The 542930-nt window shown below is 38.9% G+C and overlaps 4 protein-coding genes and 1 long non-coding RNA gene across 15 annotated transcripts; 1 reads left to right on the forward strand and 4 right to left on the reverse strand.

Moving 5' to 3' along the window:
* Positions 1-15681: 15681 nt before the first annotated feature.
* Dclk1 (doublecortin like kinase 1) lies at positions 15682-346240 on the reverse strand. 4 transcript variants are annotated; one of them, XM_090342260.1, is made up of 18 exons: positions 345918-346003; positions 341022-341416; positions 321253-321599; positions 192042-192141; positions 114037-114153; positions 101528-101622; positions 85404-85488; positions 82792-82900; positions 78414-78471; positions 77859-77978; positions 72940-73086; positions 58017-58150; positions 55589-55666; positions 55094-55190; positions 50463-50543; positions 38565-38678; positions 32897-32970; positions 19805-19957 (listed from the first exon to the last, which is right to left on the reverse strand). In XM_090342260.1, exons 2-18 carry the CDS (start codon positions 341395-341397, stop codon positions 19900-19902), a joined length of 2190 nt encoding a protein of 729 aa, XP_090198386.1. In that variant the 5' UTR covers positions 341398-341416; positions 345918-346003; the 3' UTR covers positions 19805-19899. The 4 variants fall into 4 exon arrangements, with proteins under 4 accessions (XP_090198385.1, XP_090198386.1, XP_090198387.1 ...); XM_090342259.1 differs by lacking the exon at positions 32897-32970 and having other exon boundaries at positions 15682-19957; XM_090342261.1 differs by lacking the exon at positions 19805-19957 and having other exon boundaries at positions 32749-32970; positions 345918-346240.
* A 37135-nt stretch (positions 346241-383375) lies between these two features.
* Positions 383376-444121, reverse strand: Sohlh2 (spermatogenesis and oogenesis specific basic helix-loop-helix 2). Of its 2 annotated transcripts, none has more exons than XM_090342265.1 (12): positions 444092-444121; positions 412379-412423; positions 411901-412115; positions 403969-404030; positions 403784-403888; positions 400995-401100; positions 397493-397600; positions 389116-389263; positions 388868-388956; positions 388164-388285; positions 385556-385812; positions 383376-384201 (listed from the first exon to the last, which is right to left on the reverse strand). In XM_090342265.1, the coding sequence occupies exons 2-12, from the start codon at positions 412391-412393 to the stop codon at positions 384181-384183; spliced, it is 1248 nt and encodes a 415-aa protein (XP_090198391.1). In that variant the 5' UTR covers positions 412394-412423; positions 444092-444121; the 3' UTR covers positions 383376-384180. The 2 variants fall into 2 exon arrangements, with proteins under 2 accessions (XP_090198391.1, XP_090198390.1); XM_090342264.1 differs by lacking the exon at positions 444092-444121 and adding an exon at positions 432199-432313.
* On the reverse strand, positions 436610-486956 carry Ccdc169 (coiled-coil domain containing 169). Of its 2 annotated transcripts, XM_090342266.1 has the most exons (11): positions 486782-486956; positions 486052-486131; positions 483119-483175; positions 481342-481452; positions 481219-481259; positions 458239-458337; positions 458013-458066; positions 451172-451248; positions 444092-444203; positions 438011-438089; positions 436618-436972 (listed from the first exon to the last, which is right to left on the reverse strand). In XM_090342266.1, exons 1-9 carry the CDS (start codon positions 486865-486867, stop codon positions 444104-444106), a joined length of 705 nt encoding a protein of 234 aa, XP_090198392.1. In that variant the 5' UTR covers positions 486868-486956; the 3' UTR covers positions 436618-436972; positions 438011-438089; positions 444092-444103. The 2 variants fall into 2 exon arrangements, with proteins under 2 accessions (XP_090198393.1, XP_090198392.1); XM_090342267.1 differs by lacking the exons at positions 486052-486131; positions 486782-486956 and adding an exon at positions 483933-484009 and having other exon boundaries at positions 436610-436972.
* A 100-nt stretch (positions 486957-487056) lies between these two features.
* LOC150057076 (uncharacterized) lies at positions 487057-487971 on the forward strand. The gene is made up of 3 exons (XR_016537130.1): positions 487057-487152; positions 487229-487385; positions 487669-487971. It is a non-coding gene; the product is annotated as an uncharacterized LOC150057076 (long non-coding RNA).
* Positions 487972-491643: 3672 nt separating this feature from the next.
* Positions 491644-537797, reverse strand: Spart (spartin). Of its 6 annotated transcripts, none has more exons than XM_090342271.1 (9): positions 537718-537797; positions 522055-522884; positions 516962-517159; positions 513877-514044; positions 511774-511897; positions 509074-509268; positions 507875-508033; positions 507575-507665; positions 491644-492510 (listed from the first exon to the last, which is right to left on the reverse strand). In XM_090342271.1, exons 2-9 carry the CDS (start codon positions 522880-522882, stop codon positions 492240-492242), a joined length of 2034 nt encoding a protein of 677 aa, XP_090198397.1. In that variant the 5' UTR covers positions 522883-522884; positions 537718-537797; the 3' UTR covers positions 491644-492239. The 6 variants fall into 6 exon arrangements, with proteins under 6 accessions (XP_090198397.1, XP_090198398.1, XP_090198395.1 ...); XM_090342272.1 differs by lacking the exon at positions 537718-537797 and adding an exon at positions 525874-526047; XM_090342269.1 differs by lacking the exon at positions 537718-537797 and adding an exon at positions 525547-525659.
* Positions 537798-542930: the final 5133 nt, after the last annotated feature.

The following is a 542930-nucleotide window of genomic DNA, read 5'->3' on the forward strand; positions in this document are numbered from 1 at the left end:
TTATAATTTGCTTACTCATAAAGTATACTTACAATTCTCCAATCATTACTCATGGCACATTCATCATCATACTCAGCACATGCCAATATTAAAACATTTTGTTGTTGCCTACTGTGTAGACTTTCCACCTGAGGTTGAGTAGCATAAATCCTCGGCCTCTTTGTTTCAGCCTCCTTCTCCTCCTCCTCCTTGTCCTGATTTCCAAGAGTATTTTACCACTGAGCCACATCTCTAGGCAGCACGTATAGCTACATTGTCTATTCAGTGCCTCTTAAATAAAACATTTTAAATAAATTTTCTTGTAATTTTGTACTCCAGTCGAATTGCAAATGATCCCACTCCCTCTTTTGTTTATCTAGAGCGTTGTTTTTCTTTCTCGCTGACTCTTTTGTCATATTTGCTGGGCAGTCATTCTTCCCGCTAAACTGCACTGCCAGTCCTGATTTTTGCTGATTATTGTGGAGACAGCATCTCATTTCCTGGCAAGGGGTGATGCACCTATGGTAGCCTTACAATTGTGGATAGGATAAGAAGGCACATGTGAGCTATTCTGGCTGGGCTCGAACTGCGATCCTACCAACCTCAGTCTCTCAAGTAGCTAGCACTGCAAGTATGAGCTGGCACTGTCAAGCTTATAAGATTCAATTCTGTACAATAAGCTTTGAAAAAAACACCAAGATGACGACAACAACAAAAAATTCCCTGGAGGTAAAGACAGAACAATTGTGTGTGGAAGCCACTGGGATTAAAATAAGACCTTGTCTCAAAAACCAAACCAACAAAAACCATCTTTCTTTGGTAAGTAGATAAAAAATAAATAAATAAATAAGAAATGAATGAATGAACAGAAAATATTTCATGTATGTGAATCATACAGCAATAAAACTGTTATTCAACTCACTAACTTGAGTGAGGTTCACTTACTTGTTCCTGTGCTCTAAAGTTGTTTTATGTTTCTGGCATCCGGGTTTCTAGGGTTAAAGTGATAAACATTTAAACTGCTGAGAGAAGAGTAATAGCTTTTAACAACCTCCTCCTTCCAGACTTGAGTCTATTAAAATTGTGTTGTTACCCTAAAGGTTTTCCTGATTTGCCAGTTCAATTCCATACATGTGAAGATGTAGTTAACACTTCTGCACTGATCAGTGCAGTTCTTATTTGCAGCTATTAACACATCAAAATGGTGTCTGTTAGAGAATTAAGAAACTGTTTACTTTTCATTGTACTAAAAGTTTAATGTTTAATTACTTTTTTTAATAAGCATTAAAAGCCATGTACTAAATAAATAAAAATGCTTTAGACTTGAAGAGAATAGTAGGGTCAATCTCCCTCCCCCTTCCCCCTCCCCCTCCCTGCTTACCTACCACACTTATACACATGTGCTTATACATTGTTTGGCTAGGTAAAAGTCAACATTTTTTTTCCAAGTCCTGGGCTTGAGCTCAGGGCATGAACCCTGTCCTTGGACTTTCTCAAGGCTAGAGCTCTACCACTTGAGCCTCAGCACCACTTCCGGCTTTTTTCTATGTATGTGGTACCAAGGAATTGAACCCAGGTCTTCGTGCATGCTAGGCAAGCACTCTACCACTAGGCCAAATTCCCAGCCAGAAGTCAACATTTTAAAAGGGGAATTTCCTTTCTAGGGACTCTGATCAGAGGAGAAGACAGGAAATACCTACACATAACAAATGCTTCCTTCCTTATCCCTTGTTTCCCTCTTTCCTTCCTCTCCTAGGGCTTGGATTCAAGGTCTAAGTGCTGTCCCAAGCTTTGTTGTTCAAGGTTAGTGCTCTAACCCTTCAGCCACTGCTCCACTTTCAGCATTTGTGTGTGTGTGTGTGTGTGTGTGTGTGTGTGTGTGTGTGTGTGTGTGTGTGATTAACTGGAGAAAAGAGTCTCATGGACTTTCCTGCCAGGACTGGCTTTGAACCATGATCCTCAGATCTCAACTTCCTGAATACTTAGGATTACAGATGTGTGACACCAACATCCAGCCTAAATCTTAATTTCTTCTCCTTCGCTATCTGCTACATGCATCTGAGTGACATAAACCACTAAATTTCTGTTTGTTTCTCTCTTCAGTTTTTTTGTCATATGATCCTGTCCCAGGTCAGAGTTATGAAGAACAGAAAGAAATTTATTATTCCTCCCCTACAGTATTTCTCTTCCTCGTGGATAATTCGGTTGCTCATTACAGCATCTTTCCTCCATCTTTTCATCTTCTGCCTACCATAGTGGCCAAATACCACCATTTCCCCCCCTAGGCCTAGTGCTGAGTACTGCAGAGAAAAACATGAATAAGTCAGTTTTATCAAGAAGTTTAAATATTAAGACAGACTTATAAGCACACCATGGAGTTTAAGAGTAATGGTTTTGAAATAGTGCCCTAATATGCAAACAAGTGATCCAGTTTACTTTCTGGGGGTGGAGTTGAGAGCAATTAGCAAAGGCTTTTACCTTTTCCAGATGCATAGAAATTAGCAGTATTTTAGTTTAGACTTCTGCATTTCCCAAAATATATCCAAGTACCAGCACTTAGGAGGTATAGATGTAATATTGTGAATTCAAGGCCTACTATACTTATCTCTCCATTAATCCTCATGTTTTAGTCTCAAAATTGCAATGATTACAAACCTTCACTGCCCTGCCTGACTCCAACTTTCTCCCTACTACTTCTTAGCTGAGCCTCTCCTGGCTTCCAAAGCTACTTTCTGTTTGGTCCTTCCTATTTCTCTAGATGCTTGTCTCATTTCCTTTCTCTCCCCTAATCACAAAAGTCTGAAATCTTTCCAGGCTTAGCCCTAACTACATTATTCTTATTCAGGACCCATCTCAGGCATTGTTATCTGTCAGTTCTCATATATAGACAACTGCCACCTCTGTATCTCTTCTGGTATCCAGAACAGCATATCTTGTATGCTTGAGGCCTTTTGGAGGGTTCAGTGTCACCCTAAAAAGCCATTCTTTCTGGTGGTCTTTGTCTAAAGCTTTAACTTTATTTTACTATTTGTTTTTAGTTTTTACTTTTGCCGGTCCTGCGGCTTGAACTCAGGGCCTGGGCACTGTCCTTGGACACTTTTACTCAAGGTTAGTGCTCTGCCACTTGAGCCACAGTACCGAGGAATCAAACCCAGGGCTTCGTGGATGCTAGGCCAGCACTGTATCACTTGGCCATGCTCCAGACCCCTAAAGCTTTAGCTTTAGAGAACTACTTTCTTAGGTCAAACTTTCCACATGGAAAGTTGTGCCATTAACCTTTCCCTGCTGCATCTGTAAGCACTCGATTTCTTCCTGAAATCGTGGACCACTTTTTGGCAAACCTCTGTCATGTCCTGTCACAACGTCAATGCCTTTTTCCTGCTGGGCTAGGCATGGAGTGAGCCTTGCACTTGGCTCTCCAGAAAGCATAAAAGGCCCCTAAAGAGCAGGGGGAATGCATTGGAATGCAGACAGAGCACAGGGGTCCCACTTCATTGGGGCCACTAGAGTTTCATCACAGAAAGGAAGAGATTTTCTGCCTTGGTCGTAGTGGTTTCTTACTGGCTTGTGAACAAGGCCCAGGTTCTTTCTTCTTTGAAAGGCAAAAGCACTTTGGGGGAATCTTACCCTTATTTACTATTGGCAACTGAATGTGATGAAAGAGCAGAAGACATGTGTTTTGTCCAGAAGATGTTCTGCTCCCATTCTCCTGCTTTCTGCTTCCTGCCCTTGGCATACTGGACGCTCAGGAAATGGTTCCTTTTATATCCCTCACAGGCTTGTGTTTTGGAACACTTGATTCTCAATTGCTTAGTGATATTTGGGGAGGTAGTAGAAAATAGCCATGTACATATGTCCATATAGGATAAGGCTAAGTGAAATGATCTGCAGGATATGAAAACAAGAGGTTTTATCTTGTGATTGTTGCTTTTAATGTGAAGTTATTTTTTCTTTTGTTGCCTATGGTTTATCCCCTGTTGTCAATGTATCTGATTTGGGGGCCTGGTGTATTATATGTACATTTGTTTGAATTAGGGAAGGGAAGGGTAACCACAAGATGATGAGACAAAGAACAAAGGGTATGTAACAATGATAATCACAAGGCAACAGGTTGGAAACTTGGGGAGGATTGGGGAAGGAAAGTAGGAGAAAAACATGGGAGGATTAACAATGTTTGAGAAGAAATGTACTCATTACCTTATGTATGTAATTGTAACCCCTCTGTAAATCACTCTGACAATAAAATAAAATTTTACATGTATATATATTTTTCTCGGTCGTGGGGATGGAACTCTGAGCCTGGGTGCTGGCCTTTAGCTCTTCAGCTCAAGGTTACCTCTCTACCACTTGAGCCACAGTGCCACTTTCAGTTTTCTGGTAGTTAATTGGAGATAAGAGTCTCATGGACTAGTGCCTGGGCTGGAGAAGAACCCCAATCCTCAGATCTAAGCATCCTGTGCATTAGGATTGCAGGTGTGAGTCACCGGTGCCTGGCTTAAATTTTTTTTTAAGGAGTTGCCATTGAACAAAATAGTTGTGAATACAAGCCATCTTTTTTCTTATTAAAGAATTTATTAACATTGATTTTTACATCATATTTCAAATGACATACAAGTGTTCAAGAAAGGAATCTCTATATACAATCACTGGCACTTAGATTTTACAACATAATTAAAATTAGGCTGAGGGTTTGTATGTCATAGATACATATTAACCTATGTAATAAAACATTATGTCTATAGAGTCATAAATTTTTATGTCTATGCAGTTGTGTTTATATTTCCAATACCATGTCCATAACATTGGGTACGCAAATATTGAGTCCTCGCTCTTATACTGTTTGGCTCTAATAGCCACATATTAAGGATACCTTATGCCTTTTGTTCCTTAGGTCTTGACTTGTCTCACTCAACATGATTCGCTCTAGATTCATCCACTTCCCTGCAAATGCCATTATTTTATCTTGTCTGTTGGCTATGTAGAATTCCAGTGTGTGTGTGTGTGTGTGTGTGTGTGTGTGTGTGTGTGTGTGTACCATTTGACCAATGTCACCTTTTAGAACATTTTCACTGATACCCCAACCCATCGTTTCCCTCAATTGATGGTGGGAATTTTGAGAGGTGGAGATTAGCTAGAGGAAGTGGAATACTGTGAACATGCATTTGAAAGTTGTACTTTCCCCCTCTTTCTCTCCCCCTTCTCTCTTTCCCCCTTCTCCCTCTTTTTCACCCTCTCTTTTCTCTGCTCTTCTATCTCCTGTCCTCTTTCTCTGGCCATCCCTTCTTTCACTCTGTGTCTGTGTCTGTGTGTCTGTCTGTGTGTCTGTCTGTGTGTCTGTCTCTGTCTCTGTCTGTCCCTCTCTCTGTTTGCTCACTGATGTGGTGAGAAATCTCTACCATAAGCCTCTGCCATCATTATATTCCTCCTCTGTGTAGGCCTAGAATCCAGAAAGTCAAACACAACAAACTCAAATTTCTGAAACTATAAGCTAAGTGATGAGCATAAGGAAATTCTCCGATCTATGTTATCTGATTATAAGTGGTAAAACTCCCCTATTCCCATTCTAGCAAAGGGATGGGACACCCAAAAGAAATGCTATACAGAGCTCAAAAAGAATCTCATGACAGCATTTTCTGCTGTCCTACTATTCAATAATAATGATGCCCTTTTTGTTCAATCACAATTCTACACACTGGTCATGCTTCATTGAAGTGAAGCATAAAAATGGATAGTTCACGCTGACTCTTGGGTCTTCAGTCAGAAAGTTCCTGTGTCACATAAAACTATGATCAAGTAAAATTGTTAGACTTTTCTCTCATAAGCTAGTCTTTTGTAATAGGAATCTCATCCCTTTTCTGACCCTACAGAGACTAAAACTGCTTTCAATAAGAATACCCCGGAGGTCAAATCCTGTGCATCCTGACAGATGGAATGGAAAAAAGCCATGTTACATGTAAAAAGTGCACTTCCTGCCTAGGTAACCAGTTTTATCTACAATAAATGATCCTGTAATCCAGCCTCTATAAACTACATTTAGAGGAAGCCAGATTGCTATTTCTAATGATAATCCAGGAAGCCAGACAGCTTCTGAAACTTCTGTTGCAATTGGCCCTAAATATCAAGGACTAGATTAATACTTTGAGTAATTATTGGTAGCATCTCTCTTTTCCCCCCTACTTCCAATTTGGGACCTAGTACAGAAAGCTAAATACACTCCTAGCGACTCTCAGGTGATGCTTCGCTTTTGGATAGCTTGCCTGTAGGTTCACCTAGCCATAGCCTCAATCCGGCAGAAAGATCACAAAATTTCCCAACTCTTCAGCCTCTCTGGAATCTCTGCCCAAACACCCGGACAATGATTAACTCTGCTGTAACAAGTTCAGAATAGCTGGCACTTTTATTTCCTCATGTGGTTGCCATTTATGCAACCCTTCACTCTTTACTGAGATGTTCTTTGAAACTGCCTCCCTCAACTCTTCAAATTCTGATTGGCAGTCTTTTGTGTACATGATATCTTCCCCCCCGAATCTGGGTCTCTTCTGTGTAGGTGGGGGTTCCCCTTTCACCCTCTCCTCTGCTCACAATCATGCATACTTTGGGGTGATGACATCTACTTTGTAAAGTTTTTATGGCCACTGGGGTGTTCAGTTCCCATTTTCTATGTCCACCAGAGACGTGTTCTTACTATCCCAGAGGTCCATAGCTACCTAAATCCAACATATTCAAAGGTCACTCCCTGGCCGTGTGTTCACGTGCATGCTTCTCCTTGCCCCATCTTTACTCAATCATTCCACTAAATCACCCCCCTCCAGTGATTAAATCCTACAGATTCCTTTCTCCTCTACATATGATCCTCATGTATTTCCTCCACGTGCATTCTCATCACCTTTTTAACACTTCACTGTTTCTTCCCAAAATACGGTGAGTCACCCACCTTGTTTTCTCATTGCCATTTCTCCTTCCCTTTCCAACCACGTGGACTCTGTTGACAAACTCATCCTTTTCAAACATAAATCTGAATGAACATGAAAGGCCTGTCATTATTTAATATGGCCTCCAAGAACCCATGATGTCCACATCAGCCAGATATCTTGCCATGTGAGACTCTGAACTTGAGTCTCTAAGCACAATACATGACTCCATTTTGGTCCTTGAGACCGTGAAACTGAGTTTGTCCTAGCTCTGATGGTATTCTTGTTCAAGCTCTGATCATATTCTTTCTCCCAAGTTGCTTCATTGGTTACTTGTAATCTGAGGTGGTAGTCTGTGGAGAATCTTCACAGCCAGCCAGTTGATACCTAGAGTTTTTTGCTCAGGTGTCTGGCTGACAAAAGGACCATGGCTGAGTGAGTTCACTATGATTTGTGAATTTCATTATTCCCGCTCTTGGAAGCCTTAGCTTAGGTTTAGTGTTTAGGTGGGACTGAAACCAAATGGAAAATATATGTCTTCCCAGGAACAAAAGGAAAAATTTCAAGTCTTGTCCTTATAAGTTCTCATCTATTACAGAATGCGAGTGCCTGCTTATAGTTTCACATGTGTCCCTTTCTTTTCAGAGCCCCTATCGATGTTCTGGCCAGACCAGAAACATAGCAACTCCGCCACCCCACCCGCTTTCCCCCAGGGACTGACAAGCCTTCCCAGCAGGCCCTCTTCTGTCAGCCAAACCAACAGGAAGAAAGAAAGTCAATATCAGAGGGCAACTGGTTGATTGCTAAAGCTGGGCCTTGTGTGGAGGAAAGATAATGGTCTGGTGATTTCACACGTAAACATTTTTAAGATGCCAATAGCCAGCAGGCAGCCTTTCACATCAGATATCTGTGAAGACATTCAGCATTTGGGGAAGGCTGGGAGACAAGAAGTCCCCACCCCCACTCCCCTCTTCCCACCCCAACAGAAAAATCCCACAGCTCCCACTGAGGGAAAGGAGCTTCTTGGTTTCTCAGTGCCAGATTCTGCCTTCCTGATTTACAGCAAAACTTTCCAGGCTGACTTCTCCAATCTAAAGTTACTGCAGCTGCGCCTGTGCTGCTGTGAATGATGAAGTAGAAGACTGGGGTGGGGGTGTGACTTGAGCTCCAGGAGGCAGGCTCAGTCAGGAAGAGGTCCCAAGTTACAGGAGACTATTAAGATTGACACTGTAGGAGAGGAAGATTATCTTTATGGGGGCTGAGGGGCTGCAAAACACTAAGAAACAGAGAAGCTGCCTACAGCAGCACACTGTGGTGGTATTAAATGATGCTGGTTTGCATCTTCTATCACCATGGACCTAACATCTATGTACATATACACCGCATATACACACAAAACACATAACAAGCACACACAGCCTCACAGCTACACCCACCCACCCACTCACCCACCCCCACACATCATCTACACATCCATCCTCAGTGATGTATATGAAATCTACCTATACAATGAAAATACTTCCTCCATGTGTACTTACAAATACACACAACTATACCTATATACAGTCTATGCACATATATGTACTGCATCTCTCTCCCTCCCTCTCTCTCTTTCTCTCTCTCTCTCTCTCTCTCTCTCTCTCTCTCTCTCTCTCTCTCTCTCTCACACACACACACACACACACACACACACACACACACACATCTAGGACACACACAGGACATCTAGGTAGTAATAGCCTGTGTGAGGTGTAAATAGAAAATTGATAGAGACAGAAGACCAACAATAGCTATGCTGGATCTAAGTACTTGAAGCTCAGTACTGATGGGTCAGATCCAGAATGGAAAAGCTCCATTTCTGTTTGGGTTCATGATTCATCACCATCCTGCCCTGCAGGACAGTGGATAGTAAACAGTTCCCTTCCCCATCCAACTACCATTTTTACATCATTGAAATGAGTTCTGCTGCTCTAATTGGATGCATATCCTCTTGTGACACAGAATTTTCTTGGGATGATTATCTAAATCCCCAGATCTTAAGAGACATGGTGGAGGCCAAGGTCAGGGTGTAGGTAGAGCCAATGTTTATAGTAGATCCGTGCTGGAGTTTCACTGAGAATGAAAACGTTGTTCACTGAGTCATGTCAGGGTTATGTGGCTGTCATTGCCTAAACACAAGTGACTGGAGGGGATTCATAGCATGTGTAAGTGGCTTGACTTGATCCCATTCAGATCCTACCTGTTGGAATAAGTCCTGATGGGGACAGAGCGGGATCAGAAAATCCTCAGAGTATAACTAATGGATATTAGCACTTGGGACAAAAAGTATCCATTGCCTGCTGGAGTCTGGCTCATGGAGGAGCCACAGAAGCTCCACACAGCTGATACAGAAGGTACTCAAGCTGTCAATGAACAAACACAGTCCCAAAGTCCGTGGGGCTGGTCCTTTAAAAATTTCTTTTATCACTGCATATATCTCTGGGCATTTTGGGAGAACTTGGGCTATAAAGATAATCACTGCTGCTGGTGAGTTTTCATTAGAATTATTTTTGGGGTGCAAACACATGGAGAGAGGATAAGGGTTCCCTCCCAAGCAGGAATTTTTGGTTTTCCAAAGTAAGCAAGTAATGAGAAGGGCTACCTTCCTCTATAAAATAGGTTGAAACAATAGACACTTTCTATGAAGCAAAAATCGCTTGCTCAGTGAGATGGCAGTCAGCTTCGAAAATGTTATTAGAAGATGCAGCATCCACAGCGGTGAGAATGGAGGGGCCTATGTCAAGAGAGGAAATTGAAAATGTCTGCGTTGGTGGAGACCTTGATTTACCTGTTGAAAAGGAAAGGATATTTCACATTCTGAGCGATGAGCCAGCACTGACAAGTTCACCACTTAATCAGAAGAATCCAGCAAATTAATAGGTAATTCTGATGGAATAACAAAAACCTCTCTTGGGGTGGAACATTAATTATCACCCTTCTGTAAGAAGAAGGTGACAATGTGGATTTGTCCAGGAAGAAGACAGGAGAGAGCTATTTTCAGGGTCAGTGGATTTCTTTTCTTTTTTTTTTTTCTTTTTGCAGAGCAATGAGAAGCAACACAGAAGAATGAAATTTTTTTTCCCCTTGGGAGCAGCAAGCTGATAAGCTTTGTGAACTGCAGATTCCCCCATTACAGGAAAGGATTAGCATATGGCCTGATCCTTTGTTTGCACGAGGAGACTGAAGTCTGCTATTGCTATGTGGGAACAATTGGAATCCAACATGTTTCAATCCAAGTCTGGGGGTCTTTGTTATTCCCTCAAATACCATCTACCCTGCTCCCCTTCTTCCTTTACCACTCCTGGGACCCACCATGGAGGACTGTTTCATTTCCCTGCTTAGCTAAGAGATGGGCTGGTCCCCACTTCTGGCTTTGCACATTGGCTGAGGGTTTGTGAGGCCCAGCTCCCTAGGCTGGCCCCTGGCACCACCACCCCCAACCCGGGACTGACCTCAGACCTCCCTCCCGCACATGCTGATGACTTCCTCCATCTTCTCTGAGTGTTTGCACAGACTATTCCCATGGCCTTGAATGCCTTCCTCCTATTTCTCTTGGCTAATTCCTCCTTGTCCTTCAGCTTCTCACTCAAGGGCTCTGCTATGGTGGAAGTATATTCCCCAAGGTTTCTGAGGTTGAAATTTAATTCCCATTGTGATGTAGTAAGAGAGTGGAAACTTAATCTAGCTGTAATGTTTAGAGGTGGAGACTTAGAGGTGATTAGAATTAGATGAGGTCAATAGGGAAGACCCCAGTGATTAAATCTTGCTGAAAAAAACCACCAGGATTTAATAAGGAGAAAGACCAGCTCATACTACGTATGCCCATGTGCACAAACTGACACCCACACACCACACCCACACACCCACCTACACACACACACACACACACACACACACACACACACACACATTCCTAGTCTTGCAATGCAATGCCCTGAGCTACTTCAAGGCTCTGCCAGTGAGGACATCACCAGATGGAGCTCCTCGACTCCTGATCTTGAATCTCAGAATTATGAGCTGAAACGCCTTCTCCTTTCTCTGTAAACGTATCCAAAGATCTCAAGTTATTCACAACTGAAAACAGACTAATACAGATTCTTCCTCCAGGGAAGTTCCTTGAACTAGCCTATCACGCATGAATTTACAATCTCCAATTGCCCTATCTAGTGCTTTGTGTGTTACTTCCCTGATCATGCTGAACTTGATGCTCTGTATTTGGGGATGGGTGGCAAAGGCATAAAAGGACGTGAAGGTTGAAATTCCCTTCAGTGGTGTAGATTTGGGTCCTAAGAGAGGATCTTGAAGGTCCAGGGAATTAGAAGCTTCTTGGGAAATGCTCCACCGCTGTCTTCTAACGAAGATACACTGATAGTTCCATTAATAGGACCTTCTTACTATTCATTCTATCTTGGGAGGAAGGGATTTTTTTTTTCCTGGAAGAAAAAATATAGAAGAGACTTAGAATTTTGTTAAATCTTTACCAGGTTATGCTTAAGAAGTCCTCACAGAGTAGCTCTCCAGGGACTGGTTTTGAGGAATCCATGTTAAGAGCTTAATATTTCCTTTCCTTTTCTTTTAAACTCTCCAAATGATATACCAGACTGTGGCAACTTTGGTTTTTTTTAGCCTTCATTTCTGTCTTTGTTTTTTCTTTCCTTTCCTTCTTTTTTTTCTCCTTCTAAGGGTTTTTGAAGAATGTAATAGAGCAGACCATAAATGTATTTGCATTTGACTGATGGCTGGTGTTCAGACAGTCTACCTTGTCTATACATGTGGAGAGGGCCAGTCTCAGGCTGGTAGGGTTGCTGTGCCCCTGACAAACTGGTATTTGGCCATCTGTGAGAGATAAATCAGGCTCCCTACCCCATGGACCTTCAGAGTAGGAAGATTTCTCACTTGGATGAGAGTCTTAAGGGCAAGAATTGTGTCTTGTTTTTCTTTGCTTGCCTATGTAGATCATAGTAAGTCCTAACTAATAGTAAGCCTTAACTCGGGTAGTGTGTGTTAACAGTGTGGTGTTGGTGTCTGATAAGAGACTCAAGTCTCATGTTAATTACAGTTGGCAAAGAGGCCTTTGTGAGACCTTCTACCTCAGAGCCCAGGAGCCACGCCAAGTGGATCATGGGGTGTGTGTACCATTGAAAAGGCAGATGGCAAACATACATCCTCAAGTCCAAGAATCAGAGCCTCAATACACACACAAAGTTTAGGAGTGGATGATGTCTTGGCCATGTGAACCCTGAAATAAGAATCTTAATAAATGGCATACCTTCTAGTTCTATTTTTCTAATCTCTCTTATTTTCTGACCCCTGGTCAACATGAAAGTGGACAACTCACTTTCCTTTCTTTTTTTCTTTCCTAAACCCAAATGAAGTGTGTGTGTTGCCTGGTGTTGGCACTCACTCAAGAAACGTTTGAATGAATGATTTGGAAGTGTAGGCAAGCTGGCCAGGACATCTGTCGCAGTGCTGATGGCCAGCATGGATTTGGCTGTCCAGCTGGCTGGGTGTGACTTCTTGTCTCTGCTTCAAGCTCCCTCCTGGAGATGGGGTGGGGGAGAGCAAGATACCTTTTTTTTAAGGCAAGACAAAACCTTTGTTCCCTTTAAAAGATATTCTAAGAAAATTCCCATGATACTTGCATCCTTGCTTGCCATAACCCATGTGTTTACCTCTGTTTGTCTTCTGTGTGCTAGCATGCACCCCCTTTTCCAGCCCTCAGTTCAAATGCACTAATTCTTAATTCGTCTACATGCCAGTTTGAACATCTTCAACCTCAGAGTAGTGATGGAAGTTTTTCCAGTCAAAGCCCATTTCCCCGCTGGCAGGTGTCTGAGGAGATTAGGAGCCTAACTAAACAGGGGACTTGTCTTTAGGGGGCAATCATGTTGACAATTGTTTTTTGCAATAGTTGTTTGCCAGGTCTAGAAAGGATCTAGTGATTTCACAGTAGGCCTGTGACCAATTTGGGGATGGTAGGGTAGGTCACTGCTAATTTTATAAGTGCTTGGCCATATTCTGGCACATCTTAAGATACCAGGGTGACCTGTTGTCCCTCTCATTGACTGATTTTTATAAAATCCCCTGTCACTGAAAACGCAAGAAGAAAGGAAAACAAACAAACTTCATGCCATGGTGCAGTTTTGCAATTTTCTCTGAGGTCAATATTGCTTGTGGAATGGGAACTTGGAATAAATATGGCAGCTAATTAGAGGTTAGTTGCTAAAACAACACCTCATTGAGGGGACTTAGGCATATGGGTTGAGGAATAAAATAGGGCTGAATGGTGATTTCTTTGTGTTTATTCAAGTCACTGGCCTGGGCAGGAAAGTATATGAAAAGGGACATTTTTGGAATAGTTGTTTTTGAATTATGTTCATGAAATACACACTGTGTGATGAGGACATGTGGGAAAGCTACATTCTGACCGCATGACTAATTTTTAAAGCCTTACACAGAAAGAATTCCCCTCGAGAACACAGCTGGACTAGTCCTTCGTGGACTGAATGTGTCAATTATGAACTGAACTAAAATGAAATTTCATCCACTCTGGCAATTTTAACTGAAGAATGGAAGCAGCAGCTTGCAGGTATTATGTAGTAGTTTAAATGCTAAGAGCTATTATTTTATTAACTTTAAGACATGTTTTCCATAAAACAGGCAACATCAAAAAAATCTTGGTTGATAAATGAACATAATATATCACAGCTGAAGTCATTCCACGTTAACCTACATTTATTAGTTTAAACAGAAGGATCAGGCAAAAACTGGACCTCATTCCACCTTTAATCATGGGTACAAATTGTTTGAGAGTTATTTCATTTGAGTTCTTAAAACCAAACATTAACCTACGCCATCTGATCCATGCAGCAAGTGATAAATTCAATATTTTCAAAGGGAACATTTATTTATTTATTTTTCTCCTACCAAATTGAAACCTTTTGGAAACTTGTTTAAACAACATATCAAGTTCTCAGCCTAATTTTTTAGTATGCAAGAACATAATGCTATTTAATTTCACACTCAACTAATCCTTTAATAATTTTCTTTCAGTCAGGATGGAAATAGGTATTATTAATTTCCTAATAATGTTTTCAAAGTTATTGAGTCTATGACTCTAACCTTGGACCACTTTCAATTTTTCCTTATGTATTCTGAGAATACACTAAAGATTAATGTCAATGGCAAGTGAAAAATTGTCCCTAGAGAGCAATTCAAGGTCGTTTCCTTACCACATTTGATTCAGTTAGGATGAATTGATGTTATTAGAATCTTTAACATCGCTCTTAGAATTCCCCTTTAAAAAATACCAATAGTGAAGGCTTAGAAACATTAGTTAATTTAAATTAATTAAGTATGTCACAGACAAAGATATTTACATTAGAGCAACATTAATGGTCTCAGTTTAATTGACCTCCTCTCCCCTAAAATACAGAGGAAATTTACAGGTATGATTCAGTTTTAGAGAATGTTTTTTCTTTGTGGAAAAAGAATGGACCTCGATTCCTCATTTTTCTCCACGGGGAAGATATTGCAAATCTCCTCATCAAATCACCTGCCAGGTGTTTCAAGAACTGTCACTGAAGTCTATGTTGCCACAAACAAAGAGAGCCACTCTAACCAGAGGCGATCTAAATCCACATGCTGATTTCCTATTTTCTAGCAGATTAGGATCCTTAATGTTGCTGGCTGCATGGCTGCATTTTTGAGATGATTTGAAAAACAACAGACTGGCTTAAAAGCACCACCTCCTTCAGTATGTAATTACATACAACCTAATGTTTCCATCTGACAATCCAGGGACTCCATATGTAACTATTTCATGGACAAGCACCATTGAATCAAAATTTAAAGCACATTTGCAGTGATCAAATGTTTCACATGTCCACAAGTTTCATCCATTCATTTACCTCTACACAAAAAATTGTGGAGTGTCGTTTTATGGCCTCCTGATATCTGAATTGACAAAAGTGTTAAGTTTAGAAGGGCTTTCAATTGTTGTTTTCCTCAACAGACTAGAATGGCATCATGAGATTTAATGATTAGGTATGGAAGTCCTTATTAACAAAGAAGATTTGACTTTCTATATTACATGCAGAATACGGGTTTAGGTTAGAGAATTGTCCCCACAAGGGAAAACAAAGGCAGACAACACATGGGAAAGGCTGGCCTTTGAACTGCATAATTTCAAGTTAAAAAAAATCATGTGGCAAGTGTGTGTGTGTGTGTGTGTGTGTGTGTGTGTGTGTGTGTGTGTGAATATGTGCACACATATATCAAGGCTTTAATTCAGGGCCTAAGCACTGTCCTTCAGCTCTTTTGCTCAGGGTTATTATGTGAGCCTCAGCTTCACTTCCAGCTTTTTGGTGGCTAATTGAAGATAAAAGTCTCACAAACTTTACTGCCTGGGATAGATTCAAATTGTGATCCTCCTGAGTAGCTAAGATTACAGAAATGAGCCACCGGTGCCTGTGTATTCATGCAGCAACCTTTAGAAAAGTAATGACTTAGAAAATATGTAAGGAAAATCAGATATTGGTGGCTCAAATCTATAGTCCTAGGTACTCAAGGATGCTGAGACCTGAAGATCATGGTTCAAAAACCAGCCTGGGCAGGAAAGTGTGTGATATTCTTAATGAACTACAATGAACTTCAATGAACTACAAAATGTTGGAAGTGGAGTTATAATTCAAGTGGTAGAGTGCCAACTTAAGTGATAAAATCTAAGGTCAGCACCCAGGCCTTGAATTGATGCTATAGTATCACACACACACACACACACACACACACACACACACACACACACACAGAGGTAAGAAAATGTGTTAGCTGCAATATATACACAAGAACCATTACATTGAATAAATCATTATGTTAAAATTTTTGGATCTTTTTCTTGGTGTTTTCCAAAATTCTGAAATCACAAAGATGTATTTTAGCTTTGTTGTTGTGGACGTTTTTGTTCTTTTCTCAGGAGAATTGGAAAGAAGTTGGTAAGAGAGGGAGGTGAAAAAATCTTGTGTGTGTGTGTGTGTGTGTGTGTGTGTGTGTGTGTGTGTGTGTTCATTCTTTGATTCTTTGATTCAGGCCCAAAATAGCAAACTTCAGCCTGTGGCACATTTTTCATGGTCAAATTAAAAAACCATTGAGAATAGGAGTTTATCATGGAAATGCTGACAGATCCTTACCTAGAGAAGGGCTAAGGGCAACACAATAATATTAAGAAAGCTCTCCCTTGGCAAAATTGCTCTTCAACACAGGGGATAGAGCTGTCTAACAAATGCCTTTGGCCTGCAAACCCGTGATTTAATGTGCTTGAGCCCTGGTCATACAGTAGCTCCATGACACCCTAAGTCAATTTTTCTTTTCTTTTTTTCCTTTTAAATTCCAACTGAAATATGCCTCAAAGGGTAAAGGATTGCAATTATAGCCCTCATTCATGGATATATTGCTTTCTTTCAACAATATCGGATGGGCCTGTTAACCACCTCCCATGTGGGAGGCTAAGCAGGGTGTGGTATGATCTCATTGAACACAAAACACCAAGTATTTTCAGTAGTTTATTCACATTTTTTCTTTGCTTATTTTTAATATGCACCACGTGTAAGTTAGATGAGGGCTATGGTTAAAAACATTTTCAATGACTGAAATCTTACGTTTCCTTCTAATGATCTGGAGCAAATTACATACCCATTGATTATGATGAATAAAATGATTTCTGCTACAATGTTGAGAAAAAAATGTGCTCATTAATATGAACAGTTCTCACCTACAAAGATGATTTATACGATGCAAGTAATGAAGCTTCTTCCTTAACTAGTCTACTAGCAAACTGAAAAGATGAATCTTAAAATTCCCTTGAAAATACCATATGGTTTGTCCTAAGTCAGTAAAGGAAAGACAATCCCATCACCAGCCCACCACCATAAGATCTATATTAAATACCTGAAAAAAATATGAAAACACTTGTGGCAATGATAAAATTGATCATTACAGAGATACACTGCCATCATGGTAACATATCTGTTCTATGATAAATGAAATAGAAAATAAGATTAATTTGGTTATAGAAATCCCTTAAAGAACACCACCACTTAATTATTTCAAACTTGAACTATCCCAAGAATGTTGAAGAAAAAAATTAGATAGCACTGGCTAAATTCAAAGCAATCTGGTTACACCAACACCATCAGCATGCCTTGTGCTTGTATGTTAACCCTCTGAGAACATCTCTGACGAATTCAAGATCTCGGTAGCTTCATGCTGGAAAACATTCCATTCCATCTGATTACTCAATATTTCTCCTTGACAGGTCACATTCCACTGTTGATTCAGCATAGATCACTCAAATTCTACAGTTATGTGCTGGGAGACTCATGCTGAATGGATCCTGCATTCCTCTGAGCTGCCACTGCACAGTGTGTTGAGAACACTGCTGGGTTCCCTTGGGTGTCCCAGGAAAAAGGCCGGGGCTATGCAATTTAGGTCTTGTATATTGGATACATTAGCAACACATACAATGCCTAAGGATAAAGTCGTCATTCAGAGAAAGGAAGGAAAATGTCAATCTACTATAAGCAGTTCTCTGCCCGTAAGATGCTTTATAGTTATGTTTGAATAGAATTGAAGGTAAACTGTATAGCTCCTCCTTAACCTTAAGAGTGGTGCTTTGCTTTTGAGCTGCAGAATAAGCTGTAATTTCCATTTATCTCAATGTACTTTCCTACCATGGAACCCATCTACATACCAACACCCTTGTTGGGGTTCTGTGTCTCCCCTTTTCCCCTAAAGGAAAATGCCCAACTTACTTTGTTGATTTATGCTACTTTGTGATTTTATTTTATTTTATTTTTTTTGCCAGTCCTGGGGCTTCAACTCTAGGTCTGGGCACTATCTTTGAGCTTTTTTTGCTCAAGGTGAGCACTCTACCACTTAGACCAAAGTACCACTTCTGTTTTATTTGGGGGGGGGCTGGCTTTGAACAGTGATCCTCAGATCACAGCCTCCTGAGTAGTTGGATCCCTAAAGGGGGAGGGGAAATTGCTCATAATTGTTTTATTTTAATGTGGAAGAGCAGAAAATCTGGGAGTCTGTGTCGCAAAATAATGAATGATCGGTTAAGATTGTAGAAGTCTCTATGAACATAAGCACTAGATTAAAGTTTGGAGTAAAAAGCAGTAATTGAAGATCAGTTTGAGTTGGAAAATTAAGATCTGACTTGAAAAAGGTTCTTCAAAAAATGTCAAGACCTTTGGATATTAAGTTATATGAGAAGTTGAAGGAAAACTAAGTAGCTGTTTTGCCATCCAGGCCCAAATTCTGCATGATACCCCTCGCTGTTGTTTCTTCGATTACAAAGCTGAGGAAACCTTAGGAGGCTGTTTGAATTAGATCCCTCGGTTCCAAAACACTCCCTTACACTTTCTGAGCACTGCCATAATACACAGGAAGCAGCAGTCCCAAGTTCTGAAATATGATACAGTCTATGAGAGACTCAGGCCTGGAGACACAGGTCCAGAGAGGCAATTGTGATAGCAGGAGTGAAAACATGGGCCTTGGACAGAATTTGTCCCAAAGACAGAAAAACAATATGTCCTCTGGAATAGCTAAAGACACTAAAGAGAGTGACATCACACACACACACATATGTATGTATATATATTTATACATTCTCATCTTTTGGGTGTTCTATTCTGCCCTTCCTGGGAGACTATAACGTAAAGGTGCTGGCAAAATGGGTCCATCTCTTTAAACTCCTTTTCAGAGCCTTCTAAGTTGTGTTCGTGTTGTACTGTCCCCTCCACCACCTCGCACAGCCCTTGCCTCTTGCCTCCCTTATGCCCCAGCTCTCCAATGAATGGACCTCATACTCTTAAAGGGTTTCACACGGATGGCTGCAGTATCATGAATGCAAAGGTGGGTGAGAAAAATAAAATAAAACAAAAAGCACAGAAGCGTGTTCTGTCTCTCTGTTCAGAATTCCAGCCCTCCGCAGCACCTGGTAATGTATTGCTCTTCCTTACTGGTTATGTCTGTTCTGCCCACGTCTGATAGTGAGAAGACAGACCCTTGCCCCACAGGCAGGAGACAAACTCTGATGGTTTCTTTGTGGGTCTGCATCAGTATTGGCAGCAACAGCAGCAGATGTAAAAAAGCAGCATGTCCGGGGCATTATTTCTGGGGGGACCTGGAGACAATTCTGGGGTGGGGACACTGTCTTGGGTCAGGCTGCCACAAACACAATTCCCTCCATTCCAGATGGAGGACTCTATTATACAGAAAAAAAAAAAAAACTTCTATATGTTTAAAGCAAAGAATTCCCTTTCTTTATAGGATCTGTGTTCTAGGAAACAGGGTTGAATAGATGCTGACGTTATAAACCTATCTCATGTTCTAAACCCACAGCAAAGGATAAACAAGAGAAAATTCTAGATACCCTTCTTATTTAGACATTTCAGTATCTTAATAACTCCCCTTGTTGATCTGCAGTAAAATTTAGAAATACGTGCTTGGAAAGCTCCCCAGCATAGAATTCTATGTACTCAGAGGGTTATGGTGCTATGTTACATACTGCAGATCCTAGCTTGACTGATGAAAACACATATTCCTTCTCTTTTTTTTTTAATGCAAATTGGCCTTAACCCTTTGAGGACCAGATGAGCAGCAAATTACCATCTTCTCCAAACACCACATGCCATGTCTTTCAGTAGTTACCCCCCAAACACACTTCTTGTTTTGCCGTTCAAGCATTGAGTGCTAAATAGATCAAACTGTTTGTACAGAAAAAAATTTTTGGAGGGGATGAAAAAGAAAATCTCAGAGTCTCAAAGGGTTAAGCTAGGACTTAGATTCAAAGGATCTCATTAAAAGGGCGAGTTGGGGGAGCGAACAGTCTCAGAGGAGCTGGGGGAGTAGTCTTCAGATTCCGAGTTGAGTTCCGGAGGGGCTGGCTGGGCCTTGAACCGGTTTCTCACATCCTGGTTGCGTCTTCGTCGGAAAACCTGCCTCTCCTTATCAAGAGCGGTGGTCTAGCAGGGGCATAAAATGAGAAAGAGGACAATTAGGCCGAGGGAAATGGCAGGAGATTCTTTCTAGTACTTTCTGAGAGAAGAAGAAAACATGAGCTTGGTTGAGTTAACCTCCCCGTTATGGCTCAGTTAACCACTCTTGGGAAATTTCTGCCAACCACCTCCCCTTCCCCCACCCGCAAATGACACACTTTAGGGAGAGCTGGTCATGACACACTTAGGCACAGGCAGGATGGATGATGTCACAGTTTGGGACTCTACCCAGATTTCTGCCAGCTCCACATCTATTACCCTTGCTGGCTCCCCGCCTATCCAGTGTCACTCTCTTGGTACAGTGGAGCCTCAGACTCTGGACAGTGACGGGTTGGACAGTGACGGGTGTAGAAATGGCTGCACTGACCACCGTGATCAACACTGAGCTGAAGAAGAAAGATGTCGTGAGACACCAGCTCACCCTGCCTTTCTGAATGATCTTATCCACTGGTGAGCGAGAGTGGCAGAACCCCTGGCATGGCTTGGTTTAATTTCAAAGAAACCAGTGTGAGAAATCAAAGCCCTGGTTTTGAATGGCCGTGAACCCAAATAGAGACTGTCCTGTGCATTTCACTTGGCAGGGTTCATTTTTTTTTTTTGCCATAGTCGGTGGCAATGTAGGAAACTGAGATTTGATTTTGGTGGGGAATGCAATTTCCAGTCTCTATGCCTCATTTTCCAGAAGAAACCTCTGATGATGCTCTGGGATGTGCTCGCTGAATACAGCTCTGGAAGTTATTACCACAGCAAGTGGACATGACTTCATCATGGATTTACTGGGTGAGGGGAGGAGTAGGGTCATTACAGACAGAAAAGGAACAGGTACAAAGTCCAAAGAGAAATACAGAACACATATAAAAGTCAAAGGCGTCCTTGTTTGAAAGTCCCTCTTTAAGAGGACGTAGCCAGAAGGTTATTCTGCTTTTAGGAGATTACTTTTCCTGGCCTGGAATCTCTGCCGCCATTTTTCCTCTGGAAAATTTACAGTGGGTTTCTTCAAAGAACTGAGATAAATTTATAGCTAGCCTGGTCCTGAGAACAAAGAGAAAACTAAGCCCCTTATACAATTGCAGCACAGCATTAAGAACACTCTTAGATCTAAAATAGAGCAATCAAAGTTCCAAAATGAAGCAATAAAAGGAGTAGGAGAGACAGTGCTTAGGACCAACACAGTAAATGGCTTCGTTAGGCTGTTAGCTGTTCTACTTTAAAAACTACCCACACACCGAATAAGAGACCGCTACAAACCAATAAGGATGATAAACTTCAATAATTCACTCCTAGCTTTGCTAGACTGCAAATACAATGATTCAATCATTGCTTTGCTGAAATATCTTCCTTAGTTTCTTCGCTTGTAGAGTTTTTGAAGGAACCCTTGTGTAATGTATAGAGTTCTTGGTCCGTTAGCCCTTGGTTTTATGAAATTTTCAGTGTCATAAACCTAAATTCCTAACCTTATTTCAAACACTGTAAAGTTACAGCACATGGTATTTTGCTTTCAAAGTAAACTGAAAATGTTCTGTTTGTATGGAATTGAATGTTTGTAGAAAACAGATGTCTATTTAGTCTGAATTACATAAAAAGCATTCTGTAGTTAATCCAAGAGTAATATAAACTCTTCTCCTGGTCATAAAAAGTAGGTCTATTTCTACCTTCTTGAGGAAGGAAAAAAAAATCCAAAACCTCATTGGTGTTGGACTAAATTCTATGCCATGAACACAGACAGTGAAAGGTGAGGAAGAAAAGCACACAAGGCTGAGGTCAGAACTTTTGTGCCTGCTGTCTGTGATTGGCTGTGTAACCCATTCATTCTGTTCACTCATCTGTTAAATATGGAGTGGGAGTCAGAACTGCTGTAGGTAAACGTGGACCTGAACACACTTTCTAAACAGCCAAGACTTCCATAAATAGAAAGTCTTCTGCTATTCTTTTGTATTTTGAATATTTTACTTACAAAGTTGTCAGAGGAAAGCAGTGCAAAATGAAGCCCTTATTACAACTGAGCTTGTGAGTACCTTTCTTTCCTCCCTCACAATCACTGGCATGGTCTTGATCGTTAATGCATTCAATATTCATTAATTGGCTTGTTTAAACTGACATCTACCTTTGGTTCTTGTTGAGGTTTCTGAAGCCATTCATCTAGAAGAATTCTTGGTTTGTACTTACAACTTTATGATAGTTATGATAATCTATTCATTTAGCTCAAGTCATATTCTTGACTGTAGCCACTGAAGGAGGATATTTTTCCAATAAATATCATAATTCCATTTATGAAGGTGCTCCTGTTATTCTTCTTTAGCCTCTGAATGGACAGTTGCACAACTCTCATTTTCATCTTTATTTCTTCAAATAAGGGCAATCATATTCTCTGCCTTGCTTGTTCCTGTGTCTAGGAACATTTTCCTGCCCCTGTCTCCACTTAACTAGTTCTGCCTCTCCACTAGAGTCCCCAGCTAACAGCTTTTGGAATGCTCCCCTTTTCCAATGAACTCTCATGCTCCCAAACTTTCTGCTGTATGGTTCTCCTGAGTCCTTTTGACACCTATTTTTGGAAAGACACGTTGGCCATAATCACATGTCATGAAATAATGGAATAAAGGTGGTTATTTCTATTGGATTGATAGACTCTTAGTGTTGAAAGAGGTGTTACAAAGCATACTTGTCCAATGCTGTGTCTCTACAGGTGGGTAATTGAGGCCCAGGCATATGGAGAAACTTTCCCACAGTTATTATGCTAAGAACAGAACTCGCTCTTTCTAGACAGGGCCCAAGCCTTCCCATGTACTCTGAAATCTATTGAAACAGAATAAAATAGACACCCTGGAGCCAGTAGCTCACTCCTAATTCCATACAAAGTAGGCTGGGGAGAGAAAAAGACCCAGGCAGAATCAAAGGCTCAAAAGCAAGGATGTTCCACATTACTAATTAGAGAAAAAGAAACAGAAAGAAGAAAAACTGTCTCAAGCAAAAGGTCAGGATCTATGGAGGACCTATTCTGATTTTCAGGGTCTGTAAATTACTGGCGCGAGCTAAGGCTGACAACAGAAATGCAGTCTTCTACTCAGGCAGCTATTCTCAATAGTCTCAGAGGTTGCAGTGAATGGCCAATGCTTCTAACTCACTTGCTCTTACAGATTTGTCGGAAATGACTCTTCTCCCTAAGCCAGACTCGCTATTGTCCCATCTTAGCTTACTTTAGGGGCCCTTTCCTTCTCAGTTCCTAAAGTCTTGTATATATACTTTGCCTCCCCTAACAACAACTGCTTTCCTCACCACCTTGTGGACTCTTTAGTCCAATCTTGGATGTTCTGTCTTCATTCTCCACAGTTCATAACACCTAATAGATACTCTATGAACTTGGTGGCTCTTGAAATATGGGGAAATCCAGCAGAGGTCATCTATATATCACAGGGTCATCCAACCTTCACTACATTCTGCACACTATGGACAGGTCAATTTCCAGAAGGCCCAATGAATTTACAGTTCCTCATAAAAGCCAATTTCTTGTCATACCTCTGGCACTGTGATTGCAATAAAAGTTTCCAGTGTCTAGTTCTTGTTGTTATTGAAAAGGATTCTATGACATTAGGCTCATTGTCTTCTTTCAGTGGACAATCGGATATTCTAGGACAGATGACTCATTACTTTGCTTACTTAAATGAATTATACCTTAATTTCCCTTTGGACACCTCTCTACTCCCATAATGATCCCAATAAAGGTGACCTTTCATCAGGGCCAGGGTGAGAAGCAAGCTTGATCTGACTATATTTCTCCAGGCCAATGACTCACTCAGAATGGGCACAACCCAGTGTGTGGTGGAAAGTTTTGCTGCCACTTTGTCTTTACAATGAATTCTAGTTTTGAGGGGACAATAGGCCTGGAGCTGCTTTTTACATCCTGGTATTATATGATGTCAAGATTCAGGGTAGTGGTGTGAAAGGACAGAGAAAAAAAAAAGCTTCGATTGAGTATTCACTCCATCTATCAAGAAGCCACATCTGATCCAGATGCTTTCTGGTTATGTAACCTAATAAATTTCCATTGGGCTTACTCCAGTTTGGTTTGAGTTTTCTATACTTGCTATCAAAGTAGGTATGAGAGATTGCTGAATATACTTGTTATTCTTACCGCTATATCGTGACTCAAGCTATTCGCTAATCTGAAAAGAACTCTTCTCCTCTGCCCAGTCAGATTTATTTATTCTCTAAGACTTGATCACATTTTACTTACTGCCTTCTATGTTTTTTTTAAACATAATCCCCTCAGGCAAGAATATGTTGACTGAATTTTTGGTCATTAATTGTATATTGAGTGCTTATTATCTTTTCTGTATATACTTTTCAAGTGCATGTAAATTCCTCTGTGGTACAATTTGAAATTTCCATTTATTTCCCAGGATACTTAGCAGACTATGGACACAATTAGGCATGTATTGCATGCAAGTTATTAATAAATAATGTTTAGGGATAGATTATATACTTACTGAATAACAATAAGAATACAACCCAAAGCAACTCTGTAACACCAAAGAGTAAGAAGATAAAAGTACAGAGAATATATTGAAGGATATATTAAGAGTATGTATATATATACATATAATACACATATGTATATATATATACACCAATATAATGTATGTTTTAAATATAGTCAAATTCTTCTCTTTTTTCCCCCAGTACTGGAGCTTGAAATTATGCCTTATTCTCTTTCTTGGGTTTTTTTTTTTGTTTTTTTGGCTATATGTTGGCACTCTACCACTTGAGCCACACCTCCACTTCCAGCTTTTTCTTAATTAGTTGAAAATAAGAGTCTCATGGATTTTTCTGTCTAGGCTGGCTTCTCAATTCTCAGATATTGGCTTCCTGAATAGCTAAAATTAAAGGTGTGAACTACCAGTACCTGGTTGATCAAATCCTTAATGCCAGATAAAATTTAAATTATCTACTACCCATACATTTATTTACTCTATAAGGTTGATGATGAATTGATTTCTTATCACAATAAGCATGGTCCTACAAGATATCTGTAGATCTTTAGTGATGACTCTAAAATTAACTAAAACTCCAGGCAATTCATCTTTTGCAGTTGAATTATAAACTTCTTAGAACTGAAGGGCTCCAGAAGAAAAGTGCAAGTACATCTTGTTAGACACATCTTGGGAGATTTTGTTCTTACACATGTATAGTGGAACTGATTACCTTTGTCAAAGCTTCTGAAATATCTAAAATGTGCATCGTTCTTGGCCATTTCTAAATGAACAGAGGCAGTTTCACTCCTTTGTCAATCACCAACTGCTCATCCATGTCAAGGAAAAGGGGTACCTCTGCCTCACTGACCATCTTTACAAGATGAGGACCACCTCAAATACAGGCTTAATGTTTCATTAGCACCCAAGACTTCCTGTATTCATTATGTTGCTCATGGTTTGTGTCTGGCTTGGAACTAGCACTGGTGGCAAGGCAGTAGAAATCCCAAATGCCTCCTCACTAAATTCCCACTTCATTAAGAGCTCCTAAGAGAATCTAAAGGTTGCAGGACCACATTCTGGTGCTAATTATCACAGATCAGAGGGGAGAAAGAAATTTCCTGAGATTCTGGTGGTGACCAGTGGTCACTGGATACAAATCTTCAACCAAGTTCCTTCAAAAAAATGTGCACCATGTACACATTGTTCCATAGTATGTACTGGCTAGGAGCTATCAAATGGCCAGGGGAATCTGGTCAATAGCACTGAGAGTTGATAAAATAAAATGACATAGAGAAACAGACTAATATAAACCTGTCAGGCACATAAGCAGCACTGTATATTCCCACCTCAAACTACAAGACTGACTACCACAGAGCAACCTGGCAGCTCACTAGAGCAAATGTGAAAATTGAGAAATGGAAAAATCAAGCCAGTTACCCCCAGCAATGCAGGTGGCTATATAGACTGTAGCTGGAAATATTGGAGATATAAAAATCCATCACGTTTCTGGGTCTGTCTCCACGACAGGCATAAGTAAATAAAAGGCAGTATTTACCTAACCGGGAAATTTCTTCCCAGAAGAAATACAGCTAATGAATTTGGCCTGACTTGACTCTTGGGAAATAACACTGTGCTCCACACTCCACTCAGATATTTCAAATCCTTTTTTCCCCCTGACAATAAATTGGGAACTCAGCACAAGCACACCCGAACTACCCATCTGATATACTCTATCCAATGTGAAAGGTGAAGTACAGCAGTGGAGGACGGAGGTCAGGAATGAATAAAAAAGACATGAACTTCAGCATTCGCTTTGGTGTTGCTTTTCTTAGAATCACTCTGCAGCTCTATAACTCTTAAGAGCTTTAGCACAATCCCTATGAAAACAGCAGTAGGTAGAAGTCAGGAGAATTAGCTTTCTGGCCTAGCTCAGCTAATTATGTGTCCTTGCATACGTTTTCTAACTACCTTGGGTACACAATTCCACCTTCATAGACTGAAGTAGGGTGAGGGGAGCTAGGCGTGTTCCCAGGGGAAACGTTCACCTATGAAATTCTATGAATATGCTTAATATCATCATCAATCTACTACAATGGGTTGTGTTTTCCCCTCTGCAAACAATAGGCCTCACAGTCAATGGATCAACAATACTTCCACTCTGCAGAAATACAGGCAGGATTCACAAGGGATGAACCTCATTTTAGCTGTCAGGCGATGTGTTCTGTCATGGCAGTAATTATTGGATTTAAGTAACTGCATTTTTCAGAGGCAAACGCAGGCTGCATCCCCTTCTCCCCCCCCCACCCCTCTTTTTTTTTGTTTTCTTAATTTATTGCTAGCCATCACAGACAGTCTTCATTTCATTAATAAAAGAACATTATTGTGCATTTTGCCTTTTAGGCCATCCATTATTCATACTACCTAGGAGACTGAGCCAGAGGTGCTGCTGCTGGGGTATTAATCTCAGGAACCCTCTCCTATACTTCCCTCTCTCTGTAGAGATGAAGTTATGATTCACTTGCCATTTCGGAAATGTGTTGCTTGCTGGTAAAATTAAACTGACAAATCGATAGACAGTTTCACCTCCTCATTTTTATCGGGCTTACTCTCCTGTTCCTGAATGTTCTCTTTTGTTTTGCTTTTGCATCTTTTTTTTTTTGAGACGCTTATCAGGAACTACAGAGGATCTGGAGACATGACCCAGATTTGTCCTAGAGAAAAAAAAATTATCATTGAGATGGGAAATGGAGGCCGACGTGGGATACAATTGGGAAGGTTTTGAAGCTGCTTTCATGGAGTGACTCTTAAAAATTCCTCATTTTCCTGGGAGACCTTCTCATCTACTTCTGCATCAGTAATCTTGAACGTCAGCCTCTCACACTGAACTGGTTCTTACAGAAATTCCAATTGGTTTAGGTCTGTCATAGGTTTTATAGCTTCCCATCATAGGGTTATTAAGACTATTAGAAGGGTTTGAGGTCAGCCTTTCAGAGAACAAAATTCACATGCTTTCCTCGGCTCTGCAGTTCCTAATTTCCCAACATCTTGTTTGGTCTTTATTATACTAAGTTGTTCAAGAATGCCATAGACAAATGGCAGAAATGGAGAACTTACCCAATTATTTTTATTGAAAAACAATTTCAGATTTGCTGAAATGCTTACTATGCATTTCTAAAAATGGTACATCATCCTAGAATATTGTACATGTAGTTTCATTGTCTAATCCTTTAAAGAATCCTAAACTCTTCAAGACACCTCTATCTTGAAAGTCAAGAGAAGAATAATTCTTGGTTTTTCTGGAGAGTTTAAGCAACTCAGTGTTAGCTGAAGGCCTACTGTGTGCCAAGAATTCTACTAGGTAGATGAGATACAGGTTTTAAAAAGCCACATTCCTATTCTCATGGGATTTGCATTCTTAGTAAGTGAGGCCTTTTAATATATAATCATTCTTTAAATAGGGGTTGGCAAACATTTTCTGAAAAGGGGTAGATTGCTAATAGTTTAGGCTTTGATGCCATATATCACTGATACAACTTTTCATATCTGCCACTGTAAGGCAAAAACAGCCAGAGACAATTTGTAAATGACACTTATTACAAAAACAGGTAGTGGATTAGATGTGGTTCCTTGATCATGGCTGGCTTTTTCTACTCTAGAGGACAACATTTGAAATTTGTATGTCAGACTTTGGATATCTGCTGTTGTAAATACCCAAGAAAAATATTAGAAGTTTGTTACTAGTTTACAGTAATTAAAGTACCAAGAAGGTTCATGCCTCTATAACAAATGATTTTGATCTTGAAAATGATGTTTTCTCAGGAGAGCCTCCCTCTTCTAAGAAGTGGTTTTTGTTTGTTTGTTTGTTTTTTCTTTGTAGAGAGGAAAACACCAGGCCTGCTCTAAGTGGTGTTGTAGGTGGGGTCTGTGAAGGCTTTTGTGCACATAAGGCTCATTTAATCTTTTCTACCATTTTAGAGGGTGACTAACATTATTCTTTTTTTATAGATGGGAAAATAAAAAGTCAGAGAGAAGACTGTGACTTTCATAAGGTCATTCTTAAAGTGCCTCCAGTTTCACATGTATTTGAGAATTGTCTATGTCTAATATGCAGATAAGAAAATCTGAATCATAACCATCACTAATAAACAACCCTAAATGGGGCAGGAATGAATGTGTAGAAAAGTGTGGATATTTACTTTTCAATGAAACCAAGAAAAAACAAACTCAAACAAATGTGATGCCACTAGGTAAAATTCAGTCAATAGTATGTTCTGTGAAGAATCAGGAAAACAAACAGAATCACTTCAGTTTATCCCAGAGTAAAGCTTAGAATGCCTTGGAGTTCTCGTGTTTCTAGTGACAATAAGACTGAATTTATTAAAAAGGAAAAAAGAGACCCATAAGCTTAAGTGCTGGGTGTATGGTGCAATCCCCTACATCTGAAATTCAAGAGATGAAGGCAGAGGATCACAGGTTCAAGGCCAATTTAGGCAAGACTCTGTCTCATAAACCAAACAACAACAACAACAAAAACCCATCTGTATTGTTGCAATCTTCTCTTAAGGAGCCTTGGAAAACAAAACCAAAGTAGAATCCTCAGACAGAGAAGCCACCTGTCTGACTGGGGAAGACAACCCACACAGTTCATTTCCCCCCCTCTTCTTTCAAGCATTCACGTTTCTGCAACAGGCATAGAATTTACTCTGCTTTTGAACTTCACTTGTGGGTAGCAAAGTACAACTACAAGACCTCTCCTCAGTGCTTTCCAAAGACTTCCCTGTGGTTGAAGTTTGAGTGGTTTTGAAAGATTAAAGCTATGCTTCAAACAAGAACAACAACAACAAACCAAACACTTAGCTCCAAAACTTTCTGTTATAGAAGATGTCTCACAAAGGGGACTGACTGGCGGGTTCATTCCTGGCTGGAACAGCGGCATCTGCCCTTCCTTCTGGCAGCTTCTGCCACTCAGCAGGGAGCCTGTTCTCACTCAGCAAAGCCAGGCCAAGGCAGCTTGCCACCAAGCAACCTGCAACCCAGTGCATTTCAACATGCGGTATGCATTTGGCTGCTATCAGGCAAGATCCACCCCAGAACCCTTCTCCTACCATGCTGCGATTCCTCCCTGTCTTCCGTGGAACCATTCTTTCAAGACCTGCACGGAGCAAGATGCATTTAACAAACCACATTCCTTTTAACAGCTGGCCACGACAGCATTAAATAGCGCTGCGAAGATGGTGCGTGGCTGCCACCCCTCTGCCTCATTACTCACTGTTTCAGGATGGGGCTTGAATCCAATATGCACACTTTAAACATGGCATGCCTGGGAAAGCCACCACCCTTTCGTCCTAGCTTACTTTCCTATGTCATCTCATGGAGCGTTTTTAGCTTCGGTCTCATGTTGATGCTGACTTAATTGTGTTACCCTGTTCTGTGTGTTGCAAAGGCAGAATTCTTTGGCCTATTACAATACTGGCCACAGGGAACAGCCTCACTGGAGACTAGCCTAGGGCAGTGTCCCTTTTGGATAAGATGTATCTTCAGAAAGTGGGGGGTTAGGTACCAGGGTGTCAATTTACTTTTAGTGATTTGCTTCAGGGACAAGCAAGGGTTTCATAGGCCCCAGGGATAGGACATAGCTCAGGGAACTTCTTCTCCTGACTCTGGGTGACAGGGGTAAAGTTTCCTGGATCAGCAGGCCAACTACATGGTACCACAGCTTCCCTGAAACCCCTTCACCCGCTGCTGCATGCTGGGAGCAGTTCTCTGTAAAGGAGAGAAAGTGGTAACTGGGTCACCATCATTTCTTCAAAATGGAGGTAGCAAAAATTCAATTAAGAGGATCACAATAATTCTGGGTATCCCAAAGAGATGGGTGCTTTTCCAGTGTTATGCTCTTATGTGAGTTTGCTTTGCACGGAGTAGTAAAAACAGCCACAAGCGCTTGTAAACACCACAACTGGGAATGGGGTTGTTTGCCTGTAATGATTGTTTATGTTGGAAAGTTGGCTGCCACTGTAGTTCGACAAATGCTCCCACTTCATGGAGATAAAAGGCGAGCATGTGCAATCGCTGAGGAGAGCGTGTTCGTTCTGGGGCTAAATGGCATTATAAAACTTCCTAATTAAGCATTGATGGCGATGAGTATTTTAGCATCATTTCTCCCATTTAGCTTTACATACTGGGTGCACTGTTTAGTACAGCATTAACTATAAACATTGTTGTTACTGCCCCCAGCTGGAAAACAGAGCAGTTTATGTGTGGAAGAAAAAAGAGATTATCTCCCATCTGCTCCTGCCCATTATTCAGGGATGTGTCATTTTGTGTGCTGACGGAAGCCATCACTAGAATTTTAGTTAAATGCCCTTTTTATACTGGGCCACAGGTATCAGTTAGTAGATTTACTTGGTAATTCATACCTATCCTTAATCTTACCGATTTAGTAATTTAGGTCTAGAGATTTATCCTTTTGTATTTTTGATTAGACCATTGTTGGTGTGTAATATTTTATTATACAAATCCACACAACTGTAATTAGACATTCTTGATGTCTATTTCTAATTGTATATCCACTTTACACATATATGTCTGGTGAATATGCCTGAGGATTGAAGACATACAATTAAACAAGGCAGAGCATGGTGTGATTCAATTTATAGGACGTACGAAGCTCAGCCAAGCTAATTAATGTGGATAGACTCTGGGGTCAGTGTTTACCCCTGGAGTGAAATGACTGTCCTAGAAAAGCCCCGGAAGGTTTTTGGGGTATGCTTAGAATATTTTGAGCCTAGTCTAAAGACTGCTTAAACGGGATGTGTGCAGTCTGTGAACAAATGTTCACATTCGTGGATGTGCACTGTTTCTGCCTGTGTATTATCTTTCTTTATAAACATGTAAAGGATGGGAGGGTCATCTTCCATGTTAAGGCAAAAGGCAGAGACTGCACAGAGGCAAATTAGGATTAATCGCCCTCCACCTCCAGCTCCCTCCCATGCCAAAAATGGTTGAAAAAAATAAAACGAAGTTTTTTCTACGTCCATTAAAGTCATTTACTTAGGTACATTAAAATTTGAATGCGCACTTTGACAGGCATATCAACCCTCAAAATACAAATAACCTTCTCTGGATAAATGATCCCAAATATTAGTGAGATGTGTATTTTCTTAGTAAGACTTGGGTATTTACTTTGTGAGACCTGGGTATTTTCTTGCTTCAAGCAAATTTGGAAATGATCCTGGTATATTTTGAACATTTGCCAGAGTGAGCCTTTTTGTGCTGTTCTAAGTATGATTTTTGGTATGTCATAATAGAAAGAATAAAGCAACAATAATTAGGGGCTAAAATAATATATATATATACACTGTGTATGTATATACACATATATCTATGTATTTTTCTTTTAAAAAACTTAGTCTAATCTAAGAGACAGTACTTGACAGTGAATCACTGTTGATTGACTCCATCATTTGAGAAAAATAAATGGCCAAAATTGGTGAATTTTTTCTTAGCAAACACTAAGACAGGGAGCTTTACCTGGAAACCAATTCAGAGACATTATGATGGAGAAGAGAAGTCCCCTAGAACTGTTAAGGCTTCATTTCTCAAACCATCCTGCTTGTGGATAATTTTAAAGAGACAGAGACATGCACAATGCCCCTCGCAGGAAATGCCAGAGTCATTGACTGAAATAGAAACTGATGGTACAGAATTCATAACCAGCTTGAAAAGAAAAGGAAAAAAATCATCATCATCTCCCATAGATCCTTTTGCTGGAGCAGAAGCCAACTAAATAATCTGACAGTTTACAAAATATTGAAAAGTCAATTCATGCAATAGCTGGTACATAGAGGGATTTCTGGGGGTGGGGCAGGGGGAGGAAACAAGAAAACAAAAACAAAACAAAAAGGTGGATACTTTGAAAACACAAGCTTACCAACACACACAATGCATTCTATTAGCCCACTGCACTTGGAGGCGCTGCTACCACTAATGTGTAAATGCATTGTTTCATCCATCTAAGAAGGTCAAGGCTGATGACTTTAAAATGACAGTATATGCTTCTATAGAACGTATACTATGGTGCTATTGTTCTTCCATGTATCCAGGGACAGAAAAGCACTGCAAATCATTGTTTGAATTAGCAACATCAGGTAAAGGCTTTGGCATCAGCACGAAATATACTGTCCTTTTAACCATAAGGAAAATTGATATTGAGCATGTGCAATGGAAAGAAAGCTGGCAAATGTCAGTGTGAATAATGGGTGAAAAAAAGGAATGAGGGGGTGTGGCATCTCAATCAAGATTAAAACGAAACTGATAAAGCAGCATATGGACTGGGTAACAAATCAAAAGCATGTTTATCCACTGAAGGAACTGGTTAATGGAGACTGCCAGCACGTTGCCATGGAAACACTGACTGTTGAGCTGCACCATCTCATACCTTATCCAATACATTCCTGGTTGTTGGTAGTAGTCCAAAGACCCTGATCTCTTGATGGTAAACCCGTGGTCCAGCTGAGCAGAGAGAAATGGGGCAACTCAGTGGATCAACATTGTGCTAAAGGATTAAGACTCCAGACCAAGTTGTTTGTCATTAACTATGTAAGTAGAGAGAGTGACGGTGTCTCTCTCTTCTGCAGGGCAACTAGCTAATAGCGTAAATCTGCACATTGAAAATACAAAGGCGAGAAATGACACTAATCTTCCTTCCTGCATATCTCGGAGGCCAATTTGTTAGAACAGACCTAGTTTGTCAAACAGGTTTTTTTTTTTCCTTGAATGCACATTTAATAAGGCCCTCTCGATTTCAAAAGATAAAAAACACCTCTTCATAGGCTAGAGTATGGAAAATGCTTTCAGTCGAATAGAGTTCTGAAATCTGCTTTAGCCACCTAAGAGAAAGCAGGCTAGAACCCCACCTCCCCATCTCCCATGATACCCCACAAGGCTTACATTCAAGGCTTTCATAACTATTCAATACAAGAGAGAATTAAATTTTATAAGTCCACAAATGACAGCAATTTGGATTTCTTTCTTTAAGAGCTGATCTTTAAAAGCAGAACTACCCTTAGAGATGAATTCTGGTTCCACTTCTGAACTAAAGAGGTATCATATAAAACCATCAGTTCATTTTCTCTGTGCAACTAAGGAAAATAAAATGAGGTTTTCACTGTATATTAAAATGCATGTGTATAATTAAGAGCTTATGATTTAACAAAAGGTAAAATAAATAGAAGACAGGGTAATTTCTCCAAGTTGTTCATCCTCGAAAAAGATGTTCACTCACTATTGGCTACTTGGGAATAAACCTAGAGAAACAGTAATCATGCCGTTTGCCCATTCCACCTGTTCTGACCATGTAAGAAGCAACTTGTACGCCTTTCTTCAGAAAGAGGCTCATGAGCTCTTTCAGTGTCGCTTTGGTTTGATGCTCTTGACAGTTTCTACTTCTAAATTCACAAAGGCATTTCAAAACATGCCTAGGCACTAAGCATTTAAACTAGAAAAGAAAAAAAAAGAGAAGAAGAAGAAAGAAAAAGTGCTTGAAGGATTTGGTGTTCTGATTAGCGACTAGGGTATCTCAGTATTTCTGGAGAGCAATGTGGAATTTTTTTTATCGTTTTAAATATATATTTTTAGTTTAGTTACAGAAAAACATCGAAGCATGCTTGCTCTCAGCAACCTGGTTATGCAGCTATTTTAGTCCACAAAGAAAGCTATATAGTAACTGGTTCTCTCTCGCCATCTACAGGCCAGATGCCATATAACAGGGCTGGAGGTATTTCCAGAACTGATTGCCAGTCTCACAATTAGATGCACACTGATTAGTATGGATTTGTTCAATTAGACTGAAATGCTCTTATTTGCATGAGCAAAATGCAAAAGAAGAACTTTAAAGCATTAGGAAAATTATTGGTTAAAATAATAAACAGTCCTAAATGGAGAAAAATAAATCGGAACTGACATCTTAGTCATCAGTTCTCCATCAAGCTGAGCAAATCTAATAAGACCTCCCTCTCCTCCCTCAGCTCTCACAAAGTCCACCGTTAAAATGTCATCTCTAATTCCATTTTATGTCTATAAATTGCATTTTAATAACCTTTTGTTTCCCTTACCCTTCTCCCTGCATTTTTTGTTTTCTTTTAAATCTCCTAACTACTAGGAAAGCTAGCAGAGGGACAATGGGATTTTTGCAAGAGGCAAAATGTTGCCATTCCATGGACAGCAGTGGGCTTTCACTTAATCACACAGCTTGACCCAAGGTCAGAACACCTTTCCTCCTTTCAGAAATTCCCTGTGATCCCTCACAACCCCCAGCTGGTAATTACCCTCCTGGCCAACTCAAGGACTGTGTGCAGCCTTCCTATGAAGTTATCATGTGTCCTTCCTTTGGTTTGTATTAATGTTGGGTGTGAGAGAGCAGTGAGAAGAAACAAATGACAATATGAACAAAAAACCACGCTATGGTTCAGAACCATATATGCATGATAAACTCTGCTTGTGTCATGAGTTACACCTGTGAATAGTCTATTTGTTACAGCAGTGTTTTTTTCTCCTTTTGTCATTTTAAGGAAAAAATTCTGTTCTCAGCCTCTTTTATCTGTAGCATGCAACTAGGTATGTAACTAAAGAGAGAAGTACTATGTGAAAACTAATTATTTAATTGTCAATTTCCTGAAAAGAAACAAAGTATCTGATATTGCAATCTAATAGCATTGTGGGTTTGTGTATGTGTGTGCTGAACTCAGGGTCTAGGTGCTGTTCCTAAACTTTTGTGCTCAAGGCTAGTGCTCTCCCACTTAAGCCACAAGTCCACTTCTGCTTTTTTTGGCGGCTAATTGGAGATCAGAATGTCACAAACTTTCTTAGGTGGGCTGCCTGACTTCAAATCTGAAGTCTTCAGCTCTCAGGAACCCAAGTTGCTAGGATAACAGGAGTAAACCACTGATGGCCTGGCTTACGATTTAGTAGCTTTTAAACAGAGTATCAAGGGCATATGTAAATGTAAAAAAATCACTCCTGTAGCAGAAGGAGTTTAAAATAAAATTCAGTACACTATAGAGTCTAGGAAGAGCAGATGTGAGCATGAAAAAAATGTGTCTGAAAGAAAATGCTACCAAGATCCATTTATCTACACTATCGAATAGAACTGATAGTATGCTTTACTAATTACCCAACTTTTCATAATATAATTAAATCAATAAATGTATAGAATTATGAAATGGTCGAATGACCTTTATAGACTATAGCATTTTTTGAATAATTATGAAATGGTCGAATGTCCTTTATAGAATACAGCGTTTATAGAATATATTTTTTTCTACCTCCCACTTATACACGCTGTCTCACAACAGAATCTCATTATTGGGCTGTCACATTTGATAGTTGAATGAATATAATTTAATTCCAGGGCTACTTTCATCTTTTGATAGACCCCCCCCAGTGTCTGATGTTTGCATATTAAGAATAGAATAAAAATGACATACTATTCTGAAAGTAATAAAGCAGCCAGCTGGGTGCAGTAGCTCATGCCTATGGGCTACTACTCAGGAGGCTGAGATCTGCGGATTGCGGGTCAAAGCCAGCCCAGGCACTAAAACGTCTGTGAGGTTCTTATCTCCAATTAACCTCCAGAAAACTGGAAGTGGTTCTGTGTCTCAAGGGGTAGGGCAGTAGCCTTGAACTGAAGAGTTCAGGGACAGCACTCAGGCCCAGAGTTCAAGTCCCACGACGGACAAAATAAATGAATAAATAAATAAAATAGCCAAACAGACTCTCTTCTACTTTCTAGCCCACTCAGAGACTGCTGCTGACCTCCCTTGGGTTCTTGTTGAAAGTAGAGATGCTTCTGGGAGAAAACATCGTGGGAGAGAGTGTACAAATGCTCATAAGATGGCAGGTCAGTTTCTCCTAAAACAGCCCGAGGAATTGATTTTCATGCTCTCTTTCATAGTTGAAGTATTAAGCAGCATAGTGAACTGTGCTTCAGAGCTATTTAGGCACTTTTACATATCTATTTCTCTAAAATTAATATGAATCTGACTTGATAATTATTTTTTTAAGTCTGTAGTGGATAAGGCACAGCCAACAAGCCTGCAACCAATGTGTAACTCAGCATTACACAGGCCACCTCACAGTTCATTGATAATTAACACGTGTACGCTCCATACAAAACATGTCAGTGACAAACTGAGAAATCTGCATTTGAAATTGCATTCCGAATGGTCCAATCATGATGGTTGGGAGGAAAACAAAGTCGGTAGACTTTTGGATCTTCAAATATTAGAGGGAGATTATTTAGATGAAGTGTTCATAAACACGCCAAGGTGACATTTCAAAGTTTAGACAGGTTTCATAAAACTAACACTTCCCCCCCTCCTCAATGTGCAGTGTCCATCAGCTGGAAAGTCACCCTGAAACTCCTGTCCCTACCCATGACAGAGCTCCCACAATACTGTGAACAAGCCATTAGTAAGCAACCAAGGCAAACTGAAGCAAAGACTCATGAAAAGAAAAGACCAGGAAAAAGAAAAGAAAAGCAAACACATAATGATACTTTGCAGAGCAGCACTAAGCCCTGAGTGAGAGCAGAAAAAGCAGTTCTTTTCATAGACATGCATGCTGGCAACCTATTTCAAAAGAAAATTATGAACCACTGAAACCAAACGTTTTGGAAAAGACTTTGTCTCATCAATGAGCAATGGTGAAAAAAAGAAGACTATATATGAGTTGGTTCGGTTGAGCCTCTCACTGAGACTGTTACTTGGGAAAGGGATTGAGTAGCAGTGGCTAGCCAAAAACTCTAACCGGCTATGGATTAAGTTCTTTGTGGAAAGAGTAAAGAGAGGACAAGACCAACTTAAGAATTTTAAACCTCAGCAGAACTGAGGAACACCTGCATTTACGTGCCAGTTACCCACACATCTGCAACTTCACTAGTAAGAAACATGAAGCAAAGAGTACAACAGCATTTGTATGCATTTGTACCATCTGCAAATTTTGGAAGGCCATCTTAAATACTTAGTTGCTGAGATTGGGAACTGGCTATGCCAAATAGATCACTTATTAATCTTTTGTGTTATTAGTAGCTCTAGCAAAGTCAAACAAGAAAGAAAAAATAAAAAGAAGAAAGAAAATAGAAATATCCAGAGAAAGAGTTAAACATGCTGTACTGCCTATGAGCAGAAGGAATGGCTGAGAAGCATGAATAATTTCTACATTTTCAACATCAGAGTGTCTCCAGCTCTTTGTTCAGAAAGGAAAAATAGCCCAAGTGGTTTTCACATTAAATATGCTGTTTGAATTTACATACTCAAGAAAAAGAGGAAATTATTTTTTAAAAAAACCTCAAGTAATCTGGGACTTGAATATATTTACTCTAGAATATGACACCAAAGACATATGAGCTTCCTTTGTTTCTTGGGCCAATTTAATCTTTGCCTAGAGCAACTATCAAATTGCACGTACTATATGCCTGTATGTATAGAACAGAAACAACAAAAAAAATCCTTGTGCAGCATCATCAATAAAATGATGAATGTTAAAATAAAAGACTTTCAACTTTAACAGAAATTTCTAAGGAGCGAGACATTGTGGCTTCATTGGGTGTTCACAGCAATTCAATCCCACTAAAAATCATGTGGTAGAAGACTTTTCCTAGGTTCTGCCTTTCATTTAAGTCTACTATAAAGATCTTAGTGTTCCAACTTCTCCCTGCTATACTGTCTGTCTCAGCTTTGCTTCCTTTCTATGGTTGCTGCCCCCTCTGCCGCCCCACCAAAGACACTGAATTCTTTTTCAGCAAGCCAAAAAGTTTGCATTGGCAGAGTCCAGTGTGAGGGAAGTTTTTGTTTTAAAACAAAACCATGAAATTAATATATATTGCAAGATACCCTGGAGGTGTCAGATAATGATGGGATACCCAGGGAAATAGGCTGCAAACACATTCACATGGATGTAAAAGCCCTGGACTTCCTCTCTTTCATTAATGGGAAGCTGTCTAAAGAAATGACCTGCTCTGCTGTCTCTGAGTGGAATTTCCTGCGTAACGCCTGTCCCTTAGGTGGGCTGCTTTCAGAAAGTTAGAGGTAGATATTTCAGATGCTTACTGCTATGACAGAAACTCCAGCTGCTGTGCTGTTCGGCTTCGGGCCTGTGTTGAAATGCTTCTTTATCTTTCCAGCTACTGACAGCTGATGTTCATTTTCGGGGAGGGCATCATCCTACAGATATGAGGGAAAAAGAAAGAAGGAAAGAAAGAAAATATGAGATGCATAAAAATGAGGCCGAAATCTTCTCTCAGGCCATGATCTTAGAATTCGGAAGATGTCAAATAGACGCCAAGGTATTTTCTCACACAGCTGTTGGAGGCATGGTGGTGAGGTCAGATTCCTTTCCTAATGCGCTTCACCAATAATTTGTTCTGTGTAATCTGGTTCAGGTTTTGAATAAAGTTTACTTTCTGCCTTGGCTCCAACAACATATGTATGTATGTATGTATGTATGTATGTATGTATGTATGTATATATTTCATACATACATACATACATACATACATACATACATACATATTTTTAAGTCACCTGGCACCAGTGGCTCATATCTATAATCCTAGCTACTTAAGAGCCTAAGAGCTGAGGACTGACATTCAAAACTAGCCTGGGCAGGAAAGTCTGAAACTCCAGTTAATCACCAAAAAAGCTGGATATAGACCTGTGGCTCAAGTGACAGAGCAGTAGCCTTGCATGAAAAAGCTAAGGAACAGTGTTCAAGCCCTAAAATTCAAGCCTCAATACTGGCACTGAATTTTTTTTTTAAAGAAAAGGAAAAAAATTTAATCTGGCCAATCAAAACAAAGTTAGTGTCTGTTTTTTCACACTACTCTAGTTTATCATTCGATGTAGAAGCCAAGGTAATTGGAAGATCTGGGCTGAAGTCTGTAAATAATCTGGGGTTTGCTCTATAGCTATGCAACTGGCTATTTGAAAACCCCAGACAATTGTTTGAGCAGAAACTTCTTCCTCAAATTTTAAGTCCTCCTTGCTGCCTCCAAATTGTCTGTTATTGTGACATATTCCATGTTGCCCGTTGTTTTACTGGAGTTATCTGCTTGCTGCTGGAACCATCTATGCTTCAGGCTGGATAAATTGTTCACCTGTATTATATACTGTTGGAATAATGATGGCCGGGGCCTTAAATATATGTCTGTATATCACAGGGTAAAAGGACTCCAGGATGCTTGAGGGCAGAGACTGATTTTGTTCACTACGGAATCCCCCAGAATCCATAGCTCCTTCCCTAGGTGTTGGCATAGTGCCTTGCCACAGAATAGAGGCTTCATCAGTAACTGGAATGGAATAAGAGTTTGTTAAAACTAAAATCCTGGCAAGGCTTCCAATGTGATTCCTTGTTTTCTTTCCCTTTTTCCTCTCCATCATTTAGCATATAATTTCTTATTTCTATCCAGGAAAACAAACCTGTGGCTTTCCAAACATGATGTACTCCCTCTCTTTGCAAGAGCTGTCTCTCTGCAGGGGGAGGGGTGAGGGGGAGGGGGAGGGGGAGTTGCTCTTGCTTTGGATGTAGTAAACTTATTCAGTGAATGTTGACCATATGTCTGTAAGGGGCCAGTCATTACAGTGACAGGGTTGGGGCCCTTTGTCTGCCATGCCATTGTGATGTTTCAAACATTATTTATGGGCTATGTATGGCCTTTGGGCCAGATGGAAGTCCCTCAGGACTGCTAGGAGGCAGGGGAAACGTTGGCCCCATGTCTCCTTTGCCTTAAAGAATGATGTTTTCCAATGTGTTTCTGCAATTAAACATAAACTCTGTAAACCCTGGATGTTTTTCTTTCTTTTGTCTTCTTGGATCTGCTCTCTGTCTCTCTGTCTCTGTCTCTCTCTCTGTCTCTATGTCTTTCTCTTTCTCCGTCTCCGTCTCTGTCTCTGTTTCTGTCTCTCTCTCTCTCTCTCTCTCTCTCTCTCTCTCTCTCTCTCTCTCTCTCTCTCTCTCTCTCTCTCTTTCTCTCATGTGTGTGTGTGTGTGTGTGTGTGTGTGTGTGTTTCTCCTGGGCTTTGAACTCAGGGCCCGAGCATTATTCCTTAGGTTTTTTTGTTTTGTTTTTGCACAAGGTTAGCATTCTACCATGGACCCACAGCTCTACTTCCAGCTTTTTTTGGTAGTTAATTGGGGAGAAGATCTCACAAACTTTCCTTTTTGCTTGAACTGTGATCCTCAGATCTCAGCCTTCTGAGTAGCTAGAATTATAGGCATGGGCCATGGTTAACCTGTTCTCTATGGTTTCTGAGACAGGATCTTGTTGGGCAGGCCAAGCTGGTTTTGAAATCATGGTTCTTCTGCCTTCATCTTCTGGGTCATAGTATCGTACTCATGTCCTACTATACTGACATTGCTTTTTCTTTCTATTGATTTGCACTACTGGTATTTTTTTGGAATTAAATTATTATAGTCACTATCTCTACCTATCCATCGATCACTCTATTACCTATCATTCCATTCATTTGCCTATGTATATTTATCCATCTTCTCCATGTTCTATAATCATTTTTTCCCTTTTTTGGTGCCAGTCCTGGAGCTTAAACTCAGGGCTCAGATGCTGTCCCTGAACTTCTTTTTTGCTAAGGCTAGCATTCTACCCCTTGAGCCACAGCTCTACTTCTGGCTTTTTAAGTAGTTTAGTGAGGTTAGAGGCTCACAAATTTTCCTGCTGGAGCTGGCTTCCAACCATGATCTCATCTTCTGGAGTAGCTAGGATTGTAGATCTGAGCCACCTGTGCTGGGCTAACATTCTGTCATCTTTAACACAGCCAATCAGCTCAGTGATCCATACCCAGAGGTTATTCAATTTGTGACACTGTTGGAGTAATGGGTAGAAGAGGAAATCATTAACACCCATCTGAACACCAAATGGATAGAAGAAGATTTTCCCATAATACACAGTGCATTATAGGTTAAAGAAAGAGTCAGAAATGAAGAGAAGACCAACCAACTGAGGTTGGGATGATAAGGAGAGATATAGTGCCTACCATGTCCAGCTTCTGGCAGGTGTAGTAAGGTGTGGATCCAAGAAATGATGTGTGTCCACTGGAACCCTGCAGGCTATAGCTAAGAAAGACTATGAACACACCCTGTGACAGAATGACATCAGTCACCATAATGAGAGAATTGTCACTAGGCAGCTCAGCCTATCACTCAGCTGGGGACCACAGAGTGGAGAGCAGACATTTCCCCATGGGAACAATCAAAGTAGACTTCTTCAGTGATGTGGGATTCCGCCTGATCTTTAATGGTGGAGAGAAAGTGGTGTGTCCCATTGGAAAGCTACAAGGTCTGGCTGCCAAGAAATGAGTTCACCCGTTTATCTCCAGGGAAGAATTAATTTGTGTTGGGACAAGGACAGGAAAAATTAACTGTAAGGAATAACAAAAAGGTCCGGGGGATTAAATGCTAGTCTCAAATAGGGATCAAGCAATGTGTTCTAAGAAGGACTTCTGTCATTCACTTTCCCAGTATGTGCTCCCAGTATGTATATGGAAGAGGGAAGTTGGATGATAATCACAAAGAAAAAGGTTTGTATGCTCCCATACAAAAAAAAGTCAGGTGGGGGGTAGTACAAGATTGTAATCCCAGGATGAGGAGTGGAGGGTGGAGGATTGTGAGTTCAAGGCCAACCTGGGAAACTTAATAACATACCACCTCAAAAACACTAAAAGGAGCAGAGAAAGAGAGATGGAGGAGAAGGAGGGGAAGGAGGAAGAAAAGGAAAGAAAGAAGGAAAGAAGGAAAACTAAAAGCATTAGGGCCTTACAGAAAAGTTAGTAAAGTTAATAGAGTGGATTACTGGAGATAGGGTATACTGAAACAAATTATTTTGGTATATATAAAATGCCTTTTTTAAAAAAAAGTGGTGGATGAATTTGTAAGGAAATGGAAAGACTTAGAAAAAATCATATTAAGTGAAGTAAGCCAGACTCAAAGGAACACATGCTCAATGGTTTCCCTCATTTGTCATAGTCAGTAGAAACCTTGGGCTCTCCTAGCAGAGATTTACAATAGAACAAAATCTAGAGACATAAGGCCATATAGTATGATGCTAAATGAAAGGACCTCCAGGATATAGAAACAAAAGCCATATAATGAGTGATTGTTGCCCTTACTGTACTGTGTTATCTCTCATGTCTTTTGCTGTCCCTTGGTTATCTCATATTGTTACAGTATTTTACCTTGTTATCTGATATATTGTATATATGCTTATTTGGTTATTTGAAATTGGATAGGGAAGGGGGAAAAACAAGATGAGGGGCAGCAGTTGGGGGAGGGAAATGGGGACCAAGACATGAGAAAGGGTATCAATGTATGTGAAGTAATGCACCTTCTATCTGGTGAATATAATGTAACCCTTCTATTAACAACAATAAAAACATATGGAAAAAAGTGGTGGATGAAAATCAGGTCATTGCATTCACATCAAACGACCACCCTTGGGAATCTAAGTATTCTTTGAAAGAGTATCTAAGCATTTAACAAAGCCTAAAATGATGTTGGAAATCTGACAAATATGAGCATTCTGTCTTGAGTAGGCATAGTGGGGGTGTGTCTAAAGACCCAGCATTACGTATCTAACATCGCTTAAAGCCACCCCAGTTTGTATGGCTTTTTCTGTTATAAAACAGTGCAAATGCTATGAGGAAGCATGTGTAGGGAAGGTTTTTTTCTTTCTCTGACAAAAGAATCTTGGTGGTCTCAGGACAAGAAGCTAGTGGAAATGGGAAGGAGGAGCAAGATGAAACCGAAAGAATGTGTCCTAGGAAAGGGGCATGTCACTTCTTGCTCTGAGGTTGTGAAACAGGGACAGAATGGGCAAAACTCTTTGGAGGTATAGGAGGAGCTAGTTCGAAGAGAAGGGAGCCAGTGGCTCACACTTGTAATCCTAGCTACTTAAGAGGCTGAGAACTGAGGATAGCAGGGCCAAGTCAGGATGGGCAGGAAAGTCTATCAGACCCTTATCTCCAGTAACCACCAAAAGGCCAGAAGCCGGGTTGTGGCTCAAATGGTAGAGCACTAACCTTAAGTGAAAAAGCTAAGGGACAGCACCCAAGCCTCGCGTTTAGCCCCAATACTAGAATACACACACACACACACACACACACACACACACACAGAAAGTTTATCAAGATGTATGGTGTCCATAACTTGATATGTGGAATTGAAACCCCCTATGTACAACGACTTAAATAAAAAAATAAAAAAGAAAAGACAGGAAGAAAGGGTTATAAGCCAAGTGACCCAGGGCCAAGCATGTATACCTATAACCTTTTTCACCCCCTGACTAGCACCTATCACATGCATTATTAAGACATTTTGCAAATGAGTAAACTGGGACCCAGTTTGGTGAAATCATTTGCTCATGGTCTCATAATCACAAAGTGGTCCAGTCATGACTCAGTTGGTACTGAAACCACATCAGTTTACACCAGTGGAGGGCATTCCCAAGTGTGGTATCTGATCACAAAAGAGCTCCATAAATGTTAAGTAAAAAATACTCAATGAGCCTGGCACGGTGGCTCACACCTGTAATCCTAGCTACTCAGGAGGCTGAGAACTGAGGATCTTGGTTCAAAGCTAGCCTGGGCACTAAAGTCCAGGAGATTCTTATCTCCAATTAACCACTAGAAAAACCAGAAGTGGCACTGAGGTTCAAAGGGTAGGGCAGTAGCCTTGAGCTGAAGAGCTCAGGGCCAGCATCCAGACCCAAAATTCAAGTCCCACAACTGACAACAAAAAGTACTCAATGAATCATAATTCCATGATGAAAATGCCATTAATAGTAAGGAGACTTGAAATCATCTGGAGGAGAGGAGGGTGGGGAGGGAGGGAGGGAGGAAGGGAGGGAGGGAGGGAGGAGAGAGAGAGAGAGAGAGAGAGAGAGAGAGAGAGAGAGAGAGAGAGAGAGAGAGAGAGAGAGAGAGACTAAATACATCAAGGGAACATTCCTGTGGAATTCAAATAGAAAGTTTTGTGTCAAGGGATGGTTGGATATCCACTTATCTGAGAATTGCCAGTCTGACCTAATAGGGCAGAGTTTGCCAGGTCCTGTTTGCAACAACAGGATCTGAAAGGGTCTGACTGACCCTGGAAGGAAGAAACTTTCCCTTGACCAATCTCCTCAGCCTGTGCTTGGCACAACCTCTGTTGAACAGCCTGAGTGCTAATAAGGAGAAGATGGTTGGATTTCTATAGGAGCAGTGCCTGTTTGATTCTCTGAGGGAGACTCATCTCTTGCTGAATAATCCACCTCCTTCTCCCTCCTTCACAATGGCAGCTTTGCCAGACATTCAGCTTTCCCCAGCTCCTCCCCTCAGCAGGTTTGGCTCCCTGGCTCTTCACCATGGACTCCCTCACTACTTCCCAGCCCTGTCCTCATCCTAATCTCCTGTCAAGGCTCCTAGCAACTCTTTTTACATGCCGTGGCCTGGAGCTTCAGGCTTCCAGTTTTAAAGCCTCATGAAGGTTGAGCCTCCCTGAGGTTATTAGTTCACGCTGCAGCAGTAAAAGTAAGAAAACAACTCTCACAACTTGTCAGAGATGCTTTCAACTTTATAAGCCTTAAAATATTTCAAGGCTCTTTTTTGTTTTCCTTCTGCAATGAAATAAAGTGTCTCAGTTAAAGACGGTCTCTCTCTCTCTCTCTCTCTCTCTCTCTCTCTCTCTCTCTCTCTCTCTCTCTCTTTCTCTCTCTCTGTTAAACACACACACACACACACACACACACACACCCCATAGCAACCCCAAGTCTCCGTGTTTCTTGATAAATTTTGAAGGCTTTCAGTATAATTGGATTAAAACATAACAGGCTTTTAGGGAACAGATCTGTACCTGAGCCATACAGATTGATGGAAGGGATTTAGTTAACTTACTGTCTGTCTTGCATCAATGTAATAATACACAGGGCCATTAAAACATACAATTTTTTAATATGTACATCTTTATAGACATTTATTCAGAATAGATTATGTGCCAAAAATGTGCTATAAATTTTCTAAACCTGACAAAGCTGGCAGCATTTTACAAATATTTTACAGTTATTACCGTACATCCTGGTTCAAGGGAGTGGTTTCTGAAGTTTGACACAGGATGGTTGTGGTTTGAGGCTCATGGTTTTTTTATTTAAAAATTCCCATCCACCACTTGGCAAGAGCATTGCAGCCGACAAGAACGAAATGAGTTTGCAAAATGGAAAATGAACTCTTCCCAGCTGTCTGCAGGAGATCCAGCCTTGTTTCCCTCCATTCTCTAGGGGCTGTGGGGGCTGGGCTGGATGTGAGGTCACTCAGTACAGTGAACTTTCCCCTTTTTTTGGTGAGACCAGCTTAGGGGTTATACATCAGAAAATCCTCTCCCCTTATGGATTTTGGGTTTTGACTCATGGATCTGGTTTCCAGTCTACTCATTGCCAGATCTTATTATTAAAAATATCTGTAGATTTATGAGAAGCATGGCAGTCTTGACTAGTTTACTACCAGAATAGTCTGATTTACTTTAAAACAATTCCAAGTTCATTAGCGTATACTTCACCGGCAGTTCTGTTTCACGTCACAGTGTGCAGTCCTGGGTTCCTGGTAAGTGTCCCCAGCTGCACAATACCCCAAGAACTTTGACAGTCCCACACCCCACCCCACCCCCTAGCTCAGTCCTATGCATTCTTAGGTCTGCAACTCACACACAGTACTTAAGAGAGAATATGAAATGAAATAATTTGGAAAGGACAAGATTCTTCAAACAGAAGTGGAAATTCATGCCATCATCATTTGTAATTTATATATGTAGGTAAGTGGTTTCATATACTATCACGGTGTGGTTGGGGTTCACGCAACTTCTAACAAAGTCTGCCATACAATAAGATGGATGCATGTGTACTGGTTCAGGAACAAGGCTGATTGTGATTAGTTGCTTAAGTTCCTCTTTTCCCTCTTTTTTTTTGTTGTTGTCGTTCATTTTTCTTTGGGAATGTCTTGTCTTATGAATATGTTTTCAAACGTGTAGTTAGGTAGGATAAAGGATGTAAGACTAAAGATTGAAGCCAGAAAGTAGATAAGGACTAAAGTGAGTATGTAAGTAGACTTGCCCTTTTATATTTTTATTTTATTTTATGTTTTTGGGTGCCAGTATTGTGACTTCAACTTGGGATTTATGGTGTTGCTTAGCGTTCTCTTCTTTTCTTTTTTCTTCTGAAGGCTGACTCCACTATTTGAGCCATACCTCCACTACCAGATTTTTATTGGTAAATTGGAGTGTCTCAGGTTTGTTTGCCTCGGTTAGCTTTGAACTCTAATCCTCAGATCTCAGCTTCCTGAGTAGCTAGGATTGTAGATAATGAGCCCTTCAGCATGCTGCTACACTTGATTTAAACCAATTCACTATGACAAAGTTTCTCTAGCTTACTCTCACTGAAAGACTTTAAAAAGTCTTGATGACAACACACCAGAACTGACCAATTACGTCAGAAACTAGGGGGATAAAATCCCAGCGCCATTCCTTCCTTACTACTCCACTGAGCTTTCTGTCTATGTTCCTCATCTTTAAATTCAGGAAAATGAGGTAAAGCATAGATTTTGCATTAACATGATCACATGCACTGAAGTGATTCAATATGTCCATTCCAAAAAATGTATATAAAGCAATATATCCAATAATAATATGATAGTGATGGTAATTTTATTTCTAATAAGAAATTTAGATTTGGGAATGCCTGTTGTTTGTGAACATTTCATCAAACTACATCGTCTATCATCAAGGAAGCTTCATTTAGGGAAAAGTAATTTATCTCTTATCTCAAATCCTGCTAGATTAAGATATATGATTGCTTGTTTTAGTTTTACAGTATATGTGCCTAAATCCTACGGTTCTCTATTAAATGGATAATAAGATGAAGAAAATTGTCTAAGATAAGTCCTGTAGGTATTTTACAGCTATATTAAAGAAAGTAACAGATTCTGATGATGTTACTGCCATATAAAGCAGGATAGTGTCTTTAGAGTGAGGAGTTTTCTCCTTAAATCATATGTCATATGCCAATAACACTCGCAATTTACATTTCATGAACAAGTGTCAGTGGATGATAGGGTAAATTTCTTGCTCAGACTCAAATGCAGCATATATTTACTAAGTACTTTTGAGGTGCTAGAGCTTAAGATAGTCCTTGGGCCCTATTTAGGCATATGATCCTCTCTCTTTCCTCATAATCACTGCCAAAGTCAGTCTCCTTTACATGAATGGAGAGTGAAATGACTTGCTCAAGGTCATGCAGGGGTGAGGGTAGGCTGGACCCGCTCTATTCCTGCCCCATGCACTTGGCTTCATTTTAATGATGTCTTTGGCTCATCTGCCTCATTGAGATCATCCAATGAGCTATCCATTGCTTATGACCCTTCTAGGCCAAGGATACTGAAGAGCAGGGTGATATTTTTACCTACAGTATATTTAAAATAAATGAGAGCTCAGAGGAAGGCTCCTAAAGTAAGGTTAAGGCAAGTAGCGTTCGCAGACCCTGTTTTTCCATTCTATTGCCCTTCTACTCTGTTTTCTGTTTCATAAGAGGCTGCCTTTTCACTTCCAAGTCTGCCAGGTGGAAAGGTCATCTTAGAAGCAATGGAGAAAATTAGCACTAATGAGAACACAGGAAGCAATGGCTTCCCACTTCCTTAGAGTTCACATAATTATTGTTTTCTTTTCTTCCCCTTAGGGAATGTCCTTTTCTGGTGATCAGATGTAATTTGATTCCCAAATGCAAAATGTCTTAGAAAGTGGATATCCTTTTAAATCTTGAAATTTATTTACATTGATGGCTAATTCTTTCGTATGCTGCACTCAGAGAGCTTAACAAATACTAAATGCTGGCAGTGAAAGCCCACCATTTTAAATGCATTATTTTGAGACAAAGAGAATTAGCTGGCTATAACAGAAATACTTTCAAGCTGAAGTAATCACTTACTACATTAAATTACAAGAAAGTTTTGTTAAGCCTCAGATAAACAGATGCTATGTGGACTTTCCCCTATGTGGAATCTAGATCTAAAGACAATGACAGGAAGTAAAAGGGAGACTCTGAGGGAGGGGAGTTAGTGGAAGGAGGGAAGACAAAAATGAAGGGAAGAGGGAATGTGACTAATGTATATTGTATGTATATATATATGTAGGTATAAAAGGATAATAATAAAATTCATTAAAATTTTTTTAAATTTCTTTTTTTTCATTAAAATTTTTTTGCAAGAAAACCAAAAGTAGGTACAAGAGTACAAGGTACAAGGAGAGGGATAAGGAAGAGTAAGAAAGATAAGAAACCCGGGACACTATTTTCCTGCACATATAATTCTAGATACTCAAGAAGCTGAGATCTTAGGATCATGAATTGAAGCCAGATGGAGCAGAAAAGTCTGTGAGAAATTAATCTCCTGTTAGTAAGCAAAAAGCTTGAAGTGGAGGTATGGCTTAAGTGGTATAGCACCTGCCTTGAGAAAAAAAAAAGGCTATGTGATTGTTGTTCTTAATGTACTATGTTACTTCTCTTTTGTTGCCCTTTGATCAATCTCACATACTTACAGTATCTGATTTTGTTACCTGGTATGTTGTTACCTGGTATGTACATTTTTTTGTTTATTTGAAATAAGAAAGGGAAGAAGGGAAAACAAGATGATTGGGAGGGGATGGGGAGAGGGAAATGAGGACAAAAACATGAGAGGGGTGTCAATGTGTGAGAAGTGATATACCTTCTGTCTGGTGAATGTAACTATAACCCCTCTCTATAAACTACAATAAAAAAGAATGTGAGGCCATGAGTTCAAGCCCCAATACTAGCACAAAAAAGAAAAAAGAACGGATAAATAAGAAAAGTGGTGAACAGGACAAAATGATATTAAATGTATGTATAGGTAAATGACAATATGAGACTATTCACTTTATACAATTACTATACACTAATACAATTTTTAAAGGAAGGCATGGATGTGCTAAGATGCTCCTCCTCCTAGACCTCAGGTAAAATGGGGGCTGGGTAGTTCATGGCCAGGGTTAGTCACTTGAAGACTCAGCAACCTTTGCATTTGCCTCGGGATACTTTACCAAAGTTATCCTTCTCTGTAAAATGATAACAAGGCTCAAGTGGTAGAAAAAAGCAAAGAGCCATCACCCAAGTCCTTAGTTCAAACCCTAGTATCAGTACAGCACACACACACACACACACACACACACACACACACACACACACACACACACTCAATGACTCTGTTCTGGAGAATTCTTTCATTGCCAGAGAAATATCATTAGACCCTTGAAGGGTGGCCACAATGGAAGCTTAGAATCATACAGCCTAAAGATTGCCGTATGAGAACTTGCATTTAAGGAGACCTTCAGGGGCTTGGTTAGCACATTTTAAGTGCTGTCTGAACTGGAGTGCTCCAGTGGCCATATAGAAATCTTTGGCTGAAATGACATAAAAGCAAGACAGACTCAGACAATGTACTCTGTCTTACTGATAATTCTTCAGCTCTAATTGGATCCAGGGAAAGCAGGTTGAAAGGTGGGAGGAAAAGGAGCATAGACATCTCCCAGTTGGAAGGCAGGTCCACTGAAACCAGATGCTCTCTCTGAACAAGCACTGGGTCTTATCACTAACCCAACACATTCAACAGATATGATAAAGCCCAACCACAGCACTTTATAAAGCAGCTGGTAGGCCTGACCGTAGTGGATCACGTTTGTAATCTTAGCTACTCAGGAGGCTAAGACCTGAGAACCATGGTTCCAAGTCCACTTGGGGCAGGAACGTCCGTGAGACTCTTACTAAGGGTACAATGCCCTGGGTTCAAGCCTGTGTATGGGCACACATTCACACAAAGGAGGTGGTATCATTAGGCAATTGGAAAGCAAGTTTTGACTCCTTTCAGGGATCCGTAGAGGGAGAGGGAGTAAGCTACTTGGCTACTTACATTAACCCATGGGTGCTCAAGGACTTGCACTGCTGAAAATCGCTGATCCACGTTGACCAACAGCATCATGGTGATGAGCTCCTGCGAAGGGAACATGAAATTCTGTTGATTCTACCTTGAAGAGGAAAAGCGAGTGTTCACCAATACAGGCCTTCTCGCCTTCTCGTTTACATTGGGAACGCATTTGGACAAGCTCTGCTCTTAACTGTGTCAACTCCACCTACCTGTGAGTACTTGACATGATCAGATTAAACTGGACTCTAAACATTCACACAGTGAAACCAAAGGAGAATATTCTTAGGAGAGGATCACGAGGGCTCAATTACCTATGTGCACATGATCAGATAAAACGATGCGTATGGAAATGAGCTCCAAGAGTTGGAAACAAGAGGTATTTTATTTTACTTTTTAAGGTTCTTTTCTTTCTTTCTCTCTCTCTCTCTTCCTTCCTTCCTTCCTTTCTTTCTTCCTTCCTTTCTTTCTTTCTTTCTTTCTTTCTTTCTTTCTTTCTTTCTTTCTTTCTTTCTTTCTTTTTGTTTTCCCCTTGTTGTTACTGTTTTTGATTTCTGTACTTTTTTGTCTTGGATGTATATTTTATCTGATTTGTGGAGGGGAAGAGGAAGCTTAGAAATGGTGGGGAAAAATTTGAACTAATTCAGCATTGATGTGCACTAGAAATGATCTTCACAACTTGGGGAGAGAGGAGAGAGAAAAAATTGGGAGAAAATTAAGGATGAGGTGACACTGTTAAAAAAGAAATGTACTCAACATATAACTTACGTAACTGTAATCCCTCTGTATATCACCTTTACTATATATACATATATATATATATATATATATATTTCATGGAGGGTCATGGAGCTTGAATTCTGGGACTGGGAGCTGTCCCTGAGCTCTTCAACTCAAGGCTACAGCCCTACCCCATGGTCTGGGCACTGACCTTGAGCTCTTCAGGTCAAGACTACCACGCTATCCTAGAGCCCATTTTCAATTTTCCAGTGATTAATTGGAGATAAGAGCCTCAGGACTTTGTAGTGCCCAGGTTGGTTTGGAACTATGATCCTCAGATCTCAGCCTCCTGAGAAGCTAGGATTACAGGCGTGAGTCACAGCACTGTGGCTACAATATTTTTTTAAGTTGAAGGAAAAGTGAGCTATTGTGATTATAAATGTAGAGCTAGTAGTTGATAGAAAATAAAATTAGTATTCAAATATGTTTAATAAAATATGTAATGAAGAAAAAATCCTACATGTTAAAGAATTTATTTTTGACCAGTGCAATTCAGAGCCTGATTTCTTAATTAATTTTATAGAAGTTGCATAGCAAAAATACTTTAAAATTTTTACCTTGGCAGATGACAAGAACAATAGATTTATTTTCTTCCAATTTCTGGACAACATATTCAGGTTTGAAAGGAAGAAATAAAGAAGGACAGAAGTGCTACTACCTAGGCAGTATAACAAGAGCTTCCTAGAGTGTGTTGGTGTTTGAACACAAGGTTTCACAAATGCACATAGGCTATCACCGAACTATAGCAGAGGACCATGAAAACGCTCGTTAGTAGCCAAACAAGTTCAAGGAAACATGTTTAACTTGATTCAAAACTTTCCAGACAGTTGGTAGAAAGGAAACAGAACTATGAGGAAGCAAAGAATTTGAAGGTGTTTGGAATGAAGGACATTTCCTCCAAGCGAGCTGAGCTCATTGTGAGCTTACTGCATCTGCCCACCTTGGATGAGAAGTTCTCAAGAAACAAAACGGTTCCATACACAACACCTAGTTCTCGATGTCCCAAGGCTTCAAAATCATGAGGGATAGGCATGAGCCACTGTCCGCTGATGAAAAGTCTACCTCAGCTTTCTTCAGTCCCTTTTAACTTGGACCAGGACTTCTTAAAGCAATGACTATGAATGACGTGTTTTTTTCCAGGTTCTTTGGGGATTCAGGAGACAGCAATGACTTCGAGCTCTCAGATTATAGAGTGGTTAAGCGCTGAGCAATTTATTGAAGAGACTGATGATAGGTGAGCGTGCCTCACCCAACCTTTCAAACACATCATCTCAGCTCTCCTTAGACCTTTCCTATGAAACATGTCAGTTCTCTATGTTTTCCTGAGTCCAGAGAGGGATTTGTAGGAAGCTGAGGAAATGAAACTTCTCTCTATTATGTACCATTTTCTATAGGCAAAGTCATCAAGTCATATTTAATATAATATATTTAGGATAACAGTCTCATATTTAGGACAATGGAATTCCTACAAATTGAATTACCAAAAGATGATTATTTTCTAATATCAAAATTTCCAAAAATGTAAGTCAGTACTAAGAAAATGATACAAGCCAAGTGTCCCTTACTCAAAATCTTTAGGGGCAAAACTGGTTCGGATTATTTTTTGGGATATTGAAATATTTACATATATATCACCAAATATCTTGAGGTGACTTTACATTTTACATACACCTTATGCACATAGACTAAAGATAATTTCACACACAATTTGTAGCATGTCACTATGTTTTGGCTAGTATTCAATACACCATGTCAGTTGTGCAATATTCCAGTTGTGACATCATGTTGGCACTCAGAAAGTTTCAGATTTTACAGTATTTTCAATTTTCAGATTAAGGACTTAGTTAAAAGATTTTACTGGGCTGGGAGTTTGTCCTAGTGGTTGAGTGGTTGCCTAGCATGCACAGAGACCCAGGTTCGATTCCTCAGTACCATATACATAGAAAAGCCAGAAGTGTTGCTGTGGCTCAAGTGGTAGAGCACTAGCCTTGAGGAAAGCCCAAGGACAGTGCTCAGGCCCTGAGTTCAGTTCCCAGAACTGGCAAAAAAGAGAAAGATTTTACTTTTGTTTCCCAATATTGATCATTTTAGTGTAAACTTTTAAATAGATTTTTATGTTGACCTACTATATTTTAAAAATATATTAAAATGAACATAAAAGTCACTCCTTTATTCATTTCAAAGTGTATATTCAGTGATATTCAGTATATTCACATTGTCACACAAACATCCCCACCATACGTCCTTCTCAGAAGTTGATCGTTTAGTTTAGTGGCACTGAAATTCATTCATCCTATTCCTTTCTATCTGTAACTCTATTTATCCTTCAAGGTTAAATATAAATTATGGCTTCCCCTTAGAGCTTTTTACAATTTGATCATTTCAGACTATGTTGAGGTTGAGTTTTCTTTACTTTGCTTACTTGCGTGTTTCACTTATTCATCTATTACTTATTTACTGAGTGCATATCTGTCACTAATTATGAACCAGTCTTGATGTAGACACTGAAAACATAGCAATAAATGTAATACATAAAAATCCTTGTTTTCACAGAATTCACAGTATGGAAGAGAAAGTTTGGAGGAACTATATACCTAGGACCTAACCTCTTAGTTATGTATATCTATTTACTTCTATAGATAAATACCTATAGATAGGTAGTTATATGGTATTTCAATTGGACACAGCAAAGCAGATAAGGAGGGTGAAATAAGTTAGACATGGTTTTTCGAGCTGCAGCTGGAAACAAGGTAAAATGGGTAGTGTGGGCAAGTGCTGTGTGATGGCTTGAGACTGTCATCCTGGCTAGAAAGGTGGCTGAGATTGGGAGAGTCGAGGTTTTCAACTAATCACAATGGAAAAGTCCATGTGACCCATGAGGCTCCATTTCAACCAAAGAAGCAGGGCATGGTAGTATACACCTGCCATCTAACTACAGCAGGAAGTTAAAATAGTAGAATCTTGGTACAGGTGTATATCCTGAGAGGAAGCAAGATGTATCTCAAAGAATTAAAAAATTAAAAAGAAAAAAAAAACAGTGCAGAACCAGGCACTGGTGGCTCACACCTGTAATCAACAAGCTGAGATCTGAGGATCATAGTTTAAAAACAGTCCAGGAGACTCTCATCTCCAATAAACTACCACAAAAAAGTCGAAAGTGCAGCTCTGGATTAAGTGACAGAGTGCTAGCCTTGAGTAAAAGACTCTCAGAAACAGTGCAAGCCTCTGAGTTCAAGCCCTAGCACTGATACAAAAGTATAGAACTGGACTGGATATATGGCTCAAAGGTAGAACACCTTCCAGAAAAAGAAGAAAACTTTAATTCAAACCTTAGAACTACACACACACATACGAGAAGGAAGGGAGGGAAGAAGGGAGGGAGGGAGGAAAAGAGAGATAGAGAGAGACAGAGAGAGATAGAGACAGAGAGAGACACAGAGAGAGAGACAGAGAGACAGATAGAGAGAAAGAGAGAGACAGAGACAGAGAGACAGATGAGAGACAGAGAGAACAAGCACAAGTAATGAAGAAGGAAGGAAGGAGAGAGGAAAGGAAAGAAAGCAAAAGAAAGAGAGGCCTGCAAGAGACAAAGCATATGTCATGAAGAAATCTGAGCTAGGTTTAAATCTGGCAAGGGTGGAGCACATATGCGGCTACTCGAGGTGGAAGCACTCCATCACTTATTGTATGACTTGCTGGAATAGCTCAATGCCTGTCAAATCTTGTAAATAAATCAAAATGGCCACTGATGATATCATTAGTCTCTGCACATAGTGATAGCAAATCAACAATTCTATTAAGACATCCAGGCTACCGGGAGGAAGATACTGGAAACTTACCTTTGCAGAATCAGAAACATTGTCCCAGTATGGAGAAGGAAAGTCCACTTGCCCCATCAAGATCTGATCAAACAGCACCTCCTGGTCATCACCACTTCTATGTAGATGAATGGCAAGAAGAGAACAGCACTGGAATATCGGCTCAAATATCAGCTCAAGGCTGGAGCCTTTCTCTTTTGTCATAAGTGTGCAAAACATGTTCGTTTTTTAAAGCTTTTGAAAAGCACTAACTTTTCAACTATTTAAAAGCTATTGAAAAGTGCAACTGCTTCTCTGTAAGTAAAGAAATAATTAATTTTTCAACCAAAGGAGGAGGAGTTATGGAGGGCATACGAATTAGCCTACACAACATGGAAAGAAAGAAGAGGCATTGCAAGGGATGTTTTCCTTATGTTCTCTTTCGGTCACCAGCTCTTTTGTGTGAGAAAGGCCAGTGGATATTCTGAGACTAGAGAAATTCTGTATTGGTGCTGAATAAAAGATTGCCATCCATACCCACGAAATGGAGGGAAGCCACACAACAGGATGTAAGTGATGACACCAGCTGCCCAGATGTCCACCTTTAGTCCATATCTGGAAAAATGAGTGACATTAGAATTTGCAAGTTCAGCCAGAGTAATTTGTAGGGCATGCTAAACTAGCTGACTCTCCTACAGCAAACAAAACATAAAACCATGCAACCAACAAACCAACCGAATAAACAATATCAAAAAACCCATAATAACTAACAACACAAAACTAAAAAAAAGCCCACCATTGAAACAGAGTACAAAGTAATAATAAAATAACATTTAAAAGACTATCTAAAGCACCTAAACAAAAACCAAAGTGTGTTGAAGTGTTTTGAGATTCCTCAACGAGGGTCCAATTTTTAAAAACATTGCCCTTGTTTATGCTGCATGTGCTAGTCCTCTAGAAATATGTTTGTTAGACTGACACAACTTGATGTGAAGAACTCTTGTCATGGCTTGTTTTCCAGGGGAAAAAGTACTATTTAGAGAAATAAAAATAAACTTCCTTAGGTGTTATTTGTCTTAGTAAAGCCATCAGCAGCAAGGCTTCAATGTGGAGATGTAGTGTGATCACAGTGTAGCAAATACAGATGTGTTAAGAGGAAAAAGACCAAAAGCTTGGCTTATAGCTTAATAGCACTTAGAGAGTGGTTTTCTTTAAAAGCCTCTTTGGTAGCATTCTGGCGCCTCACGACTGTAATCTGAGTTAGGTTTCAGGAGGCTGAGCCATGAAGGATATGGTCTGAAGCCGGCCTAGGCAGAAAAGTCCAAGAGACTCCATCTCCAATTAATCAGCAAAAATGTCAGAATTGAGACATGGCTCAACTGGTAGAGTGACAGCCATGAGCAAGCAAGCAGAAGGAGAATATGAAATTCTGAGTTCCCTGACTTCAAGCCATGGCATTGGCACAATAAAACAAAACCAAAAAACAAGAAAAAAGATTTATTATGATCACAGTAACTATGAGATAACAATCTTCAAAACCATCTGCTTAGTTTCAGAAATAATGTTTCAAAATCCTTTTCTAGTTTATAAAGCTTTCACATGCATTATCTTAGTTTGGGGCAGGACAAACATCATTTATTTTATGTTTATTTTGTTCAAGTTTGCATAATTGGTCAGCGCCAGAACTAGACCCCATCCAAGGTCTTCAAGTATCCATGAGGAAATTACATTATTGTACTCGTGAACTGACATGTTCAACAGAAATCCCTTTGTCTAACAACTTAAAGATGCTGTGGATGCTGCTGTTGCTGATAATAGTCAATACTAAAATTAAAAATTTAAAAAAAACAAGAGTCTAGCCAAATCCTCTTTTCTCCCCCAGTATACTCTTCCCAGCAGGCTATCAGGGCATGACCTGGAAGCAAATGCAGATATGCAAAGCAGTGAATTTAAGAGAAGTCAGGCAAGGTACTATGTTGGCTTTCGAACCAAATCCCCATGACCTCATATTTCACCCCAAGGATTTCCCGGTTAGGGTTCCCTTCTCGCGCATTCTATCTTTCTATTTTTTGGGTATATGGTCCCATGAGAAAAACCAATCTCCAATTGGTTATAATGAAGACTGCCATTTGGGTCCAGATATAGGTTAGAATTGCTAATGGAAAGATAATGGCTCTCTTTCTGTCATATCATTCTCATTTCTTCTGTTGATGAAGAGCATTTCAGAATGTTGACTATGGCTCTAAAAAAGGAATAGCTCTTCGTGGAAAAAAAAAAAAAGATTGTTTCAGGCTAACCTAAGTACAAATACTAGCTCAGCCTCTAAGTCATGAGCTTATAGGTGACTTGGCCCATCTACTGGAGGGCGCCAGTGCATCCATGTGCAGAGTGGAAATAGGATCATTTATAGGAAAAGATTTAAGGAAATGAATTTAAGACTTGGCAGATGGTAGCTCCTTAGTAAGTAGCAAGTTATCCAAGTCTCCCCTGCCCTCCCTCCACATTCTAGGGTAGAAAATTTCATTTTATTGATTCTATACAGAGAAATCAGTATATGGCTAACAACTTTCTTATGCCTGAGGGTGTTTATACTCCAGAGGAAATTGATGGATCACCCAGGGGACCGAAATGGGACCAAGACAGGAGAAGGGAGGCTGAGGAAATTACCAAAGGAGACCACAATCACTGCATACAGCAGTATCTGCTTCCTTTATCTCCAAAAGGAAGTTAATTACCATCCATATATGTTTTCTCAGCTAATCTCAACATAGTGAACTCTATTTAACATCATTTTTTTGCCTTTTACTTTTAACAAAAGGCCAAAGAGAAACCTTAAGCGAGAAAGAAGGAAAGAAATAAATGATGAAAACCCATGAAATATAATTCTGAATAGGCACAAGAACACATTACTACATTTCTTGTTCTGTTGCTGCACAGTTTTTTGAAATAGAGGTGAAGCACGTACCCAGTTTCAGCAATGATTTCTGGAGCCACATATGTTGGGGTGCCGCATACTGTATACAGGGGGCCGTCGACAATGGTGGCCAGCCCAAAGTCGCCCAGCTTCAGCGATTTACTGCCATCCTGGTGTTCATAAACCTAAAGTCAAAGAAAAAAAAAACACAAAACAACCCAAATTGCATTCAAACCAATAGTTCAGAGCTTTTCCCTGCAGAAATAGGGAATACTGTGTTATAAACTTAATATCAACAGAGTTGAAAGCATTCTGCAATAAAGCAAGGCTACAAACACAAGAACATTATTCTTTACATTACTTTAAAACATAGGAAAAAGCTGGGTACTGGTGGTTCATGCCTATAATCCAAGCTACTCAGAAGGTTGCAACGTGGAGATCTAGGTTAGAAGCCAGCCTGGGAAAAAATTCTGCAAGATTCCTATCTCCAGTTAGTTCCCCCACACACATGCACACGCACGCATGCACGCATGCATGCACGCACACACACAAAAAACCCAAAACCCTAGAAGTGAAGCTGTGACTCAAGTGGTTGAATGCCAGCTTTGAGCAAAAGTTGAGAGAGTGCCTGGGGCCTGATTTCAAGCTTCATATGGACACACACACACACACACACACACAAACATATACACACACACAGCAAGAAAGCAAACAAAAACACCAAATAAAATAAAATAGTCAAGTAAATGAACCATTATTCATATAATAATGATGCATATGATAATTAAAATGGTAATGTGGAATTATGACTGAAATGAATTAAATTTGGAATTTGAGGAGAGCATGTTTCAGATTGGTTTGTAGAAACTGTCCATTAAAAAATGTAAGAACAAGTATTTGAAATGATATACCCCTGGTATATCTGCCTCTGAGTGGTAGGTTTGTGAATATTATTTCCTCTATCCTTATCTCCATTTGATTTTCCCCCTTCAAATAAAACTGATTTGTTCAATAACATGGAACTTAGAAATACCTAGTGCCATCTCTATAATTTATGAAAATAATTATTTCTTTATTCCAATATCAAGGTTTCAAACATGCAGTTCTTTAGAAAATGAACAAAAACACCCACACACATATTAAACTACTTTATGTTCAGTGCTCTGTGTTTCCGACAAGATCTATTTACAATTTTTTATTAATAATTGAAAGGTTATTAACGTTTCATTTCACCTGTGGCAATTCGAAAAGATTTATCAAGTGCTGAGTCAGCATGTAGTCCAGATTTCCTTATTAAGGAAAAAGTTTCCAGTCTCTCACCCAACAAATCAAAACAAGAACACTGGAGGGGACTCAGACAAGTATTTATACTCCTTTAATTCTAACTCATGATCAAATTAAAAGGAGATGTTTTTAAGAAAAAGTATCCCAAACAACTTCATCGATTTCAAAGAAAGGCTCAAAGGGCATTTAGTGGCCAGGAGTGTGGCCTAGTAACAGAGCACTCACCTAGCATGCATGAAGCCCTGAGTTTGATTCCTCAGTACCATATACACAAAAAGAGCTGGAAGTGGAGCTGCAGCTCAAGTGGCAGAGTGCTAGCCTTGAGAAAAAAAAAAAGAAAAACAAGTTTCCAAGGACAGTGCCCAGGCTCTGAGTTCAAACCCAAGGACTGGAGGGAAAAAAAGAAAAAAAAAACCAAAAAACAGAAAACAAGGGCTGGGAGCTTGGCCTAGTGGCAGAGTGCTTGCCTAGCATGCACAAAGACCCAGGTTCAATTCCTTGGTACTACATACATAGAAAAAAACTGGAAGTGGTGCTGAGGCTCAAGTGGTAGAGCTCTAGTCTTGAGATAGTGCTCAGGCCCTGAGCTCAAGCCCAGGAGTGGCTAAAACAAAAACAAAGACCAAAAAAAAAACCAAACCACCAAGCATTTAGTATCCTGTCAGGGCCTTTGTCCTAGAATGAATAAGATAAAGAAAAGTAAATTGCAATAATTTATAATTCCAGTGTTTCCAGCAAAGGCAGTCTTTAGGAGATGCCTTAAGGAAATGCCCAAGTTTTCTACATTCACCAAAAAAATTCATCCAGCAAGTCAAGGCTGGCATGTTCTGTTATCACTTGATGATAATCTGTTCTTGCAGTCTGAATTCTTAGCACAGCAAGACACATCTCTGCACGTCAGGAGCACAACTACAGTCCACGTGCTATGTCCATCTGCCTTTGGATAAAGCACATTAACAGCAAAGTGCAGATGTCTGGCCAGCTAAGCTACAGTCATCAGCAATGGCCATTTGAATCCAACTGTTTTGGCAAAGGAAGGCAGTCTGATTCTCCTTGTCAGCAGGACTGTGACTTTTCCTAGTAGAAATGATTGTTTTACATCTTGTCTGCACTCAGAAAGTGGAGTCTTCTTCCCCAGGGTTCTGGATCATGGTCAAATTTGGACTGTCCTAGAGCAAGCATGCAGAGACTTGTGTGGATACCTATACCTGGGTTGGTAGGTCAATGGGTTGTTCTCTGGGTTAGAGACTGTCCTTTTTACTTAATGAAGATGCTGTGTAGCCCTGGCTATGACAAACAGCTTTGAATCAAGACTGTGGGACATCAGAGTTGCAAAACACAATACTATTCCTGGTCTACATGCTCTCAAGCAAAAACAGTCACTAAATGGAAGTTCTCTCATGCCAGCTACTCTGGTCACCTAAATAATAAGCAAATGTTTTTCATGAACAGAAATGTGAGCTGGAAACATGTAGTAAATCGTCTGTCTAGTTCATTTCCCAGATAGAGGAGAATTGTTTATTTCCTTCATTTCATTTTCTTACTAATAACCTCTTGCTTTGATGTTTTTCTAAGGGCTAAACATTCACGATGTGTGCTTTGTGAGGTTATCCAGATTTTGATCTATTCAGCCTCATTTATACAAGAACTCTGTTGCTTTTTATCTAACCATAATGCCTATATCACCTAACTTCACTCAAGAGTTGGACAAAACCAGATGTTGGAGGATCCAGTCATTAAGTTCCATTACGTTCTGAATATGACCATATAATTCTCTTACATGTAGAAAGGATTTTGTTTATGAGCATCTGGGTTTTACTAGGTATCCATCTAACTATAGCCATGTACTAATCACATTTAATATGAAGGAGCAACAGAGTTGAAAGTTTAAATAATTAAGAATAAACATGAGGTCCTGGATTCAATCCCTAGCATCACAAAACAAACAAATCAAGAGCCAAAAATGTCACTACAGTGTTACTTAAAGTGAAAAAAAATCAGAAGAAATAAAATAATTATACTTTAAAAAAGCTCAAAACATTTAAGATGTTGAATATATACATACATACAGACATATATTTGTGCTTGCTAGACAAATGCTTGACCATCGAGCCATGCATTTTTTCTCTGGTATTTTTGAGATAAGATCTCATTTTTTTTGCTTAGGCTTACCTAGACTGTAATTCTCCCTTCTGTCTAAAGCTGGGATGACAGGTATATACTACTATACCTAGATTTTTCTGTGGAGGTTGGATCTTGAGACTTTTTTTGGACCAGGCTGGAACTGCAATCTCTTCTGATCTCAGCCTCCTAATATAAGGCCTATGTCACCATACCTAGCTATTGGTTGTTCTCAAAAATACAAAAGTTAGTGAGAATAAACTTTTTGTCTGAGTAATCCTCTTAATTTCTGCCTCTTACATAGCTAAGATTAGAGATATGGGCCTCAGGTGCCTGGATTGAATCTATAGTTTTTTTTCTAGTATTGAAGTTTGAACCCTAGGTCTCCTGCTTACTTAGCTTGCTTGCATTGGCTTGTGCTCTACCTGAACCATGCCTTTGGCCTACCTTGCTGATGGTTATTTTGGATATAGACTCCCATGGAAAGTTTTACTTGGGCTGCCCATGAACATAATCCTCTAGGTCTTAGTCTCCTGAGTAGCTAGGATTAGAGGCATATGCCACCAGCTTCCAGTTTGAATCTATAATTCTCATGCTCATTTTTTAAGTCTCTCTTTAATCATTCACAAAATCACTCCCTCCTCTTATGGTAGTAAATTTTCCTTGAACATAAAGGAGCCCAAGAGACACTTAAAGCAGACAAAATCAAAACAAAATAAAACTAGATACACACACACACACACACACACACACACACACACACACACACACACACACACACACAACCACACACTCCCAAAACATTTCTGCTAAATATTTTCCTAAGGACAGTGATCCATTCACTTGGAATGATATTGTTAAATTAAGGTTTGAAATCAGAAAGGTCTCTTACAAGTTCCCATTCCTCATTTTCAAGTCTTTGGTTGGTACAACTCTCAGAATCAACTCTGCCTTGAATCGTGTCAGCGTCTCCCCTCCTTCTGGCCATTTGCAGAAAGGATATCAGCATCTTGCCACTATACACTTGGACAGCCTGGTTCATTGAGTGGGACTTGTCTGGATGAGGAACTATTGGTTGTATTTAATGCCTCTATAAACCATGACCCACGCATGAAGTGGGAGTATGTTCATTGTCAGTCAAGGCGTGTTCACAATGTGAGACCTCATTTAATGTTCAACCCAGGACATTTAAATACTATCGATGGTCTCCTACATTTTAAACACTGAGGGGTTATTAAAGAAATGAAGACTAGTGCAAATTACCCAGCATATAGTGCTTTCACTGCTTTAACTAAGCAATAAAATTGTGTAATTGTACAACACTAATTGAATGCAGCCACACATAATTGTGGGTTGCCATGTGTATCCTGTTACCATAGACTGTCAATATTTTGTAAGCTACTCTTGTGATCATTGCAGATGGCTATAGTCAGAGAAGTTGTTCTCTAGGGTTTATTATATGGCTATAAAGACATCTCATGGTTTGACAGACTAAATGTGTTAAACGACAGCAATTATGAACAAAGATTCCAATTAAAAGCTGAAGGCCTGTCCTACCAAGAAAAGATATAGCAAAAGGTCAGGGGTATAGATTTGGAGGCATAGTACTCCTTCCTTTCTTTCTTTCTTTCTTTCTTTCTTTCTTTCTTTCTTTCTTTCTTTCTTTCTTTCTTCCCTTCCCCTTCTCCTTCCTTCCTTGCTTCTATCCTGTCTTTCTTTCCTTCTCTTTCCCTTTCCTTCCTTCTGTCTTTCTTTCCTTCTCTCCTTCCTTCCTTCTTTCTTTCCTTCTGTCTTTCTTTCCTTCTTTCTCTCCTTCCTTCCCTCTTTCCTTCCTTTTTTAAAAAAAGTTTTAATTTTGCATCTTTTGTGTTTGTCTGGGGGTTTTGAGGTTGCAGTAACTTGATGAATGGTTTTGTGTATAAGCCGGATTTCCCCTGGATGGGAAATTGAGACCATTTGGAAAAATTATTTGAAAGAATAAAACATTTAATATATAGTCATAAAATGCAGCCGGTGGCCATAAAATAATATGAAAATCCACAGATAACTTGAGCCTGGTCAAATGCTTTCAAGGATTTCCATAATCGAGAACTAAAAGTTGACTAATGTAACAGATGTGTTGGGGAAAACACATAATTCTCAATGTTGCTACAAATTCAAGGGTAGCCCTTTTGAAATGTTGGCTAATGAATCATCAGTAACCATGAATAGCTTTCACAGTTCAGCTTAATGGATACTAAAAATGATTTCACCAAATAGACTTGAACAAAACTAGTGTGAAATTGACAAAGCCATGAAAAAAGGTCAATTTACTCTTTTAACATATAAGTGATCCCTTTAAAAAGACATTGATTTCCTCTAGCTATAATGTAGGGCCTTTTGGATCCTTTCTAAGCTGGGACTTATTTTGTAAAACGGTACTTTATGATCACATACTTGGAATTAGACATCCTGGAAAAAAAATAAACTCTAATGAAAATATTTTATGCCCCAATGTCAAATACTCGTGAAATTAAAAAAATAGAATTATTAAGACGAGAACTTGTCTGGAAGTCAGAAAGCAGTAAATACACAAAGAAGTGATCATATTAAAGGGAAAATAAAATCACTGGAAATTGAAGAAAAATGATGAAGTGAACGGAAACGCCAAGAAATTCGATTCTCATCCTTGATTTGAAATAGTTATGAAGCTATCTATAAAAGGGTTTTGTGCAGCTGCCTGGTGATACTTAAAACACGTCCATTCTGGATTTTGTGAGGAATTGTATCCTTGGACTTTGCCAAAACAATGTGAACTCAATAGCATTACAATTTTTTAAAAAAAATTGCTACAGTATTTGTCACACAAATAATATCTGGTATGTCCCTGCAGGAAACACTGGAAATGACAGATCATCATAAAGCAAAAGGATTTCCCAAACACATAGTCCTGATACCCAGAAATGACCATTGTTCACATGATAGGATATGTATTTCTGAAACTTTTTCTTTCTTGCTCTTCTTTCTCCATTGGAGGGAGCATAAATACATGTAATTATTGTACATGGGTGCTGGACATTCTGTTATTGAGATATACCATAATAATTCTTACAGCAAGGACTGCCACTGTCACTTATTGAACACAGAGGAGGCACCAGGCATATGGAGATGAGAATGCTATGTTCACTGTCCTAGGTGACCCTTACAGCAATCCTGCTCACTAACTGCTCTTACAGACATATTGCAGATGGGAAAATTGAAACTGAGAGAATGGAAGGAAGTTGGCAACGATACACAGCTAATAAGTAGTAGAGTTAGAGTCCATAATTTTACCCAGAATGTGCGTTTGCCATACTATTATTTCTTAAAACTGTCTAATGCCCTGAGGTAAGTTGTTTCAATACGACCTGGGTTTGTTCCATACCAAAAATACAAATACTGAGATGATTCTCTCTCTCTCTCTCTCTCTCTCTCTCTCTCTCTCTCTCTCTCTCTCTCTCTCTCTCTCTCTCTCTCTCTCACACACACACACACACACTTCCCTATATATGGAATCTGATTTCCTCCCTTAAGTTACATTTCTATAAAAGGCTTTCAATGTCTAAATATTGTGCTAAGTTCTGAATGTTATACTCTTTCAATACCTCTGAGATAACCAAGGATCACAAATGCTTACTACAACAAAATGAACATAAACCAGGTACTGGTAACTCATGTCTGTAGTCTTGGCTACTCAAGGTGGCTGAGTTCTGAGAATCAAGGTTCAAAGCCAGTCCAGACAGAAAAGTCCATAAGACCTTTATCCCCAATTAACCAAATACATGATAAAACTAAGGATCCCAAAGTGGAGGTGTGGCTCAAGTGGTGGAGCACAAGCCTTAAGAGAAAAAGCCAAGTGAGAGTGCAAGACCCTGAGTTCAAACCACAGTATCTGTACATACACACACAAAACTGGCACACTATTACACCAAATAATGTGTCAAGAAAATATTGTTTGTCTTTTTGGTTCCTTCAACTTTCATTCAAATTCAGAGAGTAGATTTTATTTTAAAACACAGTTCAATGGTCAGAAATGGATCAATTTCTTTTCTTTTTTTTTTTCTGCCAGTCCTGGGACTTGAATTCAAGGCCTGAGCACTGTCCTTGGGCTTTCTCAAGGCTAGAGCTCTACCACTTGAGACACAGCACCACTTCTGGCTTTTTCTATGTGGTACCAAGGAACTGAACTAGGGTCTTCATGCATGCTAGGCAAACAAAGCCAATATCCCAGTCCTAGATTAGTTTCTTTTTTTCCTTTTCCTTTTCTTTTCTTTCTTTTTTCTTTTTTTTGTTGGTCATGTGGGTTAGACTCTGGGCCTGGGTTCTTCAGCTCAAGGCTACCACCCTACCCCTTGAGCCACAGCACCACTTCTGGTTTTCTCACCCTCTTTAGTGCCTAGTCCTCAGGTCTCAGCCTCCTGAGTAGCTAAGATTACAGGTGTGAGCCACCATGCCTGGCTTGGATCAGTTTCTTCTTGGACACCTCTATTAATAACTTATATGGGATAATGACCGTTCACTTAGCAACTTTTTCTCTTAAATTAACCCTAAATCTCTGACCTATTAATGTCTGCAGAAATAACCCAGGTTATTTCTGCAATGGGTAATGTGCAGTTAGAAGACAAATGACCTCTTGATGTGACACTTTCTTTCTGAGAAAGAAATTTGAAGGCACATTAATACTTTAATACTTTTTTTCTGTCATGGGGGTGAACTCAGGGCTTGGGTACTGTCCTTGAACTTTTTTTGCTTAAGGTTAGTGCTTCTACCACTTTGAGTTACAGCTCTACTTCTAGTTTCGGAGTGATCAACGGGAAATACGAGACTCATGGAATTTCCTGCCTGGCTGACTTTGAACTGCGATCATCAGATCTCAGTTTCCTGAGCCACACATGAATCCACTTAAGCCTTATCACACTGAGTCCCATGGTCATACCAAGACCTTCAGTTTCTCATTGTCATTTCCCTATAGTCAGGCCAAGTCTTGACTACTTTTCTGTAGTCATCAATAAAACCGCTATGTGCAACCCACTTGTTTTGTTGGTATTTATAATGAGGACTTACTAATTTCACCAGACCAATTTTAGACCTTCATAAAGCTCTCTTTGATCCTCACTGGCTGGACCTTTGAGTCTCAGGCAATGCTGATGCAGAGTAAGGCTAATCATGTCAGAGCTGGCTCTCTTCCCTTAGGCAACCCCAGTCTACTCATTAGCACATTGTAATGGAGCATGTTCTCTATATTGTTTGACTTTCTTCTGTGTTAGCTGGAGGTTCTGGATACATAGAAGGTATTAGAAAAGAAAAGCTATCCATACTGAGCAAATGCAGAACTTTTATCTTGTCACAAGTCTACAAACAATGCATAGACCACCAGTTACACAGAACTTACATTGTGTATTTAGTGTCACAATCAACTAGAGACAATATAAGGTATTTATACACACACATGCATGTACACCTGTATGTACACATACACATGTACAAAAGATGTGTATATACACTTGTTGTATATATGTATTGTGTATATGTATATGTGTATAGACATGTATCTATATAAGATGTACATATGAGGAACAGTGGAGGTTATATGCAAATATTGCACTCCACACTTGGACCTAGAGCAGTGCAGGATTGGGTAACTCCACAGGAAATTCTGGATGGATCCTATGTGGATCCTGAGGAATTATTACAGAAAGGGTTGAATACAAATCTCCCTAGATGTGGTTTTGTCCTCATTCTCAGGTGCACACTTGGTCTATCAATGCTAGTGACCCCGTTACTCATGCATTTATTTTGGGACTAAGTCTTTGGTTGAAAGCAGAAGTAAATCCATTACCTTGTGCACTTAGAGGTGTCATGAATGGAAATGAGTAAGACTTAGGACACAGAGACATGGACAGTTACACCTTGGAGTAAGTAATAGATGGCTGCTTAGCATTCACTGAACATGACAAGGAACTTGAGCTAGACATGTCTTTTAGTGGGAGGCACAAATCCTTCACAGAGAGTTTCTAAAGGAAAATTTCTAAATACAGCAAGCAGAGTTTCTTTTCCTTCCTTCCTTCCTTCCTTCCTTCCTTCCTTCCTTCCTTCCTTCCTTCCTTCCTTCCTTCCTTCTTTCCTTTCTTCTTCCCTCCCTCCCTCCCTTATTTTCTTTCTTTGCTTCAGTTTGTGAGTCAGACTCAAACTTGTACCTCTCATTTTCTCTCACTGGTAAAAGTTCTACCAACTGCGCCAGGACTTCAACCCATCCAAGCTGAGTCTCTAAGAAACTGTTGTTTCCTGGAAGAGTTTGGGAGGTAAAAGGTTTCAAGCATATGGTTGTAAACTTAAAGATAATGACTATGTTTACTTCTAGAACCTAATAAAAATATGGATGTATATTATTATTATTATTATTATTTTTAGCAAAGATTGAGTTTTATAAGGAAGTGAATGTAGGTTTGGAAAGGACTTGTCCAATTCACTGGAAGAAATACAAGTTGCTGCCAAGGGATTTTTGCCATCTAGTGGTAACTATGGGAAATTGCAAGTGTTTAATTGATTTAAAAAACAACAGAAGAATGTGACCTAGGTGTATGAAAATAGAATAAAAAAGCCCATTAAAAACTTAATATAAAAAATGGAGGGTAAGAAAGAGTAACAAAGGGGCAAATATGATCAAAGTGTATTACATGCATGTATGGAAATATTAGAAATATCATAGTGAAATGCTACAAAATGAGAGAAAAAGATACTAGTGCTAATGTCCACATCAATTTCCTGAAAATACCAATTCCCACCAATCTCAGATGATATATTTAAACAATTGGAGAATGAGAATACATACTTATCATAAATACCTTATAGACTCATCTTCATATAGCTGAATCACAAAATAAAGGAAAGAAATTTCTACTATGTATCACATTGCAATATCTCAGAATTTCACCGATAATCTATTCAATGTCATATATTTCTACTTTTATGACAATTTTCTGGGATCAGGCCAGGAGTGTGGCCTAGAGGTAGCGTGCTTGCCTAACATGCACAAAACCCTGGGTTCAATTCCTCAATACTACATACACCGAAAAAGCCAGAAGTGTGCTGTGGTTCAAGTGGTAGAGCAATAGCCTTTTGCTCAAGGACAGTATTCAGGCCTTGAGTTCAAGCCCCACAGTTAGCAGAAAAGTCTGGGATCATGATAAATTTGCCTAAAAAATAAAGTGACTTATTACAAAAGACGAGAATATGTTTTGATATGCACACACACATACACACACAGTGTCACAATTGCATCTGGTGATCCACTGTCCCTACTGAGTGAGATTTTTATTGGCACCTGTGTGACTTCTCCATGTGATGAATGAGTTGAGAAAGGGCATAGACTCCTTTCATCTACTCTGTCCTCTGTTGTATGAGAAGTGTCACTCCCATTCACTTGTGCCCATCTCATCCGATCCATCATCTACTTGTTATTCATCCATATGATTATTATGCACCAGAATTGATAACAAACAAATGACAAAACATAAAAATCATAGCTATGATCACTTTGGAGGAAAAATTTTAGCAATGATACAATCATAAAGAGGAGACTTTATTAAACCAGTTCCGAGTTTTCACCTAAAATATATCTGGAAACATCCAGATTTTCTTATTGCAAAACCGTGACCTGACAAAACAAGTAGAATTAAATACTCATATGATCAATATCAAACTCTGAAGCTAAGATACATTTTAATGTACTGTAAGAATTAAACAAAAATGTTAAGCTTTGTGCCATTAGTGCTAGATACAATAAATACTAAGCATGTAACTTGCAAAAGTCTTGCTATTAGTATTACAGTTCAAAGGAGTTTATGAAGACTGTAATAGACCAGTAGGTAAAATGCTCAGTGTGGCCTTTTTACTGGTTTGGTAATTTTCCCTGTGTTAATAAGCAAATCACTTCAAAGCTGTTATATTTGCTTACGAATGGAGCTTTTCTGGGGGGGGCGGTCATGGGACTTGAAGTCAGGGCTGTCCCTGAGCTCTTCAGCTCAAGGCTATTGCCCTACCCCTTGAGCCACAACGCTACTTCCAGTTTTCTAATGGTTACTTGGAGATAAAAGTCGCCAGGATGGCTTTGAACCCCATCCTCAGATCTCAGCCTCCTGAGTAGCTAGGCTTACAGGCGTGAGTCACCACACCTCGCAGGAATAGAACTTTTCAAAAATAATTTATAGTGTTCCATTCATCAGATCCATACATAAGTGGACAATAAAAGTTTAAAAGGAATGTCGAGAAAATATGAAAAACAATTTTCACTATATATAATGATATTGTAATCTTTTTCTGAGTCAAGGGCTTGGACACACTTCCTCACATTCTCACTCAGTTGATGGTTGGCACACTGTCTTTTGAGTCATGCTTCCAGTGTGGCCTTTTGCTACTTAATTGGAGATGGAGTCTTGGGAACTTTTTTTGCCTTGGCTGTTGTTGCATCATGGTTTTCTGATTTCTGCTTCCTGAGTAGCCAGGATTACAGGAGTGAGCCCCTGGTGCCTGACTTATATATAATATTATAATAAAGCACTTTCACTTTTGAGGAATCATGCAAAAGGGAAATAAAAGAGAACTAATAATTATGTGTCTCTTTGTCATTATAAAATCTCCTTAAAAGAGGCTAGAAGGAGTTAAATACTTGGCTCAAAGTCATGAGACTAGCCAATAGAAGTGCTTGATTTTAAACATTCTTCCATCTGATTATAAGTATTGGGCATATGTGAGGTGCCTTGAGACACTTATCTCCATTAGCTGCCCTCTCTACTCCTCCAAAAAAGCTAGAAGTAGAGCTGTTGCTAAAGTAGTAGGGCAACCACCTTGGTAGAAAGAACTAAGACAGTATCCATTTTGCCCTGAGCTCAAGTACTCTGTAATAAATAAATGAATAAATAAAGAATGCTACATGCGTACTTCCATGAGTGATTTTCCTTTCATATTTCCCCAGAAAGTTCTGAAATTAACAAAGATCTCATGTGCAATTAGTGATGTCATCCTGATCTTTCTATATATTCTGTTCTTTTATTTATCCAGATTTAGCTATGTGACATTTACCAACCCTGCTCCCAACCCCCAGTGGTAAGAAACCACTATAATGGAGTCTCTTAGATTTTCATGTAGAAAAACCACTATTTTTAGTAATGGCAATTGTTACTGAAGTTGTTCAGATTCTGTAATTGTTCGGATTCTTAAATTAGAACAGCAAGGGAAGGAAGAGTTTTGTTTTTCTTTTTGGCTAATCAAAAGCAAAATATGTTCCTGTGGATATAGTCCTTAAAAGTATCCTACAAATTATTATTTTAGCAAAACAAGGCTGCCATGAATGCATTTCAGGCATTTACAAGAATAAGGCTATAATTAAGCAGCAAATAAACAATGTATGCCTAAAACTGAACTGCAAAGGAAAAACAAGAGGGGAATTAGAACTTTAATTTTCAGTCAGCCATTGGGGTTTTGGAACTTAGAGAAGTTATTAACAAAGGCTCCTTTTGTAAGTCCTATCCTACAAGACAGTCCAACATAATTCAGGATCCAGGAATAATGAATGCAGAGATGAGAGAAAATTGCCCCAGTTTATGAAGGTAGAAGAGAATGTTTAGGCTACTACGGAGACATGGAATTTGAGGTGCAATTAAGTCAGACCTCTGTCATTTGACCTCAGCTGCCTTCATTAGTCAATAGCTTCAAGGTACTGACATAATTGCTACAGATTGTGTACATATTTATTTCTGAATGCCTATCTTTCATTTTGAATGCCAGTTCCTTGAAGTGGTGTGTCTAGTTCCCAAGTTCATGGCCTGTAACAGTTAACCTCCCTTTAACATAATTTGCTATGGACAAGTGGCTTTGCAGTAAGAATTAGGTTGGGATCTTGTCTCTTCTACTGCTCCACTATTACAATGACAAATGAGCCATTTAACTTCTAGCTAGCCAGTTTCCTTCTATGAGAAATAGGAAAATAAATGAATTTACTACAAGGAGAGGGCTGGTGGCTCTGCCTGCAATCCTAGCTCCTCCAAAGGCTGAAAGTTGAGAATCAAGGCTCAAAGCCAGCCTAGGCAGGAGAGTTTATAAAGCTTATTTATTTCCAATGAATCAACAAAAGGCTGGAAGAGGAGCTGTGGCTCAAATGGTATAGGACCAATCTTGACCAAAAAAGTTAAGAGACAGAACCTAGGCCCTGAGTTAAAGCACTTGTACTGGCACCCCCCCACACCCCCATCACATAAGAATTTACCCCATGGTTGAGAGGATTAAAGAAGGCAATAACTGTGAAGCCCTTAGCCCAAGACAGCACAGAGCTGCTCCGCATGGCGGGAGATCTCATTTGCTTCTGTCTCTGTGCTGGGGGCTGAATGGCTCCTTGGCTTTTGCCCTCCTATCACCTGGAGGAGCTGGCTACAATGTGCATCTCTGGCCCTGTCACCAGACCATTTTCTGAAGTGGCGGAGTAGTCTCCAGCATTTTGCATTTTTTTAAAAGACAGCTGGAAGTAATTTCCATGCATGGCATCTTTGGACCACCCTTGGAGAAACACTGTTTTAGAGAAAGAATCTTCAGTTCCTAAACTTCTGGAGAGACCTGAAGTTATCACAGGATGCTCAAGGTGGATCATGGAAGTGAAAAACAGCTGGCAGTTTGATAAAAATTATAACATTTGCATATATAATCTCCCCTGCCTAGCCTCTGTCTTCCTGCCTTTTTATCCTCCTACTGTCCCCTCAGTAACTGAGCTTTGGATTTTCTTTGCTATGTAGCGAACTCTTCCATAGAGATAGAAAAGCTCAAAAGTAAACCAGATATTTGTAAAGTAGGAAAGGATGTCTTTGGTTTTTAAAAATTAGTCTTCATGTTTATTTCCCTCCCCACAACATACCAGGTCTAAAAACCATTATGATTTATTTCTCTTAGGCTTTAGAGCATGTCACTACTATGCAATAAGCTAGCAGACTAAAACATAGTCTCATAGGATGTCTTTTCTTTTCCCAAGCAAAAATTCTTAACAGAAAAGAGATGTGGATTGAAAAAGAAAAATTGCTCCGCTTTGTCCTAGTCTAAGATGGTAACTACAGCCTTAGATATGCTACCTCTCTTGTCACACTTATGTCTGATAATTAGTTACTAATAAGTCATACTGAAAGGCTAGTTTCATAGGAGAGATGGAATCTAGCTGCAAATAAGCTGTTAAGGTGTTGGGAAGGGTTGGGGATGGGGTAGGAACTGGGACTTGAACCTAGAGCCTTGAGTTCTTATTTGCCTAAGGTCAGTGCTCTACCACTTGAACACCTCCACTTCCATCTTTATGCTACTTAAAGGCAGGTAAGAGGCTCTTAGATTTGTCTTCTCAGGATGGCTTTGGACTTCCACCCCTCAGATCCCAGCCTCCCGTGTAGCTAAAATTACAGGGTTCAACTTCCAGCATGCCTGTCTACAAACATATTCTAAGAAGAAAGTAAAAAGGAAACTGTGTATTCGCTCACAAGGGCATAGAACTCAGGATAATGGAAGCTGGCTTTCCTCTTACCAGCAGGTTCTCTGGCTTGATGTCCCGGTGTACAATGTTCAGGCTGTGCAGGTATTTGATGGCGCTGGCCAGATTGTACAGCATCCCACTGGCATCCCGTTCGGTGTATTTGTTAGTGGAAGTAATCGCATCAAAAAGGTCTCCTCCCTGAGAAGAGAAAAGCAGTGTAAGAGCAGCATGTTAGCAGGCGGGCAGACAGGCAGCAGGTTGAGGGGACTGAGAGACTGTGAAGGAAATGAAGAATGGATAGGAATCTTTGGGTTGCTGAGGGACTTCCCTGCCTCTACCTCTGCCTCTCAAAGGTTCGAGGAAGAGTTCTCTCTTCATTACGAGTCAGTCTTCCTTCTACTTGAGCTAAATGGAAAACTTCAGCAGGCTAAGCACTCTCCAGTGACAGATCCATGGTCAGCTCCACAGCCCCCTGGTAAGGGAAGGTGCAGGTAGACTTTGAGTCTCCAGATCAGAGGTCTAATGACATGTGGGTGTCCTGGTGGCATGTGCTCCCAGCATACACCAACTGCCAGACTGATCACTCACCCTCCTCCAGGGACAAGCAGGTAATTCTGTAAATTGTGCCCTTAACAAAATGTTCCTCTGCCTCTGAAATTATTAACACACGCACATGTGCATGCTCCTTTTGAGTCTCTAGATTTAGCTCTGTCAGAGTGGGTGTAAGGTTTTCTTTTTTCTTTTCCTCTTTCTCTTTAATGTGCTTCTTTGTAAGGATCACAGAAAAAAAAAGAACCAGAAATGACTAGACGAGGGAGAGAGAGAGAAAAGGAGGGAGAGAGGGTGGAGAAATTTCAAAGAAAATTTTCTAGAACTATTATTCATTGGCACTTTTGCTTCCCTTGCTAATTTATTGCTACTTGGTGAAACAATGTAATTTTAAGGTCCATTTTAAATTCCATCTATTTGAAGCCCTTTCAGAGAATTGGGGTCTGATTTACAGAAGATGTTTGCAACTTCTTACACCCAGCAAAACCAGAGAGCCCAGAGCCCCAAATGCTTCCATCTGTTACTTAATGTGATAAAAGACTTGTTTCTTCTTTTCAAAATAGCAAAAGCAAAATATAGCCCCAGTAGGCGGACTATTTCAGATCTCAACATCTGGTCTGGCCTCTCAGTACCTTCACTGGTCTGGAAACTTCTCTCATTGACCAGTAAATAGAAGCAGTATTCAAACTAGACAATACTTTTTTTCCCCCTAAATAGATCTCTCCCAATGCCCTGCTTCTCTCGAACTACACAGAAGATTGCAGGTTGTCTCTGAGCACAGTGAGGACATGGGATAGTCGTTGTGAACTTTGTGAACCACATTTCCAGGGATACACATGGCTGGACATGAGAGTCTATAAAGACTCCAAGATGATCCACGTCTAAGCATCTTGTCAACTCTTTTCCTCTTCCTCCCTAACAAAAGCAGGCAGCAAAATCTTTTAGGTAGCATTTCTCATACTCATCCTTCTGGACCCTCTCACACCTAATTATTCTGAGTGGAAGACGTTGCTGTATCATCTGGGTTTGCAGTCCTGTGGTTACTTGGCTGCACCTCTCCCATTCCAGGCTCTTCCTGCCAAGAGCCCTGCTTTCCGACATCCTTCGCCACCCTGAGGCACTATTTTCTTTCTTCAGGATCTCACCACTCCTTTCCCGTATCCCAAGAAAAAGGAGGTCGGGCCTCTGCCTGCAAGCAGTCCTTTCAAATTAGTCTATTTCTTCTCTTTATACTTTCCATACAAGATTCCTTCTCTGGCCGGGGTGTTTCCAAGAAGGATGAACCCCAGACTTGTTCTCCTCAGCCCCAAACCCCTTCTTAGAATGTCCCTTCCACTTGCCCCTGACTTTTTGTTGTTGTACCAACTCCTGGAGCCATCTGAGGCCTCAGGAAGGGACACCACCTCTACCCCATCTGCCCTTCTCTGAACGCAGGAGCATTCTGTATACGCAGTGGAAGGTGTCTGAAGACCCGGTTCTAGCAATTAGGAAATGCCCACTTTAAAACTGCCACTTGACTCTTTCCCAGAATAGTTGTCCCATAGCTTCAGGTAGTCCTTGTCAACCCACTGGACCATTCCAGTTTGGAGAATGGCCCTACAGAAATTGCTTCGGGGATATCTTTAGGAGGGCATTTATGTCCAGAATGGGGCTGAACTCATAGGCCAGACCTTCGCAGGAAGCTGCCAGGCTCAGCTCAAGGAAGCCCTGGCTTAGACCACACCTAGAGGTTTGGTCTATGGGCCCAGCGGAGGAATTCTAATGTCGCATTACTGGGACTCTCACCCTGAGAGGGTATCTTGGTTGTGCAGACAAAAATCACAAAGGCCATTAAGTATAACAAAGATCCTACTTCAGTCATCTGACTAATATGATTTGCCACAGAGATGAAGCTCTCTCATAAAATGTCTCCTCAGGACTTGAGCCTTTGCCGCTTTTTGCTTCTTATCTACAAATTGCAGCTGCACCAAAAATCAGTCAATGGAAGAGAGCTGATGAATAAATATGGAGGTTTAATCCGTTTTCCCCATCACAGAGAGGGGTAATAGGAATGGATCAAACCTTTTGGTTTAGAGAGTAATATTATGGGCTGGGAGCATGTCCTAGTAGTAGAGTGCTAGTACCCCATATAGAAAAGCCAGAAGTGGTGCTGTGGCTCAAGTGGTAGAGCACTAGCCTTAAGGAAAGCCCAAGGACAGCGCTCAGGCCCTGAGTTCAAGCCCTAGGACTGGCAAGAAAAGGAGTAATATTATGAAAATAGAATATCTTTGATGCTAAAGGAAGTGTAATTGGATAGGTTGGCTAGAGGAGTAATTTGATACTACAATATCAATATGGAAATCAAAATAATCAAATAAATCTTTGTTCATTAGAACAACAGTTTAATATTTTTTGTGCGTGTGCGCTATGGGGCTTGAACTCGGGGCCTGGTAGCTGTCCCTGAGCTCTTCAGTTCAAGGCTTCTGCCCTATCCTTGAGCCAAGCCCCACTTCCTGTTCTCTAGAGGTTAATTGGAGATAAGAGTCTCTGGTCCTTTTGTGCCTGGGCATGGCTTTGATCCTTGATCCTCAGATCTCAGCCTCTGAGTAGCTAGCCACCATGCCTTGCTAACAGTTTCATATTTTTACCTTAAAAAACGTCATCCTCAGCTGGGTGCGGTGGCTCATATCTGTAATTCTAGCTATTCAGTGGCCTGAGAGTTGAGGACTGCTGTTCAAAGCCAGCCCTGGCACTGGAAGACTGTGAGAGTCTTATCTCCAATTAACCACTAGAAAACCAGAAGTGGTGCTGTGGCTCAAGGGGTAGGGCAGTAGCCTTGAGCTAAAGAGCTCAGGGGCAGTGCCAGGCCCAGAGTCCAAGCCCCATGACTGACAAAAAAAAAAGTCATTCTCAGCCTCAAACATGCCTAAAATCTTGGTTACTATGCCACACCCCTCTGTAAAGAGCAAGTCATAACTTGAAATAGGAAACAAAGGAGCAAAAAACCTCATAAATAACCATTAACTTTAAAAAAATGCAATGAGCCACTGAAATGTCCTAAGATTTTAATCCTGCCTACTTGGGGATTCACAGTCTGAGGTCAGCCCAGGCAAAAAGTTTGAGAGATTCCATCTCAACCAGTGGCTGAGATTCCATCTCAACCATACAATAGTGTATACCCGCTATCTCTAGAGACAGGAGGAAATGCTTTCATAGAGAGATCATAGCCTAGCTTTAGCCCAGGAACAAAGTGAGACCCAACCTCAAAAATAACCAATGCACAAAAGGGCTGGAGGTGTGTCTAGTAAGCTCAAGATATGAGAAACTGTATTCAACATACAGTAGCACCCAAACCAAAGCAGCATATTTTCAGTAAAGCATCTCTGAATAATAATAGCTTTAGGCTTTCTTTAAAAAAAACAGGTTGAATATCTTTCTACATAGTGACAAATTGGTTTACTTAATGTGTTCCCTGTCTTAAACCTTAGGAAAAAGAAAGAAAGAAAATCCCACAGTCCAGTCACCAGCTTGGGTGTAGGATTTAAGCACAGTTCTTAGAGCCTATGACTCTGACTGCTAGTGCACAATTAATGCAGGAGTTAGTGCAAGTAATTTATGACTAACATAGAAAGCATCCAAGCCTTCAGTTTGCTTTAGCCTACTAGAAAAAGCTTTGAGAAAAAGATAACCTTACACAATGAAGCATGTCAAATCTAAAAGCTTCGAATTACTACAAATTTCAATATGTTTCAATCTTCCACTCACATTGAGCTATTGCCAACACCTGACTATCCATTTATCTAATGCTGTCCAAGAATAAAGATGTAATTACAAGGGACAAAGTGGCAGTACAACATCCACTGAAAGGGAGTAGACTGCTTACATTATTTTTTTTAGGAATTTACCATTTCTTTAGGACTGTACTATTATATTAGGTTGGTGTCTAAAAATTCAAAACTTGTTCTTGCAAAATAGTTGATGCCTTTGGGTGGAATTCAAAGAAAACTGAATATTCTCCCATATCAATTAATGGCAAAGATCATATTCTGATCTAATGATTTCTGCCTCATACCAGCTGGTGGAAGCAATTCATTTTCCTTTGCAAAACAACTCTATGAATTAAGTACTGCTATTATGCTCACTTTACACATGAGGAAACTGAGGCCTAAGGAATTATAGTGCTATTTGGGGCAAGGCTGGGACCAGTGCCCTGGGCAGAATAATGCTATCATTCATAGTCTTTTTTTCCCCTTCTTCCCAGGATAGAACACAAGGCCTTGCACATGGTAAGCCCGGGCATGGCTTTGAACCTCATGAACTCTTCCCATTAGTATCTTTAGTCACTGTACCAAATCACGGAAATGAGGGTAAGGAAGTAGCTCTATTATAGGGGAAGGTGGAGTGCCTTACACAGAAGTTCCTTGCATTTGTCAAATACACACCTTTACTAATTCCATGACAAGGTAGAGCTCCGTTGGCACATCCATCTCCTCAATCAGAAGCACAATATTGGGATGCTTCACTCTTCTTAAAATTGACACCTCGTTCTGGATCATGTGCTCCTGTGCAAGGAAACCGTTGTCTTAATCAACATACACAAAACACACTAGCACTTCACTTGACAGTACAGCAATAATGCTTGAGGATCAAGGCAGATATATTTCGGGAAAGTGTAATGATATTTGGGGAGCTTAGATTTTTCAGAAGGTAATTAAACTTGGGATCTACCATAACAACTACAAGTTCCTACACAAGAGTGAAATGAAACTTAGATTTTAGAAGTAATGGATGATTATAAAGCACACAAAGAGAAGGAATGTAAGTAACATGCAATCATTCCAAGTAACTTTTATTCTAGAATTATTTACAGTTCTATTCTAGTAAGTATCAGTCTGCTTCACAAAAAATGCAACTGCAAGCTTGTGTTCCTTTGGGAGTTAATCTCTTTCTTTCTACCCTCCAAACACTACATTCATAAGAATAAACTTTATACATACTTTGCCTCGACATTTACTTTTCTTGATAATTTTCAGAGCATACTCTCTAGCAGTTGACCTGCAAAAACAAAGATGGGACAAATAACCATTAACTTCAGATCAGCTGAATTATTTTCTTATGCTTTAATATCTTACCCCATCAATATCTTGTGATGTCTCATTCCTTTTTTAAAGAAACATACAAACATTTATAAGCATCAACTTTATTTTACCAGTCCTGGGGTTTGAACTCAGAGCCTGGGCACTGTCCTTGGGATTTCTCAAGGCCAGTCCTTTACCACTTGAGCCACAACACCACTTCCAGCTTTTCCTATATATATATATAGTACTGAGGAATCAAGCCTCAGTGCATGATAGGGCACTCAAAGCCTCAGGGCTTTGTGCATGATAGGTGAGCACTCTACCACACTCCCAGCCCCAGCATCAACTTTATAATACTTTATTGATTGACAAAACTCAAGAATAGCTTATGTAGCTAGATCTTGAGCTGTTTAGGTTGCTACCTTTTAAATAAGCATCCCACCATTACCATTGCTTTCCTGCACAAGTTGATGGTCCTGACCTCTCAGCCCCTCTCCTCTTCTGCTTGCCTAAAGCTGAAGGGAAGATGAAAGCAACTCTGGGTAGAGTGTCACCAGGGATTACTGGAAAAGAACCTTACTATTTCCAACCTCATCCCTAATACATTCAAACAATTCATTCCATTGACCCACATTTCATATTGGACAAGGAGCCCCCCAGAGGACCACTAATATTCATATCACTTGAGGGCAGATCTACAAAGCCAGAATAAAACCTTTAATTACTAGAAGTACCTGTCTTTAGGAAAGTAGTTGATTTTCAGAATGAATCCCCAAACACAGGCTAGGACTAAATGAAAACCATAAGGATAAAACTGTAAGCACTAACTTCAAGGAAGAACACTTGGCAAGAAAGAAAACTTAGAATAATGTCTTTGTTTCCCTTCTTATCCTGAGGACTTCTATGCCTGTGAAACTATTCAGCAGGTGGTGATATGCTAAAGGTAATGGACTGCCTGTTTTTTTGCATTGGTATCTAGGGCTTGAACTGAGGGCCTGAGCACTTATTTATTCATGCTAGAGCTCTACCACTTGAGACACAGCTGTCCTTTGTAGCTAAGATTTAAATATGCCAGAATACCCAGAACGACCTGAGCTCCTCCTGATAGCTCCACACTTTGTTGAGTTGGGGGTGGCACTTACTGAGTGAAGGGACTAGAAGACCAACCCTCAAAAGATAGAGCCTCATCAACAGCAATCTTTATTCACAAAATAATCATCACCCTGCCTGACTCCTCCTCTATGAGGAGGTCGCCGAGGACAGCAGACAACGGGAACTCTCAGCCAACACCTCCATGACCAAAGTTCTTTCAGATTTGTCTAAGGGCTTCATGGCACTCAAGGACTTCAGGCCAAAAAGAACAAAGAGCACCAATCAGCAAGTCCAAAGATATCTACAATGATAACACCCGATTCATCTCTCCATCCTGTTTCAAGGGAATTTCCTCCAAACTCTGGGGACATGATTCTTGAAGATGGTAGAGATTGTCTGTCTCTGGTGAGTCTCAGTCTTTTCTACACAGGTTATAGTGCTTACTAGATTGTAGAACCAACAATTCTATTGTAGCATTCTTCAAACGTATAGTTGGAATAGCAAGAGAGGGGAGCAATAATACCTGAGATTTTTATACAGTCAGAGGTGGAAGACACTTCCAGCAAGCTCTTTACTGGTGCTCTGACCACTTATAAGAGTTTTCTATCTCTATGAGTTTGCCTTAGTGGACTCAAAATATACACAAAAGCAATTCACAATAGGACTTGTCTCTTGAACTGAAGTTACTGCCTTCCCTTCACAGGCCTTAGGAGCACCACAGAGCACTTGAACAATTCCTCCTAGGACATGGGAAGAAATCTCTGTGGACCAAGGTATGCATTTGCAAAAGTCTATGCTGGCATGGTGTCAGAGAAGGGCAGAGCTGATGACTGTTCTTGTGTCCACTGTAGTAGAAAAACCTTTCCCACAACAGTATATTGTAATCAAGAGGACACATACTTGCCCTTTTTTTAAAAAAAAAACATATTCATTCCTCAAAATATGGTGAAATATACCCCCGAGCAAGCTGTGCCATTCACAACATTCTTAGCTTGCTTTTATATTCCTGGACCTCTGGAAAATATTAAAAGAATGTTTCATGATACCTCCGGGGAGAGAGGGTCCACGCCATATGTCCGTGTTCAGCAGGAATCAAATGCTAACACTTTTGAGGCAATCTGGCATTTAGACTGAAGTTTCATACAGTAAGACCCAAGATGGGAACTCATGTAAAATGAATGCAATCCAAGTTAAAAAGGGACAAACATGAATTAATTCTGGATGGAAAAATGAAAAATCTCTAGTAGGAGACTGGAATTATTAGACTGAAATGACCAGATAGAAGAAATGGGCCATGGTCACTGTGTTAACCTAATAGATGATGAGCCCTGGTAAATGACCAGATACCCCACAGAGAAAAGCTGTGCAATCTGCTAAAAACAGAATCCTCCGCTACAGCAGGAAGTATGTGTAATAGGGCTAGGTTTACTATTGGTAAAAATATCATCTGGATATAAATTATATACATGTGTGCATATATGTATATGCATGTACATATGGATAAACATACATGTACATATGTGTATGTATATATATCCATCCACCCATCCATCATCCCAGATCATTTCTGTCTTATCTGTCCAAGACCTAATGGGATACATGTGCTTTGGCTCAGCTAAATTTCTTATTAGAACCTTGAGAAGTTCTAGTTAGAAGCAGTGGAGACAAGAGGCTAAAAGTGTAAGTTTGGAGGCAAAGCTCTGATCTAAGCATTTACGAGCCTTGTGACCTTAGGCATTTCACCTCTCACCTCCCATCTTTCTTTCTGAACTGGGATGGTAACACTGACATTACAGGATTACAATGATCTGGAAACAAGACATCATGATGCCTAAGTTCACAATGCTCCTAAGTGCGTAGATCAGAGCCTTGCCAATGGTTTATATTCAATAAATTCCCATTTATTTATGCTCTTGTTTGAGGAGGTGTGAAGCCTATGATAATAATGGGACTTTTTTTTGGAGTTTGGTGATATACTCTATGAGTGAATGTGAAAAACGGGGGAAAGGTGATTATGCAGTGTCACCGGTGGCCTGTCCTCATGGAGAAGGGTTGCTGTGACTGTTGAGGTAGAGTGGAGCACAAAATTTGGTAAGAGATTAGCTTAATGAAGGCTCTGCTCCCTCAATTGGGGAAGGGAAATGTCTTCTGACACATAGCCAGGGTGGCAGGAAAATGTAGTAGATTCTGGCCAAATTAAGAACCCTTCCCCTATCTGATAGACCTGTAGCCATATTGGCTTCAATTTGTACTTTCTAATGAAAACGAAAGACTGGCTCTTCTAGGCTAACATTTCCTTGTGTGTCTCCTGGCCTGAGATATGGTTAGGAATGTCCAGCTCCATTGGAAGCAGAGAAGGGTGATAGGGATGCATGGATATGCCAGGTCCACTCACACAAAGCCAGAGGGCATATTCTTGCAGTGAGTCAGGGAAGTGCCCCTTGATTTCAATACTCATCTATCTCTGAGAAGAAGCTGTGGCTGGCCTGGTCCCTTAAAGCAAGAAGCTGCTTCAAAAGAGAATTTCAAATTGGACACTGAGCTGAAGTCCTGAGGTTGCCTTAGTCTAGGTTTAAACTTTATTGTCACATCTCAATCCACAAGTTACCACCCATAATTAGTTATCAAGAACACAGGGATAAGCCATTCTCTTTCAACCCTTCCCTCTGGCTCACAGACTGCCTTTAGTCTTAACCTCTAATTGAGTGATCACACATTAATGGATCAAATACTGATTTTGTTGGAGTCAGCACATATACTTTTTAAAGCCTTTCAAGGTAATTGTTATCTATGATTTTAGGGTAGAGATCAAACATTACACAAGACTTTTCTGGTCGCTACAAAACATTCCTCTAAAATTATGGGGGAAATTACTCAATAAGACTTTTCTAATAAACACACAAACTTACCTCAACAGCTGGCAATGTTTCACCAAGTAGGATGCAAATGAAACAAAGTAAAACAACAAAACAAACTCCCAAGTCCTAATTTAATAGATCTTGCCCAGGAATCACTTCATTTTTCAAGTCTATTGCAAAATGGTATTTCTTTAAAGATTATTTTTTCTTTTTGCATCTGGGATAGAAACATTAACTTATTCCCTATGTGTCACAGATTGCAAATAGAAACACTACCTTGGATAACATAATGCCAAATGTTTCCATGTTTCCTTTTTAAAGTTCCAAACAAATTATATCCTTCTCACCTCTCTACACATTCCTTGACAACAGCAAAATTTCCATCTCCTATTGTCCTCCCGACTTTATATCGTTCTGTTATCGTGGCTGGAATCTGGAAGCCTTCCTCAGACACTTCTGGAAGAATCATGAATATATTTTTATTGGTAGAAAAGGGGGCACAGATGTTGCACCAGGAGACATTCAGAAGTATCCCCTAATAGACTGGAACTGATTTAGAATCAATGTATCATTTTCTGTATGTGACGCAATTGCATTCTCTCCCTTGAAGGCCTTGAATATACTCAACAGTTTTTGCTACGACAAATGATAAACTAAAAGGAAGCATATGAAATCCATCTCCATTTATATAAATACAATCAGGTTTTTTTCCCCCTGCAATAGGGATTTGAAGGAGAAAGCTTCATTTTTTTCCCTCCTTATTTCATGCTAATTTGATTAATCCCATTTACTGAATAACCACTGTGAAAAGAGGAATGCCATACATATGCATGGTGCAGGAGAAAATAATAATAGTTCTTAATGGAACTCTGGCTCCTTGACATTGTTCAAGCATGAAAAATACTTGCTGTTTGTACACTTTACTACCTCCTGAAATGGAGACCTCTGTGAAATTCCTTATGAACTAAGCATAGATCACCACACCTCTCCAGTTGGACTGAGCAGATTCTAGACAAATAGTCTTACTACCAACCTGCAGAGCAGATGTTGAGTTAAAATTGCACTGTCTATTAATATGTCTTTGAACAGAACAATTTTGTACTTTTCAATTATGTTAGTGCCACTAACACTACACATATTCCACCCTCTGAAAATGCATTTTCAAATATTTTACAAATGCCTAATAATGTTTTAAATATCCCAGGCCATAAAACTAAATAAGCCATGCTTAGGTCACATAAATATGCTGGATAACCTTTAACATGTTAGGGGTATAAAAAGCCTTTTATAGCTAGGCTCTAAAATTCACACGCTTTAAAGTTATAAATCCTCTCTCCCTCAGGCAATCTGAATGAGAACAGTGATGGAAGCTTAGTGGGTTTTCTAAATGTGTTCCTCCTCTGACCTCTCATCATAAATGGAGAGTGAATATTGTCTCGAAATAAAATGAGAACCTTCAGGAGGGGGTTCTGGTATGTTTTGTATGTCCACATTTGGTCTATTTGTTGGGGAATGACATGTAGAGATTCACAACATCTGATACTCACTCCGAACTTTATGCCGGCTTCCTGATAATACTCACTCTGGATCCAAAGTGGATGAAATTTCTGGAAAGTGTTGCTATTTCTGTTTCTACTATTGCCCTGGTTATTTGAACAGCTCGCTTTACTTCTTTTACTGTTACCCAACAAGAATCTATCTAGATGGTGCCCAGAATAAGTAAGGGCTTGAAGTCAATCTCCTCCTCCCCTATCCTCCTTGGGAAGGGGGCACGATTTTACCTGTTAGAAGAACCAAGCCTGGAGATTGTTGTCTGCTCCATGAGAAGGAGAGGAATGGTTCATGTTAAATGTATTGCAAACCATCTGAGTTTATTTTAAAAAAAGAATCTCCCAGAGGATACCAGTGCAAAGCTCTTTAGTTCTGGGGTGACAGAAACAATCATTCCTTGTTTGTTGGGGTAAATGGGAAGTAGGATGACCCGATCCATCCTCCCTTGCCTGGAAACCTTCACTGAGTCATCACCCAAAGCACAGCTCTTGGGATTTCTTTTTTTCCTTGATGATGGATAAAGAGCTTACCCAAGGACCATTTCATTTCATTAGGAGAATACACCACATTGGAACAAAAGGGACTTGTAGATGTCTTAATTACAATTGTTTGGAGATGCAAAAGTGTTTGATACTATGTGGTAGTCAGGAAAGGTTCTTATGTAAATCATATGTCTTATTGCTACATCCCAAAAAATGTTTCCTTCACAAGTTGTTTGTGGGGAGGGGGGAGTTGAGTGGATGAGAATATCAATCATATCACTTAAAACAGCAAGAAGAGGCTATTATCTTTCTCTCCCCCCACCCCGAATAGAACCCGAGGCCTTATACCTGCTAGAAATCCTCTACTACTCATCTACATCTCCCGCCCTTGATACTTCAAAAGTGGCGTGAACATAATCATTTTAGCCTTTTCCAGTAGTTTTCCCCTAATTGATTTGAGATTGGTAACCACTCCTAGGGAGGAGACAGTTCTGTTTGCTGATCCTTACTGCACAGAACTAAGATGTGGAGGGCAGAAGAGGCTTGCTCAAAACCATCCAATGAATTAGTAAACACAGTGAGCTCCAGAATCTGTGTCGTTTGACCACATTACAGAGAATGAGCGTGAGACAATTTTTTTAATTGCCACTGAACCACCTTCTTAGGAAGCCACAGTTTGTATTCTCTTCAACATGTAGAAAGTTACTTTCTGAAGCAGACAAGAGCTGGCCTTCCTAGGAAATTTAGTCTCACAGAAATTGAAACATCTCCAGATTAGACCAACTTCTCCCCATCCTAATCCCAGGTGAAAGCTGTGTTTACTTCCTATCCCTTAGGGATTGGCTTCCAAGAGCTGTTGGGAGAGTAAACTCAGCCAACCCATTCTCAGCTCCTTATACAAGCTGGGCAAATCCTAAGCTCATCACCTTCCCCAGGGCCATCGTTCTCATCCATCGAACTGCAGACTTTGGTGGATGCAAGTGAAGTAGAGGAGCCGCCATGTTGAGAGCTCTGTAAGGGGACAGAAACAGAGAATAAAACAACTGGGTCAGAGTGCCCATGTCTCCGTATGCTATTTCTAGCCTGGAGTCTCAGGAGGTGGCTTTGCCCACTTTCAGGGAGGACTTGGTCTTCAAACTTGGAAAAGAAGCTCTTTAGCATGTTCAGTGATGGCTACCACTCCTTCCTATCTAATTCACCAGCAGTGGGCTGTGTTGACTGGACCTGGACTTCCCATGACTTTTTAATTCCTTCTTCCTTAAATTAGCATCCTTTAGCTCATAGTTTGGGTGTCACAAATTTGGGCCATTCCTCCTCTATCCAAGGGCAAATAGGGCTTCAAATATGGTGCCATTCTGATCTTATCTGCTATATTTACTTTATTATAATAGAGCAATGCAGTTCTTTTCTTTTTACAAAATATTATAAAAAATCAGCCTTATTTCAGCTTCAGGAAAAATGTAAAAGATTAGCTAGAGATAAAGACAGGTGCAACAAACAGGTTGCTGCTCTGTTAAATATTATAAAGTCTGAGGTAGACAAAAGAATAAGAGTCTGCCAGGAGCAGGCGACTAATAATATAATCTTATATAATCCTAGCTTCTTAGGAGACTGAGATCTGAGGATTCAGTTTTGAAGTCAGCCCAGGCAGAAAGCACTTATTACTCCTATCTCTAATTAACTACCAAAATAGCTGGAAGTGGAGCTGTGGTTTAAGTGGTAGATGCTAGCCTTTAGCACAAAAGATTGGGGATAGTGCCCAGGCCCTGAGTTCTAGTTCTAGCATAGTACAATTTTTTAAAAAATGAATGCAAGTTCCCTTATGGTTTTAATGGATTTTTGACCAAAGAGATAGGTGCATAAACAAGGTAACTGTATTAAAGTACTTAAAGAACAAAACAACATCCAATATTGGGTATTATGGCTGGCTAGGGATAGATAGTACTTTAACAATGTATGGTTCTGTTTATTCCTCTACTTAAGAATACAAGTTGTGCACATTGCAATGCTATTTCTAAATAATGAACACAGCTTGTCCTAAAGTCTCTTCCTTCTGTATCTCTGCGTTTATCCACTTGGTTGGTCTGATGGGAGCAGGAGGCGGTGAGGGGGAGGCATTGGCGTATGTTGCTGGCTGTCTGTGGAGCAGAGAGAAGGGAAAGACCATCTGTAGTTGAGCTGATAATGAAGAGATGATGAGAAGCAAACTTGACCTACTTTTCCTCTGCTTACCTGTTTCATTCAACCTCCTCCCTACTCCATCCAGCCTTATGTACCAAGTACAGAGGGAAAGAGGTTCATTATAGCCAAAAGACTTCACATAGAAAAGATTTTAGTTTGCATACAACAATGACTCAAGCAGTTGGAGAATTGCTCTTGTAGGGCAATTTCAATCAAGTTCCATGGAGCATTTTCCTGGGTGGGGTAGAGACAAGAGTATCCCACTTATGAAGATCACAGTATCTCATTGGATGAGTTCATGAATGCTGACAGCTGACACAACTGAGACAGAAGTGAACTTAATAGAAATGTGTTCAAAATGCCAGGTGCTGGTGACTTACTCCTTGTAAATCTAGCTGTAAATCTAGATCTCAGGAGGCTGAGATCTGAGGATTGTGGTTCAAAGCCAGCCCATGTAAGAAAGTCCATGCGATTGTAACCTTCAGTTAACTAATAAAAAGCTGGAGATGGAGCTGTGGCTCAAGTGGTAGAGCACTAGCTTTGAACACAAAATCACAAAAGGCTCTGAGTTCAAAACCCAAGACTGGCACAAAGAAAAGAAAGCAAGCAAGCAGGAAATGACCACATTTCCTCCATGTCAAGAACTTTTAGAAGTTTTGTGATCACTCTTCTATACCCATAAATCCTTTGAAGTTTGTATGGTGTGATCTTTAGTTCCCAGTATCACAAGTCTTCTATCAATAAACTAGAGCTTGAGCTGTTTTTCTCTCTTCTCTCACCTATGCTTTATATCACCAGCACTATGCCTAATCATCACGTGACACTAGTATCACATGACCCCATGGTGTCAAGGGACTATGAACATCTAAGGCCCTAATCCATGCTCTGCTGACTTGTGAAATTGTTTGTATTCATAACATTGGGATTGGAAGCTGAGACAAGGCAGATTTATTATATTGATGACTGCAGAAAGTAGACAACAGGACCACATGTAAAAGGAAGGGATGTATTTTCTTACACAGTATTTTTCTTCATCTCTTGTGCCCTTTCAGGAATAATGGTGCTCCAACCAGGACAGCACTAAATAAATGTCTAAGATATAAATTTTCTCTTTTGACTTTCTGGTCTTTGAATTTCTTCCAGTAGCTTAACAAATGGTGCTTCATTGTAATGTGAACATATTGTGGTTTCAGTGGCAGGTGCCCCTGTGGCATGTGGTGTTTATATTTCAGGGTACAAAGACACATTCTTTCATCAAACATGTGAGTTAATAGACCTTCAGTGTGTTTCCTAACAAAGATAACCACAGTTTATATATTCAGCTCTGAAAGCTTATATAGTAAAAGCACTTTCCACATGCGATTCTGAACCCACCTCTATCTCTTATAGCTGTTACATTCCATAAAATGGTTGTGTATTATTCACTAAGTTGACTTATCAGCTAATGAATTGTATTTTCAACAGTGCCACCAAATGTCTGAGCACAGAATGTTTGCCACAAGGCCAGCTGTGTTTTCACTGCCATATGCATGAAAGAAAAAGTCCTGGAAGGTTTTCAGGCTCTGTTTTGGGGTGTGTGTGTGTGTGTGTGTGTGTGTGTGTGTGTGTGTAAAGTAGGGTTAATACAAGTTTGCTTATCCCTACAATAGCTTATTTTCCACCACAGCTTCATGTTTTTTAAAATGTACCCCTGATTGTTTCCAAATTCTGGCTGCATGAGAGTAAGCTGATCACTGAAAGTTTAAAAAAAATTTATTCACTTATAAGCAGGGTACTCCCCAAACACAAAGTTCTAGTTTTGTTTATTATGCCCAAAAAGCATAAGATAAATTTATTTAATTTTTAACAGTTTTAGCTCTTTAGCTAAGGAAATAAGATGGTGAATGTACTTTTCTAACATGAAGACCATTCAAAACTTAGAGAACTCCAGAGACCAAAAGGAGACCCACATTTGATCTATTCCATGCCATTTCATCAAGAAACCAGATCCCCACTTACAGAGGGCCACTCGGTGATCAGATGACCTTTGCTGAAATATCAGTAGTACAGATACATGGCTCTTGAGGCACTCTCTTTTCTCTTACTGTGAGGTTATACTAAAGGAACTTTTTAAAGTTATGTTGAAATTATTTCCTTTGCTATTTTCCATTTATTGTTTTTGCCTCTCATCTCTGGAGTCACCTTGGAGAGATCTAGTCTATTTTCCACATGACAGCACTTCAGGTTTTGGAGAATAGCCAGTGGGCTTCTGTCTCTACTCATTTTCAATTTGCATATTCCTAGTTCCTTTAGTTGTTCTTCATGTATCAGAACTCCAAGACTCCTTTCCCCTCTGGTGAACACATTCCAGCTGTCAATACTACTCTTTTAAGCTGGTATTCAAAATTGAATGCAATTTTCTAGGTGTGCTATGACCAGCACAGAGGAAAAAACACATGCCATTTGCTTTCTCTTGAGTAGAATGTTAGTCTATGTTAAGATCATATGGGTTTATCAATGGTACCATATGTTTGAACCTTCCACTGAACTCACAGGTGTGTCTCATTTCCTCAGACTGCATTTGAGAGCTTGGTGTTTTGGACCAAGCCCAATACTTCATACATTTATTCATATTAAATGTTACTTTTATTATATTAATGTGCTTCCATTCTGTTTACATTTTTATTCTGATTTTATCACCTAACATTTTTTTGTGTTTCTTTCTCTCCTCTTTTACTTTCTTCCTTTCTTTCTTTCTTCCTTTCTTCCTTTCTTTCTTTCTTCCTTTCTTTCTTTCTTTCTCTCTTTCTTTCTTTCTTTCTTTCTTTCTTTCTTTCTTTCTTTCTTTCTTTCTTTCTTTCTTTCTTTCTACTTTCTTTTTGCCTTTCTCTCTCCTTCCTTGTTTCTGCCTGCCTTCCTCTTTCTTTCTTTCTTCCTGTCTTCCTTGTGTGCTCTCTCTCTCTCTCTCTCTCTCTCTCTCTCTCTCTCTCTCTCTCTCTCTCTCTCTCTCCTTTTCTCTGTCAAAGTCACTTTAGTAATCAGAATGGCTTTTTTGATATGGTTATTACTAAGAAACCTCAATGTAAATAACTTGTACCTACCTAGAACACTTCATTTATTACACACAGCTGCCTGAGTTTGAAAATAGTAAAAGGTTAAGTTCTTATTCCTTAGAATTGACCTGATGAGACTAACTAGCCTTTCTATCTGACCAATAACATTTGAATCCCCCCACACTTATATTTTTGAAGATGTCCAAATGAAATCACTTTGCCTATTTATCTTTCCTGAGCATATTAAAACAATTTTACAAGGAATATATCACTATGATTTTTGTTTGTTTCGGTCTGTTTGCTAATTCCAAGGCATCTGGGCCTAAAGTACAAAACCTACAGTTTATTTTAGAATTTAATGCAGTTAGCTGCTCTGAGAGGCATTGTAACATTTTCAATGTCATCACCTCCTGGCAGATTTAATGGGAACCATTAGGGCTAGTAGCTGACGCCTGGCTGCCTTTATGGCACACCTTTATAAGAGAACTAAGTCACAACAATACATCCTAAAGTGTAGCTATTTAGCTTGAGGTCGCATAACAGATGGGGAACCTATCACACTTTTTGAAGTAAGTGAGAAAGCTGACATAACAGCTCTAACCACATTTTACCAAGATGTATTTGATGACTATGTAGTGAAAGAAACAGTTCCTTTCCAATGTTATGAGTTATCCCTGCCACTCATATTAATGTTGTCACTCATCTGGGGTCCACATTGCATCAAGAATGGAAAAGTTACCAATAGATACAGTCAAGGTAGTAAAAGCTTGTCTTAGAACTTGAGAACTGGCTGGATGATTGTGCAATTTCCATTTTACATTTTGTCTTGGCATCTACTCATTAGTTCATTGAATTAATGTTGATGTGAAAAGTGGTTGAAAAAGTTTAGAAATCAAGTGGTCCTTGTCTTGTGACTTCTGGATCAATATTGTAAAGAAAGGGCTGGAAATGTGGCTTAGTGGTAGAGTGCTTGCCTCCCACGCATGAGGTCCTGAGTTTGATTCTTCAGTAGCACATAAACAGAATAAGCTGGAGGTAGTACTGTGGCTCAAATGGTAGAGTGCTATCCTTGAGCAAAAGAAGTCGAGGAACAACACTCGGGCCCAGAGTTCAAGCCCCAGGACTGGCAATAAACAAGAAACAAACAAGCAAAAAAGATAATCAGGAAATCTTGTAACAGATTTTAAATAATTGTTTCAGTAGTCTCAGTAGCTCACAATTCTGAATGTGAAGCTGGTGGCTCATGACTATAATCCTGGTTACTCAGAAGGCTGAGATCTGAGGATCACAATTGGAAACCAGCCTGGGTAGAAGAGTCCATGAAATTTTTATTACCAATTAATCAGCCAAAAACTGGATATGGAGTTATGGCTCAAGTGACAGAATGCCAGCCTTGAGCAAAAAAACAAAACAAAACAAAACAACAACAACAAAAAACCCAGTGAGAGCATGAGGCTCTGAGTGAAAGCCCCAGTACTAGTACAAAAAGAATATAGAAGTCTTGATGACAATCTAGTTTAACAGCATTAAAAACAATATTGGTAGAGAGGGCAGGAGAACCTTAGTCTTCTATGTGGTATAGAAAATCCATATAAATTTACTTCCCAGGTTGTTATAAAATAGTAAAGCTGAAAGCCTCGTAGTTTGAAAGATGCACAGTGGGACTATTCTCCAAATTCCTTTATCTAAATGTATTTTTATTTTTACTTTTTTGATGATAATAGGGTTTGAACTCAGGGCCTTGAACTGGCAAGTCAGGTTCTCTACCACTTAAGCCACATTCCCAGCCCCTTGTCTGGATCATCATAACATGTTCAGCCTGCATAAACTTTATGCCACAAGTAATCATGTCAATCACTAGGAATGAAGTTTTAAAATTTAAATAAAGATTTAAATTTTCAGGCTTAGCACTGGTGGCTCTTGACTATAATCCTAGCTACTGAGGATGCTGAGATCTGAGGAACATGATTCAAAGCCAGCAGAGGCAGCAAAGTCCATGACATTCTTATCTTCAATTAACCACCAGAAAACAGAAAGTGGAGCTGAGGCTCCAAGTGGCAGAGCTCTAGTAGCCATGAGTGAAAAAGCTCAGGGAAAGTGCTCAAACTCTGACCACCACCAACCACAAGAACAAAACAGTCATAAAGATTTGGTTACATTATCTCAAAGACTAGAGAACTATTGTTCATGAGATTGGTACACTGACAAAAGCAGAAAATAAACATGAAAATACTGAAATCAAAACTGTGCTAATGAAGTGAAGAGATTTAAGGTTTAAAGAAAACAAGCTCGTGTTTACATCTATTGTCTGTGGTATCAGGTAACCTTTGCTTCTATTTTACAATCATTTCACTAAGGTCAAGATTTATAAATTTGCAATCTAAGTCACTTTTTTTTTTTAAAGGACTATGCCATTGAGTAACCACAATGCCATCATTTGTGAGCTATTCTTTTTGGACTCGTAAGTTGGGAGAAGACTGGGAAGTCATTTTGTGCATTACTGTGAAAAGGGTACTCTCCTGAGAGTGACTACTCTGTTGGGATACCCAGCCTATAATGAGAATAGCTACATTTTACCTTGAACTCTAGTTATATAAGAAAGTGCCAATTCAGTTTGGAATTTTATACATTCAGAAACATTTCCATGAATTGCACATTATTGCTGTGGATACAGATTCAATAAATCGTGCAAATAATAAAGAGAATCTATGTAGAGACAATTAATTTTAAGGTTCATATAAAATCTAATAAACTACTAAGTCTAAGACCAAAATGCTGAACTTTTGTAAATACTTGCAATGTAAGATATTTTCTTTCTAACATGATCAGCAGAATTTTTTATTCTCCTTGATAGTGTACCATGAATGAAATATATTTTTTGTCCTAAGCCCAAACTGAGGACCCACGTATTTTTATTGCATTTATTTATTTATTTAATTGTAACATGTATTTGTTTACAGAATATAATTATTATTGTATTAAAAAGAAAGAGCTTGCATCATGTACTCACACACACATACAAATATACCCATACACAATTTTTCCCGATAGTCACATGACCTTGAGAAACATCCTTTTAAGCCCAGAAGATAGCTAGTATGTTTGAATAATGTACTTTAATTTCCTTTGTGTGACAAACTCACCCTTGGACCTAAGAGAAATAAATACTATTGATTCCAATGCAAGTAACAAAATGAAAATTCCTTATGGAATAATCTGCTTACTTTGTTTTCATCATCAGAATTTGGATGTCATGTAGTCTGAACCTACAGTAACTCGAGCATCATTTGATGATGCTAATCAAAGCACAAGAATAGCGCATACATACATTATTGTGAAAATGATGCTTATCCCACACAGCCATTTCAGTTCCAACATCTATTCATCAAGCTTTCTGAAAGAAACTCGTTGTACAACATAGGCAGTTTTTCCTGTTTATTGTATAGTTATTCTAAGGTAGTGTCACAAAATTAACTCGGAGAGGAGTAACATGGTCCAATGTGAAATACAAAATATGACATTTTACAATGTAACCACAGCATTAAAGAGATGGAACTTTCCAGTACATGTAGTGGGTCATTCAAGGACACATTTCATTAACTGTCAGATCTATAAAACTTTGCTCATAACCTCAATCAATGGATTTTTCCAAAAGATTGAAAGAGGAGAATACACATCCAAGCAACTCAAAATGTAAGCAGTAAGTATGTATCCTCTTCTTAAAATTTGTATCCAAATTTATAATAATCATAGCACATTTCAAAGTAGAATAAATAAATCAATCCATTGCTTGTCGATGAGTATAAACTCCCCAGAAAACGCAGCACAAGAAAATTAACCTTTCTAGATCTTTGTCTATAAACACTCAAAAGCGACTACCCTGGCTTCAAAAACATTCTGTGGCCATATATAATACAAATATCCACATATTACATGCATCACTTTTACTGTCTTGGAATTTATCTATCATTTCTACTATAACGAATCATGTATCATGCATTCTTAAAGGTTATAGCAAGGGCCTCTGATTTACTAGTTTATCCACATGCGTTACAGACACAATTATTTTTCAAATAATAGTACAACAGACTGTCAGGCAACTGGTAGGTTGAATTTAATATATCTCTAATTTTCACACTGTACCTTTGTGGGATATGTCAACCAAATTCAGTGGGTCATTAGCATGCACAATTAGAGACATAAAAATATACATAAATGAGCAAAGGAATATAGAAAATTCAGCCAATTAGTACTTTCAGGTGTGTATATCTTTATGTAGATATACACAAGTAGAAAGTATATTCAAAACAATTTAGAAGTATATGATAATACTTAGAATATTACCTTAAAGGAACACATAGAATTGCCTTACAAGTTATCTGGCTTTGTTGTTAAACTTTCGAATTTGATTTTAGTTCCCTTATATTTGTGCCTCAATGATCTATTCCTCTACTCACAATTCTATATTCCAATGGTTCACTTAGTAATGACAATTGTCAGATTTGTCAATACATACACATCAGCTGTATTCAATAATTTTATAATGATCAAACAGCAAGACAGTGTTTCTGAGTTAATTGAATATTGGATTTGTTTGAATTTCAGTTTTTCAATCCATCCTTCAATTTCTTTGAATCAGATCACTGAAATATTGTGTCATTTTTGTCATACTAGTCTAGCAAACTTTTTGAATTAATGCTCCAATATGTCTCACAGTGTGGCATTTTATTGCATGAGGCATTAAACTGAATTCTACAAAAGCCAGTAACATATAAGGTTGTGCCATAAATATCATACTTGACTATTTATGTGCTATACACATACACAGATACTTACATGGGTATACCCACGGACACACCAAGCCCTGCATGGTCACATAAACACCATACACCTGTATAGATATATATGGCCACTGTGCACAGTTTAGTCATGCAGTAGTTAAAATATATGGATTGATTTTTTAGGAATATTTTTGTATGTTTCGTTTTTTGGTGAAGGGATGTGAGTTTTAGACAACATTGTTATTGTGTGGAAAAGAAAAAGAAAAAGCTCACTTAAGTGTAGCTCTCATGTGTAAACAGTATTGGAGGCTGGGTAACACAGAGACTGTATAGGGCACACTAATGATTGTGAATATATATATGTATATATATTCATATTAGGATGTTTACTGATGGGTGAGCCTGAGTCTTCCTAAAAGCCTCTGGTAGATTCCCTTTCAATGCCCCGGCCTCCATTTCATTTATTAATCAAGATGAAGAAGAAGAATCTCACATGACTCTCAAAGCCATTGTGTTGAGTTCACACTGAACACTACGTTTTCTAGATTACTAGGTTTGATATTTCTAAAAATCTGGAAACAGGGAACTATTTTTTAGCACCTTTTCCAATGGTACCTATGTCTAAGCAAAAAAGTGAACATACACAAAATCCTCTCCAATTTTAACTACAGCCCAGTGTTCAAAGCACATTGAAAGATTCCCATAAGGACAAAGACTCCTGGATTTTGCTGGATGGAGTGTTTTCCTGTTCTGCAAATCTATTTTAAAATTCACTGTTTAACTGCATATAAAAGAGTTCTTAAAGGAAGTAAATCTTAAGTTCTTACACACCACCAATTTTGTTCCACTAATGAACTCAAAATTTTGAGTTTGTTACTAAGATTTTTTTAAATTGTGTTTTAGGTATAATAGAATTATGCCCTGCGTACAAAGTGATCTCAAACTCCTATAAATGGTGTGCTATTTCAATCTCAGAGAGACTTCGGTTTCAAACAGTAAATGATATATATTGCCTTGAACAGTCCCTTAATAAAAGTCATATGTTCAAAAGATGAAATACCGCATTTCTCCTGGAACTGCTTGAATGGAAAATTGGCCATGATATCTATCGACAATTAGCACAAGTCCACTTTCTTTTTGCCGTGTCTAAGCAAAACCACAGGCTTTCTATCAATTGGCAATATCTGTTACTTATCCAGAACAAATAGCATTTATTGGACCTCTCTAAGCAGTAGTTGTCTGTAAGACTGACAGGGCAGGAAAGTTGAAATTACTAGAATTTATTTTTGTTCTGGACCATCTGACCCCACCAGATTTTAAGTTAACTGTTCCACTGATTTCTTTCCATTTTTTTTGACAGTTTTGCCAAATACATACTAATCTTTTATGGACTCAACTATATGAAGTAAAGCATTTTACAAAGACATAACTAAAACAGACAGAGCATAGGCAACCTCACACATGTTTACTGTTTCAGCTAAGAAAGCAGCCTTTTGATCTCAGCAGGAGTCTTGTTCCTTTCTATTGGAAACAGTTTTAAAATACTGAAGTCTGGAGCAGGTATCATTATGAGCTGTTTTTTTCAAGATGGAATGGTTCAGTCTGCAACTCAGAAATAATCTGCCAGATAATTGTCTTTCTTTCCAACAGACAGGATAATGGAGCATTAATTATAGGAGGGTTATACCTTCAAATGCTGTTGTTGATCTGGACATTTTAAGTTTTTTGTCTTCTGCTTTTTGGTTAAAATATTTTATTCACTTGTAAAGTCAGAGAGTAATGTAGATAATGATAAACTAGATGACAAAATTTGCCAGTTGAACAATTTCACAAAGGAGGTAAAATCAGTAACATTTAAAACAGTGTATGACAACTGAATTTCTAACCATCTTGAATCAAACGTTTTAAAACTGTTTTCAAGTAAAATTTGAAAGAAATTTCAAGTAACAGTTTCCAAATGGTGTCATACATTTTTAATTTATCACCCACTGAGATATGTCAAGCCTGGAGAATATCAAAACCATGCCTTAGACGTCTTAAATTGTTAGTGTTGGGCTAGTCAAAGTAAATGTTCGTGGATGTGGCTTAAGTACAATACACCATTCACATTAAGTTAATTCATAACATTCAGATTCTAAAATAATTAATTTATGCTTAAGCAAGGCAGACTATAATTTTTAAAGTAGAAGACTAGAAGGGCAAAATTAGTAGGTTAATGTTTCACAATGGGTTATAATCAGACTTACATAGTTTAACACAAAAGGAGTTTTGCATATGAAAATTGCCAAATAACCAGGATTTTTTCAAATGGATATTTTAAGGGTACCACATCTCAGAGAAGTTTTTTCTCAAATTTATTTTCTTAGAAGAAATCCAGACACAATTTTTATCAATTTTTTTACATGTTTGAAAAATCACATGTATGCTGTAAAGAACTATATGTAATTATATATAATCTACAGCAATACCACTGAACAAGCTTCTAGTATTTCCATTCAGCTTAAAACTATATTTATGATGTTTCCCCCAAAAAGCTAACTCAAAATATAAGATTTTTCCTGACAACAAAATGTTTGTTAGTCTTCAAGAGATGTATCATTCACGTGAATTCTTCCTCCTCATGTATATTAATTCATAAAATAATAAACAATTTTCCTGCTACTTAGGCAGAGAAGTCTATTGTTTTACCATAAAAGTACTTCTAAAAGCACAGCTGTTCAAAAATTTTAAAGAATGTAAATTTAAGAAAAAATGTCTCCCAATGCCATTTAAATCTGTTTTACTGTTGAATGTAGAATAACTGTTGCTATGCATCTATTATAACTTAAAGAAAAAGAAAGAAAGAAAATAACTGGGTGCTAGTAGCTCATGCCTATAATCCTACCGACTCAGGGGACTGACATCTGAGGATGGAAGTTTGAAGCCAGTTTGACCAGGAAAGCCTATGTGATTCTCATCCCCAGTTAACTACCAGAAACCTGAAAGTATATCTGTAGTTCAAGTGGCAGAGTATTAGCCTTGAAAGAAAAGTTCAGAGACAGTACCCAGGCTCTGAGTTCAAGCCCCAGGACCAGCAGACTCATACAAAATTCAGCCATGGAAATTATGATTTTTCTTATTTATAATATTGGATCTTTATAAGAATCCTATCTAGAAGCAGGCCTTATACAAAAATCTCAACAATTAAGCAATATTTGTTCACAATTCCCCCAATCCAAACAAATGGAGGAGATATTAAAAAAAAACCTTCTCTCAAGGATGAATATCAGAAATATAAAATGCCTGCACATTCACTTTTGTGCAATTTCATCTTGAGCATTTCAAGATATGCAAAACTCCTTTGTGTATTTTGCTGTTAGACATTTGTTTAGGAAACGTGAAACCTTCACCCAATCACAAACCATATACATTGCTCCATTGTGACTTTTACACTGAGTCTCCTACTGAGTCCAAATCATCCGAAGAGAGGGGGCGATACAGGTCCTGTAAGATGAAGGGCGGGACAGATTCGTTTACTTGGCTTTTGTGGGTGCCCCGTCGCTTACTCTTTCAGGAGCAACTCCAAATGGGCATCCTTTGGTTTCTAATATTAATAGACCTTTTAAAGTCACCAACATCAGATCAGAGGAAAGGCAACAAGGGAGAAACCATGTATACTAACAAATGGGTGCTGATTTTGTCTGCAGAAAGACCGACACTGCCTGATCTATCCCAAGGTTTTGCCTTTGCTGTGTCCAGTTGAGTTATGACCTCTCACATAGGCCAAGGCTAATTCTGCTATTCTGTGTCTAGGCAACTCTTCCATGAATATTTTCTTCCCACTCTTGGAGGAAAAAGAATGTGCCTAACCTCACAAAATAATTTATCAGGAGCGCCAGCTGGCACGTAGTATATCCTGGTCCCTTGGTAGCAACTCAAGTGTTGTGATTTTACATAGAGTGAACCCAAAAGATACTGCCCTTTCAAAATTTTGTGTTTGCTCAACTGGAAGAATGCATAATGACTCCCCATCCAAGGCTCCTTCCATTTTCTCCAACTCCTTGCCCCTCACTTTCCCTTCTGCCTCTTTTTGCTACTAGATCTCTCTGTTGGTAGCCAAGCAACCAGCTCAGATCTGCAGTGTCTACACTTGGCTTCTTTTCAGTTTTGTTCCACCCACTCCTCTCATCATCTGACTGATCATATAATCTACAAAAGTCAGTGCTGTGGGAGTGTAACTGGCAACTTCATTCAACCTACACAACATAACACATTTCTTCCTGATGTTTTAAGAAATGAGACAGAAAAAAAGGTGCTTGGATGGGCAAAGAGCCTTATATGAGCTGCTTTGGGAGACAGACACTTCTAGACAGCAATTTAAATAACCATGTTTTGGAAAAGTAGGGAAGTTACTTGTTACATTGGTCTCAATATGTTTATAAAGCAAAAGATCTGACATGTAGGCTCTTATTACATAAGACTATTTTGAAAGATCAAAAGAGTAACAAACATGATTTTAAGGTAAAAAGTTTTTCATATATTATAATTAATATATATAAATAGAAATTTTCTTATTTGTTAAGGAAACATATTTATCTCAACAATCCTTTAAAAAATAAAAAGCCCAGTTTATGTTTCTGCATTTTAAAATAGGCTAAAGTATGTGTGTGTGTGTGTGTGTGTGTGTGTGTGTGTGTATTTGTGTGTGTGTATGTGTATAGGATTGTCAGCTCATTTTCCAGCTATGTTGCTAGGCAACCCAGAAGGAAAAAATAGAAGTAGCTACTGTTTTCTAATTTGCAGTAAAAAGAGGTAATTTATTCTTTGAAGTGTCTTCTTTTAGTACATACCATCTTTCACTTATTTCAGTATTTCCTGAAGGGGAATGCAGCCAACCATTTGAAAAGAATCTTTACCAAATATGAAAGAGGATTAGTTTTTAGGGATATTCTAAGCCCTTCTTAACTGGGAGAAGTGACTTGATACAGTTATCTATCTCATAAGAGCATAGTACATACCTAGAGGAAGTGCATAGATTTGAAGTCTTGAAAACAAGAAACTTTGAATATATGAATAGCATTTCAACATCTCGGAAACTAAATTGTCTTTGAATATACCTAAAATCTTACTTATGGCATGTGTTTAATAAATATCCTCAGGTGATGATAAATGTCCCTTTAAAAGGAAATTCTCTCTCATAGATGATAATTGTAATGGCAATGCAAATGGAAAAATGAAGGAAATGATTATATTTACCAACTGTGAAGAATCTTAATTATATAAATCAATATCTGGATAGAAATTTTCGGCCTCGGGTGAACAGAATTGTTCTGTAGCAGAGAATCCAGAGGCCAAAGATGCAAAATTCTACCCTCATTTTACCAACAAAGTGAATCTGAGCAAAGCTTTATATCCAGATGAAGGGATTTCAATCCAAGAGAAAGATGCTTACTTCTGTATCAGGGAATCTCAAATACCCTTGATCCCCACAACTAGACCTAAGCTATATCAATGAATACTGAATCAGAGCTTAATAGATCAAAAGACAAACATTTCTATGCGAGGTGCTCTATCCAAACATATACTTGTGTAGAGAAAAGTTCTGGGTAACATTTATAAGAAAAACCCCAAAAGACCAGGTTTCCCTGCACTAAGGGCAGACCCTTAAAAGATTAAATAAATTGGACTAATACTTTCTTGAATAGATCATTATTGTTCTCTGAAAACAAGAAGAAACCCTCAGTAGCAAAAACACTCATAGGCAATTAGAATATAGTTATTGAGTTTCTATGTTAGTTTGTTTTTTCCAAGTGGGACCCAGAATGGATGATAATGTTCTCTGATAAAACCCAGTCATTTAGTGGAGAAGCTAATACCAAAATCCAGACTTTACAAACAACCAAATCAATCTCGCCCTAATTCCAGAAGAATCAGTGGTAAAAGATAATTGATACAGCAGACTCCAAAGGGACTGAAGACTGAATGAGTCTTCCTTGGACCCCACCTTGAGCTGGCTAATGGTTCTGGCAGCCAGAATAAGAGGACTGAAGGAAAGGACTTCCATCTTGGGCGAAACTAAGTTTATAGAACTTGAAAGTAGCATTTCAAAGCATGGAACACAGCAACTCAATTGAAGAATCCAGTATTTTAGCATAAGAGCTTCCAATATTGCTCATTAATAGATTCAGTGAATACCATCACAACATCTCCTAAGGATGAACCTTCTTCCCACCTCACTTCTGAAATCCGGAACCATGATCTGCCTTCCATTTCTTACAAGCATCATCTCCCTGCTCTCTTTTTCCAGTCTTTTATTCTTGCCTTGGTATTTGTGGAAGGACAAATGGTGCTGTGCTGGTTGTAAAGCAAATAGAACAGTAGTCCCTCCATCTTGAGTAAGAAGCTCCCTCCCACCCTCCCTACCGTGGCCCCACCCCACCCATGTCCTCAGCATAGAGAAGCTAAAGCGAACCCTGTTCCCAGCAACTTTCCACTTTGGTCTCCAAGCTCAGCCAACTTCAATGTAATTACACAAAATGCTTAAAATAAATATAAGGAGTGATTAAAGACAGGGTGCTCGATGTGGATTTCATTCACAAAACCACATATTCTATGAACCCCATCATCTGTTCCACTTGATGCCACAGAACAAACCTCACATCAAGTCTTTCTACTGAATTATCAGCACTTTTTTTTTCCAGTTCCTTAAGAGTCTGGTGATACAGTAACGTCCCCTAGGAAAACTCATTACAACTAAGGAAAGCTGACAAATCAATAGTAATAAAGTCTGTGTCTTGAAACCAACAAAAGAGGAAGTTTTGTTGTTTGTTTTGTTGTTGTTGTTGTTGTCGTGAACCCGCTAATGTCACTGCTTCTAAGATATTAAGATTTGGACAAGTAGATAAGAATGGAAAGCTCTGAGTTTTAGTTAAACCAGAGCAGTGAGAACTGACCCATTTTGGGTCCTCTATCTGCCCTGGCTTGATTTATTCCCTGGAGACAAGGGACCCTATTTGCTGTGATACCTGTGTCAAAGTTCAGCTAGACCATAAACAGGTAACTTGCTTGCTTGCTTACCCTCTGCTTCCGCAGGCTTCCCGGGCTGGTGGGTGACGGGCTTGGAGACTTGCCAGAACGTGGAGTTGAGAGCTGACTGCCAGGGGTTCCATTAACTGGAAACACAAAGAATTGTAAAGAAGATGAAAGAAGTTGAATGGCAATCCATCTTGTCAGAGAAATAAAACCAAAAGGGTCATCCACTGAAATCTAGACCTCTTTTTATGTTCCCTCCTGAAGAAAAACTTCAAAAAGTAGTAAGTATCTTTAGACATGTACTGCTTTGTCAACCCTGTGTTTAATACAGGTTATATAATATTTTTACAATGTATTTTTTCACAACTTTCTGGATGGATTTATTAATGAGGGCTTTGTGCCAACTGACAGTAGGAATACGGTTAAGGGGTCTTAAAGTACTTTCAATGAGAGGAACCTTAATACTTCAAGTTGCTCAATCTTAACCCAGTACGACAAAAATATTAGCTCACATCACAAGTGCCATTCTCAGTAACTTGATAAAACAGATGAGTTTTTAACCTTGATAACTCTCTTCTAGAAGTTCCTAACTCATTTGTATCCATTCATTCCCAGCCTGATTCTGAGGGACAAGGTAAAAAGTAATTGGCTACTGGCAGTGAAAGGGAAAAAAATCAACTGTTTGCTGCTGGTGAACATAAAATCTGCTGCTAACAGGTTCAAATGACTGGAATTCTATCTGATTATCACTAAGCCAGGATAAAGCCACAAAATGTAAGTTTTCAAGTCTCTTAAACAACACTGTTCAAGACATGACTTTTATTAAAAGATTTCAAAAATAAACCTTACAGCCACAATTTTCTAAAGATAGGAAATCTGCCTCTGTTTTACCCCTAAAGACAATATTTTGGTTCCACAGTGAGGGAAGTAGAATTAAACAGAACACACACATTCGGGATGGAGGGCACATAATAAACACTTGCCACAAGGGAGAGGAGAGTGAGGGAGAAGCCACTTACCTTCTATGAGTTCTAACATGGACACAGTATTTGACCTGACAATAGCGAGAGGCAAAAAAATCTCTTCTCAGCACTAAGCCAAGCACCCGCGGAAATAAATAGGAGGCCGCTGGATTATTAGTTAGGGATGGCTCCGACTGCTTCCCCAGCACACTGAATGAGAGGCAGGATTCATCAGCAGATGCCTCTCCTGCGTAAAGGCTGACGTCCTCCCAGCAGCAGTGGGAGGTGCGGGTTCTGTCTTAGGCTATATCAAAGGTGTCAATTAAACCTCATGCCATGCCAACCGGGGAGGGGAGTCACAGCAACCCCCACTGACACACAACCACTCCGGAAGTCCCAGCCTGCTCACTCCTTTGCACTGAATCATAACGAAGTAGTTCTGGGAGCAACAGTCTGGGGTGACTCATCAGAGAATCAAAATGACAATCCCTTCTAAAGCTTGGCAAGTACCAGGTAATCAGGACAACCCCACAGTCCTCAGTGGCAAGGTGTAATGTTTATTGATTTTGTGTCTCCCCCCACACACCTCCATGGTCATGGATTCATAAAAACTTAATGGCCTATGGAAGTGGGGCGACTCCTTGTTTTGTTTGGCCTGCTCCTCTAAAGATCTTGAAATTGTCATATATCCCATGTTGCACTAATGGGTAGTTTTGTCTTTGAAATGTACTTGATGACTGGAGAAAAATAAAACAACCTCGGGAATTTTATATTTTTGTTTTGTTAGTTTATGTTTGCATGGTGCGTGGAGCAATGGAAAATGTTTTAGTTCACTTCAATGCTAACAGGTTTTTGGGTGGGTGCTAGACTTCTCGGGCGCTAAGGGAAGGTCTCAGAAATAGGGAAGGAATTCATAACTAGGGAGAGACCTACAACAGGGAAGGAAACACATGCTGATTCTCCTACTTAGCCAGAGAACATGTTTTATGAATGTAATATTTTCTTCCCCCACTTTGATTAGATCTGATGTTTCCATGTTGTACATAGATTCAGAAAAATTGAGTGCATAGGAAAGCAAATTAAGTATTAACACTTTTTACTTGGGAGATTCTAACATTTTTAGAGGGTCGGGAGATACTGGGGATTGAACCTAATTCCTCATATATGCTAGTCAATGGCTGTTTAAAGGTGGGTACAGGTAGCTCATGAATATAATAATAGCTACTTGAGAGGCTGAGATTTTCAGATCATACTTTGAAGCCAGCTTGTATAGACAAATCGGAGAGAGTCTCTTATCTCCAATTAACTAGCAAAAAGCCAGAAGTGGAGGTGTGGCTCAAGTGGTAAAGAGCCAGCCTTGAGGGGAAAGCTAAGCTTTAAATTCAAGCCTCAGTACACACACACACACACACACACACACACACACACGTGCGCGCCTGCGCACACACGGGGCGGGGAGCGCAGGGAGTGAGTACGAGAACTACTCTACTAAACTACTATTCAGGCCCAGAACTCCAGTTTTATGAAGCTAACAAAAAAGATGAAAATGGAAGAAACCCTCTTTTGCTTTCTGTCTTGTTTATCTGTCTTTGCTAGAGGCAGTAGAGAGCACAGAAATGGAAGGGCAGAGGGCACTCAGTAGGTGCTATGTTAAAAATGAACTATACAACTTGTGGGTGAGGAGAGGAGGGAAAACCTGGGAGAGAGTGAAAGAACGAATGACAATGTCCAAAAAGAAATTGACTTATGAAACAGTATATCACCTTTATGACAACAACACAACTTTAAAATGTGAAAGACAAAAGAATAGAAATCTGTACTTAGTATCCATTATAAGTATATGCATGTCTCAGTTTAATAGAGACTTCCTTCCTATGCATCAGTGAAGCAGTTAACCCTTTTCCATCTCATCCACATCTCATAATAGCTCCATGCAGTAGGCAGTACTGTTTTCCCCATTTTACAGATGAGAAAACTGAGTCATAAAGATGATGAGAAATTTCACGAGCAGAAATCAGAATGTAATCCAGGCAGTCCACAAACTATACTTTTACTACCAACTTTCCTTGTAGTAACAGCTTTTGGGACTACAAGGAACTCAGCAAACTAATCATTACAATAAACTATTTTGACAGCTGGGTGTTCAGGTGGCTGAGATCTACAGTGTGAAGCTAGCCTGGGTAGAGACTTTCTTGTCTCCAGTTAACTAACAAAACGCCAGAAGTAGACGGGGCAGAAAGCTGAGCAAGAGTATAAGGTTCAAGCACTCTATCAGCACCCCCAAAAAAGTATTTTGAGAGGGGAACTTTAGGTGTTGCTACTGGAAGTCTCATACTCAGTGAGGTCACCTTGTAGTGGTGGGCAATATCTGATGAAGTTAGCCGAGTGAAGCTGTGTAGTTAGCCATATGAAGAAAATGTGTCCTTAGAACAAGGGCTGGACATGGAAGAAGAGAACCTAGTTCATAAGCTAATAGCATAGTAGGCAAGTGGTTTGGAAGGAAGAGAGCATTATGAGCGAGGATAAAGGGATAGAGGCAGGAGTTGTAAAATTGAGGTCAAAGAGTTTGGTTTTTGTCCAGATGGCAATGAGAACTTATGGATTTGACGCAGGAGCGATGGGATCAGATTTACAATTTCAGAAATGAAAGACGTTTTTGCCTCATTGAAAATGGATCAGAGGGAAACAATAGCAGCACCACAGGCTTGTCTCTTACAAAAATGTCAAAGTCATAGACAGTGTGACACACTGAAGGATGGCTAGGTGAGATAGGTGGAAAGTTCTAGAAATATCAGTGAGCTAAAAACGATTGAAATATGGCACGTGGCACTTGATGGTTGAAGGTGAAAGGGAACAAGTTTAGGAGGGACAAGAGAAAGTTTGGATGTGTTGAATGGAAGCACTTCCTGTGACTTTGGTTCTGCCTTGCAGGCTGGTATTGCTTTTCTTGTTTTGGAGAAGAGTGACATATGGATGAGGGACTTGCTCAAAGACACACAGTTGAAAGGTAGCAGGGCTACAGCTGCACTGCAGTCATGCCTTACTTAGGAAGGAGTCACACAGTGGAGTTGCATGTCCCGGCCACCTCATGTCACCTGGTGATTTCCATCCAATCTGTCGAGTTGGAGCTCTTGATTTTTCCTTATTGCTGATACCTTTGGACCCACCTCTGCTACATAAAGCCACTTTACACACTTCCATTTGTATAACCATCTCCCTAGAAAAAGGCAGCTTCTCAACAAATAATTCATTTACAACCAAATGTTTGTGGATACAATCTGCCTGCTGGTTGAGATTAATCTAGCAGTGTTGGAAATCTATTCAGATCCCTCCTGTTGACCAGCCCCTGAAAGAATCTGCAAAGCCTAAAAATGGTTCTGGACACCCAGAAATCACCGTACACCTTATTGTTGAATTGTGGTGGGGATAAATAATTTTCCAACATAAATAATAAATAACTCACTAGAACCACTTCCTTCTATCCAGTTCTGATTCCTTTGTTGCTATCTTGTCTGTGCCCATTTTCCCTCAAGTTTATATTCCTTTGTGACACTTTGAATGAGAAATGCTTAACCTGAGAGTTGATAACTCTGAGATATCATGATGTATCTGGCTACACATCTAGCTACCAAAGGGCTAAGGGTACAATCTGACTTTAGGATCCATACTAACTATTCTCAACTTTGTCATCACTTGAGCCCGCCAGGGCTTTACTACAGTGTTCCTTTCTATAGTTCAGTTACTTGACATGAGGTGCTGTGTGAAAATACTGAATATACAGAACACTACATAGATTGTAAGGCTTAAATAAGTTATTGTGGTCAATTTGACAGTTGTTCTGTTTTGTTATTAGTAGTACTTAATTTCTTAAAGTACATAGTTTATAAACTAAATATTTTTAAGGTACATAGGAAAATGCTAACTCACATAACTCACATAGAATGTTCCCCATGGATAAGGAGAGACTGCAATACATTGGTAACATCAGAACACCAAATAATACTCCTCAGGTGTCTGGCTCTGCCTTTTCTTCCAATATTTCAGACTGTTGATAAAATTCTTTTAGCCCCTATCCCTAAGAAATAATCTGAAATCTCCTAAAACATGCTAGAGTTTGAAAATTCTTGGGTGAATTGTGATAATTTACAGCCCCTTTTAAATGACTCTAAACTCATGGATGTTAATTGTATGGTCCTTTTTATGGATGCAAAGAGTTTCTTCTCTTCATGATTGTATAATCTCAAAACTCTCAGATACCGTGGAGCTAAAGTTTTTTAAGTGTCTCAAACTGGTTTTGAAACCTGGAGGCAAGACTATCTAATTAAGAGGAGAACTACTGCTGTTTTTAATTCAATAAATATTTTATTGTGTTCCTGCTACAACTGGACAAGGTGCTAAATCCAGTAGACTTAAGAACAAAATGCATGGAAGATTTGTCAAAATCCATCTACATTCTACTCATATTGTACTATGTGTACCACTAGAAATTAAAGTGAAAATGTACTGGGAAAAATTGAACTTAGAATTGAAAGAATGACATTGCCCCATTTGTTAGGAAATGGAAAAACTTAGAAAAAATCATATTAAGAGAAGTAAGCCAGACTCAAAGGAACATAGGCTCAATGGTTTCCCTCATTTGTCATAATCAGTAGAAACCTTGGGCTCTCCTAGCAGAGATTTGCAATAAAACAAAACCTAGATATATAAGGCCATACAGTATGACGCTAAATGAAAGGACCTCTAGGATATAGAAACAAAAGCCATATCCTGAGTGATTGTTGTCCTTAATGTACTATGTTATCTCTCATGTCTTTTCCTGTCCCTTGGTTATCTCATATTGTTACAGTATTTTACCTTGTTATCTGATATATTGGATATATTTGTATTTGGTTATTTGAAATTGGATAGGGAAGGGGGGAAAACAAGATGAGGGGTGGGGGAGGGGGGAGGGAAATGGGGACCAAGACATGAGAAAGGGTATCAATGTATGTGAAGTAATGCACCTTCTGTCTGGCGAATATAATGTAACCATTCTATTAATTACAATAAAAATATATGAAAAAGAAGAATTGAAATAGAATGCTTCTAAGGTAAGGAAAACAATGAGACTTGTAAGATACAGTTAGTAGTAGGTGACTTGCTATTTCTGTGGAGGAGCCAGGTATGGAGAGGTGAATAGCCAGTCATGACATTTGACTATTTGAAACTACAAGTGCTTCTTGAAAGAGAAGATCAGAGCTTAGAGGTGATTTCTGTCTCGGGGCCATTCAGTTCTTTACATGAGATCAGAAAATCTGTGCACTTTTGATCTGTCTTTTCTTTCTCTGGACACACAGATTTAAAAGCTGATATCAAACACAGTTATGAAGAGAAGATAAAAAGATAACATAAAATCACAATTGACTTTCTCTGAAGTATCTCTGAACTCTGCTGAAAGCTACTCCAGACTTTAAACTCAGTTGACATTCTCTATGACCATTGATTAGAGCATTCCTTCTGTTCTGACCTGCTCAAGGATCAAACACCCAAAATACTTGCTACAAAGCCTTGGATACACTTAAATATGTTTAGGGTGAAGAGAAATAAGATACAAACATCTCTACTTGACCCTCTTTCCTACTGATTATAAAGATTTTTACAATATTTGTATTTATAATTTTGCTCTCTATTGAAACATAATCTAATTAGATGACATTACCAACATTCTACCAGAGTCAAATAAAAAAAAACAAGAAGAAATAGAAAAAAGCTAGAAAATGTTACATGGGGATGCATTATGTTATAATGAAAATATTTAAATATATTTCTTTTTTTGCCTGTCCTGGAGCTTGAACTCAGGGCCTGGGTGTTTTCTCTGAGCTATTGTGCTTAAGGCTAGCATTCTACCATTTGGCCACAGCTCCACTTCCAAGGTTTTGGTGGTTAATTGCAGATGAAGGTCTCACTTTTATGCCCAGGCTGGCTTTGAACCATTATCCTAAAATCTCACCCTCATTACAGGCATGAGTCACCAGCGCCTGGCCCCAGATTAATTTCTTTCTTTTTTTTGCCAGTCTTGGGGCTTAAACTCAGGGCCTGAACACCATCCTTGGGCTTTCCTCAAGGCTAGTGCTCTACCACCTGAGCCACAGCAACACTTGTAGCTTTTTTATGTATGTGATACTGAGGAATCGAACCTGGGTCTTCTTGCATGCTAGGCAATCACTAGGCCAAACTCCCAGTCCCCAAAATTAATTTCAGAATAAGAAGTTTTATCTTCTAACAAACAGAATTTCTCTCCAAAAATTGTTTTAATTTTATTTCTCATCTTAGGTAATATGTTTAATTAATCAAACCAAATGTATAAACTGCAACTAACTGCTATAACAAAATATCCTGGCTTTCTTTTCCTCTTCTTTAAATTGTAACAAAGATCATAAAACCTTTTCAATGTGCCATGCACCGGTGGCACAATCCTATAATCCTAGCTACTCAGAAGACTGAGAACTGAATATCATGGTTCAAAGCCAACCTGGGTAGGAAAGTACCTGAGACTCTTATCTTCAATAAACTACCAAAAAAGCCAAAAGCAGAGCTGTGAATCAAATGGGAAGAACACTAGAGCAATAGAAGCCCAGGGACAATATCCAGGCCCTGAGCTCCAATTCTGGGACTGGCAAAAATAATCTTTGGAATAAAATTAACCTTTCTGTTTCTCTGTCTTCTTTTAGCATATTGATGCTCGTTTATCTCTGAGATGGAGGAGGGAATATGGCTCAGGGTATACCCATCTGTAGGTTCACAGGGTGGTGATTTAGGCATGTTGCTGAGGGTCCTGGCTCCCTGTCTTCGATGCCCTCTCATTTTCAGGATGACCACTGCCCCAAATCACTTTCTCCAGTCTTTGTCCATTCTTGGCCACTTCATTGAGAAGAAAACAAAGGAAGAAAGAAAATGGCACATGGAGCCAAAATAAAAAAGAAAAGATATGGCTTTGTTTGGGGACGCGTTTTTTTCCTAATGTTAGAATAGGACCTCGATAAGGTGAAGCTTTGTTTTTTTCTCTGAAGGGAAGGGGACGAGGAAGGAACAGTGAACAGGGAGAGAGGAAAAGACAAAAGGGACATGTCTGTGAATTTGGTTTTTAAATGAATATTTACACAGAAAAGCCCTTATCCTCAAAAGTCTACACCATCAATATAGCTCCGAGTATGCCTCAGTTTACTCATGTGTTCAACATTTACCTAGTAGTTACCATGAACTTGAAGTATCATTGTATGTTTTGAACTATGGCTCTGAGACCATAACACCTAATAGGGCAATATCTTGTGTCACCTGTGGACATGGAGCCCCATCAATTGCCCAGGCATGGCAGAGCTGAAGAGGAGCCTCAAGAGTGAGGTGACAAAAGAATGTTTTGCCAAGATTTACTAGGCAGAGTAGGTACATGAACTTTTCAACAGCGGAAATGACAGAGGAAGGTAGCTTAGGCCAAGTAAGTACTGGAAACCAAAGTATAATCTGGAACAGCTAAATCATGATCAGGGGAAATCACACAGTTGCATTATTCTCACAGTGAATAATGGTAGCAAATGGGACACAATCATACAGGAAAGATATTCGAAGTAAGGCACAGAGGCAGAGAGGCCAGTCAGCAGGTGCTGTCTAAGGCCATGTGGTGTGGTGGCCACCTAGAGGGAAAGGGAATATGGTGGTTTTGTGAGAGAACAAACACAAGGAGTCAGTATGAGTGAGAGCACAACACAAGGAGTCAATGTGCAGGAAAAATCTGGGCTGAGAACACAAAGCCCCTCTGACCCCCACACAGCCAATTGTTTGGGACAGTCTCACTTCAAGCTCAGCCTAAGAGCTAGGGCAGCCCCAGATTAGGTCATGTACACTGCACACAAGTCAGGCCTCACTGAAATGGCTGATCCTCAGCCTAGCTCCTCAGGGGTGTCCTCATGGCACCATGAATGATCTCCTTTCAGGTACTACTCGCCATCTTGGCAACTCCAGATTCTGCTCCTCTGATTCCATCATGGCTTTCACAGTTCTCAGGCCTCCTCTGATCTTCTTCCTACCCATGATCCTTAGGGTTTTCCATGTTCATCGTGGTAAACTCTCTCTGGCACTTGGCACAGGCCAGGCAGCTGACATTTCTATGATTTAACTCACTTACTATATGCGAGGGCCTCTCAAATATACAGAGTCAGTTCTAAAAAATCTCACAATTACTGATTTTCTTGGTGTATTATTTATGCCAGTACTGGGGCTTGAACTCTGGGACTGAGCACTATCCTTGGGCTTCTTCGTCAAGGCTAGCACTCTGCCACCTGAGCCACAGCACCACTTCCTCGGTATGCGGTACCGAGGAATCGAACCTAGGTCTTGGTGCATGCCAGGCAAGCACTTTACCACCAGACCAAACTCCCGGCCTTGTATTTTGTTTTAATAGTCCTCTTGGGGATCTAAAAGAGAAAAGTTGCTCCATAAAGTGTAGAAAGCTAATCTACACTGAAGCTAAAGATTAATAGCTAGCAATGTGCCTTTGAAGGTATTTGAGAGAAATCAAAAGAATTTGACAAATTGGTCTAGTGAGCTGATTAAAATTCTCTTCCATTCTCCAGCTTTGATTCTTGTCTTATCTGCATATTACATAAAATATTTTATGTAACTATAGGGAAGTAAAAATGGAATAGCACAAAGGAAAAGACTTTGAGGTTTCTGAGGGTCTCATGCAAGTTTTATTCCCAAGGCTAATGGGGTAGTGCATTCCTTGTGGTAGATGTTGTTTACTAAAGTAATGGCTTTCCTTCAATACAGGTACCAAGTGGGCAACTGTTCTTTGGACCACAAGCTTCTGTAAATCAAGAAATTGGATAGCTCATGATTGAATTGTTGTTTATAAGGTACGCATGGTGAGTGGGTGGGTGGCTTGCCTTGGCTTTGAAAGAGATTCTGAGTCGAGGATGTATCCCTGTGAGAAGAAATAGGGTCTGAATGTACATGGGAATAAAATCTGTAGGAAAAATCCCCAAGTTCTAAGGAATCCAAGAAAGGGTCAAAAATGGGAAATGTCTACATTTTGGGAGAATGGCAGTAATGAAACTGCAAGATAGAAAAGATGATTTTCTAATACCGTTCATCTCAAAAGAAATACAAAGCTAAACTAAACTTTTAATCAGTCTTTCTTGAAAACAAATCAGTGCCTATTGTGTTTTCATTTTTGGAGATGTTTTGTTATAAGTTTTCTGGGTACTAAAGAAATTTACTTAAAGGAATTTCACTTTTAAATTATACATTTTGCAAGACATCTGTTCCAAAGACATCTGCATAATGATTCAAGCTATATTATATATTTGTACATTCTTGTTATTTTAAGAAGCATCTAAAAGCAATTTTCTTTCTTTATTTTTCTTTCTTTCTTTCTTTCTTTCTTTCTTTCTTTCTTTCTTTCCTTCTTTCCTTCCTTCCTTCTGTTATTTTGACACTAATGGGGTTTGAATTCAAGGCCTCATACTTGCCAGACAGGCTTGCTACCACTTGGAAAACCTAACACATTTTTTTATGTCCTTTGGGACATAGTGTCTCTATGCCAGGGCCCTGAACTTTGATCCTCTTAAGCTTCCCTGCATCAGCATAACAAGTGTGTACCATTGTGCCTAAACACTGATTGAGACAAAATCTCACACATTTCCTTTGCCTTTATTTTTTGTCTAGGCTAGCCTCAAACCACAATCTCCCCTCCCTACCCATCCCCTCCCAACACCTTACCTTGATAATCACCTCCCAAGTAGCTAGGACTACAGATTTGAGCCACCAGGTCAGCTCCATTTTTCCAATTTCATACTTCACTAAATGTCTCAGCATGCAATTATTTAAGAGCTTGATGTTCTTTGTCTGTGTTATTGGGTTTCTGATTTCTTTTACTTCTGGCTTTTGGGGCCCTCTCTGTAATGGATACTAATAATAATTCCACAGGTAGGTGACTTATGTTACCTCTAAGTCACTTAGGAGGCTTTGCCTGATCTGTTTCTTTGAGTAAGGATTCTTTGCTTTAATCTCTACATCATTAATTCCTAGCAAATACTTGACACTGGCAGGCCCACAACAGTCACATCTGAGTGCTAATTAACATTTTGCAGTAGTAAATCACTGTCAATTCCTCAGTTTCGAATAAGAGGAATGGATAAGGGACATAGGAAATTTATTGGGGATATCCCTTGTTCTAGTTCTAATGCTGACCTACATAGGAAAATTTCTGTTCCCTGCTAGCATATATCATGGTGTTTGAGCAAATTGTGGTAGGACTAATCTTGAGGCTATGATGCTAATATTTTTCTTTTTTGTTTGGTCGTGGAGCTTGAACTTTGGGCCAGGGCATTGTCCCTGAACTCTTCAGCTCAAGGCTACCACCCCATGCCTCGAGGCACAGCATCACTTCCAGTTTTTCCAGTGGTTTATTGGAGATAAAAGTCTACAGTCTTTAGTGCCTGGGCTGGCTTTGAACCACAATCCTCAGATCTCAGCCTCCTGAATAGCTAGGATTACACATGTGAGCCACCATGCCTGGCTAGCTGCTGCTAATATTTTCTAATGATGTATGTTGTAGCCTTAATCCAGAGGCCAGACTAGCTTTTTTTCTGGAGATCAAAAGTCTTGTAAATGGCACAGTTGCTTAAGCCTACAATTTCACCTACTTTAGGAGCTGGAGATCAAGTAATGCACCAATGCTCAGTCCAATTTGGAGCGCTTTAAATTTTTATTCTTTTATATGCTGTTCAGCAGGATTACACTACAGACTCAAAGAAGGCCTCTATATAAATCCTAAAATCTTTGTATTTTCAGAGAGCCTCTATCTTCATGAAATCAAGAGACAATTACTTCCTAGTTTGTATAATTTGATGATCCCCACTGAACAGTTGGTACCATTCAATAATTAATCACCTTCCACAGAGAAACAGATTTTATACACTTGAGGCCAGAAAAATGGCACCTTGGTAACTGACTCATATCAGTTTTAAGATCAAAAAAAGGTAAATCTAGACCTGAAACTGTCATTCTGAGAATGTACAGATCACTCCAACCCCAGCCCCTGCCCACTCCTGTCCTTGTCTATTGCAAAAAAATGGACCTTTTACACCCTCTAGGCCTCACTGCTTTTAACTCCTGAGCCAGGAAAGGAAACTGGGGCCAGAGTCGTAACTGTGTTAAGCACCAGTTGAACCTAAACAAATTGACAACCGTACACTGCATCTCGATAAGATGAATGCCTTAAACTTGACTTCTACTCTCTGGGAGACTAACTTTCATGATACAAGCAAAAATCATAGATGGAAGGCTTCCATTTGTGGGCTGATTTGGGTTTCTTGACTCTTGCTAAGTAAATTTTTTCCAAGCTTGAAGTTTTTGGGGTTTTTTTTCCTTTCTTTCTTACAGCCAATATGCTAGACTCCGGTAAATCTGTTCAACCACTCCAAGATGTTCTAAAATTATAAACCGGAATCATCGTCGGCTTGCAAACCTCACACTCTCTACTCAGCCTGCATTAAAAAAAAACCCAACCCCCCCAAACCCTGGGCATTTCTTCAGGATCACTGGCTGGTTTACCTGAGCTGGTAGAGGCCGGGGATTTGCTGCGCCGGGAAGGCCCTGGACTCTTGGTGGTGCTCCTGCGGGATGATGAAGCTATTTTGGTGTAAGAAGTGGACTTCACCACACGACATTCTGCAGAAACAAGAGGAACCATACATTAGGATCCAGGGACAACACACACCAGCTTGCCATGAACGCCCAGTATGCCAGGAATAGAAACACATCTATTTCCATAGTCCATCTTCAGTTGCACCTACTTCCTGCCTGCCCAGTACTCTGTGGTGACCATGGAAACAGAAGAACAAAGATGGAGAGCAGGGTGGGCTTCTTAGAAACTTAAAGTCAATGACAGGTGAAGTCTCCTCTCTTCCTTTCTTTATAATACTACTGTGGAGCAGCTAGAATGATAGGCTGGTGGAAGCGTGCTTTCACTGGCCTTCTCTTTACCTTCTTAAATTATGTGTGTATGTGTATTATTTTTAGGATACATTGTTCTTTCTCCCCCCCATCCCAAAAAATGTGAGAAGAAAGTCAACTTTCTGAAACAAGAAATGGAACAGACTAGGTCAAAATGTATTGCCCAAGGAATCTTGCAGAAATGATTGTAAGCCTTGATGATGCAAGTAATGATACATTTATTCATACTATTGGACCATACTGTTGGCTCACCCCTGTCATTCGAGCTACTGAGGAGTCTGAGACCAGAGGGCCCACAGATTGAAGCCAGCCCAAGCAAGAAATTCTGTGAGACTCTGATCTCTAATTAGCAACAACAACAAGCTAGAAACAGAGATGTAGCTCAAGTAGCAGAGCATCAGCCTTTAGTGAAAAAGCAAAGAGACAACGTCCAGGCACTGAGTTATCCTATGACAAGGAAATATCGACAGTGCACAAAATCACTAGAACACTTGTGCTGTGTCTATAAAACCATCTTGACCTAAGGAAGAGAACAAACTTTATCTTCTGCTAGGGTTTCCAGTGTTCCTATTCATTAAATTCAGCACTTAACATCACAAATAGCAAAGTACTGTGTGTTTCAGTCTTACTGAGATGCACAGATCAGTCATGATGTGCAAATCCATACATCTTGTTCTGAGGAAACCACATTTCATAATTAGAAAATAGATGCCTTTAATGCAAATTGGTTTAGCATAGCTAAAATGGCATTAAGGGTCATATTAAGGACACTGGAAATAACTCATGATCAAATGCTAATTTCTCATGAGGCGAGTATACACAATTCATAAATTTTTCTACTTTTTTGTATATTGAAACAACACTAGGAACCATCAGAACATACTGATCTCTTACTAGTCCTTTTCACACTAGAATATCTGTGAGCATGATCCCCTTTTAACACTAAAACACTGTAATTTAATTCAACTGATGTTGGGGGCTGTGGTACTAATGGCTCATAGCCGTGATCCTAGCTACTTGGGAGGCTGAGATTTAAGGATGGTAGTTTGAAGCCACTCAGGAAGAAAAGTCCTTGAAAGTTATCTGCAATTAACCAAAAGGTAGGAGAGGCACTATTGCTCAAGTGGCAGAGCACTAAATTTAAGCAAAAAAGCAAACAAAACACATACACATACACACAAACACACAATTAACCAGATTCCTCTTTCCACTGGACATATAGCTTGCTTTCAGTATTTCACTGCTATAATTGTCCAATAATATCATGTGAATGAGAATGCAGGTATTTTTCTCCAGATAGATTAATTTTTCTTGTTTAAAATGAAATTTCTATATGTAGCTTCTTAAAAACTGACCCAGGTGACTTTCTCTAGAGCATGAAGCCATTTTCCTGGCCCTCCTGTGAAAGTAAAAAATTATTTTTCCAAGAAGTCTTTTTCCTTCAAATTTCTAATCAAATGTAAGGCTTAAACACTTGTAGTATGAAATTGGTTGGTGGCTTGTAGTATTATGTTTTTTCCCTCAGCTACCTACTAGCCATTTCCTTGCAATTTCTTTTACAATTATGTATTCATATCTTTCCTCATTTGCAGTTAATGTTGCTTTTTTCTTATTAGTTTGTAAGAATGTGTTCCTGATTCAAAAATATATCCCTTTGTTTATCATGTTATACATATCTTATCTTTGTAGGTAGTTGCTGAAATAGGTTAACCTTTGCACTAGGCATTCTTTTAAGTATTATAGTTTAAATCAAAGTATACTATGTTAACATTTCCATTTTACAGTTTAAACATCTTATCCTTTGATTACAAAGAATTCACCACTCCAGATAAGGCCAATGTGTAATTTCTTCTCCATTTATGCAATTTAAAAGTTTAAAATACATTTCTTTCCTTTACCTACTGTAGTAGATATTGTTTGGTTTAATAAAAGACTAGGATTTTATATGTGATATAAATATTACCAGACTAGAAATAGGAAATATTGCATATCAAAGAGTTTGATATTGAACTGAGATAAAGCAAAGAGGGGACACTTTCATGAAAACAGAAAAGAGAAAAAGGTAGAGAAGGGAGGGGAAGAAAAAAGGAGGAGGAAGAGAAAGAGGAAGAGGAATGTTTGAAATTCTACTTCTCTTTCTTTTTCATGGCTAAAAACAGAGAGAAGTGAATCAGGCTACTACTGAGTATGACAGTTAATCCTTATTGTCAACTTGACCGGTTGACAAATACCCAGGAGAACAGTAAGACACATCTCTAGAAATAAATCTTATGATTCTTCCAGAGATGACCAGAACCCTAGCACTTTGACCTAATGAATGAATAAATCCCTTGATGACTTCCTAATATAATAACATTAAAGTGAGATGGTGAAAGGTAAGCTATGGACCTAACTAAAGGTGGGACTGTGTTGTGCCATGGTCTCTTCTTCTCCACCAGGCCCACCAGCCATATCAGACCAACATCTCAGAAATGTGCGTCAAAAAAAAAAATCTTGCATCTGTACACTGGTGGCTCACCCCTGTAATCCTAGCTCCTAGCTGGCTGAGGTCTAAGGACTACAGTGTGAAGCTAGCTAGGGCAAGAGAGCTTGTGAGATTCTTATCTATCAAAAAGCTAGAAATACCAAAAAGCTTAAGTGGTAGAGGGGAAAAATGCTTAAGGGTATAGCCCAAGTCCTGAGTTCAAGTCCTAGAACTGTTACACACACACACACACACACACACACACACACACACACACGCACAGAAAATACTTCTTTCACTTAAATTATTTGTCAGGCATTCTGTGACAATGATGAGAAAAGTAATTAAGAAACTGAGTCTAGTCAGTATTTTCCTAATAAATTGGGTTTCCATTATCAATTCTGATCTGACCAGGAATTATGGGAAGTTGATTTCATTTTGAGAAGGAAGAAAAAAGAAAAGGAAAAAAAAGGGAGGGGCAGAATCATTTAGGCATGTCAGCAAAAATTAAGACAGGAATAACTCAGAAAATAGCATTTACAGCAGAAAAGATATGATCAGAAACACCAGAACCATTTACATGAGTTCATAGAGATTCTTTGTGGACAAAGCAGAGCTCTGGACCGTGTGAGGAGGATCTCAAACTTTATGAGTCTATCCTCATAACTGACAGCACATTCTGGACTTTGTCCTAGATTTGTGCCTAGCCTTTTGGCAGGATTTTAATGATCCATCTGGCTTGCCATGTTGTGGTGGGCTCATGAGCATGCTTCCACCAAGTGCATGCTGTATCCCAGGCACTGAGAGCTGTAGGTAGTATGAAGAACAAAGTTGGAACTTGGAACCTGGCACACAGAGCCTTTGTTTTGAGGTTTTGCTAATTTTTATTTCAAAAGATTCATATTTAAAAAAAGAAGATGGCTAGTTCAACCAATTATTTTTTCAATAACAATACATTTTCTCATCCCAAATCAAAATGAAGATTAGGACAAGGGCAGGATAACCCAGGCTTTTTGACTCCGGTCACGGAGGCCACATAAATTTTTAAAACATCATAGTTTTGAAATCTCAGTCTCTAGTTAGCCAGAATGAATAGTCAAAATAGAAAGCTCCCAGATGGTATACAAAGTTCACCACAGGACTGGAGAGACACAATAAGAATGAAGATGTTGATTTTAGGGTTTGTCTTGTGCTGTTGGCTACAGTACAAGAATCACTAGTTAGGGCTCTAAACTACCAGCCAGAGCTCTAGGCTAGCATAACAAACCAGTCTCACCCCACTAAGCTGACATTTTTCCAGATACTAGAAAGGTACTAGTTATTTTTGTCAAGTGCAACAGTCTTCTTAGAGAAAATTTTTTTATTTCTGGATATTTTTTAAGGCCTTGGAAAAAATTTCTGGCTCATGCCATAGCTTGAGCGTCCATAGCTTCCACTGCTTATTTTAAATTCACCTCTTGCCATGCTAATAACCAATCAAAATTATTCATTTATTACTCTGCCTCCCTCCACTCTTACTCTATCAAGTACTAAGGAGAAGTTGAGTTATTTTAAAGTAGGTAACAGCTGCTCAATGAATACTGGCTTGGTTTTCTATGGGTTCTGTTAGCACTTGTGTAAAGTCAGTTTTCTCTGAGAAGGAAACTGAATCTCAGAGAGGCTTAGAACCTAAATCTCTGTACTTCTGAGATGCCTATTCACTCCTGTATCTGATAGTATGGCCTAATTTTGCTGTACCATCGTGAACACAGCCTAGGAAATTTCTATTGATGCCCATGGCTGGGAGCAGGTAGATCTTAAGAAAGACAGTAAACAATGAGCTATCAATATTCATATCTCCTCCCAGGATCAAAATACACATGTTAAGGCATTTTGTGATATTGAAGTATAAATCAAATCAAGCTCTCTGTCTCCCTGTCTTTCTTTGTCTCTCTCTCTCTCTCTGCCTGTTTCTCTGCCTCTGTCTCCCTCTGTCTTTGTCTTTTTGTCTCTCTGTCTCTGTCTTTGTCTCTCTCTGTGTCTCTGTGTCTCTGTGTCTCTCTCTGTCTCTCTCTGTCTCTGTCTCTGTCTCTCTCTGTCTCTCTCTCTCTCTCTCTCTCTCTCTCTCTCTCTCTCTTTCTCTCTCTCTCTTTCACTTGCTGGCTTACTGAGACATATACACCTATCTTTTCAATTAAAGTTCAGACTTGAAGCATTTCAATGAATTTAAATGGTTACTCTACTTTGTCATGTTGAAAAATTCAGTGAGAAAAGCAAATATTGAATGACTTACAAAACAATGCCAAAATGTGTCAGCTTAAAACCACAATTTAGAAACATTGGGAACAATATAACCTATGTGTCCAGTAAACACAAAAACCTTGTTTTTTTCTTTCCACAAAGCTATATATCACTGACTTTGGGGGGCAGTCACTTCTTCATTCCATTGGACACACAGTATATTGAGCTGTTCTCTAAGGAGAGGGAGAATGCCTATCCTTTGGTTGTAGAGATACTAAGCAAGGCACAAACCCCCTTTTAGGGAGAATGATACTGAGATTGATGAAAGGATAAAAGGGTGATACTGAAGAACTGTAGTAAAACTTTTGGAAGAGCTAGCCAGACCTGAGAGTTAAGATCACAGTCTACCAGGGCTTTAGTTCTAGGATCCTTCTGACATTTATACTAAAACTGTGAATACTGTGAATGCTCAAACCTCTTATATGAAAATTCATAGTTTATTGTTTTTTCTTTTTACGTACCAGTCCTAGGGCTTGAACTCAGGGTCTGAGCACTGTCCGTGGGCTTTCCTCAAAGCTAGCCCTCTACCACTTGAACCACAGCACCACTTCCGGCTTTTCCTATATGTGGTACCAAGGAATGGAACCCAGGGCTTCATACATGCTAGGCAAGCACTCTACCACTAGGCTATGCTCCTGGCCTAGTTTAGTTGTTTATTGTTTTTCCCAACCTTGTGTTTTTGCTTAGCTTTTTGGCTTAAGACTGGCACGCTACCACTTAAGCCACATTTCCATTTCTGGCTTTTTGCTGATTAAGTGGTGAAAAGAGTCTCACAGACATTTCTGCCTGGCCTGGCTTTGAACTTTCAGCTCTCAGCCTCCTGAATCACTAGGATTGCAGGGGTACATTGGCATAGTGAATAGTATGCCCAGCTGAAATGGAGTAGTATGTACCTAGCATCTATACATACAGCTTCCTGTGTACATTGAGTCAGTTCTAGATTGCTTGCCATCTCTAAAACAATGGAAGGACTAGGCAAATAGAAGTTGGTGGAATTACTGAGAGGTGATAAACGATGAGGGCACCAACTTCATCCATGTGTTAAATCAATAATGAGGTCACACCAAATGGCTATTAGATATTGGAGCCTGGTTGGAGTAAATGGGTGAGTAAGGGCTTTCCTTTGAAGGATACATCTTGCCATCTTGCCTTAGCCCTTTCTTGTCTGTCTCCTGGTCTGCTGGTCTGCTGGTCTGCCTGCCTATCTGCCTGCCTGCCCCCCCACCTCTTCCTCTCTCCTTCCTGGCTTGAGATGGAAACAGTGTTTTCCACTACAGACCACATGTTCTTCCAACAATGTTCCATCCTTGTCAAAGGCTCAAACCAATGAATAACTCTTCCCTATCTTGGATTGAATTTTCTGGTACTGTGAGCCAAATTAAACCTTTTCTCTTTTGTGTCTTATGTATTCATTTATAGCAACTTAAAGCTGATTAATACCTATAGGAAATCCGATCAAACCAAGGTTCCTTGGTGACTGAACCTTCTGTAACAAGTAGAGCAAGCAAGCAGGGCTTGATTAAATCTCTACTTTGGCAAGTTTCTACATACCTCATGGTTGGAGGTAAACCTTCATAGGGTTTGTACTGACACTAGGTTCACAGACATCTTGAGGATTTAGTAAGGGAGAAGCGAAGGATGTTTCCCATTTTCAGTCGGGACACTCAAGAAATGGGCATTCTATAAGGAATAGCTTTAGAGACAACCCAGATGGTGAGATATAGGGCGTTCTGGAACGTATTCTTTGGCCCAGTTCCCAGTGGCATGAGAACTTCCACTTAGGCAGAACCTCCATTTACTTAGAAGCAGTTGGTATGTAGGATGAAGTGCTATAGAAAATTCTGAGGAATAGAAATAATTACAGAACTGCACCGCAGGCACCCACGGCTCACCTGAGAGCACAGCAGGGTCATGATTCTCAGAGGGACACTTGTACGTTTTGGAGATTCTTGAGAGAAAGCAAGGACTACTTAGTGTCTAGAATAATTTGTTGGTATGCTGCATACTGATTAGGGCACACTCTTTAAGTAAGGAATGTTTGTATTCTTGTAATTTCTTTTTAAAAAAATCAGCCAGAATAAGGCTGGAGGCCTATGGTTCACACCTGTTATCTTAGCTAAGCAGGAGTCCAAGAACTGAGAATCCTAGTGGCAAGCCAGCCTGAGTAAGAAAGTCTATGAGATTCGGATCTCCAGTTAACCAGCAAAAATCTGGAATGGAGTGGCAAAGCATCAGGCTTGAGCAGATAAAGGTAAGAGTGTGAGGCTCTGGGTTCAAACCCCAGTCCCAGCACAAAAATAAGGCCTCAAGTTAGAGGTCTCAGCTTATCTCTACTCTATGTTTAATTGATGCAAATCATTACAATAATTCAAGTCTACCTTACTAGGGTAGAGAAATTATAGCCCTTGCATTGTATAAATGTATAAAGCCCATTAAATCATTTGGTACCTGGGAAAGATAGTCTTCTTGACTGCCTGCACTGGTAATTTTGTATGACCCTTGAATGATATTACAAATATCAAAATGGCTCTTGGGAAGAAAAAAAAATTCTCATGTCTTCCCATTCTAGAAGAGTTTTAAGAGCAGTTTATCCTTTGTGCTTTCTGCCCTCGCGCAAGCACAAAGACAAAGCTCCTTTCATTTGGCAAAAGTGCAAAGCCTCTGAATAGCATAATATTCCTCTCCGCTGCTATATGCAAAGAAGCCAGGAAGCACATCCAGTTCTAGAGTAGATAAAAATGGCACAAGCTCAATGAGGAAAAGAAAAAAAACCTGGCAGTTCTAGTTCACTGACTTCCCCAAATGTTGCCTCGAATAGTCTCTGAGGATGAAGAACCCTCCAGAACATCAGGATTATCAACAGTTACCAACTCAAAATGCTTCCAGATCTGTGTTCTCTCCCTGCTCTGAAAAGTTGTCCCACTCTCTTTGAGCCCCTCCCATGTCTGGAGAATCATTTATCCCCTGCATTAGAGCTTTCAGCCATCTCGTTTAACCTCCAGCATTCTGTGTGGATGAGTGGGACAGAGCTATTGTGATTGTAATTGATGAACTAATGCTTTCTTCCTTGGGAATACAATGAAATTTTCTTTTATTAGAGCATTGCCACAGATGCAGGCTCCTCTCAAGAAGCACCAGGGTGCATCTTCTCAGCAGCATGCGCTCAGAAGGACTGAGGCCTATCCTGTGTTTCTGCTCCTTCTGGAGTCCCCCTTCTGAGAGCTTTGGAACAAATGCTGCTTTCCCAGGTGCCCTATTCAACATGTCTGGGATGAAAGCAATTAAGACGGAGACATTGTTAAAAAGTATAGATCAAGAAACATAAGATTTGAGCTGGAAACCTGTGATTCCCACCTGTCAGCTACTCAAGGGATTGTGATCTGAGGATCATGGTTCAAAGCTAGCCTAGGCAGGAAAGCCTATGAGATTCATATCTCTAATCACCTAGGAACCAGAAGTGGAGTGATGGCTCAAGTGATAAAGAGTGCCAGCCTGGACCACAATAGTTCAAGGATGGTGCCCAGGTCCTGAGTTTCAAGCTTCTGTACTGTCACATAATAAGATGAAAAGAAACACAAGGTTTGGAGCAGATTAAATTAGAGACAAAGACATCTGTTGGAATGGTTCAATAGGAGATTCTAAAGAGTGCCTTCTAAAAATGTAGACACGTGTCTCAAGTAGCACCTGGACTAGCCCAGCACAGCTTTCAGAACGCCAGCTAAGCACTCCAGCTGGCGCCCATGTGCTCCCCACCCTGCATGGCTCCTGAGGCCCTGGCTGAGAGCTCATCCATTATGTAACATCTGTAGACGGCTGTATGGTGCTGGCATTTGCTGTATTAACATCTCAAGAGTTACTACTCCATCCTACTATTTTTGTTTGCATGAGTGATTCTCCTTTCCAATGGTTTTTCTTTTTCCTTTTCCCTAATAGTCAAGTGAGAGAAAAGGTCATTTCTTCTGTGTCATAGTCCAGAGCTGTCTTGTGGTCATGAGGGGGAAGAAAGACAGCTTTGCTCCAGGAAATTATCTGCTATTTCTGGTTCCTCCTGTCTTATATCTCTCACCCCTACATATTCTTACCCACAAGGTCTAGTTGGCCATGTGTGAGTTTCAGCTCTGGAAGAGAGGAGAACATGAAGAAGGAGAGTCTCCAGATCAAGAAAAGCTGCCTGGATGTTCTCACAAGGAATGAGACCTGTCTATGCTTCTGTTCCCATTGGTGTCCCCATCACAACTGTCTGTGAACTTTGAAAGAAGTGTTGCTCCCCTGAACTCCCTCTCCAATATGTCCTGGATATAACCATCAAGACTAACACGTTCTAAAAGTATTATACATATATATATGGAGAGAGAGAGAGAGAAAGACTGGAGCAGACTGGGTTAGAAGAAAAGGCATTTGTTTCCTGACACTGAGAATTTTCTAATGCTCTTCCCATAGTCCTACCATACACACACACACACACACACACATACACACACACACACACACACACGCACAGTGACTATTTCTAGTAGACACTGAGGATGGTGGAGCCCATTTGGGGCCTCAAACCACCACATATCAGAAAGTCCTTCCTTCTGATGGCCATAAATGTCTGCATACATTGCCAATCTCTCAGTGGAGAACTATCTCCTACAGCTGGAAACCACTGGCGGATGAAAGGAATCCGGCTGTTTCCTAATGAAACCCTTAAGAAGTTCTTGGTTGTGCTAATGAAGCGATCACCATCTTCTAGTTTGGGTCCCTAAACAATGCGTTTCACACATTCATGCTGGAGGTTTAGCCACCACGAGTTGACATTTTGTGAATCTTTAATGAGTCCACTGCAGTACAGGTGATGCAATTGGCAATATTGAAGGTCTTGGTCACAACTGGGTAGATACCCATGCTTAATTGATCTGAAGGCATGGAACCTTTAGGGGTGATGCCACCAGACTTCTATAATGGCCTTTTTGAAATGAATCTCAAAACGGTGATTCTGAGCTATTCTCACCAGGAGCAAGGAATTCTCACGTAGGAGACTCTGTTCTAATGTATGCAGGTGTGGGGATTTGTAACCAGACTCATTAAGCCTGACAGCATTTCTGGAATCAGTGCCACCAGGTGTTTATTAGCTGATTTGAGATCGGTATCCCACCTTTCTGAAGTGTTCCCAGTAAATTTTCTTTCTCATAAGAACCCAACATTATCAGCAGTAATTATGCCCCAGAAAGGAGTCTCTTTTCCCTCATTGTCTTCTACTACTTTATTAATGGATGAGGCTTCACTAAGAGTTTTGTCCATCTTTTTAAACACACAGCAGTCACTAAAATTGGGAAATCCCAACTGCATAGTTTTGAATTTCTTCTCATGAAAACTATATGCATCTTCAGTGAAAGGTTTGAATGAATCAGAGATGCTGGGTGGGTCTTCACCCCAGTGTCAGGACTTACACATCAGTAGTTTCAAGTGCAATGTCTTCTTGCATTCACTGAAAGTCTGATCATGTTGAGAGACTGAATATTCAGACAGATAATACTTGATTTTTATATATGTATATTGTGTATATGTACATATGCATGTATTTACATATACATGCATCAGTATATATGTACATGTTTATACACATCTATCAATGTATATATACATATCAATATATTAATATACCAATGAATATACATGTAAATGTATATTCAAACATGTATGTGTATATGCTATGCATATATGTATGTATGTATGTATCTATCTATCTATCTATCTACATATTCATACACACACACATAGGAACTCTGACAGCCTACAGCAGCCTGTCCATAAAACCATTCCTAGGGAGACAGGACATTAGAAGTTCATTATAGCAGTCAGAATGCTATACCTTTGCCAAGCACTGTTGATTATTCAGGATGTTGAGATCTGAGCACTATGGTTCAAAGACAGCCTAGGCAGGAAAGTTCATAGGACACTTATCTCCAATTGAGCATCAAAAATCCAGAGATGGAGCTGTGGTCCAAATGGTAGAATACTAGCTTTGAGCACAAAATCTCTGAGACAGGGCCCACGCCCTGAGTTCAAGCACCAGAGCTAGCACAAAAAGAAAGGAAAAGAAGGGGAGAGGGGAAGGGAGGGGAGGGGAATGAACGGGAGGGGAGGGGAAGGAAGGAAGCTGTTCCTTAGTACCAGTCCAGGAAGCCATGCAGCAGCCCCCTTCCCATAGCATTCAACCTCAGATAGCCAAGGACTAATTAATAACTGAGAGCTCCCCTCATTTCTGTCCTCATCTCCAACTTGAGCTCAACTAGAAAAATCCTCTAGAATGCCTCACTGCTGCTGGACAGCTTTCCTGCAGCTTCCCTATACTGAAGGCCTTCATCAGGCACTCCAGACTTCCCTTTCGCCCACTACGAAGCTTCCCTGATCCTCTGCCTGTCTCTGAGTCTCTGCCAAAATACAGATGGTGGTGGCTAACTCTTTGCTATATTGAGCACAGAATAAATAGCCTTAGTTTTTCTCACTTGCTCGTTCTTCATTTATTTCCACAATGCACACGGCTCTCCCACAGCTATGACGGGTTCTGAAGTTAGCAATGGTGATTACCATGACAATTAGCATGGCTCAGAAAAATTTCTCTTTCTCATACGTTGGATTTCTGTTCACCTTGGAGCTCAGCACAGGATCTCTCCTGGCTTGACTTCAAGACCTGGGACAGTTATCATTTCTTCATCTGATGGGAACTGAAGTAGCTAGTTTGACTTAAGCGCTTGTTATAGGAGTGCGCTTACTTGTATCTATTGGAATCATGGTAATAGTCCAACAGTCCACAAAGAAGAGGAGGCTGCCTGAGGACAGAGCAGCTGAGCGTCACAAGCTCCATACTTACCCCAGGCCTCCATCCAAGCACAGATTCCTGCATGATGACTCATGCCATCTGAATCTCTCTCTCTCTCTCTCTCTCTCTCTCTCTCTCTCTCTCTCTCTCTCTCTCTCTCTCTCTCTCTTTCTGTCTCTTTTATCAAAGTGTCTGTATCTGTTCCCTGTGGTTTCTACAATAATGCTCATATACCTGGTTGCTTTAGATGACTGAAATATAATTGCTCACAGGTCTAAAGGCTCAGAGTCTGCAATTAAGGTAAGTACAGATACACAGTTCCTACACAGGCTCTCCAGGGAAAACAGTTTTTCTTATTTATTTTAGTTTTTGGTGATTCCTGTATTCTTTACTCTTTCATCACATCATTGAAGTCTCTGCCACCATCTTTACATGGACTGGTCTCATGTAGATTTGCAATGGCATATGAAGCCCACATGAATAATACAAGGTAATCTCATCTCAAGATACTCAACTTGCTTGATTAGAGCTCTAAAGGACCTTTTTCCTAAGTAAGGTGACATTTGCAAGTTATCATCTCTCAGTGCTTATAATTTCATCTACAACAGGGTGTGTGTATGTGTGACACAGCTTTGCTATCATCATTTTTCTTCCACATCAAATTTTCAAAAACAACAGCGACCTTTCATCCTGAGACCCAGCTGAATGTAGAATTTAGAAAATAAGCTGTCCTATTCACTGACCACTTACGACCACCAAGTTTTTCTTAGCTACAGGATGGTTACGAGCTAAAAGGCAGCTAAGAACTACAGAATCAATAAAGGACTCGGGAACTGAGAGCTAGAAAATGAAGAGGGATACAATCGCTAGAGATACAAAAAGGAAACAAAGGACACAACCATAACAAAAGGGCATGAAGTATGAGCAGAAATCTAATTTAATAGCTATCACCTTGGCTTCTTTATGCCTGACTTATTCCCCCTTGCACAGAGAAAAGGACAGTGTACACATGAGTCCCATGACCTCAAAACTCTAGTACAGGCTCAAGAGGATCAGAGGTCACAGGTTAGGAAGGGCTCTCTAGTGAGGGTGAGTGGTAGAGTTTCTGGTGATATACGCTGATGAGAGTTGTGAGTGCCTTGAGTGTGGTTTACAAACATAAGTACTGTTTTTTAATTATCCTATCAGTTTTGGATGAGTTGATGTCCTGGACTCGATGGTGCTAAAAAAAAATTCTCTCTAGCACCTTGCAGTGCAGTGTGACCTATAAATCAACAGCCTCAGAATTGCCTGGGGATTCGGGCAATTTCTAGTTTCATTTCAAATGCAATTAATTCAGAATATGCATTGTTGTCACACCAGTCACACTGATGAATCATACCCGTAATACTACTCAGGAAGATGAGATCTGAAGATCACAGTTCAAAGCCAGCCTGAGCAGGAAAAGTCCATACGACTCTCATCTCCTATTAACCACCCCAAATCCACCCAAAATCCTGAAGTAGAGCTGTGGTTCAAGTGGCAGAGTACTAGCCTTGAGCAAAGAAGCTTAGGGAGACCCTGAGTTCGAGCCCCATTACCGGCACATATAAGAAAATAAATTTTTATCAACATTTTGGTGCTTCACATTCATATTAAATCTGGAAAAGAAATGCTTTAGTACTAAAGAGGGGGGCCTTAAGTCAGTGATTAATAAATATTAGAATAAAAATGATCTGTGAAAGTAAAACAACTGATTCCTAGGCTTAGTTTTCAGGGATTGTCATCTAAGTAGGCCAGGCATTGGATTTTAACCAAGTCGATTATGATTCTAGTAGTCAGGTAATAGTTTGAGAAACAGGGGTATAGATAGCAATAAAGAGAATACACAGGTTGGCTAGTTGTAGGTGTTTGTGCCAATAATCTCAGCTAACCAGGAGTCAGAGACACAAGGATCATTAGTTCAAGGCCAGCCTTGGCAAAAGTAGCAACACAATCCTATCTCAAGAAAAATAAATAAAACAAGAGGTCTGGGATGTAGCTGAAAAGGCAAGCATTTTCCAGAGATACTATGATAGTGAAGATTTAGCAATGTGTGTTTCTGAACACATTTAACTCTGAAATTAGAGTTTTAGGAAAACTACTTCGCTGGCAGAGACATTCTCAAGGAAAGTTCTAGGGGATACTTAGGAGGACGCTGTGTGAGGTGGGCCTGTGCTGTTCAGTATCATGAGGTCAATTAGAAAATGACTAGAATGCAACCTAGACAAGAAAGTTCATGAGAACTTACCTCCTTTAAACTACTCATTGAGCCAAACGTGGAAGTGTGGTTCAAAAGTGGAACTATGGTTCAAATGGTGGTGCACTAGCCTTGAGCTTGAGAAAAAGAAGCTCAGGAACACTACCCAGACTCCCCCATCCCCACAAAAAAATAGATCTAGACTCTTGGTGGGAAGAGGAGTTTCCAGAACAGATTATAGCCAAATGTGGGTCTCTCATATCTATAATCCTTTCTACTATGTTGACTGAGATACAAAGCATTATGGTCTGAAGCTAGCCTGGGGAGAAAGATCTGCTAGATTCCATCTCCAACTAAGCAACAAAATGCTAGGCTGAAGGCCTGGTTCAAATAGTAAAGCACCAGCCATAAGAAAGCAAGTGCATCAAACGACCCTGAGTTTAAAAATTAATACTGGTGCATTCATGTGTACACACACACACACACACACACACACACACACACACACACACACACAAGGAAAAGATGGGGAGGGAGGGCTTGGATGAATCATTGTTTGAAGAGAAGTCAGTCTGGCCATACTGTAAGAAAGGACCTCCCAACTTGAGTCCAGGGAGTCCATATAACTTAGTGGTTATTGCTTTGAGATTGTTGTTATATCTCAAGGAGGAGAAGCATAAATTCAATTGAGAAGCCAAGAACAAAACTCTAAATATAAGAACAACAATAACCATTGAGACTGTTGTGCAGAAATAAGTAATCCAACTGTGATAAATGACAAGCTGAAGGGACATGGTTATAAAGGGGTTGATATACTGAGCAAAGTGCCATTGGGTCAGAATTTAATGTAACTTCAAAGAATGAGGACAATCAAAGAGGATGATGAACTCACTGTTGTAAGGGACACACAATACAAATGTGTGTGTGTGTTTGGCAAAAGGCAAAAAAATGAGGGATTGTATTCTGCATACTCTACCGGTGATTTATAAATTCATCTTCCTTCTGTTTATAATTCAGATTGCAGGTTGGTGGTTTCATGATGTGGTTTCAGAGCTTTACAATGTAAGACCAATGATAAAGTCGTAATTGTATGGTTTGCAGAAGTAACGAGTTAGAAGTATTTTGTGGTTATCTACCGTAAACAATTCGTATGAAGCTAGTATAGGGGTTTGTACATAAAACAATAGCACTACCTCAAAGAAAGAATTAAAATTATAGCAGAATTTTCCCTTAGGCTCCAGTAAAAGCTAACTAATAAAAGCTCAATCTTAAGAGGACTTGCATTTCCTTTCACAGGGATACTGAAAAGCATGTCAGCTGTTCAGGTTTTCCTGCAGAGGTTTATGCATTATTTTAAGTGTGGGCAGGCAATTGAATGAATGACCTCTTGGAATATTGCAGAAGTACATACTCCAAAGAAACATTAGTACCAGACAAGGAAAATCTCTTTTTCTAGAAGCATTCTGAGACTGGCACCAGAGACCTCCACTTAGAGAAATTAAATTAAGTGCGCGTGTAAATTCGTTTTCTGCGAATCACTTATGCCAATGAGTTTCTAGGGTACTCTTTGAAGAAAGCAGCATGAGTGAATTCAAGAAGTCAGGATGAAATAAATCCTTTCCTTTATTTCATAACTCAGTGCAGGAAGCAGCCAACACCCACATGTTGGGACAGCTCTTGCAGAGTCTGTGGGTAATTTTCCTTAGTCTTGTCTTGCTCCAGAGGAAAGCAGGCAGCGAGTTAGATTCTTTCATGTAAAGATTAAGTAGGGTAAAATAAAGACACAGAGCCTGACAGGTTTAAGGAGCAATATATTTCTGGGAAGAACACTTCTCAGATCATACAGTAGATTCTAAGCTTCTCTGTGATTTTCTCCCTTCTTTGCGCTTCAAGTGGGAAGTAAATTGTGTTTTCACCTGGGAAGAGATTCTCTTCAGTGGCAGCTTTCATTGCAATTGGAAAGAGACAATATTCCTGAGTTTCTTATTTTTTCCAGCAGAAGGACAGTTAGTCTCCATAGACAAATTCTCCTGGCCACACATGGCAATTTTAGAAGTAGACATACTGGTTGATGGTTCTCCAGGTGGTGGGAAGGGTGGAGGGATACTGCAGGTGATCCAGTGCCCTTGGTCACTGGGAGGAAGTGAAGGAATAGTACACAGGTAGGTACACAGGAATGATATATATCTGAAAATGGCTGAACTAAGTAGAAATATGTATTCCTGGTGAATGAATGACTCAGTCTTAGGCTAGACTTGCCCATTGAAGAGCTCAGATGAGAATAGAGCAGAATGGCTAAGCCAATTCACCATCGGGTAATGTATTAGCTTTGTCTTTGAGATCCATTGTTGATCTTCTCACTGGATACCCAGCCCCCAAATCCATTGACTCACTAATCCTTTATGGTGTGTGTCCTTGCTTCCACTCTAAGTCCCTTTCAAGAGGTTTTGACTGTGTGGGGGAAGAGTAAGAATAAACAAGGAGAAAAGTTCTGTGACGTTCTGGTAGGAGGAGAGAGGTGGTAGTTTTAGGACAGAGTTTTGAACTCAGGGCCTGGGTACGGTTCTTTAGTTTTTTCAGTTCAAAGTTGGCCCTCTACTACTTCAGCTAAACTCTGTTTATAGCTTTTTGCTGGTTAATTGGAGATGAGACTCCAAATAACCAGACTTTCCCACACAGTCTAGTTTTGAACTATCCTTGCATCTCTGCCTCCTGAGTAGCTGTGATTATAGGAGGAAGCTGCCAACGTCTGGGCAAGATACTAGTTTTTTAAAAAACACAATTCCAAATTTCTTATTCTGTGAAAACTCAAAGAAAAAATTGCCTTTGATCTCATGACACTATTTAATCATTGATGCCATATGGTCAGCTATTTTGTTTTTACAATTCTGAAAAAAAGGTCTCACTGTGTATTCCAGGCTGGCCTCCAACTGGCAAATCTTCCTTTGTCAGCCTCTCATTTGCTGAGATTAAGCTATATTTTTAAGGACAGCATTGCTATATCAACAAAAATATAAGACTTCAGAAAAAAGTATAAACCCTTACATATATAGAATATAACATTATGGGATACATTTGAAAACAATCTCCTCTTTGTAGGAGAGTCTCCCAACTTAAGAAGACATCTAAAAAGTAACTAATTCTTGATGGGTAATTCAATGTATCTTACTCTGAAAACATAGTACTTCCCTTTGTTACTTTTGTCCAAAGAGTAGTATTTATTATCCTGTGTCTCCTGTTTACCTCTTATTATTTGACATTCCTTGTAATAAGAATCACCCTTCCTATCAACTCCCTAATAAAAAGCTTAGTTGTGCAGTTTAATTTTAAGGACTCCTTTCATGAGTCATTTATCCATCTCCCTTACTATTCCAAATGACAGACCTTAAATTATATCTCTGGGTACATGTAATTAATCTTTAGTTCGAAGTGAAGAAAAGAAGAAAATGATTAGACACCTCTAAAGCCTTTTTTGTATCTATTTCATTAGGAAAAAAGTAGACTGAGTTGAAAACTTGATTTATCACTCTTAAATCTCCTTGAAGATTACCTTTACAAAGGGTGGGTAGGTGGGTGTTAAATGTGGCTTGAAATGAAATCCTCTAGCAGCACTTATGTAAGTCCTTGGTTCTTGCATTTCAAGACTAATAAATATTGTAGTTATATGAAGGCAGCCATTGAAAGGACAGTACAGTATACAGAATTGTGTTCTTTCAAGGAAAAGAGTTTAGTGAGAAGCCTAGTGGCCACTATGCATCCTGAAATCAGAAAATATCCAACTTGCATTTGGTCATCATGCATCAAACAAAGGAGTCCTCACTGCAATCCACAAACCAATTATCTCTGGCAAAATGATTCACAAAATGCATTCGGTAGATACCTTCTCTTTGTGGTTTGGCTTTATCACCTTCAAATATTTTCCACATAAATTACAATTGTATGTAAACACGTTTTACTGATCCTCAAGGCCTGCGAGGTGCCTTTAGGCTTCTTTGATCAAGGCAAGTACTCTATCACTTAAGTCACAGTGCCACTTCCAACTATTTCTGAGTACACCATTGGAGATGAGATTCTCATGGACTTTCTTGTTGGGGCTGGCTTGGAAGCATGATCCTCAGATCTCATCCTGAGTAGCTAGGATTAAAGGTGTGAGCCAACTGCCTGGCTGTAAATTTGTAGTTTTATGGCAAATGTGACTATTTTCAAAACATGGAGAGTAAAGTGTCAAACCGTGTTCAAAGACGATTTTACAAGGAGATGAGTACATCATTTTCCAATGCTATCAGCAAAGATACATTTAAATAATTTTTTATAGCATGGGTGCTATACTGGAGCTTTTTTGCTCAAGGCTGGCACTGTACCACTTGCCTCACAGCTTCACTTCTGGTTTGGGGGGATTAAATTGGAGATAAGAATCTTATGGACTTTCCTGCCCAGGCTGGCTTCAAACCACAATCCTTAGATCTTAGCCTGCTGAGCAGCTAGGCTTACAAGCACGAGCCATCAGTCCCCAGCTGGTACATGATTTTACCTGATAAAAATGAAAGAAACCTAAAACATCATTCACATCAAGAGGGAAGTCATGCAATAACATAGCCCTTAGCGGTAACAGTATTGCATTGAGAGCCAATGGGCCCCTTTTAGGAAACGTTCATGGGTACATTCATAAAACATTTTACCCATAACTTTCTACCGCCTCTTGAAAAATAATCTATGAAAAAGTTTCCCAATAAATTTATATTGTTTTTGTAAAGATGATCCTATCCTAAAAATTGAATCAATAACAAAAAGTTAAGGGAAGAAAGCAATAAGTAACGCAAATGAGGATTTAGGAGCCATTCCACCCTGGGTCACCTAAGGATTATTTTTCTCCAGGTACCATTTTCTTAAATGATTGGCACTATTAGCTCACATCTGTAATCATAGCTACCAAACAGTTAGAGGTCTGATGACCAAAGTTCAAAGCTAGTTTAGGCTGGAACACCTGTGAGAGAGACTCTGCTCTCCAACTCATCACCAAAACCCAGAAGTGGAGCTGTGGCACAAGTAGAAGAGCACCAGTCTCGAGCAAAAAAGTTTACCTAGGCCCTGAGTTCAAGCCCCAGAACCAGACAAAAAGAAAAAAGATAAAAGGCTAAGTGTGGTGGCACACATGGTGACCTGTGGGAGATAGAGGAGTAATATTGCAATCTGAGGATGGCCTTAGCAAAACTGAGAAATAAACTAATGTAAACATGGCTGGACATGTGATTCAAGTATTAAAGTAGTTGTCTAATGAACACAAGGCCTTGAATTAAAACCCCAGTATTGTCAAAAGTAAGGGAAAAAAAGAAAGTTTGGTTTTTTTTTTAACAGAGAGTGGAACTTGGTTATCTATGATTTTTTAAAGGCTTTCATCATTGAAGTTGCTGTTTCCTTTTAGGAACTGAGGGAAATGGGGACCATGTCATGAGAAAGGGTATCAATGTTTGTGAAGTAATGCACCTTCTATCTGGTGAATATAATGTAACCCTTCTATTAATTACAATAAAAATATATGAAAAAACTAGTCTGTTTTATCTCCAATTATAACTATGATTTTTAAATGACTACATTGGAAATGTAGGTATATAAATACAAGGAATTTTCTCTATGTTGAAGAAATAAATTATGATATTGACATTAGATGTGGATCTTTATTTCAGGGGTGAGGAAAATGTTCTAAAATGGATTGTGATGATGATTGTGCAATTCTGCAGATAGACAACAGCCTCAGAATTGTACACTTTAAGTGGGTGCAATGTGTGGACCGTGAATCATATCTTAATAAAGTTTGTTGTAAAAATAAATTAGGATGTGTTTTGGGCAGAGCTATGCAAAATAATCTACGATTTGTCATGCCATTCCTTGTAGCATCTTCTATACTAGGGAGGTAATAATTCACATTAGGAAACAAGGTTTTGAGGAATTCATCTTTGGAGATACCTTCCCTTCTTGTTTATCCTCATCTACCCCTTTCCCTCTTCAAATTCTTTTACTCAGCTGGCCCAAGGCAGATGAGGGAGGCTTTCCAGTCTCTTTTTCCATTTTTGTTATTCTTTGGATTCCTGGAATCATGGAATTTTTACTTTAGTATAGATGTTCTATAACATATAACTGTGGGTTTTAGCACAAGGCAAATGGTTCTGAAGGAGTCAAGGAAGGAATCTTGGCTGATACCAAGATTGTGAGTTCTCACATAAGAGTTTGCCAGGAGCATGCTCACCTTGCTGAAGAGAATGTGACACACTGTATTATGCAATCACTATTTGTTAGGAAATGTATCTCTTCTCTTTTTAAATACCCACACTGATTTTTCTCTGGGCAAATGTTTTTGCTTTCTACATTTTTATTCTTTAAGATCTCTCATTAAGATGTAACAAGGAATACAGCCACAGGCATTATTACATTATTTTCAACAACTTTGATGATGGTAGTTTTAATCATTAAATTCCTAACCTTCAGAGTATGAGTCAAAGTTGAGGTAAATTACTTTTCTTTTTGCCACAACTCTGATATGAGTCACCGATGAACCAAAAATCTTTAGAACTAATTTAATTTAGTGGAATCATCTTAAACACTCATAAGTGGGAAAACATTGTCAAGTTTTTCTATCCATTTACTCACATATTATGAGGTGCTACTGTGTTTTAGTCTTTCAGAGGTATGAGTAAGGTATCAGTTTGGATCTGATAGACAGTGATCAGAAAATGAAGTGAATGCATTCAAGATTTCTGGAAGATTTCAACAGGATCCAGAACCCTCACAGTGTTCACAGTCCACAAAAGGGTTTTATCCACCTTTCTGTGGCCGACTTTCTTATAACCACGGATAGTTTCTACCCTAATCATGTCAGTGTTTTCTGAATGGAATATTAGCTGATGATTCTCCTATCTAGACATCTCCAATATCTTTACCTGCTTGTTTTTACAATTTTAGCCTGTTATAAATAGCCTTGGATGAGCCAAAGAAAATTTTTTTCTTGGCTAGAGAGAGAATATGTTGGATAGGACTTGGCTTTCTACATGACAACATAGGAGTATAACACAATTTCTTGTCATCACAGTGAATCTGTCTTTCAGATAGACAGGGAAATTCATTAGTATTTGTTTAATTAATACCAAATAAAGAAGTGAGACAATAATAAAGCCATCTACTGTATTTCCTCAAAGAATTTTACACTAATAGGCAATGCTCGGAGGCAAAGGGAAAAGAAGTAAAATAACCAACAGCCTTTCTTGAAATTTGAAATGTTATTGACCTACTTCTGGAACATTTACTATGTTAGATACTATAGATTAAAAATAGCAAAAAAAAATACCTTTCTCTATCACATTTTCACTCTGGAGCATTTCCCAAGTGGTTACACCTTGAAGATTTACTCCTTAAGCTGACAAAATGGGAGATGGTGAAAATGTCAGGAGATGAGGCCTAGATGGAGGAGGAAGGCCATTGGTGGGTTGCCTTTGAATACATATGGGGACTGCAACACCATCTTCTTACACTTTTTACTTATGTGTTCATCCTTGGCCATGTAATCCCACCATGAGGTACTGTCCTTCCACAGGCCCAAAGGCAACAGAGACAAGAGACAATAGGATAAAACCTATGAATCTGAGAGCCAAAATACAGCCTTCACTCTTTTTAAGATGCTTCATGTGTTTCAAGAATTGTGACAATCTTTAGAAAGGAAGATGTGGTAATGACTTCACCACCAACAACTATTTCTTTAGTAATTAGATTCCTTTATACTTAGGGCTATAAGCTAGGCACAAATGAGACATTACTAAAAAAATACTTAATGTCTCAGAGTCACACAGACACATAGTATCTGGGTCAGTCTTGCACTTCATACAGTCCAACATCACATCCTCTACCCAGGGAAGAACACTAGCAATTGAAAGGATTTACTCTAACCTGATAATAGAAAAGGATATGGTTCTAATATGCCTTCTTTTTATCTCAGGTTTTTGATTCATTTGAAACCGATTCTGGAGCAGGGTGATATAAACAGGTATAACTTCAGTTTTCTACATGTATATAGGCTTTCTTTTGTCTATCCTTCCCCCCATCCCTTATCAAAGATTAGGTGGCTATAGGTCTGCAGTCCATTTCTGAACCTTTGGTTTTATTCCATCGGTCCTCAGGTATGTTCTTAGTGCAGATAGACAGATATAACCACAGTTTTCTACATATGTACTACCAGAACCATTTATGTACCTCCTTGTCTCTGATTTACATTCTGGGCTGGGCCTAGACATAGGCATAAGATCAAGAAGAAACAGCAGATGCTGGCGCTGATGGCTCATGCTAGTAATCTTAGATACTTAGACCTGAGGGTTAAATTTGAATAGGATACTCTTTTTTTTAATTCTTTTTAATTGTCGGGGTAATATATAGAGGCGTTAGTTACATTCATCAGGTAGTAGGTGCATTAGTTTTCACACATTGATACCCATTCTCATGTTTTTGTCCCAACTTCCCTCCTCCTATCCCCTCCCAGCCATCTTGTTTTCTCCCTTCCCTTCCCTATTTGGAATAAGCAAACATATATACAATATACCAGGTAACAAGGTCAGATACAGTAATAATATGAGATGAAGCAAAGGGCAAAATAAGAGAAGAGAAGTAACATAGTACATTAAACACAAACAACCACACAAGATAAAGTTCATACTCTTATCTTCAGTTAATCACTGTGGGGTGGGAAGAGCTGGTAGGAGACTGCGGCTCGCCTTGAGCACAAATAGCTCAGGCATAGAGCCCAGATCCAGAGTTCAAGCCCTAGAATTGGAAGCAAGTATAGGAGCAGCAGGAGGAAGAGGAGAAGGTGGAGGAGAAAAATGAAGAAGCATCAAATCATCAAATGCACACAGGAGAGGACCAGACTATAAAGGATGCAGAGAGGGCTCAGACAGAGCTCGGAAAGAAGCTCTGGACTACCATGGTCAACATGGTGATTCTTTATAAATGATTCTTCTTCCTGGTATGTACACAGAGGAAGCAGAGAGGACAACGAGAAGAGGAGCAAAAACTCAGATTTAAGCAGTTTTTCATCTCCAAATTCTGTCACTGACCTTCATTTTTAGGTATTTGGACATAATGATGATTAGTAGAAAGTGAGACTGTGTTACACCATGATTATAGAGTTAATCATATTTAAAGGATCTTGAATAGATGCTTTTCTTCCAGAAGAGAAGTAGAAGTCTTCAGATGAGATTTTTTGGATGGATTTTTAACTATGTTTTGATTATGCTGAATTATTCTTAATGTACTTTTATAAACATGAACAATGGAAGGCAGATTATGGTCAGATGTTTTTATGACTCTTTAGGGTAGAATTTAGCATTGAATTAATCAGATTTAAGTCATGACACAGATATATTTTTCTAAGTTGCATCTATTTTATAGTACAGTGGGTTCTTTTTTTCATATATTTTTATTGTAATTAAAAGAAGGGTTGCATGATATTTGCCAGATAGATGGTGCATTAATTCCCATACATTGATACCCTTTCACATTTCTTGGTCCCCATTTCCCTCCCCCCACCCCCACTCCTCATCTTGTTTTCCCCCCTTCCCTATCCAATTTCAAATAACCAAATACAAATATATCCAATATATCAGATAACAAAGTGAGATACTGTAACAATATGAGATAACCAAGGGACAGCAAAAGAGATGAGAGATAACATAGTACATTAAGGACAACAATCATTCATTATATGGCTTTTGTTTCTATATCCTAGAGGTCCTTTCATTTAGCATCATACTATATGGCCTTATGTATCAAGGTTTTGCTCTATTGCAAATCTCTGCTAGGAGAGCCCAAGGTTATAATTGATGTATAATTGATTTCTGTAAATTTTCTTCTTTAAATGGTATCCGACATGTAACTCAGGACTTTGCACTAATGGCACGAGGGCAGCTATCACTACAAATTATTTTATGTCAAGATTTTGAAGAACAGTATATGTAAAGCACGTATTTTGTAAGAAAAGACAAACCATTTGATAATAATCGTGTGTGTGTGTGTGTGTGTGTGTGTGTGTGTGTGTGTATGTATTCACATGTGTGCCCATGCACACATTGGTGGTATTAGGGCTTAAACACAGAGCCTCACTCTCTCACATAGTTTTTTCACTAAGGGCTGTTATTCCCCTACTTGAGCCACCGCTCCACTATCAGACTTTTCGTGATGAACTGGAGATTAGAATCTCATGGATCTCTCTTCCTTGACTGTCTTTGAAGCATGATCCTCTCAGCCTCCTGAGTAAATAGGATCACAGGCAAGAACTATCAGCATCCAGTGACATTAATATCTTTCAACTTACTATGCTTTATAGAATGAATGGCAAAAAAATTAAGAGATTATCTCTAGTGATTAAACCTGAAGATAAATTCATATGTAGATTTATCAATGTATCAGTGAAAGTAAAGTGAACCAATTCTAATGGGAATACATGGACTATTGACATCCTCCCACATCAATAAAAATCATTTAAAATTGTCTGCATACACCACATTGCTTTTCCTGGGAATGGTTTTTTTCTAGTTCACATAAACTTAAAACTCTCCTGAATAAAAACCTGTTTTTTTTTTGTTTTGTTTTGTTTTCTGTTGGAAACCCTCTTAGGAGAATGCAAGAATGTTTTACTTTGGGTGAGATGTCAAACACAGATAGACTCAAATAGAAAGAGACATTTTAAACCTGTATTCTGCAAGGGTGGAAAATTGAGAAAATTGAGAAAATTTTCTGAGTGATTTTCCTATATTGTACAAAGTAACAATGAAGAAAGGCAGGTAAACTTTTATGTGGTTAGAACTTGATAAGTAAAACATTAAAACATGATGAAAATCTATTTTCTTTGAAAGTGTACAGAAAACAACTATGTTCTTTTTATGGAAGAATCTACCAAGATTTCACAGAGAGCATTCACTTATATCTTTCATATAGTCAGTTAGCTGAGATGGAAAAGATATGGTCCTTATGAAAATCTTCACACTAGAGAAAGGAACCAATCTACAGTCAGCTAGCCACAGCATAAAGTGATTAATTCACTAGTTTAGAAGACCGACATGGGTACAGAGGATTATGCAAGAGACTTAGCCTGAGTGTAGATAAGTCAAGGACGATTTGTGGGAGAGGAAAATATTCAAGTACTGTATGTCTTAAAAATTATGTTATGAAACTGGCAATTGGTGGCTCACACCTGTAATCCTAGCTATTCAGTAGGCTGAGATATGAGGATTGCAATTCAAAACCAGCCTCAGCATAAAAGTCTGAGACTCTTATCTCCAATAAACTACTCAGAAAAAAAGTGAAAGTGCTGCTATGGCTCAGTTGGTAGAGCACTAGCCTTGAGCAAAAGAAGCTCAAGGAGTGTGCCTAAGCCAAGTCCAAGCTTCAGGATTGACACACAGCAAAAAATTAAAACTAAAAAAAAAAAATTGTTGTGAATGAGACCAAAGCAGGATATTCTTAAATGAGGATTACAAAGACCAAATAGCTATGTGCATATAATCATATAAGATGATGCTTATCTAAATGAACTCCATGAAATGGAAAGAAGAGCATTTTCTTTGCTGATGATGCTTTCATTTTGCTTTTTGGGTTCCTTCTCCCTGCTGATTTTGATTTGTGTAACCTTTTGTCTTGTATGTAAGTTTAGCTGTTTGGGGGAAGGTAAAGGGGGCACAGAAATGTTGGAACAATGGTTGAATAGCCGTAATACTCAGTAGACACCATGTTGAAAATGAACTATGTAACTTGTGGGGAAGGGTGTTGGAAGGGAAAAAAAAAGTGGCAGAAAATGAGAAAAAGATGTTAAAAAAATGTGTGGAGGAGCCGGGCTCTGGGTCTCATGCCTGTAATCTTGGCTACTTAGGAGGCTGAGATCTGAGGACTGTGGTTCAAAGCCAACCCTTGCACTACAAAGCCATGAGACTTTTATCTCCAATTAATCACCAGAAAACCGGAAGTGGCACAATGACTCCAGGGATAGGGCTATAGCCTTGAGTTGAAAAGCTCAGGGACAAGGCCCAGGTCAAAGAGTAGGGCAGTAGCCTTGAGCTGAAAAGCTCAGGGACAATGCCTAAATCCAGAGTTCAAGTACCATGACCAATCAAAAGAAAAATATGTGTAGGAGGTGGGGCTTAGTTGAATGTAGTAGGTCATTCAGGGATGCACCTGAAAAGTATATTTCACTTTGTCCTTACTCTTTACTCTCAGTGTCTGTGTCTGTGTCTGTCTGCCTCTCCAGCCTCCAGCTTTACTCTACCCCTGGCTCTTCACTATAACATTCTGCTTTACCATAACACGAATACTTCCTAGCCAAATAATTATGAACTGAAACATATGAAACCACGAACCAAAATTACCTTTGTCCTTAAGTTGATATTTTTCCCCTTACATAGTTTATCATAGTCATGGGTGTAGTTGTACATTAGGTAAACAAACAAACAAAGGAGCCCCAGGCTAGAAATGATGAAGAGCAGGAGAGATTTAAGACAACAGGAGTGGGGAAGGAAGGAAGAGGAGTCTAGAGAAGCAGACAAGGACAGGAAAATTATCAAGTCTGTGGGGATGACTTGAAGGGGATGAGGAGGATGTGGAGGGGTGACTCAAGTAGAGGAGTATCAGTCTGGAGGTGACTAAGTCAAATGAGAAGGCCCTGAAGCCAAGTCTTAGTCCTAGTGTATGTGCACAGGTAGACACATGCACACACTATGATAAGACAAATTTCCAATTTCTAATAGTATTTTATTGTGTTTCAGGAGAATATCAGGAGGCAAGGAGAGGAGAGATTGAGTGTCAGAGACCAAGGAGTTAAACGGAACAAAGCAAAGACCCTCTAGCCTTGAGCAAATCGCATCTGGTTGAGTCATCTGCACAAAATACTTCTCGGAATAACCGCAGGTTGTTGCTTGGGTTAGCACAATGGCCAAAAGAACAGCCTGACCCACCCCTAACCTTGAGATTTCCAGTTCTTGTTATCGCAAAAACTCTCCATCCCCCCCCTCTATACTCCCTTCCTTACACTCAGGGTATATAAACCCTGCTTTACTTTTAATAAATGAGACCTTGACGTGACTCAGATTGTCTCTGTCTTTCTTTATGCGCCTGGTCTCCTTCCTCTCTTTCCCCCATTGGTTTTCTTCTTTTAGGAGGTGCCTCCTCGAGCCTGATGAATAGCTGAACCCGCGGGACGGGGGAATTGAGGAGCCAAGGAAACCAGGCAGGGAATTGTTACAAGATGGTGAGAAATTCAAAGGGTCCGAGGTAAAACTGGCTCACTAAGACAGTGTATGAGAAAGTGAAGATGATTTTTCACAAGTTCAATGAATAGTAAAGGTTCAGGATACATTATCTTGCTATGGCAGATTAATCACAATGGAGCATATTCAAGAAAGGTTTGATTTCCAAAGGCTATTAAATTAACATATTATAGAGGAAAATAAGAAACAGACACTTTTTTGTTTGTGTGTGCTGGTTTGGGGGTTTGAACTCAGGGTCTGGATGCTATCCCTTAGCTTTTCCATTCAAGGTTCCTGCGCTACTACTTGAGCTAGAGCTTCCCTCTGGCTTCACTTCTCTTTCCTTCCCTTCCCCTCCCCTTCCCCTTTCCCTTTCCCTTTCCCCCTTTCCTTTCCTTTCCTTTCCTTTCCTTTCCTTTCCTTTCCTTTCCTTTCCTTTCCTTTCCTTTCCTTTCCTTCCCTTCCCTTCCCTTCCCTTCCCTTCCCTTCCCTTCCTTCCTTTCCTTCTTGCTTGCTTTCTTTCCTTCTTTTTTTGGTGGTTAGAGATGTGTCTCATGAACTTTCTTGCCTGGGTTGGCTTCAAACTATTATCCTCAGATCTTAGCCTCCTGAGTAGCTAAAATTACTAGCATGAGCCACTGGAACCCAACAGGAATAAACACTATTTAAACGCAATGGACCAACCAACTTTTGTCATTTGTGTCATTGGTTGGAAAATTTTATTAGTGCTAATGACTAGCTAGAAGTGGCTCAAGTTTCCCCTACAGAAATTCCTAAATCATCTACTTAAAAAAGAAACATCATTCAGGAAATAGCATAGGGGCATACACAATGGCTACAGGAAGATACAACCGATAAGTACTGTTTGATGTTGAAGTACTGTAGGGATTGGTTTACAGTATCTTAAACATTTCAATTTGAATCTGATTTTTTGTGTGTGTTTATAAGGGTTAACTTTCACCTAGAACAGAGAAACCAAACACAAGGGAACAGGAAAGGTCATTAAATGGTAAAAGTCTTCAGATATAAATGAAAATATTAAATACCCGAATGTAAAATAGAGACTGTAACAACAAAGGACATATGTTGTTGATTAGGTTCATACATTTCTTTTGTTTTGGTTTTCTTTGATTTCCTTCCATTACTGCCTCCAAATGGCTACTTTGAACTCACACTTAAAGTCTAGGAAAGCCTAAATAAATTCCAATTACAGGTACAAAATAATTTTCTAGAACTACAAAATGCTTATAAATGTCTAATCCCAGAAAAAACAGCTCACAGCAAGAATTCTCTTCAATGCCCAGCTAAATAGTGGTCCAGCCCAGTCTTCCAGGAAAATTTTCACAAAAGATTGAGACACATTTCTTATTACTTCAATCCTTGGGTAGTTATTTAATTATGCTTTGTGTGAATGTATATTTAAAAAAGAAGTTTAGAAAACTTTCTTATACTAATAAACAAGAAACAATAGCAGTAAATATTTCCCTGGACTACAAAGATTTTATCCATAAATAATGAGGGCTAAGCTAGGAGGAAAAAGTTTGAAGACTCTACATATAAAGAAATATCAAGCAGGAGCTGCTAATTGCTTTATTTGATCAGAACACACCAAATGAATGTATTACCACAGGGTTTCCAATAGCTATGTACAATTATCTGTTCCAATTTAAAAAATAAAATCTAATAATAAACCAACATGGCTGTGATCTTACTACTTGAACATATTTGCGAACAACATTCAATAGGAGTTAATCCCACCCAGCTGGTTCAAAAGGAACTGTGAAATGTAATTCTAAAATTCATGAAGGGTAGAAAACACAAGGCAGTACTTGATCGGTATGAATGTTGGGATGCTTCAGTCAGCTGTTACATTAAGTTCTTGTGCTTTTGAACATGAGGTTTTGATTCCTTATGTTATAAAGAGAAGATGATGGTGTGTTTATGAGGCACATATGTACACAACGACTGACACTGGGTTATGCCTTTTGGTGTACCCAAACACGAGTGGTGATTTCAATCCTGTATTATCAAAATGATGATAAAAATCAGAGATACTAGTATAGTTGATCCCAATGACTTATTTTTTTTTAAATGTCTCTAAGCCCAGAGTTCTATAGGTACTATAGGAGAGGAGGCAGTTTGGGTAGTATAGTCTTTTTGTATATGTAAATGATGGAAGATGTGTATGTGTGTGTGTGTGTGTGTGTGAGAGAGAGAGAGAGAGAGAGAGAGAGAGAGAGAGAGAGAGAGAGAGAGAGAGAGACAGAGAGAGAGACAGAGAGAGAGACAGAGAGAGAGACAGAGAGAGACAGAGAGAGACAGAGAGACAGAGACAGAGACAGACAAAGACAGAGAGACAGAGACAGAGACAAAACACACATAGTATCACCCCTACTATTAAAGGGAAAATGATAACTGATGCTGACTCAAGACATTGGAAAAGTAAATAAGAAAGGGGATTTTTTTTTAGAAAAAAGCCTTACAGAAATGTGGTTTGGCTGAGGAGAAAGAATAGTAATTACAGTAATTTCTCAGGACTGCGTACCATGTGCCTAATTACCAGGCAGCACAGCAATGAATATGTGGATCATTAAGTATGTGTCTGATTCACTTGTGCACATTTCAACCACAATATTGAAGTCTGCTCATGTGTAGTCCATTACATAACTTATCATCCCTCAGCTGGGATCATTGGCCCATACGTACCATCTTGAAATTTCATATGAAATGACAAGGGAAGGCAAATGAATAAAGAAACAATAATTTTGAAAAATGGCCTGTATAATAAAGATAGGAAGGATGCAATTGGTAAAAAGACATACTTCCCGTACTGAATCACAGGCTGTTTCTAAATTAAATTTACTTTCTCTGTATTGATCATTTGGGGAAATGTGGAAACACTTGAAAATTTTATGATGAAATTCCTAAAGGAAAATGTTAATAATCAAGTTATAGAGAATTTGTGATAGGTAATTTTTAAATACAACTAAAAATACCTTCTAAAAATATGCCTATTCTATTACAAATAATGCAAATATACTTAAAATACCTTTAGTATTTATTTCATTAATTAGCACACAAGACTTTGGAAAGATTTGTCACAAGAAATGAAATGAAGTAAAGCAATATAAATAAGAAACCTGGAATCTCTGAAACTAAATAATGGGCCTTTCAAGATAATTTGGGAATACAACATACAGCAAGAGAAATAGTCACGTGGTTGGGGGATAAGGATGATTCCTTTCATTTCAAAAGGTTTTTGTTCCAATAAAATAAACAATTTTTATAGAAGTTATTCACCACAGTTTCTATACAAGTTTGTACTACTTTACAGCAGGGTTCTTACCATTCACACTATTGATATTGGGGATGAAACCTTCCTTGTTGGAGGATATGGGAATAGGGGAAAGGTGTTTATTGAAGAATAAACTAGTCCTCTATTTATTAAATTTTTCCTGTGTACAAAACAAATACAAATTTGTTGTTGCTGCCTCTTAAAAGAACAAATAATATGTGGCCGCTGGCCCCTTGCTAACTAGATGCCAGTGGTAACATGCTAATAATTTTGACAAAAATATCCTCACCATTGCCAAATGTTCCCTGAGGAGCAAATTTGTCTCCTGGTGATCACTGTTGCTTTATTAAATGTGGAAATAAAAGTTTTGTTAGTGTAATTATCATTGAAAGATACTAGCCCAAAATACTATTTTAAATAAGAATAACAAACTTCTTTGATGAGAACTATTAAATATACTATACACAAAATAATACTCAGCAAAAGGAAAAATTCAACTGTTTCCCCCCCCCAAAAAAAAACAGTGGGTGTTGAGAGAGTGAGAGAGTGAGAAAAAAATAAGAAATAAGGAAATGTTCTCTCTCACTTATAAAATTAACAACATGGAGCATAAATTAATGTAGGGAACAGAGAAGAATATGAACACTGACTTCAGTTCCATATTGTGACTTGAATGGGAAATGAAAATGGAAAGATTAAATAGAAGAAACATAAGTCGGAAAAGACAGAATAAGCAAGATGGCAGAGGTGGGGTGGCTGTGGTACAGGAAGTAGTGTAGACCGTTAGAAGAAAGAGATGAGATTGGGAATAAAAGTGGAGCTTCTCTTCTCTCCAGTGTTTCCTCTCACAGTCTCTAGAATGAGGATCCATCTTCTTGAATATAGTTACCCACACTATCCTTGTCAGCACTGAATAGCCACCTACCACACCCCAAATGGGAACAGTGGTCTCAGAGGCTGAGATCATCACTGTCAGACAGAAATGCCTCATGGGGCTTGGGGACTGAAGAAGGGTGTGATGAATGTCTTGATTGATTATACACAACGGTTTCTTTTGTGAGAAAGTATCTGAAAGGAAAATAGGAAAGGAGCTATCATTTCCAAACAAGGTGTTGCCAGCCTAGCTTAGGGTGTTGGCTGAAGAGATTAGACATAATAGAGCCATTTGTTTTGTATAATACTTTGAAGGACAATGTATATTGTTTATTTTTTTCATTGAAGAGGCAGTAGCAAAAAAGATTTGTTTTGTGCACAGGAAATAGCTAATAAATATAGTACTAGATCTGTTTGATTTTACACCATACATTTTTAGTTAATCAGTGGCCACTATTTGACTTATAAGAATAAATCCAAGCTAAGTGACTTGCTCCTGGCCCAATGACTGACACATATCAGTCAAAGATGTAAGTTTTCACACCACCAGTTCCAATGAATGTGTGGCATATGCGTCTATTCTTTCTTTCTGTGCCACCATTTGCGGTGGTGTGGATCTGGAATGTTCCTCAGAAGCTCATATATTGATGGTTTCATATTCAGCAGTGCTGTTGGGAGAGTATAGATTTTTTAGGAGGTGGACCGAGCAACAGACCTCTCCTTTTGTTTATCTTTTGGTGTGGGGGGAGATACCCTCAAAGGGGATTGTGAAACTCCTGGCTCTTCTTCTTTTGCCTTTCACTTTCTAACAACAGGAAAGAAGTTTATCTCTACCATATTTTCTTGTCTTAATATCTTACTATAGATTCAAAGCAATGAGGCTAGCCTATCATGAACACAATTCTCTAAAATCATGGGCCCAAATGGACTCTTCCTCTTTGTAAGTGGATTATCTCAGGCTTCATAAGAGGAACAGAAAGCTGACTACCTTGTTGTGAGTTGATTTCCTACCAAGACGGTCTCAGAATCCTGAGCACAAGGCTGCAGAAGCTACACCAAGTCACGGCCTGCTTCCTCATGGTGCACCACGCCATCTCTCCAACATGAAGGAAAAAGCTAACTGTAGAGATGTGATGCTGGCAAAAAGCCTTCTCACTACCTGCAAGGGTAGCAGAAAACTGAGAAAAGATCTGCACCATGTATGAGTGAGGAACGTAAGCCTGAGTGACTTGAGGTGAGGGCTATTAATGGAAGCATGAGAACTGGGAGCAGGGCTGTATCAGAGTGAATGTGAACTGAAATGAGATGAATTAACAACGGAACACTGAAAGGCCAAGAGCTAGATCACATCTTTAATCCTCGCTACTCAAGAGGCTACAATCTGAAAAATTACAGTTCAAAGCCAGTCAGGGAAGAAAAGTCCATGAGACATCTCCAATGAGCCACCAGAAAAACCAGAAATGGCACTCAAAGTGGTAGAACACTAGCCTTGAGGAAGAAAGCTCAGGGACAGTACCCCGGCCCTGAGTTTGAGTTCAGACTTTCAGTGGATAGAACCCAACCATTCAGTTACAACAGTGGATGGAAAAGATATACACGGCTAAAAGAAAAGAGATAAGAGGTACTAAAGGTCTTATTTATTTAATTATGATTAGTGAATATCAACTGTGCATAAGGATTACTCTGCTTTATTTTCATATATGTACATAACATGTACTTTGAACAGACCTCCCTCCTTTACTAATCTTTTTCCAATACTCTCAGAACAATTTTAGAGGATTTCCATTTATTTGGGAGGGGAGGGTTGAACTCAGGAACTCTAGCTTGCTGGGATAGCACTTTACTGCTTCGGCCAACCCTTTTTACTTTAGACATTTTTTTTGCTTTTGTCCAGGGATGGACACCTCTCTTCAGACACCTCTCTCTCACTTCTGCCTCCAACATAGCTAGGATTGCAGACTTGTATCATCTTCCTAAACTGAGTTTTTGAAAGGAGCTCCACTGGCTTTTTGCCAAGCTGGTCAGGAACAATTATTCTTCTGTCTCTGCCTCTTACACACATGGAATCATCATCATGTACGTCTAGCCTCTCATTCTTCAATTTCCGATATGAGTACAAAGCACTTTAATCCAATCACTTCCTCTTTATGCTCTCATTTTGCTCTCTGCTATATTGCTTGTTTCCAACCCCAAGAAGCCCTAGTGTTATATTCACATCAGACTTTTAATATCTAAACTCTACATATGAGGGAATGAGAACATGTAATATTTTTTTGTTAGTCCTAGGGGCTTGAACTCAAAGCCTGAGCACTATCCTTGGGCTTTCTCAAGGCCAGCACTCTACCATGTTTTCTTTGATTTATTTTTTGGATGGTTGGCCATCTATGGCAGCTTCTATTGTTGAGCTATCATGAAAAGCACTGCTATAAATATGAGTGTGCAGAAATCTCTTCTGTGTGCCAACTTTCAATTCTTTAGATATCTCTGACCAGAAATGATAAAGTGGCATATACATTATACAGGAGCCCTAGCTCCTGTATATTCTTATAAAGAAGCTCCATGCTAATTTCTATAGTGGCTGCACTAATTTATATTTCCACCCAAAATGTATGAATGTTTCTTCCCCCATACATGCCCTTATCTGCATTCATTTTGTTTTCTTGATTGTAGCCATGGAAATGATGATCTAATTTGCATTTCTTTTATGACTTAGAATGTTGAACATTTCTTCATGTATTTCTTGGCCATTTGTACTTCTTTTGAGATTCTATTATTTCATTGACTTTATTAATTAGATCATTCTTTTAGTGTATAATTTTTTTAAATTCTTTATGCATTCCAGATAGTAATCTTTTATTTGATGAATAGCTGGCAGAGGTTTTTTTCTACTCCATAGATTTTTTTTCCCACTTGATTCTGGTTGTTGTTTCCTTTGCTGTGCAGAAGCTTTCCAATTTGGTGCAGTTTCATTTGTCAAGTCTTGCTTTCATCTCCTGAGCAAATTGAAGTCCTGTTCAAATAGTCATTAACTATGCCTCTATCTTCCACTGCTTCCTCTGTCTTCTTCTCATACTCATACATTAAGATCTTTGGTATATTTTGAATTGAGTTTTATGAGGCATGAGAGAAAAGGGTCTAGTTTCAATTCTCTGGAAACCCAGTTTTCTCGATACTTTTATAGACAAAATGGTCTATTCACCAAGGTAGGTTTTTTTGGCATTCAAGTCCTGACTTAAATGATACTGCTATATCGGCTACTTTGCAGAACAACAAAATTCCCTTGTAATTAAGATAAATACCAAACAATAAAGATTTAAATATCTGTGTACAATTTAAAATGTACATAGAAAAGGGAGGGGAAAAAGACTTTTCAGTAATTCCCCAAAGAGAATTGTAAATATGCTTTTTCTTTGCCAGTACTGGGGCTTGAATTCAGCACCTGGGTGTCATACTTGAGCTTTTGGGCTCAAGGCTGGCACTCTGCTACTTGAGCCACAGCTCTTCTTCTGGCTTTCTTGGTAGTCAATTGGAGATAAGAGTCTCTCATGAACTCTCCTGCCCTGGCTGGCTTTGAACTTTGATCCTCAGATCTCAGCCTCTCAAATAGCTAAGATTGCAAACAGGAACCACCAGCTCCCAGCTTAAATATTTTTAATAAAACTTAAAGTAGTAAACCTTAAATGCTTAATCACAACAAGGCACTTGGACTTAAAGGGGGTTTAACAAACCACAAACTACTTCAGAGAATTGCTTCAATGTCATTATGTCAGGCATGCAGAAAATCAGTGGTAGAGGTGCCAGTAACTGGGAAGCAGGGTAATGCTAACAGAAATTGGGATAGACAACTTATTTTACAAAGTAGTCATGCTTGCATCTGCATTATTTGGCATTTAATGTTTTTCCTTTGTCTTTTATTTATTTTTTAGCCTTTACCTCTTTTCTTTTTATTTCATAGCCATTCACTTTATGGATGTGTTAGTTATGTTATAAAAGATCCTTTGTGATGCCAATTCATTAATATCAGCCAGTCTTCAAAGTTTTTTTAGTAACATGAGACTGTATTTAAAACTCTTAGAATTCATCTCGATCGAAAAAAAATGCTGAAACACATACATACTCCTCTTTCTCTCTCACACATACACACAAACATACACATACACATTCTAGAATGAAAACTTTTTACTCATTCCAAAACTAACTTGTGACATATGCTTTAAGAAAATACAAAAAAAAACCCAACAAATGTGTTTTACCACAAATGACAAAAAACCCACAGACCAGCATAATTTATATTCAAAAGAATAAAATCGCTAGTGATTTATTTGCCAAAAAGTACAACAGAAAAACCTCTTAAAATTCATCAATGGACCAATGATATCACTATTTTTATGTGCTTTAATGAGCTAGGTACATGAAAGAATATTTTGATTTCAGAAATCCTTTATATGGTTATTTTCTTTCCAGTGAAGCATACATCAAACATGGCCTTAGATATTTATGGATAGGAATGAGTCCATAGAAAAGATTCCAATCCCATTTGTTTTTTAAAATTTAAAGCTGTGTGTGTGTGTGTGTGTGTGTGTGTGTGTGTGTGTGTGTTTGTGAAAGTGGTGGAGGGCTATAGCCATTACGGGTTTCAATTGTAGTAGCTTTGTATCTTCTTTCCACCATCTCCCTATCTTATGCTCTCAGAAAGGACAGAGAGAAGGCACTGGGAGAAACAGGAAAGAAGGAGGTTCAGGGTTCAAATTAGACAAAGTCTAATTTGTGACTCCCTTCCCCCACCTCAATTAGTGTTGACACCTCTCCTTGGGCACTGCCAGCCTTTACTTGGCAGCAAACTGAATAGGAGAAATGCTTGTATCTCTGTGGCCTTTTGTCTTGTTCTTTCCGAAATCACTTTATTATAAAGTCCTATCCTTTCCATTTCTCCAAGCCTTTGTATTATTTCTGCATAGCACTTGTCATAGTGTTTGTTTACTTTTTTTTCCTTTCAGAAGAGATTGTCATTTCTACGAGGAAAGGATTTGGTCTGTGTTGTTCATCTCTCCACCCTGGCCCTGAGACTAATAATACCTGGCACATAATATTCAGTAACAGGTTGTGTAAAGAGAAATGGGAAATTGGGTTGACTATATCAATGTCCCAGTCACTCAGAATCAACACTACCTTCAGCTCTGGAGTGTGTTTTATAGGCCTTATAAGTATTTTTTGGAGTTTTTACAAACTTTTGTTTTGATGTTGTTGATTTTGTTTTCCAAGCACTGGGAGAGGAACCCATGTGAGATATACAATCCAGTTTAATCAGAGAAGCTCAGAGTTTTGGTCAGTGGTTGGGGTAAGAGGAGTTCCCACCCATTCCCCAGGAGCCAGAAAGCATATATAGTTCTGGGATGTCATGAAGCACTTCTCAAGAGTCCCAGAGTCAAAGCCTCCTCACAAGGTCATGGTCAAAGACCACAAGGTCAGAGGATAACAGTAAAGAGTTTTTCAGTGAAACCAGGCAATACTGTAGATACCACAACATCTTTTAGCTCAAATTAAGTGCGAAGAACATCTCTGAATCCTTCACAAGTGAGTCAAGATATTTTATTTCTTTTAAGCCGCTCAGAGCTAAGATTTCTTGATATCTATCTTTCCAAAAAGTCCATTTATTAACTAAATCCCAGCCATGTCATTTATTAATTGAATGCTGTACCATTAAATGAAGTTGTACTCGGCCAGAGAATATTTTAACTTCAAAATATAAATAGATCCAAATGTATGCTACATTATTCAAATGCTTTTGCAATGGGTAATGAACCTTACTGTCTTTTACTCCCTAAGCCATGCTCAACTTCTTGAACCCATTTAACCCATACTTAGTCACAAAATGTTCCAGACAGTGGACTAGAACTAACATTGTAACCACTTTCCTCATCTTCGTGAGTGGGACTCAAAAAACATTAAAAACAATCACTGGCAGAAATGAAGGAAATAGATACTTTTTAAAATCCTCACTTGATTGGTTATTCAAATATGCTACTCTTAAATTTTTGTTTATTTAGTCTATGCTAATACTAGTGCTTGAATTCAGGGCTTTATAATCTTACTTAACTTTTTCACTCATTGCTGGCATTCTACCAATTTAACTGTATTCAATTCCAGATTGTCACTGATTACGTGAAGCTGAGTCTTTTGGATTTGTCTGCACTGGCTGGCTTCTAACCTTGATCCTCAGATCTTAGACTCCTGAGTAGTTAGGGTTATAAGCATGAGCCACAAACAACACAACTATAGCAAAGTCTTTTCTTTATTAAAATATTTTATTGATACTGATTTTTATATCATATTTCAAATGTCAAGTTTAGCAAACAAGTATTCAAGAATGGAATCTCTATATACAATCACTAGCACATAAATTTAAGAACAATTAAAATTAAGCTGAGAGTTTGTATGTCAGAAATACATATGATCTGTATGTCAATTTCTATAGAATATATTTCCCATTATAGATTTATATGTCTATATAGTTAGTTATAGCTCCAAGTTCATGTCAATGACCTTGAGTACCTGAGTATTGAGTCATCGGTCTTGTGCTGTTTGGATCTAATATCCACATGTCAAGGAAACCATGCGCCTTTTGTTCCTTATATCTTAGCTTATCTCACTCAACATGATTTGCTCTAGTTTCATCCACTTCCCATCAAATACCATTATTTTATCTTGCCTTGTGGCAAAGCCTTTAGCTAGTTGTTGGATAAATACAACATCAAATAGGAATGATGACTAAGAAATACATTTCAAGCACTCTGTGATTCCTGAGAAGAGAATGATTACTTCAAATTGAACATTTAGAAAATCTTCTCAGAAGTTGGCTTTTGTTAGATTTTTGGAAAATGGCAAAAAAAAAAAAGCCAGAGAGATAAAGGAGGGAAGGAAAGTCCAAATGATACTGGGGAAGCTGGGCGTAGCCCATCTGGATATGAACTCCAGGTGTGTGTGGTGGGTGACTACAGTCAGTGAATGCACACATAGGTAAGAGCAGATGCAGAGGGCTCTGAAGTCTGTTCACTTAGCACTGGAAACATGGACGATATAAGGCATGCAAGACATACCAGGGCAGAATAGTAGGAAAAACTGATTTGGCCTTTTGGCAGAAATGCTTAAAGGGGAAAATCTTAAGGATCTAAAGGCCAACACAGGAAAGTCCTGATGAAATGAGGGGATGATCCGAAGCCCAAGGCCATCCTGCTTTCCCGTGTTAATATTCTTGTCTCTGTGGACTAGGCCACCCACAGACTTCCCATTGTTAATATTCTTGTCTCTGGGGACCAAGACCCCCACAAGGCTTCCCTCACTAGACCGGAGCTCATAGGTCCTTGAAGTTTAGAGCTTCAGGCTCATTGAGCAGTAGGGCTTTGTTTCGATTATTTTTTCCAGTCTGGGGCTTGAACTCAGGGCCTGAGCAATGTCCTTGGACTTTTCTCAAGGCTAGAACTCTACCACATGAGCGACAACACCACTTCCAGCTTTTTTCTATGTATGTGGTACTGAGGAATCGAACCTGGGCCTTCGTGCATGCTGGGAAAGCAGTCCCAGACCCGAGCATTAGTTTTTTAGGTCTAGAATAGGGCCTTCATGGCCATCTTTCATGCCATTTCTGTGGGAAAAACATTTTGTTTCCCAAAATTATAATATAAAATGCAGAACATATCTGCTTACAGATACAGGCTAATAGTTGGCATTATTTTATAAATTATCTTTCAGCAAATAACGTTTCTAAGAACATTTATTTTTATCTTCCTTCTAGATTCTAGAGCTGCTTTGAGATTTTGGTCTAGACAGATTCACACCCTCAGAAATGAGTTTTTCAGTTTGGGGAATCTTAAAATAAAATTGTGTTGACATTCTACTAGAAGGCAGAAGAGGTGGGATAACCGTTTTTGTTTCTCTGATTAGATTAGAATTAGCACATGGATAATACAGACAACTAAATTATGGAAGAAAATGAAAAGTCTTATACTTATTAGTTTGAAAAACTAACACATTTTGAATAATGCACAGAAATTAGGAAACAATGTAACCTATCATTTCGAAACAGGAGGTGAAAAAATTGTCATCTAAAGAGGCAAGTCATTTAGCTAAACACATCCAGTAAGAGAAAGTCTTAAGATAAGAAGAAAGCAAAAGGTTATAGACTGTGCTAATTCTAAAGTAGAATAGACAATAGCAAATCTTGTGCTTTGTGTTTTCTTGGAATGCTGTCATTTGTAAAGTTGTGATTTGGTAATCAACTCCTATTGTGTTTTTCTTTTCTTACAACTACTGACAGATAGCATTCAGATGCACAGGTTGTCTGGAACAGGAAATCATAAGTCTTTTTGCGGATACAAAAAAAAATGTCTTTACAAAGCAACCAGAAGTAGAAAATATATTCTCAGAAGTTTCTCAATAAGCAGAGATTAGGATTACTAAACTGTCATGAAGACTTAAGTTTTCCCTTCTTGGGATAGCCTTCACAACACATATTCCCACTGTGGTATCATAGGAGCTCTTTTATGTTTTACAAAAAGAATTTAGGCTGAAGATTGTCCAACAGAGTTTCCTGGGTCTCCTGAGTTGGACTACTGAGAGTCCTTGTGCCTTACTGGGAGGATTCATGTAGTGTCCTCTACAGGTCGCAAAACCATAATGGACGCCTAAAACTACAATCGTGTATATCTGATACTTATTCCCATAAGTACTTAAAAGTTTAACTTTTCAGTTAGGTACAGTAGCTAATAATAAAACGGAGCAATTATAAAAAAAATAAAGTGTCATAAAATTGCTAATTTTTTCTTGAAGATTTTCAAAATTGCTGTTTAGTCTTATCTTTTTTTTTTTTTCTGGTTTTGGGGCTTGAACTCAGAGCCTAGTCACTGCTCCTGAACCTCTTTTGGCTCAAAGCTATGACTCTACCACTTGAGCCACAGTTCCACTTCCAGCTTTTACTGAGCAGTTTATTGAAGATAAGAGTCTCCCTGCGTTTTCTCCCTAGATTGGCTTCAAGCACGATTCTCAGAGCATCAGTCAGCCTCCTGAATAGCTAGGATTACAAGCCTGAGCCACAGGTGCCTGAACTGTCATATTCTTTAAGGAGTTTTTTTTTTCTTTTTTTCTCTTTTGTATTTAAGTTGTACAAAGTTTACCAAAGCAATTTACCAATTTAATGTGTCTTGATCAATGTCACACCTTTTATCATTCTCACCTTCATCCCTTCTCTGCGCATTCATTCCTTCACTCTTCTTTATTTTGTAGGCTACACATTCAATTCTTGACTACATTCTCTCCTTCTTCTCCTCTCTGTGCATCTACCCTTTTCTCCTTGACCCCGCCCCTAGTCCTTTCAAGTATCCACTTTCTGGAATTATGAATCTAATACAAATATATTACATGAAATGTGATAGAATGATATTTGGTTGAATCCAAAGACAACTCACATAATGAAATGGCTTAGAAAGGCAAAGTAAAAGTTTAACAAAATAAACACCAGGAAACCTACAATTGCTTTAAGGGTTAATATTAAGTCAAATAAGAATTATTTGAACACGAGCACTTCAACACTCTGACAGCCAGTCAATATGACAGCTTATCATAGTTATTGTAAATGATTAATTGACGACATGTATGATCAGAATATACTGGACAAATAGATGACATATGTCTTGGATAGGCTGGCAGAGAGGACAGTAAGAATTTCCCCTCTACTCAAAATAATATAGAATTTAGAATCCCCAAAACTGTTTGGTTATGGAAGTTTTCTACTTAATATATTTGAACATGGCTGTCAGTAAAAGAAGCACAGAAAGTGGAATCAAGGATAAGGAGACAATGATGATTATCAGTGTTACCATTTAAATACCCACGGCTTCCTCTTCTCAACTTGGTGTCTTTCCATAGTAGGTGGCAGACATGAATAGCAACATATAACTATAGACACACAGGGGTAGAGGTACAGCTTAAGTGGTAGAATTTCCTTTCTAGCAAGCATTAGACTCTGAGTTTAAACTCCAATGTTGCCAAAAGAACAAGAAAAGGCAAGGAAATTAAAGACATTGTGTGAACATACACATACACAACTTTAGAGTGTGTCCTAAGACCCAGGGCTGGGAATCGCAGCTTTTCCAGGCCTTGTTTTTGATCATATAACTTGTTTCATGTCTCCCATTTATGAAGCATGATAATCTTAGCCTGGCAACACTTGGGGATGGAGAGTATTTTCAAGAATGTGTTTGATGAGAAATGGTCTGGTACTTTATGAACCCTCAATGCACTCTGAGTTTTAACGGCTATTGTTATAAATTATTTTTTTGTTGAGGACACAGGCAAAAGATGACCAAGACTTCACAGGGAAGTAGCCAGCAGGGTTTTAGGTTAAAAATAAGGAAGTACTAGAAGACACAGAGACGAAGAGATAGTTGAGATGAGAATCCTGGTTTTAATTACTGGGAAGAGTAAAAGGATATGTTATTACTCCTTAAAGAAAACAGTGTCTCCTCTGGACATGAGAATTTGCCAATCCCATGGGAACTTCCCCCCCAAATCAAACAAATAAACCTTGTTCCTATAGCTCCCTGGCTAGAAGCTGCTGGCAACTAGCACCATGCCCCTCACCACTGCCCTGCCCCTTATATTTTGTTTTTGCTTAAGGATAGCATTCTACCATGTGAACTTCACTTATTTAATTTTATCTTTGCCTATACTGAGTCTTGAACTCAGGGCCTGGGCACTGTCCTTGAGCTTTTTCAAGGCTCATGCTCTGTCACTTAAGCCACAATATCACTTCTGGTTTTTTCTGTGTCTATAGTACTGAGGAATCAAACCCAGGGCTTTCTGCAAGCTAGGCAAGCTTTCTACCATGAGGCCACACTCCTGGCCCCATGAAATCCACTTTTAGCTTTTCGCTGATTTAGTAGAGTCTCATGGACTTTTCTACCTAAGTTGGCTTTTCAACTTTGATTCTCTGATCTCAGCATCCTTTAGTCTAGGATTACAGGCCTTTGTTGCCCGTGCTGAGCTGATATACCCTTCTTTGCCTTTTTCAGGTGTTATTTGCTGACTTTACAGAGGATCAGAATGAAATGCAGAGCTACAAATTCAGCCAAGCATTCTTAATTCCTCTAACAGTGCCTAATTCACTGTGGAGACCACACAGGACAATTCCCCGATAGCTCTCTTAGCTGTTACCTACTTTCAAATAAAAATTACAGTGAGGTTGAAAGCAGCAACAAGGCACTAATAATCAACACAACAATAAAATGTCACTCTGTGGAGACATTGTTACATCTCTTAAAATCCACTGGCAATCCGCTGTCTCTTTATAGAAGACAATGAAAGGCAAAGAAGACAAAAAGATTTGATTAAAAGCAGATAATACTTAAAATGAGAATGCAGAACCTTTTGTTAAGTCAGTAATCTCTAGAAAGAGAACTCTTGATTTTTGTGTGTAATATAAATTAAAGATTAGCTCTAAGATCATTTAAATATTTCTTTCATTTTTCTTCTTTATATCTTTCCATGCTGGAAATAGGAAAAGTTGATGTACAGCTATTATTTGAAATATAAAATTTCTTAAAAGAGAAGGCTCCTGTATGTGTGTGTGTGTGTGTGTGTGTGTGTGTGTGTGTGTGTGTGTGTGTGTGTGTGTGTGTGCTGGTACTGGGGCTTGAGCTCAGGTTATGGGTACTCTTCCTTAGTTGTTCTCCACTTAAAGATGGAACTTTACCATTTGAGCCACAGATACGTTTCTGGATTTTTGGGTTAATTGGAGGTAAGACCCCCATGGATTTTCCTCCCTAGCCTACCTTCAAAGCAGGATACTCAGATCTCAGCCTATTCAATAACTAGGATTATAGGGACAAGCTACCAGCTCCCAGCCAGAATAGTTCTTGAATGTCCAGATCCTTTCCAATCCCACAGGTCCTTTTTAAACACTTAGAAGAAAATTTATCATGGTAGTGATTTTTGAAGCCCCTAGAACACATGTCCTGAGCGCAGAGCAGGCACTGAATACTAGGTGACATTGTGTCAACATCTGAGGACAGAAATTGCTGGCATGGGGAGGCTGATATTAAAAGTGAGACAAAAAAAGGTGTGTGCTTCATACAAAAATTCACTGCTCTTGGTGCAATCCATCATTCTTAGAAATTAACAAAAGAACAGGCTGATTGGCCAAAAATGAATATAAAAATATATGGAAATTATCTGGAAATATGATCAGTGGTTTCAAAGCTTAGACAATAAATATATGGAGACTACCAATAGCAACCACCTTTCTGAGACAGTTTGTACATAGGACAAAGAGTAGCTCTGGTTCTCTAAGGATTTCTGTCCACTATTCCAGAATACCTGTGGAGTACATGGAAAATGCCAGGTGGAAATCACATCTCTCATTCAGACCCTCTGATGATTCTGGGGTTGCAGCATTTATGCATTAAGCAGTGGGTAAACATCATCCCTACAAGTAGCATCTCTGCATCCACAACATTACAGTTTCTTGGTTTAAAGCTTCTCCCTCTGAGTTTTGAAGTAGAGCTGTTACTGGAATATAAATAGTTTCTTCTACGGAGTTTATGCAGACAGGATCTATTTAAGGCTATAGGTTCATATTTTAGAGAGTTAATACATCCTCTGGCTTATGAGAGGATCCAGAGAACTAACTGGCTAGCACGGTGTCTACACTAGAGTCTAGCAGTGGCTGGCAAGCAGGGGACTCTTCTTGTTCATGAACATGCCAGGAGTCCTGCAGCCAGGCTGTCCCTCAGTCTTGTCATCCCAGCCATGCAAAAGCACTTCTCTCCACCTGCACTGTTCAGGAGCAAATAAGGAGTATCTTTCTTACCTGCAGGGTGGCTGTGAGAATCAAGCAATCACATTTCAAAGCGTACATGCCCACAGTAAAGCTCACCCAACACAGTCCTTCCTGTTGAAACCCTTCCTGGCTTCTTTGTATCCTCTTCCCATCCTCAGCACTGGGCTGGAAGGGCAGGCACTCTCAGGAAGTGCTTGTCTGACTTCGAAGAACTTGATATATAAATCAGTTGTCCCAGAAAAGTCTCCCATATATTGTATATTTGTGCATTTGGTTATTTGCAATTGGATAGGGAAGGGGGGAAATCAAGATGAGAGGCAGGGGTGGAGGGAGGGAAATGGGGACCAAGACATGAGAAAGGGTATCAATGTTTGTGAAGTAATACACCTTCTCTCTGGTGAATATAATGTAACCCTTCTATTAATTACAATAAAAAGATATACTACAAAAGTACCCCATACCACACAATGTGAGACAAGGCTGTCTTCAGCCACACGTGTGTGTGTGTGTGTGTGTGTGTGTGTGTGTGTGTGTGTGTGTGTGTGTGTTGGTACTGGGAGTTACACTCAGAGCCTTGTGCTCTAATTTAGTTTTTTTTTTCCTCGAGGCTGGCTCTCATCACTCAAGCCACAGCTCTGCTTCGGGATTTGTGCTGATTCATTAGGGATAAAAAGTTCATGGACTTTTCTGCTGGGTTGGCTTTAAAACAAGATCCTCAGATCTCAGCCTTTTGAGTAGCTGGGATGATAGGTGTGAGACACCGGCAGTTAGACACTTGGGTCTTTGATGGATAACTGCACAAGGGTTTTGCGATGTCAGTTTCAGGTAAAAGTATAACCCACGTAGCCCCTTAATCTATTGTTAGAGCAAGGACCCATCATATTGTTTAAATATTTGGAAAGAAAAAAAAAGAAAACCATATAGTCCCTTACTAACACCTATAGAACATATATTTCCCTCTAGTATACAATTTTCATACCTTAAATTATTTCCTGTAGACTTCACGTCTTAATAAATAGTTTTCTGAAAAGTTGTCCAGTCACGAATGAATGTTCAATACAGTATCATCAGGTACTTCTATTATACCTGCATTTGGCAAAGGCTTTTAAGATATTATTTCCCATTTCTTTCTTCCTAAGCATCTTCGCACAGAATGTTTTGTTGCTGAAGAATCATCAAAAATGATTATAATCATAGGTGAAATTTGCCTACCAAATTACATTTTTCTCCCATAAAACACTTCTGTTCAGACTCCTCACAAGCTTATCCGAAGCAGAATAAATATAATTCTCATCATACATCATTGTTAATAGTTTTACCTAGCAAAAGCTGTGATGCAGGGGGTGTGAGAAATTTGGAAATGTTAAAAAATGTTAAACCTCATGCTTTTAGAAAAATAAAAGTCATAGAGAAATAGCATAGTATAGATTTTAAAACACTTTGGTATCAGTAGCTAACAAGAGCTTCCCAGCAGTAACGAGAGAGAAGGAATATTTTTTCCCTTAAATTCTAGTTTGTGCTATTTTTATTTCCATTTGGTGATATTCATATTAGAGAGAGGCAGAAGTTTTCAGGGACAGCAAAGGAATACTAACAAAATTATTGTCAATGGAAAAGAAATGAAGTATCCATCTAATATCTTCTGGGACCAGCGAAACATGGGATAATAAGGAATCATCTCAAAAAAAATTCCAGAATTGTTTTGCAGGTAGAGTTTATAGCTCATTCATCATTAGATCCATAACATTTAGTTTAATCTCTGACAAATACAAAAATAACATGATTCAGACAAATATCAATAAAAAGGAGAATTACAGTTTTCCTTCCATATCTGCCTGGAAACAGTTCCAAGATCCCAGTGGATGACTTTATATAAAATGATAGGGTATTTGCATGGAAGCAAAATGCATTCTCTGAATACTTTAAATTATCTTTTAGGATAACTTATAATAACTGGTATACTGGGAATGTTATGTAAATAATCGCTTTAATGTGTCATTTGGGAAATAATAACTAGATAAGTTTGCATATCTTCATACAGATACAATTACAAAAAATATTTTTGAGCCATAGCTGATTGAATCGATGGATATTCGACCTATGGATACTAACTGAACTGGTAAGATGAAAAAAGTCAGCCAATAATTTCAGGAATGTTTTTGTGATGCAACCAGTAGCAAATAAATACTGAAAAGTTAAATTATGCTTTAAAATCTGTAATGAAGATGCCCAAGCTTTTCCATGAGAAAGTCAAGTGTCATTTAGTGAGTTAGGAAAAAAAAAATAAGCTCAACTTGTGTATAATGGTATCATACTGAGCACTTCAAATGCTTTGTTTATCCTTAGATCACAAATCATTTAAAGCGATTGATTTGTCTTTAAATCATATCACTATCTTTCAGATTTAAGAAATAGAAAAGTATCCCCCACCAAAGTCAGAGAGAGTCAACAACAAAAGAACCCAGATGAAGGAAATCAATTGTGTAGTAGGTGCTGTCGCCTGAATGGGGTTCCCAAACCATGCATCTTAATTTGCCAGCCACAAAGACTACATGCCAAATTAAAGTCATTACTTCGGACTTTTGGGGCTGATCTTTTCACATCTTTTTTTAAAGCAAAAAACCTTTTCAAAGGAGAGTTTCCCAACCATTTATGGAAATACTGAGTTACTATCTTACTTCCTTTGATTTATACAAATCTGTCTAGAGTACAACCAAATAAACAACGAAGGCAGCTTTTATTCTAAAGTTAATTCAAACTTTCAGGATTGACACTGACATTTGCAGAGAAGGACCAGATTAAATATCTTTTTATTAGGTAAACAAGCAAGTAAATGAAAAGATCTAGATTTTAAGCATAGAAGTATTGGGTCAATGTAGTCCTTAATTCCATCCTAATCTCCAAACTCTGGGGAAATAAGGTGTCAATCAAATGTCAAGAAAGACCTCAGGTGCCAGGTGTAAGTTCATTGATCCCTATAAGGCTAGAGTTCCAGAATGCTAGGTGGGGGAAAAGCTAGGAGATCTCTTGGACAAAAGAGAAACACAACAACCATAATAAACACAAACCAGAAGTAATCCTTTTCATTTAAACACAGAAAATGACCAGCAACAACATTTTCCAGCATAGAAAGAAGCAAAGACTATTTGAAGTGGTTCTGGCCAGGAGCTGGTGGCTCACCTGTAATCCTAGCTACATGGAGGCTGACATCAGAGCATCAAGATCCAAAATCCACCTGGGCAGGAAAGTGTATGAGATTCTTTTCTCCAATGAACAAGAAATGGAGTTGTGGCCCAAGTGGTAGAGTACCAACATCAATCTCAAACACTCAAGGACAGCACCCAGGCCCTGAGTTCACACACACACACACACACACACACACACACACACACACACACACACACGCACGCACGCACGCACGCACGCACAGAGCTCGGGCAATATCAAGCAACTGTGTACCCAGAGACCAGATATACAACACCCCACTGAGAACTCCCATCAGCACCTCAGCCTTTAGAAGGTTCACCTCTGCCCCTGGTGCAATTGCCATTCTTTCCTTGTGACTCCATTTCTTTATCCATTGGTAAGGTACCTAGGCCTGCTTACAGCAGGAGCAGACAACAGATGTCCAACATATTCTGATTTCCATTCTCCACTCCTGCCCTTTCCCTTCATCCTGTCCTTTACATCTCTCTCCTTCAGTTATTCATCCTCCTTTCTCCCCTTTCTTCATTCTCTCCTTGACTGTACACTAGATAACCTTTAACAATTTAAAACAAAAAGTGCAGAGAGCGAGAGAGAGCGAGAGAGCGAGAGAGCGAGAGCGAGAGCGAGAGAGAGAGAGAGAGAGGAGAGAGCTCCCAACTTTAAGGTTCAACTTAGAATTGCTTGACTTCACACCAGTGCAACTGTGATCATTCTCTCTCTCATGTTAAGTAGAGTACTCAATAAATTACAGAAGATAAGACAAAGCTATGGTTGCAGGTGAGGTGCGTCAACTGTGCATTCTCTTTACAATATTTTCCTATAGTAAGGGGGATAAGCAGAGATCAGCATGGCTTTGGAAGATATTCTCTAGCTGGCCGCCGATTACACGATATTCATCTTAGAATTCAGAACGCAGAGCGACTTTCAGAGGAGACGGTAGTCAAGCTGAGGGCAAAGTCTTCCAGCTCATGCCCTTTGAAAAGCCAGGGAGAGGAAAGAGCAACAAGAGACCACATCCAAGCCCTGTCGTCCAAACATTGCCACTGTTAAATGGCAGCGTGCCTCTGCTTTTCTTTATGCAGACTTGTGTTGCATACAAAGCTTACATGAACTAAATTTTCAATAGTCTTTCTTTTGTTACACAGAAGCCTCTGCTATGTGTCCAGTATTACATATAGCATATACCCCTTTTGATTTTGTTTTCCTGCATTGAGGTTCGAATGTGGGAGCTCATGATTACAAGGCAGGAGTATGTGTTATGCTGCTAAGAAATACCTTTGCTGCACTAACGATGATAAGGTAGGATCTTGCTTTTATTCCCAGGCCCATGACACGACCACAATCTATCTCTGGCCATGACAGTTGGGATGACAGGCATGTGCTGTCACACCCAAAGTCCACTGAGCTGGAATTTCATAGACTTTTCTGCCCAGCAGCTTTGGAACTGTGATCTCCCAAGTTCAACCTCCCATGTAGCTGGGATGCCAGGCACATACAACAGAGTCAAGCTATTATTGCTTGAGAAAGGGTCTCATTTCTGTCTGGGCTAACCTCAAACTGGGATCTGTCTGATCCCATGTGACTAGTATTACAGGCATGTACCAATGATACTGGACTATGCTTACATACTCTGTGTGTGTGTGTGTGTGTGTGTGTGTGTGTGTGTGTGTGCACGTGTGAGTGAGTGTGTGTGTATGTGTGTGTATGAATCTTGTGGTTTGATCTCAAGACCCTAAGCACTATCCCTAAGTTTTTAATGGCTCCAGGCTAGGGCTCTATCACCTGAGCCACAGCAACACTTCTGGCTTTTTGATACCTAATTGGAAATAAGAGTCTCACGGACTTTCCTGCTCGGCTGACCTTGTAAACTTAATCCTCAGATTTCTGCCTTCTGAACAGTTAGTATCACAGGCACAAGCCATCAGTGCCCAGTTTTCTTATTTACTTTAAATAGGCCTACCTGGAAATGTTCACAAGCTCTGTAAAAAAAAAATCTATCTATTCTATGTATCCTTGTGTCACTCATACATAACCTCTAGGATTATTAAAATATTTCTTTCTCAGATGTATTAAATAGTGACTTTGGAATAGATGTGCACTTCTCCAACATTCAGAATACAATTTGTTACATAAATTGCATCAAGAGTTGCATTAAAAGAAGCCTACAGTTGTCATAGATGGCTGTAATAGCTAATACTAGGCAGATTCAAACCTGAAATGCCAAGGGTTGAGAATTTGTGTGTGTGTGTGTGTGTTTTTCTTTCAGGCTTATGCAAATGAAGACAGCAATCCAAACATTAATTGAGAGACCGAACACAACACCTTAATTGATTTCCAATGGCCTATTTATGCCTGCTTACAGTAATTACTTTCCACAGATTGGACTTTTGCCATATTAAAAGGGGAGTAGGATGATAAAATCAGCTTCAATGATACAGGGCTTAGATTCTGATGATACCATTCACTGGTTGAACTCAATGCATTCAATAATTATGCGTTGAGCCACTACAGTGTGCTAGGCCCTGGAGACAGAGTAGATAGCAAAATAGGCAATGACCCATATACTAGCAAATCAGTTAGCATTTCTGAGTCTACTATTGAGGTACTGACTTCAACAGCCTATCTCCTTCACAGGGTGGTATACAGTACAGAAGCATTCGGAAATTTGAGATAATGCTTGATAACACACATTCTCCTATTTAATTCATTCATTTGTAATTTGTCAAAGGACATAAAGAAATCTTCCTTCTCAAAAGTTTCAAACTAAACCTTGAAACATGGCTTAAAAAACTCCTTTAAGTTGGGAGCTCATGGCTCCTGCCTGTAACCCACGCAAGTCCCGAGGCTGAGATCTGAGGATCACAGTTGAAAGCTACGCCAGGTAGGAAAGTCCAATTAAACCATCCTCAAACTGGAAGTGGAGTTGTGGCTAAAAGTGCTAAGCACCAGCCATTAGCAAAAAAACATCTCAGGGCAATGCTCAGGTCTGCAATTCCAGCTCCAGGACCAATAAACACACAAAAGGTACATTTAAAAAGTGCATTATTGCAAGACACAGTGGCTCATGCCTGCAATCCTAGCTACTCAGGAGGCTGAGACCTGAGGATTGTGATTCAAAGCCAGCCCAGGCACTTACAAGTCCGTGAGACTCTTATTTCCAGTTAACCACTAGAAAACCGTAAGTGGAACCTTGGCTCAAGGGTTAGGGCAGTAGCCCTGGAGCTGAAGAGCTCAGGGACAACACCTAGGCCCAGAGTTCAAATCCCATGACCAACAAAAAAAGTGCAAGGCATGAGCCACTAGCATTTGGCTATTTTTGTTAAGCAGTGAGAACTAGAAGATTCATTTCTTTTGGAACAAGTCATCCCTTTTTGTGCCCTGAGAAGACACTTCTAGACTCTGGCAGCCAAATCAGTGCTTGACACTAATTCTATAGCATTTCCCACAAGCCTCACAGCTGAAGCCAGTGATTTTTACGTTCTCCTTTGTTCACAAATGTATGGACAGATGCCAGTGGCAGAGGACATGGGAGGAGACTTGTCTTCTGACTGCAGAAGTCAGGGTCTTCTTAGAAACACAAGGGGCCCCAAGCCTGCATTCCCAGACAGTACCTAGAATCCTCTTATTTCCCCTCTCTTTGCAGATAACACTGTATCCTAATACTTAAGATAATAGACCCTTATGTCAGATAGGCTAGAATTGCATCCTGGTTCTACCAATTAAAGTTTTAATTTCACCAAAGCCTATGTTCCTCTGTGAAATAAAGCCATGGTCAGAACTACTCCATACGAATCACATACATCTCTCCAAAGATGTGTTTAGTTCACAGCATGGCAGATAAAGCAAACTCATAATAGCAATTGTTTTCCCCTTCAAAGCTACCCACACGCCACAGCCACAGCCGTTGTTTTTGTTTTTTCAAATTACTCAATTTCACATTTCATTCCCCTATGTTTCTCTCCTGCTACTGTGCACAAAGAAATGCTAACCACTTATTCTAGGATGCATGTATAGGCACGAATGGATGAGTATCAGAGTCTGTCACTGTATCTTTCTCTTTGCCATCCAACTCTCCAGCCTCATCCTTCACTCCACCGACCTGCCACTCACAGAGACACAGAGAACGGAACTGTTGCCAGGGCACTGGGGAAAGGACACGACAAGGAAGCCAATCACATCGTCTGATCTGAACTTCCAAAGTCAATAAAAGACACCAAATCCCTAAAAGGAGCAACAAATGAGTCAAGTATGAAATGAGTGTATATGACTGAGCGGAAATTTGAGGGAGTATGAACAAAGTTTGCAGGAGAGGGACAGGGATTGTGGGAGCAACTGGTGACATTCACAAAGGACCGCATGAGAGACGGGTGGCTATGCTGGGTGAATAGTGAACTCGCGCCTCAGCACACATTGGCTCATTTAACCTTTCCTCTACTGCCCTGGGAGGGCCTTTAATCCTCAAGCTGTATGGAGAAGGAACTGGAGTGTGACAGGAGAAGAGTCATCTGCTGCAGGGTCCTTACTACCTTGTACCCCCAAATGTATACAATTGAGAGCATCATTCTCCTACCCCCTCCTCCCACCAGGCCCGCAGCAGGGAGCAGTGACAACCCAAGGCCACCAGCAAGGATATTGCATCTTCTTCATTCCTCACCCACTCCCTTCCTTTCCTCTTCATGTGGGCGAGTCACCATTCTGTTCACCCTTCTTGGTTCCCATGGTCAACAAGCCACAGCAGGTCATTGACACCTTTGCAATGACAGTTTCAACTGCACCCTAACTGGTCACCCAGCATTCACTCTTCCAGTTCATGCTTAACTCTACTTCCAAACAGTTCTAAAAATCTACCCTGGACCCATTGTTGCCAGGAGGTCTTAGGTTTTTGAGGGTTCATCACAGCCTAAACCCAATTCTGATCTGGTTGCCTTTCCTCTTCTTCCTTCTGTGTGAGACAGTCTGGATTTCTTGGAGTTTCTCAGCTGTCTAGTATTCAAGCATGTGTTCCTTTATCTCAAATCTGTTTCCTCTCATCCATATCCTGCCCCAAACCTCACCACACCCACTCTCACACATTGAGTCATCCTGTCTCACCTTGGTGGTTTGGGTAACAACTGTTATTCCTGAATGTTTCAGCTTAAAACAAACTCAACTTCCTATAGGAAGTTCCTTCCCATATGGGATCTTCCTAAAACTCACACTTTAGGATCTCAGTTCTCAGTCATACAGCACCTGATTCTTCTTCTCTTCATGACATGCATCATTACTGTATTTGTTCACTTCATGTCAACACCTTACAATAGAGCTTGAAGTCCACAAGGCAAGGACCACCTCTGTCTTGTACAATGTAATAATAGCACACAGAACAGAGGGGCTGCTCAGTTAATATCTGTAGAATCAATGACGGCAAGGAATTAAGAATGCTTAAGATGTTCTTTAAGTAGAGAATGAGAGAAGGATCTAGAGATAGGTTGGAAGCCACATTGATGAGGCTGAAGGCTGCAGAAAGAAATAGACCACAGATCAAAATAGGGATAAAGCTATCAGCGCAGCAGCTGGGAAGAAATGGTGTCAATGACAGAACTTGTCTGAAATGAAAACTGAGTTTTAAAATTTAGAAATGTTAAAGGTACACAGGAAAGGAGGAAAACAGCATCCATCACCCTGAATGTCCACGGAGGCCATGCTGATGAAAATGACCAAGGCTGGAAACTTGAGCTGGACCTTACCTCACTTTTAAGATGTTATTCTTAAGAGCATTATGAAAAAGTTGACAAGAAATATGTGAATCATTTTAGAAGATAAGTAATAGAAGCTCTAACTAGGTGTCAGTGGCTCACACTTTTAATTTCAGCTCCTTAAGAAGCTTAGATATGAGAACTGTGGTTCAAAACCAGCCTAGGAAAGAAAGTCCATGAGACTTGTATTTCCACCCCACCCCCTGCACACACAAAAAAATCCCAAAGTGGAGCTGTGGTTCAAATGGTAGAACACCAGCCTAGAGCCAAAAAAAAAGCACCTGGCCCCTGAGTTCAAGCCTCCAGACTAACACCAAAGAGACAAAAATAAATGCATTGTAATATATAGCCTTGAACACAATGATAATAACAAATGATTATTTCTGAGAGAGTTGCTTGTTTCGGTTCTCTTCTGACAACTACCTCCCTTTACCCAGCTTTATCTACAAACTCCCTGAAGAAAGGAACCACATTCACCATGTCATGGCATACCAAAGCTCAGAACTGAGAGCAGGCTCAGTAATTGCTGATCACCTAGTAGATACAGGATGCGGTAGTGACTGAAAGTCAGACCTGGGTTCTGAAAGAGCTTCCTGGGCTATATAATGTAAGTAGAACTGTCCATCTCCATGCAAGCCTTTGGTAATGAGTGTAGAAAGTAATACACATAAAGGCACCATGCAAACTATCAGAAACCTAAACCTGGACACTTGGCATTGCTATTACTACTGCTTGGAATTTTAGCACTGGAAAGGAATGAAGGGAGAAGAGACGCACTGATATTTACTATGCACAGGTCCAGGTTGGAGGCTCTGTCAACCACCTAGCATATCTTAAATTTGTTTTCAGTTTTCACAGTGACCCTAAGAAAAAGTGGGTTTTGAATTGTGAGACATGTTGCCTCAGTTACAAAGCCTCCAGTAGCCCAGCAATCATCTAGATGTGACAGCAAGACCATATCCATCACAGGGTGCCTCAGAGCTCATCTTGCCACCTGATTCACTTTAGATCTAAGAAAGAAGTGTCTCAGGGAGCCATCTCCTAGGAATGATGCACTGCACGGGGCCTGAAAACCCAGACTCTAGAAATGAAAGCCTTGGTTACCTTTCCTTTGTTTCTGATGAACACCTCGGCGTTTTTACACAGGAAGCTCTAAGGATTGGAATTTCAGTTCGGAGACAGGAACCTAAGTATCTCAACTAATGAATGAAACAGTGAGAAGGATCTGAAGAAGGGAAAGTCTTGGGCAAATCTAATGAGAGCCCCTAGAGACTCGATATCCAGAGGCTCAGGACACTTAGGAGAGAGGCCAAGTAGTCTACTCAAGACCATACTCTGCCTAGTTCCAAAGAGAACTCAGATTCCCAAACCGTACTCAGCAGCACTGAGTACCTAACATCACTTCACTTTTTCAACACTTTCTCCAGAGCTGTGCAAAGGGCTTCTGAGTCACTGGAACAGCGCCAGGCCTGGGTGGGCTGTCCCAGTCCTGAGAAACAATATGAAGGAGGAGACCATCCACTCTGTGGGTGTTGGGAGGTTTATGAGAAAGCAACAGGGGGTGGGGGTAGGAGGCTACAGACAAATGATGAAATTGGTGGCACTAAACATAAAGGACATGGCTGGCTCAGCCCCCTGAGTCACCACTGAGTCACTGTCTGCAAGCAGGAAGCATAGCCTCAAATTGTGTTTTAGAAAAGGGCTGTGAGGTAAACTTCCATCAGGTCTCTGTGTCCTCTTCCATCATCAGAAATGAAAAGAACAATCACCCACAATAATAATTACCCAGACTCCAGACTTTTATATTAATTAAAATCAGTACAATATATCTCTTGGCCAAATTTTAAATCATAAAGAGCTATCATTGATCCCAAGTAGGACACAACCTTAAAGCAAAGACAAAGATTGGGGCTTGACTAACTGACTGGGGTTCTATCCAAGTTCTGCCAAGAACTAACCATGCAATTAAGAAAGGTCACATTTCCTCTTTGAAACTTGACTTCTTTTTTATCCCACACATCTATCTTGAAAAAACTGGAAATACTACTGACAAATGAATATATGAAAAATTCAATAACCAATGTCTCATAAAAAAGAAAAATAGTGACCTCATTAATAGTGGGAGTGGTAGTAACAGTATTTCCACACTGTAAATGTCTATCTGCTGCAATTGCTAGATTATGAGGCATTAAGAGGTCAGACATAAATGAGCCTCTTACCAAGCTAGGCACCAGTGGCTCATGGGGAAAAAATAAGATGCAGAGCAGAGATCCATGTCTGGCTAGACTCTGTTGTAGCCAAAAGACAGGGTAAACATGTGTTGGTATCATCAGGTAAACTTACGGATTCCCCATGGTGTATTCAAGTGGCACAACTGAACCATCTCCAACTCACTTCTCTCCCCAAACTATACTTTTCTTCAATCTCTCCAAACATCATTTATTTTCATTTATTAATTTATTCTGATTATCAAAATATTGTTCAAGGAGGTTACAACTTAACCTGTCTATCCAGTGTCCAATGCCTCCTGATCAGTTGTCTCTTCCTAAAATGTCATTAAAGGCACCAGTCCAGGTTGGAGGCCCTCTCACTCCGATTCAAGAACTCTATCCATGTAAAAATGCCTGGAGTTTCTGATGTAAGAAAGTAAGAGTGAAAGCTTCTTTCTTTTTCTCTTTCTCTTTCCACCCCATTCCATTCTGACCCCTTCTTCCCTCCCTCCCTCTTCCTTTTCTTCCTTCTTTTCTTCCTTCCTTCTTTCTTTCTTTCTTCCTTTGTAAATAAATAAATAAAGCTGTTCCAGAGTAGTCAACAGGCTATTATCAAAGCTTTATCAAAAAAAAGCCTCCAAAACAAAACTACCATCAAATGAAAAGCTCTCTGGATTCACAGATGAGTTTGGGAATTATATCTTCCTGCTGTTTTGTTCTCTCTGTCTGCCTCTGTGACTGTCTCTGCCTATCTGTCGCTGTGTGCGTGTAGTAAATTGTACCTGCATCTGTTTCTTTTTCTAGACAAGAGTTCACATCTGTCACAAAGAAGCACATTGCTTGGAAGAACTAAAAATCAGTGGTTCAAACCACCATTCAGCATCTTTGACCTGTAGGCCAAATTAATTCCACCACTGCTCTTGTAAATAAGGCTTCCTTTACTTTTGTCTATAGCTGCTTTCACACTCTAACAACAGAGCTGAATAATTGCTTTGAGGACTTTATGGACCAAAAGTCTAAAACATCGATTATCTTATGTGGTTTTTGTTTTTGTTTTTGTTTGTTGGTCTTGGGGTTTGAACTTGGCCTGTGTGCTATCCCTGAGCTCTTCAGCTCAAGGCTACCACCCTACCCCTGGACCTAGGCATTGTCCCTGAGTTCTTCAACTCAAGGCTACCACCCTACCCTTGATCCAGTCCCCACTTCCCATTTTCTAGAGGTTAATTGAAGATGAGAGTCTCAGGTCCTTTTGTGCCAGGGCTGGCTTTGAACCTTGATCCTCAGATCTCAGCCTCCTCAGTAGCTAGGATTACAGGAGTGAGCCACTGTGCCTGGCCTGATTATCTTGTTTTTCACCCCAAAAGAGTAATGATCCCAAATTTATACAATGTCCTATAGTGCCATCCATTACCCTTCAGAAGTTGCTTACTGACTAGTCTCTCATCACCGAAAAGAAAGAAAAATCATTTCCAAACCAACATTGTTTCCCTCACTTAACTTGCAACTTCATGGATTAATTAAGATACTGTAGGCTAGGGCTCATGTTGTCCTTTTTGGAAATCTTGCATGGACTGCAGAATGGTCAGGCAGAAGGCTAGTTCAACTTCCACCAAAGTTACCTGCCCCAGGCATCCTGGCTAAGCTTCCTTTACACATGATTTTAGCCGAGGTATGTGGGCATGAACATTATAATCTCCTTAAATAATTCAAATACCAGCTTCTTAGCTGCTGGCTACAAACCAAGTATGAGAAATTATATAATTAGAAGTAGCACATTTAAGAGACTACATAAAATACGCTAATGATTTCACCATGTTAAGGCAAAGTAGAGAATGATGCCATCTATTACCTACCTAGTATCAGTCCAAATAACAAGAATTATCCTGAGGGTACTTTAAAAATAATGCTATTCATCAGTTTGGTAGAACATATTTTATTCTTGGGCTAGAAAATAGGCTAACAGCCTTGTTCAACTTTAATGTGTTTAAAGTTGCTTGTTTTCATTTTCAGTGTATCTTTAGATGAACAGTATATTAATTTAATCGCCTTGAAGTCAAGACCATTTGGGGCTTGTTGTTATTTTTATTTTGAGTACTCTCATTCTAAATATGCATCCAATTCAGCTGATGAATAGACACTTGAATGATCTGTTACATACTCTTTGCCCATGAGATGGAGGACAATCTATGCAGATACTGTGGCAAATCCAGTCCTGTGAGCAATTGGGACTATACAGCAAGGTGCTTCCAGGCTCTTCCATGCTGGGAACATTTAGAACCCTGCTTTCCTAACCTTGCAACTTGCTCAGAAAGCTAGGTGTCTGCAGCTAGAGCTGAGGGCCGCTGACTTGTACAGGCTCTCAGAGGAGAAGAATCTAATCACCTCTCAGTATTCCACAGGGGATAGGGTTCCAGCAGCTCTATAGATACCCAAATCTGCACATTCTCAAGTTCCTTATATTAAAAAGAATACAACAATAACAAAATATTCACACAATCAAACCAAAGGAGGATATTCTCAGGAGAGGGTCAAAAAGGAGGATATTCTCAGGAGAGGGTCAAAAGGGAGGATATTCTCAGGAGAGGGTCACAGAGGCTCAACAGCTGTGTGCATATGATAATAGGTTTATTGAAATAAACTCCAAGAAATGGAAATGAGGTTGTTTATTATTTGGATTTTTTAAAATTTATTTCTTTATTTCTGTACCTTTTGTATTATATGTAAGTTTATATTTGGGGGGAACATAAATGGGGTACAAATGGAGGGGATAAAGGGTGAACAAATGCAGCAGTGATACTCACTAGACACTATGTTGGAAATGAGCTATACAAAGTGTGTGTGGGGAGGAGAGTCAGGAGGACAAAACTGAGAGAAATGGAAGGTAGAGGTGACACTGCTCAAAAACAAATGTACTCATTTCCTGACTTAGGGAACTGTAACCCCTCTGTACATCACCTTTACTATAACGATTAAAAAGGCCAGTACTTTCACTAACCTACCCACATCCTTCTTTATGCTTCAAATCATCTCTATATAACTTGTAATACCTAATACAAGGTGAATGTTGTGTCAATAGCTGACATTCTGTAAAAAAAATAGACTCAAAAAAAACCCAAAACAAAATAAGGAAAGCAACTGGTCCCCAGGGCTTGAACATAGGACCTGGACATTGTTAATGAGCTTTTTTTTGCTCAGGGTTAGTGCTCTACCACTTGAGCCACAGCTCCACTTCTGGCTTTTTTTTTTTGGCTGGCTAGAGATAAAATTCTCATGAACTTTCCTGCCCAAGCTGGCTTCAAACTATGATCCTTAAATCTTAGCCTCCTGAGTAGCTAATATTATAGGTGATCACTACTGGTGCCCAGTTTAAAGACTTTCCTTTCTCCCACCCCTGCCAATATTACCCATCTGTTATTGATTGAATCCACAGACACAGAGCCTTCCTGGGGTATAGGTGGCTGGTGAAACATTTCCATGACCTTGGTATGTCAAGGAAGAGAGGGCAGATCCAAACTTCCGAGTAAGCTCACACAGCTTGGGTTTCCCTGCTGGATTTCTCCCTGTTGTAAGTAGCTGGCATCATTATTGTTAGAGAACCAGCATACAACATTTCCCCCAGAGTAGTAAAGATGAATTTACAATGTGTCTGGTCTTCTTTCCAGGAGCTTCAAAGCCCTTGGCCTATTAGTAAAGTGGTGCTTTTAATGTAAGGCTCTGGGATCACACCTGAGTTTCTGATATTCAGATGCCTTGAAATGAGAGCTGGTCACAGATCAGCCATGTGTGTGGTGATCTGAAAGCAGGCGCTTTGAGTCAGATGGTATCAGCCTGACACCTTTGGGGAGGAAGAGGAGCTGGAAATTGAATTCACCATTGTGGCCAATGTTTTAGCACCATGTTACTCTATCATGCTTATGTAATGAAACTCATTTACAAAAATAAAGATAATCTCGGGATGTCTGAACTATGGTAAGCTTCCTGCCTGGAGAATCCATCTGTTTGCTAGAAGAGTGATGTGCTCTCTCCTGACCCTACCGAAGCTTTGTACATGGGACACCATCAGATACTGTCATTTGGTGGGTCTGGATGTGGACCCTTTAAAGTACTATAATCATAAATAGTGTTTTCTTGAGTTTCTTGAGTTGTTGTAACAAGTTGTTGTACTTGAACCTGAGAAAGCCATGAAAAATCATGAATGTGTATCCAAAACTCTGGATGGCCAGGGGACCTGGTCCTGCCCTTAATGTGTGACATCTGGTCACTTAGCATTGGAATGGTGGTGTAATAGGAAGGCCTGCCTGCGACTACAGGGATCTGCATGGGAACATGCCATGCATGGTCCCTTTGCTCCAAGTGGAATCTCTGAAGCATTCTTCCTTTGGAACCTTCCTGGCTGATTCTTTTGTTCTCTTAAATCTCTGCTCAAAGGGCACTTTCTTGCTGAAAGTGCCATTTTCCCTTGTGTTCTCCCCTTCCCTACCTCATTCCTCTTATTTTCTGAGAAGTTGTGTCCTTGGCTTATCTTTTAATGTGTCAAATCTTGTCTCCTATAAGATATTTGTTCTATGTGACAAGTGTCTTTTTTAAGATGACAGATACTGGTGGTTCACAACTAAAATCCTTGGTTCTCATGGGGATGAAATTGGAAGAACATGGTTCAAAGCCAGCTTGGGCAGGAAAATCTGTAAGACTCTTCTGTGAAATTAACCAGCAATGATCCAGAAGTAGAGCTGTGGTTCAAATGGCAGATCACCAGTCTCAAGCAAAAATAAAAGGTAAGGGTAAACACCCGAGTTCAAATCCCTGTACTGGCACAAAATCATAAGCAAAAATGAAGTTCTTTTAGCTCACTATGTTATGCTTAGTATCCAGAACAGTATCTGGTATATCATAAATAGCTAACCAATATTAGTTAAGTTGGCTAATCAATGCCTATGTGCATATAGATACATATATTACAAGACCAGGATCCTGTGATATAATGAGTTGAACTGTTAACTTTCTCTCAGTCCTCTACAATAGTCAATTAAACTATCCTCATTTTTCCTATTTGGAAACCTAATTACATATGGCTAACATTTTCTACTTCATGAGAAAAATAGCAGTATTCACTTTGGCATAGTTTATTTTATAATAATTCTGTCAAAAAGGTCTCATATCTAAAATATATCAACAAATTAAAAAAATTGAATCACTCCAAAACTAATCTTCAAAGAATCAACCATCCCATTAAAAGATGGGCCAAATATGAGATCATGCTTCATACACTGCATATTTGAAAATGGTAGAAAGGTGTCTCTGAGGCAAGACACTAGGCCAGCTAGACCAGTGGTTTGGTATTTGTTCAGGCTGGTTCAAAGTGGATCCTTGTGGTTGGGGCTGGAGGAACAACTATCTAGAAAAAAAAAATTTGAAGGGATGTAGCAGTTTCCCCTTTCTCACAGAGGTTCTGATAAACCTATTCTAGGTCCTAGTAGGTCACTTTACTACAACACAGACACTCTTCATAAGATATTTTTTAAAGAGGGGGCAGGGAACAACAGCAACAACAACAACAACAGTGTCTCAGACTGGCCTCAAATTTGAGATCTTCCTACCTCAGCCTCCTGAAATTTGAATTACACCCTGGGCCACCATATCAGGCTTCTGAGATAGTCTTGTTTATTTGTTTGTTTGTTTGTTTTTCCAGTCTCAAGGCTTGCACTCTACCACTTGAGCCACAGCACCACTTTTAGCTTTTTCTGTGTATGCGGTACCAAGGAATTGAACCCAGGGCTTCTTGCATGCTACGCAAGCACTCTACTGCTAGGCCAACCTAATCTTAAGAATTATTTTGTCTGTTTGCAGTGTTCCACTCTTCACTATGCCTTTTGCAACTATCTTATCACTTTACTTTTAAAAGATAAAATGGCGTAGAAGGGAAAACATACCTAGCAATCACAAGTTCTCACATAGTTTCAGCCTTCACATATTTCTCATTTTTGGCAGGCCTTGTCCACATGATGACCTGCAGAGTTGCGTGTTGCTAAAATTGTAGTGTCACCAAACTGATATTCTAGGACAAGAAAGATACCATTGCCACTCAGATGATAGAGCTTCCATTCTTTCAAGGATACTGTTTGCCAGGGAAGTTTTGTTATAGCCAAATTTTATTTCCACGTGGAATAGTATGAATGCTTATTGGTGTCATAAAAAGCCAAATTGCTTTAGCTTTCCATTTTGATAAAAACATAAAATGGTTTATGTTCCTGTAAAAATCAGAGTTGCAAAATTGTATTTTTAAAGTTTGACATTTTTGTTAGAAAATTTTGTAAAGAAATTTTAAAAAAATGGGACAAAGACTTAAAGAGTCTTCTCTGAAGAATTAAGAACAGCCTATAGACACATGAAGAAATGCTCAACATCTCTGGCCATAAAAGAAATGCAAATCAAAACAACTCTGAGATTCCACCTCACTCCAGTTAGAATAGCCAGGATCAAGAAATCTAATAACAACAGATGCTGGCTGGGATGTGGACAGGAGGGATCACTACTACACTACAGATGCCCCTCAATAGATGATTGGATCAACAAGATATAGTATTTATACACAATGGAATTCTGTGCTGCCATCAGAAAGAACAACGTTACCCCATTCGTAAGGAAATGGAAAGACTTGGAAAAAATCATATTAAGTGAAGTAAGCCAAACCTAAAGAAACATAGGTTCAATGGTTTCTCTCATTTGTCATAATTAATACAAACCTTGGTCTTTCCTAGCAGAGGATTACAGTAGCTCAAAACCTAGATACATAAGGCCATATAGGATGAGGCTAAATGAAAGGACCTCCAGGATATGGAAACAAGAGCTCTATAATGAGTGAATGTTGTTCTTAATGTACTCTGTTATTTCTCATCTCTTTTGTTGTCCCTCGGTCATTCTAATATTGTTACATATATGTATCTTACCTTGTTATCTGGTATACTGTATATACGTTTATTTGTTTATTTGAAATAGGAAAGAGAGAAGGGAGAGGGTGGGGGGAATGGGGACAAAAACATGAGAAGGGGTATCAATGTGTGTGAAGTAATGCACCTTCTATCTGATGAATATAACTAACTCCGCTATTGATTACAATAAAAATAATTCTGTCAAAAAGTGGTCAAATGTGTAACAAACAAAAGTAGTAAGACATAAGTTTGTCTAAGCTGACATTAAGGTTGAATCAAAAACCTATGAAATAAATTATTTGGTCCAGAGATCATAAATTCAAAAGCTTAAAAATGTCATATTATTGTGTTGATAATAACAATCCCTCAACATTCCATATGTTAAAGGCTTAGTCTTCAATTCGTGACATGATTGGGAGGTGACAGATTCATCAGAAGGTGGGCCCCTGTGGGAGGACATGAAATCCCTGGGAATGTACCACTGAAGGGCATACTGGGCCTTGACTCTCTGTTTCTCACTTCTCAGTTGAGTGCTGTCATACCAGTGAGAAGTCCCACTGCTTTGTCAGAGCCCCCTCCCCCAACCAGTGAACCAAAAGTCAGTCACTGAATCAGGTGACATATCAGTGCACATGAGTGACTACACTAAATGTACAGATGGGTTTGTTCTTGGGTGATACAACACTGGTTTCAGCCTGACCTTCTGACTTCCTCCCCTGGGCTGATTGTTTGTGGATTTAAAAACTTCAATTACTGGCTTTCTCTTAACTGAGATGCTGCCTTCCTATGGTTTTGTCTCTGGTAAATGGATAGGATCCCTGGGAATTTGAAAAAGCTCTTCTTCATATCTGGTTTAGGTCCTTAAGCAAAATGAGGCTGATGCTTTCACTGTGATTCTATTCTGCCTACTGAAACATGACATGCCACCTACACAATTTTCTTCTTCTTTTTCTTCTTCTTTTTACTAAAAGGTTATCCATTTGTTTCCTTTCCAGAGCTGTTGAGAGGGAAAATGTAGCTTGAGGCAGTGAAGAATCACACAATAGCACCATTTTATTATTTTAGCTACTTACAGTAATGAAAATCTGTAAAGACAGCCTGTAGCCACACATAGGCCAAATTATTAACCAGTTTGGGAAGTGAATTTTAAAGTTGCCTTCACATTAAGTACTGTCTACAGTGATATTTTTCCCCACTTCTTCTCTTTCCTGTAAGTAGATATTTAATTTTCCAGTCCTTCTTTTCTTTAAGTCTCAAGAATGTTTGACACCCAGGAGGCTCCTAACATCTGCTCGGTTGAGGAAATGAACTGGTAGATTTTTGAAAAGGAACAAAACCACAAGTGCATATGCGCTGGGAGCCACACAAAAAGGAAAGTTCTACAGAACCCTCCTGTATTCGGTGGCATGGGTGGATCAAAAGAAAGGACAAAAGAATCTATCGGGTTTATACAAAAAATAAATAAGCAGCAGTCTCTCAGACTGAAACAGTGTCTTGGGTTCCTATGTAAGCAAATCGGAAACCCAATTCACTGTAAAATAAAACTTAAGCTGAATCAATCAGACATGGTCAACTAATCTAGAGACTTTCTGCTTGAATGACCCAGATAAGGCTACCATTCTTCTGAAACCAAATATTTTCTTTGCCTTGCTTCCAGGGTCACCTTACAAAAGCCATCCTTCCCATGTAGCTTTCTTGGATCTCACTCCACTTTTGGTTTAGTATTACACAGATCCTCAATGGTTGCCTAGACCTACACACTTTAAAACACTTATGTACCTATGTTTATCTTTCAACAGTTGCTGGTGTGTGCGTGCGTGTGTGTGTGTGTGTGTGTGTGTGTGCGTGCGTGTGTGTGTGTGTGTGTGTGTTTGTTTAACCCAGTTTCCAGCAGAGGTTGACCCAAGCAGAGTTGGGGATTTGGTCTGAATTCTTCCTGTAGTTACTAGCCACAAAGGAACATATTGTAGCTTTCTATTTCCTTTTCTTTTTGCCTGAGAACTTTTAGAAAACCATGCTACTGGCCTTTGGCTAGTTGGGGGAAGTAAGGGCCTGGAAATAGACCTTATTTCAACTCCTTCTTCTGCCATTATTTATTCTTTGGCAGAATGTGCATGACCAAGGCTCTCCAATGACTAAAATTAATAAGATCCTATCTGGCATGAATACAATTAAAGCACTGGATGGAGATTCAAATATGCAATTAAGCAAGTAGAACCTGGCTAGACATCTTATCAGAAAGCTCCAGAGAGTTCAACTGGCCTAAAGCTACCAATGAGTCTACATTTGGTTTGGCAATTGATAAAAGAAAGCATAATCATACTTAGGCTGCATTTGAACAAGTTTGGTAGTCCTATCAAATATGTTCAGAGTCTCTATGTACTTTGAAGATTTCAAGTATTATTGTGTACAGTTCTGGAAATCACTGCAGGTAGAATTAATTACTGCTCATGGAATCTAAGGACTCATCGGGAAAGTACTAGGCCATTGTCTTCAAGCATATGAAGGGTTGAAGGGATTCCCTCTGCAGCTAAAGTTACCCTGGGCCCTTACAGCATTCCTGGTACCCTAGAGGTGTTATGAGATATAGAAAATAATGATACCTATAACCCAACATCAAGGCACTTATAATTAAGTTCAATGAGATATAAACTAGCCCTTATTTGCCTCACAATCCTACTACCCACTGGCTATGGCTATGATGATTAATTTTCTTTTTTTCTTTTTACTTTTTTTTTTTGCCAGTCCTGGGCTTGAGCTCAGGGCCTGAGCACTGTCCTTGGACTTTCTCAAGGCTAGAGTTCTATCTACTAGAGCCTCAGTACCACTTCTGGCTTTTTTTCTATTTATGTGGTACCGAGGAATCAAACCCTGGTCTTTGTGCATGCTAGGCAAGCACTCTACCACTAGGCCAAACTCCCAGCCCTGATGATTAATTTTCTGTGTCAGCTTGACTGACCATTATTTTTAGGTATGTCTGTTAAGGTGTTTCTAAATTAGGTTGTCACTTGAATAAGTGACAATCTTGAATAAGGGTAGTTCATTGTTTACTCCATTGTATCTGGAAATAGAATAAAAGGCAGAGCAAGATGGAATTTATGCCCTTTTCTCTCCTTTTTCTGCCTCATTTCTTGAGCTGGGACATCATATCTTTCCTATCTTTGGACTTGGATTTACACCATTGGGCAGTTCTCATTGTACTCAGACAAAATTACACTTACAGCTTTCTGGGGTACTCAGCTTCTAGAGGGAAAATCAGAGATTTCTTGACCTCAATTATAAAGTCAATTCTTTTTCATCTAAGCAAATATGCCCGATGTTCTCTTTTAGATATATAGATATCCTGACATACTCAATAACTATTTAACTTCTCTTATTTTCTCCCTTACATGTAAAACAACACTACAAGTTTTTCTGAAATTTTTTTATCAGATTATTATTTATAAACAAGGGGGTAGGGAGTTTGGCCTAGTGGCAGAGCGCTTGCCTAGCATGCACAAAGACCCAGGTTCGATTCCTAGGTCCCACATACGCAGAAAAAGCTGAAAGTGGTGCTGTGTCTCAAGTGGCAGGGCTCTAGCCTTAAGAAAGCCCAATGACAGTGCTCAGATCCTGAATTCAAGCCCCAGAATTGGAAAATAAAATATTTATAAACTAGAGTCATTTTGTAGAAAGGCCTAGAATACAAAGCAGAATTAACTAAACATTATAATAGTGGTGGGAAAAAACAAAAGCTGTATAAAGAATGATAGCCAAATCTTTGCTAGAAATCAAGTAAACAGGGTAAGGCTTTCCAATGAAGCAATTTTTGAAGTGATATCAAAAGATGAGAGGGTTACCTTACAAAAGGAAGGAGAAAAGGAAGGAAGAAATCCCAGGGTGATAACATAATATGAATAAGGATGGTGATCCTGAAAACAAATGGTTTGGGGGAACCCAGCAAAATAATACCAAGGCTGGAGTGTTAAGCAGCAATAAAACCTGGGAGATGGGGCACAGTTGGGTTAGTACTGCCCTTGAATTTCTCCAAGGAATCTATGGAGCACCTACAGTTATCCAGGTAAACACGGGAAAATCAATCTGTGTTCAAACATGGTATATAATGACTAAACACTAGAAGTAGGAATGCAGGGTAGTACATCTTTAGAATCATCTAAGGAAGAGTCTATGTGGAAATAAGAGAATGGCCATAGCACTAGAGAGCAAGCCAAGGGTATGAATAATGGAATGAGGGATGACTCAAGGCTGTGCAACCTCCATGTTAAGGGGAGCACAAAGTAACACAACAGAAAGAGGGATGAGCTTCACCAGGCAGGTGATGAGTTTAGCTGTGACTTGTGTTCAATTTCAGGTGGCTGTAGAATAATCACAGCAAGCTTATAGCAGAAATCTGGACCTATGGGTATGAGAAGAATCATATGGTTCACAAGAAGAGTTAGATGTAAAATTGAGAGCAGGTAATGATTAAAAATATGCTGTCCGGCAAGTGGTGGTGGTTCACACCTGGAATCCTAGCCACACAAGAGGCTAGAGTCTGAGGATCTCAGTTCAAAGCCAACTCAGGCAGGAAAGTGAGACTCTTATTTTCAATTAACCACCAAAAGGCTGGAAATAGAGCTGTGGCTCAAGTGGTAGAGTGCTGGCCTTCAGTTCAAGCCCCAAAACAGGTGCACACACATGTGTATGTACATGTACATGCATGCATGAACACGTACACACCATACACACAGACAAAGTATGTGCTGTCAGATATAGACAAACTTGAGTCTGAACTCTCCCTTCAACGTTTACTAGCTGTGCTGCTTTGGAAAAATTATTTATCATTGCTAAGCTTAATTTCCCTAATTGTAAAATTGGGAAAATAATACATACTTCAAAGGCTCTACTTATTGCATACCATCTGGTTGCCATTTGTCACCATCATTGTCTACCATCACCATCACTGCTGAAGCCATTAAAGTAGATGAACTTGGCTAGGAATAGAGTAATTAAGTGAGAAAGAAAGAGTTGAAGAATGAAGCATAGATAAGAGTTAAGTACTTAGAGATATGTGGCAGAAGAAAAAAGTTGAAATACACTCAGGAGTGCTGAAACAAATAGGCAGAACCAAGACAGTCAAACACTGTTAATATCAAGGGGACAGCATTACAAGAATGGAATCATCAAAATGTCAAATGCCACAAGGAAGATAAAGACACGCAGGGAGGAAGAATATTATGCACACCGATTTATGGCTTATTCTTGCTTACTTGGAACTATTATATATGTGATAGGTGTGGAAGCCAATTGTAAATGTGATAGGATTCAAAATGTCATCCAGACTCCAAGAAAATGTGTATCAGATACCCAAATGAATTGTGAGATAGATCACCTTCCAGAAATTTCAAAGCAGATATAAACAGCCATCGCCCTTAAGTCTTATTACTCACTTAGAGAACACAAAATGCCTAAGCTCTTGGCGAGAAAAGAGTATAGTGGGAAGGACTTTTTTTTACTCTTCCATTTATTTATTTATTTATACAGAGATATGCCATGAATTCCATTCCCAAAGAGCAGAGCTGCTCCTTTGGCTCTATGGGGGCTTTCCCTAGGGACAGAAATGGATGGCGCATATCCTGTGGATAGAAGGAGGTAACAGAAACACACCAGTGTGTAGGTATTGGCCTTTTACTTAGAGCCTGGGGTAGCAGGGCGAAGGAGCCTGGATTGTTCTGGATGTCATGCTGCTTGATAACATTGATATACGAGAACTTTAGTGAAAATGAAGATGAAGTTGACATGGAAGCAGATTTAAATGTTTCCCAAGAGAAACATCCAAGGCCAACAGTGAGAGAAAACAAGGAGTGAGGAAGACACAGAAAAAGCTGGTAGAGTCTGAGTGTTTACACCAATGAAGAAGAGTGAAAATGCTCCTGATGAAACTTCCAGAAGGATCCTAAAAACACCCTATAAGAGAAGATAGCTTTAAACCACATGTTGGTGGGCTACAGAGCTTTTAATCATCTTAGTGGAACAGTCACAAGTCATGACATCCACTTCCCTTTTCTCATTGCCTTCTGCCCCACCTCTCAATCCAATCTTGGAAGGATCTGACACATCAGAGTTGAAAGGAGAGAAAACAAGTCCTTTTCTGCCTCCATAGAGAAGTGGCTATACAGATCCCTTTATAAGTATGGGGAAAGAATGCATATTTATAATGACTGTTATATAATACTAAATCTGCCCCTTCTGAAATGAGATGGTACTCTACAGCTGGAAGTGTCTAAAAAAAACCTCTTCACTATCTTAAAAAGGGACTGGAAAACTCTTGGGATGGCTAGCATATACTACAATGGCAAAAGGAAAATATAAATCTGAAAGGATACTGGGAAATGTTTAAAAATCTGATAGACCCTCATGAGCTTTTGTGCTTAATATACTGGTTATCTAAAGTTATAAAAAGTGAATCACACTGGGTCTCCCATTTGTGGGGAAGAGGCCTTGTTTTTCTCCAGATGCTGCACATGCCCCAGTGTTCTGAGTTGTTATTTCCAGTATCACCAGCCCCAGGACAGAGCAGTGGCACCAGACAGACAGACAGTCTTCTCGGGGACTGAGACTCCTCCTTAAATGCTGTTAGTTTTAAAAGTCTGCCTGGTTCTTTCTTCTAAATGTGTTTTGGTTTACTCATTCAGATATTCTCTCCTGAGAACAGTGGGTATCTTCAAAGGCCCCTCCATTCTCTCTCACCTCCAACAGAGGAATAAAAGTTACGAGTGAAAAGAAAGCAGTAAGAAACCACTTTCTGGATCTAAAGAACACCAAAAGCAGATCTGGTGACATCTGCCTCCAATTAGGTCCTATAAATGAATCTATGAGGCAGGTCCAGCTGCAATCCACAAGGAGGTATATTTCAGCTGAGGTGTCATTCACTAAGTAATAAGGAACACAGTTTTGGATGTGCCTTGACATTTATTATCTCATTTGAGGTCCATTACAATCCAGGGGGAGAAAAGGCTTTTTACAAAATAGGAAGCAGGCTTGGAGATAGAGAGACCACACAGCAAGGAGGATGTATACCTTAGACAAGGCCTACACCTTCTGAGGCTACCCTGATGCTTTCTGTTATTTTAGGTCCTAGCACTATTTTCTTGTCCTTTGAGGAAAGCAAGCATTTGAGACCATGTTGAATGGTGTTTGGAAGAGCTTCTGTCTTTTCTTTTTATGTGCATTTAAAAATTATTATAAAGGTGATGTACAGAGAGGTTACCATTTGATAGTCAGATGCTAAGTACATTTCTTTTTGAACAATGTTATCCCTTCTCTCGCCTTCTTCCAGTTTTCCCTCCCATCCCCACCGGTAAGTTGTACAGTTCAGATTCAACATAGCATCTAGTGAGTGCAACTGCTGTATTTGTTCACGATTTGTACCTCCATTTTGGTGCCTCCTTTTCCAAATACAAACACAAATAACCAACCAAACAAGACAAAAAGAAAAAAAAACAGCAACAACAACAAAAAAACTTCTTTTCTCCAACTCTTGGGGTTCATTTCAAGAAGTATTATTTTATATGAATAAGGTGCACCCATATAGGTATTGTGCCTTTGTGTTCCTCTCCTAACAATATCCTCCTTTGATCTCTCTGTGTTTGAATTATTGAAATCAAAACAGAATCAAATGAATTGGAGTCCAAAAAACTATAGAAAGAGTCAACAAAACAAGGAGTTGGTTCTTTGAAAAAATTAACAAAATTGACAGACCCTTAGCAAATCTTACTAAAAAGAGAAGGGAGCACACCCAAATAAACACAATCACGGATGAGAATGGAAATATCACAACAGAAATTACCAAGATACAGATCATCATAAGGTAATGCTTTTCAAACCTTTATGGCAACAAATTTGAGAATCTAGAAGAGATGGATGAATTTCTAGCCAATATTAATGTACACAAAGTGAACCAAGGAGACATAATCCAACTAAACAGACCTATCTCTAAGTACTGAAATAGAAATGGCAATGAGAGACCTCCCATCCAAGAAAGCTCAGGGACAGAAGGATTCACAGCTGAATTCTATAAGGTCTTCAAAGCTGAGCTCACACCAATATTCTTCAAGCTCTTCAGTAAAATTGAAAGCGAAGGATCTTTGCCAAACGCATTCTAAAAAGCCACCATAACCCTTGTCTCAAAACCAGAGACTCATCAAAGAAAGAAAACTATATACCCATTTCTTTGATGAATATTGGTGCAACTCATCAAAAAAATTATACACTATGATCAAACAGGATTCATCACAGGGATGCAAAGCTGGTTCAATAAACACAAGTCAATATAATTCACTGCATCAACAGGAGCAAAGATAAGAATCACATAATTGTCTCAATAGATGCAGAAAAGACATATGACAAGATCAAACACCGCTTTATGCTAAAAGCTCTGGAGAAACTAGGAATCCATGGAACATTCCTCAGTATAATAAAGGCTGTGTATGCCAAACCACAGCTAGCATTATACTTAATGGCAAAAAGCTAGAGCCATTACCTCTAAAATCAGGAACAAGACAAGGATGCCCACTCTCTCTGCTCCTCTTTAACATAGTATTAGAATTCCTAGCCAGAGCAATAAGGCAAGAAGCAAACATAAAGGCGATCCAAATAGGGAAAGAGGAAGTGAAACTTTCCCTCTTTGCAGATGACATGATTCTGTATTTAAAGAACCCTATAGACTCCACTCCCAAGTTGTTTGAGCTGATTCGAAACTTTGGCAAGGTAGTAGCGTATAAAATTAACCCTCAAAAATCTACTGCCTTCCTATATGCCAACAATGAAAGGAGCAAAGAAGCAGTCAGGAAAGCAACTCCTTCTGCAAAAGTCTCAAAATAAAGTACCTAGGAATTAACCAAGAATGTAAAGGACCTTTATGATGAAAACTTTAAAATCCTGAAAAAGGAAATTAAAGCAAAACTGAGGAAATGGAAAACCCCCCATGCTCCTGGATTGGAAGAATTAACACCATGGAAATGCAATCTTGCCAAGGGCTATCTACTAATTCAATGCAATACCCACCAATATCCCAATGTCATTCTTTAAAGAAATAGAAGAAGCAATCCAAAATTTCATATGGAATAATAAAAGACCCAATGTAGCATAAACAACTCTTTGCAGAAAGAACAGCACAGGAAGAATTTCAATTCCAAACTTTAGACTCTATTACAGAGCTATACTAACAAAAAAGCTTGGTACTGGCACAAGAACAGGCCTGAAGACCAAGGGAGTAGAACTGAAGACCCAGAAATCAACCCACAGACCATGGCCACCTAATCTTTGATAAGGGAGCCAAAAAAAAATAGAATGGAAGAAAGACAGCCTCTTCAACAAGTTGTGCTGGCAGAACTGATTAATAACCTGCAGAAAGCTAAAGCTGAATCCTTCTATGTCACCCTGCACCAGGATTAACTCCAAGTGGATCAGAGAACTCGAGGCAAAAGCAGAAACACTGAAAAATTTACAAGAAGGAATAGCAGATACACAAGGTCTCCTTGGCACAGGTCAAAAATTTCTTAATAAAGACCCACAAACACAACAATCAATGACAGTTTGGATAAATGGGACTGCATTAAACTGCAGAGCTTCTGTATGGCAAAGGACATAGCTAGTAAACTAAATAGAAAGCCCACAGAATGGGAGAAGATCTTTACTAACTATAAAACAGACAAAGCCTCATATCTAAAATATATCAACAGCTCAAAAAATTGAATCACTCCAAAATTAATCTCCAAAGAAACAACCATCCCATTAAAAGATGGGACAAAGACTTAAAGAGCATCTTCTCTGAAGAAGAAATAAGATTGGCCTATAGACACATAAAGAAATCCTTGACATCTCTGGTCATAAAAGAAATGCAAATCAAAACATCCCTGAGATTCCACCTCATTCCACTTGGAATGACCATGATCAAGAAAATTAATAACAACAGATGCTGGCGGGGATGTGGCCAGTAGGGATCACTTCTGCACTGTTGGTGGGAGTGCAAACTTGTTCAACCACTATGGAAAGCTGTATGGCAGTTCCTCAAAAGACTAAACATGGAGCTCCCCTATGACCCAGCAATTCCACTACTTGGCATTTACCCAATCATCCTGAAACAAGGACATACTAAATCCACTAGCACAATGATGTTCACTGCAGCACAATGATGTTCACTGCAGCACTATTTACCATAGCAAAGATATGGAACCAAGCCAGATGCCCCTCAGTTGATGAGTTGGTCAACAAGATGTGGTATTTGTACACAATGGAATTCTATGCTGTCATCAGAAAGCACGTCATCGCCCCATTTGTAAGGAAATGGAAAGACAGAAAAAATCATATTAAGTGAAGTAAGCCAGACCCAAAGGAACATAGGCTCAATGGTTTCTCTCATTTTTAATAATTAGTACAAACCTTGGTCTTTCCTAGCAGAGGATTACAGTAGCTCAAAATCTAGATACATCGGCCATTAGGATGAGGCTAACTGCAAGGATTTCCAGGATATGGAAACAAGAGTCATATAATGTGTGAATGTTGTTCTTAATGTACTATGTTATTTCTCATCTCTTTTTTGTCCCTTGGTTATTGTCACAGTGTTTTACCTTGCTATCTGGTATATTGTATATACGTTTATATTTATTTGAAATAGGAAAGGGAAGGGGGAAAACAAGCTGGGGGAGGGAAATGGGGACAAAAACATGAGAAGGGGTATCAATGTGTGTAAAGTAATGCCCCTTCTATCTGGCAAATATAACTGTAACCCTTCTGTTAATTACAATAAAAATATGAGAAAAACGAAAATTACTTATCTACTGTAGAGGAAAAATGGGAACAATACAGCCACAAGATAAAGAATGAATGCAGGACTGCTAGAGAGGACAAGAAATTTAAAAGGTAAGGAAGAATTCTGTCCTGCAGACTTTGAAACAAATACAGCTGTACTCATGCCTTCACTTCAGACTTTAAGCTTCCAGAACTGCAAGAAAATAAATCTGTATTTTTCCTGGCATTTAAAATTTTCTTTTGTAGTTAACACATTATAATAGTGCATATATCTGGTGTTCAGTATAATATTTCAATACACATGTATAAGGTGCAATAATCAAATCAAAGTAATTAACATATTTACTACTTCCAACATTTATTTCTTCATGGTGGGAACATTCAATATTTTCTTTTCAAGTCACTCACGTTCAAATCCTTTTTTTATTCCAGTTCTAAAAAAACTAATGAAATATGAAAGTATAAATAGATGAGCTTCAAATAGTGCCTATTGAACTTGGAATCAAGAGCACTTAGAAACAGTTGAACAAAAGCAAGCAAGATGTGAAAATAGTAAAGAGCAGTTGGGTTCAAGGGGCTCACATCAGAAATTCTAGCTACTCAGGAGACTGAAATTTAAGGATTGAGGTTCAAAGCCAGAGGAGTAGGGAAACAGAAAACTCCATGAGACTCATCTGCAATTAAGTAGAAATAGAGCTGTGGCTCAAATGGTAGAGTGCTAGCCTTGAGCAAAAGAGCTCAGAGACAGCTCCCAAACCCTGAACTTAAGCCCCAGGATGGGCACGTGTGTAGGCATATGTACACACACACACACACACACACACACACACACACACACACACACACACACACAGGTTTCTGGTTGTGTGACACCTGGCAGGGTTGTACCCCCCCATGACAATAGGATAAATGGATGAAGAAAATCAGCAAGTGTGGAGACACTGGCTTTGAGGATGGAAGGTTGACACAAGGTAACATCTAATCTCAGGCTCATCAACAAGTAGTTAATTACCCCTTACAGAGGCCACATGCACATTTCTCAGGAAAGCCCTATCACTTCCAAATGGCAACAAAATCATAAATTCATCCCTTTGTCGTCAACATCCAAGCAACACCATGTTGAGTTTCCTGTCCCCAACCTGGCATTTGGGTTGACTCATTCTAAGTCAGACAGCAAGCCAAGCATGCCAAGGATCTGTCAGCCTTGGTGCACTCCCTCCTCCCCTTTCTCTCTTTCTCGTCTCCCCACCATTTTCAAGACCCCACTGATTGAGGATGATGTTGCTAAAATGATCTCATGAACTAAACAAGGAAAGTGTTTCATTCTGCATGTGAAAACATATGGGAGGAGAGAAGGTGCCAAGCAGTCTCCAATATTCACTTGGCTCTCTGTGGCCATTGTAATGGCAAAAATCCCTCACTGGAAAGACCCTGAGCAACATCTTGGAGCTCTCCTAGCAGTAATTAGGGGAATGTATTACTGATAATTCCAAACTCACTAGGAGCTGGGTTAATTTTGAAAGATAAAAGTGGTGCCTTGCGGCAAAAGGCCACTTCTGGGCACCATTAAATCAAGTATAGCCTTGCACAGGGTGAGACTATTAATTCCAAAGATGCCTGTACCCCCCTCTGACATGCCTTTAAGGAAGCTACTATAGAAGCAATCAAATGAAGCGTCAATATACAAATACCATTTAGCAAGTACAGATAAGCTGGGCTAAATCATGCTCCGAGCACTTATAAAAAGATTCACATTTTAATACATTAGCACCAGAACATGCTGTACAAGCAATAGGAAAATTGCAGTTGTCAACGTGTGAATTTAGTCTCAGGGTAAGTTCATCCAAGGAAGTAAAATAAAATCTCAATTTAGATTCTTTTTCTCCCCCATAGCTTGACTCTCCCTCCCCCGTATAGCCACATGTTTCTTCCAGAATGCGGGAGGACATGATACTCAGGAAATGTATTTCACCCCCCTCCATCCCAAAAAATAGGATGGATTCATCAGGGGAACAGATGGATTCACCCTAAATGGATTAAGTGGTCTCTCAAAGGACTAGGCCACAAACTAGGCAAGATGTGTGTGTGTGTGTGTGTGTGTGTGTGTGTGTGTGTGTGTGTGTGTGTGTGTGTGTGTACATGTGCACTCAGGTGCACGTGTCTTTTCTTTCTTGCACTGTTGAGGCTCACACATGCAGGGGCTCCTCACGTGCTCTGTCACTGAGTTATATATACTCTTACTCCACGTGCCGTTTGCTAATGGGAAAGCATTCTAAAGAGAACTGGGAGGGTATTTTCTGGCACTTTTCTGTTCTGCTTCTCAGAACTTCTACCTGCCTGTCATGACAGATGAAGAAGTGCAGGCCGCAAATCCTGGGGTTAAAAGCACATTGTCAGAAAGGGAAAACCCAGCTGCATAGATTTCACAAGCCAGACCAGATGGGATGAGAGAGCCTGGGACTTCTTGGGGCCTCGGATGGACACCAGAGGGCGTGAAGACCCATGGCCTGCTTTGCTGATGTGAAACAAAACTCCATTCCAGTTGGAATCTGACAGGCTATTTTCTATATCAAAGCAACAAATGGACTTTCATTTCAGAACACAGCTGGTCTCTCAGGTCATTCTATCAGACATAGCTATTTTCTTTAAATTGAAAATCAAGGCAGTTTATTTTTCTCAAAACTGTGCTGTCAGCTCCGCTGCCTGACTCAAAATATTTCACTTGCTCGGCATCATGACAGAGTTGTCTTATCCTTAAACAGGATGGGGGTCAGGGGTAGGGGGGTACTCCCTAGGGACCCCTTGTGAATGATATATTTACAAAAATCTATGCCCTGAAAGACATGTCCATCAGTTATAAAGATGGAAATGTATTTGGAGAAAACTCAGAGGAAAATAGATGCTAAACCACTTGCTCAGATAGGATCTTTGAGCTAAAAATAAATTTCCTCATATAGAACATCTATATATAGCTCCATTGAGTGTTGGGAATTGCCATGATAAAGAGACAATTATCTTATCCCTCCTTCCACACCCCAAATCATTTTAAAATGGGCAATAATTGTAGTTGTTTAAATGAATAAAACTAATGGTATGCATATAGCCATGGTCTATTTAATATTAGATCTGGCCTGTTCGTTGAGAAATGTATCACTGGGTAATTTAGTGGTCCTATAAACTTCAAAGAATGGATTTACATGACTTACAATGACTAGTGAGTTACTAGATGATGTGATCTCATGGAGCCCTCATCATACATGTGTTCTGTCCCTGACTGAAATATTGTTCTGTGGTATATGGCTGTATATTCTGCATATATAGAATAGACAGTATATGTGAATATGCTTTTTAATATGTCTATTATATGAATACAGGGTCTATATCTAGTATCTATCTATATCTAGTATCTAATGTCTACATAGGGTATCACATACACTATAACAAGTATATGTGAATATAACAGCTGTATCTTGATTGAGCATTTGAATGAGATCATTCAATCACATCACAGATCCTATCATTTCTACTATACTATAATATATAATATAATTTCTATAATTACCATTCACTTTGTCAAAAGTTCACTCATTTGGTTTTTTCCTGAATAATGAAGAAAACATACATGATCACCTTAAAACTCCCATTATCAGGCCGGACAGTGGCTCATGGCCTGTAATCTTAGCTACTCAGGAGGCTGAAATCTGAGGATCAAGGTTCAAAGCCAGCTGTGGCACAAAAGGACCTAAAACTCTTATTTCCAGTTAACCTCTAGAAAGTGAGAAGAGGGGCTTGGCTCAAGGGTAGGGTGGTAGCCTTGAGCTGAAGAGCTCAGGGACAGCACACAGGCTGAATCCAAGCCTCATGACCCACAAAAAACCAAACAAACAAAAAAACAAACCAAACCATTATCTAGACAATCTGAATTGTCAATAATTATGTGTTAGTTATCTAATTAAATTAGGGGAAATACTATAAAAGAAAAACTTCTGTGATATAATATTATTACTTACAATGCTGTTTAATATTCTAGGATGATTCACAAAACCAAAAAAGAAACAACATTCTTAAAGTCACAACCTTTCACATTCACCTTCTTGTTCATTACTTGTTTTCCCCTTTTAAGTCAACTACCCCTTCTTCATCAACTATGGAGAATCATATTCCCCTTATTAATGAAAGGAAGTGACCTTCCTCTTTTCTGATAACTTCCAGATGCTAATGACATGCAAATTCCAGCAGATTTTAGGGAAAAGGGACATCAAACCTTTCTTTCCTAGTCAGCAATGAAAAAAAATATCACATGAAAGCAAAACCTAAGAACATAGTAAATAACTTGACCCCAAATCCCTCAACTATAAATTGTAAGAAAAATAAGGAAATTAAACCATAGAAATCAACACCGGGATTTTCTAGAAACCATCTCATTGGATATCAAGTGGTTATAAGATAGCCATTAGTAATTTATTCTTCCATACGACTTAACCTTTCCAATGTTCATTTCATCTGTTTTCTATATTTTAAAAAAAAATCAAAGAAATTCAAGATATAGGAAAGACATGCTGATGGAGGGTCTGAAACTGATTTGGTGGCTTTGGAGTTGACATAATCTTGGCCCGATGTAGTTCATTTTGGAAAGCTGCCTCAAATTCTCCCTGGTTTTGAACTTCTTTTTTTTTTTTTAACTTACCACTTTCATCTAGCAAGAAATCATCCTGGTAACGGAACTTCTCCGGTCCACATGCAATAAAAATGTCATCATCACCAAAAAAGTCCTGAAGGCACATCACCTACAAGAGAAAAGCATGATACTCAGTGAGGGGCCGGCAGAACAGCAATTATAACAATACACACACACACCCCCCTACCCCCAGTAGGCAGTGGTACAAAGCCACTTCCTCTCTAATGGAATCAACCGGGCAGCATCTTAGGAGGAATTTCAAAGGATGGGCTCACGCATCTGTTACTAGTAAGAAACATGTTACATTTCAGTTCTGCAAGAAGACAGGATCAGGAGAATAGAATGGGGTAACTGTCACATTTATTACTTGACATATCAATAGGCTATGAGGTAAGAGTCCTTTGTTTCCGTACAGAGTGGATAGAGCAAGATGAGAGAAAGGGAGTGCCCCCTTTCTCTTCTGAATGGAAAGCCAACTTCTCTATAGCAACAAAAGTCAGCAGGAAGTTTTCAACAATCACTGATGGCATTGTATGTGCATGCTGATCACTGAAGAAAAATATTTGTATCATGGCATGAACGTAATAATCTCCTTTAGCTCCATTCCAATTCTAGTGAAAAGAAATGAAAAGGAAGAATTTTAAATGTATGGTTGAGATTTAGATAAGAAAACTAAAGTCAACAATCACTCATTATATGGCTTTTGTTTCTATATCCTAGAGGTCCTTTCATTTAGCGTCATCTCTCCTCTCTTTTGCTGTCCCTTGATTATCTCATATTGTTACAGTATCTTACTTTGTTATCTGATATATTGGATATATTTGTATTTGGTTATTTGAAATTGGATAGGGAAGGGGGGAAACAAGATGAGGGGTGGGGGTGGGGGGAAGAAAATGGGGACCAAGACATTAGAAAGGGTATCAATGTATGTGAATTAATGTACCTTCTATCTGGCAAATATAATGTAACCCTTCTATTAATTACAATATAAATATATGAAAAAAAGAAAACTAAAGTCACTAGCTAAACTACAAGAAACACTAAAAACAACCCTCCAACTTCTTGTCAACTCACAGGGAAGTTTTAGGGATTTTGTTTTTTTCGTTTTTGCCAGTCCTAGTGCTTGAACTCAGGGCCTGGGCATTGTCCTTGGGCTTTCTCAAGGCTAGCACTCTACCATTTGAGCCATAGCACCACTTCTGGCTTTTTCTGTGTATGTGGTACTGAGGAATTGAACCCAGAACTTCATGCATGCTAAGCAAGCACTGTAGGCCACATTCCTGGCCCATATAGAGAAGTTTTAATGCAATCTTTTTTTTTTTTTTTTTTTTTTGCCAATCCTGAGGCTTGAACTCAGGTCCTGAGCACTGTCTTTGCGCTTTCTCAAGGCTAGAGCTCTGCCACTTGAGCCACAGAACCATGTCTGGCTTTTTTCTATGTATATGATACTGAGGAATTGAACCCTCATCTATGTGCATACTAGGCAAGCACTCTATCACTAGGCCAAACTCCTAGCCCTAACTGCAATCTTTTGATACTTTTTATTTTCTTTCCCCTTCCATTCCCTTCCCTTCCCTTCCCTTCCCTTCCCTTCCCTCCCCTTCCCTCCCCTCCCCTCCCCTCCCCTCCCCTCCCCTCTCCTTCCCTCCCCTCCTCTCCCCTGCCCTGCCCTGCCCTGCCCTTCCTCATTTTCTTTCCTCCCTCCCTCCCTCCCTTCCTTCTTTCCTTCCTTCCTTCTTCCTTTCTTTTGTATGCAGGAACTGGGATTTGAATTTGAATTCCAAATTCTTTCTTGTCTTTTTTTTTTGCTATACACTGGCACTCTACTTCTTGAGCCATAGTTCTGCCCCGAGCCTTTTTCACTGGCTAAGGGAAATACGAACCTCATGAATTTTTCTGTCCAGTCTGGCTTCAAAACTGCAGTCTCCAGACATTAGCCTCCTGAGTTGCTAGGATTACAGGCCTGAGCCAGCAGGGCCTGGCAGTTTTGATACTTTTCTTCTAATTAGTCTCCAGTAAAAACTTCAAAAGAGGTATATTGTTTTTCAAAGAAATGTGAAGGTTTGTAGTATTTTATTCAAATACATATACTTCCAACACTGGGAACACTGCAGGTGTCTTACATTCAGATTCCTTTGACTATATGGATAGATCCTAATGTGCAGAAGCTAAATAGAATAGATTTTCAAATAGCATTCCCTGGCTGGTCTGATGGCCAGAAGGAACCCCTCCTGGAATGTATAGTTTCCATGAACGTCTCGCACATTTGGCTAGAGTTCATCTGTGGAGAGACTCTGGGGTTGTATACTTACCTCAGCGGTCCTGGCATCACTGGCACATTATACACTCTACAGCACATGGAGTAGTGAGTTATGAGAGTGCCCTATTTTTGGAGTCCCCAAATACATTAAATGAGGGGGCTTCACAGTTTTTTCAAATAATCTCGTTTCTGAATAATTATTTGGCTTGAGAGTTAAATGGAAATTTCTCCAACAGATTGATGGCCAGGAATGCACTCATAATATCCCATGCATACCCTATGAAACTAGGAAAATTGAAGAGGGCTTGGGTGGGGGGACATGAAGGAGAATGATGGAAGGGTGACATTGCTGGAGACACATTGTACTTATAAACTGGCATGTTGAATGGGACCCTTTTGTACAACTACTTAAGGATCATAAAAACAAATTTTTAAAGAAATGATAGTTAACATTGGCCTTGAATAAGGTCCACCCATGCTTCTCAGTGTTCATTCTGTACATGAAAGCTTGAAGACACTGGTGATTTAGTATATTGTAGGCATGGAAGAAGATAGACCAAAGAGAGTCATCGCAAATGTGGAATGAGATCTGACTTGGCTTAAAAAGAAACCCCTTGGAGTTAGGCACAGTGACTCACACCTGTAATCCTAGTTACTCAGGAGGCTGAGGTCTGAGGGTCATGGTTCAAAGCCAGCCCAGGCACTAAAGTCCGTGAGACTCTTATCTCAAATTAACCACTAAAAACCGGAAGTGGTGGTGTAGCTCCAGGGGTAGGACAGTAGCCTTGAGCTGATAAGCTCAGGGACAGCACCCAGGCCCAGAGTTCAAGCCCCATGAGCAACAAAAAATAGAGAGGCCCCTTGGGCTGGGTGCCAGTGTCTCACCCATGTAATCCTAGCTACTCAGCAGGCTGAAGCTAAGGATTATGGCTGAAAGCCAGCCCAGGGAAGAATGCTCATGAGACTATTATCTCCACTTAACCACCAGAAAAAAAAAAATGGAAGTAGAGCTGCGGCTGAAGGAAATGGAGTGCTAAGAGTTGAGGACAACACCTGGGCCCTGAGTTCAAGTCCCAGGACAGGTACCTACATAGACACGCGAACGCACGCGCACTCACTCACACATGCATGCACACACACACACACACACGAATAGAGAGTATCAATCTATGTGTACTTATATTTATACTTTTTCTCCATGGAGAAAAAGCTATAATGAGAACTACAACCTGTTCTAAGCAAGGTGAAAAGAATGCACTCCCACCACTTACCCAATGACCATTTTCCAAAAATGAGCCTTGGAGAACAAAACAGACTGCAATTCATCCTAGAGAGTGTGGACATCCCTCTGTCGACAAGTGGAAAATGAAACATGAAGAACTGTTTGATGCTCTTTCCAACCCCAAGATTCCAAGAATATGAAAGGAACACCATGATTGCTAAGGAAAAGTATCTATCATCACCTAGCACAAAAATACCAGACAGGAGAAAGTCATCTCACTATGGAACAACTTGTACTCGTTTACTTCCCAAGTGTCAGTAATCAAAATCAAAGAATTGGTTGAACTATCAGACACTCCGGTATTTACTGTTCTTCATCATTTTTCCCTTCTCCTGCTCACAGCTTCTTAATCAGAAAGGTGAGTCAGGTCAGTGAAGAGAACTCAAATACAAGTTGCTCTTGGTGAGAAAAAAGCTATGACAAAAGAGGCTAAGACACAAAGCTTACAGTAAAGATAAGAATAAAAATAATTGGAAGGCTTCCATGATCCAAGCTGTACTTCCTGCATCTAGATCTAGCAAGATTAAAGCACTCATTGCAATCAATGAAATGTATTGCATAACGAAGAAGAGAAAACAGAGGAAGAGTCACAAACACCTTCTCTAGGCAAATCTAGTTTAAAAAATGCTTTCTTTCCTTTTTGTTTCTTTTTCTTTCTTTCTTTCTTTTTTTTTTTTTTTTGCTAGTCCTGGGGCTTGAACTCAGGGCCTCGTTGTGCTTAAGACTGGAGATCCACACTACTACACTGTTGGTGGGAGTGCAAACTCGTTCAACCACTATGGAAAGCAGTGTGGCAGTTCCTCAAAAGGCTAAACATAGAGCTCCCCTATGACCCAGCAATTCCAGTACTTGGCATTTACCCAACCACCCAGAAACAAGGACATACTAAACCCACTAGCACAACAATGTTCATTGCAGCACTATTCACCATAGCAAAGATATGGAACCAACCTAGATGTCCCTCAGTTGATGAGTGGATCAACAAGTTGTGGTATTTGTACACAATGGAATTCTATGCTGCTGTCAGAAAGAATGACATCGCCCCATTTGTTAGGAAATGGAAAGACTTAGAAAAAATCATATTAAGTGAAGTAAGCCAGACTCAAAGGAACTTAGAAAAAATCATATTAAGTGAAGTAAGCCAGACTCAAAGGAACTTAGGCTCAATGGTTTCCCTCATTCGTCATAATCAGTAGAAACCTTGGGCTCTACTAGCAGAGATTTGCAATAGAGCAAAATTTTGATACATAAGGCCATATAATGTGAAGCTAATTGAAAGGACCTCCAGGATACTGAAACAAAAGCCATATAATGAATGATTGTTGTCCTTAATGTACTATGTTGTCTCTCATCTCCTTTGCTGTCCCTTGGTTATCTCATATTGGTATAGTATCTCACTTTGTTATCTGATATATTGAATTTATTTGTATTTGGATATTTGAAATTTGATAGGGAAGGGGGGAAAACCAAGACGGGTGGGGGGTGTGGGGGGGGAGGGAAACGGATACCAAGACATGTGAAAGGGTATCAATGTATGTGAATTAATGCACCTTCTATCTGGCAAATATCATGTAACCCTTTTACTAATTACAATAAAAAAAAAGACTGGAGATCCACTACTTGAGTCTCAGCACCACTTCCAACGTTTTCTGAGTGGCTTGATGAAGATAGGAGTCTCATGGACTTTTCTGCTTTATTTGAACTGTGATCCTCAGATCTCAGCCTCCTGATAGCTAAGATTATAGGCACGAGCCACCAACATCTGGCTTGAAATGCTTTCTTGAGACATTACTATCCATTTTGATATCAAGGGCTTGTAAAAAGTAGAGAAATATATGACTTGTGTTTCGCATAACTGAATTTTATGTATTTTTAAAATGTGCATCATTTTTAAATGTGATGTATCCATCCTTTCTAAAAGGATGGTTACCACCCTTGAAACTTTCAGTTCCATTTATGCATGGAAACACCCTTCTTGCTATACAACAGGACAGTGTTGGTAGACCTCGGAGGCCCTGAAATCTCTATGCAATAGGCATTGGATATTAGAATATTTCATTAATACTGGTCATAGGCAGATATTAAGGTAGAATTATTAAGTTTAAGAGATGAGCCCAGAGCACCTTTCCAAGCTTTCCTCTTGTGCTTTCTCTTGCCTCCCAGAGAAGTTGAGATTGTCAAGAACTGCTCTTCCAGCTTGTCTAACTTGGACCCCAGTATATGGCCCTACCACATTTCAAAATCCAAGCTCTTTCCAGCCCTTCTCTTCATCCTTCCTTACCCAATACCACATCAGTCCAAAGCTTGTCCTCCCCTGAAGGGACCTTCATATTTCCCTAGGGTGGACTCTCTCATTCCCACCCCATTTCTCTCCAGTAAATCTAGTTTAATTCTGTCAGTCTACTCCTTCTCAGTAAACTCTCAGAATCTCTGTCCATGGCTCAGAAACCACCAATGACTTAGAGTTACCAAATTAAAATTCACCTGACTCCAAATTACCTGGCATGCTTCCTATTGTATTATTTGTAATGTTCTGACTGACCAGCATTTATTGGAAGAGATGGATGGATGGATGGATGGATGGATCGATCGATGGATCGATGGATCGATGGACAGTGGCTGAATGTATGGACTAGGCTTTAATGTAAACCATGCTCCAATTTATCTTCTTCACTTACTCCTTCCTACTTCTGTGGGTTTGATTTTATGAAACATCTGTTTTCAATCTATTCCTACCAACTCTTGGCCTGTTTACATCCCTACTATAGATCAAGACTCAGTTGAACTTGAACCTTACCTTCTCCATATGGGCTCAGCACTTTTCTGAAGTCCTACACACTATATAACAGATGCATATTGAGCACTTATTCATTCATTGCAGCCAATATACAGAGCCTTGAGAACCAACAGTCCTCACCTGTCCCCTTTTCTTTTCACAGACACATCTAAATATAGACACGGATACACAGATGGACTAGTGGGATATGCATATAATTCCAACAATTCCTCACATACTGATGTGAGTCAGTATCTCCGAAGAATAAGATATTTTACATCTTGTCAAGGGCTTGAAGGATGGTGTTCTGAAATCCAGCCCTTGTTCTTCCATCAGTCAGCTACTATGAAAGGCATCCTGTTTTTCAAGCTCCTAAGTCCACTCAGGACAGAGGCAAAGGCAGTGTCTCCTATTTGGTGGCATTCTTTGATCACAGAGGTGTCTCCTCTGAGACAATTTCTTAAGGGCACAACACTGTCAACAGAACTCAGGTTCTCAATTAAACCAGCTCTGCCACTTAGATGTTCATCTCTTTGGGCCTTAGTTTATCACATCAACTGTTCCAAGGCTTAAATGAATTAAAATCACAATAGGAAGAAACTGTTTTTCATTACATTTCAGCCATTTTTATTCCTCAAATGTATTCTTGACTCCAAAACAATTTACAAATCAAATATATACATAAAATACAAGAATACCAAAAAATGAAAAGCCTACCCAGTATATAGCTCTGACAGATTACTTTTCTAAATAGATCTGAAGAAAATAGAGAGGGAAGCACCCTTACTTCCTCAGAGTCCCAATGATATTATTATGGACAGAAAACATGCTCTGGGTTCGTTTCAAGGAACTGATAGCAATCTGGTGAAAGTGAAGGTAGGGTGGACTCCATGTCTCCGCATTCCATTTGTTTTCTACTAGATGATGATGATTCGCAAATATTTTCATCAATATTACTGTAGGTCCATGAATCACTGTCTTAACTCAGAGCCTTTTGGAGTCTGCCACCAACTTCTAGATTTGTGGAAAACAGAGATTAGTATTCCTCTGAGAGAACTTAGTTTCCACTGAAACATGCCACACTCAAAACGAAATTACTTGTGGATTATACACAATTCATAAAGGAGAGCATCTGTTTATGGCACACAATGCTCAATCGTCTAATTAAAATATGCAGTTCTTGCCTGATGCTTTGGTTATTATGCAGTACTCCAACTCCCAAGAAAAATATTCCATTTATGTCTTATGCATTATGAGACAATGCCAAAGCAACAGTATCTCAAAAATATGGATGGTTTAGAGTGGTCAGACAGGCTGGCAAAAGTCCTTGAATGATGATAAGGATACATTCTGAGCCCAGATCTGCCTTACTTGCCTACTGCCTTATTTAACTTAATTAAATCTCTCTCTCCCCCCTCTCTGTCTCCTCTCCTCTTCCTCCCTCTCTCTCTGTCTCTCTCTGTCTGTCTCTCTCTCTCTGTCTCTCTCCTCTCTCTCTCTGTCTCTCTCTCTCTCTCTCGCTCTCTCTGTCTCCTCTCTGTCTCCTCTCCTCTTCCTCTCTCTCTCTCTCTCTCTCTCTCTCTCTCTCTCTCTCTCTCTCTCTCTCTCTCTCTCTCTCTCTCCCACCATCCTCTCCTCTTTTTTTCCATTCGTTCATTCATTGATTCATTTCATTATTTTTACGTAGTTGCACAAAGGGATTTCAATACAACATGCTCACAGTCATGTTGTGAGCAGAATGTGTCTTGATCAATGTCCCCTTTCTATCATTCCCCCCTATTTCTATTTAGGTCAGAGGAAGAAGGAGGCACCTTCATTACTAGACACAGAGCATAGCATAAGTACAGGCCTAGAAGTATACACAACATATATGTTTTCCTCTCTCCTCTTTGTTATGTTTTGTTTTTTTTTTCCTTTTGTTTTTTTCTTCCATTCTTTCTTCTTTTGGAGGGTGTGGGGAATAATTGAACCTAGGGGACACACCTCCAGTCAATTCTTGGTTGTTTTCAAGGTTATTTTTGAGGGCCACACTTTATGTTTGACTTGCAATCGCTGAGTCACTGAGAATAGCAGTCACAGAGCACTACTCCCAGCCATTGGCTAAAATGGGGTTTATGTTCAGGCTGGTCTTAAACCATGATACACTGGTCTATGCTTCCAAAGGAGCTACGATTACAGATTTGAACCACCACACCAGGCTTAGTCTTTCTTCTTTCCTCCTTCCTTTCTTCCTCCTTCCTTCCTTCCTCCTTCCTTCCTTCCTTTCTTCCTCCCTTCCCTCCTTGTCTCTCTTCTTTCTTCCCTCCCTCCATCCTTCTCTCCCTCCCTCCCTTTTATCTTGATGACACCAGAGGATTGAGCTTAGGGGATGCCACAACTTAAGTCAGGCCCTAATCTTTATGCAAGGTTACTTTGGGGTCTCACATTTATGTCCGGACAGGCTATGACCTCGAGCATTTTTACACTTTCTGAAAAACTGGGATATAGCTAGCTGCTAGCGGCTCATGCCTGTATTCCCGGCTACTCAGGAGGCTGAGCTCTGATGATTATAGCTTAAAATCAACCCAGGCAGGAAAGTCCATACGGGTCTTTTTTCTTTTTTTTGGTCTTAATTTTTTAAATGTTCATATGATTCTTATCTCCAAAAAATTACAAAAAAAAAACCCTCGTCAAATGTGGTGCTGTGGCTCAAGTGATTGTCTTGAACCAAAGATGCTCAAGGACAGCATCCAGGAAGATCAAGGACTAGCCAAAACCAAACAAAAGAGTTGGGATAACAGATGCGCAGTGTCACCATATCTAGTGATTGGTAGAGATGGTGGGCCAGGGGTGGCCTCACTAACTTTTGCTTTGGCTGGCCTCAAACCACAGTCCTCCTGAACTTAGCTTCTTGAGTACTGGGATTAAGGCATAAGCCACTATGCCACTATGCCACTATTTGGTTGAAATGTGAGTTCCAATATTGTTTTGCTACAGCAATTGGATGGTAAAAATATTAAGGAAAGGTAATGATTTTCTTTTTGATGTTCTGTAAAATAAAGAACAAAAAACAGTTCTATACAGAGGACTACATTTACGTTTATTTTCCTTTTGGTGGTGCTGGGGATAAAAACCCAGAGCTTCACATATAGTAGGTTTGTGTTCTACCCCTGTGCCTCTCAGCCAATGGCATAGATACTAACCAGGACTGGAACTTCCAAGATTCTGAGGCAAAATACGTTGTTTCTTTATATTTTATTCATTTACTTTTGTATATCAGTTGCAGGACTCAAACTTCATTCTCTCACTTAACTTTTTTTTGACCTGACTGATGCTTTACCACTTGAGCCATACCTCCAGTTCTGTTGTTTTTGCTGGTTAACTGAAGATGGAATCTCACAGATTTCTCTGCCCTTGCCTACCTACCTTTAATCTTGGCCCTCTGGATCTCAGCTTCTTTACTAGCTAACATTACAGGTGCCTTGCTCCCCCCTTCTCCCCCATCTCTCTCTCTCTCTCTCTCTCTCTCTCTCTCTCTCTCTCTCTCTCTCTCTCTCTCTCTCTCTCTCTCCCTCCCTCCCTCCCTCCCTCCCTCCCTCCCTCCCTCCCTCCCTCCCTCCCTCCTCTCTCTCTCTCTCTCTCTCTCTCTCTCTTCGCTCTCTCTCTCTCTCTCTCTCTCTCTCTCTCTCTCTCTCTCTCTCTTTCTCTTTCTCCCTCCCCTTCTCTTTTTGCCAGTCCTGGGGCTTAAATTCAGGGTCTGAGAACTGTCCTTGGGCCTTGGGCTTTCTCAGGGCAAGAGCCCGATCACTTGAGCCACAGCACCACTCCTGGCTTTTTCTATGTGTGGGGTACTGAGGAATGGAACACATGTCTTCGTGCATGCTAGGCAAGCACTCTACCACTAGGCTAAACTCCTGACCACTGGCCTTCTCTTTTGTATATGACAATTATCCCAGAAAACTATAACAATGCTATTAATATCCCTGTTTTACATATAAAAATGACTTACACAAACAGTTTGAATTTTAAGCTAGGTTGGTTAGAATTCAAACACAGTTCTTAACTACCAAGGGGTAGAAAACAGGTTTTTGGAAATGCATAGCAACACACACCTTGTATCTATGCATTCAAAATTTCAGTTGATTAAAAAATCATTATCACTACCACATGCAGGGTACATTAATAGTGCTGAATAGGAAGGTGTCTGATCAAAACACCTTTTAAAAGGAAGAAAAGAAAGTTGGCATTGTATCTTTGGCTCGAGAAGAATGAATTTCCTGTTCTGATTATGTGAAATCTGAATTTATATCTTTTCCATTAACTTGTCATTATGCGCAGGACATTTCTCCCAGGGTGCTAAGCTGAATTCGGAAGAAACAAATTAGGCAAATATGGACTTCCTCTCCTCTGAGCTTCTGGCTCAAGTTGCTCTGGGAAGGCAGACAAACAAAGGCAATAAAAGCATCTGCTTTTTTTGCACGTTTCCAAAGCAGGACGGTGGAATCCATTCCCCCTCACTGGAAGGAGATCTCCATGGTGACGCTCACCTCAGGGAGCAGGCCCTGTTCTTTGCAGGGATATTTTCTTGACAGGAGCGCCCTCTACAAACCAAATAGGGAATCGCTCTGACTGCACCAGAAACCCAGATGCCATTGTCTTTCTCAGTTGTTTGTCCTTGTGTGAAGAACTCCAAAGTATTTTACACTCACCTATTTCATATACCTTAAGGTACAAACGATGGCAACAGAACAAGCCAACAAGAAAGAAACAATGCAATTTTTGAAATTATTTAGTAGGATATTATTGGATATTTTCATTTTCTTTCTTTTTGAAAAAATTCTATACTTATCCTTCTGGATATTGAGATGATAGAGTTTAAAGCTCTGCTCATACTATACTGACGCACCTCTATAATCCTAGATACTCAAGAGGGTGAGATCTTAGGATCTCAAAAGTCAGCCTGGGACAAGAAAGTCCATGAGAATCTTTTCTCCAATGAATCACCAAAAGACTAGAAGTGAAGCTGTGGCTCAAGGGTTAGGGCCCCAACCTTGAACAAATAAATCTAAGGTACAGTGCCCAGGCCCTGAGTTCAACACCCAGTATAGATACACAGACACACACAGACACAGACACACACACACACACACACACACACACACACACACACACACACACGAGAGTTTGGCATACATTTTAATGAGGGGTTCTTTACCAGAAAGGACTTCTTAAACCTCTGTTTAAAAATATCTGTCATCTCATGTATCTAAGGTGTCAAGTTAATAACCTTCTGCATTCTGCATAATGTAGCATGTAACTATTACATTTAGGTTTCAGTTAAATCTTGGCATACACTAGTTCCTTGTCCTGCCAAAACTAAATGTAGAGGTTTCAGTTCCAATTTCATTCCAAACTTGGCTTCTATTCTTTCCTAGCACTAAGCATTCTTACAGTCCATGATACTGTAGGTCAAACATTGGGAAGGTTTCTGTTCACGTCATCCATGTGGCTCCATATTTCTGGTTCTCAAGCATGCCTATAATTAGTTTTAAATATACATGTTAGACATACTAGAAAAATATGTTTTTTGGGGAAAATATATTATCGAGTTGAGCAATAGTGGTTCATACCTGTACTCTTAGCTACTTAGAAGTGTGAGATCTAAACATCAAGTCTCAAAGATAACCCAGACAGAATAGCCCCTGAATTAACCATCTGAGCAAAATAGCCAAGCTCAAGAGTACATGACCTTAACTGAAATAAAAGAACAAATGTTTAAGAAAAAAAGAGTGCATGACGTTGAGCTGAAGCGGCTGGGGAGGGGGATTTCATTGTAACATACTAACATACTGAATCCTAATAAACCCACCATAAGTTGAACGTATTATAAGTCAACAATTCATTTAATTCAACTAACCTACCAAACACCACAGCTTAGCCTAGCCTACCTTAAACAGTCTTGAAACAGTTTTGTGTACATTTGGTCTTCCCCGATAATTAACCACCAAAAAAGAAAAAAAGCCAAAAGTGGAGGTGTGGCTCAAGTGACAGAGCAGGACCCTTAGGCAAAAAAGTTCAAAGGCAAGTGCCCAAGCACTGATTTCAAGGCCCTGTACTTCACACACAGACACACACACACACACACACACACACACACACACACTACATTCTCTATCACTATTTTTTTTCATTTTTACTTTCACTATTTCATTTTTTGATGGTAAACTTATACAAGTGGTATTTTTAATAATATTTCCTCTAATTAGAAATTTATTTTAAAATTCTTAACACAAACTCTATTGTTCCTTTTTGTAGGGACAAAAAATATATAGCCATCAAGAAAAATTATTACTGACGATAATAATAAAAGGCAAAGAAATTAAGATTCTCAACTATATTTTGCCAGCTTTCACACAAAGATTCGTGTGTGTGTGTGTGTGTGTGTGTGTGTGTGTGTGTGTGTGTGTGTGTTTTTAAAAGTAGAACTATCACCCAGAATAGACTGGGTGATAATTTTAGAATGCAGGCTGATCCTCATAGAAACCGAGAACTTCCTCCTTCAGAATGTCATGTTCTGGATCAATCAGGGATGGGAGTGAAAGTGTACTCTTTCTTTCTTTGGCTGTGCTCCCAGAAGCTCTGGTTTACATAGGCAGCAGCTAGCAGCCATGCGGCTCTCTGGTCTGCACATGGGACACATCTCCGTGCACCCGTGTGTGTTTAGTGCACACACTGCACCCTCTTCCTCATGTCTGACCTTACACTACCCTGTTTGAACAACACAGATTTGACAAATGATGGGTTTTGGCTAACGGCTATTTGGACTTTACATGTGCTCCCGGGAGACTCCATTCTCTGACATCCATTAAGCCCAGGATCGTGGTAGGAATCCACAAGGTTGCTTTTTTTCAGAACAGTATTCAATACATGATATAAGGTACCCAAAACTTTATTATAAAATAGACTTTGTATTTGATAGTTTGTTTTTGTTGTTGTTGCTGTTTGGCTGGTTTTTCTTAGTGGGTCATGGGGCTTGAACTTGGCCTGGGCACTGTCCCTGAGCTCTTCAGCTCAAGGCTTTGGCCCTACCTTTAACCCAAGTCCCAGTTCTCTTTTCTAGAGGTTAATTGGAGATAAGAGTCTCAGTTCCTTTTGTGCTCAGACTGGCTTTGAACTGTGATCCTCAGATCTCAGCTTCCTGAGTAGCTAGGATTACAGGAGTGAGCCACCATGCCAGATTTATATTTGATAGTTTTGCCCAAATGTACACTAAACTGTTTCAAGACTGTTATAGTAGGCTAGGCTAAGCTGTAGTGTTCGGTAGGTTAGTTATATTATATGAATTGTTGACTTACAATATGTGAACTTATGGTGGGTTTATTAGGGTTCAGTATGTTAGCATGTTACACTATAGGTGGCAATAAACTCTCTTACTTTTCCTCCTCCCCTACTTAAACTCAAGGTCATGCACTCTTGAGAGATAATGCTTTACCACTTGAGCCATGCTTCTAGTGTGGCATTTTGTTGGTTAATTAGATAGACATTATTATGGACTTTTGTACCTGGGCTGGCTTCAAAACATATATTGAGATCTCGACTCCCGAAGAGCCAAGATTATAAAGCGTGAGTCACTGGTATCAGCCCGCCCCCCCTTTCTCTCTGTCTCTTCTTTTATCTTTGTTTCCCTCCTGCTCTTTCACAAGGAGCCATCACTAGCACTCTGGCTATAACCTGCTAAGCTCTAAGAAGACATTTGACACACAATTTTTCACCAAGAACCTTTTGGTCAAAATCAGATGTTGAAGAATGTTCTTTTTTCCCCAAGAAAATCATAACTAAAACATTGGTGTCTATTTGAAGGATTATAAAGACAAAATACTTCACCTTGTGTGTGTGTTAGACACTGGCTTATTGCTTGGGATCGTATAAAATAAGATTCCCAAAGCCATGAAAGTGTGTTTCTGCCAGGAATATTTATAAATGTTGCTTGACATTAAAGTGTGCAGCTGATTGCTTTAAAGGTGTCTATTTCTAATCCCTTTGTCTGAATAGCTCGACAGGAAGAGGGATATTTTTAGATGATTCAAATTTGTTTTCACATGTCAGTTATATTTTCTGCACAATGGCAATCCTATAAAACTGACCTTTCAAAATGGATTATTAACTCTCCTGTCAAATCACCACCATCATCACCTTATCACCACGACCACACTTCCAAGACCATCCACTCTGCCATAATCGCCACCACCATCATCATCATCACCCTCACTAATTCCACATCACCATCACTGCCATCACCACCATACCAACATAACCACTTCCCTGCCACCATCACCACTGCTGTCGCTACACCAACATGACCACCATCACCACTGACTCCACTGCCTCAGATAAGCATCGCAGCCACCATCATCCACATCACCTCTCATCACCATCACCCCCCATCACCACAATCACTGCCGGCCAATGACAAAACCCTCATAGAACTCAGGAGCGCTTTTCTGTTTTAATAAATGAAAGCAGTCTTTTGTCTCTAAAGCATTCTGTGCAGCGGATCAGCCAATGATTTGTGCACCGGGTGCTTTGTTATATCTAATTGATAAGAACCATCTCAGACTTTAAAACCCTAAAAAAGGAAATTAAAGCAGAACTAAGGAAATGGAAAAACCTCCCATGCTCCTGGATTGGAAGAATCAACATTGTGAAAATGACAATCTTGCCAAGGCTATCTACAAATTCAACGCAATACCCATCAATATCCCAATGGCATTCTTTAAAGAAATAGAAGAGGCAATCCAAAATTTCATATGGAATAATAAAAGACCCCGTATAGCAAAAACCCTTCTTAGCAGAAAGAACAGCGCTGGAGGAATTTCAATCCAAACTTTAAACTCTATTACAGGGCTATAATTATCAAAACAGCTTGGTACTGGCACAAGGACAGACCTGAAGACCAATGGAATAGAACTGAGGACCCAGATATTAAACCACAGAGCTATGGCCACCTAATCTTTGACAAGGGAGCCAAAAAAATAGAATGGAAGAAAGACAGCCTCTTCAACAAGTTGTGCTGGCAGAACTGGTTAAGCACCTGCAGAAAACTAAAGTTAGATCCTTCTTTGTCACCCTGCACTAGAATTAACTCCAAATGGATCAAAGACCTGGAGGTAAAAGCTGACACACTGAAAACTTTACAAGAAGGAATAGGAGATACACTAGGCCTCCTTGGCACAGGTCGAAACTTTCTTAATAAGGACCAAGAATCACAACAAATCAGAGAAAGGCTGGATAAGTGGGACTGTATTAAACTGCGGAGCTTTTGTATGGCAAAGGACATAGCTAGTAAATTAATTAGGAAGCCTAACAACGGACAAAGGCCTCATATCTAAAATATATCAACAACTCAAAAAATTGAATCACTCCAAAACTAATCTCCAAAGTAACAACCATCCCATTAAAAAATGGGCCAAAGACTTAAAGAGAGTCTTCTCTGAACAAGAAAAAAAAATGGCCTATAGACATATGAAGAAATGCTCAACATCTCTGGTCATAAAAGAAATGCAAATCAAAACAACTCTAAGATTCCACCTCACTCCAGTTAGAATGGCCAGGATCAGGAATACGAATAATAACAGATGCTGGAGGGGATGTGGCCAGGAGGGATCACTACTACACTGTTGGTGGGAGTGCAAACTCATTCAACCATTATGGAAAGCAGTGTGGCAGTGCCTCAAAAGGCTAAACATAGAACTCCCCTATGACCCAACAATTCCACTACTTGGCATTTACCCAACCATCCAGAAACAAGGACATACTAAATCCACTAGCACAACAATGTTCATTGCAGCATTATTCACCATAGCAAAGATATGGAACCAACCTAGATGTCCCTCAGTTGATGAGTGGATCAACAAGTTGTGGTATTTGTACACAATGGAATTCTATGCTGCTGTCAGAAAAAAACGACATCGCCCCATTTGTTAGGAAATGGAAAGACTTAGAAATAATCATATTAAGTGAAGTAAGCCAGACTCAAAGGAACTTAGGCTCAATGGTTTCCCTCATTTGTCATAATCAGTAGAAACCTTGGGCTCTACTAGCAGAGATCTGCAATACAGCAAAACCTTGACACAGAAGACCATATAGTATGAAGCTAATTGAAAGGACCTCCAGGATATTGAAACAAAAGCCATATAACGAATGACTGTTGTCCTTAATGTACTGTTATCTCTTATCTCCTTTGCTGTCCCTTGGGTATCTCATATTGTTACAGTATCTCACTTTGTTATCTGATATACTGAATTTATTTGTATTTGGTTATTTGAAATTTGATAGGGAAGGGGGGAAAACCAAGACGGGTGGGGGGGTGGGGGGGAAGGGAAATGGGTACCAAGACATGTGAAAGGTATCAATGTATGTGAATTAATGTACCTTCTATCTGGCAAATATCATGTAACCCTTTTATTAATTACAATAAAAAATATAAAAAAGAACCATTTCAGTAGTATTCAGCCTAAAAATTGCATTTATATTTTTTGCCAGTCCTGGGGCTGGAACTCAGGGCCTGAACATTGTTCTTGGGCTTTCTCAAGTCCTGGGGCTGGAACTCAGGGCCTGAACATTTCTCAAGGCTAGTATTCTACCACTTGAGCCACAGCACCACTTCTTTCCTCTTCTATGTGTGTGGTACAGAGAAATCAAACCCGAGTCTTTGTGCATGCTAGGCAAGCACTCTACCACTAGGCCAAACTCCTGTCCCTTAAAATAGCATTTCTAAAGTTATTTTAGGAATCAAATTGTTTTTCCACCTAAACTCATACAGCTGGTAAACATGGCTGCGTATTTTTAGAGAACAACACGTATGCTTCCAAAAATGCATTTGAAAGCCAGGCAGTTTTTAGAATTGCAAATGGACATAGTCTCTTGGATTGTTTGAACAGTAATGCCATATTTCCATAACGGTATTAAGATTAAGGACTGCTGATGAAAGGTTATGATTGAGAGATGGCAACAGGAAAACTTTAAAAAACAATAAATTGTCCAAATAAAGGTTTGGTTAAAAAACATTATTTTTATAAGTAATTGCTGAAATGCATCCAGAATTATGAAAATATTCTTGGAGATACCCTTATTCAATGGCCTTTTAAAATTCAACATTCTTTTTCATCTTCATCCCATAGTTTATCCTATTAGAACTCCATTTTTTTTTTTTTTTTGCCATACTGAGATTTGAAGTCGGGGGACCATGCTCACTAAGCAGACATCTGCCACTGAGTCACTGGATAGCTGTTTTTACTTTAATTGATTTGAGGATCAGAGTCTTGCATTTATGCTCAGAGCAGCTTGGACCACATTCCTCTTATAGTATAAGCTTCCTGCAGAGCCCTAATGATGCACACACAGCGTTACACTTAGCTATTGGCTGAGGTAGAGTTTTTCTCACATTTTTCCTACAATTTTCCTGGAACTTGAGATCCTTTAAGTCTTTACCTTCTTAGTAGTTGGGATTGCAGGCGTGTGCTACAACACAGGCCTAGCCCCCGGCTTTTTTCAATATAAATGTATGAGTTGAGTGAATGATATGGACTGGTTGCCATTTCCCCAGAATGCATAAGCTGCAGGCATAGGGCATGGTGAGTTCAAATGCCTGCAGAAGCCTCGTGGATAACCGAAATAGGGAAGTGGGCCAGGCTAACAAGACACACCCACCAATCAATGGCCACTAACACAGGCAGACAGGAAACTGATGGAGACTGCAGTGAACCTGAGCACGCTCCTCCCGTCTCTCTGGTGTAGATGAACAGCTGTTGTGCAGCAGAGTAGGCCAGATTTATTCATTTCTGAGGGGACAGCAAGAGTTACAAATTTTCTTTTTACAGAAACTATTGTGCAATCCAAACAAGACATGTCTTAGAGACAACCCTGAAGTAGGCACTTTCCAATTTCTGGGAGAGAATTCCACCCTCTGTGGTCATGAGAGGGAATTGCAGAACTCACAAGCCAGTCCCAGTAGCTCAGTCCCAATGGCTGAGCCCTAAGTCTCAAGGCTGATTACAGAGACAGACCCATAGACTTTCAAGTCCTGTAATTTCCAAAGGAAGGAGAAAGGCATGATCCCACACTTCTCGTGTGTGAAACAATCACTGTGGTCAGTCTTACATCCATGTATCTATGTGTGCATATGTATGTAGCCACATAAGCTTACATTAGGATCCTAGCTAAGGGATGGATGTGTCAACCCCGGTTGTTTTCTGTCTCTTTCCTCTCTTCCTCTAGGTCTCATATCACATCTCTCCTGAGAGAAACAGGCAATGTAGAGAATCTATAAGAAGTAGTAGTGACAGACAAAATTAGACTCCTTCAATAAGGTCTAGAATCACAACCTACTTTTTTTCTGTCATCCCCAAAGTCACCCTCAGGCTGCAAGAATTAATCATAGTTTCAACTATCAGCTTTATCCTCCTAGTGTAAGTCTTTTGAAAATAAAAACTTATCTTCCATATGCAGTCATTTTTTTGGCCATATCTTCTCTCCACAAATGTGGAAAACCCCACCAGGTCCATTAAACACACACACACACACACACACACACACACACACACACACACACACACACACTACTAGAAATCTTAGCACCAGATGAAAGGAAGCAGAGTATTAAAGCATAGTCATTAGTCATTTTGGGAAGTAGACTTCAGGTCTAAAACATGAAAGTGAGAAGATAAAAACCAAAGCCTTGCACAAATCATTTCAAATGGTTAGCTTTTATTTATTGGGTTTCTTCTCGTCAATCAGGAGTGACTCAACATGATTCTCTATTCCTTCCACAAAGAGATGAACTGTCTTCTCTCAAAGTGTCATCAACAATGAATCTCTCAAAGTGTTTCATCTGTTCTTTTAGTTTGTTTTGTTTTCTGATACAGGGACTATGGCTTGAACTCAGGGCCTTGGCTTTATGTTACTCAAGGCTAGTGTTCTACCACTTGACTCAGTGCCATTTTGGTGGTTAATTGGAGATGAGTCTTAAAACCTTTCTAAACTAGGCTGGCTTCAAACTGCAATCCCCATATGTCAGACTCCTAAGTAGCTAGAATTATGAGTGTGAGCCCCTTGCATCCACTGTTCAGCCTGGTTTTATAGCTAGCTATAAAGCTATGTTCTTTTTATAACATAATTTCTTGGGTGACAACACACTCATGGTCACATGGTCACAAATTTATATGCTCTAATTCACATTAAACAATACATCAATATAGGACAGCATAACCTATAGGCTTTCAACATTGACCCTGGATTCTACTAACTTATTTAATTGTCCTGTGTTCTTTATCACCAAAACACATGAAGATTGCATCCCCTCTCTTCTATATCATCATCATCATCATCATCATCATCATCATCATCATCATCATCCATTAGCCTTCTACATGTAAAGAAGACAATAATAAATTCATATAAGCTCTCTCCATCCACCCACTGATCATTATGTTCTTTACAAGTGCTTGACAAGCTGACAGTGGAGGATTCACAAGTTTTGAGTCTGACTCTAATATTAAGTTTCATTATTTATGAATATAGTTAAAGTAGTCACCATATATAATTGCTATGGGAGTAAATGGATTTAAACAAAAGCACCATCATCATTTCTGCAGTAACTGCTGTGGCACTAAAGATATAAAAATAATCCACACTAAAAAATATAATAATTGAGGTATCAACTTCTTTTTCTTAGTATAGTATTATACTGCCCCCTTCAGTGTACAAATATATGAACTATTGACAAATTGGGGTTTTTTTTTGGGGGGGAGGGGCTTGAACTTAGGGCCTTGTGCTATCCTTTATCTTTTTCACAAAGTGTGTGTGTGTGTGTGTGTGTGTGTGTGTGTGTGTGTGTGTGTGTGAGCGAGAGAGAGGGAGGGAGGGAGAGAGGGAGGGAGGGAGGGAGGGAGAGAGAGAGAGAGACAGAGAGAGAGAGAGAGAGAGAGAGAGAGAGAGAGAGAGAGAGAGAGAGAGAGAGAGAGAGGAGAGAGAGAGCGCCTGCATGTGTGCATGTGTGTGCATGCATGCAAGTACTAGAGCTTGAAATCAGGGCTTGGGTGCTGTCCATTAGCTTTTTTGCTCAAGGCTGATACTCTACCACTTGAGCCATAGCTCCAGTTCCAACTTTCTACTGGTTAACTGGAGATAAGAGCCACTTCACAGATTTATCTGTGGAGACTGGCTTTGAACGTTGATCCTCACATTGCAGCCTCCTGAGCAGCTAGGATAGCAGATGTGGTCACCAGCAGCCAGCTGACGAAATGTCTATGACTCACTAAGTGTAATGGTCTGAACTTTTACGGTGAGAAGAGTTCCTTCAGCATTTGCAAGATCTCAGTGCAAGGTATTGCTATGGGTTGAATTGTGAGCCTCAAAAATTCCCTATAACTAAAAACATGACCTTATTTGGTATCAAGGTCATCACAGATACAATTAAACGTGAAGATAATTTGGAAGAGCTTTATCTTGTGTAATTGTTGTTCTTAATGTACTATGTGATTTCTCTTCTCTTTTTTTTGCCCTTTGGTTAATCTCATATTATTACTGTATCTGACTTTGTTACCTGGTCTATTGTATATATTTTTATTTATTTTATTTGAAATAGGAAAGGAAAGGAAAGGAAGGGGAAACAAGATGATTGGGAGGGGGTGGGTGGGAGGAGGGAAATAGGGAAAAAAACATGAGAAGGGTATCCATATGTGAGAAGTAATGCATCTACTCACCTAGTGAATGTAACTGTAACCCCTCTATACATTACACTGACAGTAAAAAAAATAATAGTAAAAAGATAAATTGGAGTGGGGTGGGCCTTTCATCCAAGGCATAGCTGTAGGAGCCTCACAAAAGAGGAAATTTAGACACAGATGGGCTAATACCTTGATATCAGAATTCTAGCCTCCAGAAATGTGAACTAATACATTTCAGTTTAAGCCATGTAGTTCTTGATACTCACAGCAAACCTCTGCAAACGAATAAAGGTATATGTGCCTCATATACACAAAAAATATAGAAAAACAAAGATTCCCTGAAAAATACACTCCTCTCACTTCGACTTAAAGGGCAAGGAAGGTTGAAAATTTAATAGATCATTAAGCTGAAACCAGCAGACCATATATTATTATTATTATTATTATTATTATTATTATTATTATTTGTTGGTCCTAGGGCTTGAACTCAGTGCCTGGGTGCTGTCTGTGAGCTTCTTTTGCCAGAAGCTAGTACTCCACCACTCTAGCCACAGCTTCACTTTCAGCATTTTCTGTGTTTAATTGGAAATAGTCTCACAGACTTTCCTACCATATTCAACAAATAATCTTGTTGAAAATGTTGGTAGGATAGGAGACCCATAGGATGTTTTATTTAATCATGTTATATGAATATAAAGACTGGGATTGTCATGAATTGATTTTTTTTTGCTACAAGGTTAGAGGTCATCATTAAGATTTTTGGTATGCGATACCTTAGAACCCCAATATTCTAGATGTTTCTAGAATCATGAAATAGCTAAATCATCATTGCAGTAGTAAAGCAATGTGGGGGAAAGTATGTTTTCAGATAAGATAGTATTTTTAGAACCAAGAAATTGTAATTAGTGATTACTGCATTATAAAGTTAAACTTAGGGAAGATTATATTTTTCACATAAAAAACACTTGAACAGGCAATAAAATCCTTTGGCATTAAATGCGAAGGCATTTGGGACTGATGGAGAGTTATTACGGCGACTTTTCGTCGGCAGAACTTCTGGAAATAAATTAAATGAAGAAGATGGGGGCATGTTTCAAGTTTCAGAATGAAAGTCATTCAAACTGAAGGTTCTTGTGAGGCGCCAGGTTTTGAGAAGTTATAATATAGGGTTGTGGGGTCAGGAGAAACAATTTCATTAACAAGGAAACCGTAAGAATTCCAGGAGCAAACATTTTGTAAGAGGAGATGAATGTGCAAATTGCATGAGTGCCTGAGTTAAGAGTGGAAATGGCGCCATCTCCACCTTCCCTTCCTTCTCAGCCAACCTCAGCAGTCAAGCAAGTCTCGCCTCCAGGAAGCCCTGCAATCAGCTAACCAAATCACAACACAGCATGTACCGGGAAATGTTTATTCATATCTCATAAATTCAAATCTTTGCAAATGGATAATTAATATGTGCTTTTTATTCTACTTGAATCCAAGGTTTTCTATATTTGAAAAAAATTAAGGATCACAAAAAGAAAACCTTGGAAGCAGTGGCTTCCAAATCTGAACCAAATCTGGGCCTGCTGCTTGTTTTTATAGAGGCTGAGGGATGAGGATGTCTTTTACATTTTAAAAATTAAAAAAAAAAAAGAAAAGACGCTTGAATCTGGTGACTGATGCTTCTAATTCTAGCTACTCAAGAGGGCAAGAGCAGAGGATTTAAGGTTGAAACCACTCCCAGACAGAAGAGTCCCTCAAACTTTCCCATTAACAACAAAAAAGCTACAATTATCTATCCCAATTTCCAATTATCTATGATCTCCAATTAATCACCCTAAAATATTTCTAATTTGACCCTTTCTGGAAAGTTTGCCATGCCCTAGCATAATTCACAACTGATGTTGCATGACATGAAATCAGCAAGCTGTCTGTGACTCCCTAGAAAATGCTATTCTGGAATCAGCTTTCTGGGGACTTTCCACACCTAAAATTCTTCTGAACACAGTGGAAGTATTTTATAAAAGTGTTATTCCTAAATCTTTTAACGAAGTATTGGTATTGTATTTTGAGCTGAGGAGAAAATTCCTCTAGAGTAAAAAATCATGGTTTTGAAAAAAAAGTGTTATTCCTAATGCTAAAAATATTTACAAGTAAGCACCCCCAGTTAACTTTCGTGGAATAAAAGACTATTTCAGTATATTGTTAATTTTGCTTCTGTTTTGACCAATGAGCCAGGTAATGCAAGCTCACCCCTGTCCACACATGAGCAGTGGCTGGAAAGGAGCATTTCCACTGACCATTTGACAGAAGCCATGAATGCCTGCTATGCTCCATGTTGCATTTAGTTGAATTAACAGGAACCATGAGGGTCTGAAGGCCTGATACTGATACTGTGTGCATATGATCCTCATTCCATCAGATGCCAGCTGGCCCATTCTTAACCAACTTTCATTCACTTGCTTGTGAGTGATGTTGCCATATTTACTTTCTTAGGGACGTCACTTTACCAGAGGCTTTAAAAAGCACAGCAATTTCTAGCAGAGATTTACAATAGAACAAAATCTTAGATACTTAAGAATCTCTGCTGGAAAGATATGAAACCAACCCCGATGCCCCTCAGTTGATGAGTGGATCAACAAGATGTGGTATTTATACACAATGGAATTCTATGCTGCTGTCAGAAAGAATGATATGAGTAGTGTAGATCTTTTTTAAAAAATATATATAATCTCTTATAAACAAAAACAACACTCTCTTGACCCATAGCCTTAGAAGTGTGCTATATGGCACATCATTTGTGCTAAGCCCAGGCTAATGGTGACTTGACCTAAATCTGTTCTTAATTCTCAGAGATGACAGCCATTTACAGTAAAGATAACCCTAGAAAAGAAAGAAAACAAGCCCTTGTGATTTCACCAGCTCTGGATGATGTAACTGGAACATTAAACATACCATTTTAAACATACAGGATATAATAGGTTATACGATTCAAGTAATAAAACTGGAGTGTGAGCAAAACCTTGATCTCAAAAGCAATTCCAGACCTATAGTTCATGCTGAGGAAGAAGTCTTAATAAGAAAACCCTAAAACAAAGTTATTGAAGTTTTAGGGGTGGATTTTTTTTCAAATAAAATGCTTTATTTCCATCTAAAAATCAAAAGCACCCTTTCTTCTAAGCCATCAGGCAATAAATCAGCCCCCCCCACTTCCAGAAGGTTCTTAGTCATCCAAATTTATCAACCATTTCACATGCATATCCAAGAACCACTGATGACCCATGAAGTAATTTGCTTGTGTGTGAGTGATGTGTCTCTGTGTGTGTGTTGCATGTATGTAGGAAGAGGGAGAGCTGAATAGATAAATAATTCAGTGTTCAACAGATACTTGCTACTTAATTTCCATGGACATTATTAGACTAGGGCCAGGATCAGAGGTTCTCAAAGGCCCAATGGAAGCATGCTGCCCTGATATAAGCTCTAACTGTACAGTCACTATAGGATGCTAAACACATAATGGTTAAGAATGGTTAAGTAGTCAGGTAAGGAGAAAAACAAGGCTGTCACTGAAACAAGGAGATTGGTACCAATTTTGCTCTGAGCAATGAGGAAAATGGAAGCAAATCTCATGGGCCTCCCATCTCATAGCTCCATCATGGCTCACGCCAAACAACCCCCAGCCTTCAAAGATAGTCCTGAGCTTCCTCTTCTCTCCTGTCCAGTGAATAGCTTGCATTCACAAACTGAACAGATGGGTGATTATTCCAGTTTCCCAATGCCTCTTCTGCCTCCTGCCCTTCGGTGATCTAACAACCAACTTGCCTAGGTCAGGGGCCTTCCCTGAAGAACACAGAGCAAGGCAGATGGGAAGGGAGGCAGACAAGCAGACTAAGGTGGGTCCAAGGAAGGAAGAAGCTGCAGGATAAGAAAGATGAAGCCTATTCTATACAAAGCTCCAGATAGGATAGAACAAAGCCCTATGAAAGCCTTGAATGGAGATAAGCAGAAATAAGCCATTAGCACCAGCTAATCCCAGGAGTCAAGTAGTCTTGCCAGCAGACTTTTGCCCTTGGACTTGACCTTGGCTCCAAGGCTTCTCCAACAAGCTCATTAGATAAACTAGTCCCTCCGGAAGGACCGGCTCTCGGGCCTCCTGTAGAGAGTACTTCCAGACAACTGCCTACTTACTCACTGGGCCAGATACGTCCAGGAAATAAGGGGGTCACTGGCATCCAGGAGCTTTGGCTGCTCTATCGCCACCACCATCTCCTGTGTCTCACGAGAGACGGTCAGAACTGATCCCCACTTCCCTGTCTGAATCTACCCATGAATGCTCTGTAAAAAGAACTTTTCATCTCTGAGAGACAGCTTAGACACATGGGGGGTTCCCTAGAGCCCAGTCAACCCATTGAGTCATTGCCAGTGATCCAGCATGAAGCCACAGATCCACTCTAGGGGAACCTGAGGCTCAGGGACGTGGCTCCTTCTCGTTGTGGATATGACCTGAGTGGCACATTACGTTCGTTTCCAAATGATATCAAGTTAAATCTTGCTGGCTGTCAGAGGAGGCAGGGCTGCTGTCCTGGTGAGCCAGCGCAGAAGGTGCTGGTCCTTGTGGTACTGGACACTGGATGTCCACTGAATGCTGGTGAGAAATTCTAAAGGTGATTTCAGGTGCTTTAGGGCAATGTCAAGAAGGAGCCAAGAGAAGAAATGTGAGCAGATATATAAGATGTCCAAGATATCTGAAAGCAAACATGTCCTCTTGCTTGTCAAGGGAAAAAAAAATCTTTCCATCACCGGTGTCAAGTCTTCCAGATTCTGGAGGAAATGGGGGAGGGGTAAGATGGCCTCTTGTTCCAAAGGAATCCCTGTTTTGTTCTGGTTTTCCTTTGTTTAGAGAGAAAGGCACGTTGGCATCCTATGTCAATGGTGTGGAAAGAATAGTTCAGGCAGTGTGGATGGCGCCTTTGGCATCTTCTCCCTGAATCTTTCTGCCCGTGTGCCTCTGTTTTCCACCCTGCACAGTGCCAGGCCATATGGCACAGCATGGAGGGGTCTCAAGCCCTTTGCTTCATCTCAGTGGCTACAGGAGTGATCTCCAGCTCTCCAGGTCGACTCATACATACGCTCATTTCCAGTCTGAGTCCAATGGCCACTCTTAGTTCTCACAGCCTCTTCCCTGCCTCACTTCCACTGCCTTCTCAGCCCTGGCCTCTCTAGTCCAGTGCAGCTGGGGACGTAGTCAGCCTCTCAGAGCAGGTCCTCGATCATAGCTCATTTCAGGTCAGCCCCAAACAACTTTTGGTCATGCTGGATTGAGAATTGCAATCCTCACAGCCAGATCCATGGGGCCATGACCACAGAATGTACACAAGCCAGGTCCTCACCTTCCACACTGCCCTCTAATGGGCAGGAGTGACTGCCCCATGCGTTAGGAGGCCTGATATGCTATAACAAAAATCCTCAGGGGTTGGGAATTTAGGCCTAGTGGTAGAGTGCTTTCCTAGCATGCACAAAGACCTGGATTTGATTCCTTGGTACCACATACATAGAAAAAAGCCGGAAATGGTGCTGAGGCTCAAGTGGTAAAGCTCTAGCCTTGAGAAAGTTCAAGGAGAGTGCTCAAGCCCTGAGCTCAAGCCCAGGACTGGCAAAGAAAAAAAAATTCCTCAGGCTGGTGGAGTGATTGGTTGTGGGGCTCGAATTCAGGGCCTGGGCCCTGTCCCTGAGTTCTTTATGCTCAAGAGTAGCACTGGATTACTTTGTGTTACCGTCCCTACTTCTGGTTTTTGAGTGGTTAATTGGAAATAAGAGTCTCCTGGGGACTTCTCTTCCCAGGCTGGCTTTGAACCATAATCCTTAGATCTCAGCCTCCTGAGTAGCTAGGATTACAGCATGAACCACTGGTGCCTGGCCCCTGACATTTCTTTTCTCACTATTGTGGGTGCTGGAAGTTCAAGATCAAGGTATCCACAGGGTTGTTTCTTCATCAGCACATGTTAGCCTGTATGTGGCCACATTTGCTTTTTCTTCCACTGGGGAACCCTGCTCCCTCTTGCATATTCACAATTTGAAGCGCTAACCACTGGCACAATGTGATTGCCTTTGGAAACAGGGTCTTTACAGGGGTGGTTCCGTTAAAGCAAGGTCATTAGGGTGGAGGTAACTCCTCTCACAGGTATTCTATAACCAGAGGGAATTTAGACAGCTCACATGACTTGCTGGGACTGGCCCTGTGCTCACCAGTCTTTTCTTCACAGCCCAGTAATACTCCTGTGCAGAGGGATAAGCCTTTAACTGGTGAGGCTTCAGCCCCGAGTGTGAGATGAAATTCTGTGAGTGGCTTGTGAGGAAGGGTCTCTCATGCCTTCAACTTTACTAAGGTTTGCAGTGAGGAATTGCTAGACACTGTGCTTGGGAACACTGCCAGTCAACGTGAACAAGCTGCCTCCGAACACGAATGGTCAAGGGCCTCAAGCACTGAAACTTGTAGAGAACCTAAATTCTCCAAAGCACCTGTTAATAGTCTAGATCTTTCACCGGTGAAACCCACACCTTCTCCCAATGCTAAGACGAAACTTCAGAGTTATATGCATCTATCTATAAGTTCTCTGAAGTGTAGAATGTGCAGGGGAGGTTTGCCTTGACACAACTTCTTCAAACAACAAACTCTTGATCAACCATATGAATACCGGGAAGCTCAAATGTGTGTTGTGGTGGGAAGGTGGTCAAGGGATGGAGAGCAGAGGAATGGAGAGAAGGGGAAGGGTGTACATACGTGAACATGGAAGCAGGGAACCTGAGGGCAAGGTGGGGTGGGGGGAGATGGGGGAGAATGATGAAAGGATTGACAGAAATCCACATACATTGTAATCCTAAACTGACTCATTGAATAGAGCTAATTAAAGATACTTTTAAATTTTTAGCAGGAAGACAAAAATAAGATGCTGCAGTGTGTGTGTGTGTGTGTGTGTGTGTGTGTGTGTGTGTGTGTGTGTGTGTCTGTGTGTGTGTTCTTGCACATGCCAGTACTGGGTCTTGAACTCAGGATCTTGTACTTTTGCTTGCTTGGCTTTTTCCCTATAGACATGCTCTGCTACATTATCTCTTGGATTTGTCTGCCTGGACTGGCTTTAAACCTTAATCTTCAGATCTCAGCTTCCTGTGTAGTTAAGATTACAAACTGTGATGGGTCCTGCCTCTTTTGTTCCCCAAGAAACCTTGAATAACTAGAGAGGAGAGAGAGAGAGAGAGAGAGAGAGAGAGAGAGAGAGAGAGAGAGAGAGAGAGAGAGAGAGAGAGAGAGAGAGAGAAAGATCAGACAAAGGTACTGGACAAGAGAAGAAGGAGGCTGAAGACAGCAAATGATTGGGTCTCGAATATCCTAGAAGATTCCAGGTCACCAACGCCAATCCACTCTTTAGTTACTAGGATAATAATAAACCTAGAAATATAGTTCTAGGCTCAAGAACAATCTCATTTGGAGATGTCATAGCAAACGAATGAACATAGAAGAAATTAGTTAAATATTTCCCATAAGGACAGTCGAAGTTGGAAGAAGGAATTCACAGTGAGTCAGTGGGCATAATTGCTATTGAGAATTCTTTTTTTTGGTCAGTTGTGGGGTTTGAACTCGGGTCTGGGTGCTGTCCCTGAACTTTTTAGCTCCAGGCTATCACTCTACCACTTGAGCCACAGAGCCACTTCCAGTTTTCTGGTGGTTAATGGGAGATAAGAGTCTCACAGACCTTTGTGCCCAGGCTTTCAACCATGATCCTCAGATCTCAGCCTCCTGAGTAGCTGGGATTACAGGTATGAGCCACCATGCCAGGCCCATCAAGAGTTCTATATCAGACACAGATCCCATGTACAGATGGGGTGGATGATATGAAACAGAATGGTCTTGCCCCTGAAGGAATCTTATTGCTCACGTGCCATTATGCATTAGTGTCAAGTTTAAAGGTATTGCTGGGAGATTGGCCTAGTGGTAGGGTGTGGCCTAGCATGCACAAAGACCTAGGTTCAATTCCTTGGTGTCAATACATAGAAAATCCGGAAGTGGTGCTGTGCCTCAAGTAGTAGAGTGATAGCCTGAGGTAAAAGCTCAAGGACAGTGCTCCTGCCCTGAATTCAGGAATGGAAAAAGGAAAAAAAAGGTATTGGCGTATTGACATGATATTAATAATACATGATGAAAACACTTGGCCATTTGAAAATTGATCTTGTTGTCCTTTGGATAAGCCAACATTCAAGGTTTTTTTTTAAGTCCATACTTACTACTTTTACAATATGCATTACATCCTTACTCTTCAAATGAGTTTATCATTTAAGGAGAAAAATTTTAAATGAAACATAGAATAAGCTGCCATTTTAAGAATGAAATCGAAATTTTATACTGGCTAAGAATCAGCATGTAATATTATACTGCTCCACATGGTGGCAGCAGAATTCCATAAAAATCAAGCTTATCCTGACGCTATCCAGAATTCTTCACCTTTTTAAGGTTTCATTCCTTTAAATATGTTTTATATATACACATATAAAATAACATGAAATAGCAGAACCAGATGTAACTGTACTATAAAAGGTTGCAAATTCAGATTCATTCGTGATTATTATACACTCCTGTACTTTATAATCACCATAGTTTGACCTCTGGCCACCGAGCTAAACCTTACATATAGAATACTTTCTTTAATCCTTAAAACACTATATTACAAGCATGGTGGTGCAGTACTAGGGAGGCTGAGGTAGGAAGATGGAAAGTTTGAGGCCGACTCTGCACATGTATGGGATCTTGTTGTTTGCTGGGTTTTTGTTTGTTTGTTTTCTGTATGTGCTGATGCTGAGGCTTGAACTTGGGGCCAGCTAGCTGCTCGTTAGTTTTCTCATTCAAAGTCTACCAATTGATAGAAGCGCAGCTCTATAGCTTCATTTTAATAGCTAGTTGGACATAAGAACCTCACAGAATTTCTTGCCCAGGCTGTCTTTGAACCAAGATCCTCAGATCTCAGCTTCCTGAGTAGCTAGGATTATAGGCATGAGCCGTCAGAGCCTGGGTATGTATGTTTGTTTTTAAGATAAGCAATCAGAAGCTGCCTGAGTTTAGCAACTTGCTGAGCCATCTCCAATATCACCATAATTCTCTGCTAATCCATGAGGCCACAAAAGAGGTAGGCGCCAGGTCTCAGGTCTGGAAGACTACTGTCCTGCTGGGAAGTGATTCTCATGAAAAGAAGGCCACCCACAGGCTATAAACTCAGTGCCAAATGTCTGTCAGAACTATTAAAGGAAGAATAACAGGGTCCTGATCCAGGAGGCCTCATGAAGGGACATTATGGGAAGACGACAGCTGATCTCTGCATGTGGCTTGATGACTAAGACAAGCAGAGAGAGAAGACAGGGGCAGAGGCAGGAGCAGAGCCATTCCACAGCCACTGTCATGGGCCAGCAAGGCCTGTCAGCCAGCCCAGAGTGAGTGCCATTGTCCCCACCACTGTCCTTTCCTATTTGAGCCCCAAAGACCTACTTGTATCTCACTGCTTTCCACTTCCAGTGCCAAAATACTGACTCACCACATGTTTAGCCAAGAAAATGAACTGGATGTCTCTTCTTTTCCAAAGATGCTGAGCTGGCTTTCTGCACAAGCGGTGATGATTCATGGGCTAGAAATCCTGTGGGCCGAAGGCCAAGGACGGTCACTTACCTCATTCAAGTCTTAACAGCTGGAGAGCAGCTGGCTTTGACAATGTGTTTCCCTGCTGTAAGAGTAACAGACAAGATCTTTGTCTCCACCACATGCCAGCAGCATGGTCCTCTTGTGTGGGACACATGGACTTCTCTGAGTGACTCTGGCATCAACCCAGCTGGGTACCCATACAATGGAGCCATTCAAATCCAGAAACAAGCAGATCCCAGTCTAGAGCTGTCCAGGAGAAATGTCATGGAATCTCATAGTTTGGGACCAGGTAGAATTCCTTTTTTTTTTTTTTAATATTGCAATCACACAAAAATCTACCAACCTGCTGTGTGTGTGTGTGTGTGTGTGTGTGTGTGTGTGTGTGTGTGCCTGGGCACTGTCCCTGAGCTTTTTTGCTCAAGGCTAATGTGCTACTATTTGACATACACCTCCACTTTCAGTGTTTGGGTAGTTAATTCGAGGTAAGAGTCTTCTGGGCTCTCCTCCCCCAATGGCTGTGAACCGTGACCCTCAAATCTCAGCCTCCTGAGTGCTAGGTTAACAGATGTGAACCACCAGTGCCCAGCTCAGCCATGGTTTCTTGGTAGGGTTTGGTGGCAGTAAGCACAACTTTCCATTGAGTACTGGCACCTCTCCATGTCCAGATAGTCTCATCTTGTAAAATGGAAAGACCATTGATGCCTCGCCTTTCCTTCCTAGCTCCTGCAAGCTCTGTGCTGCCTTCTGTCTCAATGAGTGTGAATACTCTAGGGCCCTCATATGTGCAAAATTAACAAAATTTGTCTTTGAATGGCTGACTGATTTCACTTAGCATAACATTTTTCCAGACTTATCTACATCTTTCCTCCCTCCCTCCATCCCTCCTGTTCTTCCTTTCTCCCGTCTATGTTCCTTTCCTTCCTTTTTCCTTCTCTCCCTTTATGCCTTCCTTTTTTGCCTTCCCTCCTCATTCCCTCTCTCCCATCTTCCTTTCTCATTTTCCTTCCTCCTTCTCTCATTCCCTCTTTTCCTTTCTTCCTCCCATTTCCTTCTTTCCTTTTCTTTTGGTTACCCTCCCCTTTCTGGCCCTTCCTTTTGTCCTCTCTCTTCCCTTGTCCCTTTCCTCCCTCCCTAGCTCCCTCTTTCCTTTCCCTCCCTCCATTCCCTCCTTCCTTCCTTCTTTCATTCCTTCCTTCTTCCCACCTCCTTTTCTCCTGTCTCCCGTCTTTCTTTTTCCTTCTTTCCTAAGGGGACTTTTTCAACTTCACAATATATTCAGATGGAAGGTACGGAAACACACCCCTCCCTCTGCAGAGCCTCCCCGTTATCATTGCTCTATGATAGCAAGGCCAATATGAATGTGGATGGACAGACAACCGTCTCTCGTGCGAAGCTGCATACCACCTCACCGGAAGGACTCCAGGCCCCATCGGAAGTGAATTCCAACTCAGGAAGTCAGAATTCAGAAATCCCACTCTTCTCTAGAGCCAGAATGGGCTCACAGCGAGGGAGCCACCTGAAAGACGACACTATTCATAAAGGACGCAAGCGAGCACTTGACTGTCAGCCTTGAGATGTTGGAATATAGTTTTGCGAAGATCTAAAACCTGGCTGCTGAGTGATATTCAGTGGTAGGATGCATGTTTGGTTTCTAAGTCCATTCAATAAAAGGAATGGCTTTTACATCCACTTTCCCTAATAAGCTACGTGCAGGCCCAGAGCTTTTAAACAGCGTGGTGACTTTCCCTTGTCGAGCCTCACCTGGGTGAAAACGGATGGCCAGACAGCAGGTTGGCAATAAAGGCACAGCTAGAACCAGGAAACCATTGATTCTCGACATAGGCTAGCTGATGCTTAGGGCAGCTGTCGGGTGGTCTGTCTTTTAGCAAGGAAGTGGCCTGGGAATCCAAGCGGTGTGAATGTACTGCAGACTCCCTTCCCAAGTCTCCAGAAAGGAGTAAGTCATCACTCATGTCACCTCATTCACTCAGACCGAATGAAATGTCTTGAGGCAGTTCTGGGGTGGAGACGATTGTCCAGCTAGAAGGACAGCAATGGCTTCCTAAAGCAGGTGTGCCAGCAGTCCATCTCCTCACTTCTACCATGGTGCTGAGCAGGAGGCAGCAGATGGCCAATGAGAGAATTACAGAAAAAGGACACCACACCATGCCACCCTGCTTGCTACAGCCCCTCCTTCTTCCTCCCTCCCTCCCTCCCTCTCTCCCTCCCTTTCTCCCTCCCTCCCTCCCTCTCTTCCTTCCTTCCTTCCTTCCTTCCTTCCTTCCTTCCTTCCTTCCTTCCTTCCTTCCTTCCTTCCTTCCTTGTTTCCTCCTTTCTTCCTACCTTTCTTTCCTTTTTTTTGTTTGTTTGCCAGTCCTAGGGCTTGAACTCAGGGCCTGGGCACTGTCCCTGAGTTTCTTTTACTCAAGGCTAGCATTCAATCACCTGAGCCACAGCACCAGTTCCAGTTTTTTCAGTTTATGTGGTACTGGGGAATTGAACCCAGGGCTTCATGCATGCTAGGCAAGCACTCTACCACTAGATCACATTCCCAGTTCTCTTTTGCTTTTTTACATGGCAGTCCTGGAGCTTGAATTCACAGCCTGGAAGCTGTGGGTGAACTGTTTTTACTCAAGGCTAGTGCTCTATCACTTGAGTTACAACTCCATTTCTGGCTTTTTGGTGGTTAACTGGAGGGAAGAGTCTCCTAAACTTTCTTGCCTGGGCTGACTTCAAACCAAGATCTTCAGATCTCAGATTCCTGATTAAAGCTGTGCACAACATCACCTGACTTTAAATTTCATTTCTGTTGTCCATGTTTTTCTGTGGGTTTGGGGGTTTTTGTTGTTGTTTTGGTTTTGTTTTGTTTTCTGCTAGTCCTGGCTTGAACTCGGGGCTGGGGCTCTCTTCCTGAGCTTCTCTGTGCTCAAGGCTAGTATTGCACCACTTGAATCACTGTTCCACTTCCAGCTGTTTCTGAGCAGTTTATTGGAGATGAGAGTCTCATGGTCTTTCCTGCATGCGTCAGCTTTGAACCATGATCCTCAGATTTCAGCCTCCTGAACAGCTAGGATTACAGGGGTGAGTCACAGGCACCAGTTCTGTATGTGAGGTAACCACTACCACACAGCTACCAAATGAAGGGGACAGAGAAGGAATCCTTCCATTTTATTTATCCATCCTTTTGTCCAACATGCATTCCCTTCCTTCTTCTTCTTCCATTCCTTAGAATTCCCCTGAGCCATGTATCAACTCTCCTCATTGTCCCCGCAGGCATCTCCATCAGTGAATGCCCCTCCCCTGCCTCCTTGCAACTCTGTTCCCTTCTTCCTTGGTTACAGCTCAGACAGCTACCCTATGCCACCCTGACACACACCCACCCTGACACACACACACACACACACACACACACACACACACACACACACACACACAGCAACCTGATCTTAGCAGCACCATAATGGCGCCTGTGCAGTGCCTCTGGTCACCATGGAAACCAGCTTTCACGGGCCCTACAGACAGACACAACCATTACTGTGGCTGGTGGTGGTGCCTGTCAATCCATACGTGAGTGTGTATGTGCTTAAAATAGAAGTCCTGAGAATAAAATCAGCAATTAAGGAAATGTGAACATCTTTCTCTGTGCGGATGCAGAGCCTGATGCAGGCCAATTTCCCTCCCCCATCATCCCCTCTCCATCACCCTCCTTCTCCTAAGAGGTGTGGAAAGGCAGGATGCTGGTCTCCCTGGAAACCAGGCCTCCCACAAAGGGGATTAGCCATCCTTGGGGGATTCACAGGTTTCAAGGATCAACAATAGCAGGTGTGGTGCTGGAAGGCCCTTTAGAAAAATCTGACACCTATTTCAGTTCTTTGTGTCAACCCCCCCCTCCAAAAAAAAAACAAGGATTGTTTAAAATACAAACCAGGAGAGGTATATAGAGGAAGTGACAAACAATGCTCAGGCATACCTAGGGGAAAGGAGAGGAGGCTGTGAATGAAGGAAGGCTAGGGACTGTTTACTTGGCAATTAGCCAAGTAATGAGCTGGTAGTTGATAACAGTCTGGCTTAGTTCTCCTTTATTGTGTCATCACCAAGAGAGGTCTTTGGTCCTTCTTAGCACTGAGGGGCTAGGGCAATCTATCTTCTAGGCCCTCTCTCCTCTTTCCAGAAGCTTCCTTTCCCTCCGGCTGTGAGGCAAATGCCAACTAAGCTGAACTAAACTGCCCATTCTACCATGAGTGTCTTGGCCCACCCTTCCAATAAAATTGTATTACTAAAAAGAGCCAGATCGTGTAGTCACAAATGAGGCATATCTACATGATTGAAGTATCCCTGTTTCCTTAGAACATTTATCCTCAGACAGAGAAGTTAAAATGATACAAACGGTCACCACAGGCTCACTCCTGTAGTCCTAGCTACTCAGGAGGCTGAGATCTGAGGATCATGATTGGAAGTCAGCTGGAGCAGGAAAGTCCTGGTGACTCTTATATCCAATTAAGCACAAGACAAACAAATAAACTAGTTAAAAAACAAACAAAGCCTGAAATGGAGCTGTGGTTCAACTCATAAAGCATTATCCATGGGCAAAAAAAAGCTCGGGCCCTGAGCAAAACAAACAAACAAAACAAATGTCTATCACCATGGAACTGAAGTTGAATCTACCTGTTTCCTAGAGAACAGGGATGGGACAGGAGGTGGATACTCAGGTCTGAACCCACCAGCAAGTACAGGCCTTAAAAGAAACTGACCCAGGGCAACCCAGTTCAGATCATTTCCCCTCCATTCTTCTGTGGTAAATATTTGGTATTCATTGATAGCCTTCTGCTTGTACCTATGCTGATAATCAGGTCTGAATGGCCAACCACATGGTATAGGAAATCAAATGCACGCAGTCAAGTGCATAGAACTGACTGTGGCTCTCAGACTGTACTCCTGGCCCTGGATTTCCTAGATAGTTTCTTGAGCTGATGGGAGGTGGGGTAGGTGAAACAGGCCCTGAAGGGATGCTCAAGATCGGCACAGCAGACTCAAGGCCTAACTGTCAGCTGCATTTATCAACAGAGCTATACCCGGGCTTTTCAGTCTGAACAGAACCAACAGGTTAACAACTGTGTGCTGTGTGCAGAGACACAAGTCACAGAGGGCACAGCAGGCCCTCAAGTAAAGGTGGAAGGATGATATAAAAGTCACTGCTGTCTCCTCATATCTCTGTTAGCCTTGAAAAGGTTTCATATTCTTGCAAATGTCCCATCTTCCTATTAATATTTTTGTGTAGAACAATATAGAAATGCCTTTCTCTTTGCTGGGTTCCCATTGGCCTATAGAGGAAAGGATGGGGAGGCGTGGTGAATAGTAACGGGACAGCAGCTCAGAATGAAGCGTGAATGATGATTTCACAAAGGTGGTGACATGCATGCAGATGGTCAATCCACAATCTGGCCATGAACACCAAAGGTGTGGATCTTCTGGTGCTGTATTCCTAGCATCTGGAAGGATTCAGAGCAGGGCTGAGAAACGACGGCCAACTCGCCGAGCAATGGGCCCACGTGCCAGCGCTACTGCCCAGGAATTTCCTGAAGAATCCCTTTGGTCTAGCTGCTTCTAGTGCACCTTGATGGCTTAACTCCTAGCTTCCCTTTCCAGAAAAGAGGACTTAGCCAGAGTCTAAGTGGAAACACAAGTACTTCTTTGTACTCAGTGTTGGGATGCTGATCCCTGGGCCCAGTCACATGCATTACCTCATATCATATTTAAAGTAACCCTAACAGATGCCCTGGCCCTGTCTTTTCAAGGATGAAATGGACAAAGCTGAGTGAAGGCACCCAACCTACCTGGCTAATTTGTAACATGGGCCATCAATGGTGGAGCCAATATAGAGGTTTTGATTTGTTTGTTTTCCTCAAGACTAGTGCTCTACCACTTGAGTCACAGCTCTACTTCTAACTTTCTGGTGGTTAGTTGGAGATAAGAGTATCATGAACTTTCCTGCTAGGCTGGCTTTGAACCACGATCTTCCAATCTCAGCCTCCCGAGTAGCTAGTGAGCCAGCAGTGCCTGGCATCTAGAGCTTTGATCCTGAGGTCTCTTTACTGTTTCCCGTATTTCCTCTAGTAGGGCAAAAGGCATCCGTCCTCGGAAGTCCTCAGTCTCAATCCAGCTTCCTACATGCCATTCTGGGGATGTAGTACTTTAGGCTACCTGCTGGACCTACTTCTGCCCTACTTCTTTTGAGTGTTCCATGTCCCTTTTCATCTCTCTTTTTTTCTCTAGCTCTTCAGCTTTCCTCTCCACCTCTGAATGCCCCCAGGGCTTATTCCTGAAGGCTGGCATAGCCCAGCCTCCAGCAGACCTGCTGCGGAAACAGCTCATTGACATGATCTCCTGCAGAACGGATGTCCCAAGCCCAGGCTGGCAGCCATGCTGTGCCACTGATGCCTGCTTGTGTCTGTGGTGCCCATTTTGTACCAGCACTGTGCTGCCAGCTGTTCTCAGCTCCCTGAAAATTGGTGCCAACCTCACCCTCTCTATCCCAGGAAGCCACCTGGACAGTGGCTGTGTGTCTTTCTGTAGTGGGACTCATCCAGTTGGGAATGGAGGGCACAATCACACCAAGACCATTTCCTGTTGCCAATCTTACAGCTTCTTACTGATGGCACTGTTTCTGATCTATTCTTTAAAAATCCTGGTGGCCTACCACATCTCTCCTCCCTCCTTCTCCCCCACACCCACCCCTGCACACAGATGACTCATTCTGTGTTTCTGAAATCTATTTTTCAACAGCTGACCTGAAGTTTTAGACACCAGGAGGGCTCCTCACCCTCTTTTGAAATCTGAGCGGGTCACGACAAACAGTGGTTTCCATGGAGACGACCATGGAATGATCAGGTGTTGCAAGGAGCTTCTGATTTTATCGTGAACCATTAGCTTTCTCTCACAGCTCATTCATTATGCATTTGCAGTAAGGAAATGGCAGCAACCCAGAGCATTTCAGACCTGAACCCTTGAGTCCTGTGCTCCTGCCCAGATCCATTCACTGAGAAGTCTGCTCCCCCAGGGGAGCCATGAATTCTGGGGTACTCACTCTCCTGCATGCACATAATCGGCAACCTAAATAAAAATTGTTAAGAAATGAAAACCTAGGAACTTTACAATCCCCCCATCCTGATTTAGAAGATAAGAGGAGCAGCCATGAAAATAGTCCCACATTCTCTCCGATGCCTGCTGAGGCTTCCTGTATTTTCTGAGTTGATGAGTTCCCCCCTCTGAAACCTCCTATCCCATAAATGTATGCTGGAAAAGCTTATGAATGCTTAATTGTTTTGAAAAATGTGCATGCTTTAGAGTTTCCAAAACTAATAATTCTTGCAGAGTCTTCAAATGTCTTTATTTAAAGAAATTAATACGTATCCAGGAATGGAGACCTGCGCCTGCAATCCTGGCTAGCTTGGGAATTTGGAGGCTAGTCTGTATTCAATAGTTGGGGAAGAGGAAGCATTTCCCCAAGGAAGCACAATGTCTGGGTACAGTGGTACATGCCTCTCATCCCAGCCATATGGGGAAACATGGTAAGAGGGATGCAGCCTAGGTGTGCCTAGGCAAGATCCTATCTTAGCAATAACTAACGCAAAAAGGGGTTGTGATCAATTGCATGCCTTGGAAGAGTTAAGACCCTGAGTTAAAAACTAAACCTAGTACCTCCTTACAGCAACCCCCACACAGAAACCTGATTCTGATAAACTAAAAATTGATATATCCTTTTTTACAAGGAAGCACGAATACTCCTGGGGTAGCCAGTTTTAAAGATGTTGTATTATATATGTCTATAAAATATGGAAATTAGATCTGAAGGCATATGCTTGTGAAGAGACTATAATAAGCATAGAAAATATGTTCATGGCCTTAGGCCCCGGTTCTCAAAATGTCTCCCCTTTAGATCATGTGCTAACTGTATCCATAGATATAAGAACTTATTACAGCATAAATTTACTAACATCAAATAACAAAATACATATCTAATATCTAATAGTCACATGTAGGCTATTTTAATAAATAATACTTTACTACCTCACAGCATGTAGTTATAACCTATGGTGTGTGATGTGTGTGTGTGTGTGTGTGTGTGTGTGTGTGTGTGTGTGTGTGCATATATGCGCCTGCCAGCCAGTACTGGGGCATAAACTCGGGGCCTGAAAACTGTCCCAAGGCCTAAAAACTGTCCCTTAGCTCTTTCTGCTCATGGCTAACACTCTATTACTTGAGCCATGGCTCCAGAGTTTTGCTAGGCAGTTGGACACAAGATTCTCTCAGATTTCCCTTCCTGGGCTGCCTTTGAACTGGGATCCTCAAATGGCAGCCTCGTGATTAGCGGGGATTACAGTTGTGAGCCACTAGCCACCAATTGGAACGTCCTCTCTATCGGCAGAGAAAGAGTCTTGCACATCTGGCTAAGGCAGGACACTTGCTATCACTATGCAAAACCTTTCTCCATCTTTCCTAGAACTTTGAAATACAAGCTCTCTCACCGAAGAGCAGCCATTTATGACAGCAACATCTATCCTTTCGGGTTCCTTGGGACCCACTTTCTCCTGGATTCTTGATCCCTCTATCTTCTGCTATAGGCCTCAGCTTCCCTCTCTACCTCATCCAAACCTCACCAATTCCACCCACAGGCTTTTTTTTTATTCTTCTCTGAACTTTTTTCCCACTCAGCGACAATGGCTCTCCATGTAATACAACCCCTTCTGTCCTTGGGCTGCAGACACTACATGCTTTACTCACTGAGCCAGACTTGGAAATTTCTAGATTCTTCACATGGTCCATGAACCATCCAGACCCAGGAAACACTGTGGATTAAGTCAGGGCAGTTGTTTCTAAATTCAGATTGAACCTGAAGTAGCTACCTACATTATTGTGTTTTGTTGATTTTTTTCAATAGCTATTCTAACACTGGGAAATGGTTTTATGAGATATTTCAGAATATTGGTGGGAAGTGATTTCGAATCTGAAAGATTAGATTCTCTTGTGAATAATGTCTACAACAATGTGTATGGAGACGACAAGACTTTACAGTCAATGACATGTCTAAGTTCCTTTGATGGATAGTGGCTTTCTCTGGCCTTTTGTAGATGGCCTTAGTGATGAGGCTCAGGAGATGCTATCCCAAACATGTCACTTGAGAAAATGAAAAACAGCAGAGATGGGAAGGTCATCTTCCTCTTTTCTGAAATAGGTTATGAAACTGAAGAAGGTTTTTCTGACCCTCCCTCGAAATAGCTCATAAGTACCTTCCTAGGAGAGGTGTCCTACCTAAATCCAGAGGGAAGGAGCCAAAGACACAGAGAGAGGGATGCCTGGTTGATTATGAACAAACAGGACTTCCTAAACGCCATGATTAGCAATGGACCATTCTCTCCATCCAAACATATTTCTTGCACTTCAATGGAGCTTGTATGCACAAGTTTGGCCATGGGAGGTGGTAGAGATGTCTTCATTTCCTTGTGGAGGCTCCCATGCCATGTAAAAGGATGATTGCTTTTCTAGATTTTTCCTTTCTTTCTTACTTTCTTTTTTCTTTCTTTCTTCATGCTATTGTCAATGTGATGTACAGAGAGGTTACATTACATAGGTAAGATAGTGAGTACTTGTCTTGTGAGGCTCTTCTCCAGTTAATCTGTCTTTTGTTTTATAGGCTTTGACCATGAACTTAAGAAAAGTTCATAGTTGAACTTCCCCTATAATTGGCAAATGCAGGTCTGGCATAAGGTCATCTCTATGAGCCTTGAAACTGTCCGTTCTAGTGTAACAAGCAATGTATCTATTCCAAAGATTGTTAAACACAGCACTGACAAATGCCTGAAATTTCAAACACCTGAAAATTGCCACATATATCATGTAAGATGTCAAATAAAAATCCTAAGAGACTGGGAGCATAGCCTAGTGGTAGAGGGCTTACCTAGCATGCTCAAATCCCTGATTCCTTGGTACCACATACACAAAAAAAAACGGAAGTGGAGTTGTGGCTCAAGGGGCAGAGCTCTAGCCTTGAACAAAAAGTGGCCTAGGACAGTGTGCATGCCTTGAGTTTGAGCCCCAGGACTGGCAAAAAATCCAAAGGAAATTTTTCAATCATGAAAATTGTATTTTATGATTACAATGCCCTGGAACTATTTTGATTTAATTACCTCTTTGAGATGTTCCCAGGCAAGGAGTGATAAATAACCAGATCCTTTCATATCCACAGTTGAACCACAGGTGATAATTTAGGAGTCCCAAGCACACATTGATGGTTGGCATTTTCTCCAGCCAAACAGCCCAGCTTCTATCAGCTGGACAGTCCACATTCCAATCTGCCCTTTGATCAGTGAGCCTGGGTAGGAGCCAAATGCCCCACTTTGATTGTAGGAAAGCATTCAAGGCCTTTCTTTGGCAGGCTAAACCCAAAGAAAGACCATGACTTCCCAACAGCACACTCAAGCTCAACTTCCCAAAATAAAGGATTGCAATGGGGTTTGTTGACAATACAGAAAATAGCTGCCATTCTCAACTTGTCTGGCTTTCCTTAAAAATAAGTGCTCTTTCAAATCTGGGGCTTTCAAGAGGAAAGATGAAATAAGTAGAATGTACAGACAATTTTTGCCCATCTCTAAATTTACACTGGGAATCAGGCCAAGAGTTGGTGGCTCATCCCTGTAATCTTAGCTACTCAGAAAACAGAGATCTGAGGATCACAGTTTGAAGCCAGCCCAGGAAGAAATGAGACCGTTAGCTCTAATTAAGTAGCAAAAAGCTGTAAGTAGAGATATGGCTTAAAGGGTAGAGCACTAGACTTGAGCAGATAAAGCCAAGGAACAGCACCCTGGCCCTGAGTTCAAGCTCCAGTACAAGCATGTCCACACAGCAAGGTTACCCTGTCCATAAACTAAATTTCCTTGCTGGCTTTCCTTCTCAATGATACCACACTGGTCCCAGTCCCCGGGTCTTTGGTTCATTCTTGGCCAGTGTAATCAGCCAATTAACTTTTCTCCTAAGAGTGGCTGGATGGTAAACTTGATAATAACTCTATTTTCCTCTCAAAAATCTTGTTGATGTTTCCTCTGTGTGAACTGATCTTTCATTCTTACTTTTCAGTTCTCCCATCTTTATGAATAGAACTGAACTACTCACACCCAATCTTGAATCAATTAAATGTATGAAGCTCTAATATCCTCTGCATTTTATTTAATGGATAAAATCCAAATTTGGGCATGGGAGATCTTTCACATTTGGGTCCTTATACTGTTTTTTCTAGCCTTGTTTCCAATTACTCCCTTACATAACACATGGATCCAGCAAACTTGCTGGCTCAGCTTCCTACCCACACTTCTGCAATATAGTTGTTCAAAGTGCTCTGCTCTTGCTCAGCTAAGATTTGGTCTCCTTTCAAGGCCAGTCCTAAGTTTTAATTGCTCTTTTGGGTTTCCTCAGCTACCCTCCATACTCTCTTCTATAGGATGCTCCCGCACCAAGATCCTCAGACACACTCAGCACATAGCATAGCCTGCTAAGTGACTGTTTTTGTCACTTTTGTTTGAGGACTTCAAATCAGGGCCTGGGCATTGTCTCCTAGATATTTTGCTTAAGGCCAATGCTCTACAACTTGAGCCACAGCCTCCTTTTCAGGTTTTAGGTGGTTAATTACACATAAGAGTCTCACCCACTTTCCTGTCTTTGTTAGCTTCAAATCATGATCCTCATATCTCAGCTTCCTGAGTAGATAGGATCACAGGCAAGCTAAGTGTTCAACTGTAGTTTTGACTCTTTCAAGTTTCTGCTCAGCCTCTAAGACCTTAAGTTCATCAAGAGCAGGGAAGTCAGCTCTTATGTCTATGAGTTTGATATCTGTGCATTCAAACAACCATGGATCAGAAATACTTGGGGTGGGGGTGGGAGGAATTGCTTCTGTCCTGAACCCACACAGACATTCTTTTCCTTGTCATTATTCTATAAACTATACTGTATAATAATCATGTATAGAGTTCACACTGCTTTAGACATTACTAGTCTCCAGATGACTAAAGTATACGGAACAATGGCCTATGGAAAGACTGAGCCATTTTATCTAAGAGATGAACATCTGAGCATTTTGCTATCCATAGAAGTTACTGAAAGCAATCCTCCATAAGTTCAGAGGGAGGGTTGTAGTTCTTTCTGTTTCCAACAGTTGCTAATCTGTCCATAACAGGCAGAGGACAAAAGAAATAGAGAAAAAACATAAAGGAAAGTCATGGGGCCTTTCACATTTTTGCCTTAGATTCACTACTTGCTAACTGAAAGCTGGAGAAGGTTTGACCCTGATGCCTTGTTTGCCATCTCTACAAGGGTAGTGGTAAGGATGGTTATCTCTGTAAAGAGATGGTTATCTCTCTGTAAAAAGAGACTGCAAAAAATATCACAGCCTCCAGTCCACGGGGAGTTAATCAACATTTTTGATGAGGGCCTGAAGTATGCTATGTAACCACCACGTAATCAGCAGTACACATCCTGGAAATAGTCCAGACACATCATTAGGGTCCTTGTTGACAAGGCTGGCTGCTCAGGCAGATATCACAGGACTCCCTGTGCTGGGACCTGAATTCAAATGTTTTCAATGAATAATCAAGGAAAACTTGAGCTGGCAACCTGTCAGCCTCCAGGCTACCAAATTTCATTTTCCCCTTTCAAGGCCCAAGTATTTTAAGACTTGACAGTGGAATATGCAAGGTAGAAGGAGAGTAGTTACTGTCGCTAGGACTTCCAGCCATTTCAGATGCCTTTCAAATCTTTCTCTCTCATCTCAGAAATATCCTTTGGAACTCCTAGGCCCAGTACTACAAGCTTTTTGAAAGGAAGAAAGAAGGCAAATCATATTCAGCCTCCAAAAAGAAAAAATATATATATCAAAGCTATTTAGTTGGGGGCAGGGTGGGGGAATGGTCCATTTTGAATGTGTCACACTCCAGGATTTTGGCTGAAGGCTTGATGGAACTTTCTATGGAACAGAAATCGGTGCATTGATGTATGCTTGTGGTAGGAGTCAAATGAACTAGCCAAGGAAGTGGTTCTGGAGCTGTTTTTCTTACTAGAAGATTTTCCTAGCACAGAATAGTCAATTGAATTATAGCCCATAAGAAAAAATGCTCAAAAAAGATGCTGAATCAGCCTCAAACCACATTTCCTTAAGTAATAAAACCTCCTTATATCAGCTTGTAAAGACATAGACTTAAAGCGAATACAAAGCACCATTGTGTGTGTGTGTGTGTGTGTGTGTGTGTGTGTGTGTGTGTGTGTGTGTGTGTGTGCTGTACGAGGATGCTGTCCCTTAGCTTTTGTACTCAGGGCTAGCATTCTATCACCTAAACCATAGCTTTACTTCCAGTTTTTGGTAATTAATTAGAGATAAGAGTGTCATGGATGTACCTGCCCCATCACACACTGAATTTTGATCCTCAGATCTCAGCCTTCCAAGGAACTAGGGTTATAGGTGTGAGGCTCCAGTCAGCTTGGCTCACATACCAATTCTTTCTTTTCTTTCTTTTGCTCTTTTTCTCTTTCTTTCTTTCTCTTCTTCTCTTCCTCCTCCTCCTCCTCCCCCCACTTCTTCCTCCTTTCTCTTCTTCTTCTTTGCAAGAAGTTTGGCCCTTGGGAATTATACTGAAAATAAAGAGAGGCAGCCAACTGGTCAAGTTGTCTGTTCCTTTAGAAACAGTATTTCATGTTCCTTCCAGCTGCATTTTCAGTGATTGATTTGAATCAATGGGAGACTTCCAGCAGCTTTTGCCCAAGATGAGGCTTGAAAAATGTGGCATGATTTTGGCAGAGCTCAGCTCTGATCCAGTCTTCAAATGTCTGTCATGGATTATGAACTTCTGAACCTGACGAGAAACTATTATGGGCTTTCAATTTTCAAGCAATTGCATCATTAAGCAACCAGCATGAGATAGTATTGCAATCTTATCCACTGCCCAGAGACCACAATGCATTTAAAGGCCCACTGACATAAATCAGTGAGAAAAGGCACAGACGAGAGCAATGAGAAAGAGCCTAGCATTAAAATGCATTCAGGGGCCTACTGATTGTAGCCTGAGTGGATTCATTCATCTACACAGGCCACAAAATCAGAGGAGTGATTTGTGAACTTTTACCAACTAACATATTTTCCGTGTGATTCTGGTCCCTGTGTTCTCAAAGGTGGCAACATAGTGGTGGAGTTTCCTACTTTTCTTTTTTGAAAGCCTTTGTTCCAAGAAAACAGACAATGCACTGGGCACTGCTGGATCACAGGTGTATTACTAGCCACGCAGGATGCTGTGATCTGAGCATAGAGGCAGAAAAGTCTATGTGAAGCATCTCCATTTAACCAGCTAAAGTCTAGAAGCAGAAGTATGGCTCAAGTCGTAGAGGGCTGGCCTTGAGTAAAAAAGCAAAGTGAAAGCACAATTATACTGTGCTCTTTAAAAAATGATCGAATTAGCATTCATTTTTCCCACACCATATTGAAAAGTACAATCTAAGTTCTGTATCCATATACCTTCAATGGGGAAAATAGTGTTCTTTAAAATATTTAAATTTAAACTGGGCTCTAGTGGCTTACCCCTGTAATCCTAGCTACTCAGGAAGTTGAGATCTGAGGATGGCCATTCAAAGTCAGCCTGGGCAGAGAAAGTCCACAAGACTTTTATCTCAAGTTAACTACCAGAAAGCTGGAAGTGATGCTGTGGCTCAAAGTGGTACAGTGCTAGCCTTGAGCAAAAAGAAGCACAGGGACAACACTCAGGCCTTGAATTCAAGCCACATGACTGACAAAAAATTAAACCTAATGCTGTATGCTTTCACTATCCTGGTTAACACAGGACAATATTTTTATGGGGCTATACCAAGATAGTTAAAGGAATAAAACAATTCCAAGAAGCAGAAATAAAGAGATAAAATTTGTAGCTTTCTTAGCAAAAACCAGAAGGAAGAAGAATATTTTTACTTTTTAAAAATTTTACTTGATTATTAGAGCGATGTATAGAGGAGGTACCGATACATTTATAAGGTAGTGAGTACATTACACCTCGAACATTGTACCCTTTCCCATGCTTTTCTTCCACTTTCCCTCCCCCTGTTTTAACCTTTATATTAATGCTCATTACCCTCATTTTTTATAGCAGGTGGAAAAATTCAATATTGAGTAACAATCTTAAAGCTCTTCTGTTTTGTCAACAATTAACAGAAAAGTATTCTGATGGAAAATTTCTTTTCTTCCTAAATCACTCAACAAAACACACTAGCTTGTCTGACTGAGATTCAGGTGGACAAATCATAGAAGGCTGTATATTTTAAGTGGCAGGCTGTGATAAATGACCTGAAAAAAAAATAACCAGCCCGTTTCTGAGATGATTGGTTTTAATCATAAAGCCATTTCCTCACTGATATTAAAAATGCAAATCTAGTAAAAACATGTCAAACATAAATAATCAGATTAACTCAATTTTCTAGATTATCTTTGATTAGACTTTTCATATGTCTCCAAATACTTTGAATCTATATTAATTTTAAATAAACTCACTCTTGTTAAATAAGACAGATAGGTGTACTTAGGTCTTTGTAATTTACTCAGTGACCACATGCATTGCTATCCATTCCAACTCCCATGGTTAATTCTGGTGAGGTCATAGTAAACAGATGTGATCAAAAGCTATTCCAGATGCTTCTGTGAAGGAATTTCTCAAGGACTTTGGCATTTAAATCAGTGCCTTTGAGTAAAGTGACTGTTCTCTCTAATTCAGAGGGGCCTTACTCAATCAGTTGAATGCCCAGATAAAAGTTAAAAAAAATTCTTTGTATATAGGTACATACCCAAACTGGTTCAATTTTCTGGTATACCTAAATAATACTCCCCTTCCAGACAACATAAAATACCCATTCTGCATCATTTCTTCTCCATGTTTTGCTTTCAGTGAAATAAATGGAATAACTTTATCTTCCCATATTTATTGAGGGAGATTTACAACATGGTATAGATAGCATTAGGAAAGAGAAGAGAGTCATGGATGTCTCTTGAGGAGACGGGGCTGAGGCCCAAGGACAGAGAGCCCGTATGTGCTCTGATGATTCTAAAAATGTGCCCAGAAGCTGGGGATCCAATGGTGATGCACAGAGAAACAGATAAACCCTCCATCTGCCAACCCAGGAAAGACAAATCTATGCTTGAGATATGAATACAAAAGAGGACTAATATATGTAGCATATATCATTACATCATTAATATACGATTATTAGTATGTCTATTGATATATCAATGTTAACATTAATAATGCAGTCATTATATTATTAACTATAACATAATTATATGTTATTATGCTAATAATTTAAAATATATTAATATTTTTGATATCATAATATAGTAATACATGTTGGTTTTAGATAGATAGATAGATAGATAGAATACATAGAGAGGGCTGGGAATGTGGCTTAGTGGTAGCATGCTTGCCTTGCATGCATCAAGCCCAGGGTTTGATTCCTCAGTATCACATAAACAGAAAAAGCCAGAAGTGGTACTGTGGCTCAGGCTCTGAGTTCAAGCTCCAGAACTGGCAAAAACAACATAGAGAAATCTGGAAAGACATCCCTGGTCTTCTGGCTTCAGGAGCCCTTCTCTTTGGAGAAGTCTGCTACATTTACTTCTAGCTAGCAAGGCTCTTGAAATAAATCTTTTATTCTCTGTCTTTGGCATTCTGTTCTTTAAACATCTCCTCTGTCTCTTCAGGCCTCATAGGAGATAAGGCTGAGGGACAGGTATTTGACTCCACTTACACAGTGAGAGATAGAAGGTGTCTGGGACAAAGGCCCAGATGTTAGGAAACAAAGAAAAGATGTTAAATAATATTTATTGTTCCCACCTAAGGATGCAGGTTCCAAATCTAGCACATGTCCTTCCTTCCTTCCTTCCTTCCTTCCTTTCTTCCTTGCTTCCCTCCCTCCTTTGCCAGTTCTGGGGATTGAACTCTGGGCCTGAGCAGTGACCCTGAGCTCCTTTTTGCTCAAGGTCAGTACTCTACCCTTTGAGCCACAGAGAGACTTCTGGTTTTCTTCTGTGATAAGAGTCTCCCAGATGTTTACTGTTTAGCCTGGCTTTGAACCATGATCCTCAGATCTCAGCCTCCTGAGTAGCTGGGTGACAGGCATGAGCCACCAATGTTGGGCTAGTCCATATATTTCTTAACAAATTAAACCAAAGTTCCACCCCCCAAACGTGGAAGGGACTAGGGACCACATATTTAGTGGGATCAGATAAAGAAGCCATAGATTTTTTCTCACCCCACTTGGGGAATCTGCTAAATTCTATTTTATTTATTGGCTTCCAAATAGATTTTCACCTTCAAATAAACTTCACTTTTGCTCAAGTTTGTCCACTGTGCCTGGACTTATTTCTATACTGTCCAGAGCAAGGACCTACTTACTTGCATTACTAGAGTCTGTCCATGCTCTCCAGACCTGCTACTCACCAAACCATAAGTAGTCTTTTTGCTTTGCTTCTTGCTCAAGTGCAGACCTCTCATCCTTCCTTTCAATTCCATAAATCAATAGGGAAGAAGAACCCATTTCCTAGATGGTGACATTCATCCTCAGAATGAGCAGTGTTCCTTTGGTTGAGGACAAAGTGATAGCTCTTTACCTGGAGCTTTCCCTCCCCATCCCCTTTTTAAACTCTGATTTTGTTTTGCATGCAATGAAACCCTTTAAATCCACTTAACCACTTCCATACATTTGGCTGGAAAGAAGAGTTTCCTCTCAGCAAAGAATGGAGTTCAAAGAAGCTTTGAGTTAAGTAGGATGAAAAAAGCCAGGACATTTCTAAAATGGCTCCTCTCTTCTGGGGCTCCATCCTGTGATTGAAAATAAACGCCAGCCTCAGATTCATTCATATACAAATGGAAAGCCAAGGCTAGCCCACAACCTTGTGATCTTAGCTACCAAATATAAGCCCTGATTACCTGTACTAAGAATGAAGAAATGTGAGGTTTGTTACTGATGGAGACAGGCCCTAATCAACAAAATCTACAGTGACACAATTTTGTCCATCTCCTTTCTCATCTCTTCTCAGAAAAGTCATGGGAGGCAGGAAGTTGAAAACTTGCTTTGGGAGCCAAGAACATGTGAATAGAATAAACACAGCTCATTTCAAGGGCTAATTTCCATTCTGATCCTGGAAATCAGTTAAGCAGCCAATCATAGGTGTGTGTGTATCAGTCAATGCTCTTTAATATTGCAATTACGAGGTGGTGTTTCCTGGATTAGATTTTCTGACTACATTTAAAATGTCTGAGATTTAATGAAAACTTTTTTTAAGTCAGAAAGTAAGTCATAAAACTTATTTGTATTTGTTTTTCCTTTTTACCAGTCCTGGGGGATTGAACTCAGGGCCTGTGCACTGTCCTTGGACACTTTTTTCTCAAGGCTAGCACTGCCACTTGAGCCACAGTGCCACTTCTGGCTTTTTCTTAGTATGTGGTACTGAGGAATAAAACCCAGGGCTAGCTAAGCACTTACAGTTAGGCTAAGCTCCTATCCAAAAATGGTCTTTAAATGTAAAAGAAAACTTCTCCAAACAAAATTTAAGCAAAAAACAAAAACATAAAAGGAGGAACAAAATAGTATACTCCTGGGTTAATTATTGTAAGTTGTTTTGTTCTATTATGCAGAAGTACTTCAATTAATCAGAATGTGCAGTTCCTGAGGTATTCTGGGTTATATAGTAGCTGAATTTTTCCATTGTTATTGCCTCAAGATTTGTTACTAAAAACTAATTTCAAAAAGTCAGGCTACTCTCCTGCCCAGTGAGATGAGCAGTGTCCATTGTTTTTGTTTTTGTATTTTCTTTCAGTGGTACTCTAGGTTGAAGTCAGGCTTTGCACTGCTTAGCAGATAATCTACCTCTTGAGCTAGGCATGCTCCTATTCCTTTTGCCTTCCTGTGTGTGTGTGTGTGTGTGTGTATGTGTGTGTGTGTGTGTGTGTGTGTGTGTGTGTGTGTGAGAGAGAGAGAGAGAGAGAGAGAGAGAGAGAGAGAGAGAGAGAGAGAGAGAGAGAGAGAGAGAGAGAGAGAGAGGCTGAGCTTGGCTGGCTTCCTGATCAAAGCCTCTCCTTCGACTGAAACGCAAGGCACAAGCCACCAACCACATCCAGCTCTTGATTGAGAAGGATTCTCAGCCAGGGCACTGGTGGCTCACACCTATAAAAATCCTAGCTTCTTAGAATGCTGAGATCTGAAGATCACAAGCTGAAGCCACCCTGGGCAGAAAAGTCTGCAAGACTTCACCCAACTACCAAAGAAAAGAGCTAGAAGTGGAGCTGTGGCTCAAGTGATAGAGCATTAGCCCTGAGCACAATGAAACCCAGGGACTCAGGGATAGTGTTCAGGCCCTGAGATCAAGCCCCAGGACCAGCACAAAAAGAAGAAGGAGGAGGAGGAGGAGAACTTTGGATTTTCAGATTAGGAGCACTCATCCTTTGCCAATATTTCTTCCCTTCAATTCTCATTCAAATGCCAAACTCTGACAATCTCTCTCTCTTTATCCTTTCTTGGTAACCAAGAATCTTCTCTGTCTCTTTGTCTCTCTTTCTCTATCTCTGTCTCTGTCTCTCTTTGTCTGTCTCTGTCTCTCCCTGACTCTCTTTCTGACTCTCTCTCTCTCTCTCCTTCTCCAATTTCTTTCACAGAAACCAGCACCTCACATACATTCAGCAAATATCCATTGAACCTCAGATCTTAGTATTATGGTTGTGCTAATTTTCTTATTTTTTAGAGATAGTCCCTATAAGATTTCCAGGTGATAGGGAAAATGCAATGCAGACAAGTTGTGGTTAAATAAAACAATTGGAGAGGGTGGATGGGCTTTGAATATATGGGAGAGAATGATGGGAGGGATGAACACTGATCAAAATATGCTGTAATCATAGTACTACATGTTAAACAGAATCTTCTTTGTACAACTATGTAAAGATAATAATAAAGGTAAATAAATCTGTTTTGTTTTATTTTGTATTTTACCAGTCCTGGGTCTTGAACTGGGTCAGGACCTGCACACTGTCCTTGGACGCCTTTTGCTCAAGGCTAGAATTCTGCCACTTAAGCCACAGCACCACTTCTGGCTTTTTCTGTGTATGTGGTTCCAGGGAATCAAACCCAGTGCTTTGTGCATACTAGGTAAGCACAGACCACTAGACCACACTCCTAGCCCACATAAATCTATATTTAAAGCTAAGAAAATAATTGCAGATTCTTAAAGATTTCATGATAAAATTATATTACACATTACTTCTTCCTATGCAGTAAATTCAAAAGTATATAGGAATAAGATAATCACTAATTTTTACAGTGGTAAAGAATTTTGATCACTAGATACAATTTTAGTGTTCCCTTACGAAATCTCTGCTCTCCAGTTCAGACCTGTTTGTGGCTACAGCATTCCCTGAACTCAGAATGCAGCTAGGCTGAGTCAAAACTCCCTAAGTATCTCCAAATCTTCAACACTGTTTCTTGAGATGGAAGTTGGGGTGCCATTGGTGACCTCCATGTTTTTCCATGTATCCTTCTGTCTCCCTCCCTTCAAGGACATTTGTCAAAGGAAAGACCCTGCCTTTATGTTGCCAGGCCCGACAACAAACTTTTCACTTTCCACCTAGCTGAACAAGGTCTTTACTCCTAGACCTCTGACTATCATTCTTCTTGGCTTTGTTTTTCTTGATCTAAACAGAGAGCCATTGTGAAGCTGGAATGTAAAACAGTAGCAGTCAAATCAACTAAATTCCTTTCTCTTCATTACTACCACCTAAGGATTTATGATGTCCGAGGATCAAAATTTCTGGGGAGGAAATTAGTAAAGGAAGAGCTGCTTGGAGATGGACAGTCTGAAAGGTAGATGCTTGTGAGTTTGACCTCCCCTTATCAAGCTCATCCATGGCTGTTGTTTTATGCAATTACTGCCTTTGATTTAAAAAAAAAAAGTTGCTGAAATCTCCCACTTCTACCCTGAAGAGTCTTTACCTCCAAGGAGCAATGCATGTGGAAGTTGCTAGGTATAGCCTTTAATCAAGCCAGGCTCCCGCTCCCATTGCCCCCCTAACCTTGACTAGCCCGCCACTACCTCCTGTCCAGGCCCTCCATTCTCTCCCTTAGTCTCCAGGCTGTTCTTCAATCTCACAGACTTCAAGAGGCATTTATTAATGTGACCTCCTTTCTCTGGCTCCTCATTGGCCACTTGTTGCCATTTTTCATTGTGTCTGTGAGTTCTAGGGTTCCATCCCTTGAAGACAAAAACCCAGGGCAATGATCTTCACATCCCAAGTTCCCAGCTGACACTGGCTTGTGCAGTTGATAGCATGAACGGGATGGGTGTCAGGAGTACAGCCTCACTTCACCTGCGTGACACCGATGAGAGGCCTGGTCCCAGCAGCAATCACCTACCATTGCAGGTGACAAGCTCCACAGCCAGTAAGTTTATAAGTTGTAACAATTCTCATTTGCATACAATTTGAAGAGCAGGACACCATATTTTATATCTTGCAACATAACTCATTCCTAAGGATAATTATATTAATTAACATTCTATATCTTTTACCAACCATTAAGCACCATATCTAAAATCATTGGCACCAGCCAAACTTCAGAATGCATGTTATTTAGTTGAAAAGGGAATATACATTTGATTCACATTCCTCTATTTTCACAAGGTGAAGAATATAATTTGCCTGTTGCTGTAAAAGTAAAGATATATATGTATCCCATTCCTTAGAGCATTAACAAAATAGAACACTAATCCCCTAATGCTGTCTTCTGACCAGACAATTCTTTCAGCATTCTTTCAGAATGAAAAAGCCAAGTGAGAGTAAGAGGCCCCAACTTGTGAGAGAGGATCAGGTTCCAGGACTCTTCTCGGCTGGTATGATCTTGGCTGGGTCATTTTATTTCCTGGACCTCAATGGTCTCATCTGCAAATGGGGGGTGAGGGGTGGGCAGGTGACCTTCCAGGTCCTTTGCTTCCCTATCTGCTATCCAGCTGGACAGCTCCTTCAGTGTGCAACATGGGCCACATGTTTATGACTGGATGACAGACACTGATGTCACTGTTGATGACATCTAGTTGGCTTGGGGGTTATAAACGCAATGCAAAGGGTGGATGGGATGAGATGGGATGCGAACTCTATGAAGGTCACAGTCTCAAGAGACAAAAAGAGGACCACTTTAAGATCAAGAAATTAAAAATGCAAGACTCATCACCCAGGATGAACTCTAAGCAGAGCTTTCCTTTGGGTTTATTTGGACTTGTTGGATACATTCTTTTCTTTTTGGAAGATGAAAGCTCTGTGTCTGATTGAACCTCTTGCAATTAACTGGGAATGAAAGCTGCTCATTGTACAGAGTAAGCTAATTGGAAGCCTCGCTTGCTTGCTTTTGGGTATCAGCTAGATGAGATTTGGACACACTCTTGGCTTTCTGTGATTGCACAAAGAGCTGTTTTAGCTTTGATTATTGACCTTATCTCCTTCCAGAAGTATGATGAAGTTGAACCCTTCTTTGCTCTCTGAGCATAACAACTATTCAAGCAGAGCCAGGTATATCAATCAGAAATACATACCTTTTACTCTTGATCATGGCAAAACCAAAGCTTGGCTTAGGCACAACCTAAAATATGTAAGTCTAGAACCATTTTTGTCTTCTTAAACATTATTCCTTTCTTCAGTCAAGTAAAGCAACCAATGTCATTTCAAACATCAACATGAATAATCAAGTCAATGTGATAGCAACTTTAAAATTTTAGAAGTTTCCCATTTCAATTTCATTTCATCTAACTTGAATCAAAGGATTTCTTCAAGCTAGGCACCAGTGGTTCATGTCTATAATCCCATCTATCTGGGAGGTTGAGATCTAAGGATCATGGTTTAAAGCCATCCAAACAGAAAAGTATGTGAGATTCTTGTCTCCAGATGTTTAGTAAGAAGCTAGAAGTGAACGTGTGATTCAAGTGGTAGAATACCAGCTTTGACTGGAAAAAGAAACACAAGAATGAAAGACCTTGAGTTCAAGCCCCAGCACAATACACCAATGAATAAACAAATATATAAATTCAATTATAGTCTATTATCATCAGCAAGGTACTTAAAAGAGAAAAATTACTCAATTTTATTGTTAGAGAAACTGAATTGCAAACTTTCAGGCAAATAGCCTTCCAGCTGAGGTGATCCAGATCAGAGGCAATGTGAGAACTACATATCCAAAACTGTTTGACAGTAAAATTCAAAAAACCAAAATTTTGGTAACCAATGAGCCAGTTCTTGATATTTTTCCCCAATGTGAATTCCAGTGTTTGGTTTAAAGCTTTGCAAACAGAACGAATGTAATAGTTATTGTATTAAACTATCTATATGACTCTAGATAGGCTTTTTTTTTTTGCCAGTCCTGGGCTTGAGCTCAGGACCTGAGCACTGTTCTTGGAGTTTCTCAGGGCTAGAACTCTACCACTTGAGCCTCAGCACCACTTCCAGCTTTTTCTACATATGTGGTACCAAGGAATCGAACCTGGGTCTTCGTGCATGCTAGGTAAGCACTTTAACCACCAGGCCAAACTCCCAGCCCTCTAGATGGGCTTTTAAACTAGATGATCTTTTAGCATTCTTCCAATCCAGACTCTCTACAATTTCATGATATTAATTAGCCTAACACTGAGATGGGCATAATATTTCTCTAACCTTGGACAGTTAAAAAAAACTCATGACATATTATAAATATTATATTTATATAGTATATTATAAATATGTTAAACATATAAATGTTTTAAATATATATCTAAATATATAAGTGATTTAAATGTATATTTAAATCAAACTGAGCACTGGTGGCTCACACCTGTAAGCCTAGCTAGTCAAGAGCCTGAGATTGATGATCTCGGTTTAAAGCCGGCCCATTCAGGAAAGTCCATGAGACTCATCTCCAATGAACCACCAAAAAGCCCCTGTACTGGCACCAAAAGAAAAGATAACTGCAAGCACAAGAGTGAGAGAAAGAGGGGGGGGAGATCCATGACCCACAAACTGCAGGCAGAATTTTCACAACTTTTCAGAAAAACATTATTACATCTTAGGAAACCAGAAAATACACTCAAAGATAAGACACAATACAATATCCTGGAGAAAATACCATCTTGGGCTGATAAGATATACTGCATCGAAGCTAGGAATGTCTATGGCACTAGCAATTAAATAAAATTCAGTGTACTGGAACATACGATATGAGCATCCTGCAAAATCAGAATTTCCTTTAGCCAACACATGTATTAAAAATGTATGACCCGATGGCTGATGCTGTCATGATAACTCTGGGGTGTTACACGATCCTCAGAATCATGTGAAAAATTAAGTGGGGTTCACTGTGGCCTGATAGTAAGGATTTAATTTCATTCTCAGTCTCATATACTCTCTCCTTGCCTACCATACAAGGTGTTAGAATTTATTCTACCTGATTTACTCCCTGCTATACAAAGAATAGCTACCTTCTTATTTCTTATACTCTTACCACCTTCAACTCTCCCCCCCCCCCACACACGTACACAGAGTCTGAGTCATAAGGAAAGGCTTTACACACTGAACTACAGCTTGTATCCTCTGATATATGAGATCTCTGGAGGTAACAAGAGGGCATTCTTCCCCCACCCACTTCCACACTTCCTGTTTCAGGTCATATCCATTACTTCAGTCATGCAAAATCTAGTATATATGAACAAGTAATTAATGTATTGTAGCTGTTCTTCCATGCCAATGATTTCCCTTACCACAATTTAGGACTGTAAAAAAAAAAATCACAAACCATTGTATTCTATGCCCTTGGGAGGCTCTAGGACTCCCAAGACAACAGCCACATTTGATTTGTATCTTGTTTCCCTAAATATAAGCTAAAATCTCTCTGAAGGGAGTTCCTGTTTTGTTTTTTTTTGTTGTTTTGTTTTGTTTTGTTTTTAGTGGAGTCAACAGCTTTACCACTTTTCCAGTCTGGTAACTTTTGATTTGATCTTCACCACCTACATATACTGAATAGACCCTTCTTCAAAACAAAACAAAACAACAACAACAACAAAAACCCTCAGCCACTGGCATTTGGGTCCTTGCACTGTCTTTCCCCTTGTACTTGACCATCTGCACTTGCCCCTTTCCAACCAACATCCTGCATTTGGTCCCTTGAACCTGACCCCATGGACTTGATCCTCTACACTTCACTATATCTGGGCTTAGCCTTATCCAACTGACTGCTGAACTTTACCCTCTCTGCTTGACCCTCTGCAATTGACCCCTTGACCTTGACCCTACATGTGATCCCTTGCACTTGGCCCCCATGTAATTGGTTCTCTGTTCTTAATCCCTTGCACCTTACACTTGACCTCCCACACTTGAATTCCTATACTTGAACCCTTCGCTATCCTCTTTGCCCAAGACAGCCAGCGATCTGCTTTCTGTTATAATCTTAGCTTTTCTACCATTCTTTTGATTCTGCTTTTTAAAACAATTTTTATATTAACTGTACAAAGTAAATAATTTTGTTATGGTATTCCATACATGCATGAAGCTTACAACTTTAGTTAGTAATTAAGAGATTAATTTAAAGTATTTTTCTGAGTGTGTTTAAATCATCAACGGTCTGTCACTCATCCCCAGGTTTAGTCTTCCAAGTGTTTGTGTAACACTAGCTTTTATTCAGTTGAATTTCATGATAAACAGCTTACTTTTATATAAACCAGATCTTATCAACTGTGACTTAAATGGGCTAATTTACTAAGATGTTTTCATAAGGCTACATGTTAATACTCACTCATGTGAGTATTGCAGAATGGATTTGAAAGGAAGAAAAAATTAGTTTTCAAGAATTCCACAAATGTTGAGCAAAAATGCCTGTTTTATTTCTTTCTCACGCAAAAGTTTTTTTCATTCACAATTAATTAGCTTTCCCATCAATTATGAACATTGTAAGTAATGTGTAAGGACAATACTCTTTTTCTGAGTTTAAAACGTAGAAAACTGCTGTTTGCACTTTCTCTATGACTGTTGACAGAATGCATTTCCCTTCTCCAAATGCCAACAGCACACATCAAATGGATTTGTTATACAACATTATGGAACCAATTGCTTATGTCAGGATTTTAAATTTCTCTTGAAGTGATATCTTTGTAGTTAATTGGAATGCAAATTTATTCTAAGTGCTAAAAGTGTACAGGCTCTCTGAGTTCAAATACAAAACCAGCAAAAACCAAACAAACAAGAAACATAGATCATATCTCTGACTCTCATGCACTCCACAGGACTGTTCAGTCTTAACCCCTGTTAATAAGATTTCACGGATATATTAGTTTGTGTGAAGCAGAAATTTTCTTTTTGCATCAAATGTTTAATATATACCTTGTTCAATGCCACCTAACTCTTTCTTAATGATATGCAAAGTGTAACTACATAGGAATTAATATAATCAGTATCTGCATTGAAAAACTGGCCAAGGGTTCAGTGTAATCTTCAACGTTCAACAATGGCTCATCATACTGCCTAATCATCAGTGACTGGATAACTGTCATAATTATGACTATAATCATTGGCTTGAGAAAATAATGGAAAGAAAGAGGCATTCTAGAACAAGAGACTACAGATGAATATCCCTTATGAACATGGATTCCACAATACTCAACAAAATGATAGAAAATTAAACCCAAAGGCCATATAAGATGAGGCTAAATGAAAGGACCTCCAGGATATGGAAGCAAGAGCTTTATCTTGTGTGACTGTTGTTCTTAATGTATTGTTAATTCTCATCTCTTTTGTTGTCCCTTGGTTATTCTCATATTGTTACAGTATCTTACCTTGTTATCTGCTATATTGTACATACGTTTATTTGTTTATTTGTAATAGGAAAGGGAAGGGGGGAACAAGATTGGAGTGTTGGGGAAGGGAAATGGGGACAAAAACATGAGAAGGGCTATTAGTGTGTGTGAAGTAATTCACCTATTTAGCGAATATAACTGCAATCCGTCTATTAATTACAATAAAAATATGAAGAAAAAATTAAATCCAGCAACACGTAAAAAGGTTTGTATATCACAGCCATGTTCAACTATTTCTAGGAATACAGGTTGGTATACTATCTATTCCTTTTCTTTTTCTTTTTTTTTTGCCAGCCCTGGAACTTGAACTCAGGGCCTGCGCACTGTCCTTGGACACTCTGCTCAAGGCTGGCACTCTGCCACTTGAGCCACAGCACCACTTTTTCTGTACATGTGATAGCAAAAAAACAAACCCAGGACTTCATGCATGCTTGGCAAGCACTCTACTTCTAAGCCATGCTCCTGAGCCCCTTAAGATCAACTTCATAAGGGGTCTGTCTCTCAAGAAAAAGAATCAAGAAGTTGTATGTGTATATACACAGAAAAAATATTTATCACAAGGAATGATCTCAGTGATTAAGGAAATCTACAGTGTGGGCCAAGAGATCCAAGAGGGATAATGAGAGTTATTTCATTTGTTAGGCTGGTGCTCTAGCACTTGAGCCACGCCTTTAGCCCTGCAATATTTTTACCAGTTCTGGGCTTGAGCTCAGGGCCTGAGCACTGTCCTTGGACTTTCTCAAGGCTAGCCCTCTGCCACTTGAGCCTCAGCACCACTTTCGGCTTTTTTTCTATGTATGTGGTACCGAGGAATTGAACCTGGGTCTTCGTGTATGCTAGGCAAGCACTCTACCACTAGGCCAAACTCCCGACCCTGGCCCTGCATTTTTACTACTTAATTTGGAGATTAATCTTGCAAACTCTTTCACCTAGCCTAATTATCAAATCATGATCCTCCAGACCTCAGCCTCCGGTATGAGACATCAGCCCCCTTTTAGGAGCTAATCTGTTTTAATAATAGACATTCTGTGAATTCTTTAGGATGTTCTGTATGTAAGAAGATCTTATCTGAAAACAGGGATTTGCAGTCATACTCACTTCACAACATGGCAGGTTCAGAGTCAGGTATTGTTGGGTGACTGCATCATTGTTTGAGCACCACAGATATAAGCAAAAGTGCAGATGGTCTTTACCAGGTTGTGAAAAGTCCCTTCTATCTCCATTGTTTCTTAATGTATTTAATCATGAAAGGATTTTGGATCTGGCCATATATTGAGATGATCTAGTGGGTGTTCCCAATTCTCCTATTTCTATGATAATACATGAACCAATATTTGGGTATTAAGATGGTTCATTTTAATGTGTTCATTTGAGAAGTGTTTAGATGAGATTCACATTTAAACTGAAACACACAGTGTAAAGAAATTGCCCTCTATAAAATGGATAGGCCTCAACAAGTCAAAGGCCTAAATAGGACAAATGACCTGCTTCTTAGAGCTAAAGGTCATTCTCTTGCATGTCATTTAACATCATCCATGCAGACCCTTCTCAAACTCTAGTACTGCAAAAATAAATAAGTAAAATAAAATAAAAGAGGTCATTTTCAAAAATCAATAGACAAATATCAACTGTGTTTCTATAAACTATGACCAATCCAAAAATGAGTTTGAGGAAATAATTTCTTATAAAGATTTCAAAAATAATTTATAAAACAAAAACTACAAAACTAAGTAAGAGATATAACCTAATTGATAGAGAGCCTGCCTATCAAGCACAAAGTCCTAAGTAAATACTGCCCAAAACACCTCCTACAGAACATCATTAAAATAAACTGAAAAAGGTAAGTAAATAGAAATCTATCTGTGTTTATGGTCTTAATATTGTTATAATGCAATAATTCTTCAAATGTAGCACTATCCCTATTAAAAAAATCATTGCCACCACTGGCACAAGTATCTCACACCTGTAATCCTAGCTACTCACGAGGCTGAGATCAAGGATCATAGCTCAAAAACAGTCTAGGAAAACAAATACGAGAAATTCTTTTTGAATTTATTAAATTTTTTTTGCCAGTCCTGGGTCTTGAACTCAGGGCCTTGGATCTGTCCTTGAGCTTCCCTGGGCTCAAAGCTAGTGTTTTACCCCTTGAGCCACAACACCACTTCCAGCTTTTTTGAGTAATTTATTGTAGATAAGAGTCTCATTAAATTTCCTGCCCGACTTGCTTCAAACCATGATCCTCAGATCTCAGCCTCCTGAGTAGCTAGGATTACAGGCATGAGCCACCAGAAGCTGGCTTATGAGAGATTCTTATTTCCTATTAAGCAGGAAAACGACAAACTAGAGGCATGGCTAAAATTGTAGACAACCATCCGAGCAAGCACAGCACATGTGGAGCAAGTTTAAGGCAAATTAAAAATATAAAAATTTCAGCTTCCCCATTTTTTTGGTAGAAATTATAAACCAATCTTAAAGTGACAGTCCAGAAACAAACCCATATATTTATGATAAACTAGTTTTCTGTAAGGGTGCCAAGAAAACAGTCTAGTCCATTAAACACATGGCTCTAAGACAGGTAGACATTCCTTTGCAAAAGAATAAAACTATATTCTCCAGATAATAGAAAAATCTATGGTCACATAATTCCTAATAGCAAAAAGGCAGAAATAATCCAAACATCCAAGAAGAAACAGAATGTGATACGCGTACTCACTGAACTATGAGTTATAAGAAGACCTAAAGTACTTACTAATAATGGACAACCACATGCATGAACCAAGACAACATGCTAGTCCAACCATGTGGTGAAATTCTGAATTGATCTTTGGTTAACTTCAAAGCCGCTACTCTAAATGATATTTACAGACATGAACTTCAAGAAATAGAAACAATAGGTTTTTTGTTACTTTGTGTATTTTTTCTCCATTGTCACTTTTTTTTACTGTGCCTTTCCTCTTGCATGTAAGTTTATCAGTATTGAAAGGGTGAGGTGAGCCCAGAAATGGCAGGACAAAGCTGAACAAACACAGCAGTGGTATTCAGTAGACAGTATGTTGAAACTGAGCTATACAACTTGCCGGGGCGGGAGGGAGGGAAGGGGAGGAGGTCAGAGGGGAAAAAGTGGAAGAAAATTAGGGAAGGATGACACCGCTCAAAAAGAAATGTATTCATTTCTTGACTTATGTAACTGTAACCCCTCCACACATCATCCTTACAATAAAAATAGAAGACTTAAAAAAAAAACAAAACCAATGTATTCCATTGTCATTCTCCAAACAGCCAGGGTGGGAAGTCGAGGTTATCTATTGAAACGCTTATCTGGCCACATAACTGGCATGCACTTCAACATCCAATGTCTGCCCCAACCCCCACCCCCACCCCACTCCTTCCTGGATTTTTTTTTCCTGTCTGGCCTTTCCTCATTCTGCAATTTGCAAGTCCCTCTTCACCCTTACTTAGTCCACTCTGCTCTCTGAGCTTTCTCTGCTCTTCTTGCTGTGCCTCCTTCAAGTTTGTACACAGTCCCCAGCCCCTGTAGAAACACCTGCCTACTATGCATGCACTCCCCCCGCCCCTGGAGGACATCAACTCATCCTTTAGTGCTCAGCTCACGAGTCAATTTCCCAACTTTCTTAGCCAGATCACACTCTCATGGCACTATGTGTTTCTGTCCTGACAGGAGCCTCGTTTACTTGTGTGGCTGTTAAAAAAGAAAAAAAAAGACTGCAGCCGTCTGATTCTCTCCATTCCATTTCCTCCTTGGCTTCCAGTACTCATGTAATATATCTGTGTGATGAGTCCATGTACCTTGTTATTCCTTATTAGCACTGACTTCAGTAATTTAAATGCATTTTCAATGTAAAATACATATTACTTTTATTAGAGACATATCCAGAATCTCAGTGACCACAAATACCCTGATCATGAGACACTATCCTGGAAGAAAGAGACTTAAGAGAGGTTGAGAGGCAGGAATTAGGAAGGCACAGTGGAAAGATCAGGTTAAACAAGAGCTGCTAAGTGAAAGCTCCAAACTACTGGATAGCTCATGTCTATAACCTTAGCTACTCAGGAGGCTGAGATCTGAAGGTCGCAGTTCAAAACCAGTCTGGGCAGGAAAGTTAATGAGACTCAATTCTAAGTAACCACCAAAAAGTGAGAAGTAGAGCTCAAGTGGTAGACTATCAACTTGGGTAGAAGAATCCAAAAGGGCAGTTACATGTGAATTTGAATGGTGAGATACACAAAAGCCACATTTTAAGAGGCCAAATTGGGAATCTTTATTAAAATGCCAGCACCTGCACGTAGATTCAGGTTCCAAAAAAACTGCAGCCCAGAATACAGCTAGCACAAAGCTTATATAGCACAAAACCACATATGATATGATGAATTAAACCCAATCAAAGCATTTATGTAAGTAAAGCAAGCCATATATGAAACAGGCCCTGAGTTCAAGTCCTAGTATTGGTACATACACACAAACTTTCAAACCTTTGAAGACATTTATACCTTTAGTGGCACCCAATTCCATTTTTTTTTCTTGGATAAACACAGTCAGAATGTTTCCTCCAAGCAAGCATTGTCTTAGACTTACATCAATAATTAAATTTTATGTAATTCCCATTACAACCTTGGGAGACAAAAAAATGATTAAACTAGATTTAGTTCAGAGAAGTTAGGTAACTAGTCCAAGGTAACTCAGCTAGCACAGTACAGAACAAAAGCCATGACCCAGATCTATAGTTTGCAGGCCAGGAAATCTTTCATTCATGAGTTATACATGCTTGAAAACAGAAGATATATAAAGAAGTTTTGCCCATTCAGAACCTGTGAAGATTGAATGAAGCTGTGCATTTAATAATCTCTGAAGTTACTTAACATCTCCTTCAGACCAGTCAACTGCATCTGCCTGAATCATACTGTCACTTTGTATGAGGTTATATCAAACATTTTGCACTTATTAGGTATGCCAGGAAAGATGGTGTAGATGTTTAATCCTGGCACTTGAGAAGCAGAAGTAGAAGAGTCTAGGGGTCAAGGGCAACCTGATTACAGATTTTTAAAAATGGTGGCCACTAGCTATCCAGGAGGACCAAGACCAAAAGTTAGCCAGCCATGGCATTCCAGGCTGTCCAAGACAAAAAGTTAACAAGATCTGATTTTTCAATCCATAAGTTGGGCATAGTGGCACATAGCTGTCAGCTCAGCTACATGGGAAGCATACATAGCAAGATGGATGTCCTGACAAGCCCAGGCAACAAACGTGAAGCTCCATCAAATAACAACTAAAAGGGCTGAGAGAGGGGCTCCAGTGGTATAGCTTTTCAGCAAGTGTGAGTCCCTGAGTTACTAAGAAAAGAAGACAGCTTTCTAGTCCTTATGTCATTACAAAACTCTTCAATGTCGAAAACAAATATTCTAATACAGCTTTTTCAGATTTTTCTGGGGTTTTTTTGGTGGTTTGTTTATTTTCAGCCAAAAAACAGATGGCAGGAACTCCCATCCCCCATACCTCATCAGCTTCAACCTCATTCATTCATTCATTCATTCATTCAGTGACCTCATCACCCTAAACTCCTAAGCAATGCTTCAAATCATCTGGTTATTTCAGACCCATGCATTTAGAGGTGCAGATTCCTGAGCCCCCTGAGACCTGAAAGAGTATTGTCCTGTGTGCCATGAGGTCATTCAAAATTCAAGGAATCTGTTTTATTCTTCTTCTTATTAAGTAGTTGTACAAAGGAGTTACAATTCCATGTCAGGTTATGAATATAATGTTTGTTGGTCACTATCACTCCTTCCAGCAAAGGAAATCTACTTTTACAGGTTTTATATGAATGTGCAGAATCTGCAGAACTCAGTTACCCCTACATCTCCACCCCACCACCCCACCCCGCTCATATCTGGAGTTTAAGATCTTCACAGTCTTGAATGACTTCAAAAATGTCAGTGCCAAAGGGAGTTAACATCCTTTGAATCTGCTTAAACTTTGGAAAAGAACCACAACAAATACTGTGTGTGATTGGATGGTTTCAGTTAGGCTAAATAAAAAAGGTAAAATATGATTGGGCACTGGCAGCTCATTATCTAGTTAGGAGGCTGAGATTTAAGGATCATAGTTTGAACCAAACCCCAGAAGGAAAATCTGTAGGACTCTTTATAACCAACTAACCAGAAAAAGAGCCAGAAGTGGTGTGGCCCCAGTGGTAGAATACTAGCTAACCTTAAGTGAAAAGGTGAAAGCACTGACTTCAAGAGCTAGTAATGGCACACACAGACACATGTATAGGCAGGCATGCACACACACATACACACACACACACACACACACACACACAATGAAATACGAAAAAATGAACTTTTGAGGCCCAAGGATTGACTGTAGGGTTGACTACAGGAAAGAGCTGCTGTTTCTCTACATGGCTGCTGCTAGAAGCTGAAGCTCTCCAGGGAATGGTTTTGAAGGATTCAAGCTCACACACAGAGACAAAGGAGTGCTTACACATCACACATGTTTGTGGTATATGTCATTATATGTACATGAGTTTATATGTTTGATAAGTAGACTTTGAGTTTGTGTGATAAAATTTGTTTTGGCAGCACCAAGGGTTTGCTAGACAAGCACTCTAGCCTTATTTCTAGCCCTAACTGATGTAGCTGTTTTTCAGATAAATTTCACATTGTTTTTTTTTGCTCAAGTGGCTCCATAGTGATCAATTTTGGCCTCCTAAGTAACTAGAATAACAGGCGAGAACCTCTGTACCTGGCTCAATTTTAAGAAGTTAGGAGTGCAACTCAGTGGTAGAATGCTTGTCTGAACAAGTACAGGTTTGAGCCCTGGCACTGAAAATAAATGAAAAAAGAAAAGAAAAGAAAGAAGACAAGAGAGGAAAGAAGAGAAAAGAGGAGAGGGGAGGGGAAAAGAAAAGAGGAAAGAAGAAGGGAGAGGAGGGGGGGGAAGGACAAAGGGAAAAGGCAAAGGAGAGGAGAGAAGGGGAAAGGGAAAGGGAAAGAGAAAGAATAGAAAGCAAAAGAAAAGGGAAGAAGGCTTTATATAAATGCTCATTCCTATGATTTTATTGCCAGTAAGACTGACATTATTTCCTGGTAATACATTTACTAATATAAATACAAATCATCTCCTTATTGTTACTTGACAGTTAAGAGTAACCTTTGCTAAGCTGTGCAGATGTTTATAGCTATGTAAATGATGACTTAATGGTGGGCTGCTCCTAACTGGTTGATATAAACGTATACCATGTGATCTCCTGGTCCCCTCTACAATCTGGCTGGACTTGCTGAATTGTGGATCTGTCAAGTCCTGGGTGATGAGCTTCTCAGAACCGCCCACCCCATTCCCTGCTGGGCCCACCTGTCTGAGGGGAGGAGCTCTGAGCTGAGGATTGGAGGCGGAGATAGAGGAGATGAGAAGCCAAGGGAAGCTCCGCAGGCACCCGCCCCTTCCCCTTTGAAAGCATTAATTAAGCTTTCTCCCACTGCACTAATGGCTCAGAACCCCCACCAAGGGCTGTTAACTGGAAATTAGGTGCTTGTTTCTATGGCTCAGGTTTTCTTTTGAATCTAAGCATCTGAGTCTCTTATAATCCTCTAAGAAATTGGGTGGTTCATACTATGACCCTCAGTTTTGACTTTTTAAAACTGTTGTTGTTTTCCTACCCTAACCTTTCTTCAGCAAAGCTGAAAGACAAGCAAATGGATACTAAATTGGCCTCTTCATCTTCTTGTTGATCCTTTGGGACACCCCAGGATAAGAAGACTGCTCAGCTCAGACCTGATGAAGCAGCCCTGGACAGCCTGAGCTGATCCCTCCCCTGCACAAGCTTTTCCCATCTCCTTGCACTTTGCCTCTGCATTTTCCCATCTCATACTTCTATCCACCCCTCTCGCCTACCTGGGATCACAGGCATGAAATAACCACACTCACTTATTTTGCTGAGGTGACAGTCTTACTAAATGGCTGGGATATATCTTGAACTTTGGCTTTACAACAGCCCAGTAGCTTTGATTACAGATTTAAACACTATGCCTGGACTCAGTCTGCACAGGGTGAAAATTAGGTTCTATGTCTGTATGGAGTGGTAGAAACAGTGGGAGATAATGAGAAATGCTATTTCTTTAAACCATGGGACTGATCAACAGACCACTGCTTCCCACTCATTTTGACTGAAGACATCTTTCTTGGCAACACTTACACTTTTAAAATAAGAGCTAGTTAGGGGCCAGGAGTTTGGCCTAGTGGTAGAGTGTTGGCCTAACATGCATGAAGACCCAGGTTCAATTCCTCAGTACCACATATATAGAAAAAAGCTGGAAGTGGTGCTGAGGCTCTAATGGCAGAGCTCTAGTCTTGAGAAAGTCCAAGGACAATGCTCAGACCCTGAGCTCAAGCCCAGGACTGGCAAAAAAAAAAAGCCAGTTAAAGACATTCCAATTCAGTTTATATTCAATCCAGAAGAGGTCTTTTTTTTTTAATTTCATGAAATAATGTCCTCACAAGGTCCCACATTCCAGTCAGATCCAATGCCTGCATCTTAATTTTGTTCTTGTCTTATCACTAGGACCTTTTGGGAGGGCACTGCACGCAAACCACAGTACCCCGTAGCCATCTGAGGATCTGATTACAAGTCATTATTGCCTCTACTCTGACCAAAAAACAAAAACCCTAATCTAAAAGACAGTGATGATTCCTGCTTTGGGTTTGCACAAAGTAATAGAATAATGAAAATGGTATAACATACAGGTGGTTATAAAGAATTCAGATTAGACTGGGGTGTCAGTATGGTAGCATTGAAACCACTTAATATTGTTGAATATGGGCATGACCCTGAGCGACTTTTCTGACTAGGTAGATGACATCTATGAAATTGTAGACAGATTACCTCGTCTGTATGGAGTTGGCACTCCATAACTCTTATTGCCGTTTGGCTCCCATCTATAATTCTAGGTACTCTGGAGTGCTGAGATCTGAGGATTAAGGTTTAAAGCCAGCCTGGGCTGGAAAGTCTGTGAGACTCCTTTGGTTTTCATCAGTCATAGGGGTTTGAATTCAGGGCCTGGGTGTTATCCTTGAAATCTTTTGCTCAGAGTTAACACTCTACCATGTTGAGTCACAGCACCAATTCCACGATTCTTATCTCCAAGGAATCACCAAAAAGCCAGAAGCTAAGCTAAAGCTCAAGCGATAGAGCACTAGCGTTGAGCTGAAAAAGCTCAGGGGCAGCACCAAGGCTCCCAAGCTCAAGCCCAGAACCAAAAATTAAAAAAAAAATAAAGCTTTATAGAGTATAAACACCCTGCACATTTCAGAGAATAATATAAGCCATATAAACCCATGAGCAACTGCCCCACTTCAAACACGTGAGGAAATCCATCAATGATCCATCAGGAAACCAGGAGATGGCGACTTAAAGCCTGGCATTGGCTGGACACTAAAACACAAGCTACTTCAAAGTTAGCTTGAATATTATCATTGAAATCATGGATATAAAAGATTGAAAACAAATGAAGAAGTATCATATGTCTTAACACAATCAAAAGGATGAAAAAAAAAATCCTCAGCTACATGGGGGGGTAAAGACTGGGGGGAGAATGACTATTCAAGACCAGCTTACACAAAAAGCAACATCTCATCTCAACAAAGCAGCCAAGCGTGATGGCACCACCTTTCATCCACGAATACAGAAGGTATACATAGGAGCATTGAGATCACGCTGACCTAGGCAAAAATGGGAAATCCTACCTGAAAAAGGAAAGCTAAAAGGGCTGAAATGGTAGAGCACTTGTGTGGCAAGTATTAGACCTGCAGTTGAAACCTCAGTACTGCAAACACAAATGAAAAACCAAACTAGAAGCAAGGATTATGCAAACAAAAACAAATGGCCATTTTCACCAGAAATAGAACCATTGGTAATTAAATCAGAATTTTAGAATTATTGCTTCTTAAGAGTAACATTTGGCTTCATTATAAGTGTGTTCAACATACTTCCTTTATATTGTTTTGTTATTGTTGTCTGAAAGTAACGAAAGCCAGCTCTTGATGCAGATGTTTGGTTCTTCAATTTGGTGACTGTTTTATATTATAAAATTAACCCAGAGATCAATTCCGTTATTGAAACTTTGAACAACCTAAATCATGACACCAATGACAGGTGTGAGTAAATAGGAAAGCAATGAAAATTTTATACAATATTTGTTTTTGCTAGTCCTGGGGCTTGTACTCAGGGCCTGAGTACTATCCCTGAGCTTCTTTTCCTCAAGGCTAGTACTCTACCACTTCAGCCACAGCACCACTTCTGGATTTTTCAGTTTATATGGTACCGAGGCATCAAACCCAGGGCTTCATGCATGGTAGACAACCACTCTACCACTAAGCCACATTCCCAGCCCTTATCCAAATTTTATACCGCCAGATTCTCTCTCAGTGGTATACTGATGACTCTCAGGAAGGAAGAAAACAAAAGTCTTTATTTTTTTCAAGGTGTAAAACCCAGCACTATGGCTGATGTCAACTATCCACAATTTACCAATTATCTCCAAAATATCTGCATATTGACCATAAGCCCTAACTCTAACCCCAGGAGTTCTAGCATGCTACTTGCTACTACAAAGGACACAACCCACTGTTAGCGGCTCATGCCTATAAGCCTAGCTGCTCAGACATGAAATAATCTGAGAAATGAAGGATTATACTTTGAAACCAGCTCAGGCAGAAAAGTCTGAGACTATCTCCAAAATAACCAGCAAAAATCCATGCTGGTGCCTGGGTTAAGTGGTAGAGTGCTGGTTGAGCAAGGAAGCTCAGCAAGCAAGCTAAGAAAGCATAAAGTCCTGAGTTCAAATTCTGAAATCAAAGGCAAAAAAGAAAATCCAGAAGGAAGGCATATTTCTAGCTGGGTGTCAAACCATTGTATATTCTTTCTTTGCTAAAATTCCTTTCCTTTCTGACCTTGAAAGTATCAGCCAAATGTCAAGGGCAACACAAAACTCTGACAATCATCTCCAAACCATGGATGCCCATCAAAGCAGCACTTATTGTCTATATCTTGCTCCCTCCTAGCATCTTTCCCTTTTTCTGTGTCTCCCTTTAACTCTCTCTCTCCTACATCTTTGTGCTTCTATCTATCCATCTGCCTTTTTCCTTTCTCTCTGCCACACAGAACTCAGTAGCTCTGCCTTTCCCTCCCCAGCTTACTTGTTTATTATTCATATCTTGCAATGGCACATTAAGGCACATTTCATGTCTGCCTTGGCCTAATATTGGAAAGAGGACCAAAATCTAAGTCTTTTCCACTCTATAACTACACACACCTGAAAATTCATTTATTTTAGTTATCCTACCTTTTTCTTGGATGCTATCATTAAATAGTAATAGGTGGTCTAAATAATGTAAAGCTTGAATCTGTTTCTGTTATATTCATTTTTTACTTATACAATTTCATTGCCAAAATAAATCAGGTTAACTATGCTACTGGATATTTTTACATAAATTTTCAATTCCTAGAAAAATTGTGGTCTTGACCAATATGGAGTTCAAGGTTATTTCAATTATGTGCCACACAAAAAATATATCAGAAACATTAACTCCTGGTACTTCTCTCCTGGATACAAACAAATAATATCCAAACAGATAATACTTCTATCTGTAGGCTAGGCCATTTCTTGGCATTCTTGGCTGTCAATGATAATGACATCTTGATTTTATATAAAACATCAAATCATCATTTGATAGAGTTTAATAACTATGAATTTATATTTCATATCATTTGGGGTCAAAAAAGGGTCTCTGTATAAAATCATATATATTATATATAGCATACAAGGTTATATTTTATTTACCAATTAAGCAACAGAATTTTATAAGTGTTAAATACTACCTACTATAGAATACATTATAATTTTAATGAATAGTAAATTGATTTTTTTGCCAGTCCTGGGCTTGAGCTTAGGGCCTGCGCACTGTACGTGGGCTTTTCCCAAGGCTAGCATTCTGCCACTTGAGCCACAGCACCACTTCCAACCTTTTTCTATGTATGTGGTACCAAGGAATCAAACCCAGGTCTTCGTGCATGCTAGGCAGGTACTAGGCCAAAATCCCAGCCCAGTAAATTGATTTTTAACATGATATTTCATAGGACTTTTTAGAGAGAGAAAAAGCCTTATCGCCATCCTTCGATAATTTTATGGTAGTAAACAGCTGAAATATGAAGTAAACATACACAATTGCATAGCAGAGATCTATTTAAAAATTCATTCTATAGCCTAAGTGATAGAAAAATGAAGATTCTTGGAGTAAGAAAGCTTCTGGAAATGGCGGCAATGTCATTTGCTTTAGCTAAACTAAAGTCCAGTAATTAACTGAATCTGAGAGAATGGTGGAGAGGAAGAAGGTATCAGCATCATCTTTTGTAGACTTCTCGTTTTCCTTATTTAAGCCCAGAAAAGTTGAGTGACTTGCCCAGTGTTGCCTTGCTTACTACACTTGGTAATTCCTCTGGTGATGAATGCAATGGGAAGAGGAAAAGGGCACTCCCCTGTTCTGGGCAAAACCCAAGTAGGTGAGTAATGTATTTGCGATCCTGTCCTGCATATGAGGGTTATTACAGTGCGAAGAGAGTGCTAACTCTCGCATAATGTCTGCCAAATGGTTAGTGGAAAGAGAACCTCCTCTGGATAGAGTAAAAAGTCTTGGAAAGCCAAGGATAAGTGAGGAGTGGGATGTCAGAGGCGCTGAAGGACAGTGCTTGATGATGGTTAAGACCACAGAACACATAGAACACATGCAACATTGTATGCAGATGTGTGTATACTTATAATATCTATAAATGTATATGTATATATTTATCATCATATAGAACTCATGAGGGAGGATTGTAATTGTGTAACTCTTTTGAACAACTAACTTACATAGTTTAACATAATAAGTACCAGGAAGCTGCAACATGTGTTGTTAGGAAGGGGAAAGACTAAAAGGAAGCAGAAGAAGGAATGGAAAGAGAAAGGCTGGGCCAATACAGTCATAACATTCAATATAAATATGTGAAAGTACAACTAGGTAAGTTGAGGCTTGGGGTGGGAGGACAGATGGGAGAAATTGATGGAAGGGGAGGCATTGATCAAGATGTATTGTAATCATAAGTTGATTTGTCAGATTGAAACCCATTTGTACAACTACTTGAATGTAATTCAACTAACTTATAAAAGATGCACAAAAGCATTTGGCATTTCTTGGTTCATATATCTTTTATGTTTTCATGAAATGCAATTCCAGAGGCTTTTCTGGTATGCATGCTAAGCAAATTATGCACAATTGATGTTTCGGAAAAACACATTTAGTGGCGCTCTATTCATAAAGGTGCTGGCAGGGTTTGCATAAATGCAGTCATGATAATAAGAACTTCCCATGTTTATTCACATTTTATTACACACACAGCACCAAGTCTCTGTCTTCAATATCAAGAACAATTTGTGTCCTCACATTAAGTACTACTTTTCTTTTTCTTACTGCAGATAAGGAAACAGAGGTATAGGACAAAGGGAAAAACTTGCCAGTTTTTAAGTGAGAGGTTCGAGACTCAATGAATTTTTTTTCTAATTGTAAAGCCAATGATCTAAATCATTCTTTTGAGAAAGCAATCTGGGAAGAATTCACATCTAACATTTCTTCTGCCCTTTCCTGTTGAAAGTGGAGCTTTCAACTTTGAAAGAGACTAGCGAGAAACAATACAAATATATCATGTCAGGTGAGGAATGACTAAGGAATAGGTTCTGGAACACAGTGAATCTCAAAAGCTGATAAACATCTACAAAAAAAGACTCCAGAAATAACTCTTGGCCACCACGTATTTCTGAAGTGTGAAATCACAACCGATTGCCAGATCCTCTGAACAAAATCTGTGAAAATCAAAGGACAGAGTCTGGTATGAATTCTTCCTCCACTCAAGCTATACTGAGCTACAGAAAATTCTGGCTGAAATGATTCCTTCTTCTAAAAGGCAGCAGCTGGCCCCTGGTATAAAAAGCAAATTGAGGAATAAAATTCACGCTCTTCAAAAAGTGGGAACATCAGTGATTTCCCCCAGCAGCATTACTTTATTCTAAAGCTAAAATCAAAGGAAGTAAATACTGACTTAAAAAAAAAACTTTGTAATTAAGGTTTTGTTAATTTCTCAGGAATATGTGGTGATCCTTGTATTGTATAGACAGGGTCTGCATGCTGTGTGTACACACACGCAACACACACACACACACACACACACATACACTGTCCTGTCTTCCAAGACTGATCTTGGAGATAAAAGTCTTTAACTCAAGTCTAACTGAAAAACTCTAGAGTTGTGACAGAGAGAGACATATATACGTTGTCTCATAAATGTGTTACTGGCAAGTGGTTTCTGAATTCAGTATCTAATAATGCATATATTATTTGCCCCAAATTTAAAATGATGTGACCCTACAATGAGGGATATTTTCATATAATACAACCTTTTAGTTTGACTATGGTATTCCACAATGGCTCACAAATATTGTATTAAATCTACATCAACATGCTATGTTGCAAAAGTATACATTTACACAACATTTGCACATTTACATTAAAATTTTTGTAATATTAGTTAAAAATGGTTATGGAAAGCCGGGTGTAGTGGCTCATGCCTGTAATCTTAGCTACTCGGAGGCTGAGATCTGAGGATCAATGTTCAGAACTAGCCCGGGCACAAAAAGACCTAGGGTAGAGTGATGGCCTTGAGCTGAAGAGCTCAGGGACAACACCCAAGCCCAGAGATAGGTTGGTAGCCTTGAGCTGAAGAGCTCAGGGACAGTGCCCAGGCTGATTTCAAGCCATCTGACCCACAAAAAAAATAGTTATGGAAGCCAAGCAGAGCCAGTTAATACACCGCGAATATGGCTAACACAAGAAATTAGGGATGTAATATTTCTGATAAACTTCTTGACAATAGTTTAAATTTTAGCCCCAGAAAGAAATAACTAAAAATAAACACTGCTCAAATGTTCATTGTATATTGCTTAGGGACTTGAAGATAATATCACTTTATGAGCAGTAATTCTGTTTATATTTCCTTTAGTTTGTAGGAGATAGATTGCATTTCAGCTCTTTTATCTTAAAGCACTCCATTGTTGATAAATACAGTCTATTCTCAGTCTTGTATTTTCTACCCAGTGGTAAAAATTTAAGCCCATATGGGCCATTTAGCAGACTTTCATTCAACTTATCATAATTTCTAGGCATTTACTGACTTTAATCAAACGAGGTTGTACATTCAATTCACTGACCCCCAAGCACAAGACCTTCAGAGCAGCATTAAAGTGAGAATGAGAGACCTTTCCAGTAATGAGTAGTATGGCTCTCTCTTTTCTGGTCAAAAATGGCCTCTGCGGCATCTGAGTTTACAGTTGTCCTCCTCGTGAGCATTTGTGAGTGAAAGTGTCACCTGTGAGCAATAAAGTCTTCTGGACTCAGAGTCTGTTTCTTATTCTGAAAAGCAGCCCTGGATTTGGACATCTGTTCACCCAGTGGAGATGCCGGGTGCCTTCACATATTAGATCAGGCTGATAGTTATTCCCCTTCTTCCTCACTTCGTGTCTCTTCCATGTCCCTTTAAACACTAACTCACAAACTTCTGTGCATTTTCCATACCACTTCTCTTCCATACCACTTTCCCACAAGAAAAAAAAAAAATAGCGGGCCTAAGAACATGAAACAAGCTGGTAGCAAAAGAAAGACTTTGTTGTTCAGATTGCAAAATGTTGGGTTGCAGAGCCTGTGAATTATTTTATATCATTTTGTGTTGTACCTCCCTCATTTCAGGAAAGTATGATTGCTTGAGAAACATGGGCAAATTCTGATTATTTTCTAAGAACTGGTCAAGCCATCCCCAAACTAATAACACAAAAGAGTAGCTGCATGTCTAGAAGAATTGAACAAATTCTCACGAAATATTTAGACACTATGAAAATCTGATCATTTATAAAGATACAGTCCATTAAAATATTACTGTCTACTACCCAGGTACTGGTAGCTCACATCTTGTCATCATAGCTACTCAAGAGGCTACAATTTGAGGATCATGGTTCAAAGCCCACCCAGACAGAAAAATCCAGAAGACTCATTGCCAATTAACGACCAAAAAAGGCAGAAGAGGAGGTAGAGCTCAAAGAATAGGGAACCAGACCTGAGAAAAAGCTAAGAGATAGATCCCAGGTCTTAATTTCGAGGCCCTGTACTAGTATGCACACAGAAATACAAAATAAAGTTTGGATTCTTTGTCCATTCTACTTTTGAATTCTCTAAGTATCCTACCAACTTTCAAGCTACCTGTGTGGCCTAACACAACCCTTCCAATCACTATTCTAAAATTTCAAACCTTTACTACCTTAATTCTCTCTCTCTCTCTCTCTCTCTCTCTCTCTCTCTCTCTCTCTCTCTCTCTCTCTCTCTCTCTCTCTCTCTCTCTCTTTGCTAGTCATGGGCCTTGAGCTCAGGGCCTGAGCACTGTCCTTGGGTTTTCTCAAGGCTAGAGCTCTACCATTTGAGCCACAGCACCAATTCTGGCTTTTTTTCTATGTAAGTAGTACCGAGGAATCAAACCCAGGTCTTTGTGCATGCTAGGCAAGCACTCTACCACCAGGCCAAACTCCTGGCCCAGTTGTCTCATATTTTATATAATGTACGTACCAGAGTTTATCTCTGAAAAAATTTTTATTTTAAGTTTAAAATGACCAAAATAGTACTAGCTTATTCCACTTTATAATGTATTTAATTTCCTTGGAAATCATATGTGTGATATCTTAGAAGTATTTTTTTAATAAACTTAAGAAGTATACTAAAAAAGTACCAAAGTAGCAATAATAGTGTTATGATGAAAAATAAATTATCAAAATTATTATATATTATGATAAAATCATTTACTAAAATATAGCTGGCTGCCAACAGTGTGAATGAATATTTTTGTGGGGAGAAGCCCTCATTTGTACAGACTATTGAGCTCCATAAATAACTTCCTATCAAATCCACATATTTACTGGGAAAATCCTTTGAAATTTTGGTAATCAAGTCAAGCAAGTTTGTACTTGCTTGCTTAAAATTCTTACTCTGCTGTTTAAAGCACTGATGACCTCATTTTTAATAAATAAATTAAAATGTATCTTATCAGTAGATTCACATGTCTTTAATAATATTTCTAAAATAATTAGCTCTGGGGAACATGGAAAATAAATTTCTTAGTCAATATGAACTATCTTCTTATACTAAGAAACTACTTGAATGAAGCAAACAAGTAGGAACATCAGAGATCTCAACAGACATACCACAGCCTAAATTGATGTTCACTGATGATGGACACAAATTTCTTGGTGGACCTTAATACTGGTCATGAGAGCAGAAATTAAATGTGACAGTGAGAGTCAGGAAGAATTTACTTTTTATTCTTTTTGATTTGTTATTGTAATTAATAGAAGGGTTATATTATATTCACTAGATAGAAGGTACTTTTCTTAACAATCATTGCTACCTCTTGCTTCTAATTCATTGAATGCCAATCAAAACCAGAAGCTGATAAAATCCTAATTTGCTTGACAACCTTTAAGAATCCCAGTGTCAATCCCTTATCATGTAACAAAATCTATCCATCTACCCAACCCAGTAGTCTTGACATAGGAGGATTAGGTCCCATTATTTCATTCGTTTTTAAAATATGCTTTCCTTTTACAGACAGGGATTAAGTTAATCCCTTCTTCCATTATGCATGAGGTTTAGTTTTCCTTCATGTCATGGGATTTTTCACTGCCACACAAGATCTTCCATCAGTATCCCTTGAGATTAACCTGATTCAGATCATTTCTCTATTTGCTAGATGTTTTCTAACTTTCAGGAACTATGTGTCTGCCTCTCAAGATTTACAGCACCTTGAGGGCAGGCCTTTCATTCTCATTCTCTGGTGACCTAGTGGGCCAGATCAGAACCACTGACAAAAGGGAGTGTCAATAATCATGGAAAACACATGAAGAGTTAGGCTTAATTTTCCAACCCAGGGACATGCCCCCAAGTTATCCATGATGATGAGAATAACTTAGTCCAAAAGAGAAAATGATGGAGGCAAACCATGTTACTCCACTCCCAAGATGGAATGTTCCTAAAGCGAAAACAGAACCTGCTTCTTTTCATATTCATTATTAAAAAATTAATAAGCAAACATTTAAGTAATGTAAAAATGGAGGAAAAAAGTAAAGTACTCGGAATCAAAACATTCTGATCCTTATTAATCTTTCAAGCTAGTTTTGGCATCATCACTAAGAGTTTTTGTCTATCTTGGCATCAAGATCTCAGGGGGATCTTCAGTGTGTCAACGTATCAGAATAAAAAGCATCGGTGAATCCTCAAATGCCAATCTCAACAGGTCATCTCAAAATAATCAGCTCTTTGTGTGACTATTTTCATACCTTCAAAGAGCTTTCTACACAAATCTCTGTGTAGTCTTCAGATCTCTATTGCTTGTGCATTCTCCTTTGTTCCTAAACAATTGTGGGAGATTCTTTCTTCTTTTTATTATGTTCATTCAGTTGCTAAGTCTCAGACAACACATGGCACTGATTTTTAACTCTGAAATTACCTAGATTTCAGCAGAAGAATGAAAGCATGCTTTACCCCAGTGGAAAGTCAAAGTCACATTGACAGTAAACACTGAAGGGTACTGTTCAACCTCACCTTTCTTTGGACAAATGCACAATGCCCTTCTTTTTTCCCAGTGGCAACTTCTTAAATTTCAATGCTTTCCTTATTACAGAGATAACTATCTGGAAATCTTTGTTTACTGGTAATAACAATAATGAGAACTCTAGAAGAAAATGGAATTGCACAGAAAAAGAAGCAGAAGACATGTAAAAGAAAAAGTCCTTTAATGAAAGTCAAATTACCTCCTTAGAAATTTAAGGTTGTTCTCTGGACTGTTCTTGGGCCAGTACCAGGCATGTTTTTCTGTTTTATTTTTATTACTATGGCTTTGAAATGAGCTTGAAGCTTGAAATTGATATTCCTCCAGCTGTTCTTCCTTCCATTTGGGATCTTCTATTTCAAATTTTTTGATTGTTTCTTCTATGTCATTGAAGAATGTTAGAATTTTCATGGGTATTGCATCGAATTTGTAAATAGCTTTGGGCAGTATTACCATTTTCACAAGGTTAGTTCTTCCAAGCCAGGTGCATGGGAGGTTTTTCCATTTCCTTTCATCTGTTTTAACCTCAACCTATAGCCACCTAATATTTGATATGGGAGCCAAAAACACAGGATAGAAAAAAGCCTCTTCAACAAATGGTGCTGGAAGAATTAGCTCTATGCATACAGATAACTGAAATTAGATCCTTATATAACACCTTGCACCAGAATCAATTCAAAATGGAACAAAGACCTCAATTTTAGACCAGATACCAGGAAAGTATTACAGGAAGAGATAGGAGAAACACTAGGGCTCCTTGGCACAGGTCAAAAATTCCTAGTAAAGAGCAAGACCCACAACAAATCAAAGACTGGATAAATGGGATTACATCAAACTGAGGAGTTTCTGGCAAAAGACATAGCTAGAAAGATCAATTAAAATCCCACAGAATGGGAGAAGGTCTTTACTCACTATGCATCAGACATATATAAAATATACCCAGAGCTCAGAAAGTTAAATCTCCAAAAACAAATTCTCAAAAAAAAAACAACTCAAATAATAAATAGGTAAATACTTTAAAAACTATTCTTTAAATCTTTTTTGAAAAGGTAATGAGCGGGGATTGCAGTTATATAAGTAGGCCTTTGTTTTCAAATGTTACCCCATCTCTCATTTTCTCTGGCTTATGCCTCCCTACTCCCCTCTCCCCAAATTGTATAGTTCATTTTCAACAGTGTCAAATGAGTATCAATGTTACATTAATTTATCTTTTATCCTGCTGTTCCTGTGATTCCCTTTCCCTTCCCCAGATAGAATAATCTTATAGACAGGACATTAGGTACAGAAAACTAATAGAAAAACAATAACTATATACAGGACATAAGAACTTATTTCCATATCTTGGCGTTCATGTTGATATGCTTCATTATATGTGGTCCTATGCACTTAGCAATTGGATTATTGAGATCCCCTGTTAAGAATATCATAGACATATTCCACTTCTTACAAATTTTGGAGGCCATGCAACCTACCTTTGATCTGGCTTGCTTAGCTTAATATATTTTTTTCCAGGTCTTTATAAATGCTATGTCCACATTCATAACGTCCTTTCTTTTTCTCCCTTAGAAACACACCTACTTACTTGCTGCTTGTATCCCATCACGGGACTTAACCTCAGTACTGATCTTACATAGTTCAATTTCCAACAGCCTTTCCAGACATTTCCTCTAAGGGAGAATTTCCTTGCTTGATTGAATGACGGAATTGTACTAGATGCCAAGAATTACTCTCAACAGTGACAACAACAGTATCCTCCCACAGAGGCTTAAGGTTGAATTTGTTTTCAAAGGAATGAAGTAGGCTATAAAACATTTAGAAAACAAAGGAAATAGTTCTAGATCACGTAGCAAGTCTAGGAAATAAAAGATCCCCCACAAATTGATTATTTATCCTGGTTATGAAAAGCCAGTAAATGCTAAAACTTCAGGCTAGGAATAGCAAGTTAAACAAGACAGGGATGTTGGGCTTGCATGATTCAATCTCCCAGAGCAACTGATATTTCAACAAGCACAATCACTGCTCCATGTGCACAGGGTGCTGCATCAGTGGCTTCAACCTGCATGAATAGAAAGTATCAGGGAAGAAAACTGTAGGGACTTAAAGTGTACTTTTCTCTTATCATGATTGCCTCAACAAAACAACAGGATAAATGCTTTGTGTTATAGTAGCTTGTAGGTTATTCAAAGTACACAGGAGGGTACATAGGTCATATGCAAATGCTGTGCCAGTTTATGAGAGTGAGCTGAGCATTTGTAGAATTGAGGTACCCCTTGGTAGTTCTGGAACCTGTCCCTCAGGATTACTGAGGGAAGAGTGTACAAAAAAAGATGAAAAGCAAAGACATATTTAAGTTTCTGTGAACTTTAAAAACCAGAAGAACTTAATTGCAAGTCAAAAGAACTGAAAAGGACCTATACCTCTAGGATCAAGAAATGTTCTTTTGTTATTATGTAGCAGATACATGAACAGGGAACATTCATACAATGTAGCTCTATGAAGCTCATAGTTTTTTTGAAAGCTCATTTCTTCAATTAGCATTAACTTCAACACATTCTTGGGAGAGCTCAACTATACTAAAGCATCCACTAGAACAGGAGAGAGGATTCACCCTCAGTAAAGCTCACACTTCAATGAGAGGAAGAGATACACATCTCTAATGAGAGGCAGGATAGATTCATCATTATACAGGGGAAATCAAAGAGAGCTTAAGTTCCTAAAGTGGAGATATCATATTCCACTTAGAAAACTGGAAATAGGCTGGGAGTTTGGCCTACTGGTAGAGTGCTTGCCTAGCATGCACGAAGACCCGGGTTTAATCCCTTGGTACCACATATATAGAAAAAAGCCAGAAGTGTTGCTGAAGCTCAAGTGGTAGAGCTCTAGCCTTGCGAAAGTCCAAGGACAGTGCTCAGGCCCTGAGCTCAAGCCCAGGACTGGCACTAAAAAAAAAAAAAGAAAAGAAAGAAAACTGGAAATAACTAGGGTTTGTATGTTTATTCTTTCTTTCATTCATTTATTCATGTAATACATAATTATTGAGCACTATATTCCAAGAATATTTGTGTGTGTGCATATATATACATTTATCAAATCTTCAAGGATTTGAGATATAAACATTATTTAGGAATGTTAAGATGCACCAATAAAGAAAACCACAGGCAAGATTCTTGTTTCCATTGAAATCACAGTCTAGGTTGCAATGTAGAAAACCAACTGAGTGAACAAGTAATACAGTATAAAGTTCCCATTATACAGAAAAAAAATAAAGCACAGTAAAGGGACAGAATAATCAAGACTGGTTAGGAAAGCCCTCTCTAAAGAGGTGGATATGTAAGCAGAGCTATTTTTTCATATATTTTTATTGTAATTAATAGGGGGGTTACAGTTATATTCACCAGACAGAAGGTGCATTACTTCACACACATTGATACCCCTTCTCATATTTTTGTCTCCATTTCCCTCCCCTATCCCCTCCCCTCATCTTGTTTCCCCCCTTCCCTTTCCTATTTCAAATAAACAGTTGTATATACAGTATATCAGATAACAAGGTAAGATAGTGTAACAATATGAGAATAACCAAGGGACAACAAAAGAGATGAGAAATAACACAGTACATTTAGAACAATATTCACTCATTATATAGCTCCTGTTTCCATATCCTGGAGGCCCTTTCATTTAGTCATATACTATATAGCCTTATGTATCTAGATTTTGAGCTAGTGTAATCCTCTTCTAGGAGAGTCCAAGTTTTATACTAATTATTACAAATGAGGGAAACCATTGAGCCTATGTTCCTTTGGGTCTGGCTTATTTCCCTTAATATGATTTTTTTTCATGGCTTTCTATTTCCATACAAATGGGGTGATATCGTTCTTTCTGAGGGCAGCATAGAATTCCATTGTGTATAAATACCACATCTTGTTGATCCATTCATCAAGTGAGGGGCATCTGGGTTGGTTCCATATCTTTGCTATGGTAAATAGTGCTGCAATGAACATCCTTGTGCTAGTGGATTTAGTATGTCCTTGTTTCTGGACAAGTGGGTAAATGCCAAGTAGTGGAATTGCTGGGTCATAGGTCATATGTTTAGGCTTTTGAGGAACTACTATACTGCTTTCCATAGTGGTTGGATGAGTTTACACTCCCACCAGTACTGTAGTATTGATCCCTCCTGTCCACATCCCAGCCAGCAACTGTTGTTATTAGATTTCTTGATCCTGGACATTCTAACTGGAGTGAGGTAGAATCTCAAAGTTGTTTTGATTTGCATTTTATGGCCACAGATGTTGAGTGTTTCTTCATGTGCCTATAGGCCATTCTTATTTATTCTTCAGAGAAGTCTCTCTTTAAGTCTTTGGCCCATCTTTTAATGGGATGGTTGTTTCTTTGGAGATTCGTTTTGGAGTGATTCAATGTTTTGAGCTGTTGATATATTTTAGAAATGAGGCTTTTGTCTGTTGTATGGTTAGTGAAGATCTCCCACTATGTGGGCCTTCTATTTAGCTTTAAGCAGAGCTATTTTATTTGATGAAATAGATTTTAAATAAAAATTAATCAGGACAAAAAAGAGAAGTAGATATAAGCAGAGACTTTAAAAAGTAGGCAGTGGCTACCTTTGTGTCTGTTTAAAAGATGAGAGCTGACTATCAACAATTTATGCTGTAATACAATTTATGTGTAATACTCACAAGGCTGATTGGGAAGATGGTCCAAGGTCAGCCGAGGAATAAAGTTCATGAGACTCCATCTCTACCAAGAATTAGGCACAGTTGTCTGTATCTGTCATCTCCAGTGATGTGGAAAGTTGCAAGTAAGAGGATCACAATTGGGTGCTAGATGACGCAAGAAAAAAATGAGACCTCCATCCTCACAGAAAGAGTTAAATGTGTTGTTTCACACTTTTCATTCAAGAAAAATGGAAGCATAAACAAGGGATCCTGATCCAGGCCAGCCTAAGTAAAAAGCAATAATTTAACTCAAGAATAATCAGCAGAGGCATAGCTGAAGTTAGAGAGTACTTACCTTGAAAGTAGGAAGCCCTGAGTTCAAACCCAATGACTATCAAAGAGAGAGAAAGAGAAAGGGGGTGGGAAGGAGAGCAAGAAGAGATGCACAGAGAGACTGTATTTCACTGAGATCCTGCCGAAGGCCCTTAACAGTGGGCTGGGAATCTGATCCCACAAACCTGACTGCCATTCCAGCATTCCCATCAGCATACTGTACTTCTCAACACTTCTCTGTAAAAGATGTAATAGAGACCCAAATCATGGGATTACAGAAGGAACCAGGAGGAGAAGATAATGAAAGACAATGAGAGAATTTCATCACACTGAGTATTGGTATCACTTGAAATGCAAAGGGAAAGATTAGAGAGAATTGAAGGCTTTTGAGTCTGGATTTCCAGGCCTGGCATGAAGGAGAGTAAGTGGAGAAATGATGTTTTGATTTTGGACAGTAGACTTTGCAATTTTCCCTCAGATTTGAGAGTTCAAGGAATTTGCTCCTCTAACTTCCATGGTTACTTTTATCAGTACTGAAGCTCTAGTTATGTTCTAACCACCAAGCCCTATTATAAAAACCCACAGGATATGATGGACTGTCCCAGGCTGGTTGTCCTGCACAACTGACTCTGCTTCTCTCTATATAAGCTGTGGTGTGAAATCCATGTTTGTTCTACTCTAATAGATTCCACATTATTTATTGTCTTCTTGGAGATTTTATAAATATAAGGGGAAAGGCCATAGCATTTTCCTAAAGCTTCTTTTCCATAGATTTCTAAAAGATACTAGTATAATAGCATTCAAGATATCTTCCCTATTTAAAGTAATTGTAACCAATTCAGATATCACACTATCATAAATCCATGCCACATTTCATTCCCTTTTTGTCAACTCTATGACAATCAAAACTTATTTATTTCAGGATTGGTGGTTCATGACTGTAAATTTCAGCACTAAAAAGCAGAGGGAGTGCAGTTGTGAATTTAAGGCCTGCCTGGGCTGCATAGCAAGAACTTGTTTCAAAAAAACAAAAAAGAGAAAAAACAACAAATGAGCTATACCAAAAACAAAACAAAACAAAACAAAAAAACCCTTACATTTAACTTCTCCAAAGCTTTCCAGAACATTCTTTGGGATGGGTGATAGTTAATAGTTCTTTTTAAATTTTGAAAGAGTTCTGGCTTGCTATAGAATCATTTAATACAAAGCATTAAAAATAAAAGAAAATGGACTTAAAAACACTAACAGCTGCTGGCAGGATTGTGGAGAAAAAGGAACCCTACTGCACTGCTAGTGGGATTGTAAACTAGTTCAGCCACTCTGGAAAGCAGTGTGGAGGTTTCTTTTTTTTTTTTTTTTGGAGGTTTCTTAAAGAACAAAAAATTGACCTTCCCTATGATCCCGCGATACTACTTCTAGGCATCTATCCTGAAAACCATAACCCAAGATATGATAAAGACACCTGCACTACTCACAATAGCCAGGCGATGGAAACAATCCAGATGCCTACTGCAGCTGAATGGATACAGAAAATGTGGTATATATACATAATGGAATTCTACATAGCCAACAGACAAGATAAAATAATGGCATTTGAAGGGAAGTGGTTGAATCTGGAACAAATCATGTTGAGCGAGACAAGTCAAGACCAAAGGAATAAAAGGCGCATAGTATCCTTAATATGTGGCTATTAGATCCAAACACTACAAGAGCGAGAACTCAATAGTTGCAAACGCAATGCTATGGATATGGTACGGAAAATATAAACACAACTATATAGACATAGAAACTTAAGACTCTATAGACATAATGTTTTATTACATGGATTAATATGTATCTATGTTATACAAACCCTTAGCCTAATTTCGATTCTGTTCCAAAATCTAAGTGCCAGTGATTGTATATAGAGATTCTCTTCTTGAATACTTGTTTGTTAAACACATCATTTGAAATATGATGTTAATCATATTTTAAAAAGATGTTAATCAATGTTAATAAATTCTTTAATGAAAAAACTAACAGCTGAACAACAAAGTGAATTCAAGACCATCTAATGAAAATATGCACAAACATGTTGCCTACGAAGTGTTTTACACATATGCTACAAATAGTGGCATATTATACAAATCATAAAGTTTAAAACATACTAGTTTAGATAATTATAGCTCTGTAATAGAGTCTAAAGTTTGGTACTGAAATTCCTCCTGAGCTGTTCTTTCTGCTAAGAAGTGTTTTTGCTATACGGGGTCTTTTATTCTTCCATAAGATATTTTGGAATGTCGCTTCTATTTCTTTAAAGAATGACATTGGGATATTGATGGGTATTGCATTGAATTTGTAGATAGCCCTTGGCAAGATTGTCATTTTCACGATATTGATTCTTCCAATCCAGAAGCATGGGAGGTTTTTCCATTTCCTCAGTTCTGCTTTAATTTCCTTTTTCAAGGTTTTAAAGTTTTCATTAAAAAGGTCCTTTACATTCTTAGTTAAGCTAATTCCTAGGTACTTTATTTTCTTTGAGGCTATTGCAAAAGGAGTTGCTTTCCTGATTGTTACCTCATTCCTCTCACTGTTGGTGTAGAGGAAGGCAGTTGATTTTTGAGGGTTAATTTTATACCCTGCTACCCTTCCAAAGTTTTGAATCAGCTCAAGGAGCTTGGGAGTAGAGTCTATAGGATTCTTTAAATACAGGATCATGTCATCTGCAAAGAGGGAAAGTTTTACTTCCTCTTTCCCTATTTGGATCACCTTTATGCTTGCTTCTTGCCTCATTGCACTGGCTAGGAATTCTAATACTATGTTAAAGAGGAGTGGAGAGAGTGGGCATCCTTGTCTCATTCCTGATTTTAGAGGGAATGGCTTTAGCTTTTCGCCATTAAGTATAATACTAGCTGTGGAGTTGTCATACACAGCCTTTATTATATTGAGGAATGTTCCATGGATTCCTAGTTTTTCCAGAGCTTTTAACATAAAGGGGTGTTGGATCTTGTCAAATGCCTTTTCTGCAATACAATGAAAGAAAGATAGCCTCTTCAACAAGTGGTGCTGGCAGAACTGGTTAAGCACCTGCAGAAAACTAAAGTTGGATTTTTCTTTGTTACCCTGCACTAGAATTAACTCCAAATGGATCGAAGACCTTGAGGTAAAAGCCGACACACTGAAAACTTTACAAGAAGGAATAGCAGATACACTAGGCCTCCTTGGCATAGGTGGAAACTTTCTTAATAAGGACCAAGAATCACAACAAATCAGAGAAAGGCTGGATAAGTGGGACTGCATTAAACTGCGCAGCTTTTGTATGGCAAAGGACATAGCTAGTAAACTAATTAGGAAGCCTACAGAGTGGGAGAAGATCTTCACCAACCATACAACAGACAAGGGCCTCATATCTAAAATATATTAACAGCTCAAAAAATTGAATCAATCCAAAACTAATCTCCAAAGTAACAACCATCCCATTAAAAGATGGGCCAAAGACTTGAGAGTCTTCTCTGAAGAAGAAACAAAAATGGCTTATAGACACATGAAGAAATGCTCAACATCTCTGGTCATAAAAGAAATGCAAATCAAAACAACTCTAAGATTCCACCTCACTCCAATTAGAATGGCCAGGATCAAGAAAACTAATAACAACAGATGCTGGAGGGGATGTGGCCAGGAGGGATCACTGCTACACTGTTGGTGGGAGTGCAAACTTGTTCAACCACTATGGAAAGCAGTATGGCAATTCCTCAAAAGACTAAACATAAAGCTCCCCTATGACCCAGCAATTCCACTACTTGGCATTTAACCAATCATCCAGAAACAAAGAGATACTAAATCCACCAGCACAACAATGTTCATTGCAGCACTATTTACCATAGCAAAGATATGAAACCAACCTAGATGTCCCTCAGTTGATGAGTGGATCAACAAGATGTGGTATTTGTACACAATGGAATTCTATGCTGCTGTCAGAAAGAATGACATCGCCCCATTTGTTAGGAAATGGAAAGACTTAGAAAAGATCATATTAAGTGAAGTAAGCCAGGCTCAAAGGAACTTAGGCTCAATGGTTTCCCTCATCAGTAGAAACCTTGGGCTCTCCTAGCAGGGATTTGCAATAGAACAAAACCTTGATACAAAAGGCCATATAGTAGGATGCTAAATGAAAGGATCTCTAGGATATAGAAATATAAGCCATATAATGAATGATTGTTGTTTTTAAGGTACTATGTTATCTCTCATCTCTTTTGCTGGCCCTTGGTTATCTCATATTGTTACAGTATCTCACTTTGTTACCTGATATATCACATATATTTGTATTTGGTTATTTAAAATTGGATAGGGAACTGGGCAAAACAAGACGAGAGGTGGGGGTGTGGGGGAGGGTAAAGTGTACCAAGACATGTGAAATGGTATCAATGTATGTGAATTAATGCACCATCTATATGGCAAATATCATGTAACCCTTCTATTAGTTACAATAAAAATATATGAAAAAAACATACTAGTTTAGAAACACTACCATGAATCAGAGACAGACTCAGATAAACATATAGAACATGGCCAATATTTAAAATTTCCCTGTGTTTTCTAGTTGTTAGGTCACAACAATATTTTTGGTGTGCTGTTGCCATTATCATTTGGGCTCTGGAAACCACAATCCAGTGTTCTGGTGTAAGAACCAAGTCAGAACCATGGACAGCAACAACCTCCATTTCCCCTCAAAATGAGGGGAAATGTGAGCAGAAGGTTCTAGCCCTTTCCTTTTTTTTATTGTATTTAATAAAAGGGTAACATGATATTTGCCAGATAGAAGGTGCATTAATTCACATACATTGATACCCTTCCACATGTCTTGGTCCCATTACCCTCCCCCTCACCCCCCTCTTGGTTTCCCCCCCCCTTCCCTGTCCAATTTCAAGTAACCAAATACAAATGTATCCAATATATCAGATAACAAAGTGAGATATTGTGTCAATATGAGATAACAAAGGAACAGCAAAAGAGATGAGATAACATAGCACATTAAGGACAGCAATCATTCATTATATTAGCCCTTTCCTTTTAAACCTGAAGGTTTTGATGAAGGCATAGATGAAAGCACAGATGACAGTTAACAACATCCACATGGTTGGTTCTTCAAAAATACTAGTTATTTTTACATATATATATATATACATATATATATACACACACATACATATGCCACATCAGAAAGGAGTGTGTGTAAGGGATATTGAAGGAAGACAGGAGCCCATTATTTAAGCAAGGCAAAACAATCCTACTGTAAAGTCTCAGAGAAGGATAAATTAGCTCCAATATTTTTCTTGTATACAATATCACTTTAAAAGGATCCAGATCTTTGTAAATGACCTGCTTTATGTGAGACATCTATGGAAAATTATTATCCATACATTCAGCCCATGCAGATTTCAGATGAGCGTAGATTCTGATAGAATTTATGAAACAAATGAAAGCCAGACTCTGAGCTAGCATGACTAAGGCTTTGAAGAATGAGGCCCCATTGTTAAGGAAGATTATGAAGAGAATTTGACTGCCATCTGGTTTTTCCTATGTTGAATTTGACCTCTAGCCAATATAATTAGTTTGATCAAAAATATAGGGCTAGAACTCCTGCATCAATCATGAATGAGTTCGAGTGTCATGTTTCCCAGACTAGATTATTAATGATCAGAAAATCTACTAAATTTTTATAGTTAACCATAATCAGAGGGATAGATAAAGTGATATACAATTGATTCATTACTTTTCTAAAACCAATTCTACCTCCATAGGAGACACCTCAATGGATTTGGAATTGTTGGACTCACTTCTTCAGACCAACTGATAAATCAAGTTAGATGAAGTGAAAAACTTCCTCCATCCATTTTTTCTGTCCATTAGTACTACTTAGTAATACAAGGACATTTTATTGCTGAATGGAGAAATCTTCATGTCAGAAATTTGGCATAGGAAGAATACCTTTCTCCCAAGAAGCCAAAGAGCAGTTTACAAGCCAGTATTCCATCAAGTCACATGGGGGGCCTAGAAATAAAATCAAGGTCTTTGTCCCTTCAGGAAGTTTTTCTTCATAAGACCCTAGTGGCCAGCTGCCAGATACAGGGGGGAAAGTCTAACAAAAAGAAAAACACTTACCTTTATAGGAAAGATTAACTCCAGACCAGACAGAATTTCAACATGAGAAAGTAGAAGACTAGCTAATAAATTCTGACTGGTTTAGTATAACCCTTTGCTCCCAACCAAGGAGAGAGCTTAAACAGATGGACTCCAACTAGTTAGAGTAAAAGAAAAAGTTCTGACGCAGACATATCCTGTGATTTCCAAAATATCTAATAGCCTGATTAAGTATCCAGATTAGTGTATAATGATTACATAATAAAGATGACAATTTAAAAGTTTTCTCTTTAAGTGGAATGTCAATATTCAATATATATAAACAATGCATAGACAGAGGTTGAGTCTAAACTCCATTTTTTCCCTATTTTTGTATTTGTTTTGGCAGTCCTGGGGTTTGAACTCAGGGACTCTTGCTTGCTAAGTAGGTATTCTACCACTTGAGACATACCCAGATGCTATATATTCCATTTTCTGTATATGAGAAAATGCTTTCTTTTTTTTCTTTTTCATTTTTTTATTGTAATTAGTAAAAGGGTTACATGATATTTGCCAGATAGAAGGTGCATTAATTCACATACATTGATACCCTTTCACATGTCTTGGTACCCATTTCCCCCCCCCACACCCCCCACCCGTCTTGGTTTTCCCCCCTTCCCTATCAAATTTCAAATATCCAAATACAAATAAATTCAATATATCAGATAACAAAGTGAGATACTATACCAATATGAGATAACCAAGGGACAGCAAAGGAGATGAGAGACAACATAGTACATTAAGGACAACAATCATTCATTATATGGCTTTTGTTTCAATATCCTGGAGGTCCTTTCAATTAGCTTCACATTTTTTTTTGAGCGATGTAAATACCTGATCTTTTTATTTATTTATTTATTTATTTTAATTTTTTATTGTAATTAGTAAAAGGGTTACATGATATTTGCCAGATAGAAGGTGCATTAATTCACATACATTGATACCCTTTCACATGTCTTGGTACCCATTTCCCTCGAGAGAATGCTTTCTAAACAACAGTTCACTCAACTATATGTTATATACTCTGTACCAGCTTACTCATTCAGAGCCAACTCAGCCTCCTGTCTAGCCCTTAAATACCAGCTCTCCATTCTGCATGGTAGAGCAACTGGGAAGTTATACCATCTAGTCCTTTGTGAGATTGCCAAGAGCCCTAGGCTTACCAATGTTTATGAAAGACACTCCACATATTACTGGACAAGCACAGAGAGCATCCAGAATAACCACCAGCTAGCTAATAATAAATTAATAAAAAGGAAGACTCATGATAAAAAACTAGATAGCACCACATAGTTCAAGAAAATGAATAACTTAAACCAGTATAGAAATGATGCCAATTGAAGAATGTGTAGCTATAGCGACAGCCTAGGCAATCAAAGGGTAGATAGGAAACCCCAAGAGTACTAATTCTATGACCCCCCAACAATCTCCAGAGTGCTGGGATGGTGAGCAATGGTCTATAGGTAAGACAAAGGAGAAAGCATTGTGATAAATGCAATACATTACTAGGAATATCACATAACACACAGGGGAGGAAGACTCATAGGATAGAGCCTAATGCTCCTGACTATAGCTCAAAGAAAGTAGATTCACAGATCTTTCAGAACAGTAAGGGAAAGTCTATCCTAATGGTGATGGCATAAAACCGAGGAAGGGGTCATGGTGTGGGGATAGTAGGTAGAATTCTGGAAACTAAAATCACCAACTGATGGCACCGGTTAATTTAGAGAAGTACTGAATTCCCTAATCCCACAGAAATGGCTTTATTTCTGATATCTGAGTGGACACTAGAGCTGTAAGTTTAAGCAAAACATTCAACACCCCAACTCTTCAACATTTCCATTTGAATTCTTTTGTTTTAGCTATCATCTCTCTTTCCACCCAAAGAGTGACTCACAAACAATTCTGGCAGGATCGAGCAGCCCACATAACACTTAATAAGAACCATATTATAGCTGGCAAAAGAACCTGGCAGGATCATCTCTAGCTTAGAGACTCGACAGATAGGAATGATGTGACAATGTGTGAATGTAATTTGGCATAATTTAGTGTTTGACAGGGAGCCCAACACACCAATATCCGAAATCAACTAAACATTTCATACTGTTACTTCATATCTAATCAAAACTAAGTGGCAGCCAGCAGTTTTTCTAGTAATAAGTCCAAGTATAGTAAATTTCAATATCCATTATCAATGTGTCATCTTTCATAAAATAGCAATCAACTCACCACAAACCCTTGGAAACTCAAAAGTCCGATGTTTCAGAGTTCTAATCTTTTATACAGCTGTTTGAGAATTAACTGTGGGTAATGCTTCAGGTGGGTACAACTGTGATAAATTCTTCTTGTGATTCTCATTTCAGTTGAGCTCCCTATTTCTCTTTTTGTCAGTTGTGGGCCTTGAACTCAGGGCCTGGGTGCTGTCCCTGAGCTTTTTCAGATCAAAGCTAGCACTCTACTAGTTTGAGCAAAGTATCACTTCTGATTTTCTGGTGATTAATTGGAGATAAGAGTTTTATGGATTTTCCTGCTTGGGTTGGCTTTAAACCACAATCCTTAGATCTCAGCCTCCTGAGTAGCTTGGATTACAGGCATGAGTCAGTAATGCCCAGCTGCTCTCTGTCATTTTAAGTGTCACCCCTGCCAGGAACCAGTGGCTCACACAATTTGTAATCCTAGCTATAGAGGAGGCTGAGATCAGAGGCTTTTCATTCAAAGCCAACAAAAACTTTCATGAGAGACTTAGCTCCAGTTAATTGCCTGTCAGATACAAAACACCCCTCTGAGAAGTGTGATATGGATAGTGACTACCAGTAAGTGTAAAGTAAATCCTGATGATGCAGACTGAAAACAAAAACAGCTGACTATAAACCAAGATGGGGGTGGGGGGTGGGGGGGAGGGTAATGGGTACCAAGACATGTGAAAGGGTATCAATGTATGTGAATTAATGTACCTTCTATCTGGGAAATATCATGTAACCCTTTTATTAATTACAATAATATATATATATATATATATATATATATATATATATATATAAGAAGTCACTATAAGCTTTGCCTAGTCTAGACATGATGTACCTTCTATTCAGGGTGAACAATGTAAACCACCATTCAGAGTTTGATATTTCTGTTTGACAATATGATCAGGTCACTATAATGTGGTCCAACTGTCATCTGCAAACTTAATGAGCATATTTCCTCCGATGACCACAGACAGTGACAGGTCTCTGTGCCCTTGTTGATACATTTCTGGCAGCCTCGGGTCACCTGTTTATCACAGGCTCCCAAGAGCCTCATGAGAACAGGACTGAGACTTTCATCATCTAAACTTTGACAACAAGTATTATCATTCAGCATGAAGTTCCTCTAAGATCATTGGGATACAGTGCAAGCACCCTTGGGTTTGACTCTTAGATACCTAGGAAAGTTATAGCTGACTACTACTAAAGGTCACAGGGACATTATAAAGGTTAGAAGACAAAGGAGCTGCAGAGCCACAGGAGCTTTGTGACCTTCTGCTCTCTAAATGAATTCTCTGCCTCACAAGAAAGGTAGGATGCTGTATCATGCCTTCAAGTAGAATCGAATCATTTTCCAAATAGATGAGAGAAAAAAAATCCATAGTATTAATCTGGGCATCCTAGCAACATCAAGGCTGGAGACTTCTTTTTTGGAGAAAGCCTGACATCATTCATTTGGGAAAGAGGAAGGAAGAATACTAGGAAGGTTACAGGTGTACCCACTACGTCAGCTGTATCTATCTGAGCACCCACTCCTATGCAAGAAGTGAAATGGGGTGGGTTAGAACCGGAGATTCATTTCTTCTTAAGAAGAAAGACTACTGGTATCCTGTTTTGATAAAAAGGTAAAAATATAATAATATACTCTAATAATGTCTAGTATGTATTTCAGAGTGTCTACTTAGGAATTTAACCTTTTTAATTTTCATGAGCATGCATACTATTTCTAGCACTTAGCTTGGCATGAAATGTAGGCAATAAATATTTATTTTATTGAGGTTGTTACAAGAAATCCCCCCAGAAAGCTTCATAAATCTGTTGAAAAGATTATCACATTTTTTGTTTGTTTGTTTGTAGTGCAATCTCAGAGTTTGAATTGAGATCCTGGGTGTTGTCCTTGAACTCATGGCTAGCACTCTACCACTTGAGCCACTAATTAAAAGCAGAATAAAAAAACTAAGACTTTTTAAGCCTGTGCAAACTATATTACAGGATGTTTATATAGCTAACATAGGTAACTTCTAGAGAGTTTTTTTTTGCTGAACACCAAGAGTTCATTTTATAGTGTGCTAGAAATGTCTCAAAATATTGGGGTGCCGCATAGGAATAGAATATAGTCCTGCAAGAAATTCAGCTAGGCAAAGTGTACTTCAGCAGCAAAGTATGCTACTGATAAGAAATCAAGTAAGCAAGCACATTGGGCAGGCATTCCAGCCAGGTTTTATCTCTACTGCAGTCAGTACTGTCCCTTGTTCTAATGGTACAGTTGATTATCTTAACTCATTGGCTAAAGGAAGTTGCAGAATGTGAACTTCTTACCATGGTTAGATCCAGTTTTGATTCACAGACCATAACATAATTTTCCAAAGAAAAATTGATTATTTCTAATTACTTTATTGTTATTATAGAGGTGATGTGCAGAGGGGTGAGTACATTTCCTTTTATACAGTGTCTTTTGTTCTCTCATTCTCTCCCCATCACTCCCTCCCCTCTCCACCTATTAGTTGTATAGTTTACTTTCATCTGTGTCCAGTGAGCTCCACTGCTTTCCCTTTTCATCCTTTTCCCTCAAGTTCTACACCCTTCCCCACCCTTCTTATGTTATACATACACTTGAATACACCATCATAATACTATTTTTTAAAGAAAACCATATCCCACCAGTTGGCCCTGAGAATTAAGGGTATCAAAAGAGAATAGGCAATGGTGACTGTGCCTATAACCCTTGCTACAGGAGGCTTAGATGTGAGGATTAAGATTGGGAGCCAGTCTGGGTGGGAAACTGTGAGATGATTGTCTCGAATTAACAAGCAAAATGCCAGAACTGGAGGTATGACTCTAGTGGTAGAGAACCAACTTTGAGCACTAAACAAAATGAGAGATTTATGCCCTGAGAAGAAGCCTGAGTAGTGTCATACACACAGAAAGGGCTACTGGAAAACTCTACAGCCTAGCAGGAACAACACTGGTGTTTGCTATTATACATGTTTAAATGATGAAGATGAGTGCTTAGAAATAATCCAAGTCACCTCACTTTTTGGTTAGTGCATGTCAATGGGATCAGGTTAGAGTTTATCACACAAAGCTACACTTTATTGTTTTTGTTTTTCAATATGTGGTTCTTTATACTTGGAATATTTCATTGATAATGGGCTGACCTCATTCTCCTTCTTCTCTGGGTATGACTAGCTGTCATATATCATTTTTCTTCATCATTATAAAGAGACCTAAGGGGCATTGCATTCTGACATGAAAAAAATCAGAAATACTTTCTTGGCTTCAAGGAAGCTAGTTCACTTGGAGCAAAATAAGACAGTTTGTATAGAAAAATATTTTATACAACTACAGTTATGTATACTAGGGTGCATATTTCCGTTCTATTTATAGCAATTTAACACTTTCAAAATTTCACCAAACATAGCTCCTGACATTCTTGTTAACATCTTGCCATTAGGTCCTCAGTCTACTCAGAACAAACTCACCATGAAATTAATATCTAAAGATGCAAAGTACATTAAGATTTCTGTTTTGTACATAAATCAAATGAAAAAGATGTCATATGCAAAAGACAATCTCATTTTAAATAAATGAAGGTAATATGGTACCTCATGCTATGACATGACATCTCACTTTTATTATTATCTTATCTACAGATATTATATCAATTTCAGATAGATGAGAATATAAACTCAGCAACAGCTGTCAGAAAGAATGGCATTGCCCCATTTGTTAGGAAATGGAAAGACTTAGAAAAGATCATATTAAGTGAAGTAAGCCAGACTCAAAGGAACTTAGGCTCAGTGGTTTCCCTCATTTGCCATAATCAGTAGAAACCTTGGGCTCTCCTACCAGAGATTTGCAATAGAGCAAAACCTTGATACAAAAGGCCATATAGTAGGACACTAAATGAAAGGATCTCTAGGATATAGAAACATAAGCCATATAATGAATGATTATTGTTCTTAAGGTACTATGTTATCTCTCATCTCTTTTGCTGTCCCTTGGTTATCTCATATTGTTACAGTATCTCACTTTGTTACCTGATATATCACATATATTTGTATTTGGTTATTTGAAATTGGATAGCGAAGGGGGGAAAACAAGAGGAGGTGTGGGGGTGCGGGGGAGGGAAATGAGGACCAAGACATGTGAAAGGGTATCAATGTATGGGAATTAATGCACCATCTATCTGGCAAATATCATGTAACCCTTCTATTAATTACAATAAAACTATATGAAAAAAACCTCAGCAACATTAGTATACCAAAAGCTGGTGGTAAACACCTAAGCTTGGCTCATTCCAAATATTGTTTTTAATACACTCTGTTATATTCTGTCAGAATATATATTAGTAGCTATAAAACAGTACTCTTTTACTGGGATGTTTATCTGAGAGGCATATCCTAGTGTAAGTACAATCCATCGGCTTCACTATTTCAATAAGGCTTATAACAATTCTATAAGGTAAGAACACCACTATCAACATTTTATAGATGAAGAAAGAAAGACTAAGGAAAAAAAAAGAACTTCTCACCTTCATACAGCTAGTAAGGAGCATGAGACTCAGCTCCCAGTCTGAATGACATAATTCAAGTCCTCACCATTACACTGCTGTGTGCTGGTGAGGAAATTCTTACACTAATGAATTCACACACACTGTAACTTGAATGTTTTGTTTTGAACTGGTACATAGTTATTCATATTTGTAGAATACATTAAGATAAATTCAACTCATGTATACCTGTGTAATGATCAAATCAGGATAAATTAACATTGTTTCTCAAACATTGTTTCTGTGTATTTGGATCCTGGCTTCATCTTTCTACAAAAACTGCTTAATACTGTCTCTAAGTTATTGAACTCAGTGACCAATTCTCAGTTTCATCTTATCTGAGCAGTTAGCGACATCTACCAGTGCCCCACAGTCTTCTTGGATACACTTGGCTTACAGGCTGCACTGGCTCTTCCCTTATCTAAATATCTGCTCCTGTCAACCCTCTATATTGCTACCTGTTTTTTTTTTTATCACAATCGTCAATGGAGCAGCCTAGACTGAACCTCAGAGCTCTTATCTGATGGCTTGTATTTCCTTAGTTTATAGCTTTCAATGTTTTCCATTTTCCAATGACTCCCTAATTTCTATCTTTAAGACAGATATCTCACCTGAGTTCCAGACTACAGCCAACTGCCTGTTCAGCATCTCCAATTGTATGTCAGAGCTCAACTGTATTCTGCTTAAAACTAGACTCCTAACTTCTCACAGAGCTACCCCCTTATCTAGAAAAACCACTAACACTTAGTAGGTACTCCATAAATCTGTTAACTTGAACAGATAACCCAATGAGATTAACATGAGTCTATTCTTTATTTGAAATAGAAAAGGGAAGGGGGAAAACAAAATGAAGGGTGGAAGGAAAATGGGAACAAAAACATGAGAAGAGGTATCAATGTGTGTGAAGTAATGTATCTTCTATCTGGCGAATACAACTGTAACCCTTCTACTAATTATAATAAAAAAGACAGAGCCCCACTGATTAAAAAAAGAAGTAGAACCACAGTGACAAACTCTGCAACTAATAGAGCTGACTTTTCATTAATTTAATCCTGGCCATTTTTCAAAAACAGAATAAAATATTTTGTTGTCCTCAAAGCTTTGAAAGTAGAAACTTCTATAGAATTGGAATTGGTATGACAATCACAGGAATAATTTTATATCATAGGATACATACATATAATTAGATTGCATAATAACACGCATTATTGATTTCTGGCATAGCATGGCTTATATAAATCCTGTAAATGATTACTAGGCCATTAAAAGCTATCTAGGAAAAGCAAGGTTTCATTCTCTACTACTTAAAGCTACTACAATTTTTCCTGTTGGGCAAATTGGTTCTTTTCCTTTTATTTACATATTTATTTTTATTATCTTTAAGTAGTTGTACAAAGGGGTTTCAATTCAACATGTCAATTTATGAGTACAATGCATCTTGACTAGTGTGGTACTACTTTTTTTAAAATTTTTTTTATTGTAATTAGTAAAAGGGTTACATGATATTTGCCAGATAGAAGGTGCATTAATTCACATACATTGATACCCTTTCACATGTCTTGGTACCCATTTCCCTCCCCCCCCACACCCCCCACCGGTCTTGGTTTTTCCCCCCTTCCCTATCAAATTTGGATATGTGGTACTACTTTTAAAAACTATTACATCGAGGTAGATCTTACTTGCCATAAAAACCGCCCCCATTTTAACGGTATAATTCAATGATTTTTAGTGAATAGAGACAATGGAAACCCATCATCACAATTCATCAGTCAGTTTCTTCTCTTAATGCCAGCCCCAGGCAGCCATGAATCTATATATCTGTCTTTTCTGCAAATTGGACACTATTTAAGGACCTTCTGTGGCCTAGATAGCTAACTGAACATTTCATACGTTATCTCAATTCTACATCAGCCATACGAGATACTACTTATAGATACTGAACATCAGGACCGAGAAGGTAGGAGTCTCAGTTATTTGAGTTTATGAAAACAATCTGCGTGTAAAATGCTGTGTTTGAACACATCTGGTACAATATGATGAGTATGAAGAATGCCACCATCGAAAACTAAGCAAAGAGGAAGATCAGCACTCTATCCTGGTTAATTCCAATCCTACCCATTATGATACAAATCAGTGTTCACAATGATTATGGCTCTGTATAGCTATTTCTTGGACTACAGAGCAGAGAATATACTTGTCCTTAGAACTAATTTTTTTTTGCCAGTCCTGGGCTTAAGCTCAGGACCTGAGCACTGTCCTTGGATTTTTCTCAAGGCTAGAGCCTTAGCACCACTTCCAGCTTTTTCTAAGTATGTGATACCGAGGAATCAAACCCGGGTCTTCGTGCATGCTAGGCAATCACTCTACCACTAGGCCAAACTCTCGGCCCCTTTAGAACTAATTTTAAAGAGAAAAAAAGGACCTTGCTAAGTTTGTTCATCACTGATTTGCTGGTGCAATACACACCCATGTGAACCAAATGACAGATCTTTACGTAAATTCCTTTGCCTACAATAGATTATAAAGTCATTTTAAAAATGGACATGGTATTGGAGATATAAACATAACTACACAGACATAAAATCTATGATGGGCTATACACTTTATAGACATAATGTTTTATTACATATATTAATATGTATCTATGACATACAAAGCCTCAGCTTAATTTTAATTATGTTCTAAAAATCTATGTGCCAGTGATTGTATATAGAGATTCCCTTCTTGAATACTTGTTTGTTAAACATGACATTTGAAATATGATGTTTGAAAAAATGTTTGTATAAGGGGCCAGGAGTTTGCCCCAGTGGTAGAGTGCTTGCCTAGTATACACGAAAATCTTCGTTCGATTCCTCGGTACCATATACATAGAAAAAAGCCAGAAGTGGTGCTGTGGCTCAAGTGGTAGAGCTATAGCCTTGAGAAAGTCCAAGGACAGTGCTCAGGCTCTGAGCCCAAGTCCAGGACTAGCAAAATAAATAAATAGAAATGTATTTCTATAAAAACTAACAACAAGATACCTGCTGTATGTCAGAAAATGTGGATGACATGTTTTAGCTGGCTGTAGTTGTGGCACAGTTATGTGCACAATAGTTTCTACTTCTTCAAACTGGACTATTTGAAATATATATCAGCAAGGATAAGCTTTCCAGAGGATCAAAGCACATTACCTTCTGAAAACTAAAACATGAAAAAGGGGCAAAAAGGGCTACTCAACTAGTAGAATGTTTGCCTGGTGAGTAACAAGACCCTAACGTCGAGCCTCAGTACTGACGGAGAGAGGGAAATAAGAAGTGAGGGAAGGAAGAAAGGAAGGAGAGGCAGAGAGGGAAGGAGGGAGGTCCAAAACCTCAGCACCATGCCTCCATCCTGATTCACCAAGATGAACACATGTTAGCATCCTTCTGCTAAATAGAAAGGGGAAAAAGACAGCATGACTTATTTGGGAATCCTCTAATTGCAACAATGGATTATTTTTTTTTTTGCCAAATAACCCATTGCTATCACATGGCTGAGGAAATATGGATGTAAACTCAGATGTTGTGAAATGTGACACCATTTTCCATTCCTACGTCCACCTACAGCTTTGATAGTTATCAGAAGGAAAATAGAAGCCAGGAAATTTTACAGGAAAAAATCAAGATGGAGGTCTCACTTGAACAAATTCTGAGATCTCCACTGCCTGTCACTGCCAAGGATGAAGTCACTCGGCAGGCAGCAGACTTGTAGTTCCTTATGCTTTGTGCAGCAAAGGCTGTTACCTAGCAACCAATGTCCACAAATGGGTTTCTAAGGAAACCAGAAAGCCCAATTTATAAAACCATGAGACAAAGCAACCGAAAAGGCAACATCACATACAGAAGGTAACTTCTTGTTGTTGTTGTTGTTGTTTTACCATTACTGCTGTATGTCTGCCAGTAATGTGGTACAAATATTTTATTTTCAAATGTATAAATAGGAAAAGAAAAACAATAGGGAAGATTATCACCTACTCCCTGACCTCAGCATCTTTCTGAAAAATGCCAGATACATTGTTAGAATTCAAATGTAAGATAGTATCAACAATCTGTGTGCTAAACTTACACAGTTGGTTCTCAAAGGTGAAGGATATTTTTGTAATCATTTTCAAGTTATACATTCCTTTAAAGTATAAGCAGACTTCTATTGACTTAAAGCAAGTAAATGTAGGTGCCAGCTCATTTGCTTTGGTTCCGATCCACTTTCCTGAGCAACACATTTTTCTCTTGTGAGGGATAGGAGATTGAACAAGCTTGAAGGGGGAAATGTGAATGAGGACAAAGCAAACAAAGCTTGGGTATTACTTAAATTTATATCTGAGCACTTCAGGAAATCAAGCATATGTCATATGCCACCAACTGCCATCCAACTTAGAACTTCCAATTTTTGAAAGGCAAATGAACAAATCATTTCTATCAAAAATGTTGTGAATTAATGCACCTTCTATCTGGCAAATATCATGTAACCCTTTTACTTATTACAATAAAAAATAAATAAATAAATAAATGTCTTTTGTCTACCTCAAGATAGGTCACTAATTCTTTACTACAGAGCCTTTGGGTAGCTATTTAACCTATGAGCCTTATGCCTTATTTGTAGAAAGTAGGTAAAATTATAAGAACTAATTTAGATTGTATAACTAATGGGCTTAACTACAGTAAGGGTATTAAATAAACGCTAGTGCTTTCTCCTACCCCTCTTGGTAAAACACTTCAATTGAAAGGAAAAGCAACGGGTTTTCTTGACTTTCATACTGCATTCCTCTAAATTTATCCTCTCCTATTCCTCCCCTCTCCTCCTTTTCCTTCCGCTATCCTCCCCTCCCCTATCTTCCTTTCACTTCCCTTCCTACCCCTTTTCTTCCTCCTCTTCTCTCCCCTCCCTCCTTTGTCCTTCCCTTCTCTCCCTTGCTATCTTTCTCTATTTTTCCTTCTCTCTCTTTTTCTCTCTCCAGCCAAGACCCACACACCTGCTAAGCAAATATTCTACTACTAAACACACCCACAGACAAAACCTCCCCTTTAATTATATAGCATCTACTCTTCATCATACTTTTGTTAAATTCACAGGATAATTTTCCTTTTCTCAGGAATGAAGAGAATGAGACAGACACCAATGGCTCACACTTATAATCCTAGTTACTCAGGAGGCTTAGATCTGAGAATCCAGGTTTAAAACCAGTCTAAGCAGTAAAGTCCAAGAGATAACTACCCAAAAAGCTGGAAGTGATTTAAATGATAGAGCACTAGCCTTGATCAAAAAAGCTCAAGGAGAGCACCTAAGCTCTGAGTTTAAGACTCAGAAACAATACACACACACACACAAACACACACACACACACACACACACACACACACACAGCAAAAACAGATTGAGTATAATTATATAGAAAATGCCTAACAATAAAAAAATGCATCATGAATTATTTTAAAATATGCCTTGACTTGAGTTTGAGTTTTGTACATAATGTAGGTTATTACAGAATAACACTGCTTTAGTTTTCATCCTGTCTTTCAAAGAAACTTCTTTAAAAAAGTACTGTTGATCTGACATATATAACTATAACCCCTCTGTATATCACCTTTATGAAACATACATGAAGAAAAAAAAGGAAAAAATTTAAAAGATTCCTTTTTGTTACTGGGGAGAAAGGGTATAGATATTAAATCAGTGGCCCACCACAAGGGAATAACTTTGCCTCCCAAAAGGCATGTGACAATCTCAAGCATGGACTAGGTAGGGCACTGTATTGCCATCTGGTGGATGGAGGTCTTGCTGTAACATTCTATCATGCAAAGAACCACAGTCCCCTCCGATAACCTTACTTAGGGGTTGGGAATGTGGCCTAGTGGTAGAGTGCTTGCCTAGCATGCATGAAGCCCTGGGTTCGATTCCTCAGCACTACATAAACAGAAAAAGTTGGAAGTGGTACTGTGGCTCAACTAGTAGAGTTTTGAACACAGAGAGGCTTAGGGACCATGCCCAGGCCCTGAGTTCAAGCCTCACGACTGGGGGCTTAAACTAGTCTTACCTAGGTCATGATGTTAACAGTACAGAGTAAAAGGTTGCCTTTTAATTACAAATTACCAAATACAGCATTTGGTGGAAATTGCACATCATCTACATTTCAAATTAAGCATACCAATGCATACAAAAATGTGAAATACCAAATGGTTAATATGAAAGAGAAAAATAGAGTAAGATAGATAATTATTAACATAATAATGCTCAATGTGACTCAACTATAATTTTCCCTCAAATTATTCCTTTTCTTTATACCTCATTAAATGTCACAATGTCTCACAAAAAGAATAAGTCCTGGAGACACAATCTCATTATGACTATACAATTAAATAACTTTTTGGCCAGATTGTAAAAATGATAATGAAGCAAAAAATACTTAAAATCACCTAATTAAAAAAATATCCTGAAATCTACTGAAGACAACCCCCAACAGTTCAAATGAAGAAAGGGCAGATTAGGTGGCTTTGATATGCAGTTTTTTAATATATTCAGTTTAAAAATCATGCCCCTGGTATTCACTTCACAGGAACAGAATCCTTGAAAAGTTTTGTTGTTCTGGACTTTTTCTTTTTACCAGTCCTGGGGCTTGAACTCAGTGCCTGAGCACTGTCCTTGGGCTTTCTCAAGGTTGGAGCCACAGTACCACTTCCGGCTTTTTCTACATATGTGGTGCCACAGGTCTTTGGACATGCTAAGCAAGCACTCTTACCACTAGGCCAAACTCCTGGCCCTTGCTCTGGACTTTTTAATCTGTGTCTGGGTAGAAAGCACTGGAAACTGCATCCTCAACTTCTTGCATCCACCAACCTACAAAGGCACAGACAAACCTCATCCTTTCCCAAGGCTTGTAACAGGCATTCCTTCAGTATACTTTTTCACTCCTTCCAGGAAAAATCACCAGCATTTAACCTAACATGGAATAACTGTAGACCTTACGTAGAAAGACTGACTTCCCAGGCATTTCTTTTAAAAAGCGGTACTTTCCTTTTATCCTGGAGACTATTCAGAGGGAACAATTCTAGAAGTGTACAATGACTTGAAGAAAACTACCTCACCCTGCAAACCCAAGCAGGGCATGGGGTGAGCCCCAGCTAAGGCAGGGGGAGAGATCAGCCAGCTCCATCAAGTAATCTCATCTCCAACTCCCCTTCTCTCACAAAGTTGAATGGACACATCATTTGTCCCTTCAACAAATTCTTTATACTTAGCCTATCAAAAAAATCTAGGATTATCTCTAACGCTCCCCCTCCTGAAACGCCAGCAGAACTGTTAAGCAGTCCTACACAAAAACCCCAGAGAGATGAGAACACAATTCGCTGAGGTTTATAGAGTTTTCATGTAATGGATTCCATAGGAACTTGAGCCAGATGAGCCTCAGCTCCCAATCTACCATCTTATCTTCAACCTTGTCTTGGCTTCCTCCCCTGTGGGTTGAGTGGAATGAGGAGAAGCAGATGGCCACCACTAGAAAAAGGCAGCAGTTGCCTCAGATTCCCAGCTCCTGGTGAGTCAAACTCATGTTTACAAGGACTGGGATCCCACTGCAAGAGTTTCCTTAAATATCTTTTGTGCCTGAGAATCTGAAATCACAGTTGAATTTACCAACCACCTATTTCGTGTTGAGAACTTGTCTGTTCTAAACAGACAGTGAAAAAGTCCTTAGGGAAAATGGATGTGCAGTTCATAAAAGTATACCACAAAAAATGTATTTAAGGAAAACAATACTAAGTTATGGTAATGAATGGAAATAGTAGCATGTAGCTACCTCTGGCCTTTGCTTCATATCAGTACCTGTAAGTCTTACATGTAACAATAAAAAAAAGGCTAGGAAATGCTCTATATTTTCAGTTTACTGAAAGTTTCTAATTATTTTAACTGTCCTCGGTGATAATGTCTCTGCAATATCTTTTCTGTCCTATGATTAAATTGTCTGTTGGATTCCTTCTCAGTTTAACTCCATTCCCTCATCTGAAAGACCAAGTAATTACCAAAATGGCAATGCTGGGAAGATTCAGAAGGGAGAGAATCGCTAGGTTCTTCACTCTCCTTAGCTAATGCTAACTCTCTGACAATGGAAGAAATGGAGACAATTTGCTGCACAGATGATGATACTGAAACTGTAAACGGTGTTAAAAATAGTTGTTGTCTGTACTGTCTACTACATTCATGTCAAAAGGCTATGTGTCAGAGGTTTATTGTCCAATGCAGCACTCCTGGGAGATGGTGGAAGTTTTTGGAAGTAGACCTAGTAGGAAAAAGTTGGATCATTCAAAAATATCTTCAAGTGAGCATTATGGAACTCCATCTGTCCAATCTCTCTGGCATACTGGCCATCCCTCCATAACAAATCACCATGCACAGAGAACCAAACAATGGGCCCACCTGATTCTGGACTAGAAGCTACAGAACCATGTGATAAAACAACCCCTTTCTCTTTATAACACCCTCAGTAAGTTCATGACAGTAACAGGAAACTGACTCATACATGACTAATCCTTATTAAATATGACTCAATGAGATAAACAAAGAATAGATTCAGAGAAAAAGACAACTGAATTGTTCACATTATCCAGGCAGTCTGCAATATCCCTGTAGAACAAATAGGGTCTATAGAAAACTTCTAGAAGCAAGCAGTTTCCTCCATTTTCCCATTGAAATTCTTTTAAATGCAACAATTATACCCAGAGGACCCACTGTGTGCTATCAGTCATAATATTTGGACTTCTCAGTCTTTATTTAAGATGCTCTGGCTTTTTTTCTTTTCTTTTTCTTTTTTTCTTTTCATTTCTTTCTTTTTTTTTTTTTTTTTTGCTATGCAGTTAGGCATAAGATTTGAGGAACCAAGATAACAGGTTTCTCTCTGCTTGAATTTATCTTTCTGGTTTTTTTTTGCATTTTTTTATTGTAATTAGTAAAAGGGTTACATGATATTTGCCAGATAGAAGGTGCATTAATTCACGTACATTGATACCCTTTCACATGTCTTGGTACCCATTTCCCTCCCACCCCCACACCCCCCACCCATCTTGGTTTTCCCCCGTTCCCTATCAAATTTCAAATAACCAAATACAAATAAATTCAATATATCAGATAACAAAGTGAGATACTATAACAATATGAGATAACCAAGGGACAGCAAAGGAGATGAGAGGCAACATGGTACATTAAGGACAACAATCATTTGTTATATGGCTTTTGTTTCGATAACTTTCTGATTATTTTTTATAAGAAATAAAACGTTTCTGAAAATAATAAAAGTGAGTGAATTAAGATTACTTTTCTCAAACATTTTTTAAAAAAGAAGGAAAACTAAATGCATCCTCTTTGTGGCTTTTAAAAACAGATTAAGGCAATTAGACACTTTGGATTGAATGACAGCATGGGAAAAGCCAAATAATTTTTGAAGCATTCAAAGCCAGATTCAGAAATGTCAGCAGAGATCTGTGAACAATTGCTATTCTGATGGAAAGAGAAGTGAAGGAAAAAAAATTCGATGCAAGAATCTTCAGGCAAACAGTAACTATATATCTCTTGCATTTTTTGGATCTCCAGATAGCTGAATGATGCCGGCTTTGGATACTGGACCTCAGGGACTACAACTGAGTGCTTTGAGTTTTCAAATGATGACTGTATGTCACAGAGCACTTCCAAAATGGCATTTCCAAAATACTTACTTATCATCTGACAGAAAGAAATAGCTAAAAGGAAGAGACAAGACACAAACTTGAGGTTTGGGAGATTCCTAAGACTTTCTAAAATGACAGCACCAAAGTGGAAGGAACTGAAGTAGAAAGGCAAGGGATAAAAGCTCAGATCTTAAAATAGTCATTCTATTTTGAGATTTGTCCTGAAGAACTGTACTTTCCAAAAAGTTAATTACACTTGTGAAAGGTACAATCATTCTGCCCATTATCTATGCTTCCACTAACTCTCTATTAAAGACTACATTTAAAAACAGATTCCTCCTTTCTACCCAGGCACAAGTGGTTTGTGCCTATATTCCTAGTTATTTGGGAAACTAAGATTGGGATATCCTGGGAAAGAAGACTTCAAAAAGGTCCATCTCAACCAATACCTGGGCACAGCTGTGAGTCTCTGTCACCCCAGGCTACATGTGAGGCTGAGATAAAAAGGACTGTGGTTCTCAGTCAGGGGGGAAAAAAGCTTCCAAGATTCCATCTCAATGGAAGAATTTAGACATTCTGTGACACATGCCTGTCAACCCAATTATGGCAGGAAGTCTAAAAGAGGATTTCAGTTCAGGCACATGCCTTGACAAAAAGCAAGACCCTATTTCAAAAATAAGCAGTTAAATAAAGGGCTAGAGCCTTAGGATCAGAATGTCTAGCAAGTGTGAGTCCCTGAGCTCCATCTATAGTGCTTTCGAAAATAAAAAGGAGAAGAAAGAGGGAGAGGGAGAAAGAAAGATAGAAGGAGAGAGAGAGAGAAAGAAAGAGAGACAGACTACCTGACTACCTACACAATATCAGCATGGATCATTTTTTAAAACTCCAGGTAATTATGTATAAACAACACAAAAGTGGAAGGAATGGATATATGAATATATATGGATGTCTAATAATAATAATACATACGAAAAATATACATTCTTAGCCATAAATGTAGCTAGGTGCCGATGACTCAATCCCATAATCCCAGCTACTCAGTAGGCTGAGATCTGAAGATCATGGTTCAAAGCCAGCCTGAGAAGGCTGTGAAACTCTTATCTCCAATTAATCACCCAAGTGATACTGTGGATCAAGTGGTAAAGCATTAACCTTGAACACTAAGAGACTCAGGGACAGCACCCAAGCCTCGGGTTCAAGAAAGCCAATTAACCCACCTGCACAAGGAAAGAAATTCAAATTAAAATCACATTGTGATTCCATCTCACCCAGTGAGAATTCTGTCATTAATAAAACAAGCAGCCAGGTGTTGATGGCTCATGCCTATAATCCTAGCTCCTTAAAGGCTGAGAACTGAGGATTAAACTCCAAACAAAGCCAGCCAGACACAGGAAAGTCCATGAGACTTTTATTTCCAATTAACCCCCAATAAAACCAGAAATGGAGCTGTGTCTAAAGTGAAAGAATGCTAGCCTTGAGCAGAAAAACTCTAGGACAGCACTCAGTCCTTGAGTTCAAGCCCTAAGACTGGCACTTAAAAGAAAAAAAAATAGACAAGATCCACTATTGATGGATATGATACTCAGAACTGGTTGTTTCCCTCATCACTCATGGGCTGCCTTTTTCTTTTTTACTTACTTTACAACTTTGGTATGGGAACCCCAAACAGTATATTTATTTATATATATATACATATATATATATACACACACACACATATATATATATATATATATATTGTAATTAGTTACCCAGTAATAAAATAAATTTCCTTGGTGTGGAAAACATTAAACTCCCTACACAAGCCAAATCTTACGACACTCAGTACAAAATCAGACATCTTAATAAAAAGCACTAACACTAATTTACATGTAATATCAAGGCTTGTTGTTCATCAGCCATAATTAGATCCTTTGTTTTCCTCCTCCAGTCACCTTAGTTCCAGGGTCACTGTGAACCCTGACTTCACTATAAGCCAGTTATTAGCATTTTGTAATTTGTTCCTTCAAGAAACCAAGGTAAGGTCATGAAAGCACTACCTCACCCACCTTCTGGAGTTCTCTCCTATACAGTCACCATCCTCCAGTTCATTTTTTCTAACTCAGTGTTGACACAAAAGAAATAGGGAATCAAGCCCAAAAGACACCCTCCTAAGAACGCCAACTTCAACCGCAAAGAGTGCTATACTGACTACCTTGCCAGGCTGTTTACTTGTACAGTAAGAAACAGTTTGCAACAAAACTGAGCTCTCATCTGCTCGGGTTGTGGTGAACAGAGTCAGGAGATTCCCTGATAATCCAGTTCTCCTAGAGGCAATCACAGAAGGGTCACATGAACATGGAAAGGCCCAGTGTCTGACTGATCATGAGACATCTGCAACTTAAAGATAGATAGAGACACAGAAAGAAGAGATGGGAAAACAAGACCGTGTGGGCAACTGGTGAAGGGGCACTGCTCTGAGGCTGTGGATGCCTAGTGTCACTTGTGTGACCCTGCCAGAGAAAAGGTAGCTTCTGGAACTCAAGAAAAGTTCTATGGAGGGTCCATTCATTCTAAAGAATGTTTTTGATTTTTCTTTCATACTCTTTGGGATGCTTAGTTAAAATGTCATGATTTGGCCTTAACTATGCTGTGAGGAACGAAAGAATGGGCATTTTTCCATTTGAGGTAGAAGCAGCAAGGCAAAGATATCTATCCTGAGACAGCAGGAGGTAAGCTGGTGCGTGTGCCCTCCAGGAGATGATCAGCAAGGTGTCCCAATGCCAGTCCAGGTGACAGTGGAAGCCAGGTCAGTGTGTAGGGCAGATAACAGCTCCTGGAATACCTTGAGATGCTTGGGGGAGTGAATCCTCGCATGAGCACTAGGAACAGACCTGTACTTCTTGATCAGCTCCAGAAGGTACCATGCTCCTCCCGTGTCTGCTTCCTTCCTGTGCAACGCTCCACTTACTCCACTTACTCATGACACTCCTCCACAGGGCTCTTCCTCAAACAAACCCTCATTCTGTCTGTCTGCAAAATGTTTCTACTTGCTTCAAGCTCTTCCCTTTGAGACTCTTCCCATCTCCACTCTCTGCTTATGACATTTTCTCTTTACAAAGAAATGCACAGTAGACATTCTGGTCATTTAATTTTTCTAGATTCTTTTCCGTGGCTGACACTGTCTCCTACACAAATAATCTAGTCCAAGTTCTCTAGTTCTCTCCTCTCTCTCTCTCTCTCTCTCTCTCTCTCTCTCTCTCTCTCTCTCTCTCTCTCTCTCTGTGTGTGTGTGTGTGTGTGTGTGTATTACTTGTCAAATACAAAGCACAACAAAAATCTCTTCTGGTAACACTGGAGTAATGCTACCAAAGTTCCTGGGAAGCTTGTATCAGTTTGATCTTCACTTAGCTGTGTGAAAGAGGCAAAACTTTTACACTGCTGGTGACTCATTTCAACTTGAAGCCAACAGGAGACAATAAGCATGCATTATAATCCTGATGTGTGTTTTCAATCACATAGTCCCCACATGTGCCATATGCACAAGCAAGAATGAGCATTGGGTAGATAATCTGCTCCTATTTTTGCAATGCAATGCCTGCTACCTTGATAACTAGACCATCCTGCATGGCATTCTAAAACAGGCCTTCATTAAGAAAAGGCAGATAGCTGGGGGCTGGTGGCTCACACATGTAATCCTACCTACACAAGAGGCTAAGATCTGAGGATCATGATTCAAAGCCAGCCATTGTCCATGAGACTCTTATCTCTAATTAGCCAGCAAAAAGCCACAAGTGGGGAGTGGGGTTCAACCAGAAGAGAAAATAGCTTTGAGTGGAAAAAGCCAGGTGAAAATACCAAAACACCCCACCCATACACACAGAGCACAGTTTTACTGATGTAGTAATAAGGAAAGTATAAAGACAAAAAGAAAAATAATCCTCCTAGAAGTCTAGGCATTTGAGGATTTTTAGGTGAAAATCTTTGGAGAGCAGATGTTGGTGATACATATTCTCTATGTACACAGATGTCTAAGTATGCCAAAGGAGCCTATCTTCTGAAAAAGAGACAGTGTGAAGATCAGGTGGAGGACTAACTAACCTGCGAAGACACTTGTTGTCAGCTCCAGCAAGCTGTTTGGAAAACTGGGACTTAAGAATATGCAGGAGAGGGCCGGGAGTTTGGCCTAGTGGTTAAAGTGCTTGCCTAGCATGCATGAAGACCAGGGTTCGATTCCTCGGTACCACATACATAGAAAAAAGCCGGAAGTGGTGCTGAGGCTCAAGTGGTAGAGTGCTAGCCTTGAGAAAGTCCAAGGACAGTGCTCAGGCCCTGAGCTCAAGCCCAGGACTGGCAAAAAAAAAAGAATATGCAGGAGAAAATGGCAAGGAACAAAGTAGGAAAAGGAGGGGGAATTCATATTTTGAAAGGTTTGACATGCTATGTGGTGATCAGATGGAAATGATGGCTTCATCAGTTAGGTGTCTTCTTGGGAAATGCCTTCAGGAAGTAGCATAAAAAACCTGGGAAGAAAGAGATGAGCTGGAGAATTCCTACAAGGGATCCTCAGAATGAGACACTGAACATAAGCACAGAGGAACAGAACTGGATTCCAAACGTACTTGTGAGGCAGGCAGGATGAGTCACTGATTGGCTCAAGATTGGTGTGAGAAAGGGAGCAGCATGAAGATGCTGAGGCTCTAGGGAGGTGACTAGATGTTCAGATAAACAGCAGGGATGGAAGAACAACCTCCATGATGTTGATCTTGTTCCCCAGATCTCCCCCAACTTTAAGAAAGAGGCAACATTGAAAGAGAGTGAAACAGAGAGAGGAGGATGCGGGAGAGGGAGGGAGGGATAAGAGAAAGAGAGAGAAAGAGAATGGAAGAGGGAGGGAGGGCAGGACAGAGAAAGAGAAAAGAGGGAGGAAGAAGGGGAAAGAGAGAAAGAGAAGTACAGAAGTAGTTTTTGATAGGAAGGTACTGCTTCCATCATTGAAGAAAGGACAAATCCAAACAGCAGACTAGGTCAGGAAATGTCACTGGAAATCTTACTTGTAAGTCAGATTTTGCGTCTGCAGTTATTTGCTATGATTGGAGGCAATTGAAGAAGGTGTGTTCCCAGAGCTGACTTGAAGTTTAGACATGTGCCATATTTGGAACATATTAGCCAATTTTTTAAAGTCTAGTAGGAATAAAGAAAATGGCTTTTTTCTTTCATTTCGACTAATCGAACCCACTATATGCATATGACCCACTTCATTCAGCACAGCAATGTCTAGGGTATACAAGAGGAAAGTTGCTATAAGGCTCTCATGGTGACTACAAGTCAAGTAATCTAGTTAAGCTGCCATGTCCTGGGCTGTGACTTCCATGAGAAGAGTGCCACGTGATTTAAGTACTACTTATGTGCAAACCCCTTTATGAACAAATAAACGCCTCTCCTGGTAAGAGCAGAGTACCACGGTAAAGATCCAGAGACCAACTGCAGCCTCGCATCAGGCAGGTCCAAGATTGGAACACATTTGTGGACCGCTTAAAGGGTTCCATAACCATCAATTAGGAAGTAATTTAACATCTTGAAAGTCTACCACCCAGAACACCATCACAAAGAACCCTGGAGAGCATCTGCTACTTTTTTAAAAAATGAGGAACAAGCTAAAAGGAATGTCACTTCTATAAATAACAAAATTAAATGAGAAGAAATATTGTATATGTATCAAAGGCTCAAATGAGAAGAAAAAATAAAGAGCAAAAAGGGAAGAGGCATGGCATAAAGAAGGATCACCTGTTCTCAAAGAAGCATTAGACCTTTGGTTCTGATTTTTTTTAAAAAAAAATCTCTGCCATTGAAAGACAGCGAAACCATGCCTGGTGGGATGGAATCATTTCTGTAAGCAGGCACTCTGTCAGCAAGCCAAATTTTCTTTTGATAATCAAAGTAGTGAATGAACACAGGTGGCAGAATTTGTCCTCTCATTTCTCTTTCTGAGTAATTTCCAAATGCAAGGAAATTCAAGATGATCTAAAATAAGATTTGATTTATATCACTTGATGAGTGAATCTCAAGGGCATATAAATTCTTCCCTCAAGGATAAACGAATCAGAGATTAAACACTCATAAGCACAAAATAGCAAAATCAAATGTGCCCAAGGAAGTTAATTTTTCTATGGACACAGTCATAGCAGTATTAAGAGAAATGTGATCCTCTTATTTTAGAAGCTACTGTTGTAAATTAAATAAATAAATAAATAAACTCAGTTACGGATACAAAGTTCTGAGCAGAGCACTGGTGGTTTGAGCCTATAATCTAAGGTTCTTATGAGGCTAAAATCTAGAGAACAGAGGTGCAAAAGTGACCTAGACAGAGACGCCCATGAGATTCTATCTCCAATTAAACAGAAAAATCAAGGCTGGTTGAATGGCTCCAGTGGTAGAGCACCAGTTGCAAGCAAGCAAGTCCCAAGTTCAAACCCTGGCGTTGGCAATTTTTATTTTAAATACAGAGAGCTTTTCCACACCAGAAATTTCAGTTTTGGAGAAACAGATAAAGAGGATTAAGAATTAAAGGCCAACCTTGGCTACTCAGAACAGAGTCTATATTTTTGCAAAAAAAATGACTAGTGTTGATTGATTACTGGAATTATTTTTTATCTTTTAACTAAAATCAAAACCATATAATCTCCAAAAATAGAAGAATTTTCAGGAGAAAATAGAGAATTTTCACAAGAAAAGGTACAAAGACAAAGAAACACATGAAGAAATGCTCATCATCCCCGGTCATTAAGGAACCACAAATCAAAATGACTCTGAGATTCTACCTCACCCCAGTTAGACTGGCCAACGTCACGAACTCAAACAACAATAAATGTCGGTAGGGACGTGTTGGGAAAGGAATCCTACTGTACTGTTGGTGGGGATGTAAATTAGTGCAATCACTCTGGACAGCAGTTTGGAGGGTCCTCAAAAAACTAAATATAGTCACCGGCATATAGATTTTAGAACATAATTAAAATTAAGATGAGGGTTTGTATGTCATATATACATATATTAATATATGTAATAAAACATTATGTCTATAGAATTTATAACCCATCACAGATTTTTTATGTCTATGTAGTCACGTTTATATCTCCAAGACCATGTCCATAACCTTGGGTACCCAAATATTGAGTCATGGAGTTGTAGTGTCTGGATCTAATAGCCACATAATAAGGATACCATGTGCCTTTTGTTCCTTTGGTCAACATGATTCGCTCTAATTTCATCCATTTCCCAGCAAATGCCATTATTTTATCTTGTCTGTGGGCTATGCAGAATTCCATTTTATATATATATAGATAGATAGATAATGTATATTTGTATTCATTCATCTGCAGTGATTATATATAGAGATTCCCTTCTTCAATACTTGTTTGTTCAACATGATGTTTGAAATATGATGTAAAAATCAATGTTAATAAATTCTTTAATTAAAAAAAACTAAATATAGATCTTCCCTACAATCCAACTATATCACTCCTGTGTATCTAACCAGCATACGGTAAAGACACTTGCACATCCATGCTAATCGCCATACTACTTACAATAGCCAAGTGGTGGAAACAAATGAGTGGATCCAAAACTTGTTGTACCCATAGATAATGGAATTTTACACAGCCATTAGAAAGGATAATATTATATCATTTGCAGAGAAATGATCTAGAACAATTCATGTTAAGTGAGATAAGACAAGTTCAGAGAGACAAAGGGCACATTTTCACTCATATGCAAAAGCTAGACCTAAAATACACTGGGACTCTAGGCTCTCACATACAGTGAGACCAAAGGAAGATTCTTTTAGGAGGGGAACACAAAGGCACAATGCCTATGTGCATCAGTTATACAAAGTAACATTTATTGAAATGAACTCCAGGAAATGGAAACAAGTGGGTTTTTTAAAATTTTTTTTCTTTGGCAGGGCACAGTGGCTCACGCCTGTAATCCTAGCTACTCAGGAGGTTGAGATCTGAGGATCAAGGTTCAAAGCCAGTCTGGGCACAAAAGGACCTGAGACTCTTATCTCCAATTAACCTCTAGAAAACGGGAAGTGGGGCTTGGCTCCAGGGTAGGGGGATAGCCTTGAGCTGAAGAGCTCAGGGACAACACCCAGGCTGAGTTCAAGCCCCATGACCCACACACACTAGAAAAATTTCTTTGTTGCTGTCTTGGTTCTTTTCTTTTGGTCTGTTTGTTCATTGTTCTGTCTTTAGGTGGCTAAGTAAGGAGTCACAGAAATGAAGAGACAAAGGGTGAATAAATGAAGCAGTGGAACTAACTAGACACTGTGTTGAAAATGAAATGACTTGTGGGTAAGGATGGGAGGGGAAAACTGGGAGAGAGGAAGAAAAGGGTGACATTGTCCAAAACAAAATGTATTCTTTACCTGACTTGGGTAATATCGCCTTTATAATAAAGATTTAAAAATTAAAAATAAAATCTCTTCAGTATTTCAGATAAGCATATCACCAAGAAGGAAATATGAAAGGGGAAATAATCTACGAAGCCATCACAGAACCCCACTGACCCCAGAACTGTACTTACCAATGAGCTCAGAGCTTTTGACTCTCAGCCAGAGCCCAGCTTCTCTTTCCCTCCTGGCGAGAAGCCTCAGGGAGACTAACCCTTGCTTTTGGTTCAGACAAGACCTTGGACACTGACAGTTAAATATACATGGACTAGACACATCTGTCTACAATCCAAAAGCCAGAAGCCTCCCATCACTGAATTTGCAGTCACTACTGAATGAACAGAACCTCCCAGGTGCATCCATGCTGTACTGCAGGATACTGGAATTCACATTCAGTCACTTTCTTGAGAAGAAAGGAGTAATTGTCCTCAAAGATATTGAATAGCAAAGCTATGACAAGCCAAATGAGAAAAGAACACACATAGAAGTAGAGAGATCATAAAATACGTTTTAAAATTATTGGATCTCATCCAAGAAACAGCCAAAGCTTACATGCACCATATTTCAATGGCTTTAAAAAAAGCAGCTTTAAGTGTGTTAACAGCATTCGAAACTTACCCTGCCTATCTATTGTGTTTAGGACTGTATGAAAGGACATACTGACCAAAGTAAAATAAAGAGCAGACTTCTGGGGACCAACACAGAACACTGGTGGCCAGTAATCATGATTTCTTTGTACTATGCACCTTAAGTGCCCTTCCCTATAAATACCCAAGACTGGAATTAACTTAGAAGTACTGACCATAGTTGTAAAGAATGCAAAGGTCACAAATGGTGCACTGTACGGAAACTGTCCTGCATAACCTTCCCTCTCATATCACACAAAATGATCCTTTGTCTCCCAAGCTTAACTACGGAGGGAAAGATCACAGTTCAGAGTAAAGACTTGAGCTTGGTGTCAACAGCTCACGCCTGCAATCCTAGCTACTCAAGAGGCTGAGATCTAAGAATGGCAATTAGAAGCCAGCCCAGGCAAAACATCCCTTGAAACTCACTTCAATTAACTACAAAGGAAAGAAAGAAGGAAGGATGGAAGGAGGGAGGGAGGGAGGGAGGAAGGGAGGGAGGGAGGGAGGGAGGAAGGGAGGGAGGGAGGGAGGGAGGAAGGGAAGGAAGGAAGGAAGGAAGGAAGGAAGGAAGGAAGGAAGGAAGGAAGGAAGGAGGGAAGGAGAGGAGAGGAAAGGAAAAGAAACTCTAGGAAATGAAAGTTGGAATAGAAAAATGAGGTCCACATTTTAAAAGCAGATTGGCAGTTTACTAGGCTGGGTGAAGCAAAGATGGAAGTCTCAAGGCGTTTCCTGCCAGAGATGGCTTTTGAACCATGATCCTCAGATCTCAGCCACCTGAGTACCTAGGATTACAGGCGTCCACCACTGTGGACTGGCTGTTAGGAAGACTTTATTCCCTTTTCTACCAAGCCTCATTCCCAGCCCTTTACCTCCTTGGAAAGCAAATTCTTCAGCAGTCTTCATGCCAGCTGGACAGAATGCTTCCAGCTGTTGTAACAGAAAAAGCTTCCAACTCTCCATTCATTACACAACAGCACAGAGCTACTGCTAAATCCTGGAAGTGATCTCACATTTTCTCCTCATTAGCTATCAATCCAAATTATGAGGCAAATCAAACAACAAGAAAAAGACATACATGGACAGAATTCATGTACATGAAAGACATTTGTACAGGCCCTACTGGTGAAAGTTGAACCTAGAAAGATACTCAACAATTGATGTGCTTATGGGAGCCTTCATTTTCCCCCTTCAAAAGAAGGAAGGTTAAGGTCTATGAAACAGTGGTACTAACAGTATTGCTGAATCTCAAATGGATTCACTCTGCTTCCCCTCCCTGCCCCCGTGACTGTTCTTGTTCCCTGAAATACATGTAGGTAAATGTGGAGCCCATCCCCAAAGTCAAATTTTCATGCACTTAGAGCATCTTGTAAGGTGTTTAAAAATACCTTCCTCTCACTTTGACTGCTGTCAGCAAACAAATGGCAACTGCACAGATCACTAACACACTCCAAGGCAAAGTGCAGCTGATGGGGTCAAAGGCTAGTTAGTGCATTTCCTGTTTCTGCTAAAATCTAAAATGTGCCACAAGCTGAGAGCACAGGGACTCATTTTAATGGAAAGCCACTTACTAGCCTGCTGATACAAGAGCTTTTTATTTAATTCATATTAACAATGCATTCGAAGTAGGAGTAACTAAACTGACTTAAAAATGTCATGCAGTTTTTTGAAATATAAAGGTACTGTTTTACAGAGTGTTTCACTCCAACAGTTACAGTGTTTCACCCTTTTCGAATAAGACATCTGCTATCAACCACCTCCTATTTAAAGGGACCTGGGCATGTGAAAAGGTCCTACCTAATGATTGGATTGTAAGGATTCCTTCCCAGGCTTATCACTATCCACTGAGAGGAAACAGACATTTTTAAGGCCTGGGCAATGCCTAGCACATAAATCTTTTTTTTTTCAATGTCACATTTAAACTATTAATTTATAATAATTAATTAAAAAGAGATTATGTGTTGAACCAGGTAATACAAATCATTCAAAGCATTATTTTCAAAGAATATCATACAAAGAGTTATGAAGGAAAAACGGTTCTTATTGTCTTTTCCTCTGACCCACTGAGTTTATATTAATTTGGATCTATACATGTTTACTGACCTAACAAAGCTAAAAGAACATGCTTTACTGTTTTAATCTAAATTTAGGTTAAAACAATAAAGCATGTTATCCAGATAGAACTGATGTGAAACCTTATCCAATTTGTCATAACCAAAGACTAACCCATAAAGGGTTCATCCACCTAACATACATAGTTGCTATGCTCTTTACCACCAATGAGCACTCTATATAAGAAATAATAATAATGTTTGGAACTATTTTGTCAAAATGTTTGACATCTTCCATCTGGAAGAATCTCAGAGGAATGATAGTATGATCCTTTGGTCAACCCATACCATCTAATAACCGTCATCAAATGCAACAAGAATTTGATAAATGGAAGTGATTTTAAATACACAATGATTAAATCTATCCACTACAGGAAGTGGAAACAAAGGAAACACAATTTTTATTGTTTGGTTTTGTTCTTTTACCGTACTGGAGCTTGAACTCAGGGTCCCAAGCGCTCACTAGGGCTTTCTCACTCAAGGCTGGCAATCCTACTTCCTGAATCACATCTCCCCTTCCATAGAAAGGGTTTATGCTAAGAAGAACAAAGATGTTATCAAGAATAAAATGACCAAAAATTCCCATACCATTCCTTCCTTACAACACCAGCCCCAGAAATGGCCTGGGAAACATGAAAACAATTTCATTTTCTGTAGAGCTCTAGTAGCATCTACGCATGAATGGAAATGACCCCATGAACTGTATCTGCATAGATCCAATTCTTGCTAGGGCTTATTACTTTTCTTCCCAAGTTGAAGCTTTAACATCAGCAACAGAGTTGACATTCCCATTCAAAAAAGTCCCTGTTGATGGGGTCAGTGGCATCCTATGACTGTTTGCAAGTCCTGTCTGTCCTAACGGCGTGCAGGTATTGCAGCATGCACGTCAGTTAAAGAGATGAAATTCTTTGTCTTTTCCATCAGTATAGTGGCTTGACCCAGGGCTTCACGAGGCTTCTTTGTTCAAGGATTTCTCTCCACCATTTAAGCATCATATCTGTTTCCAGCTGTTTTGCTGATTAAATTAGAGATAAGAATTGAATGGGCATTTCTGCCTGGGCTAGCTTCAAATAAAGATCCTCAGATCTCAACCTCTTGAGTAGCTAGAATTAGAGGCAGAACAACAATACTCAGTCCTTCCTCTTTTACCTTCTGCACTACATATGAGAAAACCACTCACACATTTATGAAGATGCACTGCACAAACTGACACGTTGAGTTTAAACCCCGTTGTACCACTATTGAAGGGTAACAAAACCAAAAATGATTTTAAAAAGAAAAAGAAAATCACACTAATTCTGATTTCTAGGCAGTTACTTCGTGCTAGTTTTCTATATCCATTGTTGTTGTCAATAGTCAAATGAGTACTGCTCTGTCTATTACATCCCTAGGCATGCAGGCTGGAAATTATCTGTGAAACCTGGCCCATCCACATCTTGCACTCATTACAAGTATGTTTATGTTCTTTCTGGGCATCTTCAATGTTGGGTATTTTCTCATGCAGAGGGATTGCACCTGACAACAGGTGAAAATTTAAAACCAGCTCTTGCATGAACAATTTTAGTGACTTCTAATCATTGTCACTGAAGATTTCCAGAAGATACATGAGGAAAACATTCTGCTGGTGTACTGTATGGAAGGAGAAATACAGACCTCCCACGGCATGCCTATGGACTTTGTGGCAATCACATACAAAATCTTCTGCAAGATCAGCACTTTGTCAGCTTCTCTGAACCTCCGTGTACTTCCCATACAGGAAGTCATCCATCCTCCATGGAAGCTGGAATGCAGTGAGAACACATTTCCTACTAATGGTCTGGCTGCTTTCCAGAACATTGCTGCTGGCAATTATATGTTGCCATCTGATGTTAATATTGGCATTGAGGGAATGATGATAAAGTTTGCTAAATCAGCTACAATGAATGCTTAATTCCATCTTCCTTGCAGCAGGGTTGGTGGTTCAGTGCAGAAACAGAGTGCTTTGCACCAAGACCTGAGGATGATCCCCAGCACTGCAATAATAACAACCACCACAAACATCTACCATGTCACAGTCATCTTGAGGTTTTGGGAGTCTGATGTTCTATCTAGGCTACTTGGTCATCTGAGTGTACAATGACAGTGTGACTATGGATCATTTGAGGTTCTTGAGAAAATGTCCATTCTGCCTTAGTGGGTCTCAGTGCAGCACAACAGTCTACATTTCAACATGCTACTAGTGCTGCCACAGCTGCTGTGTCCTGACACTCATTCAGCAAAGCTTTCAATAATATAGGTGAAGCACATTTCTGCTGATGGTGGGCTTCCTGACAATCTGTTTCAGGTTATGCATTACTATTCCTAAAGAGCCTCAGAAATAAAGTATCTAAGGACTTAGGGTATAGCTTAGTGATCCAGCACTTCCTTACAACGTGTGACGTCCTGGATTTGATAGCCAGAACTACAAAGAAAAAAAGAAGTGGCATGCCTATCTTACATTTGAAAATAATGCTTGTGAGTTATTTTCTTTCTGGAAGATTTCCTACAAACTAAAACCCAATTGTTTCTCTTTCTGCAGGCTTAGTGTCAGTTTAGATTACAGTCATTTAGGGAGAAGATAAATAAGGAAAGTAGAAAGATCTCTAAAGGGACGTGCCCTATAATTTTTGATTTTACCTACCACAATCTGAAAGTTTAAGATCAAGAAAAGTCATTTAGAAAACATTAAGCATCTAATGAGGGAAGTGGGAAATACCGAAGTTGATGAAGCACTATCTTGTTTCCCCAGGTAGTCTGGGCCTTTTCTGCAAGTGTATAAATGGTTATAATAGTAATACACTGGAAAGGAACTTGATCTTTCCTCCTTCTCTCAGGGAGAATCTCATAAAGGAAAAAAAAATGAAAATCAAACAGGTTTGAAAACTGTAAAACAATTCTTAGATTCCAGAGAGTAGATATGAATTCTGAGATGCAACCATCCATCATAAATGTTTCTCAATTTCTTTTCAAATTGGACTTATTATTTGAGAAAGCATTTGATTCACCTAACCTATTTAGCAACCCAGTCCATAGAACAGTCCGGGTTGGGTCATCTCATGATCATATATTTTCCCTTACCCTAGGATCATAAAGCTTTCAGGACCAGAGTCTCCCCATCATTGACCCAAGAGAAGATTTTAATCCACACTGAAAATACAGCTTCCATTGCATGCATATCATTGCATACCATGGCAAAGAAAATTTCTAAGTGGATACCTGGTAAATCTTGTGTATGCTGAACCATTTCTCAAGAATAACTTGTTTGCTTCTAGAATATCCTTTTAGATTTTAGTCTGACTTTGGAGCAATATGCTGCCTTGTCAGCCCACACAGTTCTATAGAGGTGGAAGACCTTACACTGGGTAATAAAGAAGATAGAGAGGGGATTGTTTAATACATTTCCTGCATATATATGCCTGAAGTTATTAGGAAGAAACCAAATTGCTAACAGTGTCATTATGAGAGGAAAATGGCAAAAGACATGGACCAAAACATGAATGGGCTCTATCTTATCAATGAAATGATGGAAGTTTTTATTTTATCTTAATATTTTCTCATTTTCTTCAAAAATTCCTTACATTGATAGCATATTAAATGGAGACACCTAATTAAAAAATTAAATCTCCCATCTGTCCTTTTATTTCTCTGGCATGTTGTTCACAACATAATTTGGATTTAAAATTGGATTTTTAAAGTTCTATTTAATTTCGGAAACAACCATCTTTCATTTAATTTAGTCCGAAAGATTTGAGCTAATCAGGAAAATCTGTTGTAGCATATTGTACTTTATCACCACAAATGCCCTTGAATCCTATATATTATGTTCACATCTCTGCAATAATTGAGCCAGCTTTTTTCTATGAGAATATCTTTATTGGCTCTTTACCAATTTTTAAATCCACAGAATATATCAATCTTTATTCTTTGGATGGCCAAGGCCATGTCAGGGAAGTGTAGAGCAATTCATCTCACTGAGAGGGTAAGACTTTTCTAGCAGAATATCTATTGTTCTCCCACAGGATTAAAAAAAAGTGCTTTCAATAGCCAAAATTGGCAGATGAGTTGGTTTTGTTTGGTTTTGTTTTTTAATTAGCTTAGAATCTTTTATGAAGCAGATGTCTAAGCCAGAGAACCACACCACGATAAGCTTCACACAGGCTGCAGTTACAATGCACACAGCAGTACTTCTTTTGCTTACATTTATACATCACCAGAGTCCTAGGTGACTAACTCTTTTCTAACATGGCCATGGCCTCTAATACAATTTTCAAGCACTAATATTCGAATGCAAAGAGGACAGCCCATAGAAAACTGGTCAATTTTCCAGTCACTTAACCATCTAACTGCTAATCAAGCAAGCTTTCACCTACTCAGAGGCCAATTCCCCAGCTCATTGTACAACACCTGCCGCAGGAAACAGACATATGACAGCTGATCAGCACTGGGAGAATCACGGGGCCATGTGCAATGCACAGTGAATGGACTCGAAGACAGAAAGTTGTCAACTCAATATGAGCAAGTAAGAGGTTTCATACATGAAGTCACCTTAGCAGAGTCTTGATTTGCAGTCCTATGGTAATAATTCAATGCGATTGAACAGGATATATAAACTCTAGTGTTTTAACAATGAGCCCAGTGCTGGGCACAGTGAAGGTATTATATAAATGATAGTGCTAATAATATTAACACCACCTTATGTGTGGAATAAATTTTCAGTTCATTCTTTAAGGAATATCTTGTGTAATTAAAGAAGCAAGTGAAGAAAATAATATCTGGGCTGCCTTCCCAATGTACTGACAATAAATGAGATTGTTTTTTTAAGAAACACCATTAATGATCAATAGAAATACTGATTTAGTTACAACAGAAACAATAAAAAATGGCCAGTTTGAAATGCATGACAATAATACAACTACAAGCATACTTTTCTGTGTGCTCTGTGTTTGTGTGTGTGTGCGCGCACACACATAGTTTGAATTCAAGGCCTGCTCACTCTCCCTTAGCTTTCTCCACTTAAGACAGGAGCTCTGTCACTTGAGCCACATCACCCACTTCTGGCTTTTTTTCTGGTTAAATGGAGATAAGAATCTCACAGACTTCCTTGCCCACGCTGATTTCAAATAGCAATCCTCAAATTTCAACCTCCTGAATAGCTAAGATTGTAGGTATGAGCCTCTGATGCTCGGCTTCTAAGTGCACTTTTAAGGAAGTCTGAACTATGAAGGCCAAAGAAAAGACCTGCTAAATACAGAGGACTTGCCATGTAGTAAGTAGAGCCTATAAACATGTACTTTATCAACTATATTATGAGGTATGCATAAGTATTTGTCTGTTAAAGAAGGGGGCAAAGAGAGTTAATGTCTCTTGCCAATGGTCACAATACTTATGAATGTTAAAGCTAGTATTTAGTTTTATAAATGTCTCAACTACAAATTCCATGCTCTTTTCATTCCACCTTGAAGCATTTCAATATAAGAAAGAAAGACACATTCACAAAGGAAGAAATGATTACTCCTCATTAAGGAGTAATTTTAAGTAGTGAGTTCTTGTGGCACATTTAAATATAATCTTCTTTCAAAACCCGTAATACAACCAAACCCTCAGCTTTTCAGTTGTAACAATGAACAATAATTAGCCACCAATGACAATGCTAAATTTGTCAGAAGGACTTTAAAAAATGTAATCTTCATAATTACTGATAAAACAAGCATTATTTTCCTTATTTTGATTATACAGGAGATGGGACTATATCAGAAAAATCAACTGTTCCCTCTGGGAGTAGAGGAGAGAATTGAACTCATCTGTTGACCTAGGAAACCAGTTTTTCTCTGCCTTCTGATTCTGATTATATCTATGTTTAAAATGCAGCATGTAGAGCTGAGTAAGACAAGTCAAGACCTAAGGAACAAAAGGTGCATGGTATCCTTAATATGTGGCTATTAAATCCAAAGAGTACAAGAGGAGGACTCAATATTTGTATACCCAATACTATGGACATGGTAATGGAAATATAAACATAACTACATAGACATAAAAACCTATGACTCTATAGACATAATGTTTTATTTCATAAACTAATATATATATCTATGACATACAAACCCTTAGCCTAATTTTGATTAAGTTCTAAAAACTAAGTGCCAGCGATTGTATATAGAGATTCCCTTCTTGAATACTTGTTTGTTAAACTTGTCATTTGAAATATGATGTAAAAAATCAATGTTAATAAATTCTTTAGTAAAAAAATAAAAAATGCAGCATGTAGAATCATGCTTAGCCATTACAATACACTTGACATCCATTAATTAGCAAGTTGGCGAATCAGCTTTCCATTATAACGAAGCCCTGAGATGACCAACTTATAAAGTGAGAGGGTTGTTTGGGCTCAGTTTGCTTTTAGGGCAGTTGGAGGGGGAGGGGAACCAGGGAGGGGAGGAGTGTGTCCTGGTAAAACCAGAAAGTGAAAAACTAGAGAAAAGAAGAATGGGCTTGTTCTCACCACAATCCCTTTAAATCTCCCACTAGGCCTCACCTTATACAATGTCCATCAACTCCCACTAATGCCAAGGTAAGGATCAGGACTCTACACGTAGGCCTCTGGGGGACATTAGAGATTTAAACCACAGCAAGAGGGGAGACAAACTGAATTTTCCAAACCCAAATGCAAAACTTCAAACTAGATTCTTTTCAGACTGAACTCTAAGCCTGAACATAGCTGACACGAAAGTCAGAATTGTTTCCATCAGCACAAGTGGCTCAAAGGCCAGTTCAGCATCTCCACCCATCAGCCAAGTAGCAGAGGTCACCATGAATAAGCGATTTCAAGACCATCTTCTTGAAGTGTCCACAGCGCCCTTAGTGGACTCAACAGAGAACTTCAGGAAACGTGTCTTCAATCTTCCAGCGCAATGCTGCGGGAACTCAGAGCTCATACTGTGGGAAACCGACTTCTGCTAAAATTAACCTCTGCTTAAAATTGATGTCACTGCACATAATCACAACTGATTACAGTGTCAGAGGAATTCAGACTACACGAACTGGATTTAACTCTTCCCAGCTTGGAGGAATTAATATCTACATAAGAACAGCTGTCGCCCATGAATCCTGACTATCTACCAAAGATACATAAAATAGCACAGTCAATTTCCAACACTTGAATTCTCCAAGTGAAGCTTCATAATTATTTTAAGCTCCTTTTGCTTTGAAATCAGCTATACCTGCTCTATAAAATCATGTGGATCACTTAACAGGTGATCTGAGTACTTGTAGAAATTTTTAATTTGATATTTTAAGACACAAACTAATTCATCAGTACCAACATTTTTTAAATCCTAACTGAAAACTTCTGCGTCAGACTTTACAACCTAGATAATATGTAACTTCATAGTGTGGAAAACTTGTCTACTAAAAATGAGCTAGCTACCAAAACTTGTCTACCAAAATGTTAGAGCTATCATCAAAAAAAAAAAAAAAGCTTTTTAAAAAATAAGGGGCCGGGAGTTTGGCCTAGTGGTAGAGTGTTTGCCTAGCATGCATGAAGACCCGGGTTCAATTCCTCGGTACCACATACGTAGAAAAAAGCCAGAAGTGGTGCTGTGGCTCAAGTGGTAGAGCCCTAGCCTTGAGAAAATGCAGGGACAGTGCTCAGACCCTGAGCCCAAGCCCAGGACTGGCAAAAAAAAAAAAAAAATAAGGAAAAATACCACAGTTACCTACAGCTACAGAAAATTTTTTTTCTGGTTCAATGAATTGCTATCATATTTTCAGTTCTCTGCTTCTTGTTTAGAATTCTTTACTTTTTACACTTTCTATGTTCAACAATTGCTATACATAGCCAAGGTCAAATGTTAAAATAAAGTTTTGTCAATATTTTAGCATGTGATAGGAGACTGAGTCCAAGTTCTTTAAACCCTCATGTACACCAAATTATTTTTCTTTTCAAATTAAATTATTTTAAAAATCCAAAGGAAAAATTAAAGACCATTTTTGGTAGTTGATTCATAAATTCATACTATCGTTACCTTTTACTGAATTTCAATAAACTCCTTCACTAATCTGCAAAAAGAAGTGGCTATAATTCATTTGCAGAAATGTTTGGTTCTTCATGTTTTACAATTGGTGATGGGAATTCAACAATATAAAGAGACAGAGCTGGATGCTGGAAGCTCCCACTTAGAATCCTATCTACCTAAGAGGCTGAGATCTGTGAGAATATTGAAGGAGATAACACTGATCAAGATGCACCATAGTCAAAAACTGCTTTGTCAGATGGCAACTCCTTTTGTAAAACTATTTAAAGATGAGGGAAAGAAGAAGGGAGGGAAGGAGGGAAGGAAAAAAAGAAGGGAGAGAGGAGAGAGGGAAGGAGGGATGAGGAAAGGAAGGAAGGAAAGAAGGAAGGTGGGCAAACTAGGGCAGAGAAGTCCCTAAGACTTACCATCAATCAACCAGAGAAAAGCCAGTCTTGAGAGAGACCCTGAGCTCAGCACTAGTACCAGTATATGTATGTGTGTGTGTGTCTATATTCACACATATGTACATACACATATATACATACACACACATCCTCACATACAGAAGTCTAGGAGATTCTCCTCAAGTGGCTCAAGTGGCGGAGCGTTAGCATGCTCATTGCCTAGCATGCCCATCTCTGAGTTTAGTCCCTAATAATATCTAAGAATACATACACATAAACTCACACACAAGATACAAAGATGCAACTGATTAACTGATTGACCGTTACTAAGTTCTTCAAGATGGCAGCTATGACATCTGTTCTCATTTTAGTGTCTAAATCAATTTGCCTATACTGTAGTCCCACTTACCTGTAAAAAATGTATTCTAAAATACTCAGTACATGCCTGGAGTATCTGGTATCCATATATATATATATATATATATTACAATTTTTATACACACCTAAGATGAAGTGTAATTTAGCAATTGTGCAATGTAAGGGATTAGCAACAATAATTAATGATAAAATAGAATGATCATAATAATATCCTCTCTCTGTCTCTATGTCTATCTCTGTCTCTCTGTCTGTGTCTCTCCCCCTCCCCCCCCTCACCCCCTCTCCCCCTCCCCCTCCCCCTCCCCCCCCTCTCTCTCTCCCTCTCCCTCTCTTGCTCTTCCTCAAAATATGGAATTTTCCATTGAATAGAGTCAGACCATAACTGATCCCTGAAACAATGGGAAAGCAAAAGCACAGCTAAGGGAGAGTACTACATCTAAACTGAGTGGAATATGGAAAGCTCGTAAGAGTGAGATTGAGCACAGTAGCATGCTGGCAGTGATAGACTTTACCAAGTGGGTGGCTTATGTGAAATGTCTATAAGAGAATGGTATAACATCCCTCAGTTGCTCTTTTACTTCCTAAGCATGCTGCAATGTTGGCTACCCCTTAATATCAAAGAGCAGAGAAAATGAGGCTATGCCTATGTATTCTACCTGAAGAACACTCCAGCGCATCACTATTATATTTCAGAGGAAAGGGGAATCACTGGCAAGTGTCTCATCAATGATCTGCACAGGCTCAATCACCTGCTTAGGCCCTTGCTTTCTAAGGCATGCTGTTCTTTGTATTTCTAAGGAAGGATTCAGTAAGTAGATTTTGGTAACTGCAGAAAGCCAGATTTACTTTTCCATAAAAGGTGTCGAGAGCTATGCAGGGGTATCTCTATAGCAACTCTTGTATCTTTGGGGGTTATTTTAATCATTTAAAAATGGTCATACCCCAGATGACTCCAGGTATGGCTACTTGACAGGTGAGGGAAGATCCCACAGCCAAACCTCGCCATTATCTCTCGTGCGCCGAGGAAAAGATGCTGGACCTCTCAGGTCCTGCACATCCTTTCTGTTATGAAGAAAGGGTCATGGCTTAAACCCTTCACAAATGCCCTGTTTTGCTTTTGGACCCAGATAAATAATAATACATCACTAAAAGCAGGACACAGCAAGCATTTCCTTGAACTATGAGCTATGGCTGTCAAGAGCAGCCAGGAGCCTTGGTGTCATGGCGAAGAGTCACTCCAAACCCTAGAATGAGGAAGTAGGAAAGGTGTCATCAAGGCTTTTATGGAATCTCGGGTGTTTCTGAATAAGGAATGAGCTATGATCTTTAGAAAGGACTTGCTCACAAACTGGTTACCCAGGCGCCACCACAGGCCTTTTGGCTAATGGCAACATTTGCAAAATCTTTTCTAGTATGGTGCAGCACTTCCAAGCTGTTGCTTTCTTTATTTCAGCCTGGAATTTTCAGCCAAGTGCTGTGAGATGAACTCCTGGGTTGGAGCTTAATGTATACTCAAGAGGCAACAAGCAAAGGCACCATGTGGCAGTAGGAACGAGTGAAAACACCATGTGGTCTATGCCCTCCAGTGGCCACCTCCTCTGTGGAACAAGTTAAACAGCAGGCGCAAGCTTTCACCATTCCCATGTTAAAAACCCCAGCATGGACAGTTTCCAACAGGGGACCATCTGCAGTGCCTGAGGTAAATGCAAAAAGCTTTGAATATCGTCTCAACTACTCACCCAACACGTGGAAGTTAGTCACTTGTTAAACAGTTCATTGCTTCATTACAAGAAAATACCTTTAAATGTGGACATTAGATTCCCCATAGATCTTAGGGATCTGATGTATGGACTCAATTAAGCTATATATATACATACACATATATATGTATTTTATATATAAATGTATATTTACATAAGCAAATATATATGGCTATATCTATTTACACATGACTCCATAAAGCATAAATATTTATGGCTGTATATAAACATGTATAACTTAATTAAGCTCTAAAATAAATGAAGCGGGACAAATAATGTCAAGTCTAATGTCTTGTTGGCATCACACAGATCCCAGTGCCACCACTGGCAGAATAAGCTTCCATGCCAATGTTCCAGGCATCATTCTGCAGGACGGGGTGGAGGAAAATGGCTTTGTCTACAGAAGCTTACCAACTGCCGTCTTTGCCACGCTGTCGAAAAGAAGTCCTACTTAAAGTAACTGATTATGGGGCAGATGTCTCTTTTGAACTGAAACAATTCCAAATACTCCTATGGTCCACAAAGAAGCATTTTGTTGGGAAACTCAGGCAAAAAAAAGTGTTTGTTCTTTCCACTTTGTCATCTAATACCTCTGCAACTTAGCAATTCCTGCTATGAAGAGAACATGCCACAGTAGGAGATGCCATAGCAGCAAAAGGTGTGCTCAACAAAAACAGTGAAGTATCACAGTCAGCAGAATGGATGAAGAAAAAAAATACACACATACATATAACTGGTACTTGTATGTGTGTACAAATGCACACATTTCGGTATGTGAACCTTGTTTTTTCTGATATATGTATGTATACACACATATCAGAACACATTGAAATGATACTTCTTGAATAAATTATACTTGTGCTACAATTTGGATTTTCAAGGTTTTCCCCAAAGCATGTTTTCGTGATGATACCAGAACCTCACACTTACTAGACAGGTGCTCTACCACTTGAGCCATTCTACCAGCAAAAATGCATTCTGAAAGGCTTAGTCCCTAGGGTGATACTAACAGGAGGTGGTTGGATGGGGAAGAGGTAGGGCTTAATGAGAGGTGTTTAAGTCCCTGAGGGTGTATCCTTCAAGGGGACTGTGGGACCCTGGCCCCTTCCTCATTTTTCTTTCACTTCCTTCCATGAGATGAACAATTTTACTTGTCATGTGTTCCTGCCACATTATGCTGCCTTACCACAAGCCCAAAAGAATCATGGATCCTCAAAATTGTGAGCCAAAATAAACATCTTTCTGTGCATAAGTTTATTATCCCATGTGACAGTGACAGGGGAAGTCCCCGACAGCCCTTGGAAATTCTTCCACAGTACATTTCTATATGTTTGGCAGTCTTCTGTGCTACTGAGGTTACCAGCCCAACATCTGAAGTGATATCAGTTCCAAGTCCAGCTCCACCATTTCTGGTATCTTCCTCTGTGAAATTGGGATTATACCTTAGCTGTTATAAAGACTGAAGATGTTAATAGATGTAAAGCACTTAGAAGAATGTCTGATAGAGCTGTTGTTTTTATCATTATTACAGTTCAGAAGTTTTTCCCATGTACTGCTATACTCAATACCACAAGCATTCTATTAAACAGGAGTCATATGTTTATTGGTAAGTTTAATGAGGCACACTTATGTGCTTTAAAAAAATCAGAAATATTCCAAATGATCCAATATGTGACTCTAAATCTTTGGACATTAGCCCTGAGATTCTTTTCCATTATGCTGGATCATTTGCATGTAAAACAAAGAAAAATAAACTTTGTAAAACATTGATACTAGATGAATTCAGAAAGGGAGAAAACAACCAGAGATTATGTTATTTATAAGATAAAAATCTATGATAAGTTATAGTAAAGAAATATGATTTTTAGAGTTAGTATGTAACAATTTGGAATATTGAGAATTGTGAAGTGAGGAGAGGAGAAATCATGTATTCCTTTTCCTAAATTTTTTGCTCTCATCTAAGTATGCACTCTATCACTTGAATCACATCACAGTGGCAAATCTCCTTCATAAGCAAATTCAACATATAAAAATCCAAATCTACAGGATGGTTGAGTAACTCACTAGGACAGGAACCAGGAAAGGGCTCAAAGACTGAAGCTTGCCATTCACTGCTACAGTAATTCACAAGCCAGCAATGACTTTCTGCTCACAAATGTATTTGTAAGATTCTAGTCATGCCTCTTGGGTCTACTAGATTTCATATCTCATTCCTAGGATCCCTTGTCTACATGCAAGTTTTATGAGACAAGCAGAAGTGTGGTCCATTTAAATGAACACCTGGCATGGATTCCTTCTTTCACAATGAAGTTTATAAAGTCAGAACACTTAAACGGATCCCCGGGGGAGGGGGAAGTGAATCTTTCATAACTAACTCTCTTCCTGTCATTCGCATCTATTCTACTTCAGAACGTTTATCTGAACCCTCAGGAACTTATCATCTTTTTATGAGATCAATCTCTTCATTTGCAAGTACAGTTTTAATTTTTAAGATGAATCATACATACAAATCTTTAAAGTTTTCCCTTAAAATTAAAAGAAAAAGAGGCAACCAGTCGCTCATGCCTGTAATCCTGGTGATTCAGGAAGATGAGATCCAAAGGACCATGATTCAAGACCAGCCCAGGCAGAAAAGTCCAATCCATCTCTGAAATAATGGGCAAAAAGCAGAGCTAGAAAAATGGCTCAAGGGGTATAGTACTAGCCATAATCAAACAAGCAAGCAAGCACAAGTCCCCGAGTTCAAACCTCAGAACTGGCAAAAAAAAATTATAGTCATATTTAAAATTGTGTTTCAAGGAAAAGTGTTAAATGCTACCAATGATTATCTTAAATGAAAGATACTAACACTTAGATCATGCTGAGAATGTGATCTTCGTTGTCTTTTATTTCTCTCTGGTTCTGTCAAACCCTGTTAAAAGTCTATACAAGATGCTGGCAAGTAAGACTTCTGTTCTATTCCTCCACCCAGCTCACAGGAAAATATCCACTCATCCACATCAACAAACGTGCGTTCTCATTTTAATTCTGAAATTATGTTTAAATACAAGATGAATAATATTCTAGACCCTTAAACCCAGCCAGATGGCAATACAGCTTAGTTGGAGGTTTCTACACCCAGAAAACTTAAATACATCTCACCAGTCAATACTCCTGAGACATAGACTCTTGAAACTATGTATTATTTAGTCTAAAACATAGATTTGACTTTTCTCTACTGGTCACAGTTTACCTCAGCAACTCAGTGATGCATAAAGCTAGGAGATGGGAGGCTATGGCAGAGGAATGAAAAGCACCATCATGTTAAGCAAATAAAAGTGGAAGTCCTGAGTAATCACCTCATCTCCAAAAACAGCTTGTATTTCTTCTTTTGTTCCCATCATAAGTCCTGCATCCTAACCTTGGACTACCATGAAATTAACAAGCACACTGGGAAAATGCCCTACCCACCACATGGCCCTCCAGCTCCCTGTGTGGTTGGCAACCTACCAAACACCACCCTTACCTGTTTCCCATCCAAGGTGTACAGGCGTTTCACCACTCCCGAATCCAGCTTAATGGCGTCAGTTATGTCAGTGAGGACCTGCTCGAAGGAATGAGCGGTTTTCTTATTCAGCAGAATCCTCACAGCTTTCCGTGGCTTCACCCCACTTCGGATGATGGTGACCAGCTTGGGCCGAATGAAATCCTTATTCTCTCGCACTTCTGATGGGCTCCCTTTGGCCGTGGCCAGTGAAGACACTGCCCGGGAGGCTGAGGTGGTCTTCACGTTCACTGACCAGTTGGGGTTCACATTCTTGGTATACTCCAGTTTCTTGAAGGGCTCGATGGAGCCGCACACATAACTCTCTCCTGAAAAAAAGAGACAATGTTTTCAATTCACATGGTGCAAATTCTGTTCCTTTTTCTTCCTATATTCTCTTGCAGTTATTTTTCTTTTCTTTTTTTCCTAGCGGTATGATCTAGCTGCATGGTTTTGAAAACCATGCAAGATGCATCGAATGTATAAACTGATTTGGTGAATGGCAACCTTTTGTACAACTACTTAAAGATAATAAAAATATAATTTTTAAAAAACAATGGAAGTATGATTAATAATGAATCCAAAAAGAAAAATAGCTGACTTCTCATCTGGTTCTTTCAGCCACAGACTGACATCTTGGGAAGAAAACAGATCTTCATTTATTCATTTTCTGGTTGCTAATACAACATGCTTGAATTGGCCTCTGAAAGACATGAAATTAAATTTAAAATGGTAGGTATTCTTTGAGACTTAGACATCAACTACCTTTGCCACTTTAGATACTTTGAAAACAGAAAATGGATCCAAACACAGTTTCTTAAAATAGCTATGCAATTTACAACTTTGATGAAAGTGTAATACCAAATATTCTGCAAAGTCAGGTAAAATTCTGAAAGTAAGCAAAATAATCACCCTTTCCTTCTCTGTCATCTCCAGTGCAACATATAGTGAGCCACACAATTGTTGACAAGTGAAAGGTTTAGAGAATGCTCAACATCAAAATTTAACTACATAAAGTGACTTTAAAACAAATATCACTTCATGTTGGATGTATTGAAAATCTTGCAATAAAAATAGTCGTAAGTATGGTGAGATATGAACTATTCACACATACCAAGAGATCACAAATTGCAAAGTTACTAATCCTAAATACCGATTTCATCAAGTTAAAATCTTGAACTTGAAGGTCTTATATCATTTCTCTTTTCAGTTAATGAATCTTTATAAGCAAGAAGCAGTAGGTGAAATACTTAAAAAGCCTTCATTATTTCAGGTAAAATGGCCCAGACTTATTCCAGCACAGCCCATTTACTTTTATCTATGTCCTTGTCCTAGTTTTAAATTAATAATACAAGCATACAAGTCCAGAGAACCAAATACTAACATAAAAATGACTGAACCTGAGTTTAAAAACATAGAAACACTAGATATGTTATCCAGCATTCATTCTGCTAATTAAGAAAACATTTCACTCTAACATGTCTACTTATACATTGTACCATCCTAGATGTTATGCACTAGTACACATTAACCCATCTCCTTTCTCTCCACCTGGCAGATGACTATATTGTTCCCAGGAGATATGGGGGAAAGGAGAGAGGAGACATAGGGGAGGAGGAAGAGCAGGAAAAGGAAGGGGAGAAAGCAATAGAACAGTAGTGCTTTTGAAAGCTTAGAAGGATGCTATGAATATGTCACTAGGAAAAAAATTAATTAGAAATTCAGTCTCAAGGCCTCTGTTCCAGGCATGTGGCCTTGGACAAATCCTCAAAATTTCTGAAGGTTAGCTTAATCAACTGTCAAATTAAACCTCACTAGGTTTTTACAGGGGTAAAATCAGATAGTAAAGGAGTTGGGGATAGAGTACAATGGAAGAGCGCTTACTTAACACATACAAATCTCTGGGCACCCCCCCCCCACACTAAACAGTAGAGAACAAGGTGATCTCACATGTATACTTGTTATACAAGTAAAAATAGCCTGAAACAGCAGCACCCTTTTTGTACACCAAGTGTGAAAGAGAAATTGAAAACAAAATTACTTGATATCAGGATGAGGTCTTATGTTATAATGTACTAATTGTTTCTAAACATAGTTACCAGTTACCAGTAGCCATTATACTGGATCTATCCTAATGAAATGTCCCAAAAGTCTCTCCAAAATGGTCCATAATTTTCCAACAGCTTCTGTAAGTTTATATATTAAGGTAATAATTCAAAACATATAGTTGTTAAGAGTTCAACGCACTTTTTAAATTCAGAAGAAAATAATAAAACAGGGAGTCTTAAGAATACAATGATGTTGAAGCTATTTGTTAAAGAATATATTAGTTGGAAGAAAGAAATATGTTTACAGCTTCTTAGATAAACTGCACTGGAAAGTTCTAAAATATATTTTTATAAAAGGTTCTCCAAGACACTTGGTGAAGGTAACTCCTAGTTTCATTCCAATAATCATAGCAATCAGAAGAAAGGAGGCTTTGACTTGGGACAAAACTGTCAGGCTCCCTTGCTGGGATTACTTCATCAAAAGTCGTGTGCTATTCCAATAAAGAACAATGTGCTAAGAAGAAAGGGAAAGGAGAAGGCATTCAAGGTCACAGGGTCACACATCATAGTCACTTAGTCTACCATCCTAGTCAAGACTTCAGAAAATACCAAGAACAGTTATTTTATGCTTATACATTTCCATGTCATCATGCAAGTTTCTTTATATTAAACCACAATTTACAAAAGAGAAACGATTTGGGGCTAGGAGTGGTACAGTGCTTGTCTAGCATGCACAAATCCCTGGATTCAATTCCTCAGTACTACATACACAGAAGTGGTGCTGTAGCTCAAATGCTAGAGCACTAGCCTTGAGAATGTGCAAAGACAGTGCCCAGGACCCAAGTTCAAGCCCAGGATATGGAAACAAGAGCTTTATTTTGTGTGATTTTTGTTCTTAATGTACTATGTTATTTCTCCTCTCTTTTTTGCCCTTTGGTTAATCTCATATTCTTACTGTATTTGACTTTATTTCCTGGTATATTGTATATACATTTATTTGTTTATTTGAAATAGGAAAAGGAAGGGGGGAACAAGATGATTGGGAGGGGGGTGGTGGAGGGAAATGGGGACAAAAACCATGAGAAGGGGTATCAGTGTGTGAGAAGTAATGCACCTACTACCTGCGGAATGTAATTTTAACCCTTCTGTACATTACCCCAACAATGAAAATTTTTTAAAAAAATTTTAAAAAGAATATGCTAATTCCAATACAAAAAAAGAAAGAAAGAAAACTACTATTTTTGATCCATAATTGGTTAAGTCCATGGGCATGGGGACCTAGAGATAGTATGCTAACAGCAATACTTGTATTAACTAATATGATACTCTGAATTGGAAAAATAGCATATTATGGGCTTAGTCAAATATCTCTAAATATTCTATGTTTAATCTCAGGCTTGGTGACAAAGAGTCAGAATATCAATTATAGCCTTGTTCAGAGAATCATCTAAAGGTTTCATTCATGTCTTTACACAAGTTATATGCCATTCAAAATGATACACAAGACATAATTACTGCAACATATTTTCTCTTACACAAACTCTGCAATCCTTAAAGTCTTCTAGTATAACTTCTCCTGCAACAGTGAAGTGAAACTAAGTAATCTGGAGTAAAACTACATAATGTGGAGTAAAACTAAGCTATTCTCAACAACCTCAAACTTGCTTTTAAAGGTTTCCATTACTTGGACATGTCAAGTTACATGAGGATGGCAAGATTCCAAAAATCAAAAATAGGCTAAAAGAAAATTTCAGAAAATTTTATTTTGAGGTGGTACCAAAAAGTCCAGGACATAATGACTTGCTGGTTTAGAAATTCACTGTCAGATTTTGTCCTTGTTTATTCTGTTATTCTGAGACAGGATCCTCCTATGTCGCTCAGGCTGATTTTGAATGTGTTGGTACAAGTTACCTTTCCACCTCAATGGCAGGAACTACAGGTATGTGCCCAAATAACCAGTTTGTTTTAGTTTGTTCAAGTCAAAAAAAAAATCCCTGCCTAAACCAACCCTGCACTTGGAATTTAGGATTGTAGGAATCTAAGATACTCCAAGTGCCAAGAAATGCAAACGTTCCAAACTTGCTTTGGTGTTTACAAAGATCAAACCCCAATATTTGCTTTTATGGAAAGAAAGAGATGAGGGGAAGATAATGTAGTCATACTGTTCAATGCATATCCTATGAAACTAGGAAAATTGAGGGGAGAGCTTGAGTTGAGTGGGATGTGGGACCATGATAAAAGAAGTAGTATCAATCAAGATGCATTGTCCTTATAAACTGATTTGATGAATGGTAAAAATCTTTGTAAAGCTACTTAAGGAAATAAAAATGTAATTCAAAAAAACACAACGATTATTTGCTTAGTGTACTGTATACAGTTATTTCTTTTTTCTTTTGATTATCCTCCCTTTGGTTTACCCCCTGTTGTTACTGTTTTTGATTTCTGTACCCTTTTAATTGTATGTAAGTTTACCTGATTTGGGGATGGGAAGGGCAATAACAGAAATGGTGAGACAAAGGACAAAGGATGAACTAATCCAACAGTGATACACACAAGACACTTTATTGGAAATGAGTTTTACAACATGGGGGAAGGAGGAAAGTTGGGGGGAAAGGAAAATGGGAGAAAATGAGGCAACAGGTAACACTGATCAAAAAGAAATGTACGCTTTACCTTAGTTATATAACTGTAACCCTCTGTACATTATCTTCACAATTAAAAAAAATAGTTGCTGGGGGGCAGTAACTCACACCTGTAATCCTAGCTACTCAGGAGGCTGAGATTTGAGGATCACAGTTCAAAGCCAGCCTAGGTATTAAAAAGTCCTTGAGACTCTTATCTCCAGTTAATCACCAGAAAACTAGAAGTGGCGCTGTGTCTCAAGGAGTAGGGTGGTAGCTTTGAGCTGAAGAGCTCAGGGACAGCGCTCATGCCAGAGTTCAGATCTCACGACCACCACCAACAACAAAATAATACTTACAAAAAGGAAAGAAAATTAAATGAAAATTGTTTGAACCTGATTGATACCTCCTAAAGATGTCAACATGTAATTATTTCTTTCCTGAGAGATTTATTAAGAAGTTTGAGAGTGACATTGTATTCATAAGCATATCAGATTATTTCTAAGATGCTGAAGAATAAATGGTTTTGTGATCTTACTACTCTTATTTCCCAACTAGTTTGGATTGTACTTGTAAGCTAATGGCAATCAGCTATGCTTTTGGTTTTGTTTACAAAAAAATCCCCTATGAACTTTTAAAGGATTACATTTGCCATTACTTTTCAATAATAAGATGCCTCTTTTAAAATTTCCAGTGGTATGGTACTAGTTCACTGGGTGACTCAGTCTTTAGCTCTACACTTATCTTCCACAAAATGCCATACTGAGGGATCCTAGAAGTCTTTTTTGTTTGCTCATTTATCTGTCTTTGGGAGCAAAAAGGGAGGCGTAGAAAAGGTGAGACAAATGTTAAAAATGAACTATACAGGGGCCAGGCATTTGACCTAGTGGTAGAGTGCTTGCCTAGAATGCTCGAAGCCCTGGATTCAATTCTGAGTGTGTTACCGCATACACAGAAAAAGCTGGAAGTGGTGCTGTGGCTCAAGTGGTAGAGCACTAGCCTAGAGAAAGCTGAAAGACATTAGTAAGGCCCTGAGTTCAAGCCCCAGTACTGGCAAAAAATGAACTATATAACTTGTGGGTAAGGACGGGAGGAAAAAACCTGGGAGAGAGAGAAAGGAAAAAGGTGACATTATTCAAAAAGAAATGTATTCTATCTAACTTATATAACTGGAACCCCTCTGCATATCACCTTTATGATAATAAAAATGCATAAACAAAACAATATAAACTTTTTATTGAAAAAAACAGACAATATTTTCACTATTTTAAGTCCATGATCTATTAAAGATTCTGAATGTATATTGGTGCTTCTAAACTGAACTGAGTTTAATTACATGAAAGATTATAACATAAAATAATCATAAAGTACCTTCTGGACATTACATTTTATGACCAACTTAGATCTGTATAGTGACATTTCATAATATACCTGGAAGGCACCAGTTTTAAGGAGAAGGTTTTCATGGTGCTATTAAAAAGAAGAAAAAAGAATCCCCAGAGGCAGGCCTGGGTAGGTTCTTCCATGGAAGTCTTCCATAACATAATGGTAAAGATAAATAAACTCACAGAAAATAAATGTGAATGTTTTTGTCAGACCTGTGGGAGAATGTCAACTTCTTAACTCCAAAACAACAGAAAGACACGCAAATACACAACACACACAACTGAAAAGGTGAAAGCTGAACACTGGTTGCTTACACCTGCAATCCTAGCTATTCAGGAGGCTGCGACATGAAGACTGCAATTCTAAGCTAGCCCCAGCAGGAAAGTTTGAAAAACATTTTTTGTTGTTGTAGGGCTTGAACTCTGGGCCTAGACATTGTCCCTGAGCTCTTCAGTTCAAGGCCCTACCCCTTGAGCCACAGCACCACTTCTGGTTTTCTAGTGGTTAATTGGAGATAAGAGTTTCATGGTCTTTAGTGCCTGGGCTGGCTTTGAACTGAGATTCTCAGATCTCAGCTTCCTGAGTAGCTAGGATTGCAGGCATAAGCCACCGAGGCCGGCTTGCAAAACTCTTATCTCCAGTAAAATTCTCAGAAAAGTCCTAAGTGGCACTGTGCCTCAAGTGGTACAGCACTAACCTTGAGCACAAAGAGGCTCAGAGTTTAGCATACAGACCCTGGGAGCAAGCCCCAGGACTGTCAAAAAGAAAGAAATGAGGAAAGAAAGAAGGAAGGAAGGAAAGGAGGGAGGGAGAAAGGTAGGGAAGAAGAGAAGGAGGGAGAAGATGAGGAAGGAAAGATTGAGAGATGCATTTTGTTAAAGTTAAAACTGATATGTATGAAAAGTAGATGAGTTAAAATCAAACAGGGAAAATGATTATTATAATTAATTGAAATAATGTATGAAGCTTATCATAAATTCCAAATTTTGAGGTCCTGAAATATGAGACAAAGGTTAAAAGCAATCTAAAAGAATAAACAGAGCTAAGTAGCTATGGTTCATGCTTGTAATCCTAGCTACTCAGGCTCAAAGCCAGTCTGGAAAGGAAATCCCATGAAACTCATCTGTAATTATCAAGCAAAAAGGTAGAAGTTGAGCTGTGGCTCATGTGGTAAAGCACTAGCCTTGAGATAGAAAAGGCTAGGTGAGGGTGCTCACGCCCTGAGTTCAGACCCCAATCCAAGAACAACAACAACAATACAAACAGATGCCATAAACACAATGTATGTGGAGATTTAGCAATGAAATCACCCCTAGGGACCCTGAATTGATAAGGATTCCTATGAAATTAAGAAAATTGAGGGAAGGTTGGGTTGGGAGAGATGGGGGGAAATGATGAAAGAGGTGACCTTATTCAAGATGCATTGTATTTATTGAATGGCAACTCCTTTGTACAACTAAATGATAATGAAAATATAAGTAAAAAATGACAAACAGTACTTTGAACCATTCAAATATTTATATGTCCAACTCATAATCTCTCACTAGTAAAATTTTTCTCCTAAAGAAATGACAGAACCTCAAATAGCATAAGTACAAAAAGCATATGCAACTTTAACCTTGAAATCCCAAAATTAAAAGCAAACGCATAAAGCTAGGATCTGGTAATGGCTCCCACCGGTAATCCTAGTTACCCAGGAGGCTGAGATCTGAAGATCACAGTTCAAAGCCAGCCTTGACAAGAAAAATCCATGAGACTTATCCACCAAAAAGTCAGAAGTGGATTGTGTGGCTCAAGAGGTAGAGCACGAGTCTTGAGCAAAAATACTCAGGAACAACACCCAGACCCTGAGTTCAAATCATAGGACAGGCAATCCTCCCCCCCCCACACCAAAACAAGAAAGAAAGAAAGAAAAGAAAAATAACAACAACCAAAAAAAAAAACCCACAGATCTCCTAAATTCTAAACAAGACCTGGATTGGCCACTCTATAAAGTGAGAGAAACCTAAGTTAAGAGAATATATTCAAAAGGCTTAAAAAGTAAATGGTGTATGTGACCAGATACCAGAATATTGCAAGTGTCAATTGCTAAATAAGTGCCATAGCACTAATCTGGAAAAGAAAGGTATTATTCCCCCTTCCCTCTGGGCTGTTGAAGAGGAAGAAATGTCATTCACAGTGGCCTTGGAAATGAGGGTAAGATTTCTATGAGAAAAAAAATTGAGAAAGGTATTTCAAATAAATAACACCATAGTCTACATTGCTGACCATCTGCAAGATGTTTATATCTTCATAAAATGACTCCCTAGACAACAAACTAATAAAACTGCAATCTATAATTAACATACTCATAGGCTTTATGAGTGATCAGCCTTGTGGGTTGACAGACACTGGCTCTAGTTAGAAGGAAGAGCTCAAGGGAGGAAGTGGGCGATAGAATGCAACACACCATAGAGAAAGACTGAGAGAGAAGACCGAAGTGAAAATTTCACATCTACTCCAGACAGAGGGTGTGAATTCTATGAGCACTCAGCAGATCCACTGAATCAAGAAGAATTGGTGGTGACTGGATATGGAATCCCAAAGGAATGTGAGCTAGCCAGGACCCTGAAACTCCTCTTTTAGTCTACTTCCCACACATTATGGTAGGTAAAATAAGGAAAGGGAATACATTTGTATGCATAGAAAGGAAGGAGATAGTTTTGGCTGTGTACATACTAAATTTGAAGTATATAAGAGACAAGCAGTTGGAAATTTCCAACAAGCATTAAAAAATCACATTCAGGATTTCAAAAAGTGACATGCATGGCTACTGTGGCTGCAGGAATTGAAGAAAAGACTGAAGGAAGCAAACGTCTGCCATCGCTGGGGAAAACTGAAATCCAGAAGATCAATATTTAAACAAAATCAGACTCAAGAATGGTCAATGCAGGGATGGGAATCCATCATGTAATCCTTTGAACTATCAGCAGTTTAGCACAATGAATATCAGGAAGCAGAAAAAAAAAAACCTCTTGGCTGACATGGAGGCTTAAAAAGAGGGAAGGCAAGTGAATGGAAATAGAAATGGTGGACGAATAAAGTCATAAGTGTACACACATGAAATGGACTAGAACATGGTTGGGGATTGCATAGAAAGAAAGGAGAGAAAGATGGAAGGGTGACATGGATGGAGATGCATTGTACATATGATTAGACATGTTAAATTTAAATCCCTTTGTACAACTATTTGAAGATAATAATAATGATGACAAGAAAAATAAAGAGGGCTGGAAGGAGAGGTGGAGGTAGGGTGAAGGCAAGAAAGAAAAAGAGAAGCGATAAGGTAGATAGGAAAAGGTAAAGGAATAGGGAGAGAAAGACTGAAAGAAACAGAGACAGAGAGAAGCTACTGAAGAAAAATGAGGTCCCGAGCAAACAATGTAAGTGGTAGTGAATGTATTGAACTATGAGAAATCCAGAGATCAGCATCCAATGCCAAGAAAATTATGCCTACAAGACCACCGCACTGGTCAGCAGGACGTCACACGTGGTAGTGACCATTGCAGTTAAGTAGTGATGCCCAGTTGCTGTCATGTATTCATTTAAGCACTCATTCTCTTTCCTCTTTATCCCAGGAGTATTTGTTGAGCCATTAAAGCTACTATGAACTTCAATGCCACTGACTTCCAAAGACGTAGATATAAAATAAATGAGTATATGATAGTGCAATGATGATAATGGAAGGTTGAAGTGTGATTAAAATTTAAAGCCAGTAGAGGCAGCAAATGTAGACATTTCTAATCATGGAAGAGCTTCAGGTCTGAAGATCAGTAAGATAAAGGCAACAATATGTGTAGACTGTTGGTAGTTGGTGTATCTACCAGCTGAGAGGTGTGAGCGTATGAAAGATATTGGCAGAAAGCATCATTTATGACTGCCAATGTCAGGCATGTAGTATATTGGTCATGTTCTAACCTGTGATTTTACCTGCAATCCTTACCACAACCTTGTAAGCAAAGTCTTAGCATGACTCCTGTCCTGTAGCATGCTGACGGAGGCACAGTGAGGCAGATAACCTGCTCTACGTCTTAGTATTAGGAAAGATGGAGGCAAAACTTAAACACAGATGGTTTAGTTCCAGAGCCTGTGATCTTAACTGTGATGCTACACATATTCTGAGGAGGGATTCCTTCTTACACTGGGATAGGAGTGAAGGGGGGGAAGCCTGGGAAAGAAAAGGAATGAAAAGGAAAGACAGCAGCTGAGTTGCAGTGCCGAGTACAACAATGGGGGATAGAAGATATGGGCAGCCAGAAGGAGAGAAGAGGAATGGAATGCTGAGAGAGGCACATAATGATCATAAGTCACATTCTACATGCAGAATGGACAGTTATTAAGCCAAACAGTGGCTCGAAGTGATCTGACTATGGCCAGGACTATACAGGTAGGATGTCCAGTTTGAAGGCTACAATATGAGATATGAGCATTTTCTAAAGGAGCTGAGATAAACCCAGTGCACAGTATGAGGAATCAAAAGCATGGCTGAGTACAAAGATGATATAAGGAAAAGAAAGACTTAACTATTCTTAGCTTAAGACTCTACTAGAATAGTACAAGAAATAGATAAGTGTTAAGTAGCCAGAAAAAAAAGATGATACATACTCTATTTTTAACTTTTTTTGCATTACTCACATTTTTGTACTGTAGAAAGGACATTGCTCTTTCTGTCCAAAAAATGAGCAATATTTTTGCTCAGAAACAGTAAGGGCCTGAAGACTGAAATAATGGTGATGGAGAAGAAAGAACAAAAATGAAGAATTAGAATTCTCAGGATTTGGTGACAACATGGATTTGGAAGATTCAGAGAGAAGCACCAGGCATGGAGGTGGTGGTGGTGGTGGGGTGTGTGTGTGTGTGTGTGTGTAATTCTAGCTACTTGGAAGGCAAAGATAACCAGATCCCAGCTTAAAGACATATTGAACAAAGGTTTGCAAAACCCTATCTTTAAAAAGAAGCCAGACATATATAGTTCATACTTCTCTTTACTTTTTTTCCTTTTTGTGGGTAATGGTGCTTGAACAAGGCCTGGTCGCTGTCCTTGTGCTCTTCAGCTCAAGACTACCTCCCTTCCCTTGAGCCAAGCCTCACTTCCTGTTTTTCTAGAGGTTAACTGGAGATAAGAGTCTTAGGTCCTTTTGTGCCCCAGCTGGCTTTTAACCTTGATCCTCAGATCTCAGCCTCCTGAGTAGCTAGGATTACAGGCGTGAGCCACAGCACCCAGCTTAGTTCATACTTTTCTTATCACCTATTCAGGGGGAAAAAAAAAATAGAAAGATCAAGGTCCATCGCCAACCTAGGCCAAGATCCTACCTGAAAAATAAACTAAAAGCAAAAGAACTGAGAGTGTGCCTCAAGTGGTAAAACGTGTCTAGCAAGCATGGAACTATGAAATTAGTCCCCAATATTACAAAAACAAAAAAAAAGAAAGCAACAAAAGAAAACAAAGACAAAAAGTTAAGAATGGTGTTAACATGTATATTCAGGCTGCCATATGAGAATACTATACACTGAATAGCTTATAAAACCCCATTCATTTATTTCTTACAGCTGTAGAGGCTGGACAAAGACCCAATGTTCTGGGAGATGCATCATCTACTGAGAACCCACTTCCTTCAAAATAGCACCCTTCCCCTCAGGATGGAACAGGTTATCAGTTTTCCTGAGTCTTTGTGAGAAAGTTATCCATCATTGTATTTTGACTCCAAGAAATGACCTGAATATCTAATGCCCCTTCTCCGAACCTCAGCCCATTGATACTTAGGTTCCAACACAGGAATTGGAGGTGAAAGCATTCACAGACATTAGAACCTTAGCAAGTTGTGACCCTAGCTAATAAGAACGAGAACAAGGGAGGAAGAACAAATCTAGACAGTGGCAAAGAATGAGCTGAAGTGCTTCATGTTGAATTTGAAAGGACAAAGGTTGTCCCACTTGAAGATATCCAGGTGGCTGCAATGCAGAAAACAGGTCTGATTTGAGAGTAACAGGTCTTCAAACATCATGGTTATAGAAGATACCTCACTATTAAACTTCTGAAAGTTATGTAGGAACTTCTGTCTGACAACTTTATAGATCCAAATTAATTTCAAAATACATTGGAGAACTGAAGCAAATAGCCTGGGGACAACCAAAGTTGAAGTGAATCCCACTTCATATATTATACCAATATAACTTGATTTAAAAAGATAATGAAGGGCTTGGAACATAGCCTAGTGGTAGAGTGCTCACTCACCTAGCATTTGCAAAGCCCTGGGTTCAATTCCTCAGAACCATATACAGAGAAAAGGCCAGAAATGGCTCTGTGGCTTAAGTGGCAGAGGGTTAGCCTTGAGCAAAAGTGTCCAATGACAGTGCCCAAGCACCAGGACTAGCAAAAAAAAATGTAATGAAGCTGGGCACCAATGGCTCATACCTGTCCTCCTATCCACTCAGGAGGCTGAGGCAGGTATTAGAGGCCAACCTAGGCAGAAAAAAATCCACTGCACTCTGTCTCCAAAATAACCAGCAAAAACTGGGTGCTGGTGGCTCACGCCTATAATTCCAGCTCCTCAGGAGGCTGAAATATAAGCATCATGATTCGAAGCTAGTCTAGGCAGACACATCTCCAAGAACCTTATCTCTAGTTAACTGCTCAAAAACCAAAAGTGAAGTTGTGGCTCAAAGTATATAGTGTTAACCTCATGCAAAAGATCTCAGAGACAGCTGAGTTCAAACCCTTCAACTGATGAAAAATAAAAAATAAGCAGAAAAAAGTAGGGATGGTAGAAAATGACCAGAAAACCTATGGGGAAAGAATATATAAAAATATATGTATAAATGTCTTTTATGTATATGGAAAGGTAAAACAATACCAAGACCTCCGACTGCCCTTTCTTAGTTTAAATGGAAACAAATCTAGCATATCACAATGTTGAGAAATATGCCAGTCTCCATACACCAGTGGTCAGAGTTCAGCTTGAAAACCTTTACAGACAGCAATTGTTTAATATTCTGAAAAGGTCAACACTTGTACCGCTCTTACTATTGCATTTCTAGAAATTATCTTAGATATTCACACACATGAGTAGAAAGTTTATATCTAAGGAAATTCATTGCAAAATTATTTATAATAACAAAGGATTGGACACATGTTAAATGTCTACTATCAATAGAAGACTGGTTAAATAAAGCAACATGCATTTGAATAAAGTAATATGAGAAGTCAGTAAAAAAAACTTTATAAAGAAACAATAGCCACAATTCTTGATGCACTGATATGGAAAGTTCTCAAGCACTAGAAATTACCTTCTGAGTATATTATATGCATATCTTTATCACACATTATATTACTGAGAGAACACTTTTTAAAAACCCAGTAAACTGGTTGCTGTTACAGAATTTTGAGAATAAGATGCTATATATGTATTTGAAAATCATTTCTTAGCAATTCATTACAGTCAGGTGCCAATGGCTCATGCCTCTAATCTGCCTAAGAAGAAAAGTCCTTGAGGCACTAATTTCCAATTAACCAGCAAAAAGCTGGAAGTGAAGCTGTAGCTCCAGCAGTAGAGTACCAGCCTTGAACAAAAAAGCTAAAGTATAGCACCCAAGCCCAATACTGGCACACATCTCACGCACACACACACACACACACACACACACATGCACACACACACACACACAATCAGTACATCAAGGGGAGACCAGGAGAAAGACAGTCCAAGAAAGAAAATGAGCAAGGGGTATTTCACAAGGGGTAGTTTACATCTATGATCCTGAGATCTGAGGTTGCAAGCCTCTTTATTACTGATTCACCAGTGAAAACTGGAAATGGAGTTGTGGTTCAAGTCATAGTACAATGAAGGGCCAAGCAAAAACTTGAGGCCATGAGTTCAAGTTCCAGCATTGACACAAAAACAAAAAAGCGAAAATGGAGGGAGGCCCATCCGGAAAAGAGGAACACCATTGAGAGAACTGGTTGGCCCTCTCACACTTACTTTCACAAAAGAAGTTAGAAGAAGAAAAGGAAATCAACCAAAACTCAGTCTATGTTTAGGATGTAGATAACATCTGTCTCCTGAGCGTTCACTTGAATACTCTCAATACGTACAGGCCTACCACGGAGCAATGAGAGTCAGACTCCAGGAGAGTCATAGCAGAAATCGGTCTGCACTTCAACTTTCCTTGGTAAACAGCATGAATTTTTTAACATATTAAATCCATTTCATGCAGTGCTAATGCCTGTAATCCTAGTGGTTCAGGCGAATGAGATCTGAGGATTGTAAATCAAAGCCAGCCAAGGCAGGAAAGTAAATGAGATTCTTATCTTCAATTAACCATTGACAAGCTATAAGTGGAACTGTGGTAAAATGGTAGATCACCAACCTTGAGTAAAAAAGCTGAGCAAATGTGCCCAGGACAAAGAAAAACATCAGCTGGGTGTGGTGCTCATGCTTCTAATCCTAGCTACTCAGGACGCTGAGATCTGAGGATCAAGGTTCAAAGCCAGCCAGGGCACAAAAGGACCTGAGATTCTTATCTCCAATTAACCTCTAGAAAATGGGAAGTGGGGCTTGGTTCCAGGGTAGGGACGTAGCCTTGAGCTGAAGAGCTCAGGGAAAGAGTGCAAGCTGAGTTCAAGCCCCAAGAAAAACATCAAAAATACAATATGTAATTCCAAAAATAAACACTGGAGAATGCCATCTTTGATACACTTAGCATATGTGGGTATATATATGTGTATATATATACATACACACATACACACATATATGCATATTTATATATACCAATATACAGATATACACATGGTACACAAGCATATTATATAATATATTATATATATATTAATATATTGTGTTTAATATGCTAAATCGTGTTTAATATGCTAAATGTTATATAATATATGACATATGTATTACACTTAACATATATATATACATATGTACCCCTCCATTATATAACTAGGGCTCACAGCCAACTCCATCAACCACTCTTCTGCATAATAATCAGTGGATAATAATAACACAGTCAAAGTGACCATAAAATGGTTATAAATACACTCACATATGTCATTGTAACTCAGAAGTTTCAGCCTGAGATCAAGTGAGAAAGAACAAATTTAAAAACATTTGCCACTGCATCCACCAAAAGGATTTAATTTAAAATTCAAACCTCATCAGGGTATTGGGAGGGAAAAATGAAAAGCTAATAACAGGCATCGAGGTTTACATAAAGTGAGAGGTGGGGGCCTAATGAAGAAGAGAAAGCAGTGGTATGTATTTTAACAGACTAAGCAGAAATGTACCAGACAAAGAAGCAAATCTAAATGAATTTCTAGCTATTTAAAACTCTCAGTGCAGCTGTGTGGTAATTATCCATGTTATGAATTAAGCATTAAAAAATGTTTAAATTTAAAATTTAAAAAAACAAATGTCACAATATGTGAATTCATACTTTATCTTGATGTTATCATTCATTCAACTAGAAAAAAAAGTATTTTTTCTAGGAAAGTAGTTTGAAAATATTAAAATATTCAGCCTGAATTTGATTTAAAAGGAATGCAATGGACAAATAGTATTTGAGGGCCACATGAAATGATAAAGGTGTTTCTGGAAATGATTTTCATTCCTGGAATTAAGCCAAAGATAAAAGTGTTTTCCAAAAGCAGTGAACAGAATAGTAGTGGAGACAACTTTTATTTGTAGTTAACTTTCCACTAAAATGCCTGCTAATCCACAGTACATAAAAAAATAACCCACTGTACTAACATGAACCCAGGCGTGGCTTTTATAGAAATTACAGCACACAGGATGAGCAGCAGTTGTCAGATCAGCTCTGACACACACTTTCCAGGGTTCAAGTCCTAACCCACCATTTCCTGCTATGAGATCCATACAGATCCCTGGCACACTGCATTTGCTCTTAGCACAGGATGACAATGGCAACTGCCCCTTGAGAGAGCTCTACACACATGTGCATCTGACTAAGGGACTGACTAAAGCTTTACACATGCTCAGTAGCTCTGGGCCATATTTACTATCTTCTGACAATACAGCAATGCACACAAAGTCTAATAGGATAGTATCGATAGGAAAGGACAGGGGTGAAGAGGAGAAATCAGATCCAGAAATAGGTGCACACAACTATAGCTAAGCTAATTGTCAACAAGAACACCAGAAACACATGTTGAAGGAAAGTCTCTATAACAAATGGTGTTGGGGAGACTGAATATCCACCACATCTAGATCCCTATCTTTCACCCTGTACAAAAAAATAATAATAATTCAAAATGCATCAAAGATCAAAATTACTATTTGATCCTGCTTTCATTCCTGGGCATATATCCAGAGAAATCAAAGTCAGACACTCATGCTCAGAGCAGCACTATTCACAATAGCCAAACTATAGAATCAGCCAAAATTCTCATTAACCGATGAGTGAATAGAATGTGGTACGTGCATATGCACACACAATGGAGCTCTACTCTGCCATGAATCCCTGTCACTTTTAGGAGAATGGATAGAACTGAAGCTCATCATCAAGTGAGACTGCCAATGGCCAGCGTCATGTATTCTCTTTCATATGAGGAATCTAGACATTTTTCTTCTTGGTATCAGTTCCTGGGCTTGAACTCAGGGTCTAGGCACTGTTCTTGAGCTTTTTTGTTCAAGGCTAGTGCTCTACCACTTGAGCCACAACTCCATTTCTGGCTTTTTTTATGGCCAGTTCAAGATCAGTCTCACAGGCATCCTGCCCAAGGTGACTTAAAACTACCATTTCCAGAGTTCCACCTCATGAGTAGGAATGAGTTACTGATGTCCAGCAGGAATCAAGATTCTTTTTAAAACATGAATGACGATAGTGTAAATCAGGGACTATTTGAGCGGAAAGGTAAAAAGAGAGAGTGAAAGGGGAGGAGAATACATTCTTCATAGGTGTATATGGAAATATTATGGTGAAACCTATTAATAATTATTTTAAGAGGTAGTAGAGGATACAAAGAGTAACACAGAAGTTAAGTTTGACCACATACATGCATGCCTGAAAATAGGACAATGAAACTATTTTGTACAATTCATACATGCTAATAAAAACCTGAAAGAAAAAAATAAAGCTAGGGGAAGATAATGGCAAACACTGCCATAATTTTGCTGGTCCCTGGATATGAAAGGAGTCCTTGGCCTTTTCCCATCATCCTCTTTATTAGATGAGAAATTTGGAATATCTCCAGCTCCTCTCAGTAAAAGTCAGTTCTGGACGGGAAACTAAAATACCTCTGCCTTCACAGATGCCACACAAGTGATTCTAGAATAGAATAAGAAGTCAATCCCCCAGCTGTCTAAGGGTGTGCTTTGAGATCTTGGCATACTTTTCCCTACAATGCCATAAGCCCACAAAGTACTAATGGCTTGGTGACTGGTCATGCACCTGACTTTGTATCTGATCTCTAGAAAGTACTACCAAATTTTCCCCCGCCCTTTAATTTCCAGATGTCATGCATAAAAAAAACAAAGAAGACTCAGAAACATCTCATGATCATTCTTCCCCTTTAATTTACTAGAAGTTTCCACCCCTGAAGAGAAGGGAAAAAAGCCAAGTTGACAGGCTTCTTGGCACCATGACAATTCACTGAGAGATATGAATTCTCCTAAAAATAAACAGTCCAAACCCAGACTCCTCCACACCTGCTCAAGTCCAGTCACAGTATAGAGGCCTGGCATTCCTGCCAAAGAATTAATGGAAGAAAGGGAGAAGAATTGCTCAGATCACATACTGAATCTTGTATACCTACAACTGTTTAGAGAGTAGGACAAGGGGACTCTGCCAGTGTAGGGTTGATCACCCTAGATCAAAAGAAGTTGAAAGGGATGTTCTCTGGGGACTGGATGGCACCCCTCTGGGATATAGCTAGTCAGCTGGGTCTGGGCAAATATTGGTGGGGCAAAGAATGCACAGTGATATGGAGCTGTTACAACACCAAGCCTGGCTTAACTTATCCATGATCCTTTCAGTCCACTTGATTAGAGCCTGGAGATTTCAACGCAGAAAGACCTGCTATCCAAAGAGTATATCTCCCAATCTGAGTGTGTCTCACATAATTAATGGCAGTTATTTCTCTCTATGCCATTAGAATTTGATTTTGGTTTTAAAAAGGAATGAGAAGCTTTATGCTTCCCTCAAATGGAGTTGATCCAACTGACTACTGTAAAGCACACACAGGTATGGGTTTTCTATGTTTTAATGCCTTTGAACAATTAATATCTGTTAGCAAAATGCTTACAAGGAAGGTAAACCTGTCTGACTAACATAGGGGCTAAGGGAGTAGGGGGTAGCAGATGAGTAGAAAGAGGAAAAGTAGGAAACTATAATCATAATACTCAAAGTATATGTGTGAAAATGGGACTAGGAAAGCTCATGAGATGGGTGGGAATGAGATAGCTGTGAGGTCAGAGCGGTAAGAATGATGGAAGAAGTGATATTTATCAAGATGCATTGCACTTAAAAACTGACATGTTGAATTAAAACCCCTTTGTACAACTACTTAAAATAATTTAAAAATTAAAAGAAAGAAAGAAATTCCGGAACCTGGATCAAATTATAGTAAGGCCAGATGCTATAAAAGAAAAGTTATCCCAAAAGTGAGAATAAAAGAAATTTAGCTCTGAAACTAAATAGTCCACCGTGCATGTATATGCATGCATACAATACACATACACACACACATACACATACATACAGAAGAGAAGCACACATAAAAAGATAAGTTCAATTAAAACTCCATTACACAACAACTTAGTAATAAAAACTGAAAAAATGGAGTTGATCCCAAGGCAAACATAACTCAGATATTAATTTTGCACAAGATACCATGCCTCACCTGTGGATCTAAAACATTCTATTTTCACATGGTCTCAAACAGATTAGTGTTCCCATAAATTGGATACGAGAGCAATCTGAGCCCCTAGGCCCCTCCCTCTCTGCAAATACCACAGAAAACAATAACTCTTTAAAATTAAGAGGAAGCATGGGAGAGGACGTGCAAGGTCAAGATGCACTGTATTCATAAACCAACATTCTGAATCTAAATCCTTTTGCACAACTAGTTAAAGATAACAAAAATTAATTAATTGATTGATTAATCAGAAGATCCCCTAGACGAAGGAATAGACAGAAAACCTGACCAATTTCCTGTGTGATGTAAGTACCCACATGTCCTTTGAATGTTCAGGTCTTCAATCTCTAATGATAAAATTAATAAGTCTACTATCGAAGGATCAACTTAAAATTTCATTACCTATTAATCATCCTTATTTCAAGTACTTTTGGACATCGTGATAGCAAAAGCTTAATTTGCATCTCAAAATGACCATGAGCTATGCAATGGAAGATAGAAAAATGAACTTTTAAATTAATGTGATGCGAGCATAAGAAAAGAGAAAGAATAATGTTGTAGTGTTAGGACACCCATGCCTTCAGTCTGTTATTATTATGGGTTCCGTGACTTAATACATTAACATCCTTCCCTCCTCCCTTTACCCTTATCGTGTAATATACTCAAACGTGTCAAACAGTAAGCACCAGGTAAAGCTTCCTCTAAGAAGTAAAGGCTAGCGTAGTGGGGATGGGTGCCCAGATTCCATCAGGTCTCCTGGCAGTTATCTCCCAGACTCACCTTCCACCAGTTGGTCCAGACTGGAAATCTTCTTGAGCCCATCGATGGTGTAGATTGTTCTCACTCCCTGGGGCAAATTCACGTTATCTGACAGAGTTCGGGTCAAATCAGCCAGCAGGGCCTCAAAGGACCGGAATCGGTCTGGGGAGATGGCATACACAATCCCTTTGAAGTAGCGGTCTCCATTTCGGTAGAAGCGCACCTTCTTGGCCTTCTTCTCCGAGCTGAGTGTCTGCAGCGTGCGGGTGCGGTAGAAGCTGCAGTGGGCGCTGTGCGTGGGGCTGGGCAGGCCGTTCACCCGAGATCCCCGGCTGTATCTCTGCGCCTTGTCCCGCTCATCGAAGTGCTCCAGCTCCATGTCTCTGCCGAAGGACATGATGGACTGCGAGTGGATCCTGCGAGCCCCAGAAAAACACAGACACACAGCCCCAGGTTACTGGCAGATATCGTGGTTGGAAAGGCTCTGTGTGCACCGCTGGGTGGAGATACAGCTCTCACCGCTCCACGAGAGTTGTCAAGTGGGAGAGAGAAAAAGAGAGAGGGGGAGGACAGCGAAGAGGCTGATCCCAGGGGAAATAGCTTATGACTTAACCACAGTTTGGTTGGAAACAGCTCCTACGTATTGACTGCCTACCACCTAGGCACAGTCACAACCTTTCATGGTGATGATTATTGTCACCATTTCCAGAGAAACTGAGGCACAGACATGTCTCCTCCTACATGTCTGCAGGAATTACAGTGGCTAAATGGTTGAATCAGATCCCCTCTGAGATTTGCATGACTCCAAAGCTCAACCCTCACTGAAGGATTTGTGTTGATGATTCTGGTAGAATATAGAAAATACATTACCAGATGATTGTTTACTACTGAAGGGAAGTATCCCTGCCAGTGGCTTCTGGCTGTAATCCTAGCTATGCCAGAGGTTGAGATTTGAGGATCAAGGTTCATAGCTAGTCTAGGTGGGAAAAGTCAGAGATGCCAATGAATTGGCAAAAGCAGGGATTGGGACCTGTAGCTCAGGAAGTAGAGAGCCAGTTTGAGCAGAAGATGCTAAGGGATAGCACTCAGGTCCTGACTGCTGGCATTAAAAAAAAAAGAAAGAAAGAAAAGAATAAAGGAAAGGAAAAGGGAAAGGGAAAAAGAGGACTCGGGGGCCAGGGTAAAAATGAGGGGGGCAGCATTTGACTGTAAGAAGAACCGTTTAAGTAAGTCCTAGGTCCTATCAATTTAGGGAAGGACTTTCCAAAACATGCACTTGATCAATATTTTTAAAAGTGAATTCATTTTCACTCCTTTATATATATTGAATGCTTAAGATAAGTTGTTTAAATTAAAAAGAAAAAGAAAAACAACCAAAAGGCATCCAGGAAGAAGAGGATTTCTACTCCAGGTGTCCCTGGCTCACACCTATAACCCTAGCTACTCAAGAGGCAGAAGCTAGAGGATCAAAGTTCAAGGCTACTTTGAGCAAGAAAATCTGAAAGACTCTGCCTTTAGCAAAAAGTGGGGCTGGAAGGTGTGGGTCAAATGGAAGAGTGCCAGTGCAGAAAGCACAAGGCCCTGACTCCAAACCTCCTGGATGAAGGTTAAAAAAAGGATTACTTCTTTTGTCAGCATAACTTTTTGCTCACATGCCTTTTTAGTAGTCTCTATTGCTGCAGTTGGGGTTTCAAAGTTTCAGATTTTGATCCAACCTTGACCCCATACTACCTGTATAAATTTGAGAAATCTCTGCCTGACTGACATCGTTAAGCCTCAGTTTCTTCAATCACAAATTTGGAACAAGAATACTTAGTATTTAGATATTGAATATATGTTATATGTTTAAATACTATATTTTACATTTAATGCTAAGTACTAAGTAAACGAATGTACATTTAGGATAGTGCCTACTGTATGGCAAGTGTTTTATTTTTATTAATAAAATCTGCATTCTCCACAGTCAATATTTCATTTTCTTTTCTGTGCCAGTACTGGGGCTTGATCTCAGAACCTAGGTGGAGGGTTTTTCAAGTACTCAAGCCAACTCACTAGCTTCCTCCAAACTTTGTAAGCAATAATGATCAAGTTGGCTTTTGATGGGTTTGGTTTCCTTTTCATTCATTCATTTATTCATTGGTCCTGGGGCTTGAACTCAGAGCCTGGCTGTCCCTGAGCTCTTATGCTCAAGCTAGTACTCTACCACTTGAGCAAGCCACAGGTAGACTTTTGGCTTTTTTAGTGCTTAATTTTGGAGAAAAGAGTCTCACAACCTTTCCTGTTCAGGCTGGCTTCTGTGATTCTCAGATCTCAACCTCCTGAGTAGCTAGCTACTGGTGCCCAGCTGGGTTTTGTTTGTCTTTTTCATTCTTTTTTCATTAGTCAAAGCCAGCACAGGCAGGAAAATCTATGAACCTCTTATCTTTGATTAACTAGCAAAAGGACAGTAATGGATCTGTGGCTCAAGTGGTAGAACACTAGCACTGGGACCAAGCCCAGGCCATGAGTTCAAGCCCTAGTACTCCCTAAATAAAACACAGAGGTCATTCTTCTATCCCTTTGACTTTCCTCCAAATCTAATAATACCAACTAGAAGGAAACATTCAGCAAATAATGGCACAGTTGTGTTGCCTGAGGGCACACAAATATAGGTTTAAGGGGCCCTTAACCATTCACCATTAACAAAGGCTAAAAATCAACCATTTGAATTCTCTAGATTGAAGAAAAGACGTTTAAAAGCAGGAAATCTACCCCAAAATTAAAAAAAAGTCAATTTAGAATATGAGTCCTGCCTGTTCACGCCTATAATCCTAGCTACTCAGGAGGCTGGGATCTAAGGATTGTAGTTTAAAGCCAATCTGGGCAAGAAAAGAAAGTTCATAAGACTCTTATCTCCAATTAACTACCAAAAGTCTGGAAATGGAGCAGTCACTAAAGTGGTAGAGAGTTCATCTTGAGCACAAAAGCTAAGGGACAGCATCCAGGTGCTGAGTTCAAGCCCCAAGTCCTGCACCCTCATACACACAAACAAGGAAAAGTTTATTGAATTATATTCAACTTTTTTTCATAACTATTATGTGTTCACTACGGACAAGGACCACGTGTTTTACTTCCCTCCACTCAAGTAGATAATGATGTTGCTGACAAAGCAAAACCACACTCAGTGATATCATGGCACAGGCTGCAGCCATCACTAAATGAATGTCACCAGCCACCCCATACATCCTTGGTGTCCTGGTCATTATTAAAACAGGTACTTTTACCTCTACTAGCTCAAGTGAACCAAGAGCTATGGAAACTTCTCTAGACTCATACGATTCCCCCCTTCCTGCACGGGGGAGCCTGACAGCAAAACACAGCCCCCACATTCACAGACCATGAGTAGCTCCCAGCCTGGGACACATGTGCATAGGGTTCAGAAAGGTAGCCAGAACTGCTTGGCCACAGAAACCACAGACACTGGGTGGGGAAGAAGGTGAGGACTGGCTCTTATCAGAGATTTTCCTACAGACTGCCATGCCAGGAAACCAGCATTCTCGATTGTTCTTTGTGGGATTTCTCACCATTTTGAAGACTCTGTGTTCGCCATGCTCTCTGTTAGATGAACCCACAGGTTCTTGTTTCAAACACAGAGAAATTTGGCATCAGTGCTACCACATTGAGATAAAGGTAGTGCCCAGCAGATTTTAACAGAGGGATTTGGAATATCGGGGAAGCATGGCATAAAAGATGCACGAATCCCTCTGAAAGCAGTGTGCACTCCCACAGACATCTCCACCACAGACGTGTGCATTTGTGTTATAATTTTCCTCTCTTGCCATCCCTTCTGACCAGCATCCATGTGCCATCTCTTACTTAAAAACGTTGCCCTACTTTTCTCTCCCACTGAAAGGCGATATATTTAGGAACCGTCAGGACACCTTATTCATTCTGCAGCTAAGCACCATGTGCACCTTACTCTCCACACACACACACACACACACACACACACACACACACACACACACACACACACACACACACACACACACAGGTGCAGCAGAGAGGCAGTCGATTTGAATGAATCCTTTCATGGCTTTCTCCTGGGCACATATTGCCATGCCAAATCCAGGGGCGAGCCTGCTTCTCCAAAGCAGTCTCTTTTGTGGAGGAGGGGTGTGCAAGCAGGGGCTGGGGGTGGGAGGGAGGGACGAGCTGTGCGTGTTGTACCCTAGGAGGAAAATGCCATTTCCTCTCTCCGCGTGCTTTTAGCACTGCAGGTACTGGTTTGTACACGAGGCAGCCTTGCTGTCCCCAGAGGAACTTGAGATGCTGCAAATGTACTTGAGACACCCGCACTGCCACCATGCCTGGATTTCCCTCCCCTCCCCCCTCCAAGACCCCCCCCCAACCCCCTACCCCACTCCACTCCCAAACGCAAGTGACCCTCCCTGGCTGCACTGGAAAGCATGCACACACACACACACACACACACACACACACACACACACACACACACACACACACACACACAATACGAAGCCAGGCCTGGCTGGCCACTCCTTCCCAGGGGACTTGCTCCTCTCCATAGCCAGGCATGACAATGACAAGCACCGCTCCCCAAGCTCCCTCAGCCTTTGGTTCTCCATCTCCACCAACAACCAGAAGCCTAGGAAGTGGGGGGGACGGGCGATCGCCCGACACTCCCCCCCCCCTACACACACTGAAAGCCCCGGTGGTGGCACCAGACAAAAGAGGCAGGTGCCAGCTGCCCCGGGGCCGCCCGAGCACAACGCCCCCCGGGCCTGGACCTGGCTGGCCAGGGCAGGGCAAGCCTCCCCTGGAGGAACGGTGGCGAGCAGGCTGGGGGGTCCGCCCTTGTCCCCCGGAGTGGCCCTCCCCGCAGTCCCGGCTCCCCGAGAAGGGTTAAGCACGCACCGGTCCTCCGAGAGTCGCCGCTGGGCTTCGGGGGGGGGTCTTTGTGGCCACGATCGGAGCCGCTTCCCGAAGCTGTCCTTGCCCGGCTTGGGCGCGGCCGGGGTTGGGGTGTGCTGCTGAGGGTGCCGGGGGTGGGGGTGAGACGGCAGGCGCGGGATGGGGGCGCGGATGGCGGGCTCCGAGAGGGTGACCTCCGCTAAGGCTGGGCTGCGCCTTGGCCGGTCCTCATTGAAATGCGGCGCTCCAACCTCTCTCTCCCGAGGAGGGCGGCGGCGGCGGGCGCGCTCCCTTCCCAGTGTCTCGCTCGCTCCCTCACTCGCCCGCCCACCCCTCTCTTCCTTCTCCGCCTCTGCGCGCGCCCCGTCCCATCCCCGCCCTTCCAGGCAGGGAGCACCCACCGCGCCGCGCCCCGTCCGCCTCCCTCCCCGCACTCCCCCCCACCTCCCCGCCGGGCATCCACTTCATCCAAACCTCCACCCAAGCCTCCCCAGAACCGATGTCTGGAGAGGGGGACAGAGCCTATGGCCGCCCTGAAGGGCCTGGACAGGGACATGGGCTGGGCAGAGAGGTGAGGTGCCCTAGAAATGGGGTCTCCTTCCTCAAAGGAACCAGCTTCTAGCCAAGCCCCCAGGTGACTCAAGCCTGTCAGCCTAGCTACTCTGGAGGCTGAGATGTGAGGATCCAGGTTCAAAGCCAGCAGGGTGGGGTAGGAACGTCCTGGAGTCTCTGAGCTCCAGTTAGCAGCAAAAAAGGGAGAAGTGGAGCTATGGCTTCAGGGGTACAGCACTAACCTGAAGCAGAAAAAGCCAGGTGTGAGTATAAGGCTGTGAGTTCAAGCCCCAGTACTGGCAGATAGAAACAACAGATGTTTCTTTACACCTCCCCCCCCATACCCTCTGATGGGACTTGGAGGTTGGATGCTTTTCTCCCAGGGTTACAGAAGCCACAACAAAATTATTTCTCACAAAAGATGCAGTCATTCCTTCTGAAAGACCAGCCCAAATATATGCACTCTGGTTTTACCCCCAGGAAGGGCCTGGACTGCAGATGCATCCCTCCTGTGGACTTCAGGACATGGGTTACCTTTGAAACAGTGGTCAGTGTGGAGCATTGTATTTCACAATAAGCCCTTGCTAAGTTAAGACTCAGGTTTTGCTCACAACCCCATGCCTCGGGGCTGCCAAGACTGGTGGTCAGAATGGAAAGCCCCATGAGCTCACACAGCCTTTCTTCCCAAGAATGTTCTAGAAATACAAGCCTTCCCAGCTTCCTCAGACTCTGTACCAAAGTGCAAAGAAGGAGCAGGGAGCCTATGCCAGATTCCTGTGAAACCTTAGCCTGGCTGAGTATTTAGCCTGAATTTTGGTCAACTGGTTTTTTTTGTTTTGTTTTTCCCACGTGCTCACTGCATACCCATATACATACACATGTTTTTCTTCTTGAGGCTGCACATTTAGTAAAACAAGTTTGTGTACATTCGTTGTGCAAATGAGTTTCCTTGTGATATTTCCATGCATACATATAACTGCCCCGCGTTACCCCTCCATCACCATCATCACCACAGAGGCCTTGTTTTCACTCATGTTTTGTTTTAATGTCTATGCTTATCATATGAAAGAACATATTTGTTTTTCCTGGTTTGGCTTATTTAACTTAACAGATGATCTACAGTTTCACCCATTTTCCTGAAAAGGACATGATTTCATTCTTTCTTCAGCACTGTGTACAGGTAGCACACTTTCTTTGTCTTTAGCAGTCGGCAGGCTCCTACATGATATAGATTACTGTTGTGAAAAGCTCTACATAAACACGAATGTGTGGCTATTTCTACTGCATGCTGACTTTCATTCCTTCTGCCACTTGTCAAGAAGTGGCACTCGGATCACATGGTTCTATTTTTAGTCTTTTGAAGAATGTAACACTCACACAATTTATAAATGGGCAAATCAATTGAACAGGTCTTAAAAATGTATGGATGATCAATCAAAGCATGAAGATATGTTTAACATCCTTAACCATGAAGGAACTATAAACCAAAAGTACATGAGATTCCACCTCATTCTTCACTCAAAATGGCAGTCACTATGAATACAAATGATAACAAATAAATGCTAGCAAGGATGGGAAAGGAGAAGAAGTTTTATACATTGTTAGCTGGAATATAAATTAACACATACACTATGGAAATCAGCATGGAACTCCCTGAGCCTATACTTTGTGATGGAAAAATCCAGGTTTTTATTTTTCTCTTGCCTGTTGACCCCTGCTGTATATTCTACTACTTACTATTAATAAGACAGATTCTGAAATGCTTTCAGCATATCATGTTCTGGCTCAATAATTACCTTTGTTATAAAATACAGCTCAAATGTGATGCATGTTACATATTCAATAAGTGATACAATATTTATTTTTGAACTATTTAATAGCCCAGGGATGAAATTACAATGAACTCACTAAATTAACTAAATGCAAATTACTGTGCCTGTTTCCCCAAAACATGGTGCAAAATGAAGGCCTAGGAGTAGGGTAAGAGAATGGCTACAGCTAAGGAGCTAAGTAGGCTCTCTGGAGAATGGAAATCAGAGCTTCTTTTTATCTTGCCAGTGACAAATAGCAAATGATTTCTGCCAAAATGCAACACTAAGAAAGAAATTCTATCTCTTAACCCTCATGGTATTGTGTCAGGACCAATTCCTAACATTTTATGGAATTTAGTCATATCCTTTTGTCTTTCCTACATGTTTCACTCAGGACAATGCAAATAATATGCATAACATGCACAAAGAAACAACTTTGGTTTGGATTCTCTTAGTAGCAACATGCTCCCAAATAGCTGGGCATAAGCAAAACCAAATTCTAATGCAAAGATTAATCTGTTTTGGAAAATACAGTCCTTTTAATCAAAGGCCTCATAACAGAGTGAACAGCTCTGTCCTATATGAACACTGCTTCCTTTAGAGTTAGGTACCATCAGATTTATGTATTCAGAGCTAAACTTCTCTTAAGATCATTTGCACTTAGGCCTATGACAACAAGTGATGGACAACTTATCTATATGTGCATGGATTTGTTTGCTTAAAAAGGTGCTTTGGCTGTAAAGAAAGAGGAGAGAACCAAAGAATAATCATTTTAATTGATTATATATCTCTTTTCATCCACCATTTACTGATTTCTTCATAGAAAATATATTCCCTTATGTGCTTTCAAATAAAACTTCAAATGAGGAATAAGAGCTAGAAGAGATTTGGAGATTTGTTCCTCTGGCGAACAAATTTTACTCCTGACTCAGTCATGATGTCTATGTGGTGACTGAGAGGATGCAAGCCTTCTGTACATCTGTAATGGCTGCCACAGTTATGAAAAACAGCTTTGCAGAATACAGTCAGCATTCTAATATGCTTTTATATTTCTTCCAAAATGTAGGAGGTTCTTTATGGCAATTTTAGTTTATCAAACTTTCTTTCTTCTTTCTTTCTTTTCTTTCTTTCTTTCTTTCTTTCTTCCTCTCTCTCTCTCTCTCTCTCTCTCTCTCTCTCTCTCTCTCTCTCTCTCTCTCTCTCTCTCCCCCCCCTCTCCCTCTCTCCCTCTCTCCCTCTCTCCCTCTCTCCCTCTCTCCCTCTCTCTCTCTCTCCCTCTCTCCCTCTCTCCCTCTCTCCCTCTCTCCCTCTCTCCCTCTCTCCCTCTCTCCCTCTCTCCCTCTCTCTCTCTCTCTCTCTCTCCTCTCTCTCTCTCTCTCTCTCTCTCCTCTCTCTCTCTCTCTCTCTCTCTCTCTCTCTCTCTCTCGCACTTTTGATCTACCGGCATCATAGGAACTCAGTGCTGGGCTTCTTAGTAGCAGATTTTTCTTACCCAGAATCCCTTGCAGAAGTAATCTTCCAGCCTCTACTTGGTTCTTTTCTAAAGTTGATACATGTGAGGAGAAATAGGATTAGGTCTCTGAGAGTTATGGTAAAGGAAGAAATCCTAGACATGGTAGATGAGATCTTTAAAAATAATTCCTTTAGCAGCTCATTGACCTATGACTTGGCACATCCAAGGTTCCACGGCACATGTTAATGTTCCAACTATGAAGTTTTGGATCTGCACAAGGGACCAGGACCTCTACCACCCAACCCCACATTCCCCTTCATTCACTACCTATATTTACCAACTTTAGAAATGTCAGAATGGAGACTGAAAGACCACACTAGATAAATTAAACAATATCTCTTTTTGCCAGTTCTGGGGCTTGAACTCAAAGCCTGAGCACTGTCCTTCAGCAATTTCGATGCTATTGCTCTACCACTTAAGCCACAGCACCACTTCCAGCTTTTTTTCCCTGTATATGTGGTACTAAGGAATCAAACCCAGGGGCTTTGTGGATGCTAGGCAAGCAATCCACTAGGCCATGCTCCCAAACCAACCCCTCCCCCTCTCTCCCTCCCTCCCTCCCTCTCCCTCTCTCTCTCCCTCTCTCTCTCTCTCTCTCTCTCTCTCTCTCTCTCTCTCTCTCTCTCTCTCTCTCTCTCTCTCTCTCTCTCTCTCTCTCCTTCTCTCTTTTGTGGGTCATGGGTATTGAACTCAGCCTGGTTGCTGTCCCTGAGCTCTTCAGCTCAAGGCTACCACCCTACCCCCTGGGCCTGAGGGTTGTCACTGACCTCTTCAGCTCAAGGCTACTGCCCTACCCTTGAGGCAAGCTCCCATTTTCTAGAGGTTAATTGGAGATGAGAGTCTCTGGTCCTTTTGTGCCCAGACTGGCTTTGAACCTTGATCCTCAGATCTCAGCCTCCTGAGTAGCTAGGATTACAGGGTTGAGGCATCGTGCCCGGCTCCCAATCTCTTTTTGAAGATCCTTCATCACTGAGTTTCTAGTCAAAAACAGAAAACATTTTATAACTAAGAGAAATTTACCCTCATTAAAATGACAGCTTACCAGAGTTCCTTTCCTCTCTAAATGTGACATTAGTAAAAGGAGTTCTGCATAGCTCTAGCCCCTGGTAGACAGATGAAATTCAATTGAGATTCACCTCCCTGGAAATTTTCCTGTTGGTCCTAGGATTTCTATTTGGGCCAGATCAAAAACAAACAAACAAGTCTAATGGCCTTTCTCTCCACAGCCCCACACAGTGTCTTAAATTCAATTCCTCATGAAGTAGGCAGTCCCAGCCTTGCAATATCTTCTCCTATGGCATGGTTCGGAAATCTCCACTGCAGAGCAAATGGCAGCACTTCCTGTATATCTCTCCCCCCTCCCCCCACACATGCGCAGAACTGGTAAGGCAGAGTAGGGATGGTCTGCCAGCAAGTTCAATGGGTATTGACAACACAACTTTTGTTAACAGAATTCAACATTAAATCTATGAGTCTGACAAGCTGTCATGCTATTGACTCATCCAGTCAATTAAAATCATTATACTTTTCACAAGTTATGTTCTTGAGTTTTCATTTTATATTTCCTCACTTGCATTTGGGGTATGCAAGTCCAGTGTGCCCTCTGAATTTTCCTTTACAGTTACATGTTGTTATTAGATTCTTCTTTCCTTTTTGAGGGGATGGCAGAGGTTGAACTCAGGACTTCCTGCAAGCTAGATTAGAGCAATTACACTGATCAATGCCTTAGCCCTACTTTTCACTGACTTTTAGATTCTTTTGAGTAAAGTCTCACTTTCCACAAGGGTCCAATGCCAGAGTCATCATTCACCTACTACAAGTTTTTATAGTGAGTGGTTAGGATCACAGGCACACATTACCACACTCAGCTTCTCTCTGAAGGTGAGATCAGGTGGATTTTTCTGCCCAGACTGGCCTAGCCCTGTGGTCCACCCAATCACAGACCTTCACATGTGACACTCATGCACTTCTAGGACCTGGCTTGACTCTCTCCTTCCCCTTTCTAACTTGTTGAGAGTTCGATCCTTTCAGACAAAAACTAATTCTATCATCTTGCACGTGATGTGATTCTTATAGCTTCCCATCATCCTAGAGAACCATAGCTCAGATACAAGCCAAAGCCTTCAGCAGGAACACGGTCCTCACCAGCTCCATCAACTCAACACCCCTGATCTGTCTTTAAGTGGCCACTGAGTGGCTAGTGAGTCTGCTAGTGCCCTTGGGGAATGGCAGAGGCTAACATGGTCTCTAGAGCAAGTAAATATCTACAGATCCATTGATTACTATATTTTGGACTTGGATGTCAAGCTGACCAAATGAGTATTTGTAGGTCACTCGAGATGTAGCATTTATTCATCCAGCATCTCCAATGTACTAGACACTGTGCTAGGTAGGATTAAAACAATCAGATGATAGTGCTGCAAGAGTCCCATGCCTAGGCATGGACAATTTCCAGAAAGTCAGAAATTAAACCTATTTTTACACCAGTAATTACTTAAGACCCACTAGGACCACAAAGGACTTTAGAGAGAGCTTGTGCTCTCTGAGGAAGTAATATGTAAGCCGAAACCTGAAGTTAGCCAACCAATAAAGGAGATAGAGCAATATGCTAAGCGGGAGAAATCACTGGGTAAAGATTTTGCATGGGAAGTGGCTTGCTCAGGAGCAGAAGTAGGACACCAGAGCTAGGACGGAGTGGGTAGGGTTGTGTGGAAAGAAACAGCTGTGAAGATGGGCAGAGGCTGGCACTCCAGGACCTTAAGCGAGCTTTGGCCTAAGAAACAAGAGAAGTCTGCCAGACATTGGTAGCTAGCTCGGGCATGTAATCCTAGCTACTCTGGTGGCTGAGATCTGTAAATTAAGATCTAACACTAGCTTGGAAAAGAAAAATTAAGAATTCTTATTGCTGATTTTCCAGCAAAAGGCTGGAAGTAAGGCTGTGGCTCAAGTAGTAAAGTGTCAGCCTTAAGCAAAAAAAACTGAGAGTACAAGGCCTTGAGTTTAAGTCCCAGTACTGGAACAAAAATAAAAAGAAATTACTGAAGAATTTAAACAGATTTGTAGGTTTTTAAGTTTCTCTAGCTTGGCTTTTTGGATTTTATTGGAGACTGCTGGTGAAGGGTGAAGGAATCAGACAATTTTTGTATTCAGGTCTTACATGGAGAGAGTGGTAGAGATGACCAGAGAGCAGAAGGGAAAGTTCAAGTTGTTTGCATCCTTATCTTGGAATGCAAATATAAATTTACTAATATATTCAAATCCATAGAATCTTTCAGCCCATGGACTAAATATGGTAATCTGAGGCAGAAAACTCTATCATGTAGAATTATGAGTTGTTGCTGGTACAATCATCATGTCAGAAAATAATTTGAAAGTCTATATTTGTACATCTTATCGCTGCACCGAGGCATGGAATACTCCCCTCAAATAGAGAAAATATTACTTAAAGATTCTAAAGATAGCCTCAACCATAGTCAGCTTAGGTAAGTTTCACTTGAATTGAATTTTATTTAGTCTCCTCTTCCTTCTAGAAGTTTCTTTAAAAGATAAAGAAATCATTTATTAATATTTATTCATGAAGACACACTTACATGAAAATAAACTATTTTTGTTAAGTTCATTTTCCTGAGACCATTCACTGCTTCAATGGGAAAAAAGGGTTTAAGATGTCACATTATCTGTATTTATCGTCTAGGAATGCAGAATTTACCAGAAACAGCTATGATTTTTTTATAAACCTGAATTCAGATAATAGCAATTATCTTTCTAAGCTTTAAATTTAATTCAGTTTAAGTTTTTGGAAGTAGATTTTTAAAGTGTCTCCTTTTTTCCCACGACTGAGACTTGAACTCTGGATATCACACTTGCTTGCCTCTTTGACTCATAGGTGGAATGCTATTACTTGAGCCGCTCATGCCTCCAGCCCAGCTTTTTTGCTGGTTAATTAGACACAGAGTCTTGCAAATTTTTCTACCTGGAGTGGCTTTGAACGTTGATTCTCCATGTCTCAGCCTCCTGAGTAGCAATGATTATGTGTGTGAGCCAGTGGTACTTGATTTTTAAAGTATTTTAACGTCTTCTAAACAAAGAGAAAACTTACTATATTCTGCTGTTAATAATCTAAGTAAATGAAAATAATTAATGTGTGTATGTATTCTTGATTTTTCTATGCATATACATATATAGTAAAATAGAGTTTTAAATAGAAAGTTATCAAGAATATATTATTGTTTAGTAACTTTTTTCCTTAATGTTATCTCAGTGTATCAAATCTAACTGCAAGGACTAATTTCATTAGTTCCCAAACACATTATCAAAAGAAATGTGATACAAAAAAATATTTGGCTATACAATATATATATATATATTTTGCCAGCCCTGTGGCTTGAGCTCAGGGCCTGAGCACTGTCTTTCTCAAGGCTAGCACTCTACCACTTGAGCCACAGCACCACTTCTGGCTTTTTCTATGTATGTGGGGTGCTGAGGAATCGAACCCAGGTCTTCATGCATGCTAGGCAAGCACTCTTACCACTAGGCCAAACTCCCAGCCCCCTATACAAAAATATTTAAACAAGACACAAAAACATGAAAGCAAATTAAAATTAGATAATTTGTTTCCTGAAATTTGAAAACTTTTGCCCTTGAAAAGGTGAAAATGAATGCTGGGCATGACAGTACATGCCTCTAATGCCAGGACTCAGGAGGCTGAGCGGGAGGATCACAAATTCTAGGCCATCCTGTATCACATAGCGAGACTTTATTTGAAAACCTAAAGAAAACAATTGTGATTAAAAACTATTTTCACTAACAGAGAAACATTTCCAAAATGGGTATGTGACAAACATCTTATTTTCAGAATAATGAAGCAAACTCAATAACAGAGATAAGTTGAAAGAGACAAAAAGAGACAGACACACAGACAGAGAAAAAAACAGAGACAGAGAAAAGACAGACAGACACAGACACACAGAAAGAAAAAGACAGACAGCAAAAAGACAGACAGATACAGACACAGACAAAGACATAGAGGGAAATAATATACCACCAAAGAAGAGACAAACATGTTCAGCATTATTTGTTAGCAGAAAAATACAAAACAAAGCCAAACAAACTGATTACCAACAATAAGACTCATGACAGAAGTGGACACAGGCATTATGAAAAGCAACTGGCCAGGTGTTGCCTATTCTTAGCAATCTAACTCGTGGACCTATTACTCAAGAGAAACAAAATAAATTTGTACAAAGACTGGAACTCAAATTTTACTCACATTAACTAAATATCAAAATGGGCAACAGCAGTGGTGAATAAAGAAATTGTGGAATATTCACAGAGTACAGCACTGTATTTTAAATGAACAAACCACAACCATGACATAGAATGGACCTCAAGACAAAGTATTAAACATTAAGTGAAAGAAGATACATTTCCAACAGACTTCATACCTCATCATTCCATTTCTATGCAATCCCAGAACAGACCAATGGCCGTGGGGGGCTGGATTGAGACATTGACTACAAAGAAGCATGGGAAGTTGAAATGACAATGGAATTCTTCTAGCTCATCGTTGAGGTTCTGCTTATATGGCTATGCCCATTTGTCAAGGTCTACTACATCACACATTTAAAACTGATCAATTTTTTTTTTGCAGAACAGGACATCATATTTAATGCTTTATCCACTTGCTTAGGTTTTGCCTGAGAGAAATGGAACTGAAGTTCTTTTTCTCTTTTTTTGTGCTTGTAAGTTTTTTTTATTAAAGAATTTATTAACATTGATTTTTACATCATATTTCAAATGACAAAATTCACAAACAAGTGTTCAAGAAGGGGATCTCTATATAAAATCACTGGGACTTTGCTTTTAGAACTTAATGAAAATTAGGCTAAGGGTATGTATGTCATAGAAACATATAGTAAATTATAGCCTAACAGAACTGTAAGGATGTGTGTGTGTGTGTGTGTGTGTTGTTTATTTATTTTTATTTTGCACTCCTGGCCCTTAGGGAAAAATTTAAAGTTAAAAGACAATGATAGGCTGGGCTGGGAGTTTGGCCTAGTGGTAGAGTGCTTGCCTAGCATGCACGAAGACCCGGGTTCGATTCCTCGGTACCACATACATAGAAAAAAACCAGAAGTGGTGCTGAGGCTCAAGTGGTAGAGCTCTAGCCTTGAGAAAGTCCAAGGACAGGGCTCAGGCCCTGAGCTCAAGCCCAGGACTGGCAAAAAAAAAGACAATGATAGGCTAAGAGAAAGTATTTGAAATTTATAGATATATACATATATATCAAGTACTATAAATATAAATGAGCAGCAAAAGTTTATAATTCCTAATTTACAATGAGCCATAGAAATTAGTAGGTAAATAACAAAGCAAAGAAGACACATAGAATTCTTTATTCTTGGGTCAGTGCAAATGACTATTAGTCCTGTGGAAAAAAAGTCAGTCTTCCTGGGGTTGGTGTAAACAACACAAAAATAACACTTTTTCCCCAACAACTTTGCATCTTTTAGAAAGACTAATAAGGTGTATTGCTGGTGAGGATATGAAGGTATAATTTCTGTAGTTTTCTTTGGAATATAAATTATAAATAAATTAGCCTTAAATCCAGCAAATTCTGTCATTTGAAATAAAATCATCATTACATAATGATTTGTGTATAAATTACTAATTGCTAGTCTTTCCTGAGAGTCATTATTAAAAATCTGAGGGAGGTGCTACTTGTAAGTAGGGCTGTCTGAGTATAATGAGGCAGTATAATGACTATAATGTCTAAGTATAATACTTTATGTATGTCAGAATATTATGCTGAGATTAATATCATTTAGGCTATATGTATTAACATAAGAGAATGAATAAAGTATAGTGCTATATAAATTACTTACCAGCATCATCTCACTATTTGATACTGAAAGTTAAGAAAATCTATATGTGGCTTACAACATTAAAGGTAAATATATAAATAGCATAAATATGTATGTATGTGTACATATATCTCTCTATCTATCTACCTATGAATGAAAGTACAATCCCTGACAGCTTGGGGAGCAACAAGGATTTGGGTTGTTGTCCTTTTCTTTGTGAATCCCTGTGTTGGAATCAATACCTAATGCTTTAGTAGTTTGGAAATTTAAGCAAATAGTTTAAAAAATTGTACACAGAGGTAAACATTTTTACTTTTCCTAATGCCTATGGTTTTCAAAAGACTAATCTAGTATACATGCATAGCCTTGAAATCCTGCTCTGACATTTTGCTTTAATAAAATATAAGGTCAAATGATAGAATATTATATTTAATATACCTATATTGTATATAGGTATACATGTGAATTATATACACATGTACGTGTATATATTACATATATGTACATATGTACATGTAAATATACATGCATATATATCCTAATACGATCAAGATAGATAGAAGATAAATAACAGATCATTTTACATTTTGGAAGTGTGGTTCAAATATACAAAGAGGAAGAGGAGAAAGTAGCCACAGGAAATCTGGCTTTTCCCTCAGGGTTCTGAACTTGTTTTTACAGCATCCAAACCAGAATTAGAACCAAAATCTAGACTAAGCCCTGGTGGCTCACACCTGTAATCCTACCTACTCAGGAGGCTGAGACCTGAGGATCATGGTTCCAAGCCAATCTAAGCAGGAAAAATCCATGAGACTTCAACTAACCACCAGAAAACCAGAAATGGATCTGTGGTTCAAAGTGGTAGAGGACTAGCCTTTAACGAAAGAGACCAGGACATCATCCAGGCCCTGAGTGAGTTCAAGTCCCACAACCACGAAAACCACCACCAACAAAGAATTAACGAGAGATATTAAACTCACGATTTGTGAAGTCCACAAATATCAAAAACCTAGATAAACATAAGTACACATACAGTGAAACTTCAAAGCATCAAAGCTGAAGGCAATTACAGTTAACCCTTGATGTTCATAATCAATTGAATCTGTATTTACAACTTTACCTACTTGCTAAAATGTATTAGGAACCACCAAACAATATTTGCCCCACCTTTATGACCATGTAAAAAGTGACAAAATACTGGAATGACACATATTCCCAGTTGGGGTAGAACAAGGGAACTCTCTGCCGTCTTGTTTCAGCTCTATAAACAGATACCATTTTGCAGCCTGATAAATACCATAATTCCCCCAATTCTTTTGTGGGTTTATAGGTGATTGTGTCATTTAAAGACCCCATAAGCCTAGCACTACATCATGATACCAGAACTGTGCCCTACAGAGAAAATGTATGTATTAGAGAAGTTGTACTCAAGCAGGAGTGAATGATAGTGCTGTTGGCCATGTGGTCAATATTAATAAAACAAAATGGTGGTGGTGACTCACGCCTATAATCCTAGGCAGATTTAAGGATCATGGTTCAAAGCCAGCCTGGATAGGAAAATCCTTGAGACTCTTAGCTCTACTTAACTATCAAAGAGCTGGAATTAGAGTTGTGGCTCCTCTTGTAGAGCATTAGCTTTGAGCAAAAGACCTCAGGGGCAGTACTCTGGCACTAAGTTCAATCCCCAGGACTAGCACAGACATATATTAAATAGATGTTAAAGTATTCTTAAACAGAACTACATATCAGACAAGGTCACACATAGATCAACTGTAAAAACATTGCTACTAGAATCTTTTAGATACAATGGTTCTGTATTAACTTAATTCTGTGACTTTACAGAAAACATAACTACTGCAGATGACAACGATGTTCATTGCAGCACTATTTGCCATAGCAAAGTTATGGAATCAACACAGGTGCCCCTCTGTTGATGAGTGGATCAACAAGATGTGGTATTTATACACAATAGAATTCTATGCTGCTATTAGGAAGAATGATGTCGCCACATTTGTAAGAAATGGAAAGGCTTAGAAAAAATCATATTAAGTGAAGTAAGCCCGGTCTAAAGGAAAATAGGCTCAATGGTTTCATTCATTTGTCATTATCAGTAGAAACCTTGGGCTCTCCTAGCAGAGATTTACAATAGAATAAAACCTAGATACATAAGGCCATATAGAATGATGCTAAATGAAAGGACCTCCAGGATATAGAAACAAAAGCCATGTAATGAGTGATTGTTGCCCTTAATGTACTATGTTATCTGTCATCTCTTTTGCTGTCCCTTGGCTATCTCATATTGTTACATATTGTTATCTGATATATTGTATATATGTTTATTTGATTATTTGAAATAGGATAGGGAAAGTGGGAAAACAAAATGAGGGGCGGGGATGGGGGTAGGGAAATGGGGACCAAGACATGAGAAAGGGTATCAATGTATGTGAAGTAATGCACCTTCTATCTGGTGAATATAATGTAATCCTTCTATTAATTATAATAAAAATACATGGCAAAAATGAAATGGAAGCCAGAGAAGAGTGGTTTCAATAGGACAAGATAAAAACAGTCACCAGAGGACCACATACCAAAGAAAATTATTCTCAAGGATGAGCATAAGCTGGGAGCTTAGTGAGTCATACTTGTAATCCTAGCTACTCTGGAGGTTGAAATCTGAGGATCATGGTTCAAAGCCAGCCTGTGCAGGAAATTCAATGAGACTCTTACCTCCAGTTAACCAGAAGTAGAGCTATGGCGCAAAGTGGTATCACTAGCCTTGAGCAAAAGTTCTCAGGGACAGTGCCCAATGTTCAAGCCCCATGACTGACTCTTCCCTTCTGGAAAAAATAAAACAAAAACAAAAACCTGAGAATGACATAAAGATCTTTTTCAGGAAACTTAGAACTGAAACGAATTGCTTCCAAGAATTTTTCTCTTTGGGAAATTCTAGGGAAAGAAAGTATATTTCTACAGTAGGCAAATTTATTCATATGGAAAAAGAAATGAACATCAAAGAAAGTGATAACACTTAAATGTTTAAAATAATAATGTGGGGGTATAAGAAAATGGAACTAAAATTTAAGACAACATATGTTAGCAGAGGTGGCCAAAACTTTAAAATTTCTACACTTGGAAAAAGAATTAAAATGTCAACTAAATTTACATTATCAGAAAATTAAACTTGAGAGCTGGGGAAGTGGTTCAATGGTAGAGTGCTTGCCTGGCATACATGAAGTCCTGGTTCAATTCCCCAGTACCACATACAGAGAAAAAGTCAGAAGGGGTGCTGTGGCTCAAGTGGTAGAGTGCTAGCCTTGAGCAACAGAAGCTCAGGGACAGTGTCCCGCCCTGAGATCAAGTTCCAGGACTAACAAAAAAAGTTAAACTTGAATCTTCAAATATCTAGGGCAGTTACTTAAAAATAGATAAATATGCTGGGCGTGGTGGCTCACACTGTAATCCTAGCTACACAGGAGGCTGAGATCTGAGGATCAAGGTTCAAAGCCAGCCCAGGCACAAAAGGACCTGAGATTCTTATCTCCAACTAACCTCTAGAAAACAGAAAGTGGGACTTGGCTCCAGGGTAGGGACATAGCCTTGAGCTGAAGAGCTCAGGGACAGCATGCAAGCTGAGTTCAAGCCCCATGACAACCCCCCCCAAAAAAAGATAAATATAAGGTGTGGGGGAAAAGTTCAATAAGATTACTTTAAAATTTATACAAAATAAGATGTGCAAAGAAAACAAAAGAGATATTGAACAAATGTAACAATTATAAAGCACAAAATAATTTTATATAAATAACCCAAATATGTTCATAATTACAAAAAAACTGTAACTGTACTAAAAACTCCAAATACCAGGTAAATTTTCCATACTTAAATTTTAAAATTCTTTTTTTTCATATATTTTTTATTGTAATTAATAGAAGAGTTACATTATATTCGCCAGATAGAAGGTGCATTAATTCACATACATTGCTATATACCACCAATCAGGGACATATCTAAAATATGACACAATAAAAAATTTTAAAGAATACAAAAGATTGTATCACATACACACTAACAAGTTCAGATAAAAAGTAAAACTCTCTAAGGATAAAGAGGTATCTCATAATGATAGTTAATGTGAATTCTATAAATTTCAATGGTTATCAGTTGGTTTGCATAACATAATATTACCTCAAGGCAAAAAATATATATAAAGATACATATATGTAGCTATATATAGTTATTATATATTATATCGATAATATATTATCTATTAATATACTGATAATATCTCTATATAGATATTTTATATAGATATATCTTTATGTAGATAAAGATATATTTTCAAAAACTTTGGACAAATTTCCAAATGCTCATGTCATATAATAAATATTTTCTTTTTTAATGCTATAACGTAGGAAATAATTAGAGGAAAGAATTTTAGAATGGATACATGTCAAAGATTTCCAATATTTTTAGTCACGCATTATTCAAAGGAGAAATAAAAATTAACTTTAGAAATTTGTTGAGAAAAACCAATGAACTAAGTAACTAAACTTCAAGAGTCTGAAAAAAGTAGCAGGATAAAATCAACACAGATTTTTTTAAGATAATGAAATAATGGGAAAGTGAGATAAAAACATGAGAACGGGTATCATTGTTCAAGAAGTAATGCACCCACTACCTGATGAATGTAAGTGTGACCCCTCTATACATTATCCCAACAACAAAATACAATAAAAAAGAAATGGAAGAAAAAATTCAAAGACCTAATTAGGCATACCACTTCACAGATGGCTTGCAGGTCACAATACAGAAATCTGAAAAAATTCAGAGCTCCAGAAAATGCTTTTTTTTTTTCTGGCCTAGAGAAAAAAACAGCCATGTTGAGAATGGCCTATTATAGGGGCTACACAACAAAAGAAATGTGTTTGCTATAGAAAGTCAGAATAGTACCTCCTCCATGTATTTTCAGAATCTAAACCATCCTCTTGATACATAACAAAACCAGAGAAAATTCTTATCTACAAAATTAAATGAAAATTTCAGAACACAAAAGAAATACATCTTGAACCAGTAGGATCTATCTAAGGAATTTAAGAATTATCAGAAGAACATCAATTTAAATGTAGTCAGCACCAAAATAGCTTGAGAGAAAAAAATACAAGCTCAACTGATCAGCGTGTAAAATAGTAATTCAATATACCTTTAGGATATAAAAATGTCAATACCTCGGCACCAGTGCTTCACATCTGTAATCCTAGCCATTCAGAGAAGTGAGATTTGAGAATCATGGTTCAAAGCCTTCAGAACAGGAAAATTCATGACTCTTGCAGTATTTCCAGTTAACCACCAAAAAAACAAAAAAACAAAAAACCAGAAATGGAGCTGTGGCTCAAGTTGTAGAGCATTAGCCTTGAACAAAAGATACTGAGGAGCTATGTCCCAGCACTCAACTCTTTCTCTTCTTCCTCCCTCTCTCTCCCTCCCCCCTCTCATACACACACACACACACACACACACACACACACACACACACACACAAATTGCATCAATAGAAGTCTTAAGAAAGAAGTTCTAAATCCTACAACAATCAACCTACAGAAGGAAGAAATATGGAAACCTTTTATTTAAATCAGGGAAAGCCCAAAGATGCTCAGTTGCACTGGCAAAAGGGAGAGAGAGGAAAGAGAAGCTAAGGCTTCTTTTTATCAAATCTTTATTTTCTCATAGACGAGCAGCTAGGTTAGCTGAAAGTCTCAAGTTGGTCTTTGTCAGAGAGTGGATTAAGTGTTTGTTCCTGCTCCCTCTGTGCCTTTCCTATTCCACCTGCTACTATTCCCTGGTATTCTCCTTACTTTTCCCTATACTTTAGCCAGGAGCAAGATTTTCTTTGTATGAAAGAAAAAGGAGAGTTTTTACTATTTTGGACTACTAAACAATAAGTATTATTTTAAGCATTAGCCTATCTCTTGTATTTAAGAAAGTATATTCTAATTATTAATTCCAAATAATGCAGGCATGCCAGTCTTACCTTCTTGATTAAAGGCAAATATTTTGAACTCATTTCTAATAAACAAAATGCTCACCATGGGGAAAAAAGGTACAAGTGTGAAAATAGAAGTAGGAAACTTGCAGAAACGGGGCTGGGATCAAGGTCAGGGAGAATGTTGGAGAAGGAAATGACTGGTCAAGATGCATTGTCCTCAGAAACAGACATGTTAAACCGAAACCCCTTTGGAAAACTACTTAAAAGATTTTTTAAGTGTCTCCTAACAGACACATGGAATATTTTATCAGCAAGTAACACATAGCAGTTGGTTAATGAGACTATAATATTCTTAATGCCTCTAGCATTTACAGATGTTGGTAACTAACAACTCTAAACTCAGTCTTATCTCAAGAATGTCCAAGATCTATCTCACCAAATTCCATCTTTCTTTCCATGCGCAGTGTGACTTTCATTCTATTGACTGATATCATAAGTATATAAATACTTATAATAGCTAAACATGTAATGCTAATCCTGCTTTTCGAATATCTCCAAGATTTTACCAATTTGATTATCATGAACATAGGTGTGTTTAACTACTGTCCTGATGATTCCATTCTCTTTTTTCCATAACTCCTTACTTTGCATGTGCTATTTAATAAACAAAGGAAAAAGCAAATAAAATTAGGCTATTGGCATTGTTTGAGTGTTAGAATAGAGAGCTAGCAAGTGCAAGATTTTAAATTTCAATACCTAGTACCATCAAAACAATAAATGAATGAATAACTAGTACAATTAAATGCTGGAGTTCAATTACATTGGAATTATTATTTTCTTGTCCACCAGCCATCGAAAAGAACTCTCACCTGAGTAATTTAATTCTATTTTCTATGGCATTTCTGATAATAGCAAAAATAAAAACTCTTAATCCCCATGAAGCAAGAAATCTCTGCTCCTACAGGAGTCAAAACAGGAAACAGAGGTCTTAAAACATACTTGCTGGGTAGCATTGCAAAATACCTTAACCCTCTCCTCCCTATCACATACATTTTAAAAGTTGGAAATTCTCAAGACCAAGAAAAAACTGTGTAGTCTTAGATGAACATGTATCCAGTAATGCAAACTCACAGCTGGATCTGTGTAAGTGGATTTCTCTTTATGTATCACATTGTCTGTTGACCAGCTTTCTATGTGTCATTCCTGGCCTGTCTTGACTTCCTTCTTCTACCTGAAAGTGTTCTGTTTTGTTTTTCTTTTGTTTGAGTAGGCTTTCATGAATGTGTGTGTGATGAAGTATTAGTTCTCAGATCAAAGATTTTTTAAAATATTGAAGCTCTTCTTTATTCTTGACTGTTGTCTCATTTTAATTTTTTTAAATTGACATTGTTTCCAAAGGCTATTTTTGTTGTTAAGATGTTAATTATTTTCAGGGTCTAACTTGTGGTAGCTGACCTACTTATGTGGGTCCAACCCTCAGCTTGGTTTATGATTGCTTTGTTTTAGCACCACTTAGGGACTGACCTAAAATGCCTTTTTGTTTTAAACCTGGAGATTTTAATAATATGATTATTTTGTAGTAATAACATCTAGTCTCTCCACCTTCATCTTCATCTACACATCAAAATCATGATCTATATACCCAAGGTGGCAGTCAGGTGTAACCCTGGAGTGCAAAAACATACCACGTCACTCCTCTGTTAAAAAGGCTAAAAGCTAGGTGACTCATGATCATCATCTTAGCTACTCAGAAGGCTGAGACTGAGAGAATTAAGCTAGGCTAACTAAAAAGCAAGTTCCTGTGTCAAAAATAGCAAAAGCCCCAAGGTCTAGCTGTGTGGTTCAAGTCCGAGTAAATATGAAGCCCTGCATTCAGCCCCACACCCTCCAAAAGCCTTCTAAGGGCTTCATTTCACTCGGGGAAAAAAAATGAGGAGATTCTCACAAAGATATGGGAGATAGCCCATAGTGTGAAATAACTTTGATGTATCCCATAAACATAAGATTGATTTTAAAAACTACATAAGCAAATACAACAATATTCCAAGGTAAATTTTCAATACAAGTAAAATAGTGGGGTAGGTTGAAAATAATGATAGCTTTATCTTTGATGAGGAATAAGAGGTAGGAATTGGAAGGAGAAAGTAGGTTCCTGGGATGTGGACAGCTCTGTATTTTTTTTTGTCCTGAATGTCAGTACTCAGGGTGTTTATTTTCAAACAATCCAATTTCTAAAATAACCAGATCTTCTAGTAGTATCGTTCTCCTTTGGTAAAAATGTTTGCAAGGGAATGGTGGGCAGGGAGTAAAAAAAAGGACAAAACAACTGCTTCAAAGAATCTGACCAAGAGGAAAACAAGGAAATGGAAGCAGGAGCTAGAAGGAAATAAAGCAGAGTCAAAAGATGGTTTGTTTTGTTTTTGAAATGGAATATACTGGAATGTGATCTTGGGGCCTTGTACTTGTTAGACAGGTCCTACTATTCCTCCAGATTTTTCTGCTTTTTTATTTTTAAAATTATCTTTTAAGTAGAGATACAAAGGAGTTCCCATCTAACAAAGCACTTTATAAAAGCATGCATCTTGATTAGTGCCATCCCTTTTAACATTCTCAACCATCCCTCCCAACCCACCCTCTCCTTCACTTTTTTAAAAAAATTTAAGCTATTCAAAATTGTAAGAGTCTTTTTTCCATATATTTTTATTGTAATTAATAGAAGGGTTACATTATATTTGCAAGATAGAAAGTGCATTACTGCACATACATTGATACCCTTTCTCATGTCTTGGTCCCCATTTCCCTACCCCCGACCCATACCCCTCACCTTGTTTCCCCCCTTCCCTATCCAATTTCAAATAACCAAATACAAATATATCCAATATATCAGATAACAAAGTGAGATATTGTAACAATATGAGATAACCAAGGGACAGCAAAAGAGATGAGAGATAACAGTACATTAAGGACAACAATCACTCATTATATGGCTTTTGCTTCTATATCCTAGAGGTCCTTTCATTTAGCATCATACTATATGGCCTTCTGTATCTAGGTTTTGCTCTATTGCAAATCTCTGCTATGAGAGTCCAAGGTTTCTACTGATTATGACAAATGAAGGAAACCATTGAGCCTATGATCCTTTGAGTCTGGTTTACTTCACTTAATATGATTTTTTCTAAGTCTTTCCATTTCCTAACAAATGGGGCAATGTCATTCTTTCTTACAGCAGCATAGAATTCCATTGTGTACAAATACCACATCTTGTTGATCCATTCATCAACTGAGGGACATCTGGGTTGGTTCCATATCTTTGCTATGGTCAATAGTGCTGCAAAGAACATCGTTGTGCTAGCAGATTTAGTATGTCCTTGTTTCTGGAAAATTGGGTAAATGCCTAGTAGTGGAATTGCTCGGTCATAGGGGAGCTCTATGTTTAGTCTTTTGAGGAACTGCCATACTGCTTTCCATAGTGGTTGAACGAGTTTGCACTCCCACCAACAGTGTAGTAGTGATCCTCCTGCCCACATCCCCTCCAGCATCTGTTGTTATTAGTTTTCTTGATCCTGGCCATTCTAACTGGAGTGAGGTGGAATCTTAGAGTTGTTTTCATTTGCATTTCTTTTATGACCAGAGATGTTGAGCATTTCTTCATGTGTCTATAGGCCATTTTTATTTCTTCTTCAGAGAAAACTCTCTTTAAGTCTTTGGCCCATCTTTTAATGGGATGGTTGTTTCTTTGGAGATTAGTTTTGGAGTGATTCAATTTTTTGAGCTGTTGATATATTTTAGATATGAGGCCTTTGTCCAGGCCTGTTCTTGTGCCAGTACCAATCTGTTTTGATAATTATAGCTCTGTAATAAAGTTTGGTATTGAAATTCATCCTACGCTGTTCTTTCTGCTAAGAAGTGTTTTTGCTATACGGGGTCTTTTTGCTATACGAAATTTTGGATTGCCTCTTCTATTTCTTTAAAGAATGACATTGGGATATTGATGGGTATTGCATTGAATTTGTAGATAACCCTTGGCAAGATTGTCATTTTCACAATGTTGATTCTTCCAATCCAGGAGCATGGGAGGTTTTTCCATTTCCTCAGTTCTGCTTTAATTTCCTTTTTCAGGGTTTTAAAGTTTTCATCAAAAAGGTCCTTTACATTCTTAGTTAAGATAACTCCTAGGTACTTTATTTTCTTTGAGGTTATTGCAAAAGGAGTTGCTTTCCTGATCGTTGTCTCATTCCTCAAACTGTTGTCCTAGAGGAAGGCAGTTGATTTTTGAGGGTTAATTTTTATACCCTACTACCTTGCCAAAGTTTTGAATCAGCTCAAGCAACTTGGGAGTGGAGTCTATAGGATTCTTTAAATATAGAATCATGTCATCTGCAAAGAGGGAAAGTTTTACTTCTTCTTTCCCTATTTGGATCCCCTTTATGCTTTCTTCTTGCCTTATTGCTCTGGCTAGGAATTCTAATACTATGATAAAGAGGAGTGGAGAGTGTGGATATCCTTGCCTTGTTCCTAATTTTAGAGGGAATGGCTTTAGCTCTTTGCTATTAAGTATAATACTAGCTGTGGTTTTGTGATACACAGCCTTTATTATACTGAGGAATATTCCATGGGTTCCTAGTTTCTCCAGAGCTTTTAACATAAAGGGGTGTTGGATCTTGTCAAATGCCTTATCTGTATCTATTGAGACAATCATGTGATTTTTGTCCTTGCTCCTGTTGATGTGTTGAATTTTATTAATTGACTTGCATATGTTGAACCAGCTTTGCCTCCCTGTGATGAATCCTGTTTGATCATAGTGTATAATTTTTTTTGATGAGTTCTTGTAGACGGTTGGCCAGTATTTTGTTGACAAGTTTTGCATCGATGTTCATCAAAGAAATGGGTTTATAGGTCTCTTTCTTTGATGAATCTCTGTGTGGTTTGGGGATGAGGGTTATACTGGCTTCATAGAATGAGTTTGGTAAAGAGCCTTCATTTTCACTTTTGTTGAAGAGCTTGAGGAGTATTGGTGTGAGCTCTGCTTTGAAGACCTTATAGAATTCAGCTGTGAATCCGTCTGGCCCTGGGCTTTTCTTAGGTGGAAGGTCTCTTATTGTCATTTCTATTTCAGTGCTTGAAATAGGCCTGTTTAGTTGGGTTAGGTCTTCTTGGTTCAGTGTGGCTATGTTAGTATTGGCTAGAAATTCATCCATTTCTTCTAGATTCTCAAATTTGTTGGTGTAAAGGTTTGAGAAGTATTCCCTCATGATGCTCTGGATCTTGGTAATTTCTGTCATGATATTACCATTTTCATCTGTGATTTTATTTCCGTATACTCCCTTCTTTTTTTGGTAAGATTTTCTAAGGGTCTGCCAATTTTGTTAATTTTTTCAAAGAACCAACTTCTTGTTTTGTTGATTCTTTCTATAGTTTTTTGGACTCCATTTAATTCTGCTTTGATTTTAATAATTTGCTTCCTTCTACTGGGATTAGGGTTGGTTTTTTTTCCAGGAGCTTAAGGTGACACATTAAATTGTTGGTTTGCTATTTTTCCAATTTGTTATTGTTGGCATTCAGAGCCATAAATTTTCCTCTGAGTATTGCCTTTGCCATGTCTCAAAGGAGCTGGTATTTTGTGTGCTCCTTTCTGTTAAATTTCATAAACTGTTGGATTTATATTCTGATCTCCTCGATGACCCATTGGTGATTCAACAATGTGTTGTTCAATCTCCATGAGTTACAGGGTTTTCGTTGGTGGAGATGAGTGTTCAGTTCCAATTTGATGCCCCTGTGGTCTGAGAGAGTGCGCAGAATAATTTCAGTGTTTCTGAATCTGCCCAGGTTTGTTTTGTGCCCTAAAATGTGGTATATTTTGGAAAATGTTCCATGTGCTGCTGAAAAAAACTTATATTGTGTTGTTGCTGGGTGGAATAATCTGCAGATGTCTGTTGGATCTAGTTGGTCTATACAGTTGCTCAAATCTAAAGTTTCTCTGTTGAGTTTTTGCCTGGTTGATCTCTCTATAGGTGAGAGTGGTGTGTTAAAGTCACCAACAATCACTGTGTTTCGATCTATGTAGGGTTTCAGTGAAAGTAAAGTTTGCTTGATGAAGTTCGGAGCTCCGGGATTTGGTGTGTAGATATTTTGGATGGTTATGTCCTCCTGGAGGAAAGATCCCTTTAGTAGTATGTAGTAACCTTCTTTGTCTTTTCTCACTAATTTTAGTTTGAAGTCTATTTTACCTGATATGAGGATGGCAACTCCAGCCTGTTTATGGGGGCTGTTAGCTTGATAGAGTTTATTCCAATCTCTCATTTTCAAAAGGTGTTTGTTTTTTTGGGTAAGATGTATCTCTTGAAGATAGCAGAACGATGGATCCTGTTTTTTGATCCAACTAGATAATCTATGCTGTTTAATTGGAGAGTTAAGTCCATTGATATTGAGAGTCAGGATTGAGAAATATTTATTTGTTCCTGCCATTTTTACAAGCTTTCATTCGGGCCTGTGTCTTGATAGTTTTTGTGGTACTTAAATGTTATGAGTTTTAGGTGCCATGTCTTTCTCTGTATTACATTTGTGTTGGTTTTCCATGTGTAGAACAGCTTTGAGAATTTTCTGTAGTGTTGATTTTGTTGCTACATAATGTTGAAGCTTTTCCTTGGAATGGAATGTTTTTATTGTTCCCTCAGTTATGAATGAGAGCTTAACTGGGTACAGTATTCTTGGCTGGTAGTTATTTGACTTTTGGGCATGGTATATATTGTTCCAATCTCTTCTTGCTTGCATGGTCTCTGCTGAGAAATCTGGGGTTATTTTGATTGGTTTGCTTTTATAAGTGATTGTTCTCTTCTCCCTGACTGCTTTGGCCTCTATTGATCCAGTTTAGATTATAATGTGGCGGTGGGATGTCCTTTTCTGGTCAGGTCTGTTTGGGGGTTCTAAACGCTTCTTGTATCTGGATGGGTCTGCCCTTCTGGATATTTGGGAAGTTCTCTGAGATGATTCCCTGAAATATATTTCCAATACCATTGACCTCTTTCTCTAGACCCTCCTCAATACCAATTAGCCTTAAATTAGGCTTCCTAATTGTATCTTAGACATCCTGTAGCGTTTTCTCATATTTCCTAGATTTGAATTGACTCATTTTCTGTTCTTTTTCTATAACAACTAAATTATCTTCAATCCTGGAAATTCTCTTTTCTGCATTGTCTAACCTGCTATCAAAGCTATCTACTTTATTCTTCATCTCCCTTGCTTCTAATTGCTCATTTTTGATGCCTTGCATCTCTTGTTTTAGATCATGTATGGATTTCTTTAGCTCCTTGATTTCCATTTGAGTGGTTAGCTCAGCAGCTTTATTCTCTTTGGACATTTGTTGGAGTTCAGTCACCTTTTTGTTTGTGGATTCTATGAATTCGTCCATTTTTCTTTGAAAAACCTTTATTATGGCCTCCTTTATGGCTTCCCCTTTTTCACATATCACCTTGTTTATGGTTTCCTCTTGTTTAGCTGTGGCTTCCTCCCTTATCTCTTTCTTTATGTTTTCACATTCTTCATTAATGATGTTTATCAATTGCATTTGTATAGCACTTGGAAGGCTCGCCTCTAGATTTGCCACTGACTGCTTCATTGCCTGTTTATGTTGGGTGGGAGATGCTATTCCTTGATTTGATATTTTTCTTGAGTTTCTTGTTCTGCCCATTTGAGGATGGGAGCAAGATTAATACTAAACAAGATTATAATTTTTCAGATATAACCAACCTAGACCTTTTTAGTTGGCTGACAATAGATATTAGCTCTTTTAGATTGGTAATAACACTCTTTCTTTTTGTACACTTACATACAAATCTAATACAATCACAGATGACCAATTTATGACCAAAACAATAAGCTCCTCAATCCAATCTCTATTGTATGTAAGTCCCTCTGGACCTAGAGTATAATTAAATACCTAGATATACAGCATTGCTCAACAACCATTAAATGTAGATCCATGCATTATAAGAGTTGAAGGATGAACAGAGGACCACAGATAGAAAAATAATATGAAAGACGACAAGGGAGGTAGGAAAAGAATAATACAGGAGTGTAAGAATATTATAGTAATGAAGAAAGGGTATCATGTAAGGATAACTGTGACCTAAGGTGATAGACAGAGTATTTGTGTAGAAAGTTTAGATGAACTTAGATAAAACTTATCAAAATAAGAAGAGTAATAAGAAGAATATATAGAGAAAAGAGAGAGGTTGATATAGGAGATTTCAATGATACCAATTTAAGAAAGAAAAGAAAAAAAGAAACAAAACAGCAACAAAATAAAAGAAAACAGAACACACACACACAAAAAACGAAAATAAAAACAAAAACAAAAAAAGAAAAAAAAAGAAAAAAGGCTGGGGGAGATTCCTCACTATTCTGAGTTCTTACCCAAGAGATACTAGGGTTGAGAACCCGGAGTTTAAAAAGCAGGTGACTGTATCAATATGGATATCATTTTTGTTCAAACTGTACCCAGAGCTGCCACTGTGTTTCTAGGAACGACCACGGTGATAGCAGGATTGCGGGAAAAGAGAGGAAAAAAAAAGAAAAAAAGAAAAAAAAAAGGAATGAATCATAATATTAGAAAAAAGGTTAGGTTAAATGGCAAAGAGAAAAATAAGAACATCTAAAAATGCAAATGAAATGGGATAAAAAAAGATAAAAAAGGGATATTCTTCAGTTTTTTGTTTTGTTTTTTTTTGGTGGGGGGAGAGGTTAGGAAACTTGTGTCTCCACTAAATTCGGGATCTAAACACTTCACAAAGTCTTTTTCTCTTGTGATTTGGGTTTTTCGGATCAGATTGCTTGTTTGGTAAAACAAAGCTGAAAGATCCGCGGGCTGGTTTGTTTACCAGGTCTGAGGGCGGCGCAGGGGGATGGACTTCAGCAGCACTGGGACCGGATTTCTGGCTAAGGGATCTCTGGGAAATCCTTTGCCAGTTAGGTGGCGCTGTCAGCAACACCTCTCAGGCTCCAATTGCTTTGGCTTGTGTCGTTGCCAGCAGTCAAGATGGTGCTGCTCTCAGCTGGTGGGGAAGGGGCTCCCTCCCAAAGCCGTTCCTGGAGCAGAAGTGGAAACTTCTCGGAGCTACTCACAAATGGCTGGATTCTCTGATTCCGTGAAGCTGGCAGGTCCGTGCACGGCCAGGTGTCGGCTCTGGGCTCGCGCAGGCTCTGTGTGGCTCTGTCTGCAGCCAGCAGGTCTGCACCGCCATAAAATGCTGTTTGCTTCGCGGGTGGCAGGGCTCCAAGCTGTCTTCTCGGGCCAGTATTCTGCCTTTTTCCTCTCTGACTGAGATCTCTGTGGGGCTAAAGCTTACTTAGGATCAATTTTTGGTAAAGAACTGTCCCCTATGCTGCCAGAAATTGTATCTTGGCGGGAGCTCAGAACGACTCACACAGAAGAGCCACCATCTTCCGCTGATCTCCCCGAGTTTTTTTGTTTTTGTTTTTGTTTTTTTTTTTGCCGGACCTGGGGCTTAAGCTCAAGGCCTAACCACTGTCTTTGGGATTTCTCATGGCAAGAGCTCTACCACTGGAGCCATGACACCACTTCCAGCTTTTCTATATATGTGGTACTGAGGAAATCTTCACAAATGTTAGGCAAGCACTCTATCACTAGGCCAAACTCCTGGCCCCAATTGTAGGATTCTTAACTGCATTCTCTCCTCCTTCTTGCCTCTTCATACCTTTACCTTTTGCTGCTTGCCAATCCTCACCCCTTTCAAGTACCCTTTTCCTGGTGTTGAACAAGATGGGAAGGAGATAGAATTTGCTTGAGTAATCTAGAAGGAACTCACCAGGAGTGCAGGGTGGATCTGAGCACACAAGGTTTTTCTAGCAATTATGTAGGAATTCAGGTGGAAGACCAAGTCAAATGGATGGTATCACGAATTACCATATGATCCAGCATATAGCCAAAGCAATGCAAGTCAGTAAACAGTAGAGGTAGCTGCACATTCATGTTTATTTATTATAGCACTATCCATAATAGTCAGGCTATGATCACATGAGGTGTCCGTCATCAATGAATGTATAGAGAGAATGTGATGTGTCATTTACAGGAAACTGGATATAACTAGATACCATTTTGTTAAATAAGCCAGATTCAAACAAATATCACATATTCTCTCTCTTATATGGAGTCTAGACCATGTATATTCCTGAGTGAGTACAGAGGTAATAGTAGGACTGGGGATAGGAAAAACAAACAAGATAGGTGGATAAATGAAAGTACTTTTTTGTGTGTGCCCATCCTGGGGCTTGAACTCAGGGCCTGGGCACATGTCCCTTAGCTTTTTTAGGTAAGAGTTATACTCTCCTTGCTCCAGATTTTTGGTTAGTTGTAGCTAAAATCTCAACAAACTTTAGTATCCGGTTTGCCTTTGGACTAAGATCCTGTAATAGCTGAGATTACAGATATGAGTCATTGGCACCTGTCCTAAATTGCATTTTTAATGTATAAAAATAATATAAAGAGGCACACTGAAAACGTAATGGGAGAGAAGAGGGAGTTAAGGAAGAATAATAGAAAAAAAGGATAATAGAAAAGATGAATTGGGTCTAAGTATAATATGTGCATGCATGGTAATACCACAGTGAAACTTATTTGCACAGTTAATAAATGCTAATAAAACAGAGCTGTAGTATAGTATAAGAATGGGACATAAGAGGTATGGGCATCTGGTAGCCAATGAATTAAACAGAGGAAAGAGTGATGGGACAGTCATAGCCTTTTAGGGGAAGGGGAACAATCTCTCTAGAGACTGGTTCAGCTGATAGCAATCTGGGAACAGAGTGTGCTGTAATGAGGGGAAAAAAACCAATGGCTATCTTGGTGACCTTATGTCACCTCTAGGGGAGAAGGAAGTCCTGGTCCTGAACTCATAATGAATTCCTAGGTATGGAAATGTGGAATTAAGGGACTGCACATCTAAAATCTACTTGGATAGTGACAAATGGGAGACATAAACTGACATTTCCATCAGCATGTAGTCTGTGCCCTGAAGACTCTCCCTCTCCTTTGTCTGTCTGTCTGCCTCTCTCTCTCTCTCTCTCACACATACACACACACACACATACACACACACACACAGACACACGATTCTCTCTCCAATGTGGGGTTCATTTATACCTTTGTCAAATCTGACAGGTGGAGAATAGCTATATTCTTTTAAAGAACTATTGTAAACATCTTTGCATATCTTTATTTCTTTTCCATTGCTTCTTCCAGAAACGCTGTCTATGACCCTTGAGCACTTTTCCCTCTGGTTGCTAGTCTATTCTTTTCTTATTGATTCAAAGAGCTCTTTGCATATTAGGGAAACCAGGCATTTGCCAGTCATATTTATTGAAAAGATGGCAGGGGCGCTTGCATTAAACACATGGGTTTGGGTTTTACAGGCATTCTTCAAAGGAGACCATCACTTCAAATTTATAAACCTGTATATAGGTTTTAAGAATTGTACACTTTTGTTTTTAGATTTTTATACTAAATCTATAATATATTGCAAATTTATTCTTATTAGTTAACATCTGGATGCACCTTGATTTCTACGTGTTGTTTTTTTCTTCCAAATAGCCAGTGGTCCCAATGAAGTGTCTAGATTAACCTTCTTTCCCCCGGTGTATTCCAAGTGCTAACTTCACCCTCCTTGCTTAGAAATCAACTCAAGAGGTTGCATCATCCCAAGGGCTCTTTTCTTCCCTCTCATCACACAGACTACTTCACACTCACCCCAGAGTCCTGAACTTTCTATCTGCGCTACATCCATGAATTGGGGTCTATTACTGTTTCTGTGTCTTGAACACATCAAGGTTCTCCTTGTGTTATTGACTGGAAATAGGTGAGTGGTCTGCAAATGTTTCATAAGGACCCTCTGCCTACTTTTGTTGCAAAAATAAAAATGTAATTACCTTGGGAAGACTTTTTAACTCCCTCAAAACTGTTTCATGTTCACAGATACTGGCTGATTATCCCTTTACTTTCAGTACTCATACCTATCTCCCCCCATTCTGCCCTTCCCTCTGTGCACTATTCCAGTCCAGTGTGATCCCTCTTGCTAATGTGAGTGGAGCGCTAAGAATTCCATTAGAATTCTACCAGTCATTTCAACAAAGCTAGGCACCTGGAATCCTAGCCACTCAAGAGTCTAGTATCGGAGCATCATAGTTGAAAGCCAATCTGAGTAGGAAAGTCCATAAGCCTCTTTCCTACAATGAACCAGCAAAATAACAAAAAACAAACAAAAACAAAAACAAAAAACTCCACAATATCATCAAACCTGGAAGTGGAGCTGTAGACCAAGTGGTAGAGCACCAGTCTTGAGCACTAAGGCTCCGGGACAGCATCCAGGCCCGGTGTAAAACTGGCACTAAAAATTTTTTAAAAAATGAAAAGATGCTTTATGTATTTGTTATCTGGAATACCTACCTGAATGGAAATCTCAGTTTCTGACAGTTACATGACAAAGGAGGCCTTGTTGTTGTGGGCTGATGAAATCTCTCCATAGCCTTGTACAATCACCTGCAAATCGGTCATCAAGAAGCAAGCCACAGCCATGTCAGTAACAGTCACACCCCCAACATACCTATTACATGCACTCTCCAAGCACTGTATCTACTCTTATTTTCTTATCACAGCCTTATATTTCATCCTTCTGTCTACTTTGATATCAACGAAGTTTCCATCCACTGGAGCAGATCTTTCTAGCCACAAATGGTCCAATATCCAGTGTCACCACCCCCCACCCTGGCCTTGAGCCTTTGTCACCTTTTGGTTTCTATATACTAAGCTTCTCCTGCTAAAAGTACTTGATGCCCCACTTCAGTTTTTATCTGTACAATACCAGAAGCCAGATAGCCAAAACAGAAACCCACAGTGCTAACTGGCCTTACCTTAAACTCCTGACCAGCTACTTTAGTGAGCTCTTGGCTCAATTGTCTTCTACTACTCTAGTTATTCTAGAGTAGTATTCTAGACTAGTTCCAAGTTCTCTCTCCTCTCCCCCACCACTTCTACTCCTGCCAGCATCTCTGTCCTCATCTGAGTCTGGGTTTCTGGCTTCCTGCCTACACTTGCTTTGGACTCCACAGCCCCTTAGCCACTCAAGAACAAAGCTCCAGGGGCTGGGAGTTTGACTTAGTGGTAGAGATCTTGCCTAGCATGCACAAAGACCTGGGGTGATTTCTTGGTACCACATTAAAAAGAAAGCCGGAAGTAGTTTTGTGACTCAAGTGGTAGAGCTCTAGCCTTAAGAAAGCCCAAGGTCAGTGTTCAGACCCTGAGTTCAAGCCCTAGGACTGGCAAAAAAAGAACAAAACTCCAGGAATTAAACTCTATTTTCCTGCATTATACATTTTTCTTTCTTCACAGAATAACTCTCTATTGAGAGGGACACATAGTTTCCTCAACCTTAAAAACTCTCATCTTTGGGTGGAGGTTTAGTTCAGTGGAAGAACACTTGCCTGGAAAGTACAAGGCCTTGAGTTCAGTCCTCAGCTTTGGGGGAAAAAAAAAAAAAACAAAAAAAAAAAAGCTAAAAACACTCTTCTCTAATTCCATGCCCTTCCCAAAGGCCATTACATTTGACAAATCCCTCTTGATACCCTTGATAACAAATTAACATATTTGTTCTTGCTGACACTATTTCCTCTTCTCTCATTTCTTCTTGAGCCTCCTAGACACAGGATTGTGTCTTCACCAGCCCACGTAAACTATTACCATTACTTTTCACTATCCATGGCCAAAGTATCATCATCGGTGCCTGTACTGCTAGCTTCTAAATCATCTCTCTACTTTTCTCTGGCTTACTTCAGTCTCTATCCAGCGGTCAGACTGATCCTAGCAAGATCAAACAAGTCCTCTAATCTATGGTCTCCTGGCTTCTACATGCCAAAAAGCCCTGGCAGCCACTGGTGGCTCACACCTATCATCTTAGCTACTCAGGAGGCTGAAGTCTGAAACTTTCCATTCAAAGTCAGCATGGGCAGTAAGTCAATTACCCTCTTACTACCAATTGATCAACAAAAAGACAAACGTGGAGCTGTGAATCAAGTGGTAGGGTATGAGACTTGAACACTAAAGCTCAGAAGCAGCATTCCGGCCTAGAGCATTGGTACTTCAAACCTCAGTATTGATACTTTTTAAAAATGATTTCAGCCAGTCAGAACTGACATCAGGCTCCTTCTAAACCATTGTCTCCTGCCACCCACTGCCTCTTTGTTGATCCATGGATACTCAGGTAGGTCACTGTACCTAGAGCTATTGCAGTCCCAGTCCCAGTTCCTTTATCTAGAATGTTCCTTTCCAGGTGACCATGCTTCTTGCTCTTTTTTTTTCCTGCAGGCTAGTTCACCATTCTATCTTCCCTGACCTCCCTGTGGCAAATGGCACACCTACGCAACCCTGGTCATTTCATCTTAGGGTATCTATAAGCATTTCATAACCAGTTCATGTAGTAATTTATATTCATTCATTTCAAAAAATTCCTGCTAGAACTCAAGCTTCTTGAAGCAAGGGAGTTCCCTAAAACAGTTCCTATTACATAAAGGGGATGCAGAAAATTCTTCTTCACTAGGGTGTACCATACAGATACGTTTTTGGAACTGCAAAAACTCAATTACGACACGAGTTGGAATATTATTTGTGAAACTAAAACAAAATGGGAAGAGCCTAAATCCTTGTCATTGGGAAGCTAAAAATATTTTGAGATATTTTAAATATGGAATACATCAGTTATTAAAAGGAGTAGAATCATGATTCCCATTTTGTTAGACATAAAAATGTCTTCCTATGCATAATTTATATGTTTGCATCCAGCATATGCATAAGAGAATATTTAGAAAGAAATATATCAATCTGTTATGAGTAATTACTTCCCAATACCAGGATACCAAGGAAAAGGAGAGAGATTTGTGCTCTATTTTATACAATCTTTGCTTAAATTTTATATTACTTTTTAAAATATTCAGGAGATAAAAAGATACCAATGATAATACTGTTTCCTCATGTCATCTATAAATCTGAGTAATTTTCTGAGTAGACTGGGAAGTTAATTTAGCAACTAATTTTACTTATGGAGTCTCTGGCATGGGAAAAGTTTTGATTTTTTTTTTTTCAAGAGTAAGATTTGGACTTAGGGCCCAGTTACTATCCCTAGTGACTCTACCACAGCTCCAATTCCAGCTTTTTTGGTGGTTAATTGGAGCTAATGCTTTCTGCTTGGGCTGGGTTTAAACTGTGATTCTCAGATCTCAGTCTCCTGAGTAGCTAGAATTATAGTCACGACTCACTGTTGCCCAGCTAGGCGTGATACTTCATGGCACGTTGAAAACAATTTCTCTACTCCAAGCAAACTTGCAAGTTGGATATAAACTCTACAGACAAGAGAAATGAGGCTCAGAGAAACGGTCACTCATGATTCCCAGATAAGGTCAGAAACACTGGAGCTAGTAATCATATGAAGGTCTCTCACATAATGGACCCCTGAGGCTGAGGGTGTGGTGGCAGAAGAAAAAAAAGAACTGGAAATGGGTATTACCAGCCCTTTTGTGGGTTCCTTAGCATTTCAAAGTCATGCACAGAATTCACATAGCAACAGTCTGTGGCCTGTCTTTAGTGGGATTTGTAGATAATGGTGGGCGGGGTGCGAATTTGTGCTCTGCTGGGTAGATAGCTACAAAGGGAAGGAGATGAGATAGGTAGGACCTCGTAGTTGGAGAGAGTGAAATGAAATGACCTGGAGAATCCTTTTTTCCTAGAGAATAGCTCTGGGGGTAAGGGGGAAACAACTGTAGTATCCTATAGCAGTTGTGGCATCTGAGGGTCTACTAGATACCAGAAACTTGACTGAAATTAGCTTAAATCCTCAGAATCTAAACAAGTGAATATGGACCTCCATTTCATAGGAGAGGAAATAGGTCAGAGAAGGTACTTTAACCACCACACTGTGGGTGGTGGAATTAGGCTAAGATGGTTCTGTTGTGACCACTTGCCTTAGGCCTTTTCTGAGACATGAAGCTGCCACTCCCAGTATGCCCAGAGCCACACAGTGGACAAGCAGAATTTGCATGTTTATCAGCAATCTGATGATAGGAGAAAGCTGTACTTATTTCATGAGAAGATTCTGGAAGTGAGTAACTAAAGCGAAATGAGGGAGTTGTTGGGGGAGGTGGGACTGGGCCTCGTAGGAAACAAGCAGCAATTGCTGTGCCTCTTTGTTTACATGAGAGAAGAATATCCAAGTGTAGACAGTGAGAAATAATTTTCAGCTGGAAGCCTGCCATGAGTGATTTGGTTGCCAATGGGATCTGATTAGTATTCTTGAGCTTTCATTAGCATTTGCACGAAATACCCAAATGACACAAAGCCAATTCCACTGGTGGAAATTTAACACGTTAAGTCTATTTCTCTTAATGCAGTTAACCTATGATGAAACACCCAGTTCGGTACCTCCTTTTCATAAATGTAACCCTCAGCAAACAATTTTATGAGTGCCTTCGCATTCACCTCTGCTGAGGCAGGCCAGTAAACAGACATGGCTCCTTAACAGAGTGAATTCTGCCATCCTCTGTTGGGGTAGACTGGGAGTGTCTTTGCTAGTCTGAACTGGAACAAAGCCAAGGTTGTAAAGTGCAAATCCCTCAACATGATCTCCCTGTAACCGCCCTTTGCCTACACAATCCCACCCAAGAGAGCAGTGTCTAACTGCATCCTTTGTTGTAGGTTTTCCATTTTTGGGAGGGAGAATGGATAGTGATATGCAGTGTAAACACATACTCTGCCAGTTAAACCCTGTGACTAGGTTTCTTAAAAGGAGCAAGGAAGTCTCAGTGGCCAGCAATAATATTTATGTTGAAACTCATAGCTTGCTCTTCATAGAGTGAGGGCAATGGTGGTCAGGAAAGGAATTCCTTTCCCTGTATTCAATCCATTCTCCCACGTCTCAAGATAGAGAAGCAGTATTTGTGAACTCAGAGTAGAGCCTTCGAGTTTCTGTTACATAAGATTATGATCAACCCTTTAAGATGTCCTGTAATATAGAGTCAATCGGTTCACATTCAAATTGTTTTTCCAGTAACTGCTATCTGCTTAACTGCTATCTCAGAGATCACTTTTCCTTAATGCCGTCCAAGGCTTACAGGCTTTTGTCTAGCATTTGAGTCTCTGAGCCTAGGTAAAGGTAGAATTTCCAGTATCTTGGAACAAAAAACTATAGAATGTCTCCTGTAGTAAGGTGTGTAAAATTATTTTACCAGTTAAATAGCACAAAAAAGTAGCTCAATTATAGTGCACCATTAGGAAACTAAAACAAACAAACAACAGGGTTGGGAATGTGGCTTAATGCCTAGTATGCATGAAGTTCTGGGTTCAACTCCTCAGTACCACATAAACAGAAAAGGCTGGAAGTGGTGATGTGGCTCAAGTGGTAAAGTACTAGCCTTGAGCAAAAGAAGTTCAGGGATAGTGCCCAGGCCGTTGTTTTCTGAAAAATATTATAATGGAATGGAAAAAAATCAACTTGAAAAATGCAGAGATAAGGGTGCCTCTGTCTTCCACTAGAGTGCCATGTTTCCATGGTGATAGAAGCAGCTCTTGATACCTCATTAACCAGGTTGATCCTGGGCTTACTGCTTCCTTACTCCATATAGCATGGAGACACATGGGAGGAAAGCAGAGAGCTAAGGAAGAGCCTGGGGCTCCTCCATAGAGAAAGCTGCCAGGAAGCTCCAGTTCTGGTATTCAAAAACTTTATGTGAAGACCACTCAGAGAGATGACATACTCAATGTGCCTAATTTTGCATAAGTGACACTCTACTTTAAACAATACCATCTGAGTCTTTTCACAAGAACAAAAAATCTGTAAGCGTATTCAGCAGCTTGCTAGTGGTTCATATATGTATCCTAGCCCTTTCAGAGGCTGAGTACAAGGTAAATCGAGATTAGAAGCCAGTCCAGACAAAAAATTCCACATGACACCTATCAACTCATAGCTGGGTACAGTGGTATGTGCCTGTCATCCCAAGGTTTGTGAGAGGTTGATATTGGGAGTCTCATGGTGCCAGGCCAGCCTGGACAGAATAGTCTGAACCTGACTCCAGATGAAAGCAGACGGTGTGCGTCTGCAATCCCAGCAATAACAGGAGCCATAAAAGTAAAAAGACTGGGGCTCAGGTATGCAGAGTAAGACTCTACCCTAAAAAATAACCAATGGGGGAAAAATAGCACTAGAGGTGTGGGTTAAACAGAATCACACAGCACAACAAGCATGAAACCCTGAGTTCATACACTCAACAATGGGAAAATAACAGCACCTCCATACCTATATCATGATAAACCAATTTCTACCACAATAAATGAAATGGACTACACCCTAGTTTCCTGAGATATTCCTACTCTCTACTTACCTCTGAATTTCACAAGTATAACACTAACCAATTATCTGACTTACTGAAACGGTGTATGAAAACACCTCCTCAGGAAAACTTGTGGAGGGTGGAGGTGAGTGGATCCCTTCAACTTAGGGAAGGACTGAGTTGTTTGTGCTTTACCTAAACATCCCAATAGTAGGCTGACTATTCTAGAAGGATGGAGTCAGACTCCATGGGAGAAAATCCTGAAATTTATGGTTTTAATAAATCTACAGGTGTTGTCAAGTTTGGAAGTCAACGAAGAATTTCGTATTCTATTCCATTTTTATACGGTGCTTAAGTGCACTGGGTTAGATCTGCAAACCCATAACAGTGTTTGTTAAAATGCAGATTTCCAGGTACCAGCCCGTCCACGTCTACCATTTTGGTAGACTCTGCAGGGCCTGGCCTGAGAATCTGAATTTTAATAAGTTTTTCCCAAACTCCCAAGTGATTCCTCTTTATAGGACACAACTGCCCTTTAAGAGTCAAACTAGAACTCTAGTCAAACTAGATCAAGCAAGTCACCCATGAACAAGGCAGAAGGGAGGAACACAGGGCACTAAAGTTCCATGTCAAAGAGTGCAAGCTCCTCTGCTTCAGTAGTTGTGGCTCTTTAATCGGACTAGAAAAAGTTCTACCAAAGTTTTGATTTTTTTTAGATGATAGAAATGTGAAAAACTTGATTTCTTACAATAAATAATTTTTTTAAAGAAATACCTGGTAAACACAGGGCGGCACTGGCAACTTGTGCCCCGGCCTTTGTGTCTTACCATTGACTCTGGAGATCTGCAATGCCATAGCCATTTGGAGCCCAAGTGACTTCTTATGCTGAAGGATAGGGTATAATAGCATCTCAGGGTACAAGGTCCTGCTGAGTCACTGATGTGTCCATTTCATTCTTGATGCTGATGGCAGCATTTTAACCAGACCTCCTGCCATACTGTACATTCCCTAGGATATCCTCCCACATCTCTAGTGAAATCTGTTCCCAATAAACTTGTCATTTTCCAGGGCATGGCTCTGAGTGCTATCTTTCTCCCTGAATGCCAATCCTAACTACCAAAGCTGGGAACAAAGGGGCCCCTTATTCCTTTGGCCTCCCTCATAACCCATATCAGATCACTTACCAAGTCTTACTAATTCTACTAGCTACAAGCTAGTGTGAAAAGCTACAAGCTGTCACTGATTCTAAGCATGCATCTTAGACCAATCTCATTGTGAAAGTAGTAGTGCACGGTCTCCTGACCAGCCAGCGTGATTCACAAAGAAAATCTTGTCCATTTTCTATGGCCTGAGGCCCAGCTAACCTTTCCTCTTTGGCTTAAAAACTGAACTACCTGGAAGGACATAATTTATTAAAAATGCAATTTCAATTTTAGAAAATACTTCCAACACATGTGAAATTTAGATGGTGGAATTAGCCTTAAAAATAGAGCTTTAAGCCAGGTGCCAGTTGCTCACAGCTGTAATCCTAGTCACTGAGGATCACGCTTCGAAGCCAGGTGGGCAGGAATGTCTGTGAGACTCTTATCTTCAACAGAAAACTGGAAGTGACACTGTAGTTCAAAACTGGGTCAGGGACAGAGCCCAGCCCATGAGTTCCAGTCCCTCAGCCAACTGAAAAAGGAGAGAGAGCCTTAGCGCTTGAGGATATTCCTAACTACTGAAAGGAGGCTAAGGTCTTAGGATATCAGTTTGAAGCCAGCCTGGGCGGTAAAGTTGTAAGATTTTTATCTCCAACTAACTTCCAAAAGGCCAAGGTATTGCTATTGTGGCTCAAGTAGTGTAGCGCCATCCCTGAGTGAAAAAGCTAAGGGACAATACCTACCCCACCAGTGCAAGACCTAAGACTGCCACCAAGAAAATTAAAAAGTTTTAACAAACAATGGATCAGGTAGGTTCCTCCCCACATTCTAGGGGATCAAAGGTGATTGAGAGAGCACCAGTAGACAGATTGTTCTAGGAAATCCTATTCTGTAGGTCTTCCATTCAAGAATTTCTGACTACATGTGTTCCACTTGGAGATCCAGTGAAAAATCCTATCAAAGTAAAAGCCCCAGAAACAATGGAGGACAGTAGTTACAGACAGGCAATGGAGCACCCATTTGTAATAATAAGCACAGAACCTTAGTTGGAAACTTCTAGTTCCTTTGCTGAGACTGCCAGACATTCACTAATTCCCTTGTCATCCTTGAAGAAAATTAATGCAATTTAACATGAACATTACGCTTAAAGAAATTATTAAAAATTCTCAAAACTCTAGTAAAATCAAATTCCTTACACAATGCTTTTAAAAGTGGAAACATGAATTTATTAAACAAAGCAAAAAGTGGATTTTCAGAATCAACTCTGAATAGTAAAACTCCTGCATAAGAACATTTTGGTGAAATATAAAACAGGCAATTTTCTTTCCTTGTTCAATAGTTATTTTTCTAGTGCCCATAGGAAAAAAGAGATAAAAAACCAAGAAGGCACAGACATGTTAGTTTGTGACTAAAGATCCAGAAATAATTTTTTTCTATTAGCTAACATTTCACTGAAAGGATTGTAAAATGCCAGAACAAACCCATCAGTTTATTCATTAGTTAGGGAGTGACGAGGCAAACCCCTCTGAGCATCTTTCTAGATATTGTAGTTTGGGTGATGAATAAAGAAGGAAACTTCAAAATGTCAAATCTAAAGACATCACCTGAAAAATAAATGACAGTATTTCAAAGATAGTAAAAATAAGTTGTACTATCTGTGCAGTGACATGGGAATATCAATTCAGCTTCCCAAACTTATCCTGTCATTAAGTTCACAGGAATGTCCCTTCTATTGTGAATTTTTCATAAATGGAATCTTTTTTTAGAGGAGAAAAAGGTCACACATCCCTATGGCTTTCTAGCTGGGAGCGGTCCAAATATGTTGATGAATAAAAATGTAACTACATTTTTCCTCTCGTTCTACCTATCTGCAAAAGCTTTTGGACATTTAGTTCAAGTCAGACAGTGCCAACTCTTTTGAAACTAGTCTCTGGATGTGGGTTTCAAAACCATTCTTCCTTCCTCTCTTCTGTATCGTCCAATTGCGCCCGTGGGTGGTCTACTGTAATTTCAAACATGTGCTGTTAATATGCCCAATACTGCTGCTGCAGGGAAGGAGAAAAACACATTAATTGAATAGTACCTGTATTTTCTATGTCCTAATCTGACAGTGAGTTATTTTGCTGTGTTTACTAAATCTACAGATTAAAAATTTTTTTATTTAAACAATAATTCTGCAACAAACACATACAGAATAATTGTGTCAACAACTAAAACAAATAGGCCAGGTTGTGTGATGCATGCCTATTTCCCCACTACTCAGGACAGAGCAGGTCGACTCCCTGAGCCCAGGCGGTCACCACCAGACTGGGCAGCATAGCTGGACTCCTTAGTCCATCGATCAAATAATCAATGTTGTAACTTTCTCTCATTTATACTGTTCTTGAAATACTAATGGAATAAATCTGAAAGTACCTCATGTTCTAATATTTCTTTTAATTCTCTTTGGAATATTTTTCTCATAAGTTTTTTGGAATGTCACTGTTACTCTTGATTTCAGATGTCAGGTGGAAAAAAACAACAGAAACTATCCTCAAAGGTCTGCATCAGAGACTCCCTAGATCACGTAAATTAAGTATGAAAAGTATATAATGCTTATGGAGTGCTCAAATACGTTAGCTATTATAACATCCAAATCCACTACTGGCAACTATGTGAAGTGTATTCTGAGCAGCCCAACCTGGTCTGAATTTTTCACTTAACCCAGGCAGTTCATCTAACATGTATACATGGGCACAGTCTGCACATGCTGATCACCTGTGTGGCATGCTCTTACTCTCATGCATTACTCTGAACCCCTTGTTTGGCTAATTCTTTGTCTTTAGATCTTGGCTTAGACAGTACTGCTCCAGAAATAAGCAGTCTCCAACTTTCTTGAGACTCCAACTAGCCTGCTTCTTTGCATCATCATGACACTTTACGAGATCATAGATCATGTTTGTATTCTTAGAGTAATGGATGAGCACACTCCCAGAACGTAATAGGTGCTCAACAATCACCTATGCTATACTTGGTAGACAGGTTTGGATGTGGTAAGAATGACTGCTGTCAGCCGGAGAAAGCAGAAGGTGGGTGGGGAAGTGGGATTGGGCATCCTAGTAATTCTGGCTGGAAGAAGGGATCCAAGATAAGGAGCTGTCAGCTTCAGAGGAAATCAGGCTCCATCTGGAAAGGTCTTTCCAAACAAGCTGAGCCATATGCAGGATATGAAACATGGAGACAAGAGGTAAACTGAGTTAGTAGTACCTGGTGTCCACCCACCATGCTAAGTACCTTAGAAATGGTCTCAGCTTTCATGTCCCAGTTTAACAGCTTTGCAATCACATTAATAACAATAAAGTACAGGCCAGGAGATGGGGAAGAGAGTTCAATCTGACCCATGGCCCTCCAAAAACTTACCAAGCAGTTGGGTTGTCCTGTGCATGTCTGTCCCAGCATGGAATTGCACTGCTGGGGAAGAAACTTTGAGACTTTGGGCATGGCTGATGGCAAATGAATGTCAATGTTCTGATTTGTTACAGCAGCTGAATTATAGGAAAGGATAACTTTAGAATAGTATTTGACAGCATGGAAAGAATTAAGGGAGAGGGCTGCACTGGGAATTCGAGTTTTATACAGATCACCAATAGTATTCTCTGAAGTGGAGCTTGACTGACCTGTAATAAAGAAAACAAGTATCTGTCAGCTCTGAGTAGCAATCTGTAGCTCTGAACTACTGTATTGTAAATAAATTGTCCTCCATTTTACTTCCTCACAGTTCACACTTTTTCCACTGTTATACTCAAACACTGATGGATAACACTTAATGCAATATATACATGATACATTAGTGCTCCAGTATCATCTCTCTCTGAGTATTTTGATGTGTTTCTGGGTGTGTATGTGTATACTTGGTTTCCATCAAAACTGTAACTGGCCATCCCTAAAAAGCAAAGAAGTATGCAGAAAAGAACAATTCCATTCAGCCATGAATAAAATTTGGCAGATTTTCCATCATTAAGTAAATTATATCATTATACATTTATATTTCATACAGTAACTAAAAGATCTTTCCTTCCAATACATGGCATATGAAATCTCTCTGATGTCAAACTGTAAAAGATAAATGTAGCAACAAGACAATGACTAAGGAAATTATTATAAAAGTCATTTGTTGTTTAAAGCCATTAACGTGGTGATGAGGACTGTATAATAGTATTGCACACATGAATACTGGAGGAAAAACATACTTGGAAGATGACTTGAAGAAAATATATACAAAATGAATAGTAATGAGTTTAGCCAGTCAGAAAAGGATTAATGTGGCTTTTAAGCAGCAAATTATATATAAAATTGAATTGACGGTTTCATTCACTGGCCTTCTGGGTCTTCTACTAAGTCTATAGTCCTACTATATCTATGTGGGTCTGAGAGTAGTCTACTGGAAAATGGGATGTAAACTTACTGTCATGGAAACAGTGTTACTGTGGCACGTAGACAGTGTACATATAGAAGAAATAATTTAACAGGCACATGACTGCAACCCGACTTCTTCCTTATTTAATCTGGGAAGATTTAGGTATCCTATGTAACATTCAGCTATAGATCTATGCTAAGTAGTCCAATTATGGCTCCTGGAAACTTTTGTTCCTAGTCTCCTCTTACTCCTAAGTCCAGATAAGAATCTATACCAATGAATAAATTTCCCCAGCGTCTACTTGACTAGATGAACAAAGACAGCTGTATTCTATTTTGTCCCTTTCTCTTCCAACTTTAGATATCAACCTTAGGAACTTCATGTTCCCATGATTCCTACTATGTTCCGATCCATGCACATGGGACCTCTGCTATGCACTTACCCTGATGGAAGAGCCACATGTTTGCATCTGTGAGTCTTTCTGCTACCAATCTTTTTTTAATGGTATTTCATTGTTGGAGTAACATATAGAAGGGTTACAGTTACCTTCATCAGGTTGTGGGTACATTACTTCGTGAATACTGCTATCCCGTCTAATGTTTTTCTCCCAATTTCTCTCCCCCCACCCTTCCCAATCATCTGTTTTCACCTTCCCTTCCCTATTTCAAATAAACTTATATATAATATACCAGATAAAAATTCAAGTACAGTATTAACATGAGATAAACCATAAGGGGGAAAGAAAAGAAATAACTTCACATAATACCTTAAGAACAACAATCATAAAGATAAACCTCTTGTTTCTATATCCTGGGGTTCATTTCCCTTAGCCTCATCCTATATGACCATATGCACCTACACTTCTATCTGCCTGCTTATACTTTTCATGAAGTTAGAATGAGAAGTGCATGCGACAGCATGTGGGTTTTAGTTAAGAAGAGGTCTTTTAAAACCTTTTGGCCGGGCTGGCCTCAGATGACATTCCTCCCTATTTCAGTCTTCCAAATAGTGAGAATTATAGGAATGAACCATCAGTGCACAGTCCTGTCTTCTTATTTCTCTAGGCACAAGGCCATGCCTAGGCTTATACAACATACATAACAAAGATTCCTCATAGTGAATAAACACGTGTTCTACAATGAATGTTTGTATTCACTGATGGAACATGAATACCACATTGCTGAGGTACCTGCTATATGCTTGGTCATCGCTCTAGTGCTAGAAGTACAGCAATAAACAAACAAGTGACAAGGAAACTCCTAACCTCCTGAAGGGAGTCACATTCTAGAAGGAGAATAGAGACAATAAATAAATCATAGTAACTGTTAAGCATTCTGAAGATAAATCTAGTAGAGAAACTGTAAGGATTGCCTGCACTTTGTATGAAGAAAAAGAATATGCTGCATCTGAAAGATCTGAGTTCAAGGCCAATGTGAGCTACACATCAATTTTCAGGCCAATCTGTGCTATATATTGAGATCCTAATGTGGATTTCCAACTATACTTGATTCCCTTGTTATGGCACTAAGTTCACAGGGGCCCAGAGATACACGAGGTGTCTCTGCAGCCTCAAGTGTTCCATGAGAGGCAAAAGTGTTAGGTAAGGCTCACCTCTCATAGATTCATCCAAGGATCCCCCAGCCGCAGGCTCAGAATATACATCCAAACACTTATCTGCCACTAACTGGATCTCTCTCACAGGTGAGTACTTGCTTGTCAACACAGTACTGTTCCTTAAAAGGACAAAAAATATCACTTAGCACATTTCTCCAGGAAAACAACATAACATTGCTGCGTTCAAATGTTCTTCTATTCTAAAAACCCTGAGAGCCACAATTTTGGATAATTATGTACTAGAATAAGTAGAAGAAGACCTTAATAATTCTTTTTATGAATGACTAGGTCTTTCTCTGTAGGTTCCTTTTATTCACATCATCCTATTAATCCAAGTAAGTAGTCATTTTGCACCAATGAGGTTAAGGACAGCTAACTAAAATTGAACTCCAGAGCCTCTGACCTCTAGGATAGAGGAACTTTGAGATTCATCATAACCTGCTGCATTGGTGCCATCATTACAACCACAAAGCACCACTTTAACATCCTCAGGAATAAAAAAAGGAGTCATATGATGAAAGGACTACAAGCCTGAGAAAATTATGTATGTCTATCACTGTAATTTACAAGTAAACATTGGCAAAGAGAAAGGTACACTGGTCTGTAACAAATGCATGCACTTTCATGTGGATTTGCTCTAAGCTATACCTCTAGCAGCAGACTCAGACGCAAACAACAAGCACACTTTGGATCCTAAATACCTTTGAGATGTGACTGGGCCTTGGAGGCAAAGCTGGACAGCCTTTGGTTTCTTCCAATACTTCTTATTGTTCTTAATGGCTTCTGAAATCTAGAAAACAGATTGCAGATATAAACAGATGCAGTTATGCATAGATATTTTCACATGTGTACAGAGGCACATTTGTGATTACTAAAAAACAAATAAATAAAATTAGAGCATGAAAGTGTTGTCTACAAAAGTACAATCCAAGACTCTGAGAATGGATACCTTGCGCATAACAGCTGGAGGGATCCTGTCGCGGACATATTTCACATAATCAACTGTTGCCTCAATAACTGATGCCATATCATTCTTTCTCCCCTGCTCATATGGTAACAGAGCACGCAGCTGCTCACAGCAATACTTGATTCGTTCTCTGATCAAAGAGTTGTAATAGAGAATAATTTAGTATCTTTTTCTTCCTTGTGCAAAGACAATTGTTCCTTTTGCATGTGTGATCCTTTCCCCATTTAGAGAAAGGCTGTCTTTCCACCAGCTAGAAGATCTCACAACTCTGTAAACACTCTCTCCTGGGCCAACTACTCTCATGCTGTACAGATAACTGCAGCCAGAAAAACTGTGGATCTAATAACAAATTTCATAATGATTGGGAAGGGGTAAGGGGAGAGAAAGTGGAAGAAAATCATGGGAAGGGGTATCAATGTTCAAGAAGTAATGTACCCAATACCTTACAAATGTAACTATAACCCTTTTATCCATCACGCTGACAATAAATTTTTTAAAGTAAGAAAAATAATAGACAATGAGAATTTTGAAAGCAGAATAAAATAAGAAGTAGACCAGGAATTGTGAAATGATCTATTTGCTTGGGTGCATATACAAATGCATTCATGTGTTTGATAGTGCTCAATATCTTACTATGTAATAAAATAAATGTGAGTGTGAATAAAAATAATAATTATATGTGAAAAGACTAGATACTTCAATTAAACAATGAATAATGGGTAAATGAAAAACAATAATGAGAGCTGGGAATATAGCTCAGTAGTATAACACCAGTCTAGCAGGCTTGAGATCCTGGTTTAATCTCTAATGCTACAAAAATAACAAATAAATGAAAATAAGAAAAAGATTTAAATTCATGTCATTTGAAGCAACTTTTGAAAAGGATGAAGACATATTCAATTTGCAATAAAATTATGCAAACACTAACAAGAAAGCCATATCAAAGTGGTTGTAAGACAAATATTCCTCATATAAATAAACTAACATCATTTCCTAATAATTAACAGGCAATCTCTCCAAACAAGCAAGACACCTTATACAGCTTCATAATGCATTTTGAAACAAACACTGCTAGGGACAGAGAGAAAAGTAGGTCTGTTGTCAACACTGAAGAATTTAACCCTCAAAAGATGTCATTCAGTACCAGATTTGTAACCCTTACTACTCGGGAGGCAAACATTAGGAAGACTGAGATTCAAGGCCAGCCTAGGCAAAAACTCAAAAGCTCTCCATCTTGAACAGTAAAATCTGAGCACAGTGGTTCATGCCTATTATCCTAGTTATAGTGAGAATAAACATAAATAAGAGAACTGAGGTCCAGGCTAGTTTGGTCATAAATGTGACATGTTGTTCAAAAGAGAGAGAAAAAAGGGGTGGAGGTATAACTCAAATGGTAGAGTGGTTACTAAGTACAAGAGCTTAAGTTCAACCCCAAGCTTCCTACCTTCACCCCCAAAAAAGTACAGATACCAAATCCACAAAAAACACTATCAATAAACCATACCTAGTTGATATTTATAGACCATATATCTGGAAATGGTAGACTACATATTATTTTCAAATGCATGTGGATTATTTATCAAGGGAGAACACAGTCTGCCCAAAGTAAGTCTCTGAATGCATCAAAGGAGAGAAATCTTACAGTTCATGCTCTCAGATGACAACATAATTAAACCACAAGTCAATACTTGTAAAAACTCCATATGTAGAAATCAAGTTGTAGAATTACAAGTAGTCCAACTGATAGTGAAAACATATCAAAGTAATAAAGATACAACTAAAGCCTACTTAGAAAAAGAAATTTGTTTTAGTTTAGGTGCTTATACAAAAAAAGAAGAAACGAATTACAGTTACTCTGCAGAGACAGGATTGTGGCTAAAGGCCAGTCTAGGCAAATGTTAAAGAGAGACCATATCTCAACAACAAACCAAATGTGTTAATATTAACCTATAATCCAAACCAGATGGTAGATAGAGGTAGGAAGATGTCTTCTGAAGCCTGCCTAGGGAAACCAAGTAAATCAAAAAGACTGGGGGCATGACTCAACTACAATGTTCAATATATTCACTATTTTACGAACGTAACGGTAACCCCTCTATACATCACTGTTGTAATAAATTCTTTTTAAAAAATTTTAAAGTGCTCAAGTGGGAGGAAGAGGAAGACAATTTGTTAAAATCAATGATCTACATTTCTACCCAGAAGATATTTGCAGATGTAATCCACCTACAAATAAAAGACACTACATCAAAGCAAAGTAGACTTTAATGAATTAAGCTCCTATTTTTAAGAGAAGAAAAACTATGGAATCATCTTAATACATATGAAAATATTAACAAAACCTTACTTCTACTTATAACAACAACCTAAAGGATGAGAAGGGGTCTTCTGTAAACTGATAAAATACATACCCAGAGACCTACAGTTTACATAAACATAACAGCAAAACCCTTGACATAGTGCCTCTAAGATCAGAAACAAAGCAAGGACATCTACTTGCATCACTTCAAACTCAAAAGGATTACAAGGAGTTAGTCTGGGCAGTCAGCCAAGAACTACAAATAAAAGCCACAGAGATGGGTAAAGAAATAGTAAAGGGAATTCATTCACAAATAATATAATTTTCATAAAAATATCTATTAAAATTACTAGAAGTGGGGGGCCGGGAGTTTGGCCTAGTGGTAGAGTGCTTGCCTAGCATGCACGACGACCCAGGTTTGATTCTTCAGTACCACATACATAGAAAAAAAGCTGGAAGTGGTGCTGAGGCTCAAGTGGTAGAGCTCTAGCCTTGAGAAAGTCCAAAGACAGTGCTCAGGCCCTGAGCTCAAGCCCAGGACTGGCAAAAAAAAAAAATTACTAGAAGTGATAAAAAGATAAAACAAAGTCACAGGATACTAGGCTAGGCCAAAACACAAAATACATTTATTTTTCATGTTATTAGTGAAAGTCTGGGTTAATAAATCATAAATTTACTTAACAAATTTGTTAACAATCTATAAATGTATATAAAATTTGCATTAAATTATAAAACAATATTGTTAAAACAGCATTATTAAAATCTCACAAAATAGTCAGAGATAAACCTAATAAGCTACAAAATGATATGATTAAAAGTTCTTTAATTTAAAAATATCAGTATCATTCAGCATCAATTTTTCCTCAAATGATAGACGTCTACTGAACACAGCTCTAATCAATAAATTGATAGGCTTATTTTAAACATTACATGAAAAGTCAAAGAACAAGTGTAGTATGGTGACTAGATGTGGTGGCTCACACTCATTATTCCAGCTATGTGGGAGGGATAGGTAGGAAGGTTGCAGTCTGTAGACAGCACAGGGCAAAACCTCAACACCGCACCTGAAAAATATCTAAAGCAAAAAAGAAGAGGTGGCAAAGTTCTAGTAGTAGAGCACCAGATGAGCAAGTGTGAGAATCTGAATTCAAACACTTGTTCCAGCTTTTAATTTAAAAAAGGTCACTTATCTCCAAGATATAGAAACAAGAGCCATATAAGGTGTGACTGTTGTTCTTAATGTGTTATGTTATTTCTCATTTTACCTTGTTATCTGATATATTGCATATATGTTTGTTTATCTGAAATAGGATAGGGAAGGGGAAAAACAAGATGAGGAGAAGGGGTGGGGAGGGAAATGGAGACAAAATTATGAGAAGGGGTAGCAATGATTATTAAATGTATCTTCTATCTGGTGAATATAATGTAACCCTTCTATTAATTACAATAAAAAAGAAAAAGTCATTTATTAATATGTATTATATATAAACACTACGCAGAATCTATATACATTTATAGATATACATAAATACACAATATATGTATATCACATATATACCCGATATATGTACATCTATATATATACATATATATGGAAGGAAATAAGAAAAAATTGAAGAATAATGGCACTAAAAACAATAATAGGCTTTGGGGATACATCTAATCTTACAGTTTTCAATGGGCAACAATGATTAAAAAGTATGTTGTGACTTTGTCATCTGCTCAAGAAGTCTACTTGATTAATAATGCTACTTAAACCAATCAGGGACAGACCAATCTGATTTTAAAAGTGAAGTTAAAAGTGATTCTCTGAGGCTGAAGGAAATCTGGGTTGAGGTTCTTAGTTCGCACTAAGTCCTTGGATCTTTGGTCTGTACAAAGTTGTCTCGAGATAACACGAACTGACCGGAAGGAAACTTGGTTACATCTTTCAAAGCACTATGAATCCCTTGTTCTACTCTCTTAGAACTTCCAAGACTCAATCAGTCCTGAAAAGCCTTCATTTGTGGGAAACCAGGGCAAAATTCACCTGTACTTCTACCCAGGTAAACTGAAAACTACCCTGAAAACTACTAAGCCATCATCTGTCACACTCAGATACACAGAAAAAAAAATGATGGCATCACTTGGGAAAGTACAAACCTTCAAGACAAACACACTGGTGTATTACACATGTATCATAAAGGATATTTTGTTAACAAGTCCTTAGAAGTTGCTTGACTGAAAACTGACTCTTTGAGTTCATTAATGGACTGAAAACAGGACAGAACTTTGGTATCCCCGTCTCCATTTCTGAACTGTGTTCTTTAGTCCGAGACATTCCCTTACTCTGGAACCCAACTCATATCATCCTTGCAACAAGAAAAGGAAAGGTGAAAAAAGACAACCTCCAAGAAAAGAAACAGCAGAACCTCTGTAGGATACAACAAGACAAATCACCACTCAGGCAACACTAGTTTACTTACATTCTAACCCAATGACAAATGATGGCAAGGATAACTACTTCTCTGGAGTCCCCTCACAACCAGGATGGAGATAGTGATCAAGCAGCCATACTTTACCTGGAACTGTCTAATAATTATACCCATCTTTCACCCCTTGCTCCAATTCTTTCTTTAATGAATAATCTCTACACTAAAGATTGACTGAAGTACTTATTTTGCCTCTTGCCACTGCATGGGAATGACTAATTAAATATCATTTCTCTGACCTTCATTGCAACTTGTTCACTCTTGCTTTTTGTGTTTTAGGGTGTTTTTTTTGGTGGTATTAGGATTTAAATTCAGGATCCTAAACTTGGGCCTATAGTCTAAAGTTCCAGTTACAACTTCATCAAGAATATTAGAATTCATAAGCTAAAGTTTTAATAACCCTATTATACTAAAGAAAAATAGGAGTAGTTTAAAAAATTGCAACAGCAAATATTCAAAACACTTATACACATGCATAATGTCTCTAACATTAATGAAACTGTTACGTTAAGCAGTTTAAAAGCAAAACAACAAAAAACAAACCATGTGTAAAACAGCTGACTGGCAGTAGGAGGAAGAGGGAAATGGATAAGTAACCCATTAAAACTGCTTAAAAGGCATAGTCACAAAGATGAAAATTAGACTTCCCATCATTCCTACAAGGCTTCTAGACATATGATGTCTTGTCTTGTACCCTCCTGACTTGGGACAGCCAAAGCCCAAAACTACTAAATTACCTGTTAATGTCTTACAGGCAGAAATGTCTGGTTGAACCCTGCATAAATTACTAACCAATAAAAGCATGAGACAGAAGAAAATAGATATAGCCATAATGTATTTTCAAGACCTCTTACTCTTTCTCCATGATGAATTCATTTGTAATACACACAAACACACTGAAATCTGGCCCAGTGTCATCCTCATTTCACTTTACTCTAAGCATACTCGGAAACATACTTCATACCTTCACATTCTCCTTCTTTTCAATTGATATCCCAATCTTTCACTTCCTACCTTTCTGCCACAGGGCTTCTTTCATAATCATGCCAGAAAAAGAAATAGTCATCTTTAATGATATCAGTGACATTTAGGTTTTCCTGAATACAGATATCCAACTATAATACTCTGGAATAATACTGTAACAGCATAATATGGACTATATATTGTATTCACAATATCATAATATTCCTGAGGAATCTACTCCCTGCTCTCTATGCTGCTTGTATTTGATTTTCTTATAGCCCTCACTTTTCCTTGCTCCCAACTTCTTCCTAGCTGCTTGTGCCTTGAATTATATTGTATCTTCTCTACTGTCCCTTCCCCCATTACAGTCATCCACTACTTCAATAGACTTTGTGCTCTGACACCTCTCACCCCATGTTTCCAAATTAGATATTCCTCTGTAATCAAAGTGGCAATCTCTTTTTCTACCAAAACCCTGCTGACATTCAAATTCAACAAACAAAAATTCTTATCTTCCCCTCCTCAGACTTTTACCCTATTGTACCTCCTAGCATACTACCAGTAACTCTCTGGACTCTTCCTTCAGCCATGCCATACTAATTCTATCAACTTAAATACCTAAAACTGGCTGTATCTCTCCTTTTCTCCTCCCCTCCCCACTTTCTCAGAGACAGGTAAAAACTTTTTAATTGATGTTTGCTAAACTGTCATTGTAAAGGATTTCATCATGACGTTGCCACACATGTATAATGTACTTTCATCATATTCACCCCCTCTAGTACTGTTTCTTATTCAACCCTCTCTTCTCTTCCCCTTCTCCCTGCTCCTTCCACCCCGCTAGCAGTGAATTTCATTTCCATAGCCTTAATCGTCCCTATGCTACTTCTAATAGTGATCAGGGTCTCTCCCTGCTTACCACAGACTTCCTCTGGCCTCTTGTCTCGGGTCCCACTTAACATCCAGCTACACTGTTTCTCCTTTGCTAAAAATCTTTTCCAGTGGCTTGGCAAGAGTACAGGGTGCTATTCAAATGCCATGGCACAACACTTTTAGCTCTTACCCACTAGCTTCTTATGCCATCTCTTGTGTTCTATCACTCAGATCCTCATAGCCAGCACCATACCTGTGATTCCATGAATTCACTGGACTCTGGTCATGTCAGCCTGTTTCTGCTATTCTCCACAGTTGTAATCCGAGAATGGTTTCATTGTGATATTTTCATAATGCTCACAGTGCACTCTGAACAAACTCAATTCCTCCATCTTATTCCCTTTCCCTCCTTCCTGACCCCTTTCCCAGCTTCTGAATCAAATAGTGACTTACCCTGCAAGCTCACCTTAGCTGTCCCTTCAAAGAAGCTTGCTCCTCTGGTCTCAGATAACTCTCAGAGCATGCATAGTCTGTTCCCTCTCTATCATGACTTTTGTGTAAACATAATTTTCTTTAAAAAATAGCCTAGTTATAAATCTAAACTCTAGCCAGATACCTGCTTTGAAGGGAAGGACCTTTTGTTGAAATCTCAGTTCTCCAATCATGTTGTAGCAATATGTAACTGTAATTCCTCTGTACATCATCCTTCAGTTATTGTAAAGGTGATATACAGAGGGGTTAGTTACAGAAGTCAATGAGTACAGTGTCACCTCTTCCCTCGTTGTCTCCCAGATTTTCCTTCCCAATCCCCCCAGTTGTTATAGGTCATTTTCAACACAGTGTCTAGTATCACTGCTACATTTGTTCACCTTTCTCCCACCATTTCTGTGTTTCTCCTGACCATTACAAAAGGTACAGAAATAATAAACAGAGACAAAGGAGTTCATTTCAGTAAGCATGATTTTATATGATTATATGCACATAGCTGTTGAGCCTTTTGTGACCATCTTCTAAGAATAACCTTTGAACTCGTTCTGTGAATGTCTAGAGTCTACCATCTAGTGTGTTTATTTGTAGATTTATGGGTACATTCGCATGAGGGAAACCATGTAATATATTAACCCCCCCCAAAAAAAACCAAATAACCCTCAGAGAAACAACAATCCAATTAAAAGGACTGAAGATTTAAAAGAGAGACTTCTCAGAAGAAGAATGGTTGATAGACACATGAAAAAAGTGTTCAGCACCTCTGACCATAAAAGACATGCAAATCAAAACAAGTGAGATTCTACCTCACCCCAGATAGAAAGGCCATTAGTAAGAAATTAACAAAAACAGATGCTAAAAGAGATGGAAGCAAAAGGGACTCTATTACACTATTGGTATGAATGTAAACTTGTTCAACCACTGCAAAGCAGTATGGAGGTTCCTCAAAAGCCTAAACACAGAGCTTCCCTAAGACCCAGCAATTCTACTCCTGGGTATTTATCCAATAGACCACAAACAAGGTCACAATGAAGTTAGCAGCACATCCTTGTCTCTTGTAGCATTGTTTACTATAGCCAAGATGTAGAATCAACCCAGATGCCCCTCAGCAAATAAACAGATCAAGTAAATGTTGTATATATATACACAATGGAATTCTAAGCTTCCATCAGAAGGAATGATATTATACCATTCATAAGGAAGTGGGAAGACTTTTACTCATCTTTATAACAATTTTTAAACAATTTTAAAGGACTGTATCAGTATTTACCTTCTCATCTTCTCTTTGCTTGAATGAAGAAAAATCTTTTTACTGTTCTCAAAATCTGACAATGAGGCATTTAATTCAAGTCTAATGTCATGTCTAACAGATTTAGTGCTGGAAATAAAAGAAAATCATACCACACATTAAAGAGGAAAATTGTCAGGCAATATTAAACAAGCACCAATTCACTAATCAAATAATGATTCTTTAAATCTTTTTGCTTCTTACCTTGTATTTAGTCTAGGCATGTTGTCATTCAAAATTTCAAAAGAATGTATTAAAATCATCACAAAAGCAATGACTGATCAAAGTCTTAAAATGTACTGATACTAGATAACAGATATAACCAAACTGAAAATTTTTAACCTCATTTATTATACATGGTACCCAAATGACTATGACTCCATTTCCAATATTTTGACTTCATGATGGTGTGAAAGTGTACCAATAGCACCATGCCATTTTCATTTTCATTACAGGACTCAAATTACTAAACATGTTCAATGTTCCTAAATAGACTGTGTACTAGATGACTCTATCCAACTACAAGCAAATATTTTCTGAGCAAATAAAAGGCTGCCTAAACTAAAGCCAAGCACTGGTAATTCACACCTGTAATCTGACTACAGGAGATTAAAGTCTAAGGATCTTGGAAGCCAGGTGGATCAGGCAAATCAGGGAGACTCTCACCTCCAGTTAACCAGCAAAAATCTAGAAATGGAGGTATGGCTCATGGCATAGCTTTAAGTGAAAAGGCCACACAAGAACTTAAAGCCCTGAGTTCAAGTTCGGAACTGACAAGACTGCTTAGCTATGACGTTTAGTATGCTAGGTGTATTAAATATATTTTGTATTTGTGGGGCCGGGGGTTTAGCCTACTGGTAGAATGCTTGCCTAGCATGCACGAAGACCAAGGTTTGATTCCTCAGCACCACATACATAGAAAAAAGCCAGAAATGGTGCTGTGGCTCAAGTGGTAGAGCTCTAGCCTTGAGAAAGCCCAAGGACAGTGCCTAGGCCCTGAGTTCAAGGCCCAGGACTGGCAAAAAAATAAACAAAATAAAAATATATTTTGTATTTAAAATTTTCAACTTATAATGGTTTTTATTTCCACAGAACCCAAGAGCATACCTGTTTCTGCCCTACAGAAAGAAAGAAAGGCAAACTACAAAACCTATAAAGAATTCAACAACTAGGACCTGCCCAATTCCAATTATGATCAGTAAAGTAAAGGTCTAAATCTAATGGATTCTTTCTGGCTCTATTTTTCTTCAGACATCATTTTTTGTTGACTAGCCAGGCATTGGTGGCTCATGCCTATATCCCTAGCTGAAGTCCATGAGGTTCTATCTCCAATTAATAACAGATAAAGCTGGAAGTGATACTGTAGCTCAAGTGGTAGAGTGGTAACCTTGAGCAAAAAGAGGTTAGGGACAGTGCCTAGGCCCTGAACTAAAAGCCTGGAACCTGCAATTAAAACAAAAATCAGATCAACATAGAAATTTACAAACTAATCCTTTTCCCTTTACCCAACAAGACATTAACTCAATATGAAAATTTACTTTTGCTTTATATTGGTAAAATACTAAGGGAAGGGCCAGGAGCATAGCCAAGTGGTAGAGTGCTTGTCTAGCATGCATGAAGCCCTAGGTTTGATTCCTCCGTACCACATACATGGAAAAAAGCTGAGGTGATGCTGTGGCTCAAGTGGCAGAGCACTAGCCTTGAGCAAAGTGTCCAAGGACAGTGCTCAGGCCTTGAGTTCAAGTGCCAGGACTAGCAAACATAATAAAATTAAATTCTAAGGGAAGACAAAAGACTCAGTCTGAGTACAGACTGCTTTTAAGTGCTATAAAAAATCATGACTCCCTTCATAATCATATCCCAGATAAGATATCTGCTAGGTACAGTAAGGCTCTTTGAGGCTAATTCTAAATAAAATCCATAAAGCTACTGCTCTGTGCAATATTTAAGTGAGCTCATCTTTGGTTCACCCTCAACTGGATGCCAAATCTATTCCCTGTTCAAAACAGTAGGTGGCCACATTCTACAAATTCCGGGAGTGACTCAAATTTCTCACCACTTCCAGCACCCCTGGCCTTGCACTACCCACTATGTCCAGCCCCAACTCTCCTTGGAAAACAGTTCTAAGGACAACATTCACAAAAAATAAACCTTTAAAAATTTTTTTTTATTTTTTGTTGGTTGTGGAGCTTGAACTCTGGGCCTGGGTGTATTCCCTGAGCTCTTCAGCTTAAGGCTACTGCCCTACACCTTGACCTGGACACTGTCCCTGAGCACTTCAGCTCAAGACTACTGCTCTACCCTTTGCCACTTCCAGTTTTCTGGTGATTAACTGGAGATAAGAGTCTCATGGACTTTTTAATGTCTGGGCTGGCTTTGAACTGTGATACTCAGATCAGCCTCCTAAGTAGCTAAGATTACAGGTGTGAGCCACCTGTAAAAATAAAACTTTTATAAGCTATCAATATTAGCATAGCTTGTTCAATGCAGGCTTAATTGCCAGTTCTAATGTCTTTCAAGGAAAAAGACCAACACACCAAAACTTTCCTGAATACCAAAAGATTATCCTACAAGCTACATGATGTATCTAACAAAATCTCAAAAGTCTTTTGTAAGGATGTTCTCAGAAGCAGAGGTGGTGAGCTTACAAGTTTAAAAAGACATCAAGGAGAAAGACAGTTGGTTAGTAGGTAACAGGTAAGTCTCATACTGTTCTTGCCTGTTGAAATACTGGGTCTCCAAACTTCTGCCTAAAGAAAGGATTTTACTGTTTAAAAAAAAACTTGATTATCAATGTCATAGTTTAACAATGATTAGTTACATAGTTTAACAATATTAGTGGGAAACTAATAAAGTTTTCCCCAAGAGAACTTACTATCTTTTAATTGTATGGGGTTTTGAACTCAGGGCCTGAACACTGTCATGTAGCTCTTTTGCTCAAGGCTGGTACTGTATCACTTGAGTCACAGCTAAACTTCCAGCTTCTTGGTTGTTAATTGGAGATAAGAATCTCACAGACTTTCCTATCCAAGTTGGCTTTGAGCAGGGATCCTCAGATTTCAGTAGCTAGCATTCCTGAGTAGCTACCATTACAGACATGAGCCATCAGAACCCAGCTAGTACATGAAGACTTGCAACAGAATTTTTTTTGCCAGTCCTGGAGCTTGGGCTCGGGGCATGAGCGATATCCTTGGACTTTCTCAAGGCTAGAGCTCTACTGCTTGAGCCACAGCACCACTCCTGGTTTTTTTTTTCTATGTATGTGGTACCAAGGAATCGAACCTGGGTTGATTGCCATGCTAGGCAAGCACTCTACCACTAGGCCAAACTCCTGGCCCTGTCGTTTTTATCTTTCTAGAAAAGATTTTATACATCACCCTCAGTGTTTAAATGAGCATCATAAGTTACATGTTCTCCAGAAATCTCTTCAATAAAATGCAGACCATAAAAACTGCAAATATGAAAAAATACAACAAAAACTAACCGAGTAAATAGATTGGTAGAAAAATATTCCAGGTGTTTACTGCTGGAGCTCTGCAGGGAAAATCCACATTCTTCGTTCCTCACAGCATTTTCATTCTTAAATGAACCTTTTAAAAGAGACCATTTTAATTCCAAAATCACTAATAATGATTTTACAAAGCAGTATTTTTAATAGAAGGCAATTTATAGATTTTAGTTGGTGAAGCATGAAACCAATCAGTTTAGAAAGTAGAACTAGAACACTGTGTACTTTTACTCTTAGGATATCTTCTTTTCAATTACATTCTTGGGGTTTAGTGACAGGTGTGTTTAAAACATTCAGCTAAGTTTACTTATCAAGGTCCTATTTATAGGTGAAGTATCAAGACAGAAAATATGCATGAGTCTTCATTAGCAGCTGCATTGTCAAAATATGGTCTCTGTAAAAAAAATATTTTTTGCAGCTGCTCATCCTTGGAGCTAAGATGAGACAACTGGAAGCAGATACCGCCATGACCACTAGCAGGAGGCTGGTCAGGTAATGTGAGCAGCTGCTCTATTTCTCCTGAGAACCAGATAAAGAAAGACTGCAACAGAGAACTTAGCCACCATTACTGGCCACATGCTGTGAGAAACTCCACTGCTGAGAACCAAGGGGTCTATAAAGCACATTCACTAATCTGAATATTTAAAGACAACATTTTAAAAAGCAGATGAGTGGAATCATGTTTCATCTGGAAGAGATATTTACAAATAATAATTCTGAAAGTGTTTTCAGGCAGAGTTCAAGAAAAACTAATCTCAATTTTAATTTTAAAAGTTTTGATTTTTTTTTTTTTTTTGCCAGTCCTGGGCTTGAGCTCAGGGCCTGAGCACTGTCCTTGGACTTTCTCAAGGCTAGAGCTCTACCACTTGAGCCTCAGCACCACTTCCGGCGTTTTTCTATGTATGTGGTACCGAGGAATCGAACCCGGGTCTTCATGCATGCTAGGCAAGCACTTTAACCACTAGGCCAAACTCCCGGCCCAAAAGTTTTGATTTTTTAAAAAATAAATGTACTCATTACCTGACTTACACAACTGTGACTCCTCTGTACATTACCCTTACAATTTAAAAATATAAAAGCTAAAAAAAAAATGTTTCTAGCCAGATACTAGTGGCTCACCCCTATAATCTTAGCTACTCAGGAGACTGAGATCTGAAGACCACAGTTCAAAGCCATCCTGGGCAGGGAAGTTCAAAAGATTATTAGATCCCATAAGCTACCAAAAAAACTAGAAGTGGATCTGTGGCTCAAGTGGTAGAGTGCCAGCCTTGAGTAGAAAAAGTAAGTGAGAGCTCAAGGCCCCGAGTTTAAGGCCCAGAAACAGTATAAAAAAAAAGTTTCCACTGGACACCAGTGGCTCATGCCTGTAATCCTAGCTATTCAGGAGGCTGAGCTCTAAGGATCTTGGTTCAAAGCCCACCTGGGCACTAAAGTCCATGAGATTCTTATCTCCACTAATCCACCAGAAAACCGGAAGTGAAGTGGAAGAGCTTGAAGAGCTCAGGGATACAGCCCAGGCCCAGAGTTCAAACCCCACACCTGACAAAAAAAAAGAAGTTTCCATCCTTGCAGAATTACAATAAACAATTGTAATATATTTAGGGTGTACAAAGAAGATGATGTAAACATATGAATAAGTTCAATCAAGTTAACTGCTTTACCTTTGACAGAAAAGGTAATTATTCATTTTATTTGTTTTCTTCATATATAAAAATTACCTTGTTTGCAAGTGGTTTTTTTTGTTTTGTTTTGTTTTGTTTTCTTGATGGGTCATAGGGTTTGAACTCTGGGCCTAGGTGCTGTCCCTGATCTCTGACTAATTGGAGGTAAGAGTCTCATGTTCTTTAGTGCCTGGGGCTGGCTTTTAACCTTGATCCTCAGATCTCAGTGTCCTTAGTGGCTAGGATTACAGGTGTGAGCCACTGCACCTGGCACAAGTTTTAAATACTAAGTACAGTACTGTTAACTGTGGTAACCAAGCTATATATATTAGATCTCCAGAACTTACTCATTTTACACACAGGTAAATCTTTGTGCCCTAGACCAATCTCTCCCCATTTGATCTCATATTAGTTCTACAAGATATCTTAGCATATTCACAAGTCTAAAACAAACAAAGTCACTGACCAATATTAATTCCTGTAGTACTTTAATTTCAGACATGGAATCTGTTCTTCTTTGACAAGAAGAGCTAATTTAATCAAGTGTTTAGATGTTAGTAATACACATAATACAATAAGAGATTAGCAATACGATGTCTAATTGAAGTACTGACACATTCTCTGTGTCTAAAACTCTGAAAGAGAAAAGATAATCACTCTTCATCACAAGAGGTAATTTATTTAGTGTTTTGCCATATAGGAAGTTATTATTGAATTCCAGGTTACTGGCTTGTCAATCATATAATGACAGTATAAATATTCATTTTAAATGAATAAAAAATGATAGTAGTCCATTTACAGAAAAAACAAAGGAAGCAACTTTTCTACAACAAAATAAAATAACAAACATATGAGTCTATCACACACTATATCACAACACACTATAAACCTCTGAAAGTATCATGGAAATTTCTCTTTATTAACACTCATTTTCTCTTGCATATGGCTAAAAAGGCTACCTATTCATTATAGTACATAGAAAACCGTTAAATCTGAGAAAATACAGTGTTTATTGGGAAGTGCATTAAAAAAACATAAAAACATGGTTTTCATTGACTTCTATATAGAATTTCTCAATCTTTTAAAATTTTAATTTTCACTTACCACTGTTTGTGAAATATGCTCTCCAGTATTTTAGCACAACATTCATTTTTTCCATTGTCAGTGGTTCACTTAATGTAATATCAGCTCCATACCCTGAAACACAACCTAAGAATCTGTGTGTTAAATAGTGACCTCATGATTTCCATTGGAAGGAAAAACAAATGCTATATCCAGCAGGTACATACCTTTAAAATTTTCAGGGATTATAAAAACAAACAGCAAATGTATATTTTCCCTCTTGCCAAATCTGAGAGAAAGAAATGTTATAGTTAAGCAAAATCAACATTCAAACAATTGGAATTCTAGCTTAATTACTAGGAAGTAAACTACAGTGATTTTCTTCATTTCCTGAAAACCTAAAACAATGGCATTAATCTGAAAGTTTAGTAAAAGTAGCATATCAAATCAATGAGGGAAATGATTACTTATACTTAAAGGAAAAATAATTTAGACTTTCACTTTTTTGAGTTGCTTAACAGTTAAGTTTATAAGAAATTTGGAGATAAAAAGGAACATTTTTTGGGGAACACTATAAGAATAAAATAAACAAAATCCAGAATTTCAGAAATTATATATGACTAAGGATACTTTTAAATATATACATATGAGGTGGCTATCAGTGGCTCATGCCTGCAATGCTAGCTACTCAGGAAGCTGAGATCTGTGGATCATGTTCAAAGCTAGCTTGGGAAGAAAAGATCATGAGATTCTTATGATTAACAAAAAGCCAGAAGCAGAGCTCTGGCTCAAGTGGTATAGTGCTAGCCTTGAGTGAAAAAGCTATAGGACAGTTCCCAGGTCCTGAATTTAAGTTCAGAACTGACACAAAAAGAAAAGAAAATGAAAAGAAATAGATATACAGGATAGATATATCTAACTGAATAAAAATGTGAAAAGCAATAAAAAAATATAGAAGGGTAAGTTGAATCTTGTATATAGTTTTAAAGTAAACAGAAAAAATAAATATTGAATATTTTGTAAATATTTAGGAATTAGTCATTTCAGATATGATATCAGTACTTTAAGTTAACTTTTTTAGCTCTTTTCTTCATGAGGAACTTACTAAACTATTTATGTATGAAAAAAATAAAGTTCAGGCTGGGAGTTTGGCCTAGTGGTAGAGTGCTTGCCTAGCATGCATGAAGACCTGGGTTCAATTCCTCGGTACCACATACATAGCCAAAAGCCGGAAGTGGTGCTAAGGCTCAAGTGGTAGAGTGCTAGCCTTGAGAAAGTCCAAGGACAGTGCTCAAGGCCTGAGCCCAAGCCCAGGACTGGCAATAAATAAATAAATAAATAAAGTTTGCTTTAAAATAATTCACTGATGGGAAGAGGAACTTGAGAGAGAACAGAGCTGAAAAATCACTGGACAGGAACTGTATTATGGGGACCTAGATGTACACTGTTCTATTCTACTTTTATGTACTTGAGGTTTTCAAAATCAATATTTAAAAATTTCAGAGGTATACTCAACTCAGGGATGCAGTAAGGCAGCTAAACTTTGGCATTTACCAAAATGAAATGATTCTCCAAAGACAATACTGACAAAAGCAAAACTTATAGTATCTAAGAAAAACAAACTATTATTAAATATGGTAAAATATGATTTATGTCAGGCACTGTTAGTTCACATCTGAAATCCTAGTTACTCAGGAGGCTAAGATCTGAGAACTGAGGTTTGAAGCTGGCATAGGCAGGAAAGTCCATGAGGCAGTTTTCTCCAATGAACCACCAAAAAGCTGGCTCAAGTGGTTAAAAAAGCTCATATATATATATATATATATTATGAATGACTGTGGAAGGCCTGGAGGCATTGAAGGAGGAACTTGGGACTCACAGGATGGCCCTGACATAATGGAAGCATTTGTTTTAAGCAATGGGAAAGTTCAGGGTATAATGGAAATCTGGACAACAGGATGAAAAAGAAGAGGGAGAAAAAAAACAGACTAGTCAGGTAGGAATACAGACGAAAAATACTAGATAGCTGAAATAAAATAATTTTTATATATTTATTTTAAAATATATATTTATACATTTGCCAAGGATAAATTAGAACTGAAAATATTCTAGAATTAGAGAAAAGAAAAACTAGAACCCTTTGCTTTTAGAAATTATCCTATGCGTATTTTTGGAAAACCATAAAAATTGACTTTACTGGCACCAATATGTTTGACTTAAATAGATGGACTTATATGCATATGTTTAAATATACATTACATATGCCTTAGTAACTTACAAGCATAACATTAGAGTTCAAATTTCTAGAATTTTTCCATTAGTACAGAGCTCTACCAAACCAAATACTCAACCACCAGTAAAAGCCTAATTATAGAGCTTCATAGGGACTCCAGCTACCTATCGAGTTCCCACAATTCAACACTCTGATGCTTAGCTCAGCTTCTCACTCACATGCTGCATAAATCAATACACCAAAAAAAATTTCCAGTTTTCAGGATCACCCAACCCAAGAGGCCTCCCTTAAAACAAAACTAAGCAGCAACTCAAGAAACAGAACAAAACTCTGCTCCAACTAATACCACTTCTTCCATCTACCAAAAACAAATTTTGGACTGAAGCCTTCTGAGTACATTTAATTGCTATCTCCTGTATTTTCTGATCAACTTGGGATTATTCATTCCTCTTCATGTTTCACAGATAACAATTTCAAATGTCATGCTGGTTCCTGAGAGCTGACCCCATCAGTAAGACTAGATGCCAATATTCTACTTTGCCAATTCTATTCCTGCCCACAGCACCCTGAGGGGCCAAGGACAGCTGTCGGCTCAAACTGCAGCATGCCCACTTTCATCTTGCTCCATCCCCAGGTGTGTCCCTGTCAGGCAGAAAACAAAAACTTGACATAAGACTGTTGAGAACTGGCCTCTGCAAGCTATCAGCCAAGAAGGATAAATGATCTTATAGAATAAAAGACACCTTCAGGTTAAGGTTCTAGGGTTTTTTTTTCTTTTGCACTGGGGTTTGAACCCAGGGCAATATATTTGTCAGGCAGGTGCTCTACCACTTGTGTCACAAGTTGTCTCTAGAACAGATTGAAGGATGAATGTGTATAACCATACCACCTTTTACTAGTTGACATTGGGCCTCACAAACTTTTGGCTCAGGTTGGCTTTGAACTAATATCATTCTATGTCTGCCTCCTGAGAAGCAAGAATAATAGGCCTGAGCCTCCTCAGGTTTTGGCCATTTTGAATACATCTATCATTTATGCATTCTGAGGCCAAAAGAAGGCAAACTAAATTGACATGGTACATATGAGCCTTGTAATAAATGAGATTCTGTCTTAATTGCTCAACTGAAACAACCCTTTACAGTAAGTTGAGAACATGAACAGGAGAACAGAGTTCACTTGCTACGAAGAGGTGAGCTGTGATGATGAAATGCAGTGATGCCTTGACAGTTTATCTGGTCCACAGGGAAGGTCAACGTGCCCCGTTCCTACTGTGCTATTCCAGAAAGCGCTCCTCTTGCAAAAACTAGGAGTAACAATTACAAAGATCTGTAGATCCTCAGTTCTTATTCACACCCACTACCAATTTATAGGACAAAGCCACATTTGAGAAATGTGTTGTGAGATATTTCATCAGTGGTAGACATCAGAGTGAGTAGTTCCACACACCTAGTCTGTCGCTTGATGTGGCCTTCTGATGTAACACAGTTACCATAAACTGTAGGAGGCATAACCAGTATTAGATAGCATACTATTTCACAGTAAAAGCTGTTTTTCTAAGTAGAAGGAATACCCTCAAAACTAACATAAAAGTATAACACTGGTGGCACTGGTGGTCATGTTTATAATCCTAGCTGCTAAGGAGGCTGAGATCTGAGGCTAGCAGGTTGAAGGAAGCCCTGGCAGGAAAGTCTGGACTCTTGTCTCCAATTAAGCACAAAAAAATAGAGCCAGAATGGAGCTATTGCAAATGGTAGGACACCAGCAGTGAACAAAAAAGTTCAGGGACAGTGCCCAAGCCCTGAGTTCAAGCAGCACCAGGACCGACACCAAAGAAATGAAAAAGTATAGCATAGTAAATACAGAAAGCATGAACAAAATTTTTATTGCAATCATCAAGTATTAATACAATATATATTGTATCGCATATGATTATACTCAGATGTTTTGTTGTTAGTCTGCTTATTAGTAAGTATTCAAGAGAACAAGTCATATAATATGGTTATACGATAAGCCAAGGATGTTTCAGAATTGGAAACATGAGAGGACAACCTGCAGATCCTTAAGGCCCACAAGAGTGAGTTTTCTAAATGAATTGGTAAGTTGACTGAGCAGACAATTGGAGTAATATAGGGAAAAGATGAAATTAAACTTGATTTGTAAATTGAGAAGCTGAAGCCACATTTTTCAATCATTTTACTAAATAGCACTGAGCTCTCAAGAACTACTGAATTTTTAAGAGACAATTGCATACTACTCATAAATATAAAGCATACTTTAATTTTCTTTTAGAAGATAAAATGTCAGGATGTACCTGTATTATCAAGTATCTGCCTGTTAAGTATAACTTAGTTTAACAACTGACTTAAGCCAAGAATGAAATATCTTGGAATTCTAGAGCTAAGCCTATGAATCCTACAATTATTTTTAAATGTTAATAATACAATATACATGTATATATGTAGATAATACCACTATATATATATATATGCCATTGAATAGTTCTGTTCAATGAATACATGAAAACTGAAAATTAGAGAATACTGTTAGAAATCTTAACCTATGCTCAATTTATGTCATTGCTATAATTTTTGAGAATTATAATAATATAATGTTTTATTATTTTATTGGTGATTAAACTGATCAATGAGTTTAAAACAGTTCTCTAAGAATAAGTTTTAGCATCTTTAAAGTAGGTGGCTTCCATTTAATTCTGAAATAAACCTAAATTTTATCTAATAGAAGAAACTTAACTCTTGTTTTCAATAAAAATGCATATACAGGAGCTGGGAGTTTAGCCTAGTGGTAGATTGCTTGCCTAGGATGCACAAAGACTGGGGTTTGATTCCTCGGTACCACATACATAGAAAAAGCTTCAAGTGGTAGGCCCTGAGTTCAGGTTCCAGGACTGGCAAAAAAAATGTGCATACATTATACATACATATACTTGTATTGTGTGAGCTAATACTGTAAAAAGATGGACATTTGTACTCCAAACCAGGTTTCTCATTTCCTGGAAGGGGAGGCATCCATAGAGAAGGGAATTGAAGTAGTTGTGAACTTCCCTAGAACAATCCAGCCTTTGGAATTGAAGTAGTTGTAAACTTCCCTAGACCAATCCCCAGCCTTTGTACTATAAGACAGCAAACTAATCTGAGGAGGAAAAAAAGCTACCATAAAATAGAATAAAAGCTAATCTAGACTATTCATTTGGAGATAGTCATTTTATTCCAAGCACAAAAGACATGCTATTTCAGAAAAAAAATAATTAAGGCCTTATAACTAATACAGAACATGTTTAAGACCTATCCTAAGAAAAGCTACACATTAAAAAATATAAACATCTTCCACAGGGTTAAATGACTTGTAAATCATAACTTTATCACATTTCTAGGACAAGAAAGGAAATTTCCTATACTCTGAGGCTAGTATCACAAAAGCAAAGTGTCCATAACGAAAATACCTTCATTTAAAAAAAAAAAAAATACAGGGGCGGGAGTTTAGCCTAGTAGTAGAGTGCTTGCCTAGCATACATGAAGACCGAGGTTTGATTCTTCAGTATCACATACACAGAAAAAAGCCAGAAATGGTGCTGTGGCTTAAATGATAAAGGTCTAACCTTGAGAAAGCCCAAGGATAGTGCCAAGGCCCTGAGTTCAAGGCCTAGCACTAGCAAAGAAATGAATGAATGAAAGAAAGGAAGAAAAGAAAAACAGACAAAAGACAGAACTCAGTCAAGTGACTCCAGTAGCTCACACCTAGCTATTCAGGAGGTTAAGATAAGGCTGAGAATTGAGGTTCAAAGCCAGTTTGGAAAGACAAATCCTCAGGACTCCTCTCTATAAAGCTAACAAAAAGCTGTTAGTAGATATGGACCTCAAGAGGCACAGCACCAGCACAATCGCAAAAGCCAAAGAAAAGTATGAGGCCTTGCAATCAATACATATACACATACACACAACTAGACACTACTGTCCATTCTTCCAATGGCACTTCTCCAGACATTCATTCCTATATTTACTTATAGCTATAACAACCTATACTTGGCTGTTAGGACTAATACTGCAAATTGAGAACAGTGCAATGAGACAAGAAAGACTAATTTAATATATCCCACCATTTACCCCTTTATGTGAAACAAATACTTTTATAGCAGAAAGTATGAATATTTGTATCTACTTAGTCGCTTAGCTATATCTGTTTCCCTTGGCTAATAAGCAATTTTCAGCTCTGGGATATAGGTGTGCTTTATAGGCAGAGTGCTTACTTAGTATGCATAATCCTCAGCACCACCATAATAGGAAGAAAGAAAAAAGAACAGATAAAATCAAAACCACAAAAAGAAAGGAAACAAGAAAACAGAAAAATCTTAAGTGGATGCCATGCAGAGCAATGAAATCTACAATGAGGGGAATCTGGAGTATAGACAGGAAACTCCTTTGATCTCCTAGATCTTAATGACTGTCACTAAACAGAATGCTTGTTCTCAAACAGAATGCAACATAATTTCAATAATGAGCACACATAATGCTTCACTCCATGCAAAGATGTACATCACCTTTGGATCTTTGGATGTACATCATCTAGGATCATCTTTTTGGAACAAAGAGACCTGTCAAACTGCTTTGTCCAATGTCTTTCCAAAACTATGCTATGTTTAGATTATACTAAGTATTGAATTTCACAGATGTAAAGAGGCAGCTTCAATTCAAAAGTCAAATGATTATGTATGTTTAGAAAGAACCTGAAGGAAGAGGGAGGAGTTCTAGTGGAGTTGTGTGAAAATACACTGTATAGTCATAAAGAAAACCTCAGCCTCTTTTCTCATCCACCAAAATTCAGATAACAAAACCACCCTACTCACCCCATAGAGATGCTTTAAAGGAAAAAAAAACACTATACAAATGAGATATTGTAATGAGACCTCAGCTAGGGAAATTCTTTAACAGATTTTTTAATGTATATAATAGAATAAGTACACGCTCAGAAGCATAGTAACAATTTCAGGGAGTGGGATCCCATTTGGAATACAGCTTGCCTGGTTTGTCTGAAGTTCATATTCCCAGTAGAAAATCAAATACAGAAGTCCAGGAGTACAGCTTAGTAGCAAAACAATTGCCTAGCACATAAGAAGTATTGTGAGAAGTAAGAGAGGAGAGTGCACATGACCAGTTGTTTTAAGACATCTAAAGAGCAGTGTCTGTCTTTCCATAGTAAGTGACTCAGCTTGGGCTTCTTGCCATCCAACTCTTTATCTCTTCATGTATTTGGTTGCTCTTCCTGTTCACTCAGGTACACAATATTATTTCTAAGCATTCTCCAGCATAGAAATTCCTAGGATCTGTAACTCTGACTGTCTTTCATATATTCCTATACTATCTATAATTCCAATTTCTCTCTCAGAAGTTTTCACAGGAAATTTATTCTAAGCTCACTCTGCTGAACACATCTCTGATCATGTCACAATCCTATATAATGTCTAGGAAGATCCTAACTCTCCTACCACTGGACTCCAGTTCTCGGGAGTTGGAATAGGCCACACCAAAGTAGAATGTCTATGGAGCTCTAAGACAAAACAGCAATGTTGGAGGTGGTAGGTTATAGACTTGATGAATCCATATGGTCATGGCTCCAAGAGATAGCTTCAGCCCAGACAGCAAGAAATGCAGCTGAACATGCTTGCCTTCTCTAATATCTGCCAAATCAATTAGTGATCTCTGAAAAAAAAGTTCTTGGTCCAGTTCATTTTCCCTTGTACCTATTACTCCTCAAGTTAGAATGGTAGGTCTTACAGTGATACTATCTAACTAGTACCGGAAACTGACACACCTATGGATCCTGTCCAAGACGACATACTAAAGTGGAAATAATCCTTCATTTAAGACATTTTTAAAGCCTATAGCCACAGAGTCAAGTTTTTACAGGGTACCTGATTGACTTGATAGCTTCCAGCTCCTCTGCAGTTAGGACAGGAGTAATCCTCAGGAAAATCATATTAAACACACAGCTGTTTACAAGTGTGGCTGCCTTCTTTGCATCACAAATGGTGATGGTTACTTCCTCTGTATTTGAAAAGAATTTCTGTACAGCGCAAGCCAGGTGGTGAACATTGACATCTCCAACTAACAAGAGGTCTAGTTTTGACTGAAAGAGAAGGAAAGAAGCACCACATAGTTAATATCTAGGAGAAAGCATCAAATCTGTGAGGATGAAATAAGAGGAGGTGAAAATAACACAATCACACATCAGAGGTAACTGGGAGGCAGGAAATAGTAGTTTTATGTCCAGTACTGGGGGAATGACCATCTGGAAGCTATGCCAATTGTAAGAATTTTGTCTACTAAAATTCTACTGTGGTTTTACAAATGTCTCTCTTGTCTGATTAACACAACTGGCAAGATTCTTACCGTCCAATCTCTCATATTCCCTTTTCCTGCTGGAATATCTGTTTCCTACAAAGAGAAAACAAACTAGTAACCTTTCCATGCAATTTATTTAGGTGATACATATTATAGGAAAACAAGCAATGATCTGAATTCCCTAAGAAATTCTGAAAGAAATTATCTGAATGGAATATGCATGTTATTCAAATTCTACTGTTAGGGACCAATGTTTTCTTTATTTACAACTGGGGGTATTTTCAAGTACAATAATAAAAACAGAATGTTCATCTTCACCTTTTATTTCTGTGTAATAAATTCAGCCCATGAAAAAAGGCCCAATGATTTGAATTGCCCAATACTTGAACTAATGGAATTAAGAAGAACATAATTTGAAATGCCAGACCAGAAGTATCCACTGAGAAAATAGACTTGGGAGGTGAAGGGAGTTTAAGCCAAGAGAATTGAATGGAGGAGTGGGAAATCCTGGTGGGAAGGGGATGGCAACAGCCTGCCAAAAACACAGGTATGGAGGAGGAGGTGCTGGTATAGATGGCCCCCAGGTGGCATTCTGCAGCTTAGCTCCATTTCCCAGCAGCTGGAGGGAAGAACAGATGAGGAACAAGAAACCAGGTAAGTTTAGAGGAAAGCAAAGCTTCCAGTGCTAAGGACTGAACTAGAGGACTCATGTTCTCACTTGGGCTTGTCTACAGCTAGTGCTCTACAACTTGAATCACTTTTCCAGTTCAGGATAGGTATGTCATGTCAAACATATCAGTAAATGATACCAACATATAACTACTTTTATTTTTCAAATCTTTTATTTAATAATATAGTTCAACAATGTATCAAGAATTCTAAGTCAGAAATCAGCAGAAGATGGCAGCAATTCAGGATAAGTCTTTCTGAGCTCTCACCAAGATATCAGTTTTAACACTGTAGCGGAAAGTGTATGCCTGAAGATCAATCCTAAGAAAGCTTTAGCCCCATAGAAATCTCAGTCAGAGAGGAAAACGGCAGCCTGCTCAAGAACAAAGTTTGGAGCACACATGATTGGTGGCTGCGGCACCAGCCACTGTCCAGAGAAGGGACAGCAGAGATTACAGGCTCCCTCCTGAACCTCAGCAGACAGCATGCCTGGCTGCAGCTCAAACCTACCAGCTACAGGCAGAGCTTTAACCCTTCACCTACCCCAGGAACAGACCTGCCAGCTTCATAGACTCAGACAACCGAGAATTGTGAGTACCCTACTATAGAAATTTTCACTCCTGTTCCCAGAACGGCACTGGGAAGGTAGCCCCTCCCCCACCAGCCAACAGCAGGGCCATCTTGACTACTGGCAAAGACCCTGCCATACCACTGGAGCCTGAGAAGTGGCACCAGCATCACCACCTCTCAAAATGATTTAAAAAAATAGGACAGCTCACTATTATGAATTCTTAAACAAGAAACACTAAATAGATTAAAAAGCAAAGGACTGGTCAATTTAAGTATAATGTGTAACAGGTCTGTACGTAATGTTTTCACTATGTATCCAGGAGTGATCACAATCACAGAAGAAAAGAGAAAAGAAAAAAATTTTTTAAAAGAGGTGGGAAAAAAGTGATGGAGGTAAAATGGCAAGAAAAAAAAGAAAGCAAGAATAAGTAAAAATGGAAATGAAAAAGTAGTAAAATTTCAAAAAAAGTTATGACTTAAGAACTATCCCATTTTTATCATTAATCACTTTCATATATACTTTCCTCTCTTCTTTATATATTCTTTTTAGAACCCTTTTTATTTTTTATAAGTTTTATTTTTTTTTCTTAATTTTGTATTCATTTATTTTTCCCTTTCTATCACTTTAGGTCAGTAATCTTCATCTATCCCTTTGCTTCATTACTATAAAGCTGCTAAGCTAAAGGACTTCAAAGAAACAACTCAAATCAAAATCAAGCTCATACATGATCTAAAACAAGAGATGCAGGCATCAAAAATGACCAATTGGAAGGAACGGAGGTGAAAAAAAATGTAGGAAGTATTGATAGCAGGTTATACAATGCAGAAGAGAGAATTTCCAAGGTCAAAGATAATCTAGATAGTATAATAAAGACTAGAAAATGAGTCAAACCAAATCTAGAAAATATGAGAGATCTCTTCATGAGCTCCAACATACAATTAGGAAGACTAATTTAAGACTAATCAGTATTGAGGAGGGCCTGGAAAAGGAGGTCAATGGAATTGGAAATATACCTTAGGGAACTTCCCAAATATCCAGAAGGGCAGGCCTATCCAGATACAAGAAGATTTCAGAACCCCAAACAGACCTGACCAGAAAAGGACATCCCATCACCACATTATAATCCATACAGGATCAGTAGAGACCAAGGAAAAGATCCTGAAAGCAGCCAGGGATAAAAGTATAGTAACCCACAGAGGAAAACCAATCAGAATAACCACAGATTTCTCAGCATAGACCATGCAAACAAGAAAAGGATGGATGGAAGGATGTATGTCATGCCCTATAGACAAATAACTATCAACCAAGAACACTAAGCTAAGCTCTTATTCATAACTAAGGGAATAATAAAAATCATACACTCCAAGGAAAAGTTGCAACAATATATAGCAATAAACCAGTATTACAGAAATTTCTCAAAGATGTTCTACACATTGAAAATCAACACAAACATGATATGACAGAAAAATGGCACCTAAAACTCATACCAGTTAATTAGTGTAAGAACCAATAAACCACAGGACTTAATGAAAAAAAATGGCAGGAACTAATAAATCTTTCTCAATCCTAATCCTCAATATCAATGAATTTAACTCCCCAATTAAATGGCATAGACTGTCTAATTGGATCAAAAAGCAAGATCCATCATTCTGCTGTCTTTATGAGACACATCTTGCCACAAAAAAAATAGATTTTAAGAGTGAGAGGCTGGAATAAAATCTATCAAGCCAACAGCCCCCAAAAACAGGCTGGAGTTGCCATCCTCATATCAGATAAAATAGACTTCAAACTAAAATTAGTGAGAAGAGACAAATAAAAGGATCACTCCTCCAGTAGGATATAACTATCCTAAATATCTACACGCTTAATGCCGGAGCACCTAACTTCATCAAGCAAACTTTACTTTCACTAAAACCACACATAGATCCAAACACAGTGATTGCTGGTGACTTTAACACACCACTGTCACCTATGGACAGATCAACAAGGCAAAAACTCAACAGAGAAACCTCAGAATTGAACCACTGTAAACACCAACTAGACCTAACAGACATCTGCAGATCATTCCACCCAGCAACAACACAATATACATTTTTTTCAGCAGCACATGGAACATTTTCTAAAATAGACAACATTTAGGGCATAAAGGAAACCTGTACAGATTCAGAAACAGTGGACTTATTCCCTGCATTCTCTCAGATCACAAGGGCATCTAATTGGAATTGAACAACAATCTCCCCCAAAGAAAATCCTATAACTCATGGAGATTGAATGACACATTGTTGAATCATCAGTGGAGATCATCAAGGAGATCAGAACAGAAATCCTACAGTTTATGGAATTTAACAAAAAGGAGCATAAAAATACAAGCTCCTTTGGGACACTGAAAAGGCAGTACTCAGAGAAAAATTTATAGCTGTGAGTGCCTACATTAAGAAATTGGAAAAATTGCAAACTAACAATTTAATGGTGTACCTTAAGCTCTTAGAAAAAGAGCAACAAACCAATTCCAATCCCAGTAGAAGGAAGCAAATTATTAAAATCAAAGCAGAATTAAATGAATTGGAGTCCAAAAAACTCTAGAAAGAATCAACAAAACAAGAAGTTGGTTCTTTGAAAAAAATAACAAAATTGAGGCTTAGAAAATCTTACCAAAAAAAAGAAGGGAGTGTGGGCTGGGAGTTTGGCCTAGTGGTAGAGTGCTTGCCTAGCATGCACAATGATCCAGGTTCGATTCCTTGGTACCATATACATAGAAAAAAAAGCCGGAAGTGGTGCTGAGGCTCAAGTGGTAGAGCTCTAGCCTTGAGAAAGTCCAAGGACAATGCTCAGGCCCTGACCTCAAGCCCAGGACTGGCAAAAAAAAAAAAGAAGGGAGTGCATACAAGTAAACAAAATCATGGACAAGAATGGAAATATCACAACAGAAATTACCAAGATTCAGAGCGGGAATACTTTTCAAACCTTTATGCCAATATTAACAAACTGAAACAAGAAGACCTAATACAACTAAAAAGACCTATCTCAAGTACTGAAATATAAATGGATAAGAGACCTCCCATCCAAGAAAAGCCCAAGGCCTGATGGAGTCACAGCTGAATTCTATAAGGCCTTCAAAGCAGAGCTCACACCAATATTCCTCAAGCTCTTCAACAAAAGTGAAAGTGAAGTCTATGCCAAACTTATTCCATGAAGCTACCATAACCCTCATCCCGAAATCAGACAGGGACTCATCAAAGAAAGAGAACTATAGACCCATTTCTTTGAGAAATATTGATGCAAAACTGCTCAACAAAATACTTGCCAACCGTCTACAAGAACTCATCAAAAAAATTATACACTATGATCAAACAGGATTCATCACAGGGAGGCAAAGTTGATTCAATATACGTATGTCAAATAATATAATTATCACATCAACAGGAGCAAGGACAGAACCACATGATTGTCTCAATAGATGCAGAAAAGGTATTTGACAAGATTCAATACCCTTTTATGCTAAAAGCTCTGGAGAAACTAGGAATCCATGGAACATTCCTCACTATAATAAAGGCTGTGTATGACAAACCCACAGCTAGAGAAATGCTTAATGGCAAAAAGCTAAAGCCATTTCCTCTAAAATCAGGAACGAGACAAGGATGCCCACTCTCTCCACTTCTCTTTAACACAGTATTAGAATTCCTAGCCAGAGCAATAAGGCAAGAAGCAAGCAAAGAGGGGACCCAAATAGGGAAAGAGTAAGTGAAACTTTCCTCTCTGTAAATGACATGATTCTGTATTTAAAGAACCCTATAGACTCCACTCCCAAGTTGCTTGAGCTGATTCAAAACTTTGGCAAGGTAGCAGGGTATAAAATTAACCCTCAAAAATCAATGAGAGGAGCGAGAGCAAGGCAGCAATCAGGAAAGCAACTCCCTTTGCAATAGCCTCAAAGAAAATAAAGTACCTAGGAATTAACTTAACTAGATATATAAGGCCATATAGGATGACACTAAATGAAAGGACCTCCAGGATATAGAAACAAAAGCCATATAATGTGTGATTGTTGTTTTTAATGTACTATGTTATCTCTCATCTCTTTTGCTGCCACTTGGTTATCTCATATTGTTACAGTATTTTACCTTGTTATCTAATATAGTGTATATATGTTTATTTGGTTATTCGAAATAGGATAGGGAAGGGGGGGGGAAACAAGATGAGGGACTGGGGTGGGGAGGATGGAGACCAAAACATGAGAAAGGGTATCAATGTTTGTGAAGTAATGCACCTTCTATCTGGTGAATATAATGTAACCCTTCTATTAATTACAATAAAAATATATGAAAATAAATAAATAAAAATTAAAAAAATAAAGGACCTTTATAATGAAAACTTTAAAATCCTGAAAAAGGAAATTAAAGCAGAACTGAAGAAATGCTCCTGGATTGGAAGAATTAACATCGTGAAAATGGCAATCTTGCCAAGGGCTATCTACAAATTCAATGCAATACCCATCAATACCCAATGTCATTCTTTAAGGAAATAAGAAGAAGCAATCCAAAATTGCATATGAAATAATAAAAGACCCCATACAGCAAAAACAATTCTTAGCAGAAAGAACAGCCCAGGAGGTATTTCAATACCAAACTTTAGACTCTTATTACAGTGCTATAGTAACTAAAACAGCTTGCCTGAAGACCACGGAATAGAACTGAAGACACAGGAATCAACCCACAGACCAATGGCCACCTAATCTTCAATAAGGGGAGCCAAGAAAATAGAATGGAAGAAAGACAGCCTTTTCAACAAGTGGTTCTGGGAGAACTGGTTAAGCACTTGCAGAAAGCTAAAGTTGGATCCTTCTATGTCACCGTGCACCAGGATTAATTCCAAATGGATCAAAGACATTGAGGTAAAAGCAGACACCCTAAAAGCTTTACAAGAAGAAATAGGAGCTACACTAGACCTCCTTAGCACTGGTCGAAACTTTCTTAATAAAGACAATGGAATTCTATGCTGCTGTGAGAAAGAATGACATCACCCCATTTGTTAGGAAATGGAAAGACTTAGAAAAAATCATATTAAGTGAAGTAAGCCAGACTCAAAGGAACATAAGCTCAGTGGTTTCCCTCATTTGTCATAATCAGTAGAAACCTTGGGCTCTCGTAGCAGGAGATTTGCAATAGATCAAAACCTAGATACAGAAGGCCATATAGTATGACCCTAAATGAAAGGACCTCTAGGATATAGAAACAAAAGCCATATAATGAGTGACTGTTGTCCTTAACGTACTGTTATCTCTCATTTCTTTTGCTGTCCCTTTGTTATCTCATATTGTTACAGTATCTCACGTTATCTGATATATTGGATATATTTGTATTTGGTTATTTGAAATTGGATAGGGAAGGGGGGAAAACAAGATGAGGGGTAGGGGTGGGGGGAAGGGAAATGGGGACCAAGACATGAGAAAGAGTATTAATGTATGTGAATTAATGCACCTTCTATCTGGCAAATATAATGTAACCCTTCTATTAATTACAATAAAAAATATATGAAAAAAATAAAGACCCAGAAACACAGCAAATTAAAGAAGTCTGGATAAAGGGGACTGCAGTAAATTGCAGACCTTCTGTACGGCAAAGGACATAGCTAGCAAGTCTAATAGAAAGCCTACAGAGTGGGAGAAGATCTTCACTAACCATAAGCAGACAAAGGCCTCATATCTAAAATATATCTACAGCTCAAAAAATTAAATCTCTCCAAAACAAATGTTCAAAGAAACAGCCTTCCCATTAAAAGATAAGCCAAAGACTTAAAGAGAGACTTCTTTGAAGAAGAAATAAGAATGGCCTATAGACACATGAAGAAATGTTCCACCTCTTTGGCCATAAAAGAAATGCAAATCAAAACAACCCTAAGATTCCACCTCACTCCAGTTAAATGGCCATGATCACAAAATTTAATAACAATAGATGCTGGCAGGGATATGGCCAGGAGAGGTTGCTAATACACTGTTGGTGGGAGTGTAAACTCGTTCAACCACTATGGAAAGCATTATGGCAGTTCCTCAAAAGACTAAACATAGATCTCCCCTATGATGCAGCATTTCCACTACTTGGCATTTACCCAAACATCCAGAAACAAAGACATACTAAAGCTACTAGCACAAACATGTTCATTGCAGCACTGTTTACCACAGCAAAAATATGAAACCAACCCAGATACCCCTGGATCACGAAGATGTGGTATTTATACACAATGGAATTCTACGCTGCCATCAGAAAGAACATCACCCCATTTGCAAGGAAATGGAAAGGCTTGGAAAAAATCATTTTAAATGAAGTAAGCCAGACCCAAAGGAACATAGGCTCAGTGGTTTCCCCCATTTGTAATAATTAGTACAAACCTAGGACTCTCCTAACAGAGGAGAGTCAATAGCTCAAACCATGGATACATAAAGCCATATAGGATGAGGCCAAATTAATGGACCTGAAGGACATAGAAACAAGAGCTTAATTATGAGTGACTTGTTCTTAATGTACTATGTTTTTTTTTATCTCTTCTCTTGTGTGGCCCTTTGGTTAATCTCATATTGTTACAGTAACTGACTTTGTTACCTGGTGTATTATGTGCGTGTGTGCGTGTGTGTGTGTGTGTGTGTGTGTGTGTGTGTGTGTGTGTATTTATTTGAAATAGGAGGGGAAAAAAGATTAGGGAAGGGGGAGGGAAATGGGGACAAAAACATGAGAAGGGTTATCAATGTGTGTGAAATAATGCACCTTCTATCTGGCAAATATAACTGCAACCCCTCTATACATTAAAATAAGAAAAAAAGTATTCTAAGTCAGGTGCCAGTGGCTCATACCTGTAATCATAGCTACTCAGGAGGCTGAGGACTACAGTTTGAAGTCAGCCCAGGCAGAAAAGTTTGTGAGACTCTTACCTCCAACATGTTACTTAGACAGAGCCAGACATGGTGGTGTGGCTCAAAATGGCAGAGCACTATACTTCAGCACAAAGCAATTCAGGGACAGTGCCCATAACTCAAACTCCAAGACCTGTGTCCCTACCCCCGCAAAAAAGAATTCTGACTTGCTGAAAGTATCCTCATTTTCTAAGATGATAGACTTTCTTTTTAAAAAGGTTTTCTACCATCTGTTGGGATCTGCAGTGGATGTACTCATCTGTATATGATCCAGTCTTTCTAATTTCCAACACTAATGATTAACTGAATTATTCTCCTAATGATGGGATTTGTATGTCATTGTAATATTGAAACAAAAGCTTTTATAAGTACCCATTTATGCAAATAAGCGTGTATCCTAGAACATTGGAAGATCAGAAATTATGCTTTCATTTGTCAACTTAGACACTGCCAAAGTATTTTCTCTGAAAGATTTTAAATATGATGTTCTCAGTAATAGTAAGAATACTCATTTTCACAAATTCTTAATAAGACGAACTACTCTTAAATTTTTTGAAATTTTTGTCAATATTATGAGAAGAAAATCATTCCTCTGATTGGTGCTTTTCTAATTAATGTAAATACCTTCTCATTTTAGTAAACTGTACATTTATATTGTTCATTTTATTTCCCATTCTATTTATTATGCATTCTCATTATGCCTATTTATGGTGCTTTTTCTGATTGTTCCATTATTTTTACATATTCTGAATTTTAACTACTTTTTTCCTGGCTGCCTACTCAGTCCTTAAATTTGAGGTCCCTCCCATGTCACTAGGCTGACACAATGCTCAGTCTATTAACTAAAATGAAGTCTTGGGTCAGCCTTGAGCCATGATTCTCTATCTGGAATTACAGGCATGAGTTATCATGCCTAGCCTTGCCTATGTATGTTTTCAGAAATCCATTTCATTTATATTTTTATATGTTTGAATTTTAAAATACATATTCATTACTGAGTTCATGCTGCTTTCCAACTAGGAATGGTCAATTTTTCTACCTTTTTTTCTAGTAATGCTTTTTTAGGGCCTAACTGTGTGGACTAGTACAGTCTCAAATTCAGCTCAATTGCAGTAGCCTGTCTCAATATCCATATATAACTAGCTACCATCCTCTTGGACGGCACAATTACAAAAGATTTTCATCACTACAGAAATTTGTATTAGGGGAGCAGATGAACTGCCACCGGGACATTGTTGTATCTCATCAACTTTCAGATGTAGTGCATTCCTGTCCACTCATTGCTAGTTTACAGTTACAGCTTATATTTCTATTGTAATTATTATTATTAACAAATTCAATTATTATAAATTCTTACATAAAGGTACTTTTAATTTTCAAGGATTCTCATAGCTGCTCATTTATTATTTCATGCACTGTCAACTGCTAATGTGTCTGGTGCAATGTTGGTCTACCTGTTACAATTTGGGGACATTTTCTTTATAGCCTAATACAATTGTTAATGTTCTCTGGATATTTTCTGTTGGGCACAAAGCACTCTATGTCTTTTAGAGCAAACACTGTTACTTTCTTTGTTAGGTCTGTTTGGCCTTTCATTGTTAGAAGTGTTCGAATCTCCCTAAGTATGATATGGTCCATTTATCAGTTTCTCTAATTGTAGGCTCTATTGCTAATAATCATGGCTCGTGTACCTAAGAGAGTCATAGTTACTATTTCCACTTACATTTATAGTGTAATACTAACAGGTACTACAGAATCTATTGACAAAGTATGTTAGTGTATATAACTATATACTGATAATTATATGAAGAAAATATATGAAATATGACTGTTGCTTTTTTAATGTTTACCTGAACTTTCAGTTTTAGCTGCTATACAGATGTCAGTTCTTTATATCCCTTTATTTTGGACCTCTTTATATCATTTAATTTTGTGGCTTTTATAAGTGGCATGTAATTTATTGTTTTAGTATTTTGCAAGCCTTTTTTTGTTTTTGATGTAGGGCAATAAGTAATGATATTAATGTCATTAAGATAATAAATTAGCTAATGTTAATTGTCAAGTATTTATAATGTAGTATGAAATGTTGTAATTTTTCTGAATTGCTACTTCAGGTTTCCACATATATGTATATTTATATATAGTTGTATATATGTATATTATATATTTGTTTATATGCCTTATATACATATATTTGCATATATAGGTATATATATATTATGATAGTGTGTGTGTGTCTGTCTGTCCTCAAGTCCTGGGTGCTGTCCCTTTGCTTTTTCACTCAAGGCTAGCACTCTACCACTTGAGCAACAGCTCCACTTACAGTTTTCTGGGTTTTAATGGAAAATAGGAGTCTCACGAACTTTCAAGCATGAGTTGGCTTTGAACCGCAATCCTCAGATCTCAGCCTCCATAAGCTAAAATTACAGGTGTGAGCCACAGGTGCCCAGCTTTTTTATTATAATTTTTTCTTTCTTTCTGTGTCTTCTGTTAGGCTGATCAAATTTTACTTTCCCTATACTACACTTACAATGTTCTGGGAATTAGATCCTTTATTTCTATTCTAATCTTACTTTTTATTTTGAATTTAACTTATATGTGCAAAGGAAATTCACAGAGCATGGTAAATTCTCAGAAGCTCCATTTTCTCTATTAACACCTCATATAACAATGATACCATTATCATCAAGGATACTGGCTATTTTGGATGGGAGGGCACTACTGAGGTTTGAACTCCGGGCCTCCTGCTTGTTAAAACAGTTGAGCTCTGCCACCTTTCTGCTTTAGTAATTTTCAGGTAGGATGTTGCATTTATGCTGGCCTAGACTGAGATCTATTTATACCTCCCACATAGCCAGAATGACAGGCACATACCACAATGTCTAATTTTATTGGTTGAGATAAGAGAGATGGTTCCTCTAATTTTTTATGTAAGTTGGTCTCTAACTGTGATCCTCCTGATCTCTCTCTCCCAAGTCTCTAAGACATGAGTCATGGCACTAGGCTAGAAATTTGTGTTTTTTCCTTTACATAATTAAAAAACCCTAACCAGGTTAATTACAGCACTTAGACCTTATTAAAAACAAACAAGTGCTGGTAGCTCACATCTGTAATGCTAACTACTAAAAAAAAAATGCAATCCAAGAGGATCAGAGTACAAAACCAACCCAGAAAGAAATGTCTTCCAGAGTCTATCTCCAATTAACCAGCAAAAATTCAGACTACAGCAAGGTCCTGAATTCAAGCCTGGTACTGTCAATCAATCTGTAAAACGAAAAACCTAAGAAATTAATACTGTCATAATATTATTATCTAAATAAGACTATTTGGATTTCACTTTTTTCCCTGCTTATCCTTCTTAGGATCCCATCTGAGATAGTACTTAGTATTTAGTCTTCCTATTTCCTTTCATCTAGAAAAGTTTCTGTTTTTCCTAACTTTTAAGGAGTATGTCAGGTATTGTATAGAAAATCCTGTAACTTAGTTTTGTCTGACACTGTCTCCTGGTTTGACTTTGGCTACAGGTTTTTAGGAGGAGTACCACAGATGTGAAATGCCTTTTGCACAGCATTATGTATCAAGGAGCCATTCCCTGGGCTGTGCTCCTGAATCACCTGGTTAAGATATTTCTGGTAAGATCTCTGCACTGTTAAGTCACCATTTTTCCTTTTGCACATGCTGTGTTCAGAAGGGAGTCACAAAGGGCTTTACCTTCCAAAGCACAAACAAGATTATCAAGTAACTGTGGCTACATGTTAAAAAAAAAAAGATCATTAACAAACTTGCTGGAGGAGATACCCAAAGACTGTAACTTAGCAGATAACTCCTTTCTGCTAAAAGTCATACCTAATGAGTGCTAATTTAGCACTCATCAGTGGTTCTAGCCTTCAGATCCACAAGCAAATGAATCACAATTATAAATGACATTCCTGTGTTAGTTTGTAGTTCCTTCAATTTTTCTACATTTGTAACTATTCCATTCTCTCTTCATTTACTTATTTAGCCAATCATTTCTATTAGCACGAACTTAAAAGTTTTTGCTTATCCTTTGGTGTTGCAATCCAATGTGATGCTTATTTATTCTGTTACTCAGGTTATTGTAGTTCAGCCACTGAGATATGAGAAGTACTTAATTTTTAGCAAGCATATGTATATCCAATTGTATTTCAATTAAGATGCTGAGTTAATCTAAATCTATAGCCTCAGACAGATATAGGTAGCCTATACCTATAATCCTTGCTACTCAAGAGACTGACAACTGTTGATCATTTTGAAGCCAGCTTGAACATGAAAAAGTCTGTGAGTCTCTCCAATTAACCATCACCGAAAAAAAAAAAGAAAAAAAAAGTAGAGCTATGATTCATGTAGTGTAGTGCCCACCTTGAGTGAAAAAGCCAAGGGATAGAATCCAGGCTCAGTTCAAGCCTCAGTATGAGCACACATGCACACACAGACAGACACAAACACACAGAGCTTCTCTCCAAACAAAGCACCAACCAGCCCATACCTCAGGCACTAATGCTGTGAATATCTGGAATTCTATTTCTAATCATTATCTAAATTATTCACATTTTAAATTTACATTTATACTTAAGGATTCTTTGTCTCTATTTTTTATAGCTCATATTTGCTTCTGTCTGTTAGTACATGGATAGGAAATTCTTCTAAAGCCTGCCACAAAGGGATGTCTTGGTATATCTAGGAACATCTTCGATGTGCTCTCACAGCCCTATGACAGTTTTATCTGGCCAAGGTCATAATTACTTTGTCTCTGAACTGTGAACATAATGATCTGCTTTCTTGTGATATCTAGAGTTGCTGATGAAAACAGTAAATGGTTTTCTCTCTGGAGTATTTTCTTCCCTTTGTCTTCTGGGTGCGCACAGTTCTCTACAACGTATCTGAGTATGGTTCATATTCATTCTGTGGCTCTGGAGATGTTACTCTATTATTTCTTTGATCAATACCTCTATACTGTGCTTTCTCTTTCCCCCATCTTACAAGTCTTTGGCCTTTGAAAATCCCAAATTAATACTTCACTCTTCAACTTCTAATACAATCTTCTGTCCTTTCAGAACATTTTGCACTTTCATAACTATGCAACTTGCTAATTTTTAAGATTTTTTCCTTTTGTGACTTTTCACAGCCTATTTTCAAAATATGATCATCTCTCTGAAGATACAAATCAGAATTCTTGAAGTTTATTTCTACTCTCTCGTAGCCAATTATCAAGCTATTATCTAAACTAAGTAGCTAAATAGCACAAGTAAAGGCACAATTTCTGGTTTCTGTTCTTAAATGGCAACTTCTCACTGTGTTCTCACATGGAGCAAGAGTCCTCTTCATAAGTGTACTCCTTGACAGCATAGCCTTCATGACCTAAATACCATGAAACAGTCCCACCTACGAATACTATCACCTTGGGGCGGGATTGTAATGTCCCAGATGTGTGTTCATGTCTAGCTCTGCCATTGGCAATCCTTGGGTACCCAAGCATGTATGAATTAAGGACCAGGTAGATGTGGATTAGCTGTGTCCCCGCCCCCCCCGAAGACTGTGACTGCCTTTAATGGCACCAATAGCACAAGGGGAATGTAAGCACAAGGTCTGGCTAACAGTCAAAGTAAAGGCAAACATCACGCTGGAAACAAAGCAACTTGGTTTTCCTCCTGACCAGAACTGCTTGGTGGTTAAATTCACCATTCTTCATCTCCACTGGAAGAAATGAACTGGTAGAAGCTTCAGTGTTCTGCATCCAGCTAACTCAATATCAAGTGAACACCCTTTACTTCATCTTGGTTTCTGTAAACAATGGGCCCATGCTCTAACACTGAGTCACTAAAAGGTCTGTATATAACGTTTCTTCTTTTCTTGTATGTTAAGCTGTAGCTTCTCTACTTTTGGTTGGGTGGACATTAGATCTCATCTGCTTTCTAAATTTCAAGTGTTCTTGTGGATTTTTTTGCCAGTACCAAGGTGTGAACTCAAGCCTGCTGTGTTGCTTGCTAATAGTTGGTGCTCTACCAGCTGATATACTGCCACTCCAGCCATGTCTCCAGTCCAACTTTTTGATGGTTATTTGGGAGATGGAAATTTGTACTTTTCTACCTCCGAATGGATTCAAAATTTGAACCTCTGGATCTTAGCCTCTTGAGTAGCTAAGACAGAATGAGTGACACCAATGCCGGCTTTTTTCTTCAATGTTTAGAGAGAAGCTATTTTTTGAACCAACATTGTGTTAAACACTATGTATACTGATTCTAGAGCTTGAACTCATAGCCTGTTTTGCTCAAGGCTGGCACTCTACCATCTGGATCATGGCTCTACTTTAGGTATTTTGATGATGTTATCTGAAGCTACATGTCTCACAGACTTTTCTGCCTGGAAGTAGGTAGGGTTACAGGCATGAATCACCAGTGCCCACTCATTAATGTAAGATAATCACACCTCATTTTTCCATGATATTTACTTACTGAAGCCATCATCTCACTTGGGAAATATCACTTGCTATAGAGTTTGTGGGAAGGTGTGTGTGTCTGTTCAATTCAGCACTGTAAGCCAGTCGCACATGTCCCACATATCCCAATTCAGGATAAAAATTTAAACTCCTTAGTATGGTTTCTATTACAAGCTATTTCACCAACACTTATCCTAACAAGTTTACATTTTTAGAAGATTCTATAACATTTTCTTTTCATATCTTCTTATTGTTGTTGTTGCTGCTGTTATTCAGGTTCTAAGTAGTCCCAGACATAGTGTCTGGCTTCACTAACATTTTAGGAAACAGTGAAATTTGGGATATCTATAGTAAAGAGGATTGGGGCCCTTCCAATGTGTTTGCTTTTCCTTGTTTCCAGTAACATTTCAGGAATACTTTGTATTGTGAATCTCCACTGTAGCATCTGATTTATTCAATACTAGTACATGCTTTGTTACCCTAACACTGAGACCTCAAATAATTCTTACAAGTAGAGTGATAATCAGGGACCTGTACTTGCTTAGCTGGTTTGCCCTGTTGGTGTTATACTACTGAAGACATTCCTCCAATCTGGTAGTTTGCTGGTTATTTTTGGAGTTTTGAAGACTATTCTGTACAGGTTAGCTTCAAACTTCAATCCACCTGGGCCTGGCCAGTTTCCTTTTTTTTATGAAGCTTGAACTTAGTGACTGGGCACTGTCCCCAAGCTTTTTTGCTCAAAGCTAGTGCTCTACCATTTGAGCCACAGCCCCACTTCCAGCTTTTTGATGATTCACTGGAGATTAGATTATTATCAACTTTCCTGCCTGTGCTAGCTTTTAACCATGATCCTCATATCTTGGCCTCATATCATAGGTGTGGGCCATTGCTCTATAGTTGAAGCAAACCACACACAAACACACACACACACACACACACACACACACACGTGCGTGCACACGTGCACACAAATTAACCTACTTGGAACACAGTAACCATATTTTTAGAGAACCTTCAGAAAACAAAAGAGTGAATTATGAATAACTATACAAACAATGTATATACTGGAACTCTGATGAAAAATCTGTAAACTTTTCCACTTGAAAAGTTATTTTCTTTGTATTTATTTATTGTTGGTTGTGGGACTCATTGTGCTTGAACTGCTGTCCAATTCTGAATCACAGTATCACTTCCAGTTTTCCAGTGGTTAAATGGAAATAAGATTCTCAGAGCCTTCCCTGATCAGGCAGGCTTTAAACCTCAGATCTCAACCTCCTGAGTAGTTCGGATTACAGTCATGAGCCACTGGTGCCCAGCATCTCCTTTGTCCTTAAGCCATCCTGCCATTCTGTGTGCCTGCTTAAATATTCTTGACATTTTCTGGGTCCACTGGACAGGTGCAGTGCAGGGAACACAGAGTGAAGGAACAGACAAGGTCATATCCTGGAGGGGGCGTCTTATAATCTGGCAATCTTCTCTGCTGCTCAGAGAGCTTGGTTTTCAGTGCTTGGAATGAAGAGGAGTGCATGAGCTTCCTTTCTACCAAAATCATTACTGATTAGTTTCTAACAGCTTAGTTCAGTGTGGAGGGAACAAGGGCTTTTACATCTGCAGCTTAGTTCTGGTACCTATGAGGGCTGAGTAAGACACTTAGATGGTGATCCCCTCCTGGAGGAAAGCACTTCCACTGCATGCCTGTGACAAAGACAAGCATTTGTACAATGCCTAGTGGGAGATAGGGACTGCTAAATGTTCTCAACTAATAGCAAACCCAGGCACCAAGGACACAGCAAATGTTAGTTCACCTGAGAGGGAAGGGGAAAGGAAAAGGTATAATTATCTGGAGAAAATATATTGAGGATACTGAACCTAGCTCTGAAAGGGATGGTTCTCTGCATCATTATTGGAGTCACAAAAGTAGGAAAAAGACCTACTGAGGAGCTAAAGGCTAATTGAGAAAATGAAAATCAGCAGCCTAACTTAGGCCCCTTCTTCAAGTAGCACCTGGTATTCAAAAATGTTCCCCCTCATGGCTCTGATCCCAGTGTCCCCAGAGTCCATAAGTCTTGTGGAGAATTAAAAATGAGCGAAGCCAGGCGGTGGTGGCTCACATCTATAACAACTACTTGGGAGGCAGAGATCCAAGGATCTAGAATCAAAGCCAGTCCCAGGAAAAAAGAAAAAAGAAATTTACGCTGGTCACAATCTCAAAATGGTAGCTACTCAAGAAGCTGAGAACTGAGGAGCTGTTCAAAGCCACTCTGAGCAGGAAAGTACATCCATAAGATTCTTATTCCCAGTTAATCACCAAAAAGCACCGAAGTAGAGCTGTAGCTCAACTGGCAGAGCACAAGCCTTGCGCAATAAAGGTCAGGGACAATGCTCACACACTGAGTTCAAGCCCCAGCACAAAAATAGATAGATAGATAGATAGATAGATAGATAGATAGATAGATAGATAGATAAGCAAACAAGCTTTGCTAGATTCCATCTCAACCAATAGCTAGGTGCAGTGGAATGTTATCAAAGGGAACCCAAGAAAAATTATACGCTGGATGACAGAAGACCAGGCTCGCTGGGCATCAAATAAGAACCAACCCCCAAAATAACCAATGCAATAGGGGCCAAAAGCTTGGCTCAAGGCAAGCTCGAGGCACTGAGGTCAAGCCCCAGTACCACGTGCACACACTCTCACACACGAGAGAGAGAGAGAGAGAGAGAGAGAGAGAGAGAGAGAGAGAGAGAGAGAGACGGGGGGGGGGGCGGGGGAAGGGGAGAGAGAGAGAGGAAGAAGGAAGGAAAGAGGGAGAGAGTGAGGTGAGGGAGGGGGAGGGAAGGAGGGAGGGAAGGAGGCAGGCAGGCTGGGAGGCAGGTGATAGGGCATGGCTCATGTCTGAAATCCTAGTTTCTGGGAGTCTGAGATTGGAAGGAAGACAGTTTAAGGGCTACTGAGACAAAAGTGCTTCATATCCCTTCAGAAGCCATAGTACACAGTGCTCTAAAATAGGTAGACTGCAATTCAGGACCAGAGCAGTGCAGGTCTAGACAGGAAGTGAGATCCTATCCTAAGAATAAAAAATAGAAATCACAACTGGAGGTGTAACAAGCACCAGGCCTAGAGTTCAACATCCTCCCCCAGAAAAAAATGAAAATCAAGGAGAAAAAAGGAAGAAGAAACCAGCCACAAAGGCCAGAATGTGGGTACAGGGGACCAATATGGGATGAGAAAGAACAAGCACCATTCACCCAGCCAAGTCTGGAGTCCCAAGTGTGCACAGTGCCTTGGGCTATGCATAGGGGAGGCAGAAAAAAAAAAAACAAAGGCAACTCTACCAAAGGCTTCTTTCCCTGCGGTACCATGGAGTACCAAATCAGTGCTGTAACACACTCATAATGTTAGTAATCAGACTAATTAGCAAGTCCACTAGCCAGTTACTCAAATTAAGTGGAAAGCTTATAATCAACACAATCCTGAATATTTATTCATTTAAAGAAATACCTTGTTGATAGTGAAACATATGAACACAGGCAATGAGGAAGATCCACTGATAATAAAAGGGATGAAAGCTGCTTTGCAAAAATTACCTCTCAGTATATCTAAGGTTTTCACCTACCAGAACCATAATTTGGACCAATGCCAGCCTTCATTTGACAGAAATTTTTTTTTTGCTATTTGAATTGCTAAGTGCACTTTAAAAAAAAAAGCAATGTATATTCATTAGAAAATACAGAGGAAATTAAAAACAAAACCTAAAGAGCATGGGTCAGGGTCTACCCTATTAACACACTGGTAAATATCCTTTAACTATGGCCAGTTTTTATGATGTGACATCACTGCCAATATTCTTGATTGACTTCCCTTCATTTCTGGGGTCACAGCAGCATGAAGGACATGCCAGTCTCTACAATTTTTTTAAAACACCGTATTTCCATTTGCAATCCGGGGCAGGCTAAACCCTTAATTAGTAACAGCAGGTGTGGAAGTGCTTAAAGCCAATCATTGTACATTTTAGTGAGTTGTTGTTTATGTCACTCTTATCACCAGGAGAGCAGTGTAGACAATCAGCAGCAGCAGTATCTAAACAAGCCCAAAGCCGTCCTGGGATTTTCCAGTTTCCTCATGAGGCAGGGGATCAGGCAGCTTTAGCTGGAGAAACTGAGCAAGATGCTCTTCTCACACAAAGCTGGGTAGAGGAGCTTGACACTCTCCAGAGATGGGGAAACCACAATTAATCAGATATTTAATTTTATTTAGAATCCCATTCTGGTCAGCTTTGCCTAATCCTGCACCATAAAACAGTACTTTCATTAGAAGGTTAGTGGGTCCTTCTACTCTACCTTGAAATGATTAAAAAGTGCTTAAATGGTTTAGGGACGTGGTAAATGAAGTCTATTTCTGAAGGAAGCTGTCAGGACAGAGGGATGAGCCGACGGAAGCAAGGCCTAGGGAGAATCAGGACAGGCCCGACTCCCAGGCCTGCTTGGTCCAGGAAGTCGGAACCATTCAAGAAGCCAAGGAAGCTGGCTGAAGTTTTCCCGACTAGTCAAGGCCTGGCTTTCCTCGCCTTTCATTTTTAAACTAAGATCGTGTGGCCAAAACCATGAGGCCAATGGGAAGTTCAACAGAAGAGGCGTTGGATGCCCGGGGAGTGGGGGGCGGATGTGGGGCGCAGGGTATGCCGTAGCCCACCGCTTGGCCTTGCACACGAGCGGCCTGGAGTTCTGCTGGTCAACCGGGGATGCCAGGCCAGTTCACATGACAAGAAAAACCGCCGCCAACAAAAAGCCCGTCAACTTGGGCAGGGCCGGAATGCAATCCGCGTAGACCTTCCTGCCGTCAGACCCAGCCATCCTAATTCATCCTGTGCTCTCAGGATTCTGTTCGTAAGAACCCAACGGACCACACACTCGGCCCCGAGTATTGAACTAAAACACAAGGCGTGGATGGAGCTCCCCATCCACGGCGGATGGGCTTTTTCCTCCGCCGTCTTCCTCAACCTCCTTTCCGCAGCAGGTTGCACCTCTCTCTCCTCCGAGCCCTGAGGCAGCCTCACTCCCCCCCCCCCCCGGGGAGGGAAGGCGGCCTGGGGCGTCACGCAGGATCCCCCCCCACTCCCCACCCCCCACGCAGGGCCGACCCGGGCCCTCACGTGGGCCTTCCCCACTTGCTCCCTCAACGAGGGCGGCCTGGGTTGGGCCCTAAGGGCGGCCAGCGTGGTTATAAACGCAGCTGCCTCCTCTTACTCCCCGCTCTGCCTTGGCCTTACCTGGCCTGGGTTCCCTCCCGGCTCCTGGCTGCTAATTGAGGCGGCCATGGCCTCTGCGGTGCACGTGCCTAGCCCCGGGCGGCTTTCCAGCAGGAGGAGCTCCGCACGTGATGCTTCCCGCCGCAGCTGTGGTGCGCACGCGCGCTGCAACCCTTCAAGTGCCCGCCCCCCTTCCGCCCCAGGCGCATGCGCTGTGGCACACCCTTCCATTTCCCCACACACACACCCCCTTCGCCTGGGAGAGCCACCCCGCCGACGCCACGCGGGACTTCCGGCCAGGCCTCTAAGACGCGCTCTTGGGAGTCCAGCCTTGACACCCGGTCCACCGTGCCTGTCCTCCCCCTGGAGGGGTCCGAGTCCTTCGTGCTCCCCCTCTGACTGCCCTCCTTCCCACCTGCTTAAGAATAATTTTTAAAAGAAAACCCGGGAACCAATGGTGGCTCACGCCCGTGATCCTCGGGAAGCTGAGACAGAGGATTAGGGTTCGAAGCCAGCCCGGCAGGAAAGTCCCAGCGAAGCGCAAACACCTGCAAGGGGAGATGGGGCTCAAATGGTATAGCGCCAGCCTTGGGCACCAAGGAAAAAGCTCCGGGACAGAGCCCAGGACCAGAGTTCAAGCCCCAGACACAGTACAAAAAAATAATATTTTAAAGACCTTTTTTCCTCCTTTCAGTTTATCTTATTAAATTTATTTATTAGGTTTATTTTTTATGCATGTACTGAGGCCTGCTCAAGCTGACACTCTATCACTTAAGCCACAGCTCCACTCTCTGGACAATCTTCCAGTTAAAATTATGTTATGGGTTAACAAAGTTTCTTTTATATAGTCATATATACATATATACTTACATTTTTATATTACATACTTATGTACATACGCATATATATTTATGTGCATCAGTACAAATATTTGTATGTATATATACATGTATGGATACAGAAGGCATTGTAGTATAGTGTTCTGGTGCTTTTCTAAATGGCTAGGAATTATATTCCAATTAAGAGACAATGTAGGAAGACTTGATTTGGTCCTGTGGTTTAGTGGCCTCACTTCCTCTACTGAGCACTCATGCAATAAGCAAGTCTTCTGGTAGCTACTCCTCTTTTGTTCACCCTTTTTCTTGAGTTCTATTGAACAGCAACTACAGAGTTACTTAAGACCCTAACTCAAAATGCCAAGAGATTTTTGAAAAAGTATCTTTTTCCTTAAAAGGAAATAGTGTAACAACTATTTGCATTGTGTTAGCTATTACAGGTTGAGTAGCTCTAATTGGAAATGCTTGAATGTTTCAGATTTCATTTCCTGATCTAGGGATATTTACACATATGTAATGAAATATCTTGGGGGAAAGATTAAAAGTGAAATTCATTTTCATCAGTTCTTTATATGCATAGCCTAAAGGAAATTTTATACAAAAATTTTAATAATTTTGTGCAACTCCTCACATTCAGTCAATCAGGTATGCAATATCACATCCGTACTCAGTTTAATATTTTAGAGTATTTTGGATTTTCTTAAAGCCAGATGCTAGTGGCTCACATCTGTACTACTCCCTATTCAAGAGGCTGAGAATCTGAGGATGGTAGTTCAAAGCCTGTGGAACTTGTAGCTCCAACTAGCTAGCAAAAGGGGGGAAGTACAGGTGCGGCTCATATGATAGTGTTATGAGCAAAAAAGGCAAATGAGAGCACAAGGCCTTGTGTTCAAGCTCCAGTACTAGCACACACATAATAATAAAATAATAATAACTTCTAATACAATGTGAAGGTCATCCCTCCTATGTTAAGAAAACATACAATAAATTTCTTCAGTATCTAGAACATGAGAGCACAGCTTCTAAAGATTCTATTAATGTTTTCATTCTTAATATTCAGAAAAATTAGAAACAGAAAGACAGAAAGCACTAACTTTATAAATGAATACATATTTACTATAAAAACAATGTCCCTCTTTGAAGGGGATTTTGCTTCCCCAAGGGACATTTACCTATGTCTACAGTCAGATTTTATTCTTGCAAAATGGTAGGAGCTGTGAACTGGCTTCCAGCAGTTGGAACTCAGAGAGGCTGCTAATGTCATTTAGTTGTCCCAAATAGCACTAGTGTATAAATTGAGAAACCCTACCATAAAGCTCACAAAATATAACGCGTTTAGAATATGAACCACTTAATCTCTGTTAGTTTCCATTTTCTTGAATTAAATTGATATTAGAGGCAAACTTCCAGAACAGTCTCTGTGATTCCTGAAACTATCAATATGCTACTGTACTTTTGATGGAAAACTGATCATACTTTGAGACTATAAAATATATTTCTGCACAGTGAATTATATTAGAAGAAATAAAAGTAACAATTCAATCTGTCTTAGAAAATACATTTATGTGCAGTCATGTTATATGTTGTCCTCCCACACTAAATTATGACTATATGCCTTTTGTAATATGCACATGCTCTGAATGGGTTTCTAAACAATATTGGATATATAGATGATTCATACTCTAGTAGTTTTGGAGTTTCAAACTCAAATTTTGCAATCCAAAGGAAGTTTTTCATCTGGCTATTTCACGGTAAATTTTATAGATGCCACTCCCAATGTGATTGCTTCATGGCACATTCTCAAAATTGTAGGAGAGAGAACCTCAGTGGATTCCAGGGAAATCCATGTTTTCTTGGATTTTCATTTGATTTCCTTGTTCATGGCTGATGCTCTGCCACCTGAGAAACATCTCTAGCCCAGCTTTTTTTGTGCTCATCCTGGAGCTTGAATTCAGGGCCTGGGCAATGTCACTGAGCTTTTTTGCTCAAGGCTGTACTACTTAAGCCACAACTCTACTACCACTTTTTTCTCCCCCACCCCTCCTTAATCGGAGATTTAAAAAAATCTCACATACTTTCTTGCCTGGCTTGAATTCAAATCACAGTCCTCAAATCTCAGCCTCTTGAGTAGTTAGGATTATAGGCATGAACCACTGGCACCAGCCAGTCCAGCTTTTGGTGTTGAATCAGCGATGAAGTCTCTCAGATTTTTCTGGGGTGGTTTCTTTGAAATATGGCTCATTTGAACCATCATGGTCCTCTAGATCTGTCTTCTGAGTAGCTAGGATTACAAGCACAAACCATAGAAGCCTGGAAAGATATATTTTTGGAACCATAGTGTCGATTGAACAAAATACCTGAAGCCAGAGACATGCTGAGCTGCTTTTAACCTGCCATCAAACCTCTGTGGACTTATTTCACTGATTTGGAAAGTACTCAGATTCTTCCTCTGGTCCTCAGCCACTAATTCACCTGTTACCCTTCTTTGGTTCTCAATTCAGCCTAAAATTTTTCCTGCCCCATTTTCCCTGCATCAAAGGGGCTAGAAACTCTCATGCTTTCTTCCCATCATGTAACTCTCCTAACCTGAAAGTACAGTTCCAACAGCTGCATTGTCTGAGGTTTAACATATTAACCTCTGAATGTTCTCATTTGTTCTGACTTTGGATTCTTCCTTATTGTATACTGATTGACACTTTTCTTTTGTGCTCAGTCTGGGGAAAGTATTTTCAAAGCATTCTTAAGTCCATACAGGATTCTTGGAATCCTGAATATTTGTGTCCAGCTGAAATTAATATGTATTTATACCTATTGGCATACCACCCACTGTACTTATCAGTTTAAAAACTAAATCTATATTCCACATATAAGGGAAAACATGTATCTTTTGTCTCTCATTTCAATTTTTTCCTGATCTTTCCATTTCTTTACAAATGGTACAAGATCATTTTTCTAATGGATGAATAAAATTCCATTGTGTATACATACCGCATTTTCTTGTTTCATATGACAAGGGGCATCTGGGCTGATTCTATACTTTGGCTCTGGTGAATAGTGCTGCAATAAACATGGTTGTGCTGATGGTTTTACTGTATCCTCGTCTATAATCTTTTGGGTAAATGCCCAGGAGTGTAATTACAGTGGAAGACCCTCCACACTGCTTTGCAGAGTTGTTGAACAAGTTTACATTCCCACTAACAGTGTATTAGAGTTCCCTTTTGGTCACATCCTCAACAACAACTGTTATCATTTGTTTTCTTAATAATGGCCATGCTAACGGGGGTGAGGTGAACACAAATGTGTATAAATGTATTAACTGAAATATGGTATATTCAAGGGAGAACTCCAATAGTATAATTTCTTAGAAAGGCAAAATCAAAGTTCAGCAAAATAAAACACCAGGAAGCAGGTTTTCTTATAGCAGTTTAAGGACTATAGAACGTCCTCTCATACCTTTGCCCAACAATATTTCTTGCTTGGAACAGCACATTAAGGCGCAGATTGTTTTGCTTGACTTCATTTCCTAGTACCTAGAAGTTGGTAATGGATATATATTTTCCCAGCAATTTAGGAAATATTGCCCTCTGGCAGTGGAAAATCTATTGATTTAGACCAACGAATAATCCAATAGACCAACTTCTAAGGATTCCCTACACTAGGTTACAGTATGACATGAATTTTCTTACAATCCACCATATGAATTCACTTTAAGAAATGACTTATCCCTACCAAACCTTCCCTATTTTAACCACAGCTCTTCATAGGGAATGTGGACCTAAATTGAAGTGACAGTACAACTATGGTCTGTGTCACACAGGGTCCAGATGGCAGGATAGTCCCGACTAGACGAAGCAAAGTAGCTTCCTGGAGCCTCCAGTGATGTCACTCATTTTCCCATAGCAGTAATGACAGGTGGCTTAAGGCAGAAGGAATTTCCACAACCAAACAACTCCAACAATCTTAGGAAGAAGGGAGATAGAAAAATTTTAAAAAATGGACATTCACTTCTTTACTTGTGAAGAATTAGATGGATACTAACATGACTAAAACGAAATCTGAAACTCTTTCCATTTGTATGGGAAATTTCATACATACCCAAGAATGCATACAGATGTGTAAAATAATGTATAATAGTGTGGATATTTTTCATCACTCAGCCTAACAGTCACCAGTCATAAATTGAAATCATTGTGCATCTCTTTCATTCCCATTCTCCTTTTACTCCCGAACTATAATGACTATTTTTGTGTGTGCCCATAACAGGGCTTGAACTCAGGACCTAAACACTGTCCCTTGGCATTTTTATTTAAGGTTGGCACTCCACTACTTGAGCCACAGCTCCACTTATCTTTGTGCTGGTTAATTAAACACAAGATTCTTTCATTCTTCACTGGGCTGACTTCGCGCAGGTCTCACCTCCTGAGTAGCTAGGTTTATAGATATGAGCCACCAGCTCCTTGTTCAATATTTATCGTTTACTGCTTAGTGTTACTTCTACTAGTGAAATGAGAATGGATTGCTCTGATAAAAGTTTTGTGCCACTCTCTGAAGCCAGAGAGTCAGTACTTCCCTCCCTCCTTCCTTCCTTCCTTCCTTCCTTCCTTCCTTTCTTTCTTTCTTTCTTTCTTTCTTTCTTTCTTTCTTTCTTTCTTTTCTATCTTTCTTTCTTTTTTGCTTTCTTCCTTCTTCCTTTTCCAGACCTTGAGATTGAACTTTGGGCCTGGGCACTGTCCCTGTGCTTCTTTTGCTCAAGGACAGTACTCTACCATATGAACCACTTCTGGCTTTTTTGGGCAGTTTATTGAAGATAAGAGTCTCACATGGTTTTATGCCCAGGTATATTTCAAACCACAATCCTCAAATCTCCTGAGTAGCTAGAATTACAGGCATGAACCACCAGCACATGGCTGAAGTTATTTTTTTAAATCGCATACAGAGTCCAATAAACTAAAATTAGATATCTTTGCAGAATATTAAAACAGGTAGCATTAACTTACCAGATCTGTCATGGGAAGAGGTGATAAACATAGGATGTTAAAATATTAGAGGCTCCCATTTGTTATAGCAGATCCTGTCCTAGGATGTAGGTAAAGATGTTGGGAAAAAAGAAAATAAAAATAATCTGTGGTGGATTTTATTTATTACCGTCGATAAGGCAGAAGAGTAAAAACAATTTTAAGAACTGGCCAACACATTTTCAAAGAGAATGGAGAAAGAATGATGGGGGAAAAAAATCTAGAAATTTGGGTATGTCAGAGTATGAAAGATTTAGAAAAGTTGCATTTTGAGCAACAAAAGACTGCTAAAAGCCAAACTTAGGGTATCTCTTTAGATAGTGAAAAGCTGAAGAAGGAAACCATGCTCTGAAATTATTATCCTTATACACAGAATTAGCTTTTTGGTGGAATTATTACCACAATTTAGATGAAAAATACTTTTAAAAGAACTGTTCATTCCTTTTGGAGCACCCAGATTTGAACAGAAAGTGAATCCTGTAAGCTGTGCATCCACAAAGGGTAGCATAAGCTCTCACACCCACCTAAATAAAGATGAGCAAGATCACTTTTAAAAAAAGAAGAAAAATAAAAAGAAGATCCCATGGAGTGAAGCCAGAGCTTAAGAGAAAAATGAGCTAAAACATTCCTGCCAAAAGAAACAACCTAGTATCATCATTCTCTAAGCTTGTCCACTGTGGTCCCATAAACATATTAGGATTAGTACTGTGCAGTCTTTCTTTCTGAGATTAGGGTATTCTTGTAAGCCTGCCCTACTTAGACACTATAGAACTGTACATTCCACCCTGAGGCTTACAATAATCAATTCCTGAAAAACAGTAAAAGAGATAAGTCAGCTTGTTATGAAAGACACATTGTGTACAACTATGCAAGTTGTAAGACAATGGAGTGGTATAATTCCTGCACTGACTGAAAACTAAAAATTAAAATCTAGCATGTTGTCTTCAATTTCAAAGGAATTCCTGTTTTCCCTCTCCTTCCATTCCTGGAATCATTTGGAATCTACTCTTAGTAGAGTTGGCTACTAAACTATATAACAAACTGTTCATTAATCATTCAAAACTAATGATAGTTATCAGTTTCTTCAGGCAAAAGTTGGAAAATCATTTCCAGCAGATCATCAAACAACATTAAAAGTTAAGTTTTTCAAGTAGAAAAGATCCTTTCAGATGGAGATCTGGATAAACACACAGAAATAAAGAATGCAATAAATGACAAATATGTCAGTAAATATAAAATTGGATGGGCAAGATAAATTATTAATTAGGTTAGGGGTTTCAGAGTTCATTATAAAGGTAACATCAGTGGTTAGAGTTGAGTTTAGAAACACCTTATTATGTTTTGCATTTCACTTTTTGGAGCTTGAATTTAAGAGTTCTTGTTTACTTGCTGGCTCACAGCTAGGACTCCACTACTTTGAGACACACCTCCAGTCTGACATTTTTTTCATATATATTTATTGTAATTAATAGAAGGGTTACATTATATTCACCAGATAAAAGGTGCATTACTTCACATACATTGATACCTTTCTCATGTCTTGGTCCCCATTTCCCTCCCCACACCTCCCGCCCCTCATCTTGTTTTCCCCCCTTCCCTGTCTGATTTCAAATAACCAAATAAGCACATATACAATATATCAGTTAACAAGGTAAAATGCTGTAACAATATGAGATAACCAACGGACAGCAAAAGAAATGAGAGATAACATAGTACATTAAGGACAACAATCACTCATTATATGGCTTTTGTTTCTATATCCTGGAGGTCCTTTCATTAGCGTCATACTATATGGACTTATGTATCTAGGTTTTGCTCTATTCTGACATTTTTTGGTGAGGTAACTGGTGATATAATTCCGAGAACTTTCTGCTCAAGTTAACTTCAAACGATGATCCTCAGATCTTAGCCTTCTAAGTAAGTGGGGTAAAAAGTGTAAGATGAATAGTTTATTTGTTCTCAGGTATTAGCCTTTGGAAGATTGTCTTGCTTATTAGAATTGTTTATCTGAGGGTTTTGGTCCCTTGGCAGGTTAACAATTTGATCAATAGTGGGGGAACTGGGTCAAGTGGAATTCAGTTCCAGACAGGTAAGGACTAAATGTCTATCTTTTGTACTTATTCTACTTCTAGTAGATCTAGAAACCAATGGTTAAACCCATGGTGAGTTCGTCCCATGTAACCAAACCTTAATAATACTCCCAGACATTCAGGCCTGGATGAGCTTTCTTACTGGCAAGTTAAAATGACTTATTATCACACATCTTGGTCAGGAAGAGTTCGCATTGTCCAAGATCCTTAGAGAGCCAACTGGAAACCAGGTATTTAGAGCTTCCTGAATTCTGCCCTATATGTCTTTCCCAAATTGTTTTACTCTCTTTCTCTCTCTAAATAGACCATAGCCTAAAATTTATAGATCAGATTAATAATTGTTCACTTATTTTAAAAAGTATCCTACTGCCAAGAATATCTCACAATTATACAATACCTTTTTATTTTCAAGATATCTTTTCATACCTCAATCATGTTTAGTGATTTTAATATCAGTTTTTAGTGTTCTGCTTTTTCTTCTTTGTAAAAACACTTTTGGTGGTGCTGAAGATTGAACTCATGACTTTGCAGATGTTCTACCAGTCAAATCTCAATATGTGTTTTATAAATATCTGAAGATTAAAAAAAAGTCGAAGAAAAATATTGGATGTAATTATTTCTTTACTATTATTCTGGTTAGTGCAGTGCCTGAAAAAGTTCTTTGTTAGAATGTTCTGCCCAGAAGTCTCTTCTTCATTCAATCATAGTGCTAGTGAGGATGTGTTCTGACTTTTAATATTATGTTTTCTGAGAAAGTCAAATAACATTTCATTAAGAGGGATTTATATAGCTCAATCACTTAATTTATGAAAAGGTATACATGACCTAGAAAATATGGTGGAATGTTAATATATGCTTAGCATTTTAACATAGTTTTATTGATGTGTAGGTTACAAATAAAGCAATTGATCCATTTAAAATGTACAATTCAATAAGTTTTTAATATACACATAGAGTTGTACAATGGTCACTGTAATCAATTTCAAAACATTTTCAACATTCTCACAAGGAATTTTTTCTCCATTAACATCATTTTCTATCACAAACCTTCCCAGCTCAGCTTTAGGCAAACAATAATACATTTTTTTTCCTACATGGATTTGCCTAAACTGGGACAGTCCATACAAATGGAATTATATAATATGCAGTCTTGTGATTACATTCCTTCACTTGGGAAAGCTATTTAAAAATTTTCAAATATATTCACTATTACTTTGCTGGTATTTTAATGAATTCTGAACATTATAATTTAGTCACAAAATACTGACATGATATAATTTGTATGTCACAACAAAAGCCATATAATTTTGCTCCAATTATTATAATAATTACATTTTAATTTTTTAGCAGTAGTGGGGCTTAAACTCAGGGCCACACTTGCTAGGTTAGTATTTACAACTTGAGCCATGTTTCCAACCTTGCTTTTCAATGGCTTTTCTTTTTAATCTAGGAGGCTTTTCTGCCTTGGCTGGCCTCAAATCACAGCCCTCCAAATCTCAGACTCCTAAGTAGCTAGGATTCTAAGTGTGAGCCACCAGTATTCTGCTAACAATTGAGTTTTCTTATAAAATCTCACATAACAGATTAACCTTCCTAACTTAGAACTGAATAATGTCTTTTCTCGGTTTGTTAGAAGGTCTAACACTAAAACTTTCCTTAGTTGGGAATTCTTGCAAAACTTCCCCTCTTATTTTTATCTTTTAGTTTGTGTATATTGATTTCATACCTCAGTTGTTTAGTGAACGCTAACTAGCATTATTTTCAGAGGGAAATGGATAACAAAAAAGGACCCAAATATATCCAATAATAATTCCTCAGTAGGTAAATCTCCCCAACTCTATAAATGAAGAAACTAAGTCAGTAAAAACTGAGACAGTAAAAAGTGGTTTGGTTTAGAAACTAGATGTGGTATGACTGGTATTAGAACACTGAGAGTGTGTGTTTCAGTTCTCATCAATATCTATCATGGCTTAACAGACTTTACCTGACATCTGAAGGGTAAGTCAAAATAGCTGGCACAGATTTGACACTTGAATGTGATAGGAATCCTTATGATAAGATATTCAGCTAATCTACTACCCTAATCATTAAGAACTGAATATTCCTCAATCTAATCTCCACAATAGCCTAGTTCTGTGTGAAAATAAGTTGATTGTTTTTGTTGATAACTGTAATTGTTAGTAATACTTCAGTTATCCTTTTGCATAAACATTAAAATCTATTATTTTTGTAATGATATGGGTCACAATACCTTATATCTTTAGTCAGGTTAAGGACAAAGGAAAAAATTATATTTCAAGAAAACCTTTAATATTCATATCCACCAATGTTTTTGATCATTTCTTTTTTTGATGAAAAATAACATAGTACATTAATGACAACAATCACTCATTATATAGCTTTTGTTTCTATATTCTGGAGGTCCTTTTATTTAGCGTTATTCTATATGGCCTTATGTATCTAGGTTTTGTTCTATTGTAAATCTCTGCTATGAGAGCTCAAGGTTTCTACTGATTATGACAAATGGGGGAAACCATTGAGCTATGTTCCTTTGAGCCTGGCTTATTTCACTTAATATGATTTTTTTTCTAACTCTTTCCATTTCGAAAAAGGAAAATTTTCCAAGTCGTTCTAATGCAGAATATATTGCAGGAAGTTATTTAACATATCAATATACTATGTTTAAAGTCACATAAAGACTTATTTGGAACTGGGATCTGGTGTATCACACCTGTTATTCTAGCTATTCAAGATGCTGAAATCAGCCCAGCACTGGTAGCTCACACCTGTAATCCTAGCTACTCAGGAGGCTGAGATTGACAATCACAGTTGAAAGTCAACCTGAGCGAAAAAGTCTATGAGATTCTTACCTTCAATTAACCACCAGAAAGCCAAAAGTTGCCACTGTGGCTTGAAGTGGTAGAGCACTAGCCTTGAGCTGAAGCGCTTAGGGACAGAGCCTAGGCACAGAGTTCAAGCCCCTCAACCAAGAAAAAAAGTGATGCTGAGATCTGAGGATCATGATTCAAAGCCAGCCTTGAAAGGAAAGTCCATGAGACTCTTATTTCCAATTAATCATCAAAAGCTAGAATTAGAGCTGTGTCTACTCAAGTGGTAGACTTCTAGCCTTGAGCAAAAGAACTTCAGGGACAGCACCCAGGCCCTGAGTTCAAGCTCCGGGACTGGTGGTAACACACACACACACACACACACACACACACACACACACACACACAGACACACACAGACACACAGAATTATTTAACCATATGGACTTTTTGCAACCTTTTTTAAGACAGAGGTAAATAAATTCATGATATTAATCACTGGTAACATCAGACAATTTGGATATAGTGCCAGCTATGAGTGAAAACACTATTAGTTGAAATTGTACTTATTTCTGGGTGACTTCTGTATTTCTAAACCCAATAATTTCACCTATGAAAATGAGTAAAGAAGCATATGTATATTCAAGATATAGTTCACAGTTATAAAAATATTATAAACATGAGTAGCCAAATAGAAAACAAACATTAATGTTACTATCAGAGAAAATCATAATTACATCATCCTTCAGATTAAAGGTGTTTTAAAACCACAAACACTTCTATTAGACACTTTAGAATTAGTAAAGAATAGGCGTTTTCTTTTTTGCCAGTCCTCAGGGCCTAGATACTGTCCTTGGGCTTTCCTCAAGGATAGTGTACTACCACTTGAGCCACAGCACCACTTCCAGCTTTTTCTGTCCATGTGGTACCAAGGAATTGAACCCAGGGCTTTGTGCATGCTAGGCAAGTACTCTGCCACTAGGCCAAACTCCCAGCCTGTAGGTCTTCGTAAGAGACAAAGAAAGAAGAGCTAAAGAGTTGATAGCTCTTATCTATTTCATTCCCTGAAAAATGAATTGAACATTGGCTTCAGAAGTTGAATACTATAAATGACAAAAGAAAAGATGGAAGAAATAGAAATCTACCCAGAACTGGAATCATGGGTGGAGTTTTGGAAGATGGTTTGATCTTGTAATCTTTTTGACTGGTCCTTTCTTGACAGTCACTGTCTTCTGATTAACTGGATTGTATCTTCCCCTGGAATAAAGCATTAATCATGATTTTCAGTCACTACTGTACATAGTAAGCACATTATATGTCACAACAGAAGAACTGTATATTGCACCGAGCTTGTCAAGATTGTAGTCTGTCACATGAAAATCTTCAGGTGTATACTTTCAGCTTGCAGTAGAATCTTAGATCATCACCTATGCGTACTCATCGTCACCACAGCTGTAGAGCTGACCAATTCAAGGGTAGGTGATCCTAAGGCCAGAAAGCTACCCATCAAGAGCCCACATGTGGAAAGCTTTCTCTACAGACATGAGATGGAGCGTTTGAATACATGTCCTGGGAATTTAAAGCTAGGAAAATAGAGAGCAAGGCCATGAATGGAACACAAAAAGAAAACTAATAAAAATTGATCAATTCCTCTCCTTAGGTTTCCCTGAAATCTTTTCTTTATTGACCTAATGTATCTTCTTAATCTTCTGTATATTCTTACTTGAGATAGTGGGAGACTAATTTCTTTTTCTGTAATACGATTTTAAAATATATTTTGATTAGTGGCTTGGAATGTAGCTTAGTGGTAGGTAGAGTGCTTCCCTAGCATGCATGAAGCCCTAGGTTCGATTCCTCAGTACCACATAAATAGAAAGAGCCAGAAGTAGCATTGTGGCTCATGCGGTAGCCTCAAGCAAAAGGAGCTCAGGGACAGAGCCCAGGCCCTGAGTTCCAGCCCCAAGACTAGAAAAAAACAACAACAACAAAAAAAGACATTTGGGACCAGGAGTTTGGCCTAGTGGTAGAGTGCTTGCCTAGCATGCATGAAGACCTGGGTTCGATTCCTCAATGCCACATACATAGAAAAAAAAGAAGAAGCCAGAAGTGGTGCTGAGGCTCAAGTGGTAGAGCACTAGCCTTGAGAAAGTCCAAGGACAGTGCTCAGGCCCTGAGCTCATGCCAGGACTGGCAAAATATATTTTTGATTAGAGATATATGTTACCGAAAACGATCAAGTAAGAAATTATTATTTTCCTTCTAATCAAGAAGTAAATTCTGTCCTCCATAAAACAAATGAGAAGTTAACATTTTTTTTTAACTCTGGAAACCAAGAAATTTCTTGCAGTATTCCTGCAGGATAGATCCATAGAAAGATAGATACATACATAGTGTGTTTGTATGTGTGATGGAAAAGTGGCCAGTACACTGAGCTGTGTATAATTTAATTTGCCGTAGAGTAGCCATGAAAGTCAACTCTTTTCCTCTCCTAATTTTTATTTTCCTTTTTCTTTTTGCCAGTTCTGGGGCTTGAACTCAAAGCATGAGCACTGACTTTGAGCTTTCTCAAGACTAGCTCTCTACCACTGGAGACACAGCACCACTTCCAGCTTTTACTGTGTATGTAGTACTGAGGAATCAAACACCCAGGGCTTCATGCATGCTACGCAAGCACTCTACCATTAGGCTACACTCCCAGCCCCTCTCCTAATTTTTCTAGCACTGAGAAAAAAGTGGGAAAAATTTTTTTTCACATTAGGTCACTTTCAAACTAGATCAAGTAAGGACAGCTTTGTTAGTGTAAGATAAACAAACATTTTAATGAAAATTCAAGTCTCTGAATGAGGCTTGAAAGATTTCAACCCTTCTTTACCTATTATGTTACCAAAATGAAAACATAAGGAGCTAATGATTATTTTAATAAACATGCTGAATTTGAAAAATAAAGTAACTCAATGAAAAATTCAGTGAAAGAGCTTAACAACAGGTTAGGACAGAAGAATCAATGAAGTTGAAAATACATGAATGAAAATTATTCAGTTTGAGTCACAGACAACAAAGACCAAGGAGAAAGAGCGAAAGAGAACTTCAGAGACCCATGAAATATGATTGTGTGCACTAATGTGTGTATAATGAGTGTCACAGAATGGGAGAGAAAAGGGTAGAAAAGTATCTTTGAAAAATAGTTGTTGAAAATTTCCCAAACTTGGTGAGTCTGAGAATGGCTACTTTTATTGTCACATTAAATAATAACTGGTAGAGCCAAAACTTGACTTGTCTACTCCAAAGCCAGTGAGATTTTTTTTATTTACAACTTCAGTTCTCACTACCTTTAAAATACTGAACTGAATTCAGTATTACTTCATTATGTTGACTTAGGGACTTTCACAGGGTATATAAGTAGATGGATTATTTTTCCTCTTTCAATGTAATTTAAAAACATCATATAAATACACAGATTATTTTAGAAAATAATAAAAAGATAAATGCAAGCCATCTATTATCCCTTATACTATTTTGTATTACAATTTTTACTTATTTATGTAGGTATTTTTCCATGTCAGATATGTATTCTTTGATAATCTAATTATAATCTATAATATCTCTGCATTGTATTGACTTATTGCCCTAATGTTGGATAGGTTGATTGTGTTTTCTCTACTCTAGAAGGCTTTTATAAATTTTTTAATCAAGAGGAGGTTTTTCTAAACAATCTGACTCTTAATGAATTCTAAAATTAATTTCCCACAAGTCATTTTATTCCAGGGAACCAAGGACTGCTTTGTTATTTTCTTACTGTAATCATTCTATAAAATTTTCATAGGCAAAAAGGTGAGGCTTCACACAAAGGGGGAAAAAACTAAATTTAACATTTTGCTACTTTTAACAATCCCTTCTGGAAAGATATGGAACAACCCAGATGTCCCTCAGTTGATGAGTGGATCAATAAGATGTGGTATTTATACACAATGGAATTCTATGCTGCTGTCAGAAAGAACGATATTCCCCCATTTGTAAGGAAATGGAAAGACTTAGAAAAAATCATATTAAGTGAAGTAAGCCAGACTCAAAGGAACATAGGTTCAATGGTTTCCTTCATTTGTTATAATCATTAGAAACCTTGGGCTCTCCTAGCAGAGATTTATAATAGAACAAAACCGAGATACATAAGGCCATATAGTATGACGCTAAATGAAAGAACATCCAGGATATAGAAACAAAAGCCATATAATGAATGATTGCTGTCCTTAATGTACTATGTTATCTCTCATCTCTTTTGCTCTCCTTTGGCTATCTCATATTGTTACAGTATTTTACCTTGATATCTGATATATTGTATATATGCGTATTAGGTTATTTGAAATCGGATAGGGAAGGGGTGAAAACAAGATGAGGGGCGGGGGTGGTAGGAGGGAGATGGGGACCAAGACATGAGAAAAGGTATCAATGTTTGTGAAGTAATGCACCTTCTATCTGGTGAATATAATGTAACGCTTCTATTAATTACAATAAAAATATATGAAAAATAAATAAAATAATCAGGTCTCATCTTGAAAAAAAAATAATAAAAGAATCCCTGTTGGGATAATCAGCCTTGAGCTCCTTGCTTTCAAGAAATGTAGTTTTCTGTTAAATATGTGCTTTGGTCAGTCAATCAAATTACATGTTAGCTGTTGTAGAATTTTTTTTTACTCTTTCTCAACCTAATTTTAGAATATATTTCCCCTGTTTATCTTAACTCGTCTGTTTTTTTTTCAAATCAATATGTGTAAGGATTGCTGGAAAATCTTTCAATGGCAGTGTGATCATGAGCTCATGTGACAGAAATCTAATGGGTGCTATTCAGCCAAACACTATCCCACGTTATATGAAATAGAATTTCATGTCTAAGTGGGTATTTCCTAAACATTGGGTATTTATTGTGAACATCAGGAAATCTTTCTAAGTGAGTATTTTAACATTGTCACTGCTAGAATTTGGTCTATTAAAGTCTTTGTCTCCAGAGTAGTGCTATTGCATGAAATCTTTCAGAGGCATGGCTGGGGGTAGGAAGTGCTTAGATCACAGACTTCCTTGAAGGAGACAGGATTCCAGTCTGTTCTTTGCTTTTGTTCCCTAGCTTTTGATGGACACAGTTTTTCTCTGCCATGTGCTGCTACTATCATTAAGGGCTATCTGGCAGGCCCAAAACAATGAAGTCAACAGATCAGAGACAGGAACCTCCAAAAATAGGAGGTAAAGTAAGCCTTCTCTCTTTATAAGTGGATTATCACAAGTATTTCATTACAGATGAAAGTTGATGAGCATGAGTATATATAAACCTATCAACCAAAGCAAACATTAAAAGCCACTGCCAAGTTTTAAAACATTGTTTAAAGTGTGATATATAGAAAGAGTATAAAATGTAAACTTAATACTCCATGAATTACAATAAGATAAAGAATAACTGCTCCCAAGATCAAGTATCCGAGTAGTGGCATCATAAAGAAAAATGTGCCATATCCTTCCATTATTAGCCCCTTTTGTTTCCCCATATATTCTGCTTTCTAACACCACAGCTTAGCTTTGCCTATCATTTGAACTTTATGAAAATGGAATTATATGCTTAAATATTGTTTTTTAACCTCTGACATCAAAGGCTATGGTAATTTTCCAAGTGTGATATATGCTATATATAGTTATAAATGCTATATATGTGCTATAGCTATATATGCCATATATAGTTATATAGTATATATAGTTATACAAGCTGTAGCTATTACATAAACGTGTATGTATGTATGTATGTATGTATGTATGTATGTACCAACACACATACAATAAATAGACATAAAAAGATCCATTCTTCTAGTGACCAATATTTAATTGTTTTCAGCTTTGGCCATTACAAATAAAACTGATACAAACATTCTTGTCTAGGACTTGTGGCATAAATATATGCAATAATCTGTTTGGGGTAGAGCTAGTGGAACTGTGGTCAGGTGTATGATCAGTTAAATGTAAAAATTCATGCTGAGCACTACTCCAAAGTGTAATTTTGTACTCTAATCCGCAGTGAGAGACCCCCTTACCCTGCACGACTGGGGCAACACTTGGAATCATCAGTCTTAAGATTTGTAGTTAGGCCTATCACCAATGTCTCACATCTGTAAATCCTAGTTACCCAGGAGGCTGAGATCTGAGGATCATGGTTCAAAGCCAGCCTGGGCAGAAAAGTTCATAAGACTGCATTTCCAACTCATCAGCAAATAGCTGAGTTGCTAGTGTGGCTCAAGGGCCACGAGTGCAAAAGCTGAGCGAGAAATTTAGACAGAGGAGCTACTCCTGATTAGGTGCTAAGCATTTAATGAGCTTTCAGAGTAGCTCACACATATTACCACCGCTCATTGCTAAACTAATTAAGGATAGTCTGTGGTGTCCTATTCAGCGATTTCATTGGAGCTTGCATCCTGTTTCCTCAGGTCTCTTCCCATGATCTTTTTCCTTGCTAATTTTGCTTTTGTGTCCTTTCTCTTACAGAGAATCACTGACCATAGAGGGATCTTGGGGAATCCCTGACACCTTGGTCTAATTGTTTTTCAAAGACATCCTCTGTCAAGATGTGCTTTAAGATTTAAACCATGGGCCAGGAGTTTGGCCTACTGGTTAAAGTGCTTGCCAAGCATGCATGAAGACCCGGGTTCGATTCCTCGGTACCACATACATAGAAAAAAGCTGGAAGTGGTGCTGAGGCTCAAGTGGTAGAGCTCTAGCCTTGAGAAAGTCCAAGGACAGTGCTCAGGCCCTGAGCTCAAGCCCAGGACTGGCAAAAATAAAAAAAAAAAAAGATTTAAACCATGCTGTATTTCCAATTTAAAAAATGTATCAATATAATCATAATTTGAATTATTTTTGACTATTCAGGAAAACTTTTTGATCCATCCAGCTATACAAAGGCAAAATATTGCTACATCATTAATTTTCACCAAAGAAAATTGTTCTATTGCATGTCCCTTGAGTGCTTCTTGCGTTGACCTGTATTTGAAAAGAGCTGATTTATAACTAATGTATCTTGTTTCAACTTTCTAATTTTTTAATATATATTTCCATATAAGAATTATTAAGGTACCAAATCAGATACAGCAACAACAGTGGATAGATCTTAAGGGAGAGAAAAAAGAAAAAGAGAGAAAAAGCAAAAAAAATAAAATTAAAAAAGGAGTAAAGAAATAACTTCACAAAGTACATTAAAAACAACAACCAATTTGGTACCTGGTGTATTGTATATGCATTTATTTGTTTATTTGAATCAGGTAAGGAAAGGAGAAAAATAATTTGATGAGACAAAGAACAGAGGGCAAACCAGTGTAACCCTGATATTCACAGGACAGTAAGTTGGAAATGAACTCTACAACTTGAGAGGGGGGTGGGGAGGGGGAAAGTGAGAGACAAACATGGCAAGGGGTGACCACGTTCAAGAAGTAATGTACTCACTACCTTAAGAATGTAAATGTACCTATACATCACTCTGATAAAATAATTTTTTAAAAAATAATGACTGAGTCAGTAATACCTTTTACTTAGTACAGAACCATGGAAATTGTGTGTAGATAAAACTTTCGAGCCAATAAAATGATTTTTTTCATAAATTGGTTTTATTCATACAGGAAACAATCAACTGTACTGTTCCTTACATATATTTCATGTCTACTGGCATAAATGTATTTCCTAACTGAAAAGTTTAAGGCTGACACTGTAATTATATTTTTACATTTAAATTTTAATTTACTGGTATTGTTTAAACTCCTCTGGATTACTGCATTGTTTTAATTCCTAAAAAAGTAACCCTGTTTAGGGGCCGGGAGTTTGGCCTAGTGGTAGAGTGCTTGCCTAGCATGCACGAAGACCCGGGTTCAATTCCTCGGTACCACATACATAGAAAAATGCTGGAAGTGGTGCTGAGGCTCAAGTGGTAGAGCTCTAGACTTGAGAAAGTCCAAGGACAGGGTTCATGCCCTGAGCTCAAGCCCAGGACTGGCAAAAATAAAAAAAAAAGTAACCCTGTTTGAAGACTCAAAATGTATAGTGATTGGAGATAAGTTTCTTTAGGTCCCCTTACCATCTGCTACTTTATATTGTTGCTAAAAAAATCTCAAAGTTCAACTTTCAAAATATAACAGATACCTGTTTTGTTAGTACTGTTCACAAAGAAAATTAATTAGAAGAAAAGATACAGCTATACTTACATTTTTACTAGATTATCTTTCATTCTAGGCAGTTGATCCATCTGTTGCCTTCTAAAAATTTGATGAGAGCCAGAAACCTGCAATACAAAACAAAACAAAACAGAATGGATCATATATTTCATTTCATGATGGACTTTGAAGATAAAAGAAACAGCCACATATCTTGTTAAATTTTCTATAACCAGGTACCTTTGTAAGAATCATAGTCCTTTTTCAGTTTTATAAATCATCTAGATTCTGGAATTCCCATTACCTTGGCTCCATAGTTCATATGACTTTTTAAAAAAATATGCAATTATGTATGACAATTAAGTTATCCATATGAATGAATGAATGAATGAATGTTTTGCTTACAGACATTAAGCATATATAAAATGTGCATATATGCTGCAATTAAAGTAGATAAGACAACAGAAACAATAGGTATGGTGTAGCAGAAATAAGAAGAGAAGACAATATTTTCATTGTAAAATTCAAGTATGAAAAAAATGGACATATTTTTGGATAGTATGATATAAGCTGCAATTCAGGAACAACTGAGGCCAATCAACTTAGAAACAGCAACTAACGCCACAAGTGATAAGAACACTCATAAAAGGCAACATGAGGACATAAAAGACTCTATCACCTACCCCATGGCAGCTTTTAAGAAAGGCTAGAAGGCAACGGGAGCGGTGGCTCATGCCGGTGATCCTAGATTCTCCGGAGGCTGAGATCTGAGGATCAAGGTTCAAAGCCAGCCTGGGCACAAAAGGATCTGAGACTCTCCAATTAACCTCTAGAAAAATGGGAAGTGGGGCTTGGCTCAAGGATACTGCAGTAGTCTTGAGCTGAAGAGCTCAGGGACAGTGCCCAGTCCGAGTTCAAGCCCCATGACCCACAAAAAAAAGGAAAAAAAAAAGGCGTAATAAATTTAAGGCCCTGTAACAGTTGTTTAAGACCCTAGTACTACTTCCCCTCCCGCTGCCAAAATAAAGAAGAAGCCAAAGATGTAACTGATGGGGTCAGAAGAGAGATGAAAGGAAGTTGAGCAGTGAAAGGTGAAAGACAAAGACAGTGAATATAACCATTCTTTCATCAAATGTAGCTGGGAAAAAGAAATTTGAGATAGTAATTTTATGAGGACAGTGAAGTAAAATAGTTTGTGCATTTTGGCGGAAGAACTGAGTGTGTTACAAGAAAAGGATAAACCAAGGTGAAAAAGAGATATTAAAAATAAAGAGCAATTGAAAGTCTAAAAAAGAAGAATGAAATCCTTTTGAAGATAAGAGAAACACAAGAATAATGCATAAAGATGGGGGCAAATTTGAAGAAATGGAGAAAAACTGGATTTAATATCTGATAGATGATTTGTTCCTTCTTATCAAAGATTTCAAATGATTTTCTAAGAATGACAGGTTTGACTGTGTTGTAGCAAAAACTGCAATTTCTTCATCCCTCTTTCATTCAGGGGTTAGGGTACATCAACTAGCTGTTACCACTACAATAAGGGCTAGTGTACAAAGACAGAAAGGTTATCATTCAATTTGGGGAGATAACAAAATCAGTAGAACACGATAATAAGGGGCCCTGGTTAAGTTGGCACACATGCTTCATAAGCACTGATTACATACAACTAGGGGCTCCACCTGCAACAAGAGCCAGTTACAAACCATAGAAAGGACATCTTACATAGAAGGAACAGCAAGGGTGCAAGCACAACGAACAGAAGAAAGCAGCATGACATATGTTGAAACTGCACATCGCATTTTGTCCTAATGCGGTGCAGCATATTAGCAAGGATAAGGCTATGGAGACAGGCATAGCTACACTGAGGAGGCCCTGCTATACCTGATCTCACACAGCAGCTTCTCTGTGATCTTTTGGACATGCAAATCAGGTTTTTCACTGTTGTTTTTGCTTTGCTCACAGGAAACAATACCATGGTTCCCTGGGGTGCCAGAGAAGGCAAGTGATTTTAAAGGAACCAATAGTACTTTGATAGCTGTGTTCTTGAGAATGCACCTCAAATTGGCTAACTTATGTGCCGAAATGCATAGTAATAAAATAGAGTTGCTGAACAGGCAATATAAAGGCTTGAGTATTCTAGAACCTAGATAGTTTCACCAGTGATGACTAATACACTTAATATTCTAATTCATGAACAATGGAAAAACAATGGCTTGATAAGCTATAACCTGTTTGATAAGCTCTTTGATAAGCTATAACCTCAGAATACATACTTGTTCTAAAACAAAAACTGCAGGGTGTTAAAGAACTTCAGGAAAGGAAAACTAGGAAGAGTATATGATACTTGAACAATTTCAGCAACTCGACTGACAAAGCAAATGTGGTAGCATATGCCTTTAACCCCAGATACTTAAGGAGGCTGAAGGACAAAGATTGAACCAAGAGTCTGAGTAACACATACCCTCATCTCGTGAATTAAATGATAAACAAATGCATAAATAAAATGTAAAACTATTTTAAAAGAATCTAGAAATACCTGATAAAACAGAATCATCTCAGGTCTCTTCTCTCTAAAGGAAAAGCATTACATTCAGAGTTCTCTTAGATCCATTTCTAAATGGATCTAACATTCCAGGCTTATGGCAACAGAAGCTAAAACTTAACTTTATTAGCTATTGGAACAAGTAATCAGTCTCTCTGATTTTTCATTAATTCAATATGTCTGTTTTCTTAATAAACTCTATTATATATACATTGTGCAGATGAAATGAATGAAGACATGAGGAAACTCCATTTACATACACTATTGTGTATGTAAAGTGAGACAAAGCCCAGAGACAGCAGCAGAAGTATAATCAACAGATTCAGCAAATAGCTCAAGTTATCTACTCCAGAATCAATTATTTATACATTCAGCATGGAGAACTGCCAAGCATCCATTAACCTTTCTTGTCACTATATGATCCTCACGGTGGCCAGAACCATCTTTAACTATAAAGACTACCAATTCATTCTAGAGAGAAAACGTTATTAACATGTAAACTGAGAACTGGATTAACATCTTCCCAGGAAGCTGTTAAAATAAGATTTGAGTGTTCTGTGATGCTGTATAATCAGAGTAGGATAATACCATCTAAATGAATTTTTCAGGTAAACAAGAGTAAATGAATGTTCAAGAGAAAAGATCTTTTATCTTTTAACATTTGAAGCCAAAACCAAACAAAACAAAATTAAAAACAAACAACACAAGATAAAACCGTCTGCAGTGGCTCAAACCTGTAATTCTAGCAACTCTTAGAGGCTGAGATCTGAAGATCATTTCCAAACCAGCTAGAGGAAAAGTCTGTGAGACTCATGTCTCCAACTAACTACTGGAAATCCAGAAGTTGTGCTTTAATTCAAAGTGGTAGAGTGCTAGCCTTGAGTGACAAAGCTCAAGGACAGCCCTCAGGCTCTGAGTTCACCTCCCACAAAGGACAAAAAAATGCTTCAACAGCATTTTATAGATCACCTCTTTCTTATTTAAAAAAATTTATTTTAATGTATAGAGGGGTTACAGTTTTATTTGCTAGATAGAAGGTGCTTTGTTTCTCACACATTCACACATTGATACCCCTTCTCATGTTTTTGTCCCCATTTCCCTCTCCCAACCCCCTCCCCTAATCATTTTCCCCTGCTTTTCAAATAAACAAAGTCAGATACTGTAACAACATAAGATTAAGCAAAGGACAATACAAGAGAAGAGAAAAAAACAGTACATTAATGTGGGGCATGTCACATCAGGGAAATGGAAATCTATGCTGTAAAAGGAGGCCAGACTCGTAGCCCGGTGCTCATTCCCTGGTCTTGGGACCACACCTGGCTGAGATGGTGCCTGCTGCCAGGTTGGACAAGGCTCTACCCCTCTCCTGGAGTAAGGTCACCTCTGGGATAGGCCCCGACCCTTCCGCCCTCTGGGACAGCACATGCATCCTGTGTTAGCTGAATAGACTTCCTCAATGAGAGTACTTCCCCCGCCCTGCCCACCTTTGTGCTGATAGGCTCCTGCACCCTATATTAGCTGAATGGACTTCCTCAATAAACGAATTCCTGCCTTGATGGGTCTCCCTGACTCGTCTGATTGTCCTCTGACAAGGGAGGGCTGGGTGTGGGCGGTCAGTCGGCCCTCTCCTTTCTCAGCTTGTCCTGGTCGGGGCCTGTTCTCTCTATCCCTCCTGCCGGTTGGGAGGAACCAAGGACTAAAAACCCCGACACATTAAGAACAACAGTCGCTTATAATTAAGCTCTTGTTTCCATGTCCTGGAGGTCCATTAATTTGGCCTCTTCCTATATTGCCTTATGTATCCAGGGTTTGAGCTATTGTAATCCTCTGCTGGGAGAGTCCTAGGTGTGTACAATTATTATAAATGAGGAAAACCATGGAGCCTATGTTCTTTTGGGTCTGGCTTACTTCACTTAAAATGATTTTTTTCTAAGTCTTTCCATTTTCTTGCAAATGGCCATTTCCTTGCAAATGGGGCGATGTCATTCTTTCAGATGGCTGCATAGAATTCTACTGTGTATAAATACATCTTCGTGGATCACTTTTTTCTTAATGATATGGGTTTTGTATTATCTATACTAGGTTCAATTCAGTAAACAGTTCTGAACTTTGATTTTGTTTCCCACTCTTATACTAAGGGTAAAGGCATAGAAAAAATGAGGCATCCTGTTTTACCTCAGAAGGAGCCGATAGCTTCTGAAAGGGAACACAATGATACTGCTTATCTTGTCTGCACCATGAGCTCAACTAGCTCTCTGTAGCCTTAACTCTTATTTTCATTACATTCCCTTTGGGGGTCGAATCCCCAGGAGTAACTCATCTTTTGAATTCTACTATTGTTTCATTCTTAGACACTCTAGATCATTGATTAGCAGATTCCCCTTATGGTAAGCTTGACTCTAGCTCCTTGGGTAACTAGCTATGCTTTGGGGACTGCAATCCACTTTTTGCTTCCTTGACTGTCATTGTTGCTGCTCTTCAGAGCTTTCTTTTTTCTTTTCACCTTATATATGCATTTTACTCATTCACATGACTACACTTATTATCTACATGCTCTCTCTCTTGTATTTACATTTTCCCTGAGATTCAACAGTTCTACTGCTCTTTGGACACTTTTGGTTAGCATTGAAAGCTAGCCAATACTCTAATCTTTTTTTTTTTGCCAGTCCTGGGGCTTGAACTCAGGGCGTGGGCACCATCCTTGGACACTTTTTGCACAAGGCTAACGCTCTGCTGCTTGAACCACCACACCACTTCCAGCTTTTTCTGCGTATGTAGTACCGAGGAATTGAACCCAGAGCTTCATGTATGCACTCTACCACTAGGCGAGCACTCTACCACTAGGCTACGCTCCCGACACCCAATACTCTAATCTTAAAATACATACTAAAGCAAAGTTAATATAGATCAAATATATAAATATCCATTTAAGATATGTAAGTAATAAAAGGTGGTAAATTAAGGAAACGTCAAAATAAAAGTAGTCTTTTAAAAAATGCAATAGAAGGGTAATAATTGGTACACATCTAGGATTCTCCTAGCAGAGGATCACAATAGTTCAAAACTGCAAACATAGCACCATATAGGATGAGGCCAAGTAAAATGAACTCCCGGATATGTAAACAAGAGGTTGTTCTTAATGTACTATGTGAAGTTATTTCTTCACTCTCTCTTTTTTTCCTTTCATGGGTTATCTCATGTTGTTACTATATCTGACTTTGGTACCTAGTATATTGTATATACATTTATTTGTTTATCTGAAATAGGAAGGGAAGGAGAAAAACAAAATAATTGGGAGAGGGTGTTGGAGGGAAAGTGGAAGAAAAACATAGCAAGGGGCATCAATGTTCAAGAAGTAATGTACCCACTACCTAACAAATGTAACTGTAACCCCCTATACATTACTCTGACAATAAAAACTAGCTACAGTAGAAGGAACCAGAATACACTAGAAAGAACCAGAAGGAACTTGAAGCAAAATATAACTGTTAGCACTTTAAAAACCTCTATAATGCAGTTGGGTGCTGGTGGCTCACCGCCAGCTACACGGGAGGCTGAGATGTGAAGATCATGGTTCAAAGCCAGCCCAGACAGAAAAGTCCCTGTGAGATTCTTATCTCCAATTAACAATCAGAAAACTGGAAGTGGCCCTGTGGCTTAAAGTAGTAGAGTGCTATCCTTGAGCAAAAGAGCTCAGCGAAACTGCCCAGGCCCTGAGTTCAAGCCCCAAGACCAAAAACAAATAAATAAATAAATAAACAACTCTGTAATGCCAACAATACAAGACACATACAGAACTGCTCATCACTCTTCCATCTTGTATTTATAATACACTTTATACCAACAACAATGCTGTGTGTATCTTAGACCTTATTATGTACAACTACAAAATTAAATGGCTGGAATTTCATAAAGGCAGCATTATATTAATTCATCTGTTTGAGTTATGTGGATTATGTTATTAAGGAAGCAACTAGGCAAAATAATAGCTTCATTGGAAACTTATCTCCTTTTTATCTCTTCATAAAATTATTTTCAGGGCCAGGAATGTGGCCTAGTGGAAGTGTTTCCCTAGCATGTGCAAACACTGTATGTATGCATGCCACATATATAGAAAAAGCTGTGGCACAAGTGGAAGAGCACTAGCCTTGAGAAAGCTCAAGGTCAGTGCTCAGGCCCTGAGTTCAAGCTCCAAGACCGGCAAAAAAAAAAAGTTATTTTTCTTTATATCATCTATATTTAGAAACTTTTAGAATGCCATCATGCTTTCCTAACAAACAAACAAAGCCTAGAAAAATGAAAAATACAATTTACACAGGAAGCTTTAGAATTTGAAAGTAAAAAAATTACCTGTGACATTTCAGCTAGATATGAATGGCGCTCGTTGTTGGTTCTGTGGTAAGCCTATAATTTAAAAAAAAAAAAGAAAAAGAAATGAAGAATACAATATGAGAAAAGATTAACAATACCCAGTAAGACAATTCCTAGGTTTAGGTTAACGTTTATTTGTGTCTGGTTTTACAGTAGTTTTTAGAAAACACTAGAAGTAACAGCAAGCTTCTAAGCAAAAACAAACCTTTGTTTCTTGGTCCAAACGAAGTGCATATTCTTTTACTTGATTTTCAAGACTCCTTTTTTCTTTTTCTAGCTGCTTCAGTAATGCATTCAAAGATTCCTGAAAATATAAAGAGTAAAAATATATATCTATATATATTCATCTACAGGTAATAATAAAGAAGACCATCAGCTTCTTCACTAGTGAAGACCTTCCACACTTAACATTCTGTAATTTCATAATTCTCTACGTATTTTAATAGCAATAATAAGTAAAAATATTTGTTGAGCTCAAACAATGTGCCATGTATTTATTATGCGAAATACTATGCCTTCATTTAACCTTAATTACAGCTCCATTTTTTTGCTGCTGAGATATCAAAGTCTGTTTCCTAATTACAACTCTTGAGATAGCTAATATTTCCGTTTTAACATTGAGAATTACATATTTACTATTGTAGTATACAGGGTGATAAAATGACATAAGACATACAGGTAATTAATGGCAGATGGTTAATGTTAGATTTGAACACAGGTGAGATGATTCCAAAGGCTACACATACTAAAGAATTATTATAAATATCATGCATTCATGCCACTGCTACCATTGTTAACAAAAGGAGTACAGGCAAAGACCTTTCAAAAACAACATACTCTTGTGGGGTGCTGGTGGCTCATGCCCATAATCTTATCTACTCAGGAGGATGAGATCTGAGGAAGGAAATTCAAAGACTGCCAGGCAGCCAGGGAATCTGTGTGAGACTCATCTCACCAGCAAATCCACACCTGAGGTGTGGCTCAGGTGATAAAGCACTATCTATAAACAAAAAAACTAAACAATAATGAGAGACCCCAAGTTCAAACTCCAATATTGACATGCGCACACACATGCCAAATGTGTGTATATGTTTATGTATGTATGTATATATGTATGCATGTATATGTATGTGTGTGTTCTCTTGCTAACTATTTTTTAAGTCCATTTTTACTCACTGATGAAAATGGCATCACACAGAAGGAAACGTTTAAAACTTTGTTTTCATAAGAAAAGTGGAGTCAACTATTTTTATCAACAATAATGTATTTAGACATAAACAAAAATAGGAGAAATGTCCAACGAAAGGCATAATTTGAATCTGTCATCTGGCTTTCTGGTCTTAGTTTTCTGAACCGCCCCATTTTATAACAGTTATTCAAATTTACCAACCTATCTGTTCTACCACCCTTCTTCTCTTCTTTGGCTTGGTAATTTTACTTTCCAGAAATTTTTGGTCAGTGCATCCTTCACAAATGCCATTATTTTCTATCTTGAATGCTAATTTTCTGAAAAGCCTCCTCCTTGTGTGTTTAGAGAGGTCTTAGGGGTGAAAAAAAACTTGAGATACTACATATAGAAGTATTGAGAATTTTATAAATCCTCAATCTGGTCACCAGATCAAAGAGAAAAAATCTCCCAGACCTGATGACTAAGGACAAAGAAATCGAAGAAAGGAATATGGATGGTCCTCCAAACATGGAAACGAAGTGTGAAATATGGTTGACTATTGTACTTTGCAAAGAAAGCACCCACAACAGAAGAGACATTAAACCAATGGATCAAAGACTTGGTCTGAAGTTATTATCCACAGCTTTGTCCATGATCACCGAGAGAGCTTACAAACAGAGTAATCCACAGTGGCTGAAATACCAGACTTCTTACTGATTGACTCAGCATCAGGACTTCTTCCCACCAAGGTTCAACTACATCTTTGGTTGGTGAGTGTCTGACCTGCCAGCAAGAGATGCCAACTTGACCAGTCCACAGCTTAGTGACAAGTTGATTGCACAAGATTCTTTCCGTCAATCCATCCAGACATACATCTCTGATAGTTTTGCCTTTCCTCTCCTATTCACAGTGCCTCAACCAGCTACATAGTTCGGCGATCTTTTAGTTCAGAGAAGAAAGGTTACTGTTACCCCAAAATCTCCTTTAGGCAAAAGATCAAAACTTGCGAGCCTGTTTTAGAAGGGATTGTTTGGGTACCCAACTGGTTAATGTAAAAGAATGAGTCTCTACCTCAGTGACTCAATATTGCTCAAATAATAAATATTGGAACATGCCATTGAAACCTTGCTACTGAAATTTTCAGGGCGCAATTGTGGCTTTGTGTAAATGTACCTGTTGATTTTAGGTGCCAAGGTGCTAAAAGTCTGAACAGCTCTTTTTTTATACTCTGGTAAAACCATCAACAAGTGTCCCTGCTGGCAGACTTGTATGTATGAAAGCCTTTTTTGAGAAAGTTCATCTAAATAAATAACTTTACTTCCCTAGTATTTGCCAACTCAAACCTATCATCTGAAAGTGACTTACAATGATATTTGGATCTACTATTGCTGTCTTTGCTCATTTTCGACTGTTACAACAGAATATCTAAGACTGGGTAATGTATGAGTTAGGTTACCTGAGTCTAGATGCTAGAGGTCTGAAAATGAGCGGCTGAATTTGGCAAGGGTCTAGTGCTATGACACAACATGGCAGAGATGCAGAAAAACAAGTGGGAGCATGCAGAAAAGACAAGAAATAAGAGGTAACCTTGCTTTATAATCCCTATTCTTCCAAGAAAGCCGATGATCTTGTTTAACTACCCATTAACCCCTTAAGGATCCCATTTCCTAACATTACAAGGGCAATCAACTTTCGACACTAATTTTAGAGGAGGTGAATCATACGCCAGTTATTGTACCTGCCAGCACTTCAACTTGGTCACATACTATCCAGGCTTCTCAGGTTACAGACTATGAAAAGGCATGTGATTTTATCCCTTACACAAAAAGGGAGAGGAGTAGAAATAATTTGTAAAACCAGCATGCCTTAGTGTCTCATAATGAATTAGATATGTGCTACCTACCAGGCATGGTGGCTTATGCCTGTAATGCTAGCTACGTGAGGTGGAAATTGGGGGGTTCTGGCATGGACAAAAAATTATAAGACTCCTATTCAACTAATGACCAGGCATAGTAGCACATACCTATCAATCTACTGACATGAGGAAGTACAAGTAGAAAGACAAGTCAGCTCAGGCTGACTTGGACATAAAGTGAGATCCTACTTTAACAAAAGTAAAGATGAGAAAGGGTATCAATGTATGTGAAGTAATGCACCTTCTGTCTGGTGAATATAATGTAACCCTTCTATTAATTACAATAAAAATATATGAAAAAAAAAGTAAAGAGGAGGGCTGGAAGTTTGGCCTAGTGGTAGAGTGTTTGCCTAGCATGCAGAAAGATCAGGGTTCGATTCCTAGGTATCACATACATAAAAAAAAAAGGTGGAAGTGGTGCTGTGGCTCAAGTGGTAGAGCTCTAGCCTTGAGAAAGCCCAAGGACAGTACTCAGGCCCTGAGTTCAAGTCCCAGGACTGGGGAGGGGGTGAGGGGAATAAAGAAAAGTAGGGGTGTGGCCCAAATGGTAGAATGTCTTGCTTAGTAAGTGAGAGATCTTGAGCTCAATTCCCAGCACAAGCCCCAACCCCAACCAAAAAGAAAATTGTACTGCCTTGACGATACCATTACTCCTTCTGAACGTGGGAAGTGCATAATAGATCAACCCCTGGATCTAATCTACGAGTCCTTGTCCAGGTAATCTTGACTTGTCACAGTGCACCACGAAGATTAGTTCCAGTACCCAAAAAGGAAAAAAAGCGCTACTAGCATTGAACTACATGTCGGAATTCAAGTCTCACTTCACATGCGCCCTTCCTTGTGGCTCACACCTTCAATCACGAAAACCTAAAGATTCTCTTCTCCAAGTAGAAGGAAAATGTGACCGCAGGAGTCGGGGTTGAGATATACTGACAAGTCCAATGTAGTACCTTCAAAAACACTGCTCCCACCTAGAAAAGGCACTCGGAGCTCTGTTGTCTGCACAACAAGTCCAGAATTAGTAAGATGGGTTTCCTGTATCCATTCATGAATCAATCAATTTTGACGGGGGCAAATAGAGATGATACACACTATGATTAATCAGTCTACGCAAAGTTCTCACCTCTAGACTTTCGGGACATAAAAGTGAAACATCCTTCCATGTCAAACATATGATTGAAAGGAAAAATCAGGTGTAATTTATAGCTGGTGAATTCTTTTCTTGAAGACGACAGAGGGACTGTTTATTAAATAAAAGTATCCTCTACATGACACATTAAAGTTCAGGATTTGGCCATGGAATCTGAGCTCTTGAAAGAAAGTTACAGGAAGCTAATAAGACAGCTCAAGGTACTGTGATACCACAGAGTTGATTAAATAAATTACAATCAACTTCCTCAGTACATTCATAACTTTAATTCCTAAACTAATAACTGGTCATCTTGGTAACTCCAATTATTACTCATTCTGTTCTAAAATTTCCCCAGTTTTTGTTGATCATAATTGAGGTCATTAAGTCTATGAGGAGAAATATTCAAATGGAAATGGAAGCAGCTAAAAGCTGCAAAACTGAAAAAAATATATTAGATATCCTAACTCTTTTGCTTTTTCTCTCAGTTATTTAATAATGCCTATAATTTTTAAATTGTATTAAGAAGATAATTAGGTCAGCTAAAACTGAGAAATTTCTCAAAATAACACCAGTGACAAATCCCTTAGAAGCCCTACTACATAACTACATAACTCCCTACTACATAAATTTGATTGACATCTTTGTTGTAACATAATTGAATATTTCTGGCTTGCTGCTTCAAATATATACATCAGATTAAAATTAGTGACATGTAAACATATTAACTGAATTATTTGATAGAAAATTATGAAATAATCTCATAAACTACTCTTGTGAAACACAATATCCAGGTATAAAGAACAACTGAAGAAAAACAAGAACTGATGGAAAAATTTCACATTGCCACTGTATATATGGACCACTGCTCCTGGAATTCCAAGGTTAGGCTATCATAGAAAGGTTTATTAAAATGCTAAATACATTCATTAAAAAATCTAAATCTTAGAAAAACCATTTCGAGTTCTAAATGAAGTTTGATTACAAATAACTTACTAGAATAAATTATTTCTATATTTAGAGGTGACCTAAATGAAATATGATCCAAACTCTAGCAGCTCATACTGTAAATATAAACTAGCAATTAAAAGGCAAAGTTGCCAGGCACTAGTCGTTCATATCTGTAATCGTAGCTGCTCAAGAAGCTGAGATCTGAGGATCTTGGTTCATTTACCAGCTGGGACTGGAGAGCCTGTGAGGCCTTTATCTACAATTACACAGCAACAAGCCAGAAGTGGAGTTGTGGCTTAAGTGGGAGAGCACTAGCCTTGGGTAAAAAAAGCTCAGGGACAGTTCCAGGACCTTTGCTCAAGACTCAGGACTGATATGTGCATGCACAGGTGCACACGCACACGCGCGCGCTGCAAATAAAGTTAATCACATCAAATTTGATCAAATGAATGCTTCACAAGGTTTTAACAGGTCAATCATATACTGTCAAGCATATACCATCTCTCAGATGGGAAGAATCTACGTGGAATAAAGAGAAAGGAACAATATATTGATCATATTTGTTTTTTTTTCTTGCCAGTCCTGGGGTCTGAACTCAAGGCCTGAGCACTGTCCTTGGGCTTTCTTAAGGCTAGTGTTCTAGCACTTGAGCCGCAGCACTATTTCTGCCTTTTCTATGTATGTGGTACCGAGGAATCGAACCCAGTTCTTCGTGCATAATAGGCAAGCACTCTACCAAGAGGCCTAACTCCCAGCCCCAACCATATTCTTAAGTATAAAGTGATTTAAGATTGCAGCTGAAGCAAAATATTTGAGAAATACATAAGAGACAAATGAAAATAGCTATAACTACAGAAGGATTAGTTCTAGAATCCTTGGGAAGTGAGGCTCAGGAATCCAAGCTCTGGCTATTCCAAGTTAGAAAAGTGACACAATGAAAGCAAGGGGATAACAGTATTAATCAGCTGACAGCCTCTATGACATATGTTTTATGTTGCACTTGTAACCTTTGAGTCTTAAAATTTTGAATATAGTTTCTTTGCAATGAGTCCATATTTTGAAGTCATTCCCGTTCAGCCTAGATTATCTTTCAACCCCATTCTACAATTTACTTATTCCAATTCTATAACTGATTGATATCTTCAATAAGCACTTCCTTTGTGACAGTTATTGTACTGTACAGGTACCATACAGAATAACAAACCCAGATCCTGTTATTAACCCAGCTAGGTGGAGGAAGGCTCCAGCATGTACTCTGTCATGGTGGAATGTTACTATGTGAATTTGCCAATTCTACATCTGTGAAGGGGGTGGGGGATAGGCTATAAGGTCAACTAGATCAGGTTGGTTTAGTCTCATCTTTTAGTGATTTTTCTGGCTGCTTGATCTATCAACCAGAGTGCATGCAACCAGGGTACATGGAAGTCTCCAAATTTTAAAAGCAAATTTGTTGATTTTAACTACAGTGGTTTATCAAAACAATCATTTAGATGTTCTTAGCAGTTTACAGTCCTAACACCTTCTGCTCCAGGTAAGCAGTCTCAGTTGTGACTCTGCCTTCATCTCTTTAAAGCTAAATTATAAGGATAGTTGTCTGTCATGTAAAGTTAGTTCTCTAATGGATCCCCCAAAGTAACCAACTTCAATTTTTACTTTTCTTACTGCAATGACAGGTCCCAGCTGTTTTCATACTGTTTCCTACCTTGAATTTTTTTTAAAAAATGCATTCTCCATGTCAAGGCCAAGAATCCTGTACCTGAAACCTCAGCAGTCACATCTACCAATGGCACCTCTTTGGACTAAGCTACTGCAATTAAGTCTTCTAATTGGTTAAGTTGTAAGCAGCCTACGACTTTCTCCAAGATGTATCCAGTTTCTGAAGGGGTCAGATTGGAAAATTAAACAGGGTTATGACAGGTACAGAACCTTTGCATCTTTGTTAGTTGTGGCACCAATCCCTGAATTCCTTGGAATAAGAAAATGCCTCTGTTTTGTACTTGATTTTAGAAGTGGTGAAAGACATAGCTTCAGAAGTGTCCATTTGGTCTTCTCTACCATAATAGCCTTTAGTTCAGAGATAAGGGACCTAATGTGGGGGTGAACTTCAACTTCCAAGTATATCAAGCAATGAGGCATGTATAGATACACTGATCCACTATGATAGGGACTTTAGCCATAGATTCCCATGGTGGAGAAGGTCAACTCATATGCCATATTCAACCATCCTCTTTCCCACAGTATACATTTGTGTAAGCAGCCAAGGGTCTCTTACAAGTATGGAGACCCTGTCATTATATATCTACTAGGGCGTCTATCCAATGTCCTGTCTGTCGTTAGGATTCCTAGTTATGTTTATCTGGGCCTTGCCCTTCACATAACAAACCTCCCTGAGCGGGAACAGTATCTGCCTCTAGAATTCCACTGCTCTCACAGTGAGGGCTTCCTAAAGCTCCCAGAAATACTTTCTGGTTTACAATATGATTTGCCTAATAGGTGTAGTTCCTCATTATCCTTCAAGTGCCAATAGGAATTGGCAGTAACCTTACATTTTTTCAAATGCCCCCCCCCCGACTTCTTCTACAGTATTCTGCCATACCAGGACATTTCCTAAGGTCATCATCACCAATGAAGTCTTTTGCAACTGATCTGCCACTTGAGCCAGAGCAATGGGTGTCATATCTATCCATCAAGACAGATTCCCTGCCTGCCACAGTTAGGGAGTTTCCCTTTAAGTTCATGTCTTCTTGGATTACTTTTAGTACAGTGACTTTTTCCCGGGCTTCTAAAGAATAGAAGCCAAAGTAGGGTTAAATGTAAGGATTATCAAAAAAAATGGAGCACTCTCTTCCCCTCTTTTCAACATAGTATTTTAATTCCTAGCTAGAGCAATAGGACAAGAAGAAAACATAAAGACGATCCAAATAGGGAGAGAGGAAGTAAAACTGTCCCTCTTTGCAGATGACATGATTCTGTATGGAAAGAACCCGATGGACTCCACTCCCAAACTACTTTAATTCAAAACTATGGTAAAGTAGCAGGGTATAAAATTAATCGTCAAAAATCAGTGGTTTTCCTATACGCCAACAAGGAAAATAACAAGGCAGAAATCAGGAAAGTAAATCATTTTGCAATAATCTCCAAGAAAATAAAATATTTAGGAATACTCTTCTATAGGCAACAAGTTTGTGGAAGTCTCTGAGGTGCTAGGTATCAGGGCCACTGTACTGTCATAGGGTATTTCGATTTTTCAGCTGAAGATCCTTAACCAAGGAAGTAAAGGACCTCTATGATGAAATCTGAAAACCTGAAAAGGGAAATTAAAACATATCTAAGGAAGTAGAAAAACCTCCCATGCTCCTGGATTGGAAGAATTAACATTGTGAAAATGGCAATCCTGCCAAGGGCTATCTACAAATTCAATGCAATACCCATCAATATCCCAATGTCATTCTTTAAGGATATAGAGGAAGCAATCCAAAAATTCATATGGAATAATAAAAGACCCTGAATAGCAAAAACAATCCTTAGCAGAAAGAACAGTGCTAGAGGAAAATAAATACCAAACTTTAAACTCTGCTACAATGTTATAATAATAAAAACAGCTTGGTTTTGGCATAAGACCAGGCCTGAGGGCCAATGGAATAGAACTGAAGACCCAGAAATCAACCCACAGACCTATGGCCACCTAATCTTTGATAAAGGAACCAAGAATACGGGCTGAAAGAAAGACAAACTCTTCGACAAATGGTGTTGGAATAACTGGCTAAACACATGCAGAAAACTGAAGTTGGATCCTTGTCTGCCTCCCTGCACTAGAATCAACTCCAAATGGATCAAAGATCTTGAGGTAAAAGCAGATACCTTGAAAATATTACAGGAAGAAATATGAGACACACTTGGGTTCCTTGGCATGGGTTGAAACTTCCTTAATAAAGGCCCAGAAACATGACAATGGACAAATGGGACTGCATTAAACTGCAGAGCTTCTGTATGGCGATGGACATAGCTAGGAAGTTAAGTAAAAAGCCTACAGAGTGAGAGAAGATCTTCACTAACCATACAACAAAGGCCTCAAATCTAAAATATATCAACAGCTCAAAAAATTGAAACACTCCAAAACTAATCTCCAAAGAAACAGCCATCCTGTTAAAAGGTGTGCTAAATACTTTAAGAGAAACTTCTCTGAAGAAGAAATAAGAATGGCCTATAAACACATGAAGAAATGTTCCACATCTTTGGCCATAAAAGAAATGCAAATCAAAACAACCCTAAGATTCCACCTCACTCCAGTTAGAATGGCCAGGATCAAGAAATCTAATAACATGCCAGTGGGGATGTGGCCAGGAGGGATCACTACTACACTGTTAGTGGGAATGTAAACTTGTTCAACTACTATGGAAAGCAGTCTGGAGGTTCCTAAAAAGACTAAACTATGACCCAGCAATCCCACTTCTGGGAATTTACCCAAATATCCAGAAACAAGGCCATACTAAACCTATATGGCACAACAATGTTCATTGCAGCATTTTTCACCATAGCTAAGATATGGAACCAATAGATGCCCCTCAGTAGATGACTAGATCAATAAGATGTGGTACTTATAGACAATGGAATTCTATGCTGCCATCAGAAAGAGTGACATTGATCCATTTATAAGGAAATGGAAAGACTTGGAAAAAAGCATATTAAGTGAAGTAGGTCAAACCCAAAGAAACATAGGCACCATGGTTTCCCTCATTTGTAATAATTAGTATATGTTTAGGATTTTCCTAACAAAGGATCAGAAAAACTCAAAAGTTATGTACCCATGACCATATAGGATAAGGTTAAGTGAAATGATATGGAAACAAGAGGTTTATCTTTATGATTGTTGTTCTTAAGGTACTAAGTGAAGCTTAGGGGAAACAATGTTCAAGAAGTAAGGTACTCACCATCTGATGAATGTAACTGTAACCCCCTCTGTACATCACCGCAACAATAAAATAAAATTTAAAAACATCAAGCTTACACTTACAAGCTATATTTAATGAAGATCAGTTTTAGGAAGAAAAATGGAGCAGAAAGTAGCTGTCTGAAGCTTCACTGCAAACAAGACTAGAACACTGGAAAAGTGTTCTAGGCTGGCAAGCAGAATAGGAAGGATTTGACAAAGCTATCAGAGAACTCTGAGAAAAAAATGGAGTCTTAGGTGTCGCAGGAACAGATCTGCCTTAGCATCTCTTCTACAGATGATCATTAAAGGAAAACAGTCTCTGAAAAGCATAGCCTTGATGAATTGCAAACCCTAGCACCTGGAATCCTCAGGCAACAAGTCTGTGGAAGCCTATGAGGTGCTGAGTATCTGGGCCAACATACTGTCTTAAGGTATTTCGGTTTCTCAGCTGAATAATCCTCTCCTCTCTCTATAAGGTTTAATTCCAACTGGGTCTTTCCTATGAGTACAGCAGAGGAAGAATGTGGAGAGCTCCATTATTCAAACTTCCTATGCTCAAAGACCTGTATCTCACTCTTACTGTTTTCTACACATGAAGCTCTATGTTCCAGAGGTATAGCAGTTTTATTTATTTTAATAAAGGAAAGTATCTTGGCTTACATGGGGTCCCAGTAACCAATTGCTCACCTTTCTTACCCTACCTCCTTCATTACTCATTGACACAAAAAAAGAAAGGAAGAAAGAGAGAAAGAGCGAGAAGGAGAATTTATAAGAAAAAAAATCATCCATTGCTGGCTTACAAGAGTAAACCACAATAATAGAATTCAATCACAGTTCCCAGACAGTACTTTATAATAAACAAGTTAAGCATGCTTAACTACAAAGTGCCCCCTCGTGGCCAACAGTTATTAGCTTCATGGGACATAGTTTTACCAAGTGATACCTCTCAGAATTGACAGTTCTTACTTTTAGGGAGAACACAAATTCAAAGCTATGGGGACCTACATAGAAACAAAATCAAGGGGCTGGGAGTTTGGCCTAGTAGTTAAAGTGCTTGCCTAGCATGCACAAAGACCTGGGTTCGATTCCTCGGTACCACATACATACAAAAAAAAAGCCGGAAGTGGTGCTGAGGCTCAAGTGGTAAAGCTCTAGCCTTGAGAAAGTCCAAGGACAGTGCTCAGGCCCTGAGCTCAAGCCCAGGACTGGCAAAAAAAAAGAAACAAAATCAAATAAATTTAAAAAACAAGAACCCTAAAACTATTATATGAAAAGAAATAGTAAAAATTGAGGAATCAGAGAGTTTTTAAACTATACAAAGAATTAATGAAACAAAAAATGAGTTCTTTGAAAGAATGATTGACAAACCTCTAGCTAACTTAACCAAAAGGAGGAGACAAGAAACTCAATAAAATTAGAGATACAATATCACAACAGGTACCAAAAATATCCAAAAACTTATTAGGAAATACTTTGAAAAACTATACCCAATAAGTTGAAAAGTATAGAAGAGATGGATAAATTTCTAGATGAGCTTCCAAACTTTAATTCTGTTTATGCCATATAAGCAGAGCTACAACAAGCAATGAGACTGCAGCAGTAATAGTCTCCCAACAAAGAAAATTCCAGGGCCAAATTCTACCAGGCTTTCAAAGAACCAATACCAATGCCTTTAAACTCCCCCACAAATAGAAAAATGAGGAAATGTTGTCAAACGTATCCATGAAACAAATATTACACCTATTCTAAAACCGTACAGAGCTGAAAAAAGGGAATTTCAGACTAATATTAATAAATATTGATGCAAATTAATTGAATTCTTGTAAGAAAAATTCAACAACACATTAAAATTGTACAGCTAGGTCAAGGTGATTTTATCCTAGGAACCCAGGGTACACACAAATCAATAAATGTGATGTATCACATAAACAGGACCAAAAGTTGTGCAATCATTTCCATGAACAAAATGCCTGTGACAAAGTTCAACACCCTTTTATCATAAGAATTTGCTATCCTTTTTTCCAAAGAAATGAGATACACATAGACAAAACTACACTTGTCATTTCTTAATGTCCCTCCTATCTCTGATTCCTACACAGTCTTGCTCATTGGTAAGTCATTTGAACTGAGACCCTCAATGTTCATCCTTAACTCTCCCAGGCTCATCCCAGCTCCTATGTTCATGGAATCATTCATATGTGTGTATTAATATATATGTATGCATATGTATATTAATCTGTCCTCTCTTCTTCATCTACATATAATGCTGGCCAAGATAAATTAAAACTGCTCAAATTAAAAAAAAAAAACCTGCTGTCTCTTACTTAGCCTATGAAAAAAATATACTACTTCGTTTCTTTGCCTCAACTCTCACCCATCCATGGAAATCCTTTTTCTGTTAGGGGTTTGGGGCAATTTTAAAACTATATAAGTGGAATGTAAGCGGCTCATGTCTATAATTCTATTTACTCAGGATTACTACTGAGATCTGAGGATCCTGGTTCAAGGATAAATGTGGGCAGGAAAGTCTATTAGACTCTTTACTTAACCACCATAAAACCCTGGAAATGGGGCTGTGTCTCAAGTGATAGCACACCAGTCTTGGTGGAATAAAAGGTAAAGGACAATGCCCAGACCCTGAGTTCAAGTCCCAGTACTGGCACAAAATAATGCTGTAAAAAATGTTTCAATGGCATCCTGTCACATATAAAAACTTCTCATATTATCTATTCAGACAATTAGTTATCTGACTGAGGATCACATTTTAAAGCCAGCATAGGCAGAATAGTCCATGAGATTCTATCTCCAGTTAACTGGCAGAAAGTTATGGCTCAAGTAGTAGAGTGGCCAGCTGTGAGCTTTAGAAAAAGCTGAGTGAGAGCACAAAGCCTTGACTTCAACCCCTGATACCAGCACCAAAACCAAACAAAACAAAACTTTAAATGTTTAATAATAGAGAAAATTGATAATTCACTGGAATCTAATGTAGCCCTTTAGAATGTATGTGAACAGAGAACATGACAGTTGATTTAATTACCCTGATTAACATAGGATCTAAAACTGTTCTGCCACAAAGTTATAATTATATTAAAAGAGACAACTTAGCTAGACACTGGGGGCTGAGATCCCAGGGTCATGATTTGAATCCAATCCAGTCAGACAAGTCCATGAAACTCTCCTCTCCAAAGAGCCAGAAGTAGAGCTGTGTCTCAAATGGTAGAATGCTAGCCTTGAGCAAAATAGCTAAGGGACAGTTCCCTGGCCCTGAGTTCAAGCCCCAGAAAAAAAAAATATATATATAATGTAATCATTTTCATTCTCTTTTTTGGCCGACTTATTAGATTGTTCTTTTTTATTGATATATGTATGGCCTCTACTAAAATAAAGGACCGTCAACTTTATTGATAGTCTTTTAGTGTCTTGCCTATTTTTTAAATAAATCTGTGCTTTACTACCATAAGTTCAAATATATAACAATAAATTCAAACAATAAGTTCAAATGTATAATATTTTCTTTTTTTAGTAATAGGAGAGAAAATTTTATTAAAGATTATTTCTGAGAACAAGCTGGAAATAGTTGCCGAGCACAACACTATGGAGTTAGTTGTATCTATAATTGAAGATGACAGAGCACTTAAAATAACAGCAAATATATCTGGAAATAAGACTCTAAAAAGCAAAAGTACATGAAAAATTACTAATAAGTTGCTTAGAATTAAATACAGCATTACAACCTAATTTTGGTCCCATTTACAAGTGAAATTGTCATATTCAAATGTATAATGTTTTCTTGATTCAAAGTCAATGAGTATGGTTTTAAAGAATTCAAAACTCAGAATTTGGAACTGCGGTTAACAACTGCAATCACATACCTTCAGCCTCCAGTTTTGTCTCTGTTTTTGTTTTGGGCCTACTGTAGTAGAAGTTATTTTTATTGTTGTTGAGGATGGTGATGCCAGTACTAGGCCTTGAACTCAAGGTCTGGGCACTGTCCCTGAAGTCTTCAGCTACCTCCCTACTCAAGCCACTTCCTGAAGAGACAGGTTTTCTTGTGTTTAATTGGAGATAAGAGTCTCATAGTCTTTAGTGCCTGGGTTGACTTTGAACCGCCATCCTCAGATCTCAGCCTCCTGAGTAGCTAGGACTACAGGCGTGGACTGCCATGCCTAGCTAACTTGATTTTTTTTTTCCAGTCCTGGAGCTTGAACTCAGGGCCTGGGCACTGTCCTTGGACACTTTTGCTCAAGGCCAGCCCTCTGCCACTTGAGCTACAGCACTACTTCCAGCTTTTTGTGTGTATGTGATACTGAAGAATCAAACCCAGGGTTTTGTGCATGCAAGGCAAGCACTCTGCCACTAGGCTATGCTCCCAGCCCTGACTGTTTTTTTAATGAAGACATGTCAAAGATGAAATAAACACCAAGAGATGACAGAGAAAGGTTTTTTTTACAAGGTTCCTATGAAAGTCAATTGGACAACATAACTGATCAGGTGATGGTGATAGCTAGTACGTAAAAATGAAAATGTAACACATTTAAATGTGTTCATTGTCTCATGGCCTAGTGGTAGAGTGCTTGCCAAGCATGCACGAAGATCCAGGTTTGGCCCCTTGGTACCACATACATAGAAAAAGCAGGAATTGGTGCTGTGGCTCAAATGGTAGAGCACTAGCCTTGAGAAAGCTCAAGAATAGTGCTCAGGCCCTGAGTTCAAATCCCAGAACTGGCCCAAAAATTATTTAAAGTATGTATGTATTTATGTGTATGTGCATAATCATGTATATTTAGTTACTTTTGAATAAAGTCAAATAGTATTGGAACATGGTAAATCTCCATTTGGGAGAAGTTTGCTTTTTTTTATCTAAATAGTTCAAGGCTTTTGTAAAATATATGCTTGAACACATCTATTTTAATTCCAATATTCTCTTCCAAAATAATGAATCCTATTATCTTCCACAGCTAGTATAAATATGTCATTCTCTTCTTTCTAAGCTTTTTGTAATCATGGTGATGTTTTATATTAAGCTTTAATCTATTTGAAGTTTATAGCATATGGTGTAATGTGTGGTTCAAAGGCAGACCCTTGAAGTGAATGTGTTATTCTACTGTTTATTTAAAGATGATTCCTATTAATACTATTAATTTTGATCAGCCATACATGTAGTAAATGATTAAACTTTGGATTAACTTTCTGACATCACTGACACTACTAATTTGACAAAACTTTTTTTTTTTGTGGGTTATGAGGCTTGAACTCTGGGACTAGGCACTGTCCCTGAGCTCTTCAGCTCAAGGTGACCACCCTGCCCCTGGAGCCACAAGCCCCACTTCCTGTTTTTTAGTGATTAACTGGAGATAAGAGTGTCATGTTCTTTAGTGCCCAGGCTGGCTTTGAACTGCCATCCTCAGATCTCAGCCCCCTGACTAGCTAGGATTACAGGTGTGAGCCACTGCACCTGGCTTGACACAACTTTTAAATACCAATGTTTCTGCAGTTGTAACTTTTATAAATAAACTCAACTCTGTTAGGAAGAATCTAAGGACACTAGAATAAAACATTCTTGCATTGTCAATTTTTCTTTATGAACAAGGTATACAATTCAATAGTCTTTACTTGTGTGTAGGGAAGGATTTGAAATGCCAAATAATAAGGACTAAAGCTGTATCTCATTGGTAGAGTGCTTGCTTAACATGAGGAAGGCCCTGGGTTCCATTTCCAGCACAGTGTAAAATAAATAGATAAACAAATAACCCAATAATTGCATTTATCCAGTCAGATTTCTTATCAATTCCACATAAAACAGTGTAGAATGAGTCTTTGAGAGTTGAACACAGGAATTTATAGTTAAGATGTTGTCTTCTTTGTTACAGTTTAAGAACCTCCATCATAGCAATTAGGCTTATTTATTTATTTAAATTTTACTGAATTTCTACTCTTCAAATCCTCTAATCATTCTTTCTTCCTATAAAAGTATTTGTGGAGGCTGGGAGTTTGGCCTAGTGGTTAAAGTGCTTGCCTAGCATGCAGGAAGACCCAGATACAATTCCTCGATACCACATACATAGAAAAAAAGCCGGACGTGGTGCTGAGGCACAAATGGTAGAGCTCTAGCCTTGAGAAAGTCCAAGGACAGTGCTCAGGCTCTGAGCTCAAGCCCAGGACTGGCAAAAAAAAAAGAAAGAAAGAAAGAAAGAAAGAAAGAAAGAAAGAAAGAAAGAAAGAAAGGAAGGAAGGAAGGAAGGAAGGAAGGAAGAATTTGTGGAAGCCGAGCGCTCATGCCTATAATCCTAACTACTCAGGGGGCTGAGATCTAAGGATCGAGGTTCAAAGCCAGGCTGGACACTAAAGACCTTGAGAGTCTTATCTCCAATTAATCACTAGGGAAGGGGAAATGGGGCTGTGGCTCCAGAGGTAGGGCAGTAGCCTTGAGTTGAAGAGCTCAGGAACAGCTCCAGGCCCAGAGTTCAAGCCCTATGACCCACTTAAAAAAAAAAAAGTCTTTGTGGAGATTAAACAATGGCATCCATTAGGAAGTATATGATAGAATATATGTTTTATAGACATGTATCTATGACATACAAAGACTCAGCTTAATTTTAATTATGTTTTTAAATGTATATGTCAGTGATTGCATATAGAGTTTTTCTTGAATACTTGTAGAACATGACATTTTAAATATTATATAAAAACTCAGTGTTAATAAAAAGTTTTAATAAAAAAAAGTCTTTGTGGTGTCTTGCCTATTTTTTGTTTTTAATTTTCCAAATGCCACTAAGTACGTAATTACCTTTTTTCCTTTTTGTTTTCTTTACTTTTTTCTTTTCTTTTTTTTTTTTTTGCTATTATCAGGTTGGACTCAAGGCCTCATGCTTGCTATGTGTGTGCTCTAACATTTGAGCCACTCCACCAGTACTTTTGTTGATTATTTTGGAGACAGGGTATCACTTTATGCCTAGGCTAGCCTGGAGTATAATCTTACTTGATCTTCTGTAGATTTCTGGGAAAACATGCATACTCCACTGTACCCAGTCCTCAATTGAAATGGAATAACATGAACTTCCTTTTCTGGTCTAGGCTGGCCTCAAACCAGGAGAGTAGACATGACTGGCCTTCACCTCTCTATTTTTCTTTCACCTCCTTTTTTTTAGATAAGAATGTGAAGGAAGCCAGGTGCTGGTGACTCACATCTGTAATCCTAGCTACTCAGGAAGCTGAGATTTGAGAATCTCAGTTCAAAGCCAGGTCAGACAGGAAAATCCACAAGACTCTTACCTCCAGTTAACCACCAGAAAATCATTAGTGGAACTGTGCTAATGTGTTGCTTTGAGCAAAAGAGCTCTAATGTGTTGCTTTGAGCAAAAGAGCTCAGGGACAGTGCCTAATCTCTGAGTTCAAGCCCCACACTGAAAGAAGAAGAGAGAGAAGAAGGAGGAAGAGGAGGGGAAAGGGGGGGAGGAGGGGGAGGAGGGGGAGGAGGTAAGCTGAAACATCCATCTTATGAGTAATGGGTCAGAGTTCAGAAATCACCTACAAATAGATACAGCAGATAACTGATATAGCCTATCAACAATTAAATTTTAGCTAATTATATCATAGAAAGACACCTTTAATATACTCCATACTACCTTCAGATGAGACAAGTGAATCTCAAAAAAAGTCAAAGGCTTTAAATTATCTTAGTCTGTATCCAACGAAGGAATAGTATTTCATTCCCTCTTAAGGAACTTTTATCCAACATCCTAAAACTGAGTTCTAACCCTGATAAAATTTAAACATAATAAAATCGAGTCTGCCTTAATAATTCAATTTAAAAATAACCCTTCACATTTTTCAAATAATACTTTAAAATATCACATATCAAAAACCAGTACCTATCCCTTTAACAGTTTGGGGCGGTTTTTTTTTTTTTTTTTTTGCCAGTCCTGGGCTTGAGCTCAGGGCCTGAGCACTGTCCTTGGACTTTCTCAAGGCTAGAGCTCTACCATTCGTGCCCCAGCACCACTTCTGGCTTTATTCTATGTATGTGGCACCAAGGAATCTAACCAGAGTGTTCCTGCATGCTAGGCAAGCACTCTACCTAGACTAGGCCAAACTCCTGGCCCCCTTTAGCAGCTTTAAAGTGTGTCTATAAAGGTTATTCCTGAAGACTGAATGATAGATTTTTACAAACGTGGAAATTCATACTCTGTCTCCTAGAGCCAAACATTTAAGCCCTTCTATCAACGTACAGAGAAATTTAAAGTTTTGGGGTTTTAGTTTTGCCAGTCCTGGGGCTTGAACTCAGGGCCTAAGCACTGTCCTTGGGCTTTTTCAAGACTAGAAGTCTACCACTTGAGCCACATCATAACTTCCAGCCTTTTTCTATGTATGTGGTACTGAGGAATTGAACCCAGGTCTCTGTGCATGCTTGGCAAGCTCTAACTAGGCCAAACTCTGGGCCAAAATTTAAAGTTTTTACATACCAATATGTGTCTAAATTTCACAAATATTGTTCTCTGTATCAATGACCAAGTGGTAGTACAGTCTTGTCCTTATCTATGGTCTGTCTCTTGATTGGTGTTGAATGCTAGGATGTGTGTGTTCCGCTCAGTACTTGAATCGTTCCTTTACTGATCAAATCCAAGCTACAGCACTAATCCTTGCTATTCACAAAACCACTGATGAATTTTACTGTATTAAAAAAGCTCAATATTTGTGCAGGTCATCTGAATTTCCATTCTCTCTCTGCTGGGTCTGTGGCCAACTCACCAGGATAGTACTATTTCCTTAGTGTTTTACTAAAGAGGAATATAATTTTGTGTCTCGGATCAAAATTTGTTAGAGAACCACACTGTAAGAATATCACAAGTCTGGTAAGAAAATTCTTTATCAGAAATGCTCGACATCGGGCTGGAGTTTGGCCTAGTGGTAAGAGTGCTTGCGTAGTATGCACGAAGACAATACATAGATAGAAAAAGCTGGAAGTGGTACTGTGGTTCAAGTGGCAGAATGCTAGCCTTGAAAAACGTCCAAGGACAGTGCTCAGGCCCTGAGTTCAAGCCCCACGACTATCAAAAAAAAAAAAGTGCTCTACATTTCTGGCCATAAGAGAAATGCAAATAAAACAACTTTGAGATTCCACCTCACCCCAATTAAAATGGCCATTATCAAGAAATCTAATAACAACAGGATGCTAGTGGGATGTGGCCAAAAGGGATAGCTACTGCACTGTGGGGGGGAGTGTAAACTTGTTCAACCACTCTGGAAAGTAGTGTGGATGTTCCTCAAAAGACTAAACATAGAGCTCCCCTATGACCCTGCAATCCCACTTCTGGGCATTTACCCAAATATCCAGAAAAAAGGCTATATGAAACCTACCAGCACAACCATTCATTGCAACGTTATTCACCATAGCTAAGATATGAAACCAATCCAGATACCCCACAGTAGATGAATGGATCATGAAGATGTGGTATATTCACACCACGGAATTTTATGCTGCCATCAGAAAGAGTGATCTTGCCCCATTTGTAAGGAAATGAGAAGATTTGGAAAAAATGATATTAAGTAAGCCAGACTCTAGGAACATAGGCTCCCAGATTTTCCTCATTTGTAATAATTAATATATGTTTAAGATTTTCCTAACAGATGATCATAATAGCTCAAAATCTATCATAGGATGAGGCTAAGTGAAATGAACTCCAGGATATGAAAACAAAGGTGTATCATTGTGATTGTTTTTCTTAAGGTATTATATGAAGCTATTTCTTTATTCTTCTTTTCCCCTTATGGTTTTTCTCATGTTGTTACTGTATAGAAATGTGGTACCTGGTATATTGCATATATGTTTGCTTATTTGAAACATGGAAAGTAAGGGAAAAACAAGATGAGTGGTTGAGGGGAGGGAAAGTGGGAGAAAAACATGGGAGGGGCAACAATGTTCAAGAAGTAATGTACTCACTTCCTGATTAATGTAACTACAATCCCTGTATACAGCACCCTGACAATCAAATAAAAATAATAATGAAAGTAAGAAAAGAAAATTCTTTATCAATTGGATGCATTACAGAGCCTCAGTCTCAGGTATTAGTTGGAAAACTAACTGTTCCTTAGACAGTTATAAAGTACTTTTATCATGTCACACCAGTTATTCATATCCAAATTCTTTAGGACTGGGCTAGGTTATCAAAAAGCAAATATCCAGAGTATTTTATACTTATAATCAGTAGGGAGTATTTCATACTACATTATTTGAGAGGTAATATTAAGACTAGCTTAAACTAAGAAAAGGCACGCTTTAACTATCTCTAAAAGTAATTTCTAGCTGCCACAAGAGGGTGGCATTACTCTATGAAAGAAGTGGAGAGAAAATTAATATTCTAGTTTTAAAATAAATCATTTTCCTGATTTACTTAATAAAATGTGAGTACTTACGAGTTGAGAGTAAGAGAAGTATTTGAATAGTTGCTCTTCATTATTAGCAAAGTGCAAGATTTCTCTATATTTATCACTAACAAATTGCACTTACTCAAAACAAACTAAACCCACCAACAAACATAAAACACTGTGAAGGTCCTCAGGACACCTGAAAATGAATGCAGCTTTGAACTTGGTGCTTTACCTACAATTATCTGTAAACAATATATTATTTATGAGACGCAATACAAAATACATCAGTGAAATGGATGGAGGAGTTTGGAGGGAGATAATTTGTCTCCTTGTTTATATCATATAGGCTTGAGAAAAATCCCTTAATAGCTTCCATTTTAATCATGTGATTAAAAGAAATAATACTAAAATATTCCATCAGAGCTGAGATGAGAGTGTACATTAGTAGGTACACATTGCGTATGTTTTAATTAAGACAAATTATTATTAGTATTTAATGTTAAATCTTACAAATTAGATGAATACTGTATTTTTAACTTTCAAAAAAAGTACCACAAACTTTCCATGTTTCTGGGAACTTTTAAGTAAAAATTTTGCTTTTAAGTAAAAATTCAGCAAGAGTTCCGAGTATAAAAGGTTATTTCTAAGCATGCTCTAGACTGAACGTAAATCATGCTTTGAGCCTTCTCTATTTTAAAGGACAAATTTAAACAAATGAAAAGCCAGTGAGCATGCTTTGTAAAGTATAAAATATAAAATACATAGTAATTTGTCAGGGATTAAAATGAACTCTCAAGACATGAGATGTCAGTAAGGAAAAAAACAGTCTCGGGCTCATCATAAGGTAATGTTATGGACTCTCTGTTGGGTTTTACATATATCTTACATACTTGTATATGCATGTAGAAAAATACATGTGAGTGTTTTTAAGTGTGTAAACATAGGTACAGGTATAGCACAGCAGAATGAGGCAAACTAACAAAATATGTCAGAAATTAGCCAGATCCAGGAGCTGAGACAGAACCAGTAAATACGGCTGAAAACAATCACTAGACCAGCATAAAATAAAATCAACTGTTCAAAATGAATAGACCTTCATGCCTTCTATTACCCTGCAATCTTTAGTGTTAAATGAGATAAGATGTCTCTATATGAAGAAATAAGTTTGAGAATAAAAAGACCTAGTTTGGGGTTATTAATTTATTTTGAATATAATTTCATTGTTTTGATTCAGGAATTGTACATAGAGATTACCAATTCATAAGTCAGGTAATGAGTACATTGCTTTTATTTTTGAACAATGTCATCCCTTTCTTTGCTTTCTCACAGCTTCCTCCTCCTATCCCTGCCCACAAGTTTGTTTTTGTTTTAAATTTATGAGCAGAATACCTTTAAAAGACGGAAGACTACAAATGTTGTGTGCTGGTGGCTAACAGTTGTTATCCTAACTATTCAGGAGGCTGAGCTCTGAGAATTATGGTTCAAAGCCAGCCCAAGCAAGAGAATATGTTAAGATACTCGCCTACAATTAACCATTGAAAGAAGCTGCAAGTAGAGCTGTGGCTCACATGATGGAGGACTAGCCTTGAGCACAAAAAAGGCTCAGTCACAGTGCTCAGATCCAGAGTTCAAGCTCTAGGACTAGCACACCCACATTTTAAAAAATAAAACAAGATTACAAAGAACAGACACCCAGGGCCAGGAGTGTGAACTAGTGGTAGAGTGCTTGCCTAGCATGCACAAAGCCCCGGGTTCAATTCCTCCATAAACATATACAGAAAGACCAGAAATGGCACTGTAGCTCAAGTGGCAGAGCACTAGCCTTGAGCAAAAAGTGTCCAAGGACAGTGCCAAGCCCCAGGACTGGCGAGGAGGAAGAATGAGGAGGAGGAGGAGGGGTAGAAGGAGGGAGGAGGAGGAGGAGAAGGAGGAGGAAAGAGGAGGGAGGAGGAGGAGGAGGGAGGAGAAGGAGGAGGAGGAGGGAGGAGGAGGAGGGACACCCAGGTAGGTCACAAGATCTTTTGACCCCTTGTACCTCCTTGGTGACAGAATCAAAATAGAGAATTTGAAAGTTGTTAGGCAACTACACATCCAGGTGACCAGTTTCCACTGGAATCTTCTGATCAAGTCACGAGAAATAAAAATACCCTTGGACAAAGACCACTCATTATATCTTTGCCCTCCCCTTTCTGAAAGCTTGTAAAAAGGTGCAAGCATAGTTTGCTATTTTTCCCCTTTGTACCGTTTGTCTTCCTGCACTAAATAAATCTGTTAACTATATGTGCTGAACGCTGGTCTATTACCTCCTGTGCCTACTTTGAAAATTACTTTGAAATTCATTTCATCATTATTCCAAATTCTTAGGAGTTTTGGTGATTAAGAAACTGCACGAGTTCCCACAGCCATTGAGGAATTCCTCTCTTTTTCAAACTCTCTTCCCAGTAACACAGAAGATACATAAGATGGATGGTACACCGAGATTCCCTTTCTTTTCTGTATGTTTGTGACTACGTATAAATCTCTGCCCAGTTTTGAAATGGGGAGATTATGTGGATAGTCCTGTTCCTTGTTAGTGAATTTCTCCAATGCTAAATAGCTTCTCTGAACAAAATGTTATTTGGACCTTGCCATAGCCTTTATAATTTTGTATGAGATCCGTCTGGGGAAAAATATACATAATTTCTTTGAACTATTTGTTTTGTTTAACCATCCTTTACTTACCACTGACATTCGTTCATAGACACGAATAGCAGATAGTCTATCTACAATAAAGCAAATATGGGCAGTTGATATTTTATTAGTTTCAATTCAACTTATAAGACATACACATCATTCCTTTTGTACCTGAAGGATTTCCACGACATTTTTCCATTTTTTCTTCAAGAGATCTAATTTGCTTTTCTAATTGATCATTCAGTTCGAGTTGGGTCTCATAACGAGTTTTCCATTCACCACCTGAATGAAAAAGATGGGGGGAAAATCAAGATTACCCAGCTACATTTCATCTACTCATTTGAGTAACATGAGCCAATGTAGCCTGTTACTATACCTACTTAGTTTGATTATTAATACAATGAACTAAAGGAAATAATTTAAAATCTGTATTTCTCTGAATATGAGGATTCCATGCAGACATACATCAGCACAACTAACTACACTAGTTACTCTTCTGCCTTATTCTTCACCCACTTTCCATCACCTGCCCTTTACTTCCTCATGCATCTGAATAAGGAATTTAATTAGAGGATATAGTAGGCACTTGTTCCTTTCCTTGGACCAAAAAATCTCTACATTCAAAAAACTAAACAGTACTTCACATGTTAATCTATTCAGTTTGAAAAAGAGCTCTAAAGTCTGTTTCATAACTAACATGTATTTGTGGTAGTTATATACAAATCACAAAACTCTTTACATAAGTACTATTTAATCCTCATTGCTTTATTTATTTTTCCAGTTCTGGGGCCTGAACTCAACACTTGGGCTCTTTCTTGAGTTCTTTCGCTTAAGGTTAGTGCTCTGTCACTTTGAGCCACAGCTTTCACTTCTCTGGTGATTAACTGAACATAAGTGTCTCACGGACTTTCCTGCCTGGGCTCGCTTTGAACTATGATCCTCTAGATCTCAGCCTCCTGAGCAGTTAGGATTACAGGCATGAATCACCAGCACCCAGCTGGTTTATTAATTCAGTAATGTTGAAACTGTTCAGTATATAGTAACTACAACATTAAAGCTGATGACTTGAAGACAATGTAAGAAGAAATTAATTTAACAAGGAAAGGAAAAAGCCTAATGTGGCACTCTACTAGGAACTAGGGATATAAAAATAAAGTAAGACACCCATGAGTGGCCTGCCAACTTTTCAGGGTATAAATAGCTTTTCTTTATTCATTTTGATGTGTCTTTTCTTCTTTGTACACTCAGAAGTTGGAGTAAAAATGTATATGGTCCGGGCCGGGAGTTTGGCCTAGTGGTTAAAGTGCTTGCCTAGCATGCATGAAGACCCGGGTTCGATTCCTCGGTACCACATACGTAGAAAAAAAGCCGGAAGTGGTGCTGAGGCTCAAGTGGTAGAGCTCTAGCCTTGAGAAAGTCCAAGGACAGTGCTCAGGCCCTGAGCTCAAGCCCAGGACTGGCAAAAAAAAAATGTATATGGTCGAAAGAATGCACCTGAGTATCCTTAACATTCATCTCCATATTTATTTAATAATAAAATTCTCATTGGGTTCTGTTTCATAATAATTAAAAACCAAACAATTTCCCCATATTATATATTGTTAAAGAAAACAAAAGATTGAGCACTGTGGGAGAGCAACAATGAGGACATGAAGCTAAAATTAGACAGTGCCCTTGCTCTGAGTCAGCACGACTGGTCAGTCAGGAACAACAGAGCAAGTAAGGAAATATATCCTGAGGGAAATAACCTCTGATCCAATCAAAGAAGGTAAGAAAAGATACGTAAGCAGAGAGAATTGGCAAGGACAAATGTAGCGACATCTCTATATAGGAAGAAGCATCAGGAAGCAGTGATTACTTCTTCAATTTTCAGGCGATTTCATGATGAAAAGCAACAACCACCAATCTGCAAAGTAGATTGGTAAGTTTGAGTCATCTCACCACTTACCAGTGTATAAATGAGGTTTGGAGCTAGTTACTTTCTTTTCTTGCTTTGGTTTCTCATCTGAAAAATAACGATAACGAAAGTTTCTATCTTATAGGCTACTGGGAACATTCATGAAGCATGTAAAATCCTGAGAATGCTTCAGGACATGCAGGAATGCTGGCAAGATTGTTAGACTTTATTTTTATCTCTATAGTTGACATTATAAAAAAAATGTCTCAAAAGTGCTCCCAGAGAAGCAACTCTGTACTATGGTATATAACTTGTAACAAAGGTAGCCTTTCTTTAAGAGAAAAAGGCGCATATGAGCAGTCATGCAGTAATCCGGGAATGGTATTAGTAACCGACATGATGGGCAAAGACACTTATATTTCCATTACATCTGTAATTTCTGAAATTCACTCAGCAACTGAGGACTTTCCAAAGGAGAAATACTGGAAGGAGATAGAGGCAACTTATGAGTATGAAAATGTAGTCAAACACCATTTTTGCCTACTAAAGAAGTAGAGATTAAATCTCATTTTTCAATCCTGCTATTGCCAGCATTGATTAAAAAAATAAGATCATTATTGTAACAACCCTTTTCTGCATCTTACTGATATATTATATTTTAACTAATCCTGTAGAAAGTTCTTGATTATTAAATTATAAAAAATGAAAATTATAATAGTTACAATTTCTTGTCTAATATTATTCAAAGCAATAGTACATTCTAATGACTGCAGCATTCTTGTATTTCCCCCCAAACTGGAGATGCCACTAATGTTTAACCATGAAATACAACATCTGTCTAAAGCAAATAGAAGTATTTTTTTACTTTTTGCACCATCCTGGTGACATCGCTCTTTCAAAGACGTAGTCATCAGCAGTGACAAACCTTAGTAGGTCAAGTAATCAGTAGAAACCTTGGGCTCTACTAGCAGAGATTTGCAATAGAGCAAAATCTTGATACATAAGGACATATAATGTGAAGCTAATTGAAAGGACCTCCAGGATAGTGAAACAAAAGCCATATAATGAATGATTGTTGTCCTTAATGTACTATGTTGTCTCTCATCTCCTTTGCTGTCCCTTGGTTATCTCATATTGGTATAGTATCTCACTTTGTTATCTGATATATTGAATTTATTTGTATTTGGATATTTGAAATTTGATAGGGAAGGGGGGAAAAACCAAGACGGGTGGGGGGTGTGGGGGGGGAGGGAAACGGGTACCAAGACATGTGAAAGGGTATCAATGTATGTGAATTAATGCACCTTCTATCTGGCAAATATCATGTAACCCTTTTACTAATTACAATAAAAAAAAGCCAATGTTGAACTCAGCAAATCAGAAATCACTGGTGACCTTGACAAAGGAAGTTGAATGAGTTTAGGAGAACATGAATTAGTTATGTCTGTACTGGCCTGTAATAGCCAGATAAAGGAATGCCACAGAGTCTCACTAAACCAAGGTTCACTTCTCTAAATGAAAAAAAAAGTGAGGAGCAAAACTTAAAGTTAAGAGACAGAAAGAGAGACCAAGTGTGTGGATGTTGACAGGAGAATGTCTGGATTCATATTCCAGATCTATCACTCACCACCTCCATATCCTTAAGAAAGGCATTTCAAGATTGCTTGCTTTACAAAAACCACTAAATCATATGGCAGTTTGCTGCAAGGTAGTGTGTAACTAAAACTTCCTTGATGTGGTAGATGGAAATTATAGTAGCAGAAGTATAATGGGAGGTGTGTTTTACAGCTCCTTAGGTGTATGACCTGCTTTCTTACATAAATGAGGATAATGCCAACTGTCTGCTATTCGTCTTAGGCTTTACCTTTAGCCTACAGAGGAGAGAACTACTCCTTTCATCTTGATATTTCTTCATGTTTATGTCAGAATACCTTTCCAGTTTAACTGTTCCTAGTATTTCTTTTGCAATGTTTACTAGTGAGCGTAAGGAATGCATTACATGTACATCCAGAACCATGCCTTCTTTTTTTCTTTAAATAGATAGATAAAAGCACTTCAGTTACTCTTGCCAATGGAAATACTTTGTAAATGAACCTAGCAGCTACCTTCACAGAGCTAATAATAACTAAAGTACACCTACGGAAATATAGGGAGCTACTTTAGCCTTGGACAAAATGTTCTACAATCAAACTTGAATAAAGCATTGTGAATTTACAGCAAGTAGTATTTGATTTCTCATTTGGCTACTAATCCAGTTTGTTCCCCCAAGAAAAGGGAAGTATAAATGTGTTAAAGACCAATGCCGACCCTTTAAACCATGATAAATACCTTCTCAGTGCTCTGCTCAGCACCACCTTCTCTGGAAACACCATCTTTCAGCCCCTACTGGAATTGTGTCCAGTTAGATTTCCCTAGATTCCCATTTCTCCTTACAAAGAACTCAAATTATTTCTCATATCCTGATTTTATTTTGACCCTGGCTTCCAATATGAAGGCAACCTCTTTAGAATGGAAAAAGGAAAATGTTCATTCAAAGTGCTGCTACATGGCAGGGTCTCAATCAGTATTTATGGAATACAACAATATTCTGAATGCAATATGAAATTTAAAGATAGATGGATATGTGTGTGATGTGTGTATTTTATATACTTTCTCCCCAGATATAGATTTTAGTTACAGCTCATATCCAATAGATAAGAAGGGTGCAATTTATTTTAAATAAAAAAACAGGTCATATTTTATCATTTCCTAAGTAATTATATAATTATAAAATAATTATATAATAATAGGTCTGCATTTTGAAGTATAAGTTTAATTTTTTTCCTTTTTACTAAAATAGTTTATTATAAATTATTAATAATCCCAAAAAGCCATACTGAAATCTTGGTACTATTACTTAACCTGTGTACTTTCATATGCTATAAATATCCTGATAAAATGAACAAGAATGATACAGGAGTCGCATAATATTTCTACATCTATACCTTCATTGTCAGTGTTGAGTTTGGCTTCCATTTCTTCTATCTTGTGTCTTATTTCAAGCAATGAGAGTTGCACTACATCCCTGTTATTAAAAATATTTGGTTAGTTATATTTCATTTAAAAATAATGTGAGAAAACTAATACATAGTATTTTCACATACATACGTGAAAATACTAATACCTACCCACTAATACTTTAGGAACAAGTACAATTTAATATATACTTGTAGGCATGGTTTCAATGAAGGCTACTGATTAGTTTCAGAAAGAGAAAGTCTTAAACCTCAGAGTTCCCAGATAATCACTGGAAATTGCCCTTAAATAGAATCCCTAGGAAGTTTCTTATCTGGTGCTTAGAACCCAACAAACGCTGCAAAGAGAAGTAAAAAAGCTAGAGCTAATTAATAGTCCAAAACAAAGCAAGCACAGATAATTCTTAAACATTCCAAAGGTCAGCTACTCAGGACACCTGTAAGCAGTACACCGATTAATCCAAGAACAGAAAACAAGAGGCTCATTTACTCAGTATTTGTGCATGTCTATTATGTGAAAGCCACTGAGTTAAAGACAGCACAGCGAATCGATTATACATATACAGTGTATACACGTACATGCATGCACATATAGTACTTGTATGTGTGTGTGTGTGTGCGTATGTGTATACATATGTGAACAGGGGAAGGGGGCTCAGATAGGGACGCGCACGGATAGGCCATGCGCCACCCAACTCACTTCATATGGATTTCTTCCAGCAACTCCAGTTTAAGACGGTCGGTGCTCACACCATCGAAGTTGTCACCTCTTCCCTCCCCCATCATGGCAGGTCAGAGACCTCCTGCGCCTCTCCCCTCCGCTCATAAGACCTGAAGATACCCACTGGAGCCGGGAGAAGAAAGGATGGTTGTCAAGCCCGGTCCCCTTGGTGACAGCTCTGCGTCCCTACCCCCTCGCGAGGCTGGCATGGTGACATCACAGGGCATCAGCAGCCATTCCGAGAGGGTGGGGCTACCATTGGTGGCCACAGATGAACATTCCACGACCTCGGCCAGAAACCTGTGCCATCGTTCCTTCTCCCACCTAGTGGAAGGTCACCCCTTGCTCAGGTAACCAGAATGGTAGTGCACCAGCTACACATCCGCCCTTTCCTAGTCTCAGGTGTGGTATTTTCTGTATTGCTAGGTCTTGTTAGGGAGTTGCTCGACCTTCCCTTCTCGGTGGAACCCGCACCAGAGCCTGCGCTTAGGCATATGGAACGAGGGTTAGGCCTGGAAAGATACGACCTGAATTGGGAAAGAATGGAGTCTCCAAAATAAGAGGTTCTCTCTTGGAGTTTTAGGTAAATCTGTGGACTGTTCATTGCGACTTGAGATTTCATATTTGGTTATAAAATTTTCATTCTCTTGTGTCATCTTTTAATATCCTCCTTTCCCAGCTCTTTGACCTTGAATAGAAAGATAAGATGCATTGACTGCTACTGTCTCCTCCAAAATTCATATTGAACTTTGAAATTCCTATTCTGAGATAGTGAAGATGAAACTAGGGACCTATAGGAAATGAGTAGCTCTTTGGTGGAGAAATCCATTCATGGAATTAATGAGTTCATGGTTTATCTTTTATAGCACACTGCTATAAAAGCCAGTTTGGTTAGGATCCTGGCCAGCTGGGGGCCTGCTGATTGATGACTTACACCACCTTGGGACCAACATTAGCTCAACCTTGGAACAGACCTGTGAGCCAAAATAAAGGTCTTCATCATTTACTGGTATCGTATTACTACTACCTGCAGGAAACAGTCTAACATAATGACTTCTTACATTTTCCTCAATCTGTTTTATAAAAGTGTGAGCAAGGCGTCATGTTTTCTAGCAGAAATAAAAAGTGGTGTGAAGTATTTCTCGTAAGAAATTTCTTCAGTTGTCTTTGGTGCTCAGAAGAATAGCCTTTAATGTAGGACACAGAGATAGGGACATCTGGCCCACATCAGATGTGAATCCATTTGTAAATTGATGGGGCAGACACAAATGCTTCTCCTCAAATATCCACAGCCAGTCTGCTTCCAGTGCTAATCAAATGATGTTACAAATATCCAAATGGATCTTGTCAGAAAAAGACTCCCACTCCCGCGATTGGGGAATAGGATAGGATACAACATGGAAATCAAAGATAAAATGCATAAGACAAATGGTTAATACTTGGTAGCTGTTTACTAATCTAGTTTTGGAAAACACTATTGGAAAAATATTAGACATTCATAGGAAAAAATTAAGGACCTGTCCTTGCTATTCTTGTAGTAGGCAAAATACACCTTAGTTTTTTGTTAGGAAATAGGTTTTGATAGAGAAAAGGGAAATTTGAGAAAATTGTAAAATTTCTGAACTGTGGAATGTCTTAAGCATGGGAACAGTTTAAAGTTAATTGGAAAAAATAAAAAAACAACAGTAGCCAAATAGTGTGTTGGTTCTTTTGTTTGCTTTGTGCCAGTACTGGGATTTGAACTGAGGACCTCACGTTCTTGACTTTTTCTGCTCAAGATAGCTGATCTACTGCTCAGCCACACCTTTTAGCCAGTTAAATGGAGATAAGTGCCTTGTGGATTTTTCTGCCTAGGCTGACTTAAAACCTGTCTTGGGATCATAGCCTCCTTGTGTGCTAGAGTCACAGGCATGAGTTACCAGTACCCAGCTTCCAATTATGTGTTGATTGTCAAAAAAAAAAACCCCACATCTGTAGGCCAGAAATACTTTGAGGAATTTTGAGCAATCAGTTCAATTAATAACAAGTTTGCTGTGTAACAGTGATGTGTAAGGTGCTTATACTCACTATGATATGGTTGGTTGGATTCTTCTCTCTTGAACTTAAGGAGTGAGATACACTGTGAGGGTACATAGCCATGTACTGGTGACTGACACTTGTAATCCTAGCTACTCTAAAGGCTGAGATATGAGGGTTGCAGTACAAAGCGAGCCTAGGCAGGTATATCCATAAGACTCATCAACAACTAATCACCAGAAAACCAGAAGTAGAGCTGTGGCGTAAAGTAGTGGAGCACTAGCCTTGCGTGGAAAATAGGGCCCAGGGACAGCACCCAGGCCCTGAATTCAAGTGTGATGACTCACCCCCTCCCCTAAAAAATGAGTATAACTGGAAAATCAGTGGTTGAGAGGGACAGAAAAGTGAATCAAGAGAATCAAATTTATCATATTTTTCCTTTTATGCTTCATGCTTTCAGTGATGTCTAGAAGTTTTTTGATTTCTGAAATCAATTTTTTCCTCACATTTTCTTCAGGTTTTATAGCCTTAGCTTTTGTATTTCTATCTGTGATCTCTTTCCTGTGATTTTTTTTTTTCTTGTGGTGTCTGGGATGGAACCCAAAGCCTTGTACATGCTAGGAGGTAGGTTACCTCCTTAGCCCTGGAGTAGATGTTTTTTCCCCAGAGCTGAGGACTGAACTCAGGGTCCTGCACTTGCCTGGCACTGAACTAAATCCCTGGTCCTCTGAAGTGGATTTTTGTGGGTGGCATGTTAAGGGCTAGGGTTTTCCCAACATAGGCAACATCAGTCATCTTGGGCCATAAATTACATCTGTGAGAGGCAGAAACCAGGTGGCACTGTACAAGCTTCTGCTCTGAACACTGCATTTTCTTTATTGTACATCATTGCAAATTTGTAACAAGTCTTAAAATTGGCTAATATGAGTTTTCCAGTCTTGTTTCCAAAATATTTTAGGTTTTTGTACTTCACTATACATTTTAGAATAAAGCTGGTCATTTTCTACAAAAGTTAGGAAAATTTTTGAGATTGTAATGAATCTATAGATAATCTGGAAAGAAAGCTGAAAACCAACTTAAGTGCATTTTCTCCTGTTTTATCACCCTAACATGAACCTTTTTCTTAAGAGTTCTGTTGTGTGAAAATAAACATGTCAATGTAAATTACACTTAATAACTTAATTTTAAGCATTTATAATTGTCACATGTTCTACAGTAAATGGATCAAGCCAGAATAAAAGAAGTGGCTGAATCTAGGGGATTTTAGATACTAGGGCTTCATTCTGATTGGTTGCACCACATGTAAATGAGGTGTAACACACCAACCAAAGAACACCTGTGATTTACTTCCAAGCCCAGGTCGTGGGAAACTATTTTACCTCTAATACTGAGAAGAATGGACTTTGGTGTAAGGTGCAGAGGTAGAGAACATCTGTAACTGAGAAAGCAAAACTTAGATGGGGATAGGTTGCAACGTGTGAAACAAACATGGTTTCTGAATCTGTTCTCCATTTTCACCCATGAAAGCAAAGACCTCATGGCTTAATCATCTCCTACAGATCCAGCATCTTAACTTTTGTATAGGGTACTAAGTTCTACCATGAATTCCAAACATACAAGCCATTACAGGCCTGTAGACCATGAAAACTAGGTTGATCATGGAGCTTGAACTCAGGATTTGGGCACTGTCCCAGAGCCATTTTGTTCAAGGAGGGAGCTCTACCACTTTGAGCCACAGCTCCACTTATGAATTTCTGGTGGTTAATTGGAGATATTAATCTCAATTTTCCTGCCTGTGCTGGCTTTGAACTACAATCTTCAGATCTCAGCCTCCTCAGCATCTTTGAACATTTATGATCCATTACCTATCAATCCACTTTTTTTTTGCCAGTCCTGGGCTTGAGCTCAGGGCCTGAGCACTGTCCTTAGAGCTCTACCACTTGAGCCTCAGCACCACTTCCAGCTTTTTCTATGTATGTGGTACCGAGAAATCAACCTGGGTTGGGTCTTCGTGAATGCTAGGCAAGCACTTTACCAGTAGGCCAAACTCCTGGTCCCAATCCACGTTTTACACATGAACACAACAGATACTGAATAGAAATTATTTACCAAATTCAAATTTATTTCCATCTCAAGAACTTGTAAACCATTCTTTTCTTGCAACAAAACTCTATTAATTTTTTGTTCCTAAAATATAAGGTCAATGAATACATCTGAGGACAATTCAGAGAATTCTTTATTCACAAAAGGCATTATTTTACCAACTTCAAATACAGTCCAATGAACTAGGTGGCCACTAGAAGTTCAGAAATGAATAGACTAGAGCTACACCAACCAATACCCGATCAATAGACAAAAATAAATGCCACTAGATATCTGCCTACATATTTGTGATTTTAAAATATGAATATGCATCATGTCCTCTACTTTAGTAAGTAGAATCTAGCATGCCTACCACTCTGGATTAAGTCTTGATTGTAAGTAGGACTTTAATGTTTCTTAATAACGTTGTGGATTCCAATAATTAAAAAGTAAAAATATTTTTCACATAAGTAAATTGACCTCTGTTTATACTTTGTTTTTACAAAGATGTACTAGGCTTTTAGAAAATCTTATAGAAGCAGATACTGGTAAAATGATTTATGTACCTATTTGTCTAATTAAGCTGATAATATCGTTTCAAATTTTTAATACTGAAAAAAATCTGGACTCCTAATATATCACTACTAGTGTCAATCTCCAAAAAGACTTAAAGATGTATTTGTATTCATTTCAACTCAAAAAGCCATCTCATTTTCTAACAGATGGGTAAAGCTACCAAGTAATCTTATAAGACCTCATTTTATTTTTCAGGGTTAAGGCTCTTCCCCGATTGGAAGTCTTTTAAAATGCTACAAGAATTTTTAAAAAATTGTAACATTACAGCTCTTGTTTAGCTTATACACTGAAAATTCTGACAGGTATCTAAAAAGATCCACAATCAGTGCAAAAGAGGAGACAATACTTTCATTTTAGTATAAATAGAGCTAGGTTACTACATGTGAAGTTTCATGTAAATATATAACTTCCTATTTCACTTTCTAAAAGCTAGCAGATACAAAAAATAGTTCAGCATTAGGTTTAATGAGGTTTAAAGCACATATATTAAAGCTTTATTTTAACTGCAAAAATACATTAACCACATTTAGGAAAAAAATAAACTCACTGAGACAACTATGTGCATATTTCTAAAAGGCCAGCTGCAAGAATGCTGATCATTTCCTTGCAAGTAGAATACAAGCTCCAAAATGTGGTCATTTTACAGAAATGAATATATCTAAAAAATACTGACTCATTTGGGAAACATTCCACTATTTGCCTATTTAACAAAATTTCTTCCATCTGGTAAGGCTTTGGTATAGGTTAATTCTTAGCACATCCATCACTTCTCATCCTTCTTTGTCTCTTTCTTCTCTACTTCCTTGGTCTCTTCATCCTCTCTTTTCAAGTCTGCATTTCCTGCTGCTCCTGGAATTTCCTTCTGAGAGCTGTCAATGATCCGATAGTCCTCAAGGATTGTCTGCCCAGTTTGCTTTGCTGTTTTCTTCACCATGGCTTTGATACCAATGTTGTCAATATTGTAGGCAGCTACACCAACATTGATGGCAGAATCCATTGCATTGTGCGTAGCTTCTCCTGCATTATGCCCATATCTTAATTTTAAAAAAGTACAATAAAATTGTAAGTATAAAAACAAGGAAAGTTAGTATTACGCTGTATGATTATAGCTATTCCTGAAGATGAAATCGAAACTTAAATTTCAATTTAATTAACAGCTTTAAAACACAGCCAAAAATGAAATCATACTGTTGTATTTTCTCTTAATGTATAATTTATGTGAAAACAAACTCAAATTAGGTGAGAATAAAGACAGATGAATAAAAATGAAATGTAAATAAGCTTTTGTTAGCCAGTCATTAAACCCACCAAGCACTTTGTTCTGGCCAGTTCCCACCTGAACTATCTGTGATTCAGTCTCTCCTCATTTTGAAGTCATCCAGCTGTTATTTTCTCAGTGTCTAGTCTTTAAAATAGCCCATCTCACTACTAACCTCTCTCTTAACTGCTCTTTCTTCTTTTAGATCATCTTTTACATACCATATGCAACTTATTTACAACTATTGTTTACATCTCACCAAATCAATTCCACTAAAGGCGGCAATCTTTTTACTTGGTTTATTAATAGTTCCTACATACATCTAGAAGAATGCCTGACATTAACAATTTAATGAGTAGGGGCCAGGAGTTTGGTCTAGTGGCAGAGTGCTTGCCTAGCATGCACGAAGACCTGGGCTCGATACCTCGGTACTACATAATAGAAGAAAAGCCAGGAGTGGTGCTGTGGCTCAAGCGGTAGAGCTCTGGCCTTGAGAAAGTCCAAGGATAGTGCTCAGGCCCTGAGCCCAAGCCCAGGATTGTCCAAAAAAAAAAAGAAGAATTTAATGAGTGAATGCAATTACTGCCTACCCCTCCTCTTTTCCCACCAACCCCTTTTAAAGGCTTTTTTTGTGTGTGGTCATGGGGCTTGAACTCTGGGACTAGTCACTAGCCCAGAGCTCTTCAGCTCAAGGCTACCAACCCACCCCTGGAACCACAGAGCCACTTCCGGTTTTCTAGAGGTTAATTGGACATAAGAGGATCATGGACTTTAGTGCCTGGGCTGGCTCTGAACCATGATCCTCAGATGTTAGCCTTCTGAGTAGCTAGAATTACAGGCGTGAGGCACTGGTGGCACCCAGCTGAAAACTTTTTTTATGTCTATGTCTTGCTACATGGTCTAGGCTGATTCACAATCTTCCTGCCTCAGCCTCCTGAATTCTGTTATTACAGGCATGAACAGATTTGTTTGTTTGTTTTCTGATCTGAGGGCTACAACTCTGCTTCTGGGTACTTTCCCTAAGCCTCATTTGTTCATGGCGTGCACTCCACCACTTTAAGCCACAATGCTATTTCTGGTTTCCTGATGGTTTAACTGGAGACTTTCTTGACTAGGCTGGCTTTGAACTGTGATCCTCAGATATCAGCCTCCTGAGTAGACAGAAATAAAGTGTGAGTCACCAGCACCTGGCTCATCCTAAGTTTGTTTGTTTGGTTTTTTTTTTTGTTTTTTTTTGGCAAGTTGTGGGGCTTGAACTCAGACCCTGAGCACTGTCCTTGGACTTCTTCTCAAGGATAGAGCTCCACCCTTGAGCCACACACAGCTTTTTCCCCCAGGTCTTCATGCAAGCTAGGCAAGCACTCTATCAATAGGCCAAACTCCCGGCCTTCATCCTAAGTTTTTTGAACATCAAATACAGAAATACCAACACACTAATGTTTAACACTGCACTATTCACAACATCGTAGAATCAGGATAGGTGCCTATCATCTGACGAATAAAGAAAATATGCTACATGTATACAATGGAATAGTTCTAAACTATGAAGGAGGATGAAATTACAGGACCATGGATGGAACTGGAGATAATTTTGATAAATGAAATAAGCCAGTCTCATTCAGATAAATATCATGGGTTTTCTCCCACGTAGAATTTAGAGGCTTTAAAAGGATATGAAAGTAAAAGGGGGATTTTCAGGAATATGGAAAAGGGGAGAAGGAAGAGAGTGTAAGAAAAGAAATTAGAGGGAGTGAACATGATTAAAATATATGTATCACGGAAATGTTATAATAATATTTACTTGCATAGTACATGCTAGTAAGAAATGTTAAGTATATGAAAAGTTATAAAATATAATAATACGTATTACCAACACCAATAACAACTAGTTTCTGTCTTTAACACTATGTTCTAAAAATATATACTCTGATCATCATGATGGCTCAAGTATTTAATCTGAACTAGTTAGGAGTGAGAGATTGGGATTATCAAAGTTCAAGATCCATCTGGACATAAACATTCAGGAGACTCCATCTCAACCTAAGACTAAGTGAGTGATATGTGCCTGTTATCCCAGCTACAGGGGGAAAGACAATGGGTAGGCTCCATGGGATACATCCAGAAATACGAGAAAGCACTGTAGGAAATTTGCAGCCAAGGCAGGCTCTGGCATAATAGCATGACCCTACCTTGGGCATGAAATGTTACCTCAAAAATAACCAAGGTATATACTGTATATATGTTTATTTGAAATAGGGAAGGGAAGGGAGGGAAAACAAGATGATTGGGAGGGAATGGGGACAAAAACGTGAGAAGTATCATGTGGAAGTAATGTACCTACTACCTGATGAATGTAACTGTAACCCTTCTATATGTTATCCCAACAATAAAATTTTAAAAAGAGAGAAAAATAACCAAGGTAAATATGGGCTAGAATTACAGCTCAGGTGAGAACACGAGGCAGTTCAATAATGAAGACCACTCCCTACCCTAGAAAAATCTGAACTTCTATACAAGAATATCAAAGGGGCTGGGGAGTTTGGCCTACTGGTAAGAGTGCTTGCCTAGAATGCACGAAGCCCTGGGTTCAATTCCTTGGTACCACACACTTAGAAAAAAAAGCTGGAAGTGATGCTGAGACTCAAGTGGTAGAACTCTAGCCTTGAGAAAGTCCAAGGACAGTGCTTAGGTCCTGAGCTCAAGTCCAGGATTGGCAAAAAAAAAAAAAAAAAAAAAAAAAATTTAGTGAATGCACATCTTCCTATTGCTCTGTTTTATTCTTTACCATTTTTCCCCCAGAACCAAGCTTTTAAAATTCTTTATCTACAGGTTTCCCTAAGTAATAGATTACTTAAACTAAACAATAAAAAGGCAAATCCACATTTCCTTGTATCAAGTTTCATAGGTGCTTTGAGATCTGCATTTGGACAATTCACATTAGCACTGGATCTATTGTACCTTTTAAATTATCAAATTCTCTTGTTACTGTAAGTCTATACTAGAACACTGGTGTGTGACCCACTAGCTTCTCTAAGCTTGATTATTTCCCAGTGTTTCCAGCATGAAGCAATCTTATTATAGCTCTTTCTATAGCTCTCAAAGATGAGCCTATTCTACCTTTTGCTTCAAGTTAGTAATTATAATTAAAAAACATAATACAGTATAGTATAATACTGTAATATACATATAGATACATATATATATGTCTGTATATATATGCATATATATATGTTCTGCTTATATGTATACAGATATAGGCAGAACCTGTTGTTAGTTAAACTTTTGCATGACTCTACACTGGAAGGTCTATAACAGGCATATAACAGCTTCCTATAACTATATCTTACTAGTTCCTGTTGTTTACAGTCACTCAGCATTTCAAAGATTTGTTGGTGGCACAGAAGAAAGAGGCTTCACTAACACAAAGATGTTCACTGCAGCAGTACTTACCATAGGTAAGATATGGAACCAACCCAGATGCCCCTCAGTAGATGATTGGATCAAGAAGATGTGGTATTTATGCACAAGGGAATTCTATGCTTCCATTAGAAACAATGATATCACCCCATTTGTAAGAAAATGGAAAGACTTGTGAAGTAAGCCAGACCCAAAGGAACATAGGATCAATGATTTCCCTCATTTGTAATAATTAGTACACATCTAGGACTCTCCTATCAGAAGATTACAATGGCGCAAAACCTAGATACATAAGGTCATATAGGATGAGGCTAAATAAAACAATCTCCAGGATAGGGAAACAAGAGGTTTATCTTGCTGGATTGTTGTTCTTAATGTACTATGTTGTTTCTCTTCTCTTTTGTTGCCCTTTGGTTAATCTCATATTGTTACTGTATTTGACTTTGTTATCTAGTATATTGTATATCCATTTATTTATTTGAAATAGGAAAGGGAAGTGGGGAAAATAAGATCAACAGGAGCAGGGACAAAAATCACATGATTGTCTCAATAGATGCAGAAAAGGCATTTGACAAGATCCAACACCCCTTTATGTTAAAAGCTCTGGAGAAACTAGGAATCCATGGAACATTCCTCAATATAATAAAGGCTCTGTATGACAAACCCACACCTAGTATTATACTTAACGGCGAAAAGCTAAAGCCATTCCCTCTAAAATCAGGAACGAGACAAGGATGCCCACTCTCTCCACTCCTCTTTAACATAGTTTTAGAATTCCTAGCAAGTGCAATAAGGCAAGAACCAAGCATAAAGGGGATCCAAATAGGGAAAGAGGAAGTAAAACTTTCCCTCTTTGCAGATGACATGATTCTGTATTTAAAGAATCCTATAGACCCTACTCCTAAGCTCCTTGAGCTGATTCAAAACTTTGGAAGGGTAGCAAGGTATAAAATTAACCCTCAAAAATCAACTGCCTTCCTCTACGCCAACAGTGAGGGGAATGAGGCAATAATCAGGAAAGCAACTCCTTTTGCAATAGCCTCAAAGAAAATAAAGTACCTAGGAATTACCTTAACTAAGAATGTAAAGGAACTTTTTGATGAAAACTTTAAAACCCTGAAAAAGGAAATTAAAGCAGAACTGAGGAAATGGAAAAACCTCCCATGCTCCTGGATTGGAAGAATCAATATCGTGAAAATGACAATCTTGCCAAGGGCTATCTACAAATTCAACGCAATACTCATCAATATCCCAATGTCATTCTTTAAAGAAATAGAAGAGGCAATCCAAAATTTCATATGGAATAATAAAAGACCCCGTATAGCAAAAACACTTCTTAGCAGAAAGAACAGCGCAGGAGGAATTTCAATACCAAACTTTAGACTCTATTACATGGTTATAATTCTCAAAACAGCTTGGTACTGGCACAAGAACAGGCCTGAAGACCAATAGAATAGAACTGAAGACCCAAATATTAAACCACAGACCTACGGCCACCTAATCTTTGACAAGGGAGCCAAAAAAATAGAATGGAAGAAAGATAGCCTCTTCAACAAGAGGTGCTGGCAGAACTGGTTAAGCACATGCAGAAGTTGAATCCTTCTTTGTCACCCTGTACTAGAATTAACTCCAAATGGATCAAAGACCTGGAGGTAAAAGCCGACACTCTGAAAACTTTACAAGAAGGAATAGGAGATACACTAGACCTCCTTGGCACAGGTCGAAACTTTCTTAATAAGGACCAAGAATCACAACAAATCAGAGAAAGTCTGGATAAATGGGACTGCATTAAATTGCAGAGCTTTTGTATAGCAAAGGACATAGCTAGTAAACTAATTAGGAAGCCTAGAGAGTAGGAGATCTTCACCAACCATATAACAGACAAGGGCCTCATATCTAAAAAATATCAACAACTCAAAAAATTGAATCAATCCAAAACTAATCTCCAAAGTAACAACCATCCCATTAAAAGATGGGCCAAAGGCTTAAAGAGAGTCTTCTCTGAAGAAGAAACAAAAATGGCCTATAGACACATGAAGAAATGCTCAACATCTCTGGTCATAAAAGAAATGCAAATCAAAACAACTCTAAGATTCCACCTCACTCCAGCTAGAATGGCCAGGATCAGGAAAACGAAGGACAACAGATGCTGGAGGGGATGTGGCCAGGAGGAATCACTACTACACTGTTGGTGGGAGTGCAAACTCGTTCAACCACTATGGAAAGCAGTGTGGCAGTGCCTCAAAAGGCTAAACATAGAACTCCCCTATGACCCAGCAATTCCACTACTTGGCATTTACCCAACCACCCAGAAACAAGGACATACTAAACCCACTAGCACAACAATGTTCATTGCAGCACTATTCACCATAGCAAAGATATGGAACCAACCTAGATGTCCCTCAGTTGATGAGTGGATCAACAAGTTGTGGTATTTGTATACAATGGAATTCTATGCTCCTGTCAGAAAGAATGACATCGCCCCATTTGTTAGGAAATGGAAAGACTTAGGAAAAATCATATTAGTGAAGTAAGCCAGACTCAAAGGAACTTAGGCTCAATGGCTTCCCTCATTTGTCATAATCAGTAGAAACCTTGGGCTCTACTAGCAGAGATTTGCAATAGAGTAAAATCTTGATACATAAGGCCATATAATGTGAAGCTAATTGAAAGGACCTCCAGGACAGTGAAACAAAAGCCATATAATGAATGATTGTTGTCCTTAATGTACTATGTTGTCTCTCATCTCCTTTGCTGTCCCTTGGTTATCTCATATTGGTATAGTATCTCACTTTGTTATCTGATATATTGAATTTATTTGTATTTGGATATTTGAAATTTGATAGGGAAGGGGGGAAAACCAAGACGGGTGGGGGGTGTGGGGGGGAGGGAAATGGGTACCAAGACATGTGAAAGGGTATCAATGTATGTGAATTAATGCACCTTCTATCTGGCAAATATCATGTAACCCTTTTACTAATTACAATAAAAAAAAAACAAAAAAAAAACAAAAAAAAAAACAAATAACAGATGCTGGAGGGGATGTGGCCAGGAGGGATCACTACTACACTGTTGGTGGGAGTGCAAACTCATTCAACCACTATGGAAAGCAGTATGGCACTTCCTCAAAAGACTAAACATAAGAGCTCCCCTATGACCCAGCAATTCCACTACTTGGCATTTACCCAATCATCCAGAAACAAGGACATACTAAATCTACCAGCACAATGTTCACTGCAGCACTATTTTCCATAGCAAAGATATGGAACCAGCCTAGATGTCCCTCAGTTGATGAGTGGATCAACAAGATTTGTACACAATGGAATTCTATGCTGCTGTCAGAAAGAATGACATTGCCCCATTTGTAAGGAAATGGAAAGACTTAGAAAAGATCATATTAAGTGAAGTAAGCCAGACTCAAAGGAACTTAGGCTCAATGGTTTCCCTCATTTGTCATAATCAGTAGAAACCTTAGGCTCTCCTAGCAGAGATTTGCAATAGAGCAAAACCTTGATACAAAAGGACATATAGTAGGACGTTAAATGAAAGGATCTCTAGGATATAGAAACATAAGCCATATAATGAATGATTGTTGTTCTTAAGGCACTATGTTATCTCTCATCTCTTTTGCTGTCCCTTGGTTATCTCATAGTGTTACAGTATCTCACTTTGTTACCTGATATATCGGATATATTTGTATTTGGTTATTTGAAATTGGACAAGGAACGGGGGAAAACAAGATGAGGGGTGGGAGGGGGGAAAATGAGGACCAAGACATGTGAAAGGGTGTCAATGTATGTGAATTAATTCACCATCTATCTGGCAAATATTATGTAACCCTTCCATTAATTACAATAAAAATATATGAAAAAAAGATGATTGGGAGGGGTGTGGGAGGAAAATGAGGACAAAAACCTGAGTACTGTGAGAAGTAACGCACTTATTATATGGTGAATGTAACTGTAATCCCTCTGTACATTACAATAAAAAATAAATTTAAAAAAAAGGAAGAGTCTTCACAGAGAGGCAGTCATAAGTATGACTGATAATGGCTATAACTACCCAAGACTATGGTGGTGGATGTTGTAGCACTGAAAAAGTGATCCTAACTCTTGGTCTCATGTCTAACCTCTACAGAATTACAGTCATTGTAAGTCAGGAATTTAGTTCCACTCATGTTTACATGTTTAGAAAATCTCCCAGACTTACAAACTTCTGCTGAGAATATTTGTAATGTTCCTTAGTTTACTGATGCTGTTTGTTACCTCTCACAACACTTATGTATGCACACAATGTATACATATATAAAGATATATTGTATCTTTATGTATAGCACATTTCTAAAAACTATGTCTTTAATAGTGTGTTAAGAATGAATACTTTGCTGATTATTTTGTTCTTCCATGCTATTTGTAGCAATTCTTGTTAATCTGGAAAAAAGTAATAAACTAGGAAGCAGGGAACTATATTCTAATACCAACAGAATTTAGTAGCTGACCACTTAACCTTAACCAGGGTCTCCTGCTTTTCCTCTCAACTTATAAAATAATGTGTATCTGAAAGCATTTTGAAAGTTCTAAGGCACTAAACATTTATTAAGTGGATTTTCACTAGCTTTATTTATTTAGCTGGCATGACAGTTTAAACTCAGTGTCTTGGGGTTATCTTCTACTCATTACTGGTACTCTACCAACCGAGACAGATCTCCAGACTGGCTTTTTTTGCTGGTTACTGGAGGTAATCGTCTTGGAGTCATTTTTGTCTGGGCCAGCTTTCAACCTTGATCCGCAGATCTCAGCTTCCTGAGTAGCTAGGATTATAGGTGTGAGCCACTGGCACCTGGAAGTTTTTGTTTATGTTTTTGTTTTTTAAATATAACCACACCTACTCATGTTCCTTCTAAATATACCTTACAGTTTTACTAATAAGCACCTATTCATTTCTTCCTAATCAATTATCCAGTCCCCTTTATTGAGATTCAAACTATACTATTAAAAGGTCCCGGGGCCAAGAGTATAGTCTAGTAATAGAGTGCATGCCTCACATACAGGAAGCCCTGGGTTCGATTCCTTGATACCACATACACAGAAAAATCCAGAAGTAGTGATGTGCCTCAAGTGGTAGATCACTAGCTTTGAGAAGGCCCAAGGACAGTGCCTAGGCCCTGAGTTCAAGCCCCAGGACTGGCAAAAAAAAAAACCCAAAAAACAAAGAACAATGGCCTAGAGGGCTGGGAGCGTAGCCTATTGGTAGAGTGCTCCCCTAGCATGCATGAAGCTCTAGGCTCGAGTCCCCAATATCATATACTCAGAAAATGACAGAAGTGGTGCTGTGGCTTAAGTGGCAGAGCTCTTGCCTTGAGCAAAGGTGTCCAAGGACAGTGCCCAGGCACTGAGTTCAAGCCCCAGGACTTGAAAGTTCTAGAAAGTATTATCTCCAGTAAAAAATTGAAGCTTATTTTAGATCTCTTAACTTTTTAATAAGTTAACTTTAATTGGAGCTTCAGTTAGATTTTCTGTACAACTACTACCAATAGAAAAAATATAAATGAATATGAATTATATTCCAAATAAATCAGAGGGACTTAACTTACTATTTGAATTATTTTCAGAAATTTCTCCAATGTATTCAGTATAGTGATTTTAGATTTCACTATCATATTTTAGCAAAAGCTTATTTATGGGCAACCTTTAAAACGGTTCTTAGAAATATTAACTTGAAATAAAGTAGAAATAGCTTTTTATTCATTTATTCATCAAAAGTTGACAGAAAGGGCCTGGTTTATGGAGAGCCTTGTAGGTGTATCTATGGACTCAAGTTTCATCTTGAAGTTAGAGGAAGATTTAAAGGTTGAGGCAAAGGATGGTCATAATCAAACAGTACGATAGGACCTATGCTTTAGCAAGCTTTAATTGATCATAAGTGAAATAGGAAACAAATGAGTCTGATCTGAAATGATGTAGATGTATTCTATAGTATTTAGGTTTGGGAGCAAGCGGCTGATGTAAAAACATAAGGTTTTGCTGGGAGAAAAGCCCGTGGTGATATATGATTTGGATACTTGAGTAAAAACATTAAGACAAGGCTTATCAGAAAAGAAAACTTGAGAGTTGCTTGTGCACACATGATAGTGCAGTGAAAAATAGAATACAATAAAATATTAGAAAGAACTAATTTGTAAGGATCAGTTCGGAAGACAATTCTTGAGAAACAGTTTGGTAAGAGAAAAAGAAAAGGTGAACTAAATGAGAATATGGTTAGATTTGTAGATGATTCAACTCTCAATAGTTAAAAACACTAAATATCACAACAAAATCAACCAGAAGCAAGCACCTGACTAGATATTAGGAGAATTTCTGGAAGAAATCTATATGTACATAATAAAATCCTTCCTTTAAAATCTAGTGAGAGCACAAACCAGAAGCAAAAGACAAAATGAAGAAATCAATGATAAGTAAAAACCAATGAAATAAAATTAAGTAATATAAAGGTTCCAATTTTAGAAAAATGCAGCAACTATCCAAAGAGAAATTAATAGTTTAGACTTTATCCAAAGAGAACTTAATAGTCTAGACTATAGTAGTTGATTTTTCAGAAAGTGTCACGTTTAACATGTGTCACTATAGAAAGAACCACTAAAAACATATATTCTGTTGTGGGGCCTTCCTAATCAAAGGGAAAAAGACGACCAAAACAAGCAAAGCAAATCCCACCATAGCTAATCTGATTAAACATATAACAGAAAATCAGATTCTATTCCAATACCATAATGAGAAGACTGATAAACTAATTTATCTCTAACAAAATGAAATAGAAAGCAAAAAGAATAACAGACTTCTTCACATAGAGGATTAAGGAACCACAAATGATGACCAAAAATGGTGGCGTTTATGTATTTGTATAGATACTTTATGGAAAACAGAAGACTGATTAATAGAATTCCTGAGTAGATGTGATGTACATCTGGTTCCAGGTAATAGGACAGCTGCCATTCACCCTCGCAAATTTAAAGTGTATTTAAATTAAAATTCACAGTAAATAAGCAATAAAGTACTGTGCCATAAAAGTGAATTTCTTATAGGAAAATATTATATAGCTTATTTTTCACAAATACATATTCAAAAATGAAATATCATAAAGGTAACAATAGATCTACCTTATTGGAATTTTACTATTCTCCTTTAAACAATTTAAAGTAGACAAAAGGAGCTTAATGGTGAAATCTAGAAGCTATGCAAAAGAGAAGTACAGTGAATTATTTAACAGACACTAGACTGCAATTAAGTACAGTAGTTTACAATTACTTATTGCTTTTCACTATTTCTATAGGTCTTCACTTTTCTAAATCTAAAAATGAGACAAAATGTCTGACTAATAGTTACACCGAAACTTAACAGTTCCCATACATTACCTAAAAATGTTAAACTGATACTCTGCATTGGCTTATACCACCAGAATACAGATAAAAAAAGTTTAAATAGAACATTTGTTTTCCTCAGACATAATATATATATGTTATATGGACTCCAAAAGACTACTGGGGAGAATATTACAGACAATTAAAATATGAATTCATTATACTGAATCAGCTGCATTAAAAAAGAAAATTTGTTTACCCTTTGAAAGGAAAATAAAGATGTAAAACATCTACATTTTTATAAAGGAATGATGAGTTGATTTGGGCAGTTCTGTCACAAGTTATTACTGGCTCAATTTTTTTTTTTTGGTCAGTCCTGGAGCTTGAACTCTGGGCCTGGGCACTGTCCTGGAGATTTCTCAAGGCTAGCACTCAACCACTTGAGCCACAGCACCACTTCAGACTTTTTCTGTGTATGTGGTACCAAGGAATCAAACTCAGTGTTTCCTGCATGCTAGGCAAACACTCTACCACTAGGCCAAACTCCTAGCCCCTGGTTCAGTGTTTAAGTTTCTTTTCCTAAAAGATATTTTCTACTTCTAGACCAGAATGTTTCTCATCCAAAGAAAATAGGATAACCTAGACAAAGTACTTTATTTCTTCAGCACCTCCTCCTTTCTAAAATCCTAGTAGAAATTTAATTACTTCTGAGATCAAGCCATCTTTATAGTAACAATATAAAGCTATGTAGCTAAATTCCCATCTAAGTTAACTTTGAAGTAAAGGATGAAAAGAATACTATTGAATATCAGAGAAATAACCATTGTCAAAATAACCTATGTATAATATTACATTCTCCTCACTAAAAACTTAGAAAATCTACATCAAAACCTAATACTGTGAATCTTAAACCTGAGAAAACCTTACATGTCTACTGCCGAAGTATCTGTGCCAACAAATGATAGTGATAATTTAAACATAATTCATTTTTGGTCTAATAGTCACTTCTAGTTTTATTTAGCTGTTACTAGGAAATAATTTTTCCCTAATTCTTACTAATCCATTAAAATAAAACTCAAGGGCCCCCAAAAAATCAGTTAGTGTATATTAGAGGTTATTGCAATAAGTAGGAAGAGGTAAACTGGAATATTTGAGTTTTAACATTTCCATCAAAATGGATTCAGGTGTATTCTATATTTACTGTTCCAATCCTCAGTTAAAAACTGATGATCCAACATGACGTGTCATGATGCTTTGATTCAAAGGTCTGTGTGTCTCAGACTGGGCAAATTAAGCCAATTCAGGGTAGAAATGTTTTATTATTTCTGAAGCCAAAAAGCACAAAAAATATGCTAAAGAGTGCTGGATAATAACTCTGGAGTGCTAAACTTGCACAGATTACCCATCAAGGGCTGTGTGGCCCAGGACTATTCTCTGTATGATGGAGCACTGGCTGTGATGGCAGATACATCTGGTTTATATCCTAAGTCTAAAACTCAACTCCAGGTATCATCTATAAAATGGAGATAACTATTAAAAACTAAAGGCAACGAACACAGTGACTAATATATAATTATAAATTTAAAATCAATGAGTAACCAAAAGTAATGAACACCATAATCATGACACCTCCTTTAAAAAAATAAATATTAGGTCTAAACTCGTGAATTTATTTGTATTTGGATATTTGAAATTTGATAGGGAAGGGGGGAAAACCAAGACGGGTGGGGGGTGTGGGGGGGGAGGGAAATGGGTACCAAGACATGTGAAAGGGTATCAATGTATGTGAATTAATGCACCTTCTATCTGGCAAATATCATGTAACCCTTTTACTAATTACAATAATAAATAAATAAATAAATAAATAAATAAAAGTAACTTGTGTCCTTCACACTTTAGTACTTATCAGAGAGTATAGTAAGGAAAAATATAGAGAACATGATCAGAGACACTGTACAGATTCACTAAAATGTTAAAAAAGAAACCAATGTTTCTAATAAAAGTTGTAAAAACTACAATAAAAGAGAACAGCTAGATGATCTTAAACCTCTTTTTGAAGTACCATTTGTTATAAATTTATTAAGGGCTGCTGCTTCAGCATCCATTTTCAGGCATGACTTAAGTTGGGTGAAATCCATGGTATTCCACCACTGCTGGCCTACTAAAACTTCATCTTCCTTTGTAGTTTGTAATAAAGCCCACTGTTCTCCATCTCATTGACTCACAGTTACCGACCATTAAAAAAAAAATCCTACTAGTCAACACCAGTCACATGAGTTAGGTTTGCCTTTTCAGTTAAACTAGCTAATCTATTTGAAAGCCAAAGGAGTGGGCAGCACTCATGGATTTTACTAAAGCAAGAGTAATACTGATTGACTTTCCCTTTTTTTACCTCCTTTCTGCATGCATGTTCATCCTCCTGTCTCTGTCACTCTCCTCATCTACTGTTTCTCCCCCATTCTCTTTAGACTTCCTGTCAGTACATATGTATAATCCTCTTCTTTAGCAAAGCTATTACAAAAATGCTTGTACTATTTGCCATGTTTCACTGTGCTGTTGTCCCCTTTGTGTTTCACCTGACCAGTACATGCAAACCTAATTCTCTTACCAGTCAGTGGTCTTCTAAAGAGTCCTAGAGAATGCTCATCTGGCAGGAATACAGATCTGACAAGGAACAGATACAGTTCTGACAAGAGTCCTAAGAGTATCTGAACTAAGAAACAAGTTTCTTCTGAGAGGGACACTTGATCATAGTTGGACACCTAAGCACTGGGTTGTATACCAAGATAAAGTAGTAACCTAGAAGGTTGAACTAGACTACCTTGCCTGGTACCCTATCAGAGCAGGACTTAAATTTACAGTCACTCTCTAGAGACCTCAAAGCCATATTAGAAAGAAATGATGCTAGTTACTGGAAGAGCTTGCGCACGTCTGTTTGCCTATTCTTTAATACATGATCTACATGATAACAAAGCTCTACCATCAATTCTAATACAAATATACAATGATTATTAGTGAAGATGTTTCATAATTTAGCAGTCATGATACACTAAATAGACTAAGAAAGGATAATATATTTTAATTTAGTTTAATCAAGTTTATCCAGGCAGATATCACCACTGAAAACATATAGTTAATAGCACATATAAAAACACTAGGCTTTAAAAAGGTATACATACTCATTATTCTCTTTACAGATTAGTGTTTCTAACAATTAGTAACATAAAGCAAAGTCATATGAATTCTACATTAAAACTTTTCTCTTGTTGAAAGTACATTCATTGCTCAAATGTAAAAAAATAGCCAATGAACATAGTTATGAGAGGGGAAAAAAGAAACAAAGCTAGTCAGATGCGAACTGTATCTGTTGTAATAAACACGTTAAGCAAAAAAAAAAAAAAAAACAAAAACAAAAACTTTTCTCCAGCTAGGCACCAGTGGCTCATAACTGAAATCTTAGCTACTCAGGAGGCTGAGATCTGAGGACCATGGTTCAAAGCCAGCCCAGGCAGGAAAGTCCATGAGACTCTTATCTCCAGTTAACCACCAGAAAGGTAAAAGTAGAGCTGTGGCTCTAGGTGGTTGTGGGCTAATCTGGAGTGAAAAAAGCTCAGAAACAGTGCCCAGGCCCTGAGTTCAAGCCCAATGACTGACAAAAACCAAACAATTTTCCTTCATATTTAGAAAAGTGAAGCAATGTATATTATCAAATAAATAAATAATAACAAAAACAATTTCAGAACCAGACACTGGTGGCTCACACTTATAATATACAGAGGCTGAGATCTGAGGATTGTGACTCAAAGCGACAGTGGGCAGAAAAATTCTTGAGACACTTATCTACAATAAACTATTGAGACAAAGTAGGAAGTGGCACCCTGGCTCAAGTGGTAGAGTGCAAGGTCTTGAGCACAAAGAGGCTTAAGGACAGTACCCAGGCCCAAAGTTCAAACCCTAGGAGTGGAAAAATATAACAACATAAAAACAATTACAATAACATCTTAGCTGTCATGATTTTAAATAAGTGATCTAATAAGAGTTATCTTTAAAATAAAATTTAACTTACTTGTATCTGACAGTCTGTATAGTTTCTGCCGAAACATTATTAACAATGCATCTTGCTGCACATTCCAAGCCCTGCCAGACAGTTGAAAATCCTATAAATGTATTAAAAGTAAACAAATCAGGCTCAAAGAAAACAAGACTTTCTTACCTAAAACTCTGCTAGTTTGGGATGGAACTTAGTGGTGAGTCCTTGCCTAGCATGTACAAAACCTGTGTTTGACTCCTAGCATCACAGTAAGTAAGAAATACACATATCAATAAATAAATTTAAGAAAATTTAAACTCTGAGACATGTTATTACCTTGGACGCTACTTGCTGCAACAACCATTGCTCCATCCAGGGGAGATTTTCCATCTTTGTCTCTTTTAAGAGATTCAGGAACAAGTCTGCTTCCATGCTTTTTGACGTGTGGAGCTAGTTCTTTACCAACACAATTTGCTACAGAACAAACTCCATCAACTAATTAAAAAAGTAAAGGATAACTTAGAAACACCATATTCTCTTGGTTTTTACCATTCATATTTAGCAAAATTCTTACATAGGCATCTAAAATATGTCTTACTGGATAATTAGTACTATTTCTATGGGTAAAAACCCACTAACTGTTTTCAAACAAGGACTCATTCATCTTTCAGATAAGTTTGTACAGTGTATTGATAACCTTGCCTCTTGGACATACATGCTCTTTCTCTGTTTTACAAGAAAATCACCTACCTTTTCTGCAATATACAACAAGTAGGTGTACAATTACTTTTTTTCTAGCTACACAATTATATTTTCTCTCTTCTCAACAAAAATGACAAATACTGACACAACACAAATCTGGTTCAAAAAATACTAAATATCAAGAGAAAGATAAAGTCAGTATATTTAGTGGCAATCTATATTAAAACCTGTTTTAGTGGGGCAATTCTCAAAAGATCAAGAAAGAGGGATGGTGCTGGGAAGCCTGGCACCAGAACAGCAACAACAGCTTTGCTCAAATATCATATTGCTTTACACTTGATCTGTAACCACTATGAAGTGAGTTTCAATCTCTTGAGAAAACTTTCCTCAAATGGACTCAAGGTAGTAAATACAATTAGAACTCATTCAAAGACACAGTAAATACAATTAGAACTCATTCAAAGACATACATACTTTATTCTCCAACAGTTTCTCAAAGTTTAAAATACAAAATGAATCACGTAGGAATCATAGGTACAAATTTGGAATTGGTTATATGTGCCTGCATTCTGCATTTCTAAGGCTTCCAGACAAGCTGATGTTATTAGTCTAAAGGTCATACTATGAACAGATAGGTGAATCTGTTCTGTATTCTTTGAGATTAAACCATCGAAATAAAACACTAGATTAACCATATATTAACAAATTATTGTACTTATTACTTTATATATAAACTGTAACTCCTCTGTACATCAACTTTACAATAAATTTTTTATAAAGAAATTATTTCAAGTTTAGCTGAAAAGAAGCAAAGACAACTCAAGCCACCTTACCTAAAAACTGACTGACTTTTGCTGCTCCACCAGTAGCCTGCTTTGCTATATAAAGTCCCTTCGTGACAGCTGGACTAACTTCTACTGGCTTTTCTTCTGGCTGAAGCCGTTCTCGGAGTTTAGATGCACCTTTCTGGATTGCTCTGCCAGTAAATTCAGCACCTTTGACTAAGCCCCAACTCACCCAGGAAGCTCCTTTAAAGGGAAAACATAAGACTACACAGTATTAAGGCCAATTATACCTTTTTAAAATTGTTTAATGTAATTAATAGAAGGGTTACATTATATTCACCAGATAGAAGGTGCATTACTTAACAATCATTGCTACCCCTTCTAATGTTTTTGTCCCCATTTTCCCTCCATCTTGTTTTCCCCCCTTTCCTATTCTATTTCAAATAAACAAACATATATACAATATATCAGTAACAAAAGTCAGAGAGAAAAGAAGACAATATTCAGATCCTATAAATTCTACTATAAATTTCAAGCCTACTTTGTATCTACAAATCTCTATGACAAGAATGCTGCAATACCCAATGCTGCCATTACAAGTGTAGGTAACACCCTCTATGTCCTCAGTTTTCTATTATTCCATACTAAATTTGAGTTAAGACATATTTGGCAGAAGGATCCAGATATTATTATTCTTGCTTGCTTATTCCAGGCACCACTTTTCCCCCTTTCTCCTAAGGGAAAAAGAAGCAAACTAGAAAACAAAGAACCTGTATGTCAAGGAAATGAACAGGTATGGTCCATTTCTACACAGTTCAATTCTAAACAGTTTTTTAAAAAGTTTCCATGTTTGTACATTTGTACAACTTAGGACCAGCTTTTATTATCTTTATTCAACCTTTACTGGTGGAAAGGAATCCATCACAGAGTGGGGTAATGAGTTCAACTGGACCACTGGTTATTCATTTTGTGCAGAACTTTCATGAATCAGATCAAAAAATCTCTTGACAGATCAGATAATTTTCCTTATATTAACTCTAAAATATTTTGTGCCATTTTCCTTTTTATTTATAACTAGTTAAGTCTACCTATTAAAAATAGTATATAGTTTAATGGTCAGCACCTATGAAAACTATTACTAGAACTCTGAGCCTAAAGATACAAGATAAAAAGAAAAGGAGTTACTGATATGAAGAAACTGAGGTTTCAAATAGTTAAAGGCCTCTTAAATATTGCCAGGTACAGTTTCACTCATTTTATATGATGCATGGCTGATAGTTCTTCTGAGTCTCTAAAGAGACTTGTCAAGACTAACTGGCTGGGCAGGGAGTATGGCCTAGTGGTAAACTGCTTGCCTAGCATGCACAAAGCCCTGGGTTTGATTCCTCAGAACCACATACACAGAAAAAGCCAGAAGTGGTGCTGTGGCTCAAGTGTTAAGAGTGCTAGCCTTGAGAAAGCTCTAGGACAGCGCTCAGGCCCAGAGTAAAAGCCTCAGAACTGGCAAAAAAAAATCATCTGGTTTTATGAATGCCCTCTTTTCTATAGAACCTCTGTGCACAACAGGTGTGGGATCTAAGGAAGTATAAGACTTTGTGGCAGGTGTTATTTTAGGAAAACAGCCAAAAACATCATCTCCTATTCTAAAATTCTTTCAACATAAAGTGAGAATTAGGCTATGTCATATTCCTTTGAATCTAAACAGGCTTAGTATTTGTCTGTTACTGAGAAAAATTAGGAATTTCAAAGAATATGGTAGAAAAGGCGATAGTGTTTTGGTAAATGCTTCACATTTGAAATCCGAGTCAACATGGAAACCAGACTAGCCTGAGTCCACTGGGTTGTAAAGAAGTCAAGCAGTGAAAGGCCCTATGTAGGCACTCTATTTAGCTCAGTTCTAGATTGTGATGTCTCTTAACCTCGATTCCAGAGGTGTGAATAGAAGGACTGTTCAGATGATTCTGTCAGTTGATCCCCAACTGTCAACTCACTAACCAGCTAACCATTCTTCCTCAACTAAGGCTGTCAGAGATTAGAAAGCAGATACAAGCCATTCTGCTGTGACCTTTCTGAATATCTGGCCCACTAATTTCCTAGACAGAAATAAACATGGTGAGATTTTTAACACAGTAGCAATCATGGAACCTACAGCAGTATAATTTAGTTAAAAATGTAAGAAAATGGCCATCTAAGTGTTTAGGTGACCAGCAAGTTCTCTCAATAGTAACCTTCTAATAGTGCTTGGCAGCTTGGCCAGCAACAGGGCAATGTAAGTGAAAAAGTTTTCCTTTATAATTTCCTTGAAAATCTCTTCAAGACTCAATGTTAGCACATTTGAAAATATAACTTCATCTTGTCATCTCAAGTGCAGTCATTTGGCTAGCCTTGAGCACAGTGAGGGTTGGGGACAGTGCCCAGGCTCTGAGCTCAAGAGCCAGGACTGACCCAAAAAAAAAACAAAAAGTAATTTTATGTTTAGAGTTGCTTGAAAGTTTAGGAATACTTGAAATTTTTCATTACCAATTTTCCCAAGAGCAAAACATAGTAATATGCCAAAGAAAAATTTATACCTGTAAGATAATACATGATGTTCGAAGAGACTAATTCCTTCTATTTTTAGTATTTCAAAATTGTTTGGTTGAGATCAAAATAAAGATTTTTTTTCTCAATCATTCCTTTATTAACAATAATTTTATTTGGTTCTAAAAGTTTCAAACTATAGGAGAAAAAATTAACATACTGCAATACCTGACAGAATGTTATGAGCCACTTTTTCACTCCATTCAGGCAATTCTTTGGCTTTTTCTTCTGGAACTGGCTCATAGGGCACAATGTGACTCAGATTAATTTCTTCAGTTGAAGTATCTTTAGTCTAAACAGTGAAAATGTTTCAAAATGTGAAAATTAAATAGTAAAAGGAAAAACTTTTATTATGTATTAAAATATTAAATCAACAAATACGAGTTATAATTATCAAAAAAATCTCTAGCCAATCTAGTTGTTTCAAATCGTACACATTGCAATACAAAAACTATCATGAAGCTAAAAATGATTCTGATCTTATCTACGTCCCTACTGGTAATGAAGTTTAAATACATGTATAACTCTAATATAGCCTTTAGAAATTCATTTTAAATTGGCTATTATTTTCCTTGATTAACCTACCAGTTCCTTCATACAGGTATCATCCCTATAAATTATTTTTGCCTAGTGCTCAGAAGTTACTCTTGAATGACTCAGTCAATAAAGGATATATCTAAATAAGTTGGTTTTGACAGGGATTAAAAAATTAATGTGAAATATGTAAGAATAAGTAAACATGAATGTCACGTGAAAATGGGGGAGGGTTTAGAATACTGGCACTCTGTTGATTTAAAATCTGGTGTGAGAGCTAGAGCTAATACCAAAAATCTCAAAGTTCATTCTAAGAAACTGAGGAACAGGCCTGACTCAGACCTCACAGTATAAAAACTTTTGTGTCCCACAGAAATAATAAAAAAAAATTTAAATACAAAAATATAGATAATAGGTATATATACATCAAACAAAAGCAAAATATATATATTATATGAATATTTGTGTTAAAAATTACATATATATATTTGCTAGACTATGTATAAAATACATATGGAATGACAATCAGAAGCTAGTAACTCAGGGCAAAGGGGTTTTGGGGAAGGGGGAGTTTAAAGCTAACTCCAGCAGAAAGTTAGTGGCATCAACAAGCAATTAGTGTAACAAACAAGCCAGGTATGGTGGTACATGCTTATATTCCCAGGATCAAAAGAAGTGTTTGGCTCAAGTGTAGAACATTTGTCTACCTCATACAAGGTCTTGAGTTTCCTTCTTAGTACCACCAAAAAAGAAAGTAATATGTATTCCTGGATAGTGAAGCTAAGTGCCAGACAGGATTTTTGTACCCTCTGAAGTTATTTCTTGAGATTAATTTTTCAAAAACTTTTCAAAACTACATTTCTTTGAATCATTCAGGACACCTAAGTCCTAATCTAGCTGGCCTAGGACATTTAATTAGTTGTATTTTTGCAAGCAAATGTGGAAAATCCATGTAATATTAATTCTAAAGAAAACTGATGAGCACTTACCAAAATACAATGATGAAGAATATGAAATTCCTTGTGTTTGAAAGCCATAGTACACTATTTACCTCGTTGTTTATTTCTACTTGCTTATTCTACTACTTGTGCCTACAATCCCTTCAATTTGCTGTATGTGAGGCCAACTCCTATTATCTTTAAGCATCATCTTAGCTTGTATGTACAACTGAATAACACTCTGATGCTTTCTATGCCTTCCATCCACCTATACTTATCAGGCAAGGCTGAATCTTCTATCGAATACAATCAATCATTAGAGAAGAACTATCTTTTTTTCTAATCCATACTTTCCAATATATGGTTTATTCATTCCAATATATGGTTTATTCCTTGAGATGAGAAATTCAAACTTTGTCCAATATGTATGTCTAACATTCCAGCACTCAGTAAACTCTAATTCACATTTATCATTTAGGGGACATTTCATACTCAGAACCTGCCAAAGACAGTATACCAGAACCAAATTCTTGCTGAATACGGCAAAGTAGACAATGAGGCAAAGCAAATGAAGATTGCATGCCATTACTGAAAAATATAAAAATCTTTCAAGACAGAATAAATGGATCCCGTGACCATCAAAGAATCTGAATACAAATTATTTGGAAGCAGAAATATTAAAGTTAATGCTGTCTGTACTGCACACGCATTGGTGAGCTTTAGTGAATACAAGTAAGATCATAAAAGATATGAAACTGGCAAATGGTACCATAAGGAACATGTCTTATTCTTTATTTACCTTTTTCCCACGTTTTCCTTTATGACGTGCCTCCTTGTTGGCAAGGTCTAATGAAGAACCTGACTGCCTTACATCAATGCCAGAAGCTTCCTTTAGCTGGTCAGAGGGAAGTCTTGTTCTTCCAGGGATTTGGAATTCATCTTCTCCTTCAGCCCTGTTCCAGTTAGCCTAGAGAGTAAAGAACAGAGCTTAGCTCTGCATGGAAAACTTTACTCCAGATATGTTACACCATTTTCATATGATACACTTCTTCAAATATCAGTGTTGGACACTAAATAAATAGTTTTTGTGGGCCAGGTACGGTGGCTTAAGCCTGTAATCCTAGCTACTCAGGAGGCTGAGATCTGAGGATCACAGTTCAAAGCCAGCCCAGACACTAAAGACCTGGACACTAAAGACAAGAGACTCTTATCTCCAATTAACGACTAGGGGTAGGGTGAGAGCCTTGAGCTGAAGAGCTCAGGACAGTGCCCAGGCCCAGAGTTCAAGCCCCACAACCAACAAAAAATAAAATAAATAAATAGCTTTTCCCTAAACATTACTACCAAACCTGGAAATTCTAAGTATTTTAGTTTTAAACCATATAGGTAATGTTAAATTTCAAAAGAAAATATAAAAGATAATATACAGTGCTTGTTGGCATAAACGGAATTTAATTAAATAATGAACAGATTTTAAGAAATGCATACAAGTTGATGTTTGCTTTTCATACTGAAGGTGTTTTGTTAACACATTTGCTGAATGAGTGCTTAAAAGAAAAAAAAAACAATAGTTACAGCAACTAGTTTTTAGTTTAAGTTCTGAAACAATAGAGAAATATACAATCAGAAAGCTGAATAGAGAAAATAAAAATATCCTTCAAAGTCTCTTTAATTTCTTCCCTAAAGCCCAATAATGTAGGTTCAATTAATACAGAAGTCAGGGGACTCCTCATCAGTTCTGTGAACACATATACATGCCACTTCAGGGAGTAAACAAGCAAGGCCAGGAGAAATCCAGACCAATTTCACCAGGTTTACTCCAGTCCAGGAACACAAGGAGTTGGTCCTAGCTGGTCCAACTAGGGTCCATGCATTGAAAGGTAACTGAATCCTGAGTGTTCTCATCAATCTATTGATGGATTCATAATTTAATGACAACTGAGAGAGTACAGGCTAGGACAGGTGGGACCTGGTTTGAGGAAGTGGGTTTCTGGGGACATGCTTCTAGAGAGTGTATCTTGCTCCTAGTTTCTTCCTCCTCCTGTCTCTGCTTTCTGGCTGCCATCATGAAGCAAGCAGGTTCCCTCTGCCATATCCTTTTGTCAGACATGTTTCTGCTTAGCCACAGGCCTAAAAGTAATAGAGTCAGCTAATCATGGATTGAAATCTCTGAAATAGTCAGTCCAAATAAACCCTTTTAAAGAAATCCTTTTAAACTGCTTCTCTCAAGTATAAAGTTAGCTGAAAAGCTACCATATTATTTTTTCATTTTTTTCTTCATTGTTATAAGAAGTAAGGCAGCTCTCTCAACCAAATCTCTTCTAAAAATGTCAAACATACACCTTAAATGTCCAAAATAATATAACTAGATCTGAAGCCAAAACTATCTTCATTCATCATTCAAGCTTTACTCCTGTGAGACTACTTTTCCAATCAAGCATTAAGAGTGGTGGTGAACATAGAAGCTTATATTAACAGAGCTCTACTCCTTACTAGTACTGATCACCTCAGCCCACCAAGTGAGGAAGGTACAGAGTAGCTTAGTAACAGCTGAGTTAAACAGCTAATAGGTAAAGGAATCTGAATTCGGATCCAGGAAATTTAACTTCAATACCTAGAACTTTAATCACTATTATACAGAAAATTTTCAAGATATTCTTTTTTTTTTTCCTTTTGGTCAGTCATAGGAGTCGAACTCTGGGCCTGGATGCCATCCCTGAGCTCTGCAGCACAAGGCTACTGCCCTACCCCTTGAGCCACAGTGCTATTTCTGGTTTTCTGGTGGTTAACTGGAGGTAAGAGTCTCATGGACTTTTGTACCCAGTCTGGCTTTAGACTGTGATCCTCAGATCTCAGCTGCCTGAGTAGCTAGGATTACAAGCATGAGCCATCATGCCTGACTACAAAATGGGTCAGTACTCCTTTCTCCATTTGGTGGAGCTGGGCCAAACTCAGGGCCTTATGCTTGTTAGACAAGCACACTACCACTTGAGCCCTACCCCCAACCCCCACTCAGGATATTCTTAAAAACACAAATTAGACATTGTCACTCTCCACTAAGCACATTAGACGTTATTCCTCCCATATTCCAGCTTGTTTGTGGAAGCTTGAACTTAAGGCCTTACCATTTGCTAAGCATGCATTCTATAACTTGAGCCACACGTGGAAGTCCTATAACTTTGTGTGTCTGTGTGTGTGCATATGAGTGTGCATGTATGTGTGCTATTTTGTGGTTTGAGCTGGGATTGGTAAGTAACAGCTCCACTACCAACATTTTGGGAGTAGTTTACTAGAGATGAGTCTCACTGATTTCCTACCAGGGCTAGCTTTGAACCACAACCCTTAGATCCTCAGCCTTTTGAGTAATTTGGATTATAGGCGTAAACCACCTGTGCCCAGCTACAATTTCTTTAAAAGCAGACATGCACAAGACTCTAGGCACTCAGTGAAAGCAAAGGCAGATTCTCTTAGGAGAGGAACACAAAGTGCAATACCTATGTGCATCTGGTCATATTGAAATAAATTCTAGGAAATGGAAAGAAGTTTTTTTCTTTGTTGCTGTTTCAGTTTTCTTTGTCTTTGGGAAGGTAGAGGGGGGACACAGAAATGGAGGGACAAAAGATGAACAAATGAAGCAGTGATACTCATTACATGCCATATTGAAAATGAACTACACAACTTGTGAATGCAGAAGGGAAAGAAAAACTGAGAGACAGTGAGGGAATGGGTGATACCGTACAAAAAGAAATGTACTCTTTACCTGGTTTATGTGACTGTAACCCCTCTGTATATCACCTTTATAATAACGAGTAAAAAAAGTCTTTAAGGGCAGACAATGCACATGTTAAAGTAGATTTTCATCCTAAAGTGAGGATATAAATTACCTGAAGTCTGAGGTCAGACATTTGTCTTAGCAGATCCTCAAAGAGTTCTCTATCTTCCTCTGGTAGTTCAGAGGACAAGACAACCCCTACAAAGCATCCTGCAGCTTGTAACATTGTATCAGGAAACATGTAGGCTCCCACAGTACATTTCAGAACTGGAGATCTATCAGGAACTAGAGGATATAACCAGTCACAAACCTGAAAGAATTGGAAGAAAACTCAATGAGTGAAATAGATTTTAAAATAAGATTGCTATAGTAGAAAATAAACCTTTCAAAGTTTGATATATATTTCAAAGGTTTTATAGAACATCTGTATTAATAAATCCCCAATGAAAATTAACCACTTATTACTCTGATCTTCTGCAATACAAACTGCTGAAGATGCTATCACTCTTCTCCATCTTTGCTTTACTTTTTTTTTTTTTACAGCAGAAGTACACCTTTGTTTTCATCCCCAAATTAGACTATCACAGTACATTTCAGAATAAGAGATCCACCAGGAGCTAGAGGAAAAACCCATATGCCAAGTGTACAAAGAAATCCTTGACTGTGGAATTTCCATACATGTGCATAACATTAAATTCATGATCCCCATTAATGATTCTTATCTCTCTCCCCTTCCTTCCTCCCTTTTTCAGTTGTTTAGTGACTTTCATTGTGCTATTTTCCCATCTACACATAATGTACTTTATTTTCACTGCCATCACTCTTCTCTTCCATTGGTTCTTCCCCAAATAATCCTTTTACAATCATGTCATACTACTTTTAAGAAAACTTAAGTCTTAAAAGTAGTAGCCATAATCAGCTCAGTGTTAAGCAATTTTAGCTCTAAATAAGTGAGGACATAAGTAAATTCATATTTTCCAATATTCTAGCTAGATATTCCTTCATGGTAACAAACTCAAACTGGGTTCTAGTATTATACCATATCAGAAACTGATTTATTCCTCATAACATCCTATAAGATTGGTCATAAAAAACAAAAATTGTATGTTAATGTGATACTATTTAATATCTGATTCATGTATACATGCATAATGTTTAAATCAGGTTGAATTGTGTACTGCACCTCAAACAATTATCATTTCTTTATGAAAACGTCCAAATCTTTTCTTCTGACTTTTTGATCCTCACAGTACACTACTGCTATTCAGTCACCATACTGTGCAGCAGCATACCTCAACTTTTAGCCCCCATCAAACTTAGTACCCATTCATTGACCTTACCCTGGGCGTAAGCAACATCATTCTACTCCCAACTTCCTTGAGATCAGCAGGTTCCATATACAGTAATAAGATCATGTGACGTTTTCCTTCTGTGCCTGGCTTATTTCATTTGACATAATGACCTCTAGTTCTACTCATGTTGCTATCAGTAACATGATCTGCTTCTGGGTGTTTTTTTTTTAATGTGAATGTATACTATAGTTTGCTCATTCATTAGTTGATAGACATTTAGGTTGTTTCCATTTTGAATCAGTTAATAGTATTTAGTATTTAATATTTAAGAAAATTGAGATCAACAAGTCAAAAATGAAATAGCTGATCTTATGTGGTTACTGTATCTTACTTTGTTACCTGGTATATTATATATACATTTATGTGTTTATTTATAAAAGGAAAGGGAAGAGGGGAAAACTAGATGATTGAAGGGGATAGAGGAGGGAAACAGGTACAAAAACATGAGAAGGGGTACCAATGTACAAGAAGTAATGCACCCACTACCTGACAAATGTACCTGTAACCACTCTATACATCACCCAACAATAAAATAAAATTTAATTTAAAAATGAAATAGCTGGAGAGGAGCATATATACTCTGAACAAGAGTAGAACAATTATGTTTAATTAGAAACCCACTGCATTTAACAACAGCGTGCAGTTTATTTACTAAGCACACCAGAAGCTCGTATGATAGAGCCGTAACAGACCAAATTAAGTTTATAGATAATGTACTGTGAAGTTAAACTTACTTGAAAGTCTCCAGAAATGTCATCTGGAAACACTCAAGACTTAAGCTCCCATACTAGCTGTCTAAGTTCAAGAGATTATATTTAAATCTAAATTTCTAAAAGTATGTATTTCAAATGTTTTATATTCTTTTTTAGAGCTTCATTTGCTTTTTAAAATTGTTTGTTTTGCCAGTCTTGGGGCTTGAACTCAGAGCCTAGCCACTGTCCCTGGGCTTCTTTTCCTCAAGGCTAGCATTCTACCACTTAAGCAACAGCACCACTTCTGGCTTTTTCTCTTTATGTGGTACCGAGGGATCTAACTTAGGGCTTCATGCATGTTAGGCACACACTCTACCACTAGACCACATTCCCAGCCCTGTTATATATTCTTTTAGTAGCCAAACTATATAACTGTGCCCAACACCAGAGTATTTTCTTACTTTAAAATAAAACTGGAAGGATCAATCTGTTAAAAAAAATAGGTGATATAAACATATAAGAGAACATACAATTTTATCCAACCAAATGGAAAACTGATACATTGGCATCATCTTTGACCAGCAGAATATTAACATGCAAGAACTAGAACATTCAAGGCTCTTTTTCTGAAATTTACCTAATAAATATTTTCAGTCACTTTTATGAATTCTCTTTGGCATTTATTTAAAAAAATAACTACCTGTTTATATTAAAGACAAACTCACACAAACTAATTACAATATTTTCCAAAGCATAGTATATGAATCCTATGAAATGATATTGGGGGCCAGGAGTTTGGCCTAGTGGTAGAGTGCTTGCCTAGCATGCACAAAGACTCTAGTTCGATTCCTCGGTATCACATATATTAAAAAAAAAGCCGGAATTGGTGCTGAGGCTCAAGTGGTAGAGCTCTAGCCTTGAGAAAGACCAAGGACAGTGCTTAGGCCCTGAGCTCAAGCCCAGGACTGATAAAAAAAAAATTATAATAATAGTAATAATAAATGAAATGATATTGGGTAGTTCACAAACTTATGTGAGTTGTTACATATTTTAATATGCATTAGAAACAATAGATATTTCTATAATTTTACAATTGTTATTCTGATCATACAGTATAATAAAAATATTAAGAAACCAAAATTATAGATTTGACTGAAAAGTTGTCATTTATTCAGAAATGATAAAAGCTTAAAGTTTCCTTTACTGTTTTATCTTTAAAATGAACATCTATATACATTGAAAAGTACAACATCCATAAAGCTCTTAAACATTGTAACCCTTTCATGAATCAATTATTACAGACTGGTGAGCTTATCTTTGGAAGTTGACTTCTCCTAGTTTCACTTTCAGAAGGAAATTTCATTTTCAAGTTTTCTAGCAACATACTACAGATTTGTGAACTTAAAAAAAAAAATAGAACTAAAACCAAAAGGATTTTGAAGTCCTAGAATTCCAAGTCTATTTGAAACAAAATCTTGCTCTCATTTGTTAAAAACACAAATAGATTCTTTTTTTTTTTTTTTTTGCCAGTCTTGGGCTTGAGCTCAGGGCCTGAGCACTGTCCTTGGACTTTCTCAAGGCTAGAGCTCTACCACTTGAGCCTCAGCACCACTTCCGGCTTTTTTCTATGTATGTGGTACCGAGGAATCAAACCCGGGTCTTTGTGCATGCTAGGCAAGCACTCTACCACTAGGCCAAACTCCCAGCCCCAAACAAATAGATTCTCATAGCATAGGAAATATTTCTAATGCCTAAAACTTAGAAAGTTTGCTACGGCTTTTTTAGGATAAACAGTAAACATTTAGCAACTCCTCCTTAGCACTCTGTTATAAATACCTTGACATATGAAATTAGAATCAATTAAAGGGATTGAAATTAAAGTGGGGGTATAATTTTATTTCTGACATAGGACCACAGACACAAAAAAGGTTAAAAATCACATTAAAAGTATTAAAAGAAGGTATTTTCTAAAGTATCAATCATTTTATGATTTTCATAGAATCAGGCAGTGTTTCTGATGTTTACTCCCTGAACTTCCAGTTGTCAAGGACCCAAATATTTAATTACATTGTACTACTATTACCAAATCAGCAGATTGTTTAGTGTCCTTTCACAATCCTACACAATAAGCCTATCCCTTTTAACCTTAAGACTTCTTCCCTGAAACAACTGAAATTATTCTTCTTATCCAGTAATGAATCAATAATGTCCAAAGTACCTTTCATCTCTAATAAGCCTCTAAGAGTAAACAACTTTGAAGGTGACTCTAAGTAAAAGCTTCATGAGATCTGAATATATCCAAACACTTCCCAGGTAAAAATACATAGTCTAGAGTCAATGCCAGAACTAAGCCACATTATCTCGACTTCGGACAAAAGCATTTGCTTTGCTTAACTAGTGATCTCTCAAGGTTGTAAATTCCTTTTTATGCTCAATGTACACTTCCCTTGTTTCAATAACCCATTTCTCAGAACCTATAAGTGAACATTTAAAACCATACTTCCTATACAACTCATGAATATAATCCCTGCTACATGGGAGAAACATGATCTGAGGTTGATCTGGGAAAAAGACTCGATCTGAAAAATTTTAAGGTTGGAGGTGTTTTTCAAGTGGTATTTGTTTGGCTCTAAGTTCAAATGTCAATACCACTAAAACAAGACTGTCAAGATCCACAGCTATGTCCTGACCCCAAGCTTTACTTAGTATATCAATCTTTGCTTATAAACCAATTATATTCTAGTAAATTTATCTGCAGTCTCAAGTTCTAGTCTCAAGGTTTTCTTGACCTTGGTATGATAGTGATTTGGAGGCTTGATAATGCTATATAGACGCTTGGCAGCATCCCTAGATTAGCATAGTAATGTATTTCTACATAAATTCCTTTTGAACTTTAAGACACTTCTTCGGGTAAAGAGTAAAAAACTAAGGATGTACTCTGCTCTCTTTGTCCTATCATCACAAATTTAAAACCAAAGTAAAATTTTGTATCTTAAAAAAAAAAACACCAAGATTAAACACAAACAGATATTCAAGACTCATAAATTTCAGGGGACATGAAGTACAACTTATAATTTGTTTTGTATTTATCCTACAAATACTAACAAAAGGGATGCATCCTACATATATTTTAAATTGTTTCCCATTTGTTTCCCCCTTACCTGAAGAAACCCAGGAGGACGGTTTAGAACTGCATCCAGAGAATTATCCAAGAACCTCACAATTCGAAGGTACCCAGGATATGAAGGTGCACTAACCTCCCCTGCAGGATTTACAAAGAAAATCTGCACTCCATTTGGTATCAAAATCAACTCATCAGCATCTAGCCCTAAGCTTTCCAGGGGAGGTGGCTGAGAATGATTTCTGTAGAAGTCCTCTCCAACTGATGAAACCTCCCCAGAATCTGTTCCATAGGACACAGTATAGTGGCCCTCAGCAGCCTGTGGAGTGTAAGCAGGAGGAGCTTCTGCTGGGCAGCTAAGAGAGGAGGGCTCAGCAGCAGACCCTGCACCGGACCCCACAATGGACCCCGCACCAGATCCTGCACCACCAGACGTGTTTCCATTTTCTTCCACCTGCTGTGGAAGTGAACTAGAGGACTGAGACTCCAGCGACTTTTCGCTCATTTCCTTTGGTGGGAACTCTGGATATAACTTGGGTACCTCTTGCAGTTCATTCCGTAGAGAAGTGGCAAGTCCTTTCTCCAGAATTTCCAACCTAGTGCGTACATTCTGTAGTGTTTCTTTCATTTTCTGCTGCATCTGTCTAGCAGACTCCCACCCAGGGCCTGTGTGTGTGGGCTCTGTTGATACAATGCTGATTCCCCTGAGCAAGTGTCCTATTCCTTGCTTGTAGTAGTTCTTTGCTTCTTCCTTCTGTCCTAGTTCATCTGTACTTAGTCCTTTATTAACAAATAAAAAGGCCTTCTGGTATGCTTCTTTGATAATCTTAATTTCGGCAGGTTCTCCATTTTGTGGATTTTGCTCCATTTCTGCAAAATATAAAACATTACCAGTAATTATCTAGCTACTTATTTACTCATTTCTTACTTGAATATTACTTTAAGAAGACAGGAAACCTGTTTGTCTATCTTGTTCACTCTTATATTTGTTTAGTTCTGACACACAGAAAGCCCTCAATATGTGGTTGATACATAAATGCTTATAATCCTAAGTATCTTATTAAGGAATAAACAGAATACAGCTATTAATTTTTAATCAATAAACTCTCTAATAAAAGATTTTTATATTGTTTTAAGGGTTGCAATAAAAACATTACTGTTAAAATACATTATAAATTTTCTATAAATCCAGATTGTATTTAGCTAATAAAAAAAATGAGCTGAGTCACAGAGGAGAGGACAGAAATGAGGAAATATCTGGTGGAAACTTTAATGTTACCTGATTTTCAAAGATAGCAAGATAGCAAGGTACCCACGTAAATAAAGTTAGCCTACTTTCTCCTCAAATCCTTATTAAGACAGCTTTCTAAAAGATAGTTACTGAGGTGTTACTCAGCCAGGCGTGGTGGCTCACACCTGTAATCCTAGCTACTCAGGAGGCTGAGATCAGAGGATCCGGTTCAAGCCAGCCGGGGCAGTAAAGATCTTGAGACTCTTACCTCCAATTAATCACTTGAAAACAGGAAGTGGGGTTGTAGCTCAGGGGTAGGGTGGTAGCCTTGAGCTAAAGAGCTCAGGGACAGTGCACAGGCCCAGAGTTCAAGACCCATGACCCACAAAAAAAAAAAAGCTTAACTCTTCCTTTTTTTCTTTTTGTGGTCCTAGAGTTTGAATGTGGGGCCTGGTGCTTGCTAGTCATTCTACTGTTGAGCCACACCTTCGGTTCTTTTCCTAGTTTTTTTTTTTTTTTTTTTTTTTTTTGAGACTGGGCCTTGCTTCCTACCCAAGTGTGTGCCTGACTTCAATCTTCTATTTGGGGCTTCTCATCATGACTGGGATGAGACATGTACCGCCCTATCCAGCTTCTTCATTTGAGCAGGAGTCCAGCTCAAGATGACCAAGAATCAGGATCCTGCTGCTTTCAGCTTCTCACTGGAGCTAGCTATGGCTATGTCCCCCACCAGTCTCTGCTACTGATTAAGAAATGGTCTTTGCTTTTTGCCCAAGCTGGATTTGAACAGTTATCCTCCTTGATTGAGCCTTCCAAGAAGCTAAGATTACAGTCATGAGCTATCAAATGCCTGTCTTTCTTTTTGATGATATCAAGGCTTGAATCCAAGGCCTCATACTTGCTGGGTGTACTTGCTCAGCTGGTTCCTTACCACCTGAACTATGCCTTCAACCTTGGTTTTGCTCTTTATAGATAAAATCTCTTAGGTTTTTCTGCCCAAGCTGACTTCAATAGCAGTAAAAATAAATGTATTGTCTTCAGAGTGCCTCCCTTTCCAAAGATCCTGTTAAGTCCAAATAATCAGCTCTCCTTATCTTGAGGCTCCAGATCAGTCCTGTCAGGGGGTGACTCATTTAGCCGTCACCAGTGTTTTGATTTACAAATTCTTATTTACTCCCTTCCTCGGTTACTAACACACACACATACCCCTTTCCAACTACAAATGTGAGTTACTCTTACCAATGCCCATAAGACCACACCACATTCCCCACTATAAACGCCTCGGGGATTTGTCAGCAAGGAGTCTCTAACTTTGGCAGGATGATTATTGCAAGCTAATTATTTTATATTTGACATCTTTTAAACAAGAACCTGAGAATTTATCTTACTGCTACTGAAATACACAAGGCTCGATTAGCTACACTCCCCAACACTGTGCAAGAGATTCCTGCCACCCCAAAACAAAATTAAAAACCACCACAAAAACAAAAACAACTCTTGTTCTGTTGAGAAAGAAACAGGACTTACTCAAATATCAGTCCGCAACGCTTTCTATACCATCCTATGCCACTCTAGCTTGCCGAGGTGACTACTTTCCACAAAGTGCCACAGGTGAGAAGGAATAACAGGCCACCACGTGAAATCAACCCTCAAAGAGTCCATGTTAGACACTCGTCCCACTTACAAACAGGGAGGGACAATCACACGACCTTGCATCTTTTTTTGTTGTTGTTGTTCTTTTCGTAAATTTCACAGACAACGTGTTAGAATCTTGGACCAGAGTGCGTGGGAGATGGCAGCTCAAGGGGTCACCGCGCCATAAAGCAAAGCCCTTGGATTCCTCACAATCCAGGGCGGGGAGGGAGGCTGGCCAGGCCCCGGGGTCGCCGCCGCGGGAGGCTCGGCCGCCACGGGAGCGCGCACGTGGCCAGAATGTAGGTCACGGGATTTCTGGTCCACCCTGGCCGACGCGTTCCAAAGAGTTGCCAAGCCCCGACGCTCTGCATTCGCGAGCGCGGGCGGCTCCGAACTTTGGTGGGCGCCGCCGCCGCCCCCCGCCCCCCGCCCCGAGCGAGGCCCGCAGGACGGGCCCGGGCGGCTCCCCCGCCTCCCCCAGCCCGGTCAGCAGCGAAGCCTGGACGGTCGCCCCCGGAGCGGGGGGGGGGGGGGGGAGGGGGGAAGGGTGGACGACCTGGGACGCAAATCACAACTTCCCCAACGATTCTCCCTCCGACTCGGATGGGGGGACACCCGCCCCCACTCCGTCCGCGTCGGGGGCCGCACTCCTGGCCGCCCGCCCACCTGAGCCTCGCAGACGGACGGTCGGGCGCTCCGGTGCGGTTCCACGAACTCCCCGCTCGAGCGAGGAGGACTCGCCGGCTCTCCGAGACGCAGCGGCCCCGCGCCCCGCCGCCGCCGCCAGTCCTCGCGCTCCCGACGCCCCGCGCGCCCCCGGCGCCCCGCCCCGCCCCGGGCTCACAAAGCAGCGGGCCGCGCGCCTCGTCACGCGCGCCTCGTCACGCGCGCCACGTCACGCGCGCGCCGCCGCCGTGGTCCAAGGCCCGCACACGTCAGGACGCCCGCGCCAGCATCGCACCCGCCACAGACTCAATTTCTGCCCACTCTGACCTGCCTGTCAACCGGGGTGGGGCCGGCACGGCAGTCCGCTCGGAACCCAAGAAGCGCCGCCAAACAAAAGGGGAGAAAGGAGAGCGCCAGCGGGCGGCTCCGGACCACCTCCAGAGGCGGCCGTCCCCCGCAGAGCATCCCCCAACCAGGGGCTCCCCAGGTGGCCACGTCGACCGCCACCGCGCATGCGCAGTCTCGCGCGGGACCGTGGGGCCGGGTGTGGAGAGCGCGGCGGAATCGCGGGCTGTGAACGCCGGCGGCCGCCAGGGGGCGCGCCGGACGCTGTGCGCCTAGAGCAAAAGGAGGGTGAGCCACTCTGCAACCTAATCTTTGCTGACCTAAAAAGATGTTCAGCTTTTTACTCATCAGCATAAGTGAGCCACTATGAAATGCAGAAAGGGGAAAAAAAGTCTTAAGTGGACATGTTTTACCTTCAAAAGCTTTGTAAGATGAAGAAAATGCTTGATCCCACACATACATCACATATCATATATATTATTGGACTGGAGTTTGAACTCAGGCCCTTGCATCTGCTAGCCAAGCACTTTACCATTTGAGCCACATCTCCAGCCTTTTGGTTGTATTTTTCAGGTAGGCTCTCCTGTTGTTTATATCTGGGCTGGAATAGACCACAATCCTCCTAAGTGTGCAGCTCATGTCACCATGCTGTTTTTAGTTCAGATTTTTCTCACTAACTTTTTGCCCAGGCTGACCTTGAACCTATACGCTCCCAGTCGCCACTTCCAGAGTAGTAGATATTATTCTTAGGACATATTATCTTTAATTCACAGTACAAAAATAGTAAGTGTATATGTTACTCTAATCATATAGTATCACTTAACAAAAATAATACTATGTAAGGCATCCTTTTGATTATATGTGTCTCCCCCCACAAAATAGTCTTAGGAGTAATATATGCCTATTTGACTATTTAGCTATACAATATCTGTTACAGTTCCAAATCTTAAATGATCATGCCAAAAACTTTTGTGTAGAAGCCTGCATTTTAGTTAAATGTGCTTGCTAAGAGTTTTATCCTAAATTACATTATAATTGAATAAATGTCATTCAAGCTTCACGTTCCTTTTATCCACTTTCTGGAAACACATTAAGTTTTTTTCCATATTGATTATATAATGTCAATAGATATTAGGAAATCCTGCATATCACGTGGTGATGCGTGTCATTAAAATGGAAAATGTTCCGATTACTCTAGCTATGCACTCTAGCTATTCATGTAGGTTCTCACTGATACATAGCCTAATTGCTACAAGTTCTTGTTGAAATCAATACACAGCTTTGGTGTAACACAAAGCTTGTAGTGAGCACATTACATTGAGGGCCAATGTGATAATAATGCCCCAAAAGCACTAAACATAGCTAGGTTTTTGATCGGTGATCTCATTACATTTCTCTCCTTTACACTCTTCGCTTTATGACAAATGTTCATTTGACAAAAGATCAATAGCAGTAGTGTTAGTACAGCTCAGTTTTCTTCCCCTTACAAGCCAAATATAACTGCTAATGGATGTGTCCGGCGTTTATAAAACTGAATTGTAAGGAGAAGGAATCTCGCATACGTAAAATCAGGGAAATGTGTAGGTTTTGTAAATGTCATATTTCCGTATAAAGTGATCAATGTGCAGTATCAATATGCCTACTCTCCTAAAAATGCCTGTTGATTAAAATATAAAAAATTAGTTTGATATTTATCACTGTCTTAGTTCTTAGCTACACTGAACTCTGTCTTTTTTTTTTGTATTATGAAGGTGGTGTACAGAGGAGTTAGTTACATAAGTCAAGTAGTGGGTACATTTCTTTTTTAACAGTGTCACCTCTTTCCTCTCCCCACAAGTTATATAGTTCATTTTCAACATAGTGTCTAGTGAGTATTACTTCTGCATTTGCGCACCCTCTGTCCTACTAGTTTTGCCCTCTCCCTTATTCTCCCCCCAAACAGATAAACTTACATACAAGACAAAAGGGGCAGAAGTCAAAAACAATGACAAAGGAGGAATAAAATAGCAAAAGCCTCTTATTTCCATTTCTTGGAGCCTATTTCAACAAACATCATTTTATATGATCATATGCACATAGCTATTGAGCCCGTGTGATTCTCTCTGAAGAATATCCGCCTTTGGTCTCTGGGTGTGAATGTTTAGAGTCCTGAATAAGTTATCATGTTCAAGTGTAATATTTTTTACTTTTACCATCCAATGTGTTTATTTATAGATTTAGAGGCATAATTTAGTTACAATAAATGAGGGAAAACATGCAGCCTATGTTTCTTTGAGTCTGGTTTACTTAATGTAGTTCTTTGCAAGTCTTTTTATTTCCTTATGTATGGGGCAATATCATTCTTTCTGATGGAAGCATAGAATTCCCTTGTGTAAATATATACCACATATTGTGTATATATACCTGCATTCGTTCACCGAGGGGCATCTGGGTTAATTCTGTATCTTGGCTATGGTAAACGATGCTGCAATGAAAATGATTGTGCTGGTAGCTTTAGTGTTTGTGTTCTATTGGATAAATGCCTAGGAGTAGGATTGCTGGGTCATAGGTTAGCTCTGTGTTTAGTCTTTTGAGGAACCTCCATACTGCTTCCAGTGTGTTGAAGTTTACATTCCCACCAACAGTGTAGTAGAGTTGCCTTTTGGTCACATCCCTGACAGCATCTGTTATTGTTATTTTTCTTGATAATGGCCATTCTGACTGAAGTGAGATGCAATCTCAATGTTATTTTGATTTACAATTCTTTCATGGCCAGAGATGTTGAACATTTCTTCATGTGTCTATTGGCCATTCTTACTTCTTTTTGAGAAGTCGCTCTTTAAATCTTTATGCCATTTATTAATTGGGTTGTTGTTTCTTTGAGGTTTCTTTGGTTTGGTTGTTGTCATGAATCAGGGCTAATTCTCTGATTTTGTGATCTTCATACATCTTATTCAGGAGAGGGGCCTGAACCCCATGAAATATGTAATTAGTTCAGAAACAGCAGTCACTCAGCCAGCATCGGAATGTGTGTGTGTGTGTGTGTGTGTGTGTGTGTACACTAGTACGGAGACTACCACTTGAACTGCAGCACACTTTCATAACTGTTATTGTTTCCTTAAACATTAAGTTCTTTTACCTGGGGTAACACAATCTGAAAATATTTAACATAACATAGCTACAAATACTTGTTGCCTTGACTAGTACTTGTATATGAAGAGGAGAAACCACTGTGCTGAATGTATCTAACTTCTTTTTGCCCTATAGCTCCGGTTCAGCTTAAATAATTGGTGTTAGTATTACCTGTTAAGTCTGTCCAGGAAAAATGACCCCTCCCTTGGTCCTCCTTCTGAGCACATGTGGTCCTCTCTAGCAGTCCCTGCCCAGCACCAGTCACCTAGATAATTGGCCCACCTGGAGGTAACAGGAGGTCTTCCAGACTCCGAGGTCACTTCCTCATCTTCTGTGCTCCTCTCTGCATCTGCTGTGGCCACACCTCCTTCCTACCCTCCTCCAATATAGCCTCAATCCCTACTTTAAGTCCCTCTTCAATGCATCTCCATGTTATCTGGCCAGCAGGCTTGGTTCTCCTGGCTGAACAACCACATAAGGGCCTCCTTTCTCCAAATGTTACTTTACCACCACCACCCACCAACAAAATAGCTATTGTCTAAAAATTTTAAATTCAAGACAGAAATTGGTATTTGTTAGGTACTGAGATTTAACTTTTAAATTTAAATTTTCACATAAAAATGTAAACAAGTATGCAAAACATTCACATATATTAATGGGGTACCTGTGTTAACCTTCAAACTTCCATTCACTGTGGAGAGTGTAAATTAGCTTGAATATGTCTATCACCTCAAACACATCTCATTTCTCATTCTCATTTCTTTGTGGTTCCTGTTTCTTTTAAAACGACCAGGGCTGCCATTCCCCACCCCCTGCTGAATTACTTGGTTTAATTTACATGCAGACAAATGTCTGTGGTGTCATAGCATAGCTGAGCATCACTGAATTCTATTTAGCTAGAAGCCTTGATTATCACAGTGGGGTGCTTTTTCTGCAGGCTTGAAGAGACGGAAATTAGAATGCTAACAAAATCCAGTTTGAAACAACCCACCGGAAATACATATATATTAAGCCTGCTCTGCCAAGTCTATAAATTACCCCATCAAAATAAGTAAAGGAAATTTGAGCAATTCTTTCAGAGAAAAGTAGTTTTCAGAAAAATTGAGGCAAAGTAGTAATGATCATGTTTTCCAGACCGAGATCATCTACTGTTTTACATTTTTCATTTCCGTTCACACACCACCACAAATCAGTAAGGTGGCTGTCCTCTAAAAGAATAAAAGCTCAGAAAGTTAACGCAGTGGGTCCCAAACCCCTGAGAAAAACCAAGATTCCACAAAACTGTATTCTGAAATATTATTTTGAAATTTACATCTCTAATACTAAATGCTCATCATGAATAATTTTCATTCATTTCTTTTCGGTCTCAGAATCATTGGAATAAAAGTTATTATCATTAAGTAATATGGTAGCCATCTTGTGGCAGGTATTAGCTATAACTTATTTATGTGTATATTCTTCCATTTATTCATTTTGTGCCAGTCCTAGGGCTTAATGCAGGGCCTACAATCTGTCCCTGACCAGTTTTGCTCAAGGCTAGTGCTCAACCACTTGAGCCACAGCTTTTATTAACTACCTTTTGGTAGTTAATAGGAGATCAAAGTCTCATAGGTTTCCCTTCTTGGGATGGCTTTGAACCACAATCCTCAGATCTCAGCCTTTTGAATAGCAAGGATTACAGATGTGAGCCGTTAGAACCAGGCTCAGTAGTTACAATTTAAATTGGAACTTTTGAGCACTTGAGCATGTTCTTTCATACCATAGCATCTTATTGTTTATTCCCCATGGGTTAAATGTTTTGAGAAAAATATGAAAGATCTTAGTGTAGACCTAAATTTGCTGAGGACAAAGGTGGGCTCTCCAGATGAGAACCAACCACAGCGGACTATCTGATGAAAATGTATTTGAATCCTCTCAGTTTCGCCTGCTTTCTAGAAAAACTTATTCTCCTAGAACCAAGCTTCAGTTTCCAACTTCATATAGTTGGGGTAACAATGACTAACTCATAAGATTTATGTGTTGGAGAAGTAAGATGATGTATGCAAAGCTGCTTGTCCTCAGGAGAGTCAGCAGTTTGGAAGTGGAAGGGCACAGCTAGACCATCTGCCAAGGTTAAAATTCTGAACAGGCCACTGGCTGTCTCTGTGACCTTGAACAGAGTGACTCTATCCATCTGTATCTCTAGTTTCTCACTAGTAAAATGGGGTAATGTTAGTAACAGCTTTGCATGTGGAAAGTACTTAGAATAGTGTTCCACCCATCATGTATCTGAGAAATGGTCACATTAAAAAATGCTTTTTGGCCAACTATGGGTGCTCATTCCTACAATCCTAGTGACTTGGGAGGCTGAGATCTGAGGATCATCCTTTGAAGCCAAACCTGGATAGGGAAGTTCATGAGACTTTGATCTCAATTAACTACAAAAAGCCAGAAGTGGAGCTTCTGTGGAGGGAACACAACTCTTTGGCAATAGTTTATGCTAAACATAGGAGTTAGTTTATCCTATAACTACTTTTGTGAATTAAAATGATATTTTTTCTCAACAAACATAACATTTTGATGCTTTGAGTTTGTCTTTAGGGAAACACATAAATCTGAATCAGCAATATGGGAAGGATGGATCCCGTAGCTACGCTAGTAAGAAGTTTGCTGGAGTTTGGAGAAAGGAGTGGTGCCTTAGGCAGAAAGGTACTTAGAGTATCTTCTGTGTTAATGTGATGAAGAAACTATGTATGATACTAGCTACATCCTGAGATGAGGAACAGTTTGTACATGGAAAAGAGGAGGAGGAAAATCAACATTTTTTCAGTATCTCCCAAGTACCCAGCCTTGTACCAGGCACTTTATATACTTAATACCCATTTCACTCTGAAGTGATGGCTTTGTGAATCTGTGAGAATCTTTGAAGATTTGTGATATGTACCTTAAAGTAGAACCAACTCACCAAATAAAAGTTTACTGTATAAATAGGGTAAGGATTCCTTTTCTTTTCTGCTACCCTCTCACTCTGCTAAGTTCTAAATGTTTATATCAGAGATTCAGCAGCTTTGGTGTGTAAGCATCATGACTTTCAAGGTGGAGGGATGGGTTCCAGTTCTTCACAGTAAGTGAACAATTTCACAGAATGAGAAACTATGGAGACACCAAACAGGCTGTGGGAACTCCATAGTAAACTTCATAGATGGCTCTGCTGAGGAGCTATTGTATTCTCTTACCATTAGGAAGAGACTACTAGGGAGTTAAAATTCAATGGTACTGCCCAAAGCACCAATAGCAACAGTGTCATTCAAATAATGTCACCTGTTCCAGTTGCAAGAAGACCCAAGAAGCCTATATGCCATCCCCGTCTTTTGATAATATCAGCTTGTATTACCTCCAACTTCCAGGAACAAAATATATTAAGCTAAAAAGAACCTATACTAGTCAAAAGAGTTTGTGAGTCTTTAAGGGTGATTTCAGGTTTCTGAATGACACTGGAAGAACAAAGAATCTGTAAAGTTCTTAAAAGCACTACCAAGCCAGATGCTGATGGCTTACGCCTGTAATCCTAGCTACTCAGGAGGCTGAGATCTAAAAATCGTGGTTTAAGGCTAGCCCAGGCACAAAAGTCCCTGAGACTTCAGTTAACCACCAGAAAACCGGAAGTGGCGCTGTAGCTCAGTATGGTAGAGTAGTAGATTTGAGTGCCTAGGCCCACAGCACTACCAAAAAAAAAAAATAATAATAATAATAAAAGATAACAACCATTCATTTTGAAAAATTACTGTAACACAAATATTGTGAACTGGAAATATATAAATATCAACATTTTGATATGCTTCTACCTAATAGATCCTGAAGAGGAGATTTTGAAACTTCAGTGCATATGAACTACCAAACCTATTTGCATCCTTCAAAAATCCTCTTCATTTCCAATGGTCTTTCTTTCTCCCTTCCTCCCTTAATTTTCTCATCTAGTCTTCTCTGCCTGTGCCAAATCTCTCCCTCTCACAAAGATTTAGGGTTTTTATTGAAACAGACTGTAACTATTTTAGCTTAGGCAGTTGATCACATTCTTTTGAAATTAGCCTGAAAGTAGATGTCTGTTGAAAACAGCCATAAAATAATATTAGCACACAATAGTTCCTCTGTTATCCCAAAGGTTTGAGGCAGCTTGGTTCCAGCATGTCAGCATTGACAAGGGCTGCAGCCTGTTCTTTGTTCTTAAATTTTTGTCTTAAAATAGACTAAAAGAAGATACAAAAATAAACCCTTTCTGCAAAGATAACACTGTACATAACCACAGTCATGAAAGCCAGGAGATTTGCAGTAGTCTAGTACTAATGACTAAAAGGCCTCATGTAGATTTTATCAGTGTTTACACATACTGGGCTTTTTTTTGCTTTGTTTTTGGAGGAGGTGATATATGAAGCTCTGAAATTCATCCATTTATGTATAAATGCATGTAACTGCCATCATAACTTGCCTGGTTAGTTTATTTATTTTTAGCTTCTAGAAGTAACACATAATTCAAGTAGGAAAATAAAAACAATACAAAAACTTAGGTGAGGCTAATCAGATGTGTAATCCCAGTGAGAGAACCTCTATATTTAACAGTTTGTCCTACATATTTTACCCTACTTCCCATTGTCAGTGTAAATGCCAGTCTATAAAACCTGAACATGATACTTTAGTTATTCTTTCTAATCAATCTATACTCTCCCTGCAAATTATATTATTTTTGTTTTAATGCTGGCTTATACTTACAGTGTGTGTGTGTGTGTGTGTGTGTGTGTGTGTGTGTGTGTGTGTCTGCCTATACTGGGGCTTGAACTCAGAAACCTGTGCTTTTACTTGTTTTTTTCACTCAAAGCTGACACTTGAGATACGTCTTATACCCTTTGAACTGTGACTCTCAGATCTCAACCTCTTGAGTAGCTAGGGATTACAAGTGTGAAGCACCAGTGTACAGTAATACAGACTTTTTATCCCTAAATAAAGCCAGGCACCACTTCTTGTATTTCTTCTTCTGTGAACTACCTACTCCTATCTACACAGGTCTATGGAATAGACATGAAAGACATTGGTCATATATTGGTTGCAGTATTTTTCTCATTTCATCCTTAATTCCTTTGACTGAAATTATAGTACAAAATGTTATATACCATAGTCTAATGGCCTTCTCTTAATATCTGTAGCTCTAGAATCTAGAATAATGCCTAACAGAGATTAGATGGTCTATGTGAATTGGTAGACTGCAAAAATAGACTAAAGACATCACCGCACTTTCAGATCTCCCTATCCCTTCTCACATAGAACCACCAAATCCTGGAAATTGCACTTTCAAAACATTTTTGAATACCCTGTGTCTATCAGACTTGTCAGACTATCATCCCTATCATACTTGTCATTTCTCAATTGGATTTCTTTGAAAACTCTTCTCTCTGATCTCTGTGAATGAATTTTTTTCTCTGTGTGTGACCAGTATTTTCTTTTTTCCCCATATATTTTTATTGTAATTAATAGAGGGGTTACAGACATAGTCACCAGACAGAAGTTATATTACTTCATGAACATTGATACCCCCTTTCATGTTTTTGTCCCCATTTCCCTCCTCTCATCTTGTTTTCCCCCTTCCCTTTCCTATTTCAAATAAACAAATAAACAGATATAAAATATACAAAATAACAAAGTAAGATACTGTAACAATATGAAAATAAGGGACAACAAAAGAGATGAGAAATAACATAGTACATTAAGAACAACAATCACACATTATATGGCTCTTGTTCATATCCTGGAGGTCCTTTCAGTTAGCCTTGTTCTATATGGCCTTACGTAACTAGGTTTTGAGCTATTGAAATACTCTGTTAGCAGAGTCCAAGGTTTGTACTAATTATTACAAATGAGGGAAAGTGACCAGTATTTTCTTTTTTACTCTTCTGCTTAAATGCTTTTAGAGGCATCTTGTCTCCTGGAAAATAAATCTAAGTTCATTAGAAAGGCATTCTAAGTCTTCATAAAATCTCGTCTGACTTTCAGCCTTACCTCTCTTCTTTTTCTCTCTTTATATGGTCTGGCTCCAGCCACAGCATTTTCAGCTGTTCAGAATATACTGCATTCCACAGCTGTTTGCTTTGTAAAGCTATCTCAGCTGCCATGAATTCCATGGTAACATGTCCTATTTTTCCATCCAAATTATCATACCACCATTGGCTCTACTGTTTTTTGTGTGGTTTCCTGCACTGAGCCTTGACTTCAGGACCTGGGGATTGTCCCTTAGCTTTCTCACTCAAGGCTGGTGCTCTGCCACTTCAGCCACAGCTCCCCACTGGCTTTTTAGTGTTTAGTGAGAGAGTCTCATGGACATTTTTGTCTGGGATGGCTTAGAACCATGACCTCAGATCTCAGCCTCCTGAGTAGCTAGGATTACAGGTGTGAGCCACTAGCGCCCACCTCACCACTTTTATATTGCATCCATCCTCTATGCTTCCTCATTATTTCAAAAATAACTATATGTTTATGTTTCCACTCCAGCTGCATGTTCACATAAATGGTTTCCTGTTTCAGCAAGTTTAATCAATCTACCAAATAGTTGAGCACCTAGTATGTACATATTTATTATCCTCAACTCTGATTCCAGGGACATTTTTGAGTGGAGTTGAGTTCTGGAAATACTTCTAAAAGACTGAAACCCTACATGTACTTTTTGCTTTAAGACAAGAATTACAAGGTAAGTGGCAGTGTTTTCTTCAGCTTGTTGAAAAAGCAGAGCTTTCACTACATGAATGAAAGCTCCTCATGTTAAGAATGTGATGATCTAGTCATCTACTACAGAGTTTAACTCCATTGAAAGCATTTTATGTATTTGATCCATATAATAGCGATGGATATTTAAATTAAATACCTTAAGCTCTCAAACATGAACTTATTCTCAGGGTAAGGATGAATAACCTTTTGCCTCTGCATAAGGTTATGTGTGTTCCCTGCACTCATTGTGATAATGTTTTGGTCTAAATATATATAGGAAAAGAATTCAAGATGCATATAAAAAGCTTCAAAGGGACTTTCTACTAACAGAATGATCACAACTGTGAAACTTATGATTTTTCTTTGAAGAAAAAAGTAGGAATAATTGTAGCATATCAATAATAAATATTTTCTTTTTTTCTAACTTCCAGATTTCTCTCAGGTCAACACTATATTAGCTGCTGATAATGCAGAGAAAAACAACACAGGATGGCTCCTGCTCTATGACATTGAAACAAACCTCCTTCTCAGCCATACCCTAGAAAATAAGGAGTGTTCTTTCTCCTCCCTGCTTACCCTCTTTTAGGATGAAAAGGGATTAGTCATTTGAGAATGAGGGAAGGTAGAAAACTATAGCAGGATAGCTAGGTGAGAATCAGGCAATTATATTCTTGGTAATATATAAAGATTCAGACTCCGACATTGAAACCTAGAAAGCAACTAACAAAATGGTTAAGCTCACTGAATTTTAATACTAACATTACAAGGTCATAGAGAACTAAAAAGGAATAACAATACAAAACTGGCCCCTCCTTTGAAATGACAAAAACTTGGCTTCTCTCTGAGAATGGGTAAAGAGGGTAAGTTTATCTAAGAAAAGGAAACACTAAAGCTCTCCTTTGTCCATATGCTGTGGGTAGGCTGAGACATTCCACATTTTTAAATAATAACATCCATCTTGGCTACCCAGAACCATTGCCTAAGATATGGGGGTTGCTAGATGTACATGTGTATTCCTCTAGCTCAGAAAGGATATGGAAGTAGATAACAGCTGCCATTTTGAGTCTTTAATTCTCATTTTCTGCTTGGAGAGCAAGAAATTCCATCTGTCTCCCTTCCCTCCCCCTCATCTCTCTTTCTCTCTCTCTATCCTTCCCTGTCTGCCTCCCTCTCTGTTTTCCTCCCTTTCCTTTTTTAACCTGGCCCTTGAGCCATCTAGCTGGAGCCCACCTTAACTGTGTACTTTTCCTGTTAATCTCCTTACTTTGTTTATGCATCTTCATCCAAGCCTTCGTTAGCGAGGCCAATAATCTGAGATCTTCACCTTTGCAATGATCACCACCACTAACAAATTAGGAGCCAGAGGGAACACCTCATCCATTCTCACCAACAATTTTATCTATTCCTTTTTGTGAGTTCTGAATTAAAATTTTGATTTACAGCCATGACTGCCTTATCTTACCTGTGATAAATGTCTGAGTCCTGATTTGGACTGTTTTCACTGCAAGGCACTCTCCTTCAAGGAAATTTTGTACAGACTTGGAAATACCAAAGGCTCTAACTTACCCTCTTTTTTCTGAACCATGACCTTATCATGTCTCCAGACTCTCTTACTTTCTTTCCTTCTAAATGTAAATTGAAAAGTCCTCTATTATTAGGAGTTCATTCAAATGCATACAGGAACATTTCCCTATTTTTATATCATCATTTCCCCCATTATTCTCTCAGTTTTGTTCATAAATTCATCAAGTATCTACAAATCCCTCCTTGTGTGAAAAGAAATGAACTTGATACTTAAGAAATAATGAAGATGTAGATGAAAGCCTGACTTCTTACCTTCACCTGAAGACTCAAACCTGTTAGAAGTTGGGACAAAGAACTTTTAAAAATAACATACCTTCCCATTCCTTAAATACCTTCTGACAGAAGAAGAGAGAACGCATGTAAACAAAGCAATTGTGAATAGTTATAGTAGTAAGTTCTTACTTTCCTCACTGAAGAACAATCCTTCCTGGCTTATGATTTCCTTTCAGAATTGAAGACTGTGTGACAGAGCTCAGTGGGGCTGGTGGTGGTGATGCTGTGCCTGGTCTCGGGGAGGAGAAAAACCAGGAGTGAAAAGGCTCTTTCATTCCTCTGGCAAAGGCAGCCTGGCAGCTGGGCCCAGCCTGCTGTGTTGATCCTTGTTCTGACTGGTAGTCTTCTGAGAGAGCATGTGTTTAATAACACAGCAGGAACCAGGTGATAGGGAAGAGGGTATACATGAGCCATATAATTACAGCAAATAAAGTGTAGGCAAGCATTTTAGCCCACCCCTAGAAGTTAACACACCTCCTTTATTTAAACTTCCATTTGAGATCTTTCTTCAGACACATGATCGTGAACTTGCTGTCTAACTTCGGGGTATTAGTAAATGCTTACCCTGCTCAGTAATCCTCATCTGGAACTTGAGAAGATAGCAATGGATTATGCCGAAGGTTGTTTCCAAATGAAAAATAAATCACATTCTTACATCAACAGAATTTCAAGGAACTCATGCTTGACTGTTGAGAAGTAACACTGGGCATCCAGGGCTCAGGCCTGGAATCCATGCTACTCAGCAGTACTCACAGTGCTCAGATCTAAGAAAACAAAGTCAAAAGCCAGCCTAGGCAGAATGGTCTGGCATTCTTCTCTCTAACCACCAGAAAAGCTCTGTCTCAAAATGATACAGTGCTAGGCTTGAGGAAAAGAAAAAGAAAGAAAGAAAAAAGAAAAGCTAAGAATAGCACCCAGGCCCTGAGTTCAAGCCTCAGGAGTGATACAGAAAGAGAAAAAGAGCGGCTGGGAACATGACTATGTTTGACTAGCATAAACAAAGTTGGGTTCAATTCCTCAGGACCACATACACAGAAAAGGCCAGAAGTGGTGCTGTGGCTCAAGTGGTAGAACACTAGCCTTGAGAAAGCCCAAGGTCCTGAGCTGAAGCTCCAGGACCTGCAGAGAGAAAGAGAGAGAGAGAGAGAGAGAGAGAGAGAGAGAGAGAGAGAGAGAGAGAGAGAGAGAGAGAGAGAGAGAGAGAGAGAGAAGCAAAAAAATCTATATATTTCTCTCTTTCCCGTTGGTCTTTCTTATCATTTTAGATTATTTCTTGCTGTGTACTGACTTTGCCTACCTATTTATTATTCCCTGAACTCATAGCATTTGAGTTAAAACAAGCAATAATGAGAAAGGGTTGTTTTAAAATGTGCTTTAAAAAAAATTAGACACAAACACATAAAGCCTGGATAAAGATCATACAGCATGCAAAGGAAAGGCCAACCAAATAATTTCAGTTGTCTTCAAACTGAATCAGGCATTAGAATTCTCTCAAAGATGTATTTGAGTGAATATCACTGGGAGTCACTCTCAAGTCCTCAATTTAAGAATTAACATTTTGAACTCACTATGACCAGTACTTGATGGTCCAGACTGACACTTGGAAAACAATCACTTTCCAATAGAGGTCCCATGAGAACATATCCCCAGACCCCTTATTGAGTACCCAGGAAGATGTTTTCTGTGTCAACTGTTGATCGGTTGTCAGAAAGTCCTAGTGATAATCCAGGTGTTGGTGGATCATACCTGTAACCCTAGCTACTCAGGAGGCTGAGATCTGAGACCAAGGTTCAAAGTCAGCCCAATCAGTGTAAGTTCATGAGACTTGTATCTCCAATTACCACAATTAACATTGGAAGTGGAACTGTGCTCAAGTGTTAGAGTATTAACCTTGAACAAAAAGAGCTCAGGGACAGCGCCCAGGCCCTGAGTACAACCTCCACTACTGGTATCCAAACAACAAGAAAAAGCATGTTGTGAACATAATTGTGTTTGTCTCACATCAAAAAAAGTTTTCTACCTATTCCCAATTGATTGCCTATGGATTTCCCTGTTCCCTTGGCAGTCCACAAGGATTTAAAACCACTTTATAACATATATTTTAATATCTACCATGATATTTTCTCTTTGTTTTACTTTTGTACTCGATTAGAACAGTCCCTAGTATGTATTGCCTTTTAATTCCTAGCCATTATAGCTTAAAACTCTTTTCAGAATTTCTATGATGCCAAGAGCACAAAATAAATGGAAAAGGAGCCATTGAAATGTAGATGTATGCCATGTAGTTATCTAATCCTAATGGGGATATAGTATATTAACTGTTATACCAAGTTTCCATCTTTGCCTTAAGTAGATTCTGAACCCAAGTTTGAAGAGGAAGGGACTTAGGTTAACGAATTTATTTTTAATTTGAAAGTCCTTCATAGCATAGAAACAATGTCATGAACTGCTCTCTATTTAATGTGTCTTCACAGTCATTAAGTTGTCAAGTCTGTCTTCTAAAAGGATCTCAAGAATTAATTATCCTGGGAAATTTGTGGTTTAGCACATTGAGGTCCTCTAGGAATAAGTTCATTTTCTACACTGATTAGTTAAATCGTAGGAGACTGTTTTATAACACATTAAAATTTATTTGAGTGTGAGAGGACACAATGAAAGACTCATGAAACAAGGACTGTGAACAATGAGTGCAGTGGAGCGTTTCAAGAGGTGGTTATGTAGTATAGGACTCCTCCCACATCTTCTGCCATGATTCACTCTTGCTGGTGTGCTGTCCTGAATCTTTCTATTGCTTGAGTGGTAACCCCGGGCATTATGGGAAGAAGTATTTGAATAGGAGCCTGACAGGCGGTGCGTTTCCAGGTGTTATCTGCCATTTTTATTATCTCTATCTCCCTAACAAGTCCTCTTTTCCTCAACATGAAGAGAGAAAGGAGTGTTTTCGTTGTTGTTTTGTTGCTAGCTTTTTTTTTTTTTTGGCCAGTCCTGGGGCTTGAACTCAGGGTCTGGGCACTGTCCTTGGACACTTTTTGCTCAAGGCTAGCACTCTCCCACGAGCCATAACACCATTTTTGCCTTTTCTGTGTATGTAGTTCTGGGGAATCAAACCCAGGGCTTCATGCATGCTAGGCGAACATGCTACCATTAGGCTATGCTCCTGACAAGAAGGAATGTTTTTTGAGTAAATTAAAAGCCAAACTGCCTTTTAAAGATAATTTATTAGAGGGCTTATAGCTTCATGCTAGCTGAAATGCGTATGCTACATTTTTACATCTGCCAGTGTAACAGAATCAAGTCTAATGTCCCATTAGATGCTAGAGGGAAATAAACAAGCAAGCAAAGAACAAAAACAAACACAATGCTAGGGGATCATTCAGTGATGAAACCATAACAAGATATTTTCTTGTACACTGTGTTCTGTTACCTGCTCACCACTCCTTTCCACTTGGCTTCCTGTGTATGAGTCTTAGCATTTGGCTCAAAGAGAATAGCTCTGACTATCAGAAGCAGAAAGCTGCTGAAGGCTGCTATAGACTCTATGTGGTAGGGTCATTTTATCCTTGCTTAAAAGATTTAAGCTTCACTTGCAGACCAGCTTACTGATGCCTGCCACCTGTCCTGGCCCTATTAATTTCTACTAGACTCAAAGTCATTTCTTTCCCATTCATGATTATCTATGAAAGTTTTGCACACATGTTTGTGGCATATGATGCTTGTGGTTGCATGCAAACTTTCCTGAAGGGTGAAAGTTACTCACTACAGGAGTGAGCCACCTGCACCTGCTTTGTTTGTCTTTGGAAAGAAAGATCATTTACCCTGAAGTAACCTTTGGGCTGACCATAATCTTTGCAAATCTGGACTTGAGCTCAGAGCTGAATATGTACTAATTTACTGGATTAAAACCTTAAAATCCATCCGGTGAATATAATGTAACCCTTCTATTAACTACAATAAAAATATATGGAAAAAAACTTTAAAATCCTTTATCTTATAAATCTGTTTCTGTCTAAATCATATAGGTATCTTTCAGTATTCATGAGTACTTGGTTCCTACCACTGATAATTGAAATCTGTGGCTGCTCAAGTTCCTTCTGTAAAATGGCATATTATTTTCATATGAAATACACACTACAAATTATCTCTAAACTCCATTTTCATACTTCATCTTATAGTCAAGATCCTGAGATGCTCTAAAATCATATGTTTTTTGAACACTGACAGGATCTTATGAATGGAAAATTAATTAACTGACATCCTGTGATGAGTCTCAACTTGCTAAAATTGATACATAAAATTATTCTCAAGTATGTGCATAAGTTGTATATGAAACGTGAATGAATTTTGTGTTAAACTTGGGTCCTATCCTCAAGAAATCTCTTTATGATATATATATATATATATATATATATATATACCAATACACAATACACCTGAAAAAAATAAACTGTGGTCATGATTATAATACAGTATTGTTTAGGGAGAAGTGACAAGAAAATACTATATGTATGTGTGTATGTGTGTGTGTTCAGTACAGATGCGATTAGAAGTATCTCTTTGGAACCATAATTTCTTGAATGCGTCGATATAGACCCCATAGACATGAAAGGTCAATCTCTCAGTAGTTGGGGAAATCTGAAATGCAACTAGGTAAAACATTTGCTTTCCTGTCCTGCAGGGGGCAGAATGGACTTGCTTGAAAGCAAAGTTGTGAATTGGCTTAATTCTCAGACTAGCTCATTCTCCTATCAAACACTGAGCATTTCACTTGCTCTCCTTCCCTGTTCTGCCTCATTAACTTAAATAGTCACTTCAGTATCAAAGATTTAATCATGTGAAATGGGACTTCTCTTGGGAAACTTGGTGCCACATCCCTAAGTCTCACTCTCTAAAGGAAATGGAGACTCTAAACTAAAGAGAAGTTGAGGCATTGCTAAAAAAAATAAATAAATAAAATAAAAGAAACACTCCAAACCACAATGTAATGGCCCTGCTGAGAGAGCATTCTTGGAGAACAGTCTTCTCCTCCTTTGTTTTCTTTTTAAATAAAATTTCTGGCACTTATAACTTTCATGAAAGAATGAATTTTGAAAAGAAACTGCCCACAAGCATGTAAAATAGTCTTCTGTATTCATATCCTGGGTGGTGAGTCTCCTCTGAAGAATCCTCTTTTCTCCTCCTGCTAGAAAATTGCTGTGAAAGTTCAGAACATTGGCAGACTTATTTTGAATTCTATCTTGTCTTTGTAATGCATCATAGGATGCCTCACTTTGCTGCAGATTCCAGGTTTTGTTTTAGAAGCTGACTCCTTGAGGGCAAGGCTTTCTATGTGACTGTGCTGCCAA

The sequence above is a fragment of the Megascapheus bottae genome, chromosome 11 (assembly GCF_031878675.1).
Source record: "Megascapheus bottae isolate mThoBot1 chromosome 11, mThoBot2.hap1, whole genome shotgun sequence".
Classification (NCBI taxonomy): domain Eukaryota; kingdom Metazoa; phylum Chordata; class Mammalia; order Rodentia; family Geomyidae; genus Megascapheus; species Megascapheus bottae.

Excerpts from the sequence above, each read along its gene's own strand:
- Ccdc169 (XM_090342266.1), bottom strand. The coding sequence starts at position 486,867 with ATGATGGGGGAGGGAAGAGGTGACAACTTCGATGGTGTGAGCACCGAC. Across the intron at positions 486,132-486,781 it reads CTGGAAGAAATCCATATGAA|GGATGTAGTGCAACTCTCAT; the intron begins GTGAGTTGGGTG and ends TTTTAATAACAG. Across the intron at positions 458,338-481,218 it reads TCTATGAACGAATGTCAGTG|GAATCTTTGAATGCATTACT; the intron begins GTAAGTAAAGGA and ends TTATATTTTCAG.
- Spart (XM_090342268.1), bottom strand. Across the intron at positions 507,666-507,874 it reads TGCAGCAAGTAGCGTCCAAG|GATTTTCAACTGTCTGGCAG; the intron begins GTAATAACATGT and ends ATACATTTATAG. Across the intron at positions 492,511-507,574 it reads ATACAGACTGTCAGATACAA|ATATGGGCATAATGCAGGAG; the intron begins GTAAGTTAAATT and ends TTTAAAATTAAG.
- Sohlh2 (XM_090342264.1), bottom strand. The coding sequence starts at position 432,246 with ATGGCCGCCTCAATTAGCAGCCAGGAGCCGGGAGGGAACCCAGGCCAG. Across the intron at positions 412,116-412,378 it reads GGAATATGAGAGATTGGACG|TCAAAACTAGACCTCTTGTT; the intron begins GTAAGAATCTTG and ends CTTCTCTTTCAG. Across the intron at positions 401,101-403,783 it reads AGCATATTTCACAAACAGTG|GTTCATTTAAGAATGAAAAT; the intron begins GTAAGTGAAAAT and ends CTCTTTTAAAAG.
- Dclk1 (XM_090342261.1), bottom strand. The coding sequence starts at position 341,397 with ATGTCCTTCGGCAGAGACATGGAGCTGGAGCACTTCGATGAGCGGGAC. Across the intron at positions 78,472-82,791 it reads GTCAAGGAATGTGTAGAGAG|GTCAACTGCTAGAGAGTATG; the intron begins GTGAGAAGGATA and ends TTGTTTTTGCAG. Across the intron at positions 55,667-58,016 it reads GAAATCATTGCTGAAACTGG|ATATGGACTAAAGGTGGACA; the intron begins GTACGTGCTTCA and ends TCATTTTTCCAG.